The sequence below is a fragment of the Cyprinodon tularosa genome, unplaced genomic scaffold (assembly GCF_016077235.1).
Source record: "Cyprinodon tularosa strain WSP-4 unplaced genomic scaffold, ASM1607723v1 ctg142, whole genome shotgun sequence".
In the NCBI taxonomy this organism is placed as follows: Eukaryota; Metazoa; Chordata; class Actinopteri; order Cyprinodontiformes; family Cyprinodontidae; genus Cyprinodon; species Cyprinodon tularosa.
In genome coordinates this window covers 1073282-1649997 of record NW_024038243.1, presented here as the reverse complement: position 1 = coordinate 1649997, position 576716 = coordinate 1073282, and the positions used below count along the sequence as shown (strand labels likewise).

Sequence of the window (576716 nt, the reverse complement as noted above, 5' to 3'; positions counted from 1 at the left end):
CATCCCTGCCAATAAGTTTAAGACTAAGGTTTCAATTGAACTTAGGCTAGGGTTACATGTGAACCTGTCATGGTTAGGCTGTAGAAATTAACGGTAGTCAGTGGATAGAGAGACAATTTTGTGTGCGGTTATGTTTTACCTACAGGTATATATGGGCACATTCAACTGCCATGTGGTACAGTTTTCTTCTTCAAGTTAGAGGACAAGGGTAGGAATTCAGTTTGGGTTAAGCAGGGCTTACACTGTACGATTTTTTTTCCTTTTCGGGATGATTTTCCAGTTGTGCGAGAATTTTTTAATCGGGCCGACTTTCAGTCTGATCGTGCGTTGTGTAGTGTACAGGGGGTAACGAGGGGCGATCAGCAACTCACGACCACCTCTTGATCAGGAATCAAGAGGTCTGGAGAATATCGAACATGTTTGAAATTCAGTGGGCCGTCGTGGGCAAATCGCTCAGTGCGTAAACAAAGATTCTTATTCTTCCTCTCAGATGAAAACACAAAAGTATGGCGGGGGTGCGAGTGAAATTGAGTTCTTTCTGTAAAATTGACAGACCTTAGTAGCCATGTTTGCTCAGCCATATCTTTGTCCAAATACGTCGTTGCCTCTTCTTTTTAGGACTTTCTGCACAAAATTGCACAAATCGCCAAGGCAGGGCGTTCCACTCTAGTAAGCTTCATATTCCTATTCTTCTCGTTTGGCTTCAGGATAGATGAGTCCGAGCATCTTACTGTGGAGCTGAGTCCGACGTGGTTTTTAGACGTACAATGTGAGCAGGTAGATCGCATCAGAGTGTCAGGTCGCACAGTGTGAAACCTGGTCCTTATTAAGATATAAGAACCTAACATGTGATTGTGCGTAATTGCATAGGTAGGACATTTTCTAGTGTATTAAACCTTTTGGATGGTTTATGTTTATGTTAGTTATGGGGACCAAACCCTTGTCCTATAGTCGATGACTTCATATTTTTGGGATTATGCTTTAGAGTTATGGTGTGTATTTATCCTGTAAAGACAAAACCACAAAACAATTAACAAAATAATTTTTTTGAAACCATAGTTTAATTGAATTTTCTTTCAAAAATAAAAAACAATATTTTGGAATAATTTGCATTAGATATGTTATTTGTGATACATTGTCCGTTTCTGTACAAATCTTCATGTTTCTGATTGTATAAATCAGGGTTTTCAAGAAAAAAAAAATTTAACCGATGTAGAGGTCTGAAAAACTTCCAAACAATACTTTTGGTGCTAAAAGATTAAGAATCTGTTTAGTTTAGGATTAGGAATAAACTGGTAGTATTTGGGAATAAGCAATGTGAATACCAGATGAAACATAAAGTCCTACTATCAGTAGTAAACTTGTATGTGTGTGTGTGTGTGACTTAGTCAGGCCACTGTTGAGAAAGTGAAGGCATCTTGTTTGCATTAGCAGCTGCAGGGGCTTGGTGGGGATGCAAAGTCCTGACGGTTGACTTGCTCCAAACCCGGGCCAGTTTACATAACTGAAGCAGTTCCCTTCCTCAGGAGCCTGCCGTTAAATGGCTGCCAGCTCGCGTGAGACTCTGAAAAGAATGGATGTACGGAACAATAAACTCATTCAGCACAGGAAACATGTCGGAAAAGATCATCGACATTAACTAAGAAGCTGAATTAAAAAGATCAGAAAGCTCTCATTGGTTCTATCAGCGAACATACGTTAGCTGTAAAAACATGAATGCTTTAATGGATACCTTAAATTAGACTTTTAAACTGAAACAGATTGTTCTTATATTTACAGAATTATTACTATAGTCTTTAAAGTTGTTTGATATAAAATTACAACAGAAAAGCAATAATATTACCGGTAATAGTGTTGCACCAATGCAGCACTAAAATGGTGGTATCGGCATCAGCGAGTAGCAACAAATAGGGCACCAATACCATTTAGATGTTTGTATGTCACTTTAACGCAGCCTTTTCTATAAGTTCATTAAAGTTGCACTTTTTTGGTATTTGAGAGCTAAAACTGAGGATTTAAAAGAGATTGACAATGTAATTTTACTGTCTTACTGTTGCACTACGATTATACATGTTATAATTTCACGAATGTTGCACTATTTTGGCCTTTGAGAGCCAAAAGTTTATTCTATTGCCACCCATACCAGGTAGGCAATAAAAAGTTCTACTGGATTCACCTTGTGTTAGTCTTTTTCCTGCTTCACAAAGGTAGGCAGCAGCTCGACAAAGCCATGATGGCAATTATTTTACATCCAAGTAGTGTGCAGTTCTTCATATATACACACACATCAATTTCAAACAGAAAGTATCGGTATGGTATCGGTATCGACCCATACTGCACAGCCAGCTATCGGGTATTGGGGCCAAAAAATGGCATCGGCGCAACTCTAAAGATTAATAAAAAGAATTCTTCAAAAGTCCGGGGCAAAAAAAGAAAAAGAGTTAGAAAATCCCTTCCTATTAATTTAAATGCTAGGTAAGGGTTTATTGATGTTTTAAGAAGGCAAGGCAAGGAACATTTATTTGTATAGCACAATTCAGTACAAAGACAATGCAAAGTGCTTTACACGAATAAAATATAGGAAAATAAAACAGAATCAAAGCAAGTAGGAAAAATAAAATAAAATAAAAAATGCAGAATCAAAAAAGAATATTAAAAACAGCTGGACTAAAGAAAATAAAAAAGTTGAACTGATGATGTTTAGTTGAACTGTTTTAACTAGAACAGTCGAAGACAATCCTAAACAAATGTGTTTTTAGTCTTGATTTATAGGAACTCAGGCTTTCTGCACTTTTACAGTTTTCTGGAAGTTTGTTCCAGATAAGGGGAGCATAGGAACTAAATGCTGCTTCTCCATGTTTAGTTCTGGTTCTAGGTATGCAGAGCAGGCTGGAGCCAGAAGACCTGAGTGGTCTGGAGGGTTGATACACTAATAGCAAGTCTGTGATGTATTTAGGTGCTAAGCCATTCAGAGATTTATAGACTAACAGAAGTATTTTAAAGTCTATTCTCTGAGATACAGGGAGCCAGTGTAAGGACTTTACAACTGGGGTGAGGTGCTCTACTTTCTTAGTCTTAGTGAGGACACGGGCAACAGTCTCACTCATGGATTTTCAGGAACATTCATGACCAAGTCCAATAGTCTCAATATAACAACCTACCTGAACTTACCCACCAAAGCATTTGGCTTTATTAGTCAGTGATATCCCACTTTTGACTACAGGTATAAACCATAAACTATAACTCCTATTGGAAACATCAGGGCATTTAGAGACAAATCTGTTTAAACTATAAGACTTTCTGTTAATTTCCGAGTTTGCAGTATTACGTTAGCCTCGTGCACAGTGCTAGCTAGTTAGCCAAATAGATACGTTTTCTTACTTAAACAAAAAATGTAACTGTTTATATGATTGTTTTTATTCCAATCATCTAAGTGCTGGTAATAGGGTGAGGGTTTGAGTTAGGCCTTAGAAATAATTGCAATTTGAATGGAAGTCCATAAAGTATTGACAGATATAATTGTCAGTATGGGAATTTCCATGCAATGCATGAATGCATCTGCTTCACTGCAGCCTGCAAATGCAACAATCATTTATGGTGGATCATTCAGCAGGAAGTTAAGTCCTATTTGTCAGCATGGGAGGAACCCTTCACTGACCTCCCAAGATGCAATGCAAGCCTTTTCTTCAAGCATGACAATAAGGCTGAGTGAGTGAATGAAAAAGTACAATGCCTGTTATCCAATGAAAATGGCCATAGTTCATCAGACGCCTTTTGCAATGTTTCCCTGACATATTGGTGGGGGTGTTAAAGAAGTGATTTTTTTTTCTTTGAAGAGGTACTGAAGGACCGCTTTGTATGCAACAAATACCTTTAAATACTCCCTGATTTTACCTTATAAATTTTGACAGGACCCTCTTTGTGGTGTGGCTTAGTGGAGCGCTCCCTTTATCCCAGTTTCAGGCTTACAACCTGAACTTTAATGTTACGCCTACTTTTCTACTGCAGCGGTAATCAGATGTTTCTGTGTTCACAGTAGTTTTACTATTTCTTATTTTTTATCATCTTCGACACCTGCCACCTTTTAAGTTATTAACAGCAAATAGTTATGTTTTTGAGAAAGAGCTTAATTTCACAAATTCCCTGATCTTATGAGAATTTAAGAACAGATAAGAGACAAAACTATTTGTCTCTGTCAATCCCAAACTGTTTCAAACTCCAGGAACCATAGAGAGAACCATTATAAACATATGGAGAAAACTAGGAACAGTGGAGAACCTTTCAAGGAGTCACTGTACCAGGCCTACTGAAGATAAAATAAATGTGATGAAAAGACAAGCATGGCAACAGTTAAAGCACAAGGCCACAGAAAACCCCAGATAATGTCTAAAGCTCGGAGTGGTTTAGTTAAGGTTAGAATGTAGGGATGAACCACAGAGACACAAAAGAAAGATCACAATAGGCTGTCTTATATTTAAAAAAAAATAATCTCAAGATGTTTGGAAAATATTTTGTGTAGTCTTTCTCATTCAAAGCAAGCATTTATTTTCTGATTTGCCTTGGAAGGGAGAACCGATACAATGTCGCCGATGTTCCTGTCTGTTCTGGTCACACATGATTTTTTATTAACGGATTAAAGCCTGGAAAAAGCTGTGAAGGTTTTTCACATACAGTTAATCAAAAATAAGTTACAGACAGTGGATAAAAGCAACGTAATGGTGAAAGAACCTTGAGTCTAAGGGAGCCTGGTCTCTCTTCCAAAACAATCAACAACACCTCTCACCTAGACACACAGCAGGAAGGCAGAGTGAATATTTTTATAAGTAAGTAATTGATAATCAGCACTCATTAATCAATATTAGAGTCGATGTTCAAAGGGATGTGATAGGAAACTTTTTTTTTTTTTTTACTATAGTTATACTTCACTTGATTTTAATTTTAATTTTTTATGTTTAATCTGTTGATTTTATCCTAAGAAAGTCAAAGTGCTCTTAGCCTTATCGCTGTTTGAGTGTGTTTTAGATTTGGTTTACCTTTTATGACTCACGCAGCCTGACTCACCCATCGCCAGATAGCAACTGTATCTCTCCTCTGCACTGTAGCAGAGCTCACAATTGAAGTCATGCATCGTTGCAGATGTCAGAGCATCTGTTTCAGTTGGCGCTCTGTTAGGATCTATGTCAACACCTCATAGATGTCTCAGCCTGCAAAGAAACCAGGCAGCCACAATTGAGCTTTTTTACCCATGCCTGCACCTGAAAAGGAGCCGCACTTGCACAATAGGCTTGCACGTTGGGATGGCTGTAGAAGTCGAGCACCATCCTTATTTTGTTCTACTTCATTAACAGGGATTCATTTCTGTCTGCTGTCTGACTCTGAGGCAGAGAGAGGAGTTAAAGTAGGAGGCCAAGGAGCTCTGTTGTTTCTACCCTCAACACTTGTGGCTTTGGAAAAAATGTCTCTCATGAAGCTTTAGTTGTCTTTTTTTAATGGTGATGCAGCCCAGTCTGTCTGTAGGCGCACAATGGCACGCAACTTATTTTGCAACGCTGTATCCTACAAAAGCTGCTTTGTTTTCTTCTGCTCTTTGAATGTTTTCCTCTGATCAAAACTGCAAAAAGTCACAAAATTGCTATCCGGGTAGAAAATGTTACCCCAGGATTTCACATGCTTTATTTATTTATTTATTTATTTATATCTATACAAAATAACTGGGGAAAAAGCACTTTTTTTTAAATGAAAAGGGCATTGAATCGTTTTTTTATGTGATATTGAGGAAAGTAGATCGTCATCAAAATAGTTACAGATAGCTGAGTTTTCCTGGAGGTGTTTGGTAAGGTCAATTAATGTGCATACAAATAATTCATGCTTTTATTTGTTTTTTTATTTGCTTAAACTTGCTCTAGTAAAAGACACAAATACGAACAACAAAAAAATAGCTATATCTGAATTTTCTCATGTGCTTGTTGCCAAATGTTGAATGTAAAACAAAGTTTAAAAACTGCTGAAACAAACTTAGGATACCTCCCTGTCTGTGAGCCCAAATGGATCCGGCCCATTTAAGTCTCATTGTGTCAGAGCCCCTTTGCTGTGAAGTACTGTATATACCTCCTATCACTGTGTCTCTCTGTTTGCCAACTTAACAAAAGGAGGTAAAAAATGTGAATGTTATCCCTGTTACTGGTGCACTTTTTTCTGGTGTGCTTTTACTTAACCTCAGATGAATACACTACTCAATCTTTTCATATCTATCTGAGGCAGTGAATTTTGGATTTTCATTACACACACAAAAAAAGCACTTGAAATATTCCACTACATGTGTGTTGGACCTATGCATTCCTTGTTGGAATTAGAAACAGAACAAAATAAATCTTAAGTGAAAGTTCAATCTTATCAGCTTCACCTAAACACCTACGATGTCCCATGTCAAGCTTCAGCCAATCAGTGTACGAGCCGCACCTCCTCCAAAACCAATCGTCTTTCAAGATCCCTTTCATTTAGCTCCTGGCCCAGCTGCTCTCCTGCACGCAACTTAACTTTCACCCACCTCTGCCCCATCTCCTTCCTCATTCTCAGACTATTGTCAGTCCCACACACCCTCTGGCTTATTCCACCACCAGTGTCTGGGCCTAGAAAGGAAGATTCTAATTCTATTTCTAGGTTACTCATTGAAGCTAATGTTCTCAGCATCAAAGTCTTCTGCTAGGGCCCGAGTGACAAAGATCTTATTTAATTTATGTCAATATCTGCATATCTGCTTCTGTCTCCTTGAACCCCAGTCAGCCTCTGCAGGAGGCCGCTCGCACTGAGGAGCCTCATCAGGAGGTCTCTTCCTGTTTTCTTCTCCACTATCGCTACATGCATCTGTAGCAAGGCATGGTGACAGGACCCCACACTGTCACAGTGACTGGTGAAGCACATGCTCTTAGACCCTGCCAGTAACACCAAATGAGGCAAGGTACAAAACGGAGGGCCCAAGTGGGATTAGATCTCCTGACTTCCAGGTGAAAGTAATGTGCGCTGACGAGTCAGTCAAAGGGATATCCTCCTGGTCAGCATGCATGACTTACACTTGGGAGTCTTGGACGGGTTGAATTACGCCCGGCCCTTTGTTGCATACCTTGCCACACATGATCGGTGTGAGGCATTGTAGAGAGTCAATGAGTCTGTACAATCTTTCCAGCTCATAGATAAAAATAAATACCTTTTAAGAAAATTAAAATAGGAAACTGGGAAAGTGATGTTTTCATCCATTTTTAAATATTTATTAATATTTAAACAAAAATCAAGTGTGAAATCCTGGAATGCTCCTCTTCCATTTCCTGAAATAAATAATATTAATCAATCAATAGTGTTTATTAGTGCCATTCGGTCATTCAGTTTCCCTCTTTTTCTATTCCGAAAAATTAAAATAAAACTATATATATATATATATATATATATATATATATATATAAATTGTAGAACATACATTTCTACATAATGATAACTATAAAATTAAATGGCCTCCAGTGGTTTATACTGTATCTTGGACCGCTGTAGAACATTAGGTCGCCTCCAGGAGTCTGGATTAAAATCTTTGTCACTATTAAAAAAGTTACGTTAGATTTTTATAATCAGATTAAATTAAAACCATTAAAACACATCTATAAATCTGGATCATTCTCATGAGCAGCTTTAGCAGCCACACCAAAAATACATGTTTTGTCATCACAGGTATAGATGAATGAAAAATAAGCTCTCAGGGCATAAAAATAATCTGTCCTTTAGTAAAGTTATAGTGAAACCTAACATGAATAAATGTTCACAATCTTAAACCTATTTTCTATTCATGTGTAAAGAGATATAACTGTGCTTTTTGTTTTAAATAAGCTGTTATTATTTTGATAGGATGTAAATCTAAAGATTATGTGATCCTATTTATCCCTGTTACAAAAATCCACAACAAAAAGAAAATATTTGGGCAGAAACTGCACATATGCTGGATGCTGAAGGGGATTTTTTTAGTATGTCATATTTAATTAAGCAATCATTTCTGCATGTTTGGCTCCTGTTAATCTAATAATAATAATGCTACTAATTTGCATATTAACATGAAATGTTAAATGTTCTCTTTTTCTAAGTCAGACAAGTGGACTTGTGACTGACAAGTCCACTGTGCAGACATTTGTATCAACCAACACATCACAAGCTTCCCATCTAATTTGCTCCACAAAGGCGCTGTGTACATACATGTGGGTGTTAATGTACACAAGGATTCAATGGACTATTACTACGATGGTTAGAAAGTGCAGCCTCATCAATCTAACGCTACGACCTGTTACATAACACACCTGGATATTTTAAAAACATCTTAAATTGTGTCTTTGTATTTGTTTTATTTTTATTGTTTTGTTTTGACTGAAATAAATTTTAAAAATCTTAGATCTCGAAAATTAAAGTTTGAAATTCTAATGCACATTTTTCAAAAATTATTTTAGCATGAAAGGTACACTGGAAATTAAATCTGCATTTTTCATAAAGGTAAATTTAATCTGTTTAGATGTATTACTTGTTGCAGATTAATTGAAAAATAAGGTTCACCTCAGTGACTCAACCATCAGTATGTATCATAAATTATTTCTGTAGATCCAGTTGCGCACCATTTCACCCAATTAAGATAAATTCAATACAGAATTGTTTTCTTTCATACCTTCTCTGTAATACTAGAAGCCATTGTGGAGGCGTTACTTTGGATTACATCAGGTTTCTTGTGATGTTGAAGAGGTGGGATACAAACTGCATAACCTGAAAAACAGTGTAGTAGGTATGATACCTTTTAAAATAAAATGCAACCAAATAAAATGTCTTTGTGAGTAAAACAGAATTATTTGGATTTGTTTGAAATAATATAGGCACAGTGTTTTTTCTATCTTATTTTCTGTGAATACTAAAGTTCAATTCAATCATGACTGAAAATGTTAATTTTGTGATGGTCCTGAGAGGAATCTTTTAAGGTCAAATCAATTATCTTTTTTTGAGTTTAGGTTTCTTTTATATTATGCTACGATCCCAAAAGAAAAATGCTTGCATTTTTAATTATTCTGTTCTGTATATTTCTGTGTTATAATAATTATCAGACAATAGTCTCAGTATAACTAAGCATCTTTCATTCATAACGAAATTATTCAATTGATCATAAATTACCAAAAGAAAGATATATCTAATCAGATCACAGTGAGTCATTTAACCCTCATTTAATCTCTTTACATGTTCTCCTTTGGCTTTTATCGACAAACACCAGTGACATTTCTGACCTGTACCTGCAGGGTTAGCTGAGCAGACTCAGAATAGCACAGTAAGGTTTAACCTGATTTATCAGCTGTATTCTCGTGCCAATCATATCTAAAGGACGCACCCTGCCACCTACATTACCACACCAGTAATGGGCAGGTTATTCTTCTACTCTCATATCTTAACTTTGGCAGTTCAGCAGTGCACAACGACGCTATTGTGTGCCACTACTGACAACCTTTCACCGCCACCTAAATCCTCTGGTTCCTAAGCAGGAAGATACAGGTATTCATCAGCCTTCGAGTGCCGTGTTTTCTCAGCTGTCAAACTCCTGACAAGTCCTTTTAGACTCAGCAGATGAAGCACCAGTGGAAAAAGGCATTGGCTCTGCAAATTTATGGTTGGCATTGTATCGTGATTTCTATAGGAAGACATAAAATAAGTTTGATAAAGTAAAATGGAAACAGCGAGTAGAGTTGTTAAAAAAATCGCAAATGCAAAAGCAATTCCTGCTATGCCAGTTTGTACCGACCAAAGCAGATTTTAGATTTAATATAAGGTTACTAAACATGTTGTTTTTCCTCATTTAGTGTAAGTTGATCTGTTTCTGTATCTAACCCTTGTTGCTAATTATTGTTGTATTAAACTGCATTTTTGAAGAGTCAATACTTTTCACACCCACTCTCAAGCCCTAATCCTGATGTTAAGAATTACTGGTGTTATTTATGTGTATAAATCCTGGATTGAAGCAGGATTATCCCTGATAATCCTGAATCAGGGTTGAAGAAAATAGCCACCAGCTCCTGCGGAAAGTTGTACTCTACTGGGCCTTCCTGTAAGCGTTTATATACGAAGACCATCTCAGGTCTTTACAAAGGGTAGTTCCTAATAACTGGAGTTGATCAACAGTAGACGCTTAGAGCTGGGTAAGCTTCTTATTGGTAACTCTGGGTTAATGGTGAGCATAATTAAAGCAGAGTTGATTTCAACAAACGTGATCTTTGCACATTCGAGGTTGGTCGAGTGGTGGGGCAGAATGAGGTGTTGATGGTGTCTTTGTGGGGAACTCTGGTGATGGTTGACATTTCAAGCACAAAGGGAAACCATACACTGCTCTAGAGACTCAAAAAGGGAAACTGAAATATTTCATTTAAAAATGTAGGGATTTTATTAAAGCGACTTCTCATTCAAACTAGGTCTGGGCGATATGACCTCAAATCAATATAACGATAAATTGGGCACTTTTACCTTGATAACAATAAATTCAAGATAAATGCTCCAGCTCCTCAGAAATAAAGGTATGTGCAAGAAATGAAATTGATCTATTTATAATCTACCTGTTAGATGAATCACATTACATATTGCTTTCAATTAAATATCAAAATCGTACCCACTGAAGTTTTTTTTAAAGTTTTTACAGCACTAGTGGCTCATTTTTCTGACAGTAGGCTGATAGGAAAGGGGGTATGAGAGAGGGGAAGAAGCATGCGGTTAAGGACCAGAGGCCAGATTCGAACCCAGGTTCAGCGGTGTTGAGGACTAAGGCCTCTATACATGGGTTATGCCACTGCACCACCTGCACCCAGGTTTACCCAGGTTTAAACATTCAACAATGTCTCATTGAACACGAGGAAAATATTTTCTCTCTTGCAAACATTTTTGCGCTACAGTAATGGAGCCTTTTGTGCATCTTTGAACTAGACAGTGTGGCTGTGCTGTAGGTGGTGGAGGTTGGATGAGTTACTTTGGGTAGTTCTGACAAACTTTGCATTTTGTGATCTTTTGTTCAATATTTATGGCATATGTTGTTGCCTCCGATGTGAACATGCAATGAGAACAATGTGCAACATTTAAAAACGCACACCCTTGCTCCAAACCAGTCTGCCGCGCACTCAACTCTGACAACGAGCTCTTGACTTCTTCTATGCGTGCTCTGTTCAGAAGCCACCAGCCGCTAGTGCATACAGGCAAAATGGTAGAATTACATTTATTTCTTATACCAACATGGGATAATTGTTGCCGGTTATCGTAGCAAAAGTACGGTAATGGTAAAAATACGGTTTATCGCTAACCTACTTTAAATGCTAATTTTGTTACAGTTAGGACTGAAAGTGTATTCTATTATTGTAATAGATGTCATTTGACTGTTTTGGTGCACTTAAACCAAAAAGATGTCCAACATGTCATTTTGGATGACTTTGCACTCGATATCAAGGGTCGAATCGCTCTAGATGTTCATCTGTTTTCTTCTGTTATTGTCTTTTATACAATGGCAGAGTGGCTTTACTTTATTAACTGAATAAAGCAAGAGAATGTCTTTGTCAGGCACCTCCATACCATGTCTGGATTCATTAGACAATTAAGAAGCTTTCAGAATTTGGTGAATTACACCATTTGCTCTGGGTGGTGTATGCAGAAGCTTTTAGTACTATTTATTTATTTATCACAAAGCTTAGCTTCACTGACTGGTTGATGCATTGCATTTAGATTTCTCAACTTTTGCATCTGCCTCTTCTGATGCAAGACGTGTGAAATGCACCGCAGAACATCGTGCCATTCTGAGACGCGTCTCCACCATAGACTTTGCATGAACTTTAAAGGCACCTAAAGCTCAGATTACACTTGCCTCAAACAAACCATTACATAGAAAACTCTACCCAATGTCTGCATCACTATTTACTCATTACACACATTAAGTTAAATGCTGTCAGTTGACCTGCATCAGCCACTATGTTTTCTGTTTTAATCTGCAGGATATTCTCACCCATTCAAAGACTGATATAGACATAGTTAATGAATATTAGAATCTGTGGTTTGTTTGACTATAATTGTTGGAACTTATAAACACATGTAATAATGAAGTGATGCGATAATAGACCCTGAGGAACCTCATATGTGATCTTTGCTCTTATTGATTGAAAATGACCTGATCATTTATTTAGGGAAATACTCCCACTTTTAAAGACAGACTGTCAGATGACAGCGTAAAGGGAGTCTGATAATATAATTTTATATACTGACTTGAAATAGGTTAATTAAAGATGTTTTTTGTTATTAGCGGTGCAAATATCTCATTCCATTGCCAAATAATTCTACTTACCTGCACACTTATTTCAAGTATATTTTACTTACCTTTTGCAATAAACTTGTTGAACCTTGGTTTTAAGGTTTTGTATCACTGTTTACTTTATTTATTTGTAAAACTAAGCTGATTCTCCACTTTTTAAGGATTGGTCTGACTCTAGTTAAACTCTCACCAGGAATGCAACTCAGATTTTTCTCCAAATACTTCTTTTTCATTTTGTAACTCATAAATCTGTTCCTTGATATGGTGATCTCACCCAGTGTGTCATTTCAGGCCTGACAGAGTCAGTGCCTATTGACACCTCCAGATCAATGTATTTGTTGTTCTTTTTTTATTTTTAGCTTGGGTTGCACTGTGCGATTTGTCTGAATGTTTGTTTTACTTTGCCACACAGAAGCATGCTGGCACATCGTTGAGCATGACCTACTGCGAGGTATGCCCTCTTGAACTGGACCCAGTGCAGAACAGTCCACTTGCCATGGAGCGGGACATAGAGATAGGGCGTTTTAGATCCCAAGCATACCTAAAACTGGGCCGTGCAGAAAAAAGGCTGCTCTTCTTATTCAGCCTTGCATGGTAACTGGCCAAGTCAGACAGAAAGAGAAATCTTGCCTGGTATGCTGTTTCTTTCCAGTGCCACCTGTGTGTCTGTTACTGTGGGATTTGTATCTCCTCAATCACTGACACTCTTGGATTATCTGTGCTTAAGGTAAAAAGCCAATACAAGCCACATCTTGTGTGTCAGCAATCAGGTGCTCAAACAAAACACATGTTTCGCTTTGTGGAAAAAAAAAATTCTTTTAAAGATCTGCTACCGGTGTAATTGCTGCAATTATCTTACAAACATTGTTTTCTCTGTGTAGCCTCTAACATTTGTAAATTTATTACATTCATGTCATTACCTCCCTGAAGCAGATTTGTCTGGTAAACTGGATCTACTTGTGACATAACTGAGGATTAATGCTCCTGGCACTCTGGAGACAGGATGATGAGTGGCCTCTGTGGTTTTGTCAGGAGGTGTTCTAGAGTTTGCGTTTGGCACAGGTAGCCAAAAAAAGGTTAAAGGTGGTTCAGCTTCTAAATGAAACATAATGAGTGAGTGAATGAAACCAAGACATCAATATTAATCTCTCTCATAATTCCCTCATTATTTTCTCTCTATTTGTAATGGATGCAGGTGGATTTTTGGCCCACTGATACTTTCCTTTTCTTTGTAAAACTCCTCAGGTTAATGCCATTTGTTGTGCTACATTCAGTGCTTTGTTCATAAAAAAAATCATGTTTTTATTAGGGTTAGTTGCTGTACAAAAAAAAATCAATAAGATTTTTATTCAAAGTTTACATTAAGTTATTGTAAAAATACATTTTTTGTTCTTTTTTCTTGTTTAAATCCTTCCCAAAATGTGCATAAGCTAATGCACATTTTTGTAAGGATTTAAACAAGAAAAAAACTATTCAAACCTCAACTGCTTTTGATGAGCAGAAATTAGAAAAGTTTGAAAACTTGATTCAAACTAGAGTTATAACAAATCTAATGGGTTACAGTGGATAGCCACTAAACAGGTTTGTGATGGAGGGTTAAAAGACTAGAAAAAGACTAATGATATTAATAAAAGGCTATGCATATTTAGTATAAAGACTCCAATTCCTACATAGAGTCTCCCATGTACAGGTGCTGGTCATAAAATTAGAATATCATGAAAAAGTTGATTGATTTCAGTAATTCCATTTAAAAAGTGAAACTTGTATATTATATTCATACATTACATACAAACTCATATATTTCAGATGTTTATTTTGTTTAATTTTGATGATTACAAATGACAACAAATGAAAATCTCAAATTCATCATATCAGAAAATTAGAATATTGTGAAAAGGTTCAAAATTGATGGCCCCTGGTGCCACACTCTAATCAGCTAATTAACTCAAACCACCTGCAAAAGCCTTTAAATGGTCTTTCAGTCTAGTTCTATAGGCTACACAATCATGGGGAAGACTGCTGACTTGACAGTTGTCCAAAAGACGACCATCGACACCTTGCACAAGGAGGGCAAGACACAAAAGGTCATCGCTAAAGAGGCTGGCTGTTCACAGAGCTCAGTGTCCAAGCACATTAATAGAGAGGCGAAGGGAAGGAAAAGATGTGGTCGAAAAAAGTGTACAAGCAAGAGAGATAACCGCACCCTGGAGAGGATTGTGAAACAAAACCCCTTCAAAAATGTGGGGGAGATTCACAAAGAGTGGACTGCAGCTGGAGTGAGTGCTTCAAGAACCACCACACACAGACGTATGAAAGACATGGGTTTCTGCTGTCGCATTCCTTGTGTCAAGCCACTCTTGAACCACAGACAGCGTCAGAAGCGTCTTGCCTGGGCTAAAGAGAAACAGGACTGGACTGCTGGTGAGTGGTCCAAAGTCATGTTCTCTGATGAAAGTAAATTTTGCATTTCCTTTGGAAATCAAGGTCCCAGAGTCTGGAGGAAAAGAAGAGAGGCACTTCATCCACGTTGCTTGAAGTCCAGTGTAAAGTTTCCACAGTCAGTGATGGTTTGGGGTGCCATGTCATCTGCTGGTGTTGGTCCATTGTGTTTTCTGAGGTCCAGGGTCAACGCAGCCACATACCAGGAAGTTTTAGAGCACTTCATGCTTCCTGCAGCTGACCAACTTTTTGGAGATGCAGATTTCATTTTCCAACAGGACTTGGCACCTGCACACAGTGCCAAAGCTACCAGTACCTGGTTGAAGGACCATGGTATCCCTGTTCTTAATTGGCCAGCAAACTCTCCTGACCTTAACCCCATAGAAAATCTATGGGGTATTGTGAAGAAGAAGATGCAATACACCAGACCCAACAATTCAGAAGAGCTAAAAGCCACTACTAGAGCAACCTGGGCTATCATAACACCTGAGCAGTGCCACAGACTGATCGACTCCATGCCACGCCGCATTGCTGCAGTAATACAGGCCAAAGGAGGCCCAACTAAATACTGAGTGCTGTACATGCTCATACTTTTCATGTTCATACTTTTCAGTTGGCCAACATTTCTATAAATCCTTTGTTTTTATTGGTCTTCAGTAATATTCTAATTTTCTGATATGATGAATTTGAGATTTTCATTTGTTGTCATTTGTAATCATCAAAATTAAACAAAATAAACATCTGAAATATATGAGTTTGTATGTAATGTATGAATATAATATACAAGTTTCACTTTTTAAATGGAATTACTGAAATCAATCAACTTTTTCATGATATTCTAATTTTATGACCAGCACCTGTATTTAAAAATTTAGCAATATCAAAATTCTGTTCAATCCTTCATTTGAACATGGAGAGAGGATGGTTCAACTGCATACCTTGCATGCAGGGCAAGGCACGGCAGAGCAAAGTGCTGTACAAGAACACTCAGAAAAATACAGTGCACTGGTAGCATAGAGGATATGAATTAATTAAACGATTTGTTTAAAATGAAAGAATGATAAAAATATTATCAATAAAATTATTAATAATACAATATATGAAAAGTCAACGACAAACTGAAACTAATTATGTTTACACAACACAGTCAAAGGCCATTCTATACAAAAAAATTTTTATCTTGATGTGAAGAAACCGAGGGTTTCAGTGCTTTTACAGTTTCTTGGGAGTTTGTTTCATTTTGTGGAGCATAAAATCTAAAATGAGCTTCTTCCATGTGTGGTTCTGGTTCTGGTTCTGCAGGGTAGATTAGAGACAGATCTCAGAGGTTGAGTGGTTGATCCACAGGATGATGTGGACCAACCACATCAATTACAAGTGTAGAATTTATTTTGGAGCTCATCATTGATTGATTTACAGACCAACAGAACTATTCTAAAAAATATTCTCTGAGATATGGGGAGCCAGTGGAAATACTTTTGAATTGGGCTGATGTTCTCTACTCTCTTAGTTCTAATGAGGACGCAGGCAGCAACATTCTAGATCAGCTGCAGCTGTCTGACCCACTTTTTATCCTGGAGATGTGCTTTAGTAACCTGACAACAGCCAGATGCATGTCTCGCTCCGCCTAGCTCCACTCACATACATCTGGGACACCGCTCATTGAAAGTGATTTCCCCAACCAAATTTATGGTCTGGCCAATCAGGACGCAGGGCGGGTGTGTCCTGGATGTGACGTAGTGGAGAAGCGAGTTCTGTAAGTCGTCCGTCTATACTTTTTTGGTTGGCTTCTTTTTTTTTAAAAAGTTTGCTGTGCACAATGTTGCCTTTTATCCGCACATTTTCATGGCACAAACGACATTGATCATTTACCGACATTGCGCTGATTCCACTGTTGCTATATCCAAGATGTTGGCTCTTCTGTTTTGTTTTTTTCCTGCGTAGCTCTCACAGCGTCACGGGTTAGCTTCGGTGTGAGTGGTTGAAATAGCACGTCGATAAAGATGACAGACAAGTGGCTTATCCAATCATATGCAAGGAGTTTTGAGAAGGCCCAGCCTTCAGTAAAGGCAATTCCTATGGCGGTGTCCCAGATGTATGTGAGTGGAGCTAGGCGGAGCAAGACATGTATCTTGCTGTTGTCAGGTTAGTGCCTTAGTTGGTAGAAGGCCGACTTTGTTACTGTCTTCATAAACGTCTGAAGGTTCAGGTCTTAGAACACCACTACACCCAGATTTAAAGTGGTATCTGAAGTTCTTTGCTAACGTTTACACACTCTTCCTTTGGTCCAAAAAATTACTTGTTTTTGTTTTAATTCAGCTTTACATGGTGAAAAATCCATGCATTGATTACTTCTATTAGTTTTAATGGTGATTTGATTGGTTTATAGTCACCTGGTGACATTGTCATGTATAGCTGTGAGTCGTCTGCATAGTATTAGTAACCTATGCTGCTGTTTATTATCCGAGCTACCAAGATATGGACACACACCTTAACTAACAGGCAGAACCAGGAGGAATTTAATCAGAGAAACAGTCAAGAGGTCCATGGTGAGTTTCGGGGACCTGCAGAGATCCACGAAGAGATCTTTGCAGCCGTTGGTAGGGAAACTTTTAGCTTAACCTCAACTAGGGCTGGGATATTACCATAATATTTTTTATTAGTTAAGTAAAGAAAAAATTAATGAGTTCAATCACACTGGAGATTATCTTCTGAACTGCTGTTTTAATGAGCAAACATCAGATATCAGAATGCAAATAAGTGCAGAAAAAAGTGAGCAATGAGTTTCTAAACAGGTTCCCACCCTTTCTTGTGTGTTTGACTGGAGGCACTGAGCACTGTTTAATAATGGTGTTATATGATTAAACATTGATGAGGGTGAGTGAAACTGCATTCTTAAAAGTAAACTTAATAGAGAAATAATACTGGTGGGCGCTGCCATTTCAAAGCGAGAGTCAGAGGAGATCTGTGTTGACATGAGACATCCCAGCAAATAAGATAAACTGATGAAGATACGATTGCCAAAGTAAAGCCACACTTTCATTTTATTGTTTGATTCATGTGTAGGGCTTTGGATTGTCCTTGCGCTGAAGTGTGTAATACAAATAAGCTAGCATTGCCTAAGAAATTCATCAACGGTAAATTCACTTCAGTTCAATTTAATTGGAAACTTTCAGTTCACAACACATGTAAGCTAAAGGCACTAAATTATACACACGGAGTAGTTAAAAAGCTTTGTATGTAAGGAAACCAGGCAGATTGCATTGTCCCTGTTAAAGTTTGCCACAAGTCATTTTTGAGACAAAGCAAAGGCCAGACTAAGCCGAACTTTTTGACTTATATGCAAAACTTTAGTACTTGAGAAAGGAAAGTAATACAGCACAATGCATTGAATGAACTGACCTCATGCTGAAACATGTTGGTAGGCAGGCGTCTCAAACTGGTTCCAGAAAGGGCTGGTGGCTGCAGGTTTTCTTTCCAACCAAGCAGTACCACACCAGACTTCAGTCATCTCATCAAGTAATACCAGTCTTAACATGATGACTTCATGAGATGACTGGAGTCTGGTGTGCTATCGCTTGGTTAAAAAGAAAACCTGCAGGCCTTTCTGGAACCGGTTTGAGACCCCTGTTTTAGGGTCCTTAGGGTCTTTTGCTGTTTTTCTGGTGTGAGTGAGTTTCCTGTCACAGAGAGGATCTTTGCTGGTGGCTGGGCTGACCGGTGTTGCTACACACCTGAGAATAATTCTCAATTAAGATGAAGATTATCTCTCTTTGCTGGGTGATTACCCCTGATGGTATTCATACCAAAGTCCTAAAGACGGAATATTCTTCTTGTTAAAATATGTCTACTTTTGAGTCTCTTTAATGCAGACTCTGTTATTGTTACAAACAACCATTAAACCTCAGTTTGTCTCCGATCTTCATGGAGAAGGTCTTACCTTCAGTGCAGTTGTTCTCAGTCTTCATCACCTGCCTGCTTGTTCTCCAGCATGAAATATCTAGCAACTACCAACACACGCAGAACTCACTCACCTTCTCCTGGACCGCTGGGATGCCGTCTGCAAAGCCTGCTGAATCAAACTTTAACAGATCCCTTCAAGTAACCTAATCAATCAGCCATCAGTTGTCATCAACCAACTCCTTCCTGCTAAGCCATCTTTCTTCCCTCAGACCAACCAGAAAATTCAACTGACTTCCTTCAGTTCTCCGCTTCCACATTCTTGTTGCTTTTTGTAAGTTAAACATTAAAACTTACTGGTTTTCCATGTAATTCTGCATGTGGGTCAAAAAACTACAAACCAACATGACACATTGTGGCTGAAGGATTATGCCAAAGCCACGCTTCTCCAGCCAGGAACATGGAGTTACTCCGCATCACATCGATAACACCAAACCAAAAAGAACTCCCCTCAACTCAGTAAAAATAAGAAATAAAAATATTTTTCTACTGCATTTTTGCACCATATATATCTGTCTCTACACTGCTCTGAACTTCCATATCAATGCATTTTGCAAAGGTTAATTTCGCTGCTAAGCTGCTGCTCATTCATTGTCTGAAAGCTGTACAAAACGTAATTTCATTTTGTACACACTGTGTATGAAAGTTGTCTAAGTCTGAATTTTTCAGAGCTAAATTAAAGAATATTTCTGGAAGAAAAACAGCGAGAGAGTACAAAAATACTCTACAGAGAAGTGGAGTATCACCTTCCAATGACCCTAAGCATGCAGCCAGAGATAGTTTGAATAGATAAATGTTGTCCATCTTTCTGTGGTTGATAAAATGGACTAACTGTATGTGCACTCTATTGTTACGAATTTATGTCCTGTTTCTCTTCTAGACAAAACTATTAAAGAAGGTAATACTGCCTTTGACAATGTTTTTCTTCCTTTCCAATTTCTGTTCTACCTGCTCAAACCCCCAGTTGGTCGTAGAAGAAGGAAGTTCACACAGAGCCAAATTCTGCTTCTGCCAGAGGTTTCTTCCTTTTAAAGGGCAGTTTTTTTTCTCCACTGTTGCTACATGCAGGCTTGGTATGAGGGATTGCTGCAAAGTCAAAGACAACGTAATTAACGTAAGTCCTCTGTCGCTCCATGATTCTTCCTAAAGGAATAAATTGAGTCAATGACTCATTGCAATATGCTGGATTACCTTAGATGAAAAGCCTTTTAATAACTTGAATAACTAGTTTTTGATAACCAATTCAATTGTTTTTTCAAGGTTTTTCTTAGTATTTTTTTAAACTCCTTTACAGTTTTTTAAAATGTCACACAAAAATTGGAAAAACATCAGGTACCACAAAATATTTAAATGATTAGAAAATCATTTATTTTGAGGACAGAAAAAAAAATTGCAGCAAAACATACGCTGTCAGAGGCCTTGCTGCTCAAAAGTTAATTAAACTTTCAGAAAACCTGTAAAATGTAAGAGAGTTTGACTCTGACTTCATGACTCAAATCATCTGCAGATAACGATCTATATATGTTTTGTCATTATGTGTGTGGGAGACCTTCTGGCTGCACTCTGTCATGCCTGGAAAGCTTTCAGCTGCCGTTGTGCAGTTTGAAATGGGATGGGTGTGCCCGTTTCTGGGATTATAGTAGGAGAATGGACCCAGAAACAGACAGGTTCCACCGCCTCTGCTTTCTGAGACGCCTCCGCTCTGAGCCCGGGAATCCCTGACACTCTTTAATGTCACAGCATCTGCAGCGTTACGAAGAATATAAAACCTCTTGATTCTGAAACTCCCTCCAATCTGAGTCTGTCAGGTCTGAACATGTGGGTACTGGCAGGTGAAACACCCTCGTTTTACTTATTCTGATTTTTCCCTCCCGGCTTTATTGATTTGTTTGTATATCAGCTTTTTATTTGGGACACCATTTGAATGGACTGATGGATTTGCACACCAAATGTTGTCCCATTGCACTGTTTTGCATGCTGTGCGGCTTGGCCTCTGCCTGGCACCATTTGTCATCAAAGCCTCTCTCTCAGGTTCTCTGCTGGCTCACACTTGAAAAAGTCCTTTATTGGCCAAGCATCTATGATTTAAAAACAGGATAATCTATGCCTAAGATGTTTTCTGTTGTCCTGTCAGATAACTCTATATATAACTAAGAGACCTGAGAGTGATCTGGTGGACTTCAAATTTGGAGTTAGTAAGTTCACCCAGCTTCATAACATTATCCTACATTTTAGTGGTGAAATAAATCTACCAAACGAAAACATTATAAAGAAAGCTGAATTCTCGTGGTAAAGATTTATCCATTAAATTCAATTCAGTTGATTTATACAGCTGATATTGCTCTCCAGGATGGAGTCACAGCTAAACAAGAACAGACGAGGCAAAGCTACTATGAGAAAAAGCAGAGAGAGCAGAACTTTAGAGATTGAACTAACAGATTCTACAGTGTGGGAGAATAGAGAGAGAATTAAGCAGAATGATGAAATGGGGGTCCCTATGTCCTCCAGAAGTCTAAGCCTATAGCAGCATAACTATAGAGATAGCTCAGGATAACCTGAACCACTCTATAAGCTTTATTAAAAAAGGTAAGTTTTAAGTCTACCCATAAAAGTAGACAGGATGTTTGCCTGGTAGTTACTGGTAGTTGTTTTACTGGTAGTTACTGGTAGTTGGAACCAACTACCAGTAAAACTGGTAGTTGGTTCCACAGGAGAGGAGCCTGATAACTAAAAGATCTGCCTCCCATTCTACTTTTAGAAATTCTAGGAACCAATAGTAAACCTGCAGATTGAGAGCGAAGTGCTCTGTTAGGAACATAAGGAACAATCAGATCTCTGATTTAAGATGGAGCTTGGCCATTTAAGGCTTTATATGTGAGAAGGAGGATTTTAAATTCTATTCTGGATTTAACAGGAAGCCAATGAAGAGAAGCCAGGACAGGAGAGATGTGATCTCTCTTTTTAATTTTCATCAGAACTCTGGCTGCAGCATTTTGGATAATCTGAAGGCTTTTAACTACAGCTTGTGGACTTCCTGATAGTAAAGAATTACAATAGTCCACCATTGAAGTAACAAATGCATTAACTAGTTACTCAGTACACCCCTGGACAGGATATTTATAATTTCTGCAATATTGTGCAGATGAAAGAAGGAAATTATCTAAATCTCTTTGATATGTGATTTAAATGACAGGTCCTGATCAAAAATAACACAAAAATTTTTTACTTTATTTTCTGAAATCAGTTTAATGCTATCCAACTGAAGCGACTGACTAATCAGCTTCTTTTTCAAAGACTCCATAAACCTACAAAATTCCCTCTTGTCCCGCTTCTGCTTCAACCTTTCATGACAGGCCTAAAACAGGGTGGCCAATAACATTACAGTATCATAGGGTAATGTTGGACATATCGGTGTGACAAAAGCAAGATCTGCCCAAGCTGAACCCAGATAGCCATGCTAGCACATGACAACGGATGAGTCGCTGCTGCCATTGCTTTTTCATAATCCATAATTTCATCTGACAGAGGAACAGCAAGAGCATAAAAGCATAACTTCTTGTAGTTTTTCATGGCATCTGCTGCTATTCTATTTGTCGTCGTTATTGGCTAAAACCAAATTTTGCTAGGCGGGCTCTAGTTGTCGCTTTGCCCAATCAGCTCGGAAGACTCTGCCGAATGTCCCTCCTTTTTCTGAACAGATTAGATTAAAGTCGTCACAGATTAGGAGTGTGCCAAACTACATATGCTACTCATCATCAGTCCCACTGGCCATGTTAACAGAAAGGTAAACTGGAAGATAAATATTTACCTTGCATGCATGATGAATTGTCACCTGATTTGTAAAGTCTCAAAGTCCAGAAGTCAGATGTCATTAGCCTCGATACAGGAATGTTTCGGACCATCGATATGCAGTGACGTGTACGACGTCAACCAGAGGCAGAAGGCTGAAGTAAAACAAAGATGGCGCCGCTGTTTTTAGCGTTTGTTTTTTTCTTTTTCGAAAAACAAGCAAAAGTTGGAAACTTGTGCCTTTGTAGATGGGAAAGATGTTCCTCCCGACTCGATTTGGTAAGACTTTGATTTATCTGTTAACTCCGCTAGTTGTATAACAAATCAGGAATGTGATACATCTACAGCTGCTACTGCTGCAGTGATTGGCTAAAAGTGCAACATGGGAGGCGTGTGCCAAGTGGTGATTTACCTAATCACCTCAAAGAATTGTACAGAATGTGCTTTCCTTTTGCAAAAATTTTGCACATAAGCCTTTCCAGATGGATCAGGTGTAGAATTCAACTGCCGTACACTGGCGCCACCGGGCGCTCTGACCATCATCAGTAGACAATGCAGGTGAAGTGTCTTGCCCAAGGACACAACGACACTGAAAGTCAGAGTCGGGGCTTCAACCATCAACCCTTCGATTTCAGGGCAAACTCCTACATCCAACGCCACTGTCGCTTAGAGAAATAGGAAATTTCTCATCTCATCTGAGCAGAGCACTTTCATCAACTAGATTTCAGGAGGGTCCAATACATCCACTTACACCCTCTATGAGGCCCTTAAAGGAATAGTACACCCAAAACATGATTAGCCTTCATTTTCTACTCACCCCCATGCTGAACAACACTCTGGAGTACTTTTTTGATATCTCAAATGCATCTGGAGATCTGGGAGGCTTCTTGCTGTCTGCTGACATTCAAATAATGGAGGTCTATGGTGACCGAGACAGAAAGGTCCATAAAAGTCCACAAAAAACGTGTCAATATTCCTCCATACTGCTCTTCCAATGTATTCCAAGTGTCCTGAGTGGGTAGCATCCAGAATTTACTCGAAACGAAGTCATTTAGAATGTTTTTAGAGCATAAACAGTAGTGTATAGGATTTCCTGAAAGCGCGCACATGCGCGCTCCCGACGCTACGGAAGCCGGCAGACCAAACCAGCGCATTCAGCTCGGCAAAGAACTCATGCTCTTCCTCAACACTGAAGTCCTCAGACATTTTTCTTTCGTTGTTTCTTTCTTTGCACAGGTAAACAGCACATTTCTTCTTCTACGCTTGCATTATTGGCAGAGCAGACGCTGAATGCGCACTTTCATCTGGCTTAGTCTGCCGGCTTCCGTAGCGTCATGAACGCGCCGGCGCGCGCTTTCCGGAAATCCTATACACTACTGTTTATGCTCTAAAAACATTCTAAATGACTTTGTTTCGAGTAAATTCTGGATGCTACCCACTCAGGACACTTGGAATACATTGGAAGAGCAGTATGGAGGAATATTGACACGTTTTTTGTGGACTTTTATGGACCTTTCTGTCTCGGTCACCATAGACCTCCATTATTTGAATGTCAGCAGACAGCAAGAAGCCTCCCAGATCTCCAGATGCATTTGAGATATCAAAAAAGTACTCCAGGGTGTTGTTCAGCATGGGGGTGAGTAGAAAATGAAGGCTAATCATGTTTTGGGTGTACTATTCCTTTAACCAATATATTTTGCACAAACATATTGGAAAAAATGTACTTTACTTTTAAAGAATTTATTACATATATCTTGAAAAATACTTCACTTCCTGATCTTTAAAGAACAATCATCTCATATATTGAGCATTCCAATTAAGAGATAACATTTAAATCATTTGCTAAATAATGAAAGTCCGTTTAAAAAACAACTTATGAAATACAACCTTGGTTCTGCAGATTTTTCTTTTACTTAAGCTGATTCCAGTTGCAGCGAAATGTACAAGTGTTTTTACCTGAAGTCCTTCTAAGTAAATTTTCTTAAACTTATTGTGCTTGGAATCATGGTGGCTTTCAATGTTGCACTAGTTACTATCACCTCAGAGTCACAGCTCCGTCCTGTAGCGTGTTCTGATGCATAGTTGTCCACCCACTCGTCTGTGAATGCAACGTTTCTATAGTCCGCCTTCCTGAATTTTTAAACAAACAATCTGAAATGTTTTGAGATTTAACAGGGTTCTGGTTCTGTCTCAGCCACTTTTTATTTTAGAGGGCGAACAAACCGTAGGTCTAACGTGATTGGAATAGGTTGCGGAGAGTGTCTGAAGAGTCACAGCTGGGCTGTTAGAGCTGTGCCCAATGAAAATTCTTGTTTGAGCAGCGCTATCATATATCCATTTTACCATATAAAACGTCCAGTGGTCGGGTGAAAGCTTCCGGACCCGGATCTACAGGGTTCATGTGCCCTTTCTTGGCTTGTTGTAAACACTAAACAAGACCTGTATTGGATGTCATGATTTTCTTCAGCACTGTTGTCCTTCTTGCCACTTTTCGACAAAGAAAATTTGTGGAGTGCATTCATAAAAATTGATAAAAACATATGTTGTCAGCAGATTCCCCAACCGGAGTCGGTCTTTGCAGCTCCTCCAGAGTTAAAGGCCTCTTCTTGGCTGAAAACCGGCTCTCACCAGTTTCCTCTTTCCACAGCCTCTTAGTGTAGGTAAACCTCCTCATCGTTACAGCTTTGAGGTTGGCTCTTCCCCATTTATGCTCAGACTATGGACTGGACTCAGCTCTGTGAGGATTTCAGTTCTACAACTCTTTATCCCTGATGTGTCTGCGGTGTTAAAACCAATATTTAACTCTCTTTCCTCTTCATAGTTATCAACTGCTTTGTGATGGATGGATGGATGGATGGATGGATGGATGGATGGATGGATAGATAAAAGAGACCAATGTTTTGGAACACAAAAAACAATATGATGAAATACATAAAATTAAGGTCACAAGGCTGTTGTTAGAAAGGACAGTAGGTTTAGAGGTAGGGTGGGTATATTTTTATTTAATTAAATGTTTTTTTATTTGATATTTTTTTCAGGCTCTTTACTTTTTTGCACCTGTAGCAGTCTTGTCCTTTTATCTGTTCTCAATCTGTCCTGTCTAGTTGAAGAAATGTAAAGAATTAAAACAATAAGGTATTTTTTTGACATCCCGAATTTCTGGAAGAAAATATTGAAAAATCTTTTATTATGAATTCCTTATTATAGAGATTAATGTAACACATTTCAACTTTTATTTTACCTTTATGGGGACAATATCTCATAGACCCTTATATTTTTACTTCTAATAACCCACTATATTTGTGTGTGGTACGTCGTCACTATTAAAGGAATAGTACACCCAAAACATGATTAGCCTTCATTTCCTACTCACCCCCATGCTGAACAACACTCTGGAGTACTTTTTTGATATCTCAAATGCATCTGGAGATCTGGGAGGCTTCTTGCTGTCTGCTGACATTCAAATAATGGAGGTCTATGGCGCCCGAAGCAGAAAGGTCCATAAAAGTCCACAAAAAACGTGTCAATATTCCTCCATACTGCTCGTCCAATGTATTCCAAGTGTCCTGAGTGGGTAGCGTCCATAATTTACTCGAAACAAAGTCATTTAAAATGTTTTTAGAGCATAAACAGTAGTGTATAGGATTTCCTAAAAGCGCGTTCACGAGTCTACAGAAACCGCGGCAGACCAAACCAGACGAAAGTGAGCATTCAGTCTGCTCTGCCGATAATGCAAGCGTAGTAGAAGAAATGTGCTGTTAACCTGTGCAAAGAAAGAAAGAAACAACGAAAGAAAAATGTCTGAGGACTTCAGTGTTGAGGAAGAGCATGAGTTCTTTGCCGAGCTGAATGCGCACTTTCATCTGGTTTGGTCTGCCGCGGTTTCCGTAGACTCGTGAACGCGCTTTCAGGAAATCCTATACACTACTGTTTATGCTCTAAAAACATTCTAAATGACTTTGTTTCGAGTAAATTATGGATGCTACCCACTCAGGACACTTGGAATACATTGGACGAGCAGTATGGAGGAATATTGACATGTTTTTTGTGGACTTTTATGGACCTTTCTGCCTCGGGCGCTGGGCACCTCCATTATTTGAATGTCAGCAGACAGCAAGAAGCCTCCCAGATCTCCAGATGCATTTGAGATATCAAAAAAGTACTCCAGAGTGTTGTTCAGCATGGGGGTGAGTAGAAAATGAAGGCTAATCATGTTTTGGGTGTACTATTCCTTTAACACTGTGTTCTTTTTTTTCAGCACCGGCCTCGCCCCCTTTTTTTGGTCTCCACTCCCGCTGCAGCCTCAGAGCTGCCTGACCTGTCTTACCGCCTCGTTTGTCATCTCCAATCACTTGCTCTTTGAGCGCCTCTGACAGACAGGGGTATTAGCTGCCTCGCTCTGGTGTTGAGAGCTGGGCTTCCCTGCTGAATAGAGAAACTATGTATGAACACCACACGAAAACATGTAGTGGCACACAATGGCACGCTCCCACAAACAGCTGCTGCTCACACTCGCCGTCATTATGAAGGATCTCTACAGTTTTTGTTGGGATGTTTTATTACTGAGGTGGCTTTTGTTTCTCAGCATAAGACTTGTTTTTAAAGATTAGCTATTCAAACATTTGATTTAGTGAAACAGTTAATTACTCTGAACTAAAAGCTTTGGTTATTTTATTTAATTTATCATTACTGAAATGAACAAAAAATGACAAAATCTACTTAAAATCAAAAGTTTGTGATAATTAAATACGGTTTTAGTCTTTTCTTGCTATTTACTTTTTCAGATTTGTAAAAAAAAAATAGATGAAACCTAGAAAACTCAATATATTTTAAGCTCTCTCTCTCTCTCTCTCTAAACACACACATATATATATATATATATATATATATATATATATATATATATATATATATATATATATGTATATATATATATATATATATATATATATATATATATATATATATATATATATATATATATACATATATATATGTGTGTGTGTGTGTGTGTGTGTTTATAGCAATCTTTAAACTTTTAAGCTTACTATTGTTTGCAGAACTATTTTAATTCATCGACACTGAAGGATTTTAGAGACTATTTAAGATCATGCTGCAACATCTCATTTTGTACACTGCGAAAACAATCTAGAAATAGCTAAAAATTCCTTAAATTAGGTTTATTTACCCTTCAGTTAGAGCAGGTAAATGACATATATATTTTTAATCTTAAAATAAGATAATATGCACCTGAAATAAGACAATGTAATTACTGTTTTTTTATTTAAGATTAAAATTTTCTTGTTCCATTGGAAAAGTGTCTCACTTACCTCCTCAATTCAAGAAATAATGCACTTATTCTTAGAAAAAAATTACTTATTTAGATTTGCATTTTTTGAAGTGTATCGTGTCCAGGCTTTGACTAGGCCACTTCAATTTATGTATTTGCTAGAGTTTAGGTTCACTATCCTGGTGTTTTAATCAAGTACCCTTTATCTGATGGCCGCACAACTTTTGTTTTGCCTTGAAGAAGAATTAATGGCTCTATTTGATATAAAAGTTCAAATCCAGAGCAGCAAAAAGGCCCCAGACTATCACACAATCAACATGATGGAATGTTGTTGATGTGTTCCTCATTTGAGGCGGACTTGGTATGTTGTCAAACTTTTGAAAGTTAATGAGTTTCTATTAATTTATTAAATGTTTGTATCAGACATTCATTGGGCCTTGGTGTGGCTTGTTGTAGATTTTTTTTCTTTTGTTAATTAGTTTAATTATTAGTTGAAAACTCTTCCTTGTTTTATTCCAATGATCTAATATCATATTTTGATGATCTGAAACAGTTGTGCCGAAAAAAAAAAAGGAAAAACAGAAGAAATCTTTAGGAGGTCAAATGCTTTAAATGGCAACTGCTCGAGTGACCCTCTCAGTTTTAACACGGAAAACTTGTGGCCTCTTCAGGACACAGAAATTCCCCCATTGAGGGGCAATACAGGGATTTTCTATTCTATTCTATTCCATTCTGTTCTGTTCTGTTCGATGATATTCTAAATGCCCCAACCACTAGGCCATCATTCGCTCTATCAATTGAAATAATAACATTGTTACAAAAGTCAATTAGGAATTCAAAGTTAATGCTTAAAAATAATAAAAGGATAAAAACCTGCATACTGAATAAAGAAGGCTTGCATTTACTTTCTATATTCATGTTAAATCCTCAATGACTGGAGCCTGTAACAAAGGATACAGCATGAATTTAAAATCAATATGAGTTTTTTGGTATGATTACAGAGTTTTGAATTTGTGTCACTTGTGGGAAACAAGTGTTGATATTATATGTAAAGGATTGAGAGCTGAAGTTCAAATAATCAATGAGCCAGAGGGACTGAGGCAAAAGAAGGTAACGACCATCCTGCAATGAGCAGTTCCCTCAAAGGATTAAAGAAAAAGAAGCACAGCTTGTTCTTAATTAAATGAATGCTGTATGAATGCTGTATGAATCAATGGTCAGAATGTGCTGAATCTTGTGGGTGGAACCAGAGTTTGATGCCTTTTAGTGACATTGTGTAGCATGCCTGGGTGTTCTGCGGTTTGCTGCGGTCTGGGGTTTTACCAGAACAGAGATGCAGTGTGCCATTCATGCATTAAGGGCTGTTGCTGATCTAAGTGTCAGAAATGATGGAGTGGCTGCTTGCCCCACTAGTTAAAGCTTGCCACGGCTGGCAAGCTGAGCTGCAGACTGGGCTCACAGCGTTGCTTCCCTTGTACACGCAAACTGTATGTATCAGTGAAACCAACGTATGCAGACAGGCCAGTTCAACGGGATCTAAAAAAGAACATTGCATAAAAATGGCTGCTGGTTATGAAAGGCCGTCATATGGCATGCAGCTTTTCTGCACAGTGTGATCCTCAGTGTCTGTAGCTCAGCCGAGGGCAGTGAGACATGATGGCTGCAGAGGGTTTTTTAAAAGGGGCTCTGCAGCATCCAGCAGCCCACCCACCTGGAAGGAGCTCTTGAGGAATGCTCTTTACTGGATTGCTTTTCTCCTCTCCTTCTCAGTCTTTGTCGTCATCATCCACAGACCTGCAGAGTTTGTAGTTTAAAACATTAGATGCAAGGGTGTGTGCAGCCAGGTTAGTGTGGTTTGTTTGCTTGAAAGCAGATTTTCTTCATGAGCTTTGACCACCAGGGTTGTGGCTCTGAGTCAGAGGCTTTGACCTTCTTGATGACAGATAGTTCAGGAAAAAAATGCTTGCATTTTAGTTTCCTCTAATTTTCTACTGTTTCACCTAAACAGTCAAGAATACATAAAACATTTATATTCATTTATGAACATCATAATTCAAAATGATTTACAAGGAAAAAAGGATAATTAAAAATTAAATGCATTATAAAATACACTAACATTAAAATGCAAACATAAAGATAGATTAACTTATGATGTAATAGCTTATAATTATAGGAAAGCTACCTCTTAACTGAAACTCTGTCTTGATTTAAGGAAACCAACCATTTATCAGGATTGTTCCAGAGCAGAGAAGCATCAGAACCTAATGTCGCTTTTCCATATTTGGCTCTAAGCCTGGACACAATAAGAAAAAAAGAATCTCCATATCTAAATACATTTAAACCCAGTTCTCCAAAAAGGTTTTATAATCTCTACCTAATTATTGCATTTTACCTGGATATGCATGATTATCTAATATTTACTATTTAGTGGAAAATAAGATTTTTTTAATATTATCTACAGTAATCTAATGTGCGTCTATGTCATCTGTCTTTGGGTTTGTGCCACATTTATGCTCAAGTCTCCACATTGTGGGGAAACTGTGGCAAAGGATTCAGCAGCAACATTTTCAGACAAACTGCAGCTGCATGAATAATTCTTCATTGTCAAGAAGTTAGTCAGTTATTAGTCTGTTTCTTGTGTGCTACACACCCTAGAGTTGCCAAGCCCTCATGGGTTTATAAGACACACACATGCATGCAGACACCATCATCAGCGATGCTCTTCAAACATCAAAATGTCAGCTTTCAAAGAAACCAGGGTTTTAAAAGAAAGCTGAAAAAGATAACGCTTAACAAACACTGCAGCTTATCTTCATCACGTTATAAAACAAATATGGACAAATATCAAGGGCTTTGATGAACAATTCACTGTCTGAAAATATAACAAACAGTTTATTTCATTCTCAATTTCCTTTAAATCAAACAGAAAACATTTTCCTTCCCAGTCTGGGACTGAATAGGATCGTCTAACTTCTATTGCTCAAGGTAAAGTACTGGAAATAAAGCAGGTGAATACAACAATGCAGTAATCCAGTCTAATGAAAATGAAAGCATTCACCAGTTTCTCTTTGTGCTGTTTTGACAGGAAACCTTTGCTCTGTAAATGTCTTAAGGTGATACAAGGCAGATTCAAGACTATATGTTATTATACTACTGTATGGGTTTTGAAATCTAGAGCTGAGTTCATAATGACAAAAAAAAAATGCATTGGATAAGTTATAATTCCTTTAATAGTATATCATTATATTGGGTCAGACGACTTTTTCAGAGACAGATCCGAGGAGTTGTTGAGAAGTGCAGCCTGCAGAGGGCCTTAATATGCTCCAACATAAAAAAGAACATATTTAAGATAATGGTAATTCTTGGGTCAAAAATAACACAGTGTTGCTTTAAGACAAGAATATTGTAAAAGATAATTAAAAATACCCAAACATTTTCTATAGGCATTTGAAAAAATATGGTTGATGTCAAACAAGCCAAATTGAAGACATTTCTAAAGTTTTGAATTTGAATCCTTAAGTTTTTAACATTAAATTAAAGGGATCAAGAATCATGCCTTGAGGTATCCCAAATGAGATGAGACAGGGAACAGTATTTCTGATCATCTGGAGTAATGCTGATTTAAATGGGAATGTTTTTGGAGGAGAAAAAGGCAGGAAAAAATATTTAAGTTTTAAATACTTCAATCCATCGTTTTTGTATTGGTTACCACACCAGTTTGGAGTCCTCTCTTATTAACTATAATTGTCCGACCTGTTGGATTAGCTTGTAGACTTTGGAAATATCTCTCTCTGATTTTCTGTTTACATTATTTTATAGTCCACTTTGATCTATAAGTATTAAATAAATAAAGGTATTGTGAACCACTGCTGTGTTCGGACATAATAATCACTTATTTTTGGGGTATTTTTGGTCACATGCAGGCTCATCTCCTTTCTTGAAAATAATCCATCCATCCATCCATTTTCTTTACACGCTTGTCCCGAGTGGGGTCGCGAGGGGTGCTGGTGCCTATCTCCAGCAGTCAATGGGTGAGAGGCGGGGTACACCCTGGGCAGGTCGCCAGTCTATCGCAGGGCAACACAGAGACACACAGGACAAACAACCATTCATGCACACCTAAGGACAATTTAGAGAAGCCAATTAACCTAACAGTCATGTTTTTGGACTGTGGGAGGAAGCCGGAGTACCCGGAGAGCTTGAAAATAATATATTCCTGATATGAAACATTTTGTTTATTAACTGTACGTATATGTAAGCCGACACTGTAGGACTGAATATTAAATTAATAACTTAGCTTAAGGTTTTTATGAATAATTTCTGTGAATTTAAACATAAATTCATAATGAGAGAAATTGGAGGTTTTTCAAAGTTTCTGCAGAGGAGCACAAATTTTTACACATAAGAGGAGATGGCTTTTGATTGCATTTGAAGCTTTGCCAAACAACAAATAGCCGCTCAGGTAGGTTCATCCACTGGCAAGGTTAGACTAAGCAGTACACGCCCTTTATCTACAGCATCCACCTGTACACATAGTATCGTGTCGGTACTGTATATTCAGTTTGCATAAATGTTTGGAGACCTATCCTGCATGCAACCAGTCAAACAAACTGAAGGCAGAGAACTTGTTTGCTGTGATCAGGCTGTGTGACAGGGAGGTGGACATGCTCCAATGCTGATCTAAAGACTTGGTGGCATTAACCATTAAGCTGCACGAAGTTCCTCTTGGGGCATCGTATGGCATCCATTGCACCAAAGCGAGTGTGCATGTTGCTGTAGGGCTGAGCAGGGGTTAGACTAAGTGCATGAACAGAGGGTGTTGTCTGTTGGTGGTGAGTGATAATGGGTGGAGACCTGAAGGCTTTAGTGATGTGATCTGTCAAATCTGCTTGCTAATCAGATGTTTGGGAATCTTGAAGTCCTTTCAGCCATCTGCATTTAAAGCTGTGGAGTTTTGCCTCATTTGAAGTTACTGGACATAAAATAAACACTAGAAAATAAACACTAAAGTAGAAAAAACATTGTTAAAAGGAGTGAGGAAGAAATATAAATTAAATACTCTGTAACTCACGCTTTTTCCAGAGGTAATATTCCTAATAGTTTATCCTTTTGTTCTCATCAGCTTGGGCTGCTGAAGGACATAGGTACAACTTTTTAAATCATACCAAATTTTTGTTTATTCTACTTCTATTCCTCAATTCGGTATTATTTGTTTGTTCAACCCCTAAATGTATGTCATCTCTGCTTTTTCTGGTCATAGTAGCTACATCTGACTTGGTGCTCTGTTTAGCTGTGACACCATCCTGGTGGGTGATATAAGCTAGGTTTTGTCATCAACAACCTCCTTTATAGAAAACAGAGTCAGGCCTTTTTTTCAATAGTCCTGTTTCTCTTCTATACATTGTTATGGGCTTAGCTTTTACTGTAACTAACTGTATGTGGCTCAGAGCTCATGTGCTTTGCTGCTTCTTTCTCAGACAAATTAACCTGTAGAGCAAGTTACCTTTTCTATCATAAAAAGTATTCATGGATCAGTGCTTCTATTTCCTCTGTCTGCTTGATCCCCAGTCGGCCTCAGTAGAAGGCTGCTCAAACTGGGCCTGGTTCTGTTGGAGATATTTTCCTTTTATAAGGGAGTTTTACCTCTCCACTGTCGCTACATGCATGCTTGGTATCAGAGATTGCTGTCGAGATAGCAGCACAAATGTCTACTGTTGCCACATGCTCATCCAGGCGGAAGGAATCCTGAAAAGTTAACGACTGGATACAATATTCTGGTTTCCCTTAAATAGAAGCTTTTTACCAGTCTGTCTGTAGGATCTGAGCTTTTCTTGTGCTGTGAAAGTTTGAGAGGTCAATATTTATAAACCAGTGCATCATACTTACCTAAGACAAGCCCCATTCAGGTTTCCTGTTTTTAGCTGTTTTTGTTCTAAACTAGTTTTCTGTGTTTTTTTTTTGTGTTTACAGCACTAGTGACTCATTTTTTGGACAGTAAGCTGACTGGGAAGGGGGTATGAGAGAGGGGGAGAGACACGTAGCAAAGGACCACAGGTCGGATTTGAACCCGGGTCGCCGCAACAAGGATTAAGGCCTCCGTACTTCGATCATGTGCCTAACCACTGCACCACCAAAGCACACCCTATTGTTCTGTAATAATGTTAAGAATTACAACTTAATTTCTCAGGGATTTCAGGTTTAGAGATGTCCTCAGCTCTATATTCTTACCTTAAGAGATGTCTTATTTTTTTAGCGCAGTTCAGGAGAGAACTGAATATTGCAATTAAGCTGTCATTTTTGTTTTAGCTTACAGACAGTGCAATCAAGCTGTAAATCCTAGAAACTCAGTGGGAATTGGTGGGGATTTATTTTTTTTAACGAAACATCCCCAGAGTTCCAGTGCACTGGCTTTTAATCCAGGTCTATATATTGATTGTTCTATTATAAAAAAATTTTTTAACCAATTTTTAGTGGTTGCCATTTTAGCCTTTTCTTATTTTAAAAGAACCTGTTTATGCCAGTCCCAGGTGCACATAAGAATGCGGAGACGTTAGGGAATAACCATTTCTTGGTATTTATTTGAATAAATTACGTTGACTTATCACATTTCTTATCTTTACATCAAGCGTACAGTCATAGAATCCAGTGCAAGAACAGAACAAAACACAAAAAAGTTTAAAGACAATTAAATGCAGCACAGAGAACCTCATCCTCCTCACTTCCAACTTATCACATCTGCATTATATAATGTATATATATTTATATATTTATATATATGTATATACACATCTATACTGATAGTGAATACTTTTGACACAGTTACAAAAATAAGATACATTACTGAAGATGCGCGACTATACACACAAGGTGAAAACAAAACACAGAAAAAGCTGTACAGTCCTCATTGAGGGCAAAGATACACAGAATCTTTAAAAAAGGGAAAGAGAGAAAAAGAAGGAAGAATTTAGCTTACAAAATGAAAAGAAAATACACAACCTTTCCAAACTGTAGCACTATTATTCACCAGCCAACAAAAAATTGTGCTTCCCTTAGACGTAAAAGTAACACTTTATATTTATTGAGTTGATTTTGCATCATTTATTGTTGCTCCACTGCATGTAGTAAACTGATCCCTCGATTATTGTTTTTTGAAGCTAAACATCGTCAGGGGACGGTGTGTTTTAGCAGCAGAGGTTCTCATTACTTGTTTCTGTGCAGAACGTGAGCAATAGGCAAACCCAAATACACACACTTTCCCCTAAAATACATGCATCAACAATTATACGCTGAAAACATCTGCAGTAAGTTTAGTGCACCATCCACGTAGAAGAGTATAAAGCCTTGGAGATGATGAGTGCACCGCTGCATCGAGCTGATGAACACATAGAACTGGGAGTTTTAGATTTTCAGAGGACAATCTTGCACGATGCTGGGCATAAAAGATATGGAGAAATCAAACAAAAGTTCTTAGCTCTGTTGGTATATGGAAAAGGAAAATATGGGTTTTATCATTATTAGGTTAAAAAATAAAATTTATGAGTTCTCAATCCATTCCTCATTTTGAATGTTCTTTTTCTCTTGTTTTTGGAAAGCTTCACATCTAGCCTTCCTCAAAGTGTTATCTACAAATAAACTGGAGGTCAAATATGTCACCAACAGGCAAAACAACATATTCCACTGTAGAATAAACTCTTATTCTAATAAGCAGATGTTTGGTAGTAATGAGCAATCAGTAATTCACCTGCAGAATGAACCCATTGACTGTTTCAGATAGGAAACCTGCCAAATTAAAACAACCCGTTTCAGCAATTAACTCTTCATAAATCTTTAAACTGCGGTCACTTCTACTTTAAATGGTTAATTAAACTGCTGATTTCACACCCAGCATGTCCTTCCTAAAGCTCCACAACCAGAGATTATCTGCACAGCTGTGCTGGTGGAAACCAATGGGAATCTCATATCTACCCCATTGATTGTCAAAACCGGCACACCACAGGGTTGTGTTCTCAGCCCACCACCATATTACACGTCTCATATCACACAATGATGAGACTTAATACAGAGAAAAGGTCATTTCTCATTCTGAACACCAGTGAGACCAAGAAGTCAGAACAGATAACAGGGGGTCCAGGAGGACTGAGTACACTCCTCTCTGCATACAGGTGGAGCTGTTGGAGCATATGGAGTTGTTCAATAATGTTCTGTCTTGTGAAGTTAAAACAGTTTCGACTCTCTCCTTAGCAAAACTTATACAGATTCTCAGTGGAAAGTATCCTGTGTCTCAGGGTGGCATTAAATCCAGAAAAAAAACAGACTTCCAAACAGCCCCTTCCCCAGAGCTATAAAGGCACTCACCCCCTTTTAGATAGAGTCAATTCTATGCTCTATAACTAGCTGTACTTTATGTAAAAACAACAAAGTACATCCCCATGTACATGGCTTTTACTTCTCTTAAGGGATGTTCATCAGCTGCTATATTTATAATCTTTTTATGTTAAGATTTTTTAGGTCTTTCTAAAGATTTTTAGGCTACTCATTCCTCTCCAAGTGTTTTTAACTTGTTTTTGGTCTATAAATAGCTGCATTAGAAAGTTTACATACCCTTCCATTAAAAATTTTAAAACATTGAAACTGACACAAGTAATAATATTCATCCATCCATCCATCCATCCATCCATCCATCCATCCATCCATCCATCCGTCCATCCATCCATCCGTCCATCCATCCATCCATCCATCCATCCATCCATCCATCCATCCATCCATCCATCCATCATGCTTATCCAAAGCGGGGTTGCGATGGGAGCTGGCGCCTTTTAAACAAAACTAAAAAATATATTATTTTACTAAATTATGTTTTGCTGAATTTGTATTTATTATTTCTTTTGTCAGTTTTGTTTTATTAGAATTACTAGTGTTATTTTATAATTTTCTTTAATGACAGGGTATGTAGGCTATTAATACAGCTGTATGTGGATTCTGAGCCATGTATATAGGAAAGTCTCGATGTACAATTTCCTTATGTTCAGCATATCCAACCAAATCGACTTTCAATACTTTTCAATAGAAACGACTTGGTGTAAAAGAAGAGGAATCTTCATGAATGCAAACTCTAGTTGTTTGTTTTGTCATGGTTCCTAATTTTGCGATCTGTGGAAGGAATGTACCTACATTACCAGTCAGAGGAAAATTTATAGAGGTTTCAAACTGTTAATACATGTTGACCGCAGTTGGCAAATCCACCAAATCCTTGACCGGAGCCTAACACAACTGAACCGCAGGATCTTTCTGCTCTGATGCAATTTTCTCATATGTAATAATTAGCTATGCATACAGGGAATAACCTGTCTATAATTAGGAGAATTAAAACCAGAGCAGATCAGTATACATAATCACTACCAATAATATCTCGATTTTTTATTGTTCACATTCTTATACCTTATTGCTGTCTGACTGGACAAACATATCCCATGTTATAAAGGTTTGTAAACTACTGTGTGCAGATACTGCTATTAAATATTGTAGATTAGAGATGCTTTAAGATGGCAGCAATCTGGCTTAAGGTCCTGCTATCAGCAGATGGAAGCTAGAACCAGGAGGAAGTCTCTCTAAACTGAGTTCATTTAGAAAATTATCTTCTGCAAGAAAGACACTGACTGCTGAAAACAATCCAACATAACCCAATATTAAACTTAAATCCTCACATTCAGTGATGTATGTAATCTCTTGCAACAATTTAGATGCATCTGCCCTGCTCTAATTTGTAGATTGTTGCAACAACAAGAGATCATAAGACAGGTCCTTATACTGATCCGACTTTCTCTAAGAAGCAATAGCTTTGCATCAAACCTGCAGACATTTCTCCCTTGATCTTCCAGAATGCTTCGCTATGGGAAAATAAAGGAATGTCTGATAAATATGTCTGTAACTTTGGCTAAAACTTTTTTTTTTTATAAGACAGGAAATGTACATGTTAAGAAAGTGTCTGAAAGTCAGGAATGACCACCATTAAACGGAGGAATATTTAACACAAAAACTACCACGTGTTTTTTGATAGACTTATTTGAGCTACATGCCTAACAAACAAAAAGCTGGTAGGCTCGTATGTTTTGCCTGTTGAATGTCAGAGAAAAGCTGATATCTACTGTATCTCCACAAAATACGAAGACAGAGAGAAAGCGTGATTTAGTAAAGCTGTTCTAAGAAACTAATGGACTGACAGCTGACTACAACAGAGACAAAATGCAAAGATGACAATAGAAGCTTGAAGTACCTTAAGTGAGAAGGAGAGGAAGTTGATCAATTTCTTCACTTTTTTTAGTGCATCGATGCACTGAAGTGAATGTTCCTTCATTTTTATTTACTTTCTATCATTGCTTTTTGATGCATTAACAGAAAAGTGAAGGTTGTGTTAGTAGGAATGTTTGGGAAAAGGTTAGTGGAAATACAGGAACTGGATGCCAGGATTCATTGTAGACACGGTTGGGACTCTTCACGTCTTACTGAGGCAACGGCACCAGGATATCCACATAGTTGACGGGGAAAAATCCCGAGTTGCCGTGCAGCATCCCCTCGTACCAATTCTCATCGATCTTATTGGTCAGGGTGATGATGTCTCCCTCCTTGAAGCCTAGCTCACCTTCGTTCTCAGGGTCAAAGTCGTACAGAGCGCGACAGCAGGGCTGGTCCAATGGGGCTGGAAGGCCAGAGGGGAAAAGGCCGTCAGTAGAAACTCAAGGAGACCAGAAGCTGTATGTAAACATCCTATTAGAGACTTACCTGGAGACCGGGCTGTAAATGAGAAAAAAGAGGAGGAAACACAGCAAATATAATATTTCTGTCTGAGAAATCTTAAACAGATCAACAGATGATGACGATTTTAACTTTTTGGGAAATGCCCTTTAGGAATTTTATGGTCAAGATGAACAAACTAAAGTGAGTTGGAAAAGAAAATTGTGAGAGTGCATGTTTTAAACTCTCCTAAGAGGAAAATGAAAGAAGAGCTTCCATAGACCTTCAGGAAGCCAGATGATCTGTTTATCAGGATGTAATGAAGTAAACTGCGCTGGACTGAGGAAAACTATTCACAGTCTTTAAACCTTTCCACATTTTGTGATGTTAGAACCAAAAACCTACATTTTATTCAGATTTATTGTCACAGTTATTGAGCAAATAACATTATTTTCTGCTTTTCTTTGTAGCAAAATATTTAAAAAGTGTGGCATGCATTTGTGTTCCATTTACTATGATACTGCTATATAAAACATGGGTCTCTTTTGTGTATAATTCAAATCAATCAAGACAAACAGGTATGAAAATAGTGAAAGATGAAAAAGCACCATAATATAAACAGACAGGGAGGAGCAGCTTCAACCAAGAGATGGATGTCCACCATAAGTCACAGGCTGGACAAAAGCATTAATGCAGATGCTGCCAAGGCATCCATTATAACTCAGGCGTGTATATTTGAGTTCACATCAATTGGAATGACTGTTGAACATCAAAGACCAGATTTAATTTCGAAAAATTTTGTTTTTAAGAGTTTACATATGATAGAAAGAAGATGTATTTTCAGTATGAAAGAGTTGTTTTGTCAAAGGATGTCATCCAAAGCTGTAGGTCATGGAAAGGGGAATCAGTTTGTGAGTGTTGGAAAGGCTGATAATCAGTCATTTTGTTACAGGCATTCAGAACCTGGCTGAACCTCTTTCTCTTAATGGAACAACAACAAGGCATGTTGGATTTCCATATGCAGCCAGAATATTAGACAACTTCATAGAAACACACTCACACAATGTATGTAACGCCTCCGAGGGAATGTGCAGATTTATTACTTTCAAGTACAAACGCACATCATGTGCATGCTTTTTGTGCATGCAAATACACTTCCATGATAAGAAAAGGGTATAAGTAGTAGCATTCTCTGTGGAGAGTTGGGAATCTGTACGATGCGTTGTCTGTAATCTTTGATGCTGTTGTCAACGACTAAATAAATCTCCCTTAAGAGTGAATCTGTTGCTGAGAGAGTCATTTTTTTACTTTGAAAAGCTTTAAAACCACTTTAAAACCACCACAGTACCAATGCTGGTCAAACATTGTGGTGGCAGCATCGTGATGTGGGGATTTTTTTTTATTCATCAATGAAAGGGAGATAAATAAAGGAGAATCCTGGACCAAAAAGGGCCAGGGGCTGCAAATTCAAGCCACCCTTTTCAGCTTTTTATGAGAAATCTTTAAAACTTTCCATTTTTATCCTTCTGCATCACCTTTTATACATATTTTGTGTTTGTCTACAACTTTTTTTCCAGTTAAAAACTTGTGGTTATAACGTGACCAAATGTGGAAAGGCTGGAGGTATGCAAAGACTTTTTCCATTAATTAATTTACTGACTTCATGAAGGAAAAAAGTTCTGCCTGCATGCAAACATCATTTTGATCAACTCAGAGCAAATAAGCACATTTCCCAAAATCTCCAATTATAAATTAAGCAATTAAAAACAAATATCGGGGGGGGGAAAGGGGGTTAGAAACAACAGCACCGCACTGAAACAAAACAAAGCGAAACAAAAGAAAAGATTTATCCCAAAGACACAAATAGGAAAAAAAAATAAAGAGTGATCAAGAAACTTGACACTTCTTCCCAAGTCACTCTTTCTCACCTGGAGATCTTGCTGCAAAGAGTAGAAGGAGAAAATATTTTGAGTAATCATACTTTTAGATTGGAGAAATGATGAACTGATGGAAAAAGACGCAGTGATGTTAATATGACAAAAACATGGGAAGAAACTGAGGCCAGACAGCAAATTGACAAAGGAAAAGAAATAAGGAAAAAGGGATGAAAAGGCGATCAGATAACTAACGATGTGAGGAAACAGAAACACCAAATGCTCGTCTGCTGTTGATCTGGTCTTTGTCAATCTTGCTTTCTTTTCAGGAGGAGCAGACAGCACCTGATTTTCTGTTGTTTGTTCAGAACGGTTAGGAGCAACTTTCTTAGAGAAACTGTCTCACCTGGAGACCTTGCTGCAACAGGAGATAAAGGAGAAACAGCACCGTACAGTAAAGGGGGGCAGGGGATGAAAGAGGCAGATGATGAGTTTTTAGTGTGAAGGAAGGATGTATTGAAAGAAAATGAACTGATTAGAACACAGGATGTGGGAAGAAGTTTGACCTGGCTCACCTGGAGACCTGGCACCTACAGGGAAAAACACAAATCATATAGAGGAAGAAAGAAATGAGGAGCTGTTTTTATGTATTGGAGCGTTGAAAAAAATGCTGCAGAAATAAGAAATTAAACAATTAAAGTACTTTAACTCAAACACATCTGTTGTATGCAGGATGGAGACTTTATGTTTTAAATTCTCTGTTGTGCTGGCTTACGTTTACCTCCTAGATTTATCTTTTCAGCGTGTTAGTAGGACCTCAATATGCACTTATTATAATATATTAACTGTTTATCATAAAACAATAGTTTCTTTTAAATAAACGTTTTAGTTCCTATCATTTCAGTTTCTCATATTCTTTAATTATCTGATGTCTGGGTTTTCTATTTTTAATGATGTTCTGAAGTGTCACAGATTATTGAATGTTCTCTAATGTTAGAGTTAATAAGACTTAAAAGTCCGACATTTTATAGCCTTGAATTTAAAACATCAGCTGGAAAACTCCTTGAAATCAAAATCTCTTACTATAAAAGTTGGAGGCCTGTCAGACAATTCAATCTAATATTCCTGCTGCTCGCATAAAAGTGAATGAATTAAACATAAATCTGCACCTGTCTTAGTTTGTATCTTATTAGCTGCACAGATGGTATATTTAGAGGATTTTTTGGGGGGGAAACATATAGAGACTCTAAAGAGAGAAAGCAGATATGATCATGCACTGCATAAAAACACACACAACCTTTTTCTCACTGCCCTATTCAACTTTTTGCATTTCAAGTTTTCTATTGGCAGAAAACTAAGAGAAAGATTTTTTTTAACCTAAAAATACATCTAAAGGTTTGTCTGCCTTGAAGTCAAATATTATATATTTACCCATTAGACACTTATATAGGCATTACATCATCATAATGTTTGGATTTTGCAAATAAAAATAATTGGTTTCAGTCAGATTTAATGCTAGTGAGACAGAGAGATAAACAAATCGGTGTCATTTTATACTGTTCATGTACATATTTTTTTTTACTTTTTATTTAGCTTATTATTAATTAGTGTAAAACCATACAAGACAGACCTGGACAAGAAAAAGAAAAGAAATTATTCAAAAGGATAAAAATACTATTTAAATTGAGCTGTTTCCTGTTTGTTCTAACCATAATGTTACCATAGTGTTTTTAAAACAAGGCAATAAAATTAGGCAGTAATATTGCAGTTATACAAATGATGGGACCAGAAATATTATTAGATATTAATCTTGCTTACTTGTCTTTAATTAACTGTTAATATAAATAGGGAAATAAATAATTAAATGTTTATTAAATAAGGGTTTTAAAAGATGGAAAGGAAAGAGCTTTTCTGTCTAGATCATAGCTTTGAATGGAAAATTTTAACAAAATATAACATAAGGATTAAAAGGATGACATAAAAAAAGGTTTAGAAATGCTAAAAATGAAATGCAGAATCAGGATGATGTGTCGCCAAGTGGCTGAGGGGTTCCAGCTGTTTTATAACAGCCAACCCTCACCTGGAGAGCGAGCGCCGTGCATTCCTCCATTATGGTTCTCGCTGATGCTGAAGTCCAGAGACGTACGAGGTTTTGGTACGAACTCTTTCCTTGGTTTGACAGCCGTGTCCCTTATCCTGTCATTAAAGAAAGAAAAACGCACCAAATCTGTTCATAGAAGGAAACAGTTCAAAGGCGTTTCTGTTAACACCTTTGGGTAAAGCTTAAGGCGATGCTACTGACCGTTCATCTATCTTGCTGGAGAGCTGTGTGAGGATCTCAGCGGAGCGGCTGTGGTACTGCACCTGAGCATGGACCAACGCCGCCAGCTGGCTCACCTGTTCGATCTGACAAACACATCCTGTGAGATGCTAACAACTTTAAACACAGAAAATATTTATAAAGATTCATTTGATGGTTGTGTTTGCAGGACTACAATCTGATGCTACATGTTTAATATTTTCTTTCTGTTTGTTGTAACTAGTGTTGCACCGATGCCACTTTTTTGCCCCGAAACCCGATACCTGGCTGTGCAATATTGGCCGATACCGAACCTTCTGTTTGAAATTGATGTGTGTGTGTATATATGAAGAACTGCATACTACTCAGATGTAAAATAATTGCCATCATGGCTTTGTCAAGCTGCTGCCTACTTTTGTGAAGCACGAAAAAGACTAATACAAAGTGAATCCAGTAGAACTTTATTGCCTAGCTGGAATGGGTGACAATAGTTGAATTTGTTGGTACTCGCAGATACCGATACCACCATTCTAGTGCTGGATCGGGGCTCCGCCCTATACTGGTATTGGTATCGGACCTCGGTGCAACACTAGCTGTAATCCCCTCTGTTTTCACCAAATCTATTTTGTAGGTGAGTTCAGTCACTCCTAAAGAGAACAGGGTCTCTGAATGAACTCTGCTTAGGGCCCTGCTACAGTATGAGCCAGCCCTGGAGATTCGTATATGAAAATTGCTGGATGTGGGAGACTTACATCACTCTCCAATAAATTGAACATGCTCTGCTCTGCAATCTCCTTGGAGTCATCAAATTTCTCCAGCGCGTGTTTCAGCTCATCCTCCGTCACTTTAGCCTGACGTTTCTTCTTATAATCAAAGTCCAGACGGCGACCCTCCAGTTTCTTCAGATGATGCTGCAAAAGTCGAACTTAAAGTGAGCACAAAGCCTCCGCCTCACGCTGATTAAAGCTTTTTTAAGGACTGAACCTGAATCTCCTTGAGGTCTTTCTCGTGAAGGTTCTGCATTGGATCAATGAAGTTCTGCTTCACCTCCATGTCCAGGGCATCTTTGACCTCACCCAGCTCCCGCATGGCCTCTCCAACATCAATCAGAACCAGACCTACAAACACATAGATAATATTCAAAACGTGGAAATGACTGCTTTAAAATGTTCACTGTTTCATAGCGTGGAGGTCCAGAGACTGACCAAAGTTAGAGTCCTCTCCAAGCTCCCTGCCAAACCTCTGCATGGACTCTCCCAGGATGGTTTCCGTCTGCGTGTAGCCCGGCCCCTTCTCCTGTCCTCGCATACGGGACATGGAGTTCATCATGGTCATCTTGGCTCTGGTGGCTGAACAACAAAGACAGAAATATAAAGGAAATGGAAATGTTATTTGACCAACTGTTAGGTTTGTGATTTTTGACTTTTTTTTTTTTTTTTTTACAATTTTTTGTTGAATCTTGGTCAATACCATCCAGAATTGACTGTCAATAGTGAGTTAAAAACACAGGAGGATGGAAGCGAATAAGAACATTCAACATGTTCTTAAAAAGACATCCTAACATAGATTTTTACAGATGTTCGAGATCAGCCTGTTTTTCAGTATAGTCCTGTTTCTTTGACTGTGACTGGCTGGATGTGCTCTCTTCATCCTCTGACATGGGAGTTGGCTGGGAGGTCGTCTGCCTGGCTGTGTGTTTCCTGTACCGTCTTTTAGAGTTGCTTTTTGTGTCTCTTTGGACCCCAGTCGGCCTCAGCAGATGGCCGCTCACACTGAGCCTGGTTCTGCTGGAGGTTTCTTCCTGTTAAAGGGGAGGTTTTCCTCTCCACTGTCGCTACAAGCATGCTTAATGTGAGGGATTGCATTCAAGTCATTGAGTCGATGCAATCAACCAGTTCTCCTGATATAGAAAACTTTTAATCAATTTGACTGTATAATTGATCTAGTGAGCTGTACCTGTGCCTTGAGATGACATGTGAATTGAATTGGTGCACTAGAAATAAACTGAATTGAATTGAATTAACTAAATATCCTATTTTATTTAAATCTTTTAAATCACCATTTCTGTTTGTAACTGAGGAATCTTATCTGATAACAGATTCTAAATAACAGTTTCCTTATTGTCTTAAAGTCCCTTTATTGTCTTTGAAAAAATCTATTTCTAATTTTTAGTTTTTATTCTTTTATTTTATTAATTTGCTCCACAGTTCTAGAAATGACCCATAACTAAAAACTGGAAAAGAGATTTAGAAGATTTTCTCCTTGACTATTAAAAAAAAAAAGGACACAGCATACTAATTTCAATATTTTTACAAATTTGAGATAAAATTTTAAAATCAACTAAAGCTTACTTTCTCAACATAACATGAAATTATTACCAATAATTTAATTAATTGATAGAGGTTCTTAAATGAAAGAATCCCTTCAAATGCCATTCTGATAAGTTTAACATTCTAAACCATGAGCTGAGAAAAATACTTATTTTGACGACAATAAATGAAAGGTTCTGTCAATGTAAAAAAAATATATTTTATGCTTTGCGTACGAGTGTACTGCTTTTGTCCAATCAGTATAGAGCTTTAAAGCTTTTGATTAAAGTTGAAATGATACAAACTAGACTCCACAAGACAACAAGTGAAGCTTGATTAAGTCTCATAATTGGGTTTAAAGCCACATAACAGATTAAGGTTCTTTAAATATGGCCCCCTAGGCTTTACTGCCCTGAGCAAAGTGGATTGAAATTATATTATTATTTTATAATTATATAAAATTCTCTTTTCTTTGTTATCCCTCACGTAAGGGTTAAAAACTGGAAAACTTTACTAAGTATTAATTTCTGCTTTATGCAAAATAACCATGAATTTCAACAAATCTTTTTTTAATCTGAGCTCTGTTCTCTGTTATATAACTTTAAAGAGTTTCTTTGTAATAAGCAGAAAGGTAAAACCTTTTTGATATTATATATATATATATACACTATATTGCCAAAAGTATTTGCTCACCTGCCTTGACTCACATATGAGCTTAAGTGACATCCCGTTCCTAATCCATAGGGTTCAATATGACGTCGGTCCACCCTTTGCAGCTAGAACAGCTTCAACTCTTCTGGGAAGGCTGTCCACAAGGTTTAGGAGTGTGTTTATGGGAATTTTTGACCATTCTTCCAGAAGCGCATTTGTGAGGTCGCACACTGATGTTGGACGAGAAGGCCTGGCTCTCAGTCTCCGCTCTAATTCATCCCAAAGGTGTTCTATCGGGTTGAGGTCAGGACTCTGTGCAGGCCAGTCAAGTTCATCCACACCAGACTCTGTCATCCATGTCTTTATGGACCTTGCTTTGTGCACTGGTGCACAGTCATGTTGGAAGAGGAAGGGGCCAGCTCCAAACTGTTCCCACAAAGTTGGGAGCATGGAATTGTCCAAAATGTCTTGGTATGCTGAAGCATTCAGAGTTCCTTTCACTGGAACTAAGGGGCCAAGCCCAGCTCCTGAAAAACAACCCCACACCATAATCCCCCCTCCACCAAACTTTACACTTGGCACAATGCAGTCAGACAAGTACCGTTCTCCTGGCAACCGCCAAACCCAGACCCGTCCATCAGATTGCCAGATGGAGAAGCGCGATTCGTCACTCCAGAGAACGCGTCTCCACTGCTCTAGAGTCCAGTGGCGGCGTGCTTTACACCACCGCATCCGACGCTTTGCATTGCACTTGGTGATGTATGGCTTGGATGCAGCTGCTCGACCATGGAAACCCATTCCATGAAGCTCTCTGCGCACTGTTCTTGAGCTAATCTGAAGGCCACATGAAGTTTGGAGGTCTGTAGTGATTGACTCTGCAGAAAGTTGGCGACCTCTTCGCACTATGCGCGTCAGCATCCGCTGACCCCGCTCCGTCAGTTTACGTGGCCTACCACTTCGTGGCTGAGTTGCTGTCGTTCCCAAACACTTCCATTTTCTTATAATACAGCTGACAGTTGACTGTGGAATATTTAGGAGCGAGGAAATTTCACGACTGGATTTGTTGCACAGGTGGCATCCTATCACAGTTCCACGCTGGAATTCACTGAGCTCCTGAGAGCGACCCATTCTTTCACAAATGTTTGTAAAAACAGTCTGCATGCCTAGGTGCTTGAATTTATACACCTGTGGCCATGGAAGTGATTGGAACACCTGATTCCAATAATTTGGATGGGTGAGCAAATACTTTTGGCAATATAGTGTATATATTTTATTTTTTTTTTCCACCAAACTGTAAATTGTCATGGGTTAATTAAATAAACTCTATCTTTCACTAAATGATATAAATATCACTGATTTAAAAAAAGGAAAAAATGAAAGCTCTGTAGACCTGATACTGAACTTTGCAGGATTCCAGCATTTATTCTGTCCAAACTGTAGAAATTCTGCTTTCAGTTCGATAAGCATCGTGTTGCCGAACATAGCTTAAAAACAGTGATAACTGTGTGAGCAAATATTTTTTAACGCATCAGTATCCAAGGTTACCAGGGTTTGGCTGCAGATACTCAGTGGTTTTCGTCATGATGTCCAGCACGGCTCGAGCGGTGGTGTCCACCCTCTGTAACACACAGGGAAACATTATGAGAAAGAGATGCAGGTGATACAGAGAGTCAGAACATGTAGCTTTGTTATAGTGGTGTGCCTGAGCAGCTTCAGGATGAGCTTATGAAGTGTCAAAGGTGGAACATTTGTTAAAGAGTGCATCCCTTTAAATCTGGCGCAAAGCGAACACGACACTCATGTGTTGGGACGCATCAGTCCTTAACGTGATTCTAATGGGTTTGAGTCCTGGCTCATGGACCTTTGCCACATTTCTTCCATCTCTTTCAACCCTGCTTATTGTCAAATAAAGGCCACTAGAACCAAAAGAGTACCGGTGATGGTCTGGGATCAAATTGCTTCTTCACTTATCTGACCTGTAAGACTTGCTGCAATTGATCAAACCATGAAATCTGCTTTTTGAAAGAATATTCTTAAGAAGAATAAGCAGCTATCAGTTTGTGACCTTCAGCTGGAGCGCATCATGAAGCAGAATGAAGCAAACCAGCAAGTTCATCTCTAAAGAGTAAAAAAAACAAAAAAAAAAACAAAATACTCGATAGACGTTTTTTATTTCCAATTATCATAAATTCCTTATATCACTTGTTGCTGATGAGGGTTGGTCAACCTGATTTTAGGTTTAGCTGATTTACATGAGGCAAGGTTTCTTTACATAGCTTTCTTCATTAATACTTGTAGTATGTTTAATTATTTAAATCTGACAAGCCCCAAATAATTTTCATCCATCCAACCATCCATTTTCTGACACGTTTTATCCCAAGTGGGGTCGCAAGGGGGGCTGGTGCCTATCTCCAGCTGTCTGGAAGGGGGACGGGGTACACCCTGGACAGGTCACCAGTCCATCGCAGGGCAACACAGAGACAAACAACCATTCATGCACACCTAAGGAGAATTTAGAGAAGCCAATTAACCTAACAGTCATGTTTTTGGACTGCGGGAGGAAGCTGGAATACCTGGAGAGAACAACCGATGCCCAGGGAGAACAGCCTGTGCATGCTTTTTTTTTTTAAAAAGTTTTAATTTTGTATAAAGGAAAAATAATTATTTTGTAAGCTATTCAAAACTAATATTTAAAAAGCAATATGAATGTTAAAATAATCTGGAGGAGAGCAACAGCAAAAAGATCAACAACAATAATATCTTTAATGTTGATATTAAAAATCAGGACATGCCTTTTCCATTTCAGTGAAGTCCACATCGAGCTTGGTTCCTTCTGCTCCTCCAACCCTCTCGCTCACTCTCTGCAGAAAAAAAAACCACACATGAAAAGGCAGTTAGATCAGAAAAAACAAGAATTTTTGTTAAACACAAAAGAAAAGTCCAAACACTCAGCTCAGAGGAATGAGATCATCCATTTAGGCAAATTAATAATAGATAAATACAAGAAATGTTACATTTATTTTATATGAATCTATCGAATATATATATATATATATATATATATATATATATATATATATATATATATATATATATATATATATATATATATATATATATATATATATATATATATATATATTATTTTTTTTTTTTTTTTTTTTGATGCTCAGCTTGGCTAACAGATTTATATACCAACAGGTCAATAAGCTGCAAGTGATGTCCTTTAGTTTAGAAAATGCAAACATAGAAATATCTCCTGTCTCCTCAATGTCATCTGAAAATGTTCCTATAATCCTGCTCCTGGGTGTGGTGCAGCCTTGTGCCTTAAGGGGGCGGCAGTGAGACAAAACCAGGCCACACAGTGGCTCCCAGGGAAATGTCACACTGTATGACAGAGGAGATGGTGATGATGAGAGCTTGGACAGCAGAGGTTGTCTTTTCCTAAACGAAGGACATTTACAGTCCTAAATGTTTGCTTTACTGACTTATTTTCTGTAAAACAACTGTGACCATCTTTAATGAGGTAAATAAAAGGATTGATTGATCAGAGGGATGAGCTGTAGCAGAGAGCTCTGTTTTTTAAGACTAAGCTTATGGTAGGAATTTGTAGTTTTTGAGATTTTCTGTGAGTCATCAGAGACTCATCTGCCCCACATGAGAAACAGCCTAATAACACGGCTGCCATGCAGAGCACATACACACCCACAGGCATGGGAGGAAGCTACATATCCTGTCATTAATTCCAAACAGGTCCCTGAACTTGTTTCCCATGGAAACAGGTGAAGGTGCAGAGTGAATGTCTAAGCAGAGGCAACCTGAGCGTAGGTGTTCAGGTCAAACATGGGGCTACAGCAGAATTCATACATGACTCACACACAGCTGGAGTCCAGATATGGCTCCTAATTACTCCCTGAACTATTACACTCCTGGATAAAACATGAAGAGGGAAGCGGGTAATATTATCTGGATACAGGAGAACTAATGATTTGCATGGACAGATAAAATAGCTCATGATTTCTATGGAAATCAGGAGTCAGGCCGAGCCTCACACTCAGCCCTAACAGATATTAATAAGACATCTGAGCTGATAATAATACTGAGAACACAAGAGAGGAAGGAGAGCGTCAGGAAGAAAATGGAAAAGCTCTCAGTTCAACACTGACATGATTGAATATTTAACACATCTATAAGAACGCTGTTGTTTTCCATTTTTTCTGATAGATGGAGCTTCCTCTCTTTGGTCTGAGACCTCAGATGATTTGTTCTGAAGAGCAAAAAAAATCTCCCTGCCAGTATAACATTTATAAGCTGTGACTGACACCTTCCCCTTCACATTTATACATTTTCCACTGTTATATGGCAACATTGTTCGATTTTTAACCTGGAAAACTTTTTCCCTGTTTTAGTTTTTTAGGTTTTCTAAAGGTCTTCACAGTATTGCCTTGAATTTTGGCTAAACTTTCACTTCTGTCTACCTGACCAGGTCAGCCTGTTGTTACCTTAAAAAATAGTAATTCGAAAAGAGAAAAACAAAAACAAATGAGGCAAGATACGTGAAATTAATTTCTTAGAGATGACAACTACACTGGAAAAACGATCTAGAAATAAGTAAACATTTCTTAAATTAAGTGTATTTACCCTTGATTTGAGTAGGTAAATGAGATAGTTTGCCAATGGAATCAGTATTTTTACTCTTAAAATAAGATAATTAGATAGTATTCACTTGAAATAAGAGAATGCAATTGTGTTTTCTTATTTTAAATCTAAATTGTCTTGTTCCATTGGCAAGATGTCTCTTTTATCTCCTCAATTCAAGAACAAATGCACTTATTTTAAGAAAAAATGACTTACTGTACGTTTTTTGCAGTGTATCATTTAGCTATGTGTTACGACAAACAGGAGAAAATTTTGGAAAGATCCCAGTAAGTCTAAAAGATAAAAACCCCTTTAGTTGATGATCTACTTCGCTAAAGTCCTGTTTTCTTTCTTTTTTTGTACATTTCCTAATTGCAGCTAAATGAATGGTAACAAACTATTAACCTTTAAAGGTTCCCTGTATTGTTAAAACACCTTTTCAGTTGATTCCTTTAATTTAGGAGCTTTTTCTGGTCTTAATTGCTCATAAAAAGGTCCTAAATCAATGAACAAACTACTGAAGTTTAAAGAACAACATTAATGACTTCAAAAATGCTGTTAAACTATTGAATAAACAATATTTTTCTAATGCATGGAAGCATATCTGAACAAACAAGCAACAATTCCTGCACAGCACTGTAAATAAAGTTAAGCAAGGCATTTTACTTGTATTTAGTTTGAAAACCCGACACATCAGCTTGTATAAAGTAGTTATATGTATCCTAGAACCAGCTCAGGCTTGGAGCCAGCATTAACACCGGGCAGCCAGTCAGTTTGTTATTTCTTTGAATAAGTGAATGACTAACAAGTCCCTCTGACAGCTTCTTTGGGGAGCAGCTTATACTGCAGGTTTACAGAGGAAGACTCCCTGAATGAATATAAATAAGCTGTTGGTGACTGTTCTGATTAAATGCATTGCAGTGTTGCATAGTGTTGCCCACGGCTGCTGTCAGTGCACATTCAACCCCCAGACACCCCTGGAGATAGGAGCAATGCCAGCGATTTTAGGAGACAGTGATTTAAGACTAAGATAGGGAAGAGGCATGATGAATTCCATACTTAGCAAACGTCACAGTGTCAGAGTGTATAAACCGAGCAGATTAATGATGTGTTCTGCTCCTTAAAGGCACCATATCTCAATAATATATGCAAGAAAACCTCCTAAGCAAATGTGTCTTGTGCAAGTCTAAGCATTGAAGCCATGAATCAAAGTTGGTGCCCACATTCCTCTGGCTGAATCTGCTTTCAAGGGAAGGACACTGCAAGGTGAAGTGAGCAGCAGAGATTGCAGAGTGAAGTGAACCTTAAACAGATCAGCTGGCTGCAGGAAAATAAAAATGGAGGTGCAGAAGAGATGTCACATCTCCCTGCGCCGCAAAGACAAGCAGCACCGATAGAGCAGTTAACTGCTTGGGTTACAGATTTTCCCATGGCACTGTAAACACTGCTTTCAATGTTAGTTTGATTGTCTTTGGACTAGATCTATCTAAGAAAAAGGAAAATACAGCAAATTAACCAAAAGAAACAGTCACTAAACAGAGTTAAATCAGAGGCAAACTGACATTTATTCTTTTTTTCTGAGGTAAAGGAAGGAAGGAAGAGGAAGGAGGCCACCTTTGTCAAAAGGGAAAAGCCAACAGAGGGAGGATTGGGGTTTCAGTTTCCAGCCCTGTCTCTAAACTCAGTCTCATCAAGATGCAGATGGTTATCTAAACTAACTCACACCAAGCAACAAACTCCAATGATCCAGCAGGATGATGGTTTGTTCACAGATTTTTTATCTGACTTGGAATATGCCTAGAAGGATGGGCCTCCATGTGCTTAAGAAAACAGCAGCGCTCCAACCACAGGTAGCTCCAATGATAATAGTTGGATTGCCTGATAGTTTGTGTTAACACAGATTTCCTTTAGCAGAGCTGGTCTGCCTTTAAGCAATGACCCAAGAATAACGTTATTTAATGGAATTCCACAGCATTAGATAACAAGCACTTCACTCCCCTCGGCCTTCTGAATGCTTAAGCTAAAAACTGCTTCTGATAAAATAGGATCAAAATTATCTAAACACTTGGGAATGCAAATATGACATTAAAATCTCCTTGTCAGTTGATCATTTAATATGATGAAAAAATGTAAACAAGATACTAATATGACTGATGCAGCAGAATTCAAAACCAAGTTTCCAGTTAGATAGATAGATGCTGAATCTATCTATCTATCTATCTATCTATCTATCTATCTATCTATCTATCTATCTATCTATCTATCTATCTATCTATCTATCTATCTATCTATCTACATACATACACACTCGGAGCTTCATAAAGACGTGGCTGGAATAGTGTACAGGAATATCTGTGCAGAGTATTGGCTGGGAACCCAAAGGTCAAAGTGGGAAAGACCCCATAAGATGGTAGAGAAAGACCGAGCCATGATCCTGTATGACCTCCACATACAGACGGACTGAATGGTAATGGCAAACCAACCAACCAAAAGAAAATATTTATTTTGTTTTAGTTTTTTAGGTATGTGTTCTAGCTTGGCTTTTTACCTTGTAGTTAACTGAATATCTAAAACAGCTAACTTCTACAAGAACAAGCTAAATAGACCAAAATGAGTCGACAGAAATAAACAAAGTAGTAAACAATGGACAACGAATATTTTAAAGTTCCATTTATCTTCCTTACCTTGCAAGCAAGATGAATTGCTGCAAGATTTGTGAATCTAAAATATGGCAGAAGCCAACATGTGCATGAGCCTTGATACACAAATGTTTTAGACCAATGAAATGTAGTGACGTGCATAACGACAACTAGAGGCAAAAGGCTGAAGCAAAACAAACATTTAAGCTGGAATACCCTCTATTTCTTTTTGAAAAACAAGCAATGTATGAGGAATGTGATTTATTAATGGGAAAGATTTGCATGTTGTTTTTTTAGTTTTTGCAACACTAGTGGCTTGTTTTTTGGACAGTGGGCTGACAGGAACGGGCGTATGAGAGAGGGGGTGAGACATGCGGCCAAGAACCACAGGTTGGATTCGAAGCCAGGGCGGCTGCGTCGAGGACTAAGGTCTCCATACGTGGTTCATGCACGCTAAGTTCATGCTGTGCCACCTGCACGCCCATTTTGTAAGAGTTTGATTTATCAGTTAACTCCGTTAGATGGGAAACCAATCAAGAATGTGATATGTCTACCGCTGCTGTGATTGGCTAAAAACTCTACATGGGAGGCGTGTCCCACTTGATTTACCCAATCAGCTCAGGAGTTGAACTGAATGTCCCTTCGTTTTGCAAACACTTATTAAAGGAGAATTCAAATTGAACTACAGGTTTTAATCTGGCTTAAGCCGAGTTATTATGTTCCAGCCTGGAAAGGGATCATTCAGTAGCGCTGCATAAAGTCAATGAAATCAGTGCAATGTGGAAACCTCTGAAAAAAATAGTTAAAGCTCTTCATTCTGTTGCATTTAGCTGCAATTGTTTTGGTGTTTTTAACTTCTTATTATATACTTTTATTTGGTGCATGATCTTACATCCTCTGTATAGTTTAGTATCTGTCTGTATAGTACTTTTATCAACTCTTGTTCTCACAGATCAATCATACTTTTGTTTCTCCTCAACAATAAAAGAGCGTTGAGCAGTTGTTGGATCCAGGTCTGCTGTGTTTATTTAACAAAGCCGATTCACCTGAAGGCCGTCAGTATTTTCCTTTGTAAACGGAGATCTGCCCACGCAGATTAATGGCAACACTCTTGGCAAACACAGCAGGAGAGTTTAAACCGCAGCACTTTCACACCTGTGTAAGACACGCTCTCATAATGCTATTAAAAGGCTAAGGCACAGCGTGACACAAAGACTATCTGCAGTTGGTCTTAAGCTAGAGTCCAGGAATAGTTCACACAGCTCGCAGAACATGATGCAATCAATATCACAACGTTATCTGTGCTGCGCATGCCACATAAAACCCAAGGACTTATGTAATGCACTTCCACATCTGCTTAGGAAATTCTCAGAATTACCCGAAGTCTTCAGAGAAATGCCTAATATATATATTTATATAGATATAATACTCAAGCTAAGTTTACTAGCAGTTTGTTTAAGGCAAATAATAAAAAACAATGTAAATAGTGAATTTGAAAGGTTTGCAGGAAGAAAGTAAACTTCCTTTTAAAGACCTTCAAGCCCAAACATGCCTAATGACGTTTTATCATGTTGCTGTAAAGTGCCTAAAATCTAATGATCACAAAACAGCCAGCAGCAGATGCTGATGAAGATGAAGATATTTCACTACGGACAAGTCACCCTGACATCGGTGGTACTACAATCCTTTAAGGCAGCTTTTCATCCCAAACTGATGGCGAGATGAAGCAGGGACCCCCTAATATATATATTGTATTAAATTGTGTTCTATCAAACTGGTCCTATAGTCACTCTATTACAAGTGGAGTCATGTAACGAAAGTAATTTCTCCCTGGAATTATTAAAGTACTTCTGATTCTGATTCCTGGTTGATGGTGTTGTGAATGAAACGGTGCCCAGAGTCCAAGCTTCTGCAGAGGATATTCTCATGCCTGACATTTTCCTCCATCTGCAACTTGAAAAGGTCTAAGGTCAGGAGCAGGACGGCCAACATCTATGCAAAAACACACACCCCAGGGAGGAAAAGGAAGATAGATTTTTTAAAGTTCTTTTTTTGTTAATATCAGCCTAATCCATATTTTACTGACATTGTAGATTTGTTCCAGTGACACCAGAAGAAGTACGTTTACTTGTTTTCTTTAGAGAAGCAGTTCTTATCTTCATTCAAGTAGAAATGTTTTAATGTGGTTGACAGACCATATGCTGTTTTTTTAGAGAGACAAAAAGATAAGATAATATAAAGTGACTGAATGGAAGGTTAGAATAGATTATTTATACATATACAGTCATTGTATAATTTATCCAAATCTATGTGTATACATGTTCTTATACATTGCCAACAATGGTATAAGTGTCCCCTGGTCACCCGTCTAATCCTGGCCGGGCACATGGAGGTCCCTCCCTTACTACATTTTATTTCCCCTCCACTCTGATTTTTCTACTGGTTTATAAAAGGTGAAAATGTCAAACTTCTACAATTACTTATTACTATTTAAGACCCCGAGGGCTCAATGCTAAATAAAGTCAGAAAGGAGCAGGAAAGAGGGACAGAGGGAGCTTTCTTTTAATGTTATCTTCAGGAATTAGGATCTGAGATGTTCCGATTTATTTTGGCCCCAACCAACAATGCAATGGGATTTATGAAACTGGTCTAAAGCTGTTAAAACACTGAATGGCTGCAAAGTTTTGCAGCTTTTTATGACTTGTTTGACAATTTATCTTGGTTTTTAAATAATTTTAACCATTTTTCACACTAACTAAACTCAGCATGCTTCCGTTGCATGACTGAGTAATAAAATTTAATAACAATGAATTGATTTGATCTCTTAGCTCCTTTCTTGTGTTGTGTTACTTGGACTCAAATATCCATCTGCAGTCTTCTTGATCAGATTTCTGATGTAGGCACACATTTAGCTGCATGGCATCATGGTCATATTTCAACCAAAATTCAAAAGAAACTTTAATTCGGATGTTTTTGCAACTCTTTTTAAATAAAAACGTTTCTATGATTTCCAAACCTCTGTATCATTTTATATTTAGGAATTTCACCAACCATCTGTGTGCTTTTTAGCTGCAGACTATCCCTGCCTCTCACATTGCATCATGGAAGTCAAACCATTTCTCCAGCCTCTAGATAACTGCTAAAGCAATAATAAAATCCATATTTTATTCACTTTAGTCCATTAAAGCTGCCAAACCTGACCCAGACCGGAGGCCTTGCTCTTCATTATTTTTATGTAAGGCATTGAGGTACTGTAAAGTGTTAATTTTCCATTTGGGTTTTTGTTCTCCTTGATTGATTTTTAATTTCTGAAAATATTAAAACCTTCTCTTTTATATAAAAGATGCATTTCAATATTAAGGTGGAACTTTGAAAATATTCTTAATAAAGACAAAAAGGGGGAAAAAAAGGTTTTATAAGTTATTTCTCACATTTATGCTGAAATTGAATTTTTTTTACAGTTTTCTACTTTTTAAGATTCTGTTTTTAAGCCAAAATGTTCAAATTTTTTTAGATTTAATATTTGGTACTTAGGGGGGTTTTACATTTTCAAATAGTTTGTAGTATTGCACTAAATTGGACATGGGTCTCTCACTCACATCTCAATGGTTTGCTTGGGCAGATGAAGACCAACATTTACTTCATTACTTTGTGTCGGTTGCCTGCACAGAAACTAATCCTAAATCCACCAAGATGTAAAAAACCTAATTGAAACTGAAAAGTCAGCAGTGGTTGAAGAACTTTTGGAAGGTGACTCTTAACCCACTGAGCCAGAGTCGCCCAGTGAACTAGCTAATGCTAGCTAATGCTCTCTGATGAACATGATCTCTAAATATGATCTCATTCAAGGTTTTTGTCCTTAATCAAAAACACCACTTTTAGCATTAGCCGGTTGTCACATGGGGTGAAATGTGCTTGTGGCTGCTGCTGTCCCTACACCTCCCCCTCCTGGTTTCCTGGTCACCCGTCTAATCCTGGCCGGGCACATGGAGGTCCCTGCCTTAAATACGCACACAGTGGAGGAGGGAGATTAAAAATGACAGGAGCGATTAGAGAGGCTGTCAAGAGGAAAGCTCCAACTGTTGGACGATGAGCAGAAGGAACTGATGCTTCCTGGGAGTATTAACGCACCCTCCTCTTAAAAAAGCCAACCTGCCCCGCTTCCACATGTACGTTGATGGAACCGACTTTCCTTTTTCGCATTTTTGGACGTCATAATCACAGTCTGCAATGTTTGGGGAAAATGCTGGACTTTGATAGATCATCACAGCCGTGAAGAAAAATCGTAAATCGTACTTATGCTAAAACAACGCCAATGTCAAGGTGGTGTAGAGTTATATTTCCCTCACCTCTTTACTATACATAATAAGAGACATAATAATATAATAAGCTTTAGAAATCATCAAAGCGGTAAACAGTTTCCACTAATGCAGTTTTTAATCAGAAGGCCTCAGAGTTTCATTGCAGAGCATTAGAGAACATTGAGACGAAGCCACTCAGAATAGAGGTAGAGGTGAATATATAGAGGGGCAGGACTCAGGTTTCTCAGCTTTCAAAAACCTAAAGTGCAGCGATAGATTTGATTTCTTCCCACTATCGTCGCAACTCCAATCCCCAAACAGGGGGCAAAACATCTCGCCTGTTCAGCCAGGCCAAAGATTCCTCCTAACGTCCTATCTTTCAGAGGCAGAGACCAGTATCGGGTATTGCAGGCTAACAAAGAACCCAAACGACTCCCCATTCCTAAGAGGTGGAGCCATTCGTCCGGTTCAATCTGCATGTTTTCTAAGCTAAAGCAAGGCTTTGTTTTGGTCCACTCTGTAAAGCCTTGAACTCAATGCTATTTCTGACTTTTTTAAATGAAAAGCTTCCTGGATGGGAAGCGAAACGTCTTCAAACTTGGAAAAAAAGTCAAGTGGATTGATTGTTGGAATGGTAGAGATTAATGTTTTGGAGAAAGCTACAGCAAGGTTGGTTTTAAAAAATATATTCCAGGCTTTAAAGCTCCGTTCAATCTATCATCTGAATGTAGAGACCAACTGCAGACCTACCAAGACTACCTAGTATCTTCAGCAAGGAGGGATGTGTCAGACAAGTAGCCGAGACACTGATGGTATCTCTGAAGGAGCTGCTAAATCCACAGCTCAGGATTTGAGAATCAGCTGATTGACTGTTTGTGCTTCAAGAAGAAACACTAATGTTTAAAGATATCCATTGGAGTTTATCACAACCCCAAAAAATAAAAAGTTGGAGAAAGTACCCTGGTCAGATGAGACCAAAACTGAACTTTCTAGCCTACGAAATCTGGACATCACCATCAACATCATCATCGCCATCAACATGTTGGTGGCAGCATCATGCTGTGGGGATGCTTCTAATTAGCTGAGAGAGGGAAACTGGTCAGAGATGGAGTGATGATAGATGGAAGAGCCTGTAGGTGTAGAAGTGTTGCTTTCTACACCAGGTAGCACTCTTCCCTCTAAGTAGCTTATTGTTTGCTTCAGTGTTAACTTCCTGCAATATCCTGATTCTTAATTCTTATCAACTTAAACAATTTGGTACTAGTTTCTCTTCCAGCAGGAAAAATATGCTAACATAAATGCAGAACTACACTGAAATAGTTAATCCAAATCTTTTTAGAATGGCCTAGTCAAAACCCAGATCTAAACCTAAACGAGAACCTGTAAAAAAAAAAACTAAAAATTGACCTTTTCAAAATCCATCCAGACTGATTGTGATGGATAAGTAGAGCCGGCAGAAATACGAGTATCTAGAAGAGCAAAGCTGTTAGAGGTTCCCTCCAGATAAGTGCTTACTGCAGCAGAGGTTTCTGCAGGGTAATGATTCTTTGGTCCTTAAACAGCTGCACGCCATACTTTCAAGGTTTTTTTTTAATTCATTTTAATAATGTCTTTTTCTTTCTATGTTGATCACATACAGTCTAATAAAATCTGGATGAGCAGCACTCTAAAGGGCTGGTTATACTTCTGCAGCAGAGATGGGAAGTAACGAAGTACAAATACTTCGTTACTGTACTCAAGTAGATTTTTCTGATATTTTTACTTTACTTTACTACTTATTTTTATGGCGACTTTTTACTTCTACTCCCTACATTTTTACACACATATCTGTACTTTCTACTCCTTACATTTTAAAAAATTGGCTCGTTACTTTAGTTTTGAATAATTTCAATGGAGTTACCGTTATTATTTTTCACCTCATCAATACCAAATTCAATCTAATTGGATGGGAATCTATGTTGCATTTGACGCACCACTACAAGATGAATCGACAGATTCGGCGGTATTCATTCGCGGCAAATCATTGCAGCTTGGTGGCGGTGGCGTTAGCATAGTAGTATGGATGATGAGATGATTGAAAATGAACACAACGGAGATCTAGTCCTATTGGCAGACATCCATTTAAAATGTAGGCAACGGCATGAAAAAAGTGGTTTCTACTTTTACTTTTATACTTTAAGTAAATTTACAAGCCTGTACTTTGTTACTTTTACTTGAGTAAAGAAGTTTAATCAGTACTTCCACTTTTACCAGAGTATTTTTTAACACAAGTATCTGTACTTTTACTTAAGTACGGAAAGTGAGTACTTTTGCCATCTCTGTCCTGCAGCAGTGTGTCGAGGTGAACTTGTCGCAGGTATGATGCAGTCATTTTCATTTATGCCAAATAATGAAACGTGGTCTACACTATGTTATTCCACGACACAAAGCAAGAGGGACAATCAGGAACTAGCTGTGGGTCTAGATATGGCCGAGGAGGTGAGGAAGTGGGGGTGTTTGTGCGACAATGGAGGGACATGAGGGTGAAAAAGAGCGCGGATCCAGGTGGAAAAAGGGTACCAGCGTTCTCGCGTACCTCGTTCTTCTAGCTGGTCCAACTTCACGAGTGGTTTTCCACAATGGCGGTCATACAAACAAAACAAGCCGGTAAGGTACCAAACAGGAGATACGCATAGTGTAGACTGGAAGTACATTTGACCAATCAGAGGCCTCCTGTCTGTGGCACTGTCTGCGGTCACCTACAATTTGGGAGAGGTGCAGCAGAATGTCTGCGGAAGGGGCGGGGATGTCTCTGCGTTCACTGCAACACACACGCAGAAGACCTGGTTTCGAAGTATAAATCAGCCTTAAGGCTCAGTTAGAGTTATGGTTATCCAGATTTATTTTCTTGCTATTCTAGGGCCGTGCACCCATGTACTCCCTCCTTTGTCTTTTTAGGGATGTGTTCACTGATTTCATTCTATTGTTGATCTCATACAATTACCAAACACACTTTAAAGTAAAGTCAGACTGTCACTATGTTCCATTGCTGGTTTTCTGACATCACAACAGGTCTGACTGCATTTAGACTACCAGCGTTCAGTAGTGACCTCAAATAGCCAGGATATCTAGGGACATAACACCAGGAAGTCCAGCATATTAAGCTCTTAATTAGCAGCAGACCTGTAATCGTGCTGTCTGACCTAAGAATAGATCTGCTCATGGGGGGAATGATGGAAAATCTCCTTGTTATTCTTAAAGCATGCTGCCCAGAGCCAACATGGGGGTGGCTGCTTCTATCTACATCTGTTTCTGGGTGATCGTGATTTCACAGAACAACCAAGCCAAATGTAAGCAGCAGAGAAAAATCTAAATATAATATTATTAACAGTAACCACAATTTAGACACATTTTCTTTATCTTTAAGAAAGGAAGGCATGAGTTCAGACAGACTGGAAAAACCAAGCCAAATGTAAGCAGCAGCCTAAACAGCTTCACCGCTCGTTGGCTTCACTAACCTCCATCCTCTTTGAGTGTATGGCTTGTGGCAATTATAATCTGATTTGTAAGCCTCTGCATGCTTATCTTATGTAACAGCGGGGCTGAGACCGTAGTGGGAGGGATGCGCGCGCGCTAACTCGTATCCTTCGACGTAGAGCTCGGTAAACGGGGGAGGATGGGGGGAGTTGATGGGTGAGAACCAGCTGGCATTGTGTGCCTGAGGAAAACGTGCCGCAATCTGAGACCGCAGTGATGAGACAAAGATGGAGCAACTGCTCCCATAGTATGAATAAGGAAATAATGAAGAGGGAGATGAAACCCAGAACATCACATTTAGTCCCCTGTTATGAATGAAGTGACTAACTACTGAAAAATGGACACTGAACGTTTACTAACCCGGCACACCTACAGTTCCACTGAGGGGCTCATAGGTGTCAACGTCTTCCTCTGAATTCATTGGAGATTTTCATATGTGTTATGTGTAAAAGTATCTGCCTCATTGTAAAACCAGGATTGAAATAACAATCACTTCAAGTGAACCTGAAGTTGGCAATATGAATTTTAAATATCAAAAGAATCATATAAGAAAATCCCAAAAAGATGATAAAGAACCTGATATCTTTTTGTCTTGAAAAGGTTGCAAAACAGCTTCTACCAGTTTGGACTCGGGTAGATCTCACCAAAGAAAAAGCAGCAGTGAGAAACCTTTCCAGCGAAGAACTGAACCCAGAACAACATCTAAACCTTGGCAGGTCTCATTGCTTTAGGTAGAGTCAAGCTTCATGATTCAACATCTATGAAGAGAGACGGGTAAAAACAGCCTCCGTGGCACAAAGGCTTCACATATACTCAAAATTGTTATTATGTTTTAATATATAGACCTGGACAATGTTCCATAAAATCAGGAAACAGTGAAATCTGCTTTTTACCAGAAACTCTGGAGGATAATCAATGAACCCTAATCAGTAGGGTTGGGAATTTGCAAGTCTTTTGCAATGCGATACATATCACGATACACAGGGATATGCACAGATAGACACTAGGTGGTGCTAGAGCACCTGCCCTTTTCCCCTATGGACAAAAAATGCTTTCCTTAAAATTAATTTTAATTTTTTTTCTTTCTTTTGTCTTTGGTCCATAATACCAATTAAGAATTAAAAAACCTATCAAAATCAGAGTTTAGATTTTTGTAATTGTGCTCCGCGATACAATGAAGCACCACCTCAATTGAGCCCTGCCCTGGTGAAGGGCCAGCAAACTGTCCAGGTAACTAAAGAGTATTTACCTTCTTCACCAACCGGTTAATTCATAGCATAAAGTCTGTAATGGCCTCTACTAGGCGCCAAGGAATGGTTTAAAATGCAACTCTTTGATTAAATTATATATTTAAAAAAAAACTGTAATTTATAGCATCTCATAGATGTAATCATTGATTTGCTATAACGGTTCCCATCAGAGACTCCCTGATGACACCTGTTTGACTCATGTTTTTTTTTATGACAGCACACAAGCTACCTTTTGTCTGTTTAGCATTCCATTTAAGAGCAAACACCAAGCCACATGATCACAATCTGTATTCAGTTAAAGTGTGTGTGTGTGTGTGTGTGTGTGTGTGCGTGCGTGTGTGTGTGTGTGTGTGTGTGTGTGTGGGTGGGTGGGGGTGGGGGATAGATTAATCTTAATTTTCTGAAAATAACTAAATTTACTCCTAATCTGAACAGGGAAATAAGATGATCTGTTCATGGAATTAAAGTTTTTAACATTAAAATGAGATTGTTACATGTTATGCACTTCAAATAAGATAATAGAGTTTTTGTTTCTTTCATATTCTAAATGTAAATTTCAGGTTATCTGCAAATTTTATCTTTATATTCTTATATACCCATTCAAATAAAGTCAACAATGTAGCATTTCTACCTATGGACAGCAGAAGATCGTTAAACGTCAGCGTCAGGCAGTGTTTGGCTGTTAGTGGCTCCAGGTGACGTGTAAGGAGCCCTATCTTTGTCTTTGTATGCCAGCAGAGATGGCAAAAGCACTCACTTTCCGTACTTGAGTAAAAGTACAGATACTTGTGTTAAAAAATACTCTGGTAAAAGTGGAAGTACTGATTAAACTTCTTTACTCAAGTAAAAGTAACAAAGTACAGGCTTGTAAATTTACTTAAAGTATAAAAGTAAAAGTAGAAACCACTTTTTTCATGCCGTTGCCTACATTTTAAATGGATGTCTGCCAATAGGACTAGATCTCCGTTGTGTTCATTTTCAATCATCTCGTCGTCCATACTACTATGCTAATGCCACCGCCACCAAGCTGCAATGATTTGCCACGAATGAATACCGCCGAATCTGTCGATTCATCTTGTAGTGGTGCGTCAAATGCAACGTAGATTCCCATCCAATTAGATTGAATTTGGTATTGATGACGTGAAAAATAATAACGGTAACTCCATTGAAATGATTCAAAACTAAAGTAACGAGCCAATTTAAAAAAATGTAAGGAGTAGAAAGTACAGATATTTGTGTAAAAATGTAAGGAGTAGAAGTAAAAAGTCGGCATAAAAATAAGTAGTAAAGTAAAGTAAAAATATCAGAAAAATCTACTTGAGTACAGTAACGAAGTATTTGTACTTCGTTACTTCCCATCTCTGTATGCCAGTGATGATACATGTGTCGTAATGATTTTTCCCGAAATACCCCAATATATTAAAGATGATATATTGCGATTTTTACATTTAAAATTGCTCTGAAAATAACTCACAAATAGATGATAAATAAATATTAAACAAATAATAAAATATTATTTATTATAAATATTATTTATTATTTATTTATTAAATAAATAAATAATAAAATATTGTGATATTTGACGGAATCTGTTTTTTCTTACACTCACTATTAATCAGACCAATCGTTTTCAAGAGCTCTACAATGTGACTGAATTAAAAGAATTCTGCAAACAAGAGCGGTTGCAAAATTTTACCACTGAAATAAAAGCCTTATTGTTCTATTCTTCATCCACTTAACAGGTTTTAAGGTGGTTACCTTCGACTTGGTTTAGGACGGTTTAGAGAGCCTTTCCGTCTAATTAAAATTAGAAGTTCTGAGAGATTTAATGGTTCAATAAGGAACAAACCTTCCAGTTTGTCAAATACATTTTTCCCAGTGCTGTATAAATTTGTATTGTTTTTTTTTTTCATGTGAACACAAAAAGAAACAAGGAACCAGCAGGAAAAGGGACCCAACCACAAATAAATGTCTCTAATTTCTGCTTCAATTGTGAGTTTTCTTCTCAGAGAGGACAATGAGCCTTTACATCTTACTGAAACATAACTGAACAGGAAAATGCGTTATCTCAGTGTTTATCCAGCACTGCTGCAAGCGAAAGCTGCGTCGGTGTAATGATGGTGGTGTCAAGCTCTGGAAATCAGTATTGATGGTGGTTATTACAGCTCAGTTTCACACTGCTGCTTGTGCATGTGTGTGTGTGTGTGTGTGTGGGTGGGTGTGTGTGTGTGTGTGTGTGTGTGTTGGAGCTGCATGAACACATCATTTCTGCTTTCATCCATTCGATGAGAGAAACTGTCAGATTACTCTGAAGCCCTGCCACTGCCAATTCATTTGCAATAATAAGAAAGACAACATTAAAGATTCCCTGATTTAAATTGAGCCACTCATTAAAAGTGACTCACATTATGGTATTCGGTCTGAGAACTGCGGGATGTATGAACAGATTAGCTTTTTTAACTATAATATCTGCCACTTGGAGTTCCACTGGAAACAGTGAGGGACCTTAAGTCTTGCACACATATGAAACGTTGACAGTAAAGGTTTAAAGAAGTACTGCTAAAAGTTCCTCTCTGTCACATGGAAAATGCTATTTTAAAGCGGGGTTGTGTTGGGAACTTCTAGCAGTGAGCGTTTTCTGGTTTACATAAACAGCAAATCACCACCAATCTAAATATAAAACAGCTCAAACTTAAATTTTTTCTGGGACTTGATCAGCTGCTCTATTTGGTCGTTTTTCAGTGATTGGAAGGAGAGAACAAATGCTACAACTGAACACAACAGTTATCCAGCAGTTATTATGGTAATATGTTTTATGGCATATAGTTATCTTTCACCTTAAGGATCTAAGGGATTTTTTTTTTTTGCTTTTGCTAGTTTTCTCCCTATAACATGTGTGTAACATCACAACTACGGATACAGTAAAATGTGCAAAAAACACTTAAAAAGAGTCCTTTTTTTGGACAACATATTTCCTTCATTCTGCTCCTTTTACTTCAGGTGTTTTAAGACGATTGTGTCTGTTTTTTATTCCATCCATCCATCCATCCATCCATCCATCCATCCATCCATCCATCCATCCATCCATCTTCTCCCACTTATTCCAGAGTGTCTCAGGGCAACACGGAGACAAACAACCATTCACACAGCCAATTAAGCCAATTAACCTAACAGTCATGTTTTTGAACTGTGGGAGGAAATCGGGGTACCCAGAAAGAACCCACATATGCTCAGGGAGAACATGCAAACTCCATGCATTTTATAAACAATAAATAAATAAATAAGAAATTTTTTTTTTATCAATAATATTTTAGAATGTTATAACCAGACTAAAAGAGGAAAAAGGTGCTTAAATTATCATTTAAATGTTAGAGCATCTTGAAATATAAAGATTGCTATAATAATAATAATACTAATGGGCTGCATGGTGGTGCAGTTTGAGGCACTGTTGCCTTGCAGCAAAAAGTTTGTGGGTTCGACTCCCGGTCTTTATGCATGTTCTCGCTGGGTTCTCTCCGGGTACTCGGACTTCCTCCCACAAGCATGACTGTAGGGTTAATAAGCTTCTCTAAATTGTGCTTAGGTGTGAGTGTACATGGCTATACGTTTCTGTGTGTCTCTCTCTGTATCGCCCTGCAACAGACCGGCGACCGCCTTTCACCCATTGAGAGAGAAAGACACCTGTATCAACATCCTGATGGGGAGTGTTGGCCTAGGGGTTAGAGCAATGTGCTCTGGCTCTGAGAAGGTTGTAAGTACCTGGTTCGATCCCCACAGCCTCCACTCTGAGTCACTGAGCAAGACCCTTAACCCCACACTGCTCCCCGGGTGCTGCACAATGGCAGCCTACTGCTCCTCAAGGGAATGGGTTAAATGCAGAGGTAAATTTCTCAAATGTGAGATTAATAAAGCTAAATTATTTTTATTATAAGCTTGGAAAGATGGATGAATATAGAAATAATAATACTAATTAATTAATGGTAATTATAATAGTGAGATTTTTAATAAAATGAAATGTAGATCCATGTTATGCATGTTTAGATTGTTTATTCCTAAAAAGATGACAGAGATATAAATCCTCTGAGTTTTCACTTTCTTATATTAATATAAATATTTTTTATACATATATTTTATATTTCTGATTAAAATCAAAACCAAGACAAGTAAAGGTGCACCAAAAAACTAACAAGGTGTTAGGGTGCAATTTTTTAAAAATATTTTCCAGTAGCAGCATGGAGAGACGAGAAACTGTAAACATACAGAATTTTAAAGTCTGGGGTTTCGGTGCAGTATGATGCTTAATTAAAGAGCAGAGGACAAAGTTGTAAAATATCAGGTCATCTTTAAAAAGATTTCTGCAATAAAATAAAATAAAAAAAATACATTGAGAAAAATTATTAAAAATGTCCTTAGATTCAAACCAAAAAAATTTTTATCTTATGTTAACAGTTAGAAAAATGTACCCCTGATTTCAGTGATTTTATTTTGAAGTTTCAGTTTACAGAAGAATTCTGAAAAAAGAAAAGAATTAGATGAAAATAAAGAAATTAGAAAATGTAAAGAACACTTTGTCAGAACGCACAGCCATGTAGGAGACAAAGAAGACACTGCAGGTATTTATCACCACCATCGCTTCCCTGCAGTCTGTGGAAAGCAGATTTTCCTAAACCTGGCTGCCAGAAATCTAATTTATCTCTGTTACTGATGGAGATTAATGTCTGACTTCAAACTGGAGGGTAAAACTACTATTACAAAGAAAAAAAACAGGCAGTGGCTCAGTTCTACTAAAATCAATAGTGAATTTAAACAAACACAAATGTGAACACTCTCTAAACATCTCCTCTAACATTCAGTCCTACTGCACAACAAAAAACAAAAAGAACTCCACAAGCAGAGATGACCCAATAAAAAAGGAGAAAATTGAAAGGCGTCAGCAGATCGACATCTTCTGTATCTCATATTGACTGTATGAGATACAGAAGCATCTGGTTTGATTAGTTTTTCTGTCAAAAACAAGAGGTACGATTGACGAGATGGACGAACCACAGTGGTAACCACGGCAACAATACTGATCACAGCGGCTGGTCATTTATACACTTCAATATAACAGAATAATTCATTACATTTTCTATGATATATAAAACTGTCAGTATGTTTTTTTTAGTTATCCTGAGATATAACTAACCAAAGTGGAATAAATAAATAAATAAAAAATACTGTTTTAACCAAAGTCTGCTCTAATTGGTTGATCACCTCTGCAATGACTAACGGGATTAACGGGAAGAACACCAGCCGCTGAGAGATGTTTTAATTCAACCAGTCAACGAGTCAAGAAGCTTTGTCAAACTCAGGTGAGCAGAGAAGATGAAAGCTTGAGTTTTTGCTCTTACTTCAGATTCGTTGGCATCAAACACTTTGCAGAATGGAAATGGATAAAAGCAAAAAAAGAAGTAAAACCTCAGAAAGGCTCAGAAGCCAAGGTTCAGGAAAGGCCTAGACAAAGTCTGCACTAAAATAAAAGCTCGTTAATGATGAAAAAACCCTTTCAGTTCGGCTGAAATGGAGCTTAAGCGTAAATTCAATCTGGAAGACTCTTATCAGCGTCACCTGAACCACCTTTTGCACCTTCTCCAAAGCCAATCTTTCAAGATCCCCTTCATTTAGATGCAAGCTCCTCTCTCCTGCATGCAAATTAACCTTCACCCTCCTCCACTCCATGTCCTCCCTCACTCTGAGACTATTCAAAGTCCCAGGTTACTCATCCAAGTGTACATTGATTTACAGCATTGAAGTCTTCTGCCAGGGCCCAAGCGCCAAATATCTTATTTCTTTTATGTCAATATCTGCATATCTGCTTCTGTCTCCTTGAACCCCAGTTGGCCTAGGAAGATGACCGTTCACTGAGCCTGGTTCTGCTGGAGGTTTCTTCCTGTCTAAAGGAAGTTTTCCTCTCCACTGTCGCTACATGCATGCTCAGTTAGATGCATGCGTTCCTGCAATACGCTGTTTGAAAATGCATGATGGAAAGTGTTCATAGGTGGAGCAACCAGGTGTTAGGTTTAGGGACAATTGTTTTTGAAATGTTGACATGCAATTTCATTCTCAAAAAATGTAATTTTAAAAACCACTAAGTTAAGTTAAAAAAATGTTTTAAGTAAGTTTTATCCACTAGGGGTGCTAGTGGATAACTTTCATGTTTAATCCCCCTGAAGGCCACTGCAGAAATTGCACTAGCAAAGTGAACCAGTTGGCCTTCATGTTTTTAATGATAGCAGACAACTAATCATCTAAAGTATTTGTGATAAAATAGTGGAGTGAGAATAAAACATTTTCTCAGCTCCAAATCCTCCCAACTGCAGGCATGTCTTGGTGTAATGTCTAAATGTAAGCAGACCTGGTTGTCTCTGATGTACAGCTGCAGTAAATCCACCTTTCATTAAGGCTGGGAGGTTTTCGTTTCAGGAATCATCAGCAGGGTTGTGTGAAAGTAGGTCAAATCAATAATTTATGGTCTAGAAACACACACCAACTACGTGTTTTAACGTTTTGAGGTGTGCAGAAAGGGCTACATTTGACATTCACAGGATTTGATGTTTGGAAAAACAAATGCTGGTTACAGAACTGATTGAATCTCCCATTTTAAAGTGAAAACAGCCCTTTAGGATAGAAAGGAAAGGAAGTTTTTAATAGGTTTTAATAGGATGAACAACGATGCAATGGTTCTTCTAGCATATCTGATTATCAGAGGATTCCTACTTTTCTTTGAATATTCACAGCTCAATTGCAGACACTCATCATCAGCAATAATGTCAATAATTTTACATTTTTATCAATTTATAGTCCTACACATCTGGAACAAAATCCTTTCTAGAAAGTTTTTAGCTTAATTTGACAAATCTCTGCTAATTTCTCAGTGTTTACGATTGTATGAAAAAAAAAAAAGTCTGGTTTGATTGCATTTATTGGATAAAACCAGTACCTAGAACCATGAATTAATGATTAGGAACTATATAAAGAGATATGTAAAAGAACACATTGAGATGCATTGTTAAAATCCTTCGGAGTCATTTTTCAAAAGCTGCAGATTCTAAAATCATCAATTCATACCGCTGTATGTCCCAAGTCATCTGCACACACTTAATTTCTCCTAATCTGACAGCAAAACCAAAGTGTGGCTCTTAGGAATGACCAAGACTCAAGTCTTTCATAGGCTGGAAATGGTAAAGCATTGCTTCATTATGGATATAGGAGGTGTTGAACAATAAAGAACCCTTTGCTGCAAAACCACAACTTTAAACCAGAGCTGAAATTTGCCTGTAAACATAGAGAGGATCAAAGTGTCATTGGACGGAGCTGGTTAGCCTCCGTGACAAGAACCATGTATGTAGGAGCCAAACTCAAATGCTGGAACTTAAGAACAACATATTAACTTTCAAGCACGGCAGTGTAATAATTATGCTGTGTTACCAGTGCCACTGGGGCACAGAGGGACAGAGACAATTCAGTTTAATCCTACCAGCCACATTAACAACAAGACAACAATAAATCAAGTCTTCAAAAACTCTGTCAGAGAAATCATATTGCATTTACGTTCCAGAACAAGGAAGCAAAAGCAGGGAATAGTGATAAAAAAAAAAAAAAAAAAAAAAAAAAAACACAAAGTAAATATTAAATAAATACAGAGGTGTTCGATGCCTGGTACATGTTTAGTCAGTGCTGCCAGCAGTATTTAAAAGCCTGATGGTGAAGAAATAAAATCGTTTTCATATCTGTTAGTTTTCCTTTAGGGGGGCGAGGTAGCGCCGTACTAAGGGCATAGATAGATCCTGTCTAGGAACGAGGCCAGGACAAATCATGAGCTCCCTAGCCTTCTGAAGCACCCATTCTTTTTCCAGAGGGAGTTAAGGCAATGGTTCCCAACCCAGTTCCTGAAGGACACCTGTACTGCATCTTTTAGGTGTTTCCTTGTCCCACACCACAAAAAATGGCTGATTAACAGGTTTCTGTACTGTAGCTCTTGATTGCAGAGGAGGAGGCCTCATTTAAATCAGGTGTGTTGAAATAGAGACGTATCTAAAACATGCAGGTCAGCGGTTCCTGAGGAACTGGGTTGGAAACCATTCTCTACTTTTTAGTAACGTTACAGGTTGTTTGGACTCTGCTAATTTTCATGTTTAGAGAATATAGCAGCTGTTCAAAGGGCTTTGTAAGGTTGGCGAAGAGTGTGTTTATTAAAGGGCTCATAGAATGATTCTATAGGGTATTTGATGCTGGTCCTTAAGGTCTCTGAATAGGGTGTGTAACATTGGTTGGGCTGAAAATGGTATATTTGCTGTTCTATGAGCCCTGGTTAAAATCCCCAGAGTGAAACGACAGGTTTTCTTCCTTTTATGGTATGCTCATAAATATGTAGATGAGCTGTGCACGGATTGGTTAGTTTACAACGAGCTAAGATGCTGATTAAAGACGCATCATAGCAACAAGCACTCACTGACTGAAACGTCAAATTGTTGATATGGTAGGGTGACCAGACGTCCTCTTTTTCCATGACATGTGCTACTTTTCATGTTGGTCCGGGAACCCCGGAAGGGAGCACGGAGCCAGCAGGGGACGGAGCAACCGAACCCGACCCGGTGACGGTAGCCTGGACAAAAACGGCCCCGTGCTTCCTCCCCCCACGCCTTACCCACCCCCAGCCCCCCCTCCTTCCGGCTGGTCCGATCCAGTCAGCAGCAAGCAATCAAGACTTCATAACCCCCCTCCAAGCCAGAACCAAATAAGGCAACATCGTTTGCATTTGCGGCCAGATGGGGTAATGTAAGGCCATTGACAAGGCAATGCAGCTTTCGTAACAGAACTCAACAGAAAGACAAGAAGAAGACATATAAACCAAAGCTTTATATGTCAAACACTCAACCCCTTTATGCCCATTGTTCCAAATATGCAACAAAACTTTTGTATTATATACACAGCAAAGATAGCGAGTGGATGTGCCAGTTATAAAACATTCAGGGTGGATCTAGAAACCTTTGGCAGGCTGGCGTTTCCTTTGCAAATAGTCCCTAAAGTTGAACGTTATCATTGACAGTCAAAATTGTTGTTTCTTTTATTTCTATACATTTCTATTTATTTTTAGAATAAATTGAAAGTTTAGAAATTGCAATTTGGCAACTACTTAAAGGCAAAACCCAATTTTTTTCAATTTGAACTTACATGTATATAAATGTAGGCGTCAAGCAGTTAAATACTTTGCATGAGATTAATAAATGATAAAATATAGATATTCAATAGAAATCTTAATCAGAGGTCAACAATCCAGCCAGAATTTTTTCAAAAGTTTGCAGAAGTTTATGAAAAGTGCAATGCAAAACTATGCATTTTGTGCAAAGACATTTTACCAAACCCTGTTATTTAAAATTCTCATGAGTTCTATCATCACTCTGCTCTATCTCTATGTCTGGTACCAAATATAATGTATTTACTGTACAGGATTCAGAGTGAAGTCGGGCAAATCTAGGAAAGCACAAAATGCAGAGTCCATGGATTATTAACAGTTCTCATAAAAAATCTGGAATGAAGAAATAAAAGAGCTGACCAAAGGCACAAGTGAACCAAGCAGCTACTGAAGGCTACAAACCAGCAGTATCAACCTTATTGATGATGCTAAGAGCCTATCTGACAGGAATTGGTTTCCCTAATGGGATTCTGCTTTGGGCCTCATTCAGTTCGGTTACGGCTCTGGATATTTCAGCACAGCAACACTTCATGGAGGAACAAAAAGCTTCTAAATATGTGCTGAAAAAATACATGAAACGTCTCATAAACAAGGGAGGCTGTTTTCTTCCAGCCTTTATTTCACGGTTTCCAACTTGTTCTTCAGTCTGTGGGAGGTGTTTGTTATGCTAAGTCTGTTTAATAAAAATATCTGCTCATCATTAAGCCTGAGGCAACGATCACCCGTCCTGAATATGATGAACATGCTCCTGCCTGTCTGAAAACAAACTGTATTTTGCAAACAGCTGTGTTTTATCACTTGGTGGGGAAAATCACATACGATAGGAGCGCCAAAATTCCCAGATGACACAGACTAAAAATATAAAGGCAACAAAAGGCACGCTTCTCTGACTGCATCACATGCTGCATCTGTCCGCCTTGTCCTGCACATGAGGCACGTTTTACAGATTACAGCCGCATCACTCCGGTTCTGACTCACATCCAGCCCCTCTATGATGCAAAGTCACTGTGCTCGGATTAATGGGAGTATAATCCCTGACAAGCCATTCGGCTTCAGCTGGTAGGAGGACGATGTCTGAGCACGAGGGTTAGTGGGTTCACCGTGAGGCTTAGATCAGACGGCAGGAGTTTCCTGCAGAGGGGAAATCAGCCCAGAGATATACGCTCTGTCCCCTCACATGAATCTACTCCCTCCCATCTGGCCTCTACACAGTATCTACATGAGCCAAATTAGACATCAGAGCGAACACATGATGCCTCTTCTCTTTTTCCTGCCCTTTCTTCCACTTCCCCTCTCATTCCTCTGGCACTTTATCTCCTCCTTCCTTCATATCTATTTCCTCCTACACAGATATATTTTCTGCAAGACATTATGTAAGAATTAATATTCAGCTTTTAAATAAAAAAAGTTATTAAAAAGGTAATCCCTTTTTTAGATACCTTTGTGTCAGAATACATAGAAGAAGAGTAAAGAAAGAGCCTCCAAAATAATCTCTATTAAGCTTAGATAGACTGGACACAGTCAAGCATTTTTTCCCCACAGAAATCCAACCAAAATAACTTAGAAGTTAGCAGTTCCTTCTGCACTACTGTAACAGTAGTTTGCCTGTGCCTGTGAATTGCGGCTACAATAAAAAAGAGGCACAATGCATGAATGTAGAAAATCTGCTATTGTAAATATTTGCACCAGTAGAGGGGATGTTTATAAAGGAGAAAGGAATGAAGATAAATTGTGGGATTTCCTGTTTCAGAGAAAGGTGCCAGAAGGTGTTAAATGATTCTAATCCAGAAGTTAACAACCATGAACCCTCTTCAACACTGAAACCCTTCAGCTAATTTTCCACCAAGATAAAGCCGCAGGTTTCAATAATGAAAAAGTGAAATACATAAAAAATGTTATGACATAGGAATGCTAAATGTAATAATAATAACCAGTCAGTTAAAATCAGATTGAGATATAATTATCATACTGAAGATTAACTCAAGCTAATTTTATGTACAAGCAGAGATGGAGTTACTGTTCTGTCCCATAAGGCATAAGAGGGCCCCATAAAACTCCTCATACCTGTATGGCAATACAGTTATTACTCATTTGTGCACATTAATAATGTTTTTGACTAAAATTATTTTGTTAAAATTCTATCAAAGTGCTTATTGTTAAATGATCCACAACGACAACAGCAAAATAAATAAAAACAATGGAGTGAAGAGATGAAATAGGAGATAAGAGAAAAAGAAGACGAAGAGAAATGACCCCGGAGACAATAAAAAGGGAGAAAGAAGGAGGGAAGCAGAAAGATGCTCCCAAAGGTGCAGAAAGTGACCAGCTTCTTTACTGTAGCAGCAGCTAGCAGCTGCAGCAAGCCCAACAATGATGCTGACACCTGTTAGGAGGAGATGAACATCCAATTAGAATCAAAACTGTCGAAGGGGACATTTTTTAATCCCTATTTATCCCAATAATGAAGAGAAAGCTTAAAGGTCATTATGAAGCAAGAGTCAAAGTTTCATTTGTTTTTGCTATAAAGGATTAGAAAGTAATCATTAAAGGGTTGTTGTTTTTTTAAGGCTTTATGAGTTCATTGTTGGGGCTTCATAGGTCAGTAGATATGGACCTCCTGGTTGTAACATTTTCAAGGTTGACATGAAAATAATTTAGGAAATAAAAGGGTGACAATACAACGAGAAATCATGGAAACATCTGGAAGAGGACAACAAGAAAAAAGGGACAGGAAGATGTATATATAAGGCAGAAGAGCAGAAACAACAAGAGAGAAAAGTAAAGAAATAAAAACACTGAGAAAAAAACAGGAATAAGAAAAAAGAAAAAAGGAAGAAAAGATGGAACAGAAAGAAAGCAATGAATAGAACAATGCTAGTTTTTTCTGTTAAAACATCTTTACGTTTATAATTGACCTGCTGTTTGGTGCCTCGTCTGCTCATTCAAAGGAGCCCATGCCTGCCTTCACCTTTGGCCTCAAATGTCCTTTATCCACCACAGATGTTGCAACTTTTGGGGATGATTTTGGCAGTCATAATCACGGTTCATTATTCATGCCCGCTGCTTTTTGGACATGTTAGCGTACTTTAGTGCTGAAATCCCGTAAAGGTCACCTCCTAGAGGCACTCTAGCTTTCTTTCTGCTGTGCTTCTTCCGCTGACATTAAGTCATAAAGGACGCAGATGATGAAGCACACATAGCGCCTTATTGGTAGGTCTGAGTGTTTGGAGATAAAAACGCTTTGTGAGGAATCGACTGAAAGCATTTCAAAACTTCAAAATACCTCATTTACTCACACTGGAAGATGTAAACAACATACTTAGCTAATTTTAACAGCATTTAAAGAATCATGTGAGTAAATCTGAGATAATGAGATAAGACACCTAACTAAACAAAAAACATTTTCAGCACCTATTACCAACAGTGTGGCAGTTTATCATATTGTGTTGTGATTTTATCAAAGTTTTGAAGTACGGTAAAAAATCTAAAATTTTTAAATTGCGCTTTTATGAAACTATTTCACATTTAGCACAGACCTTAAGCTTAACATGCAAACATACTATGCAAACAGAAATTAAAACACCCAGAGAAAATAAACTAGAAACACTTGAAGATATAAACATCCTTACAAGAGGAATATGAGGTGTTGTTTCTAATTTGTAGGAGGTAGGAATGTCTGCCAGCAGGAATGACATTAACCATCTCTGCTCTCTTATTTATACCAAATCTGCAAATCACTCTGCACGGCTCTTCATTATTGGCAGCAAAGCAAAGGCTGACAGTAGGTGTGAACATGAAGGCAGGATTTACAGCAAGCTTCTGCTTTTCATATCTAGATAAAAGAATAAAATGTCCTGAACGTCCCTGAGGTTTAAATGCATGCCTGCTAGACAGATTACTGTAGAGTAATTTACTCTTATCGTTGTTTTCTAACATTGGAATAAGAGGGAAATGACCTTCAGAAAAAGGAAAATGGCTTCACATTAAAAGTAAATTATGAAGCAAAACTACCGCACTATGGCAGTTTTTAAATAATTGTCTATTTTTAGCAAACAAAAGACGGTGTTTCCCCTTTAATTACGTGTTTCGAGGCTGCCCTCCTGCTGCTGGTAGCTTGAGTCATCGCATATCTCTTCTGCAGTGGTTGATGCTCAGAATGTGAAATATACAAGTGCTGAATAAAACATAGAGCTCGGCCTAAATACTGATGCAACGGGAGAGGAAGGCAGAGGAGGAAGGAGGACAGGAAAATGCAGACTGGGAAGAACAGCAGCTCTTTTCTGTGGTTAAACCAGATAGAAAACTCCTCAGATAAGATGGATCTTTAAACACTTTCAATTCTGTTTCCATTGAGCAGAAACATGCAGAAAAAACCTGGTCTGGCTAAACTTATTCTCATGAAAGCTACCTCTTTATTCACTTCCACAACAGTTAAAAATATTTGGATCTGTATTTCAATGCTGTGCAGTTTTTGAGCAAAATCGCATCAAAGCAGATTTTTTTTGTGCCCACTTTACACTTTAGTAAAGATGACTCCAACCACATCCAAGATATCCAAAACCATTTAAAAAGGACTCTTGAAAACAAATTTGGATGAAAAAAGTCAAAAAACAATCCAGTGGACCAAAAACAAAGCCTTGTTTAAGCTTAGAAAACATGCAAATTGAACCAGACGAATGGGTCATTGGGTTCCCTGAAAAAAATGGAAAAAGCTTCTGGATGGGAAGCGGAACGTCTTCAAACTTGGAAAAAAAGTCCACTGGTTTGGTTTATTTAACTCTTTTTTTTCACAGAACTGTTTTTTTTTTTTACTTTGGAATGACTCTGACCTGGATGACTGAGAATCTTCACCAGCATTCATTCTTTGTTCCTGCAAAGCAGCTTTTTTCCCTGCTGCTCTGCTTGTACCATAAAGTTACTGTCATAGGTGTAATCCCGGCAGTGGAATACTTATATGATATTATAACAACATACAAAGATACTCTACATAAAGGTTTCTGCAAGGTTTCTGCACCTCCATCATCAGTTTCAGTCTTGCTGTGAAGGAGAAAACATCTTCAGTGTTTCCATCCTCTTAGCAGCAGCATGAACTGTTTTGTACCACTGAGCAGCCACTGTACTAATGTCACACTAATCCTAACCTAAAACAACTCTCTGAGGGCCTTTTGATCACTATTTAAGCTTGGTGAGCAAATGCCATTACACAGAATATGAGCCTGATCTCCAAACATCCAAATAAGAGACATTAAATTGCATGTGCAGTTTATTCTAGTACCGTAGTACTGCCATAAGTGGCCGTGTTACAAGAGATCTATTAAGATTTCTGTGCAAACGTTAAGGCGTGCAAGGCGGTTTGCTTCCTTTATTACGGCCATTAAAATGAGCAGTTTGAGACATAAAAAAACAAATGATAATAATTATTTATTAACAATAATAGTACTAAATTATATTTATAGTGCAATTCAGTTTATTTCAATTCAGTTAATTTATATAGTGCCTATTAATAACACTTTACAGTTCACCAGATCATCTAGTCAAATTGATTCAAAGTTTTCTATCTAAGAAAATCCAGTTGATCGCATCGACTCATTAACTTGAAGGCAATCCCTCACACTAAGCATGCTTGTAAGCGACAGTGGAGAGAAAAAACTCCCTTTTAACAGGAAGGAACCTCCAGTAGAACCAGACTCAGTGTGAGCGGCCATCTGCTGAGGCCGACTGGGTTTCAAGGAGACAGAAGCAGACAAACAGGAAGCAGCAGAGATACAGAACTCCACAGAGGTAGCCTAGTGTTATGAACAAAAGTAAAAAATTTAATTTTAAAAATGACCAAAGTCAAATATATATATATATATATATATATATATATATATATATATATATATATATATATATATATATATAAATAAAAGTAAAATTAAACATGAGGAAGTATTGTTTCAGTTGATGCAATATAGTGCAAAAAAAGGCAGGACCAGAATAATTTCATAGAACATGACTATGCTATGTCATCGTTAACAGATGTGCACTTTCAGCTGTAACCCCCATATTTCATCACATGTAATATAAAGCAAAAATCCCTCTTAATATGCATCCGATTGCATTGCAAAGAATATATATGAGACTATAAAGGTATAAGCAGGAGTGAAGTTTCACTAGCAAGCTATTTGTTCCCAGGATAATGAACTGGTTGTTTCTCTGATTACATTAAGGGGACTCCTGCGCCTCCTTCATCCAGTCTGGTTTTACTGCATTGCTGCACTTGGACACATCCTGACTGCTACCGTTTGCTGAATACAGAATTCAGTCCCTTAACGTGGTGGTTAAAAAGTCTGAAAACTGCAAAAAGGTCAGTCTTTATTTCAACATTTAGAGGCAGATATTCAGGAAACATTTCTGCCATATGTTGGAAGCTGTCATTAGCCAGAGCCTGGAAATGAATTAAAAGAGCTTTAATCTTCCAGCATAGAGAGATTTCTGAAACGTTCTGCAGGAGAGTAAATCCCTGGAGATCCTCTGATCCCTTCGCTTCTTAAATCCTCCCTGTCTCCCACTTCTACCTGCCCCTTTATGCTTCTCATCTCCTTCTTATCTTTTTTTTTTTTATTCTAGCTCCAGTCTTTTGGACCTTTCCATCCCATCTGTTATCTCCCCACTGGATCCGCTCTCCTATGCACTACCGTGGCCCCAGTAAGGATCCAGCCTGGATGAGTCACCCACTCACAATCTGCTGCCCCCCCTGAAGCCCAGTAGGCATCGGCCACATCCAAGGACCCCTCTGCTCTCCCTGAGGCTTTCATGGACACATATTCGCATACATTTATATCAACCCTGACAGCAGAAAATACCTAAAAAAAAAAAGATAAATGAGAAAACAGGCTCATTTAAAAACATTTTCATATTTAATTCATGTTTTTTTTTTATTATTTGGCTTTAAGGGTTAGGGAAAATTATCTCCTGGATCTGAGGAATTAAAAAGCTGCTTTCTAGCTCTGATATTAGTATTCAGTTCACATCATGGGAAAGCTCCTGTCAAACCCAGACTCAGTAGAAAATATAAGATTACTGCAGCAGGAGCTTCACCCACAAATAAAAATCTGCTTACTGCGCGTTGAAGCTTTAAGTCTGCAGACAGGTGTGTCCCAGCAGCCAATCACACTCCTACAGGTAGCAGCTGAGTCCTGATTATTATGTTCCTCCGTGTCAAAAAAAAAGATTAAAAAAAAAGCTAAAGACATTATTCTGAAAGGAGACATGGTGAAAAAAAGACTGAATAAAACAGCAGGGATTCCTCTCAAACTGTGGATCCTTTAATCACACAAAAAACTCAAAAAACTCTGTTATGATCAGTTCATCACAAACTAAAGAACATATGCAGCTGAGAAGCAGAGTTTAGACTTTAATCAAACAAATAGAGACCCATTCTCTTAGTTATCATATTAGTAAACTTTCCTTATCTGCATGCAGGGTTTTATTCATGTTTTTGGACACTTCTACTAAAGCATTTATTAAATGTTTACAACGAATCAGGAAAAAAAGGCTTTTGCAAGAAAAATGATCAGTAGAGATTTACTGTTCCACCAGACAGTGCAAATAAACTGAAAGGAAACAGAAAAACTCTAAAGATTCATCAGCATAATTTAGACAGGATGAGAAAATATTAATAAGGCTGACTAACGTCCAAAACCAGACTTCTACAACAGTCGTCCATCATATTTCTCATGCATACATGTGCTATTCTGAAACCTCTACAGCAGGAATCTATTTGGAAGATCTGAATGAAAGAAAGAAGCCATCTTGTGCTCTGTTTGCTCCAACTCCCTGTTGAACACCTTGACAACCTGAGTGGATCTATTTTTTTTATGTTGAAGAAGCAAAGCTGCAGTTAAATGTGGCCTTGGACTACCAGACTGAGACATGGCGCTGAAGAGAGCCTTCTGCTGCTGGGAGTGTCGGGAATGAGGCCTGGTGTGTGTGTATGTGTGGAAGAGGGCTGTAGTGTTGAGAAGCAGATTGGAGGAAAACAAAGAGAAGAATCCCTGTGCGCCTAAAACTAAAGGCAGAACAGAGTGATGCTCTCTGTTTGCACTCAGAGCCAAATAAACACACTTAAACTCACAGATAAAATCAAATGCACGGCCGCATTTCACCTTTAAACACTCACACCCAAAGCTGCAGGGAGGCATCTGCAGGGACAGACAGAGCTGTGCTGCTATCAGACGCCTCCTGTGTGTTGCTATTTCCACAATGAAAACTTTGTTCTAAGTGAGAAATGGGATGACAGTAATTTGCAATGGTTTGAATTATTTTTGCTTCTTGCTTCAAACAGCAGATCTGCTCAAATATAATTTTGCAGCTTCAGATTGGATGCCTGAACCCTTTCTCTCACATTCTGCTGCTAAACCCCCAAAAGGTAAAGAGGAAAAGAGGTGAAATCTTAAAGCAGAGAACTTTAATGCACGTATTGTTATCAGTGGGTGGAGCTTCAGTGTTTCTTTGCATCTTAGGTTCAGCCGCTCAGGCAGAATGGTGCAAACGGCCATTTGTAAATGTGCTGAAGCAAAAGACTGGTAGAGAAGAAGAAGCGTGCATGTGTGACTCAGCCTGGAGGTGCTTTGTTCGTGTCGGGCCTGAAGCCGACCGTCAGCCACGCTCTGACTCACCAGGACAGAATCAGAACCTCCCTGTGGCTCTTCAACAACCACGGAAACGGATCACAGCCTGGGAACTTGGGAGGGGCAGTGAGGGCAGATCTGTCACTGTGGCTAAGGAAGGAAGACCACCACTCTGATCAGCCGGGCAAAGGTTTGAAATCACTTTCATTTTGTTACTCTTCCCTCTGTGCCACACGTTTCCAAACATTTCAGGCTGCCCCTCTAAATGCGACTGTTGACCCATAAAAATAAATTAATTTCTTCTCCCTATATCTATTGATAAATATAATGCTGCATAGTTAAATTCCCTTTTAAATGAACTTTTTAGGACATTTCAGTATTTAATTCATCATTTTGAATACTGCTTTTTAAACTTGTATTAGATAAATGAATAAAAATAAATGTATAAAAAAAATGAATAAATAAATGTTACATCTACTTATTTCATGGGACATTGATATTTAAGTATTTCATAATATATTTTGACCCTTCAAGTACCTGACAACCCACCAAGCGACCCCCTGCTCTAAGCAGTCACAATATCCTGCCTCATTTTAAACTGGCTCTGATCCACAGCTCATCAGAGGAAATAATCCTTCTATTATAAAAAGGCTCACAGGATGAAACAAGGTCAGTTTATTGATAAAGTACGTTCCAGTAGCAGGACGATTACAGGTGCTGCACATGAGGAAGATAATTAAAGGTATACTTTAGCAGCATACAGTCACAACAAATTACTGAGAACAATTCAGTTGAATAACTGACAGGAAATAAGATTTTTTTTCATTCCAAAAGGTGAATCCATCTTCCATGTGTTTCAACCAATAACTGCATTTTCTGATCAGCAACTAGGGGTGTAAATAATAATCCTTTTGTATCTCTGCATTGATCCACAGCCGATGATCCGATGCATCGACACGTCTGCAAGAGCATCGATTCATATTTTTTTCTATTCATTCCTCGGTTCTATTATCTATTTGCTCCTGGACGTAATTCTGACTCCCGAGCTGTGGTGGCGTTAAACCTATTTTTCCCTCCTACCTCACTTCCTTTAGCCACTACCCTCTACCTACTTGCAGTATTTGTTGATGCAAGGCCTTTCAGAATCTATAACACAGAGGATTTTTTTTTTTCTTCAGTGAATGATGTTTTCATAGGCCTAGGTGGAGTACAACTTTGCTACTTCTGTTATTATCTGTGGTTTCGCAAATAAAATGCGCAACATTGTTACAACTTTGATTGATTTATTTCAAATTTGAAACATTGTCTAACCTGTAAGGTGAAAATGCAAATCAAATCAAATCGAGGTGGATTCTTGAGTATCGAAAATAATCGAATCATTGGGTCAGGAAATTGATACTGAATGGATTCGCCATGATGGGTGGGATTTACACCCCTATCAGCGACTGCATGTTTACTGAAAACTTAAATACGTTAATATTCCTAACACAAAGTCTTTGTCTTCATTATTATCATTAATTGTATCAGTGTTAGTATGTGTAAACTTTGAACCAATCTGACTGAATGATCCGTAAAAAGCCTTAAGATGGCATGTGTTATGAATTGGTGCAAATATAAATCACCTGGTTTTAATTTAATGGATTTATAAAATAATAATATGACCCTAAACAGTTAATAATAGCTGAACTCTGACCTTTGGGAAACCTTTAGAGTTGGAGCATCTGTTTTTCTAACACCTGGAGTGAAGGTCAGGATCCATTCTGGATGTTTTTTTAGTCCTTCTGTGCTAGCTTTAAACAGTGGGTCAATAGATGTTGTGCCAAAGATCTAAAATATGAACACAATGCAGCACCCATTATTTACCCATTCAGTTACTTTATCAAATCTAATTGGGAGGGAACTTAGATTTGTTTTCTCTGCAGGGATGATGCATTAATAGCCACAAATTATTTGGAAACTTTAGAAAAATCTTTCACATCTGTCACTTTTATCATCATCACTATATGTAAAATATCGGGACAATCTTTGAATCCATTTCACCCATCAAGATTGAGATAAATATTTACTGCTTACATACAGGGTGTTTGAAAATGTGAGCTTAAAACACCATGACAGACTGTAAGTAAATCGAAACAGAAATACATATATAGATGAGGAAATAGAAAACTATGGAGCAGCACCAAAAAACAAATCTACTAATCGATCTTATGATAAGCTGATGAAGATTCTCAATCATCCAGTCATTCCGTAAAAGTTTAAAAAACAATCCACTGGGTTTGGTTTCCAAGGTTTGAATAGTATTACAGGAGACAATCACCCCTTTAACGACTGACCTTCACAATCATAGACAGGTTTCAGATATTACAGGCTAACAATGGAATCCAATGACTCGCTCGTCAGTTTCAATTTGCATGTTTTCAAGCAATACAAGGCCTTGCTATATGAAGCCTCAAACTCACTCCAGATCCAGACATTTGAATTGAGAAAGCTTCCTGGAGGGGAAGCGAAACGTCTTCAAACCTTGGAAACCAAGTCCAGCGGATTGTTTTTTAAACTTTTACGGAAATCTTATGATAAGTTAGTCTACACGAGAGCCAATGTCCTTCTACGTTTAGAAACGTTCCTGACTTAACACAAAACACCTAGATCAAAAGGATAAATAACCTCCTGAGTCCTGCTAAAGGATCTAATAATGTGATTTAAAGACACATCTAAAGGTGCAGGACACTGGCCCCTATAGGGACCGTCCCCTGTGTTCTAGAAGTATTCATTCGCCAGAGAGCTGACTGACCCTCCCAGCATGGCGACTGGTTCTTTTTCATCCCACTCAGTTGTGCTAGACTTTGGAGATATGCAGGATATGATATACTACAGTTGCCCATGTCTGCTCTACTTGCAAAGAAAAACGTGTATTTAACTGTAGAGGTTGTTACAAATCCACCATTTTATAAATGCAATTTCATTGTTTAAAGAAAATAGGAGTGGAATAATTTCCATACGTTCTTAATGGTCAACTGAGGATGTCCTATGTGCCTCATTAAGTGATCTGTACTGAAAACAGCCTGGATCCAGAAAATAATAAAAGCAAAGAAAATGAGCCAATGTTTAAAGACAACTTTTAAAGATCCTGAGGAAGAATTAGCTTTATAAATCTATTATTCAAAGCTAGTTTAACTCTTTAGCACAGCAGGCCTTTATGTGAGGGTCGGTCTGTAATAACAGTGGGATGAATGAGGATGGTGTTTAGAGGGCGCAGGGGTCACGTCGCGCATCTGCAGCGGCGGGTTTCAGTGAAGGCGCACTTTCTGATTGCGTAACCTGAGCGGAGTTCCCGCTGTGGTTGGCTGGAGGGAACACCGACTTACATGGTTGGAGCAGAGCTGCTAGGAGCTGCAGCTCTGAAGGGTTTCTGGGGCGGAATGTCATCTGAAGGGTACCAGGAGGAACTGACGTCCCTGAAACCATGAGCTTCACGTTGCAGAGCCATCTGCTTCCTAGACTGACGCAAACAACCTGGATCGTGATCATTCTGATGTCCCTGAATAAGCAGGTAAAAGGCTTTCAGGGAGGTGTGATAGATGGTTGTTTTTGGCGCAATGCTGCAGCAGACCAGCTCCCCCCCTCAGCATCAGCATCAGATGGAGCTGCTGCACATCCAGCAGATTATAAAACCTTTGGTGAAATAAAACCTGATCATCGGGTCCGCAGAGGACACTCTGCCGCAGATCCAGATAAACCCACAGCCCGGGACGTCTTGTCCTCTTACCTGAGTGGCTTTGTGGAATTGCTTCTTCAGCCCCGCCACAGACATGATGCTTCACGGTGGTTCTGGTCGGAGATCTGCTCTGTCGCTGCGGTTCCGATGGGCTGAAAACCTGTCTCCAAACAGGATGTGTTTGCAGGCTGTGAGTGAGTCGGTGCTAATCCCGGTCTACGCTGGTCTGCTCCTCAGGGATCTCCTGTGTGTGAGAGGCTGAGTAAAGCCCCGATCAGCCCATTGGACGCTGAGCCCACATGTCTTTAAACGGAGCTGACGTCGAGAGACGCTCACTTTAAAGCGGCAGCAGCGGGTCTGATCCGAGCTGCACCAGAACAGGAGGCAGGGACTTTTCCATCTCTAAGGATCAACGGAGGAAGCAGGAAAACATGCCGTTATTCTGCCGAGAGGATTCAGCTGCAGCACCATGGACAGCGACACAGCACTCAGACATGAGCTGAAGAAATTAGTGCAGCTGTAAATCCCACTGCTCTACAGCTCTGAGCAAAAGTTAAAAATCAGCTTCCTTATTTACATTTTCATCTGAAAGATTCTCATTTTACATACAATCAATAAAAATGCTTTGTAACCAAGATATTCACAGCAGTCTTTGACTTGTTCTACAGTCGCCCTGCTGCACAAGGTGTTCTCAGAGTGCTGCATGGAAGAATATCAACAGAAAGATAGGTGGAAGGTGAATGGGATAAGCATTGGTTTGATTTGGAGGAGATTTTGAAAGTGGACTGCATGAAATCAAAGCTGCTTTAGAGTCCAGAGAGAAGTTTCTACGGTCTGTGATGAGCTGAGGTCCTGGAGTTCAGAGAGCCTTTGTTGTTTCATTCTGCTGACAAGCTTAATGGAGATACTGATTTAATTTCCCACCAGGACCTGGTGCCAGCCAACAAACATACTAACATACCTGCCTTAATTAGGACAGTAACACTTTGCTGGCCTGTGTGCTGGCTGGATCTAAACCCCATAAAGACATCACACTGTTGAAGTAAAATGAATGATGAAACACTGGAACCAGAGAACATTACAATCTCTATCAAAGCAATCTAGGGATCCTGAACACTTTAACAGAACCAGAGGTGTATGCTCCCCGTGCCGCACTAATTTATGCACTAAGCACTTAACACTAATTTATGCAAAGGAGTTTAAACTTAGATCCAAATGTCAGTTATTGCAGTGATATAATACAGATAATCTGAAGCCCTAGTGATTAAAAAAGAAAAAACACAGAAAAATAAAGAATAGAAGACGGCATTGACTGAACATTTTAAATACAATAATTTCACTTTTAGAACTGAGTTGAACTGAATAAATGCGTTATTTTTAATAATCACAGAGTTATACAATATGAAAACAGCTTCAACAATGAGAGACAGTACAAAAAGCAATGTCATTTTTATTTATACAGCACATTTAACAAAGCACTATGTCGAGCCAAGTGCTAAATATAAATATCCTCACATTTAATGTTTGGCATCTGTCTTTAAAATGATCTAGATCTTTTAGTAAAACAGCAAATCTAAGATCTTAATAAACATATTTAAAGGTACATTTCAGAAAAATGATAATACATTTGTTTTTACACATCAAATGTGCAATATTTGCTGAACCACATGTCAGTCTCTTTCTTGTTAGGAATCATCTGTTAGCTCTTGTTTATAATCAACTCTGGATTTATGAAGCTTGATGTGCGCTTTTTATTTAATTGTTTAACACATAAATGTTCTTTAATTTATGTTATGGACTTTTTTAAAAGACAGGGAACCAAAAAAGGGACACAAAAATAACAAGATCCCTCATTGAGAGGTTAAAAAAACAACAACAAACAACAAGTTTATTAAACTTAATCTGTCCTCCAAATTTGCAGAAATGTTTCTCAAATCAAGGACATGATGTCAGGATTGTAATCAAATGGGCTATGATCAGTTTGGAAATAAAAGATGGTTAAATCTTTCCATGTGAACAGGTCTGCTCAGACATAAGCTATTGTTTTAGGCCTCTGTCCAAGGTGTTAAAGTCCATCTTTAGTTTATTAGAAAAGCTCCGGATATTTAGCAGAAACCTTTTATATTTCAGGGCGTCTATATTTCAGAACCCAGTCCAGTGGAACCAGGTGCTGAATGTTTGATTCTGGGTCATGGTCAGGTCTAAACATCGTCTTTTGACATGCAAAGAGGACAAATCTTGTTTGTTTTTTTTACTGCATTTTATCGTTATAAACCATTTGGGTTCCTTTTGAATGTCGGAGTTAATTCCTACCAGTGAGACTGAAATATTTATATTTCCTGATCATGTTTTTATTCCCCTAAGGCCGACGGAGTTCCTTTTGTCGGGCGCAAGTGGGCGCTAAGCTTAGAGTCCATGAGAGCTCCAGAGGTCATTCAGAAAAAAAAAAGCCCTGCAGCCTCTGCGAGCTGTGGTGCTGGTTTAACTGTCTGTGTTGTAGTGAGTTTGAGATGCTCCAAAACATTAAGTGGAAAGAAGCGTCATATTGGTATAGATCTTTGGTTTACAAACTAGTTTGTTTTGACTAATAACAGATAGAGGGTTAAATCTAATGAGCTCACATAACGTTATTAATCAAAATAGATTTTAATAAATGAGATTCCTTTTGATTATTTTGTCTGTGTCAGTTTTTCTGTGGGTGCTTTTATTTAGTTTTTTTTTTTCTTTTTACAAATAAGGTTAGAAATTAAATCTCCTAACTAAAGTGAATTTTGTTCCAGGTTCAGGTCAAAATAAGTTTAACATGAACTCGGCCTTCAAGCATCAGCAGGTTGTTCAAATCAATGAAAATTAGATTCATAACAGCGTCCAATACTGAGGCATTTCAGAGTTTAAAATTTGCTTTATCAGATTTTATAGAGTCATAAACATAATAAACCCCCACAAGTTTTCATTTCAACAAAATGTTGTTTTGAAAAGTCAGTTTCTCTTTTAGGAACGCTTAAAATATCAAGAGAAGTTCATTGTGGGGAGATCATGCTTTTTACACACATCATGACATGAAACAACACACAAAATATATGATATATCTCACCTACTCCATATTACACGTACATTTTAATATTGTATTACCGTCTAAAGCTGCATAAAGTGTTTTCAGTGTTATAGCAGCAGGTTGTGTAAATGTTATTTTCTTCTGACATATTTTCTGCTCTTCCTCATCACAGGTTGATCTGAGTTTCCTTCATGTGACATTTTGTAGCTTATTTCCATTTCTGAGCTCTGAAGCTGAACACCTGCCCCATGATGGTGGCGCCATCTGATGGACATTTTATGAATTGATGACATCGATTATGAATCTAACACAAAGAAATGAAATGTAGTCAAAAAAGGGAAGAGCTTACAAGAAGCTTATAGAAATCATGTTTTTGGGGAAACGGATGGAAAACTTTGCTACGCACACACATCATAAACATACTGTTCATTTGATAGTATGTCTCTATCAGTTTTGCACATCGAGAGACGAATAATTTTGCCCATTCTTCATTGAAAAACAGCCAACAGTTCAATGAGGTTGGATGGAAAGTGTTGATGAACAGCAGTTTTTAGTTCTTTCCACAGATTCTGGATTTGATTTATGTCTGGACTTTGACTAGGCCATTTTAATTCATGGATGTGTTTATTTGTAAAACATTTCATTGTAGATTCTGCTTTATGTTGTGGATCATTGTTTCTTGTTGGAAGATAAATCTCCATCATTGTCTCAGGTCTTTTACAGACTCAGGTTTTCTTCCAGAATGGTCCTGTCTTTGGCTTCATCAATCTCCTGATCAGTTTTGACCATCTTTCCTGTCCCTGCTGAAGAAAATCAGGCCTAAACCATGATGCTGCCACCACCACGTTTGACAGTGGGGATGTTATGTTCAGGATGATGAGCTGTGTTGCTTTTACACCAAACATAACGTTTTGCATTGTTGCCAAAAGGTTAGATTTCACTTTCATCTTATCAAAGCATCTCCTTCCACATGCTTGCTGTGTCTCCAAGGTGGCTTGTGGCAAACTCTAAACAGGATTTTCTATGGGTATCTTTAAGAAAAGACCAGATCTGTGTGGTATATGACTGATTTTTATCCTATGAACAGAGTTGCTGTAGATCTCTGCAGTTTATCCAGAGTGATCATGGGCCTCTTGGCTGTATCTCTGATTAGTCTTCTGATTGTTTGAACTGAAGGTTTAGAGCAGGCATCCCCAAAGTCGGTCCTTGAGGGCCGCTGTCCTGCAGGTTTTAGAGGTTTCCCTGCTTTAGCACAGTTGATTATGATGATTGCAGTTGAGCAAAAGCCTGTTAATCAGCTATCAATTAAAATCAGCTGTGCTGGAGCAGAGAAACTTCTAAAACGTGCAGGACAGCGTGCAGCCCTCAAGGAACGAGTTTGGGGATGCCTAGTTTAGAGGGACAGCCGGGTCTTTGTAGATTCTCAATGGTCTGATACTCCACTAACTACTCCCCTAACTAACCCTTCCATTTCAATATTGGTGCTCCTTTGGGATGTTTAAAGCTTAGGAAATCCTTTTTTATCCAAACCTGGCTTTAAACTTCTCAAAAACAGTATCTAAGACCTGCCTGGTGTGTTCCTTGTTCTTCATTATGCTTTGCGTGTTTTAAACAGAACTCTGAGACAATCACAGAGTAGCTTCATTTATACTGAGACCTGATTACACACAGGTGGATTCTGTTTATCATTTAGGTCAACACTGGATCATTCAGAGATCCTCACTGAACTTCTTGAGAGGGTTTGCTGCATTGAAAGTAAAGCGATCCATTCATTTTGCACGTCCCACTCTTCAGTTTTTTATTCATTAAAGTTTAAAATACCCAACAAATTTTTTTTTACTTAATTGCGGTGTCCTATTTATGTTGATCCGGAATTTTATATCTTTATGTTTGAAGCGTTAAATGTGGCACAATGTGGAAAAGTTCAAGAAGGCTGAATACTTTCTTAAGGTGCTCTATATTACATATTTTTTAGTCTGTCTTCTGTGCTGCTCAAAACAATTGCCCCTGGTGGGATTTATAAAGTGTGCTGAGTGTGAATAGTAGATGGTTCTACACTATGGCCTATGTGTAAAATTTTACTTCTGGAACATCGACAAAAAAAATCAAATGCATTTATTTGGGTTGAAGATGAATAAAAAAAAAAAATTATTCAACCAACCTTTTTTTTTTTTTTTTACTTAACTTGTATAACTCTTTTCAATCTAAAATGTAAATCTTATCAGTATACACATAGACAGAAATGGACAAATCTCTCCTGAACTCAACATCAAAAGGAACAATACAGCTAAAGCTGAGTATTATGTCACCGAGTTAAAGCTTTATTTAATACTGTTTTAATCACAGTTATAGAAATCTAAACAAAGATCAAATCTAATTAATTTACAAATAGCTAATTAAATTAATTTGATAAAGTAATGTCTAAGCACTACTGATGTGACTGGTTGTTGCAGCTTCCTCCTGCCATGGGGCAAGGCACTAAAGCCCAAGCCGTGCCCCAAGCTGCGTGTTTGAGTGACAGAATGAACATGGCTTTGGGTGATCATTATAATTTAAAGCTAAATAAATTCAATCCATTCATCCATCAGATTGTGTGAATCCTCAGAGCCCAACAGATGTTGGCAAGTTAAGCCACCGTCCACTTCAAATCCACCTAAACTTAAATCAAATGTTGGATTATTCTATTGAAAGTGGTGGTAACAGAAACCTTAGCATGACTGAGAGCAAACTGCTCATATGTCATGCTTGACATGCTTCCTCTGTGATGGAAAAACCATCCAAGAATAAGAGAGTGGTGATCTTAGAGAGGGTTAAAACATCTGATTGATTCAAAATTAATTCCTATTTGAAATTTGATTTGCATGCTTTAGTGGGAGAGAAATTAGTATATTCTAGAATTACCTTTTTTATATAAAAAAAAAAAAACAGCAGAAGAATTAGATATGCTCGTAGCGCCACCTTGTGGACATTTATTAAATACAGAGAGCAGAAAACAAGAAACCTCAGGTGAAGGTTAAACCAATAAAAATAGACTTTAAAAACGGGAAGATCACAAACATTCACATCTAACTGGTTGAATATTTTCTCGATTATTTTGCTTGTTTAACATTTAAAAATATGTCAGTTTTATTGTAAAACTCAGATTGCATCATTGCAGTCAAACTGTAATGATTTGGCTCCAACTGGTGGTAAAATATGATGCTGCACCGATCAGCCGCCTTAAAAGCAACAAATACAACCTTCTTAACCGAACCAAAAACCTGACATGTAGAAAATTCAAATTCAAACAACAATGAAAAGCAATATTTTAGATGAAGTTTGTTCTCCTGAACCTGTTGCTGCAGAACAGCTTGGCTCCATGGGTCAGAGGTTCACGTTATCAGAGATATCAAACTCAGATCAGTCACATACTGTATCATCATTAAGTTAAATTTCTTTAATGACATTTTTTTTGTTTATTAACAAACTATTGATGATACCATCATGTATTTAACTGAAAGGCGTCAAGTTTAATCTTAAACTTTGAAATGCAAATAAAAAGATGCAAACAAAACAAGTATTTTAAATCAATAAACTCAAAACTGGTCTGGAAATCAGATCAGCTTGAAATAGTATGGATAGAAAGGTCACCAAAGTATTTCCTGTTGCAGCACATCAAAATTTTTATATGAGCACTTAAAACTTGTTTGCCCTCACTTTAAGTGTAATGCAGAATACAGAGATTGCAGATTAAACCTCCTTAAATGCTAATCTAAAGGCTAGATAAAAGTTTGTCTCTAGATGTAATCTTTCTGCAGCAACATGTAAAAGGCTAATTTAGGAGATTTGCACTCCATCTCCTGCTGATAAAAGTCAGAGCTCTGATTGTTTTTATTTGTTCCTGGACGTGCATTTCAGCATCAGCAGCATAACTGTTGCATCAGCCCAGCCTGCTGCTGACCTTCAGGCACTAACAGTCGTCCTCGGTGATGCTGGAGTCTCATTCAAATATTAATCCCAACAACGTTCCAGGGTATGGAGCAAGAAAGCATGACATTGCCTCATACTGTAAGTCAGAGCTGCATGTTTTCAGGTTGTGATGCCTTGTGTCACCGTTAGTGGTGCCGGTCCAGGCCTGCCCTGCTGCCACTCGGACTTTCTGGGTCGTGGTGAAGTGATGTGTTTGACTGAGCCTCTGGAAAAATATTCTTCCTGCTCTGTAGCTGAACAGAGGACCTGGTTCTGACAGAGGAGGGATGTTTCTGTATGTCCTCTCTTTCATCTGGTTAGTTCTGTCAGTGATGGCAGGATCAATAACTCGATGACGGCTGCAATGGCAGGAATATCTGAATCCAGTTTGCATGAAGAACTGGGGAAAAGACTGGGATGTCAGCCATTTTTTTAGATTTCTTTCTTCAGATATCTGACATAGGATAAACTTTAGAAATTTTAACTAAATCAGTTTCTTTTCTCTTTTTAAGACACTGTAAATAAAACCAGTATGATTTCTTAGTTTTGGGGGATTTTATTATTATTATTATTATTGTTATTATTATTATATTATATTATATATATAGTTTCCTTAGGGGTCAAATCTTCTGATAGTGTTCTCTAGAAAGTTTTCTGGGCTTCCTAAAGGTCTTACATTATTTTGTTTGGATTAAAGCCCCAGTGTGTAAGAGTTACTGCCATCTAGTGGTGCACCCATTGAATTACACTGTGCGATGAAGCTCCTTCTACTGATTAAAGAAATCAGATCAGAGCTTTAAAAAAGATTGTGACAGCAGAATTTTCTACGTCAACAAATGACATCTTTCTGCCTCTAAAGTCCAAGAAACATCAAATAACTAGATACACTATATTGCCAAAAGTATTTGCTCACCCATCCAAATTATTGGAATCAGGTGTTCCAATCACTTCCATGGCCACAGGTGTATAAATTCAAGCACCTAGGCATGCAGACTGTTTTTACAAACATTTGTGAAAGAATGGGTCGCTCTCAGGAGCTCAGTGAATTCCAGCGTGGAACTGTGATAGGATGCCACCTGTGCAACAAATCCAGTCGTGAAATTTCCTCGCTCCTAAATATTCCACAGTCAACTGTCAGCTGTATTATAAGAAAATGGAAGTGTTTGGGAACGACAGCAACTCAGCCACGAAGTGGTAGGCCACGTAAACTGACGGAGCGGGGTCAGCGGATGCTGAAGCGCATAGTGCGAAGAGGTCGCCAACTTTCTGCAGAGTCAATCACTACAGACCTCCAAACTTCATGTGGCCTTCAGATTAGCTCAAGAACAGTGCGCAGAGAGCTTCATGGAATGGGTTTCCATGGTCGAGCAGCTGCATCCAAGCCATACATCACCAAGTGCAATGCAAAGCGTCGGATGCGGTGGTGTAAAGCACGCCGCCACTGGACTCTAGAGCAGTGGAGACGCGTTCTCTGGAGTGACGAATCGCGCTTCTCCATCTGGCAATCTGATGGACGGGTCTGGGTTTGGCGGTTGCCAGGAGAACGGTACTTGTCTGACTGCATTGTGCCAAGTGTAAAGTTTGGTGGAGGGGGGATTATGGTGTGGGGTTGTTTTTCAGGAGCTGGGCTTGGCCCCTTAGTTCCAGTGAAAGGAACTCTGAATGCTTCAGCATACCAAGACATTTTGGACAATTCCATGCTCCCAACTTTGTGGGAACAGTTTGGAGCTGGCCCCTTCCTCTTCCAACATGACTGTGCACCAGTGCACAAAGCAAGGTCCATAAAGACATGGATGACAGAGTCTGGTGTGGATGAACTTGACTGGCCTGCACAGAGTCCTGACCTCAACCCGATAGAACACCTTTGGGATGAATTAGAGCGGAGACTGAGAGCCAGGCCTTCTCGTCCAACATCAGTGTGCGACCTCACAAATGCGCTTCTGGAAGAATGGTCAAAAATTCCCATAAACACACTCCTAAACCTTGTGGACAGCCTTCCCAGAAGAGTTGAAGCTGTTCTAGCTGCAAAGGGTGGACCGACGTCATATTGAACCCTATGGATTAGGAACGGGATGTCACTTAAGCTCATATGTGAGTCAAGGCAGGTGAGCAAATACTTTTGGCAATATAGTGTATGTGTCATCAGAGAAGGAATAACTAAAATGACAGCTAGTAAAACCATAAAGGCTCCAACTGGTTTAAAGTTTCTCAGATACTTTTCCTGTATGGTCAAAGTTCTTCTTTTTATGTGTCCTCTGTGACATGAAAGATAAAACTTAAATAAGACGGTGAATGAGTTCAAAAACAGAACAAAGAAACGCACAGAAATTCTGCTGAAAAATCCTATCTGAGTTAAACTTCACGTCAAGTAAAGAGGATGATTTTTAAATTGGAAATCGCCAAAAATGCTGTCTAGGAATGAAACTTTAAAAAACACTTAAATTAAGAAAAATGTTTTAAGAGTAACTTTGCTAATTACTCAGATTTTGCCTTAGATTTATTCAAAAGCAATTTAAAGGTTTTTTTTTTATTTATTTTTTTAATTCCAGTTTTTAGTATTGAGTATCATGTACAGCATTCTTTTCTAACTGTGTTTTCCAAATTTCATTGTATTGGTCAATATGCTTTTGATTCGCTGTACGTCGCTAACATCTGTACAGACCAAGAGAAATGTGTTTTTACTCCTTATTTCAGAGCAAAACCCGCACCCAGAGGTAAAAAGAATGTGATCCATTTGGCACAACTTCGAAATAATATAATCTCTAAAACTCAATCTGAAAATAGAAACCAAACAATGTAAATATCAAATCTGCAAAAACATTACATAAATTATATATAGATATAAATGAATAAATACAATTTAATAAACAAAAAGTTCTCCCAAAACCTTCTTTGGATTAAAACACTTTTTTAAAGTTATGATTTATTTATTTATTTTTTATGAGATTCTTAAATTTTCCGTTCTTAAAATATGTTGATTGCTTCTAATAATAATGGAACAAAACTCACTCCATAGACGGTATTACTCAAAATATTTCCTTTGCTCTAAAGAAATACCAGGTTCACACTGCAGTTCTCCTTAACTTCTTAGAAGGAGCCTGAGGAGGGACAAGAAGGAGTTTTCATCAGCTTTGTTTTTCCTTAAAGCCATAGGGAAATCTAGCCTGGGTGCCATTCCGAACTTAGTCCCACCCACAATGTTTGAGGTCGGGAAGTTCGGTCTGGCATTGCTCAGTAGTAGCGCGAGTATGCTAGCACAATATCTGGCGATCCAATCAAATTGTCAGGGCGGGCTTTATACGAGGATGGACAGATGATCAACAGTAACGTAATCAACCACGTCACCAAAGCGCCCTTGGGTGACAACAACAATGGCTGCCGCTGGAGAGTTTGGGTGAGTAGATTCTGCTGTTAGGTCTGTTCTATAAGATATCGACAGCAAATTAATTTTAAAAGAGGAAAAGAGAAACGCGATCAAGGCTCATCTTCTTATTCTAAGCGTGCAACTGCACGCTTTGATATTTGTTGACAACAACTATGCGTCGCTTAACATACGTCACGCACTCCATTGCTCTTACTGGTTGTAGGTCTATCCAAATGAGTGCAGAGGCATTTTTTTTCGTGGTTTGTTCAAAACACGCCCCATAATCACAGCTCTATGGAGCAGTATCAGACTCATATTCTGACTAGAATTGAGTAGGACTATGTCAGGCTAAGGGAAATCATATTTAAAAGTCAAATCATTCTGGCCTAAACATGTATATAAATGTACTCTTTACAGACGATATTGTCCCAAAATTTAGAAAATTTCTGTCTAAAAAAAAAAATCCTGTCTTAAAATCTTAGGGTTTTCTTTCCGTTATCTTATGCAGGCCAGTTAGTTATACGTCAGCCTGAACACCTAAATTCAGCCAATCATATATAAACAGTCATCTGTCAATCACATTTTTTTGGTCATAGCGTCTTGATTCAAATGTCACAGCTAATATACGCAACGGTTGAAATAAGAATAATTTCCTTTCACATTGAGTTCCGTCCCAGTGTTCACGGGGATGGACGTCTGTGTCTTTAGCAGGCGTAGAGCTAACAGAACTGGCAGTGTTGCGAGGCAAGGGCTCAAACATGTACGGCTGGAAGCCTTCTACACCAAACCAAGCTTCTGCCGCCCTGGCGTCCTCTTCCACAACATCTTCATCCCCGCTTTCCTCCTCTAAATAAAAAATGTATGAGGGAGGAGACTCATCCACGACCTCCGACACTAAACTCTCCTCCTCTTGCATGTTTCCTCTGTCCATAGCGTTCCTTGACAGTGTCGCTTCTAAGTCACCAATTTAGTGCTACTTGGTCCCAATTGAATTTCCCATTGGGAACCGACTAGCATTAAGTTGCTAACTGGTTAGCAAGATGCTTCCGACAAACCAGGCACAACCAAACTTGCTTGCGAACCTTCCGCCACAACAATCCCGCCCTCTTAGTAAACGACCAATTACATTTACTTTATTCACTCGTGTAAAGTTGTGCACCACTCCAGCCATTTCCCTACGCCTTTAAAGAGATGAAGCTGCATCTTATGGCAATTCAGACACACTTTAGGCATGTTTGCCAAAAAACAAAACAACTCACAACTTCAATGATTTTTTTATCTGCTTGATAAGAGTAATTCAGTGCTAAATATATATATTTTTTAATTTATTGACTGCACATATTTAAATCCAGACCCCTTAATATGTCCACTTACTTAGTGTGTTTCAGTAAGACTTGCAGGATCTGATAAGAAAGGAAAAAAACTTCAGCCTGACTTTAAACATGGGGTCATTTGTCACAAATATGTTTGTTGTGGCACCAGAGACACAGCTAACACACAAGAAGGATGTAATAATGTGTTTGTGTGTTTCATAGCGTCCATGGACCCCTGCCACTCCCCCCCACACGCCATCCCACTCCACTCAAACATGCTAATATACCTGTGCTCTGCTCTAATTGGTCCCAGTGATGCTTGGCCCGCTCAACCTGTGTTCATCGAAGCCTCTAGTCAGTCCTGCAGTCGGGGCCCCTGCCAATGTGTGCGAACATGCAGCTCTAATGTTATGCAAACAAACACTCTGGTTGTTTGGCACTTTGAGCTCCGGCCGCACCACAGTGGAAGAAAGGGAGAAGGTAAGTGAGGGGAAACGGAGGAAGAAAGAGGATGAATGGCGAGGGTGGTGTTCTTGAATTCATTAGCGTGATTACCTGAGGTGTGCTTCTTTACGGGGGGTAATCTGCCAGCCTGCTTCATAGCCTGCAAACTTCAGCCAGTCTGCTAATGAGCACTTGGAAAAGTTAGTCAAGGTGGAGAGGTGCTTTGAGGGGCTCCGTGTCCCAGAATATGGAGGAATTATACATACTTAAGCAGAAAACAATGGATGGCTGCCTGGGCCGTAACACAGGAAAAATGAAGATGGATTTAGGTTGAATAGTTTATCTATTAAATGGAGAATCCTCCAGGCGCTTACTTTGAATCTTTAGATAATACTAATTGCTTCGGATTGATCTTTGAATTCTTCAATGAATTTTAAGATTTTGTGCTTGACGTGACATTTAAAGTAACAACTTAGAGGGAGATTTTAACTTTCCTGTATACTGGACAAGCTTCCATCTGATACTCGGATCGGATATCGGCTCTGATATTGTCTAAGCTGGATCTGATTGTTGTTGCTGATCCACTCATTTCTATTGAGATCATATACAGCAATACAGTTAGAGCGATCGCTGATTTCAACTTAACTTAATTGCTACGCTGATTACGTCATCCTGCAGACACAGTAGCTATTGATGATTTATAACTTTTTTAACAATGTTTTTGTCAAGCATCGCATTGTGAGGTATACAGTTGATTAATTTAACAGAAGGATCGGATCGGTAACAGATAACGGTCAGTACGCTCTGCTATGTGTAGGTATCGGATTGGGCCTGAAAAAATGGATTGGTGCACGTCTGCTGTAAGCATGGAGAAAATGTTAATTTATTGCAGCTTTAACTGGAAATTTCTTTATGGGAAATGTTCACACTGTTATTTGCTTTTGTCTTGTGGTTATGCTGTCCTGAAAATGCAAATCCAGCTGAAATAAGGTGAAAGTTCAAATATAATTTTACCTTCCATTTCATTGGAAGGTTTGCTCATATTATACATTTAACAATGGTTAAACCGCAGATGGAAAAATAAAAGCTCTTAGACACTGATTTACTTGATCAAGTTTTTAATTAACCCAGATTAACTTCACTAATAAAATTGTGGATTTATTATAAGTGACTGTAATATCTTATCCTAGTGTTGATTTCACTCATGAAGAAAGAATGTGGAACTGCTGTTATTATTAAATCAACTCTGTGGGAGTTAAATTAACTCTGGTCTTTTTGCTGTGCAAATTAAACTGTGAACTTTAATAAAAGTTGTTTTATCAGAAAAAAATAGATTGCCTCTTTTAAAATTTTACTTTTAAACTAATGGATTGGACAAAATTTTATAATGATGTGAAGAAGGATTAAATTATATTTTAAAAATTACATGGTATTTTTTAGTATTCTTTACTATAGGTGTCATTTGAAAATGTTTTTGTATTTTGTTTTGCTACTTTAGTTTTGAAAACCATACAAGTTCCACTTTTCATTTCTTTTTGAAGAAATGAAATGTGTAAATAATTTCCATGTGGGACCCCACAGAACTCATAATGTATGCCATCATGAGGTGCGAAGATGGAGAAGGAGAGACAGAAGGGAAGAGGAGTGATGGGCAACAGGTTGCTCTGATACCAGGTGGAAGTTTAAGAACAGCTATTTGATATCAACTGATTCCTCAATACTTGGTATAGTGAAAACATTAGCAAAATGTGTAATCTATTCAAACCTAATAAATAATGCCTGTTTGACAATGTTAGTGGGAAAGAAAAATAATATAAAGGCAAACGTTGATCTTCCTCTCCAAAGGGAATTCTCACCAGCATCGCACAATAAAACCTGATCACCTAACTGTAGTTTTGTTGAAAGCTTTTAAAATTTCTTGTGCACATGTTTTGAAATATAACACATATTGGAGCTTTACTGGATTAGTCAGAGGCCTTGCAGTGGATTTCATAAAATGTACCTTGTTTTCTAATAAAAGACTTGACAGGTAAACGCTGAGTTGGATTTCAGCGGCTGCAGCCTCCAAAGGCCATATTTGTCGGTTGATTACATCACAGAGCGGCGCGAGGTCTGTTTGGATTCCAATACTCCTCGTTATGCGGTCGACAAATGCGTCCTTCTTTTTGCCTGTTTTGAAGGACAGGTCCGGTGTATCCAAAGTAGCCTGGGGTATCCCATGGTTCATTGCGAGACCAAGCAAGATGGCTGCTCCATGCTCAGAGGAAAAACGTAAATGGCGCAGAACAGTGGTGAATATTGGAAGTGCAGTTTAATATAATACAAGTATGTGAATAGTTCTGTCTTAGGGGGGTCATAAAAAGCAAAACCGAGTTTACATTGTCATATGATAAATGGCCTGTACTTATATAGCGCTTTGGTCTCCTGACTTGACCAAAGCGCTTACACTACGTTCAGTCATTCACCAATTCACGCACACACTCACACACTGATGGTGGCAAGCTACACTGTAGCTACAGCTGCCCTGGGTCTCACTGACAGAAGCGGGGCTGCCGTACACTGGCGCCACCAGGGCCTCTGACCACCATCAGTAGACAATGGAGGTGAAGTGTCTTGCCCGAGGACACAACGACACTGAAAGCCGGAACAGGGGCTTTAACTGTCAATCCTTTGATTTCAGGGCAAACTCCTACACCCGACGCCACTGTGGCCCCACATAGATGAATAACGATAGTTCAGTGGGTGAAATGGATGTACACAGAAGTTCAGTCCCCATCGACACCTCCTTTCTCTGCAGATCTCACAATTATAAACTTCCACCATAAAACGTGCAAAACCCATCGAAGCCCCGAGTTGACGCGAACTCTGGGATGTTGCCTTATTTGGTTCTGACCAGCCCACTGGTTCACTGGCCCAAGGGAGGGGGGGGGGGGGGGGGGGGGGGGGGGTTATGAAGTGTCGGCTGCTGGGCTGCTGACTGGAGCGGACCCTAGCAGATAGCCATGAGCTGCCCGCCCTCAGCTGGAGGAGGGGGTCTGGGGGCCGGTAAGGCAGACGGGGAAGCACGGGGCTGCCAGTGTCCAGGCTACCGTCATCGGGACGGGTTTGGTCACTCCGTCCCCCGCTGGCTCCCTGCCCTCATCCGCCTGGGTTCCCAGAACAGCCCCAGAGCTGACGGCTCGGTTCGAGTGCCCGGTGTGTTTCAACTACTGCTGCACTGGGTATGAAAGGTAGGACATGTCCGGAAAAAAGAGGACGCAAATATGCCATTTTCAGCCCCACCAATGTGAGAAATTAAATGGACCAGCACCAAATACCCTATAGAATCATTCTATGACCCCTTTAAATTAATGAAAATAGTTGTTTTAAATGGTTATTGAGTCAGATAGGTGGTGGGTAATGTTTGGTTTATTGAAAGGTTTTATCTGTACCTGTTCAAATGGGTTTGGCTGTCATTTAAGCACAGATTCTAATATCTCTGCAGTGTTGGGACTATAAATCTGATATTCGTGATGACAGTACTGTTGTTAAAGCTCCTCAAATATGTTATTAGCACCCAGAACAGTAGCGAGAAGTTTGGCATCCATCGTTTCCCTGCCTCGTGTATGAACTCTCACGGTTGCTAGGAGACAGAGCGTACAGGTGGTGAAAGCCGGAGAAGGCTGGACCTGTTTGAATTCACAGCCAAAACTTTTCCGTCCTCCTTATTTTCAAGGACTTTGAAGGATCCAGTCCAGGTAGACTGGAACCTTGGAAGACACAGCCTCTGAAATTGAACACACCAATAGGGGGTTTTCAGGTGACGTCACGCTCACGTGACTACTCAGCACATCCGCCATATTGGGTGGCAGCCTTAGGCAGTATTGACAGTGAAAAATGGTGAAAACGTGTGTAATTGTTGGTTGCACGGCCCGTGGAGGTGGAGATCAACGCTCTTTCTATCGCATACCAGCCGTAATCGTGAATCAATGTGAAAAAACAAAACAGCTATCTGAACAACGCCGTCACCTATGGCTGACACGGATATCCAGGTCCAATTTGGACGGTGTTAAGCTGGAATACGCCAGAGTCTGCAGTGCTCACTTTGTCACAGGTAATTAACTGTCAAGCATTTAAAACATGTAAGAATATATTAATAATAGGGCTTGGGCGTCATGACGTATTACTTTCCGTGGCCGCAATGTTGACTGCCTCCGCCGCCGCTACTCAGACTACTACCTATGACTACCGCGTACTGGACTCCCTCTCTCAGCCGTGTTTTAATTTGATTAATTTCACCTTAACTTGATTTCAACCAGCGGGAAAAGGCTCAAATATGTGAGAAACCCGGAGGGTTTAGGGAGGTTTGGCAGTTAACGTTACTAACCAAACCTTTGAAACACATAGCAGCTAGTTAAAAGTACATTACATGCCTGAGTGGTTGTTAGCACTAACGGTTAGCACTGTTTGCTGGCTTTATGAGCTGCAGCTCCTGAACCCATCCATTCGTAAACTGCACATGAGATAAATAATTAAAGCCGCGAGCGGTGTCGATCGGCCCTGCAGCCAAGCGCGTTCGCGCACCGCCGGCCGTTAGCCACCTAGCATAGCGAGCCCTGCGTCGGATTGTTTACATTTTTACCATCTTATTAAAACTCACCCGTCCACGTATGATGGCGATTTCCTTCATGTACATCACTTCGACATCTCGTACCCAACCAGATGTGAACTGGTTGTGAGCCTCTAGACCCTTGTACGCTCTCATTTCCTCAAGAGTGTGCAGAGGGTTTTCACTGAACACCGGGTAATGAACAATGTCGCCGTGCTCCACATTTGGCCAATCATCTGGATTAGTGCTAAACAAGGCACCGTGGAGGGCATAGGGGTCCATATGGTCGATCACGGAACATTTCCTCAGATATGTTCCATGATCTGGTGGCTCTGGCGTGCTGGCGTACTTATCCATTCGCGACATGATATATATGATATACGATAATATGCCACCCAAGATGGCGGACCGGAAGCTGGCCAGTGACGTCACTGAAAACCCCCTATTGTGAGGTGGACCAAAGAGAAGATAAGCAGAGAGTTGACTGAAGAAGCTGCGGCTAGGAAGTGCTAATCCAGATGTAGAGCTATGCTACAAAGAGCTAGCTAAAGTTTAATTTTGATTGCATGTTACCTTCTGCTAATAGTTTTAGCTCTAGCTAGTAAGGGGAAAAAAATATCTGTTTGCTCCAACAGCTATCTGACGTATAACGGCTCATGAAAACTTTGAAGCAGCGATGCTGTGCGGCATTGTCTAAAGTTAGACCAAACGGAAAAACGATAAAAAACAGCTCTGCTAACGTGTTTAGCCTGTAAGTTCCAGTCCAGTCAGAGTAAGGTGACCAGATTTCTGAAATCAAATCTGGGGACATTTCTTGCTCGTGGATAAAAATCAATACATCTTATCGAGATGAAATTAGGAAACGGGGACAGTAATGGTTTCATATATTTTTACATATTTATTAATATTTAAACAACAAAAATCAAGTGTAAAAGCCAGGAATGTGCCTTTCAAAACATTTAGTGTATCCTAAGATTAATAACATGAATAGTGTTATTAGTAGAAAACTAGAACTGTGTCTCTGGGTTGGGGCAAAGTGGTGGGGGTGGGAGTGGAGGGGTCAAGGGTCATTAGCAGGGCTTTCCAATTTTGTCGGGCCCAAAGAGCTCTGCCGCCTCCTAAGGGGAGAGTGACATGAGGAAAAGAAATTTAGAAAAGTAAATACAAACATTTATTCTATGTCTGTGGCTGTCTGTTGAGACAGAGTTCCCCCACCTCTTCAAAAAAGTGCAACAAATACTTATTCTGTTTACATCTACTGTACATACCTATAAGAAATATTTTTTTTCTTCATTAACATAAAAAAAACAAGTAGTAGTCAAGCCTGCAGGTAAAGGTTCATATATGTTTCTTACTGTCACCTAGCCACATCAGGGGCCTGTGTGTCTCAAAGTAGCAGGTTCATTTTTCCTACTAACCTGAGTATACAGCCACTCTGTGTTCCACAGCATACTTTGCACACTACATCACTCAATAAGTTAGTTTATCACTCAAATCATGTCAACGCTTTATCACTTGAACTTTATTAATACATATTATACATTTTAAATGTTTGAAACAGAAATATTAACTGAACAGGGTCTGAGGCAGTGGCCCTGGTAATTTGGGTAAAATAATATAAGAGAAGACATAGCAAGTAAAAAGCAAAATAACCTTTTTAAATATCTTAAACAAGTTTAACCATTGAACAGCAGAATAGGCTTAACATCAACACAATGTATATAATCCAAGAATAGTCCATATTTATAAACAGCAATAACATATACACAGTGTTGTGCCTGAACGCGTTCATTGAACGAAAGTTCATGAACGCGTTCATATTTTGGGCGAACGTGAACTGAACGTACTGCATTATTGCCTGATGAACGTTTTTGTGAACTCGTTCATTCTGGTGTCTGTGAACGGCACACTCTCTCAGTTCAACGCCATTCAATAGGTTGCCAGATTTCTATAGAGCCCTCCAGGCGAAACCCCGGCTAAATCACACCGTAAACAGGCCTTAATATGTAGCGGGAAAAACACCCAATCTGGCAACACCAGCTACCAGCGTCGTAGCCTACAGCCGCGTGCGTCATCAAAACAAAATGCAGCGTGGAAACCACAGCAGCATGGAGGCGACTTAAAACAGGTTTATGACCAGGTGGTCGGTGAGGATGATGGCAACAAGTTTGCCCGCCGGCTTTCAGTAAAAAAATCCGCACTTCAGTAACCTTAATTTCCTACCTCAGCCTGGTCCCTCAGTTTGTGTTAGTAAAGTCTTCTTGAGCGGAGGTCTTCAACAGGGGATCCGCGACCCCTAGGGGGTCTACGGAGGTACTGCATGAGGGTCTGCATGGTTAGTAGATATTTTTATATTTCCCCCCCGCATTTTTTTTCCCCACTAATTGAAATGTCTTTAAATACTCATTAACATGAAATCAACACACTGTAGTAAACAGATAAATGGAGACAAAAGATGTCTTTCAGTCATTAATGCTCACATTCAGCGACACACAGGAGCTCTTTAAAGCTGGGCACCGTTTCCTTCACAACAACCAGGAATCAGAATCAGAAAAACTTTAATAATCCCAGGGAGAAATTAATTTCTTTACATTACTCCATCTGTAATAGAGTGACTATAGGACACAATTTCATACAATATATATAGTTAGGGGGTCCCCGCTCCATCTCACCATCAGTTTGGGGGTCCTTGGTCTGGAAAACATAGAAGACCCCTGTTCTTGAGGGTTTTGCTATCCATGTAACTTGTTTGTTAAACCTGCCTGGTATAATTTTCCAGGATTCCAGTATTCCTTTTTAGTATGTATTGAAATGGAATTTCAAATGGAAAAAATTATTAAAATAAAAAAAAAACATTTGCACCTTAAAGACTACTTTCCTATTTTTCTTTTAATAATTACTCATAAGCAAGAACATTCAAGCAGCACATTTTTCCTGATGTTTTTGAGAATATACTGTAGGGGTGAAAGCTGCAGCTGCTACTAGTGTGAAGTGAATGGACAGCAACAAAGCGTTAAAGCAACAATAGGGAAATGCTGTCCCCTCAATGCTAATGTAAACCCTGGTTGGATAAGGATTCAAAGCTGGATATGAAGATGAAATCTGACGCACAGTTTCAGAGTTACAACTGATAAAATAATTGCTGTCTGTGGTTCTACAGTAGGCTATGGTGTAATTGAGCAATATATGAAAAAAAAAAAAGAACTATGAACTAGTTCATTTTTTGGAATTGTGAACTATGAACTGAACTAGTTCATTTTAAAATGTGTGAACTGAACTTTGAACTAGTTCACGTAGAAAGAGAACTTTCCCAACACTGCATATACATATATAATTTCCCAATGGAAATTCTGATTGTAATTTATCCGTAAAATGACACTTCCTCTTCTTTGAAAGAGCCATCTGGTCATTCAGTCTTGTCTGTTTTCTTCCCTCTCCACCTTCGCTTTTGTTTCTAGCCCTCTTTTGACTTCTGCCTGCTCTCTGCTTTACTCCTCAAAGTAAATTTTTCTCCCTTCTTGTCAACCGTTTTTTCTATCAGAGTTCCTAGTTTCCTCCTCTCTCATTCAATCTCCTTTCTGTCTTTCTATCTTCTTCCTCACTCCTCCAGCATCAATCTTACATTATTCTAAAACAGAGACATTATATAATCAAAATCACCTCCAAAAAAATTAGGATGTGCAACATGAAAACTTATTATTATTAATATCTCATCTAAATACTAAAAATGCTAATTACCACAATATTAGGAGCTACAAGCAAAAACCACATAATAAATGAACATTAAACAGGTGGTTATCTCTTCCTCCATCATTCTCAGATCATGTAGATCTTGTCTTATTCAGTTCTCCTGTTACTGACTCCTATTTTTTCACAAGGAACTTTCATATACCGTAAATTCTCTAATATAGGCCCGGGCCTTTATTTCACTCAAGTGCATCGCGGTCCAGGCCTTTATTGGATAGAGGCCAGTATTAGAGACAGGCCTCTATTGCTATTTGAGCAAAACAGACTACCAGTGGAATGAATAAAAATGAGATTTTGTGTCTATTTGAACCTATAAAACACTAGGTTCATTTATTGAAAAAGTACAGTTACCATGTCTCGCTTGGTTTGAAGTAAAAAAAAATATATAAAAATCCTCCAATTCTGTTTAATTCTCCTCCTCAGTTTCCTCCTCCTCTTCATCTCTCCCTTTAATCTCCTCATCACTCGCGCTCCTCCTCATGTTCTGCTGCGTGTCTGTTCTCTTCCTCGCGCAGACGGGCAGCAGCAGGGCTTGTCGTTCAGCTGCGCAGGGCTGTGGTACTTGTATGTTACTACCACAAGTATAATGTTGAGGTATGCCCAGAAAAAACGTTTATAGCCCCGGCCTGTATTAGAGACCGGCCATTATTTACCTCCTCTGACAGCGAGACCGGCCATTATTAGAGACTCGGCCGCTATTGGAATACAGGCCAATATTAGAGAATTTACGGTATATCCAAACTGAGCAGTAAAAAAACACACCAAAAACTGGAAGTCTATGCTCATAAATCACAACCGTAAATCATCAAAACAAATTGAAATAACTCTACTTATAATAACTATCTGAAATATAAACAAAAGGACACCTATCCATTCTAAATCATCTTTAAACAAACCCTTGTTGATCCCTGGAGAACCAGCGTACCAGATAAGCGCCTTACAAGGAGTTTTCAATCATTTTTCTACATTTTAACCCAGCGTCTTTTACTCATGCTCAACTCGTGGTCTTGTCTTACTTTTTATTATTGTTTTAACCTGGACACAAAACAAACATTCATCACAAGATCAGCCCGATCAGAATAAAATAAATTGATTAACACACTTACCATCACTCAGCGTAGCTCCCCATCAGTTGCCACAGGTTGTAAAAAACGAACTTCCACTTCTTCTTCTTCTTCTGTTTTAAAAGTGATGCGCTCTTCTTCTTTTTTGTGTTTTAATGGCAGCTGACATCCAAAAGGATCATTACCGCCCTTCTAGTGGTGCGCTCTGTTCCTTATCTTTATGTTATCAGCAGCGCAACCAGCTACCGTAATACCTATTTTTGCGCGCAACAGCTCTACCGTAAAAACAGTCTACACGCAACATTTTTCGCCTCGGTAAAATCGGGGACATTTCCGGGGACAGCTTTAGCCGGGGACAGGTGGTCCAAAACGGGGACAGTCCCCGGAAATCGGGGACGTCTGGTCACCCTAAGTCAGAGACATCTGCTTCTTCAACCCAGCATGCATTAAACAGGTCAAAAAATGGAGCCCTCCATGGTTGAAACACATGACAACGGATCTATGATTTTTGAAGTATGTATGAGTTTTTGCATATCTAGACATTTTGTTCAAGTTAATAGGAAAATCAAAACATATTTATCCCGACATAGACTAGTCGTGGATCCCTTTAGGATGAAGTGATGAAAGTGAATGGGTGCTATATAAATATACTGAGAATTGAAATAAGAATATTGTCCTGTAGGTTATACAGCTTTAAAACAAACAGTGCTGCGTTACTTCTGAGTCCCTTTTTCTACCTCATTTGAAAACACAGATCCAAAAAAAAAATCACGGAGACTCCAGAGGAAGTCACACTGAGGCAGGTTGCTTCTTGCTGAGGTAACATTGAGGACTGATTCCTTCCTCTGCTTCAGGAATGTAAGAATAAAAGACGAGTTTGACAGTTTATTTTTTTTCTCTTTGTTCCTTTTTTTCTTCTCCTCAGGTTTTCTCAAGGTGTGGCATTAGAGAAACAGCCAAAATTGGGACATTTAATGAGAATAGTGCAGCTAAGAGACAGAATAAGTTAAAGAAAAAAAGAGAAAAACACCTAAATATGATATATAGAGAATATATAGATACTGTTACTAAGCCCCCTGCCCTGTACCGCTACTTTATCACACAGCATCAAAACATAGCTTTATTCCCATGAGATGCTAGCCTTTTTATCTGCTCCCTAGCTTCCCACGGCGGGCCGCATCCACCTATAATCTACTGCTTTTTCATGTCTGGAGCAGCGCAGAGGAGGATGAGGGACTTGTTCAAGTGAAGATCAATGAGGTTGTGTACACTGCATATGTGCATCAGAAGAGTCAAATTCCTTTTTTTCTTTTGGAGGTTCCATCTGATCTAATATTAAAGAACATAATATATAGATACATCGGGAAGTCAACTGGTAGTTTTTAATAAATACTGCTGGAATGGAGAACAGCGCCTGTGGTGAGATTTCCTGTCAGCCACAGAGAAAACAGCTTCTTTTTGTTACTGAGCCACATCTCAGAGGACAGACAATAACAAAGGTAAACATGTTGCATTATAGATTTGTCAAAAAACACATTTGGCTGTTTGTCACAAAGCACCTTGTTGTTTAAGGCAGTGCCAAATGTCTGCGCCTGGAAAAATCAAAGCCGACCGATGTATTGGCAGCAATAGCTGGAGAGTAAAACTGTGTCAGGGAAGTTAACGGGAATCCCCAGCGGCTGTTTCCAGTCTGCTCCAAATCTGGCTGCTCACACCTGGAGTGACTAATTGTTCTACTGCATGAAACTGAAAAAGAAAACACTACCTGGTTCTCTTTGTACTGCTTTCTCACACACGTGCTGTTCATTCCTATAAGGCACAGATCAACAATAAACACAATCAAAGATCTCCACCTGCAGGAATGTGAAGGAAAAATACCCTGAATGGGTTTGCATCATACACTCAGAGCCAATTCTTTACTTTCTGGATACTTATAACTCTTGCTACAGTTCAGATTGGGATACAAACTGCTGAACCATACTATGCTGTCATTGTCTAAAACTTTTCTGAATTAATCAGTGTAATTTTCCTCTTACCACGTTTTCTGCTAGCAAATACTTAAGAATCTGTTGAATTTCAACAGATAGTCCCATCCAGAGAATAGCTGTTAAAGGCTTTGTTATACACTAGGTTCTTTTAATATATTTTTTAAGGTTAAAGTTTGGTGAGGTTGTCTTAGTGGATGATCTAAATTTGTCAGTCTTCGACCTTGGAAAACCTAAAATCTATCTTTAATTCATTAAATCTAAGTAAAGTGAAAAACAACTCAACCAAACCAAATATATTCTTTTAGGGTCGTTGCTCCCTATTCTGAAAATAACAAATGCCCCTACAAGTATAATAATGCTGGTGTTTCTTGGCTCTGATTAATTACTGCACCATGGGAGAGGTCGGGAACTATCCAAAGCCAATCCACAAGCTCCACAGAAAAACTTTTAAACATTTTAAAAACATTTATCTGATTCTGGGTGGAAACAAATCTCGCTCCTTGGTGTTTTTTTTTTTTTTTTTTCATAAACATGTTCTTTTATTAACATTTTGAACAAAAAACTGGAAGAAAGAGATTATGCTTGAAGCGGGGTACGAAAAGCAAAATATAGGCCTACAACAAATGTATCCCTTTAACTGAGAAGGATAAATCTGAATCTTATTTCAAACTACCAAAAACCTTAATGTTCTAAAAAAGGTTTATAATGTTTGGGAATCTAATTGTGGAACTTGTTTCTTCTTTTACTGTCGGCAAAAATTCAGGAAACTTGACTGATAAATGTTTTCCACTTTTAATCATTTTAATCAATGTTTATCACAGCAGGACGCTTCTTTTTATTTAAAGGCAGCTTTAAAAAGTGAACCTGCTGTTCTACGTTAGGCTCCCTGATGGATGTGTTATTTATAAAATACATATTACTCCAGCAAAATAAAATAAGATAAAAAATGATCAATAATTTAGCTGTTCTTATCTGGTTTGTATTTTTAAGTCTGAACTGAAACAAACTTTGCAAATATTAATTTTTCTCTCCACTGTTAAGAGGAGGAACCCTCTGCTGTGGAAGTAACAGGCCTTTCTGAAAACTATGCAGCCATAAGCATAACTTTAATAGTTGGTCTGTAAACACCTGAAGGGATATTTAAACAGACTGGTACAACACTGCTGCTGTAAAGGTTGTTAATGAGGCGTTTGAGGGTTTGGATTTAAGAAGGATGATTATGTATCACCTTGTTTATTGACCTGTCCAAGGTATTTGACACTGGATCAGTTTTCACTAAAAGAGTGACACCACTTAGCAAAGCATCTCCAGGTTTTCTCAGTAAGTAGATATGCTCTGATGGTTGGAGTTAGTTCCACCTTTCCTAAGGTTAAAAACCTTTAGGCTCAGCTTTAGGACCCATCCTGTTCACAATCTACGTTAAAAGAACTGCTTGTAAACTAGTGACAGTCCATTTTAAATTTCTGCAGTCCATCATTAAAATATTAAAGATTTCTTTTAAGAAAATAAAATGTTTTTGAATGTTCCCTCTGAAAAGATTCCTTTTATCAGAATTTCCTGAAACAAAACCACTGAGTTGGTCACCAGCTACGGGTTTGTGCTTCCTTTCAAAGTTCGTGTAAACACATTAACAAATTCAGTTAAGAGCTCTTAAAATAAAGACATTCTTAAAGTTGTAGGGAAATCATATTTAAATGTTCAATCATTCTGGCTTAAAATGTATATAAATGTACTCTTTATAAGACGATATTTGTCCCAAAATTTAGAAAATTTCTATTTAAAAAAAAATCCTGTCTTAAAATCTGTAGGTTTTTTTCCGTTATCTTATGCAGGCCGGTTAGCTATACATCAACCTGAACACCTAACTTCAGCCATTCATATATCAATGGTCATCTGTCAATCAAATTTTTTCGGTCATAGAATCTTAATTTATATGTCGCAGCTAATATACACTGAAATGAGAATAATTTCCTTTACCATTGAGCTCCGTCCCAGTGTTCACGGGGATGGACGTCTGTGTCTTCAGCAGGCGTAGAGCTAACAGAACTGGCAGCGTTGCGAGACAAGGGCTCAAACATGTACGGCTGTAAGACTCCTACACCAAACCAAGCTTCTGCCACCCTGGCGTCCTCTTCCACAACTTCTTCATCCCCGCTTTCCTCCTCTAAATAAAAAATGTATGACGGAGGAGACTCATCCACGACCTCCGACCCAAAACTCTCCTCCTCTTGCATGTTTCCTCTGTCCATAGCGTTCCTTGACTGTGTCGTTTCTAAGTCGCCAATTTAGTGCTACTTGGTCCCAATAGAATTTCCCATTAGGAACCTACCAGCACTAAGTTGCTAACTGGTTAGCAAGATGCTTCCGAGAAACCGGCCACAACCAAACTTGCTTACAAACCTTCCGCCACAACGATTAATAAACGACCAATCACATTCACTTTATTCACTCGTGAAAAGTCGTGCACGACTCGGGAGAATTCGGAAATGCAATGGTTGGAAAAGTGGCTTCCCTGCAACTTTTATCTTAAATGGATACTCTAACATCAACCCTTCAACTATATTGCTTCACACTTCATATTCTTCATGTTTGATATTGTTGCCATTTGCCTTTTATGTTTTGACCATTAAAAAATGACTTACTGTCTGAAACCAAGCATCCATATATGTACCACATTAATGAAATCATGTCAAATAGAGGTGCAACCACTAGTTGGCCTCTCAGACAAAGGATGTAGTGAGCTGATGCGTTTGTCCACAGCCATCAAAATTTCTGTATTGGAAACAAGCTTTACGCCCAGAATAATAATCTTGGAGCAAATGAAGGAACAGCCTAAAGCTAAAGAAGGAAGACCCAATGCATACCATCCGTTCAGGTGTCTGTCTGGGAGCATAAAGCTTTTGTTGTTTCTTCCACAATGTTTACATTTAATCACTGCTGCACTTTAAGAAATGGAAATGTCAAGAGAGCTGTACAAAATGAAATTTTGTTTTATATACACTCACTTTACACTTGTATACAAAATTACTATAAAGTTTGTCTAAGTCTAGTCTAAAGTTCATCAGGTAAGAAAATATTCCCTTGTTTTGTAAACGTTTCTTAATCAAAGTAATATGAAGGAGGGACTGTCAACTCGATGGGTGTTTTTAGGGTTAAATTACCTCCAGATATTTCTAAAAATTTTATTTCAACTTCAGTAATTGCACATTGTTTTCTGTATTTTGAATGAAAGGTAATAGTCGGTTAAACAAAATCAGTTCAGCCTCTTTTATCTTTATTTACCTCAAATCATCTCGAATCTGCATTAATGTCATACAGTATTGATTATTTCTGTATTACATTAATCATTACCTTGAAATGAAAACTTGATGGCAAAGAAAAAATGGCAAAGAACGATAAAACTCCTCCATTTACAGTAGGTCAAAGGGGATGACCGAGGGTGTCCAAGCCCAACCAGTCGAAAACAGATGCTCTAGATCAGGCTTCCTCAACGCCAGCCCTCGAGTTCCAGTGTTCTGCACCTTTTAGATGCCTCCCTGCTTCCACACAGAAGAATCATATGGCTGATTCACCTCCTCAGCATGTTCTCCAGGGTCCTGCTACTAACCTGGTAACTTGACTCAGAGGTGATGAAGCAGAGACACGTGTAGAAGATGCAGGAGAGCAGCCCTACAGGAAGAGGCCTTTCTAGAGAGTTCTGAGTCTCCGCCTGTTTCCTGGAGAACAATCCTGACCAGATGCAGGAAACCATCACAGCTGAATCCTTTCAATGTGGAAAAGCAGGGGCTCTACTCTGGGCTCCTCACTATAGAGTATAAGTCACATTTCATCCACATTTATCTGGGGTCTCCATCTTTTTTCAGTCCATATCAGCTGTTCTTTAGATCAAAAGCCCCACTACTGTCCATCTCCGGCTAACACTGTATAATCACTGATAAAGAAGATACAATGATCCTTTGTTTATGTATTCTAAAGATAATAAAGCTAAGAGGAAACCTGATGATAAAAATAAAACAAAAATAAGGGAAGGGATGAAGACGATGGAGGAAAGTGACGTGGAGCTGATTGTATGGGAATGAATTAAAGTGGGTGGGTGGGTGTTTGGGCTTTGCATTTGGAGCTGCTGATCAAAGTAGTTCCCACAGGAAATCTGCCTTAATGAGAGCTATACAAGAAAAGAAAGGAGGAAGACGAAGAGAAGAAAAACAGAGACGAAGATGACATGCCATTCTTACACTGAAAAAAGATGAATCATGTATGTGGCCTGCTGTGTGTGTGCTGTAGGTGGGTCTGAGGGTGTTTTCAAGATCGTTTTTAAAGTCCTCACTGTGGGAGCGTCAGAGGCGAGGCCAGGTTAATTAAACCCAGGGGAGACGCCGCCACGGGGCCACGCATCTAAACGTGTCACAGAAATAGCGGGAATGTCAGCCAAGGCCGGATGGCGCAGCTCGCAGAGCAAATCTGTTGACTTTGCATTATACACCAAAAGGAAGCGAGTGTCAGAGAGAGCGCGCAACGCAGCGGGAGGAGGGGATCATTTACGTGCCACTGATGTTCTGCTCGTCTTTTCCCACAGTGCCGCCGGATTCCTCCAACTTATTATTGTTTGTCATTAGACGCTTTACGCTGGAGGACAGCTAGTGGAAAAACAGGCTGCAGAATCTTTTTTATGGGACAAATATTGACAATAGCTGGCTCCTGGGTATTGGAGAAGAAGGAAAGATGCAAACTATGTTAATGAATGGTAATTAACCGCCAGGGTTTGTCTCTCCTGAATCCCGGCTAAATTGGTCCCCGAGTTGCAGCTGGAGACAGTCCTGGCCTAATCCTTTATTATAAAAAGATAAAGGAAAACGGCATCATTAGCATTTATTTGGGTAGAGAAGGGGGGGTGGGAATAAAAAAAAAAAAAAGAGGAATTATTTCTTTCTAATTCCTTAACACAGGATTTTAATCACAAAAAGAAAAAAAAGAAATTAGAAAGTGGAAGGGAAGAAAAACAGGACAGGAAGGTGTGAAGTAGGGAGTGTTTGGCCTCTTGTTGAGGATAGCAACAAGGACAACCAAGCAGGAGCGTGATTTAATATTCAAAAGGAATAATAAGAGAGGTAGGGAAAGTAGGAGCAGATAAAAGGGATTCAGAGCAGCTTCCCCTTAAACAAAGACCTGCTCTATATGTGTGAACTCATCCAGTCTGTTACTAATGACGTCAACAGCAGGGGTTACTTATTACAGACCGGACCCATGCCAACAGGCAGCTGTCAATCATGAGGCAGGCCCGCGGAGCACCCTGAGCCGCCACCGTGCACCGACTGACTGAAAACATGCTGCAGCTGGTGGCAAAACATGGACAGAAAGGGATTTTTATTCACATATTATTAGTATTTAATATAATAAAATGATCTAAAAGCTGTTTAAACAATGCGTTTGATAACTGGTGACAACCAGGAGGAGAAATAGTCTCTCAGTGTTTAGATGTGTAAAAAGACAAAAAAAAAAAAAAAAACGCTAAATAAGCTTATTTCAATGTAACCATCTTAAATAAGAAAAAAATATATATATTCTGAGTACATTTATTCAGTGACACCGACCTACAGTAAGGGAGATAGTTAGGAAGGCAAAATAATCTTTAAAGCTCCCGGTTAGAGAGCTACAGCAGAAAGAGAAATCTTAAGGTCAGAGTCTCCATAACAACCATCAGAAATGTGAGCACCACTCTGACTATCAGAAATATTCAGCTAGAGAACTAAAAGTGAAAGTTAACACATCTTAACTGGAGTTTAGACTGGATATATGATCCTTGGTCAGATGGGCTGTTGGGAATGAAACGAATGAGAAGTCCATTCTAAGGTATAGTGGAGGAGTTGTGGTGCTCTGAGCCTGTTTTCCTTCCAATTAATCTGGGAATGTGAAAATACATGCAGTCAAAAACTATCTGAAAATACCCAAACTATACAAAAATGGAGGCCTGAGCCAGGAAATGGGTCGTCACTTGTTACCTCAGAAGGAAGAAGATCAAAACCATGAGTGGAGCTCAGCACAGCAATTCCTTATTAGACACAAATCAACCTTCTTTCATGGTCTCCTCAGTCCCCACAGCTAAATACTGCAGAACATAAGGAGGTGAAATAAGGGGAGGAAGGACCAGTAAAGGACAGAGGATCCCCAATAGTCAAAGATCTTTCTCTGCCTGCTGCAGCTTCTAAAAGACAGGAAGCATCCTGCTCATAAAAACACTTGAATTACCCACAGAAGTTTGGATTCTTTATTTAATAATCAGGGTAGAATAATGATGTTGACATTAAAATAAACTATTTTAAAGCTTTTCACAGGTTTAAAATGCAATTCCATTTTTCTCCATCTGTGTTTATCTCTGTGTCCTTTTGGCTAAAAGCCTTCAGGAGTCAAATTAAAGGAATAGGAAGGAAACAGGAGGTTTATAAAGGTGTAACTTAAAGATCAGCCTGAGCGTCTGCTGCATTACCCTCCGTTTTCCCCTGACTTCAGGACTGCGCCATAAATTAGTTTAGCACCGAGGGGCCTTCATCCGACAGCCGAAGCCCAGTGAGCGCTAACACAGATGTTGAGGGCTCGCTTACTGAAGTCGGGTGCTGGTTGGAACCAGTGGCCCAAAGTTAGTCGACAGCATTTTTCCTCACAAATATTGGTTCTGCCGCCGCGGCTCCGTTTGGCTCTGGCCGACTCCCGCTGAGCAGGAACCAGGCGGTAAACGAAGAAGGAAGGGAGGGGGGAAGCAAAGAGGATGACAGTTTTCCCAGCCTCAGCCCGGGGAGTCAGCTTTTTTCGCTGACTGGTGCTGCGAGCATGGCCAGCTCTTCTGTCAGCACTTTCCTCTCCTTCATCTTCACACGCAGAGCCTCCATTAGCTGGCCGGCAGAGAGGATCTGTAGGGGAGGTGAAGGATAGAAAAAAGGGAATGGGTGTTTAGTGAGAGGAAAATGAGGAAAACACATCATTTCAGAAAACCTTAAAAAAAATAGGAATTTCTGAATCCTGGCAGGTTATCAGAATCCTTTGGTCTTTCTGGGATAAAAAAAAAAAAAAACAAAGGAACACAGACTGATCCAAAGGATGTGTCTGAATCCACAGCAGTTTTCATTTGTACAACTTCTGCTTTACAATCATGCCAAAGATGTCTGTGAAATCCTAAATGAGGGAACCTCTCTGTGGCACAAATAAAGTTTAATATGCAGCCATTTTAACTTCTAATGTCTGAATCTATCCCCAGATATACCGTTTTATAATCTGTGTGCTTGTGTTAGTAGTGTTAGATTAAACAGATGTTATCAATTAGAATATTGAACCTATTATCGGCCTAAATTTAGGTATGATGACAATTAGCGCTGATAGGCATGTAGAGAATCACCAAAATTTTAATCTCACTATTTAATTAATTCTTTTTTGCTCACACAAGACATATGCAGTAGGTGAAATTACATGTTTTTAAACAAGCATGACCTTTTTGTATCATCTTAGTGTTTCAAATTGACCCAATTTGTGAAAAGTCGACTCGCTACACAGTCCCTGGAGCTGCTAGGCCTTCCTCTGCCATAAGGAAATGTAGATATTGAACAGTGGTGCAGTAGAAATGGATTTACATGTGTTTTTGAACAATCATTGTGTTTTCTTTATGAGTGTTTAAAATTTCTGTAAAATTACCTTGTTTTAAAATTCCCTTACAAAAAAGTAAACAAAAAGTGTTTAAAAAACAAGCCAGATCAGATTTAAATCTGGTCTAACAGCGCCTCCTTGCTCTTACATAAATCATGTTTAGTCACAACAACAAAATGATATAAAAGCAATTTTTTTTGGTATCCTCGATACCAGAGGAAAATGTTTAAACCAATATTTGTATTATACATGAATCAAAACTGGTATGATGCTAATAAGCTTCACCTGTCCATAGGGGGTTAACCCCGCCTGTTAGATGATCCCCTACAAAGAGAGTGAGAAGAAAGGAAGCAAACTGGAAAGAGGCTGCTTAAATAAACATACAGTAGAATATCCAAGGCACCCCCCTAAGGCAGAAATGATCAAATCAATCCTTTAACTGTAGAAAAAAGGCGGCTGTTTCCATTTTCTCATTGCAATGAAGACACGTATGTTCCCTGGAAGTCTATCGCTTTTAAAGATAAGCGCCTGAAGGCAGAACTGGGATCACTGGGAACATTTACAGGATTGTTTGTTGTGTGAATCACTGGACGGTGTCAATATTGGGAAGAAGGGAGGACAACTGATGCCCACTGAATCATTCATGATTACAGGAGTTAAACATGAAGGTGTTGTGTGTCTGCAAGATAGGAATAAAAACATGTAACTGAGGGAGGAGCTGCTATTCTCTGAGGAGGTTTGATTTTTATTCTATTTTTCCAACCGGACACAAGGATTTTACGGTCATTAAATCACTTGATCAAAGCTGACTCACCCCTTTAAGGATAGTCTACCTTCTTAAACAAGGTGAATACATCACTTTCTAGGACGTTTTCCTGTCACAAGGCATCTGGGAAAATAAAATATCACAACCTCCCTTCAGTTCTAAGCTGCTTGCTTTAAAAAATCATGATTTTGGCAGCTTGTTCATATTTTTAGGCATGTCCTTAACAACAGGTTGTGGAAAGTTCTCTCTGAAAATAAAAAGGGATTGTTTTTTTAATCCAGGTTGTATCTGGCAGACACGTCCTCCGTCAACTACCTGCCCAAATGAATTTGATTCAGTAGGACTTAAAGAGGATCTAATAAATCTACAAACACCTGTTAAATCACCAGGTTCAACAATCCTCTGGTGGATCATCGACGTACATCAGGGAGCTCACAAACAATTCATGCAACATACTGACATCTGTGATATTTCTAAACTCCAAAAAACCAACCTATGTGCTAAAGGTTTCTATTCTGACCTGATAACTGCATACTTGTTCTGTAAAGAGTGAGAAATAATCAAAGGATTGCGCTAATAGTTTGATCTTATTTTGATTTCTTCTTTTTTTGGTAATCAACAATTGATTACTTTATCTGTTAAAAGTTGTCTTCTTGTCTTCTCCAGATGATAAAAAAAAAATCTGATAGATTTAGCTGTAGAGTTTAATATGCTGCTCTCATAGTCTGTTGATGTTTAGCGTATCCTGAAACACGCTCCATTTGATCTTTTATCTATTATTTTTGAAAACAAAAAAGGACCTTTTAAACTAGTCATAATATAATCCAACTTTAAAACCCCCCTCATGCCATTTCTCACCACGTTTCACTGTTTCCAGTTTCTTCAGTGAAGCTCACGTTCTTTGTGCTTAATTCAGTTTTGCAAACTGTGGCCTTGAAATCTAAATCTATTGTCATCAGACCATAAAATAATCTCAATTAAGGTTTAGGGGTTTGTTAGTAAGGCCTGAATGTGTTTTCTAAATGCAAACCCTAAACCCAAATTACAGCTTTTCATAAAAACTGGTACAGCTTCAGCGTTGCTGTCAACCTCTTGGTGACGTTACTGACCAGTTTTCAACCAGTATATATATATATATTATATATATATATTATATATATATATTATATATATATATTATATATATATATATATATATATATATATATATATATATATATATATATATATATATATATATATATATATATATATATATATTATATATATATATTATATATATATATTATATATATATATATATATATATATATATATATATATATATATATATATATATATATATATATATATATATATATATTATATATATATATATATATATATATATATATATATATATATATATATATATATATAATGTGTGTGTATATAAATAAATAAAACTAAATCCAGATGGATACCTTTGTACCATTCAATTATTTTTAATTATTTTTAACCTCTCTGAAAACTATGCAAACGTAAAGAATTAGATGAATGATGTTTAATTAGATGAATCAATTAATTGATTTATATAACTAGTGTCAGCTGTGCACCCATTAAGAGTCCAGGCTAAAACAGAAATAAATGGTGTTCCCACAAAACATTAGTTTTAGAGTTTGCAGACTTATGATGAATCCGTTTGTTTTTAGGCTGAATGGCAAATCAGTCGAATTCATGAAGTGAAACAGTTTACATAGCTCATTGGTATTGTAAAAAAATAAAAGTTTTGATTTGAATTTCATGGTACATTGCAGCTGTGCAAAAAAAAAGAAATTTTCAATTGTGAATCATTCCTGTATTAATTCTTTACCACATATGATTTCTTTTAAAATGGACTTTCCACTGTTCTCACAGCCACCAGTGATTAACATTACTTCATAAATTTACTGCTGAATGTTAATATAGTACTAGTATTAAAATGTTGCAACTACACAGTCATGGAATTCAGGTAACACCTGAGGTTATTAAGCTTTGAGATTAGATTGGACCAGATCGGCAGGAACGGATGATAAATCTTGAGAAGTTGAATAGATTCTTGAAATTTGAATTGATACCCAGCTCTATGCTGCATCTTATATCTATTAGTCGTGTTTTATTATCTATTTCTAATATTTATTAGTAGGGATGTCCCACTCTGGTGATGGTTTTGGAAACTGCTTTGATAAAGAAACAAAACACTGGAACATATCAAACTTTGACTAAAATCCTTCGATATAAGCAAGCTGATAGAGACAGTTCACTTCTATTCTGTTCTTTTTAGAGTTTCTGTAACCCACTGGTTAATAAATGGGTAAATTGTTCTTATATATATAGTTGTTTATTATTGTTCTGTTTGAGCAAAATCACTAAATTAAGCCTTTTCTACCGCTGAAAAAATGAGTAACAAAAGTATGTAAGATTCATATTGTTTCAATATGGGTGTCAGCAAATACTTAATGATGCAAAATAGGTGTCATATTTGGAAAAATTGTATTGGAACATTCCTATCTGTTACTACTGGCTCATTACTTTAATTTTGTAAACATTAGCACATGCTCAGAGCCTCATAGACCGACAGTCCTCCTGCGTCTTGACACCTTTGCTTTCAGGAAACAAGAGGCCTTCTGTGCCAGGAAGTATGTGTGAGAGAGTGTGTTAATGCGCCTACAGTATGTGCAGCAGGGAGTTAGGATGTAACAAAAACACAGCACTTCTCCTGAGAGAACCACTACACCCAAAGTAACTGCTGAGACATCTCCCTTCCCTGTCCTCCTCCAGGGAGGATCCACTGTCTGTCTGCTGCACACAAGAACACATTCCCTAATCAACTAATTGCACTTAGAGCCACTAACTATGCAAACAAACCCACTAAAATAGAGACAGAGCCACAGCACAAAGCTCGGTGGGACGGGGAAGAGGGAGATGGGATCATTAAAAGTCCCAGGAAGGGAATATTTGTAAACAACACAAACAGGTAAACATGATCTAGATAAACCTTACATGTGATTTTAAACCAAACAAACAGATGTAAAATAAATGTCCTCCTTATATAATACCTGGACTGATATTTTTTAGGCAGTTTTCCGTCCCTCATGGAGGTGTGGACAGCAGAGGTGAAAGTTAAAGTCTCTTTTGACTACTTAGGCGTGTTTTCTCCGCCAGGGTAAGGATGCCCTGTACATATTGTTTCTGCTGCTTGTTCTTGTTCATAAGAGCCTTCTGAATTTTGAACCTTACCAGAGTTAGTCTTCTCTTTTATTTTGGTTTCCAGGTATTCCATTTTCATTTGATTTCATCATTTATTCTCATCTTGTTTAAAACCACCTACATGAGCAGACTGTAGCAGAGCAGCTCAACCTCCTGACCCCAAAAGGGACAGGAATGACTACCGGCCGCTTTCATCTAACTGCCTCGTTGGCTGGGGACTGATCCCCTGCAGGGTGGTTGGAGGTAAGCTCTGATGCAGCTGCTCTACAGAGTCCCTTGGGCTGCTTAAGGCAGTGTTAAGAGCTGGCACTAATGTTATGCTACAGTTGATTTAGCTGGGCCCTTGTCCCCTTTGGCAGAACTAACACTAGAACCTACAGTATTCAGCACAACCACTGTTTTGCAAGAGACCCTGTCCCCTTTGGCAATGCTGCAACAGCTACTGTAGCACTAAGCCATGTTAACTCACATCCATTACTATTCAACAGGCCCTGCAGAGGTGACCTTCTTCTCTCTCTAGGTATGATTTCATGAGCATCTTTTCAGTGAACTGACACACAAAGCCACAAACACCTACTATACGTGTGTGTGTGCTACATATATTTATACATGAGGCAAGATTGCTGATGTTGACGACAGCTATGAATACCATGGGAAGCCTCAGGCGGATGGAAACCATAAAAAGTCCACAGAAGAGTGAGCTTTGACAAAGCACCTGAAAAGAGTAGGGGAGGTCCTGAAGGGCCAGCTGAAGAGTGGAAACAGAATCTAAGCTATCAACGTGTCTGTCTTGACAATCATCAGATACCTCGTTGCCGTGTTAGCCAGCCCAAAGTAGGAGGGAGAAGCTGCTCATGTCAAGGTAAGAATGAACAGAGGGTTTCACCTGAAGTTCTGGACCCTGAGAGGCAGAACGGAGGCAAAGGACTGGTGGGTGTCAAAGATCCTACAGAACCTTGGGAGGATGGCTCCTCATGAATTAATGCTGCAAAGTGAGAGTATTCAGAAAATAAACTTAGTTCAAGAGGTTCAAAAAGACCAGCAGAGATCCTTCCAGATAGCGCTTGCCTGAACGATGGGAGTAATAGAGACCACATCTACACCACGAGGATCTAGGTGGGGATGACCAGTAGCAGCAGGCTAACAAACATCGGCAGACAGTTTAAGGTCATCTTTCATCGATAAAGGGATGGAGGTCACAGAGTCAAAGTCAGATGCATCTCCACATGTGGTGAAGAAGGACAGCTGAGGGGCTGTTGGACATCCAGACTCAAACTGGGTGTTTGCTTTTCAGTCTGTGCTCTGGCAAAGCAAAGAGCAGCTTTTCAGCAGCTTAAGGTGGACTCAGGGAAACCAACAACTGCCTCAGAAAACTCTTTGGTTTCCGCTTAGACTGTGCCTGTTTCTGTAGCAGCCATTATGAATGCAGAAGTCAGGTATAGACCAGGTTTTCCAACCTTCCCACTCAGACATCTGACTTCCAGGGGTGTTCTAGTTAAAATATACTAATTGTAGGTTGGAGAATCCAACTCCTGACAATCAGTGGATCACGATCAGTGCTTCCAGTGGGTATCAAAGATCTCAGGGCAGAGTCCTAAGTTGTAGCTAAATAAATGTTTAGGGCCTGCAAACCTCAAACAGAAGACCCACGCTTGAAGAGAAATCTCCCAGAACAAGGCAGCACAGCAACTCTTTTACTTATGTACCGTTAAAGTTGTCTACTGTAAGTTATATTTAGATTTAACCTATAGAGTCCTTAATGAAATAAATCACAATTATCTCTGCAAGTGTGTGTGGGGGGTCTTGTTTTACCTACAATGTGGAGGAAGTATTTTGCGAAATATCCTACATGTGGGGACTTACAGGTAGATATGGGGACATTGAACAAGTCCCCATATAGTAAAGTTCTGTCCTTTGAGTTAGGGTTAGATTAGGGTTGGTGCATGTTTGCAATCGTTATATGTTCACAATTTGGCAGGAAAAAAGCCCCTGCTGCTCCAATTTTGATGATTGTACACATTGAGGTCGTGAAGCACGTCTGGTAAATGCATCTGATGCTTCCGCTGCTTCTGTGTTCAATGGCAGAGGGCAGGTTTGCTATATTTGCTGTTATAAGCAGGTAAAAAGTAGTTTTAAGATGTTTTAGGTAAGAAAATCCACCTCAAAACATCCTCTGTGCAGCCAGTTCATCAAGATTACGATCCTGCCTTTCAAATATTATTTCGCTGTTAGACCAGAAAGAAACCCCCGTACACCGGCTGCGTCACTGGAAATCCCCTAAAAAAGCAGCCTCTGGCCCGATCGGCTCTTGGGGGTTTTCCGCTACTGTTCGTGGCGGCTGGAAGGAGATGTTAAAGGTTTTGCACCACCCGAATAAAAAGTACGGAAGGGGTTTTGGGGCCACGGAAAAAAAAAAAAATTTAAAACTGATTTTTTTAAAATTTTTATTTCAGTATGTAGGGGAAAAAATCAAATTTCTGACTTTTTCCAAATTCTAAATTTAAAGTCAAAATTCTGACTTTTTTCTCAAATTCGATTTTAAAATTTCTCAGAATTTATTTTTTCTCGAATTTTGATTTTTTTCCCAAAATTCTGACTTTAACTCAAAATTCTGATTTTTTTTCCTCGAATTTTTAGATTAAAGTGGGAATTTTCTGATTTTTTTTTCTCACTTTCTGATTTTTTCTCCCAAATTCTGACTTTTTTCCCCAAACGAGATTAAAGTCGAATTCTGTTTTTTTTCTCAGAATTCGAGTTTAAAAAGCAGAATTCTGATTTTTTTTTTTCTCAAAAAATTTTTTTTTAAAATCTCAAAATTTCTGATTTTTTCTCAGAATTTTACTTTTTTCCAAATTTTGACTTTTTCTCAGAATTTGATTTTAATCTCAAAATTTTCTCTTTTTTCTCAGAATTCGAGTTTAAAAAGTCAGAATTCTGACTTTTTTCTCAAAAATTTCTGAGATTGAAGTCAGAATTCAAATTTTTTCTCACATTCGACTTTTTTTCTAGCACCCCGACTTTTTTTCTCAGAATTCTGATTTTAATCTCAAATTTCGATTTTTTTCTCAGAATTCTGACTTTAATCTCAGAATTTGACTAAATTCTGACAATAAAAAAAAATCAGAATTTGGAAAAAAGTCAGAATTTAAATTTAAATCAAATTCGACTTTTTTCTCAGATTCTGTTTTTAACTCAAATTCTGACTTTAATCTCAAAAATTTTGATTTTAATCTCGGATTCTACTTTTTTTCCCAAAATTTTGACTTTTTCTGGGTTTTAAATTTAATCTCAGATTCGATTTTTTCTAGAATTCTGACTTTTTTCTCAGAATTCGAGATTAAAGTAAAAATTTGATTTTTTTTCTCAATTCTGAGATTAAATCGAATTCTGACTTTTTCTAGAATTTGAGTTTAAAGTCAGAATTCTGAGATTAAAGTCAAATTCGACTTTTTTTCCAAATTTTGACTTTAATTCAGAATTCTGACTTTTTACTCAAATTTTGACTTTTTTCTCAGAATTTGACTTTTAATCTCAGAATTCTGACTTTTTTTTCCAAATCTGAATTAAAGTCAGAATTCTGACTTTTTTCCCCAGAATTCTGAGATTGAAGTCAGAATTCTACTTTTTTTCACATTCTACTTTTTTTCTCAGCATTCTACTTTTTTTTCTCAGAATTCGATTTAATTCGAATTTGACTTTTTTCTCAAATTCGACTTTAATCTCAAACCGCAAATTCTGACAATAAAAAAAAGTCAAATTCTGAGAAAAAAAGTCAAATTCTGAGATTAAATCAGAATTCTGGATTAAATCAAAATTCTGATTTTTTTCTCAGAATTTGACTTTTAATCTCAAAATTTCTGACTTTAATCTAGATTCTGACTTTTTTCTCAAAAATTCTGACTTTTTTTTCTCAAAAATTTGAGATTAAAGTCAAATTTGATTTTTTTTCTCAAATTCTGAGAAAAAAGTCAATTCGACTTTAAAATCTAAATTCTGACTTTTTCTCAGAATTTTTGATTTTTTCTCAGAATTCTGACTTTAATCTCAGGATTCTGACTTTTTTTCTCAGAATTCTGACTTTTTTTCTCAGAATTCTGAGATTAAAGTCAGGATTCTGACTTTTTTCTCAGAATTCTGAGATTAAAGTCAGAATTCTGACTTTTTTCTCAGAATTCTGACTTTAATCTCAGAATTCTGACTTTTTTCTCAGAATTTTGACTTTTTTCTCAGAATTCTGACTTTAATCTCAGAATTCTGACTTTTTTCTCAGAACTCTGAGATTAAAGTCAGAATTCTGACTTTTTTCTCAGAATTCTGAGATTGAAGTCAGAATTCTGACTTTTTTCTCAGCATTCTGACTTTTTTCTCAGCATTCTGACTTTTTTTTCTCAGAATTCTGACTTTAATCTCAGAATTCTGACTTTTTTCTCAGAATTCTGACTTTAATCTCAGAATTCTGACTAAATTCTGACAATAAAAAAAAGTCAGAATTCTGAGAAAAAAGTCAGAATTCTGAGATTGAAGTCAGAATTCTGACTTTTTTCTCAGCATTCTGACTTTTTTCTCAGCATTCTGACTTTTTTCTCAGAATTCTGACTTTAATCTCAGAATTCTGACTAAATTCTGACAATAAAAAAAAGTCAGAATTCTGAGAAAAAAGTCAGAATTCTGAGATTAAAGTCAGAATTCTGACTTTTTTCTCAGAATTCTGACTTTAATCTCAGAATTCTGACTTTAATCTCAGAATTCTGACTTTAATCTCAGGATTCTGACTTTTTTCCCAGAATTTTGACTTTTTTCTCAGGATTCTGACTTTAATCTCAGGATTCTGACTTTTTTCTCAGAATTCTGACTTTTTTCTCAGAATTCTGAGATTAAAGTCAGAATTCTGACTTTTTTCTCAGAATTCTGAGATTAAAGTCAGAATTCTGACTTTTTTCTCAGAATTCTGAGATTGAAGTCAGAATTCTGAGATTAAAGTCAGAATTCTGACTTTTTTCTCAGAATTCTGACTTTAATCTCAGAATTCTGACTTTTTACTAAGAATTTTGACTTTTTTCTCAGAATTCTGATTTTAAAAATCTCAGAATTCGACTTTTTTCTCAGAATTCGAATTAAAGTCAAAATTTCTGACTTTTTTTCTCAGAATTCGAATTAAAGTCAGAATTCGACTTTTTTCTCAGTTTTCTGACTTTTTTCTCAGCATTCGACTTTTTTTCCTCAGAATTCGATTTTAAAATCTGAATTTGCTTTTTTCTCAGAATTTTGTTTTAATCTCAAATTCTGACTAAATTGACAATAAAAAAAAGTCAGAATTCTGAAAAAAAGTCAAATTCTGAATTAAGTCAGAATTTCTGAGATTAAATCAAATTCTGACTTTTTCTCAGAATTCTGATTTTAATCTCAAAAATTTTCTGACTTTAATCTCGGGATTCTACTTTTTTTCCAAATTTCTGATTTTTTTTCTCAAATTCTGAATTAAAGTCAAAATTCTGACTTTTTTCTCAAAATTTCTGAGAAAAAAGTCAAATTCTGACTTTTTTTTTTCAAAATTTGAAAAAAAGTCAGAATTCGATTTTAAATTTCTCAGTTTTCTGATTTTTCTCAAAATTTTGACTTTTTTTTCAGAATTCGACTTTAATCTGGGGATTCTGATTTTTTTCTCAGAATTCTACTTTTTTTCTCAAAATTTGAGATTAAAGTCGGGATTTGACTTTTTTTCTCAGAATTCTGAGATTAAAGTAAAATTCTGACTTTTTTCTCAGAATTCTGACTTTAATTTCGAATTTTGACTTTTTTTCAAATTTTGACTTTTTTCTCGAATTTTGACTTTAATCTCGAATTCTACTTTTTTCTCAAACCCTGAGATTAAATCAAAATTCTTTTTTTTTTCAGAATTCTGATTTTTTCTCAGAATTCAGTTTAAAGTCAGAATTTGATTTTTTTTTCTCAGATTCTAGAAAAAGTCAAAAATTCTGACTTTTTTCTCAGAATTTGAGAAAAATTCAAATTCTGATTTAAAAACTCAAAATTCTGACTTTTTCCAGAATTTTGATTTTTTTTTCTCAGAATTCTGACTTTAATCTCAGGATTCTGACTTTTTTCTCAGAATTCTGACTTTTTTCTCAGAATTCTGAGATTAAAGTCAGGATTCTGACTTTTTTCTCAGAATTCTGAGATTAAAGTCAGAATTCTGACTTTTTTCTCAGAATTCTGACTTTAATCTCAGAATTCTGACTTTTTTCTCAGAATTTTGACTTTTTTCTCAGAATTCTGACTTTAATCTCAGAATTCTGACTTTTTTCTCAGAACTCTGAGATTAAAGTCAGAATTCTGACTTTTTTCTCAGAATTCTGAGATTGAAGTCAGAATTCTGACTTTTTTTCTCAGCATTCTGACTTTTTTCTCAGCATTCTGACTTTTTTTCTCAGAATTCTGACTTTAATCTCAGAATTCTGACTTTTTTCTCAGAATTCTGACTTTAATCTCAGAATTCTGACTAAATTCTGACAATAAAAAAAAGTCAGAATTCTGAGAAAAAAGTCAGAATTCTGAGATTAAAGTCAGAATTCTGACTTTTTTTCTCAGAATTCTGACTTTAATCTCAGAATTCTGACTTTTTTCTCAGAATTTTGACTTTTTTCTCAGAATTCTGACTTTAATCTCAGAATTCTGACTTTTTTCTCAGAATTCTGAGATTAAAGTCAGAATTCTGACTTTTTTCTCAGAATTCTGAGATTGAAGTCAGAATTCTGACTTTTTTCTCAGCATTCTGACTTTTTTCTCAGCATTCTGACTTTTTTTCTCAGAATTCTGACTTTAATCTCAGAATTCTGACTTTTTTCTCAGAATTCTGAGATTAAAGTCAGAATTCTACGACGGAGTATTAGGGCCACACATGAAGAGAAAAAATATTTTTGCCATGACGAGATTAAACTCGACATGTCAACTTTAAAGTCGACATGTCGACATTAAACTCAACATTTCGAGAATAAAGTTGAAATGTCATGTTGAGTTTAATCTCTACGTGTCGACTTTAAACTCGCCCTGTTGACTTTAAACTCGCCATTTCGAGAATAAAGTTGATATATCGTGGCGACTTCAATCTCGACATTCCAAAGTTTGGAGAAAAGAGCAACCGCGCTCCACAGCTGCAGTCTGCTTTTTATGAGTGAAGGTAGTCTTTGACGTGCTGCAACTGTATAATCATCACAGGAAGCGGTGGCCTACCAATAATAACGTAACGTCTTTCCCTATGCTTACCCAGGCTCGCAGTTCTGAATTTGAGAACATGTCAGTCATTTCAACTTTATTCTCGAAATGGCGAGTTTAAAGTCGACAGGGCGAGTTTAAAGTCGACATGTCGAGTTTAATCTCGTCATGGCAAAAATATTTTTTCTCTTCATGTGTGGCCCTAATACTCCGTCGTAGAATTCTGACTAAATTCTGACAATAAAAAAAGTCAGAATTCTGAGAAAAAAGTCAGAATTCTGAGATTAAAGTCAGAATTCTCAGATTAAAGTCAGAATTCTGAGAAAAAAGTCAGAATTCTGACTTTAATCTCAGAATTCTGAGAAAAAGTCAGAATTCTGAGATTAAAGTCAGAATTCTGAGAAAAAAGTCAGAATTCTGACTTTAATCTCAGAATTCTGAGAAAAAAGTCAGAATTCTGAGAAAAAAGTCAGAATTCTGACTTTAATCTCAGAATTCTGACTTTTTTCCCATGTTAAACTGAAATAAAATTTAAAAATCAGTTTACTTTTTTTTTTTTTTTCCAGTGGCCCTAATCCTCTTCCGTATAAGAGCGATCATATTTCGCAGCAAAAGTCCAATTTTTCTAACTCCAGCAGCAGCTGCTTGTGAAGCACGTCACATGCGTGAGATGCTCAGAAGCTCATGAGTCACTCCTTCGGATGCTCAGATGCGTCAAGATGCAGAAGCTTTTGATGCGTCTTGATGCGCATCGACCATTCACTTTGCATGTAAACCAGTTCAATCAATGCAATCTGAATGTAGCATTAGGGTTAGAGTAAGGGTCTGGGTTAGGCCATATAAAATGAATGCAAGTGAATGAAATGTCACCATATGTCATGAAAACAAGGCTGTGTGTGTGTGTGTCTGTGAGGAATAGAACAGGAGCTGCAAGCAAAGAGGTGTTTTTATGAGCCAATTAAATGACACCACCATCTTATAGCCTGGGGCACACCTGTAGGCAAGGAGCAGCTCAAAGTAGCAGCACTCTAGTGACCTTTGCGTGATGGTGGCGTTACATTCAAGAGCGTCTTTTCCCTCCTTTCTTTTACATAAAGGATCGATCATCCAAACTCTTTTGTGCTTTCCCTCTGAACAGATGAGCACAATTATTTCCAACTGCCCTGTTTGTAAGTGGTTGAAGCGATTGTGTCTGGCAGATGGATCTAACTGAGGCGGGGATAAAAATTAGGGGATGTAGAGGAGACATGAGAGGTTACAGCTGTATATAATCTGTAAATTCTGTCCTTAGTTACAACCCAGCGTTTGTGGGTTTTAAGCCTAGAAGGGACCTTTAACTCTGTCAGGTGAAGATTTTTAGTAATTATACATTTAAAAAAGTCTGTGTTTGAGGTGCTAAAGGATATAAGTGCAAAGAAAGATTGTCAACGTAGCGAGTGGTCTCCAATCTAGGCCACTAGTCAAGGAAAGGAAGTTTACAGTAGTTTTATCACAGAGGAGGAAAAAGCAGCTCTTTGATCTTTAGTCCTCTCACTTTTGTTTGAAAATCAAATTTATTAAACTTGGGAATAACAACAATAACAGCATGATAAGTAGATTAAAAAAAGCACAAAGGCATCACGCTAAAAAGCCTTGCATTTGATTATCTCCAATAATGAATATGTCACATTAGCAAAGGGGCTCAGGTAAGAAAATCACGAAAGCGCCGACAAGCCTGTTCTCCTGCTCTCCTTCATAATTACCTTCCCCAGCAGCACAGGAGATCCCTCTCTCCTTCTCCCCTTTAGGCCACCAGGGACTGATATGAAAGGGAATTGGACACCTGGGGCCACAAATACTGTAATTAAAAATCTCTAATTTTCTTGATACGTTGTTTGGAAACATCATTTCAATGTACAACAAGGTATTTGTTAGGGATCTGACCTATATAAAGCCAAGATTAAACAGAGAAAAGCACCAGGTCTTTGTTTCAGGTTCCTGCTCATTAGGTGAGAAAAGGAGGTGATTCAGCCACGACGGAGAGGAAATTATAGAGAGGTGATATCCATACAAAAGAGATGCAACCTTTAGGAAGGTTTCAGCAGCTAAGAGCTTTGCAATATCTCAGCATGGGTGGCCGATGCAAGACGGTGAGCTCTCACTTGTGTGCGGAAAAGATAAATAATGTTGATGCTTTTAGTAAGTAACCAAGAACAACCTAATCTGGCTTACACACAAAAAACAATTAAAACTATTTAATACTGTGATAGAACATGTGAAGAATTTTTGAGGCATTTTGAACAACTTAATGAGTCTGATTTTAAATCAGAGCATTTTATACTTTTTAACATGCTTTGAGCTCCGTCTTCCATGTTGCTGCTGCGTTCAAGTGATCACCAGGGTGTGTATTGTTACCTAAAAATACCAAAAACAATTAAAATTATAAGGGAAAAAACTTTTTCTTAATTGAACTTAAGATTAGATTAGATTCAACTTTATTGTCATTACACATGTACAGGTACAAGGCAACAAAATACAGTTTAGGTCTAACCAGAAGTGCAATAGCAGCAAGTGCAGGACAAATAATGGTTCCATAAATAATTAATTCTAACGGTCAAAAAATGTACCCTGCATTTATACAACTAAATAGCATTAAATAAATACCCTTTGGTTTTTATTAGTTCTATGGTAAGCCTTGAAGACTTTGTAAAATGTCAGGAGTAGCTGAACCGTTTTTTAAAATTAAAATGGTATCTTGTTTTGAGTTTTATTACATGTATGAATTATTTAATAAACAAAACACTCTGACCTGTATGAATAATGTTCCTAAAAACTGACCAAAGTATGAAAAAATGAAAAATAGCACAAGAACAAGTGAAAACTTTACTAAAACTCAATATTGTTAAAATAATATATAGTGTCAAAAAGTGGTGTCAAAAGTACACACATTTGTTACTTAGGTAGAAGTATAGATACTGCAGTTTGAAAACACTCCCGATACGCTCTCGCCTGTGTTCGACCTTTCAGACATTTCAACAACTTTTTCTGAATCCGACATTGTAGCATGGCATAGACAATTCACGTTTGCAGTTTGAAGAACACCTGCTTGCTTCTGATGATTTCCTTTAGCTAACCAATGAGTGTTTGCGTTATATGACTCATCCAATTACACTAGTTTTCACTAGATGTAGATGGAGCCAATGATCTGCATTGTATGGTGCACATGACGTGAAATAAATATTTATAAACATTAAACCGAAGCCAAGAGTAACAAGTTATATTTGTTTTAAAAATGTAAGGAATAGAAAGTACAGATACTTGTGTGAAAATGTAATGAGTAGAAGTAGGAAGCAAAATAAGTAATGGAGTAAAGTATAGATACCTAAAAAGTGTACTTAAGTACAGTAACAAAGTATTTGTATTTTGTTACTTGACACCTATGAATTTAATAATAAAAAATAATATAATAAGTAACTAATACATATTCCGTAAAAGTTTAAAAAACAATCCACTGGACTTGCTTTCCAAGATTTGAAGACGTTTCGCTTCCCCTACAGGAAGCTTTCTCAATTCAAATGTCTGGAATCGCAGTGAGTTTGAGTCTTATATAGACAAGGCCTTGTATTGTTTGGAAACATGCAAATTGAAACATGCAGACTCTAACTCACTGCGGATCTAGACATTTGAATTGAGAAAGCTTCCTGGAGGGGAAGCGAAATGTCTTCAAATCTTGGAAACCAAGTCCAGTGGATTGTTTTTTAAACTTTTATGGAATGACTATGACCTGGATGACTGAGAATCTTCATCAGCATAACTAATACATACTAGCAATCCATTCTGAAAACTAATCAAATCTAACCGAGTTGGATTTTTTAAACTACATTCAGTCATTCACTCATACACTAATGGTGGTAAACTACAATGTAGCCACAGCTGCCCTGGGGCTCACTGAAAGAAGCAAGGCTGCCGTACACTGGCGCCAATAGTCTCTCTGACCACCATCAGAGTTGTTTTGCCCAAGGACACAACGGCACTGAAAGTCTGAGCCGGGAATTGAGCCATCAGTCCTTTGATTTCAGGGCAAACTCCTTCATCTGACGTATGTTGATGTAGGTTCTCAGTCATCCAGGTCATAGTCATTCCGTAAAAATTCAAAAAATACCCACTGGACTTGGTTTCCAAGATTTGAAGACGTTTCGCCACCTCTCCAGGAAGCTTTCTCAATTCAAATGTCTGGATCCGCAGTGAGTTTGAGTCTTATATAGACAAAGCCTTGTATCGCTTCGAAACATTCAAATGGTAACCGATGAATGGGTCGTTTGGTTCCATCGTTAGACTGTAATATCTGAACCTGTCTATGATTCTGAGGGTCAGTCGTTAATGGGGGGGGGGGTTTGTCTCTGTAATACCTGAAACCTGTCATCTGACTCCACTGTCGCCCCTAGAATGACAATAGTAAAACTACGGTAATCTTGATCATCAGTTTCTTATTAAGTAGAAACTGGGATGGAAGGGCTGCCATAGATGTAGAGATGAACACAAATGCTGATCTTAAATCTGTCCTACAAATTTATCTTATTTACATGAACAGAAGAGCTGTAAAAATTTAAAAGTACTGTAACCCACCAAATATTGAATCCAACAGGTCCTTTTCACACGATGATATGTAAATGACCTGTAATTAGATGGACTGAGCAGCTATAAGACCTGCTTACAAAGGTAAAAGTAGCTTTGCCTGCACCCAGTTGGTTCATTTATGTTCATTCTGAAGCTGAAAAAAAGCCAGAAACCTCCCAGTAATACTGATAGCAAGTCAGACGCTATCTGCTCCTCTCTGGGGAAGCCCTGTACCACGTCGCCGCCTCTGATCCAGTGACATATTTACAGTACAAAGGCTCGACTCGAGTCCCCTTCACACACATACAAATGTACTCACAGAGATAAAAGGAGTGGCTGATTTAATTAGCTCAATCATTAAATGAGGCTTAATTAGTCACTTTCCTTCAGAGAGGAGTTGAGCACTCGGAGCTGTTCCCTGTCATTACGGCGACATAATGAGCCTCGCAGCACAATATGGGCCTCAAAGCACCAACAACAATAGGAGAAAAGTTTCCCAGCACGTAGGAAGTGTGCGGAGAAACAGGCGGCGATGTGCTGAGACGGTGAATGTAAAATCCCAACGCGGCGAGGAGCATTCCACCGTTTACGGTTTAACCACCAGGAAGAGAGCAACAGCAGAGTCCTGTTAGGGTCTGATAAAGGCTGGAAATTACTGCCATCATTTCAGCCTTTCAGACCATCGATAAATGCCTTTGATGTTTTATAACAAGAGCCTTCAGATTGGAGCGAGCTGTCTCCACCGCTCTCCTAATGTAAGGTTCACCTGCTTGTTATAGCTGGGAGGCTGATAAGAAGTGATGCCTGTAAGTCTCCCCAGGGTGTGATTGCGGGGTAAATATTAGCAGGCCCTCAGCGCCACCCTGCACCACTAAAACAAACCACTGTCCTCTCATAAAGGAATCAACAGACTCAATGACTTTTTAAATGTTGTTATGCTGTCATGAGGCTTGAGATAGGCGTGTGCGTGCAAAATGAGTGTGAAAAATTATCTGGAGGGAATGTGTGTGTGTGTGTGTGCAGACATGCTTGTCCTGTTCATTACTGGCCAGCAGCAGAAGCCAGTCATTTCCCTGTCTTCATAAAGACCCGGCCCATTAAATTCTACCTCCAGTCAATAATTAGGACTCCACAAATAAACCAAAGGCAATTAAATCAATGCTTCCTTGGGCTGATGCCTGAATCCCATGGCCCTCATGGACACTCCATCTTCACCGCTGGTCTTATTCATGGTGGGCTGCGGTGGAACCACACAGTGCACCCCCTGGCCTGCTCATGATTATTAGGCAGCGCTGTCCCGTGATCCTGGCTATGGTAGTGCTGCATATGGTGGCCCTCTCTTGGGAGGCATTCCGCTTGATTTCATTAACTCGTCGGCGGAGGTGAGGGAGGGCGAAATGAACGCAATGTTTCATCTCTTTTTGAGTGGACATGAGGGGAAGTAAGGGGGGTGTTTGCACAGAGAAATTAACAGGCGGTTGGAATCGGATAATTCAACGCTTAGCAGATCGGGAATGGTGATCTGTCGGACAGAAGCTAAAAATCTGGACTTCTCTTGAAAGCAGCACCGGCCTGTGCTGACAAAAGGTGAAATGGTTTATTGGTTTGACACTTTTAAACTTTTAAAAAGGAAAGGTTTAAATCTGGGCTGCACTTCAGCAGACAAGATTTGGAAATGGCAAAGCTACTAGCTAATGTTAATTCTGTGTTTATTGTTTGCTTTGAAGACTAAGAAAGAAAAAAATCAGTTATGGAGTAATTTTATTGACTAAAAAGACTAGTTCAAATGAAAGGTTTATACCAGAGGTCACGGATTAGTGAACCGGGGTCCGGATCCGGACCCACCTGCTGGCTAATCCAGACCCAACCAGATTTAAAAAATTTATAAATTACTAAATGTTGTCCGACGACAGTGTCAAACCTTTGGCAAGCCGGCCGATGAGAAAGAAGGAGAAGAAGATGAGAAAAAGAGCAGAGAAAGTGTGGACTGCTGGAAGAACTGCAGTGAACTGGTGAAAGAAATGTGAAAAAGGTGTGTTCAAAGATAATCCTGCACATTTAGAGGATGTTTGACTCAACCTGCTGCTGTGAAGCAGGATTCTCCACCATGACCATGATCAAAAATATCGATCCAGGCTTTAGAATGGCTTTGTCACCAATCAAAGCCAGGTTTAAAGCCTTGCAGGTCAACGTAAATCCCACTTCTCTCCTTAAGCCATAAGAAAAGAAAGAAAAAACAAAGCGGTCAGTTCAGGTGTTTTATAAAAAAAAAAGTGAGTCAGGAAATTGTCTATATATCAAACTGAACAATTGTTGTTCTGTACTTAAAAAACACTTTAAATTTTAAAATGGAAAAACGTTATTTTATATCTTTTTATTTAAAACTTAATTGTATTACATGGATGAAGAAAAAATTGTATTACATGGATAAATAAACACCTTAATTTTATTTCAGTGTTAAATGCTGTTTAAAGTAACGGATTATAATTAAAAATGTCTCTGAACCTTTACTACTAGTTGGTGATTTTCTTTATTCAGACCCTGCTGATTTTTAATTGTTACCCCGGCTTATACCATTATTTAAAGGGCAATAATGGAATATGTTATTTGGACAAGCGGCAATGCCTGACAGTGATTGTAAACAATAACCTGCACACACTGGAAGCCCCACACAGCGTGAGTGATGGCGTGGCTATTGACAGGGCCACTGAGATAATAAAGTGCTGTCCCCCTGGCAGCTCCATTAGCCACTGACAGTGACAAGGTGAGGCTGCTGCAAGTTTGCGGATATATGTAGACACACACAGCCCCTTCCTCTCACACACATATGGGCTCATCCTGTTTCAGTGACAGGCCAGTCAGTTAGGGACATGGATCCCTCATCTTTCCTTTCACTGACTCTATTTTTGTCTGTGTCTTTTCATCAGTGCACCCCTGGGTATGATCACTGTTAGGAAAGTGTGTTATTAGTGTCACAGGGAAAGTGACAGGCCACACCATTTCACTTCCTCCATGTTATGCTTGCTGAGCTTTTTATAAGTTGTGACAGAGAGCAGAGAGGCTAGAATGAAGGGTGGAGGGAAAGTCTTTGTAGGAGATCTTTGATTCTAAGGATGGGGAAAGGATCACTAGCACTGTTGCAGGGGCTTCCTGTTGATGTGCTTTTCTTTAAAACAAACTATTTCAGTGCTAAGCTAACCATAAGTAGCAGCTACCAATAGTCTGTGTTTCATCTCAGACAGTGGATTTTGTGCCATAAACTGGAACCATTTCAGCACCAACACTTTGATGGGCCCTACTCCCGTCTAGGCTCCTTAGATTATGGGGAGAAAAGAAACTGAAACGTTGTGATATTTATGTTGAAACCCCCCCTCCTTCCCTTCCTTTCTTGGGAGTGACCTCCAGTGGAGGATAGTGCATGGGTCAAAAGCTGCAAAAACGTAACAGCCACACCTTAACCCTGACACTAGTTCTTTCTGTCAAGATTGTTTTCAGGAGGAGATTTTGTATCAGGTAATTATTGAATGTTAAATGTCGATCCCTCTTTTTGTTCTTTTGGATCATCTGCTGGATTTGGTAGTTTTCTAAATGTGTTTTTATTTGTGATCCTCTTTGTGCAAAAAATAACTATTTTGAATTTCATCTGTGGGACTGCAAAACTAGTAACATGGATGTCATGGAAAAACAAGGTAAACGGACATCAGGAGAAATACGCCTGTCTTTTATTTCAGTGACTTGTAGTTGCTCGAGTTTTATTTTTTTTAAGTCGACAAAGAATATAGATGCATTTGTACGTGTGGTATTAATGATGTTTTGTGTAACGTGGATGAAGCATCTTTAGATAACATAGATTTTGCTCCTACAAATTTTTTTCCCAAATAAAGATGTTTGTATAACTTTCCATGATATTTGTAAAAAATATTTTTTATATAGTAGTATGTCTTGCATCAAGGGTTTAGTTGTCCTTCCAAGACGCCCATTATAGTTTGCTGGATTCTGCTTTATTATCCTGATGGAACTGCTGTACGCCTGTACCTGGGTCAGGTTTGAACATTGCATTGTTAGGAAAAAAATGTTCAGTTCTGTTATAAGGAATCGACACCAAGACATCAAAATTACCTCTTTGTTACTCATTTGTTCAATTCAATTTAATTCACTTTATTTCTATAGCACCAATTCACAACAAGTCATCTCAAGGCACTTAACAGTTCACCAGATCATCCAGTCAAACTGATTCAAAGTTTTCTATCTAAGGAAAACCAGTTGATTGCATCGACTCATTGACTCAAATACAATCCCTCACACTAAGAATGCTTGTAGCGACAGTGGAGAGGAAAAAACTACTTTTTAAGAGGAAGAAACCTCCAGTAGAACCAGGCTCAGTGTGAGCGGCCATCTGCCGAGGCCGACTGGGGTTCAAGGAGACAGAAGCAGAGATACAAAAAGCAACAGTATCTTTGTTGGAATGTCCTTTTTAAAGGCCCCACTTCTGGCTGTCATCCAACACTGCCTTCATCAATTTCGCATGTCAGGGAAAATAATGATGTATCCTTCTGATGTCATCTATTTTTTTCAAGTGCACCAGACCCTCCTACTGCTAGCGCAGCCCACAGCATGACACTGCCACCCATGTTCTTTATAGTTGGGATGGTGTTCTCAGGCTTACAATCCATCCCCCTTCAAACTCCAAATAACAAGATGTCTGTTATATCAATCTCCACATCTTCAATCGTAATCCACTTTTTTCTGTTGATTTTGGAGTAAATAATTTCAAACAGATAAACATGACACATTTAGCCATGTGGAAATCATGTCCAAGGTTAAACCAAACTTTTAGATTTTTAGGATCCCCTTCCTTTTTTCTGTGATGTTTTCCATTATATCAAAGAAGCGAAGCTTTTATGTGTGTGTGTTGTACGTATGTAATGATGTGATGTAATTTTGATGCCTATCTTGGCCAGGTCTCCCTTGCAAAAGAGATTTTTAATCTCAATGGGTATTACCTGGTTAAATAAAGGATAAATAAATAAAAAAAATAAATAAAAAGAACAGAGTGTGTTAGAGGTGCAGCCTTCAAGCACATCCACAGGTGGGCAATTGAACGGAAGGAATTCTTATTCACCATAAATAAAGGTCAGGCAATAAAGTAAAAATTTTCTAGAAGTTTATCTCATATCATTCAGAGGTTTAGCAAAAATAGCTTATTTTTCCAAACTGACTGAAATCAGGGAAATTGCTTTTCTTGGTCCAGGTAATGATATTGCTCTGAGTCAGTTCTAAAGAGGTAGTTTTGCAGAAATGCCTCTGATAAAGCACTAAAAAAGCTTGGTGGAAATAAAATCTTAGAGTCCTTTCAGATGGCAGCAGACAGAAGAAATGAGGCAACAAGGATCTACTAACTGAAAAAAACGTAACCCAATTAGAAGGAAAAGCATAAGGACAGAGTGAAGTCCAGAGGACATGAAATTATAATAACAGAGAGAAAAAAACAAAAATACAGACCGAATAAAGGTAAAAATAATAAATACACACAAAAAAACTCAACAAGATGGACTTGAAAGGGGATAGAAAAAGTCTGATTCAGTGAAGGGGGATGACTGCAGTGGTCCCAGCGGTCCCTGCAGGGACCTGGGGGCAAGTCTCAGCCTTGTCATACGCGCCTTTTCTCCTCCTCCACTCTGCTCACCAACTCCAGTCCCCCCCCTCCACCTGCTCCACCGCCCCTGTTCTGCCCACGGAAAACGTCGATAGCAGGCTGCCGGTGCCGAGGTCTCTGGTGGACACTAGCTCATTCTCCCGGCATCGACAGGCCCGCCAAATCAATATTTAGTTCCCCACTAACAAGCTGCCTCGGGGTCTGAGCCAGAGAGAGAGGGAGAGAAAGAGAGGTGTGCGGGACAGAGGAGGACGGCAGAGAGAGACAGAGCAGGGACTGAGAGCTGTCCAGCTAGAAGGGAAAAACATGGATTCAGTGGAGTGCTGTGTGTGTGTGTGTTGGTGTGGGAGGGGGAGAGGAAGGTGGAAAGGTCAGGAGAAGATCTGGGGAACAAGAGAACAGTGTCTGCTGTGTGTCGTGGTGCGGAGGCGACGCATGAGTGCCTGCAGCAGTTGCTGACATGAACACAGACAAGGCTCACACACACACACACTCCACGCTCTCAATCATACCCGTATCACAGCGAGCAGACGTTGACAGTGCTCAAGCAAAGCTCCAGCAGAGCACTCACAGATGAGTGGCTGTGAGCACACAAAGGCTCCAGCAGTGAGGATGTACTCGGCCGTCTTTGTTTCATCTTTTGAATCATTGTTTTCGAGCCTGAAGCAGGATCATCGGGGTGGGAACTCAAATTCTGCTTCTATTTACTGTATTTGCGTGAACCTGGTGCCCTAATTCTTTTCCCATTCAACACTGACAGCGCTGTATATTTACAAATCTAAGCTCACATTTATAGAAATGCCAACATCCTCAGACAGAAGCACAAACAATAGAATCTGGAAGTATTTATAAATCATTAGGTCTAAAGGCTAAAGTTGAGGTTTTAATGAACATAAAACATAAACTTTTTTAAATTTTTATCTTTTCATTAAATGGGTTTAGTAATTACATCCTATTTTATATGACTCCATATAATTGAACCCTTTTGACATAGAAAAACAATGAAACCACTGTTTTTGATGAGGAGGCTCCAAAATAGTCTGCAAACATTACAATCCAAACAGCAATTATCCCTTCATTCATGTTAAGTAAAAGTTATTTGAGCTGTTAAAAAAAGGCATAATATTATCTGCGAGATTATATAAATGCCAACATTGCTTAGATATACAAGTCAACTGTTCCATTCCTTAAAGAACTCATTATTTTATTTCTATTTTTAGAAATCTTATGTTCAAAGATTAAAAATGAAACATTTGCAAAAGAGGATTCTCTTTAATAGAAACCTCTTATTGCAAATGTTGATTTTGGATGTAAAAAAAACAAACAAACATGCACTGTTTCCAACTTTAAGACATTTATGGTAAGAAATGAAAGGCCACTCAGAGAGGAAGAAGCCATAACTCCAAGAGCAGATTACAGTTTTCTAATGCACTCAAAGACAAAGGTCCTAATATTTGAGGGCATTTCCTCAAATATATATATATATATATATATATATATATATATATATATATATATATATATATATATATATATATATATATATATATATATACACATTTTAACTTATTTTATTCTATTTTATTGCATTGTGTTTTTGTATTTTAGCTTTTACGTTTTTACCGTATTTCCTACAACTATGATATCTGTGCAGCACTTTGGTCAACCCTGGTTGTTTTAAATGTGCTTTCTTAATAAAGTTTGAGTTGAGTTAAGCTGAGTTTGTTGAAACATATCACTGCTTGGTCATAGTGATGGTTTCTACATTTGGAGAAAAAGCCTGAGTCATGATGTGGGGGATGTTTTCCCCACAACTGGTACCTGAAATCAAAGTTATAATGTAAAAGGATATTATGTGGAAAAAAGGGTCTTTAAAATGAAAACGTTCTGTAAATATAGCCAGAAGTGGCAGAAGGAGACCATGGAGTGGCCATCACAGAGCTCTGACTGCAGTGCCTTACAGAATGAGGGTGCATTAAGGTGTCCAGATCTCCCAGATAAATAAAGTGGAAAAACAAGGAGGCTAATGAGGGATCGTTTGGAACGCAAACATCTTTACAGCTGTTCATTTTTCATGCAACTCACTGTTAGCGGTGCTTTACATCAGGTTTCCTTTTGTATTGAAATAAAATATAATTTTGTCAAACTTCACAGAAAGCTCTCTGAGACTCCCTGTCACTGTCCTCACCAGTTATAAACTGTATTTGTATTTTAGCTGACTTTAGGAAGAGGGATTGCTGAATATTTTTTATACTTTTATATTTTAACCCAGTTAAATGCAGGACCTACAGTTCGAGACACATGGAGACATGTGGTCACCTTAGTGTGTAGCGGGGAACTTGGCCATGCAGGGTTCTACCAAGTAATAACTTATCAGATAAACTTTTGAACTAATGAAAAAAAAAAAAGTAAGAAAGTTTTTTTTTTTCTGAATCCCATCTGACTCAAAACAAAAAATATTCAGTCTGGTTTAAAGTCAGAGAAAAAACATGCTCACGATGCTTTTAAAAGTTTGAGTCAGTATCTGATTTAAATGTTGTTGTATGATCACTATTTATTTTACTATCACACAATATAAAAATATGTTTAATTGTGAAACAAACTAGTTAACTGAATCCTTTATGTGTGGGTGCCTGACCTTCTGCTGGAGGAGGAAGTTCAGCTGCTCCAGCCACTCCTGGTCCCTGACCGTCTCTGTGCAGGTGGCCGTCCTCTGCAAGGTACGATAGCAAACATACGTTATGGCAGGAGACTGGAAAAAATGCATATAATGGCAAAATCATTATGCTTCAGATTTATCTTCAGGCAGCGGTCGTTATACTGAAGGCCTTGCTGTGAAAGAAGGTATGAAGGTGTGATCTTCAGTGAGGCAAATTACCACTGTATCTTACATCAACCTTTGGGGGTCATATGCTCGAGGGCAGAAATGTAGCTTCACACCTCAGAGGACCTTGAAGCAGCTCTGAGGACTCTCCGGTGGTATGCATACCTTCGTACCCCTAAACAGAGTTCCCCTTGTTACTGCTAATGAACGGTGCAGAGACACACGGCACGTATGTCCAAATAGGCACCTATGTAGTGACTGTTAACCTTAAACCTCCTTTGTCACTGGTGAAGATGTTGGGATAAATACTTTACTGCATTTCAGGTTTAAAACGTCCTTAAGTTTTACAGCGACATGAATTCTATTAAAGAAACATAAATGGTAGAAAGCGTTATATAAACTGACTGATTGGCAACAAGCTTCAGATGCAAAGTTGACAGTTGTCAGATATTCTGCATTGCCTTATTACTGTCAGTATCACCTTGGTGGAGGAATGTTTCTGTGTCTTTCTGCAGGATTATGCCAGAGCCAGCAGTTCTGAGACCTGGTAGCAGGTTGGGAGATGGGAAAGGAAGAGCCCATAAAAATTTGATGGTAATATGGATTACTTTCTTTCAGAAATGCCTATTGGGCTGTTTGCCTTGGTTCATGACTGAGCTTCACCCGTTTCCTCCTAGTTTATTATACCATCCATGGCTACTATTTTTGCTCTAACAAACCTCTGCATAATTTGGGGTGATCCGGCTGACTTGTCAGGGTTTGGATGCAGGAGCTCTGAGGGTTTGACTTTTGAATCTGGCAGTGAGAGGTTTTTACCTGCATGTTTATTGCTTGAAACATCCGGTGCTAAATAGTATCTTTGGACCAGGGTTGTTTTCTTCTTGCCTTTTGGATTATCTAATCTGTATTTTATAATATCTCAGAATATATTAAAAAAACAACAACCTTAGAATAAACCTTAATCCACTACAATAGTTGTGTGATGATTAATTTGGATTATTATATGTTTTAGGTGTGTTTTAATACTGTTAATAGAAAAGTGGTGAATTGCTATTATTTAAAAAATAGACTAATAGGTTGGACAAAGAGTAAATTGTGAGAAAAAAAACAGCGAGAAAACAGATTGTGGCTGCATCTTTGAAAACGTTTAAAAGAACCGAGTAACACTGCTCATCCACCCTTGGTAGATATATAAGAAATAACTGACCCTTCATCTAACATTAGGGTGTAAAACGAACTGGCCTGGCAATTAGAGCCTTATTACATCTGGATCATTAGCTCCACAACAAGTTACCCAGGGAGTCTGGAGCTGCTCAGGCCTGCGCTGCCTTGCACACCATGGAACGGAGTGCAGCATGATGTAAGAGGGGAAATATGAGAGCAGAGGGTATTTTTCAACACACAAACACACATTCTCTGCATGCATGCAGCTACATCCCATTATAATCAGAGTTTTGTTTATACATCCATATACTTTTGTGCTGAAAATATCAGCATGGTGAGTTGCGGGCAGAAAGCTGTAGTGTTTAGAAGAGAACCTGAGCCAACAATCTGATGTATTACGACCAACTCAACACTGAGCAAAAAACACAGACACAACTGCAACAAAACTAAAAAAAGATTGGGCTGTTAGCAACTTTAGTGACAATTAATAGAGTTTGCCCTGTTTTGTAGTGTTTAGGCCTGTTTCTGTCCCAGACATATCTATGGGATCAGCTTTAATTATGACATCTGGAGTTTACTATTACCTTCTCTGACAAAAAAAGCATTTATGGATCAGTGCAAGGGATGCTAGTTATTGATTAATTTATTAATCTAAAGTTGATTGATCTGATCGATCGACTTACTATCACCTGATAAGGGACCATTTACCGAAAAATTTGTTTTATCTTGTATCACAAAGATCTTTGTGTAATATGAAGGGCTTTTTTTTAACTATATGTTAAATAATTTATTGTGGCAGCTGCATGAAATGTCTGAATAAATAAAAACAGTTGTCTTAAACATGATTAAACTAGACATATTTAGAAGATTTAACAAAAGAGGAACCTAGTATAGGCTGCACTGTGGTGCAGTTTTTAGCACTGCTGCTTTGAAGGAAGAAGATTCCGGGTTCGATTGCCGGCCCAGGGTCTTTCTGCATGGAGTTTTAATGTTCTCCCAGTGCATGCGTGGGTCCTCTCTGGGGACTCCAGCTTCCTCCCACAGTCCAAAAAGTTGAATTTTAAGTTAAACGGCATCTCTAAATTTACTTTATGTAAGTGTGCATGGTTATGTGTCTCCATGTTCCCCTGTGATGGACTGGCGACCTGTCCAGGATGTACCCTGCCTCTCGCCAATAGACTGCCGTAGACAGGGACAGGCCCCACCGCAACCATGACGGAATAAAAGGGAGAAGGATGGATGGAAGGAACCTATTAGCTTATCGAATAAAAAACAGACAATGGTAAAAACTTACTAATGTCCAATGTCCATAGATATAAATATATCACTGACAAGGTATGTCACTGACATACTGTCAGACTATTTGACACTTTGTTTCAATAAAGTTGATGCTAACTGTGATGTAGCTCTCTTAGTGAATTCCAACTTTGTGGTGGTAGCATTGATTTTAAACCAGTGGTTCTGGTTACTCTTAAGTTAAAACTTTACTCTACAGTATGAGCTGCACCAACACACAAAATCAGAGTCCCCACGCCATCAGACTGTACAACGCCTCACTGGGGGCGAGAAGGCGACACAGGACAGGGGGAAGGAGTAGCAACACTTGTATTTTTTATTTTTTCTGTTAAATGTGAACTCCATATTTATTTGTATTTGTATTTTGCTTAATTTTAATTTAATTTAACTTAATACTTTTTTGTTGCTTAATTTTAACTTCATTTAACTTAATACTTTTTTGCCCTGTAAGCTGCTGGTAAACTTAATTTCCGGAGGGAGTCTTCCCAAGGGATCAATAAAGTTCTGTCTAAGTCCAAGTCTAAAACCTTCCCTTGTCACTGTGTTTGTTTCCATCATGTTTTTTTCTATCATGTTCTATCATTTGCATAATGCCCTGCACTTTTCTATCATTATATCCTCAGCTTACAATTATAGCAGATAGGTTAATGCCACTATGTAATGCAGCATGGTTACACGGTGCTATTTAGAGATTAAATAGTGTAAATAATCCGGATTGGACTCTGGATTGATTCATCCTTCTGCTCTAGTATGCCTCCACTCTGGCATTATTTCTTTTGCAAATACCAGTGAGGCTCCTCTTCAGAATGAACAGTGATGCCCTCTAGTGGATTGAGGTAATATTACAACACTGGGTGGACCCAATTTTATATTTATAAACCATTAATTGTTAACTAAAAGTCCATTATAAGTTTATATCCCTCCTCAGAGCTTCTATGCTTCTTCCTGTTTTTCCTCTCTACTGTCGCTGCAAGCATGCTCTCCGTGAGAAATTGCTGCTTTGTTAAGATAAAAATGAGTGAAATTCCAGATGCCAGGATCAGAGAAGAAAGTTTCAGATTCTGAGGAAGAAATCTCTCATGTCCAATGGCAATATGAATGGGATGATGGGAGCAGAGAAGCTTTCGTTCAGTAGCTGAGAACAAAACCCTGATTCGGTAAACTCCTCTTGGAAAACCAAGGAAATAAATAAACAAGCATCTCCCATTTGAATATCACTATAACTGACGTTGCTAAGGTGATTTCATGTGAAAGCCTAATGATGAATATGATGTAACTGGTGAGATGATTGTTCCCGTATTTGAGTCTCTTCCAAGGTGATAACAGAGACCTATTCTCAAGTGAGATCTGCTCTCTGTCATACAGGGGTGGAGCTGTTTGGCAATGGCTTCAAATTGGTTTCAAGTGTGAGTAAGTGCCTGGTAGGCTCTTTCTAATCTTGTGATAGATGGGAGGAAGTCCCCAGAGATCCCAGGCTGATTGTTACACAGTTGTTAATTGATGAATTTGCTGCGGATGATCTATGGGGGAGAGAGGACTCTCAGAGTTGGAAAGTAGTTGGAAACACTTCTGCAAGCATGCAGCAGTCAAGAAGAAGAACTTCAATTCAGAGTATAAAGTTTCTGTGACAGGGGCTGCTCCCCCCAAAGATTGTTTATTGTCCTACAGCAGTAAGAAGAGGCTACTTTAATATGGAGAGAATTTTGGTCCATTTTTGTTTCAGAGAACAGATTTTGTCATTAAACATAAAAATAGAAAAATGTTAGATAAAAGGAAAGTAAAAAAAAACATATAAACTTTATTCAAAAAATATGCTGAATCAAAAAAAAGGCTTTGAGTTTTACTTTGCTGTTTCCTAGATTTTTTATTTAATATCTTATTTTTTAAGAACTGTTTTAATACAAAGAAGGTCTTGCGAGCCTGCTTGGGATAAACGTGACGGAAAATGGATGGATGGATGTTTTAATACAGATGTTACATTTCTGATTGTTATTAATTATTTGTTTTGTTTTTTTTTAGCTTTTCAAATGGTGTTTCCCAGATCACATTCTCTACACTCCAAGCTGAAAAACAAACGCTAAATAAAAATGCTTAGCCAATAGAAATGTTTCTAACATCTAGGCAGGCCAAAGGCTGCCCCCAGAAGTAAAGAGAACATGATCCTGAAAAAGCAGATGGAAAAGAATGCAATTTATACAACTCAATATGAAAAGGATTTTCAAAATCTGAAAAGTGATTTGAAAAATAAAAAATAAAATAAAGCTGGAAAAATGCAAACATGAAGATTTTAAAAATAAAATCTAAACTACATCAAAGTTACTCCAAAAAACGTTTTAGATCAAGAAGTTTTTTGCTTGTAATGTATTAACGGAAAAAAATGTCCTCAATAAAATAAAACAACAAAACAATATCCTACAGAAAAAAGAAAATATCCGTCATTTTTTTAACACAGTTGAAATGCTAACAAATACTAGTTTTTGTTAAGCTGGTATGTTTTAAGCACTTCTGCATGGACACTGAGGTCCTCCTTGGTCTACATGGATGTTTCCCTTCGGGGGAAACATACTAAGGTCAGGGCAGTCATTTATTTTCCATCGTCACACACAAAGCACCAAAACCTGTGAGCTGATTTTGATGCTACAATACTTGCAATAATGCCAATCACAAACTTTCAGGATGCTTCAAAATTTTAAAGAACAAAATCCCTCCGTGTGTTTAAAGCTCTGGAGGCTTTCTAAACATATAGATCCTACTGAAGTCAGTGTTAGCTCAGAAGAAAACTGCTGTCCTTTGGCCTTACCTGATCCGTTTCCATTATATCTGCCAGATCGTTTTCTGACATATTGAGGATGGAGGCAGCGATGGACTTGGCTTTGATCATGGATATGGCTGAGGGGCCGCTCCTCGCTGCCACAGAAGCGGCCTGCCTCTGCCTCCTCCTGCTCATCAACTGCTGTTTGACCTCTTGAACGTCTAAAAGTATTTCACTGGCCAGGGTCTAAGAAGGGAGGAGAAAAAGAGAAAAAAGAAGGAGGAGAAGAGGATGATGAAATGGATGTAGAAAAACAAGAGGGATAGCGCTGCCCGGCGGATGAATAAATGAAATTGATCAAGCATGCGCCAGAGAGGCCTAGTACATTATGGAGGAATATTGAGTTTGACTAACTCAGATTCTCTTCGGTTTTGCCTTACACTCCCCTGTAGGAGTGCGGACCTCGGGGTTTGTTGCCCCGTTGATTGAAAGCTGAGGGAACACAGCTTTGATATTAAACACACCCCGAGTTTCTCTGAATTCTCCACAGGCTCAGAATCACACTTCAGAGAGAGAAGACGGAGCACTATGAAAACACAGCCATTCATTTATTTATTTGCTTTCTGAAACGTCTTACAGTACAACAGGGCAGCATAACACTGTTAATAATTAAGCTAAAGAGGGGCCGTCTCAAATGGTGCCCGAGTGGGCGTCGAGCGCGGAGAGGAAAGCCTGGAGTGGCACAGTTGTCAGGCGCTAAATGGGAGAATGCTCTAAATACAGAGAGACAATTAAATGTTAAAACTGCCACTGTACACGAGAAAGTCAATAAAGTAAACTCCCCTTTGCTTCATTTTGAGCTTATTGATCGAGGCAATAATCTTCTGCATCATTCCCCTGCAAGCTGGCTGAAAAGCTGACCTTGGGTGGATTGTCAGGTGAGAGAAAGCTCGAGACGACAGAACTCACTGTACGCAGAAACAAAGAAGGAAAAGCACTTGCAAAAACAGGAAACAATAGAGAGACAGAGGCTTGGTACACATAGAAACACACAGTCCAGCCATTTGGTTAAAGTTGAGAGGTTAATCAGCGACACAGTAAATATATTTAGACTTTTGAATTTCCCACGGATAAACCACAAGTGGTTTATATATAGAAGCCTTGAGATGGACACAGAAGATATGTGCTGAAGAGTAAAAACCACTGCTTTGTTAGAAAATACCTATTTATATGTTTAATCTGAGGCCATTAACCAAGCATAAAATCCTATGTGAACAATTAAAAGGAAATGAAAAAGGTGTGACTGTTAGTCATCCCCATCTGGCCAAAGACCATTACATTTGACAAAATGCCAAATTTAATTTTAGATCCTTTTCTAGTGAATCAAAATGAGATTTTTTTTTTTTTTAAAGCTACTGGTGAGTAGAAACTTCTGGTTGAGCCCAAAGGGAAGCAGCTCATTAAAAGTTCTATATCATGTTTTTTTAAACCCTAAAAAGTCAACCATTGGCACTAAAGTGATGAAATATTGCCTTTGGCATTGAGGAGAATTTGTTTGTTGTGAAATATCAGTTGTTTCTGGTTCAATTTCTCAAACCAGGAACAGAGAGGCTTGCCCTCGCTGCCACTCTACCTCTGCCTGTGTGGGTGCCGCCCGTTTCATGGCGTCGCCCTAAAGGGGCTGCTGCTGCTTTAGAAGGGCTGAACAAAGTCTCTAAAACCTTGCTGTTTTAATTTTCAGCATTATGTATAGCTGGGGAAAAAAACAGTTGCTATCGCTGTGCAAATTAGGGTTTCAACTTGGTATCAAGTTTGAGCAAAAATGACTGGAATCTGCCTCACATGAAAGCTTGCTGCTTGGAGGAAGTGGGCATGATTTTTAATAGGCAGCTGTCAACTAACTAATGGATGGATGGATGAACCGATGGATGAACAATTTTTATGCATTATGACTTTCACCACTGTCAAACTAATACTTTGGGTTAACCTGGCCTCTCTAACCTGCTAGTTGCCGGTCAACCTAGTCGACTTTATAACCAGTTGGTTTCAGTAACCAGAGGATTGATGGATGGATGAACTAATGGATGGATGAACAACTACATGGATGGATGGATGAACTGATGGATGGATGGATGAACTGATGGATGGATGGATGAACTGATGGATGGATGGATGGATGAACTGATGGATGGATGGATGAACTGATGGGTGGATGGATGAGATGGAAGAACTGATGGATGAACCATTTTTATGCATTATGACTTTCATAGCATAAACACTACTGTCAAACTAATACTTTGGGTTAACCTGGCCTCTCTACCCGGCTCGTAGCCGGTCAAACTAGTCGACTTTATAACCAGTTGGTTTCAGTCACCAGAGGATTGATTGGTGTATCAGCATTTGCTTTCTCTTGAATGGCTGTAATATATAAAAAACAAAAACCTAAAGTATTTATAAACAAAATGAGCCCACCCCACCTCTGAATTATACATCCACCTATACAACATGAGCTGCCTAAGTATCCCTCAAAATTCAAAATGTTCGGTTCTATGAAAGCCTCTTCAAGATTACATTTAATTGGCTCCCACAGGTAAACGTATAGCTAATCATTTTGATATATAATAGATCAAAGTTCCAGCAGAGAAAAACAGTGGAGTGCAGCAGCTTAGCACAACAGTGTGTTTTTCACTAAAAGCATTGAAGGGAGAGAATAATCTCAGAGTGTGTATCTGTGTACTGTGGATTGGTCGCAATACTCCGGGCCACTGTTTAGCAGTTCAAGAGCGGTGCTTACAGCCCGGGGCGTGTGCAGGGGCCAAAAGGGTTTGCTGGCATACAATGAAAAAAAAAAAATCTTTCAACACACACACTCATATATAAATATATATACACACACACACACACACATACACAGAGAGAACAAAAAAATAAGCTCATATAGACACTGCAGCATCTGCACAACCAAACACACACGCAGCCCTCCGGTCCTAATCAATACATGACAAGAGTAAATCTCCTCCGGACGTCAGGCAGACCAATCAAAGGGCTTGGTGTTCTTATAGGGGATCACAAGAGCCAGGGGGAGACAAACAATGATGTGAATCCTCAACAACAATACAATGGCCTCAGCAGCTCAGGGTTATGGGAACGGAGGAGATGAGTAACACTAGTATGACATGTGCACCTATACAGCACAGTAGCGCTTGGTGCAGCTGTCATTTTAAGGCTGCAGCGAATGTAGATTACTGTGGATGTGAGACAAACCAAAACTGTTCATCCATCTGAAATGTTTGGATCAAAGATTGTTTTCGTTAAAGGCATTAATCTGCTTCCTGGGCGTCGCATAGTGGCAGCCCACTGCTCCCCGAGGGGATGGGTAAAGGAGAGTGTTGGCCTAATGGTTAGAGCTGTGTGCTTGTGCGCCGAGAAGGTTGCAAGTAACCGGTTCAATCCCCACAGCCTGAACTCTGGGTTCCTGAGCAAAACCCTTGACCCCACACTGCGCCCCGGGCGCCGCACAATGGCAGCCCACTGCTCCCCAAGGGGATGGGTTAAATGCAGAGGTTAGTTTCTTCAATGTGAGATCAATACATTTCAATTATTATTTTTTTAAAGGAGTCAGCAGCATAGGTCCAAGTGCTAGGACTTGAGCCGCGTCGAGGACTTAGGGTTGTACATTTTACTCCTGCCCCAACATAGGCGTTTGTTTCTGATAGTTAATGAGACTCTCAATGACTAGCAAAACCAAAAAAATACATTTTCATATTATTTCATGTGTTTTTATTTTTATTTCATTAGAAAAGTGGCCTTTTCTTTCATTTGGCCTGTTTCCAAAAGTTTATAACTTTGATTCTTGTCTTTAAGGTTTGTGGTCTCCTTACCGTCATCCTAATCATTTAGTTCATCCATTGATGCTCTACTAGAATCAGATTAAGACCACTTTTTCATGGCCAACTGTAAAAAATATCGCCTTCAATTAGAATAAAATGTAAAGATTTCTTTAAATCTAAATCTACTAGGGTACAAATAGCTGTGATTTTACTAATAGGTTTTGTATACATGCCAAGCTAACAGAAATAAAGCCAAAACACTATAATAATAATAATAATAATAACAATAAAATACGTATGATAACCTTTTGTTAGCGCTGTCAGCAGAAAAAAAAAAAAAAAACAGGGAGAAGGTAGCAGCACATTCTGTCCCCACATGTACCTGTGAGTTCAGAGCTTCTCCTGTTATCTATCTGTCAGATATTTTCTCTTTAGACAGGCAGGTAGGAGCTGAACTCCAGTGATGGACAGTCTTTATCACTTTCAGGCAGATTGACACAAACACAACAGTGGGTGATGAATTAGGCCCGAAGAAAGATAAGGGCGGATTTTCTTGATGGTGGTCTGTTTCAGTTTAAAGTTAAAAACAGCATGAAATGACACACATAAGCCAAACATTTCTATGGGAGAATTATCCTGCCATAATGCAAGAGCGCATAATTTCAATTTGAGAAAAGAATTTCATCTTCTTGCACTCAAAACTTATAATGCTCACACTCAAAACATGCGCTCTCTCTCAAATATTTTCTCTTCTCTCTCAAATCTTTGTTTATTCTCTCAGATTTAATGCTTCTTGCACAAATATTTTCTCCTCTCGCTTGCCTCCTTCTCTTCGCGCACAAACCGCGCTCTGCTCGAGTCTCAGTTACGCTCGCAAACCCGTAGCCTCTGCTTGCGGATTTTTTTTTGCTCTCTCTCAGATTGGATCGAATCGTCACCTAGTAACCTTTCAGGCCAATAGAACGACAGCCTCGGAAAGGGTGCGCTTGTTTAACTAGAAATAGAAATTTTCAAAATTTTGGGACAAATATCTGATAGAGTACATTGATATACATGTTTAAGCCAGAATGATTGGACATTTAAATATGACTTCCCTACGACTTTAAATTGATACTCCAAATTCTACAAATGTGTTTTTAAACAGTAGGATTTCTACTTCTACTTGAGTAATAGACATTAATACTTTTGACACCTCTGGTTGTTTTGCTCAACAGGACAGATCTAAACTGCAACAAACAATAAGGTCTGTAGAGGGGATCTTCTAGGTCTACCTCCCCTCCATCAGTGGCCTGAACACATCTAGGGCCAAACAAAGAGCGACTATCTCTGCTGACCCACACATTCTGGACAGAGGCTGTTGAGACGTTTACCTTTAGCTCGCGCTACAGAGCGATAAGAGTAGAAAGGACCTGACACAGAGACAGTTTCTTTCCCCAGACTGTCTCCCTGATGTACCAAACAAGAACCTTACGTCTAAGGTAAACAGACACTACATGCACTGGAACAATTAAGGTTTTTTTGCTCCATTACAACCTGCCTTCCCTCTTTTATTTAGATATAAAGTTAAGCTGCACACTTGTAAATACTGCTATGATCCCTTTTTTTTTATTTTGCTCTATTAATCCTTGTTGGGTGTTTATTACTACAAACAGAAATAAACTGCAAATTATGCTGGAAGTGATGGAAAAATAAAGTTATATTTTAAATCAACAATTAGATAAAAGCTAGAACTGATAAGACATTACATTTTAACAACTTTCCTGCATTTTTCTTTCCATTTTCTCTGGAATATTCCAAGGCGACCCCTAACACCAGCCACTTTGAAAAGCACTACTTTAATCTATAGTTTACCTAAGTTCCTGAGGCCTTGAAAAAAGTCCCAACACTGATTAGAGGGTTAAAGTTGACCCACCAACGTAACATCAGAAAAAAAGACCACAAACAGGGAACCACAAGCATAAGGTTGTGACAGAGCACTAAGCGAAGACAGCAGCAGCTGCACAGTCTGTGGTGTCAAACAGAGAGCAGAGCACCCTTATAATCCTTCAGGGTCTGTCTAATGTAAGATGAATTCAACAGCCCAAAAATAAGGAAGAGATAATATGTCTTAAATTAAAAAACACAGAAACATTAAAAAATGTTTTCAGGTAAAATATCTGAGCTTACTAATATACACTATATTGCCAAAAGTATTTGCTCACCTGCCTTGACTCACATATGAGCTTAAGTGACATCCCGTTCCTAATCCATAGGGTTCAATATGACGTCGGTCCACCCTTTGCAGCTAGAACAGCTTCAACTCTTCTGGGAAGGCTGTCCACAAGGTTTAGGAGTGTGTTTATGGGAATTTTTGACCATTCTTCCAGAAGCGCATTTGTGAGGTCGCACACTGATGTTGGACGAGAAGGCCTGGCTCTCAGTCTCCGCTCTAATTCATCCCAAAGGTGTTCTATCGGGTTGAGGTCAGGACTCTGTGCAGGCCAGTCAAGTTCATCCACACCAGACTCTGTCATCCATGTCTTTATGGACCTTGCTTTGTGCACTGGTGCACAGTCATGTTGGAAGAGAAAGGGGCCAGCTCCAAACTGTTCCCACAAAGTTGGGAGCATGGAATTGTCCAAAATGTCTTGGTATGCTGAAGCATTCAGAGTTCCTTTCACTGGAACTAAGGGGCCAAGCCCAGCTCCTGAAAAACAACCCCACACCATAATCCCCCCTCCACCAAACTTTACACTTGGCACAATGCAGTCAGACAAGTACCGTTCTCCTGGCAACCGCCAAACCCAGACCCGTCCATCAGATTGCCAGATGGAGAAGCGCGATTCGTCACTCCAGAGAACGCGTCTCCACTGCTCTAGAGTCCAGTGGCGGCGTGCTTTACACCACCGCATCCGACGCTTTGCATTGCACTTGGTGATGTATGGCTTGGATGCAGCTGCTCGACCATGGAAACCCATTCCATGAAGCTCTCTGCGCACTGTTCTTGAGCTAATCTGAAGGCCACATGAAGTTTGGAGGTCTGTAGTGATTGACTCTGCAGAAAGTTGGCGACCTCTTCGCACTATGCGCGTCAGCATCCGCTGACCCCGCTCCGTCAGTTTACGTGGCCTACCACTTCGTGGCTGAGTTGCTGTCGTTCCCAAACACTTCCATTTTCTTATAATACAGCTGACAGTTGACTGTGGAATATTTAGGAGCGAGGAAATTTCACGACTGGATTTGTTGCACAGGTGGCATCCTATCACAGTTCCACGCTGGAATTCACTGAGCTCCTGAGAGCGACCCATTCTTTCACAAATGTTTGTAAAAACAGTCTGCATGCCTAGGTGCTTGAATTTATACACCTGTGGCCATGGAAGTGATTGGAACACCTGATTCCAATAATTTGGATGGGTGAGCAAATACTTTTGGCAATATAGTGTATATTAGAGGTGAGTATTGGCATGAGTGTTGCGATTCGATACCTGTCGCCATACTTGGGTCGCGATACGATATTATCACGATATTGCAGTATCACTATATATTGCCATATTTTCCCCAGCTATCAAAATCAAATGATGAGATAAAACAGCAAGGGCTGTATATTTTCATCAGAAAATATTGATTAGGTATTATTATCCATGTTGTTTGGGGTTTTCTTCCACTGTGACTGCCTCAAATACAGATTTGGTGCTGCACGCACAGTTAAAGGGCTCCACAGCGCTTTCTGCCAGAGTGGGGGTGCAGAGGTAGGCCATTTTCCCATCAATGTTTTATGTAACCATTTTTTTTTTTTTTTATTGATACTAAGAAGTGAAAGATCGATATTATATTGGGCAGCCGAATATCACGATATATCACCAAAACGATTATTTCCCACATCCCTAATATATATTAGGGCTAAGATTAGGCCACACCCAATTGGCTCCAAAGAGAGCGCCAATCTGGGTTTAGGGAAGAGATTATAATAATTCATGGATGTTAAAACAAAAGAAGTTGTGGCAGGGTAATAGAAAACTAAAGCCGGGCATACACTGCAATTTTTTGAATCGTTGCGCACAGCTACAGCTGCAGTTTCATCGTACAGTGTGAGTCCACAGCTGACGATGTATGTTCTCACACTGTGCGAACCGACCCGACGCGCTGATGCAATCTACCTGCTTACACCTTACGTCTAAAAAACACGTGGGACTCAGATCCACAGTGAGATGGCGTTACTCGGACTCGTCTATCCGGAAGCCAAATGAGTAGAAGAGGAATATGAAGCTCACTAGAATGAAATGCGCTGCTGAAAGCCTTAAAAAGAAAAGGCAACGACGTATTTGGACAAAGACATGGCTGAGCAAACGTGGCTACTATGGTCTGTTGATTTTACAGAAAGAACTCCCTTTCAATCGCACCCCGCATTGCTTCTGTGTTTTCATCTGAGAGGAAGAAGAAGAATCCTTCTTTGCACACTGAGCGATTTGCCCACGACCACCTTACGATGGCCGACTGAAAATCAAACTTGTTTGATTTTCTCCCAACCTTACGATTCCTGATTGGGAGTTGATCGTGACAGACTGATCGCCCCTCGTTACCCCCGTATACTATACCACACAGGCTGAAATTCGGCCCGAATAGGGCAAAAAATTGCACAGTGTATGCTACAGTGTAGTGTACAGTGTACAGTGTAGTGTATGCTTAATGAACCCAACAGGGGGCTGTTGATTCGGTGCAACTGCATTATCAGGATGGAGCCTGATCAGAATAATGTAAAAGTTGAGTCTGTTCATTCTGTGAAATAACAGGCATCAAACAGGCCGTCTTTATTTAGGATAGGAGAAGGTTAATGTTTGTTAATTCCTCACTAAAACAAAAGCCAAACGTGTTGTTAAAGAGAGGACTACTTTGAAAAGCTGTCTGGGAGGGGAAAATATATAAAGAAGTCTGTAGTAAATGGCTTCTCATCCCAATTTTTCACAAATGCTTTGAAATGGAAACCGAACTCAGACAGATGAGCAGGTTTTCGAGAACTCCTGTATAAATGGATCAAAGAATATCAAACATGTCAAAGACTCAGTCAATGATCAGCTACATGAAGTAAAGCTATCAGCTGGAGACTGACTGAAATAAGGAGAGACTTGGATGATTAACCTTTTCCTATGACTGAAGAGAAAAGGAGCATCTTGGAGCACTAAAAGCAAGATTCTTCTCTCTGGATTCAGACAACACACGTTTGTCATACGAAGCTCATTCACTGAACAAGCTGCAGACTACCTGCCCATGGTGGGTCACACATCCGGCTACAGGGTGCTTCCCATTGGGATCATGCATCAGTTTCAATGCCTGCAGATACATGAAGAGGTCTGCTGCGCTGTGCTACAAAGAGTATAGGAAATGTTAAAATGAGACAGAAACCCAAAAACACAACTGGGGTGTTGAAAGCAGTTTAGTCAAAACCTGCAGATTAACATTAGTAGAGACAAAAGACAAGAATTGTCAGAAGTCAGCTTCTATGGATTATTTATAGCTGTTAAAGGAGAAGTACGGTCAGCAAAGGAATAATGAATGGATCATTATTTATAACTAAAACGAATACGTTCGCTGTGATTTAATTAATCTAGCGTTAATCAGTCAAAAAAATAAAAACAATCATTTTCGTCGCCATCACAGAGTCTGGGAGTGGCCATTTTTGAGTTATGAGTTATTTCATTACTCATATAAACTCATATAAATGAGTCATTTCACCTTTCCGATTCATGATCCTTCACGGACGGGTTGGTCGTTGGATTGCCATCAAACTTCTGGCCAGAGAAAAAACATGTAACATGTAGCCAACATTTGGAAGAAGAAAATTACACCAGATACAGCACTGGGACTTGATCAACAGCTGATACCGCACGTGACGTCACAAACCAGTAGGTGGCAGTAGTGCTCTTTGACAAACATGGACGCCTCCAGTAAAGCACATTCAAATGAGAATTACTCTTAATTAAAAACACTTATCATTTACTGAACAGTATGTAATAATTTCATTTTTAAAGTACTTTCAGAAGTTTGAATTCTAAATATTACCGGACTTTTCCTTTAAGCAGCAAAAGTAGCTGGGTGATACAGCAGACGATGTGGAAAAGGACACAGAGATGAAATAGAGCTAAACTATTAATTATGGCTTTCTGTGGGACAGTGGCAGCGACATAGTCGTATTAAACTATGACCCCTCAAGTTTATTTTCGATTGTTGTATTCAAACAAATACCTATTATTTCCAAAATGTTGTGTTTCCTCCTCCGTCTACACTGTCTTCCATGTTTGTTATAATTGTTTTTTCTGTACAGAATGACATCACTATCATACTACTTCCCCTATGGTTCACATGGATGTTCAGACCGCAGATTCCAAAAGATCCAATCCAACATGTATCGGATTTAAAACCACATGCAAATATTGCCTGGATCGGATTTGAAGAAGTCAGACTTTTCCTGTTCACCCAGTCAGAAATAATAGTCACTTCAGGGAGGAAAATAAATCAGATTTGGGCCACATTTGTCTGCAGAGTGAACCTAGCTAAAAAGGTTCTGATTTTAAATGGAAATCCTTACTTGATTTATTTACCAATTTTTATTCACATTGAAAAAAAAAAAAAAACTAAATCAGCTATCATTTAAACTGGGACACATCAAAGGTAAAAAAAAAAATAACACCCAACTCGGTCCGAGAGAAAACCAACACTTAGAAAGACTCAACAGAAGATGAGCACCATGATCAAATCTGTAGCTCACAAGTATTTGAATAAACTTAGATTTTATAGATGCAATGTCAATGACAACAGCAAACCCCAACAATCAGCTTGAGATGAAGAAGGAGCTGTCAACTTAATCTGAGAGCAAAGAGAAATCTGTAGCTGCTTATCATCTAAGAACTGCTGAAATGAGCGGTCATATTCTTGGTGACCACAGAGGTTTAAAAACACTTTCAACGTCCAGTAAACAAAATCAAAAACGGTCCCTTTGAAGAAAGATTAATCAATATTCATGCACCCTGCAGCCAAAATACACTCCGGATTGAAGACTTGATGAATAAATGTGTGAAGAAGATGATTTTTTAAGACAAATTATGGAAACTTACTAAATTAAAATGAAAGATCTAAATCTCATCCAACAGGACAGAAAAACAAAGAAGATGTATTAAATAAATCTGGTAAATATTTTGGTTCTGCAAAGCATCAAGAGTTCCAATAAACACTCATTTATAGCGCCTCAAACAGACCTGTCTTTATATTTCCATCCAACATCATATTTCAAGGGTGAAATCAGTAATACTACTGCTACTGAAGCACTCTGTGTTTATCAACCTTTGCTTGATTACCGTTAGAAACCCAGGGTGAAAAGCCTCACATCTCAGAGGAGATCCAACCTGTGTTGCTCTGCTGTACCTTGATGAAACTGCGAAGCTGCTCCAGCTGGTAGCAGGCCTGGCCCAGCTGTCTCTGGAGCTTGTCCAGGGCCAGGGAGCTCTGCTGGGTCAGCCCCTCCATTTGCTCAGTGGCAGTCTGTTCCAGGGCAGCTATGGCCTTCTCACCGGCTCCAACATGGACCTGGAGAGCATGGATCCGCTGCTCCTGGAAGGAGGAACACAGCAGCAGGAAAGAGATCGTCATTTATAGAACAAAGAAGCCAAAACAGCCCCATGACATTTTTGGCTTCAAAAAGGATTCCAAAACAACTTATAAATATGCTTGAAAGTTTACAAACCCTTACAAATAAAAATGAAAAATAAATTGACAAAAGTAATGATAATTAAAAATGTTAAAAATGGAAGCCCTGACACTGATTTTGATTATAAATTAATAAATAAAACTATTAAACAAACCTGATGGAGCTGCTGAACTCAAATTTTGTTGAGCAACACTTGGAAATTTAGGTGTTTTCTGTAATGTTCAGGAAATAAGTTAAGTTGGTACACTGATGCTGATTTTTGCATTTTCTTTATTGGTCATTTAATTAACATTCTGCTGTCATTTTTGCACATTTCTGGTGTTTGCTGCCATTTTTTTCCACATATCCATTATTTTAAAAATGTCCACAGCTGTATATTGATTATTTATTCTCCAGATGCACACTATTTATACTGTAAAAACAGTGTATGGTACAGTATTTCATTTGTTTTTGTAACTCTGTCACTGTTTTTTAAGGTCCACATTTGCATCTGCTGTAACACCACAATTTCCCCACTGTAGGACAATAAAGGGATTTCTATTCTATTCTATTCTATTCTATTCTATTCTATTCTATTCTATTCTATTCTATTCTATTCTATATTTTCAGTCAGACCTGAAACCTCTTGACAGGTATGTTGGTTAACTGTTCATCAAGTTGCTTTACTTTGTCTGGGATATTTTTTTTTTATTAGTTAAAATCAATATCTAATTTGCCTATACTATCATTTATTGGTACTCAATCTCGTATCTTCCACCGGGACCTGGTCGCAGGGGCAGCAGTCTCAGCAGAGTCTCCCAGGCTTCCCTCTCCTCAGACGACTCCTCCACCCCTGCTGGGGGAAGCCCAAGGCGCTGCAGGCCAGAAGAGAGACATAGTCCCTCAGTGTGTCCCCTGGGCTTCCTCCTGGTGGGACGTGCCGGGAACACCTCCTGAGGGAGGCGTCCAGGGGGGCATCAGAAAAAGATGTCTGAGCCTCCTCAGCTGATTATTATTTAGTACATTTTTTGTTTATCATTACCTTTTTCATTATTGTGTTATTTGAATTGTGAATTTATCATTCAGTGGGAGGGTATGTAGACCTTCAAGCACAACTGTATTATTAAAGGAATTAAACACTAAGCCATAAACAGGCAGACAGATTATTAGCAGAAAAAATATATTGAAAATGTGCTCAACATTACCAATAAAGAGCAAGTTTTTTTTTTTGGTTGGTAAGAACCAACCAATTGAGGCTGAGGTCTCTTTTTAAGGGTTTCCTGCTAAAGGTCAACAATCACGTCTCAGAAACACAAAGCACCTCAAAGAAATCCCACTTTCAATAAAACAATTGAATTAAAACTTAGAGTCAACAGAGGTGAGTTATTTTGATAGGGAAAACTGTAAAGTAGGAGTGCAAAAGGTACAGTAACAGAAAAACATCAAACATATATTTATCAGAACCCCCTCTCCCCCAAACAGTTGATTAGAGAAAATAAAATCAGAACTTTGCAGCATTAAAAGCCTCCAGACAGTCCCTCTGACTGATAACTAGCCGTACCTTTTTCTCGACGTCCTCTCTCAGTTTGGCACAGGATGCCTCGTACTGGCCTTTCTCTGTCGTAGCGACGCTTAACCTCCGCTTCAGGGACTCAATCAGTGCCTTCCTGTTTGAGGCCTCCTCTGAAAGCATCTTTACCTGAACAGAGAGAAAGCACAAAACAGGAATCAGCCAGAAGGGGTTAAAATACTTCATTCTTTTTACTCAGTAAACAGTTTTTTCTAATCCTACTTTAATCTAAAAGATTAAAAGTAGAATTTTTACTTTGAAATTAAGGGAAAAGATTGGCTGTTTTTCATTTTACTTTACAGAAACATATCTGAGAGTAGAGGGCAGGGGCGGATTTAGGAAATTTGGGGCCCAAAGTAAAGACAGACAGGGGAACCTCTCAATTGATAAGACAACCCATAAAACAAACGCATTATGCAGATAAAGAAATAGAATAGACATAAATTACTTTCTTTTTCTCCTTTTTCTTGTTGTTTTCCTCTCTGTCTTGTACTCAGCTGACTTTTCATGCTGTCTCAAAAGGAGTGAAAGATTTTTTCCAAGCACTAAGCTCACTTAGCTGATCGCCCCTTCTTGTGTTTCTTTAGATGCGGTCTACATCTAAACGAACCAGTGGCTTACATAAAAACACCTCCATATGTTTAAATAGTCCAGTCAAAGTCTACATCTAATCGCTGAGCTGAAGCCATGTATAGTAAGGCTCAATAATTTCTTCCCACCTTCTTCTCAAGCTCTTCCACCTGACCCCGGTAACTTTTCTCCATCTCCTGCAGGACCTTTAATCTGGTCCTCAGGTCCTCCACCAGCTGCCTTTTCATAGCAACGTCTCTCTCTGTGTGGCTCACCCTAGAAGAAGAGACAGAAAGACGTCATTCCCCTGCCACTGCGTTCTCAACTGCACCTTCCATCTACACGCAGCAGACTCAACAGACAGAATGTGGAGAACGACACACAAACACACACAGGCCGGGCTGGCAGGCGCAGTGCCCCAACGCGCTGCATCAGCCATGACAGCTCATTATGACAACTAAATACACTACTGGCATGCTGCTTGGGTGAGTGGAGGGGCGTAAAATAGGGATGCATGTGTAATACTAACTGGCATATATTAGAACAAATGCTGTGGCAGGGACTGCCGCTTTAAGTGTGACTGGGGAGTCCTATTTGACAAACTGCGTCTTGAATCAGCAGCGACACGGCGTGAGGGACTGTAATGCAGCGTTTAAACGTTTATTATTTTACAGCTCAGTCATATAAATACATCAACGGGGAGGCGTTCTGCAGAGGGGCCGGCTTATAAAGGAAACATGCGCTAAAAATAAAAATAAAAAAAGCTGTTTGTAAGAGAGCGGGTCCCTTAAGAGGAACAATGTCTGTGCCATGTAAACTGTTTATGTCTCAACACGCATGTCACTTCCTATATCAATTATCCTCTCTATTTACATGCTTAATATTCCTGATTTCTGCAGAGAGGCCTTCTTTTAAGTGGTCTGAGTATCTTAGCATGTTTTATTCTGTTTTCATAAAAAAGCAGACATAAGGCATTTTCATGGCTGTCCGTACCTCAGGGAGCTGGAACAAATAGAATAAAGATCATAAGGATGCAGTTAATTAAGTGGAATATTTCTTTTTAATTCAGAGATGTAATGGCTTCTCTTAGCTTACGCACACACCCAGCATGTTGTGCGCTTCTTAAATAAACAGATGACGCAACGCTAAAGCAAATGTCCCCGTCTCTCTAGGTGGATGAGCCATGGAGGGTGGGCTGGGTAAATAAGTGAGAGCGTGTCCTATTGGAGTGACATTAAATTAAATGAGAGGGGAGTCTAACCTGGGGACTTTTAGAGGGGGTGGGGGGGGAGAAGCGCTGGCTGGTGACCCAATGGATTTGGCCATTAATGAGAAAACCCATATTGAACCTTTCAGATGACTGTCTGCTGTTGACTTAAAGACGGAGAGCAGCAATAAGAGACCCGGCAGCTCCCTCTGCCCCACTGCTAATGGCAATTAGATGGACAACATTTATTTTAGATGTTCTTTTTCTCCCACACACCCCAAAAAGAATAGAGGATAAAAAAGAATGAGCGATATGCCCAACTTCTGCCGGATCATGTGATCTCTATTTATGAGCGTTAGTGGGAAGAACTGGAACTACATCCCCATCACTCGCACGTTTGTTCCCTTTGTTCTGGGCTTGTTGCCGATATTGTTCATCAAGCATGCGTGCATTGTAATAACAACAGTCAGTGGTCTGAAGAGCGTTAGCGAGGAGCGAGAGAGCACTTTTCCTCGTATGTTGTTAGGCATGAGGAGAAGGATGGATGTTTCATGTGGCTGATAGACAACAGGGCTAAAGATGAAAGCAGCAGCTTCATAAATAAGGCAGCGCCATAGTGCCGGATATTGACTGAGGACATGCCGGTGTACTTTGAAATTCATTCCTTTTTCTCCCCCCCTTCTCTTCTCTTCTTGCTCCCCGTGTGTGCGCTGAGATGTATATTTCAGAGACGTCTAGACATGTCTTTCATTCTGAGGAGAAGTCCCTCCGTGGAGCGGCAGGGCCAAGAAAGATCCTGGGTTACGTTTGCGTGCGAGAGCGACAAACATGTGAAGGATGTGGCAGAAAACGGAGCTGAGGGAAGCTCCATCTGTCGGGCTGTGATCCTCCACGTTTTGGTCACACACAAACACGCGTCTGCTCTGATTGTAAGCACATCCTTGGATGTATTATTGAGAAAGTCAGGCAGAGGACAGAGCGGAGCGGACAAACACAACCAGAGGAAAGCCAAGTAGTTCTTTGCAGCCTTTCTTTGAGTGCAAACGCAGGACGTTGTTTAGATCCCAGCAGTTTCCCGCAGTGAACCCTGCACAGCCCTGCATGCAGACTGCAGTAAAAGCCAAACTGAGGGAATCCTGCAACTCGAGCGAGGCTGTGGCCCCCAGGCCAGGATGCTGCTCAGTTAGATTTTTGAGTGTCGTGAACCAAAATGCTCCCACAGCAGCAGAGAAAAGATCAACGAGTTACATTTTTTTTTTTATCTTAGTAATTCTGTAAACGTTGGTGTGGATTTCTATTCAGTCCCCCCTCTCTAATAAAATAGATAAAACCCAGTGAGACTTATTGCAGAAGTCGCCTCATTAGCCCACCTGCGTGTGATTTATTCTCTGTATAATTACAGCTGCTCTGTTTCTGGCCTCGGAGGTCTGAGGACAGGGAGGGAGTTCTGGAAACTGTTAAAGCAGCATTCGGTTCTGAAATAAACACCCAAAGCTTTAAACATCCATCATCTCAACATGGAGAGAGGCTGTAAGAAAGACACTGCTAAAGTAAGACAGTCATGTTTTGGGGCAGTGGCAATCACACCTTACTTATTAGACAGCAGTTTGTAAATTATGCAACAGTGATGCATGTTTTGCCTTTGTCCTTTACCCCAAAGCCAAGTAGAACACAAAACCGCACACTTTAGTGTAACACTAAACATAGAGTTTAAAGGGTATGACTAATTTTTGCCCTGCACTGCTACCCTCAGCCGCCTGTATCATCATCACACACTTGTTCCTTTAGTTGTTCTCATTCGGTTGCTGAGGCAGCCGTGCGTGAGTAGATGCTGCAGCAGGGAGAGGGCCGCCACAGGGTGGAATCAAACACAGCGGATGAGAGCTGCACAGAAAGCACTGAGAGATGAGGAGACAAAGAGGTGGTAGAGAAAAAGGTGCAAACCAGAGAAACAACCAAAATGAAGGAACCACGAGGAGGACGAGCGGCACTAATTAAGACAGCGGTGGAACTGACTTGTCCTGCAGCTGGCAGAGCTTGTCCTCCTTCTCCTGGAGCTGTCCTCGCAGGGCTTTGTTAGCGGCCATCTGCTTTGTGACTTCGCCACTCGTGCTCTGGGGAGAGGGCACACAGTACCAATGTCTGTTAGCACGTTTTAGCGTTTGAGCCTGGAAGGGGGAGGCGTTTACAGCAGGTCAAGCACAGCATGCATTCTCATTATAGTTACAGTGGAAGACAAGAAGGTGCTAAACTAGGTTAGAAAGAATATTATTTTACAGCAGAAAGGATACGTTTTGAAATAGATAAAAGTGTCTTGATTTGAGAAAAACTCTCACATCCTGATTTGTTTTGGATTTTCATATCTAAAACTTGTTTCATTTAATCCCAATAGAGGACGGGGAGTCCTGATGACACGTCTGGTTTGCAGGGCCTGTTTCTGCTGAAGACACCATCAAAAGCTCCTGTCAAATATGTGCCTCCCTCTCTCTTGTTAAGGTGTCGCCTGCCATGACTTCCTCAGACGTGAGAACCGACAGCAGCAATCTGCCGGGTGACACTGATGAGCGGGCTGCTGAGAGGGCGATGATGCTGTGGCACGGCTCGCACCTCGTTCCCCCGCCACGCAGGGCGGATCGCTACATCTACCCTCACACACATCTCATCTCTCTGACAGCTGCACTGAAATAAGATCAAATGCTACGAAATGCTAATTCATGTTGAAATCACATGCAATTTCAGGTGATGCTCACATTAAATGAAAAGGCTGAAAATTTTGTTTTCTTTCTTTTTTCTTGCCTGATCTGAAAAAGTAAAACCTTGACAGAGTTTCTCGCAGAAGCTTCAAGGACTTTGAGACTTTGAGTGAAATGTTAAAGTGCTTTAGAAATTGATATTTGATGAAATCTGAGACTTTTTTTTTTCCTCAACTAAAGACGCATGTCTAATCCTGCACCTCTGGACTGTGGTACAGTGATGCATGTAACACATCTGCAACAAAAAAAATGACCAAAGGGGTCAAAACAAGCAAAAGGTAACAGTTTTTTCATCAAATATAAAGGTAAAAATGCTCAAACAAATCAAAATTGTTGGTATTTTTCTAATCCAAGCTCCACAGAGCAAATAATTAGAAATGGAAACATTATTTAAAACCTCAAAGGCGTGCACAGGAAACTAGTGTGTGGGGGGAGATAAATAACTCTATAAGTACTGACCTTAAGTTTGACTTGAAGTTGTTTGACCTCCGCCTCCAGGGACTGGAGGGCAGGTACGGTTCTGCCCTGACAGGAACATTCAGTGTTTACTGGTGCTGCTGCCGGAGCTGCACTTTTGGACGGGAATGTTACCCGCTTCCACTGCTCCAGCTCCATTTTCAAAACCTTTTTCTGCTGCTCCACACCAGCCAGGTCAGAGGTCAGCTTCTGCAGAGTTAGCCACAACAGGATTGGTGAGTCAGTCACGGCGGTGATGAAGCTGAGTCTACTAACAAACCGTGGAAATATTTATTCCGGTTATAGCGGGTGAGGACGAGCAACGAGCAGCAACACATTCTTACATGATCCGACCAAACAGTCAGTGCAAACCAAGGAAACTGTATCCTGTTACCAGAACCGTGTCCTTCACAGCAGCAGTAGGGCGAGGCTGAGTGTACACACCCACCACACTGTGTGCAAACAAAAGTAGAGGCTTTTCAATAAGTAATCATCTATAGTTAGGATGTATTGCCTGAAAATAACATAGATAAATCTAGTCAATGGAAATAATCTGGTTATCTTTTATTGTTCTCATAATTTCATCATTTATTAAACTTTCCGACTTTCTTGTCAATTTTCAGATTTTTCTTTTAAATGTAAACAGATTGTTGATGTTAAGATCTTATGTGGTGGGCAAGCTTTAAAAAATATCCTGCAGACATCAAGAGCAGACAAAGTGAAGTTAGAGACTATGGTAAGGAAGTTAGGGGAAGTTAGTCATTATTAAGTTAGTTTGTGAATTATTTATTAAGTTATTTAAAATTAGGTCAGAAAAAAAACAAGATACATTCTTAAGATAGTAATACACAACTTTGTTGATGTATATTAATAAAAAAGTGGTTCCTAAACCCTTTCTTTCTGGGGCTTGGCTTACAAGAAAGCTGTTCAGACCTGTGCTTCTTTAATTCTAATCTTTAATATTCTAGAATTTTAAATAACTTTGTTTCTGTCTCTTCGATGTGACTATATGAAAATAATAAAGCTGTCATCATGGGTTGTTTATTCAGTCCCCAAGTAGCCATTTTACCACAATAGTTTCCTTTTTTTTAAGCTTTTATGGCACTAGTGGCTTGTTTATTCGACATTAGACTGACTGGAAAGGGGGTATGAGAGAGGGGGACAGACATGCGGCAAAGGACCACGGGTCAGATTCAAACCTGGGTCAGCCGCATCGAGGACTAATGCCTCCATACATGGGTTGTGTGCACTAATCACTGCACCACCAAAGCACGCCCAGTTTGTCACTTTTGATTGATTTCTTCAGAGGCTACTTTTTACTCTGCTTGAGTAAAAATACGCTGAAGTTTTGTTGCTTTTTAGATCTTTGTGGGCGAAAAAAAGCATTTAATGTTGTTATTTTTCTATAGAAGAAAGAAATTGAGATTTGGGGGGAGCAGATGCATAGTCCATCAGCCTGTGACATTCATTTTGAAAACAGAGGCCTACTTAAATAGGTTGCATGTTTAACCCCTGCGCCGCCACTGGGCCTAACACTGATTCCCTCAACTGAGTACAGTTTCTATCTAGTCCACCCATCTCTGATGTCTTCATCACCAGACTTTTTTGTGCAGGACTATTGTCTCTCTTTCCTTTTTTCCATTTCTCAGAAGTTATTAAGAAGAGGTTATGCTCAGTAGTTATTAAACATGTATTTGATGTGAGGAAATGGTACACTTTAAACACAACAATGTGCTATAAAAGCTCTAGTTTTTGTTGTAACATCTTTGTCTGTGATGAGCTGAGGAACAACCGGTGAAACAGTTAATCCAGCTACCTGATGGTCACTGTTTTGTATATTGATGCCGTGCATCACATTCAGGCTGCAGTGCTGCACAGAGGGAAGAGTTCTGGTTTAGAATGATTCATGATCAAGGCATAACTCAGTCTATGAGAGGAACTAAAGAAATCAAGTCAAACATGTAGCTGTGGCTGACATTAAAGTCCTGTCTTCCCTATTAGGAAATATGAACAATAATCACAGCACTGCAGGTTTGGCTCAATAATGCAATGATTAACTGATATGGTATGGTGTCAAACATGAAAAACTGCTTAATGGCACAAATAGGAGACATGATACATGGAAATACTTCTAACCCTATAAAGCTAGAAAGCAGAGAGAATCAACACACACACACACACAAAGTGAAACCACAGACTCCCAGGAGTTTACTCTCTGCTCTGCATACATGGAGGTTATTGATATCTAGTTGCTGGCTGACACCTTTTAATAGAATCCCTCTTGTTTTACGTTTCCTCTCCTCGTGCCGCCAGCCCTGGGAGAGTGGGGATATGGCCCCAGTGGCAGCACTGCACGAATTAAGAGAGGCATTGATGACACTTCCTGTAAGACAAACTTTGATTTCACAGGCCATTTTCAGCACTGATGGACAGGACAGACACAGATGGATGTACTGGTTCGTCCTATTAGGGGGAGGAGACCACTCCTCTCTGTGATCCTCCTTTCTCTAATCTCATAATGTCATTTTTCAATTTAACAGCAGCAACATAACTGGGCAAATTATTTTCTAAACAAACTTGGAGCATTCACAGCTTTAACCGCTAAAATCTCAAACTGAGCTACAGTATATCTGAACTTCTGATAAATGACTGGATCCCTGTGTTGAACTGAGTTTGATACAGCTACAGTTATGGCATCCATCCTTTCATCCTTCCATCAATCCATCCTTTCATCAATCCTTTCATCCATCCACCCATCTTTTCATCAATACATCTATTGATCCTTCCATCCATATTTTTATTTATCCACCCAGTCACCCATCCATCTATCTTTTCATCCATCCTTCCATCTTTTCATCCATCCATCCATTCATCCATCCATCCATCCATCCATCCATCCATCCATCCATCCATCCATCCATCCATCCATCCATCCATCCATCCATCCGTCTATTAATGCCTCCATCTTTATTTTCATTTATCCACCCAGTCACCCACCCATCCATCTTTTCATCCATCCTTCCACCTTTTCATCCATCCATCCATCCATCCATCCATCCATCCATCCATCCATCCATCCATCCATCCATCCATCCATCCATCCATCCATCCATCCATCCATCCATCCATCTTTTCATCCATCCATCCGTCCGCCCATCTTTTCAACCCTTCATCCATCCATCCGTCCGTCTGTCTGTCCGTCCGTACATCGATCCATCTTTTTAACCCTTCATCCATCCATCCATCCATCCATCCATCCATCTGCCCATCTTTTCAACCCTTCATCCATCCATCCATCCATCCGTCTATTAATGCCTCCATCTTTATTTTCATTTATCCACCCAGTCACCCACCCATCCATCTTTTCATCCATCCTTCCACCTTTTCATCCATCCATCCATCCATCCATCCATCCATCCATCCACCTTTTCATCCATCCATCCGTCCGCCCATCTTTTCAACCCTTCATCCATCCATCCGTCCGTCTGTCTGTCCGTCCGTACATCGATCCATCTTTTTAACCCTTCATCCATCCATCCATCCATCCATCCATCCATCCATCTGCCCATCTTTTCAACCCTTCATCCATCCATCCATCCATCCATCTTTTTATCCATCCATCCATCCATCCATCCATCCATCCATCCATCCATCCATCCATCCATCCATCCATCCATCCATCCATCCATCTTTTTATCCATCCATCCATCCATCCATCCATCCATCCATCCATCCATCCATCCATCCATCCATCCATCCATCCATCCATCCATCCATCCATCCTACCAAACAGAACCTAAACACACAAGCTGAAAAAACAGAAAACCCATAGAAGCTCCTGGGCTAAACCAGGATACGAGTGCTGCTAAGAAACGTACAGTAGCTAAGACAATCGCCACAGTGCAGCCTGTCTGCTCACACGTTTGATAAAAACACATTATTACACAAAGGTGGTGGCAGGTTGTTATTCACAGTTTTGTTTACTGTTACCAGTGTAAGAACAGGTCAGAGGTCAGTCTCTGCCCCAACTGGAGGAGTTCAGCTTTCTAAGTTTTGTAGAGGATTGAGGCCGTTAGTATGCAGTAATGCAGGCACTACTTTTAAAACAAAAAAATGGATTTGTTTACATTCTGGCTCTCACTTACTATCTAAGATATGGATCATGATTATGGAAACAAGATCCTGGATATAAAAACAGATGGGATGTGTTTCCACTATAGGATGGCTGGATTCGACTTTAGAGAGTCTGGATGTATGGGTGGATGAATCTGGGCTAATTATGAGAGAGGCAGGTACATCCTGGACCAGACTTTAAAACATAACAAATAACAATATCAGCAAACCTGATTTTATCTGTCTGTTAATGATGTTAATGTGCAGCAACATCTATGTTTTATTTCAATGGAAAACATCTTCCATTGATCAAAAGATAATGGCTTTCTTTACATTGTTGTACCAAACGTTAAACACATGGTAAAAACCGATCTCAAGTTTTAAGATGAAAATTCTGGACTTTGGGGAATAAAAATAAAAAAAAATAACTCCATTACCTTATTTCAGGTGCTGTATATTTAATCATCTTATTTTAAGGGTAAAAATACTCATTGCAAACATATTTTATCCAAAAGCTGTACCTTCAGGCTCATTTGGACACATTTGAGTTGTCAGGAATAACAATATTAGAGAAACAGGTCTACTAGGAATAACATAGATTAATACAGGACAAACTCCATACCTAAACTAAAACATTGCAGCATGTTCAGGAAAGAATAAAACAGAATATTTAGATCCACCAGAGAATAAAACATCATCAAGGCCAGCCTGAAGTGCCCACCCTTAATTCCTGGAAAGAGGGATTGTTTTTCTCCCTCTTTTCTCTCTCCATCTCTCCATCATTTCTCACTCCATTTGAAGCAGTTATGTTTTATTGAACTACTACCTAAATCTCCTTGGTGAACTTCATCTTTCTTTTATGGTGACTCTCAAACAGCCAGAAAAACAGGTTGCTTAGTCATAAAGACAATTGGGAAAATTTGATTGTGCGTCTTATTCTTTGTGGATCATGGTGAGGTCGCTGTGAAACACGTCTGTCACAAGACGTGAAGCCAAAACACTAACAAGATGTTTGTCTCATCTTTGTTATGCTTTTATTTTGAAAACAATGAACCTCTCTCTCTTGAGATCAAATTCCTGGTGGCAAGATTCAGATAGGGGTTTACCAGGTTGATGGTCTACTCTTCACCTTATTGAGGCAGAACCATGGGCTAAAGATGAGGGGGGAAGTCAACAGGGACTCCAGCCTGAATTTGGCTTTAGTTAGTTCTTTAAAGTTAATGTGCATTAGTTGGTACTTAGCTGTATCATGGGGGTTTGGTTGTAAAATAACGTTTTTAGCAGCTTGAATAGCATTTCTTTGTAAATGCACTTCTCAAGTTAACTGTTGTAGATGATTGAGGAATTAATTTGATGTATTTTCTTTAAACAAGCTCCATTTCTGGTCTGTATTGTGAAGCTGGGACCCTCCCAGAAATAAAAACTAATGGCATCTGTTTACAATTTTTTAAAGAAAAAAAAAAAAATAAAAATATTCAGTGAAAGTGGAAATGAACCTTTTCTTAGAGTCCAGTACAACAAACCTCCACATTTACCCACATCATATCCAGTTATCATTGCTCATGCATTTGTTCAGAGCTCCTCATTCGGATTCTTTGAAGATCAGAATCTTGAAACGTGCTTTAAACTATCATTACTGTTAGATTATATCTGGAATCATAACTTCTTCCTCTGATTTGATTAAGCTATCTTTGCTAATCATAAAGCGGCTTATTATAGCATTTAACAAACTAAAGAAAATAACAAAGCTTTGTCAATCTAAGCATGTCAACTTAGGGAGTAAATGAACCCCAGTTGGCCTCAGCAGATGGCCGCTCACACTGAGCCTGGTTCTGCTGGAGGTTTCTTCCTGTTAAAAGGGAGTTTTTCCTCTCCACTGTCGCTACAAGCATGCTTAGTGTGAGGGATTGTATTTGAGTCAATGAGTCGATGCAATCAACTGGTTTTCCTTAGATTAGAAAACTTTGTATCAATTTGACTGTAGGATCTGGTTGAACTGTAAAGTGCCTTGAGATGACATGTGCTGTGAATTTGGCGCTATATAAATAAACTGAATTGAAATTGAAATGGAAAGGAGGAAACAATGGGAGACTTCAGTCAATAGTGTATGACTTTATAAAGCAGTGAGGAAGGAAAGAAGTGAATTGGACAGAATGGCTGAAGGATCAGGAGACAGAGCAACACAAACAAGTCTCTGGGAACCTGCCATGCTACCTATCACATGATGGCCCCTGCGGAGGCTGTCCTAAGCCAATAACAAGCAGAGTTTTAGTTAGCGAGTTGGCCAGGACCGACTGGAACAAGTCCAAAGTCCATCACCTTTGGCCTTTCCAGAGAGGGCAGCAAGACCCGCCTTTGACCAGGCAGTCGGCTCCAACGTTCTCTGGTGGAGTGGCATTAATACTGCAGGAGGAGAGAGGAAACAATCAGAGCGACAGCTATTCCCTCTCTGTCCACTCATTCACTCCACTCAGTGTGTGTGTGTCTAGATTCATGCCTCCTCTGCTGCATCCGAGTCTAAGGTCTCGTTGGGGTTCAGCAATCAGAAGCCTGGTGGGTGCACTAGGGCCATTTCCTGGGTGGCAACGTTATGAAAGATGCACCCAGACTTGTGTATTGGGAGTCCACAGAATTGTAACTTTACAAGATAACATAGCAGAGTTTCTAATAATTTGTCCGGTTGGTGTTTGCTGGTTGCTTCTGCTGTCAGGAAATACACATAAAAGAATATGCTGCCTCTCAGATTAATGAGTGTCTCTGTCAACATGTTAGTGTCTGGTGGTGTAAACATATTCTGATGTTTATAGGCAGGACTCGAGACAGCGAGAACATGGATGGAGGGAAAATATTCCTTGTGTTTCATTTAAACTCCATACCGAGTTTAATTCCATCAGAATGTAGAAACTAAATAAATGAGCAGGGGAGTAAAGTGGGACTCTACAGAGACAGTTACTGTGTCCCTGCATGTTGGATGGAAAACCCCAGTAGGAAACGATGACAGTGCTGGTAAAACATCACAGCACTGAGATGATTTCAAGTAAAGGTTTCAGACATTTCAAAAATCTCAACTTCTAAATATGAAGCATTCCCAGTGCTCCAGTTAAAACTTTCCCTCATAAGATACTGACTGATAGATTAGAATGGCGTTTCTGACGCTACGATAGATAGGCTCAGATTCGGAATGTAAATAAATGATAGACTTATAATTAATTATCATTTAACTGTTTGATTGATACAAATTTGTTCCATTTGACTTATTGATAATTTAAAAAAATTATTTCATTCAGTGTTGTAATGGAACCGCCATAGAGGGTGCCTTATTTAAGAGTTTATATCTTTCAGCTGATCCAAAATGCTGCTGCCAGAGTTCTGATGAAAATTAATAAGATCATATCTCGCCTATCCTGGCTTCTCTTCATTGGCTTCCTGTTAAATCCAGAATAGAATTTAAAATCCTCCTTCTCACATATAAAGCCTTAAATGGCCAAGCTCCATCTTACAACAGAGCTCTAATTGTTCCTTATGATCCTAACAGAGCACCTCGCTCTCAATCAGCAGGTTTACTAGTGGTTCCTAGAATTTCTAAAAGTAGAATGGGAGGCAGATCTTTTAGTTATCAGGCTCCTCTCCTGTGGAACCAGTTTTAGTCTGTGAGGCAAACACCCTGTCTACTTTTAAGGGTAGGCTTAAAACTTTCCTTTTTGATAAAGCTTATAGTTAGAGTGGCTCAGCTTATCATGAGCTATATCAATAGTTGTGCTGCTATAGGCTCAAACTGCTAGAGGACATAGGGACCCCTATGTAGTTCAGTTTGTAAATCTAAATGGTGGATAAACCTCTTCAGTTAGGACCTAAATAGCTCCTATTTAGCTATGCTGCATGGAGGAGCAGCCTAACTTCTCTACTGATCTCAGAAGATGTGGATGTGATGATAGGAAAGTGAATGTCATTATGCAAAACATTTGTAGCAAAACTGAAAGAAATACTAGCAATAAGCATAGCAGGCAGGGAAACCTATAACCAAGTTTCACAGAAATTTACGATTTACTTCAATCACTAAGCTATTTCTGCCACTTTTTCCCAAGTGAAAAAGGTCAGCTCTTATTTACATTGAAAAGTGATGACTCTAAGGCCCCGTCCACACGAAGACGAACCCTGGCCTAAACGCACAAATTTTTTACCAAACCAGCCTCTCATCCACACGAAGCCGGCGTTTCGGGGGTCTGTAAATGATCTGTTTTTTTTTAAGCCTTCAGAGTGGGAAGATTTTGAAACGCCGTTTTCGCGTTTCCATCTTTAAGGTCTAACCACATTTTTTTTCTTACACGCATGCGTCATAACGTCGCCGTTAAACACGCATGCGCGACACAGTATCACAACAACAATGGCGCCGTACTGTGTTGAATGGTTGCTGCTCATGCTACTCACCCTGCTGTCGGGCTTACAACAGAATCTTCTTTTTCTGGAATATCTACAGCAAAAACAGAGCAATATAGACGACATTGTTCATCACCCTAATTTGACTGAGCCACGAAAATGGACCCGCAGGGCCATTTTCCGGTTTTCCCTATTGGTTGTTGTATAAATATTACTGCGCATGCCCAACATTTCGTTGCCTGTTTTCGCCTATTTTTGCTTTGGCACCACAGCGACCCTTACAGGCCTGGCATACATTTTGCAGCGTTTTCATGCATTCGTGTGGTCGATCACATTTATTTTACGTCTCTGTCTTTACGACAAACGTTCTGGAAAATATTAGCGTTTCGTGTTCGTTTTGACTTCGTGTAGACGGGGCCTGAAATGGCTAAATTGTTATTCATTTCTCATAAAAGTAGGTGGTTCATCAATTCCTAACCCTGCCATTTATATAGATGTTAAAATTGGAGTTAAATATAACAAAATGGCCAAATGATAAAACTACAAGAATATTTTGGTACAGTGTTCCATAGCAGTAGATTCAAATTTCATCTCTCAAAAACCTTCAACGCAGCGATAGACTTCTCACTATCATCTCAATCCCCATTTCCATGCAGGCGACCAAAACATCTCGCCTGGTCAGCCAGGAAAACAAAGACCCTAACGACTCCCTTTTCAGAGGCATAGGCCAGTATTGGGCTTTGCAGGCTACCAAGGAAATCAATGACTCCCCATTACTAAGGGGTGAACCTGTTCTTTCGGATCAATTTGTATGTTTTCTAAGACACAACAAGACTTTGTTGGACAACTCTATAAAGCTTGGAACTCAACGCTAATCCAGACATTTTGAACTAAAAAGCTTCCTGGATGGGAAGCGAAATATCTTCAGACTTTGAAAACAAATTCCAGTGTTTTGTTTTGTAACTTTTTGGAATAGCAGTAAACAGCAATGCCAGAACAACCTTAAAGCTTAGAAGCTTACCAATACTTGAGTAACAACAAAGTCAGCTGCAAGACTATAGGGCTGGTTATACTCCCGCAGCAGTGTGTCGCAGTGAGCTTGTCGCAGATATGACGCATACACATTTGATATATGCTCAATTTTGTAAGAATGCTCTGCGCTATGTTATTCCACGCGATAACGCAAGAGGGAAATTCAGGAACTAGCTGTGGGTCTAGATACGGCCGAGGCGGAGAGGAAGTGGGGGCAAGTTTGTGCAACAGCAGAGGGACATGAGGGTGAAAAAGAGCGGGGATCCAGGTGGGAAACGGGTCCCTGCATTCTTGCACACAACGCTAGCTAGAAGCAAGAAGTGACAAATAGTCTGAAAGCATGATGGGTAGTATTTAGGTGTACAAGCTGACGTATAACTAACCAGCCTGCATAAGACAAAGAGAAAAAAAAAAAAAAAAGATTTTAAGACATAATAAAAAAAAATAAATAAATAAATAATCTAAATTTTGGGACAATATGGTAAAGACTACATTTATACACGTGTTTACGCCAGAATTAATTGACATTTAAATATGACTTCCCTTCGACTTTAAATACCTGGATTGGATCCATTTCCTCAAAGAGAGATTTTTAAAGCTAGTGGATGTTCTGTTTGGCACTATTTTCAACTCTGCTTACCTTTGCACCTGGCTTTTATGAATGGGTGGTTAAAAGGTTTGGGCAGCACCTAATGGCCTCCTGAGTAGTTCACATTACAATTTAAACCCAGGTGTGCTGAAGCAGAGACATCGCAATGCCGACCTCTGTGATTATGGAACCTGTTTACTCAGAGTTCCCAGATCCAGAACTAAACAAGTCAGTTTAGTTTCTATGTTCATCAGTTCTACAGCAAACTCCCTGAAAGCCTGAGGTATTAGAAACTGTTGGATCCTTTAAACCTTCTCAAAAACTGGCTTATGTAACTTAAGAGCATCCGATCCTTCACTGAATGAGTCATGTGACCCAGAGCACCGTTTTAGGGCAGTCTGAACCCCACTTAGAAACCACAGCTTACTAAGTTTAATGTTGTTAGGCCACAAAAAAGACTAGTTTCAGTTCAGAGACTAAACTTTCAAACATTATTTCAAACACTGGATCCAGTTCACTCCTCTGTTACCTGTGTGAGCTGCTTGCTGTTGTTCAGTTGATCAGTCAGAGTGCTGAGCTGCGCTTTGATCGCCTCATTGGTCCCTCTCAGCTCTCGGGCTACAAGGAGAGCATCTTTTCTGGCACCTTTCAGGATGTCTATGTGGCGCTGGAGAGACTCGATGCGCTGCTGCAGAGAAGAGGAGGAGCAGAGTTGTGTCTTCCTCAACATCCTCTTCTTTCTCCACCTCCGTTTCTCCCCTCCTGTCCCTTGCTCCCAGGGCTCATGCTGTTTATCAGCTATAACAAGAGAAAGAACATGCAGCGGCCTCAGAGGTGACGTTTGCAGGAAAACTCAAAATCTGTTTTTAGCTGTTCCAATGGGGAATTACGCATGTAGAAATGTATATGCTCATGTGAAAACAGAGATATATTTAACCACTAGGAGGATTTACAGTTTTGATTACGAGGTAGTTTAAGGGTTGAGAGAAAAACACTGATCTACAGAAGCATTAAAGAAAAGGGAAACATTTGTTTCCTATAAAAAAAAATTTTTCAGCCTCTTTGACTTCATAAAAGAAAAGAATGATCAGTGCAACCACAGCTACAAGTGTTTATCCTTGTAGCAGCTTTGCACATCTAGAGAACAATTTCTATTTCATTTTTTGAGAAACATTTAAGCCCTGTCAGACTGCATAGACACCTTTTCAACACCGTCTCATTATCTTAATCGAATTGAGGACTTTGACTAGGCCAATCTAACAAATGAAAATGCTTTGATTTTAGCTCCCCCTCAGTAGATGGGATCTTGTGCAGCAGTGGATCAGGAGGTAGGTTACTGGTCTGTTACTTCCTGTGGTAGAGCCTGAGCTCATAGGGACTAAGGCTACGTTCACACTTCAGGCCTTCATGCTCAATTCCGATTTTTTTGAGAAATCCGAATTTTTTGAGTTGCTGTTCACATTTCCATAATATATGCAACTTGTATGTGATCTTCTGCGTGAACTGCAGTCATACAACTTAAGTGTCCCGCATGCACAGTAGAGGTGATGATGTCACAAGCAAGCGTGCTCTGTGTTTATGGAAGTAAACATAGATGGTAGTGCTGGAGCCCATCTAGCGATCTTTCCCAACCTTAAAACCTCAATCTTTCCAAGATGGTTAAACATTAATACTGCTCTTGCATTATCGTCCACCATTGTTGTTTTTCTTGCCACTTCTGCGTAGCAAGAAGCAGAAGAGTGACCACTGTTGGGTATTAATGACATTCAGGTTGGTTGAATGTGACCTGGCTGTTCACACACAGGTTGAATTTGAAAAGACCAGATTTGTATTGGATTCAGGACCACATAGCCTTTTGGATCTGTGTTGTTCAGACTGTCATGAAAAGATTAGATCCAGGTCGCATATGGGCAAAAAAAATAATTGGATTTGGGTCACTTCAAGCTGCGGTGTGAACGTAGCCTAAGAGTGTCAGTGGAAACGGTTTAGAACCGATCAGATAACTATGGATTGAATGAAATGTTCATCATATAAACAGTTCTAGTGGGACATAATAAAGGGCATTAGTAAACGTCGCTCCATTGCAGCTGCTGACTTGACTGTTATGGTTACAGAAAAGCACTGTTGAATTAAGGGCACGCCTCCTGTGCTCTGATTGGTTCGTCCCGTTTTAGACCAGGTGTTGACCCTTACCAGTCTGGCTGACCAGTGTCCCTGAGCCCCACACAGCATGCCAGCTGTTGAGGACTTCATGGTAATCCTGGCAGTTTAGAAAATAGAAATGTATACTTAAAAAAAATTATTTAAAAAAAAATTATATATTATATAAAATAAAAATACTCATGGCATTGGCCTTAAAAATATATTTTTTTATTAGCTTTGGTCAGCTGTGGCTACACCTCAGTGTGTGAGAATGGCTGAATGACTAATCTGGATTAGTCTTACTTTATTAAGCATCTACTATTTAGCTCTTTCTTTCCTTTAGGTTTTTGTAAAGCTGGAAAGTGAACCTCCAGCTCATTCTCAATTCATCTGCAGCTTCTAATGGCTTTAGCTCTATCTACACAGCAACAAATCAAACCCTAAGACATTTCTCTTTGAATAGAGTACACTTTCCCTGTTATCGAGAAAGAAAGACAATTTGGCAACAAAATATTTACCTTTAAAACGAGAAAAAAAACCCAACCCCGTTATCTTATTTCAAGTGCATATCAAATTATCTTATTTAAAGGGTAAAATTTCTTATTACATTTGCCTTTCATTGCATTTACCTGCTCATATTAAGGGCAAATCCACAGATTTTAAGACCTTCTATTTTTTCTGATGTTTGTAGTCTACCTTCCCTTTCCCTGTTTTTTCACCCTGGCCTGTGGGAAAACATAAACTTCTTGTGGCTGTTGTCCCTGTGACCCTGAGTAAAGGCAACACGTGGCGTCCAATGCTGAAGGACTTTCCCACCTCAGCTGCGGATATCAATAATATTCTCAAACAAACGTCTGCGTTCTTGACAGCAGTTTTTGCTGTGATGAAATTAAACACAGGTGGAAATCCACTGGTTGGACTGGATTTTATTCAGAGGTATTAGAGTCAAGGGGGGTGAAAACAGATGCCTTTCCTTCCCAATTCAAAATAACTCAATAATTTATCACATAAAACTTTTTTTTTTGTTATGAAAAATAGGGCTGCAACAACGAATCGATAAAATCGATAAAAATCGACTTTTAAAAGTGTTGGCAACGAATTTAATCATCGATTAGTTGTGTCGCGCGATTAATGGGTCATCCGCCGCCGCCGTCATCCGGGGGAAGAAAAAAAAATATGGCGGAGCGAGTCAGCGCCGCAGTTGCAGTGTTGCCAACTCAGCGACTTTTCAGACCCCTCCAGCGACTATTTTTCAAAAAAGCGACTAGCGACAAATCTGGCGACCTTTTACGGTGTCACTGGCGGCTTTTGCCTGCCATGGGGCGCCTCCCCCATCCCAACCCCTTTCTCCCTCTCCCACAGGAATCCCTCTCAGCGCTGCAGTCAGAGCCGCAGGATTTTAGTGAGGAGTTTACCCTCAGCGTCCAGACTGCAAATGAAGCGCGCATGCGCCGGGATTGACGGCGCAAATTGATCACAATAATTAAAATAGCCTGCGCTTTGTAAAGTGAAAAAAGTCGTAACATGCAACTTTTGTAAAAACAAATGAACATGGCACGGAAGCACCACTGTTATGACGCAGCACCTGAAAAGAAAACACGTTGGAGCCTTTGATGGCAGTGAAGAGAGCTGATAAGCAGGGTGAGCGACCATGTTTGTTTCATTTTAAAGCAGGGAAACGTAACGTTAGTTTCTCAGGTAGCTCATCTGATGCTTTCCTTACCGTGTTAGTAGGTTACAGACAGTGATAAGGTTGGCTACTTATTTTACTTTTAATTTCATTTGAATTAGCTTAAGCGGCGTTTATATTTTCTTTATAAATAAATTAACTTGCAAATTATGAGGGCAAGGCTTTTAAAGATTAAATCTTCTGGCAAAGATAAAGTAAAGAAGATCCTGCAATTTATGGAAGTAAAGCAGAATAAAATCAGGCATGATCAGTAATATGTCAATTAATTATCTGCCACATTTCCATGTAAATATCTGTCTTTGGAGGATGTGTTTTTTAGCACCCCTAGTTCTCTCATTTTTATTCCAAATACAATTTATAATTTGAATCACAGGGCTATTTTTATCTCTATGGTTCAGTATTTTCTCAAGCAGCAACTTTAACTGCTATACTTTCCTGTCTTAAAAGGCAGAACTCTTCTAGTCTAAAAAAACCCTCATTTGTTGAAATGGGGGGGCCTGTTGTTTGAACCCCTTAGGGGCTTTTAAAAACAAAAATGTCTCTTTTTGCGCTTTATGAAACAAAGTAGCCTATATTTTGTGGATGTACAGCTACATTTCTCATGTAAGTTTGCGTAGTTTTAACACAAACATTTATTTTTCATATTGCACCAGTACAGTTAATGAGCAACCTGTACTTGTGTGCTTGTTTGTTCTGTCTAAAATGTTTATTTTGGAATAAAGAGGTTATTATAAAAAATATTTTTTGTCCGATTAATCGATTAATCGAAAAAATAATCGGCCGATTCATCGATTTTTAAAATAATCGTTAGTTGCAGCCCTAATGAAAAAGTATGTTGAAGTTCTGTGCTTCTCATGTGGGAAAGATATTTTAGGCACTGGAACCTTTAGTTTGCTTTGGGTGAGAAAACCTTCCATACCTCGCCTTCTGCTGGATTCAGCCGCTGGTGCTTCTGAGCCAAAGATCAGTGAGCGTCTGCGGGACTAAAAGAACATGAAAGTCAGTGCGTGTGGCGATAGAACGCCGCTTAATACGACACAACAGTTGACAAGCTGCTCTCATTGAAATGGGATCATGGTGACGCTGTGATCACAGGCTGTGCTCAGCTTAACACAACAAGACAAATCATGCTGCGCTTTAATAATTCACCTGAACATGTTCAACAAACTCCTACTGCAGCCGACGCTGGGCGTGGAAATGACTTCTGACAGCTGCTTGATGAAGCCGCCTTTGTTCAATCACTGTCTGAGAGCTCTGATTCATCCTACGGTATGAAGTCTATGAGTGCTTAGTCATTTGCAAGCAAAAATATGTATGCGAGTGTGTGTGACACCCCCAAATGCAAAACAGTTTGTAATGACATCAAAGAGTCCCCCCCCTCCTCCTTCGAACATCAGGTAAGATTTAATCAGATCCAGGTTTGATCACACGTGCAGAGAAGGAGTGGGGAAATGAACTCTTTGGTTAGTGACACGGGGTGTTGTGTGGGGACCTGGGCTGTCGAAGCAATCAGGGTGGAGGTGTTGATGGGCCTGTCGAAGGCATCAGGAAAGAGAAAACTGAAAAGGAGTCCTGACAGCTCCTAAGGTTATGAACTGCAGACGGCGCACCTTTCTTCTTCTCTACTTTTCAATTTGCTCCTCGTGTGTTTAATAAAAAACCCTCCAGATCACCGGATTGATCGGTTATCTGCTCTGAATGAGGTGCTGGTAGCTGACCAGCTGCAGCTGCAGGTTTGGCAGGTCATCACAGAGATGAGAGGTTTAGGTGGGATGGAAAAATGTCAGGGAATTACAGTTTTGCTCCTTTTGGAAAGGCGGTGTGGGATTTGGTCACCGGTTCTGTCCGTGTCAGTTGTGTCTTTTGGTAAGACGCCTTACCTGCTGCTGGCGGTCAGAGGGCCTGGCCTTTCATCTGGCAGCCTCGTTGAAGTCAGTCTGCCCCAGAGCAGCTGTGGCTACTATACAGCTAACTACTATCAGCCTGACATTGTGTTAACAACTGGGTGAACTAGAGACATCATAAAGAGCTCTAAAACTAAGCATCATCTTGGAAGGGCTGAATCCACCAAAGACTTTGAGTCTCCCTGTTTACTGTCGCCACATGCTTGTTTAGTGTCATGGAGTCCTGTGACGCAGTCGGTCGAGCTTCTGACAGTAAATTTGTGTTTGCGCTGCTATCCTTGGGCTTGTTGATCCCATCTGCAATAAATAATGAGGATCAGTAGGAGGACTGTTCATCTGCCCACTGAGAGGTTGTGGGTTTAAATCAGACATAACTGCCCTGTTAATAAATGTGCTTAGGTTAAATAATTGTTATGTTTTAACAATTATTTAACTGAATTCACAAACTTTGTTTTAGCAGAGAACAAAACAAATCAGTTTAAAGCCACAACATAACCAGTGCTAAGTCTTTTTTGCAGCTATTTTTCTTTGTATCATTTTTTTAGTATGTTTAGTTTGGTGATAAGTGGAGGCGTTGCAGAGACAAGGGTGGAACTAAACTGAGAAATACCGGCTGTTTCTCTGTAACTCGATTTTGACGCTTTGTGTTTCGTGCTTCGCATGTGACTCCACTGCCTAAATTCCCATCCTTCCGAGCTTGAATGAGTTCTTGCAAAAAATACACTGTGCCTCATGTATGTTCCCTGGATTTAACCATGGAGAAAACTCTTGGCTGGAGACAATTTTGGTTACATTTACACTTGCTCATATTTTCCAGACAAAAAGTTAATGGTGCATCTCCCAAATGACGCTTTTATTGGTTCTTCTATCGGGACGGAACCAATAATGGCGAGCCGTTATTTTTTTTAAATAATAAAAAAAAAAATTGTCAATTTTAACATTTTATTTAGATTACAAAAATAAATGGTAATAAAAATAATCCTATTTATGATGTTTTAAAAATTAAGACCTACGAAAGAATGATTTAAGACATTTTAATACCAATTAAGGCCTTAATTTTATTTTTAAAGAATTCAATGCCTTTTAAGACTTTTTAAGGACCCGCGGGAACCCTGTCTAAAGTCTCTCTAGCTACTTTTGTTCCTCTGGTTGACCTTTCATAGGAATTACATCACAGAGAGGAGGAATAACGCAGACATCCAGATCATATAAAATCAGATGGATTCTCATTCCAGTCGTTTCTTGTTTAACTTCAGCAAAGCAAACAGCGATATGTTCATGCGCAGATGTAGGGAGAGAGTGTTAAGTTCAGGTGCATCTAAAGCTAACAGGCAATAAAGGACAGAGACCAAGCTTTGCTTAATCTCTACCTGCTGATTTAGCTCTAGGCTGAATGTCCAGTTTCTTTTTTAATCTCATTTACTCATAGAGGGTCAGGGAGAACCCAAATAAATAATTTAAAGACTAGATAAACTGAACCAACATTTACAGATTACAGTAGCAGATTTAATTTTTGTCTGAAAATTTAAACTAAAAAAAAAAAATCTCAATAAACGAAAATACCTTGTGGCACTTTTTAACCTTTTTTTGATTGGACTTTAATTAGAAATGTCCTCAATGGGGATGTAAGCAAGACAGGAAATAAATCCAGTGATTCAATCTGGTTGGAAACCCTAGGCACCAAAACAAAAAAAAAGGCTAAAAGAAAAAAAAATTAATGAAAAAGGACCAACCTTTCTATTAGCTTTCCGTGTGTGAAGCTCTGTCCCAGAGGAACCCCCGTTCAGACTGTCAGAGTACTCCTCCCCGCTGTCACTGTGCAGAAAGGGAAAGTTTATTACACAACAGAAGTTGCCCTAACCACTCTGGTTCTGAAAGTACCAACCTTCAGTAAAATAAATAAAGAAATATATCCAATTTACCTTTTATGGTTGATTTAGTTGACATCAAGCAAAAATATGTGTGCCCCCCCAGCCACACACACACACACACCCACCCACTCCGTCCAACAGAAAATCAATGTCCCGTCCAATTTCTGAGCTGGAAGTGTAAATGTGGGCGTAAATTAAGTGAAAAGCAGCGATGTCTGATGCTGCTGGTGAATGCATCAACATGTATGAGAGTGGCTGTGGCCTTCATTAGCCCGACGAGTGTGACAGACATGTGTGAGCGGCATGGCTGAGCAGAGCGGAGCAAACTTGCATCTGATAGACGCACGGTAAGGGCTTCATCTCTCTCTCTCTCTCTCACACACACACACACGCACACACACAGGTCTATTGACGGTGACCTTTGACGTGAAGGTGGAAGCCAGTGACATTTACGCTGGCTGGTTTATTAAGGTGGGGCCTGGGAGAAGCAGCAGAGGTAAAGACTGCTGAGAAGGGGGCCTCTAACTGGAAGATGACATGGCTGGGGGGCAAGGCAGGATTAAATCCAGTCTGCTGGGGCTCAGGGACTTGTTAAGGATTACTAATCACTGTCAGGGAAACCAAAGTTGTGTTCATTTGAGAGAAAACCACCAATTTCAAGCAACAGGGCTGGGCTGACTCCACAGCGGATTCTGTATTCACCTCGATGTCTCATGACTTTCCACCAGCAGTAGTCTAAACATTCATATAAAACTAAATCTCAGTCAAATCAACTGTCTTTAGGAATAACCAAACTAGTAATCAAAGTATGCCAGTTTATCATTTTAACCATCCAACCACGAATTATTCACAACTTGGTTAGACTGAATCATTGTTCTGTTTACTTTCAAGTTACTTGATTAGCATATGCTAAATAAAATCTCTGAGTCTTTTACTTGGCTTTCTATCAGAGCCAACAAACTGGAAGCTTCTCTAAATCCAGGGAGGTGTTCCTGCAGTGCTGGATGTTAAAGTCTAAAGGCTGATTTATACTCAGAAACAAGGGTGTCTGCGTGTGTGTTGTAGTGAATGCAAATGTGCCTCCGCCCTGCCGCAGACACTCTGCCGCACCTCTCCGCAATTGTAGGTGACCGCAGACAGTGCTGCAGACAGTAGGCCTCTGATTGGTCAAATCTACATCCACTCTACACTATGCATATTTCCTTTTTGGTACCTTACCGGCTTGTTTTGTTTGTATGAACGCCATTGTCGAAAAAAACCCATGAAGATGGACCAGCTAGAAGAGCGAGGTGCACCAGAACCCTGGGACCCTTTTTCCACCTGGATCCCCGCTCTTTTTCACACTCATGTCCCTCCTTTGTTGCACAAACTTGCCCCCATTTCCTCACCTCCCTGGCCGTATCTAGACCCACAGCTAGTTCCTGATTGTCCCTGTTTTTTGTGGTGTGGAATAACATAGCACAGACCACGTTTCAATATTGAGCATAAATCAAAAATATCTATGACAAGCTCACTGCGACACACTGTGTAAAAATGGCCTCTTAAGGGCTGGTTATCCTCCCACAGCAGTCATTATAACTGATGGGGGAGGGAGGGGGTGTTAGGTTATAAGCATTTAGATATCCAATGAAAAAATTCATGCTTTTAATATGTGCTTAAGATTTCTGTGCTCTTAAATATCGGTTTTAAGACTGACTTTTGGGATTCAAACAAATATCTAAAGTTCTTTTTGCTGTGTTAACTTTGAGATTTTATTAGGAGTTTAAAAAAAAAAACATTGAAATGTCACAGTTTTACTTTGGGATCTCTGCTTATCTGCACCTTTCAGATTCCAAGGTAGAACTGGATTTAAGTTTTATAAACAATGGAAATTCTCAGAATAACGATTTATGACATGTTGCAACAGCTGACTTTTTTCTAAGAATATTGTAAAGATGTGTCCCATGTTACCATATTTAAATAGTACGGCCAATCAGCAGACATTTATAATTTGAAAGTAGAAATAAATAGTTGGTGTTTACAGACTAATCACTTGTGAATAAGACAACAAAATACTTGATCTTATCTGCTTCAGGTAGAGACTAACTCCTGACCCAGAAGGAGAAGTCCGATTGTTTCTGGACCAGAAATGGGTCTCATACTAAAGGAGCTGCCTCTCATCACGGTGGCCTAAAAATCAACTACTGGAACGTTGAACCTGTTCTGGTTCACACTGAAGTTTGAGGCCTGGAGAAGTTGAGATCCTGAAGGTTCCAGAGGTAGATAACTGATTTTAGAGCCAGTAGATCCTCAATCAGATTAGAAGGCAGGAGGCCCACTGCAAATCTGAAGGAGCTGCATGGATCCACAGCTGTTAGCAGTGAAAGATCGGAAATATCCGAGTGGCAAAAGGAAAGGAACAGTACCAATGAAGAAATTAGAAGTCCTGCATGCAGGATTCAAAGCATGAACATACGGTAGTAGCCATTCAAAATTTCCCCACTTTCCTTGATGGGTCCTTGGCTGGTCCCCTACAATTCCATTTTAAACATCAATCTTTGTACTAAAGTATTCTTTCTGTCATGATTTGTGGACATTAAGATCTAAAGAGAAGCTTTATCTCCTGGTCAGATCCTGTAATTCATTGAAAGGTCGGAGTGAGAGTAAAAAAATATGCAGGAAGGGATCACTCCAGTGGCTGGAATTTGGAAAGGATTCTGCTGGTAGTTGCAGGGAAGTGGGCTCCCATTCGGCTGGCGTTTGACTGGAAAGGGCCATTTTGAATGGCTGCTACTGTATGAAGGAAAGTGACCTGGTCAGCTAAGGAAAGAACAGATCTTTTTGTTCTACTGATAAATCCGACCAAATAGATCAAATCTTATATATACAGTTAAAGGAGAAGTTCGGTTTTTTACACTTTAAGCCCATTTTCTGTAGTGTCCAGGATGAAATCGAATGATCGACACCAAAAGTTTGACAATTGCTCCTGTCTCTGCTTTTTGGCTCATTTAGAATCCACCCCTGGCTGCTTTAGAATGGCTTGCATAGAGCATGTCCGATAATGTCCTTAAAACAACCTTAAACGTTCTTTTTTTAAAATATGCTACTCACCGGGTCGTCAGCGCTGTTCAATGACGTTCCAAAAAAAGTTTCGTGAAGAAAAAACGTTCCTGTCTTGTTTTATTTAGCATTTTGTAAATCCCATTGAGTTCTGTATGAATAGTCAATATTCCCCTGCCACCGGAAACGGAAATGGGGCCTGTTTACACAGTTGTAGTCTTTTCGCTTCACTCTGTGTACTCCGACGTCGAGAATCAAGAATCCACCTTTCATATTCCATTTTCAGAGTTTTTTAAAGTGTTTAACAGAGACGTTAGCACCTCGACGTCGGAGTACACAGAGTGAAGCGAAAAGACTACAACTGTGTAAACGGCCCCATTTCCGTTTCCGGTGGCAGGGGAATATTGACTATTCCTACAGAACTCAATGGGATTTACAAAATGCTAAATAAAACACTACAGGAACGTTTTTTCTTCACGAAACTTTTTTTGGAACGTCATTGAACAGCGCTGACGACCCGGTGAGTAGCATATTTTAAAAAAAGAACGTTTAAGGTTGTTTTAAGGACATTATCGGACATGCTCTATGCAAGCCATTCTAAAGCAGCCAGGGGTTGATTCTAAATGAGCCAAAAAGCAGAGACAGGAGCAATTGTCAAACTTTTGGTGTCGATCATTCGATTTCATCCTGGACACTACAGAAAATGGGCTTAAAGTGTAAAAAACTGAACTTCTCCTTTAAGAACTGAATAAAATCAAAACCTTGAAAAGTGAGATATTTGGCGAAGATAAAGGGAAGAAAGTTGATCTCTATATGCGACTGGCTGGTAGAGACAAACCTCTGGCTTTAAATCTGTATAAAGAAATGGTTCAAAAGGATTCATTTACGATATATTAACGCTCCACTTTATGTAGGTCTACCACATACAGCCTAAATGAAAAACAAGCTGTGCTTATGTGTGGAGACTCATTGAAGGAATATGGCAGCCACTATGGAAAAAGGGATTTCTTGAATATTAGAAACACAAAGTTGTACATGATCAAATCAGCTGACAGGTTCCTTAAATAAGACAACACCTCGGTTTTAAAACCCTTCTTCACAAATCCGCTTAGATCCTCCTTTCAGGTAAAGTGTTTATTAGACGGCTGCTTATTGGCCACATAGAGAGGTATTAGGAAAGCTGGGCATGGGCGCACCAGGTCCCTGTTAAATGGCCTCATGTGGATAGAGCTGGGGAGGATTACAGCGTGATGAATTAGTTGGTGAGGAGATGGTGAGTAAGCAGGGCTGAGAGAGGAAGGGGAGGAAGAGGATGGAGGAAAAAAAAAATCAACCATCCGACGTTCAGTAGATGGCTGTGGGTTTTTCCTACATAAAACATACATGAAATAATTACTGTCGATGGTTGTTAATTTAGAGGCTGTAAACCATCTTGTAGACATCTGGTACTGATCCGAGTTGGGTCAGTCAAAATTTATCTAACAGAATTAAGGAGAGCCGAGAGGGGAGGGGAAAGATGTTTAGGTGTGTGTTAGGAGGTGGTTAAGGGGCGGCTGGAGGAAGCCCACACACCAACACACACACCTGGGAACTGACAAGCCACGAGATAACCAACCTAACTAGACACAAGGTGAGGGATGAGTGTGTGTAACAGGAGGGGGTAGGGGGTGGGGGGTCCTTGTAGGGGGATCCTTAGTGCTGTCAGGGGGGGTTTGTAAATATGCAAAGAACCAGTAAATTAAATCAAACTGCCAAACTGTCAATTTCGGGCTAGCGTGACTAGTGCATGAAAATGGCATCACTGGAAGGTATCAAGGCTTCGGCGGCCCCCTTATCCCTGGGCTTTTCTGGCATCGGTTCAACTCTGTGCAGAGAGGTGGCTAATTTCGCATGCAAATTTCAGTCAATAAGCTCCAAGCAAGTCGTCCCAGGATATTTCAGAAGATCTGACAGTAGACTCTCCCTCCTCTCTCCTTCTCTCTATCATTCTTGTTCACATTCTTGTTTTGGCTTCTGAATACCAACTAGACAGACAATGAAATTCAATCAGCCATTTGCTTATGCTTTGCATATGCACGCTGTCCCCTTGATGCTGTATCCCCACAATCCAGCCGGCCTCGTCCTCTCGGCTCTAACAGCCTAAAAATAATGAGGGGCTTGGATGAGAGAATAAGTGTCTGAGCGTGTGCTCGTGCATCATTACCTATCTGCGCTCATGTCCTCCCACTCGTCCTTAGTGGGGCTGGGGCTGCGGCCTTGCCAGCTGATGGCTTGATTGGAGCTGACTGTTGGGTGGCTGCGCCGGCGTAGGAGACCACTGTGCCAGGTTGTCTTGAGTTTGACCTTGCCGCTAATGTTGTTCGCAGTCCCAGCTGCCCGAGCCGGTCCTGCTGCTCGGCTCCTGTAGAAGTCCCTGGCTGCCCTCACGATACCCAGCTCCTGCCTCAGTTTCAGCAGCTGATGATTAAGCCTGGTGATCTCTCTCTGACATGTGGCCAGCCGGGTTTCTAGAGCCCTGATCTCCCCACAGCGTTGCTCTTCCTGGGCCAGGGCCTGGGATCGGGCCTCTTCTTCTCTGTCGGCCTCCTGCTTTCTTAAATGATCGATCGAAACCTGGAGTCTTCTGCAGTTGTGGGCCAGCTCTTCATTGGCTTGAAGTAACTGCTCTTTCTCTCCTCTCAGCATGTTTGTCTGCTCCTCCAATGAGATCATCCTCTGCTCCAACTGTTTCACCTGAAAACACCACACACATTAACCCAGTTCCTACTGAATGTTTTTTACAATGTTCAGGGCATTATAGTATAAAACATTTATAAAATTGGATCAGGTTTGAATCAGGTTCTCAGAGACTCGAAAGCCTGATAATACATTTAAAAAAATATATCTTTTTAATCTAGTTGCATTCATTTGTGATTTGAAGTAGTCATTCAAACACAGATGGTTAAAATAACTGTATGAGTATGCAAACAGTAGATCCAGGACTCACATTTGTTTTGATTTTTATCCTTTAAAGCAATACTGTGTAACATTAAGCAACTAGTGGCGCTAGAGCTGTAACTTCCAGATTTCCTGAAAGCAGCTGGTAACAGACGAATCTGATAGCAGATCCCTTTAGATCAGCAGCTTAGCGTCATGAACATGGAGGTCAAGGCAACATTAAACTCAACATTAAAGAACCAAAAAATATGTACGATCAGGTAAAGATCACATCTGTTTGGTTGTCTAACAACAACCTAAAGCTTGTTTTGAGTAGAGCTGCCCACACAGCATCAAAATGCATCAAGTTTTGTATAATGACTTGAAAAATCATTGACTGTATCTCAAGTTAAGCCAAAATCTGGGTCAAAACTGACACAGAGCTGCTTTAAAAAAGTAATTAAGGTTTAAAAACTGTTTCCCAGTTTTCTTTTGTCCAAATTAATCTAAATATGAAAAGGACTGAGGGTGTAAAGATTACAGTCTCAATATTTACTATTACTGCTGTAATGTTAACTTGGATAATCTATCCATTATTTTTTCAATCAGTCGACTAATTGTCATTTCTTTTAATGATCTCTAACTCCACGTTCTGCCATCAGAAATTACTCTTCAGTTATTCATAAAGATGTTTTGGCTCCGTCTATTCTCCTCTGAATGTCACTTCATTGCCTGCAGTTGCGATTATCTTTCATTTATTCACTTTGTACCATAAATAGTAAATTTAGACAATTGCATTTATTTTGAATAATATTTTAATCAGAATACATATATTTTTTAGAATTAAAATATGAAAAATCCAAATGCATTCAAGACATAATGCATAATGGTTGGGGGGGCGGCATATTGTATTGTAATGTTTACAGAAAAGCTTGTTCTCTATATAAAAAAAAAAAAGGTTCTTTTTTTGGGAATAGATTGGACTTGATGTGACGCCAGCTGCAAGATGGCTCCGCCTACATGGAAGAGGAAGCAAACCTCAGATAAACTCAGCTGCCTTTTATATGTACAAAATATAGTGAATACAGAGGCTGACAAACTGCAGCAGGTTTTTATCTTGAATATAATCAACATTTACAGAAACACAATTATGATTAAATCTAACATTTGATGGGCATATAATGAAAATAATAAAAGCTATTAGGACTAATTTAAATTGTTTACACCTACTATCATTCTGTCTATTAATAAATTCTGCTAAACTACATTTATGTTAATATTTTCTCCCATTTTTCATACCGTATTATTGTCTGGGTCCAGGCTAATCAGTCAGCAATTAAAAGTGAAGTCTCTCGCCATAAACAAGCTTTAAAAGTGTTGGATCAAAATTCTATTCAATGGCAGTCCTGCAGAAGTTTAGAGAAGTTTTAAAATAATCTTAAAATTTGTGTTTAAATGCAATATTTAATTGAAATATCCTAAAAATATATGCTTCAAGATACATATAGAACTTGAGGTTTCACTATCAGAGAGCTGTAGAACCACAGAGCTCATTCACAGTTAATGGGCTGTAGAGACGGAAGATCAAACCCGCCAAAATAAAAACCCTCACAGACTCAAAAAAGCCAAAACAGAGTAAAACATTGGTTGAGATCTACTTATATCTGTAAACATCTGAGTAAACTTTGAAGCAATTTCTTTCGTCGCTATCATATATCCTGTATTTTTCTTTTTTTGTTTCTGTTTATTTTTGTTTGTTCTAATGGTCTGCCAATGAGCAATTAGCTAGATAATCAACTAACCTGGCATCGGTTGCAGTTCAACTGTAATTATATCTTTTTTTGTTTTTTCTTTCCCTATCAATTTAAGAAAGTTTTTACTAATTCCCTACCAATGTTATTTCTTATCAATAACATAAAGCCTACCGTTGAACCCCAGTCGGCCTTGGCAGATGGCGGCTCCCACTGAGCCTGGTTCTGCTGGAGGTTCCTTCCTGTTAAAAGGGAGTTTTTCCTCTCCACTGTCGCTAAAAGCATGCTTAGTATGAGGGGTTGCATTCAAGTCAATGAGTCGATGCAATCAACTGGTTTTTGTTAGATAGAAAACTTTGAATCAATTTGACTGGATGATCTGGTGAACTGTTAAGTGCCTTAAAGTGAATTTGTGCTATTTAATTAAACTGAATTGAACTGAATTAGACTTAGACTAAGTGTAAGTGTAAGTCTATAACTTTTTGGGTAGGTAGACCCATAATGTGAATAATTATTGTTTTTGTTGCAGAACTAATAAATCTTTGAGGACCAACAGTTAGAAATTAGACCTAATAAATCACCCGCTTCCCTCTTATCGTCTGACACTCGGTCACTGAAATCATTGAAGCTTTAGATCGGGTGGGGGGGTATCTGAAGGTGCGGACATTTGACTGCCACAACCTTTCCCTGATCTGCCTTAAATAGACAGCAAGCAGCCACTCTTAGTCCTTTTGTCAGATCTTCAATGGGAACTGTTTAAGAGAACAGGGGCTGCCTGCCGGGTTTGTGCCTCCAGGCATTTTCTTCCCTTTTATTTGGTTCTCACAGTCTTCCTGCTGGTAAAGCCCAATAGCTCTCAAACAAAATTAGACAGCTATCAGCAGCTGTGGTGATTCACTGTCATGAAAACAGAACTGAAGCATCGTATGAACTCTTTAAAACAAATGCAACCTACTAACACCTCTACTATGAAATTCAAAACAAAATACTATTTTCTGGGGAACGTGTCTTTCTTTCCGGCTATTTGTAGAGTTCTTTGTTAATCTGGAAAGAAAACTCAGCACTTACAAGCTGACACCTGACTTTGAAATAACTACAAAGTGATAAAAGACCTTTAAATCTTCCTTGAAAGAGCAGAGCCAAATTTTCCAGCAGACATCTTGCGGGAGATGGCTCTGTCGGGTTTCTTTCATTGGTAATGACACAGAGCACTTAGAGATGGCACAGTGCCGTACCTTTTTAAAAGACTGTTTCAGTCGGCTCGAAGAAAGCGAAGGTTTGTTCGGAGTGCTGCTTTTGACCTGCTGCTCCTCTGCCATTTTGTGAAGCAGTTCTGCAAAGAGGAACAAAGCTTGTTATTGTGACACATCGTGTCAAATCCTGGCGAGGAAATCAATAGAAATGTAATAAAAGGGACACATTAAATCAATTAACATTAGTAAAGTCTAATTTCCCTCCTGAGATCTGAGTTCTGCCTGCTTTAGTCAATCACAGCGCTAATGCTGTTTTCAGATGTCCTTAAAAGTGTTCCCAGCTTCAACCCACCTCCTGTTTTAAAAGTCTTATCAACTACAGCGCCTTTAACTTTAGATCAACACCCAGGTGTTATTTGGTAGCCCATAAGGATTCAGAAAAGCAGTCTTCAAAAGCACACAGCAGATCTGACTATGTGCGAGGTTTTTCTCTGGGGATCTTAAACAAACCAGGAGAAGTGCTTGAATCCCAAGTGAGCACCTTGCCCCAGGCTGGGTTCCTTTGTACTCCTCTGTGTTTCCTCAGAGCACCTCTATTCTCTGCAGACACACAGAGCGCCTTATTCAGGAAACATCAATGATAGCGATAGCAAACATCTGATTTCAGATGGTAAAAGCAGAATGCATGCAAAAGTCTCTGCACTCGAGGGTTTAATGCACAAAAACACAACGTTCAAGAGTCTGCGTCACTATTTGAAATGCAGCATCTACCTGCCGAGGTGGGAGTAGCTCTGCTCACCTACATGCAAAGGCCAACGCAAAACAATCTGAAACTTTCGAACTTGCTTTATCTGTGTTTAAGGATTCATGACAAGACGACCGAAATAATTTGTACAATGAGCTGGAAACATTAAATATTCAGGACCTTGACTTTTCAGGTCAGTTGAATATATATACTTTTTTAAGGATAGAGGGGAAAAAAGGGCAGCTGTAGAAGGAGGAAGCAGAGAGAAAGATGGAAAGGCTGCCGCTGCCGCGCTCTGCGTTGACGCCTTGCCAAGGGAAGTTTGTTACACTGAATTAGCCGGGCCTTTTGTCTTCCTTACGTGTCACATTAAATCACACAGAGCACCAAATAGGACAGGAGGGCTGCTGTGTTCGTTGGGTACATAACCAGGCTGGGAGACAATTATCCGGCTCCTGTGCTAGTGGCATGGGAGTTGGCACCTTCAGCCCTACCTTGATAAGAAGACGTGGTGGCTCCCTAGTCACCTGCAGTTGAAGGAGGTTCTGGCACCAGTGCATACATTAACGTCCCTCCCGTGACTCCTCATAGGAAGCAGCTCAAAGGCCCCGTTCCTTTCATCTGCCCCCTTTCGTTAGTGTGATCTCAGTGAGCGCTCCAACCCCACATCCACCTGATTCGGTCACACAGGCTCCACTCCACAAAAAAGCTGTGGCCTCTTACTTTTTTGGGGGGAATAATGTTCATTTTATTGGGTCTCCTAATCTTTAGTTAAAACAAACTAATTCATTTTATCAAACTGTTATATAACAAACGAACGAGACGCCCTTTAAATCCTACTTTGGCTCTAAAGTTGCACTTGTACTGGTGTAGTCTGCCCAAACATCTTATTTAACCTGACAGGAGTTCACATAAATGTCCTTTCTGGACTCATAGGTGACTTAAAGCAGCCGCTTCCCCTGGTCTGGTGGCACCCTGAACCCTTATTGGATGAATGTTTTTATGAGCCTAAAGTGTTAGACCCTTTAGCCTGGTCTGAATGTGTTTTTATGGTAAATATCACATCATAAATAATCTTACTCAGCAGGTTATGCAAATCAGCAAAAGTGTTAAACTCAGACTCTGATTAGACATGAAACACCAGCAGCTTTGAGATGCTTTGGGCCCCTTGATTCTCTCTGTATAGCCTCTTTCCCACTGAAAAGATTGTGTTAATCCGTGTTTTTTTAAACATGGATCCATTCGATCTCAATCAGCATTTGGCTCCCATCCATTACCAAAAAACACTGGGTCTAACCCCTCGCTGGCAGACTGCGTGGCCTATGTACCCCCACTGCTGCATATGTAGGGTTAGATTTGATGATGTCACCAGTGCAACAGAAATCAAGAAAGTAAACAACGTAGAGCAACATGTAAGGAAACCAGGGCATATTTAGTGTACTTTATTGTTTTGCTCTTTTAACAAATGTAAACAGAGTTGTTTCGGTTTGTTGGATAAAAACGACTGCAGCGGTGTGTTCACATCTGTATGTTGAGTTAAATGGTGTTTAATTTTGTTACCGACTTTGAATGGGTTTTTTGGCCAATGGGAAACGGGTATACATTAGGAATGATATTAAAAATTGTAAAAAATAACTTACGGCCAAATGTCTGCTTTGATGGCTGATTAGGTGAGCTGAACAGCTAGGCTCTGAAACCAAGCCTGACCAACCAGTATGATTCAGTGGTGATATTGTACATGATGTGAATTTTAAGGTTTAGTTTAGTTTTTCTGCAACAATATGCTCCATCCCACTGAGTGACTGAGTCTTTTTTTTTTCATTTAGAAACTAATTTGGCTCTGAAGCGATCCAAAGTGGGAAACTACCCTTAGGAAAACAGGCTCAGATCCAGAAGTCCTTCTCATTTCTGGGTGCTCCCACATTGTGAGACCTCAGAAATGAGAAGGACTCCTGGGCAGGTTTGAAAAAGGTTTTCGGAAAACCTGAGCTAATGTTCAGTGGCGTTCTGTTTAAGCCTTTTCTAAGATTGTCATGATACGGACAACTGAGGCTAATCCCAGGAGACCAGTAGACACCTCCTTTCCACTAAGCAACCTGGACTGAACAGCTGTGATGTAGGGCTGGGCGGTATGCAGTTACAATCTTACCATGATGTTAGGAGATATCATCGTGATAACGATGACGATAAGTAAAAAAAAAACATTACTTCTTTTCAGTCTTTCGAAGGTAATGTATAGCTGTGGTTGTGAAGCACAACCATCATTGCTCCATAATTACAAATAATTCTTTTGAAGAACAAACGCTTCTAAAATCTGCTTCTTCAAACACCAGATGATTTATATCTCTAAACATCCCATAGAGGCTGCATTTATTCACAATTTTTAAATTTGTCAATTCCCCAATGGAAAAAAGAAAGGATAAGAAAAAAAGAGAAAAATAGAGAAAAAAAAATCCAGTTCTGACAATTCAATGAGTTTCTGGAGTTTTTATTCATCACTGATTCTACTTTAACGTTTAGACGTTAAAATCTTTTTCTATCATAACTAGAAACTGATCATGATAAACGATACGTTAAATGCCCCCCGCCTGCTCTGATGTTAGTGGTTTTTCATCACGATCCCACCTGGAAAAAGGACATGAGAAGCAAACGTCCACTGATTCTGTCCGGTTCACTAAGAACAGAAAGATCCAGACCTCACCGAGTTTCTCCTGTTAGCTTGGTTTTCTGCTGCTGAGAAAATCTATGTTTTAAAGGAGGTTTCTGATCAGAAGTCCTCCTTTTTCTCTCTCTACCCTTCAATGACCTTCACTTTAGTTATTGATTCTCACAATTCAAAGCCAAAAACCTCTTTATTTAATCTCCAGAGAGATGAGCAGAACTGAGATTCAATTTAACTGGTGAACAATTTAAATGTTCAAGTTTTTGTTTAACATCGACACTCCCCTATTTTAAATCTCAACTTGAAGCACATCTGTTAAAGACTGACTTTTCAATCTGAGGTCTATTGATATTGCCTGTGCCACTGTCTATTTTATTTGATTTTATCGTTGCTTCTTTTATTTTCTGTATTTTTGTACGGTGTCCTTGAGTGCCGAGAAAGGCGTCTTCAAATAAAATGTATTATTATTATTAATTAAAAGTCCATTCTTAATTTATTTTTATTAATTGGAGCATCTTTGTGTTTTCTGGTTTATTTTGATGTTTCCTCCAAATGAAGTCATTTAACATTAATATGATGTATCATAAAACTGACTAGATTATAAGTTCCCAGCATTTTTTCCTTACATCATGTAGATTTGAGTGCAATTATTTCACCGACAATGAATAAATCTTCAATCCAACAACTGTGATGAATCTTAATGATCTTTGTTGAATTTTTGATAAAAATCGAATCTATTTGAGCAACTTTTTGTCAGAAGAAGATGAAAACTGCCTGACTTCCTAACAAGACCATCGATAAGAGGGAATTAGTTAATTAGTTCTCTCTTTTATATCACCGTCAGACATTGTCCCTCGCTGTGGAGAAAATAAAAGCGTGTGAAACAGATCTGTTATTGAACTCATTAATTAAGACCACAGGTTGAAGTGGTCAGCAGTGACAGTGTCACTGAGCAGATTAAAAGGGAAATGCTTTTTAACAGCCAGAATAATGTATGAAGACAAGACAGACTCGCTTTGATCTTCTAATCAATGTGTGAGGAGTTGATCAAGTCTTAATTGACTTGTTGTGTTGATTCCACAGGGGGTAGTGTTATTAATTCTCCTGATTAATACACATTTCCCAAAGGAGAACGAAGAGCGGAGAGAGGTGACACTTTGACACGTTAATCCTTCCTCTCTGCAGTTATTCTGTTAATGATTCAAAATACATTAACTGTGTAGTAGAGTAATTCAAAGCAGCATCAGGAAGCTGTTTCCTATGACGGAGTATCAGGGCCAGGCTAGAGAGGTTTTTTTTCTTCTATTTCGAGAATAAAGTCATAACATTAAGAGAATAAAGCCGTAAAATTCAGAGAATTAAGTTGCAACGAAAATAGTCACAAAATTACAAGAATAAAGTTGTAACATTCCGAGAACAAAGTCGTAACATTACGAGAATAAAGTCGTAACATTATGAGAATAAAGTCGTAAAATTATCAGAATATAGTCGTAACATTACAAGAATAAACTCGTAACATTACGAGAATAAAGTCGTAACATTACGAGAATAAAGTCGTAACATTACGAGAATAAAGTCGTAAAATTGGGAGAATAAAGTCGTAACATTACAGGAATAAAGTCGTTAAATTATGAGAAATAAAGTAATAAAATACAAGAATAAAGTAGTAACATTACGAAAATAAAGTCGTAAAATTACCTGAATAAAGTCGTAAAATTGCGAGAATAAAGTCGTAACATTACGAGAATAAAGTCGTAAAATTACGAGAATAAAGTCGTAAAATTGGGAGAATAAAGTCGTAACATTACAGGAATAAAGTCGTTAAATTATGAGAAATAAAGTAATAAAATACAAGAATAAAGTCGTAACCTTACGAAAATAAAGTTGTAAAATTACCTGAATAAAGTTGTAAAATTGCGAGAATAAAGTCGTAACATCACGAGAATAAAGTCGTTACATTACGAGAATAAAGTTGTTAAATTATGAGAAATAAAGTAATAAAATTACAAGAATAAAGTCGTAACATTACGAAAATAAAGTTGTAAAATTACCTGAATAAAGTCGTAAAATTATGAGAATAAAGTTGTAATATTACGAGAAAAAAAGTCACAACGAGAATAGTTGAAAAAAAAGTACGAGAAATAAGTTATATTTTATGAGAACTCTTACAAGAGGAACTTTCTTCCCTAAAATGAGGAATGTCGAGCATCATGTGAATTTATACGTTGGCTCTAGTTTTTAGCTCCAGCTTCAAATTGGGCAGGATGTCAAAGTCGACTCAGGTTAATGATTGGTGGATCTGGTTGGCCATCATATGCTGGTCGGAGCTTGAAGCTTTCTTGCTGAAACAGGTTGTTGTACGATGACTTCATTCTCGTAATGTTACGACTTTAATCTCGTAATATTATGACTTTATTCTCGTAATATTACGACTTTATTCTCGTCATGTTATGACTTTATTCTCGAAATAGAAGAAAAAAAAAATCTAGCCTGGCCCTAATACTCCATCGTAGCTTCCAGATTAGGATGAAATGAAAAAATAAGAAACAAGAGCCACTCAGAAAAACAACCAAAACAAACAGAGGTAAAGAGGTTTCACCTTGATGATCGTTAGCGAGACACATGTGGAGCTCCTTCACCGTAGTTCGATCCATAGCAGACTGAACCCGCAGCATGTCCAGTTCCTCCTCAAGGCTGACTCTGCAGAAGATGATCAAATGGGATATTTTCTTCATTTCAAAAACCATTTTACTTTGATTCTAGATGAAGGGCGTTTTTAATAACTGATGGGATGTTTAGATCATATGTGTCAGGCTCAGGTCCTCGATGGCCCATGTACTACTACTGTTAGATGTGTTTCTGGTTTAACACAACTTCATTAAATAATTAGGTCATTAGCACAACTCTGGAGAACTTGACTGCAAACTGTGGAGGTAATTAAGCTCTTTGATTCAGGTGTGTTTGACCAGAGTTTATTCTAAAAGTTGAATTCCACAGTCAGAGATGGAAAATATTTCAAGTGAAATGCTTCATTCTAAGAAAAGGTTAAGGATGACAAAACTGTTTTGTGTTAGAGCAAAAGGCAGTGATGTTTGTGGTTTTTAAAGAGACGTCAACCTTGGGTGTTCCCATATCTAGGGCTGAAACAAGTAATCAGATTAATTGTGATTAATCGATTATTAAAATAATCGTCAACTAATTTAGTAATCAATTAATGGTTAACTGCAGTATAGAGACTCTAATACATACCTTTAGCTTACAGAGTGACCCACTTAGAGCAGTAATGACAAAAAACTGTATAACTATTTATCAATATTTTGCATTTAAGATAAAAAAAAAAATAAATAAAAAAAAAAAAAAAGCTTTTTCGTCCTTAAATATGCTCTATCCAGAACTCCACAAGTGGAAAAGTTTTAGTTTGACCTGGTTTAATTCTGTCAAAAATCTTTAAGGAAACTTTCTATCCGATTATTAATCAAAAAAATAATCAAGAGATTAATCGATAAGCAAAATAATCATTAGTTGCAGCCCTACCCATATCCAAATGATTTTTATCCGATGTCGCAACATATTCAAAAAGTGTAGAACAGCAAAATTAATACATTAAACTGAAACTCCCATCTTTAAATATATAACTAAACAAAAACAACAAGCATTCAAAATACATTTTTAGTAAGACACAAAAAGTATATTGTTAACAAATATGAAAAGACCCAAAGCAACTCATCATCATTTAGACCCATATATAAGGATAAAAAAAAAAATGGAATGTTATTGATAAATACACTCAGTATTTATACGTTATCCACATATCACAGGCTGCCATGCTATGGACAGTCAAAGTTTGGTTCAGAAGGCAGAAGGAAATAATAAGAATATTATATCTATTGGGATGTTGCTACAAATAATTTATATATCAGTTCATTAGAGAACACTGGAGGAAAACCAGCAAAAACATGAATGAATATGAAGCATTAAAGATTCTATCCCAGTGAAACCAAAGCAACGACACAACCAAATTCATTTAAATATGTGGATAAAACAAAACATCCCATCCTAAGTGGAGACTAATGTGGACACAGATTCCACTATGGCATTCACATGTTAGCACTAAACTAAAATCACACTATTCAAATAGTAAAAGTGTAAACATGGAAGTACTATAGTAACTAGGGCTGCAATTAAAGAATATTTTGCAATTCGGTTAATCCATCAATAATTTCTGAAATTAATCAGTTAATAATCAGATAGCAAAAGGTTCCTTAAAGAAGACTTTGTGAAATTAAACCAGGTGAAACTGAAACTTTTTCTTACAATTACCTTCAAAACTTTCAAGTGGGTTGTTATGTCAGCTAAAGACATGTTTTACAGTATCTATACTCCAGTTAACGAATTATCGATTCCTTAATTAGTTGACTATTATTTCAAAAATTGTTTAATCACGATTATTTGTTTCAGCCCTACTGGTACAGATCATTGGGGTTCCTCTTTGCTCCATTAAAGACATTTCATCCCCGCGCTGCGTGTCCCGAGCCCGTAACATCATCAAACTTCTGCCCTCTGGAAAGAGGTTTAGCAGCATTTGATGAAGTTCCAGCAGATTCCAAAACACATTCTTTGCACTGTCATCAGACAGCTGAAGTTTGAATAAAACGTTGAAAAATAAATTAAAAAGCTCTGAATGTTGGAAAAACTATAAATCAGTCTCATTCCTATGTTTACGTTCGATCACCATGTTCACATTTTATCACTGCTACACTTTAAGAAATGAAAATGTCTTGAGATGTACTGAATTAAATTTTGTTTTGTATACACCCTGTGTATACAAAATGACAATAAAGGTTGTCCAAGTCTAAAGTCTAATAGGAACCACTCATAACTGAGAAACTCCATTGAGCTTGCATAATCCGTGTATCATTCGTTCTTTCTATTTTCAATTGTCAATCAAAAAACAAAAAATAAAAAATTGACTGGTTATTTTGTTTTTTGTTTTTTATGGTTAAACCAAAAACGAAAAAATGATTTGTTTTTCATATATCAATTCTAAGCTCAGATCAAGAATACGAAATGGAAAAACGGACAGCAACGCAGAATTTGATTTTAATATTTAATCGGTACAGTTTACGTGACCCGGAAATAGCTCTTTGCGCGGCAGTGGGGTGATGAAGTGGCTACCATGGCGACGCTAGAACGCTGTTTGTTGTTGCTAGTTAAAAGTACAGTGCACAGAAAAGTTTCAAGAAAAAAGTTATACCTGGAAAATCCTGCTGATTTTCTCCATTGTCATGTCCTCCTCAAGAGTCACACGCTTGGATCCTCGAGCGTAACTGTCCATGGCTGATAGGTCCGACTGCCTTATCTGGTGCAGCTTGATCGAACGTGGTGGGGGTAAGCCAATTGTTTTTTTTAGCTAAAGCTCCACCAAACTTCCGGGTCACGTAAACTGTACCGATTAAAGGAATAGTACACCCAAAACATGATTAGCCTTCATTTTCTACTCACCCCCATGCTGAACAACACTCTGGAGTACTTTTTTGATATCTCAAATGCATCTGGAGATCTGGGAGGCTTCTTGCTGTCTGCTGACATTCAAATAATGGAGGTCTATGGCGCCCGAGACAGAAAGGTCCATAAAAGTCCATAAAAACGTGTCAATATTCCTCCATACTGCTCGTCCAATGTATTCCAAGTGTCCTGAGTGGGTAGCGTCCATAATTTACTCGAAACGAAGTCATTTAGAATGTTTTTAGAGCATAAACAGTAGTGTATAGGATTTCCTAATAGCGCCCCCATGCGCGCTCACGGCGCTACGGAAGCCGGCAGACCAAACCAGCGCATTCAGCTCGGCAAAGAACTCATGCTCTTCCTCAACACTGAAGTCCTCAGACATTTTTCTTTCGTTGTTTCTTTCTTTGCACAGGTAAACAGCACATTTCTTCTTCTACGCTTGCATTATCGGCAGAGCAGACGCTGAATGCGCACTTCCTTCCGGTTTGGTCTGCCGGCTTCCGTAGAATCGTGAGCGCGCATGGGGGCGCTATTAGGAAATCCTATACACTACTGTTTAGGCTCTAAAACGTTCTAAATGACTTCGTTTCGAGTAAATTCTGGATGCTACCCACTCAGGACACTTGGATTACATTGGACGAGCAGTATGGAGGAATATTGACACGTTTTTGTGGACTTTTGTGGACCTTTCTGTCTCGGGCACAATAGACCTCCATTATTTGAATGTCAGCAGACAGCAAGAAGCCTCCCAGATCTCCAGATGCATTTGAGATATCAAAAAAGTACTCCAGAGTTTTGTTCAGCATGGGGGTGAGTAGAAAATGAAGGCTAATCATGTTTTGGGTGTACTATTCCTTTAAATATTAAAATCAAATTCTGCGTTGCTGTCCGTTTTTCCATTTCGTATTCTTGATCTGAGCTTAGAATTGATTATGAAAAACAATCCGTGTATCATTCGTTCTTTCTATTTTCAATTGTCAATCAAAAAACAAAAAATAAAAAATTGACTGGTTATTTTGTTTTTTGTTTTTTATGGTTAAACCAAAAACGAAAAAAGGATTTGTTTTTCATATATCAATTCTAAGCTCAGATCAAGAATACGAAATGGAAAAACGCAGAATTTGATTTTAATATTTAATCGGTACAGTTTACGTGACCCGGAAATAGCTCTTTGCGAGGCAGTGGGGTGATGAAGTGGCTACCATGGCGACGCTAGAACGCTGTTTGTTGTTGCTAGTTAAAAGTACAGTGCACAGAAAAGTTTCAAGAAAAAAGTTATACCTGGAAAATCCTGCTGATTTTCTCCGTTGTCATGTCCTCCTCCTTAAGAGTCACACGCTTGGATCCTCGACCGTAACTGTCCATGGCTGATAGGTCCGACTGCCTTATCTGGTGCAGCTTGATCGAACGTGGTGGGGGTAAGCATAGATATCCATAATAAAGCCTTTATTATGGATATCTATGGGGGTAAGCCAATTGTTTTTTTTAGCTAAAGCTCCACCAAACTTCCGGGTCACGTAAACTGTACCGATTAAATATTAAAATCAAACTCTGCGTTGCTGTCCGTTTTTCCATTTCGTATTCTAGATCTGAGCTTAGAATTGATATATGAAAAACAATCCGTGTATCATTCGTTCTTTCTATTTTCAATTGCCAATCAAAAAACAAAAAATAAAAAATTGACTGGTTATTTTGTTTTTTGTTTTTTATCGTTAAACCAAAAACGAAAAAAGGATTGGTTTTTCATATTTCAATTCTAAGCTCAGATCAAGAATACGAAATGGAAAAACGGACAGCAACGCAGAATTTGATTTTAATATTTAATCGGTACAGTTTACATGACCCGGAAGTTTGGTGGAGCGTTAGCTAAAAAAACAATTGGCTTACTCCCACCACGTTCGATCAAACTGCACCAGATAAGGCAGTCGGACCTATCAGCCATGGACAGTTACGTTTTATTTCGAGGATCCAAGCGTGTGACTCTTGAGGAGGACATGACAACGGAGAAAATTTGCAGGATTTTCCAGGTATAACTTTTTTCTTGAAACTTTTCTGTGCACTGTACTTTTAACTAGCAACAACAAACAGCTTCTCGATCAACATAGTGTATGGTTCTAGCGTCGCCATGGTAGCCACTTCATTACCCCAACTGCTGCGCAAAGAGCTATTTCCGGGTCACGTAAACTGTACCGATTAAATATTAAAAACAAATTCTGCGTTGCTGTCCGTTTTTCCATTTCGTATTCTTGATCTGAGCTTAGAATTGATATATGAAAAACCAATCCTTTTTTCGTTTTTGGTTTAACGATAAAAAACAAAAAACAAAATAACCAGTCAATTTTTTATTTTTTGTTTTTTGATTGGCAATTGAAAATAGAACGAATGATACACGGATTGTTTTTCATATTTCAATTCTAAGCTCAGATCAAGAATACGAAATGGAAAAACGGACAGCAACGCAGAATTTGATTTTAATATTTAATCGGTACAGTTTACATGACCCGGAAGTTTGGTGGAGCGTTAGCTAAAAAAACAATTGGCTTACTCCCACCACGTTCGATCAAACTGCACCAGATAAGGCAGTCGGACCTATCAGCCATGGACAGTTACGTTTTATTTCGAGGATCCAAGCGTGTGACTCTTGAGGAGGACATGACAACGGAGAAAATTTGCAGGATTTTCCAGGTATAACTTTTTTCTTGAAACTTTTCTGTGCACTGTACTTTTAACTAGCAACAACAAACAGCTTCTCGATCAACATAGTGTGTGGTTCTAGCGTCGCCATGGTAGCCACTTCATTACCCCAACTGCTGCGCAAAGAGCTATTTCCGGGTCACGTAAACTGTACTGATTAAATATTAAAAACAAATTCTGCGTTGCTGTCCGTTTTTCCATTTCGTATTCTTGATCTGAGCTTAGAGTTGATATATGAAAAACAAATCCTTTTTTCGTTTTTGGTTTAACCATAAAAAACAAATAACAAAATAACCAGTCAATTTTTTATTTTTTGTTTTTTGATTGGCAATTGAAAATAGAAAGAACGAATGATACACGGATTAAAAACAAATCCTTTTTTCGTTTTTGGTTTAACCATAAAAAACAAAAAACAAAATAACCAGTCAATTTTTTATTTTTTGTTTTTTGATTGACAATTGAAAATAGAAAGAACGAATGATACACGGATTAAAAACAAATCCTTTTTTCGTTTTTGGTTTAACCATAAAAAACAAAAAACAAAATAACCAGTCAATTTTTTATTTTTTGTTTTTTGATTGACAATTGAAAATAGAAAGAACGAATGATACACGGATTTTGCATTTATAAAGTGTTTCAATCTTTTCATTAGATCCCAGGAAAACATAATACCCAAGTCTTTACATTATTAGTTGGTGTTTTTAAAACCAGAATGTTGAGAAAGATCCCTGCTTTTGTCATAAAAGTGCACTGAGAATTATTGGAGATAAGATAGATATAAGAATAACACTATTAACTCTGGAAACATGGTTCATAATACTAAAAAACAAAAGGTAAAGAAAGAAATGAAACTGACCAGATGGGTAGTTGAGGATACCCAGTAATATACAACATGGGATTTAATCAATGGGTTGATAAGGGGGTCAGAGCATGGTGTATCCTTCAAAAAAGCTGGAGAACTGGAGAGCTTCCAAAAATAAAAGACAAATATACTTTGGAAAAACAGGAATTTTATAGATACTTATAGATGAGGGATTATTATGGTGCAGAAATCAAGGGGAACCCGTCCTTTAAAGTGAATGGAGTGATTCAAACTGATCAATTCATTTAGTGGAATAAAAACAAAAATTATATCTATTATAAATTAATGATAGGTAGAAACTTAACTGATTTTGTAAAAGGAAAATGGGAATCAGAGCTTCATGTGACAATAACGAATCAATACTGGAAGGTAATGTGGAGGACGTGGATATGGAAAGAGTTTGCCGGGAAACACCTGATCAGATCTTTTTTTTTATTGCGCCTTAAGTCAGGAATAGATAGAAAACGCGGAACCGTGGATGCAGAAGACTAATATATATTGGAATTGTTCAATACTTAAAGACTTTTGGAAAAATGTTCTTGGAGCAGTAATGATGATACTGGGATATTATTTCCCCATGAGCAGCATGTTAATACACCTTTATGACTTTAACAGAATAAAGGTAAAGGTAAGAGTAAAGGACAGGTACTTGATCAAGATAATATTAATAGCTGGCAAGAAAGCTATTAAGAGGAAACTAGAAAAATGGATCCCCCTGTCATGAACAATGGAGAGAGCTAATAAAAGAAATCTACACAGTGGAAAAACTGACATCGATTTAGACGACAACAAACACAAATGGAAGAAAAGTGGGTGAAATGGAAATTATTTAAAATCAAAGACAGCGATCAAAAATAGGAGAAGACAAATAACAGGACTGGACCAAAGGCTTGTTAGAAGAATAGCTTGCAAGAAATAGGGGCTTTATTATTTTGTATTCTTTTTAGGGTTGTCAGGATACTAAACTTTTCAACTCGATACCGATACTAAGGCAAATATTCGATACTCGATACCATTTTCGATACCACAAGGATAAAAACAAAGACTCCAAAATTCTACAGAAATATTTTCATTAATAAATAAAATACAATAAATAAACACAATAAAGGTTGTATGCTTTGCACAATATTAAGCAAGCTTGATAAAAAAAAACTTATAAAATTAAAATTAAGTTTTCCTTCCTTGGCTATGCTTTGCACACATAACAATGACACTAGCCAAACCAGTTAAGAAACAAAAATAATTCTCAGCAGCTGCACCTGTTACAAAAGAAAAGTCTGAAATTGAAAAGTGCACAGAATTATTCAATCACACAGTGTTCAGAAAGTACATTGTCCTCTATTCTGCACTTTAGATGAATGACTGCTTAGGTGCCACTGGTGGTAGCACTGTATCGATACTTTTAAAAACAAGTATTGTATCCGGATACAACGTTTCAGTATCGATACTTTTTTGAGTTTCGATACTTTTGACAACCCTAATTCTTTTTGAACTGTTTATATCTGCTTTGTATGTAAACAGACACTGAAAATGGTAATAAATAGTTAAATAATAATAAAAAAAAAGTACAGAGTTTTCACACCTTGATGAAAACACATACTGATCAACAACATTTATTTTTAAACTTGAACAACAGATATAGATGCACTTTGGTTGTGTCCTATAATGTCTTTAAACTCTAAGAAAAAAAAAGAGTGTGTGTTAATATTTAAATGTTGCTCAGTTGGTCACATTTTCATCTTTTTTTCTTCGTCGGTAGCAGAGCGTACAGAGCGATGCTGTGCCTGCTACAGGGCGTGCATATCTCAGCATAACAACGAGCAGAGAGAGCGTGAATGAGGCAGATGCTGCGGTTGACCATGCTCTGCTCTGGGGTTCACCCCCAGATTCCACATCCACTGTCACCGGCCCGCTGCGCTCATGTACGCCATAAGGAGCAATTGCCCAGTCATGTTTATTAGCAAGAACTGTTCCACATCAAACGCTACTACTCAGGATGTCACCATCCACTTACGTCTTCTCCATCCTTCACCGTCAAACGTAGCCAAGCTATCTTTTGCTCTAATCCGTTTGAAGTCGACCAGGTCAAGATCCACAACTGCTATCACACCATGCAGGAAAAAGAACCTCGAGAAGATCTGGTTTGTCAAATTAAAATATGATAACGACAAATCAGTAACTATTAATTTGAGCATAATTCTTATATTCTCAAAAAAGGAAAGCAGTTTCTTTGGATGCACAATATTGATACAAGGATGCAGATTTTTAATTTCAATGAAAATATTTAATTTATGCTGAATGGCTCAAAGTTTCAATCATCATTGTAAAGGGCCTTAAAGTTGTAGGGAAATCATATTTAAATGTCAAATCATTCTGGCTTAAACATTTATATTAATGTACTCTTTATTTGACGATATTGTCTTAAAATTTAGAACATTTCTATTTAAAAAAATATCTGTGTTGGTTTTTTTTTCTGTCATTGTCATATGCAGGCCAGTTAGTTATATTTTGGCTTCTACACCTAAATTCGGTCAATCATATATCAACGGTCATCTGTCAATCACATTTTTCAGTGATAGCATCTTGATTCATGTATTGCAGCTAATATAAGCAACGGTTCAAATGAGAATCATGTCCTTTCCCATTGAGTTCCGTCCCAGTGTTCACGGGGATGGATGTCTGTGTCTTCATCAGGCGTAGAGCTAAGAGAACTTGCAGCGTTGCGAGGAAAGGGCTCAAACATGTACGGCAGTAAGCCTTCTATACCAAACCAAGCTTCTGCCGCCCTGGCGTCCTCTTCCACAACAACTTCGTCCCCGCTTTCCTCCTCTAAATAAAAAATATATGACGGAGGAGACTCATCCACGACCTCCTCTTGCATGTTTCCGCTGTCCATAGCGTTCCTTGACAGTGTCGTTTCTAAGTCACTCTCAAACTTGCATGCGAACCTTCCGCAACAATAATCCCGCCCCCTTGATAAACGACCAATCATATTCAATTATTCACTCATGTAAAGTCGTGCACCACTCAGGAGAATTCTGAAATGAAACAGTTGGAACAGCCGTTTCCCTACGACTTTAAGATAATCTGCTGAGAAGCGCTTTATTAATAAAAATGAACTGAATTGACTGAAAAGGAGGGAGAGGATGATGGGAAAAGGAGGACAGCAATGGCTGCAGATTACAGATTATAAAACAGTATTATTTCTTATGGTTGTAGTTAGGAGTACTCAAGTGGTCAGACAATCAAACTTTCCAAACCTGCAATCATGTTTATTTTAATAAAAAGTAACACGCTGCTGACCAGAAAACACTTCATGGTCTTCACCAAAATCTCAATAAATTGTCCTTTTGATTTCACAGCTGTTGTGTCTACCACTAGGTGGTGTACGAGTAGAGAATAAAAAAAGAGGAGTAGAAGAAGTGATATAGAAGAAGAGAAGATCTGATGTTACTGTTTGCTGAACGAGTTCTTAAATAAAGCTGTTAAGAGTTCTTTGCCTACCTCGTCCTGGATACTACACATAACAATTGGCGACGATGACGTCTGTACCCATGCCTGCGCCGTTCCTACCCTGCAGTGGAGAACCTACGGTCCCGTTTTCCATGTGGCGGAAAATGTTTGAGAACTACTTAACGGCTATTCATGCTACTGGCAATTCCTGGTCCGATGCTAGACGTCGTGCTCTACTAATTCATGCACTTGGCTTTGAAGGACAACGTTTATTTTACACCTTGCCTAATGCCGGCACTTCATATAATGACGCTATGACGGCGTTGGAACTACAGTTTACACCGAAGGTGAACGTTGTCGTGGCGAGACACCAATTCCGACAGAGAATGCAGAGGGCGGATGAGACTGTGCCTCAATACGTGGCTGCTTTACGTGAGTTGGCTATCCCATGTGCTTATGGAACCATGGAGGACGAGATGCTGCGGGATCAGCTGATTGAGAAGGCGTATGCACCGGAGGTGAGAAAGAGGCTTTTACTGGAAGGCTCTTTAACGCTGGACAGCGCTGTCACGCTGGCATGTCAAGTGGAACACACTCTTCAGTCGTCCAAACTCCTCAGTGGAGCTACAGCTGTTCACACCGTTGCCCAGCGCGGACCTACTCAACGCAAGGAAAAAAACCGCCAAGCTGCTTCTAAAAATAACCACACGCGCCCCGCGCGGCAAACAGCGTGCACCTGTTATCGCTGTGGATCTACAAATCACCTGGCGAATGCAAGAAACTGTCCTGCAGCCGCGGCAAAATGCAACAGCTGTGGTAAGACTGGACACTTTTCTAAAGTTTGCCGCTCAGCTAAACAAGTTGGGGACGTAATTCCTGAAGTGGTTGTGCTCATGTTAACTGCAAATGAAGTTAACACTACTGATAGACTGTTTTGCAATGTGAACATTAAAGCTGCGTCGGGCGAGTCAGCTGATTGTGAATTACTGATTGATACGGGATCCTCAGTTTCTATCATACCAGAGACTCTGTACAACAGACATTTTTTTGAGTGTACTCTCACTGCACCTCAGGTGAAATTAGTTACTTACTTGAAAGAGGATATTCCTGTAATAGGATGTTTGGAAGCAACAGTTACCCTTCATGACAACGCTGCTCCTGCTTCTTTGTATGTAGTTAAAGGCGGATCTGCATTACTCGGAATGGATCTGATAAAAGCACTAAAATGGACATTTAGCTCCGATTCAATCCATGCTCCAACCCCTGAACATGCTTCTTCTGCTGCACCTGTGTTACTGACAAAAACGAACTCTGCTTCTATTGGCTGTGTTGCCGGGTTTGTGCACAAAGTTAAAGTACGTGAGGATGCAGTTCCAGTTCGGCAAAAACTTCGCCGCCTTCCATTTGCAGTACGAGACGCAGTGTCGGAGGAACTAGATTTGCTGTTAAAGGAGGGAATTATCGAACGCATTGATGCTTCCCCCTGGATTTCACCTATTGTGGTCACAACGAGGAAAGAGGGCAGACCAAGATTGTGCGTTGACTTAAGGGAACCTAATAAAGCTATAGTTGCTGACAGTCACCCTTTGCCCCACATGGATGAGCTTTTAAGTGAGCTCAGGGGTGCCAGTTTTTTCTCCACCATAGACCTGGCATCTGCATACCATCAGCTCCTGCTACATGAGAACAGTAGGGATCTCACAGCTTTTATTACGCACAAGGGGCTTTTCCGTTACTGTCGTGTTCCCTACGGTTTGGCCTCTGCTCCATCTGCATTCCAAAAAATGATGGAAACTGTGCTTAAAGGACTGCCTGGTGTGCACAATTACTTGGATGATGTAATTGTTTCAGGATCTTCCTTACAAGAACATGACAAACGACTGCATGCTGTGCTCCAGCGTCTTTTGGAGGCAGGCCTAACACTTAACATGCAAAAATGTGCATTTAGACAGTCCAGCCTCAAGTTTCTTGGTCACATCATTTCCAAAGATGGCATCCTTCCTGATCCAGCTCATAGTGCAGCTGTACGTGATGCACCACCACCACATGACCTACAGTCTCTGCGCTCCTTCCTTGGTTTGATCTCCTGGTACAGCAAGTTTCTCCCTAATTTTGCCACATTAGTGGAACCAATGCGGGCTGTGCTAAGAGAAACTGCTGACTCTGGTTTCGTATGGACTGAAAGGGCTGATCATGGCTTTAGGGACTTAAAGGATCTTTTACTGAACAGTCCGGTTCTGGCTCTTTTTGACCCATCCCTCCCAACCATTGTCACCACAGACGCTTCAGATTATGGCCTGGGTGGTGTGTTGACCCAAATACACCCAGATGATGTTGAACGAACTGTAGCATTTGCATCTCGTACGCTGACCTCTGCAGAACGGAAATACTCCACAGTTGAAAAGGAGGCTCTTGCTTGTGTGTGGGCCGTGGAAAAGTGGAGGTCTTATCTCTGGGGCCGACGTTTCACGCTAAGGACTGATCATCAAGCACTGACGACACTACTTGCTACTAAAGGCATTGGGCGTGCTGGGATGAGGGTCGCACGCTGGTCTGCGCGTTTGCTGTGCTTCACCTATGATATGGAGTACAGGCCTGGATCACAAAATCAGGCTGCAGACTGTTTGTCACGGCTACCACTTCCTATGGACTCCACCCTTATTGATGAACCTGACATGGTTGCAGCCGTGGTGTCAGCTCTGTCTGTTGCTGAGTTCACTTCTGCTTCCTCTCAATGCCCTGAACTCACACTTCTCCGTGGACAGATAGAGAAAGGCTGGCCAAAATGTAAGAAGGATGTGGACCCTGTCTTAATGCCATACTTCCACATCAGGAATGAGCTTTCTGCATCTCAGGATCTGGTCATGAGAGGTGAACATCGATACATTGTTCCTGTTTCTTTACGTGCTACTGTCATTCACCTGGCACATGAAACACATCAAGGCGTTGTACGCACAAAACAAAGACTTCGTGATCTCTACTGGTGGCCCCAGATGGACAAGATGGTTCAGTCAGTTATTTCTACATGTACGACGTGCCAAATGAACGACAAATCTGCTCAGACTGCTCCTGCTCCTCTACAACCTATTGAACTGCCGAACAGACCATGGGAGAAAGTTGCTCTGGACATTGTGGGTCCCTTCGAAACTGCTGCTTCTTCATGTAGATTCGCTATAACATTAGTGGACTATTACAGTAAATGGCCAGAAGTAGCATTTGCTCATGCTGTAACGACTGATGTTGTTATCACATTCCTGCGCTCTATTTTCAGCAGAGAGGGGAACCCTGATTACATAGTCACTGATAATGGGCCACAGTTTCTTTCCAGCTCTTTTGCAGATTTTCTCAAAGAGAGGGGAATATCTCATCTTCGTACAAGTGTGTACCATCCACAGTGCAATGGTGCTGTTGAAAGATGGAACAGAGTTCTTAAGGAGACAATACTAACCGCGGAACACATGCAGAAAGACTGGAAAACCACAGTGACTGATTTCTTACAGAACTACAGAGCAACACCACATAACACAACTGGAGTATCTCCATCAGAACTACTGCACAACAGGAGGATGAAAACAAAAGTGACTGTCTTTCCAGATTCAGAAAAAAGCAGGATTGGCACTACAGTACGAGAAACAGTTAAACAGAAACAAGAAAAGTCTAAACAATACACTGACAAGCGCCGTGGAGCCAAGACACCAACATTCAAACCTGGAGATATGGTGAGGGTAAAAAGACCCCATCATGTTCGCAAAGGCTCATCTAGATTTACTCCACCGCTGTGTGTTGAAAAGCAGATTGGAGAAAGTACGTATGTACTCAGTGACAATAAAAGGTGGAATGCTGCCAGACTTTCACGATACTCTGCAGGTATTCCATGTAAAACAACAGAACCAGAGGAAAGTGACCTATTGGTTCAAAGGAAAAGTGTTAATACTGCTGCTCAACCAGTGTGGCTCAAGGACTTTCAAACAGGCTAAAAAAAAGTAAATGGATACATAAATGAGTGTGTTACATGTTTTGGGTACAGGTGGACTAATTCTCATGGTACAAAATGTTCAAATACTTGGATTTTATTTTTTAATGGTTACATTGGTAATTCTGTTTCTTAGTAACTCCAAATGTTAAAGTACAGGGTTGCTGAATATATTTGATTGGTTTTGTTGCTTAGTTAAGTAACCACCTACTTTGATTTCAGCTAAAGTTATACCAATTACATAAAAACTGTTAAATGAGGTTAATGTTTAGTGTTATACTACACGGGTACATGCAAGCTTTTCAAGTAAGGGGGGAATGTTGTGTCTACCACTAGGTGGTGTACGAGTAGAGAATAAAAAAAAAGGAGTAGAAGAAGTGATATAGAAGAAGAGAAGATCTGATGTTACTGTTTGCTGAACGAGTTCTTAAATAAAGCTGTTAAGAGTTCTTTGCCTACCTCGTCCTGGATACTACACATAACAACAGCCTGTACCTCTGGAAACTTCTTGACACATTTTTTACACCGGCTTTCCAATGCAAATTAAATAAAAAGGCACGCTGAGAAAATCATCTAATTAAAATGCTTTTTAACTCATCTGGAAATCACAATGACAAGCTACATGAAACAGTGAGGAAGCAAAGCAAGCTGTGCATTAGGAATGTGTGTGTATGTGTGAGTTTTACCAGGGAGAGAAAAAAAAAACTGCAAGGTGTAGCCAATTACCTCTGTGCAATTAGCTTGATTCCTGCTAAAGGCTAATTATGTGGAGCCATGCTCTCGTCTTTGCACTTTCAAGTTATTATTAGGACCCCAACTGTAGTCTTTGGAGGATAGACACATGCCCACTGAGAAAACCACACCTGAAACACACACCTAATTTCCCTCCCCTTCGCTCCAGAGAGTCGGAGAAAAACACAAGAATCAGACTCCAACCATTCTAGTGGCATTCTTCCTGAAGTTAGCATCATTACTACGCTAGGTCCTCACTCTGATTGACGTCTAATGATCCATCTGAACAGAAAAAGCAAAGTCAAGTTCATTTTTGTAGAAAAAGTACAACATTCCTTAGATACTTCTGTCCAGAAAACGATCCCTGAACAGTTTCTGTCGTTGCAAAGGGAAGAGAAGTAATAAGTAGATTTGAGCTCAGATAGTCCAGGGTTCTGATGCTCTGCTTGTAGCCTAAATAAGTACACAAATGAGTCTCCCCAGAGAAAGGAGGAAGCAGATAGATATGTGTCGCTTCTTTATAGATTTTCCTCCATAAATGAACTCAAGTCGATGAGACGCCGGCACTGCCTTATGTGTCCAGGCTGTTAATGGGACCAGTGAGCTGAAATATGCAGTAAGTAGAAAGAGCCTGTTCCATCTCATGTTTCTCTTTTATGGCTTTTCAGATGCTGATAGTATTGATGCTGAACACAAGTTCATGTGTGAAACACTTGGCTTTGCTGAAGGATAAGCATAGTTTCTCTAACAGAAAAAAGATTGGATTTCAGATGGAGGGTCCTCACGTTTCCCCAACATCACATTTTGGAGATGGAACACAGCTGAAACCTGATTTACCAACAGCTGGCTGAAGCACCGATTGCTTTCGTCTGTGAAAGATGGGGAATTAAATAAGCCAGAGATCTTTAAAGAATAAAACACATTCCAGAAGATGCACCAAGGATATTTAGAAATTAAAATGAACATATTAAAATGCCTTTGGTTTAGTGGTTCATCATCTGCCAGCTTTGATAGTTGTCGGGGTCACTGGGACTATTACTTATGGTGTTTTACAGACTGACAGAAAAAGGGAATAAAACAAGTATTCAAATGGTGGTGAAGATTCTCAGTCATCCAGGTCATAGTCATTTAAAAAAAAGTTAAAAAACAATCCACTGTACTTTGTTTAAGTTTGAAGACGTTTCGCTTCCTATCCAGGAAGCTCGAGTTAAAGTTCAAGGCTTTAGAGTAGCCCATTAAGCCTTTGTTGAGTATTCAAATTGTTTGTAAGGATTTGACATGCTCAGATCGACCACCAGAGGAAACAGGTGGTGGTCTCAGGGGCGATGGTGGTTATCTCGGGTCACTTCCTTTATTTTACACACTTTGGAGGAGTTTCATAATGGTTGCAGTTTATGATCTATGCAACTGAATCGTTGCATGGAAACACCCTTAACTGCATCTATGGGAACCAGCGGTTTCCTAAGAGAACCCAACACGATGAAAGTTCCCATTTTTCAAATACAGATCAAACCAAGCATGGATTAGTTTTCATCCATAAAGCACTAACAACAACAAAAAAAATTTCGTAGCATCTGCTGTGGCCGTCCAGTCTTTAGAGTTGGACTCTTTTCAACATTGCACTGTATTATATAGTGTCCTGATGCAAACTTTTAGCCAGAATACAAGTTAGCTGTCTGATGGCCACCTTAGGCTGAGAGGTCTAACCCTATTAGTGCAAAGGCAGACATGATGGCGTGAGTTTATGTTCCTGTCCTTGTTGATAGAACTGAAGAACCCAAGCACCCCACCCCATTAGGTTTAGGGCATTTCTTTTTCTAGTCATTAAAAGATGAGGTCTTCTGATGGTTTCCATTTGAATCTGTGTGGGATCTGTTCAAACATCAACTCTGACCAGGCACTGATGTACAGGATCTGGAAGGTCAGTGTAACCACCATAATCTGCTAAGAAAGATCTGCTGTATGGCCTCCTGTGTCCAGGCCTAAAGCGGTACACAAACCAAGTCCCATCAACTGTCTTTCATCTACAGCATCCATCTGATCTGTAAGGGTAATCATCATTTCTATTTCCAAAACTCAATGCTTATCTCTTTGTAAGGACTGCAGTTGCTGCCGACAACTGCATGGCACATTTTGGATTTCAGTTCTCTTTAAGCCGTGTGCGATTTTTCAGACATTGCACGCAGCTACTGCTCACAGCTCACGATTTATGTTTGGCCCGGCGCTCTCATGCAATCTACCTGCTCACACTGTACGACTAAAAACCACATCAGACTCAGCTCCGCAGTGAGATGGAGCTGCTCTGACTCGTCTATCAGGAAGCCAACCAAAGAGAAGGGGAATATTAAGCTCACTATAGTGAAATGCTCCGCCTAGGCAATTTGTGCAATTTTGTGCTGAAACCCCTAAAAAGAAAAGGCGATGACGCATTTCCATTTAAAAATGGCGCACCCTGGCCCGAATCGAGAAGAATGACCAAACAGGAATGGCATACCAATCACAGCTGCTTTTTGTCTGCGCACTTCCGCTTGAGGTCTGCGCGGGTTTGCAACCGTCCGACGTATAGAAAGGAATTTTTTGAGATGCGGTTGTAGAACCTCTGCGTGGGTGGCGTGGTCGTGCACAGAGACAGATTTGACAGTTGCAGAGGCTATGCGTCAGAAGCATAAATTGGCCATTAGCATATCTAATGACCGATTAAGTTTTACCTGATTGATAACAAAACTGAAAAATATCTGTTTAGGTTGAACAAACTAACTGTTAGACCATGATATAAAGGGGGAGAGCTGGGTAGCACTGTGGCTATCTATGTTCAGTAGCTAACAGGTTAGCCTCTTTTACAGTAGCTCAGTCAGTTAGCCATATTAAGCTACACTACTTTTAAATTTGTGTCAACAAAAAACGTTCGTTTTCTACAGGTAGAATAACAAAATTATTTGTGTATAATCTCTACAAAAGTCATTCTATTAAGATGTGCCCTTTGTCCTCCCCTGCCCTAAGATCTTCATAAAAAGAATAAAAATAAGCTGAGACTTGTTTTGTCACCTTGTTAAATAGCAGAGCTCAGTCTTAGAACTCAGTAATTTCCTTCAAGACTGACAATGATTGTTTTCTACTTTTGGCTACTTTAGATCGCCAATGAAATGTAAAATAATAGCAAATATAGGTAATAATATGTTGAGACTCCAAAAGAGATTAGATCCTTAAACGGTGAAACCAGTGCAATACAGTTTGTTCAAGTGGAGTTGCCAAATGTTGATGTTATAAGAAGGGGCAGGGTCCCGAGCAGATGTGACCACCTGAGAAGCTCTGGTACCTACAACGGCAACTACTGAGTGTATATGGTGGACATTATATGGACATACCGCCATACAAATTGTTTTATCGGTCTTTCTGGGTAACTTTGGCATTTTCTCTCACCAAATCATCAAATAAACAGAGAAAAATAAATCCTGAAAAAGCATCACGTGTGGCGATATTTTTTTTTATAACAATCTTATCGAGATTTGTGACTCTTTCCAAGTGAGCAAAGTTCAAATTAAGATGCACCTGTAGTTGTTTTATATTTCCGACATATTGAATGAGATTAGATCAGTAGATTTCTACCAATTTGTCCCACCATGCTACTTTTAAGGCAGAGCAGCCTTTTGTGACCCTGCCAGCAAACTATGCTGCTCTTTGAAAACCAGAGGCCATGGTCAGGTCATGTGTTTTTTATCTACTGTGTCTACAGAGTGCATCTTTGTCTCCTGCTTCTGTGTCGACGTTTTAATAAACATCTTCATTGTTCTGCAGAGTCAGCCTCAGCCCTGAGCCTTTTACTCTTCATCACGGGATCCCGCCTCCACCTGTGCTGCACCAAACAGAACCGGAAGCACACCCTGCTCGCTGTCGTCCACAAGGGGCACAACCCCTCCACAGCAAACCCCGGTTCTCTAATCAAGTCTGCTTTGCTACTTATGAAAACAGAGAGGCAGGAGAGAAAACACTGCTGATATTGATATGAGATCTTCAAAGGACTGGGGAGGGAATCCCTCAAGGTTAAACTAGGGATGCAAGGCCTGTCTTCCATGGACATTTAGGGTGCCTAAATCACAAATGTCAGCAGATATAAGACCTGCTAGTTCACATTCTCTTTCATGTATTTAGAACAAATTTAAACCCCAAAAACAATAATAAACAAGAGAGATCTATGAATTCAAACTGTTTCTCCAAAGCAGCACTGTTTTGTGGTTTGGCATAAAAATGAAACTATAATAATAATTATGCATTAATTTACTAGAACATATTTAAGAGAGGTATTTCTGCATGTAATCAACCAGAGGATCTTTAAATCTGAGGATAAAATGTATGTTTTGATTTGAGCTACGCCTTTGAATATCCTTTTCAGGCATAACGAACTGTAGATCATAATTACTTCCTATGAATAAAGATTTTTTTTTCTTTGACATGCCAACTGCTTTAAAAGTAATTAATGAGGAAAAAAAAATCTTACTTTACTAATTAAGAAACATGCATAAATCATTCTGTTTGTTTTTTAGGATGTGTACAAATGTGTCCCTCCTCCAGCTAATCTCTGGTCCAAAGGGGCAAAAGACTCTCATTACCTCTAATACCTTTTAGCAAATCAAGATGAAAAGAAATAAATAGTGGAGTATGGCAAACATTAGGGCAAACTTTATTAAACTTAATTAGAGTCAACGTCACTTATTGGGGGGAGGGGGGTTCGCATCTATAATGGTCACTCTCTGCAGAGGAGCAGTGCAAATGATCTCAAAGGCTTCTTCCCCAGTAACCACCATCTAACCCTGCTTTGATGTCGTCTGAGTGTAGCATCTCAGTGTGAGGGAGCGCTGTGTGTGTTTATTCTGTTTATGGAGGCTAAGTAATCCCAGCCTCTTTTCACAAACAGACCTTTAACAACAATTAACAAGCGTGGACACCGAATGCCAGAGAAAGAAACATAATGAGGCGAATAAAATGATCCCTCTGTAACTTCTCTCACCCACCCTGACCATAGTTAGACCAAACGCTGTTATACAAGAAAAACACTTACAGGAGGTGTTATTTTGTTTTTGGTCCTGGGTGTTTTTCTCAAAAATTACAGACAAAGCAAGAAATATTCAACTAAAACTTACTTGAAATATGTAAAGTTATACACTAGGACTAGGGTAATTTATAACCTTACAAGAATAATAATCATAAGAAGATAAATAATCATAAGTTGCTGTTTGAACTTCATAAATTAAATGGCAGAACCTTCAATGTTATTGTCCTTGTTGGTTGAGGGAATGACAACTGAACAGTAACTCATAAAATAAAGGTTTTCATTGTCTAAAAGCATCCTTGCCACCTAGCAACTATCATTCCAACAATGGACTTTAAAATGCATCTGATTCTTTTAGTTATATTGAAATTTGTGGTAAAAACAGATCTCTCAGCTTTCGCTAGGTTAACAATTCCTGCAATTTCTACACAGAAATAAGTCTCTCCCCAGTTACTCTGACTTGGTATGCTGAAATGTTGAAGTCAGTTTTAAGGTGAGGACTGGTTTTAGCTGAACATTAGCGGTGAGTATTAGCAGTGTGAACATAGCCTAAACTGCCTCCAGGAAGCTTTTTCAGTTCAAAAATGTCAGAAATAGCTTTGAGTTTAAGGCTTTGTACAGTAGCCCAACAAAGCCTTGTTTTTGTTTAGAAAACATGCAAATTGTAACGGATGTTTCAATTTATAAAACAAGGCTTTTTTTGGCTACTGTATAATAATAATAATAATAATAATACATTTTATTTAACAGCGCCTTTCTTGACACTCAAGGTCACTTTACAAATAATACAAAAAAAATAAATAAAAAGAGATGAAAATACAAAATACAGATACAGGAACATAAAAAACAAAAAAACAATCATGGATAGGGAAAAGAGCAGTATATCACAAATAAAGTAGCCCTTAAACTCAACGCTATTTCTGACATTTTGAATTGGAAAAAGCTTCCTGGATGGGAATCAAAATGTCTTCAAACTTGGAACCAAAGTCCAGTGGATTGTTTTTTTTTACTTTTTTGGACTGGTCTATGTAGTGTTTTAAAGGTGCATAGTCAATTTGATTTGCCAATACCAAAAAGACCAACAAATCATTTGATCATACAAAAATAAGGAAACTTACAGCATCCGTCCTGATAGTACCTCTGGTCAAGGGCTGTTATTTTAAATAAACGTAAAGGGCTTTATTTACTAGCAAACTGAGTAAAAAGAAAGGGTAAAGCACATAGATAAGAAAAATATTCACCAGCAGGATGTAGCAATCAGTCAGAAAAGGTTTGTATGCAACCAGAATGATCTACAGGCCTAGGCATTTAAAAAAAGCCAGATAATGTGAATATGCTGCCTTAAAATCCAAATTCTGTAGCACATATTCTCATTTTTCATTTATTGGTGCTGTTAATTGATAATATGCAAAATTAAAAAATTATGAAGATCAATGTAAAGTCAATTTGGACCAAAGAACATTTTAAATGCAGCACCAATATGAGTTAGAAGCATGTTACTTTCTCTAAAGGAGCTTTATGTTATTAAAACAAGCTGCAGGGGGCTGGGCTGTATATCAACCATAACAGCAAAAAACTGATCTTTTTCACCTTCCTCCATCTTTAACTCCCGTTAAGAGGTACGATGGTTGGTGGGAGCTCAGTTACACTACTTGTTCTTAACAGTGGGAGACCCATTGGGCAGGAATTATCAGAGCTATACTGTTAGTGGGTCATCTGTGCATCCAAACATTGTCTGTCTAATGCAGTTTATGCAGAAGGTTAAAGGACACATCTGTGGATCATAGCATGGTGATGAGGAACAAAATGGGAGTTTAAAGAGAGACACCTCTAGGAAAGCCACTACCAATTAGAAGCAATACGTTTTCCATTAACTGTCAGGTAATTGGTGTATTACTGCTAACACTTGTCCAGCATGACCTTCATGTGAAAATATTACAGGACAGTGAGCAGAAAGCAAGCTTTAAATGCCTGAAATTTTCATTTTCTGTAAGCCAGTATCTTTTATTCTCTAAAGTATCTGTATTCACTATTTGGATTCATGGGACCAACTTTTGAAAAAAAAATAAAAGGGTCAAATGTTTGGAGCAGGCATAGTGTTAGTTTGGTTTAGTTTAACAATGATTTTAGATATTCCACATCTATTCTTCTAATTCTCCCAACAGATAAAAGCATCAGTGTAGAAAAGAGATGGAAAGACTTTGGGAACACTCGATGCTCTGTGTGCGTGTGTAAAAACACATGCCCAGGGATGAAGGGTTTTCAAAAGCACAAGTTTAAAGATTTCAGCTAAGTTTACTTTACACAAGCCACCCGGGTAAGGAGAGGTCCCCGGGCCAGGAATAGAGGAAATGAGGTGGAGCTAGGCAGAGGCAAGGGAATGAGGACTAATCCCAACGGACTTCCCTGTTCCACGCCTAGGAAAGAGGCCAGACACTCTCCAGCCCCTTGTGGATTTCACTTCAGGTCAGATCCAAGGACCCTGCAGGTCTATTCACCCCTACGTACCCCTCCCTCAGACCGTCTGAAGCTCGGCTCTGCTCACTTCTAGCCGTGGCCAGGCAGCAGGGCGAATGGATATCCCTTAACAGGCAGCATTGGCGGCACAAGGGCTGCTAGCCTTGTAATTAGCTCGGACAGCTCAGGCTTGGAGAGAGGCAGCCGGGCTAGATCATAATGAGCTCAGCTGGGATTAGGAGGACAGGGCAGTGGGGTGAGCAGAAGGGAGGGGAGTGAAGAGGGGGGCAAGTACCAGCATTCTGGCCTCAACCGACTGCAGCATCACAGAGGGCCAGAGGGAGGCAAGTGGGAAGACGAGAAGAAAGAGGGTAGAGAGGAGAGAGCTGGGAAGAAGGTGAAGGTGAAAAGAAGAAGAGAGAAGAAGATGGTAGCTTTAGGCGAAGCCTTCTGAGGCACCACAGAGGCTCATGTTTAAGGTACAGTTACGGATTCTTCTCTGGATCAAGAACACAAGCATTTATCGGCGGAGTGAAGCTAAAAACAAAAGTAAAGGCAGGAAAAGCATTTGTTTAAATGTAAAGACTGGGACAGATTCAGCTGGGTCTGGTTGGAAAAACCTTTTTGATGCCAGATTGGCCACAATCCTCTGTGCAGATGATACTTCCTTTTACAACATAAAGATACCAACATGTCTACAGATTATGTCCTCATGCAGAAGCTTATATACTCTTCATATCAATGTTACCTAAACTGTGGGTTTGCGGAACCGGAGATTCTTGAAAATGGGATTATAACATTTCTTTGGAGTCATATTAATGACGAAACCCTAAACTTCTATCTATGCAGTGAGACTTTCTGTTTCGGTTTAACCCGCATGCTTGTCTATAAACTGATGTTGGATGGCAACATCTTACAGTAGAGGTGATTTATTTAGCTGGAATTAAAAAGCTGGGTAGTACATTTTAGAAATTTCCCCCCAAATCCTGGAAAATAGATGCCAACAATGTATAACGCAGGTATAGTTTTCTCTTGCTGGATTCTGCAGCTCTGAGAATTCCCAATGAGTCCTGCTGTCTGAGCAGCAGCCCCTCCCTGTCTTGTAAAAACAATAGGTTAGGGAAGATCTAGGTAACCCCCTCCAGGAAGCACCTACCTTAACCATGCTGTGCCTGCACTTTAAACAAACGTCCACCTTCTCCGATCAGAGAGGGGTGATGTGAGGCAGAGCACCATGATTCCAGATCCAAATTGAGATTAAGCAGCTCTTTTATCAGCTAATCTGCACACGGCAATAATCTCTAATTTTATAGCTCATGTCTAAGCCATGAAAATCAGTTTTTTGGCCTCAGGAGATCTAGACTTTGCTTCGAGAAGGGAAGCGCTTTTCTTCAGGGTTAAAATAAAACAAAGTCAATTACAAATTTATACCAACATAGTCTTTTTTTTAACTATATATATATATATATATATATAAATCAGTTGCCTGATATCAGGCAAATCAAAGGACTTTTAAACTATTAAGCCTTGTTCCCTTTCCCCTTCACATTTCTGCAAAATGTTTTATGCAGCAGAGTAAGTCTAAGGTGGGAATCAAGCTTTAAAGTAACTATTAATTTCTAAGGATCAGGGTTTGTTCCTGCCGCTTTATGCAAACGTTTAAGACCAGACATCCAAGATTAGAAGCTAAGCAGGTAAGGAAACAACGCTGGAAGCAAGTATTTGTGTGTCTGCACATGTTAAAAATGTTCTAAACTCATCCGGGAACTCACACTACTGTCCAATGCTGCCATTTCCCAGTTACGTCTCTTACTTTTCAGTGGCCAGCTTTCTGTTGAGGTTTTTCAAATAGGCCAGCTCGTTCCACACAGCGTCACTGTCCTCTTGTCGAAGCTGCCGCGGGTCTGGGCGCTGCATCTTTCCTCCTGACCTGCACACACAGCATGGAACGGGAGGCATGTAAAACTGTAGAGGCAAGCAAATGCTGAGATTAAAAACTGAACAAACAGCCCCACTAACACACACACGTAGAAAGTGAACCTATAACAAGGGAAAATGGTTGGTACTGTATATCACCTTGATGCCTTTGGCTACTCACATGGGGGTAATGAGGCTCCCTCTGTTTTTGTTATTCAGCCATATTTAGCGGTATTCAAATGAGCAGCCTTGACTTTGACACTTCATGTACACATTTCTGCGTGTTGGTTTAAAGCTCAGGGCACTGCCCGTGTGGCAGGGCGGCGGAGGATTCCCTCTGCACCATGCAAATGTAAAAAGTGGCAAACACACACTCACAAACGAGGTCATTCGAATGTCTACACCTCACTTATGAATACTTAATGACACTTTGTGTTCAGTAGCTGCTCTCTCTGTTGAATCGCCCCCCCCCCCCCCCCACCCCCCCCCACCCCACCCCTGTACACCACCCACACGGCCCCCGCTAGGCCCCAGCCGCATACAACTCATCAATCAGCCCCAGCGCAACATATTCAATTCCAATTAGGCTTTCATTTACAAAACCGAAACAGGATTTAGTGAGAAATCCACAAATTGCAGCAGAAGCTGATGAGAAGACGTTCCTCTCCAACACACGACAACAGTCTCCCATTTCCCATCAATCTCCCATCAATGCGAAAGAGGAGTGGAAATGGATCGCAAGGGTCACAAAGCTCTTTTCCTGCGGTCATTATTGGCGATGAGGACGCTTTCATGCTACGCTAATACTAGTTAAACCCTGGTACCTGGGAGTTAGAGGCTGCAGTGGAATGGCAAATGTTTTCATTTAATACTTCATCTGCCCCTGTGAGCAATTTGAGGCTATTGGACGACTCTGCAGTTTATAAGAGTGATTATTCTGCGTGTGCCATCTGTGGGTTTCAGTGCTATATCTCAGCTAGAAATTAAAGAATTTTTTTCCTGACCAAATAAGTGTGACTACTGACATGATATGTTAACTAGATTCACAAATACCCAAACAAATAAGTCCATAACTGCAGAGATTGATTAAAATAAGCTAGAGATGAAGGCATTATTAAAAACTTAAAATGCAGAAAATAATCAGGCTTCCTAACACTGCCGTTTTAAATGGTTGCTTTGGTTTATACTAATCCTGTATTAAATATAGCTTGTCATTATCAAAGTTCCCTAAGAAAAAAAGTTTCCTTGCTCAAGACTTGCTGTAAAACATGTTGAAAGTTACAGGGACAATAATGGACCTTTAAATACTCCACTGGTCCTGTTAAGGCCATAAGCTGGGAGCAGGAAGATATGATTCCACCGTAAACTGGACAGAACCTGGTGTTTCTCACCGTGTGTCTGGATGGGGAGTCGCAAACTGATCAGAGAAGAAGCCTAAGAGCCAATAAGAGACTCCGAGAAACCTGGAATCAGCAGAAACTGTTTTTCCATTTAATAATAGAAAAGACAGCATGAAATCTGCTTGCTCACACAGGACTCCACTGCTGAAGAAAAGGTGCAGCAACGCTGGTTTAATGCAGAACATTTGGAGAAGTGAATGAAATACTAGAAGGCATGGGGTGCTCAGATGAGACCGCTTGTTTTAAGCTTGAGGCGTCTGTGAGGTCCTCACGGCTGATTGACGGCCCTTTTTGGAGTCTACGTACCCCCACTTCTGACTGAATTCCCACACCATGGAAAATGTGCAGCTCAACAGATAGATCAGCGCGTAAGAACATGGTAAGAGAGAAACAGCTCCTAAAGGCTGATTTATACTGGGACTCTTTTTCCACCTGGGTCCCCGCTCTTTTTCGCCCTCATGTCCCTAGATCCTCCTGCACTATGGAGTGAAATAACATAGCACAGCTTCAATATTGGGAATGATTCAAAAATATCTGCTAGAAGCTGACTGTGGCACACTGCTGCGGGGAGAATTACCAGCCCTTACTGGAGAGGGTTCGCAAATGTAAATCTAGAGAAACCAAGTGATTTAGCCCTTCTATATCACTACTATTCACAGATTGTGGAAAAACTCCTAGAAAGAGATGACAGTTGCTCTTGGACAGTATGAAGTTGCTTTTAATGAAGTTGTGAAAGGTTGAGTTTTCTACTTCCCCTTGTAGAGTGGTGTTCTGAGTTTCTGTATATGCCCCCCCTGGAAGCGACCAGAATGGGGGATTGTACATAAAACATAATCCCACCTTTAAATGGTTCTGGTTACATAATTGACTGTAATTCAAAAATACCATACCAAGGAGGATGCTCAAAGGAAAGAAAATGGAGGTGTTAAGATATTTTTCCACACGTTACTGTCAAACTTCTCATGACTGATGGATGAACTCTCAGTTCTTTTCAGAGGGAGAAAAAAGATCTGATTTGTACTGCAGTGGAAAATCCATGGAAGCAACTGAAGAGCAGATTTCCCAGAAAAGACCCCAGAATCTTCAAGGTCCAAACAGCTAACCTGACTCTGCCAGATGGATTTCCTCCGCATATCCATCTGGAAACCTTCCGTTGAAGTAATTTTGGGAACAGGCGAAAATACTGGTTAGCTGATTGGCCTATGTTAGTGATAGAAGGGCCAGATAAACCAATCAGATCAACGGAGCATATGACGTACTAACAGAGGGACGACGAAAACACAACCACAAGCCAGGCTACTCTTGCCGAAACCAGTCGGGAGAAGAGCAAAAACATCTTTTCCTCTGAGAAAAGCCTCCAGAGCAGTGTTTTGCTCTTCTTTCAGTGAAGAAACACTCTGTAATTCCGATAAAACTTGCTCGATAGCCACGCTAACGCTAGTTTCATCGGCTGAAGCCGCCATTTTCTTTAGACTGAACTGTCGCGCTTCTCGTTGCATCACACCTCAACCTGCCACAAAGCCAACGCTGATTGGACGTTCGTTTGGTGAACGGCTCCAAATTTTCTTTAACGGAGAGTCTCCAGACTGATCTGCGAGTGAAACCTGGAAAGCTCGCGAGATCAGGATGGTCTCACGAGGCTACCAAACAGCAGCCTTTAAATCGCAACCCAGCAATGCATGTGACTAGTCTGCCCATAGAAGAGGATACATTTTTTGCCTTTTGAACATATTATTAAACATGTTTGCTTTTTAATCTTTTTCATTATGTAAACTGTATGTGAATACTCCAATTAGAAGTACATTTACAGAACCTCATTGAAGCGGGATGGGGATTTTCAATGTGCCTTATTGCTGAGAATGAAAGTGGCTCTTTCATAGCGGTAAACACGGTAAACAGAACTTTAATGGTGTACAGACCACCTGCTGCTCCAAAAGCAAGTGATAATTTTTCCCACTCGTGTTTAAATTCTTTCTGTGTGACTTTTCTGTACCATCCATCAACTGCAGTTATTAGGAAATATTCATGGAGCCTTCCTAACTGATGGTAAATCTGTATAAACTGTAATTTGTGCACAGTGGGTCTAAACGCTGTTGAACATGGAGCCGGGAGAGAGCTATGCTTCTCTGGCCTCGGAGCACGTTCCCCCATGGCCTCCCGGTTTCCATTATTAAGCAGGAGGAGATAGAAAGAACTTTTCCACGCCGCTGTGGCTAATTGCTCTGAAACAGGGGGAATCTGTTTATGGCCGCAACTTTGATCAGTGTACGGATGCTTTAATAACCTTTAATTTTATTTGCTCACCCCCATCATCCCCAGTCTGATTAAAGAAAATAAAAACTCCCTTCTCCAATATGAATAAGAATTAGATTTATTTTTTTTCGCTCTTCTTCATGTTATTTGGTGGAAATATGGATGTAAAGTAATAGTAAATGGCAGGAATGTTTCAGTGGAGCTGGACAGATGCACACTTCTTGCATGTTTATATAAAAATGGACCTTTGGTATTATTACTGTTTGCTAAGTAAATGTTTCCAGGCTGGAACCAGTGATTTACCACCCAGCTGCAATCTGCTAGATTTATAAATTCAAAAGACAACAGAAAATCCTCCTTGAAGAAGATCTATGTAGACCATGGGTCATAGAATTTGGACAAAAATCAACAACAATAGGCCGTTTGAAAAAGTAAACCATCCAGGCAGAACATGGAAGACATTAGGTGTGTTTTCATTAAACCTATTGCGAAAATTATTACAAAAATAAATTAACTGAATGGAAAGACTGCATTGAAGTTCTTATATTTTGCAAAACTGCAATGGAAACACTTTGGCATTGAATGAGTCACATGATCTGTAACCGAACCTTACTGCCTTGTAAAAAGACCAAGACCAGATGTCGTTGGATGATGATGGCGCCCAGTAGAGCAATGGCTAAAATACAGATATAACTCGTTGTTTTCAGAGTTATCATGTAATCATTTTAATTGTATTTGTCATTTAATAAAAACACCACAATTGCGAAACTTAGCTTTTTTTGCTACCAACTGCAGGTAAGAACTTATGGGGTTAAAAGTCCAGCAGAGGAGGCTCCTCCAGGTGTAAAACAGTAACGTGAAATTAACAGAAAACTAAAGCAGTAAATGCGCTGCACGCTTAAGCATTGCAAAGCGACATAAGACTGAGCTACGTGTCACAGCTTTCCCTTTTAAACAGTATAATTTATTTACACTGGACACATAATATACTCGCTTAATGCCCGTATTACAAGTGTAGATATGTAACGCTGTTCCTGATTCATGATAGGTTTCTAATTTCAGACGCAAATATTCTCCAGTTTGGGCTAGGAAGAAAAAGAAACACATCTGTTTTTTTCTGTTAGCATATTGGTCAAGATGCTGATTTAAGGTGATCATATATTACTATTAAGTTCATAACTTTCATACATAGTAATGTTTAATTTACCTACCAGGTCACAGAAGCTCCTCTTTGCTCAGAGGATGCTGGAGCGTTCTTTTCAGCATCTGGTGTAAATTTCAGTTTTCAAACAGATGTACTTATGCAGCTCAGCTGGGCTTACGTGCTCTTACACGGTGTTACACGTCCGGTGTATTTATTGCTTAAGAACCTAAACAGGGTCCAAATTGATGCAGCTGAACACAACAGTTTGGACCAGACCCATGTCCATACTTAAAAAGAAAAGAAATCTAATTCCTTTTAACTTCATAACTGAATCAGGCACATCAGAGTTGTATCTTGTAAACTGTTTTGTTTTGCATATTGCCTAACTTGCTTTTTCCAAAATTAAAGTCGTAGGGAAACGACTCTTACAACAAGTGCATTTCTGAATTCTCCAGAGTGGTGCACGACTTTACACGAGTGAATAAAGTGAATGTGATTGGTTGTTAATCAAGAGGGCGGGATCGTTGTGACGGAAGGTTCGCAAGCAAGTTTGGTTCTTGTTAACCAGTTAGCAACTTAGCGCTAGTAGGTTCCCAATGGGAAATTCCATTGGGACCAAGTAGCACAAAATTGGTGAATTAGAAACGACACTGTCAAGGAACGCTATGGACAGAGGAAACATGCAAGAGGAGGAGAGTTTAGTGTCGGAGGTCGTGGATGAGTCTCCTCCGTCAAACATTTTTTATTTAGAGGAGGAAAGCGGGGATGAAGATGTTGTGGAAGAGGACGCCAGGGCGGCAGAACCTTGGTTTGGTGTAGAAGGCTTACAGCCGTACATGTTTGAGCCCTTGCCTCGCAACGCTGCCAGTTCTGTTAGCTCTACGCCTGCTGAAGACACAGACGTCCATCCCCGTGAACACTGGGACGGAACTCAATGGGAAAGCGGAGGATTCTTATTCTTTACTTCAACCGTTGCGTACTTTAGCTTGGACATATTAATTTAGATGCTATGACTAAAAAAATTTGATTGACAGATGACCGTTGATATATGATTGGCCGAATTTAGGAGTAGAAGCTGATATATAACTAACTGGACTGCATAAGATAATGGGAAAAAAAACAGACTTTAAGACTGGATATTTTTTTAAATATAGAACTTTTCTAAATTTTAGGAGAATTTCGTCTGATAAAGAGTACATTTATATACATGTTAAAGCCTGAATGATTTGACATTTAAATATGATTTCCTTACGACTTTAAGACAATGAAACAAGCATACCAGAATGCATTCCATTCTCTGATCTTTATTAAAGAGCTATTCTGTGGTTTTGAAAAATCTTTTAAAGTATTGAATATTTTGCTTAGTATCAGCTATTTATAGAAGGTTGGTTCTCGTTAAGTGTCGTTATACGGGGTGGTGGAGAGCAACGAGCAAATCTGTTTGTCAAACTAAGCATCTTGAAAGAAGCAAACTGTTTGCTGAAACCTTCCAACGAGCTGCTGCTAGGGTCGACATTCGAGGACCGACAGAGAAAAGGGGAACAAAATCGACTCTTGTGCGTCTTTCCAAAAAGGCAACAACACAGCAGGAGAGCTCCAAGAAGATCCCTAACAAGCTGGAAATGCAATGAGAAAGTGTGCCGATCCCCACTGACTTGTTAGGGCCCTGATTTCCTCGCACTAATAGGAGTTTTTAAATCATTTTCTATTGTCTCTGGTTTGGGCTAGCATTACCCCAGTGGGTTTAACGGCTGTTTAAGAATGTGGCTTAATGCCAAATGAACGGCGAGATCATAACGCTGAGTGAGTGGCTGCTGCCAAGGCCGGTTCAGTGTGAAAAGGGCAAAGCTGCCTAATATATCAATATCATTTCAAAGCATATCTGACAGCAGAGCCTTCCAAACAGGCGAAGAAAAATTACTTTACATTACAACATTAAGGTTTTATTTTCAAATATTGTAAGGAAATATGCAGAAAGTAAAACTCTGGGACATTTCTCTGATAACCTGCTGAAGTGTGCAGCGGCGGTGTTGACGTTCCCTCTACGTCTGCGCCTCAGATGCATGCTATGAGCTACAGTGAGCCGACGTGAGCCGAGTCAAGCCCCTGGCTGAACGTGCTCGCTGCACTTTCACACGGGCTCGCGTTGTACGGATCTTTTCTTTAATTAACCCGGAGAGAAAACAGCTGACAAAGTTAACGCTTCGCTCCCCAGTGGCCAGCGAGCGTACACATCTTTACCTACACCATAAAGGGTCTCAGTGACGACGGGATGCAGGGGGAAAAAAAACAAAACGACAAGGTGATAAGAGACAGGGAGACAAAGGAGAAAAGGAAAGCATATGTTAATGACATTTAGCAGAAGGTTTTTCACTGTAGTGTAAAAATCCTGCGGTTTGTGCTGAAGATAACAGGTTGAAGCAGGAAATGGCCCACTCTCCACCCACCCCCCAACCTCCACAGGGCTTCTCAAACACCTTGCACCCCCAGGACCAGACACCTCAAGCCTCTGGCTCTCACATCTTAATGAACGCTGAGGGAGAAGAGACACAGAAGCACACAATCGCTCACTGCAAAACGCACCAAATTGACTGGATTTAAAACCTCTGAGCTTTTCAAAGGCAAAGGAAGAATTCCTCCTACTTTCCTAAATCCTGCACTCAGGTCTTATCAGACAACATGTGGAGAGAAATGGGCCCTAAGACAATTTGTGAAGGGTTTCAGGGGGCTTTTAACACGAGGTGAGGTGAGTTATGTATTTTGAAAGGTCTCCTACTCAGAGCTGAACTAGAAGTCCTTGTGTTTTGAGGAGCTTTGCTTTGATTGGCTGTGGGAAAGTTTCCGTCACCTCTGGCTGACAGGGCGTTACAGATGGCGGGGTAAGGTGTGTACTCACAAGCCATGAGACTTCTCCATCTCTTTCATCTGATCACGGATGCTCCTGTAGTGGGTTTGGATCAGACACAGACGTTCCCGCCGCTGGTCGTGAGCTTTTCTCAGCTCCTCGTTCTCTTCAGTCTGCCAAGAACAACAATTTATTAGTCTTTTTTAGTCGCTTAAAGAAGTAAACCAGAGCAAAGGTAACTTTTCCTCCAGTTAGAATAATTAATCAGTCACATAGTAAATCTAAAAAGTGTTCACACCAATCTGATGTTTTGTTACAACCACAGACTGAATATATATCACAGAACAGCGACAAGTAATGTAACACATAACATACATGGCTATCAACATTTTTTACAGATAAAATGAATCTAAAAAGTATGTTTTTCTTATTTTCCCTGAATTTAGCTCAATCCATTCCCCTTTGACTCTCACCAGGTTCCTACATGTTAAATGATCATTTTACATGAACTATAAAGAAGCTGTCGTGACATGAGTATTGCACAGAGATACATCCCATAATTTGCAGGCCTACTTGATAGGTCTGCGCCAGAGCCAAACTTTTTCCAGTTCAGGTAGGGATGTCCCAATAATGATAGCCTAATATCAACCAAAATGAGAAAGAAAGAAGCAATCTGTTCCATCATTTAGTCTTCAACCCGATAAAGCCCACATGATCATAAAATTTAGATTTAGACAGATCTATTTCTTTGTTAGAAGAGTTCTGCGGGCCAGAATTCTTTCAGGTGTGTTGGTTTGAAGAGGACTGAATAAAACGCTACTTCACATGTGTAATACTTCACATTAGTATACGTCATAAAATCCCAGAGAAATCCGTTAAAATTTGAGGTTGGAGTTTGAAAAAAATTGAGGAAATTTGCAGCACAGTCTTGTAAAGGAACCAGAATCATCAGTGAAACACATGAAACCACTAACAGGAGCATTGCTTGTGAAAGACCTCATTTTTAAACTCAAACTCTTAGCCGCTAGTAGCCATGACTGGGGATGACGGCATCAAGGAACGGATCTCTGCTGTCAGGACTTTGCCCTAAAACAAAGACAACATTGATCACTTAGGCTACATTCACACTGCAGGCCTTAATGTTCAATTTCGATTTGTTTATGAAATCCAAATTTTTTTTTGCGTTGCCGTTCACATTTCCAAACATATGCGATTTGTATGTGATCTCCTGAGTGAGCTGCATTCAAACAATGCAAGTGTCCCTCATGCCCAGAAGAGGATGTAATGACGTCACAAGCAAGCGTGCTCAGTGTTTACGGAAGTAAACATGGATGGTAGTGCTAGAGCTCATCTAGCGATCTTTCCCAACCTAAAAACACAATCCTTTCAAAACGCTTAAACATTAATACTGCTCTCCCCATCATCCTTCCTGGTTGTTGTTTTTCTTGCCAATTCTGCGTAGCAGGATGCAGAATAGTGACTTCAATCGGGTCTCAATGGCGTTAAGGCCGGATGAATGCGACCTGGCTGTTCAGACACAGGTTGCATCTGAAAAGATCAGATTCACATCGATTCAAGACCACATAGCCAAGATGCCTGGATCACATTGGAAAAAATTGGATCAGTGTTGTTCAGACTGTCATGAAAAGATCAGATACGGCTCGTGGATTTGGGTCACTTCAGGCTGCTGTGTGAAAGTCTAAGTTTCAAGAGGGAACATTTATGTTTACATTCAAACTGTTAAAAAGCTGACTGACATGTTCTTTTTAAGTGGGCCTTAAATAACTGGTAAGAGTTGGGGGGCCAGTGAAACCAAGCTAGTTTACATGGTTTTAAACAATCAGAACTGTAGCTTAGTTTGTGGACAGCGATCAGAGGATCCTGTTTATGATGTTGATGCTGACATTGTTGTTGACAGCTATTAAAACGCACCAAGTTTGGGCTCCAGAGCTGAAGGAGTGAGAGAAGACAACATATGGATTTTACTTGTCAGCGTTCCCTCTCCTCCCCATCACACTGACCTTAACTACGAGGGCAACCGGGGAAAAAACTTTCAACCTACATGACAGAGCTGAGGAGAAGAGTAAGAGAGGAGAGAAAGTCGGCTCATAAAAGTGGAAGAGTAAGACAAAAGGCAGAGAAATTAGAAACAGAGCGGAGAGAAAGAAAAGGAAAAGTAAACGGAGGAGTGCAGGACAGGTTTCTGCTTGAGTGGCCAGGGCTAGCGAGAGTTGTCGAGAGCTTTCTGAAGGGAAGGAGCTTGTTTACTGCTGATATGACACGGCTACCCTGCAGAGAGGGAAATGCAAGCCCTCAGCCCTGTTATTATTAACAAGGACAAAGAGAACAGAGAGAGCGCACAAACACGCGCCGGACACACAACAAGTGCCTGCGCACACATGCTACGTGCATCCACACTGCCAATGTGACAAGTATGGATTTTTCCCCAGTGTGGATTATTCACAGAGGACATCTGAGAGACATCCTTGGCCCCTTCAAGCCACCCCCGACCTCTCAAAAACAAGGCTCTAATGAAAGGGGGCTAGAGCGGAGCAGCGTTGACTGGAGAAACCGGCAGCTGGGGGAAGAAGCTGAAGGGTTGTGGCTGACTGATGGAGGAGTGGAGAGCTGGGAGAAAGCAAGTGGCAGGGCATTAGCCACATCATGGCTTCCCAGGCTCCTAACTGAACTCCCCCTGGGCAGCTGAGCTCTGGTCATCAGACCCTTGCCCATCGATCGATACAACCCCGTATTCAGCCAGCGTACACATCCGTGGAGCATCAAGCCGAAAAATAATTACGCTGAAACAAGTAGTTTTTACTTTAAGCTGAGCTGAAGAAAGAAAGAAGAAAAGCAGTGTTAAGAGAACTGTTTGTTTGTCTCCGGTTAATAGTTAGGGTCAACGTGTCAACACCCATATCCAATGTGGAAGGCGTTGTATAGGAGAGAGAGGAATACATGAGAAATGTGAGAAGAATTGACAAGATGGTGCAGCAGATGGAAGGTGTATTCACTAAAGGACAAAACCCCTTAATCCCACCACGAACTCATGCCCTCTGTAATGTTGTGCATACCTTTGCTAAATGCTCTTCAAGTGCTAGACAACTAAATGGAACCATTAACCAAGACAGTCATGCATGGTGTCTGGATTTATGTCGAGCATTAACTGTCTGCTAGTGATGTAATTCATTCGTCTGACAGGGAAATGATGTCTGATGTGTTTCAGAGGATTGTGCTCAAAGGAGACGACCTTTGTGGAATCACTGAGTCAATGGTCAGCGGCAAAGATTGGCAGGATGAAGACGTAAAGAACCGCAATGTCTGATTTAAGAAGAAGAAATATGATCAGCTGCAATAAAAGGAAAGGAAATCAAATTGTTGGCTTGCAAAAACAAGTTAAAGGTGAGAACTGAGTTGGTATCTGTCGAGACGATGAGAACAAGAAAGACTGAAGAAGGAATCACTGACCATGTCAAGGTTAAAAGACCAATAATTTGGTAGAGAAATACAGCTGTTCTACTTCCACTAAAGAAGCTCCTCTCTTTTTATCTGCCTGTCTAAACCAACGGCTGCTCTGTGAGTCTGAAAAACTAGAACAAAGCTGGAGGTTTATGGTTTGGATGTTACAGAAAACTGCATAATTTACTATTTCAATGCAGAAAAGCATTAGTGTAAATATCACTGCAAAAAAAATTATGTATGTAAAAACCTAAAACACATAAAAAGCATTGAGCTAAAAAAAAATGAACACAAACATTTAAACCATTATTGATCTCTGGTATTGAAATGATCAACATTGTCTTTGAACCTTCTATGATACTCTTAATCAGCTCCTTAAGGCTGGTTTATACGCAGAAACCACAGCATCTGCGTGTGTGTCGCAGTGAATGCGACACACACTGGGACCCTTTTTTCACCTGGATCCCCGCTCTTTTTCGCCCTCATGTCCCTCCGTTGTCGCACAAACGCCCTCACTTCCTCACCTCCTCGGCCATACGGTATCTGGACCCACAGCTAGTTCGTGATTGTCCCTCTTGGTTTGTGTCGTGGAATAACACAGTGCAGATAACGCTTCAATATCGGGCATAAATTGAAAATAACTGCGACACACTAATGCGAGGGGATAACCAGCCCTTTACTGTGCCGAGGTTACTCATTGTCCTGTAAATCAACATTACCAGGTTTGGGAAATTCACTGTATTTTCAACATAAATGTAATTTTTCAAAGAAGTTTCCAATCTGCAGGGACGCTAAATTTAGCTCTCCATCCATTTAATGGACTTTCCTAGTCCAGTCTTTTAGGTGGCGGTAGCACGCTTGAAGCATTTTTGCCGCCACACAGAAATTAAAAAGAAGGTTGCAGGTAGTGCACAGATCCATGCATTGGAGTAGAAGTAAGAATATAGCAGTCAACGGGATTTAAGGTTCTGGATAAATTCATTCAGCCCTAATCTCTACACCTCCTATTTACTCTGACTTTTCATTCCGTAAAAATTCAAAAAATATCCACTGGACTTGGTTTTCAAGATTTGAAGACGTTTCGCCACCTCTCCAGGAAGCTTTCTCAATTCAAATGTCTGGATCCGCAGTGAGTTTGAGTCTTATATAGACAAAGCCTTGTATCGCTTGGAAACCGATGAATGGGTCATTAGTTCCATCGTTAATATGACCTGGATGACTGAGAACCTTCATCAGCACTCAGACTTTTCCTTTTCCCTGCTGATAAAAGAGCACCACAAAGCATTATGATTATATATATCCATAATGTGTGGTGTATTTACACTGACCAGTGAGCTTAAGCAGATGTGGTTTACTCTGACATTTTTATATTTAGACATCAGGGTTGGAAGTTTCTTCCGGATGGTGGTTGCAATGTTTATTTTCCCGCCCGGACAAAATTTGGAGGGTCAAATTAACTGCAAAGTTTTGTTTCTTTTGGGGAATATTTTGCCTTCAGCAGGCCCAAATCAGGTAATAACCCAGAGGTGGGGTTGAATAGCTATTAACCAGGATGGTTGGGGGCATAAATAGCAGAAGAAATTAAAGAAACAAAGCCAACTGGTGGAATCTGAGTATAAAAAAAAGTGTTTTCCTACCATTTAAAGGCTATCAGTAAGAGATTACTTCTGTATTAAATATGTTATTACGTGGGTTTTTGTGCCACTGTGTGTATTTTCATAAAGATTTTTCCTTATGTAGCCTGGTAGATGGAGTGAGTTGACTTTTCAATGGAAAAATTAACAGGACTTTCTTCCAGTTTCTTCCGGGAAACACAGAATAAAAAAAAATCTTTCTTCCAGTTTCTTCCACTTGTCTGGAATAAACAGGTTTCTTCCAGAAGGAACTCAACCCTGTTAGATATATAACAGGGATATAACAAAACAAGAACCTACTAGGTAACCAAATAAAAATAACATGAATAGAATCAAATGTATGAAAGAGTGTAATCCCCCATGAACCCAGATGTAAACTGTCACTTAAAGACAGGCTCTGACATCCTGTCAGACGTTAGTGCCACTTGGTGTCACTGAAGTGGATGACTGTGGTTTAGATGTGTTTCTAAATGGTGCTTATGTTTGCTGTCAGGAGAAAGCTAAAACTTAACTCCATAATGTGAACCATCTGAGGTAAGCCCTGTCAGTCAGCCGTGCTTCTTGGCATCATGTCTGTTTTTACTATATTATGGACATGTGGACTTCTCTGTCATCACGTCCTCTCCTTCCTCAATGATCCGCCATACAGCAAAGATATATTGGCTGCATTTAGGAGATAGCTTAGGGAGCTTATCTCCAGCATTGTTAGGATTATTCTTATTGATGATGTGCAAGTCTGTTAAACCCTAATAATATCTGCCTGTTGCGTGTCAGAACTAATGTTTTTCTAACTAACTAAAGCAGTTAATCTAATTAGGACAGTTCTTCTGTCAGGATAAAAAGTCATTTTCATTACGTACAAGGCAAAGATTTGGGAATTAAATGAGAGCAGTGTCCTTGATCTAATAACAGAGTGTAAGAGTTTGATAAGGCCGGAGCTATGGATGTCTCCTCATCTGCAAATGTGTATGATGTAATGATGTGATGATTACGGCTTACTGGAGTTGTATAAAATGCTTCTTTAAGCAGCCTGCACTCTGGGTCCCTAAGCAAGACCCTTAACCCCACACTGCTCACCGGACGCCAAACAATTGCAGCCCATTGCTCCCCAAGGGGATGGGTCACATGCAGAGGTAAAATTCTCCAATGTGAGAGAAAATAAAGTTCAATTATCATTATTATTATTAACTGTGAATCGTGGCCACTGTAAGTGCTGCCTTCTGTAACTCTAAACAACTTCTCTGGTCTGACTAAGCTTACAAGTTCCTGTCAAAAACGGTTGTCATGTCTCATGGTTATTAAATGCATACATTATCAAGTGTTATTTGAAGAGTTTGTCTGGAGTGATCTGGTCTCAAAAAAAGAACTGGAGAGAGAAAGCTTAAAGATGTAAACACAGAGCTTTCGTTTAACAGCAACTTGCCTCAATAAAACTGTAATATAATTTCTGAACGCACTCCACTTGGATCCATCCAAGTTTCTGCTCAAGCAAACCTCTAGTATTACTCTGTATAAACCTACAGTTAATCAGAATGAACTTACTTTAATCTAATAAACTACTTCATTTGTAAGTCAGTTATTCTTGTGCATTTTTGTCTTTTTTGTTTTTACATTTGCTGTTTCTACGACAAGGCTTTCTGCAAACAGTAAATGGACTTTTTGTAGGATATAATGTTGTCTACAAGAATTACTAATGTTTACTTCACAAAATTAAAGAAGGGTGTTTAACGTATAAGATTTTTTATGTATTATTCTGAGGAATTGTTTATATTTTAAGAACTTCCTCTAAGGATGCATATTTTCTTTTTTTCTTTACACCTGTATATTATGAGTGCTTTCTGATCATGTTTCTCTGTAGAACATTGTAATATAATTGATACATAATGATAATAAAGGCTCTTGATTGTTAAAATGTTTTATTCCACCTCAGGGTTCTGTTCCACTTTGTTTTGATCAATCATGTTTTATCACCTGAGTAAAGGGAAAAAGTTCAGACAAAGACCTGGCTGGATGGCGGCCAGGGCCTTTACCTCAGGTGTCTCAGTTGATCTATTTATGAATATAACCAACCCAACAGAGTGATTGTATTGAATGTAACCTAAAGCCTCGTATGTCCGACCATGTCCAGAACGGGAAAGGCTTAAACATCTTTAGGAACCAAGAAAAGAAGTCAGTTGGCCTCTGAGAAGCCAAATTAACCAACATTGACCTACCCTGCTGATGCTGATCGTTTTTTTTAATCAGTCAGTAAGTCTGTGTGTGTTTGCTTTAGATTTTTTACACTGTTCTATGAAATACAGGGACCACTTGTATCACTGTGACATTCTTCCATCAACAAAGGTCCTAAACGTCAAATCTGTATTTTTTTATTTTTACTAAATTCCCCCGCTATGTTTCAACACAGTCCTGGTTCATCCTCTGCATTTGTCAGAGTATTGATGCCTCCAGACTTTAGCACAGCGCCCTATATGCTAAAATATTTAGTTAGTAGTTACCTTGAGTTGCAGCAGCTCCTCCAGGTCCTGGATTCTTTGTTCTGCTTCGATCCGCCTCCCACTTCCCAACCCCACACTGCTGGCTGGGGACAGAGACCTGGACCGCTGCACAGGTGTACCCTGGGAGAGACGAGCAAAGAAGCACTGACCTGAAAACTTGAGCACATTTCACTTACAAAGACATTCACAAACTCATGCAGCAATTAACATCTGCAGCATCGCTGAGTGAATGCCAACGATGGAATCATCTGTGTTCATCCCGTTCCCTTCTCACCTGGAGTGAAGCATGAACATTGCCCTGCCTGGTTCGCACATATGCACGCACACAAACAAAACACGCTGCCAGAGGAATAAAGAGAGTCGGAGCAGCAGTCAGCAGCAGCTGAAGGGAGGAGGTGCACATCTGTGTGTCTGTGTGTTTGGAAGCAGCAGTTGCAAGCTGAGAGCAGCAAAGGTTTCTCCCTGCAACTGGCTAATGAGTATGTTCATTTCCATTTACATTGTTTCTTTGACAATAATGATGTCCCATTAGGGGAGACTAAAGGGGCTATAGATTCCAGAATGTGCTGGGCTTCATTACAAGAGGTGGGCAGGGAGGCCGCTCTAATTGCTCTACGAGGGGCCTCCAGGTTACACTTGATAGGACAACTGGAAGAGCTGCCGATTAGGAGGGGGTGCAGTTCACTAGCCAGTCTCTACTGTAGAAATAAATAAAGAAACAGAGGAGCGCTGGGGCCATGCTGTACAAAAGCAGTGGGAACAATATGCTAGTGGAATATGAATATGAGAGGATAGGAGGCGCCATGCGGTGCCAAGGAGGGCTGACCAGATGGCAGGCTAAAATATGCAATGCGACTAAATGCCCAACAGTCCTTGGGCAGAAGTGGATGAGGAGCGAAGGAGAGGAGGATAAAGTGAGGAGGTTAATGATGAGTTGTGTAAAAGTTTAACTCCTCTCAAGAATTGTGTCTAAAACTAAGCTGCCGGTTGGTTGTATCTAAAAGTTACTGAACAGAAAAAGGTCGCCAGAGTTCCTTTCAGGCTGGGCTGCAGATTCCTTCTCGCCACTGTGATAGAATTACAGTGGCTTATAAAAGTATCCAGGTTTTACCAGTCTGCTAAAATGATCAACCAATTTCATTTTGGTTTTATAAGTGGTTTATAAATGCCGAACATAATCTAAACATGAGGTTCCTGAAATTTTTAGCTGGTGGCCAACAAAAACTGAACCAGAACAGGATCATGACCCAAATGGATTAATCCTACGCACATTATAAAAATTATATTCTAAGTAAAGGATTTATCCCTTTAGGCACCATTAAATACATAGTCAGATGAAAAAGTTTGTTAACCCCTAACAATGTGCTGTATGCATTAAAACAAAACTTGACAGGTGCGAAATTTGGGTACCCTAATCATTTTATTGATTTGGGTACCCTTAACTACCTTTCACTGACTTACTGAAACACAAAATAGATTTGGTAACTTCATTAAGATTTGAACTTCATAGCCAGGTGTATCCAATCATGGGAAAAACAAAGATTGTTCAACATAGTCGTTCAGGGGAAGGATACAGAAAGTTGTCTCAGAGATTTACTGTCAGTTTCCACTCTGAGGATCATAGTAAGGAAATGGAAGATCACAGGCACAGTTCTTGTTAGACCCAGGAGTGGCAGGCCAAGAAAAATATCAGAGAGGCAGAGAAGAAGAATGGTCAGAATGGTCAAGGACAACCCACAGACCACCTCCAAAGACCTGCAGCATCATTTTGCTGCAGATGGTGTCACCGTGCATCGTCCCACAATTCAGCACACTTTGCACCAGGAGAAGCTGTATGGGAGAGTAATGCGACAGAAGCCTTTTCCGTAAGCATGCCGCAAACAGAATCGCTTGAGGTTTGCAAAAGCACATTGGGACAAACCAGCTTCATTTTAGAATAAGGTCCTGTGGACTGATGAAACAAAGATTGAGTGGTTTGGTCTTTAGAAAAGGTGTTATGCATGGTGGCACAGCATTCCAAGAAAAACACTTGTTCAACCCACTAAAATTAGGTGGAGGTTCCATCATGCTTTGGGGCTGTGTTGCCAATGCTGGCACTGGCAAACTTGTTAAACTTGAGGGTCACATGGATTCCACTCAATATCAGCAGATTCTAGAGAATAATGTTCAAGAATCAGTTACGAAGTTGAAGTTGCACTGGGGATGGATATTTCAGCAAGACAATGATCCAAAACCCCTCTCCAAATCTACTCAGGCATTCATGCAGAGGAACAATTCCAATGTTGTGGAATGGCCATCCCAATCTCCAGACCTGAATATCATTGAACATCTGTGGGATGAGTTGAAGCAGGCTGTCCATGCTCCGCAACCATCAAACTTAACTTAACTGGAATTGTTTTGCAAAGAAGAATGGTCAAAAATCCCTTCATCCAGGATCTCATTAAAAGCTGCAGGAAGCAACTAGAGGCTGTTGTTTTTGCAAAAGGCAAATCTACTAAACAATAATGTCTCTTTTTTGCTGAGGTGCCCATATTTTTGCACCTGTCAAGTTTTGTTTAACATGTACTGCACATTTTCTGTTAGTCCAATGAACCTCAATTCAATACTGAAATATTACTGTGCTAACCAGTTATTAGATATATCAAACTGAAATAGCTGTGGCAAACACCCAAATATTTAGAAATAAAAATAATTAAAAATAATAGCAGTGCCCAAACTTTTTCATATAACTGTATGGTGCCGTTATCTTTTAGTTTTATATCCAGAACTGATCTTAAGACCCCCTGACTACAAGTAGGGTCCCAAACCACGACATTGCAAAAAAGGATTTAAACCAGCTCAGTGTACATCTGGCTGAATGTTACGTCATTGTACCGCTGGAAGGTGAGTCTCAACTCCTCTGAAGCCTGTAACCAGGTTTTTCTTTTCTTTTAATCAAAGCTTTTTTTCTGAAATTTTTCTTAAAGTACAGATTTGCTCATAGCAAACAGTTATTCTTCAAACCTGAGCTGTGGATATCTGATGCTCCTCCATTCTAACCATGGCTCCTATCTGCCTCTAATGCTTTCCTTGTCTGGCCTTTTAGTTGATGCGCTTTAAATACCGTTTCATAACTCAACCCTATAGATTTCCCTTTCATCTGGATTCCTGCTTTAACGCGTTGCTTTTTCTTCATCTTGTTAAAGATAGACTCTGTGGTTACACCTTGAAGCTTTATCTCTGCAGTTCGTTTTCCTGAAAAGAAATCAGTCGGGACAAACTCTTTAAATAACTCTTCATAACTTATATGTATTTTGATAAAAACTGTAATCTTACTCAGATCAGAGAAGTTGCTTAGGGTTATCTATCATATCTTGATATGTAAAATCTTTGCCACGTACAAAACTGTATATAGCCAGACCGAGGAAAACGCCTAATTAGATAAAGTACTGGGGAAAACATCAGTTCTGACACGCAACAGGCAGCTAATATTAAGCTGTAATAAACTCACCCATCATCAACTATAATTATCCTAACAATCTATATTCCAATTTATGACTTTGAGATGACAAAAAGGGAAAAATGCCCAAGGGATTTAAATAGTTTGCAAAGGTCTAGTATATAAGAACCCAGGTGGTATGGCAGTTTGAGTAGGTGTGAAGTGGGGGCTGTCATAAGCCACAGAACATAACTAGCACTGCTGTGATGCGCAAGGCCCAGCAATACCAGCTCAATAAATCTGAGAGGATTCTTAGATATGGCCAAATCAAGGTTAGGAGTGAGAGGCTGGGGCAGCTAAGAGGTTCTAGTGGTGGACAATATTTCAATAACAATATATATCAAAATATAATGTCATTCAATAATGGTTATATGACTTTTCTGACATTTCAATATGTTATACAGACTATGATTACAGCATAATTGTCATGAAAATGTTCAGCGGGTAATATTTACAGTCTTTTATTTTGTTAATATAAATATTGAAACTACATAGTAATTGACTGAAATTGAGAAATTTATCGTGATTTTTGTAATATCGTCCAGACATTTTTTCCCATTCATGTTACAGTTCTGGAACATGGCACACTTTAATATAAGTGACACCCCAGCATGACGTGCTGCATCATCGACATGTGATTTTTCATATGGGAATGACAAAGGCATCTCCCGAAACAAGAGAATGTAAAAGAAGGAAGCGTTTATGAAAAATGTATTTATCCTTTTTTTCTTAATTGACTTGTTAAAAATTGTTGAAATGCTTCTGATGTTGGATGAGATTTTTTACAAGTTGCACTCATAAAGAGCTCCATGTCTTCAAAGTTAGAGGGACTCCTTGTATCATGCAAAAATGAAAATCCAAGGTCAGAATTTAATTAAGCACAGACCATTGAGCCATTGAGAGGTCTGTATAAACAAGACTGAACTTGTTAAAATCTGACTTTACTGTTTGGAGTTTTTATTTCAGAAATCTCTTCCATAACACTGATTTACATGTCTGTAAGCATGTTTGGACACCTGCCTTGGGGCTACAGTTGACTCTAGCGACCTGGAGTGCCAGGTTCTGCAAACATGCCTGCATGGATACCAACCATGTGTTCTAGCTCAGCCTTAATGACTTTATGCAACCAATTAGCAGATTGATCTGCATATCCCTGACAAGTGGCAGGCCAGTTGGCTTGGCCGGTCAGTTCAACAGGGAAAACCCAGACGGCAAAAAGGGAAATTCAAAGCTTATCCTTAAAGAGGAGATGACCAATTATAAACTGTAGTTTACACTGAATTAAGTGTAGAATAGTATTTCTAAAACATGTTGTTGTGGTTTAGAAAAGTCTGGCCTCGTATTGATGGCCTATTTTACTTTTTCTGTTATGACTATTAGATGATTAAACTGATTTTCTTTTGCAGACAAAGACAATCTAAGAAACTGGAAAAATATATTTTCCTCTAAGCTTTATAACTGGTTTAAATAAACCTACTTCTTCCCAGTTTCTGAGAAAAATATTAGTCTTTTACTATGCAATGCTGATCTTTGCAGAACTGTTTTTATTTCTGCAATGTTTGTGGGCTTTAGTTAACATATATACGGATAAGTAAGTCATGCTGATAGTGTATTGCATCAGCATTGATGTATATGTGTCTACATTCGTATATTGCTCAAAACACAAGAAGGGAATACATAAAACAACACCATATAACTTCAATTAAATCAAACTTCTGTGAAATCAAACTGTCCAATGTTGGTGGTGCTTCACACTCAAGGTAAGATGAGACGGACTCTACAACCCACTCAAGTGGTTCAGATATATATTATATATATATATATATATATATATATATATATATATATATATATATATATATATATATATATATATATATATATATATATATATATACAGTGATGGGCAGTAGCGCCGCTACATGTAGCGAAGCTATTAGTTTAACTACATGTTCCAGTAGCTTGACCGTAGCGTCGCTGCTTTATTTATCAAGTAACTTTCCAGTAGTGACGTTATTGCTTTGATCAAGTAGCGACGTAGCGTCCACAAACGCTACAAAATCCAGGGCATAACTAAGAAATGAAACCAGGTTTTCTATTTTGAAACAACAATCAGCCACAAAACTACTGTAAATAGCAGTTTCAGCTGACGCTCTTATAAGTGGCGTAGTAGCACAGGCACACTCAGTAGGATTAAACAAGCGCACCCTTTCCGATGCTGTCGTTCTGTTGGTTGGAAAGGTTGGTAGGCAACGATCCAACTGCAATCCGAGAGAGAGCAAAAAAAATCCACAAGCAGAGCCTACGGGTTTGCGAGCGTATCTGAGACTCGCAAAACCGTTTGTGCACGAAGAGAAGGAGGCAAGTGAGAGGAGAAAATATCTGTGCAAGAAGCATTAAATCTGAGAGAAGAAACAAAGATTTGAGAGAGAAGAGAAAATATTTGAGAGGGAGCGCATGTTTTGAGTGTGAGCATTATAAGTTTTGAGTGCAAGAAGAGGAAATTCTTTTCTCAAATTGAAATGATGTGCTCTTGCATTATGGCAGGATAATTCTCCCATATGTGCCACTAATATAACTTGACAAAATGTGGTAAAAAACTCTTTAGGGTAATTGGATTTGATAAGAACAGCCTATTTATGAGTTCCACTGCGGTTAGATCAGCTACCTAATATCTGAAAGTGACAAAATTGGTTGAGTTTTTTTTTTTTCTTTTTGCTAAAATATATTCAAATGAGAAAAAATTGACATATGTACAATTTTAATTTGAGGTTATTTAAACTCTAAATGAATGAAGGGTTTAGGGATTTAATCTCCTTAACTTGTTTCAGCCTCTTTTTAGGGGGACCAGAAATGACTGGACAACAGACTTGAAAAGGCTACTTGATTGGCAGGTGTGAGCATTTCCTTCATTTTGCTATTACTAATTAAGCAGATTAAAAGGCTTGGAGTCGATTTTAGGTGTGCAGCTTTCATTTGGGGATTTTGCAGTGAACAGACAGCATAGGATCATAGACCTCTTCATGCAGGTCAAACAAGCTGAAAAAAGTAAACCAATCCATTAATGAAATGCTTCAGTATCAGGAAACCTGATGTGTCATAAGTTAAATGAAACATGATAGGAAGCTCAGGTGGAGTGAAATGGGTTGGATGGCATCGTTATCTTTGAAAAACATTTAAAAAGAAGCATAGAGTGGCTTCGTTGAAGACATAATGAGGACATGTGAATAAATCAGGCAAAGTTTCTTAAGGCCATCCCTTAGTGAGTGAGGCCATCTAGAAACTTGTCCTGCCAAACTTATGAAAGGGATACTGAGAAGATCAAAAGCGTCTTTTTTTGCTCATAATGTACTGCTGAAGCGGTAAATTAGCTGGTGTCTGAGCCCAAGGCATGCGTAAAACCAGCAGCACACGCCGGCCCGGTCACAGTAGGAGGGGCCTCAGAGCGTGTGTGTGTGTGTGTGGGGAAGTCTGGGACAAAGGTTCGCAGAGGCTGGATCTGATGAATCACATGGCTCTAAACAGACCGTTTTCTTTGTATCCCTCCTTCACGGCTTTGATCTAAGCTGAGCAAATCGAGTGGGCATGCTCACCCACGTGCTGTCTCTGCTGTAATTGCCAGTAGTGTTCATTGGCCTACCTGCAGTCTTCTGACACTGCTGGTGGATCGCCGATGGAGTATTATGTCCTCTGGTCCTGGATCTGAACCCTGACTGGAGGCCCAGTCTGACTGAGTGGCAGCATTTAGCTGTGTAGCTCCGGCCTGGAAGAAAACAGAAGATGAACTTTGTATTAGCTAAACAACTATTCAGACAGGCTTTTTGATTTTTATTTATTTTTTCATCAAAAGAGACTTCACATCACATTTAATTGGGTGTGGAAACCGAAAAGAAAACAGCTGAGAGAGAAATTTGACCAAACAGGGAAGTTTTAGGGTATTATATAAAGATTGTTAAAGTAGAACATTTGGAAAGTGCCAAACACTTTCATAAATAGTGATTATAACTCTGGAAATGTGCAGTAAGAACTGTTTTTTTTTTTCTGAAAAAGTAAACATATCTGAGTCCTAAAACCACCTCTGTGCTTATTCTAGCATCGTTTCTTGTGTTTCCACCAGCAAAGCATTGGAACTAACACCAGACAGCTGGTGCTATTCAAGCACCGATTCCTCACTGGGCCAGAGGAACGACAGGAAACCAGTTATACTGCTGGGAGTGATATCACCGAAATGACTTTGACCCCGATGGTGGTCTAAAATCCAGATTTTTTCTTCTTCTTTTTCTTCCCCACTGGGATCAGTAATCAGCAAATATTTCTTCCTAAAACACCAGTTTACATGTGTTACTGTACACTGCGATTGGCTGAATTCAGGAAAACAATACTAGAACAAAAGGTTTAAAAGCAATAAAATATAATAAAAAATAAAACTGACTTCAATTTTCACAAATATTTTAGCCAAATTCCTCTTGATCCAAGGCCTAATTTTGAAGAGAGATCTTTATTACCATCATATCAACAAAAAATCAGTTTAAAAATCCTGTTTGGAAAAAATATCCACTTTGTAGCATTTTTTAAAAGATACCAGCAGAGGACATCAATTCTAACACGAACTATCAACAATGCACTGCTAAAAACTAATAAAGCAGAAGTTAGTTGGAACATTTGCGATACGTGATAAAATGACATAGTTCCAAGACGGTTCCAAGAGCAAGATGGTGGTGTAAACAGAGAATCAGCAATGTAGTAGAGAGCACACCTCAGATTCTCAGATTTTTATAGACAAAAGTGGCAGAAATCGTTTACGGGATTTTTCACGGACTACAACATTTATGAAACAGAGCATGTCACGTTTCAGTCACATCAGTAGTTATCTGATTGGTTAAAAGCTGATGATGCAAATCCTGTTAATCTTGGCATTAAAATCGAGCTCTACCAGCTCTTTACCAGACTGATATGCTGTGTATAGATGTGTCCAGGGGCAGATCTACTGTACATATGCTGAAAGGAAGCATTACTTTCTGCGTTAAAGAATGCTGTCCATCAAGGATGGATGGATCTTCATCAGTGCATACAGAGCATCAGCATGGCTTAGCATGAGATTTAGTCTGGGTAATAATGGATCAATGCTGTGAGATCGGATTGGACCTGCAAAGTGACAGAATCAAGTCAACTCTTTGGAAATGAAGGATCTTAGATAAGGATCTAAAGTGGATCCATTTTTAAAGTTTACCCATCTAGTTAATGATATGATGCCTGCTGACTGGATGACAAGCAGCAAGCAAAATAACTTTGAATGTTTAACAACTAGAACTACATAAGGTCTGGCAAGGAAGCTTTACTTTGTATATTTATTGTCCGTTACTCTTCTTTTACAAAAACTATTCAACCTAACAATCAAGTTTCTGGACTGTGTGATGAAGTTAGAGACCCAGGAGAGAACTTAGACTTAGACAAACTTTATTGCCATTTTGTATACACCGAGTGTATACAAAACTAAATTACGTTACTTACAGCTTACAACTGTGAAATGAGCAGCTTACAACAGTGGAATGAACGTTACCATTTAAAGTGCAGCAGAGATCATCATGTAAAAAAATAATGGTGCAAAAGTGCATTAATATAGAAATGTTCAGTGCAGTGCAACATAAATATTGTGCAAAATGCAGTATAAGATTGAGTTGTATCCTATTTAAAAGGATTATAAAAGCCTCAGCCACGTTGGTAGTGCAAAATGATGATGCAAGTGCAGAGATGGCAAAAGTACTCACTTTCCGTACTTGAGTAAAAGTACAGATACTTGTGTTAAAAAATACTCTGAGTGGAAGTACTGATTAAACTTCTTTACTCAAGTAAAAGTAACAAAGTTCAGGCTTGTAAATTTACTTAAAGTATAAAAGTAAAAGTAGAAACCACTTTTTTCATGCCGTTGCCTACATTTTAAATGGATGTCTGCCAATAGGACTAGATCTCTGTTGTGTTCATTTTCAATCATCTCGTCGTTCATACTACTATGCTAACGCCACCGCCACCAAGCTGCAATGATTTACCGTGAATGAATACCACCGAATCTGTCGATTCATCTTGTAGTGGTGCGTCAAATGCAACGTAGATTCTCATCCAATTAGATTGAATTTGGTATTGATGTCGTGAAAAATAATAAGGGTAACTCCATTGAAATGATTCAAAACTAAAGTAACGAGCCAATTTTTTAAAATGTAAGGAGTAGAAAGTACAGATATTTGTGTAAAAATGTAAGAAGTAGAAGTAAAAAGTTGCCACAAAAATAAGTAGTAAAGTAAAGTAAAAATATCAGAAAAATCTACTTGAGTACAGTAACGAAGTATTTGTACTTCGTTACTTCCCATCTCTGTGCAAGTGTGATGCAGAGTCCAGTTTAGAGTTCAACACTTTAACAGTCTAATGGCAGTGGGGAAGAAGCTGTTGCAGAATCTGCTGGCAATGCATTAAATGCTGCAAAGCCTCTTCCCAGAGGGCAGCAGGGAGAACAGTCCATGGTGGGGGTGTGAGGGGTCATTGATGATGTTACGGGCTCGGGACACGTAGCGCTGGGATGAAATGTCTTTTATGAAGAAAAGAGGAGCCCCCATGATCCTCTCTGCTGTTCTCACCACTCTTCTCACTTCCAGTCTGAGGCGCTGCAGCCTCCACACCACACAGTGAGACAGCTGGTCAGAACGCTCTCTTGTCAAATATCTATGTTAAATATCAGATTTAGTGTTTTAGTCTTGTTTTTATGCAACTTTACTACTTTCCAACCCCCACTTTAGTTAAGCTGCACGGAATAAATTACTTTCATAAAGTTCACTCTGTAAAGTGTTTGACAGTTAAAGAGTTTTAGATATTTGTATTTTGTTAGTGAATTAATGACTTTGACATTAATGTTTACTCCTGTACATTTTTACTTCATCACCTGGATTTTTTTTGCATCTGTTTCTTCTTAAGTGTTTGATTAAGTGTGAAAAACATAAAAAAGGGAGCTGCTGTCAGTAACACATCAAAAGTTTCTAGATAAACAAAGGCATTCATAAGGCGGTACAGGAGGTCGCGAAGAAGACTACGCAGGATGTCATCACCTTTTTTTCTCCAGCAAGTCCTGATTGCATTATCAGAAAGCTGGCATCTGGGCGTGACCTTGTTAACTGCCAGGGTAATCAACTTTAACCAAATGGGAGGAGAGGGGATGATAAATTATTAGTGAGGAAGATTTTGTTCATGTTTTATTAAATTGGCCTGTCAAAGGGGGCTGGTCAAATTATCTGGGGCCTCGTTTATTGGAGGCCGGCCATATTGGCGCATCTGTTACAATTATTTATAATTTCCAGGCAGGCAGCAGGACCAAGTATCAGCCACATAAAGCAATTTAAAAATTAACCGATGTGGGAGTGTGCGACTTTTCCTCATTCAATCTTTCTCTATCTGCTAATTTTGATTATCTCAAAACATAAAAACCTGAAGTGAGGAAGAAAGACAAAGAAAGAGGAAATATAAAAACAATCCAACTCTCAGGCAGGGGAGAGGATGTGATTGAAAGAGAAGAAGAAGACAGGCAGGAGCGTGAAGAAAAGGACGGAGGAAAGGATGAGTCTGAGGGCGGGAGCAAAAGAGAAAAAGCCGCTCTCGGTAATTACTGAACACGATTAGGTTCTTAGGGGATCTTGTCTGGCACTCGTGGCCCTTGCTGGTGAGGATGCGGCAAGCGAGACCATATGGAGCGAGGCTGGTGGTTGAGCTCCCTGAAGCTCGTGACCCGTCTGCTGCCGAGCCCTTGAGCTGAATCCGAAATGAGACTTGCCAGGGCTAATGTTCTACACATGCACCATTTATGCCACAAAACAAATCTGATCACTGTTAATTATGGAGCTGCTATAATCAGGAGGTACCCCCCTTACCCACGACATGACACAAAGAGAAAAACACACAGAGGCACTCGCTCAATCACCTCCACAGAAACCAACGGCGTGACAGTAGAGATCAGCCCGACTCGAGGAGGGAGGGCGATGGGGTGAGTGCTCCCGACCGGGTCAGGTGGACTTTACATTCATGATGGTGTTTCTTCAAAGAATGTGCATGTGAATATATGCATGAGCATTGGTGCTAACCGGTTGTGTGGAGGGAAGGGACAGCACACGGGGTGCTGGATGTTTTCTGTGTCTACGCTGCCCTGAGTCCTCCCACACAGTTTGTTTGACCCGCTCGGCTTTGCTCTAACGAGTGAGCGCGGCTCTCCGCAGCAGCGGCAGCAGCAGAAGCACATGGTTGTGCTTCGTTAATGAGGCTGGCTGTGCTACATGGAGGCTCTCATCTAATGAGAGCTGTTGAGCTTGTAAAACACACCGCTGGTGTCCGCGCCGTCGGTGCGTCTCCCACTCTGGAGGAAGGCCCGGTTTCAAGCAGACAGACCCACACCTGAACTTTTATTGATGACGGTAGGAACTACACGGCTCAAAAAAATAAAGTAAACAACACTGTTTAACTTCAGTCAAATCAAACTTCTCTGAAATCAAACCGTCCACTTAGGAAGAAACGCTGAAAATAAATTTCACCTGCTGTTATACAGATGCAAATGTACAACAGGTGGAAATTATTGGCAATTAGCGAGACACACTCGATAAAGGAGTGGTGGTGCAGGTGGGGACCACAGACCTCTTGCTACAATGTTGGTGGTGCTTTCACACTCAAGGTGGCATGAGACAGACACTACAACACACACAAGTGGCTCAGGTTTTGTGATCAATGCGAGCTTGATCACAGTACCTGATCACAGTACCTGACCAAGCTGTGGCAAGAAGGCTTGCTGTGTCTATCAGCCTAGTGCAGAGATGCTGGAGGCGCTAATAGGAAACAGGCTAGTACACCAGGAGGGCAACTACCCAATGGTAGGATCGCCAAGTTTGTCTTAGACAAACTTCATTAGTTTAGTAAGAATTAGATAAAAGCTCAAACACATGATACATAAACAAATTTTCTGATGGTTAACTGTGCTCAAAAATGTCAGGTTTCTACTTGAGAAACTAAACATCTTATTATTAATGGACATTTTTTTTTTATATCGGCTGTTAAAATAAGACACTGTTTATAGAAATAAAACTGTTTGTGTTTCAGAATTTAAAGGAAATTTAGATCCGACATAGACTTTAGCAGAGGTTGGTGGAAGCCAGCATGATGCATCCCTAATCCTTACCTTACTACATTACAGATTCATTAAGTAATTTAAGCAATAATAAATAGTTTATGTTTCTGTGGTGTTTTTCTTAGTTTATTTCACTGTAGTAAGATTTCTCTCAGTGAACATGCTGGCATTACTTTTCTGTTCCAGAGACGATAGGAGCATCTAACAGATTTGAACGACTGCCCACACTATTACCAACAAAGCTTGTGTTACGTCCAAAAAGCCCAGGGTCTGTAATGGATTCTAATGTCAGTCTTTAATCACTGCTCAGGTCTGTTAGCTGCCAAAAAAAAATAAAAAATCTGACAACTGTAAATACTTTTCTTCAGTTTGAGAAATTTGTGATTAAAAAATGTTCACTTGTGCCATCTATTATTTTTATTTTTGCCCAATAGAGGCGTCTCTAACTAGTTAACATGACCCTTAATCTGTTTACACACCAGTCTTTGTTTGGACACACATTTAACTGAAGGCTCAAGCGTAATTAAGTCCATGTAAAGAGGGTAAATCAGAAACAAATACAAAACTTTTATATGTGCATAGCATGTTAGTATAATTCGCATTGGGTTTTATTTGAGTCTCCCCTTCTCCCCCTCTTTCTCCCCCGACTCGTCCAGGTTTACTGTGGGAAGAGTGTTCAAAGCAGTCGCTCCGGTGCGTATTTAAATGAGGCCTGCGTCTCCCGTCTGCTCTCCTGTTGTGATCACCACTTTGATCAGCCCCGATGTAACTCTCACCAAAAACATTTAAAATTAAAATGGAATCTGCCCTAACAATCTGAGCATTGGAAATTTAACAGGTGTTCGCAGGGAAGTTGTTAAAGAATCTACGATTATGTGCTCCGGCATGCGCTCCTTTAGTGAAAGGAGCGCCCGGTAGACCCCCACCACCATGCATACAATCTGTCAGTGAAATTACGGAGAGGGAAACACAAAGCCTTCCAGACTGAACACTGCACCTCGGGATACCTGATGGATTTACTTTTCATTTAAGTAAAAAAAAAGTTTAAAAATACATCAGGCCAACAGCAGCTACATCTCTAAACTAATCTACTGCTCATTTCTAGTTTACTGTTATTTCAATCTGAAAAACTCACACGAAGAGAAAAGACAATTAGGAGAAAATTATTGATACAATTTCTTGGTCTTTGGCACTCAGACCTCGGCAGGAAACATGGCGCTTAATTTTGATAGATATGCATGAACAGGAGTAAAGAACTGGGCTGTTTCCCCCCCAGGCCTGAAACTGGTGGTGGAGTGGAGATAGATGAAGTTGGTCAGTCTGTAGACTGCTGGTTAGCGAGATGGTCTGCTGAGCTTAATGGGGAGATCTAGTGGATCGGGTGAGCTTATACTAGAGCTTCAATCAGGGACCTGGAAGACGGAAGTCCAGTTGAATAACACAGGTTGAGAGAACCTGTCCATGATGACCAAGCATGAAGCAACAGTAGAGAGGAAAAACTCCCCGTTTGGAAGAAATCTCTGGCAGAACCAGGCTCAACATGGCGGTCTTCTACTGGACTGGCTGAGATGAGACAGGGAACGCGGTAAGAGTCTGGGAGGAATGACACTCTAAATTAAGCTTAAGCTACGAAGGTAGAGGAGGGGCTGGAGGTGGGGTGACACAGGATAGGCTGAATGAAGTCACAAAGCGCAACCACCGCCTGTGCACAGGAGCTGACACTGCAGATCGGAGGCCTTTTAAGATAAACTTTGGATGTTGATTGGCTTTCGTGGAGGTGTGGTTCAAAGCTGATTGGCTGTGTCTCGGGTGGATATAGGAGAGCAATCAGTTTCTTCAGTTGAACTTCCACCTAGGCTCCATAAATTAGTTATTCTTCCTAATAAATTACAAATGTTTGCTATGCTTTATATATACAGTAGTGTCCATTCAAAATGGCCCTTCCCACTCAAACACCAGCCGAATGAGGGCCCACTTCCCTGCGACCCCCAGCAGAATCCAAAAAGCCAAAAAGGATATTCAGTGTATTAACAACATATATGCAGAAGCTTAGCCCCGATTCAAACACACATCCACACACTATCTGCATCTCCTCTAAATGTACTGTAGTATTAATTACTGAGGGAACACTGCAGAACTGTATTTAATTACCGACTAAATGAACCATTTAGACTTTACTGCTAGTTTAATTAACCGGGTTAAGTGAGATACGCTGATTGTAACTCACTTAACATTTGAGCTGATATCTTTTGACTTCCACAGTCTGGGGGGCAGCAATTTCTGAAAATATCAACCGATGATCAAATTAAATAATTACTGTCTGTGGAGGGAGAGATATTGCACGACTCCTGGAAAATGTTATCTTAAGCTGAGATAGGATGCCGTTCCAACCGAATCGAGTTAGAGCAGATTAGGAGACTTCTAATGCAAACTGCTGCGTCCTGCAGTGTCCAATAAACTATTTGTGTGGCCTTCACCCTGAGCCTGCTTATAATTCTGTAAACGATGGTAAGTATCAGACGCTGCAGTCCTCTTCACACTGCTGTCCAACGTACCAACACTTGAACGTTTTGTTTGATTTTAAAGAATCCTTCTTTCAAATTATGTTTTTGTTCTCATTTCTAACTGGATCTTATATGCATGAAGTATGTGTGATGTAACATGTATACATCAAGGAGGAGACAGAATATAGAGAGTATGTTTTCTTTCAGGGTCATCAGACAGTGTGCACAAGTCTGATGTTGAAAATGACATGTAAAATCTGTCAATCCATCAAACAATCTTCTATTTCTTAAATACGCCACTTCTTTGTTCAAAGACAACATGGGCTAAGTTTCCTGTGAGGGAGAGGTGACTCGGCCTCCCGCCTGTAGACAGCTAGAGGGAGGCACCGGCTCCACAATCCAGTATAGACAAATAGATGAATACTTGAAAAAACACTGTTCGGTTTTACATCTTACACGTTTTGAAGTACATCAAGTTATTTCCTGACCTAAAGAAATTCGAGAGTAGATAGAAAAAAACTGACTGAAATATTTAGTTACGCTTACACATCTTACAATTGTTAATCTTACAAACTACAATATTCATTGAGTTTTTCAGAGGCGTCTCATCAATCTGCACAACCCTCTGTTGTGCAAAGTCAACATTTCAGATTAAAGTTAAAGGTTGTATTTCATTTAGAAAGTGGAATCCCAGAGTCTGGATGAAGAGGTTTAGTATTATACATCCAAACAATCATTTTTAACTTCCGTGTGGTGCATTCACTGACACAGCAAAGATGACTATGTCTTGAAACATCGTTCAGCCCTAAAACTATTGAAACTGTCTTTTGGAGCCTAATGTGATATTTATACATTGATATCACTTCTGATACGGACGTCTTTAAAATGCCCCCCAGGTCAATAGTGTGGCTTCACTTTATTAAGACTGATGCTAATAGTGCGGAATGCAATACATTGTGCACGGAAACAATTTAAGAGCAGAAAGTTGCTCGGTGTTTGACTGCAAGAAGAGCGGACCGCAGCCGCCGCGACCATACTCCTGTCAGCAGCCCGTGGGCAGTGTAAAGTCAGAGTGGAGTGAATCATGCTGCGTTCACACCGGACGCGGCAAAAGCAGCAAAATCACGTTGGGCGGAGCTACTCTATCCTTTCTTCGCCTTGCAGCTATATTTGCTGTGATCAGTGGGAATACAGTAGTTTATTTTGTTTTTAAGTGAGAATATCCACCTGAAAACTTAATCAGTGCAGTCAGTTCATCCAGAGTACCATCCTGCCTTCCAATATTATTTCTGTCGGAGCCGCTCAGACCCCCACATACCAGCGGTGTGCTGTCAGTAGGAATCCAATTCAAGGGGCTTGTTTGTCTCCTGAGAAAGCAGACATGTTAATTTTTCTAAAGAAAAACTGCTCAGTAAAAAGGTCCTCACAATGTAACAGTGAATATTAGACACTGACTTGTTTGCAACTGTTCTCCTTCTTTTTTATGTAAGATGAAAAATGTAAATGGAAAAATCAGAGCTTAAAAAAAAACTCAAGATTTGTACTTTATTATGTTGTATAATTTTCTTTTTCTTCAAATTGCTATTATAAAACTGGTATCCAAAAAAGTATCGTTCAGGAACGGGTATTGAAGTGAAGGTATCGGTATTGGTACCGGCACCGAAATGTTTTTAACAATACTCAGCCCTATCCACTGATCATATCTACCATTGTAAAGGGCCGGAAAAATCACCCACTGTAAGTCCACTAGACTTTTGTTTATATTTGAGAGTAGTTGTCCAAAAAGTTTTTGTTGTTTTACAGGTGTTGTAAGATGAGATTAAAATATTGATTGTGTCTTGTGATTTCATAACAACTGACAGTGTCAGTTTAAAGAAAAAACATGGTATTGGTCAAAATCTCAATTTGCCTTTTGGATATACATAAATGCATTAATGTATGAAAAACTAACCTTTAAAAAGACATTTAAAACGTAAAAAAGCTACAATTTCCTGTGGCTTATGACAAGAAAACTGATCAAAAGCCCCAATTTGAAAACCAGTTATGTGGAGAGAGGTGAGTTTAGGAATCTTTTCACAGGGTTACACTTTCACATGGAGCTTAATTACTGAAAACATTAAAACACAAATTCACTAATCAGGTGTCTGATGCTGCAGGTACTTATGCCCTATCAGAAGTTTTTATTTACCTGATTCTGACTGCAGCACCGCTGGAAGGTATCGCTACAGAGTTTATATCCTCAGAGTCGTTCACTGCACCTCAGTTCCACTCAACTGGACGTGGAAGTAGTGTTATTTTACGGTTGTGAACAATGGAACAATTAGATTTCATACTCCCTTGTTCAGACTTAGACAACTTTCATTATTGTTTTGTACACACAAAGTGTAGAGAAAACAGAATTTTGTTTTGTACAGCTATCATGATATTTCCATTTCTTGAAGTGCAGCACTGATCAAATGTAAACAGTGTGGGAGGAAAAACAGGTCAAAAAAATAAACGCATTAAAAAACTATTTTCTAAAAAAAATTCTGCATCCATTACTCCTTATCTGTCCTTAACTTCACTTCATTCAGTCCCTTTAAAAAAAACACCATTTAGGGACAGTTGTCTCTGATTGTTAAACAAAATATACATTTAATAAATTAATAAAATAATCTATAGCTGCAGCCATAATATCATTCCTGACTCCTTCTGCTGTGCTGATCACCATGACATGCAAGTGAATCTTTGTTTCCATCAGTTACTTCAAATGTGTAAATATTCTGCCTGAATTTAAGTATTTAAGTTAGAAACAGTCAAAGTATGACACCACTCCTGCTCTTCTAAGCCAGCTGGGTGGTCTAAGCCCCCCCATCACCATATCATTAAATGCTATTAAAGGTGTGTATCGCCTTGGGGTGACGCTTCAAAGGAGCAGAAGTGAAGTCAAACCCCCGCCGATTGACAGATGTAGAACTGTAACTCTAACATCATCTTGAAGAGCGTAACTGGCCTCAATTCAAATCACCTCTTTTCTGTCTTTCTTTTCTGACCAGAGTGTTAAAAGGACTTAAAGTTACTTGGGAGGTGGAAGATAAAGAAGACTGGTAAAGTAGGTAAATCAGAGAGTCTGTGTGTCCCTAGGTCTGAGAGAGGATCAGATAACTGACATAAAAGGCTGCAGAGCAAAGACAGACGGATAGATCAAGGGTGAGCCGGCACGATATCAAAGGAAGATTCTTGGTTATAGACCACCACTACAGGCCAGGCTGGGATGGGTCAGGTAATACAGGTTTCTGGGAGGGATGACGTTCAGACACCAGCCAGAGGAAAACCAGCTCACCTGCCAATCACAATAAACCACTGAAAAACATCCAGTGCTGCTTAGAGAGAGGAATAATCATGTGCTACTTAAAGCATCACGCTACAGGTGCTAGTTGAGTGGCAGAGGTTATCCTTCAGCGAGGAGTCTACCTTGAGGTTGGTTTGTCTGTTTGTTGACAGAGCCGCGTGCCGAGCGGGATGCTGCAGGAGTTGCACTTGTTCCTGTTGTTTCTGCAGCTGAGCTTGGAGTTCAGAGATCTGCTCGTCTTTCTGGACCACCTGGGTGCGGAGCTCCTGGTGACTCTGACGGAGTTTAGCATCGCTAGACACCAGAGCCTGGTAGCATTGACTCAGCTCCTTGTAGAGCTGTGAACAAACAGGAAATGGGAGACAGGGGCCAGTCAGAGATCAGATGGAACTAAAGAGACAACATATTTTCCATAGGAACTAAAGATTAAACCATTGGGATAAATTTCTGGTAATAATAGATGCATAAAATATATGCTTAAAAGAATTCGACAGGAGAGGAGAGCTTTAAATGGAAAAAACAGATTTAAATGTCCCAGCTGAGCAGGAAGCATATAGGATTAGCCTATATGGACGACTGGAGGATTTATAACATGGTGTTTATTCACAAGGATCCGGGATATGAGAAATAAACCCAACTGGACTTCTGCTTTTGTCTTTTAGTGATATTTTTTCTTCTAATCTAGAAGGCTGGTTTAATTTTGATCATCATGAGCTTTAGTCCTGCAGGTTGTGGTCAGAATTATAAATGTTATATATTTTGATTGAATGGTTGTGTGGAGAATGTAAAGCTCTCTTTTTCGGAGTTTCCTAAAGCGTTCTGCTTTTTGGTAAAATTATGTAAATGGGCTATCAAAACTGGAAAAAGATACGTTTTGCTAAGTGATCCAGTACACTCCAAACCTTCAATTCAATTCAAAAATACTTTATTAATCCCAAAGGGAAATGAAATGTTACAGTAACCAGGTGTTGTAGGTGTTGATAGCTGTAGGCAGGAAGAATCTTCTGTAGCGGTCTGTCTTCCACCAGATCTGGAGAAGCCTCTGATTGAAGACAATTTGTGGTTGTTTAAAGGAAAAGTCCGGTCAGCAAGGAACGATCAATGGATCATTAATTATACCAAAACTAATATGTTCGCGGTGGTTTCATGAATCTAGTGTTAATCATTAAAAAAATAAAACAAAAATTTGTTATTTCACCTTTCCGATTCATGATCCTCCGGGGACGGGTTCGATTTACCATCAAACGTCTGGCCAGAGAAAAACACGTAATATGTAGCCAACATTTGGAAGAAGAATGTTTTCAAGATGACTTGGATAATAGCGCGTTGTGTCAAACACCAGATACAGCACTGGGACTTGATCAACAGCCGATACCGCACCGTGACGTCACAAACCAGTATGTGGCAGTAGTGTTATTTGACAAACATGGACGCCTCCAGTAAAGCACATACAAATGAAAATAACTCTCAATCAAAAAAACTCATCATTTTTTTTACCTTATGTAATATTTTTTTATTTAAAGTACTTCCAGAAGTTTGAATTCTGACCCAGACTGACAGCAGCTCATTGGCTAATCTGTATGACATGTAGCCTGGTGCCGGACGCTCTGGTGGCTTTACCATGTTAACAGGCGAAGGGGTGCAAGTGAAGTCAGACACTGCTGTCGGACAAAATGCAGTAATTTATAAATGTTTTAAATCAGGTTTGGTCCAGATTAGCCAGCAGGTGGGTCCGGATCCAGACCCTGGTCTGCTAATCCGTGACCTCTGCCCTACAGCATATAGCCGAAGCTTCAGGTTAGATCAATGGAGACCCTCTCCCCCCCCCCTGTTGGACATCAACATCCTCCTCTCACCCTGAAGACCTACATATTGTAGGTTCTTCCTCCTGCCCATCATATAGTTCCTTAATCCTGCTGCCAGCAATAGCAGGATTCATCCATCTCAATGTTCAGAGGCTCAACTTTCTCCCAGCCCTCGAGCTAATCTTATGATCTTGCTTTAAGTGTGCAAACATGTGAAAGATTAAAGCAGTTGTAACTGTTCTAAAATGCACAGAATGAGTTGTTTTAGTCTGACTCCTGCCTTTTACTGCCTGATCTTCATGTGCTGCTTTGATTGCTGTATTTTTCAGAAAGACGGAGCAGTCCACAGACTGCTGCAGACGTCAAGACCTCCTGCATTTATCTCCACCAAGATGTGATCGGCTCTCCCAGGATGGAAGTTTGTAGAAGATCCGAACCGATGGCTAAGGACTGTTCAACAACGCCGCTCTATTGGGGGAAAGCTTCATGAAAATACCTTTTGATAGGAGGTGGTGTCAGCAGAGTGAGCCTCCTCCTGGTTCCTCAGGACTCTCTGGGTATCCAGGTTGAGTCCCTCCAGCTGCTTGATCAGGCGGCTCTGATCTGCTGCGTGCTCCATGCTTTGTCTGTACAGAGCTTGAACTTCAGCAAAATCACGCCTGCAAACACAAATGCAGAAAAAACTAACTTTAGTCTTGAGTCAGGCTGTAGAACCTGCTGCAGAAATGTTCAACCAAAGAAGCTTCTTTTTACAAGATTCCTACAAATTAAAGTTTCCATTTTATTCTACAAAAACCTTCTAGTCAGTGTGGGTTTCTTCTCTCTGATATAAATCATAATTCAGATAAAAAAAAGCAGACAATTAATACACTTACCTGAAAACATTTTATGGGATTGTGAATATACTTTATAAATTAAAAAACTCAGTGAAGATCAGTGAAAATATTTACTTTGTCTTATCACTCGACTCTCGGGGTTTTAAAAGCAGCAACACCAATAAGGATAAAGTGATCCTAGATACTGATGAGGTCACTGAAAGTGCCACAAACGTCAAACTCTGTAGTTCTAGGGTGACTGACATGTCAGGGTGTCTCTGGCATTAAAACCATGAAGCAGTAAAAGAAAAAAAAGACAGAGATTACCATTAAAGCTTCTACAGTTCTGTCAGTTTCTATAATATCGACTAAAGCTTAGTGAAAGCCTGCCCTGTTTCCCTTCTCCCCTCCTTTAAAGCACATCTACTATGCAGGGCTTATCAAATGGCTTTAGGTGAGCCAGACACGAAGAAATGTGTGTCACCCCCCCCCATACGCTCACAGCAATGAGAGGAATACATCCTCTGTTTACACCACACTTCCTTTAACCTGCTTCACAACATCACAGACGCTTTTGCAGCTGATTGAACTCACCGTACTCCATCAAGTTGCTCTTGTTTGGTGGCTAACTCCCTCTCTGTGGAAAAAAGCTGTGCAGCCAAAGCGGCACAGCGAGCCTGCAGTTCAGGCAGCTCCTGCCGAGCCGTTTCAAGCACTTTCTCCAGATCCTGATGGAAGAGATCAAGTCTATTTTTAAAGTCTCTTTTGCAACTTAGAAACCTGATAATTATACCATAGGCCGTCCATATTCAGCATTCAGTTAAACTTGACAAATCTTAAGTCTACGATGAATTTAAGACCAAGGAACAAACTAAAGTGCTGTTGAATAAAAATATGGCTGAATTTGGGTCAATGCTCCGAAAACAACTCCATCATTCAGGGCCTGAATGTGCCTCAGATGTTCTGAGCCGATGAGTATTTAAAGTAAGATGATAAGTTAATAGATTTTTACTCAGGAAGGAAAATTCAATCATTACGTAAACTAGCAATGCATCCAACGACTATTTTGCAAATCAATTAATCTGTCTATTATTTTTTTCAATTAATAAATAATCAGGTAGTCAAAGATTCCTTAAAGGATTTTTTTTTTTTTTTTTTTGAACAAAGACTTAATTTTATCAGATCAATATTCAAAATGAATGATTCATACAATAAGCCAGAAACAACAATTTCACTACAACCATACAAAAAATTGGGTAACAACAACGAAACAGGTCGGCGAGCTGAAGATCCATGTTTTGTTTTTCTTTTTCTTTTTTATCATTATTATATATTTTTTTTTATTTTATATATATTTTTTTTTTTACTTGGAGGATGAGACAAAGGAAAGATCTTTCTCGAGTGACTTTTATTTTTATCATAACAGAGATGTGTGTTTACGCTTATCTTACTACCATATTAACTGGAAATATGTCTTCAAAGGGTTCCATCTTTTCTCAAATAGACCAGTGGACAAGTTTAATTTTGCTGTTATTTTCTCCATCGTATAAATATTCATTAGTTTCTCTTTCCATTGATTTACAGTAGGGGGTGAAGGTTTATACTAACATATTGTTATCATTTTTTTGGCTACGAGAACAAGGATACCAAATACGTATTGCCCTTCTTTACTTAAATTATTTGGTGGAATTCCTAGAACAAAGATCCGTGGATTCCAATCAATATCAGCATGCAAGATATTTGTAATTTCCTCTCTAATTCCCTCCCAGAATTTCTTCATCTTTGGGCAATCCAAAAAGACAGGAGTCTGATCTTCAACTATTCCGCATTGTCTCCAGCACAAATTTGATTTAGTTTGATCAAATTTGGAAATAATGTACGGAGTTTTGAAATATCTAGCGATTATTTTCCAATAAAATTCTTTCCATGTTGGGCTGTTAGTCAGTTTATGTCCAGTTATACATACTTGCTCCCACTCTTCATCTTTCTTAAATGATTTTTTTAATGAAATTAAACCAGGTGAACCTAAAACGTTTCCAATTGAGGAGTTCCTGATAGCGCTTACTGACAGATGAAAAGGTTTTTTTAAATCTTGTATGCAAAATGTTTATATATTTTTTCCAATGTTGATATATTTACTGCTCTGAGTGGGTCGCTCTGTGAGCTAAAAGCATGTTTTAAAAGTCTTGGGTTAACGATTAATAGATTACTTAATTAGTTGATGATTATTTCAATAATCAATTGATCACGATTAATCTGATTAACTGTTTCAGCCCTAAAGGAAACCCTAAAACACTAGTAAAGAGTCAAAAACCAACAATTTATTAAATGTACTTAGTCTGAGTCCAATCATTTTTTCTCCAAAGGCAGGAGGAACTATAATATCTTCTCTCTGTACTTTGAGGATCTAGTTATGTTCACAGGTTGAGGGGCAGAGAGTCGGAGGGACCGGAAAGTTCAAGGTTTGCGTGTTTCTGAAAGGACTTGTCCCCGTGTTTCCAACCTTTAATCTGGCCTGGGCGGCGTCCCTCTCGTCTCGCTGACTGTCGGCCTGCCTCTGTTTCTCCTGCAGGTCAGCGCTCAGGGCAGCGCAGCGGGACCTTAATCCCTCTTTCTCCTCCTCCAGAGCTTGCACCACCCGCTGCTCCTCCTCTTCCTTTTTTCTCTGCTCCGTCTTCATTTCCTTTATAAAAACATGAATGTACATTATCTGTGTATGTGTGCGCGCGCAGTGGGTCAATGGGGCCAAAAAAACAATAGTGACAAAAGCAGAAATACAGAAAAGCAGGAGCTCAAACAGAGAGGAAACCCAGCAGAGGTAGAAAAGGAGCAGCAGCCCATGGGGCTGGGGCTGAAATGAATACATAAACAGCAGAGCGGCTTTTCTGCAGGAGGCCCCTGCATGGGCTGCTGATTAGCCAAGGTCATCTCTGCTGTATGACTGGACCCTCGTGACCGGCTGTTGGTTGGTATGGGCCGAGACGTGCTGCAGGAGCTCAGCTCATGCGGGTACAAGGGCCAGTCTGTCAGCTTTAATGACAGCTTATAATGAGAAAGGTGTTTGCAACAAGACCCATTAGACTCAACCCAGGTACCCTTTGATGATGTCCCCCACTATATCCCGTCAGGAGGCCCCACCATGACCATGTAAGGACCAGTTCTCCATCAATTAATCATAACCGTGTCCCATCGAAGCATAATTAGGGAAAAGCCACATCATAGCATGCATGTGTTTCAGTTTCCCCAACTGAAGGAGGCATCAAATATTCATACGCGAGTTTAAATCCTGGATTTTTTCTTCTTACTTTATTTGATCGTATCCAGACTTTCTGCTGGGAGTTTCTGCTGTGTTACCACCAGACAGAGGGGAGGCTTTGGGTGAGAAAGGGTGAGACAGAGAGAGAGTAGAACAGAGGCCACAGGGGACACGTTGTATTCAGTGACACTCTGAGCAGAGACATCGGCCCCCGGGGGCCCAGACTGCCTCAGAAGATTCCTTCCACCAACCTCCAGTAGCTGGTTCTTGTTTTTTAGCTGTTTGTGCAGAGTTGTCAACTCCTTCATGAGAGCACCGTCGTCCTCCAGCGCTGTCTTCTTCTGCAGCAGCCTGTTAATCTCCCGCCGCTGCCCTGTCACTTCCTGCAGCAGACGGAGAGACGCAGAAAAACAGAGCAGAAACCTTTACCACCTAGAGGGAGCAATCGATAGTCTATCAGAGACAAACAGTTGAAGTAAATAAAAACAAAATCATTTTACTTTTAAATGACTTTATTAAATACTGCACCTTTTTTAAAGTAACAGACCAATATTTTTGGCTGATTTGAGGGGTATCTCCCACATTTGGACGAGTTAAATCATGAAACAGCCGCAGATTTACTGCGCTCAGGTGCCATGCTTTAAGGTCACGTTCAGGCGCATGCATTCCTGCTTTATCTGTTTGCGATCCATTGTTAACGTTTTTTTTTTATTTGCAAAAGTTTGTTTTTCTTTACATTGGAAAAAGATCTAGAAAATTTCTTATTTTTCTTTAATTCTCTTATTTACCCTTAATTTGAGTAGGTAAATGAGATAAACTGGAAAAAAATCTTAATCTAGATAAGCCATTTTTTCCCAAAACAAGTGCGATTTATGTTGAATTGAGGAGGCAAGTGAAACCATTTGCCATTGGAACAAGACAATTTACATTTAAAATAAGAAAAACCCTGTTTCATTGTCTTATTTCAAGTGTATATCATCTAATTTCCTTATTCTGAGAGTAAAAATCCTCATTCCATTGGCAAATCCTTACTTTTCTGCTCAAATTAAGGGTAAATGCCTTTTATTTAAGACATTTTGACTTATTTCTAGATCGTTTTTGCAGTGTAGTTTGCCAATGGAGTTAGTATTTTTACTTAAAATAAGATAATTAGAGAAAATGCACTTAAAATAAGACAATGCAATTGTTTTTTTCTTATTTTAAATCTAAATTGTCTTGTTTCATTGGCAAAATGTCTGTTTTACCTCCTCAATCCAAGAACGAATGCACTTATTTTAAGAAAAAAATTACTTATCCATATATCGATTTTTTTCCAGTGTAAGTGGTAACATTTGTTAGCCTTATATCTTTATGACTCTTCAAAGGCAGCCTTTTGCAGTTTTCATAGTTAGGAAATATTAAAAATCAAATTATCCTTTTCATTGTGACCAGACGTCTAAAACGCAAGGGAATGTTTCCACAGTTTAAATTCCTTCTAATATGTGGCTGTGTGGTGCTGCACCTCCCCCACCTGTTGATGCACTCTGTTACTTAGCATGTTATTTATATTTGCTTCCAGCAAAGATAAATATACCTGATAGATTTAATTAAAAATAGTTTACTGATGCATGTGTGTGAAACAGACGGCTGCAGCCTCTGTTCAAGCAGATCGCCACATGGCAAAAAGTTATGTTCTGCAAAATAACACCATAAAACTGCTAAAACACTTTATTCTTTATCTGCACTTGCATTACCTAAGTAACATTAAGTATATTTGATTTTATTTTATAAAAAATTGTGCTGTGAAATCCTGCCATATAAATGTATGGTTTGTCCAACTGTGAAAATCTTAATTCAGCCAATAATGAACTTAAATCTTAGTTTAAATAAAGCAAAACTAATATATTTTCATTAACTGGACCTCAGATGAGCAAATGTCTCAATCTTACCTTGATGCCTTTGCTCACATCTATTCCTCATTTATGCAGATTTCCTGCCGATGCACCAACCGTCAGACAGTGATTAAAGGAATAGTACACCCAAAACATGATTAGCCTTCATTTTCTACTCATCCCCATGCTGAACAACACTCTGGAGTACTTTTTTGATATCTCAAATGCATCTGGAGATCTGGGAAGCTTCTTGCTGTCTGCTGACATTCAAATAATGGAGGTCTATGATGCCCGAGACAGAAAGGTCCATAAAAGTCCACAAAAACCAGTTTTCATCAACCAAAAACCAAGTTTCATCAACCAGATGAAAGTGTGCATTCAGCTCGGCAAAGAACTCATGCTCTTCCTCAACACTAAAGTCCTCAGACATTTTTCTTTCGTTGTTTCTTTCTTTGCACAGGTAAACAGCAAATTTCTTCTTCTACGCTTGCATTATCGGCAGACCAGACGCTGAATGCGCACTTTCATCTGGTTTGGTCTGCCACAGTTTCCGTAGGCTCGTGAACTTGCAGGCGCGCGCTTTTAGGAAATCCTATACACTACTGTTTATGCTCTAAAAACATTCTAAATGACTTCGTTTCGCGTAAATTCTGGACGCTACCCACTCAGGACACTTGGAATACATTGGACGAGCAGTATGGAGGAATATTGACACGTTTTTTGTGGACTTTAATGGACCTTTCTGTCTCGGGCACCATAGACCTCCATTATTTGAATGTCAGCAGACAGCAAGAAGCCTCCCAGATCTCCAGATGCATTTGAGATATCAAAAAAGTACTCCAGAGTGTTGTTCAGCATGGGGGTGAGTAGAAAATGAAGGCTAATCATGTTTTGGGTGTACTATTCCTTTAAAGTACAAGTCCGGTCATATTCAGAATTCAAACTTCTGAAAGTACTTTAAATATGAAATTACTACTTACTGTTTAATAAATGATAAGCGTTTTTAATTAAGAGTAATTAAGAGTTAAATCTTGAAAACATTCTTCTCCGAAATCTTGGCTACATATCATGTATTTTTCTCTGGCCTCACTGATAGTGACAAAAATTATTATTTGTATTTTTTTAACGCTAAATTCATTAAATCACCGCAATCATGTTAGTTTTAGGTATAAATAATGATCTATTGATTATTCCTTGCTGACTGGACTTCTCCTTTAAATGTTCTGTCCATACCGACCGACCAGTGACTGCAAAGTTAAATACTGACACCATTCAATGAATCAAAGAAGAGCCTCCATCCTCTCTGTTCTGCAGTCAGATTATGTATTTAATCCTTTGATGCAAAGACAGAAATAATCTTGGACTTTCTTATTGTATGCTGTATTTAGATGCTCTACCTCTACAAAGAACCCTGAAGAAGATCTTTTTTTTCCTTTTATTGTGAACTTTTCTACATAGAACTGCTGGAAAAGAAAACAAAGTACATTAAATGATTGTGTGTTTGTCACAGATTTTTATTTTCCTAAAACCTTAGTGCCAGAATGGTAGTATCGTCCCCTAAAAGGTGGATCAGTGCAAGTCTTCAGTTAATTATCACTCAAGTGTGCCAAAGGGACAAAGGGAAGAGCTAAAGAGAGCAGTAGGTTTAATTAGTAGAGCTGAGAAGGACGTTCTTAAGCAACAGTAAAAAGAACAGTGCTCCTTTAATGATGATGCCTGTTTCCTTTTTACCATTTTTGGGCTGCCTCTGTGGCCTTGGTATGAGCAGGATCGCGTCCTAACTGCATCATCTGAAGTTAGGCAACGGTAGGTAATCCGTGGCTTTCTGCGGGTACATCTCCTCAAATAACTCAGGGCTCTGGGATGCAATTAATTGCCATCTTGAGGGAAACTGCTTCCATATATTGGGAAAGTAGATTTAGAGTTTCTTGCTACTTCCAGCTCACTGTGTTATAAAAAGGGAGGGCTTTAATAGAGATTTATACTGTAGAGAAGGTTATACATTGAAATACTGATAATGAGATTGGCAAGAACAATTTAAACCTTTGCAGAGCTTAGTTGGAAGCAATGGATACCACAAAGTCGAGGAGTCTCAGAGACAAAGATAAGCATTGAAAATTTCACCATGAAGAATGAAAATCTAAACGAATTATGTTAAAAAACCTCACAAAAAGAAAGTGGAGGAACAGGGAGATCGGAAAGCAGAGAAACATCAAAGTGGGAGAGCTGAAACTGTGAGGAGACTCAGCGGACCAACGTCTCTCAGAGGAGGGGGGGAAGAAATCAATTAATCAGTATGATGGGATGATGAATCGCAGAGAACCAAATGACCGCATTCCACCGAGCTTTTCAAACATTCACTGAATAGACAGAAGAAAGAAGACTGAAGGAAGGAGCGTCTAAAAGCACAAAACTGGCATTAAAATAAAGTTCTCCAAAATAAAGTTGTGACGTCTTCTCCCCAGAGCCACCATTACGGTTTCTAAGAGGGGAAAGTCAAAAAGCGAGCTGGTCACTCCAATACAGCCAGTCTCATTAAGAATGGATGCTATTTTTCCAAAAGAAGGAAGGGAATGAAGCTGCCTCAGTGAGGGCCTGATGGTACAGCAGGTTACACCGCTGCTGTTACCGTTGGAAACAACGCCATCAGGTAACATCAGAAAACAGGAATTATACAGGAAGCACAGCTACACTACCGTTCAAAAATTTGGGGTCACATTGAAATGTCCTTATTTTTGAAGGAAAAGCACTGAACTTTTCAATGAAGATAACTTTAAACTAGTCTTAACTTTGAAGAAATACACTCTATACATTGCTAATGTGGTGAACGACTATTCTAGCAGCAAATGTCTGGTTTTTGGTGCAGTATCTACATAGGTGTATAGAGGCCCATTTCCAGCAACTATCACTCCAGTGTTCTAATGGTACAATGTGTTTGCTCATGGCTCAGAAGGCTAATTGATGATTAGAAAACACTTGTACAATCATGTTCACACATCTGAAAACAGTTTAGCTCGTTACAGAAGCTACAAAACTGACCGTCCTTTGAGCAGATTCTGGAGCATCACATTTGTGGGGTCAATTAAACGCTCAAAATGACCAGAAAAAGAGAACTTTCATCTGAAACTCGACAGTCTATTCTTGTTCTTATAAATGAAGGCTATTTCATGCGTGAAATTGCTAAGAAATGAAAGATTTCCTACAACGGTGTGTACTACTCCCTTCAGAGGACAGCATAACAGGCTACTGCGGGTACTATTTAATGAAGATGCCAGTTGAGGACCTGTGAAACGTCTGTTTCTCAAACTAGAGACTCTGATGTACTTATCCTCTTGCTCAGTTGTGCAACACGGCCTCCCACTTCTTTTTTTACTCTGGTTAGAGCCTGTTTTGAATGGTAGTGTACACTGGAAAAACAATCTAGAAATAAGTACAAATTTCTTAAAGCTACAGTGTGTAATTTTCAGCGACATCTAACGTCCAGACTGCAGACCGCAGCAACATGAACATCTCCCTCCCCACCGCTTCTCCCCCCCAACAGTACGGCGAGCGTTACGGGACAAAATGTCTTCCACGACGTCCGCATCACCTACCTTCTCAAGTGATAAGGTTTGTTTACATAGATAATTTTACAGATAGTATTTCATTAGTCTGTGTAGGGTATAGATTTCATGTAGACTTAAGATAATAAATATACCCGTTATTTTTTCTACATCGTTGTGACGTTTTGGTGACGTTTTGGCAATCTCGCAATCGCTAGTTTGTTGGCTCTGCGCTGCCGTAGCCCAAAGATGTCTGCCTCCATGGCTGCGAGACCCGCTCCTATGTATGTAATTATAAATAACGAATTCTAAGGCAACGCAAATATTAAGGTTAAGAGGCTGAGCTTGTAGATGATGATAAATAACATAGTTATGTATAATATATTACATTTCTGACTGTATATCCCTGTAATTATTACACACTGTAGCTTTAAATTAAGTGTATTTACCTTTAATTTGGGGAGGTAAACGAGATAGTTTGCCAATGGAATGAGTACTTCTATTCTTAAAATAAGATAAATAGATAATAAGCACTTGAAATAAGCAATTGTGTTTTCTTATTTTAAGTGTAAATTGTCTTATTCCATTTGCAAAATGTCTGTTTTATCTCCTCAATCCAAGAACAAATGCACTTATTTTAAGAAAAAAAAGATGACTTATCTAGATTTTGATTTTTTTCCAGTGTGGATGGATTTGGTCCAACCTGGTATTAAATGTTGATTTATTTTCCTTATTTAGATTTCAAAAATATTTGACTGAAATGTTTCAATATTACTATCTAAATATTTCTTTAATATTTCTACCTGTTGAAGAAAAAAAAAAAAACAGCCTATTCTAAGAAAGCAATTGATGTCCGTGTGTGATCAGGACTGAGTCAAAAACACTTTTATGAAACAGTTCTGAAGGAAAACAAGGGAACGACCAGCGTAGCTTAGATGTCTGTAATTAGGAGACCTGTGTGTAGAGTCATTACCTTTTTGCTCACCCCTAAAGGTCTCTTCAGACTGATCTTTACCTGTTCTAGCTCCTGGATTCTGTGATCTTTGGTCTGGAGGATTTCCAACACTTTTCTGTCCTTCATCTCAGTTTTGTGCTTCTCCCTGTGAACCAAAGTCAAGAAAAAAAAAGGACGTTATGTGATTTCAAAACACATTGCATATGCCGTCAACGGGCCATAGTTTGGAGACACTGCATCAGCTTCAACTTTGGTGAATTTCCCTGATCCAAACAGCACCTGTGAGTTTTAAGCTAACAAAAACAAAACAAAAAAATCCTTTAATTCAGGATCAGTTTGTTTTAGCAGCTTTAGACCAATGGGAACAAACTATTTCATCAGTCGTTCCTCCTGCACCTCTGTCTCTGAGGCCTTTTTCTTTCGCGTTTTAGCCTCTTGTGATCAGCCTTCTCTGCTGGTCGGCGATGAAAACAGCTTTTGGTCCCGGGAGGAGCCAGAACACAGGCAGGACGAGCTGCGTTTCCTCATACATTAGGCTGTGTTCGCCATGTCCTGAGCAACCAACCAATCACTCTACAAGATCTGCACACCAAGAGGAAGGAGGGATGAATGGCAGCTCCCACTGGGCAAAGGCGCTTGACTGGAGTCGACACAATTACAATGTCAATATCCTCCTGCGCATTAGGTGATACAATACACAGACAATCTCTAGGTGCATGTTCCCACCGCAGCCTCAGTGGACCAGCGCGCTTTGATGGGGTTCCTATGGGGGGTGGGGAAACTGAAGAGGGTGTGGAGTATGAAATGAGACGCAGAGGTTCTGGGAAAACTCTGCATGCTGCTGCACTTTCAACAACAGAGGTGTTCAGTAGTCCTCCAGAGCTACTATATGAGCTTTCAGATGCTTTACTTCTCCAACGATGTCCCTTCCTTTTAGTTTATAATAAGGCATTATTTCATGTTAGTCAGTTAAAAAATGTATAACAATAGATCAAAGTTTGTTGTCTTAACGTGGCAGGACGTGAGAAAGCTCAGAGGCTATGAATCCGTTTGCACGGTAGCCTCATGTTCGCTTTCTCTATCTAAATATGCCGAGTCAGGCAGCACCTCTGGGTTTTCTGACAGTTCCCATGCCACAGTTCTTCATCTGGCTTAACCATTCAGCAGCAGAGGCCTTATTCCATCTTACCATTTATCCTGTAAAGACAAGCATTTGGCAGGAATGTTTCAACTGTCCGGCAGGAGAGCGGCGGAGGAGAAGGGTTTTCATTAAAGAGGTTTCCGTTGTTTGAACTGGGAGACTGGGGATCAGGGGGCTTAAACCAGCGTCTGCACCTGATTCCATCATAACCCATGCAGGTGTTTAAAAAAGAAAAAAAACAACAACCTGAGAACAACTTTCACACACATTTTTCTCGGCTTTTGAGATAAAGTAAGGTTCAGCTTTTGAGCTTCTCGGGTGGCGAAGTGAAAGATGAATCCACTCACCGCTCCACCACCAAACTGACGGCCTGGGTCAAGTCTGGATTGGCCACTTGGAGCTGCTTCCACAGAGACCACACAAACTCCTTGTCTGCCTGTAAAATAATGAAGGATTCTAGAGTTATTTTCTTACGGGGGATAAATAATCATCATATACATGACATCACGGCTTTAATCAGCCTGTCAAAGAAAAAGCAGCAACACATCACAGCTCTTCTGGCTATAAAAAAGAAAATAAAAGATTAATCAGCACGCTCATTGGCATTAGCATATGACAGTAGGGAAGTCGATCAATTATTTAAACAACTTGTACAAAACAGTTTTTCATCTGGCCTGCCCTCTCTAATCATGCGCCTCTCCATCGCTGAGATGTGACCTTCGACTCGAGGGGAGCCAGCGCTGACACTTGTCATTATGAAGTATTTATGACTGGGGAGAGCAGGGATCCAAATCAAAACACAGCGGTCGGGCTCGTGTTTTCCTTATTAATCTATCAATCGGTCTCCGGACGTGTTTTCCACCACCGCTCCAAAGAAACTCAGAACTGATGACAGAGGTGGGGTTTCTGAAGAGCCGGGCGAGCCGCTGACACATTTCCAATTCAAATCGTCGCCCCAGATTCTCAAACATTTTTAGGCAACATTACATTTAATGAGGGACATCTAAAAACTACATTTGACATTAAAAGACAGAATTATACCAAATCGACTTAATATAAAATCATCTGATAAATTATGTTCACATCATCAGAAGATAAAAGTCGTCCCTCCCACTGGAATCTCCTGGTTTCCAATTAGTACATGAATTTTAAGCCCCTTCTCAAAAAGTGTCTAATCAATTATTTAGTCAAAATGGCAGCATCAGACCTTGATAAGGCCATGAGCTGAACATATAAAGTGAAAGGACTGTGATGTAGATCTCTGCCTCTGTGTGTATCCTCCATAGTGGTGAAGGGGGGTGGAGTTCTCGCAGAAAGAAAAAAAACTAACACTGGTAAGCTGCTAATGATTAAATTAGGCGGTGTGTTTTACTCCGTCTGCCTGGCCTTTGGCTGCCATTAACCGTTTCAACGAGGACCCTCATCAAGAGCTCTCCTCTGCCGTATGTGTGCTTAAAGATGCATTCAATGAGCGTTTGATGATCGCTGAATTATTCATCCTGAATCTGGATCCTGGGCTAAACATACCAGAGAGCCACTGGAATTCAGCACGTATTAATAACATTAGTATGTTCTAGCTGGAACGTTTGCTGGCTGACAGATGAGACTCTTTGTAGTTAATGGCTATCCTGAACCCAATCCTGTCAGAGACTTAAGACATCAGTGGTATTCAAATGTCACTATTTAAAATGTACAATTAAGGCCTTTATTAGATAAACAGAATCACTGGTGGTCTGCTCTGTCGTGCAAGACCACCGAGGAGCGTTTCCGACCCCGTTCAATGCAAGGCTGCAGCTCAGAAGTAAACAAAGTACGGGGCTTAAGCTTCGCTCGGTGCAGATCGTGTTTGGATCACAGATCTGTGGAAGGAACAAAAACAAGGAGGATGTTCTCACTCAGTCTCACTCTGCTATCATGATGAGGAACCTGTCAGCAGCCGCCTCAGATCTTTGATTCCTTCATCAGACCAGGCTTCAGAGGAAACGCATTTAGCAATCTTTTCTTACGACATTTATCATAACATCTTCATCCAAACAATAACGTCTATCTCATAGCAGGTGAGAAAAATAGGGTAACCAAAGACTCTCCTCAAACTCTTGTAATTTTAAGTTCATTGACTTATAAGGCGGCAATTAACAGTGAATTTCATCCCAAAACACCTGAATACAAAGAGAACCATAGAAAGCAGGAAATATAGAGTCACATCTATCAGATCTGAGTGAAAATAAACCCAATGCAGTCAAGGTTGTTTTTTTTCCCCAAACAGTTCAGAGAATAAAATCTGTCAAAGGAAAATTCTTGTCCAGACTTCAACCGGGCTTATATTGTGGAATTTTTTCCCCCTTTCGGGCCGACTTTCCAGTCGTGCGAGAATTTTTCGATTGGGCCAACTTTCAGCCTTATCGTGCCTCGCGTAGTGTACAGGGGGTAACGAATGCCGATCAACCTCCCACGACCACCTCCTGATCAGGGAATCCTGAGGTCGGGAGAAAATCAATAGGTTTGCGCTAAGTGCACAAACAAGGATTCTTCTTCTTCTTCCTCTGAAATGAAAACACAGAAGCATGGTGGGGGTGCGGGTGAAACGGAATTCTTTCTGTAAAATTGACAGACCATAGTAGCCACATTTGCTAAGCCATGTCTTTGTCCAAATACGTCATCGCATTTTCTTCTTAGGGCTTTCAGCACTAAATTGCACAAGTTGTCAAGGCAGCGTGTTTCACTCTTCAGCTTCATATTCCTCTTCTACTCGTTTGGCTTCTATATAGACGAGTCCGAGTAGCGGCATCTTACTGTGGAGCTGAGTTCACTGCAAAAAATCTAAATCTAGATAAGTCATTTTTTCTTAAAATAAGTGCATTTGTTCTTGAATTGAGGAGATAAAAGAGACATTTTGCCAATGGAACGAGACAATTTACATTTAAAATAAGAAAACACAATTGCATTGTCTTATTTCAAGTGCATATTATCTAATTATCTTATTTTAAGAGTAAAATTACTCATTCCATTGGCAAACTATCTAATTTACCTACTCAAATTAAGGGTGATTACACTTAATTTAAGAACTTTTTACTTATTTCTAGATAGTTTTTGCAGTGTTCGACATGGTTTTTAGACGCAAAGTGTGAGCAGGTGGACCGCATCAGAGCGTCAGGTTGCACAGTGTGAGAACATACATCGTGAGCTGTGAACTCACACCGTACGAAGAAACTGCAGGGTTTCGTCTTACAGTGTGAGCTGTAGCTGCGTGCAACGATTAAAAAAATAAAAATCGCACTGTGTAAGCCCGGCTTTCATTGTCCCAGGAGGTGGGAGTGAGGTGGACGATTTGTTACTAAATATAACAAGACCTAATACCTGAGCATGTATGTGGTTCGACAATTGTGTTTTTGTTCAACTCCAATTACAGACCAAATAGAATTGTCAGTCCTCCCTGCAACTAACTGCAAATTGATTCATCTGTCAATTCTTTTTTCAATTATTCTGTTAATCGAGTAGACTAAGGTTCCTTAAAAATAATTTACAAAATTAAATCAGGTGATACTAAAACTTTTACACTTGGAGAGCTCTGGATAGAGCATATTGACAGACAAAAAAACATTTTTTTTTTCTTCTTAAAGTCGTAGGGAAGCGGCTGTTCCAACTGTTGCATTTCTGAAATCTCCTGAGTGGTGCCTGACTTTACACGAGTGAATAAAGTGAATGTGATTGGTCGCTTATCAAGAGGGTGTAGCGGAAGGTTCGCAAGCAAGTTTGATTGTGGCCGATGTCTCGAAGGCATCTGCAACATAGTGCTAGTAGGTTCCCAATGGGAAATTCCATTGGGACCAAGTAGCACTAAATTGGTGACTTAGAAACGACACTGTCAAGGAACACTATGGAGAGCGGAAACACGCAAGAGGAGGAGAGTTTAGTGTCGGAGGTCGTGGATGAGTCTCCCCCGGCGTCAACCATTTTTTATTTAGAGGAGGAAAGCGGGGATGAAGATGTTGTGGAAGAGGACGCCAGGGCAGCAGAAGCTTGGTTTGGTGTAGAAGGCTTACAGCCGTACATGTTTTAGCCCTTGCCTCGCATCGCTGCCAGTTCTGTTAGCTCTACACCTGCCGAAGACACAGACGTCCATCCCCTAAATTAGCTGCTCTGTCAACTTAATGCATTTTTTACAGTGTCTATGCTCCAGTTAAAGATTAATCAATTACTAAATTAGTTAAGGATTATTTCAACAATCAATTAATTAATCCGATTAATTGTTTCAACCCTGCTCTTATCGGTCTCCAACCTTGGTCCTCAATATCTACTGTCTTGCAGGTTTTAGATGCTCAATCAAATGAATGGTTGTTACCAGGCCTTTGCCAAACTTTGTGGTATGCTGACGAGGTCATTCAGTCATTTGAAACAGCTGTGTTGGAGCAGGGATGCATCTTAAATCTGCAGGACAGCAGATCTTGAAGACCAGGGTTGAAGACCCTGATCTAAACAATCAGGTCATGACAGCTGGTTACATGAAGCCATAGGACAAATTTTAGAAAGAAAATTGGCTCAGCACAAGCAACAGTCTGCTGCAACTAAGATTGGAGAATACACCAAAAACAACAACACAAACCCAGAAGTACTGTTTTTCTTTTAGTTTTTAATTTATTTTGAATTAACATGTTAATAACGTCAGCAGCTTTTTTGGTCACTGCATCTAGGAAATAAACGCAGCTACAAAGATCATCTCTAAGTCAGCAGTGTGACGTACAGCATGCAGAAAAGAATAGCTTTAGTTTAGGGCTGCAATGGATCCTTCTACTGCCTGGTCCAGGAGGGAGAATGTTAAAGACAGTGATAATGTCTTTACAGTGAAACTGACAGTGATAGCTCAGCTCATCATTTCCTCTTTCAATGTAGGAACCTGACCCACATTTTCTTTTAAGGTTAAAATGTTCACTTAATTTAACTATTAAATTAAAACCAAGTTTATAAGAAATTATCTTGTGTTAGAGTACCAAGAGGATTTAAAATGCCACCAAACTGCAAACTAAAACTAGAAAACTGTGGTGAAACATGTTTTTTTTCACTTATGAAGGCCTGCATTTCAGAGAAGTAATTCGTTTTCTAATCGTAATCTAATTTGTACATTTTGTCATTATTCTACTTTCTAAACGGTAAAATCATCAGCAGTCCGACCAAAGACTGACACTTAGATATGTTAATGCTGAGAAGCTTTTTTCCACTCAGATTAATTGCCATAAAACCCAAATCTACAATTTTTCGTTTTAAAACATCCCACTATTCTCCTACAAATAAGAAAAAGTCATTTTTAATTGTGGAAAACCCACTAATGGGACATATCTATAAAAATGTAAATAGAATACTACTGTTGGATTCAGCTTTGACCCCTGAAGTTCAGAGACATGAGTTAATCCAGCAGATTACAGAATAGTTCTGTAAGATTCTTCAAATTAAAGGCAAAAAAAAAAACTGCCTAACAGCAATGCAGAGCTGCTATAAAGCGAGGTAAATGCCTGACATCCAGGTCTGTCTACCTGCAGAGGTATGCTGGGCACCACCTGGTGGTGGGGATGCAAAGAATCCTAAAGCACTGATTAAAAGTCAAAACATAAGCATTTACATTGATTTTTAGATTTTATGAAAACATGAAATCCAGCTGTGTAAATGCTTTAATTACAATCATCATTTTGGCATAAACCAAGACTACATCAATTTTAAATCAATCACTTTTTTCCTGAGAGTGTAAAATAATTTGATTTAAAGGAATAGTACACCCAAAACATGATTAGCCTTCATTTTCTACTCACCCCCATGCTGAACAACACTCTGGAGTACTTTTTTGATATCTCAAATGCATCTGGAGATCTGGGAGGCTTCTTGCTGTCTGCTGACATTCAAATAATGGAGGTCTATGGTGACCGAGACAGAAAGGTCCATAAAAGTCCACAAAAAACGTGTCAATATTCCTCCATACTGCTCTTCCAATGTATTCCAAGTGTCCTGAGTGGGTAGCGTCCATAATTTACTCGAAACAAAGTCATTTAGAATGTTTTTAGAGCATAAACAGTAGTGTATAGGAGTTCCTGAAAGCGCGCACATGCACGCTCACGACGCTACGGAAGCCGGCAGACCAAACCAGCGCATTCAGCTCGGCAAAGAACTCATGCTCTTCCTCAACACTGAAGTCCTCAGACATTTTTCTTTCGTTGTTTCTTTCTTTGCACAGGTAAACAGCACATTTCTTCTTCTACGCTTGCATTATCGGCAGAGCAGACGCTGAATGCGCACTTTCATCTGGTTTGGTCTGCCGGCTTCCGTAGCGTCGTGAGCGCGCATGTGCGCGCTTTCAGGAAATCCTATACACTACTGTTTATGCTCTAAAAACATTCTAAATGACTACGTTTCGAGTAAATTCTGGATGCTACCCACTCAGGACACTTGGAATACATTGGACGAGCAGTATGGAGGAATATTGACACGTTTTTTGTGGACTTTTATGGACCTTTCTGTCTCGGTCACCATAGACCTCCATTATTTGAATGTCAGCAGACAGCAAGAAGCCTCCCAGATCTCCAGATGCATTTGAGATATCAAAAAAGTACTCCAGAGTGTTGTTCAGCATGAGGGTGAGTAGAAAATGAAGGCTAATCATGTTTTGGGTGTACTATTCCTTTAACTCATAGAAGCATGATAAAAACGTGTCTAGTAAGACTCACTGAGAGAAAACTAAAGTAAACATGCGCCTGGTTGCCATGATGTGCAAATGGTCCAACATGTGCGACACAAAGATGTCAGAGGAGTTTGATGTTAGAACCACCAGCCATAGCCGTCATAAAGACACACATGTGTATGACGTCATCCACGCACCAGACTGGAGTTGTGACAGGCAGCCCGGGCCACAAGCGGCTACGCTCTACCCCTTCTATTCATTCGGCTAGCTAATCTGAATCGTTCAATTCCATTTGGAGAGCGAGATCCTCTTTGGTAGTAGCACTAGACATCATCCAGGCATGTGAGTAAAACTAGCAGCAGTTCAGCGGACAGGATGAATGAAAGGTAGCCGGCGCGCGCAGATGACGTCATTCACACTCCACTTTGTATTAAAAAAATATAAATATAAAAAATCTAACCACGGATGTCTGGGGGACAGTGATTCGCCTAAATGTTATGAATGCTGGCGTACCATAAAGAATAAATTATGAACAGTTCAGTTTGTGCCTTCAAGTCGTTGCCCATATGAAGACGTTACCTGGATATAACCTAACCGAATATCTTCAGAATGGCTCCAACTGACACAAAACTCATATGGGTGAGTAGAACATGATGTACCGTAATAACATAAAATCAAGGGCCCAATGTAAAAAAAAACATGTTCCCCTTTTAGTACTGGCCAAGCATTTTCATTTAATTTCAGTCCATCCCTATTTTTGAAGTAATTGAGTTTTTTCATACCACAAACAGCATATTTTTAGTAAATATGAAAACTACAACTTATTTAGACCAATATGTTCAATGTGTTCATGAATGAGGGGAAGATGGAGGCGGATTGATGCGACGTCTGCTGTGAAACGTGCCCTGTACCTGTCTGTTGTGGTGAAGAGACAGCTGAGTCAAAAAGCAAAGCTCTCGATTTACCGGTCGATCTATCTTCCTACCCTCATTAATGATCATGAGCTTTGGGTCATGACTGAAAGAATGATATTCCAGGTACAAGCGGCTGAAATGAGTTTTCTCCGTAGTGTGCCTGGGCTCTCCCTTAGAGATAGGGTGAGGAGCTCAGTCTTTCGGGGAGGACTCAGTAGAGCCACTGCTCGTCCACCCAGTTGAGGTGGCTCTGGCATCTGATTAGGATGCCTCCTGGACGTCTCCCTGGTAAGGTGTTCCAGGCTGGTGGGACTATGTTTCTCGGCTGGCCTGGGAGCGCCTTGGGATTCCCCCCAAAAGAGCTGGCTGGATAGAGGGATGTCTGGGCCTCCCTACTGGAGCTGCTACCTCCGCGACCCAACCCCGGATATGCGGGAGAAGATGAATGGATGTTCAACTAGACATAGATCTCTTTCAAATGTGACAGAGAAGTCATTGGAGGGAGAAAGAAAGCACCTATTTTAAGAAAAGTTTTTTACAAATCAGGACGTAAACATAACCTGGCCTAAACATTTTCAAAATCTAACATCAAGAAGATAAAAAAAAGAGCACATTCAACCCTGTTCTTTTTCTTCCTCAGATGGTCCCATCGTTTACTTTGCTTCTTTTACATCAGCTATGAACCAGATTACAAGAGGACTTGGCAGAACAGACTGCATATAAGCCAACAACAGCATCACATCCCAACACTGGTTACCCACTCGTCTGATCGTATGTCCAAATACAGCAAACTGCTTTCAGAGAATCGGCATATTTAAGAACCATCTCTAGTAAAATGTATTGACATTAATTAACCAAAAATTTAATGAATAAGTTGGGTTATTAATGTTTATTTGGTATTTAAATTTTGTATTTATTGTTTATACTGTATAAGCTGTATTTATCAAACATCTTATTTCTAAATCAATTAGGAGTGACATAGAATTAAAGCATAAACAAAGCTATGTTGAACCAGTTGTTCAGCATGGTGGTGGAGCCCTGGTGATGTGGGGATCTGCAAGCATTGAGTTGACCAGGGATTATTTTCTCTAATCGTGTCAGATTTGGGAATCCCCTCAAGTGCAAAGCGAGAATTTTACATCCTTGTTTTTATAGAGACTCTGTTAGATTTTTTACCAGGCAAAAAATATAACATTCAGTATGTTTTTATTAGATTAAACTGCTGATCAAATAGTACGCCAACATTTCTGAGCCAAAATACTAATATATGCATTCATACTGTTGGTGTAGAATACAACCTTTTAATAATAACATACTAATGGAGGGTATTGTCGCACAGCCATACATACCTGGCACTGTATCAACTCCTCCGATAAGTTCTTCACCTCCTCCTCCAGAACCAGGACGCGGCTGTTATCATGTGAGCACATTTTGAACCGACAGCGAAGGGAAACCAAAGCAGAAGCAGAACTAGCGCCGATAAACGATGCTATTATGGCTAACACCGCTAACCAGAGCCTTACTCCTAACGGTTAATGGTCATATTTACGCTTTAATACCGTGACGTCACTCCTGTAGACAGTTTTAAAACATGACCAAAATGACCGCCTGATTATCGTCTGACAGCTCTTCCTCTCGTCCCTCATAAAAACGCGGATGAAACTTTTTCTCGACGCAGTTACCAGGGCGACGGATTCTTCCTTTCAAACGAGCCCGCTGTTTTCCGCTTCCGTTTCACTTCACAACAGCGCCGCCTGACTCCGCTCCATTTACACGCCGGCGCGGCTGGCGGCGCACAAGCAGGCGGAGTTAGGACAGTTTAACCCTTTATAGGAAAAAAAATCAAGCCAATAGTGTTATTGAAATCCAGAAAAAGACCTTATTACAAGGGTGTAACTTTGTGATGAAAGTTGGTGGGGACACTTTAAGGGTGGGGGCTGATGGACCTACAGTTAATCAACACAAGCGCTTTCAATAGGGTTTGTATTTTCCAAAAATGAGCTCAAACATATGATTATTGAGTGCTTTCAAGTGAGTGCACAAAAGAACCAAAATACACAGATATTTATATTTATGAGTAGTTAGACATTAATGTATTTAAAAAAAAGGATGAATAACAGCAATATGTCACGCCTCCCTAGTATGCACACAATTTCAGTTATATTCATCCATCCAGCAAAATGTGGATTGATTGATGGATGTTTTCCCTTTTACCTTTACATTGGTGAATGTCCTCCTTCAAAAGCAGCAAAATCAAATTTAGAAATTCGTCCCACATATTGTCAAAGTCTATGTATTGAAATTATTGGTGGGGACATGTCCACAACAGTCCCTCAGAAAGTTAGGTCTGTGCCTTATTACCTTTGTAACATTAACAAAATATGGATATTTGATGGCAAATAACATAAGCGCATCTATAAGAAATCCAGGAAAAACACTGAGTAGAAGAAACACTTTTTTTGGTCCAACATAACCTTAGAGGCATTAATGCTGATACTGACACTTACTTTTTTTTTGTTTATAAGCCTAAATATAATTGTTAACTAGGCTTATTAACTTTTTAACTTTACTTTTTAACTTTTCAATTAGCTTTTTACCCTTTTTTTTCATTCTTTTTTTTTTCAACTTAATTTCTAGTAGGTAATATATCATTCAAGGACTCATCTAATCTGTCAAATGCCAAAATTAGATGAACAGCCATGTAGCAGTGTCTTTGCTGAATGGCTGGGTATAGATCTACTGCTTCTAGACCTCACTGAGGTCTAGAAACACTAGGGGGGGGGACTCCGTTTGTAAGGGCAGTGTTATGAGCAAGTGATCCAAAACTGTAACTTGCCTTATAAAGGGTTGAGATGCATCAAGTTGATACAGAGACATACCATGGCATTTTCGAAAACAATATTGAATTTCACTCAAAAATCAGCCAAAGATAGCGAATGTCCCTAGTTCTTAAAATTATGAAATAATTACCAAGTATTTTATTTCTTCTATATATCTTTTATTTATCTTTTGCAAATATATATTGAAAAAGTTAAAAAAAAAAGGAGATCAACAACAAAAAAAATAAAATAATTGCCTCTTTTCAGCTTACCCTCTTTCCTAAAGGTACTATTTGATTCACGTCGTACTGCGGAAAACAGTTAAATCTGACATCTATTTCTAATCCATTATATGAGAGTAAATTTGAGCTAAAACAGAAGAACAAGGTGCATTCATTGAATTTGGCTATTATTTTTATGTTGTTTTTATCTTCTTCAAATCTATGGATTGAGGAAAAGATCTTTGCTGAAGTAGATAATAATACAGTGTCTATCACAACAGGCCAATAAGCCTTCAGTGCCTTAGGTTACATATCCTCCATCATTAACCCTTTAAAGTCAATTGTATCATATTTGATACATGAGTTTGTGATATTTCTGCATCATCATTTTGATATTTTTGTTGTTGAAACACTAACTTAAATATTCAGACACGTGCAGTAAACAGAAAGTGTATTAAAGATTATACGGAATTGCCTAATGTATCACATTTGAGGTAAATAAATGATCTAATTTAACCTATACAACATTTTTCAAAAAGTTTAATGACAATCAAATTTTTAAAAATTTCAATATTCTTTCAATTATTTCATGGTTCAGGCTTTAAAGGGTTAAATGGAGAGTTTTTTTTTTTTCGTATTTCTTTGAAACATTTAAAACATGCTTGGATCATTTTAAAGTAAATAATCACTGCTTCCTATTTAATGTTTTTTTCACTTTAGTGGGCGTTGAGGACTTAAGGAATCAGAGGCGTCAAGTAGCAAAGTCCAAATACTTCGGTACCTTAATTACAGGTAGGTAGAAATGTTGGCTGCCCATACTTGGCTGTAGTAATTATTTTTTAGACAACTACTCCTTACATTTCTTTTTTTTTTTTCTTTTTTAAATTAGATCTACTTTCTACTCCTTACAATTTACAAAAGACTTGTTAGTTTTGCTTCATTACAGCTCATTTTCATTATGGCCTGCTGCTATGAAAAAAATTAACACCATCAAAAAAATAGTTTTATCCAGATAATTAATTAATTTGTGGTTGGACTCGGTGTTGCACCAACTTGTTGTTATCTACATACCAAAATAAATAGTTTTTCAAGATGATGCAAAGTTAAATTTCACTCTTTTGCCATTAGTTATGAAACCAAGAAAATTAAGTCTAAGGAAATTATCATCCAGAATTGTAGAAAAATGTTCCTTCAATACAGTTGTGCAGTAACCACTATAAGGTTTAAAACATCTTTCCTTAAAATTTTTTCTTGCAGTACTTATCTTCTATACTTTAAGTAGTTTAAAAAATGTACATTTACACTTTTATTTTAATAAAAAGCCTGAAGTTGATACTGTAACTCCTAGAAACGTGTTTTAAACAGTAGGATTTCTAGTTCTACTTGAGTAATAAACAATAATACTTTTGAAACCTCTGGAAGAAATCAGATTCAAACAGTAACATGAAAAAAACTAAGTGTAAATGGAGCAACAACAGATTATGAGAACCCTGAACCCGATATGATGATATATGATATTATTACAGGCAGAACAAATATTCTTCCCTAAAGGTTTTACGTTATCATTTAATATTCATAGACAATGCACACAAAAATTAGCAGGAATTACAAAATAAAACTGTAATATGAACTCACTAATTAGAGGCCTTAAAAGGAATACCAATTTACAATAATGTAATTCTATTCTACAAAATCACAATATAAGTAAGGAAATTTTCCTTAAAATAGTTGAAGTTTCCCAAGTTTGAGCTGGGAAGTAATGGAATAAGATTATTTAAGTAAAAAAAAAAAAAAAAAAAAAAAAAAAAAAAAAAAAAATATATATATATATATATATATATATATATATATATATATATATATATATATATATATATATATAACTCAATTATTTCAGGTGTATAGTATTTAATTATCATGTTTTAAGGGCAAAAATTGGCAGATGTTCTTTTTTTTGTACCTGCTCAAATTAAGGACCACAACACTTCTTTGAATAGACATTTTTTATAGCAAATATATATGCATAAATTGTTTTAAAACATAAATACTTAGATTTTGATATTAACTACAGTTTTAATAAATGTTTTATATTACCCTTTACAGCTTTATGGTGTTTAAAATCAAGATGTCCTCTTGAAAACACATCTGCATCACACACAGCGCTTTATTTTCGGGTGTTTCTTCAAATTTTCATACAATGCTATTAACTGTTAATTTTTCAAATATCTTATATCAAACAGCTCTAAATATTAAGAATACGCTTAACATAACACATTTGAATAAAATCAAAAGCAGCTCACAACAGGAATGACTTTTATTGTCCAATATTTTAACAATTGAATACTGAACAGCACAGAAAATACAGTCAAACATAATTTAACCACTTTGAATAAACTTAATTTCTGTAATAAAAGTAATAATTTAAAGTCTTAGGAAATGTGTTGTGTGATATCATCTCCATAAATATTTAAAAGTAAAACTCAGGATAAAAGCTACTGCTCCACATTCAAAGATTATAAATATTAGTCTTCATCATTTAGAGCATAGTGGTAAAAAAAAAAAAAGAATAAGAAAAAGAAAAAGTTCTGATGCTAGATTTAATTCAAGCTGCTGGTTTATTTAACACACTTGTTTATCTTTTTTTAATCCCAGCCCCACATAAAACCTAGATGGGAAGAACCTGGCCCCTGCATCAGCTCCTTTAATGACCCAGTGGGCTTTTGAAGAGCAACAATGAGGTCGTTTGACATCTGCTTCGCTGGTGAGACGAGACAACGCTACACTGTGTGGCTAATGTATTTAACTGTCCATCCAGATTTGGAGAATGGGGTTAGAGAGTAAAATGAAGAAATATGATGATTGCCGCTGATTCTGAGTCTGACAAATGTTAGTTCGGCCTCACTGCTACACAAACACACACTCGCACACGGATAATAAGAGACAAAATCCAATTGACTTAGCATGATTACGCTGCCTTTCATTAGGATCCTCATTTGCAGGGCAATTTCAGAGGCAGTGGACCGGGACATAATGCACAACATCTGCCTTCCCCTTGTTCCTTGTTCAGATACATAAACCCACGGAATCTAAGAAAAGCCTTTATCACTCGTATGAAAAAAGGCTCTGAAGCACCTGCATGATCTGGTCCTTGATATGCCTGTTTTATGGCCCAAATATATAAACTCTATTTCTGCAAAATTACTGGTATTGTTTTCTGAAATGGATCAAAAACTAAGCCTTTCTTCAAAGACTGTTAACGCATCTCCACTTTTTTGAGAAAATATTTATCAGAAATTATCAGTGCCATGAGAGCAAATTCCTATGATGTTCAATCTTTTAAGATCTGTGGTGTTATTACTGTCTTTAAAGATTTCAACAAGCAGAACCTAAAGGATGTGGGATGCATTCCAGTGGTTTTGGACAATCCACAGGCTGCACAGCTATGAGCAGGTGCAGAAATCCTCATTCACCTGAGCCAATTCCCTGCCATCAAGACTAAATGGCAAAGCAAGTAAAGACAAATCTGAACATTTGACGCAGGAGGTCTGTCAAGGAATGTTTGGGAAATACTGCTCTAGAAGAACAGAATGATCCTAAAATAGCTCTAGTTTTACTTTTCCACTTATTCAGATCCTCATTTTTAGTCATCATGAGATATGGAACATGAAGGAATGATTCATAAAGTCTGTCCTCTGAACTCAACAGGATTCCTCGGAATGGGCTGGAGGATGTTAACTGGAAGAGCTGTTTCTAGGGTTTCCTCCTGAACCTTATACTTAGACAAACTTATTGTCATTTTGTCTACACAAAGTGTACACAAAACAAATTTCATTTAAACAGCTTCAGACAGTGAATGAGCAGCAGCTTCGCAGTGAAAAAGAACATTTCCATTCAGATAGTGCAGCACTGATCGAATGTAAACAGTGTAGGATAGACATGGTGCAAGAAGGCATTGATGTGGAAGTTCAGAGTAGAGCAAAAATAAATAAATATATGGTATTGGTATGATATTATCTGTGACTTGATTTAGAGTTTTTATTAACAGTTCAGCTGTCTGTTGGCAGTTGGGAAAAGCTGTTGCAGAATCAGCTGAACCTGCAATGAATGCTGCAAAGCCTCTTCTCAGAGGGCAGCAGGGAGAACAGTCCATGGTGGGGGTGTGAGGGGTCATTTATGATATTACGGGCTCCGGACACGCAGCGCTGGGATGAAATGTCTTTAATGGATGGAAGAGGAGCCCAGATGATTCTCTCTGCTGTTCTCATCACTCTCCTCACTTTCTTCCAGTCTGAGGCGCTGCAGCCTCCACACCACACAGTGAGAAAGCTGGTCAGAACGCTCTCTATGGTGCTTCTTTAGAAGGTGGTGAGGATGGGTGGGCTCTCCTCATCCTCCGCAGGAAGTGCATGCGCTTTTATGCCCTTTTGACTAGTGAGGTGGCATTTACAGTCCAGGTGATGGTGTCTGTGATATTCTCCCACAGGAATTTGGGGCTGTCGACCACCTCTACAGCTAAAGTGGAGCGTGGTTAGGCCGGTTCTTCCTGAAGTCCAAGATTATCTCCTTTATCTTCAGGCTGTTATCTTTGCACCAGTCCACCAGCTGCTCCACCTCCTCTCTGTAGTCCTGGTCGTTGTCGTCTCTGATGAGGCCCACCACCGTGGTGTTGTCTGCAAACTTCACAATGTGATTGTTGATGAATCTGGGGACGCAGTCATGTGCCATCAGGGTGAACAGCAGGGGGCTCAGGACGTAGCCCTGAGGTGCTTAGACTGATGACATCAGAGGTGTTCTGTCCGACCAGGACTGACTGAGGTCTGTTTCTGAGGAAGTCTAGCAGCCCATTGCAGAGGGGTGTATTGAATCCCAGCTGTTTCAGTTTTCCTATCAGATGCTGTGGGATGATGGTGCTGAAAGCTGAACTAAAGTCCAGGAACAGCATCTGCACGTGGGTAACCTGTTCATAATTAATCATGGTAAAGAAAACACAAGCTTATCTCATATTTATAGACCTCAAACCTGTACAGTATATTTTTGTATATCACAAACATCATAACCAAACGTTTTAAGTCTATAATCATGAGAAGAATAAAGCGAAAATACAGCAGGACCAAAGAGAAAGACTCCAAATAGTGACTTTGTTTTGTATTACAACAGAACGACGTGTGCTTGAACAATGAAGTACATCTGGAACTAAAATCACTTAAATTCCTGACTTGGGAAAGCTGGATGCATGAAGCGATCCCGCCCAGACTATCCCTGCTTTCAACATCAAATCTGCGTAATCTGACCACTTACACACTTAGAGCTAATGAAGCAGACATGCTCCGCCATGTTTTGACAGCACATTTTGCTCTCTTCTCTGTCTGAAGCAGCATTACCTCCTTATGTCAGGTGTTTGTTGTCTGTCCCACTAATGACAGATTAATCCAGATATAAGCTCATTGGAAACGTGTAAAGATGTCAGGTCTCAACTGAGGAGTCTTTCACGCCACCAACTGTATGTGCCATTAAAAGTCTATTTTTACACAGGAATTTCAGACAAATCATTACTTTGTTTGGTGTTTTTATTAACCAGTAGGCACCATTTTTATTTTTATTTATTTATTTATTTTCTTATTTTTTCCTACTTGCTTTGATTCTGTTTTATTTTCCTGTATTTTAATCATGTAAAGCACTTTGCATTGTCTTTGTACTGAATTGTGCTATACAAATAAATTTGCCTTGCCTTGCCTTGCCTTAAAAACATGTTTTGTTGTTTTAAATAGCAAAAAAAATAACCGATATAACCGATATAGATTTTGGGCAACCATGAGCATCATCAGACTGTTCAAAAACAGAATGTCTTTATTCAAAGGCCTCTCCTGATCCACTGCAGAGGATCCTACGACTCATTAACCACAAGCAATGTTATTTACAGCAACTTTTACATTCCTTTAAAATAAAAAATCAATTTTTTATTAAATTGAAACTAGGTTTATATATATATATATATATATATATATATATATATATATATATATATATATATATATATATATATATATATATATATATATATATATATATATATATATATATATATATTGTTGTTGTTGTTGTTGTTTTTTTTCAATCATTGTTCACTCTTATGGACATACATTCACTATAACAGCAGTTCCCAATGTGGACTTCTGGAAGATTTTTTTTATTATAATCCCTATTATTTGAACTCTGAGATATATGGATTGTGATATATCATAAAATACATAAATGTGAATGTCCTATTAAATAAGTGGATATAACATTTATGTACTTATTTATTTATGTATCTATTTAAACATCTAATACATGATACCATTACTAAATATACAATTCAATTGCAAAATAAATCATTGAATAATAATAATAAAAAAAAAATTAAAATAATGAAAATATTGAAAGGTAATGTTATAAAAATGAGCAAAAATAATCACTGTTCTTTATATCAGCAGATATAGAGTGAACTAATAATATTTATCTTTAGGGGGTCCCAGGTGTGTGGCATCTGTAGTTTCGGGGTCACAGGATGAAAGGTTGGTGAAGCCCTGATCTACACATTCTACATAAAAAAATAAATGACTGAAGGTAGAAATGCAATAACCTGGATGCATAAGAAATGAATATTTTGTTGAACATGCTACAAATCTTTTACCTTGTGAGGAGATCATTTGACCTTTGCCCTCCTCAGGTGATGCTTTAGGCTTTCTTTCAGATTCAGTTATGTTCAATTCAGTTTATTTATAGAAAGCTCAGAGGATCCAGAGCCTTTTTTTAATCGCTGCTCCTCGTTTATGGAATATCTTCTCGCTGTACATTAGAAAGCCTCCAACCCTACCACATTCTAAAGCATGGCTCAAGACTGACTTTTATTCACTGGCTTTTAACTCTGGCAGGACATGGCTGTTTGTGACTTTGATTATTTTGCTTAAACAAATTATTATTAATGCCTTACTTTATATTTTAATGGTTTATTTTATTGTGTTTTATTATTTTCAGCTATGTTCAACACTTTGCTTTCAGCTGTAGCTGTTTTAACGCGCTCTATAAATAAAGTTGATGTCGATGATGATGATAGAGCGCTGATATAAGACACGTCATCTTGACAACACCCAGCTGACTTGATTGACTCATTGAGTTTGCAGGATTTGGTCCTCCTGGATGAACATGTAGCAAAAGCAGACGATCACTTGCATTACAGGTTAGTATACATTTGTTCTAGGTTATTACAACATAACTTAGAACAAATGTACTCTGCCATGAACATTCTGTATGAACCTTTATTGTTGTCTGATGTTTGGGCTGATTTGAAGCTGTTCATGATGATAACTTGACACAAAGCCCTGCTCTACCAGAAGGAATGTAAGCCCAGAGCATGATGCTGCCACTACTATTTTGCAATGGATGTTGCTTTGCTAAGGCTCACATTTTGTGTCAAACGTACTCTTTGGGTTTGTGGCTGATTCATCTGACACATTATGCCAGAAGGATACAAGAGACAGTTTTCTATAGAAAAAAAGGAGTTGTTTGTTGCAGCCCTGATCCTTAGCTTTGACACACAGATAATATTTAGAGATGTCGGCATTCCTGTTGTTTGTTTAGTAGACTTAACAATCAAGTTCATAAGTAACTAAATTAAATAAGTGACTTTAAAAATGAAGATATGGTCACTTAATTTCTTTGTCAGGATGAACTACTTGGTGCTATCGTTTGGTGTTGCTTATATTCTGTCCCTTTTTTCAATTAAATAAGCCATACAGCCACAGGACTGAGTGTTTGGACTTGTTACAAGTCTTCCTTTCAGACCTCTTGCATCTGCAAAGAGCCTTGAAACAAGATGGCTCTTGCACAGACAGTCCCACTAAACATGCTTGTCTCACTCCTGTTCTGCCTCAGCGGAGTCGTGCTGAAGTTCAAGCACTGTGCAGCATCTAATCTAGCAGGGGAAGAAGTGACACAGGAATGTGACCATGCAAATTCACCTTCATGAAAAATTCAAGAACCAAATGACAAGTCTTGGTGTGTCTACACTGACAAGAGGAAGGAAGAGAGAGGCACATCCCGAGGAAGAAAAACCTGATGCTCCACGGAGAATTGGGAAAGCTCTGCCTCCGCCTGCTGCCTCAGGTAAGCGGGATATTATCTGCATTAATGTGGCCTGCAGCTTTGATGCTGAGGGAGGAAGGTATCTGAAAAACGTAGCAGATGACAATAGCTTCTGAAGAGTCACAAGTCCCCAGTTTTAAAGGAACACTGGTTGTACAAATGCCAGCTGGGATGTCGAACCTGCACGGCGTTTAGCAGAACATCCATCCTCCTACATGGAAATGAGACAAGCTCCAACATGTGAGAGCTTGAGCAGAGTCACTTTGTAACGTGGCTGACAGCTTTATTTATCGAGCCGTGGAGGAGGATTAGACAATAATGAACTGTTGTCACACCAGGTGTCTTTTGAAACTGAAATTGCCTCCCACAAGCTGTGGAAATTGAAATCTGAATTTGTCTTCAAGGACTGACGTTATAGGCCACGTCTGCACAGATTTCTGCCGCCCTCAGGAGGAATATGATTTCTCTCAGTGGAATCTGTGGGAGAATTGTCAGCGGCTGTTGACCTCAGAAATGAACCATCCTCATGCTGAATCCTGTGAGACCTCAGACTGGCTTCTAAATCCCCAGGGACAGAGAGACCATTGATTACCTTCCCTTCCATGGTTCCAACTCACAATATCTGTGCACCATCTGAGCTTAAAACCTTACATCGTTAAAAAGCTTGAACTCTCCAATTGCCATTTCAGTTTTCACATGATGGTGATAACCCGAGTGCACGTGCCCCCGCTGTCCGTGTCAAACCCCAACGAGACGGACCTCTCTCTGACTCCCATCTGATGACCTTCTGGTCCCTTCGTCTAAAGACGAGAGCCCTCATAAAGGAGGGATTGATCCACGCTTCTCCAAGAGGTCACATGGATGCCTATGTGACTGTGTTTTTGTTGTCCATGAACTGCAGGGCCACATTGACAAACAGTTTGCTCACCTAGTGTACCGTCCAAACCCCAGTTGGCCGCCTCCATAGATGTGTGGGAACAAGGAGTCAGACTATTTCCCTCGGGCTCCAGCTGAAGCGCTTGTCCTTTGCTTGGTGAAAGGGTAAATTAAGGTGGTGAGGTTGTATTTAAGTTCATATTTCCCCAGAGTCGGAGAGAGGAGACCAAGGACATGGGACATTGATCGCCTTGAGTAAATGTTGTCCACTTGGAAAACAGCTTTTAGATGAGAAAAGTATTTGTCTTACTTACTGCCCCAGTGCTTCCCTCAGTGAGAGCTGGAATGGATCAAAGTGAGAAAATGACAAAGAGAACCTCGTTTGTACCATAACAAAGCTTTCATCTCAAACTGTTGGATCAGAAATCATGTTAAAGTCTTATTATTGTTTGAATGCCTCGATCATCCCTTCAGTGCTTTATAACCTGCTTCCATAATGGTGGAACTTTCACAGAGCATGATCTTTACACAGTTCTCTCCTGCTTGCTTCTCTTTAGCACACTCCCTGGTTTTCTTCAAGAATTAAGTGTGAAGAAGACTGGATTGATCATGGAGGAAGTCTGAATGACTCGTATCTTGATTCTGTCCTGCATCAATACTCTACTGAAAGACCTTAGGAGGAGTCAACCAGATTGGAAATGTTCTGGTATTTCAGAATCTCTGGTCTCATCCATGCTGTTCCCATGGTCTCTGGTGAAGACAAAAGCCCACAGCTTCACAGGACCTCCACTCTACTTAAGAGTGAAAAGCTTTATTTCAGACAAACCAGTAGAAAAAAAAAAAAAGAATTAAATACAAATGTTGTAATTAATTAAAGGGGTCATAGAATGATTATATAGGGTATTTGGTGCTGGTCCTTAAGGTCTAAATGGCATATTTGCTGTTCTATGAGCCCTAATGCAAGCCTGCTTATAAGCCCTAGAATGAAACAACATGAACGCTCATGTATATTTAGATGAGCTGTGCACTGATTGGTTGGTTTACAACAAGCGAAGCTGCTGAGCAAAGACGCATCTTAGCAACAAGCACTCACTCACTGAAAAATCAAAGGGTGACCAGATTTCCTCTTTTAGTCCAGACATTTTCTACTTTTCATACCTAAAAAAATGTCCGGGAGGGGATTTCAAAATCGTCCAGGATTTTGGTCGACTACAGTGCAGCAACCCGGAGGTGATGGCTCGGTTCGAATGCCCGGTCTGGTCAAGTCAGCAGCCCAACAGCACAAAGTACAGGCCAGAATCAAATAAGGCAACATACCCAGGTCAACTCTGTGTTTTGTTTGGATTCGCCCATTTTATGGTGGAAGTTTAGAATTTTGAAATTTGCAGAGAAAGGAGGTGTCGATGGGGTTTGAACTTCTCTGTATGTCCATTTCACCCACTGAACTTTCGTTATTCATTTATGACAATCTAAACTCTTTTTTGCATTCTATGACCCCTTTACATATACAATTATTTTATGTATAATTTAGCGCATACTTATAAAAGGGGGTGTGAGGAAGTGAAAATTATATAATCATATCCCTTCACCTTCCTCCAGCACATCACACTCACAATATTCCTGATTCCTGTTTAACTTACTATCCCATATACACATTCACACATTTATACAATCATGACTTATAACCACAACCATTGCAAAAATATGTACACACACATCTACAGTGACTGATAAGGAGATCAAAGTATAGTGGAGGATGTTCTTTTTTCGAGGGGATCATCTAAATAAGTGGTCCTCCTAATTGTCAATCATTCTGGTGATATGTTTACGTAAGGCCGTCCTACGTGCATGTCTTCATTTTCACTTACCGGTGGTGAGTCTGAGATAGTGGAACAATTACAATTCTTCTTTTGGAAGGTAAGCTTGTATGAGCGATGCAAACAGCTACTTTTAAACAGAGCGTGCACAGGGATAAATGGGTTAGTGCACGCTATCGCACGTGTTTAATAGGCGTTGTTTAAGTGGAGAGGGCGGGTCTTTTCAAACATTTGTGAAAATCCTCCACTGTACCTTTAATGTTCACCACCTTCCTTCCATATCGTATCTTTTTCAAAAAAACACTTTGAGCCTTTTCCTATTCAGTCTCATGCTTGGAACTTGCTTTAAGCCAAAAATATTTTTTTCCTCCCATATTTTCAAATTTTTTTATTGAAATGCATATTATTTCCTTGTTTGTTGGAGCACAAAGGATTTTGAACTTTAGAAGTCGGTCCTACTACTGACCCCTGAGTGACACTACAGGCAATGTTCAGGCATGACAGCTGATAATTAGCCAATTTTCACTCACATTTCTGGTAGGCAAAGGTCTACTTTCTAGTCTTTCCCCATTTTGAAGTATGGCTTTGTATATATGGGTCTCTGTACCACATCGTAGTTATACCACGGAAAAACAACAAGTTGTGGATTTCAGATGAAAATTTTGGACGTTGAAAACCTTAAGCATTGTTCAATTTGTGATTTTCGTTATTGTCATTGCAAGAATTTTTCTATTTCTCAATGAGTGTAATGTTTTTATATGCCAATCTAATCTTACTTCATTGTTTATGAGAAATGGCAAACATGGGACAGCAGATGATCCATCCCACAGCTCCTGTTTCAGTACTCTAATGATTTATTTTTTCAATTTTCTTTATTTTAAAGGGTATGGTTCCTAACTTTCTTCTTTTGTCCTCCATTTCACATTTTCTAGCAATATCCACAATAACCTGACCCCCAAATTATTTGGCAGTTACATAAAAAAGCTTTTGAAAACTATTGGTCACGACTGCTTTAAAGATTACAGGAGGGTCTGGATTCTTGGAAAAATGGAGTGGTATAAAAACTGAAATAAACAGATTTGTTAACAAAAAACAGCTTCATGCAGTGGTCATATTATTTAATAATATTGATTTCTATAACAATTGGGAAAGTCTTAAGGATATATACATTTTTATTTCAAGAGAAAGCACAGACACATGTTGAGAATATGAGAATTTCCCCAGAATATATTATATAGGAGAGGCTCTTTGAGCTCTATCCACCTTCAGACTCATGAGGAGAAGCTTTCGACTCTTCATGGTTCAGAACAGATGACCTCTCTGAACTCTTCTATGCTTCAGTAGTGGCTGGAACCTAATGAATAGGAACACCTCTGAAAATCTGATAGGTCCTCAGCTCAGCAGCTGATGGTCGTCTCAGGAGGAGCAGTTTAAACAGCAGGTTCATTATCAGCGGTGCTGCTGGGTAATTAGTGAACAGTGGGATCCTGTCACCGTGACAAACAAACACGAACTCTCAACCTGAACCGGCTGCAGTTACACCGTAGCTCACACTGTATGTCTGTGTTTAACGTAACATTATAGCATGAGGATACAACTTTCAGAGAGTCTAATGACCTTAACACCCATACGTCTATATATGTTTATAATTACTGTTTTAATGTCAGGAGGGGGAGTCAGCTATGTGACTTTTGCTTGTTTATGTGATAGTAATTGTAATGCAGTCCAAAATTGTGTTTGTATAAAGCAGAGAAGCAATATCAGTTGTTAATGATATATGATATCACTAATTATATATATATATATATATATATATATATATATATATATATATATATATATATATATCTATCTATCTATCTATCTATATATATATATATATATATATATATATATATATATATATATATATATATATATATATATATATATATATCATAACAGTATTATTATTACTTTTTTGCATCAATAACACCAGATTTTTTTTATTATTGGTGCATCAATGATATATATAGATTGCGAGCTAATAAAAAAAAAAAAAATTTCTTTTACCCATCCATCCATTTTCCCTCACGTTTATCCCTGCTGGGGTCATGAGGGGAGCTGGTGCCTATGTCAGCCTGTAAATGAGGTGGGGTACATCCTGCAAAGGTGGCCAGTCTATTGCAGGGGAACACAGAGACAAACAGGACAAACAGCCATTCACGCACACACTCACACCTAAGGAGAATTTAGGGAAGCGAATTAACCTAACAGTCATGTTTTGGACTGTGGGAGGAAGCTGGAGTACCAGGAGAGAACCCATGCATGCTCAGGGAGAACATAAGAACTCCAAGCAGAAAGATCCCGGACTGGGAATCGAACCCAGAACCTTATTGCTGCAAGGTAGCAGTGATACCCACGGCACCACTGAGCAGCCCAGAGTCTTTTATCTTATTTTTAATATTTTCATTTGAAAATATTTGTTTTATAATTCATAGGAATTGAGTTTATGTTTTCTATCAGATCCAGAAGTGTGATATAAAAAAAGAAGTTTTTTTTTTTTTTTGTTACCAATATTAATCACATCTTTTAATCCAGTTTTTAGGATGTCTTAAATAGCCAATGGAGGATTAAAACTGCCCTTATCTTGCAGTCCCTGGAAGTTGGACTTCTTAGATCAGCTATAAGGTCTATCAGGTGCAAGATATGAGGAACTATTAGCAGTTATATAATTAGCTTGTTTTGGAAGCTTGAGGAATCTTATAACAAAAGGAGATAATTGACCTCAAATGTAAAAATAAACCTTGGTTCATGGTTTTAGTGTGTAAAGAAGAGTGAAATCTGAACCATTTCATGGTGCGATTGCTGTATTGATTAACCCAGAAGCCCATCTGCTCTGCTAAAAGACAGATGACTCCACACAGGAGCACAAACACACAGTCGTTGACCTTAAACACAGCATCTCTGACAGGTCTTCTGAAATTTCTGTGCACTTAATAAGTCAACATGTGTGCAATAAGCCAATACAGTGTAATTACAGGCCCAGCTGCTTTATTAAACTTGCAACAGCCTGCTAGTGAGCCGTAATTCTTATAGTTAAAAAGGTGAAAAAAGTGTTATTAGAAAGTTAGTTATTCATTTCTATTATCAACCACTTTTCACACCACTATGTGAGGAAACAAAACAGTCATTAATGTCGCCAGCAGGAGCCTAAAACTCACAGTTAGAATAATTAAAGGATTCGCACACTTATTATAATCCAATGTAATATTTGATAAATCAAAGAAGTTCCAGCTAAAATGCTAATTCACTTTGCAAAGTGTTTTATTTTTTCCAGAGAGTTTACCTCACCAGTTGTCTTTATTTACAGAAACCTGACAGTAACCAAGGGAAGACATGCTGCTCATATTCCAGGACCAGAAGTCAGACCCCTGGAAATCTACATCCTAGAACACCATTATGGAGCACCTGCTGTTCCCAGAGCCCATATACTAAGGAGCATGATGAAGAGTTACCTGAACCTCCTCACACAGCACAGATCTCACTGCTCATGCTCTGTGATCAAAACAAGCAGAAAAAAACACTATTTACCCCAACCGTTCCAGAACAGGAAGAAACTCTGATGAAAGCACAAGGCTGGACGGGAATGCCAATTCTTTTCTCATATCTTGTTTTTCAGAAATTGAAAGTCACTTAAAGAAACTCGAAGCCACTTTGATATTCTATGCACAGTGTATGTTTCTATTTTGTGCCAACATAGAATCATTATCATATCAACCCATTGGCCCGCTACCGCTCACACAAAAAAGGGATCTTCCTCCTAATTCTGCCATGAATAAGGAGCAGGGCCTAGATGTCCAAGTGCAACATCTTTCTATTGTGCTGGAAAAAGGCTGATTTTATCTCAGATGGATGATATATTAGTCAAATCTTTTTGTTTATTATCTAGTTTGTGGGCTAAAAAGATGTAAATGTAAATCCCTTTATTGGGAGATTCACTCTCTGCATTTTAACCCATCCCCTTGGAGAACAACATGGGGTTAAGGGTTTTGCTTAGGAACCCAGAGTGCAAGCTGTGGGGATTGAACCAGATACTTGCAAGCTTCTCAGAACACAAGCACACTTCTCTAACCACTAGGCCAACACTCCCCATTATAGTCCCTCAGCATCACAGATCCTCCACCGTGCTTTAAACTAGATTTAAAACAAACCATCTGAGAATCTGTTATCCAAAGCTCAGTCTTAATCTTATCCGCCTAAAGCTAACGGTTAGCAGACTTCATGTTTACATTATTGGAGGCAGACAGCATGTAAGTGGTCTCTAACTGTAGCCATGTTTGCATTCAACTGAAATGCAAATTTTATTCAAACTTTTAAAAGTTTGAAAAAAAAAAAAGAAATGTGAATTTGGGGTGTTTCTATTTGGTTTGAAGTAAATTAACAATGCACTGCAAAGCGTAAGGTTGTCATACAACACCATCCATATCACAGCCTCACCTATGGCTGTTATAAACAGGAAGTAGTTGCTGCAATCTACCACTGACTACAGATCAGTAAATCAAGGAAGGTTTAAATGAATATGAATATTTGTGCGTTGATCATTTTTGAAAAACCCAAAACCCGCTCAAGTGTAAAATCTGGCACAATATGGAAAATTGGAGGAACAAGGAAAGTCAACCCTCCTGCCGGGGTTCGCTATAAAGCCTTGACACCCCCACCTCTTTTCCTCTTTTCCCATGGATACAGTGCAGAGCCGCATTGGGCAGGATCTCACCTTAATGTTTGTCCCTTGAAACTGAGGGATTCTCAGTTCACCAAAATATGTTCAATGTAAAGTCTGACCTGCAGCCTACTTCCAAGACCAGATAGTTGCAAAAAAAGAAAAAAAAAGAAAAACACTCTCTGCACCTTTTCTCTCTCTGAGTTTGCAAGAGCATCAGGCCTTACAGAGGACACAGCTAGGCTCCTGGCTAACCATGGGCCCTAAGTCGCAACAAACTACTCATTATTCCTCAAAACAGAGATCAACAGCTATATAATTTGGGTTTTTTATGATTTCTGATTAACTCATGTTTTACTGGGGAGGCTAATAGCAACCACATGCTAACAAGACCACAAGCTAGCATGTTTTGAACAGTTGTATATAATTATAAAAAACTATTTAAAGGAAAAGTTCGTCATATTCAGCATTCAAACTTCTGAAAGTACTTTAAATATGAATTTATAACAAACTGTTCAAAAAATTCTAAGTTTTTTTAATTAAGAGTAATTCATTTGAACTGAGCCTGTTCTGCTGGAGGTTTCTTCCTGTTAAAGGGGAGTTTTTCCTCTCCACTGTCACTACAAGCATGCTTAGTGTGAGGGATTGTATTTGAGTCAATGAGTCGATGCAATCAACTGGTTTTCTATAGATAGAAAACTTTAAATAAATTTGACTGCCTGATCTGGTGAACTGTAAAGTGCCTTGAGATGACTTGTTGTGAATTGGTGCTATAGAAATAAAATGACTTACAGCACAGTGACGTCACTGCTGGAAGATGTCAGGAGTGAGGTGTTACTATATTTGGGCAAAAATGGCTGCTCCCAGACTCAGTGATCACGCCTAAAATTATTATTTTTATTTCTTTACTGATTTACGCTAAATTCATCAAATCACAATGAATGTATTAGTTATAGGAATGAATAATGATCCATTGATCATTTCTTGCTGACTTTTCCTTTAAACTCTAATATGAATTAGCTAAAGCTAGCTAAACAAAGCTAAATCATCTACAATAAAAGTTGCTACATGTTTTCATTCCCTTCGGAAGAATCACATCAGGTTTATAATCAATTATTTAATGTTTTCTTGTCTTTCCTAATTAGTTTAAAGGAAAGAATCCTAGTGTCACATTGTATTTGCTGCCCCAGTGTAACAGAAAGTCATTAATTACTAGCTACACGTTTTCAGATGCTTTGGTTCATTTCAAAACAGTAAAAATTAAATAAATGCTACAATATGGTTTATTAGGGGTGGATAAGTGCAGCGGCTGTGATCTTGTATAGAAAGGTTGCTTTTTAATATGGGGTGTCTTTTCCTTTGTCAATAGAAAACAATCAAAACAAACATTTAGCTTTCATAAAATGTTTTGGTGAGATCATGATACTTTTATAAAATAAACATTATTTAAAAGTCTTTTGATACCTAATAAATATGATTGCTGTCTAAGGTCAAAGCTGCTGCTTTTTGTTTTAGTGTCACTGCCAAGCTGAAACATTTAATGATTTAAATTATAACTGTATCACAGGCCTGGAAGTCATAACAAAATACTGTTTTATAATCCTTTAAAGGGGTTTTGTTTGTTGCTCACATAAGTATGTAATATCTCATTTAATTAGCAACCTAAGCCCTCTGACAAACAGGCATATGGTCCTCGCTCTCCCACGGCCTTGGCCAACAAATGAATATGCATATCCTGGGACCTCCAGTAGCTTGTTACTCTGGAATGAATTCTACACAAGCCTAATCCCTGATCTATTATTTACCCCTTGACCAAACATGCAAGTGGGGCTTCCAGACGTTTGACTTGATAGAAATGACTGCCGTGGGACTCGACTGCCTGTCTCACCCAAGTGGAAGAGCCAGAAAGAGGCGGAGGAGCACAGAGTGTACCCTGCATCCCTTCAACTCATCACTCTGGAGATGTCTCAGTCAAATGTTGAGCAAATCCTCGTAAAAACAAGCAGTCTATGAAAGTTTAATGAAGGCCTCAGTTCTGTGGGATCTGGGAAATCAGTGTCACATCCCTGCCGATGCTGGAAACTGTTTCCAGCAGCTTTAAAGCTGCATATTTTGTGCAATCAGTGACATGCATGCACAACAAGGCAAAAAAGGCAAATACATATATAATATATTTACAGCAACAACTTAATTGAAGTATGTTGGGTTGTCAGTTATTCTGGGGTAGCATAGGTGTCTTACCTCCTCCTAAAAATCACTATCTTTGGTAAAGGGATCCAATACCCCAAAGACAGAGGGCCCTTAAACCAGGGGCCTCTCATAAAAACTTGACATTTAGCACACTTCATTGATCTAAATGTTAAAATTTATTTTTTCTGGAATAGCAATGTTGATTCGTTTGATTCAAAACTTTTAGCACAGATAGACTTAAAGATTTGAACTTTTTCAAAAAAAGTTTTTTTTTAAGAATTAAAGAAATTGGCCAGCTCATTTTGAGAAGCACACAGAATAATCTTCATAGGTTGATAATGTGTTCACTTCGTTACAGTCTGATGATACTAATTTAATCTTTTCATCCATGATTGCTTTTAAACTAAGCCAATTAAACTTGGCTCCCTCTCCCAGATTCCACCGCATCTTTTAGGGATGTTTATGTTCTTAAAAGGAAGATGGACCTCGGATCAAATTCTGCTGAGGCTCCATACAACCTTGGATCAGGCTTCCTATGAGATTTTTGGTTCATTTTGATATGACAGCATCTGCAAAAGGGGAATAAAATGCAACTAAAGAGCAAGATAGCTGCACAATATAATAATCACATCACTTATAGATTATACCAATATAAAATACTGTATGTCACAGCCGGTGAAGTTCCTTGGATGTTTACATGTTCAGGAAACACACATCATCAGGTTTCAGAGGTGTTGAGTAGCATGTACCAGCTTCCTACACCAGACCAGAACAGACCTTTACAATCAGATAAATTATATCTTTGTCTAAAAACTCCTGTGAAGAATTCCCATCTTAGAGGGATTCTTCACTTTATCGAGGTGAGGTGGTGTGGTTGACCCTGTTTCTGGGTGTGATGCTGTGATAGTAAAATACAATGGATAGAAAATGACAAACACAAATGTGTTTCCGCAATCAATAGAGAGAAATGATTTAGAATTAGGAAAAGTGTTCAATGATTTATTTTTTTATTTTTTGCAAAACTAAATGATTTACACCATCAAAAAGCTTTTTTTTCATCAAAAAGCTTTTATTTACCTTATTTACATTTTATTTGCTTATTTCTTACTTGTTCAACTGGTTATTTTAGCACCTAATTTATTTGTTTAATATCGTATTCGGCAAAAATATCAACATATGTGTGATGTGTTTGTTTCTCTGCCTTTATGCACAGTGTTGGGGAGTAACGGATTACATGTAACGACGTTACGTGATTTAATTACAAAAAAAGAGTAACTGTAATTCGTTACAGTTACAATGAGAAAATATGTAATTCAGTTACAGTTACTTGCGAAAATATTAAGAATTACAAATTTTGCTACATTTTTTTAAAAAATATAAAGAAAAACCTTTGCGAAATGTGTACAGTAATGATAGTTTTATTGCTTCGCGCCCTGTATCGCCGTTTCCCGCTACGGCTCTTTGTCTCTATCATATTTGCCACTCTGATGATCCATCCTGTGCTGGTGGAGCCTCCTTGAGGAACAGCAAGCGAGCGGACGGTTCTATTTCAGCTCAAGCAGCGCATCAAAAATGACAGCCGTCCAGCACTGGAAATTAAAGGAGCATTTCATTTCATCATTTCATCTATGAAAATAGCTCTAATTTGACCGTGCAGGGCAAGAAGTGTTTGCCGGCTATCAACCTGAACTTGCTTGTGTTAGTCTGCAAACTGCGTAAATGGTAGAGCCTGGGGGAGGAACAGAAAAGAGTATGGCCCGATGAGAGGAGTCTGAGAAAATCTTACATGCCTGGTGCTGGCATCTCTTCTTGTGGACATCCTGTGATTGCCTGTCAGCAGTTCCCTCTCAGCTTAGTGCTTTTTTAAGGTTCACATTCAGTTCTCAAAAAATAAATGTTGAACATGGGTCAATACTCATTAAAACCTTAAAGTAATCAAAAAGTAATCAAAAGTAATTAGTTACATTACTTTTTAAAACTAATCAAAAAAGTTACACTACAATTACACTGTAAAACAAGGTAACTTGTAACTGTAACGGATTACATTTTAAAAGTAACTTACACAACACTGTTTATGCACAAGCCTGAAGAATGAGATACGCTTCCTAGCAAAGACAAAAGCCAGAGAGTAGATGGCATCACACCGTATTATGATGTACACGGAAGTATCAAGTAACAAAGTACAAATACTTTGTTACCTTATTTAAGTAGAAACTTTTGCCTTCTATACTTTACTGGAGTTTTATTATTTTTTTTGACAAATCATTTCTTCTAATCCTTACATTTTTTTTTTTTCAATTATTGCTACTTTCTACTCCTTAAATGTTTAAAAATAGACTCATTGGTTTTGTTTCATTATACTAATTTTCTTTAAAAAAAAATAAAAATAAACCAGCAGAGTGATCGTTTTTTGATGTGATACAGAGTTAAATTTGACACTGCTGCCATAAGTTATAAAACTAAAAAACTTAAGTATAAGGAAATTTTCATTTAATAATTTTATTTTTATTTTTTCCTTCATTAATTTTACTTTTATAATTTAAGTAGTTTTAAAAATTGTACTTTTTCACTTTTACTTAAGTATAAGTTGATACTGTAACTTCTACAAAAGTGTTTTTAAATAGTAGGATTTCAACTTGATTAATAAACATTTATACTTTCCACACCTCTGGATGTCCAACATTAAAATCTGACCTATCATATATTTTCCTTCTATGTAAGCTGAAGTGAATGTTTTTATGTCTTACCTTGTGTGCAGATATTTGTAGATATTTATCTCTGACTGCTCCTGCAGTGAATAAGATTAATGAAAATTCTCTCTATTGCCTTGTTTTTCTATCCATAATTATTCAATATTTTTATTAGAGGTGTGCTTATAATCTCGTTGAACAAAAATTATTCTCCCTTTATGTAGATAATAAATGTTGTCTTATTTTATTATTAATAATTGTTAAAGAAGTTCTAATTTCTTCCAGCATTTAGGTGGTGGATCAGTCAATCAGCTCTTTCTGTTGCGGCAATACTCTCTGTTTAAATCCCTTTTAGCACTGCTAAATGTCCTCTCATGCCAAACAATTTCCCCACTTGAGGAGATTTTCTTAAGCTTTGACTAAGGTGCTTTATTAATAAAGTTGATCTGACGGAGAAAAAAAAGAAATAAATGATAGAATTTGAGAAATGATCCCAGCAGCTCTAATTTGAAGGCACCAAAAGTAGGAGAGCTTCAGGGACCCAGACACTGAGCTCCAAGCATCCTTTCTTCTGTCATTTTCTGAATGTAGCAAAAACAGTTAAAAATATTCTATATCTAAACACCCTGGTTTAACTATCACATCAGAGCCATGCTGGCCATACTTCAAAATGATACCTTTCATTTAATGTTTGACTATGAATTCATATGTAAATGTATATCCATCAAAAGACAAGCAAATTAATAGTATAAAAAAAAAAAAAACAATTTAAATAAGGTCTCAACTTAAACCTGGAGCTTTTTCCCTTGCTTGACCATGTTTAGATAAAAAAAAAAAAAAATAGAGTTTGATCTTGACTGTATAGAGGTGCAACATATTCTCATTATCAGTTCGTAGAAATCGTACGAAAAGTTATGCATAGTATTTTGTACGTTTTTGACGTTTTTCCTCGAAAAAACAGATCAGTGCGCATGCGCAGCCAGACAGACGAAAAAAGCAGATCTGCGGACGGATGTAAAACTGGGAAAAACAGTGCAATAATTACTTCTTCAGATCTCTAACTAGGTTGCTTCCTGTTTTGTATCTTAGGGTTAATTGTATGTTAAATTCTATGTTATTTAATGGTGCGTAAGATGTGCATGCGCAAGGATATCTTGTCTCGAGGCAAGACGTAAAAATACGACGAAAAAAACCCATCAAAAACGTGCGAAATTACTGTGCATAACTTTTCGTACGATTTCATACAAACTGATAATGAGAATACACTGAGTGGTGCAGTTTGTAGCACTGCTGCCTTGCAGCAAGAAGGTTCTTGGTTTAATTCCCGGTTCAGTGGAGTTTGCATGTTCTCCCCGAGCATGCGTGGGTTCTCTCTGGGTACTCTTGCTTCCTCCCACAGTCCAAAAACATGACTGTTAGGTTAATTGGCTTCTCTAGTTTCTAGTGTGTCTATGGTTGTGTGTCTCTGTGTGGCTCTAAGACAGACTGTCGATCTGGTCTGGGTGTACCCTGCCTCACACCTGCATAGAATGCTGGAAATAGCCCCACTGTGAACATGACAGAATAAGAGGGCGAAGATGGATGGACAGATGTTAACTTGTTTGTCTTAATCAGCAAACATACAGTAATTGTCTGAATCCGACTAGACTACTTTTCAGTGAGAAATGATTGTTTTAATACAGCCTGAGGCTGATTTGCACAAGGTCAGGCTGATATACTGACTGTCAAATTTTGCTCCTTTAAATTGATTTAAAGGGTTTGTAGCATTTTATTGAGTTTATTGAATGACTTGTATATATTGAAAATGAAAATAAATGAAAACATTATACAGTTGAGATTACAGTATAGTTGAGTTTGCCAAAACAAAAGTACGTCTTTTGTTGATAAAATAAATTTGGTAGTAAAATTGACTGGATTTTTTTTTTGTTAAATCGACTCTTTTCCTACTAAGTAAAATCCACTATGATTTTATGGAGTAAATCAAGAATTTCTATTTGGAAAAAGTTACCTAGCTTTTCCTGAGTAAATGGTAATCCAAATGTTTCTCAGTGTGAGGGCAGATCTGTGGCACCTCACGCCTGCCGATGAACATTCTCTCGGAGAAATCTCCTTTAAGCACAGTTATTTGGATTCTGTGCTGTATTTAGAGCAGAAAGATGCCACTTAACACATCAATAAGCAAAGTGTATTATGGTTTCATTGATGTTGTTGTTCTATAAGATTTTTTCTAGTTTTTTCTTTTTTTTATTATATTACTTTCTGCATATAAACAAAGGTCTATGGTTTATTGTATTGTCCGTCTTCCTTTACTATATTTATTTATTCCTTGTAACTTTTCGCTCTTATTGTGCAGTGTTATTTATTCCCTCCTTCTGTGCCACATCAGTTACTGGTTCCTCTTTAATAATCTTACCAACCACTCCTCAGCATTTGGGTTCATCTATGGTCCTAAATATGACACAATGTTCCGTGGTCCAAATTCCTATTGTCAGGTGACAGCAGACTTAATATTATGTTTGAAAATCAAGTTCCAAGTCTCTGGAGTCCTCACCCTGGACCTTACTGATAGCAGTCCAGGGCAAAGTTTATACATTATTTGATGATGGTGGGCAGGTCTTTCATCTGAGGCTACTGGTCCTCTGTGTTTTATGAACTCCAAAGTCAGAGAAGCCATCTAGGTGATGATTTGCATCTCCAGCAGGACTGCTCACACTGCACAAAATACAAGTTCCTGGTTAAATTGAATGATTTTAATGAAGATGGAACCCCTGTATACAACTGACCAGCTAACTTCCTGGCCTAAACCTTACAGAGAAACCCTGGGCTTCAGAGAGTTAGATGAGAAACACTGGAACTAATAAAACTGAAAGAAGTGAAGGTCACTTCTAAAGCAACATCACCTCAGAGGAGCCACAGGCTGAGCTCCCTGCTGTGCTGCATTCATGCAGTAACTCTTGCGAAAAGGGGCCCTGACCAAGCACTGAGTGTATTCTGTACAGTACGTTTTTGTTGTTGTTTTTTTGAGCAGTGATGAAATATTCTCCCAGAAACTGGTCATTTGAATTTAATGAGATTTATGCCTGAATCATCAAAAATAAGCAAAAAACCCTTGGAATAGATAATGCATGAGTTTCACTTTGTGAGCTGAATTACTGAAATCTTTCTATGCTCTGATTTTCTAACAGGCACCTGTGAGTGTTCGTACTGGGAATCCAGAAGGAACCAGAATATCTAACTTAACTGTAAATTATACTTTTGTTTTTGCCAAATTACAATTCTTATACTCAAAAAGACTTGAATCGTTTAAAATGAAAAATTAAAGTTGACTTCCTTCTTTTGCTGTTCTCTTTTATTTTCATTTGCTCATAAGGCTTTTTTTGTGTGTGTTGTAAACACTACAAAGGAAGTTATTCAGACTGTTGGAGTAAAAGTTTATGTTTAACATTTAGAATTATTTAATTATAAATAGAAAATGAATTAAAAAACTAATTCTGGACTGCAGATCTAAATCTTGTACCCCGGCAGCACACCTTTTACACTAGGTATACAAATAGAAAAAGAATCACCAAAATTACAGACTAGCTAATTAAATTTACATTTACTTTTATAATACCACATATATATTGGATCATTATTCTATCAAATGAAGTTCAATAGCACGTTAGGTTTAGATTTTCTAAGTCAAATTGATGACAAATTTAAACTCAGATCCAATTGAATCTTCTTACATTATCCAACTTTTTTATTTCATTTTTATGCATTTTGAACAGAATAAAAAGTATTTTCTTTCAGGCGACATTTTCCTGACATTTAACCTGCCTGCTCTGAGGGATTGCTGCAAAAACTGCCCTGAAAACTTTTCTAATGTTACTCAACCTCTTCTTATCTCGGGGCTACAGCTTTCTGACACATGTCTGTTCCTACATGATGGGAATCTGGTGCTGACACCATGTTGTAAATCAGCTCATCTGGATCGCAGCTACCGGGGTCCAGAGACACAGTGGTGTGAATTCACCCAGGTTTCCCCCCCTGCAGCCCCGGACCGTCCGCAGCTCCACGGCGCGCGCTCTGCTGACTCCGCACAAGGAAATCACCAGGGAAGTGTAAAGAAGGCGTTTTTTTTCTCTCTCTCTTCCCTCTTTCCCGTTTTTCATCAAGGTAGGACAAGCAGCAACAGCCCAGCTCCTGCTTGTCTGTGAGATTCTTGCTTAATTTCCTCACTTTGCGGCTTTCAGGCGACAGAAGCGCAGCGCTCCTCTCCGGGACACCGACGCGTAACCAGCCGACGCGCCAAGCGCAGCGACTCTGCGATCCTCCAGGATAAAAAAACAAAACAAAACCCCTCAGAAAAAAATCAAAACAAAACACTTGACATCATTCTTAACGGTTAATCAAAGCTGCCAGAGAGTCAGAGTTTGAGAATCCTGATATCAGAGGGAGCAGGAGCGGAAAAGTTCCCCCACTTGAGGGCGAAATCTGACTTTTTCCAGGACGACCAAGTCCCGAAAAGTTCCAGGAGCCCCGAGATCTGTCCGGTACAACATGCAGCAATGGTAAATATGTTTTTGATTTCTAAATCTAATTAAGAAACTCTACAGCACATAATTTTAGTAATTGTTAACTTTATTTTGGAAAATAAAACACAGATCAATGAAGAACTTACCAAACATGTCCAGCTCTCCCTAAAATAGTTAAATTTGTGGTAAATATGGCTCATCTGATGACTGAACCTCAGTTAACCCCCCAACTCCAATTTCTGACCTTTTACAGGCGTGTTTGTTCTTCATTCATCTTTAAAACAACCAGAACTATTAATAGCCTTGTTGAAAAGTGAAGCACATTTTGGTGAACTAAACAAAATGTAAATATTTGTAAAGACATTAAAACCTCAGAAGCACATTTTAAAAAGAAGTTTTTTTTTTGAAACACCTCACTGATTGTGTAACCTTTTACTAATTAGAAAGAGGCTTTTATCAGCCGGTATACAGAAGCTTGATGAACATCAGCCATGTTTGTTGTGTGTTATTTCATTTCCAAACAAAGTTTTCTGCTAGGCCTGAATCCTGCAGACTTCCTTCATTGGCTGCTGATTTCCCTAAATATTCTGCCCTGGATGTTTGCTCTCTGAACCTGTTGAATGAGATGTCAGCGAGAAACTAACTTTTTTATTGTCCATCCAGGTTCATTTGTTGATACAGAATTCTCCACGCATTTTCAATACAGACTTGGTTGTGGAGTTAATCTCCAAAGGGAAAGTTATTGCCTTTGCTCTGACAGGCAGGGGAGAACTGAGGTATTATAGATGACTTTTAAACACCTTTGTACTTTAAGCAACAAGGAGATGAAGAAAGAGGTTAGAATTTAAGAAGCTGTTAAAAAAGGAAGTTTAGTTTAACATTGTGGCCTCAAAGCTCCACAACATGTCTGTCCGTCTGTCATATTTCTAAAATGTTTCCAGCTAAATCCTGTTTTTTATTATGAAATTCCTCTTTACACTTCTTGCATTTATCTCTTACGTGTAACTATTTGTGAATTCAGAGATTAATTGTCCCCTAAAGAGTAAAATATGTGTATGATCTGAATGTTATTCATGTAAAATGATAAAGTATGGGTTGATTAATGCACTCATTGCAGCAAACCAGCGATCAGAGGTCTGTGATGGTGCTGCTTCAGTAGGTTAAAGAAAAAGTTAAAGTTGTGAGCGAGGCTGCGGCTGGGTCGTGATTCCTCTGGGTCTAGGAGTATCAGATATGTGTGTGTGTGTGTGTATGGGGGGGGTTGGAGCCACTGGTTAGTTGGTTCAATAATCTGGTAGACAGGTAGAGAGGCACTTAGAGAGGCTCCTAATGAAGAGAAAGGCTGCTTAGTGGTGCTCGACTCTGACCCCGCCAACCCTCACTGTCCCCCCTGCTGTCTTCTACTGATTACTGCTCACATAGTGGACACCCCCCCAATCCACCCACTCACTCACCAACACACTCTATCCTCCAACTCTTTCCATTTCCTCCTAAACTCTCACTTTCTGTCTATTTATTCCAAAGGACTGACATTATAATCCCTTAATGCCTTTATATAAACTATTATCGCTGATATTCTTAGATTTGTTGCATATTAGATTCTGCCTGTAATTTCCTTAAAAAAAAAAAAACTGAATTTCCTTTTTTAATGTGCAATGGTGGAAGAAAACTAAATTGCAAAGTAAAAGCAAAGCACAACAAAAAATAGTAAACCGTATTTCTGTTTATTTGTCCTGTCCCAGCAGCTTGGGAGAATAATCAGGAGGGACTGGCTGGCTCACAGTTTCAATGGCAGCTTTGCTTTGCAAATTAAGCAGAAACAAGAGTTTTTTTTATTATGATGAAATTAGTGGTACAACAGACCAATAAGGCAAAATAAAGAGAGAAATTTAAAAAGGGGCAAAGGAAAATCAGTGGTGTGTTTGTGATCACATTGAAACGAATGAAACAAAATTATTAGACTTTTTTATTGTTTTTTACTATCAGCCCATTTTAGAAACAAAACATATAATTTTCTGTAGATGTATGGAAGGTGAGGGATAGGTTTGATATCATTTATGAATTTATTTATAGGTGTATGTGTATAGCTATGTTCATACTTGTGTCTATCTACATTAGATATTAAAAATGAATGAAGTAGGAGATATGAAAACAGAATACCTGCACTAAACTGATCCGACGATTTATTTTGGCTGACACCTTAAGTTTCCTTTATTATAGATATGTGAATATATAAGTTCATTCATATTTTTCCCTCCTTTTCCCTTTAAATCAAGCTTTTTTTTGTTTGAAATAAAACATACATGATAAATGTTACTGGAACACAAAATACATAAATAAATGCATTAAACAAAACTCTTAGAACATATTATTAATTTTATTCCTTAGTTTTTATAACCTTTAGAACATGACACAGAAGAAAAAAAAGATGGTCTAATACTATTTTTAACAACTGTAGACAATTATACCTGTAGCCAATATAATATATAATCTTTTAGCTTCTTTAAAAGGGGGAAAGGTTGCCGGTCGTTAAATTGTGGACAGAGCAGCAGAGGTGGCAGTGGGTCATGCCCCCGAAACCTGAAATCAGAGGCCCTGCAGGGCTGAAAAGAAAGCGATTTCAGTTTAAACTAAACCTTGCTTTTCCTGGTTCTTATCTGTACGGTTTAACTGAACACATGTTCCTCTAACCTGATGATATCAAAGCAAAATTAGTGCCCTTTTTAAATCAACCTGATGTGGATCGTTGCTGTGGTGATATATCCCAGCTATGCTCCATCTCTAACCTCCTGTGGGACTGATAGTGTGTCTTGGCAGTGGCAGAAATAGTAATGTTTTTAAAATGGGAGTGGAGAGGGGGGGCTTATATATGTAAAAACCCTTAAACACAGCAGCGTAACCTAAACTGTGAACTTAAGGACCAAACAGAGACAGATTGATGTGTTAAAACGAGCTGGATCCCTGAATTTCTAATTCAATAAAGAGAACTTTACCTACAATAATATACATGTGAGAGAGATAATTACTTGTCTTCGTTGACTCAGTACAGAAAGCAAGACACCGAATCTGCACACACTTATTCTCATGAAAACATGAGGAAATCTGGTCCGTGTTCATGCGATTCTTAGTGATACATCAGAAAATTTCACAAATTCAACCCTTGAGGAAGATGGACCTATTTCTCTTTTAGCAAGAAAAGAAAAAGACAATTTTTTAAACAGTTGAACTTCCTGGCTTTCTGATAGTATGGAGTCACACGGTAATTAGCATTTCTAAATTCACATCTGCACAATTGTAATTATTCAAATGAGTCTGCAGCTCATGCAAGAGTTTCCAGGCCTTCATGAGTTCTCACAGCTGGCTGATTAAAACAGATCTCCAACAGCAGTGCTGTCGTCAGAAACAAGGAAAAAGGATTCCAAAAGTCCTCCAGGAGGGTAGATCAACCTTGCTCAGAGGCTAATCTGGGTCCCTGAGCAAGGCCCTTAACCCCACACTGCACCCTAGGTGCCGCACAATGGCAGCCCACTGCTCCCCAAGGGAAGGGTTTAAATGCAGAGGTAATTTCTCCAATGTGAGATCAATAGAATTCAATTCAACCTTAATGACGTTTAAAGATGGTTTTCACTAGCAGGCGGGGCGTAAATGTTGGATAAACTCCCGGCAAAGTGGAAAACATATGAAATTAAACATCTGTGCTCATGTTCCAATATTAATGCTTCTGTTTTGGCTGAAGAAAGAAGTTAATCGATGTTAAAAAATCATTCCGTACAGTTTTTGCAACTTAAAAAATCATCACCAAAACCTGCGTCACTTCCCTTCTTTCATTACACAACCCTGCCTCTTATCTTCATTTCATAGCCAATCAAATACCACATAGAAATCAATCCCCTCCTATCCTAATAAACACAATATCAACAAGATGGAAATAAACATCGTAAGTTCACATTAACGCGGTTATACTCAACCGTAAAAATTACAAAGATGGGCAAAAAGTTTAGTTAAATCTGATATGTTTGCATTTTTTAAATCACTATTAATCACTATGAAGTGCATGGGTTTGAAACAAGTATAAACTCAAAGTAGGGAACAAAGAATTAGTAGCATATAAACAGTTAGAAGTCCTTCCATCTATGTGCCTGACCTGCTTAACCAGTGCAGGAGACGAGGGAGAGATGTCTATCTGTAATATTCAAGAGACGGGTACCGCCAGGCGTCCAGTCCGTCAATTCAATTCAGTTCAGTATTTTTCTATAGCGCCAATTCACAACATCTGATCTCAAGGCACTTTACAGCTAAACCAGATCATACAGTCAAATTGATTCAAAGTTTTCTATTTAAGGAAAACCAGTTGATGGCATCGACTCATTGACTTGAAGGCAATCCCTCACACTAAGCATGCTTGTAGCGACAGTGGAGAGGAAAAACTCCCTTTTAACAGGAAGAAACCTCCAGCAGAACCAGGCTCAGTGTGAGCGGCCATCTGCTGAGGACGACTGGGGTTTAAGGAGACAGAAGCAGAGATACAAAAAGCAGCTGTAAAAGGTGTCTTCGTCCAGGAAACACACAGCCAGGCAGACGAGCTCCAAGCCAACTCTCACGTCAGAGGATGAAGAGAGCACATCCAGCCAGTCACAGTCAGAGAAGTATTAAAAGTCATAGGATAACACAGAGACACACAGATCACAAGGGCAGACTACCATAAGCACGCTTAAGGACCACTTACTCTGGTCAAAATCGACTCAATTACCAATTCCCCCCAAATTTGAGACATGGTTCTTGTAGCCTGAGGCGGGGCAGTCATGGACTATAGATGGCTGGACTGATTTGGGATTCAGTAGGTGCACAACCCCCTTTTGAAAATCCTGGATCCGCCCCTGTGAATCCTGAATCTGTCTTGTCCAAAGAGATGATGCTAAAGAAAGCAGAATTTCTCCATTATCACCGAAGCTGCATGTGAGAGCCAGTTTCACTCCTTGTCAAATCATGATGCTCAAGGTGAATGAGAGACTGTTGGTTGAAAATAGTGAAAACCTTCCATGAACTGCTGGCTAACTAACACTAACCCATCCCTAGACCTTACCCCTAAAACTAAACAAGCTCTAGTATTGGTTCCCATACGCCCCTAAAACTAACAGAAAAAAAAAAAAAAACTTTGTTACTTTTTATTGCAGGTCACATCCTTTTCACATTATGCAATCTCCGCAACTTGTCATTCATCCTAAGCGTCAGTAAATGACGTGTCAGTATCTTACATGAAGGGGCTTTGCCCAAGGGTCAATATTTGACGAGTATGGAGTCAGAATACAGGTGCTGGTCATAAAATTAGAATATCATGAAAAAGTAGATTGATTTCAGTAATTCCATTTAAAAAGTGAAACTTGTATATTATATTCATACATTACATACAAACTCATATATTTCAGATGTTTATTTTGTTTAATTTTGATGATTACAAATGACAACAAATGAAAATCTCAAATTCATCATATCAGAAAATTAGAATATTGTGAAAAGGTTCAAAATTGATGGCCCCTGGTGCCACACTCTAATCAGCTAATTAACTCAAACCACCTGCAAAAGCCTTTAAATGGTCTTTCAGTCTAGTTCTATAGGCTACACAATCATGGGGAAGACTGCTGACTTGACAGTTGTCCAAAAGACGACCATCGACACCTTGCACAAGGAGGGCAAGACACAAAAGGTCATCGCTAAAGAGGCTGGCTGTTCACAGAGCTCAGTGTCCAAGCACATTAATAGAGAGGCGAAGGGAAGGAAAAGATGTGGTCGAAAAAAGTGTACAAGCAAGAGAGATAACCGCACCCTGGAGAGGATTGTGAAACAAAACCCCTTCAAAAACTGCAGCTGGAGTGAGTGCTTCAAGAACCACCACACACAGACGTATGAAAGACATGGGTTTCTGCTGTCGCATTCCTTGTGTCAAGCCACTCTTGAACCACAGACAGCGTCAGAAGCGTCTTGCCTGGGCTAAAGAGAAACAGGACTGGACTGCTGGTGAGTGGTCCAAAGTCATGTTCTCTGATGAAAGTAAATTTTGCATTTCCTTTGGAAATCAAGGTCCCAGAGTCTGGAGGAAAAGAAGAGAGGCACTTCATCCACGTTGCTTGAAGTCCAGTGTAAAGTTTCCACAGTCAGTGATGGTTTGGGGTGCCATGTCATCTGCTGGTGTTGGTCCATTGTGTTTTCTGAGGTCCAGGGTCAACGCAGCCACATACCAGGAAGTTTTAGAGCACTTCATGCTTCCTGCAGCTGACCAACTTTTTGGAGATGCAGATTTCATTTTCCAACAGGACTTGGCACCTGCACACAGTGCCAAAGCTACCAGTACCTGGTTGAAGGACCATGGTATCCCTGTTCTTAATTGGCCAGCAAACTCTCCTGACCTTAACCCCATAGAAAATCTATGGGGTATTGTGAAGAAGAAGATGCAATACACCAGACCCAACAATTCAGAAGAGCTAAAAGCCACTATTAGAGCAACCTGGGCTATCATAACACCTGAGCAGTGCCACAGACTGATCGACTCCATGCCACGCCGCATTGCTGCAGTAATACAGGCCAAAGGAGGCCCAACTAAATACTGAGTGCTGTACATGCTCATACTTTTCATGTTCATACTTTTCAGTTGGCCAACATTTCTATAAATCCTTTGTTTTTATTGGTCTTCAGTAATATTCTAATTTTCTGATATGATGAATTTGAGATTTTCATTTGTTGTCATTTGTAATCATCAAAATTAAACAAAATAAACATCTGAAATATATGAGTTTGTATGTAATGTATGAATATAATATACAAGTTTCACTTTTTAAATGGAATTACTGAAATCAATCTACTTTTTCATGATATTCTAATTTTATGACCAGCACCTGTATGTTGGAGTGTGAGGAAGAGGAGGAGGGCAGCTGTAGTCATTACTTTTCCACTCAGCAGATTTAATGACGATACATTTTCTCATCCCTTCCCAAAGTTGTTTTATTTATTTATCTTTTTTGATGAGACTTTATGTGACGATGGTGTCTCAGTCAACCAAGCAAAGAGTTAAAGAGAGAAGTAAGCTATTAAAGCTATGGTTGGTAATGTTGGAGAGCTGGGAAGATTTGTAAATGCATTTTAAGGAGGAGGGACAGAGATGAAGGCATCTGATTTTTTATTTTTTTTTATTTGGACCGAATGGCAGGGATTGGTCAGAATTTTAAGAGAATCAAAGACGTCTGATTATTATTATTTTTTTTCATTCCTTTTTCTGAACTAATAAAGTATTGACTGCTCTCAGGATGGAAGGTCTATTTCATTCAACAAAACAATAATTGTTTCTGAATAGGATTAGCAACTATAGCTTTAAAGAATGGAGATAAAATAATAGGCGTGATTAAAAAGACCCGTCTTTAATGATGTTCTTCCTTTGTTGTATATTTTCTTTCTTCCTTGTTCTCTGTCCTTGTCAAGTCCTGCCTTTTGCTCCTTCTCCTCCTCCCTCTTATTTCCTGCCGCTCACTTAAAAAATAACACTTTTGGCACTTACTTAATCATATTTATTTACTTTAACACAATAGTTTTTATGTCCTACCCTGCTAACATGAAACAATTGTTTTTAAGTAACTAAATATAATTGAGTAAATGCCAAAAATGGTTGCATAATTTTTTCATTATATCCTTTCTTTCTTGTTTCCTTAATTTCTTCCAATCCAGACGATTCTCTCTTGTAAAACGATTTCATATTTAGCAGAGCTTAAATCTGATCTTTTTTTTTACCTTATATTTTGTTAAACACAGAGGATTAAAAACAGTCTTGAGATTTGAACCTTAAAATTGTGGAGAAACCCTGAATCCTTCGTTATCTATTGGACTTAAAGCTGTTCCCTCTGTCAAATGTCCTGATGAACATTTCTGTCTTCTATTGGTTCTAAACAAGAATCTATGCATACAAATAATAAAAACAATAAAAAAAAATTATATTACCTACCCACACAAAAATAAACTAGAAAGAAGAGAGGCTGCTGTTTTAAGAGCTCAGTATGTTGGATTTGATTGTTCCAAGACTGAGGCTGATATTATACAAATGTTTTAATCTGCTAAATGATAGCATTGTCTGCGGTGAGAAGAAAGATAACATTTGCAAATGGCAAATTAATCAGATTAGAATCAGTCTCTGTGGTAAAAGGTGTGTTTAAGCTGTAAAGCTGATACTTGTCCCTACATGCAGTTTTTCTTTCTCTTCAACCAACATTATGCGTGTTCATCAAAATGTTCTCTAAAGGACTCAGGAAGCCTGGAAAAAAAAAGTAAAACATGTGCAAGCATCTGCAGGAGCTTCATTGTCTTAAGGTTACTTCTTGCTCAAATATGTCATCTAAAAAAAAAAAAAAACTCATTAAATGTCTCTTAAATAAATGAACATAACTCTGTTTTCAGGGTGGCCTTAATTGATTTTGTCCAAAACTAATTACCAGAAAGTGCGTAAAATAAACGCTTGAGCGTCATGGCCTGGCTGGGGTCCCAAGCTGTGAGGAGGCTACATTTCACTCCTAATCCATAGGTTGTTCAGCAGTGGTGGGATATAACTCATGTCGATGGTATAGAAATACCAGAGAAGCTGAAGCTGTAGCGAACAGGAGTAGAGTTGTAACCAAATGGCTCAGCTGGGAGGTATAAGGTTATGTGATATATTTTATATTTTATGGCCACTGCCTGCATGAACTCCACTGCGGAATAAAGTTGTTCGGTACATTTCCATGAACAGGCAGGGAGGAAATCAGGGATTTCTATTTGTAATTGGAACTCCAGCTTGAAGTTGTATTTTTTGGGGGGGATCTAAAGTATTTATTTGTGCTTCCAAAATAAAATGAGTCACATAGAAAGAGAATGTGAGGATATTTGTTTGACTGGGCTAATTTTTTTCTCTCTTTTTTTTCTTTCTTTTTGGGTGTGTGCATAAATGGCCGTGCCCCGGTGACTCAAAAGGTATGGAGAGATATCCTCAGGCCATACAGAGTGATTTGATTAAAAGAGAATAATTTGCCCTAAAGGTGTCTTTTCCCTTTTCCTTAAAAAGGCTGGTGGAAAAAATCTGATATGACAAGATAAGTGGTGGCTCATGAAAAATTCCTGAGGACTGAGATGTAGCGTGTTGACTTTGGAGTTATTGCCCCGTGTGTCTCGGTCTTTGCTCATAACCGTCCCTGACAGTGTTATTCTACCTGAAGACTCTTTGAATTGATTCCTTCTTTTCCACTGCAGAAGTTTCTTATACAAAATAAAAGAAAGGCCAGAAAGAAGGAATTTTCTAAAAGCTTTTAAGATTTTCTTAATTTTTTTTGTTTTACCATAAAGCACAACAGCTATGTCGCTTTGGTTTCTTTGCAATGAAGATTTAAGTTTATTTCTTTCACTGAATGATTCCTGTCATAGTCTGTATGCTCATAATTCAAACATTATAGTTTTTTAATCTGCTGGAGAAAATGTATAAATTGACCTGCTTGGTGGACATTAAGCTTTAGTAGCTAAGTGTTAACTGTATTTAGTGATTAGCTGTTGATCTTTAAAGTCGTATGGAAATCATATTTAAATGTCCAATCATTCTGGCTTAAACATGTATATAAATGTATATATGTACTCTTTATCAGACCATATTGTCGGAAAATTTAGAAAAGTTCTATAAAAAAAAAATCCGGTTTTAAAATCTGTTTTTTTTTTTTTTGTTATCTTATGCAGGCCAGTTAGTTATTCATCAGCTTGTACACCAAAATTCGGCCAATCATATATCAACGGTCATCTATCAATCTAATTTTTTCAGTCATAGCATCTTGATTCATATGTCGCAGCTAATATACGCAACGGTTGAAATAAGAAATAAAAATCATTTCCTTTCCCATTAAGTTCTGTCCCAGTGTTAACAGGGATGGACGTCTGTGTCTTCAGCAGGCGTAGAGCTAACAGAACTGGCAGCGTTGCGAGGCAAGGGCTCAAACATGTACGGCTGTAAGCCTTCTACACTAAACCAAGCTTCTGCCGCCCTGGCGTCCTCTTCCACAACATCTTCATCCCCGCTTTCCTCCTCTAAATAAAAAATGTATCATCCACGACCTCCGACACTAAACTCTCCTCTTCTTGCATGTTTCCTCTGTCCATAGCGTTCCTTGACAGTGTCGTTTCTAAGTCACCAATTTAGTGCTACTTGGTCCCAATGGAATTTCTTATTGGGAACCTAATAGCACTAAGTTGCTAACAGGTTAGCCAGATGCTTCAGAGACACCGGCTAAAATAAAACTTTCTTGCGAACCTTCCCCCACAACAATCCCGCCCTCTCGATAAACGACCAATCACATTCACTTTATTTACTCATGTAAAGTCGGGCACCGCTTGGGAACTCCGGAAATGCAACAGTTGGAACAGCCGTTTTCCTACGACTTTAAAAAAATGCTGAGTTCCAATTTATTGGTTTGTGCATACAGAGTGAAGCATTCAGAAATTGTCACCCTTTTTAAAAGATTTTTAACCAGTGTAGAAAATTGCAGCCCAACTTCCTCTAACCTATTTGTACAAGTTGACCCTAACTACAAAACATGAATGGAAAACATTTGTTTTATGTATCATTGTTTCATCGTAATCCTACAAATTAGTATAAATTCACAAAACCTACCTGACAAAAATTGTAAGTTATGAAAATACCTGCCGCACAGTCAAATCAGTTAAGTGGTTAATTTGCTTAAATATATTGCGATTCTAGATCTAGGAAACACAAACAAAAAGAGAATTTATGTGCTCTTGAAGGAATAATTGCATGTTGATGAAAAATGAAGAGAAAGAGGAACATATTTTGTGAGTCAATGAAAAGGAAATGATCCATCTAACACCAATGATGGTTCTATTGGGGATCCTTTATGCAGATGTAGAAACAAGCCTTTAAAAAAACAAACAAAAAATCAACACCCTTATATTTACAAACCCTGCTCAGTTCTGTTATCCCCTTAGAAAAAACTCTTAAAAATCAAAGTGAAAAAGGTTTCAGCGCGATAGATAAAGTTTTCCTTACAGCCAACCTGCCTTCACTCAGAGCAGAGAAGAGACCGACTTCACAATATTTCTCCATTGCAAATGAGTCATGCAAGCTGCAAGCTGCTGCTGATCCAGCCCTGGATTACAAAGCAGGATGGAAATATTATGTAAACATAATTTTTAATGCAATGTTTTTCTTTTCTGTGAAACTATTGCACTAAAATAAGTACCTATGTTTCATTCTAACACTGACTCAGTCACCTACCTTACTCAATGCATGTGCCTGTGATTAATGCCTTCTGGTTAAACTTTATATAACATAATTGGTTTATGTAGTTTTGGTCCAGGTAAAGTATTAACGTGTTCTTACAGTTATTTAGTGGGTTCGTAATTATTTTCTGTCTCACCAGTTTTGATATGTAATTCTCCTACAACGTGATTTATTAATAAATACACTAATTAGGTTATTGGTGACAGGCTTTTGGTGAGTTTAGAGCTGCAATATTGATCTGCAGGTGATTGGAATTACGATTGTTAGGATTACATGTCACTGTTAACTTGATGATCCACCAATTAAAACTGAAGCGCATGATATCGCCACATCGAAACCTCATTTTAGCTTTAGCTAATTATTGTCTTTAAGAAGTGCTTTAGAGTGGAGGTCTTCAACAGGGGTACGCGACCCCTATGGGGTCCACGTAGGTACTGAATGGGGGGTTGCAAAAGTTTTGGTTGATTAGACTTTTTTTTTTATGTATTCCCCCCTGGAATTTGGGATTTTTTTCCGCTAATTGAAATGTCTTTCAATACACATTAACAGTAATCTTAAGGAAGAAGTGCTAAACTGTGTGCAGAAAAAGTTAAATGTGCAATAAGTGGGTGTGTTGCAGGTGATCTATAAATATTTTAGGTAAGAGGCTAAGGATATAGTTCGTTCTACTGCTTTTAAATGAACATGTTCCGTGTGCTACTGGCAGTTTGGGAGAGGTGATGAATGAAAGATGAAGTTCTATGACACAGAGTTGGAGTTAATAATAATAAGGATTTAAAAACAATAATGATTAAAAAAAAAGCTTGTTTACAAAGGTAAAAACAGGATGAAAATAAAAATTGAAAGATTAAATATCAATTGCAAAACGTTAAGTAGCAGCTGCACTCACCCAGCTCTGATAGAAAGACCACAGTTAGATTTATAGCAAGATCTAAACAGCTGGATTTCCCTCCACCACCTCCTCACCACATATGCTTGATCCAAGATATGATAAAACAATTTAAGCAAATAAGGATTTGATAAAACACAACTGCTATGGTCTTGTCTAAAAGTAAACGCAAAAACTAATTTTGCAGAGTTTCATGTTTGATAAATTGCTTTGGTGGTAAATACCTACATTTGCATTTGATCTATCCATACGTTTGCATTGTTTTGTGAGTTCATAAAAAAAAAATCACCATATCTATAAAGTTAAACATGCTTATTTACACACGCAATATGATTTGCTCCTAGTTTGTAGATCAGCTTTGCACATGGCAACAGGTTTCCATACAGGCAAACCTTTATCAGATCCAGCCATGATTTCTGTGATTTGTTCCTTTTAAATTAGATTTGTAGATTAACACAAAGCCTGAATGTCTGAATAACACTTGTAGGGCCCTATAAAATCCGTTTTACTTTTTCCCAAATTCCGTTTTTTCAGTTAAAATTTTTGAAAATTACGTTTTTTCCGTTTTATGTACCGGTATGTATTTTTGCGCTTCCAATCAATGGAATGTTGACAAAATTTGCAACTCAATAGTTCACCTGACACGTAAAAGTCACGAGGGAACTGCTCGGCTCTGTACTCAGGGCTTAGCGTTGTTTTTCTCAACTTTTTCGCCGAAAGCGGGGCTGTGGAGAGCCGCTTCGCAATTTTTTCAATGTTTTGATGGGGGAGGGTGAGTGGAAATGACGGAGTGGGAGGGGTTGTGTCGCCCAGATTTGCGCCCCCTGGTGTGCATTTCCCCCTGACGTACGTTCTTCTCCCACACAAAAACAGAGTTTCATTTCAATTGTAGAAATTCCGCGTTTACACTAGATTCCGCGTTAATTTGCCAATTCCGCGATTCCGTCCGCGATTTCGTGATCGTGAAAATTTTAGGGCCTTACACTTGAATTTCTAAACAACTGCAAATTTAAAAAATTTGAACTAATTTGCTAATGCCTTTGAAAAAACTCCCAAACTGTTTGACCTCAGCTGAGGTTATGAGATTAAAGGGTGATATTATCTAAATAAATTACTTTACATACCTACATTTTTCCACCTGAGTTGGGGATTTCTGCATCTCTTCCAGAGTTACCATGGTCCTTTTTATTGTCTACTCTGATTTACACTGTGCCACATCTTGGTAGGTCTAAACCTAAACTATCCATCCTTCCTCCATGGTTGGATGATGATCTGAACAAAGCTCAGGGAGATGTTCAGAGCTGGGGGCATTGTTTTAGAACTCAATGCTGCTTTCTTTTTGCCCTGTCTGCTGTATTCCTCTTCTTTGCGACGGTGTTTGCTTTCCAGGGATTTCCGGAAGATGTTAGAATATAAACATTCTGCTCCAGTTGGAGTAAAAAGGAGATATTCTATAAATTACTTAAGTCAAAAACTGTTTGTAAAAACTGCTACTCAACTATTGAGTACCTCATGACATCTGATGTACTATTTGAAATGATGTAATACAACAAATCAAAAAGTTATGTTCAAGTTTTAGTATTTTAAAGAACCTCTAGTGATAATAGTTCCTCCTTGCTTTATATAAGCTTAACCTTCAAATAATAATGAATAAATAATAAAATAAGATTGTGTACAAAATAGAACACTAGTTTCTGAATAAACATTAACGGTGTTAATGTTGTTGATTAAGTTTTACACTTTAGATGGAATAGCCAGATATTTTATTCTAGTAATTATTGCGATATTTTTTAAAGTTATTACTCAAGTAAAAGTCAGAAATATGGTGAAGTAAACCTGCTGCCAAAAATATATGTTTGTCAAAAAGTTTCTCAATGAGATGTGACTAAATTTAACTAGTTAACCCATGAGGCATTTAAAGAAGCCTAACCCTTTAACTTCCTGTAAACCACACAAAGGTAGAGTCGTTTCAGTGATCAGATTACTAAAGCTGTGCAAACACTGTACGATATTTTCAATCGTACTCGCTCAAAACTGTACAACGAAATGTGATCTACCTGCTCAAACTGTACGTCCAAAATCCACATGTCAGACTCGGTGCTGAGAGATGGCACTGATCGGACTCGGCAATCTGAAAGAAGGAAAAGAATTCCTTTGTTTGCACATGCGCAGTGCTCGATGTTCTGGGAAATCGGCCCGTAGACTCTAGTAGCTCTGCTTCAACAGCAGAATTTGTTCACAAACACCTCACAAGGGCCGGCTGGAATTAAAACATGTTTGATTTTCTCCCGGCCTTACGATTCCTGAAAACAGCGAAGGCAGCTAGTTTACATGCAAAGCCAATGGTTGACGCACATCTTGGCACAGTTTAAGGTCCCGCAGTGCGTTTGGAGCAGCAGGAGCAGCGCATCTGAGCAGCTAAAGCAGCGCGTCATGACCTTCTGAGTATCTGACACGCGCAATGCGCTTCAGAAGCAGCCGATGCTGGAGTTGGAAAATGTGAACTTTTGCTGCTCGACGCTTCACATCAACCATCAGAGCAGCTGATCTGGAGCTGGCAGGGTGACAGATAAAGTGCTGATCATGCAGATAGCTGTGATCACTCCTCTGAAACAGTTTATTAATGCCTAGCATTGGATGTTTATTAAAGTACCTGCTGGTAAAATATGTTTGATTTTATTAGTCTTGTGCCTGCAGTTTAGATTACGTACACGAAAAACGCCTTCCAGCCGCTGTGAACACTAGCGGAAAACCGCGAAGAGGCGACCGGGCCAGAAGCTGCTGTTGAACTGGGTTCCCAGTGACAGAGCTCCACAGGTGTACAGGGGTCTGAACGGCTCAGACAGAGAAATAATATTTGAAGGCATAGCTGCCATTGTTACAGGCAAAGAAAGGATAGGGTAGCTCCGCCAAACGCGCATGGCGCATCAGACCCAAGCTTGAACAGCAAAGATGTTTCAGTCGCACATCAGAAGTAAACTTGTACAAGGATGAAAAATGAAGCAGCACGTGCGTTTTTGCTGCTCCTGCTGCTTTAGGTGTGAATGTAGCATAAGGTAGAAACAGCAAGGCTTTCAATAATTTGATAAAAAGGCATAGCTAAAGACCCAAATCTTTAGGCACTGGGTTTTTCTTAATGTTCCATAGGAGGATGTGCTATTTAGATTTTACACAAGATGCACATTGACATGTAAGCCTTACCTTAGATCTCAATCCTTTTTTCTCTTAAACTATCCTCAGCTTTAATTCCCCTGCTCTGACTAGAAATGTAGATGATACGTTTGAAAGTCAAGCATGTGATTGTTGGTTAAAAAGGTGCCAGTTGTGGCGATAATCATAGTGATTAAGCAGCCTTATGATGACAGGATTTTGTGTGTTTGCATCTGTCTCACTTAACTTTCCCCATTTTAGGGAGACTCAACGCTCACAGGTTGTTTTTGAAGGAAAAACTCTGAACGAAATCCTTGGAGATGCCTACATGCATCCATGAATATGATCGCCAGTATTTTTTTTTGTGGGGCTGTTTTTGGAGTTGTGGATAAATCTGCCCGACAGGTAATGTGTCAGGAGGGGGACAGTGGTGCTTTTGAGACAGACACAAGAGACGAGTCTCAGAGAAAAAAGAGGGCCTCTTTCATGTGACTTTGCATTCCACTAAGGCACAGGCAGAGAGACGCACAAGACGAGACATGCGGTCCCCCCCCCCTCGTCGCTCACCCTGCTTTTTGCACCCGTTCTCCCGCCCTCTCCTACACCGCTGACCTTAACATTTATCAAGGAACCCCACACTGGAATTCCTCCTCATCATCTGTGTCCTAGAGGGACAGTTAGACACAGAGAGGCTGTAAGAAATGCACACACTGTCGCAGAATATTCTGTTTTAAATATTGCAGCCCTCCTCACTAAGGCTCTCACACATGGACACATGCTTGCAGAGATATTTTCTCCTCCCTCTTCTTTTTATTGTACCTCCTGTCACTTTGTCCTATTCATTTAACCTTTCATTAGAGCCAGCAGACTACCCTGTGTGCGTCTGCACAGCTTCAGGAACAAAGCCAAAAAAGCCCCACTGTCACAGTTATTAGATTCCTCAGCCCCCTTTTACCCCAGCAACTCAATATTAAGAGGAGAGTGAAAGTGTGGAGGAAAAGGAAGGAGAAAACGAGGGGAGGAGGGGGGCATGGTTGACACTGCTGCCCAACTCCCGTGGTGAGGGGTCCTCTTTACTTGTCAAGGACATGTGCCACATGTTGATAGCAGACAGACTCCCAACAGAACAGGGAGTGGAACGATAGCGACAGCAGAGAAAGACGGAGACAAGCACAGAAGGGAGCACAGGGTTATCTTGTGCTGTGGCGAACAGCACCCTGGAGGAGTTGAACTAAAAACAAACTGTTTTTAGAGGAATTATGGCTTTAATGGGCAGGCAGGAGTGGCAGAATGTCCAGTTCCTTTCTCTTCATTGTTCCGTACTTCATCCCGTCTTCTTTGCCTTGAAAATCCCAACTTCAATCAAACTTATATTGTCTGATAAAAAAACATTTGATTTTATACAAGCAGAGGCTTTGAGGAAGCAACAAAAAGCTTTTCATACTTACTACCTCATACCCTCAATTTCTATTAAAAAAAATTATTTCTCTATATTTCCCTCCCAAGCAGCCATTTCTTTACCTTTAAGGTGGTTTTGATCAAGTGTTTCCTTGTCTTTTTGAAGGTCCAAGGTTTTTTAAAGTATGAATCAGTAAAAATGAAAATGTTAGAACTGTAAATTTACAGTCATATGTTTATATTACTGTTTATATATATATATATTTTTTTTTTTACTATTTTTCAAGGCTGCACTTTTAAAAAAGAGGAAATTGTCCAGAGAGCTGTTCAAACGAAATTTCTTTTTGTTTTACGCTTGTGTAAACAAAATGACAAAAAAATCTGTCTAAGTCTAAGTCGTGTCTTAACAAAAAGCATTAATGATTTTCAATAGTTCACCTCTTTGTGAATACAGGAATATAATAATTATGGTAAGTATAGAAAGGAAAGCAAACTCTTTATAGTTTGACGCGTTTTTTTTAAGGGAAGAGATCTTGGAATGATGGATGGCTCGTGAAAACTTTGGACTAAACGTGAGGTCTGCTTTTAGTCACTTTTGAACAATGACTGTGGGGGTATGTGTTAGTGAGGCTTGCTGTGGGATCATTCAGAGTACTGTCAAAGTTTATTTACTAAACATTGCCCTGCAGAAAAGAAAGCAGAGGGAGTCTCAGCCAGTTCTTACAATCTTATTTACCAGTTTTTATTATTGATTACAGTTTGTAATTTCCCTCTATGGGAAGGACCAGAACAGTAAAGGTGTTCAAGGCCAGTCCAGCCCAGTCAGCAATGAACAGTGATCTTCTTCCAGTAATTAATCAGCTAAAATGGATCAGAGCCTGAGCTCGTTCCAGTGGGGATGGATGGGAATCACTCACCTGTCATTGAAAACTGAGCCAAAATGGAAACACACACGCTCACATATATACACAGATACCCCAAAAAGAGAGGTCCACAGTGAAAGATGTCTGAGTCATCACTACTTAGCAGCAGGTCAAATGAAACAGGTCATAATTCTTCCAAACGTGCACATGCGTAATAAATACTGATACGAGCAGTTGTTTTTTTAATCACACATGCATAGTGATCACTACAGTGCACAGCTTTTTGCTGTTTCTTTAAAATTTCTTCATTAATTAATTGCGCTTTATTAATCTCACACTGGAAAAATGTACCTCTGCATTTAACCCATCCTCTTGGGGAGCAGTGGGCTGCATTGTGTTGCGCCCGGGGAAAAAAATGTGGGGTTTATTATGAGATGAACTCAAAGATCTAAAACTTTTTCCACATTGTTTGAAAAGTCATTCTAAATCTGTGATGCAATCACCTTTGCTGGGATAATCCATCCCACCTCACGGGTGTGACATGTCAAGATTTTGATTAGACACCATGATTAGTGCACAGGTGTGCCTTAGACTGCCCACAATAAAAGGCCACTGTGAAAGATGCAATGCCAGTCTGGCCCATGAAAAGCTGTGGCTCTTATATACCGTAAGTAATTGTCATCATGATCCAAAGGATCTTCTCACAATTTGCAGAATTTTTCTTAAATTTTGCTTCAAATATCAATTATACAAGAAACAAGTAAATGCAAGTGGTGTATGAGGACATTATACAGGAGAAAATAAACAACGAATAGAAAAAGGTTTCAAATCTTTTACTATTCTTAAATCAAAAAGGTTTTAACAGCTTATTGGTTTTCATGTTTTTCTATTGTGATGTTGTTTTGTTTACGTTTTTTGTGCTTTGAATTAAATCGGGTCTTCAATGAAAGGGCACATCATTGTTTCCTAACAGCTGATTGGCCGCTGGGTGGTGTGTTTTCTATGATTCAGATAAACCCGGATAGTTACTCTGCCCCGGATTAGGTTTGCTGTTTAGAGCATGTTACCATGGTGAATAGCCTCGCTTAGAATGAATTCCAAGCGAGCTTCTTGGTTCCCGGAAGTAAACCTGAGGGTGTCTAGCTAAAGCGGGTTATACACTGTACGATTTTTTGCTCTTTTCGGGCCGATTCTTGAATTGTGCGAGACTTTTTCAAGTGGGCAGAGTTTCAGTCTCCTCTTGTGTCCTGCGTCACATACAGGTGCTGGTCATAAAATTAGAATATCATGAAAAAGTAGATTGATTTCAGTAATTCCATTTAAAAAGTGAAACTTGTATATTATATTCATACATTACATACAAACTCATATATTTCAGATGTTTATTTTGTTTAATTTTGATGATTACAAATGACAACAAATGAAAATCTCAAATTCATCATATCAGAAAATTAGAATATTGTGAAAAGGTTCAAAATTGATGGCCCCTGGTGCCACACTCTAATCAGCTAATTAACTCAAACCACCTGCAAAAGCCTTTAAATGGTCTTTCAGTCTAGTTCTATAGGCTACACAATCATGGGGAAGACTGCTGACTTGACAGTTGTCCAAAAGACGACCATCGACACCTTGCACAAGGAGGGCAAGACACAAAAGGTCATCGCTAAAGAGGCTGGCTGTTCACAGAGCTCAGTGTCCAAGCACATTAATAGAGAGGCGAAGGGAAGGAAAAGATGTGGTCGAAAAAAGTGTACAAGCAAGAGAGATAACCGCACCCTGGAGAGGATTGTGAAACAAAACCCCTTCAAAAATGTGGGGGAGATTCATAAAGAGTGGACTGCAGCTGGAGTGAGTGCTTCAAGAACCACCACACACAGACGTATGAAAGACATGGGTTTCTGCTGTCGCATTCCTTGTGTCAAGCCACTATTGAACCACAGACAGCGTCAGAAGCGTCTTGCCTGGGCTAAAGAGAAACAGGACTGGACTGCTGGTGAGTGGTCCAAAGTCATGTTCTCTGATGAAAGTAAATTTTGCATTTCCTTTGGAAATCAAGGTCCCAGAGTCTGGAGGAAAAGAAGAGAGGCACTTCATCCACGTTGCTTGAAGTCCAGTGTAAAGTTTCCACAGTCAGTGATGGTTTGGGGTGCCATGTCATCTGCTGGTGTTGGTCCATTGTGTTTTCTGAGGTCCAGGGTCAACGCAGCCACATACCAGGAAGTTTTAGAGCACTTCATGCTTCCTGCAGCTGACCAACTTTTTGGAGATGCAGATTTCATTTTCCAACAGGACTTGGCACCTGCACACAGTGCCAAAGCTACCAGTACCTGGTTGAAGGACCATGGTATCCCTGTTCTTAATTGGCCAGCAAACTCTCCTGACCTTAACCCCATAGAAAATCTATGGGGTATTGTGAAGAAGAAGATGCAATACACCAGACCCAACAATTCAGAAGAGCTAAAAGCCACTACTAGAGCAACCTGGGCTATCATAACACCTGAGCAGTGCCACAGACTGATCGACTCCATGCCACGCCGCATTGCTGCAGTAATACAGGCCAAAGGAGGCCCAACTAAATACTGAGTGCTGTACATGCTCATACTTTTCATGTTCATACTTTTCAGTTGGCCAACATTTCTATAAATCCTTTGTTTTTATTGGTCTTCAGTAATATTCTAATTTTCTGATATGATGAATTTGAGATTTTCATTTGTTGTCATTTGTAATCATCAAAATTAAACAAAATAAACATCTGAAATATATGAGTTTGTATGTAATGTATGAATATAATATACAAGTTTCACTTTTTAAATGGAATTACTGAAATCAATCTACTTTTTCATGATATTCTAATTTTATGACCAGCACCTGTAGTGCACAGAGGGTAACGAGGGCTGATTAGCCTCTTACAACCACCTTCTAATCAGGAATCGTAAGTTTGGGAGAAAATCAAACATGCTTGAAATTCAGTCGGCCCTCGTAAGGTGTTTGTATGCAAATCCTGCTGTTGAACTGGAGCTACAAGCGTCTACGAGCCGATTTACCAGAACCTCGAGCACAGCGCAAATAAGGAAGTTCTTCATCCAGATTGATGAGTCCGACAAGCATCATCTGTCGGCCCTGAGTCTGACATGTGGGATTTGGACGTACAGTGTGAGCAGGTAGATTGCATCAGTGTGTGAGAACATGCATTGTGAGTTGTTAACTTTTAAACCCTTTTGTCCTACAGTTTGAGCTGTAGCTTCGTGCAACGATTGAAAATATCTTACAGTGTATGCCCAGCTAAACTGAGGAATCCTGCTTCATGGTCCAGGCCTCTGTACATACTGCTATCCAGTTTCCCCCTGGAAAAAAAGGAAAAGGGACGACCATTCCGCTCCTTAATGTTAAAAAAAACACAACTGTACTGATATGACATGATATAATATGACATACACTATATTGCCAAAAGTATTTGCTCACCCATCCAAATTATTGGAATCAGGTGTTCCAATCACTTCCATGGCCACAGGTGTATAAATTCAAGCACCTAGGCATGCAGACTGTTTTTACAAACATTTGTGAAAGAATGGGTCGCTCTCAGGAGCTCAGTGAATTCCAGCGTGGAACTGTGATAGGATGCCACCTGTGCAACAAATCCAGTCGTGAAATTTCCTCGCTCCTAAATATTCCACAGTCAACTGTCAGCTGTATTATAAGAAAATGGAAGTGTTTGGGAACGACAGCAACTCAGCCACGAAGTGGTAGGCCACGTAAACTGACGGAGCGGGGTCAGCGGATGCTGACGCGCATAGTGCGAAGAGGTCGCCAACTTTCTGCAGAGTCAATCACTACAGACCTCCAAACTTCATGTGGCCTTCAGATTAGCTCAAGAACAGTGCGCAGAGAGCTTCATGGAATGGGTTTCCATGGTCGAGCAGCTGCATCCAAGCCATACATCACCAAGTGCAATGCAAAGCGTCGGATGCGGTGGTGTAAAGCACGCCGCCACTGGACTCTAGAGCAGTGGAGACGCGTTCTCTGGAGTGACGAATCGCGCTTCTCCATCTGGCAATCTGATGGACGGGTCTGGGTTTGGCGGTTGCCAGGAGAACGGTACTTGTCTGACTGCATTGTGCCAAGTGTAAAGTTTGGTGGAGGGGGGATTATGGTGTGGGGTTGTTTTTCAGGAGCTGGGCTTGGCCCCTTAGTTCCAGTGAAAGGAACTCTGAATGCTTCAGCATACCAAGACATTTTGGACAATTCCATGCTCCCAACTTTGTGGGAACAGTTTGGAGCTGGCCCCTTCCTCTTCCAACATGACTGTGCACCAGTGCACAAAGCAAGGTCCATAAAGACATGGATGACAGAGTCTGGTGTGGATGAACTTGACTGGCCTGCACAGAGTCCTGACCTCAACCCGATAGAACACCTTTGGGATGAATTAGAGCGGAGACTGAGAGCCAGGCCTTCTCGTCCAACATCAGTGTGCGACCTCACAAATGCGCTTCTGGAAGAATGGTCAAAAATTCCCATAAACACACTCCTAAACCTTGTGGACAGCCTTCCCAGAAGAGTTGAAGCTGTTCTAGCTGCAAAGGGTGGACCGACGTCATATTGAACCCTATGGATTAGGAACGGGATGTCACTTAAGCTCATATGTGAGTCAAGGCAGGTGAGCAAATACTTTTGGCAATATAGTGTATATATGACTGATGACAATATTTTTTATCATTTTGGAAATGTATGCAATAGATTTGTCTGTGTCTCCTCTAAGACACGCCTCAAACTTATGGCCATTGTTAAGGGAGTAGCCATGGATGCTGCAGTTCCTACGCCTCTGACTGGTGCTGAAATCAAATCTCAGTGTCATCCAGTTTTGGATTTCTCCCTCCAGGGTGTCCATCCTCATGTCTGCTCTCCAACCTCTGCTCTCTAACAGCCTGATTGGACTGTCTCTCTGAAGGTTGTAATTAATGCTGGTGTTATTGTCCTGACCTGCAACCCTGAAGCTCTTTCTTTGGGTTAGGTCCACAGGTCCGTGGAATCCCAGTGTAAAGCATTTTTATAGACCTTTGGTGTGCATGTTTGCAAAGGTGGAAATTTGGTAGAGCAATTATTTTTATTTTATTTTTATTTATTTTGTTTGGAATAATGTACCTGGTTGGATTGTATTTGTTCCATGAGATAGAAAAGTATTTGTCATTTTTAAAAGTCACTACACTTTACACAAAGTTTACTTTTCAATGCAATTCGTTTTGCCCTTGGTGGCTTTGATTGTATAAATCATGTTCTTTTGGTTCTTTTCTTGGCAAGAATTACCTGCATTTTTAAACAGCTTGAAGCAAAGTACAAAAAAGTTTTACTAAATTACCTGAGAGCAAAAACATTTCTTTGTCAAAAAAAAGAAAAGAAAACCTTCTTTATCCTTTCTAAATAATTTTATTTGTCCCTTGTGTTACAATCAAGGTCTTCATGCCTAAAGTCATTTTTAAAGAACATTTCCATCCTTTCTCTTTTCACAGCTGAGGCAATTTTAATGTTTTGGCCACTAAAAGATTTGCAAGGTTAAGCAGTTACCTGCAGCAGCTTCACAGCTTTTGTGATGTGTTAATTTATGTCAACCTACTGAGGTCTTCCTCTCGCTCTCTTTTCATCTGTCTTCTTTGTGTTCCTCTGTTTCTTTCTCTCACTCCAGGCTCTGGTCCTTCCCCAGCACGGACCTTGTATTTATTACCCTCTAAGTAATCACTTTGCTTTCTCTTTTGATAGACTGTTATTGCACTAACTAGCTGAGGTCCCTATAGGTATTTGGAGGCTTTCCAGTTTTATTAGACAAAGGCCTCATTATTCAAGGCCAGCATTAAGACTACCATTACGTCCATTTGCCCCCAGTCAGATGTATCCAGTTGCAGCCAATTCATATTATAGCCCTTGCTTACTTACTATTTACAACACAAACATACTTATTCCCTGTTGTCAACATTAAATACAGTCAATAGTCAGAAAGCAACATTTTCTCTTTTAGAAGCAGCTTTAGTTTGTCCCTTTATGTCTCATCTATCAACAGTTATTAAAAAAAAGGTCTAAGAGCTTATTAAAGCTCAGACACAATGCTGGTGAATGTTGCTAATAATAAGGTATAAGTTAATGGACCTGTGTCTCTAAGCAGTGCTGCGGTTGAGACAATTGATCACCGTGTTGTTTTGCAGAGGACTGAAGATGTTAAGGGGATTAAAGGGAGCAGTAGGATAGTTGAGAATCTGAGAGATTTTAGTTTGTTAAAGTAAATGATATCAGTCTTTTTAGTTTGGCCCCATTGGTGAAGACCTGCCTTTCTGTTATAAATATCAGATGGAATATAGTGGGGTCTCCTGGGTCGCACTTGTATGGGATTAGTTATATATTGATAACGTTTTGAGACATGCACAAATAATCTGTTGGAGGATTTCAATCGTTTATTATTGTGGTAGCAGCATGTTAAGATTTTGGTAGGTAGTTCATTATACCATCTTTTCATAAAGGAAAGTTATCCATGCACTAGCGACTATGCAAACCAGCGTTGTTTCTTTGCCCCAAGTAAAACTCGTCTCATTGGATCCCACTATGGCTGTAATGTAGTGCATGGGGTCTTCAACCCTGCTCCTCAGGACACACTGTCCTGCGTTCGGATGTGTCTCTGCATAAGTATGTACCTTAAGGGTAACAGAGGCCTGTCAATTAACTATTTATTGAAGTCAGGTGTTTGGAGGCAGGAAAAAAAAACAATCAGAAGAGTGAGTTCTGAGGACCAAGGATGGAAATCCTTGTTAAAGTATGTTCCTACATCATAATGATTTGTTAGGCTCAGTCCGAATACTTTAAATTGGTAATGTCACTTAAGACAGGACAGAAGTGATTACAGGGCTCCATGATCAGTGCTTTAAGAACAATGTTGTCTCTGAAGAAGGAACTAGGATAAGTGAGCAAGATGCTTGTCATTTAGCATAGGGACCTCATGATCTCCTATCCGCCGCGAGAAGCTCTATGGTCACCCCCAGTCCTTTGTTTCACAGAACGTATAGGCACAGCCCACCTCACAGAGATTATCAAAAACACACCACTTCTTAGGATGTACTCTGTGTGATACAGGTTACTGCAGAAACCTTAGTATGTTTCGAATTATAAGAGAAAGTTTAAGCTGTTTGCTGTATTTCTGCAACTTGACGTTTTCTCTAAGGCTGTAGTCCCAATAGACCCTTTCACAATTGGTAAACACTCTGACATGAAAACCAAATAAAGCCATAGAAAATCTGATTTTTATTTGAATATGTAGCCTAAGCTTATTAATTTCCTGGGGCCAGGATAGATTTTTTAAAGAAGTTTGGTTGACCTGTAAAAAACAACTCAATGAATGGATGATCTGACAGGGTTACCTCTGGCTGAGTGGTGTGACCTCTACACCTAACTCAATAAGAAAACAGAGAGGGATCCAAGATTCTACCTAGCTGCTCCAAGGCCAGAAAACCTCCATGAAAGTGGCTGTAAGGCTGAAGACTGTCTGGATACAAAACAGCGGTCCGCATCTCCTTTCCTATCCAGGACAATGTTCAAAATGTTCTACCCTGAAAAAGGTGAAGTAGTATAAACTAAGAACAGGAGGTAGGAGCTACAATTTAAAGTATTCGAATCAAGCCTTGGTTTTCGATTAAATTGGAGTAGTATGACGTAAAGTGTAAAAAACTGATCTTAGAAGCCTGTTTAAAAATTATTTAGGGCATATCGATGTCCTATCTGCCTTCACACTGATCAGGAGTTTCCAAATATATTTTTATAGGTTATAGTCATTGAAAGCATAGAGGAATGGTTCTAAATGAAGGAGCTCAACATGGTCTCCTGCTTGGAACAGTTCTAATAGCTTAATATATGTTTACAGTAATTTAGACTGGTTTAAATAGATTAGATTCTATTTTCAATGAAACTGAAAGTAATTGTCAGGGCTGTCCGATATCAATATCGGATATCATTGCAATATTAGCCAAAAAAACTATTATTAGATTATATATTATGTTGTTGGCCTGCATCTAAAATCTCCAATATTGTCTTTCTGATAGAAACACTCTGCTTCTGTGTATAGTAATATCACTTTTTATATTCTATTTGAATAAATATTGAAATATTGAATCTAAAGTTGTCCTAAGGCAGGTACAAACATTTACTGATACATTTAACAACACAGACATATCTACAGGACAGAGACACAAAACTTGATCAAACCTTTTAGAACAGTCTAGAGCAGAGGTCACAGATTAGCGGACTGTGGTCCGAATCCGGGCCCATCTTCTGGCTAATCTGGACCCAACCGGATTTATAACATTTATAAATTACTGCATGTTGTCTAACTGTACTTGCACCGCTTCTCCTGTTAGTACGGTAAAGCCAAACAGGGAGCCAGACACCAGGCTGCACGTGATAGAAATGATCCAATGAGCTGCTGTCAGTCTGGGTTGCTGCTGCTGCTACTTTAAGACACAGCAGGCAAACCTGTGGCAAGCCGGGCGATGGAAAAGAAGGAGAAGATGATGAGAAAAAGAGAGCAGAGAAAGTGTGGACTGCTGGAAGAACTGCAGTGAACTGGTGAAAGAAAAGTGAAATGATGCTCAAAAATGACCCTGCACATTTAGAGGATGTTTGGCTCAACATGCTGCTGTGAAGCAGGATTCTCCACCATGAACAGAATCAAAAATAAATATGGATCCAGGCTCAAAATGATACCTTGATATTTGCTTCAGAATGGCTTTGTCTCCATTCAAACCCAGGTTTAAAGCCTTGCAGGGCAGCATAAAGCCCACTGCTCTCATTAAGACATAAAAAAGAACAAAACAAAATGCTCAGTTCAGGTGTTTTATTAAAAACAAGTGAGTCAGGAAATTGTCTAAATACCAAACTCACTGATTATTGATATCTACTTTCAAAGACAATTTAGATTTTAAAATGGAAAAACTTTCTATTTTATTTAAAAAGTCAATGTATAACATAGATGCATAAAAAAAATCTAACATTATTAAGTGTTAAATCCTGTTTAAAGTAACGGATTATAATTAAAAATTTATTCTGACCTTTACTGGTTGTTGATTTTCTTTATTCGGACCCCGCTGATTTTTAATGGGTTACCCCTGATCTACAGTATAGGATATGGAATACAAGCATAATTTAGCTTTTAATGCTAATGTTATAATGGGTGAATATCAGTATCAGTCAATTCTAAAAGCTTATACATTGGAAAAAGTTGGATAGGGACAACTCTGAGAGCCTATTTATAATTGTCAGCTGTGCAACTTTGATAAGCTGATCAGACTACAACAAGGATGGATGAGATTTTTTTTTAGATTATTAGCTTTTAACTAATATTATAACATGATGTGTCTCAATTAGGGTACATGAAAATAGTTAAAATGGTTCCGGGATGCCCAAACATTTCGTTTAAATTCTTGAGACATCATTGACAAAATAGGGATTAAGCTCTATTTAAGCAAGGCAAAAAACGAAAACTTTCAAAATATCTTTGAATGAACAAGTTCTTATGCTCTTTTTTGTTAGAGACCTGCTTTTATATTCTAACCTCTTCATCATTCGGGATGAACATCACCCTGAACGAAAGATCACGCTATTTGTGAATGGGTAGCTGTTTATTGATTGTATCCAACTATAGAAAAGCTAAGCTGCTTTGCTCTCAGTTAGCGTAGACCCCGCCCTAAACTGATTACAAAACTCAGCATTAGTTCTGTAATTCATTGAAAAGCTAAATCTTTAAGCTTTTTTTGTTTATACAGTAGATATCTGAGTTTATGAGGTAAATGCAAACTATTGTTGATTATTTCTTTTCCCCAATTTGCTTAAAAGTTGATAGAAAAGATGAAAATTCTTCATATCCCGCTTTGCGTGTCATTTTTACTAAACTCAGTGTATTTACATATATGATAACCAAATCCTTTTGGAGGAATTCAGGTTGTAGTTTACCCACTGTTAAAACATACTGTAAACTGCTATGACATCAGCTATACAGCAAGGCAGAATGAAAATATTATTTATATAAAAGTATGATTTGATCTGCTTTTCTTAATTGCCAGAAGGTGTCGATTGATGGCTCTTACAGCCACCCACATGAAATGTATTAACCCGGCCAGTGCAGCTGAGTTTGTGAAACCCTAGAGACTTCCTGCAGAATGTGTGGACAATTCTGTCCAGACTTCGCCCAATGTTGCTGTTCACATAAGAATGTTCAACAAATAGGATGCATGGCATGATGCTGAAGGTATGGAGGGAGATAAGAACCATTAATTATTAGATCTTTGTTCACTGAAGTTCAATTTTAAATGATTTCTTTAAGTTGCTGTGTGAAGACCAGCCAGTCAGAAAAATGTACAAACATGTGGTGCTGCTACAGTCGATAATGGCGAAAATCTCTGGTCATGCTCATGAGTATTTCCTGTTGTATTCCAATATTGGCACGCTCAGCTAAAGTCCCAGCTATGTGGTACTGTTTGCCTGTGAAAATAAAATGGTGCAGACATTTAAGTCTTGAAACATCTGCAGGAAATGTCAGGGTTAATGCATATGAGGTGTTACATGTAGCAACAGCTTTGCAAGAAAGAAACTTAAAACTCTTTCTGGCTTTTTTTTTAAGAGCTGGCACTGGATATTCTAATATTCTAATGCATTCATGTAGTTTAAGGTACCTTCTTTTGTACAGTTTTTCATTTTTTTTTTTATTTTCAAGAATTTTTGATTTTGTTCATGAATTATGAGTGTAAACCCTGCTTTGGTGGAAGGGGGAATTTAAATCACTGCATTGTGATACCGATTATGGTCTTTATTTAATAAAAACAGTTACATAAGAATTTTTTTTTTTATTCTTGTTACATTTCAACTGTTGTTTTTCTGTTGATAAAAGATTTGAAATTAATTAAATTAATTAATTAAAACATAGAAAATCAAATAATCTGACTCATGTCACTCATGTTTTACCAGAAATATAAAATGACTCCACTGTTACAGTAGACTGAACCAAAGTCCTCTATGATGTCATCAAGAAATTGATCATTTTACCTCTAAACCGCCTTAGTTTTTTCATTGTTCGCACCAGTTTATTATCATGACTTCTTCACTCAGAGAGATTTATTCCGGTTATGTTTCCTTCCAGTTCTTTGTTGCAGCTTTTTAATTTCTTTTTGCCACCTGTGTGTCCAATATGGTGCTCATCTCCTCCTAATCGATGGCCCCCTTATTGGCTCTCTGTGTTTGGTCAAATATATCATTGCTCCACCCCCCCGAGGCAACAAGTTCTAAACTAATGAAAAATCTGTCTCTTGGGTTGGACGGAAAGATGAAAAAAATTATTAGTGTAAAGATATTTTACAGTTTATATTTGTGACCAATATCAGAATTACTAAAACTTAGTTCAGGTGAGATCAAAGCCTCTAAAGAGGTGAGATATCTATCTATCTATCTATCTATCTATCTATCTATCTATCTATCTATCTATCTATCTATCTATCTATCTATCTATCTATCTATCTATCTATCTATCTATCTGTCTATCTGTCTATCTGTCTATCTATCTATCTATCTATCTATCTATCTGTCTGTCTGTCTGTCTGTCTGTCTGTCTGTCTGTCTGTCTGTCTGTCTGTCTGTCTGTCTGTCTGTCTGTCTGTCTGTCTGTCTGTCTATCTATCTATCTATCTATCTATCTGTCTGTCTGTCTGTCTATCTATCTGTCTATCTGTCTGTCTGTCTGTCTGTCTGTCTGTCTGTCTGTCTGTCTGTCTGTCTGTCTGTCTGTCTGTCTGTCTGTCTGTCTATCTATCTGTCTGTCTGTCTGTCTGTCTGTCTGTCTGTCTGTCTGTCTGTCTGTCTGTCTGTCTGTCTGTCTGTCTGTCTGTCTGTCTATCTATCTATCTGTCTGTCTGTCTGTCTGTCTGTCTGTCTGTCTGTCTGTCTGTCTGTCTGTCTGTCTGTCTGTCTATCTATCTATCTATCTATCTATCTATCTATCTATCTATCTATCTATCTATCTATCTATCTATCTATCTTTAAAAGTTTATAGCATTCCTATCGTATGTCAGAATAGATAAAGATTATGTTAAAGATAATTTAAGATAATGACAAAAGAAAGGTCTTTCTCCTGTCTGGAGATGGAAAACCACATCCTGTGTGGTTTATGCATTAAAGCCAGCAGACTTTAACATAGACACAAGAGATAAGAATAGATTTGCTTATGCTGACATATATATATATATATATATATATATATATATATATATATATATATATATATATAATTGAGAGAGAGAGAAGGAGAACTTTTCCCGTAAACCAAGCCTCTAATGGATGTTCCTTAAGAAGCTCTGTGAGAACTGTATGCCATGTCTTCCCATCTTCCATTAGCATTAAATAGCATCTTTGATTGTTTTAATAGTCTCTCCATACTTCCTCTCTTGGCTTTCACAGTAGTCTGACAAACACTGCTGTCCCTAGTGATCTAAGAGGAATACATTGAAGACTTATTGTGGTTTTCAATGCCCTGGCTCTGTATTGTTTACTGGGTCTGCTTGATTGCCCTCAGTCCAAATCAGAGGGTACAGGCAGCCATGGCAGGGGTCTACAGGGATGCACTGGGTTTCGTGCTGTCCCAGTGCGCCAAGAATCTTCACAACCCATGGCTCGGAGGTGAACCTCTTTCCATAGCTCAGTAAACACACACACACACACACGCCAATACACAAACACACACAGTGTGTCTGTGCTGCAGGGACAGAATGGCCATGTGCAAAAGTTGGGTTGTATAGAGAAATATCAGTGTGGTAGGAAATCATGTCTGTCCCTCCTAACGTCACGAATAATGACCCCCCGTGTGGCTTCCCTTTTCAGAGCAATAAAACACAGGAGAGGCTCATCATTGTTAGTGGCACATACAGCAAACTAACCCAACACAAATTAAACATGAGCTCCATGTGGGCTACATTTGGATTACTGACTTTTTCTCTGGTCTTCTCAGATCCTTACTGGGGTAGCTCATTGCTACTGGCAACCATTTTAATGAAAACTTTTCCTCTTGTGTCTTGTAATCTTTCCTAAACTTTGATTTTTAATCCCCAGCATAAAAGTTATTAAAACACTAATTAGACACACTTTCATAATACACGACTGAGCCTCTTTAAGGCTGAGAATCACCAAGGAGCAAGGTTACGTTTTCCAGTTACAGTTTTCTTCCATGCTAAAGGCTAACACAACCATTCAAACTTTAAATATCCCTTACCCTCCTTTAATCTTGCAGTCTCAAATCTGTTGTTTTCTAAGAAGTGTATTTTATTTGAAGGTTTTCTGAAATTCACATTTAACATTTGTGGCTTCGGAAAATGTCCTCAAGGTCGTCTCAGCTAACCTTGCATAGCAGCAAGGTCGCATTAGCATTTATTATGAAAGCAAAGCATGGTTTGTGGATATGTTTTTCATTATTTATTAAAATTTGTAATGAGAAACGCATTGCAGCTATGTAGAGTTAAAACAAGAAGAAAAGAGAAGGACAGTGTGATGCTAGGGCAGCTATCTTTGCACCGGTCCTCCTTTTATTGGGGCATCTGTTAGTGCATTGGAAAAAAATCGTAATCTAGATAAATAATTTTTTCTTAAAATAAATGCATTTGTTCTTGAATTAGGGAGGTAAAAGAGACATTTTGCCAATGGAACAAGACAATTTACATTTGAAAATAAGCAAACACAATTGCATTGTCTTATTTCAAGTGCATTTTATCTAATTATCTTATTTTAAGAGTAAAAATACTCATTCCAGTATATCATTTACCTGCTTAAATTAAGAGTAAATACAATTATTTCAAGATAATTTTTCCAGTGTGGATATGCTACACAGCAATTGAATGTTCTGGGTTCAAAGCTGATATAAAAAAAATAGTTCAACCTTTGGATTTTTTTGACTTCCACAGATTAAGATGAGTTTTCCACATATGAAGCTCTTGTTTTCTAGATTCCAGGTGTGAAGAGTCTAGAAAATGATTGAATGAGGACAGATGCTTGCTAGCAGCTAAAGCAGCAGTGGCAGCATGAGGCTTTGGGAAAATGTCCTTCTGAGAAACCTTGATCCGTTTGAACTTACTGTTACATGATCAACAGTACAGGGTAAAACAATCTAAGTAGTATTTCATGCCGGAAGTAGATTTCCGCCTTTGTTTTCTCCTCTACAGTCATGAATTATAAATCTTGACTGAAAGAAGTAGATTGGCTGAGAGGCTCCTTTGCTGGAGTCGCTCGTCTGCTTCCAAAGGTCAGTTTAGGTGGTTCAAGGTAAGCCAGTCTGCCTATGGAGGTTGTAGATTTGTCCAAATTGGGAAAACCTTTGGAAAGAGCTGGAGGGACTGTATTTGCCACCTGGTCAGGGGATACCTTGGCATTTCCAGTGAGGAGCAGAAAATATCCCTGTCTGTGTTCCTGTCCTGGACCTCATCCTCCCATGTTGCAGAAGACGATGGATGGATGGATCTGTCAAATTGTAAAAGCACTGCTGCAGTTAAAGTTACATGTACAGTTATAATTTTTAATCTTACACTAACACTGAGGAAAATGCAAATTTCAGAAAACAGACACCTCCACTAAAACATCCGCAGTGACCCTGAATTTGTTGAAGCCGAATGAAGAAAAATGCGATTATTGCTGGAGGATGTGGAGAGAATTCAATCTGTATATTTGTTTTGGGCTTGTAAAAGTTCTGTGCGTGTCTCTGAGGGTTGTGGCGACTTGATGTTGTTTAGACTCATCTCCCTTCCTTCTCCCCTAGGAGGGCTGTCTTTGTAGCAATCCAGCATCCTGCTCCCTGCTTCGCTGCATCCATATCGCACTAATGATCATGGGAGTGGACAGCTGCTTAATGCAGCAGTGTCATCAGCGCTGCTTTCTGATAGCAGCTCCATTGCACTTGACGCGGCTCAAATGCATCTGCTCCTCCACACAGATCGACTAATGTGCTTTTGGAACACCTCGGTGAAGGTGTATTAGATGTGTGCCAGATCACATTTGCTGTATATGATTACAGACAAGGTCCTTATCATTTTTCACGGCTCAGGACGCTGTCAAGTTTGGAGATGCAGCTTTCAGGGATGTTAATATACCCTTAATTAGGGAGTAAGATGCTTTTTTCCCTGAATTAAAGGATAAATAAATCAAGAGATTGGGAGCATAGAAACAAAATTGAAAGATTTATATTAACCGTTTACTGAAAAAAAGGTAATTTACAATTAATGCCAAACAGCTTCCCTGTCTGTGCTCAAAAATATCATCTGCATGTTATGACGGGGCCACCGCCATGCTTCACAGAGAGCTGGAGTTATGGTTCTATAATGTTAAGGGTTTGACTTGGTCTCACCTACCAACTGCCCCAATTCGATATTAATATCTGATATCAGTCCGATATCAGCCATAACATAAAAATCGGATTTGAATGTCCATCATCTAAAATCTACGATTCACTTTCAATTAATGTGTCCCAATTTCCCATTGTGACACACTAGCGCTAAGCTGCTAACTGGTTAGCAAGATGCTTCCGTCAAACCGGCAACAACCAAACTTGCTTGCGAACCTTCCGCCACAACAATCCCGCCCCCTTGATGAATGACCAATCACATTCACTTTTTTCACTCGTGTAAAGTCGTGTACCACTCGGGAGAATTTGGTGATGCAACGGTTGAAGCGTCCGTTTCTCTACGACTTAAAAAGATTCCATATCTCATTGGTTAGTTTTATATAGGTCAGTTGTTTTCATACATTTTATTGCTGACTTTTGTTCCCTGTTTTAGTAGTATTACTTGATCAAGCATTTTTTTCAACCCTCTACAGTATAAAATGGTGAAGCTGGTGTGATTCATACTAATATCGTATTGAATCATTATCAGTATTGGGCAATTCTCAAAGCTGCAATATCTGTATCATATCGGAAATGAAAAAGCCATCTGGGGACACCCCATACAGAACCGTCTTCCACAGGTTTGCCTCTTTGTGTCAACCTTTCACAGAATAGAATAGAATAGAATTTAATTGATTTCACAATAGTGAAATTCACGTGTGACATCTTATAAGGAGAAAAAGGTGCATAGATTATATACAGTGAAAAGTATAAAGGAGAGATTTAATGTGACATATATAAATATACAGTATCCTATGCACTATAAAGCAGTAGCAGGTAAAGTGCGTTTCTTTTTTGTTAAATAGATACATAGTATAAGTTATTGCAGTGTTATTACACCAGGTTATTGTGCAGTGGCATTATAAAAACCCTTGTAAAAATCTATGAAATTCAGTGTTCTTGTTGATGCATGCTTTCACCTGAGCTGTGGATCTCTGCAGCGCCTCCAGAGTCATCATGGGTCTCTTGCTGCTTCTGTGATTATTATTCTCCTCTCTCAGTCTGCTCATTTAGGACGTCCATGTCTGTCCATGGATTAAACATAATTTCTGTGAGATCTTCAAAACTTGTTGCTGGTTTAGAACCTAACCCTTCTTAAGACTCCTCCACAGCTTCCTCCCTGACCTGCTGGGTTCCTTGCTCTCCATGATGCTTTTTGTTCTCCAATGTTGTCTAACCTCAGAGGTCTTCATAGAACTGGCGGACTTCATCCTCATTTAAATTACACAGGTGGAGTTTATTCGCTGATAGGAAGACTTCTCAAGGCTATTTATTTGCCCTAGATTTTATTTAGTGATATCAGAGTTGAAGGGGAGCTACATCCCTGATGTAATGCTCCTTCCATATCTAAGGGATGCATTACTTGATAGGGCTTAACTATAATAAAAAAAAAAAATATATATATATATATATATAGATTTTTTTCTAAAGACAGTCTTTTATATTGAGATGGTCTGTGTCACGATACCTCTGTTAATGCAAATCTTTAATATTTCTGCCATTTTAGACATAATCTCATGTCTTTCTACAGCTGTTTGTTAGAAAATGTGTCATTGTGACATTTAGGGAAAAGCTTTGACCTATAGGAGTCTTTTCATAATATTTATGGAAATAAAAACACATAGAGATAAATATCGTATATTGCCACTCAGTTTAAAAATATTTTTATTTGGTCCATACCACACAGTGTAGTAATCAGCATTGCTGCAAGGTTTTTTATAATGGGGAAAACTCTAAGGAATGAGAATAATTTTTGCAAGACGCTTTAATTTGATGAGATAATCAAGAAATCTTTTAAAATTAAGCTAAGGCTGAAATTCAACTGAAGAAACTCTGATTACTTCCATTCAATCTGAGGCTGATCCGCCTCCGATGCAGCCTATCCGCTTCAAGTTACATCTCCTCGATGCCCAATCATCTTTCAGCACTCACCTTAAAAGCCACTCCAAATCATCTCTCGGCCTGCTCTTCAACAAGCGCAAGATCCGTCGCTCCCATGTCGGACTTTGATTCAGACAACCCACCTCCATCCCCTTCTCCACCATCGTAGTAAGCTCATCCGACTCCTCCTCGATGCTCCTTCAACCTCACCTCCAGTGTGTAGTCCCTCCAGACATTCATGGTGTTCCCTGTCACTTTAAACGGTCTGGCAGAAGACCGCCATGTTGAGCCTGGTTCTGCCAGAGATTTTTTTTCTCTCCACAGTCGCTTCATGCTTGCTCTTCATGGACAGTTCATGGACAGTTTATGCAAACTTTGTTGATTCAGTGACATCTAACTCAAGCATCACCTTGTATACCAGCCTCTATCTTCATCTATCTAAACTCCACCACCAGTTTCAGGCCCGGGGGAAATATCCATACTCTCATACATCAGTTTATCTGCATTAAAGTATAAATCAGCGTTTACGTTTCCTGCCGAGGCCTGAGCGCCAAAGTTAAAACTATTGTATCAATAAAACTCTTCTAATTGCATCTTTCTCTCTCTGTGAGTTTTTCAGATTGAAATACTAACCAGCCCTGTGAGTAACGGGAAATTTTCTTTGAGCCCTTCAACTGATTTTTAGATCAATTCAAAGCTGTTTATATCTTTTATTGCAAACCAATTCCCCACTTAGACAACATTAGTTATCCTATAAATAAAAAGATGATGACAGAAAAATAGGACATACTTTTTTTTTCTTGTTTTAAACAGCAACAACAACAAAAAAAATACTGCCGGACTAAAGTATTTGTTGTTGGAGTCTTTTGTCCATTTGAAGAGCTTTCTCAGTTCTAGAATGGTGAAGGAGAAGTTCAAACCCTCTAAACTATTTGGGAAGTCCTGTCTTGCAGATCTAAAGCCATATAATAATTTTAAGCTCTTTAAGGTACGTAAAAATAATTGTTGCCTTTAGTGAGATAAATAATGCTAGTAGTAATACCAATAATACTACATTTATTTCCATGGCCTCTCACACTGGGTACACTAAAGTGCTTTATAAATAATTATTTGGTATAAAAGATCGACCAATGAAAGAATTTTTAAAGGCCTATGCTGACACCAACTATTTGGAGTCCAACTGATGCCCGATTTGTGCTGCTGAACTTTTGTGCTGATTCTTTAGAATAAGATTATAAAAATGACAAAAATAAAAATAACAGATATTTCTCATAAGAATAAAACATTCATTAAAAAATCAAATTAAACTAAAAGTGATTAGCAAATGAAAGGAATGGCAATGCAGTGCCTTAGGTAAACAAAAGGCTGCTGAATGCGCACATATGTACAGATATATGCATACTGATACAGATATATGAAAAAAGCAAATATTAGCCAAACATATTGGCTGGCCAATGTGTTTGTCTGCCTCTATTTACTTTTAATGGTCTTTTATTTAAACACATTTTCATCATTATTCCTTGGGCATAGGTCAACTTTTCTTAACCAGTCTTAATTATGGTAATGCAGGGTACTAAAAAGAATTAATAATTTCCTTTTTATTAATTAAATTAAAATGAAACACAATGAAAAACTATAGAGTTTGTATAAAACACAAACAAACGATAAAAGATATTTAAAAAATGCATTTAAATTCTAATTAGTAAGAAAACGTTTTTTTGTTTTTAAGGTCCCAACACAGTATAAAGGTCGTTATTCATAAAATATAATTTCATTTTTTTTTTTTTTTATTAGTTTTATAAGACAAAAACCCCAGAAATGCTTGAGCTTTTCTTTTGAAACTACGTCTGCTGCCTGGAATTGAATAATCAGATCACAGTGATTATCGCTGACGACAACATCAGTGATAAAGTGCTGCTGAAGTTATTAAAGGATAAATCAAAATCTGACTCATGTAGTTGAATGGAGTCAGCTGAGTTTACTAAAACTGAAAGAGGTTTGTATCTTCCTCACATCGTTCACATCCCCGTATTTGTTAAATAAAATATGGCACCTATTATTGAGCCGCAGTCTGCTCGCTTCTGTTGAGTCGCTGCCAGAAGGCTGTTTCAGTTTAGATTTTCCAAACTGAAGAAACCGAAACAAAGTCGTGACAAGTAGGATGTGCCTGAAAGAATTTATCTTAAAAAGCATGTGTTGCACATTAGTAATCCAGGATAGCAGGCTTATCATCATTTGGGTTTTCACTCAGAAACTTCAGCAAAACATTCAGTATTAGAAAAAATGGGAGATTTAGTAGCAGTCTGCAAATATTTAGCAATTGTCCTTTTAATCTACTTATGGAGCCAAAGAAGTGTGAAGAGCTGATATCAAATGATAAATTAGTAGAGCTATCGGTTCCTGTGAAGCCTCAGATTAACTGTTTAACAGACATGTTACCTTTTACCTGCTGTTTTAATCCAGCTATACCTTAACAAACTCGGCTATTTTAGTTTCCATGGCATTATAAACATATTTCCCATTTGTTTCCACTGTGGAGGCTTTCTTTTAGCCAGCTACCATGCAGTGTGCAGCAACTGGTGAGTAGTATTTCGTAAAGAGGAAGTTAAACCGAAGGCAAATGTTTCTGAAAGCAGAGGTTTCAGGCCTTGGTTTAGTTTGATACCAGTAAATGTCTCCAGGCCTTTCTAGGATCCTGATCCTCCTCATCGTTCTCTTAAACCGTCTCTTTGAACTGTACCGATCGATCCATTAAATCAGACCAACTGTCTGAGTTTAGTCTGCCCCACCTTTCTCTTCCCTGCTCTCTCTTCTTCTTCGGCTGTCCCTTCCCCTGTCTTTCAGTTCATATTTCAGTTTGTTCCCAGGAGCTCGCAGCTCCGTGCCAGACGGAAATTTGCTGAGGCTGCAGGAGCCCCCTTGGAGGCCACATAGAGGTGGGACAGTGGGGAAACAATCAAGCCCAGTCCTCTCTCGCGATCCCTCCGTCTTATTTGCACCCCCCCTACCGTTGTTTCCGTTCCTCTGTCTCTTTCACATCCAGCCTGCCAGGCTACACGGGTCCTCAGGGTGACTTGCTTTTGGCTGGGCTCCCTCAGCACAGAGCCCTCTCCTTCACCCACCACTTCTCTCAACTCTTCCCTTCCAGCCCCTGCCCCCCTCCCCTCCCTAACCTTCTCCAAACTCCCCTCTTTCCCTTTCCAGCGGTCTCCCAGGGGGGAAGACGGTGAGGCCATCCAGTCCCGAGCTGTCCATCAGCCGCGGTGTTTACTTGCAGCGTGACAGGCCGACACATCTGGAGCACATATTCGCTGGTGTTCACACTCCTTTTCCACCTCACTCGTTGCTGGCCCTATACATCCTGAAGCTGCCACCAGAGGCATTCTCTGCAGCTCGTTTCAGAGTTCTCTGTCGCCACGCTAACTTCTCCACACGTACAGATCTGTTTTTGTCCATTTTCCCCCTTTTTCATTCACCCCTCCAGTGGTTTTTCAGTTGCATGACAGAAGTTGGAGTTAGCGAACGGCAGGGGTGGGCTGGTGGGACTTGTGGTGGGGCGGGTTAGTGATGCGGACGGGGCAAAAGTCAAACTTCTCTCATCCAATCCTCTCTCACTCTGCCTCAGTCTGGATCCCTGCAAACTAATTACAGCTGCTCCCCTCCTCGGCTGCTTTTTGGAAACCCATGACTACTGGTCTAATGAAGTGTCACCTTTTCTTCATTCTGCGTCTTTGAAAAGCCATCCTCCCCACCCTGCATCGCACCTTCCCTCCCACCCGCTCTGTTTTCCCAACATTCCTCTGCTGGTGTGTGACTGTGACGGCTTGTCATCTCGCAGGAATGTCCCGCTCTCCCACCTCGTCCCCCCGATTTGCCGTGAAGCATTTGCTCCTGGTTTCCGACTCCACACATGCACGCATGCACGCATTCAACCACCCACGCACAAACAGGCAGGCACACATTTGAAATGCTAGCTTTTTAAAAAAGGAAGAAAAAAAAAGTGTTCATGCAGATGTTGTCCATTGGGCTGCATACCTACCTTTGGCTTGTGGCCACAACAAGCACAGCCACTCTCAGATAGTCCCTGTGCTGCGTATTTTTTGGTAGAAATAGAGCAGAAAGTTGTTTTATCTCATTTTGCATTCAGTGTAAAAAGCCATTTAGCTTCTCAGATGAACTCCAGGAATTCTCCAGATTAGAAACTGTGTTGAAAATGTGCCGACTTTTAACGTCACGGCTCAAAGAAAAACAAGGTAGCATTGTTCACAAAGAACAAGGAGCAGGATTTCAAGTGAAGTGCAACATATGTTGAAGGTTTTTTTGTTTCTTTTCTCCCCCAAAAAATTGAACAAGGATCCAGTTCCAAATGGAACAGATTGTATAATATGAAACACATGTGACATTAGCTTAGAGAGGGACATATAATGACTCCCCCCCCCACCAGTCCAGCATTGTTTTATATCCTACTGTCTACATATGGTGCAGACTTATCAGAGGCTTAACTACACGCAGGAACATGCCACAGTCAGTGACCCAAGGGAGCGCGCTCAGTGGAAGACGGGCTGTGCGTACGTTTTCACTTAGGTGTACGGGACACGGCCTCCTTATTGTCATCATCCGCTGGAACAGGTCCCGCTTCTTCCAGATCCGGTTGATGTGTTTGCATGTGTGTGATTATTTCTCTGAACATGTGTGTGTGTGTAGAAGATATCAGCAGACCCTCATGTTTATTCAGCTCAACGCCTGGATGACCAGGACTTATCCGCTGCTCTGATTACCCTGCCTGGCCTGCCACCATTAATCCTTCAGAGACCTCAGATGCCTTAAACAGCCCCGTCTCATACTGCACACATGGAAGTCACACAGAACTTTTTCTCCTCTTTCATTTTATACTCTAAATTCAGGTTATCTATTATCTGTGTGTACAGTACAGGAAAGAAGTTTTAAGTCATTCCTTATGTCTCTGAGGTTTGCTGCAGTGAAACCAAACATTCCTCGAATCTTTTAATGACATCCGTTCAGTGGTTCTCCACCATTTATAAATGGTTTTTAAAACTTTCTCTGTAACTCTTCAGGCATAAAAAGGCTCATAAACTCCAGGAATGAACCGGTGTTGTGTCTACACTTGTAGTGGAGAACCAAATTTAAAGGGGTTTAATACATTTCAAATGTAAGACCAGGAGGATGATGTCACTGCCAGACATGTAACGATGCCTCAGATAACACGGTAATATCAAACAAGACCGCATTTTAGTAATTAAGTCTAAAAATCGGTTTTATTTGGTTTTATACTTAAGGTCAAGAATTATAAAAAATAAGAAAATTAAAAAAAAAGTTTTTTGAAGACTATTTAGTGAGTGTGGAAGCAGACTAATGCATTTTTTTTCTTTTCCTATCACAAATAGAATAGTTGACCGAGATAGTTAATAAAGAAATCTCAAACTGTCTTTGAAACAGAATTGCACTTAACTATGGAGAAATCCATTTAAGGTTTGATCAGGGTTTGTCTTTAGAGATGGTTAAATCCATTCAGAAAGCATAAAGAAATATGAAACAGTTTGGCACCAATAGAAAATTTAACGTTTAACAGTGAGGCAATCAAGTAATACCAGCAGCTTTTTTAATCATTCTGTCATTTTTTACATTGTGCCTGACAGTATTTTACATAATTTATTCTTGGAAATTTTGTGCAATAACTTTTAAAATCACATAAGCATGTAGCAGATTCCTATTTCCCTGGGCAAATCAGTCAGGTTTTCGGAAGGGGGAAATGGTGTACTTCAATTTTAATTAACGGTTCATAGTCATGTTGTTTAATCACGCATTCAGCAGCCGTATTATTTATTCTTGTGTTTTATGCTTTGTTTTTGCTCACTTTGTTAGATATTAAACCCCTTTATGTATATTTATAATAAGAAAGTAGGTATGATAGAAACTAGGGGGTAAACTAGGGAGTAGCTTTCTGCAGCTAAGGCAGTTAGCACCTCACAGGAAAGTTTGGTTATAATGAAGAAAAGTTTAGATTAAAAAATGGATAAAACTGGAACAATGTTGGGAAAATGGTATGAATGTCCACTAAAGCTAAAGCTAAATGAGCCATGGTGTTCAGAAAGGGCTGCTGAGAGGTATTAGTGAGTAAACTCCCTTATTTACAATGATATTAGGGATAAAAATTATATTCTTAGACTCTACAGTCTAAGCACTAACAATATTATCAATAGATACATTGGTTCTTACCTTGATTCTGTGTCCCGGTTTGTGTTTTTGTGGAATGTGAATTTTCTTTTTCCTTGATGTTCTAATAGGAGGCTATGCAGAGGATTAACTATGACTCACTGCATATCAGTTTATTTAATTAGGGATGCACGATACAATCGGTCCCCTATCGGTATCGGCCTGTATCGGCCTTAAAACTGAATATCGGACATCGGCCACCCCACCGATATTTAACCCGATATTTGATCAGCTTCTGAGTTTCTAAAGTTTAAAAAAAAAAAAAAATACTACTACTTCTTCTTCCTCACAAACTTCTTTTTTACAGACTTAAAAACTTCTAAAGACGAGGGAAAAAATATTGATACATTAAAATATCACAATATCTTCATATGCTGATATATTGCCATTTAAAAACACCATATCAATCTCTTTTACTAATGAAATATTGCAATATGTCATGGTTATGCTACGAAATCCCCCGAAAATTCACGAAATTTTGCCATATTTTTATATGTTGATATATTGACGTGGTATCGATCTATTTTACTAACAAAATCTCACAAGAATTTGCAAAATATCACAAGAGTTAGTTACAGAACAATGAAATTTCACAAGATTTTGAAAGTAAAATAGATCGATACCGCGTTTTTAAAAATCTATTTGATATCAGCATATGAAATTATATTTGAGTATATTATTTTTAATTTATTCTATTTTTTTTAATCTATTTTTTTTTAAGTGTCAGAAATGGATAACAAAACTGCTATTTCAATGCCTACTTATTTTTGTCCAGCTTTAACATCGGTATCGATATCGGTTATCGGCTACATGAGTTTTAAAATATCGGCATATCGGATATCGGCCAAAATCCCAATATCGTGGATCCCTATATTTAATTCATATTTGTTGGTCTGAGCTGTCCCTTTAACAACAGGTCAGACGAGCTCTATTTAAACACCATCTGGCTTTCTGATAGTTCTGTAGTTATGCCTGAAGATGGCGCCCAATTTTTGCTCATCACACCAGGTGCTGGAATTCTATTTAGGCTCATAAAGGACTATTTAAATGCTATCAAGACGAATGCTTGCTGTATACAGTAAAACTTTATTTTATCATTTTTGCCTCAGTTTTGGTTTCGATTTTGGTCTTATTTTGTATAGGCAATAACATGATTATGTAGCTTTACGTCATAAAAAACAAGAATTAATTTACTGTGACTCAAAAAATCGGACGGAGGTCCAAAGACTTATTGTTTTGATTTTAAAACCTATTTAAAAACATTGTGATTAGGATCCTTATAATGTCCGGTGTGAATGATTGAATTGTAATAAGGAAATATTACCTGTAGCTGATTCCAGAGTTCATAAGTTATGGCACAGAGATGATTGCATTACTACCAGTGCCACAATTAACCTGAATGGGTCCCACCTTGAGTGGGAGTCGTCACACACCTGTAAACTGTTGCATCTGTAAGCCTGTTAAATTGCAGGTTTTGGACTGCTATCCTGTGACCTCTAAATCTCACAGCAACAGAGTGATGCCTATGGCTGTATTGTCTCAGGCCAATACCTTCAGCTCAGCCCTTCATGCCCAACACAAACACTAAGTATTCTAACATCCATGCCGACCAATAAAAAAATAACTCTTTGCTCCTCACTCCAGAGGAAAGCCCGCCCCCAGAAGTGAAAGAACGTGATAGAAAAACTTGATTTAAAAAAAGAAATTTGAAAACATTTTAAGAAGAAAAAACAAAATCTGGGAAAATAGAGTTTTATTTTTGGATCACATTTTTTTTATTTCATCTTAAAAAAAATTGTTTTTGCAAATTTCCATTTTCAAAATGCTTTCTTTACTCGCAACAGTAATGGAATAAAACTTACTTCATACTTGAGCTGTTCCATCTTATTCACTTGTTTTTATTCATAGAATTTCGTCTTATTCGTGCCACATATTCCCATCAGCTTTCCATATTTCTATTATTTGTTGAGTGAAAAATGCTACAATCCATTTCTTTCACATAAGAGAGACAATAATTAGGTAGACAGAGCTCAAAATGCAAACATTTGTCTGGCATTGTGCACATATGTGAGCATGCATACATGCGTGTTCAGCAACAGTCACGGCGCCAAGACATAATATTGACCATGGCTGTGTTCCCCGTTGAGGTTTCGCTCATGGCAAATGATGCAGATTAGAAAAGTAGAAACACATTGAGCTGATAAGTTTGCTCTTTGGAACTTTGTGTAGATATTCGGTCTCGCTTTCCCTCCATTCTTTGGTTTGCTAGTCAGTCAGGGGCAAAGTGTCTGAGGGTGTCCGTGTGCGGGCATGTGCATCTGAAGGTTTAACTGTGGTTTCTCTGTTCAGAAAGAGCTGCTAGTGAGGGTGTTTGGACTCTAAAGATTCGACCATGAAGTGTGTTGCCAAGTCCCATCTGAATATATGTCTCCACAGTTAGGAGCCCGCTCATTATAAACAGAAGCTTGTACTCCTGAGTGTGCATGTGTCCAGCTTTAAAGCTGCCCACACAGAACAAAAGTAGCAGAGCTCCGGGATAAAATACTGGAACGAGTACAGCTGGAGTCAGAACACGACTTGAGTAGATCTAGTATCTAAGGAAAACAAAGCTAGAGTTGAAATGCGTGGGTTGGGAGGATTATTTTACTGTGACTCCTCTTAAAATTTCAAATATTCTGTCTGAGATAAATCAGCCATCGATACCCACTGTTCCCTTTGTCTTTTAAAACTGTTTTCAGTCTCCCTCATGCTCTTTGATTTATTTTGGGAGGGCCCATGTGAGCACCTGAGCAGACCCTCCAAGTCCTTCCTCTCCTCTGACATTGCTGTTCTCTCCCCTACTGTCCCTGTCTTCTCCTTTTTTCCCATAACAAATAACAGTGGAGAATTCCCCTTGTCTCTCTCCTGGAGAATTTTCATTACCGCCCAGTCCCCTGCCCAGAAGGACTCTCCGCCTTGAACTGTGCAACAGCTGTGGTGTGGACACACTCTTCCAAAACAGCCCACTGTTCACAAACACCCACTGGGCTCAGGGTGGGACTCTGTGTCAACCTTCATGTCTCCAAAGACGGAGCTTCCCTAACATGTGACCCAGAGCTGGGTCTCTCCCCTGCAGAGACAAGCTGACCTGAATCATTACCTTTCCCAAAAACCAATAACAGATTTTATTTGGTTTTGCTTTTTTTTTTTCTTCTTCAGCAAATGAAAAGAAACTGCAACCTCCAACTTTTGCTAAAGTTTTAACCATTAGTTTTTGGCCAACCCCACTGTGGTTTTCTAACGAGTCTTAGAGTTCAGCTTAGTGTGAAGTAGCATGTGTTATGACCTGATGTGAGTTGTGTGAGCATAAATGTTTGCAGCTTGTGTGATCGACCATCTGTAATGGATTAGGAAGCATCTCCTCAGGAAGGATGTAAAGACACAGACTGCCTAAAACCAAAGCTTTGGCTGAATGGAAAACCTTTTGTATTTTTGACCTTTGCCCCAGTTATATCACTTAGCACTCAGAGGTTGTCCTGATTTTACCTAAAGGTGAGAGCCCTGAAATTTTATACTTCAACTTTAGAGCTATGGTTTGTAAGAAGACTAATAATAATAGAAATGTGCCGAATGGATGAAAAAGCAGCAAGTTTATCTGCAGAAAAATGGTACTAATTTTCCTCTGCAGCTGAGGTCTGGATGAATGGTTGGATGGATAGATGGATGGATGGATGGATGGATGGATGGATGAACTGATGAATGGATGGATGATGGATGAATAAGAGATGAATGACTTATGAATCGAATGATGGATGGATGGATGGATGGATGGATGGATGAACAGATGGATGGATGGATGAACTGATGAATGGTTGGATGAACTTATGGATGGATAAACTTAAGGATGGATGGGTGGGTGGATGGACTGATGAATAGATGGATGATGGATGGATAAGAGATGAATGACTTATGAATGGATGGATGGATGAATGGATGAGGAATGAATGGATGGATGGACTTATGGATGAATAAATGCATCAACTTCTAGATGGATGGATGAATGGATAAACTGATGGATGGATGGATGGATGATGGATAAATGGATGATGGATGGATGGATGTAAAAGATGGATGGATGGGTGGATGGATGGATGGTGGATAAAGGAGAGATGGAAGTATGGACCTTTGGATGGATAGGTCCCTGTATGGGTTGATGAAAGTAAGGAAGGATGAAAGCCTAACAGAAATGAGGTAGAGGGCTTCTGCATCCCTCGGCATGACCAAGGGGACATGCTTTTATCAAAGGCAGCTGCAGATACCTGCTGTGACGCCCCACAGTCAAATGCAAAGCAGCTTAAATTAAAACTCTCTTCATTTAAATAGATGAAAAACTACAGGGGAGATCAGTCGCCTCGTACCCTGCCAGGCGACATTTATTTCCATGAGATCAGCAGATTGTAATTTGATGGCTGGAGGGCTTTTCGTCGAGGTGGCAGTGCACTGTGTTTCTTGGCTTCTCTTATAAACTCTCCAGAAATGTGTATGTATCCACGGGAGATGCTTCTATCTCAAGTCCTCCTCGGATGGAGCGAGTAAAACTTGGCAGCAATGACACTGGAAGTCCCCAGCACTTGGCCACAGCTTTGAGGACTGGGGCCAAGTGTGTGCATGTGTGTGTTTACGAGTGTGTCCGTTCACATAGAAAACGGGCCATTTAAATGGACTGGAGGGGATGGGATCAGTGTGTGGGAGGTATTTCTGTTCATATACCAAGAAATAGATGATTAGGGAGCAGACAAAGTTTGACCAGACTCACTCAGTCTGTTCCAGTCTTACATCGGTGTCACAGACCATTTGGATACTTTAAGAAATTGCTCACATTAGAATTATAAGTCAGTCATTGTTCCAATCAGTACTCCCTCATTTACTGAAATGCTTTTGAAAGTCAATGATGCTTACAAGCTAACACCCTGGTTCACCTTAGCTGACATGTCTGTTTATAGAGAGTACAGCATGTTTTCACAATTTGAGATATTAGACAAAGAACTTTCAACTTTTCATTTGTCAAACTAGAACAACAAACCTTTGTGAAATGTATTTGTTTTTTTTTGTTTTTTTGCACAATGCCAACACAAAGGAGCACACAATCCTCAAGAGGAAAGAAAAGGTATTTTGTTGGTATTAAATAAAAGATCAAAAGTTTAGCATCTTTACAAAACATTGGTTTTACTAGCTTGCATCAGAATCCCCATGGTTATCGTATAAAGTTACCGTGAACAAAAATGTTTTATGTTCTCAAAGCTTTTCATTGTTAAAACAGGAATATAACAGACAGACTGGGGAGAATGATGTGGAGAAGTTAAAAGCCTATTTAGGTACTTAAATAATTAGCCTTGAACGTCTCTCAGAGCTATGTTGGATCCTGTGTCTGAACACGGAGATGGGATAGACCATCTAAAAACTTACCAATACCATGTTTGAGAGCTTGGCACTAAACCAAGATGCAGAATGGACAAAGTTTGCAGCCCAGTGATTTGAAATGGTTTGATTAATAACATCAAAATACAAAACCTTTCAAGCAAGCAAGATAAGCTCAAAGAGAGATAGAGAACTGAACTAAACTGTACAGGAAAGAAGAAATCTGCACAGGAACAAAAGAATCCAATGGACAACAAAAAGAACCACTGAGCATCTATACGCTAAGGCAGGGATAGGGAAATGACAGGAAACCAGAAGAGCTCTTTAAAGGGAATTAGAGGCAGCTGAGGCAGAGAGGACTAATGAACGAGAAGAGGTAAAAAAATAAGGAAATATCAAACATAAAATACATTCTTGTTAAAAAGCATAAAAATAATCAAAATGCATTGACAGAATAAAATCACAATCCAAAAACTTCAGGATCCTTATAACTGATCCTAAAGTGTTTGGGTTTTAATTTTCAGATAACACTGGGAGAATTATTTATTTAGATGGAAAATCCTGCTTGTAGTAGAGAACCCATAATGACAGTAATGATTAGGAATGAAAAAATATGATGGATTGTCGATTAATGTGCTATTAGATTATAATTTGTTGCATCCAGTGAATTGATAACGTCTGCTTAGGAATAATTAGTAATACGTACATCCACTAGAGGGCGCTACTCTTCATTCTTAAGCAGAGCCTCGCTGGAATTTGCAACAAAAGTAATGCCAGAGCGAAAGCAAGAGAGCACAAAGCTGAATCGATCCAGAGTCCGTTCTGGGATTATTTACTCTGTTTAATGGCAACAAAATGAAAGAATAAAATTTATGTGGTTTATTTTCTAAATATAAACATAAGATAAACTTGTGAAGTTATCATCTAAATTACGAAGACCAGACATCCCCGATTTCCAGGAACAGTCTCCTTTTCATATCCCATGTCCCCGGCTAAAGCTGTCCCCGGAAATGTCCCCGAGAAATGTTGCGTGTAGACTGTTATTCCGGTACAAAGAGCGCGTGAACATCTTGCATGCAGAAACAGCTGTTAGCCAGCTTGTTGAGCTGCTGTTAACATAAAGATGAGGAGCATAGCACAACAGTGTGTTAATCGGTTACTGATTTATGGTTCTGATTTATGAGCATAGACTTCCAGATTTAGGTCTACTTATCTACCACTAAGTTTGGATATATGAAAGTTCCTCATTATAAAAAACATGGCGCAGTAACAAGAAAACTGAATGAGACAAGATCTGCATGATCTGAGAATGATAGAAGGAAGAGATATCCACCGTTGCAAATTATTATGGTGTTTTTGTTTGTAGCTACAAATACTAAAATTTCTAAGTACTAAAAATGGTAATGACAATTTTTAGTACTTGATCAGGTTAGACGATAATGATAATAATATTTATGATAAGATTATACCGAAATAACCCGAGTATCTCATCTAAAAATAACCGACTTCCAATAGGTGTGTGAAACAAAAATCTTATTTCAACTGTTAAATTGTAAGTTTTCATGTTTTACATTTTAATGTTTTTAGAAGGGATTATATATGTATCTGTATCATGTTTTATGTTTTAGAATAGTGTAAGATGGAAGAGGAGAGAGGAAGAAGATAGGAACACTGATGGTAAGAAGAGACAGTTGAAGAGAAGGGAGGAGAATCTACTTAAAAGAAAAAAGCAGAGAGCAGGCAGAAGTCGGAAGAGGGCTAGAGAGAAAAGGACCTTAGTAACCAGCCGGACACACCTGGATTAAATAGCCTGTCCAGAAATGAAATAAGTAAACAAAGGACCTAAGTGAAGTTCAGAAAGTAGTGGAGCTGTGCATAGAGCCCTTTTGTGGGAGAAATGTATCTGCTTCTTTAAGATGTGCAGGGCCCTGCTGCGGAAAGTTTTCTTTTCTTAATATCACTCCATCCTTAGGGGGCAGCAGAGCTCTCTAGGCTCCACCAAATTGGAGAGAACTGGTAACCACCCTTGACTCCTCCAGTCCCACCCTAAAACCTTTCCCCATACCCATATGCACAGTTCTAATTAAAAAAATTAACAAATGCTAACATTGTGGAGAGGCATTCCTGGCTTTTACAATTGACGTTGTCATCTAAATAATAAACGAAACCATCACTGTCTCAGTTTCCTAAATGTATTACTTTTTATCAATTAGCCAGAAATGTCCCTAGATTAGATTTTGAAAAATCTGGTCACCTTAACCTAAAGGTCCATTTAAACTACCTGCTTAAAGCTGTGCTGCTGCCATCAACATCTTTGTTTTAAGATGTTGGAGATCTGCCTTTTTTCCAGTGTAGTCCTGTTTCTCTGACTGTGACTGTCTAGATGTGCTCTCTTCCTCCTCTGACATGGGAGCTGGCTCGGAGCTCGTCTGCCTGGCGGTGTGTTTCCTGGACGGGGCCACGTTTTTACAGCTGCTTTTTGTATCAGCTGTACAAAAACAGCTGCTTCTGTCTCCTTGAACCCCAGTCGGCCTCAGCAGAAGGTCGCTCACACTGAGCCTGGTTCTGCTGGAGGTTTATTCCTGTTAAAAGGGAGTTTTTCCTCTCAACTGTCGCTACAAGCATGCTTAATGTGAGGGATTGCATTCGAGTCAATAAGTCGATGCACTCACTGGTTTTCCTTAGATAGAAAACTTTGAATCAATTTGACTGTATGATCTAGTAAACTCTAAAGTGCCTTGAGATGACTTGTGTTGTGAATTAGTGCTATAGAATTAAACTGTATTGAATTGAATTGAATTAAAGGCGTTGCTAGCAGCACAAAGTCTCTCCTAGGACTGAATGCTGGAATATGCTAAAAACAGAGAGCTATATCCCAATTACTGAAACAAAGAGGCAGATAGTCTGAGGGTATGTCAGAGCAACATGACCTGTCTGTTAATGATAGTTTAACATCTCTGTCTATACATTTATTATGTATTTAATTAATCTATTTTGCCCGTAACCTAATAAGTCTAGCTTAATAATTTGACATTTTTAAATTTTTATTCAGGCAGTATTTAATACAGCTGACACAATAAGAAGATAATATATGGTGATGTACTATTTTTCTTTTTTTTTTAAATCAGTATATTATATACAAACATTTAGTCCTTCGTATTATGGAAAGATCCTCTTTATACAAGAGTATAAAAAATGGCAGCTTATCATATGCATCGCTTATAAATAGTAAGAGCAATTACATTTGGATTAATTAATTTCTGCATAACTTGTATCTCCAGAGGGGATGCCTTTCTTTAACAGAAATAAAAAGAAAAAAAGTCAATGATGTATTCATCCATTCTGATTGAGCTATAGCTATATTGTTAAAGAAGACTCGGCCAAAGAAACTGTCACTTTCAAGAAATAAGGTTCTGTTTTGTATCGGTTTGAAGGGGAAATTTAAATGCATAAAAGGCCTAAAAAAACAAAAGAAATGTCTTTAACATTGCAACTGAATTTGAGTTTTACAATTTTCTGTGAATCTTCAGAATTATTGCTGCTTTTTTTGTTGCAACGCCGCACCTGAGCAGCTTTAACTCCCAGTGATCATATAGACATGACTACATACACTGCTCTCTCTGTTCCTATACTTTGAATATTTGCTCAGTTCTTTTCTGTTCCTTCTACATTTAGTCCAGTAAGTAGGCCTTTATCAGTGGCTAGATTTACTCTTTTTAAATCTGCACTTTAAGACTGCACAAAAGCAGCAGCCGGTCATTTTTTTAGAAAGTGAACCATATTGTTTAAATTCAGCTCTCTCCTTGAGGACTGCTATGATAGAGTGACTGAGGTGTGATATGGGCATATTCCTCTGCTTGTGCAGCACACTTTCAGAAGCCAGTGGGAGGTACAGCCCTGCACTGAAATGGTTTATTTGCCTCAGAGACACCTGGCCAGAGTGGAGAAGCTTGAAATACTATAGGCCTGCTGCTCCTGACCTCCCTGCCCCTCCTCCTGCGTCTCTCCCTCTGCAGCCCCTCTCTTTACTGGACTGTTTTGCTCCTTGTGCCCCCCCCCACCCGTCCTGTCTGTCCACATTCCATACTCCAGGATACCTCTCCATCCTGTCCCAGCGGAGTGTGTCCGCCCCTGTTTGTGTGTGTCTGTGTTGAAGGAGGTGGCCCACAGGCCTCGCCCCTGGTCACTTTATTAAAGTGTGTTTTAATTTACTCATAAGCTCCTGTGAGTCCCAGCATCCTGATACGTACACACTCATGGCAGCTCCTCCTGAGACATGGCTTATTAACTCTGCTGCTGTCTGTCACAGTGTTTGGTCGGGTGGGGGGCATTCTAGCAGCAATACTTGGAAGGAATATTCTTTAAAAAGTGTTTATACTTTATGATCCCTTGTTATGCAGTTTAGTGTTGATTATGGACATGTCTTTAAAGATCGATGCATGCATTCATTGTTATTCATAAGCTAAAGACATGCAGACCTGGACCCCGAATGAACAACAGCAGCAGGACTCCATTTGTTTTTCTTATGGAAGACAAGGTGAAAGCTGGCTGAAAACTACTACTGCTACATAATAAGCGCAAAAGTTGTAAATCACTCCTTATCTCATTAATATTATGATTCATATGCTTGTTTTTAACATCTTCCCCAGATGATACAGCTGAGCTAATACTTTTTATCATCTATATCCACATCACTGTAGTGTAATTCACATGTTAGATGTTCTTGTTTTTACAGGTCTGGTGGTGAGAAGCAAAACTCTGGAACCATACAAGAACGATACAAAACTATTACAGCATCCATGCTTTCCCGAATCAAATTGTTAAAATGCCTCAATAGCAACACATAGCATGCAGCCAAGCTCTGCTATTCAGCTAATGTTTGTGTCAAGTTTTCTATCTAAGGAAAACCACCTGATTGCAGCTACTTATTGACTTGAAGGCAATCCCACACTAAGCATGCTTGTAGCGACAGTGGAGAGGAAACACTCTCTTTTAACAGGTAGAAACCTCCAGCAGTACCAGGCTCAGTGTGAGCAGCCATCTGCCGAGACCGACTTGTTAAATATAATGCACAAAATCGAGTGCCTCTGCGATTTTAAAACCCCATATTGGTGAAGTGCGATTATATTTCAAATCCAATTCATTTCTCAGCCACAATGTTCTGTGCTAGAAATATAAACTAATGCATGCTTTGGGTTGCACAAAGACACAATTTCTTGTTTTGTTTTTTCTTGTTTTCTATTTCTGTTTTAATGTTTTGATTACGGTTTTATAATCTGTTTCCATCCATTTTCAGATGAGTTTGGCCTGTGGAAACATGGCTGGCTGTGTGCCTCACTTGGCCATAAACTCTTCCCTTTAAAGCTGCTTTAATGAAATGAAGGTTCTGATTCATTACAAAACCACAAGGCACTATAGAAGCTCATGTTATTTCTACCTATTTGAAATCTCTCTCTCTCTCTCTCTATATATATATATATATATATATATTTAAATTCAAATGTACACAAATTTTTTATTGCCACAATTAACACAGTTGACATTTCCAAGCGCCCCAAGTTAACCACAGAAACCATGAGCCCCTTAAAATCCTTCAAATCAACATTTTTAAAGAAGATCAGTTTCCTTACTTTTTATTTCAATTAATCTTTGAAAGATTAGGTTCCTTTTGACCCCTGTTAAACTCCTTAAGGTTTTTATATTTATTTCCTTAAATCAGCAAAGCCTCTCAGTGACCTGCCTACATCCAGGCATCTGTGTATCTTTATTTTCTGTGTCCTACATTATATATGAGTCCCTCTACCTGCACATTATTCTCTGGGCTTTCCTTATATCGCAGTATTAAATATGAAGAGGAATCTGTCTCTCTCGAAGAGAGAGGAGTCGTGTTGGGTTGTCCTAAGGTCGTTGTGTGTGATGCTTGAGCCTCGGGCCCTCACCCCGGTCTCACAGAAGAGGCTTCGGGGCAGAGCCAGAGGGGATTTTCTGTATACATTTACAGCTGTGTGCATGTGAGTGTGCGACACCACATTTCTTTCTCCTGCGGCGTATAATTTGGTGCATACAGTGAACGGTTTTATGTGTTTCTGAATCTATGTGAGCTTGTCACCATGCTGATGGTGAATTTAGAGGAACTCAGCTGGTCTGCTCTGCATGTGTCACTGGTGAAAAATGTATTAAGACTCTGGAAGTACCAGCTGGGACACGAGTGGAGCAGAGGACTGGAGTGGGAGAAAAGGGGGTGAGGCAGGTGGGAGGGATTCAGGGGTAAGGGGCACAGCTGTAGGGGATTAATGCCCAGAGTGGAGAAGCTGGAGCCCAGGAATGTTCCCCATCGCCCCCTCAGGAGGGAGGGAGGCGAGGAGGGGGGAGGGAGTGGAAAGAAAGACAGGCCACAGGGATCAGATGTGTCTCTGCTGCACAATCTGGATGTATGTTTGTTAGAGAAAAGGTCCAGATGGCATTTCGTCCGCATCCAGCTTCACACTCACTTTTCTACAAGAACTTTTTGTTTTTAGTTTCGGTGGAAATGAAAGTTGCTACACGCTGCTTCTCCCCTTCTTTCATAATTGATCTATTTCACTTTTAAAACTTTTTCTGCACAATCTATCAAACCTCTGTCAGCCCCTGTTTATTTTAGACATGTTCAATGACACCTTTAGGCTGTAATGATGGCTTCAAATTCCTCAAACATCTATTGTGTTTAAATGATTAAATACGGTAAGTAAAATGCTAAGTAAGGTAACCAGTAAATGGGACAGAATTATAAATTCTTCTTCAAATATATGCAAACACATCCCCACTCCTAATTGTAGACGTTATGGACTGATCCTCTGTCCACATGTTTGACCAGCGCCTCTCATCAGAAATCGGAATGTTTTGGATTTCCTATTAAAGGCCAAGGTTTTCTTTCTTTTCTAACTTTTTTTAATGTCATTTGGGTCAATGGGAGGAAATCTGAAAACTATTGGGTACTTAAGGAAAAGCAGTGAAACACATAAAGTCACCTTTTTTTTTAATTTTTATTTAGATTATTCTTTGAGCCACTAGTAGCCTTTATTTAATTATTTTTAGAAGTAGGCAGATAGGAGCTGTGATTAGAGAGAGGAGGAAAGCATGTAGCGAAGGTCACCAGTAGGGCGGAAACAATTAATCAGATTAATCGATTATTGACATAATTGTCAACTAATTTAGTAATCAATTAATTAATTACTAAATTACTAAAAACTGACAGAGAAACCTAGCCTGGGTGCCATTCCGAACTTAGTCCCGCCCACAACGTTTGAGGTCGGGAAGTTTGGTCTGGCATTGCTCAATAGTAGCGCGAGTATGCTCGCACAATATCTGGCGGGCCAATCAAATTGTCAGGGCGGGCTTTATAAGATGATGGACAGATGATCAACAGTAACGTAATAAACCACGTCACCAAAGCGCGCTTGGGTGACAACAACAATGGCTGCCGCTGGAGAGTTGAGGTGTGTAGATTCTGCTATTAGGTCTGTTCTAGAAGATATCGACAGCAAATTAATTTTAAAAGAGGAACAGAGAAACGCGATCAAGGCTCATCTTCTTATTCTAGGCGTGAAACTGCACGCTTTGATTTTTGTTGACAACAACTATGCGTCGCTTAACATACTCCGTTTCTCTTATTGGTTGTAGGTCTATCCAATTGAGTGCAGAGGCATTTTTTTCCCTGGTTCGTTCGAAACACGCCCCATAATCACAGCTCTATGGAGCAGTACCAGACTCATATTCTGACTAGAATTGAGTAGAACTACGTCACGCTAAGAGAAACCCACTTAGAGCAGTAAATATACCAAAATTGCAAAAAAAAAAAAAAAAAAAATACATATTTTGTATTTAAGATTTAAAAAAAAGGAGCCAGAACTACTGAAAAGGAAAAGTTTTAGTTTTGCTTGGTTTAATTCTGTAAAAAAATCTCCTTTTGCTATCCAATTATTAACCGATAAAATAATCAAAAGATTAATTGATTAGCTGAATAATCGTTTGTTGCAGCTCTAGTCACCAGGATGGGGCTGGAACCTTTGAAAGCAATATCAAGGAGCAAAGCCTTTTTGCATGGGTCGCTCACTTAACCTCTGCACCACCGCCGCGCCTCGCCCTGTTCATTTAACCAGGTGGTTAGTCCCTAGTCTGCATTGTGGAGCTGGAAATAAGAATGGTTTGAATCAATCATTTCAGAAGAATTTTACCTTTTGGACCTGGATTATCCATCACTGGTAGCCTGTAGATGGATACCACAAAAAGATGCCATGAAATGGCTTTTTGCTAAAGATCATTTATCCAAAGATAAGGGTTTGTATTTATGAGAGCCTGTATGCAAATGTTCAACCCTATGTGGATAAGAGATAAACTTAATTGAATATATGCCTGTTTTTAAAATAGGTACTTTTACATATTGTATCATCATTTTACCATAGAAACATTTTCCGGCAAATAACTGAGAACTATTTTGACATCCGTATTTAGAACCACATGTGAACTTCTGTATGAAGACACTGTCATGAATTCAGAGAAGCATTTAACTAAGTGTGCCTTTATGGCTTCTTCTCCACTCCCGTCTGCAGGAGTTTTTAGCTGTTATTGTGTTGCAGCTCAAGTGGTTTCCTCCTCCATAAATTGGCCCAGAAACATCTCCGCTCACAGCAGTCGCTTCTTTGTTTCATTGCCGTTTATGCGTCCTGTCACTCCATCCAGCTCCCTGGTGTTGACAGTCGTCAGAGGCAACCCGCTCATTTGCCCCAGACGTGTTCAATGGTGCTGCACTGATCCCCTCTGACGACTCTGAAGAAGTGACCGCAGCTATGGGAAGGGATGAAGTGCCTGTCGTCGTGACAATAACCCTGTCTGTCCATCTGTCTGCTTGCTCACCCGTGTCTCTCTGCCTCCCATTTGGAAACCACTCCACCTGGTTCGGACGATTACCTCACGCCCGCTCGTCTCCTTTTCGCTGCCTTAACTCTTCATCCACCCACTTGAGTTTTGATGGGCTAAAAGGGATGCTTCAGCCACCGCCTGGACTTAGCACTGTTATTAGATGCTCAGAGATTTGTTGACAGGCCATAAAAACGTGGTTGCCTCTCATTGTGTCTCCCTCTCCACCTTGATGGAATTTAACAGAACCGCTGGGCGTCTGACCATTAATGTCTCTGCATGCGCCGGGGCCCATTTGGATCTGTCCTGTCTGATCGCTGCCTCTTGTTCAAATCGTTTTACTCAGCAGAAAGAGAAAGGGAAGCCTCTGTTCCCCACCCTGTGGACGTTGCTCTGCCTGCCTCAGAGTTCCTGCTCAGACAGTCTTCTCCAGCTGCTGCAGGGTGGGGTGCGAGCCGGGTCTTCCAAGGATGCAGGTCTCAGCACGTCACCTTTCAGCGACTGACTCTAATGTTAACAATCACTTCTCTTCAGCTGCAGAAAACACTTTTACCTCAACACAAGGGTGACATTTTATTCGCTCTTTTTTAGATCTCAGAGATAAAAATCTGAAAAATATGGTGCACATTTGTATTCAGCACCTTTGAAGGACTCCAAAATAGAGCACTAGTGAACAAACACCTGGAACATAGCATACAGGCCAGAGAGAAGGTTGTGGAAAGGTTTAAAACAGGGTTAGGATATAAAACATTATCCTAAAATCCTTTAAACATCTCCCAAAGCTCGAATCCATCATTTGAAAAAGGATAGACCACCGGCAGACATACCAAGACACGGATGTCTACCTAAATTAAGAGGCTGGACAAGGACAGCATTAATAAGAGAAGCAGCTTAGAGGTCCTTGGTAACTCTGGAGGAGTTTTTAGGCTTCACAGCTCAGGTGGGGGAACCTGTTGATCAGACAACTGTCTGATTTCACCCCTAAGCGTGACCAACATAATACAACTCCCTGATTGTGCCATACTTAATTTATTATAAGGAAATATGTGGATCAACACATAAAACTTATATAAAATGATTATTTATTTAGCGAAGAAGTATTGCAGTATCAATAATTGTTATTTTAGAGCAACTTCCAATCTATTTTTCATCGACATTTATGATTTAGTTAATTTAAAATGATTACAAATAATTAAACAAAAATATTTTACCCATAAACAAATATGCTCGAAAAAATAGTAAGTATTTATAGTTAGAAAGGAATAGAGGTAAAAAAAAAACAAACAAGATTCAGTATCTTGATAAATGGTGCACAACTATGGAACAATCTCAACAAAGAAATGAAATAATTAAGGTCACTTAAAGTATTTTTTTAAATATCTTACATTATGTGTTTTACGTAAGTATGAAAATATAGAATAACCTAGTTGTTTTTGACAGTGTTTAAAATGAAATCAAACCATATTTAAGTCAGATGGAGTTTTTGCCCTTAAATAAAATTAATTATGTTATTTATTATTGTTTTGTGAATGGGCAAATAAGAACTGTTTTTCTCTGGCCCTTTTCATTCAAACTGGGCTGTAATGTATCATTGTTAGTTTTTTTTTGTTATTTTAGATAAAATGAAATGAAAACAAAGAGAAAAAGAACATACAAAACTATTTTTAAAGGAAAAGTCTGGTCAGCAAGGAAAGATCAATGGACCATTATTTTTACCTAAAACTAATATGTTTGCCGTGATTTAATTAATTTAGCGTTAATCAGTAAAAGAAAAGCATTTTTTGTCGTGATCACTGAGTTTGGGAGCGGCCTTTTTTGCCCAAATATAGCAACACCTCATTCCTGACATCTTCCGGCAGTGACGTCACGGTAAGCCTAGCGTGCATGGCAGCTGGATGATTTAATACATTGGGTAAAAGTGGGAAAAAAAGAGTAATTTCTCCTTTCCTAATCATGATCGTCTATGGGTTCGTTGTTGGATTGCTAACTTGAAGAGGGAGGATTTGCCATTCAACTTCTGGCCAGAGAAAAAAAACCCATAATATGTAGCCAAGATTTGGAAGAAGAATGTTTTCAAGATGACTTGGATAATAGTGCGTTGTGACAAACACCAGATACAGCACTGGGACTTGATCAACAGCCAATACCGCACCGTAACGTCACAAACCAGTAGGTGGCAGTAGTGTTATTTGACGAACATGGATGTTTCCAGTAAAGCACATTCAAATGAAAATTACTCTTAATTAAAAGCATTTCATTGAACAATATGTAATCATTTCATATTTAAAGTACTTTCAGAAGTTGTGTAGTTGTGTGAGTGCATGGTTCTCACCCATATTGCCTTGCTTTTTTGCCTCATTCCAAACTACTGTAAGCTGACTCCTTTTTCTTCGGATCCTTTCTCCATGTTAGTGGTGATGTTCATATCTCTCCTTAATTACAAAAATATTACTGAATATACATTTTTCTCTTATATGTGCAGATAAGGAAGTAAATGTTTTTAAAAACATATTTTCCAATTCGGTTTCACTTATTAAAAGTCAGCGTATTGTTCTACTTTCAATGTGATTTTAAGTGGTGGTTGTGCTGAAATGTGGTGGACAGAACTAGTGTTGCACCGATACCGATACCAGTATCGGACGGGGCCCCGATACTGCCCTAAAATGGTGGTATCGGTATCGGCGAGTACCAACAAATAGGGCACCGATACCATTTTGAGAGCCGTAAGTTTATTCAACTATTGTCACGCACTCCTGGTAGGCAATAAAAAGTTCTACTGGATTCACTTTGTAATAGATTTTTTCCTGCTTCACAAAGGTAGGCAGCAGCTCGATAAAGCCATGAAGGCAATTATTTTACATTATTATGGTATCGTATTGGACGATACTGCACAGCCAGGTATCGGGTATCGGTATTGGGGCCAAAAAATGGCATCGGCGCCACACTAGACAGAAAAGGAGGGAGGGCAAATGTCAGTAAAAGAGATGATAAGCTCATAAAAAATGAGCAATGACCCTGAACATTCACTGATGGTCATATGGAATGGCTTAGATCAAACTTAAATTTGTCAAAATGGCCTTGTTAAAGTCCAGACCTAAAAATTGACCTTATTTGGTGAGGCTTGAAAATGCTTTTTACCCACACTCTCAATTTGACCTGAGTTTGTGATATTTTCCAAAATGTTCCTTTCCATTATTGCATTTTACATCTTTCTACAACAAATAGTCCATTGAAATTTAAGCTTTCTCAATGACAAAACTGGGGAAAAAAATAATGTGACCTGATTTCCAATAATTTTGTATTTCTTAGAAATAAAGGAAAAGTTAATCTTATATATTTTAGATAACTTTTAACACCAGGTTTAAAGATATCAGCCAGGTAACACACAACAGAGTTGTCTTTAAATTAGCAAGACTTCTCAAAAATTGATCTTAATTACAGAGGAAATTTAAACATCTGCTTTTATTTATCAATCTTTATTGGCATGAGTCACCCTTCACGCAGCTGCTTTCGGCTTTTAGCTTTCAGATTGAAAATAGAAGAGGAAAACAACAGGGGAATAATGCAAAGGCAGAGAAAAACCAAAAGAAATGCTGAAAGTGGAAATGGAAACTTTGTGCACGGAGAAGAGTCATTTCATAAATTCAAAGCCATGAAACATCAAAGAATTATTCATCTGTTTTTGAATTCCTGGTCTGATTTATTTGTTAGGATAACCATTGATGGTGGAAGAGAGGAGGTGGAGCTCAGAGGTTTTCCTGTACCTTCTGCATGCGCCGCGTTTTTTCTGCTGTTGTTCTTCACATGCTAAAGTCTAAAATGACTTCATATAATCCAGCAGAGCTATAACTTCTCAGTCTCCCATTGTGCAGATGGCAGCGGCCTGTGTGGCCTGATAAACTGTTAATGGCTTAAAGAGGAATCAGTTATTACTTTCCCCCCATGAAGGTGGTTAATTTTCTTTTCTTTTGTCGGGGTTGTGCATGTCTGAGCACATTTATATGCTGCTCTTCCAGATCATTTCATCATAACTTACTAAAGCACCACTGGTAGTCCTTGGCGTTGTCACTGGGACCTGAACATGGCTGAATGAAGCTTTAGAGGTTTTTTTAATTAAAGGGGTCTGGAGACAAAACAACGTCTGAGAAAAACACAATATAGATATAGCGAATGGCTGAACTTTTACTTCAACTAACTGTAAATGCCCTCTTTTATCCTCTAAGAGATGATTAACTACAGCTTAACCGTTAAAGAGGTTGTTTCCTAGATAGAACGACCAATGCACCTAGTGTACCGTTACCTTTTTAAACATAGAAAGCATTCCTGGATCAGAGCTTGTACGTTCTTCTTTTCTCTTTCCTTCTCTCTCCTTGAACCCTCAGTCGGCCTCATTAGACGGCTGCTCACACAGGCTGGTTCGGCTGGAGGTTTCTTCCTGTTAAAAGAAGTTTTTCCTCTCCACTGTTGCTGTGTGCATGCTATGTATAAGGGATTGCTGCAAAGTTAATGGCTCAATGTAATCAGCTGGTTTCCTTCCAGTTTTAACCAATCCATCTGGATGATTTTATTGAATTGTCCCTGTGGAGGGACTTCATCCTGATATCGATGATGATCTCCTTCGTTTTCTCCACATTACTACATCATCATTACTTCGCTTTTAACTGATTCAGTTTAAGGATGACCAGTGGCGCCTTCCTTTGGAACATGGCAACACTAAAACACTAAAAGAAAGTCCTTTCAAGCCAGGGGTCTGCAAACAACTACCTCTAAAAACTATTTTCAATAGCTCTTCATAACTCACATATAATAAATACAGATAGAGCAACAAATTTACAGTAAGTTTGATTAGGTTTTTTTTTTTTTTTCCATGGGAGTATCAACATCCCATAGAAGAGAATTTATCAGTTTCTTTTTTTTTTTTTTAAGATTTTTGTAAAGTTCCACAACATTGTGGTGTTTTTTGTTCTTTTTTTTCTTTTCTTTTAGGCCTTTTATAAAAAAAAATGACAACATATTTATTAGATAATCGATATTTATATGAAATTGGGATCTCTTTTCAGAAGGTCTATATTGTGGACGATAATTAGGACCACTGGAAAAAAAAACAAGATTCACCTAAAAAAAAGTCTTATTTCTGACATTTTCTTTTTTTCCGTGGCTTTCAATACTTTAGTATGGTACAGCTCTTAAAGCTTTTTATTAAGCCTGACTGTGGGCAGAAATGGTCCTTTGGATGTTCAGGTCGCAGAGCCCGGTATATTCTACACATACACAAAAAATAGAAAAAAACAAGAAGAAAATTGTCCCTTTAAAAGTATTTTACTCAAATTCCCTTTAAAACTTCATTAAGAACTACAAATGTATATAAACAGCTGACCCAAAGTAAAAAAAAAATGAAGATATTTTATTAAATGTTATTCATGTGATGCTAAATAATACTATTTTGAGAGAGTAAAGTTAATAGTGGTGAGCCTTCCCTTCTGCCTGATAGCAGCTAACAAGATGCTGCATCTGAGGAAAAATCTTCTTTCTCTTCTCTGCTTTGAATAACTTAGATGTTTGGAGGATTGAATGGCTGCATTGTTTGCAGAAGCTGTTTGTTCATCATTTAGCTTTGCCACATTCAGTCGGTCCTGTTACATACAGCTTCACTACATCTAAACAAATAACAGAGAACATCAAGAGACCAAAGTCCAGTTACTTATTAAAACATGTTTGGGTGAACGGCTTTACCTGAGTGCTAACCCGATGCTTCACTTCCAGTATTACAAAACTAATGCTGACTAACAGGGATGTACTGAACGGTTGGCTTTATTTACTTTATCACTTAGATAATAAAATACTAGTGTTGCCAACTCCCTGATAAATAAAGTTACACCTCATGTGCCTGCCAGCTGACCCGGTTGCCTTTACCCCTCCTGGTGTGGTGATTTTTTTTAGCCCCCCTTTGTGTGTGAGATGATATTTTTAACTATTTGACTCCAATCTGCATTGAATTAGATGCATATTTGTGAGTGATATGAACTCATGGAAAATAAATTATTATCCAGTAATTCACTTTAACACAAAATAACAAACATTGCTGAATAAAATATTTTTCCTAATTATAAGCCTTACTTCTAACTATAAAAATTAATATAAACAATAAATAAATAGTGCATATTTTTGGTGCAACGGCAAACCTGTGCAAAATTATAAACATATTTGTCGAAGGTGCACCGCCCCCAAAAGCATTTAAATTACTCTGTTCGTCCCCCATACTGCTCTGTTGTCTCCCACTATCTTCTCCGTGAGCAACACTTGGCACGACCAATTGGATGAGGTGATTCTAGATCGTTAGATATATGCTGTCAGCTCATTGGTCACAATGCAGGACAGGGACCGGGAACACATTTACCATAAGTTTTATATCTAACTTGCCTTGTTCTTCATTTTCCATTAGCTTTTTACTGACTATTTTTTACTCTCACAGTAATACGGGACAAAGTGCGTTCCTTTTCCACTAAAGACGGGACAGGTACTTCTATTTCTAAATAAGTAACCATTCCGTTTTTCAAGGGACGGTTGGCAACCCTATAAAATACACAACTACTGTTTTACTTGAAGAGTTATAAAAAGCAGAAAGGATCTTGGTTCAATATTTTACACCCGGTTTCTCATTTTGAGGTCTTAGAAAAAGAGGTTAAACAGTAAAGCAAACCTTTGTGATATTGTTTTAGTAAATTTGTAGCTTTAAGGTCACATATCATACTTTTTTATCATGCTTTTTCAGACATAAATGGTAAAATATTGCCTTTGACCCTATAGAGGATTCTTTTGTGGGGAAATATTAGTTGTTTTTCTGATGGCGTATTTCAACCAAACTGAGAGACTCTTGGGTAGAGGTGAGTATTGGCATGAGTGTCGCGTATCGATAGATGTCGCGATACTTGGGTCACGATACGATATTATCACGATATTGCAGTATCACTATATATTGCCATATTTTCCCCAATATTTTCATCAGAAAATATTGATTAGGTATTATTATCCATGTTGTTTGGGGTTTTCTTCCACTGTGACTGCTCAAATATAGATTTGGTGCTGCACGCACAGTTAAAGGGCTCCACAGCGCTTTCTGCCAGAGTGGTGGTGCAGAGGTAGTCCATTTTCCCATCAATGTTTTATGTAACCATTTTTTTTTTAAATCGATACTAAGAAGTGAAATATCGATATTATATTGGGCAGCCGAATATCACGATATATCGCCAAAACGATTATTTCCCACACCCTTACTCTTGGGCACCCCCCATTACATGACATCTAGTCGTAGAGTCGCCTTACCATAACATGACATTACTTCCATTGATTTGGGCCTTTTTTTTTTTAGAAAGGTTGAACAATTCTGACACCTTACCCGGGCAACAAAGGGTATTTAGACAACAGCTTAATAAAGAACTTTTACTGTCCCTGTAAAGGTGATCAACTAAAAGAGCCACTTTATCTTCAATTTGAGCAGAATTGTTAGCGCTCTGTCTCACATTACCTCTGAGTGGGTACGTTGTTTAGTGGGCAGGTGTGGCGCGGTCACTATAGATGTTTCCTGGAGAGGAATTCATGAGGATTACTCAGACTCAGTCAAATACCACTTTGGGGATTGAATAAAATTATAATGTCATTAAAAGCTAAAATAATTGATTGAATTGATTTTGCACAAAATAGGCCCTTTAAGGAAGCTCCTCATTACAAAATGGCTGTATCGCCAAACCTTCTCTTTATTCCATTGATTATTTCATTTCTGTTTTTAAAGAAGCTTTGATGAGTTTCGAATAATCCAATCCAGAATAGATTAAAATATACAGCCATGTTTGTCCTACTTCCTATGGCTCTGATCTTGACCCACAGATTAAAAAAATGCAGTACAGATTGCTTTACATTTTAAAACAGTTCTTTTTTTATTTTCGCAACATATTAGAAGCTTTATTATTACTTTTTCGCAACCCTTATAAATCTTTTTGTCCTTACCTTAAAATGCTGCAAATCAAACATGAGCGGAGTTTCTTTTAAGATTATTTCGACAGAAATCCTGCTGACAGACTGTATCGGTTTCATTATATTATTGCAAAATCTCGTTACAGACTTAAGTTTGTATTAAAAAACGATGCACTATTCACAAAAGGGTTTTTTATTTATTTATCTATTATTTTCAGAAATGAATCCATAAGCAATGTAACCCATTAGCTCTGTCCTAGAACCTCTTATCTGAAGCATCTCGCTAGTTTCTTACTTGAATATGATCCAGCACATTTTTGTAAAGAAGTGAAAACAAATGGGGGAAAGACTGATAAAAGGGAAACGATTCTTAGAAGAAAATAGGTGAATTATTTAATGGTCAGTGCCAGGAATTAAAGTGAAGGTGGAGGTGTTTAACAGGGGGGGGGGCATGCACAGAAAGACAAGTAAAAACATTAAAGAAAGTAAAGAAGACAGGAGAGAGGAGGAGGAGGAGGAGGAGGAGGAGGAGAGCAGCTGGAGGCAGGGTGGGGTGTTTTTAGGTGTCTGGCTGTAACAGCCCGAGTCTCTCCCCCGACACTTCCAACAACTTATCATTCCTCCGCATTCCTGCACAGGGACACTCCCCTGCCCACTGACACTGCACTCTGCGTGTGTGTGCGTGTATGTGCTGTTTTAAGTGAAAGGGCACGTTGGCCTCCCTCTCCCAGGACATCTGCCTGCAGAAACCGTGTTTGTGTTCAACATGTTTATGTATGTTTGTGTGTCGGAGATAGGAGGAGAAGACAGAGAGGGAAGAAAGTCTCAGCATGATTTTGTCACACATCCAGTTGCTTCCCTGCACACCACCTTAACGGGCCCTTTACTTGTGGCGAGGAGAACAGAAAACATCTCAGGGATTTCCTGCCATTCAACGCTGCCCCTGAGTCCCCACTCCTCTCCACCTACTCAGAAGCTCTTGAAGTCAGAGGTGTGGCTGCAAAACTTCTGTAGTTTGTAAAGGCATCCGATCTGTGTGTGTGTTGGGCAGGTCAGAGGAAGCTGTGTGTGAACCCCCCCACTGATAACAGCAGAAAGGATGCCTGTTATTACAGCAGAGGGGACAATGTTGCACGGTGACAAGGATGGAACAAGAGGAAACTTTTCCGATTTAAGGAGCAAAAAATGGAGACCTGGAGCTCTATGTTGAAGTGTTTTTGCACTCTTTAAAAGAAATAAGTCTGTGGGGAACTTTTATATATGTTTATTTATTTAGGGCTAAGTTAGTTAACAGGATACTAATAGTAAATAAAAAAGATAAATTACTGATTAGAAGCTTTAATAAAAGTAATTTTGTTCGTATAGAATCAGCTTCACACTTTAACCCTCACATTAATTTCTGCTTTTTCTGGGTCTGGGTCGCAGGGGCAGCAGTCTCAGCAGAGACCACAGGAATCATGCCAGCCCATATCAGTAAAATGGCGAGTTACAACGTTAAGCTGTTAAACTACAGCTAGCAGAATGCAGAAAAGCAGTCAAGATGTCCCCCAGCAGGCTGAGATTATAGCAATAAAACCAAAAAGGAAGATGGTTGTTTGTCTTTCTGTTGCCCTGCGATGGACCGGCGACCTACAGGTGACAGGCGGGGCCCCAGCGGGGACCCCAGCAGGGACCCCAGCAGGAATAAGCGTGACTGAAAGTGTTAGATTAATATGGTATGATATTATATTATATAAATACTATATATAGTTTATTATATTCTGTATTTTTAAAGATTCTTCTGTGATAATGACTATGATCTATACAGGAAACTTTGCTGTGATTTACAAAAGACAGTAAAGTTATTATTTAAAAATGTCATTAATTTTTATGTTAATTTTTTGTTTTTTGTTATGATCAAAATTTCTTTTCAAAGCGTAGTGAGCAGAATTGATGTTGTCTGACTGAAGGATTTTTTTCAGGTTAAGTTTTCCTAATCTTCTTCCAAAACTCTGTTTAAAACTATAAGTTTTTTAATTATTATTTATGTCAAAAGTCAGTATTTGTTTTTAAATTTAAACAGATTTATTTTCAAATGGATTGTAATGACTATACAATACACACAAATACAGTTAAATATAAAAATGTTTATAGTTATAGCTATAGATTTATTGTTAAATATAGTCAATGGGCAAACATTTTTGCACGCTAGGGTAAATGTATCACCAATCTAAAGAAAAATCGAAACAGCTATACTTGTCATTAAAGATTTTATATTTATCTTGCAAATATATACAAATATATATCCATATATTTCGAAATATATTTTAAAATTTTATTATATATTTTTTTCAATGTCTTAATCATGGTCATTGGGTGGGTATATTTTTATATATTTATAATAATAAAAAAATACTGTGTATATATATATATATATATATATATATATATATATATATATATATATATATATATATATATATATATATGTATATATATATATATATATATATATGTATATATATATATATATATATATGTATATAAAATATATATATAAATCATGCCATCTTAAGCACTTTTCTCTGCTTCCATCCCTCCTATGCATTTCCACCTCTTGTTTAACTGTCAATGCAACATTAAAATTCTGTGCTATCTTACAAAATCAGATCAATCAGTTGGTCCCATGTAGCCGTTGACACGTTCTCGTTTTCAGTCAGCCAATTTATCTGGAAATCGCTTGAAATTTCACCAGATTCAGAGGTCTGAAAACATAAAGCACCATTGCCACCATGTATTCTCTCTGATTATGGTCTGACCTAAGATGGCTGCACTGTCGGTCCGCCTATCGATGTCTATGGCTGTGATATTTTAGCGGCCTCATGGAATTGAATCTGCATCAAAATGTGCATGAAGAATAACTTCTGTGTGTGCATTTTCAGTCTGGGAGACAAAAGTTAGAGCTGTTGTTATTAGCTAGGGTTGGCTGATGTCGATCAGCCTCTATGGTTATGTCTTATTTTATCTCTCAGTTTAGAGTCACAAAATGAATCAAAACAATAACTTTTTAAATGAATTGTTACCCAGATGTTTTGGACTCAGCGGTGGGTGAGAGTTTTCAATAAGCTGGCACACAGCCTGTGGCGCCATTCCTTCCCGCCCTGCTGAGCAGACGTTACCTTAAATATGGACTGCTGTGTTTCACTGGTTGTCAACATGTGGTTCCTCCAGTCACCGGAGCTGCAGGGCAGTAAAGCTCTAATGGGACTTCAGCTGGGACGACACAGGAGCGAGGAAGTGGGGTGGCTCTGCACAGCTATCTCTTTGAAAAGAAAAGTGTGTGTGTGTGCATGCATTTCCAGCATCGGGGAGTGTGTGTTGTTTTACGAGCATCTATTCCCATCATGGGCCTGCTGGTAGCTTTTGCTTTTAGACTTTGATTAATAGAAGCTTGAAGACGCCATCAGAGAAATGCAACTTTGCACACCTATTAAACGTTTGCTGCGCTCAGCATGCAAAACATCCCTAATGTGATCAGTTTGTGTGAAACAGCACAGTAGTAAGGTAGCATGGCTTAAATGAATCATATTTTAAACTGGTTTCCATGGACCGCAGGGGCATGGACAGATGTGGGGTAGTTTTACTGTAAAAATTAAACTCGTACTTGTACCCAAGCTGATTTGGCTAATTTCTGGACATTGTCTTTTTGCACTAACCTGCTTGTCCCAAACTCTTTTCCGCGTGTCTCTGCAAATGAAGTTAAACGTAAAACGTCTATATACTGTTTGTTCATGTGTGAATAAATGTGTGTCTGTTGGAGTGTGTGTATGTATGTGTTACAGCAAGTCTGTGTGCCCTCCCTTCTCTCCACGCCTGGATGCTAACCGCTAGTGAAGGCTAGCCAATTATCCCCAATCAAGCTACCCTCTCTGGAACTGGCGCGAGAGGAAGCTCCCACTAGAGCTTATACTAGTCATTAAGGGGCACATCCTGACATTAACTTTCTCCTTTTCTCCTTCATGTTTTCCCTCTTTTTCTCTCTTTCTTTCTTTGGCATTGTTGAGTCAAACCAACAATCAAAGGCACAAACTAAAAGCACATGGGTCCCCTTCTAATAACCATTAAGGAAATCTGGGGTTGGCGATCAAGGAGAGATTTGAAGGCTATGCGCTTGTCCTTTAGGAAGGAAGGAGGTGTGTTTCTCTGGGTGATTGTATCTCTCTCGGTTTTGCTTGAAGGATTGTCGGTACCAACCGGGAATAGGCCAGGGAGGCTGTGAATACTGGTAAATGTCACCCCCACGCACACACTGCCCCTCCCCTCCTGAGACTTTGAGACAGATTGGACTGAAATCAACTCAGGTAATTTACACGCAGACAGTGATTACCGCTCCCTCCGTCTGGGCGTCTACCAGGTCTTACTACTTCTTGTCTCTTGAACCCTCTGAGAATCCATGCTGCATGAAAGCAGAGGAACTCCTGCGCCGTGTTCTTCAGCCAGAGAGCTGCTGCATGACTTTGATTCGAGTTGAAGCGGTGTCATTGTCTTGTCTGTGCTCAGTCAGATCAGGGAAAGAGAGACCAGGCGAGGTGTGGTGCCTGTAGGTGATCCACTTCATTCTCCTCCTGTCTTGTTGTGACAGGACCGGCATTAAATGTTAGGAGTCACCGACGGTGCAGTGACAGGCCCAAATCTCCACCCACCATCTGTGAGTGAGTGTGTGTGTGTGTGTGTGTTTGCCCCTGTTCTTTTTTTTATTTCACCATCAAAGTTAGGTTTGTAGCGGGAGCATTTTCTGTTTTCCAAAACAATTAGATTTTGAAATAAGATCTCAGTTGAGTTTAGGTTAAAGGAGCAATAAATAAAGTTCCATTATGTTAGAAAAATAACTTAATAAAATGGTTTAATGAATTAAAGGTATCCTTTCAGATGAACTATGGTGAGACGTCAAAACACACATCTGTCAGTATTGTTCTCCTGTCTCTTGTTTATATAGCCGGGCCGGCGGCGTTTGCATGTCAGCCCTTAAGGGCTTACCAGTGTAGACCAAGACATTTACCTGAAGACAATCAGGACTAATTTTTGTGAATGAAAAAAACAATGATCTTTGTGGGTTAGTTGTTGGATTTTGACCAACAACAGACTCAGGGTTATGGTGATGTGAGGTAACAAGGCCGGTAGCCCAGCTAACACCGTTATTGATGTTTAGTGATCCTCATTGATTCTCTTAAAATGGCTAACTAGTGCTTAGGTTTTTAGATATTCTATATGCTGCTCTATGTAATCTGTGTAGTTATTCTGAGTTTTTAGACCTTGAGTTAGTTATCTCTTCTATTTAAATAGATAGATCTATTGTATATCAAAATAAATTGAAAAATATACATTAATGTAATGATGGAAGTAGTAGTTTATTTAACAAGCAAAATAATGTGTCCGAAGGTACGCCCTAACCCCTAAATCCCTCAATCACTATATAGAGTGGGGAATATATAGTGTACTTTACAGCGACTCGTTCGGACAGGTGACCACTAGGGATGGGACGATTCATTAAAACCGTCCGAACCGTTCGGTTCGACTGTCTCGGTTCGATTCGCGTGTGTTGCGTTCGGTTCATGCGCTGCTCCTTTTTCTCATAGGTGAAGCGTTTACACTCCAGAGCAGAAGGTGGCGGTACTGCGACCAAAGCCAACCACCAGTAGTAAACAAGAAGAAGAAGAAGCAAAGCAGCGTAGCCGGGTGTAGCAGGGAAAAAAATCAATTGTTGTGGAGAATTGTGTCGGAATGGCGAGTGGGAAAGAACAGGAGTTGGAAGACGCGCCAGCAGCACTTCATAGGTCTGCTGTATGGGACCGCTTTGCATTTAGAGTGACCTACGATGACGGCGGAAAGAAAGTTGTGGATAAAAGTGCAACAGTGTGCAAGCATTGTGCAACACGTTTTGTTTATGCTAACAGCAAAATGTCATGCTAACCCCGAAATCCCTCATACTCCGTCAGCAACCCCCGCTGCGCTCCAGACCGGCTGCTCAAAGCAAAGCCTACAGCCTCCACTGTTGCTCCCGTCCGCTTCCCTCTGAGTCCCTTGGAGATGGTAGAGATCATGCGCGAGATGATTAAATTCAAAGCAGCAAAACATAGGGTTTCCGCGGATCATTAAAAATAATTACAATCCATTATTTTTGGGGGGATTTTTTTAATTAATTTCATAAATTTTTATGGGATTTCGGTGTAACAATCAACATATACCGAATCGAATCGAACCGAAAACCGTGACCACGAAACCGTGAATCGAACCGAACCGTGGATTTTGTGAACCGTTCCACCCCTAGTGACCACCAATTTTCCCTCCCCTCACGTGACTCCGCCTCCCCGCACTGTGCCTGCACCATCTTTATTATTTGTCACCACCACTACAAATCCCATGATGCTTTGGGAGGAGAGCTCTTGCAAAGCAATCTGCAATATATCTGTTAGTCTAGTGGCCATGAATGATCACTGCTTTTTAAGGTGCATTGTGGTCCACAATTTTTTCATCCACTAGACTCATTTAAAATAGTAAAAAATTGTAAAATGGTTCAAAATTAGGGAAGTTCAGACATAGCCACAGTGACTGAATTTCACTGGTGGAATCAGTCTTCTTATTATTGATTTTATGAAGTAGTATATTTAAATGACCTCTTGTGTAATGTAATTAAGTTTGATCGAAAGCTGTACTAAAATATGGCATTGTTTTGCTCTACAAACAATGCTCAACAGTGCACCTAGTGGTTAAGATTCACTTATTGCTCCTTTAGGTATGCACTGGTAATGGTTAGGTTTGAGGTTATTGTTATTGGTTATTTTTAGGGTTATGCAAAGAAAGGCTTGAAAGTGGCTGTAAATCAATGGAGGTCAATGGAAGTCAACACACAGTCCTTACAACATATAGCAAGATGAGAACATGTGTGAGATCGAGCCTCTTTGCAAGCCTTCGTCTGCATTTTTAGTTTCGTTCTGGGACATGACAACTGAATGGCACTTGAACGCCGCCTTTTCCCACTGTTCATCAAGCCTTGTTATGTTAACTGTAGATGTAGCTGTATGCATTTAAACTCACCTCAGTTTAATTTCCATATATAGTGCTTGGTTGTCATCGAGTAGAGGAGGTGTCTAAAAAGCTCCACACTTGAGATCAGTACAGTCGCTACTCAGTTTTGGAAATTTCTCCTTGTGTAAAACTGTGCAAAGGTCTTAAACTGCCTACAGCCAAAATTTCAAATAAACAGAATTTTTGTACATATTTTGTGTATAAACAATTTATATTTACATTTTTATTTAAAATGTCACTTATTTTATTTTCATTCTATTTAGTTGCATTGTTTTTTATGTATTTTAGCTTTTAAGTTTTTACCTTATTTCCTGCAACTGTGATATATGTGCAGCACTTTGGTCAACCCTGGTTGTTTTAAATTTGTTTTATAAATAAAGTTTGAGTTGAGTATATGTAGTTTTTCATGCTTTCTGAAACATGCACTGTTTGTATTTAGACTCAGTTATTTACACATTGCAGATTTTTTTTTTATTGTGCAGAAGCTCAGTCTTTTAAGGGGCATGGTCACGTTATATGTCCATGCAAAAAAGACCAAAAACGATTTGATCATGATTAAAAAAACACACCAAGCACCCATCCTAATAGTGTTTAGGTACAGCTGTTTGAACCTAAATAGAATTCCAGCTGTGTTGCAATGAGAAGACATAAATGGATGTGTGCAACATCTGCTGTAAGCACAGGCAGCATCAGAAAGCTGGAAACAATTGCTGCAATATTTAGCAGTGAAATGAAAGCAGATGGTCAAAGAGCAACCAATATTAAATAAATAAATGAATCTATAGTGATTCTAAGTTCTAGTCAATCCTCCCCAGAGCTTCCTATCAGAACATCAATGAAAAATAAAATTCTCATTACTAACAAATGCAAATAGCACCACATAAAAATATTTTAATATTATAAATATTTGTAATTAAAAGAACAAAAAATTATAAGCTAAAACCTTTTCATTTGAATGAACACAAGTTAAACAGATCAAAAGTGTGCAATTTTCTCTGCATAACTGCTAAGAAGAATTGCTTTGTTTTCTTTCACAAGGCATAAAGAGAATCAAATAAAACAGCAATATTGATTCCATCCATCCATCAATCCATCCATTTTCTATCAGGCTTATCTCTTCTGGTGTCCCGAGGGGTGCTGGTGCTAATCTTCAGCCACAAAAAATGTCCACAAACAGGACAAACAACAATTTATGCACACATTCACATCTAAGGAGAAGTTAGAGCAGGCAATTAACCAAACAGTTATGTTTTTGGACAGTGGGAGAAAGCCAGAGTACCCAAAGAGAACCCATGCTGCACAGGGAGAACATGCAAAATACATGCAGAGAGACCCCAAACCAGCAATTTTCTTGCTGCAAGCAAGATGTAAAAAGGTTTACCAAGTTCTGGGTTGAAAAATTTATATATATATATATATATATATATATATATATATATATATATATATATATATATATATATATATATATATATATACAGTATATATATATATATATATATATATATATATATATATATATATATATATATATATATACTGTATATATATATATATATATATATATATATATATATATATATATATATATATATATATATATATATATATATATATACATACAGTATATATATATATATATATATATTTTTTTTTTAATGACAAAAGAAAAATGTACATTTTTTTGATTTTTTAATATCTAATATTTTCGTTTGATTTCACTGGCATTATAAGAAAAAAACAAAATTGGAAACAAAAGAAATCTTTTGGACAGTGGTCTAAAAGTCAACAATGGCTGGGCTTCACTTCAGAAGGCCTATGTGACATCCAAAAAGGTACTTACATTGAAAAGCTGAAATATGATCAAAGTGTTTTGTTTCGAGAAGAAGTCAGGCAATAGCTCTCACCTTCAGACTGTCTCTGTGTTTTTGGGACAAATGTTAAAGACAGGCTCGACTCTCCTGCTCTGTTTTCATTTCAGGCCAATTAGACACTTGCTTTAGAAGCAGTTTAGGAGTTATGTTGAACATCAGCAGCTTTCATTGTATAAAGGCACATCTCAAATTAGAAAGGCAAACTCCTCTAAACCCCCCAACCCAAAACCCATGCACACTTATAACCAACGCGTTCCCTTACAGAGATCCTGTGAAGACGCAGAGACCCCTCGGGCCTCGAAATGTCTCCACAGGCTGGAAATTGAATCAAACAGCATCAGTCAGGACCCCCACCTTCTTTTTTCCCTGGTGTTTGAGGTATCTAATCAGCCTGCTAGATATTCAGCACAATTGGAAATGAAGTGAAACTAGAGAACTATAAAGAGGTTTTAGTGATCTTAGTGCAGTTAATCAGTGCTCATTCAAAGTCAGATCGTTGTGGACACTTCTTCACTTTTACCAAGAATTCACACAGTATCTTATAAACTCCATTCTGCTTACATGCCACACACACACACTCTCTCTCTCTCACACACACATAGCTATATTATTATCCTCCTCTTCTGTGGCTCTCTGCTGTAAAATGAGTTTGCCCCAACTCCATTAAAACCCGCGCCAGCCTCTCCCCTGACGCTGCTGCCCTATTTGCATGTGCTAGTGAGCCACTCTGCGGAATGAAGGATCTCCTCTCTTCCTCCTCTCCTCCTTCTCGCTGTCCCACCGGAGCGTGCAGTAAGTGGGCAGATGACATTCACATGGAAAGACTGCAATAAAGTGACTCTCCTCCTGGCTTCTGCTACCCCCTCCATCATTTCCCCCCTCTGTGTGCCACTGCATCAGAGGCAGGGAGAGGATATTGCAAATGACACGACCAAATCAGCTGTAAATAGGCACTAATTTGATTGACATCTGGGCTGCTGTCACAGAGGCGGGCGAGGACAGGTCCCCGGCAGCATACGGCGAGCAGCTTTCCCCCAGCACACAAAAAGCAGCTTTTCAAGTAAATCACTTCTTGTCCATTGGGTCCTCCCTCCTTGTCCCTGTCTCCCTTTTCTTCTCTCTTTCTGCATTTACTCCCCCCGCCACCCACCACCAAACGACTCGCCAGATTCTAATTGCGTGTGTCCTTCCTCTCAGCGCAATTTTCCCATTACCGCCACAAGAGCAGCCGCACGGCTCATCTGAACTGAGGTTGTCTCCTGAATATGTACCTCCAGGTTTAACCCTTGTCTCGCTTCTCTGTGAACACAGAGTGGTGAAGGAAGCTGAGACCCACCAGCATTTTGTTGATTTTATACCAATTAATGAAAATGTTGAGTTTCATCAATGTGAATACTAAAGTCTTCTATCATTTCTTCTCTTTTACATGTGTGCTTCTTCTGCTCCGACATCCCTAAAGGTAAGCTTCTGTTTTTCAGTTTGAAAACAATTTCTTAAAGTTGGTATTTATGATAAAGCAATACGTAACTTGGTCAGGACCAGGATGTCCTGCATTGGTTATGTCTTTTATTAAAGGTGATCTATGGGAATTTGACACTTCCCCTAAAGGCTGAAGATAGATCAATGAGGAGATGGATGGATGGATGGATGGATGGATGGACGGACGGACGGACGGACGGATGGACGGATGGATGATAGATAGATGATGGATGGTGGCTGGACAGATGATGATGGATGTATGGATGGATTGACAGATGGATGGTTGGATGATGGCTGGTAGGATAGATGAATGGATGATTTATTGATGGATGGATGGATGGATGGATGGATGATCAATGGATGATTGCTGATAGGATAGAGGGATGGATTGATAATGGATGGATTGATGATGAATGGGTGGATGGATGGACGGATGGATGGATGGATTGATGGGTGGATGATTGGATGGATGGATGGATGGATGGATGGATGGATGGATGGACGGATGGATGGATGGATGGGTGGATGGATGGATGGATGGATGGACGGATGGATGGATGGATGGATGGACGGATGGATGGATGATGGATAGATGATGCATGGTGGCTGAACAGATGATGATGGATGTATGGATGGATTGACAGATGGATAGATGGATGATGATGGATGGTTGGATGATGGCTGGTAGGATAGATGAATGGATGATTTATTGATGGATGGATGGATGGATGGATGGATGGATGGATGGATGATGAATGGATGATTGCTGATAGGATAGAGGGATGGATTGATTTCTATGTAGGGTAAGAACTTCAACTATGGGAGAGCATTTTAATGAAAAATATTTAATTAGCTGTAAATTATACAGTGCTTCAAATGTAACAACAATGACCTAATACTGATTATTTTGCTTGATCTGATGCTAAGCGGTGTGGATGCACCGTTCTTCACTGATTCGCTAACCTCAGGATGCTAAATGCTTAAGTGGCTGCCCAGCCCCCTTTTTTTCCAATAATTTAACTAAGTTAACTGAAATCGATATGGATAACTGAACATACAACCTTAGCTAGCGAGGTGATTAAAAAAGGTAAGTAAAGCAGTCTAAAACGAATTTCATCTTGACTTAAGGATCATATACCCACTTATATCTCATTATAACCATTACGAACATCTCTTTTTGGTCTCCTGTGCTTTTCCACAACAATAACAGCATTAAGGTTAAACTGCGAACGTTATGAAGCACTAGTGATTATCGTTCTAACACCATTGTGTTGGGTCCTGCATTAAAACGTGTAAACGGTGTAATATATTGCCCCATAAAGATTTCCTCTGTTTTTGTCGTTTGTCACTCTCAAATATTTAAGCCGATAAAATAAAACCAACTGAGAACGATTTCCTAAAGTTCAAACCAGAATGTTTTGCATTAACAGTCAGTCCTCAGTTAAAACAAATCTGCATGGAAAACTAGTATTATTGGGTTTAGAAGGCAACCGTTTTTCACTTAAGACCAGCATGTTTTAATACTTTTTTACCATTTTTTTTTTAACTAATATTATCCTTGTTTCATAAAAAAAAAAAGATAACCTCTGGCAGCTTGTTACCAAAGGTTACATTACCTTGGTTTTGATTGGAAACTTTTTTATTTAATAAAACCCGAAACCTTCTTAAATGTCTGTAAACCTTAAAATCCAGAGACTCTGCATATTTAGTCAAAGTTCCCTGAGAACTTTCTTCAAGTTTTTTTGGACTTTGCTGTCTTCTCCTTAAATTCCTGATGATTCCTTTTATCAGACTATGACAGCATCATGTATAAAGTATCATGAAATTAAATAAACTAAATTTGAATCATCGGGCATAAAAAGCAGATAATCCATATATATATATATATATATATATAGATAATCCAAATCCATAAGCCAGCCTTTTCTTTAATTCTGCTTTGGACTCTTATTTTGCATGGTTCATATAATGGATTTGATGAAAATCTCACTGATGCTGAGTTAAATAATTCTTAAAACTAAACTGTCTTCTCAGTTCTGCATCATTAAACAGCTTCTTCCACCCAGCCTTGTGTCCACATCTTCATTTCAAAAACTGAGAGGAGGAGAGGTTGCATGCTTCACTGCATTCTTTCCAACATGTCAGGTCAATAGAGTACCATCTTGAACCTGACTCATAATTGCTACAGAGGAAGACCTGAGGCTCAAATAACTGAGATATTGTTATGGATTATTATCAGAACCAGGCCATAGAACCTTAATACCCTCTCTGATGCGAGGGTAAACTTAGCTGCCTTTTACTTTTTTTAAACAGCGTAGGTCAGGATGTTTATTTCAATGAAAAATTTATTTATTTTCTATTTGAATAATCTGCTCATGTTTAAAATAAATTAAGAGAGGAGCAACAGAGAAATCAAATGTACTCAATATTATTAATTTCCCCCTTTGCAGGACGGCCTTTCTTGTTTCTTTTCCATCTTAATTATTATCATCAGGTATAGATCTTTACTAAAGGAATATGATTCTAGATGCTAACAGCTTATTGTGTGGATGTTGGGACTGCATGAAAACAAAACAATGTGGCTCTAAATAATCTGGAACAAAATGGTTTGAAATACTGCTGAAACTAACCCCAGGATATTCAGAAGTTTGGATTTTCTTCCCTTTTTCCATTTTAAGAGAGAAAACTGAAAGAGATAAATCTAGGAAGTGAACGAGCGAGTAAACATGGCTGTCCATTAGTCAGCTGCTGTGATCATCTAAAAAAGCCACCCCTGGCCCCTAATGGCTGCAATAATTGCTTCACTACCTCCTGTTTCCATTCAGTGCTGCATTACATGCTCCTACTCCGGTCATTTCTGCACATGTCCGCGTCCTCGTTTTAGTCAAAGCGGCTGAGAGAGCCATTGTGTCGCAACACATGTTGCTCTGATAAACAAGCATCAGAAAAAGATTTAAAAAAGATCTTCCCCCCATCTCTTCTCAGCTCTTTGCCATATTTCTTCACTCCTCTCCTCTGGTCTCTTGGTTAGAAGCTCTTTTCATGTAGAAACTTAGAGCCTCTCTAGTGCGATGGGCCACGTTTCTGATGCGCACTCCTCAGGTAACATAGGAGGACATGTAATATTTTTTCTGAGCCAAATGTTTTGAAGACCATTCAGGTTCCTTGAGGAAGCTCTGACCCTTCTGCTCATCACGGCGCAGTGAAAAGGCCTCACTTCTCCGGCAGCTCGTGTCGCTCTAAGGGTTCTTGTGCTTCAGTGATGTGTAAGAGCGACAGAGTGAGAGACGGGAGGGGAGAGATGAATAGAGAGTCTCACAGGTCCTTCAACTCAGCCCAGGTTAATGGAAACCATTATCAAACACAGCCACTCAGTCTGTACAATCAGAGTCTCTCTCTCAGAGGGAGGCACTTTGTCACTCACACACACATTCACTCGCACTGCCTTATTGTCCATCCTTGCCTCCTTGTTTAGCTTCCCTCTGATGCTGTGCCTCACTGTGCTCAGGGGACGATAATTGTTTTATCGTAAGACAAAAACTGTTGGCTAACATGTTGGAGTCAAATTGCCCTCTTTCTCTGCTGTTGCATTTCCAGAACAACAAATTCTTTTCACATCGAGCAGCTAATCTGACTTACCTAATACACACTTTAAAGTCATATGGAAGTCAAATCATTCTGGCTTAAACATATATATTAATGTACTGTTTATCAGACCATATTCTCCCGAAATATAGAAAAATTTATGTTTAAAAAAAATCCTGTCTTAAAATCTGTTGTTTTTTTTTTTCTTTATCTTATTCAGGCCAGTTAGTTATATGTCAGCTTGAACACCTAAATTCGGCCAATCATATATCAAAGGTCATCTGTCAATCAAATTTTTTTTTGGTCATACCATCTTGATTCATATGTTGCAGCTAATATACGCAACGGTTTAAATAAGAAATAAGAATAATTTCCTTTCCCATTGAGTTCCGTCCCAGTGTTCACGGGGATGGACGTCTGTGTCTTCGGCAGGCGTAGAGCTAACAGAACTGGCAGCGTTGTGAGGCAAGGGCTCAAACATGTACGGCTGTAAGCCTTCTACACCAAACCAAGCTTCTGCCGCCCTGGTGTCCTCTTCCACAACATCTTCATCCCCGCTTTCCTCCTCTAAATAGAAAAAATATATGACGGAGGAGACTCATCCACGACCTCCGACACTAAACTCTCCTCATCTTGCATGTTTCCGCTGTCCATAGCGTTCCTTGACAGTGTCGTTTCTAAGTCACCAATTTAGTGATACTTGGTCCCAATGGAATTTCCCATTGGGAACCTGCTAGCACTAAGTTGCTAACTGGTTAGCAAGATGCTTCAGACAAACCGACCACAACCAAACTTGCTTGCAAACTTTCCGCCACGACAATCCCGCCCTCTTGATAGCGACCAGTCACATTCACTGTATTTACTTGTTTCATATTAGGGAATCCAACGGTTGGAACAGCTGTTTCCCTACGACTTTAAACGAAAAGAAAGAAAAAAACACTTTTAGTGGTTTTCAACTTTTTTCCTCAGCTTTAACTCACCTTCAGCTTTAAGGAGCAAGTCAAGCTAAACGGTTCAGTGGAAGATCAGACAGGCTGAAACACCTCAGCCAGATGATTGCTTTTTGGCTTTTATACAACAGCGATGCAATAAAATATTACATCCAAAACAGTAACTGCCTTGTTAAGGTAATATTGAAAGAGATATAGCATATAGCTAATTTTTTTATGATTTGGAAATGTGTTACTACTTGTTTGGTTTTTATTAAATCCTTTCTTTTGATTTACTTATGAATACTCCATCCATCCATCTTCTCCCAAATATGTCAGCCTATGGTGAAAAGCAGGGTACACCTTGGAGAGGTCCAGACATCCATACACACACACCCAAATTCAATGTAGAAGAAAAAAAACTGTTAATGTAACAGTGTTGCTTTAGGCCTGTGGGAGGAAGCCAATGAGATGCCACTGTGCAGCTCCATGCAAAACTAAACTAAATATCTGAATTGACCTCCTGGCTATATGACTACATCCCCCCCCCCAATCCTGCAAGGAGCGGCAGGTGTATAAAACTGATGAAAACTAAACAGATAATTAAAAAGTTGTAATTATGTGCCTGAAAGCCACCATCATCCAGATGCAGCCTCTGGAGAGGGTGGTGGTACTCTCTGAACTGGTCCCCTACCTAGAGAATCGGGTGAGACCAGGGACATCGATGTGGGCGTCTTTGTTTCGTAAGACCTGCTATAGAAATGTTTTGCCATGTTGAGGTGGAACTGGCAAACATTGATTTGAAGCAGTGGAGCTTGTTCTGTGCTGTAACCCACACTGCAGGTCTTGAAGCTTAGTTTCCATTTTTGGATGATATATAAATTTTTCCTCATGGCCGCCCAGATTGCAGACCTTTTAAGGATTATTGAAAACTCCTCTGATTAAGTTGATAGTTGGTAGGATGTTATTATTATTTCAGAAAACACAGATTCTTCAGAATATTATTTTTTTCCATTTGATTTAATTAACTGCATTTTTGCAAGCTAACTGCTTGCTCTTAGTAAACAGTTGATATCTGTTCTTGTACCTAAACATCAATCTATCCATCCTCACATCATCTGTCTGTCCATCCATCCATCCATCCATCCATCCATCCATCCATCCATCCATCCATCCATCCATCCATCCATCCATCCATCCATCCATCCATCCATCCATCCATCCATCCATCCATCCATCCATCCATCCATCCATCCATCCATCCATCCTTATCCCCCACATTTTCTAGAGTACTGTGTGCGTGCATTAAGCTGCAGATGTTGGGAGTTCATATTCAAGCATTTTTAGTCATGGCGTTAACCTCCCCCGCTTGTCGCTCTTCAAATTTGTCCACTAGATGGCGCCACATGTCAACCTATTGGTGTCACATATAAAATGGTTGGATGTGACCACAGTTTCTTGCCAGGCATATTTCACCCCGCGGAAGTGATGCTAATATTCGAAGCAGGCTCCAAGCGGACATCGGCCGGACAGGTCTGCGTGAAGATCCGATTTATACAACCACATACACTTGTGCGATACAGTTTACTACCCGGGTAGAAACTGGCCACATCGAAAAAGCAGGTGTGATTATTGGAGCCATCTTGTGGACAAAATGGAGTCAACATTAAAAACTAAAGAGGGAATATATTAGAATTATTGTATATTGTCCACGGTTTGGTTTAATGGCCTTAAGTACCACCTTCTCTACTTTAGTTGTTTTTCAAAGCTAAAAGACAAACCTCCTTCTCCTTGTCCATTGACACAGACACACACAGCTCCCAGGATGCACACTGTACCTGCGATGATGAAATAACCTCAGTTTTAAACTCCACCATCTTGTCCTTGCTGTGTTCTTTGGTCTTCATGATGTCGTTTCTTCTTTTATCCTCTTAAACAAACTTCTGAGCCCAGAAACAGAACATCTACATTTATACAGAGATTGATTTATAGATAGACTATTTACCAGTTGGGTAAATGTATTTCAATCTGGACATATTTTTAACACCAAACAATAACGTATCACCAGTCATTTAGATGTTTTTTTTTTAGCATTTGTTCCTTTTCAGGAGTCATTTTTCATCATAACCCTTTGGAAAAGCTCAACAGTTTAGTTTTTTTTTTGACAGCAACACAGTTTTAGTGAAAGCAAAAACAAAAACTGGAGGACAATGAAATGATTCCAGTTGGTCCAAAGTGTTGTTATTCAAATCACGCTGAAAAACTATTGGAACTTTGGTGAAACTGTCTGAAACTGATGAAAGGAAACCTCAGTGTAGGAATGAAACGATGTCTGGACTACATTCGTTTGTTTAACATGTTTGTGGAATTCGGTCTCCTCATCCAGTTCCCCGACTGTAACCAGCACCTTCTGCTGCGTGTGTGTGTGTGCGTACAGACACATCACATTGTGCCTTTGTTGATACTGTCTCAATCAGAGAGGAGTGGACCCATCACAAAACCACAATATTTCTGTGTAAACACACAGATGGAGCAGTAACCCCGTGTTCCCCTGTAAACTGTTTACAGTGCCTTCTCTCCCCTTTATGCAGACACAGGCCAACGCGTCAGTGTTGTGTTCAGCTAATCCCACTGTTTGGCCTGTCTTGGCAGCCTCTTGCATGGACCATGTAGTTGCATGTGTCACACACATTCAGGACCTCTGCTGCATCCCACCATCCTGCTCGATGGTGGGATGCAGCGTTTGTTCCTCTCCCTCCCTCGGTTACCCTCCAGGCTCGTTTGTTTAGGTGCGCTTGTTTTCTTGCCTCCCTCGTCTTAATTGAAATTGACCCCGCAATCTTTGTAGGGAGCGTGCTCACACAGACGTCCTGACTGCAAACCCACTCTGTGTGGTTTTGGCTTTGTGCTGTAATGGCCCAAGGTAGGAAATGCTATTTGGAATAAAAATGTTCCGATGTCCTTTTGGTTTTTTTTTTCCAACTGGATCAAAATCCCATCGCACTACAAGCTTCCCAAACACTCCTAGCTGAAACGGCAGTGGTTTAGATCTGAAATCTGTTTTTCTACCTATGTTTTGTTATATAGCTTTTTTTTGTTTTGTCTTCACTCTGCACTATTAACATCTAATAGCTTGCTTTTCCAATCTGTGGGTTTTGAGAGGAATTTTTCTCTTAGATTTCCTCAGAGATGTTCACAGCTGCCAAAAAGACCCCAAAGTCCTGCCAACTGGAGCACCTAAATAACAGTTATCGGAGGAAGGAGGCTGACATTCAATGCTTGCTCTTTGTTTTTACGATGGAGGAAAAGAACAGTTTCTGTTAATAAACTCTGTGTGGTCGACTTCTTTATTTTTCCTCCATGGTGTCTTCCTAAGCTGTGAAATTGTTTGAGGCGATTGAAAGCCATCCACCTCAGTACGTGAAGACTTGAAGGGATCCAGGTTAAACATATCATCACCTCAACTATTCATTGAATTTATGTTATTTTTATTTTCTTTAAATACATTGGCTTGATTAAGTTATCCTAAAAGGATCATTGCATTTTATTTCTTTTTTTTGGGAGGAGATTCATCTTTCCGTCCCCAGTCTATAAATTTCTCTTTACTTTTCTGGACATAAGAAAGAGAGTTTTCGTAAAATCTATATTGGCTTCTTAATCTATAATTTATTTCCTGTTTGCAAATAAATTATGTTTTTATTTCTTCAACCTAGTATTAACATATTTTTCTAATGAAAAAAGATGACAATTTAAAAGGCTCTTCTGGTTACTGGTTATGCAATTTAGTAATTCCTAGAAGTATTTCTGGAAAAGGAAATCAGGAAATATACATGAGATTTGGTCATTTGGATTCTGAAAATTTGAATCAATGTGTTGGACAGAGCTCTCACTCTTTAAAAACTATATCTGACTGCACCTCTTTTTTGCAGCAGCAACAATCTTCTGACATAATTCTGCTGGAATATTTCCCCAGATTCTCAGAGTTTCTGGACTGAAGTGAGATATTTTTACATAGACAAAGGTTCTGAGCATGCTCTGGGATTCCTTCATAAGGATTTAATCCGTCTCTTTTGGAAAAGGTCCTACTGGATGTGCATTTGTTACAGTACTTGGTTTATGGCCCTTTAATTACCACAAAGCCACTACGTGGAACGTGGAATACATCCTCCAGTGATGCTGCCACCACCATGCTTTAATTGAGGCATTTTTCTTTGTTTTTCCTGAATCTTTTTAAACATAATTTTTGTGATTAAAGTCATGAAACGTATTTGCCTATGAATGAATGACTTAGCTGAGACAATCTAGTAAAATTAGAAATGTAACACATATAAATAATGATATATATATTTACATACATCCATTTTCCGGCACGCTTATCCCTGCTGGGGTCACGAGGGGTGCTGGTGCCTATCTCCAGCTGTCAATGGGCGAGAGGTTGGGTAAACCCTGGACAGGTCACCAGTCTATCGCTGGGCATATATAATTACATTTTATACATAATTTAGTGCTTACTTCTAAAAATAGATATAAGGAAGTGACCTTGAACAACATTCATTCCAATTCCTACTTTACTCATGAGTCCATACAGCTCCAAAAGACTAATAATAAATAATAAATATTTTTTATATATAAGCAGTAATGGAAGAACTGGATTAAACATTTCAATTAAATTAATCACAGTGTGTGTAATGAATTAATCACAAATAATTGCATTTAATCAAAAACCTATGTTGACAATTTTAACATTTTATTTCAAAACCTCTTTTTTGCTCCTAACTGATGGAATAAATAAACATACAAGCACAGAAACACAAATAGGTATTGTTTTTAATCCGTTATTCAGGTTCTTCCACTATGAGTTTGCTCGAAGGTTATAGTCATTTATCTTTTTTTTAGAATCCCTCAAATTTTTTGCATCGATAGAAGGGATAACATTAATTATAGCCCAAATCCCTCCATTGAACACGGTAAAAACTATTAAGTGACAAGTTATACAATTTTGCCCTAGAATTTAACATTTAATAAAGCTGTGCATAAAGCGTTGCCTTTTAGAGTTCAACATTTGATTTTAACATGTAGCATTTAGTGCTTAAGCTATTTACTAAGGCAAACAGTTCATGCTCATTTGACCTTTAATTGGGAGTTTCTTTTTCAGACCTGGGTTTACTATGTTGACTCTGAGGGCTGGCTGGAGAATGTGTGTCCTAACTGGATGCTGACGTTTGGGTTGCAAACATCTATGCTGAAGCAACATGAGTTGCATTTAGATGGTTTTTGAGCTTGGTGAAATTTTGAGCTCCCCTGTCCGCTTTTATGAGAAGCAATGAGAACATTTGGGTGTTGTCATGCAAAAAAATACACGCGAACATTCAGGACAATCTTCTAAAAAAAAAAAAAATCACATTTACTGCTGTTCTTATGTGAATTGAATAAAAAAGAATCATGTTTTATAACCAGACTATTCCAGAAATATATTTAAAGCAATAGTTAAAACCAGAGATGGGAAGTAACGAAGTACAAATACTTTATTACTGTACTCAAGTAGATTTTTCTGATATTTTTACTTTACTTTACTACTTATTTTTATGGCGACTTTTTACTTATACTGCTTACATTTTTACACAAATATCTGTACTTTCTACTCCTTACATTTAAAAAATTGGCTCGTTACTTTAGTTTTGAATAATTTCAATGGAGTTACCGTTATTATTTTTCACGTTTCAATACCAAATTCAATCTAATTGGATGGGAATCTACGTTGCTTTTGACGCACCACTACAAGATGAATCGACAGATTCGGCGGTATTCATTCGTGGCAAATCATTGCAGCTTGGTGGCGGTGGCATTAGCATAGTAGTATGGACGACGAGATGATTGAAAATGAACACAACGGAGATCTAGTCCTATTAGCAGACATCCATTTAAAATGTAGGCAATGGCATGAAAAAAGTGGTTTCTACTTTTACTTTTATACTTTAAGTAAATTTACAAGCCTGTACTTTGTTACTTTTACTTGAGTAAAGAAATTTAATCAGTACTTCCACTTTTACTAGAGTATTTTTTAACACAAGTATCTGTACTTTTACTCAAGTACGGAAAGTGAGTACTTTTGCCATCTCTGGTTAAAACTATAATTTTTTACAACCTTTGTGCCCATGGTGATGGTTTCTAAGCTCTGAATGCTGTAGCTAAGGTTCACCAGATGATAATCGGCCAATTTCAGTAAGAAGTGAAGCAATCAGTGCATCCTGGTTGGTTAAGGTGAGATTAAACTAATGTTTTACATTATTTAAGAAAAAGAAACAAAAATCTGCTTCAGAACTTTTTTTTATAGCTGCTAATAATTTTTAAAAAGATTTTCTTTAGTGATTAGGACAATAAGAAGCTGAAGTATAGCAAAGGGATGTTTGTTTATTGTTGGTGTGTACATTCTGTGTGTGTGTTGGGAAGTTGCAGTGAAAAGTGTGTGATGTGATCAAACAAAAGCAGCCGATCTGACTCCCTGACACTCCAGTGGCCCCAGCATCATTACCTACACGGCTGTTGCAAACGTACCTTATCTGATACGGTGACAGCCACTCCTATAGCTACAAATCCTGTGCATCCGTACGCCGTGCACCAATCTGCAGCAGCTTTCCCCTGGAGCCCTGTTGGCCGAGGCTCCAGAATCTGTGTGGCAGCCGGGGGGGATATTAGGAGTGATAGTTGTTTTCAATCAAATGTCCAACGTTCTGCAATGTTTAATGTTCACTTTCTGTAACGGAATACCGGGCTCCCAAAAAAACAAATGAAGTCAGGAGAGGGCAGTCAAGTCCTTCTCTGTCTGCTGGTTTTCCAACTTGCAGACACACACCTGCTTAGCTTACATACTGTACGTGTGCACGCTTGTTCGCTGGAAACTTTCAGCCCCACATGCCTCTGATTTGTGAGCTGAGGCGATTCAGCCTTACAGCCCCACAATCGTTAAAGTTACGGCTCAGGTGGGAGCCGTGGCTCCATGTTTGAGTCTTTCTGTGTCAGTGTGTGTGTGTGTGTGTGTGTGCGGTAAACGCTGTAGCCTCGTTCGTTTTAGTGGCTGTCGCACCTTTTCAACTCGCCATGTTAACGTTCTCGAGTGGTCTCCCTCACATTATCGCTTTGAACCTCCAGCGTTCACACACGGTCCATCTGCTGCTTAAACTCCAATAGAACCCAGTAAAAATTGTTTTTATGCAGTCAGCTGCTTTATTTCCAGCTCCAGAGCTACGTAAGACTACATGTACAATGCACCTGGTGAAATGACTGTGGCTGCTCTAAAGAGCAAAAGGAATTAGCTTTTTTAAATCATTAAATTCAGAGAACCTTCCTTTTACTCCCTCTTTAAATACCAGTCAGTTTATCATATGCCTTAACTAAAGTGAAGAGATTTATTTTTATATTTATTTTCTCTTTTCCTGACATGAGGGTTAGTATATGAGGGTTCAGTGTAGCTCAGGCTTGTGTGTCTCCATATGTTGAATACTGAATGTTTTCTTTTGGCAGCGGAGCAGAGGATGACTGTTGCAGCCTTTTTAAATCCCACTTCTATTAATCACGGCTGTCCGTGGGTGCACATGTATCTCCAGGAAAAGAAAATAATAGTCAGTCAACGATGAGAGCAATGGTCATGATGCAGATATACAGAACACAAATTTAATGATAGTTTGTATTTATAAGGAGACCATCAGTATAGATACCATCATCGGTTCAAACAGTAGGGAACAAATTGGTATGATTCCTGCAGCATTTAGCCTATGGTGTGTTCAATTTGAACTTTTTTCTTAGAAAAAACATCTAGAGGGGTGACAGTAATATTTTTGAGTTTTGTACGTATCCATTAATAACTATACTCAGATTAAAACTGTTTAGGTGAAAATATAGATTCTCAAGTAAATATTGGTGCAGATCTCAACACATTTTGAGGCGGAAATGTGTGGTTTGCTACACAAAGGCAGATGTTAGGAAAAAAATGTACACTTCCCTGTAATATGTAAAATATAGTGAAATTATTTGTTTTATTTATTATTTTATTTGATTTTATTTGATTATTTTAGAAACACGATTAAAATGTTTCCTATATCATATTTTTCTCCACCAAGCCTGCTGCCAAATATTAATTTATCCCCATCAAACCCCAAAACAAGACACAGATCTTTTTTTGTTGTTTTTTTATATCAAACCATTAAACTTGACTTTTACAGTATTTTGATTTAAAACTAATTAAACAAGGAGAACTGCTTCTGTTTAATGTTTTTCTCTTAGACTCTCACTTAACCACACTCTGGAGGTGGGAAGAATACCCAAAATGGTATTTAAGCAAGAATAGCACTACTTAGAATAGCAAAAGTGAAAAGTAGTCGTCCTAGAAATTACTCAAGTAAAAGTAAAAAAGTATTCGGTTGAAGGGCTACTTGAGTACTGAGTTATTGTGGGATAATAACATCAGATTTAATGTTTAGAAACGATGCTGGTAAACACTTTATGGCAAGTTCTGGCATTTTAAAGAATAACAATAAATGTCAGAAATATAAAAGAACAAATTTGTGCTTAAAAAATAATTATACCAGTTTTGTTTATGTTCAACATAAAACAACATAAATCCAATCCTTATTACAATATATGTTAGTACAGGGTAACATATATCCTCTGTAAACATCTACTGTTTACTGTATGTTTACCTCATCTTAGAATATTTCAAGTTACTCACAGAGGACAGATCAGTCAGAGATTTTACCCAAGTAGAGTAGCGATACTTTATAGGAATATTATTAAAGTAAAAGTAAAAATGTACAGTAAACCTTAAAAGTACATTTTCTTTTCAAGTTTTTGCTAAAGTAAATGTAACTGAGCAAATGTAACTAATTACTACACACCTCTGCCACACATGTACATTTATCCCTTTTAAAGTTCAGATATTAAGAGTGACATTAATTGTTCTGGTTGTTTTATTTCTTCAAAATGTTGTTGTAAATTGTATTCTACAATATAACCTCTATTCTCTGCTGTTTTTGTCTTAACTGATGAAACTAACGCCAGTAGTTTGGTAGCTTGTAACAAAGGAGAACTGTCTTTGATAATAGTTTGTGACAGAAAGCACTAACAGGGGTGTAATTGATTACATTTTGTAGAGAACAAATGTGGATATATTGAACTGTATCTCTAAAAATCAGGGAATGGGATCAAATGAAGAAAAAGGTAATCCTCAGGCTTCCCTATCTAATCTTAGTAAAGTAGTGTTGTAAAACACAACGGGTTAATTCATGAAATATTAGAACTGTAAAAACATGAAACTTTGGCAGAAGTTCAGATATTGCTGAATGAAATGGCCTTAAACTCATGTGTTAAACTCATGTGTAAATGTGATTACACACACACACATATATATATATATATATATATATATATATATATATATATATATATATATATATGAAGGATCTAAATGAAGGATGTGTTATAATTAATAATATGAATCTAACCTCCTCACCTCCTCACTTAAAAGGCAGAGGGGAAACACACAGAGGTCACTTTCTCTTAGCCATTCTTCAAAATATTCAAAAATTAATTGAAGTAAGGATATCTAAAGGCCTGCAGGACAGAAAACAGTAAAGCTTATCAGTACTTATGGAAGATAGTAAAGAAATTATTCAAAGGATTTATGAAAAATGAGCTTTAACCAACAATTTTTTTTGACAATTTTTTTTCCCTATTTAAAGATAATCTAAAATAAAACAAAAAAAAACACAAAAACAATAAAATTAAAATAAAAAGATATAAATAAACAACTTCATTCTATTTCACTTTGCAAGAACAGTCCTTTTCTGCTCCTCAGGCCTTATGACTATAACGCTTTTCCAGTTTTGTGAGTAATCTTTAACCGTATTCCAGCGTTAGAATAAAACCATGACATTTTCATTACTGACTAAAGAAAACACAAATATTGAGCAGACCCTAAAAAGTTGTTATTTCAACTGATTACACAAACTCATGGGCAAAAGCATGGGAAGTCATGCCTGCAGAATAAATAACGACATCAAAAAGCACAACCAACATCCGTATGTGAGAAACATCCACAACATTTTGAAAAAACTTGTTCATGGTGAAAGAAACTAAACAGCTGCTTTTTTATCCAGTGCATTGAGAGGTTTTCTGCAAAACATTGGAAAAAATAATTCTCTTTTTTTCTCATCAGGGAGAAAAGGGACATGTTTGAAAACAGAAACAAGAATCCCCAGTTAATAACAAAATACAGGATTATATCTATTACTGTAATTAATCAGACAAAATCTTTGGCAAGGGGAACTGGAGCAAGGGAACAAGGTTTTGGTTCGTCAAAATGTCATAGAGCCAGATAAAGTTTAAAGGTTATTCAAAAATCCATCATTTTACAGCACTTCACATGTTAAAAGGAGTAAAAAAGCTGCAAACGATTGGCTTTCCAAAAAAAGTTAAAAAAAACAATCCGCTGAACTTTGTTTTCCAGATTTGAAGATGTTTCGCTTTCCATCCAGGAAGCTTTTTCAATTCAAACTGTCAGAATTAGCGTTGAGTTCGAGGCTTTATAGAGTGGACCAAAAACAAAGCCTTGTTTTGGTTTAGAAAACCAGCAGATTGAACCAGACGAACTGGTCAGCCCCTTAGAAATGGGCAGTCGTTTTTAACTTTTTTGGAACGACTATGACCTGGATGACTATGAATCTTCGCCAGCAATCTAGTGGTGACAAACAGGTAGAAAAGTCTCAAGAAATAAGAGCTGAGCTATTGGTCATTAGAGTCTCTTTTTGCTTTTTTTAAAAAGCTTGATGGAAAAAGCAAAATTTAAATCAACTTTTGCAAAAGTTTTTCATGCTCGCTTGAGGTGTTTGTTTGACTCTTTCATCCAATTTTTTTTCTGACACGCTTTATCCCAAGCGGGGTTGCAAGGGGTTCTGTTGTCTTTTTCCAGCTGTCTACAGCAGGGACACCCTGGACAGGTCACCAGTCCATTGCAGGGAAACACAGAAACACACCTAAGGAGAATTTAGAGAAGGTAATTAACCTAACAGTCACATTTTTGGACTGTGGGAGGAAACAGGAGTACCCAGAGAGAACCCACGCATGCTCAAGGAGAACATGCAAACTCCATGCAGAAAGACCTGGGCCAGGAATTCGAACCTGCAACCTTCTTGTATTGCCACTGAGCTTGACTCAAAAAAGAGTAAATATGCCAGAGGAGATGAAAGACATTGTTACACAGCTAATATTTACCTCATATGACTGATCAGCTGTTTCCGCTGCAGCTGGCGTTGTGAATGCAGCGTCGGAATCACACGCTTCTCTCTCTCGATGTCTGCAAATTTATGAATAATCACTAATACAAGCTGACATGACAGATTTATTACAACCTGCCCGATTCCAACACCTTCATAAAACCACGACCTATTCCTGAGCCATGGTCCCTGCAACTTGCTAATTCTACTTCCTGTTTTGTACAACCAAACGTACGTCAACATATGACGGTATTAGGCTGTACATGGCCTTATTTATTGGTTCCAGTGGATGGAAACGTGTCTAATGAAATGTTGTTTTTTAGCTCTTTTAAGTTTGCACATTTGCATGGACACACAACGGTTGTGAGATTGAAAGGTTTGGTTCTTCCCACGCTTTTAGAAAGGCAGGTTCTTCCACCTGAGCAGTGCTTCCAGAGTTTCCATGAACCCCTTGGCTCCTTCTCCCTATAAGTTCATTGTGTTTTCTATAAGTCCTTCTGTGTTTGTTTCCTCCACTTTCTCCTGCATCTCTGCTCTCTCTCTCTCTCCTCTGATAAAAAATATATGGATGCTTGACATGAACATGATACCAATTCAAAAATTTGTGTAAATTACTACGTCTGATATTACAACCGCTCTAGATTACGTGACCCAAGAGAAGAAGAAATGCCAAACTTACAGTAGCAGATTCAATCACCATCTGTTTCCAGACCCATGTTCTTCTCCAAGACCGTAACTCCTGGACCATTTAAGATATCTCGAAAATCCAAAAAATACCAGAGAGCAGAGAAAAAGACCTGCGACCCAACAGTTCTAATTACGGTAGCGCATAAGACTCCAGCAGCGCTGTGACCATTCAATCACAGACCTGATTCAGTAGCACATCAGATGTTTTTAAAGTGAGCTTCTCAGGATGGACAGCGGTGACAGCCAATCACACAGGAAAAGATGGACGGCCAATCAGGAGCTTGTGGGCGGTTTAAATTAAGGGAAGCAGGCTTGAGTTTGAGCTGTGATTTTCCACTCTGTCCTAGTGCTCGACGATTGTCGGTGTACTGTAGAGGGCTGGTTATCCTCCCCCAGCAGTATGTGGCAGTGAGCTTGTCACAGATACTTTTGATTTATCCCCAATATTGCAGCGTGGTATGCAATGTATTATTCCACGCCACAACGCAAAAGAGACAAGCATGAACTAGCTGTGGGTCTAGATACGGCCGATGCGGTGAGGAAGTGGGGGCAAGTTTGTGCAACAACGAAGGGATATAAGGCCGAAAAGAGCTGGGATCAAGGTGGAAAAAGGGTCCCAGCGTTCTTGTGCACCTCGCTCTTCTACCTTGTCCATCTTCACGAGTTGTTTTCCACAATGGCGGTCATACAAACAAAACAAGCCAGTAAACAATTCCTCAAACAGGAGATACGCATGAGTAGAGTGGATGTAGATTTGACCAATTAGATGCCTCCTGTCTGCAGCACTGTCTGAGTTCACCTACAATTTTGGAGAGGTGCAGCGCAGTTTCTGCGGAAGGGGGGGCTTAACCCTTTTAAGCCCGATCCAATAAAAAAACAAAATAGAAAATATTTATTTTTTTATTTTTTCCTTATTTGCCCTTTTAACAAAATATGTAAAAAGAAAAAACTGAAATACATTTTTGATATTAATAATTTATTACTATGCGATAAGTCAAGATTATTTTTCTTGTAGTGTTCTACTGGCTGTTAGCAGGTATATCTGATTGTGTACAATAGGATTTTGAGCAAAGTCTTCACCATTAAATTATGCAAAAGGTGTCAGATGCAAAACATTTCAGAAACCGTATGTATCATATGCGATACATTTGGCATTATAGGGTTAAAGGAGAAGTTCGGTTTTTTACACTTTAAGCCCATTTTCTGTAGTGTCCAGGATGAAATCGAATGATCGACACCAAAAGTATAATTATAATTCAGTTTATTTATATAGCGCCAAATTCACAACACATGTCATCTCAAGGCACTTTACAGTTCAACCAGATCATACAGTCAAATTGATACAAAGTTTTCTATCTAAGGAAAACCAGTTGATTGCATTGATTCATTGACTCAAATACAATCCCCCACACTAAGCATGCTTGTAGCGACAGTGGAGAGGAAAAACTCCCTTTTAACAGGAAGAAACCTCCAGCAGAACCAGGCTCAGTGTGAGCGGCCATCTGCCGAGGCCGACTGGGGTTCAAGGAGACAGAAGCAGAGATACAAAAAGCAGCTGTAAAAGGCGGCCCCGTCCAGGAAACACACAGCCAGGCAGACGAGCTCCAAGGCAGCTCCCATGCCAGAGGACGAAGAGAGCACATCCACTCAGTCACGGTCAGAGAAACAGGACCACACTGGAAAACAGGCCGATCTCCAACATCTATAAACAAGGGTGTTTATAGAAGCAGCACAGCTGATGTTTCTTTCCAGGATGAAGTCACAGCCAAACAGGAACAGACGAGGCAAAGCTACTCTGAGGAAAAGCAGAGAGAGCAGAAGGTTAGAGATTGAACTAACAGATTCTGCAGAATAGGAGAACAGAGAGAGAATGAAGCAGAATGATGAAATGGGGGTCCCTATGTCCTCCAAAAGTCTAAGCCTATAGCAGCATAACTATAGAGATAGCTCAGGATAACCTGAGCCACCCTAACTATAAGCTTTATCAAAAAGGAAAGTTTTAAGCCTAGCCTTAAAAGTAGACAGAGTGTCTGCCTCACGGACTAAAACTGGTAGTTGGTTCCACAGGAGAGGAGCCTGATAACTAAAAGATCTGCCTCCCATTCTACTTTTAGAAATTCTAGGAACCACTAATAAACCTGCAGATTGAGAGCGAAGTGCTCTGTTAGGAACATAAGGAACAATCAGATCTCTGATATAAGATGGAGCTTGGCCATTTAAGGCTTTATATGTGAGAAGGAGGATTTTAAATTCTATTCTTGATTTAACAGGAAGCCAATGAAGAGAAGCCAGGATAGGCGAGATATGATCTCTCTTTTTAATTTTCATTAGAACTCTGGCTGCAGCATTTTGGATCAGCTGAAGGCTTTTAACTACAGTTTGTGGACTTCCTGATAGTAAAGAATTACAATAGTCCAGCCTTGAAGTAACAAATGCATGGACTATATTCTCAGCATCACCCCTGGACAGGATATTTCTAATTTTTGCAATGTTCCTCAGATGAAAGAAGGAAATTCTAGAAACCTCTTTGATATGGGATTTAAATGACAGGTCCTAATCAAAAATAACACCAAGATTTTTTACTTTATTATCTGAAATCAGTTTAATCCCATCCAAATGAAGTGACTGGCTAATCAGTTTCTTTTTCAGAGACTCTGGTCCAAAGACTATAACTTCTGTTTTGTCTGCATTCAGAAGCAGAAAGTTAAGAGTCATCCAGGTTTTTATGTCTTCAAGACATGCCTGTAATCTATGTAATGGGTTAGCTTCATCTGGATTTATAGACAGATATAGCTGGGTATCATCAGCATAACAGTGGAAATTAATCCCATGCTGTCTAATAACTCTACCAATTGGGAGCATGTATAAAGTAAAGAGAATTGGTCCTAGCACTGATCCCTGTGGTACTCCACAGGTAACCTTTGAGCGTGTTGAAGATCTATCATTAACATGAACAAACTGAATTCGATCAGATAGATAAGATTTAAACCAGTCTAGTGCTGTTCCTTTAATTCCAACAAAATATTCAAGTCTTTCTAAAAGAATATTATGGTCAACTGTATCAAATGCAGCACTAAGATCCAACAGGACGAGCACAGATACAAGTCCATTATCTGAGGCCATGAGAATATCATTAGTGACTTTCACCAGAGCTGTTTCAGTGCTATGATGAGCTCTAAAGCCAGACTGAAACTCTTCAAAAAGTTCATTATGGTGGAAGTGATCGCAAACTTGTTTGGCAACTACTTTCTCAAGAATTTTGGATAAGAAAGGAAGATTGGATATAGGTCTATAATTGACCAAGTCATCTGGGTCAAGAGACGGTTTCTTAAGCAGAGGTTTAATTACAGCAACCTTAAAAGCTTTAGGTACATATCCCTGTAACAGAGATAGATTAATCACATCTAAAATGGAGGAGGAGATCAAAGGGAATACCTCCTTAAATAACCTGGTTGGAACTGGATCTAACATACAAGTTGAAGGCTTAGATGAAGACAATAATTTTGCTAATTCAGAGAGTTCAACTGGATCAAAGCAGTCTAAACCCGGTTCAGATTCCATGACTACCTCAGGTACAATCGCGGATAGAGGAGTGCTTATGATCTTATTTTTAATAAGATCAATGTTATTTATAAAGAATCCCATAAAATCATTGCTGCTAAGAGCAGGTGGAATGGACGGTTCAACAGAGCTATGGCTCTGGGTGAGTTTGGCAACTGTATTAAAAAGAAATCTAGGATTATTCTTATTCTCCTCTATTATTGAGGAGAAGTATGCTGCTCTTGCTTTACAAAGGGTCCTCTTATACAGCAGTAAACCATTTTTCCAGACTAGGAAGGACTCCCGCAGGCCTTTGGAGCGATATTTTCTCTCCAGTTTCCTAGCATTTTGCTTCAAAGTATGCAGCTCTGCATTAAACCAAGGAGCAAGCTTTCTATTTTTAACGGTTTTCATTTTCAAAGGAGCTGCGTTGTCTAAGGCAGTCGTTCCCAAAGATTTTCTTCTGGGCCCCCCTTTGGATTACAATAAAATTTCAGCGCCCCCCCATCCCGACCCCAGTCACCCCCCCCCCCCCCCCCCCCCCAAAAAAAATAAATAAATAAATAATCAACTGGGCACACACATCGTTCAACCAGATATAATAAATCTATACACATATTTTGTTTTCAAACTCCACTGAAGTTTATTTCACACTTCAGGTTGCAACAAGACAAACTAGACACCATCTTTACAGTGGAACACTTTTGTGTAACTGTATTTTTTTAATAGTTCTATACTGTAGATTAGAAGACGATTCTTTGTTGTCTGTGTTATTTTAAACATATTTCTTTTTTTTTATTTGTAACAATATTTAACTTTGCTATAATCTATACATTAAAAAAACCTCTGTGCAAAATGGAGTGAAAACATTGAACAGCTCCCTGAGAGTTTTTTCTTTGTACTTTAATCCTCCCATCTTTTCAGTGGCTGTAGTGAGCCTGCTTTTTGGTGTAGATCTTCTCAAATCTGGGTTGCAGTGTCACAACTGTCCATTATGCTCAGTGAAGCAAGCGCTGTTTTTTTTTTTTTTTTTTTTTTTTTTCTTCATTCATCCATACCGCTTCCCGCGCCCCCCCTGCAATGGCATTGCGCCCCCCTAAGGGGGCGCGCCCCACACTTTGGGAACCACTGGTCTAAGGCAATACGCAGAGAACTAGCAACCCCATCAACAAAATCATCAACCTGTGAAGGGGAATAAGCTAAGCTTTTGCACTCTGCAGCACTGCTCAGTGACACAGAGGAGAGAGAAAGTGAAGCAGATTCTTTAAAATTTATAACTGCACTATCTGATAAAGATCTACTAAAATTGAACCTTCTTTTGGGGGAGGAGAACTCTGTTAAAGTAATCCTGAAGGTTATTAGAAAGTGGTCAGAGAGGACAGGGTTGTGAGGAAATACTGTTATTTCTTCACATTCTATGCCGTATGTCAGCACAAGATCCAAAGTATGAAGACGAGAATGCGTGGGACTATTCACATTTTGAACAAAGCCAATAGTGTCTAAGATAGCATTAAAGGCTGCTCTTAAGCTATCGCCTTCAATGTCAGCATGGATGTTAAAATCTCCCACTATGATGACCCTGTCAGTATTTAATACCAAATCAGAAAGGAACTCTGAAAACTCATCTAAAAATTCAGAGTAAGGACCTGGTGGACGATACAAAGTTACAAAAAGAAGAGGTTTTCTTGCCTTGAAATTTGGATCAGGGAAATTAAGGGTTAAATGTTCAAAAGAGTTGTAGGTATTAATTGTTTTGGGAGTGATCAGTAAGTCAGACTGGAAGATTGTTGCTACTCCTCCACCTCGCCCAGAACTTCTGGGGATGTGAAAATTTAAATAGCTTGAAGGAGTTGCCTCATTTATGCTCACATAATCCTCTTGCTGCAGCCAGGTTTCTGTAAGGCAAAACAAGTCAATGTGATTATCACAAATCAAGTCATTAACTAGTAGACTTTTAGAGGAAAGCGATCTTATGTTAAACAGACCGCATTTAATTGTTTTAACTTTTTCCCCAATTGGAGTTATTTTGATTTTAATTAGATTATCATGATTTACTCCTTTGGGAATCTTTGCTAATTTATTGGATTTTGGTCGTGGGCAAGACACTGTCTGGATGGAGTAAAGAGTGGGTAACAGTAGAGAAGCTGCAGAGATGTGTGTTAAACTACAACTCTGCTTCCTGGTCTGCACCCTGGGTGGTCAGGGTTTTGGAGGACTAATAAATGTGGCCAGATTCCTAGAAAGAAGAGCTGCACCATCCAAAGTGGGATGGATGCCGTCTCTCCGAATCAGACCAGGCTTTCCCCAAAAGGATTGCCAATTATTAATGTAGCCCACGTTGTTTTCAGGACACCACCTAGACAACCAGCGGTTGAATGACGACATGCGGCTAAACATGTCATCACTGGTCAGATCAGGGAGGGGACCAGAGAAAATTACGGAGTCCGACATTTTTTTTGGCAAACTTACACACCGAAGCAACACTAATTTTATTCTTACCAGCGTTACCACCAGCGTGAATAACAATCTTACTGTATTTAACCTTATCCTTAGCCAGTAGTTTCAGGTAGGATTTGATGTCGCCCGTTCTGGCCCCCGGCAAACATTTGATTATGGTCCCTGGTGTCTCTAATGCCACGTTTCTGACTATGGAGCTGCCAATCACCAGAGTGGGTTGCTCAGTGGGTGTGTCACTGAGTGGGGAAAACCGGTTAGAAACGTGAACGGGTTGGTGGTGACCAGTGGGCAGAGATCCACGACTACGCTTTCTGCGTACAGTTACCCAATCGCCTGGCTGCTCAGGCACTTTTGGAGGACAGCTACGTGGGGGGCCTACTTTAACTCCTGGATGTTCAACAGCCTGAAGCCTGGATTCTAACTCTGACACCCTCGCCTCCAAAGCTACAAAAATACTACACTTATTACACATCCCATTATCACTAAAGGAGGCAGAGGAATAACTGAACATCTGACACAGAGAGCAGGAGAGAGGAGAGGAAGAAGGAAGAGTTGGAAAAGATTCAAGGAAGGGAGAGAGAGAAGCCATAGCAATGCTAAGCTAGCGCTAGCCTAGGCTAGCTACTTCTTGCTATCAGAAATAAAACCGTGTGAAACTGACAAGTGCTCAGTAGAAAAGTGCAGCAGAAGGTGCTATGTTTTAAAGTAGTCAGTTAGAGTTACTTAGATACAGAGATATCACAGAGAAAATAACTTAACTTCAGATGGAGATCCTCTGAACAGCTGCACACTCAGTTAATCCAAACAGGAAGTGCCCTTTTAAAGTTTGACAATTGGTCCTGTCTCTGCTTTTTGGCTCATTTAGAATCCACCCCTGGCTGCTTTAGAATGGCTAGCATAGAGCATGTCCGATAATGTCCTTAAAACAACCTTAAACGTTCTTTTTTTTAAAATATGCTACTCACCGGGTCGTCAGCGCTGTTCAATGACGTTCCAAAAAAAGTTTCGTAAAGAAAAAACGTTCCTGTAGTGTTTTATTTAGCATTTTGTAAATCCCATTGAGTTCTGTAGGAATAGTCAATATTCCCCTGCCACCGGAAACGGAAATGGGGCCTGTTTACACAGTTGTAGTCTTTGCGCTTCACTCTGTGTACTCCGACGTCGAGAATCAAGAATCCACCTTTCGTATTCCATTTTCAGAGTTTTTTAAAGTGTTTCACAGAGACGTTAGCACCTCGACTTTTGGTGTCGATCATTCGATTTCATCCTGGACACTACAGAAAATGGGCTTAAAGTGTAAAAAACCGAACTTCTCCTTTAACATTGTTTTTGGACCGTATAAAGTGCAGGGGAATCAAAAAAGGTGAATCATATTGCAACTTCTCGTTGCAATATGATAAAAGGGTATGAATACTTTTGCAAAGGTCCCCATCCTTGTGGGTGGTTGTGAGTGTGACCATGGCCCAATGCTATATGGAAGCAATTACTGGCAGTGAGGACCCTCAGACACCCACAGAGCCTCTGAGTTTGGGCCAAGTGGAATGCATCTCCCTCCCCCTCCTCTTCCTCATTCTGTCTCTGTTTCCTTCTGTCTGTTTTACTACGTTTCTTTTCTTTTTCCTTTTCCTTTCTTCTTCTTCTTCTTCTTCCCCCTGTTTTTTTTTTTCTTGTAGCTCTAAATTGTTTTCGTATGAGCGCTGACAGAGGGGTAAGGTGAAACCCCTCTCAATGTTGTTTCTTTGCCCTATTTTAATTCTAATCACACATTTCCAATTTGTGCAAACAAGTCCTGGAAATACCAGAACTAATTAGACTCAACCTGATGTGAGTTTTTTTATGGGGTCAGATTGGATGTCAGCCGTCCTTCTTTACATTAAGAACCATTTATGTACATGTGGCTTTTTTTCATAGTTTAAGCTTTGAATAGAAATAGACTGAGGAAATAGCCTCACAAGCTGGCAGTAAGTGGTGACAGGACTCCAATATTCAGGTTTTGGCAGAACTTGGTCTCCTCTCTCTTTTCACAGTCAAGGAAAGCTCAATGAGGGACCTTGGTCCACTTTGCCAGTCGTCTCTTTTCTCTGGTTGTGGGAACTGAGAAGCTGCCATGTGTGTATCCCTCCAAACGGACTCTAAATGAGATAAATAAGTTCAGACTAAGTTGGCAGCTGCTGTCCATAGCCATTATTCTTTTCCTAATGTCTCTCCATTGGAGTGGAGGAAGACTTGGCGTGCACGGCAGTAGTGCTGGGTGTGGCGCGGCGGCGTGTTGCAACACAAAGAAGTGACTGACGAATGATGGCAGCCAGAGTTTACTCGTCAGCCTCCTTCAGCGCACACGCTCACGCCGTCTCCTTGCACGCTGACCCGGTCCTCCTCAAACAGTTTGTCTCTCTCTCTCCCTGCTCCTCCAAACTTGGACCGCGGTTCAGTCTCACATTCCCTTCACATGAGTCCTAGTGTGGCGAGTCAGCAGAAGGACCCCAGATTGCTCTGGCCGCATCGTTTGGGAGCGTGCCTGGGCCCTTCATCTCTGTAACCTTGGTTTGCCCCCCTTTGTTTGTGAATTCCTGTCACTCTGATAGGACTAGACCATCCCCAGTAAAGGGCTTTAGACATGGCTGGACAGAATGGTGGAGAAAGTGAAAGCTCAGATTGTCATCTTAAAGGCACTCAGAGCCTGATTAGCTTCTGCTTGAAAGGGAAAAGCACGCCCTAATATAGGTGATCTGATGACTTTCTGTCATGCTCTGATCGACCTGGGCCGCCATTGGCTCTTACGGCGGAACAAACACTTGTGATTGGTTGTGAGGTCTCCCCCATGTCATTTAGTGGCGGTGTTTTGTGTCTGCCAACACTCAGACTCTGGAGTGTTTAACCTTCACTGTTAGTTCTGCTGTCTGAGGAATTTCACAGGCTCAGTAATTCTCAGTTATGTCTTTGTTTCTCTCTTTATCCATTTTTGTTTAAAATCGGTTATTTGCGGTGGGACACTGGATAGTTTATGCTGCTGGAAGAACTTTATTATTCCAGGGTTGAGTCTCCCATCATACGGGTAAAAGAGACATCCCTGGATTAAAATGCTTGATTACTGATAATGGCATGAAGACATGTTTTTACTTCACCATGTTGGGAAATATAACAGTCCTAAAACCAGTTTCCTTCAAGAGCCTTAAAAAGAACTGTCACAGTCACTTGAAATTGAGGAAACTAAAAATTAGAAAGAGTTGCTTATAATGTTTGCTCACTAGTTTTTACAACTAGTTGATTAAAACCAACGATAAGAAATGATTAGAAATGAATCTTAGCCCCACATTGTTTCTGATAATTTTCAGGATAATCTAGCAAAAAACATATATATATATATATATATATATATGCAAAGATACTGTGCAGAACCCCCAAGCTCCCAGGCCTCTGGTAGAGGACCCAACCTTGGAGGAAAAAACGGGGAGACCACCCGCAGTGGGCGAGGAAAAGTATTGTGTTTTTTTATATGTGTGTATGTATACTAGGGCAATTTAAAGGTATAGTGGAGGACATTCTTTTTCCAGGTGGATCAACAAAATAAGTCATCCTACTAATTGTCAATCAATCTGGTGATGTGTTTACGTAAGGCCGCCCTACATGCTCGTCCCCATATTGGAAAAATTGCAAATCCTCTTTTAAGTAAGTTAAGTAATTTACTTGAAGTAAGCTTCAAGTAAATGGTAAATGGCCGGTACTTATATAGCGCTTTTTCAAGTCAGGAGTAGGGCTGGGTAAAAAAATAGATTTAATCGATTTTGAATCGATTCCTTTAAATTTTTGCAAAATTGATGTCTAGGGAATGAGATCGACTACTTTTATTGTGACGCACATGACGTTCAAATTCAAATGAGCAGTAAAGATGCACTCAAGATTACTTCAAGCCAGACAGCTGCAAATATAGCCAATAGGTTGACTGAAGACATTAACAAATTGGGGCTGACCGGCAAACACCCTGTAGTTGTTACAGACAACACTGCAAATATGGTTTGTGCAGCGAAGATAATGCAGCTCATGCATGACTGCTGTGTCCCCGCTGTGTCACGTCTGCTCGCTCGAGTGAGGCTTCACTTTTTCACTTTTCACAAACAAGTTTGCACTTTTGAGACAGTTTTGTTCACATCCCAAGTTTAAACTGTCCGAAGTTTGCACTTTGTGTTTAATACGACAGGAAAAAATAAAATACATGAGTATTTTGAAACACAGTTGAACCACTTTCATTGTAAAAACAGATCAAATTGTATTTAATCGATTTAGAACTGTATTAATCAAAATCGAATTGATTCAGGACTTTGGCGAAAAATACCCATCCCTAGTCAGGAGACTTGACCAAAGCGCTTTACACTACATCCAGTCATTCACACATACACTCAATCGCTGATGGTGGCAAGCTACATTGTAGCCACAGCTGGTCTGGGGCTGACTGACAGATCAAAGGCTGCTGTACATTGGTGTAAACGGCTGACGGGCCCTGAACACCATCAGTAGACAATGCAGGTCTTGCCTAAGGACACAATGACACAGAAAGCCGGAGCCTGGGCTTGAACCACCATAGAAGTAAGCTTATATGAGTGATGCAAACAGCAACTTTTAAACAGAGCGTGCACGAGGAGAAATGGCTCCTGCATGCTCTTGCATGTGATTGATAGGCGTTCCCTCTCTGGAGCAGGTACAGTGATTGCTTTTTTTTAAGGTGGAGAGGGCGGGTCTTTTATTTGCTAAAATCTTCCACTGTATGTTTAACAGTCAAAGTTGAATTTGGGTCGATACGTCGCTTTCTGACGACATAACATTAACTCACGGCTAAGGGGGAGGAATTACTTACAGTATGTGTGGCTCCAGTGATGGTTTTGACATTAGGTAGGTATAACTCAGCTGTCCAGTTTGCATGGCTGACTGTAGCCTCTACTAAGCCCATAGAATAAGAGACCAGTTTGTTAATATTTGAGTGGACTCACTAATTCAGTAGACTAGTCGACAAGTTGAATCGTATTGATCATATCCCTGATTAGCGAGGCTCCCCACTGTGTTCTTTGAGTGTGGAAGGAAGTCAGAGTAACCCAAGAGAACCCACAGGTGCACAAGGAGAACATGTAAAGTCTAAACAAAAAGGTTCTGTGGCAGAATTTAAACCCATCTTCTTTCCACAAAGCAACAGTTCTACTACCAGTGGCGGATGTTGGAGTTTTCTCCAGGGGGGGCTATAAATTCAAAATAGACGTATATCAAAAACCAATCAAACTTAAACTAATTTATCACACCAGTATATTTATGTGAATGCCAACAACAAAAAACATTATAAAAACACTTTATAAAAACAAAACATAATTTCATCTACAGGTTTACTTTTTATGCATAAATCTTTCCCTTCTGAGGCATTGTGAAGGCATGGTCCAATTTCACAAACAAAGATCAAAATAATCTACATGTTTAATAATGGAGAAGTTATTAGTCAGCTTTATATTCTTTTAATATATAAAAACTATTTAATTTCTGAGAATGTGTTTATTTAAGGGCATCTATGCAAATTAACAAACACCTAGAAAAGTACACTATATTATATTATTTTCCATGTGAATCCCAGATTGTTCTTTCTTGTTTGACTTTTCTTAAAACCTGTCTTCATCCATGCTGGGTTAGACTCACTTCTTGTTTTTTTCTTTTCAAGCTAGAGATTTTAGTTTTCTTTTATATAAAAAATAAACATAAAAACGAACCTGTCTCAGTTTACATTTGGAGCACCAACCAAACATGAACACGTGTAGTTAAACCTTAAATTTTCCTTATTATTAGTGGTTATTTCCTTAATGAGTTGATGTCCGTTTGGTTCCAAATCCAGGCTGTCTTTTAGACAGATCATCATGAACTGTGTCATAAACTAGTTTTAGCAAGTCCAGCAGGTATCACATATGATTTTCCTTTTAAGGTTATCCCAATGTTTCTGAGGTTTTTGGACATGAAAATATGGTAGATTCACACTCTGTGGACTTTGATGTATTTGAAAACATGACTGATAATTATAGACTTAACTGACATGTTAATTAAAAATGAAGCTGAGTGGAGCTCCAGCTGAATTTCATCACCGCGCTCCTGCCACTAAACTCGCATCCCTGCCCTCTTTCCTCCTGCTGTCTGTTTGCTTGACGGTCCACTGTGTCACAGTGCTACTAATGGCCACTGCTGAGCCAGCCACTTTCTAAATGACACCCTCCTCCGCTCAATACAGCTGCCCTGCAGTTACACACTGCTCAGTTTTTCTCTTCCCCTCCTTTCCAATACTGTGGCTTCCCTCTGCAGCGGCGAAGAAAAGCAGTGCCTTGTCGATTTCCTCTCGATATTTCCCGCTCACCGTGCCTCTTGATGAAACATTCCCAGTCTGCCTGAGGCACACCCCCTCTCATACATCACATAGGGCCGGCTGAATGACTGACTGACAGCGTGTGACTGTCCGCTGGTAGCTGCACCCTCACCGACACCATGATTCGCTCATTCATCATTTCTTCCTCTCCCACTCCCTTCTCTCTCCTCACACTACATCCCTGCCTATCACTTTAATCATCTTTATCTTGCGTTTCTTATGTGAGCATTTTTGCTGCAGAGCGAGGTAAAGAACAGCTCCTTCACTGCAGCATGGTGCGACTCTGAAGATGTCCAAGCCAAATCAGGCTTGGCCTTGCTTAGATTCCTTTGTCCTGAATGAAAAAAAACCTAAACCTTATAAATATGCATCATTCCTCAAACACTACGGGTTACAGAATTAATGTAGTTTGAATTACTTTATGAGTTCTCCAAGGGAAAACAATAATACTTACGAGGTCCGAAACATTTATCATGAATTCCTCCTTACAGAGACCTCGTAAACACTCGCAAACTTCTCCCCTTTAAAGTTCACCGGTTAATCAGCCAAGGGTTCCAACATCCGAAGAGATGGTGGGTGATGGCAATGTTCTGGCACCGGCAGCTCGTAACAGGATTGTGGTAATTATTCATTGGGAGAGTGAGCCCTTCCGGGGGATGAAGATTGATTAGGTTTGATACGCGACTCGGTGTAATCTGTCTTTGACCAGGGCTTCTGTCCAAATTGGCAAGAATAATAAAAAGAGAGAAAGTTATTCCAAAGAATTAGAAAAAAAGAGACTGAAAGGCGAGTGAGCAAATGAAGATGGGAGTGGATGGACAAAGGAGAGAGACTGAGCGTCATACCTTCATCGGTGCCTCTTCTTATCCCACAAAACATCAAAAATAAAAGTCTAGTAGCGACTTAAATATTGCATGTTTTGGTTTCTGATTTATAGCAAAAGATAATTCTCTAAAACTTGCTTGAAGGATTTTTTTTTGTGTTTTCTCTTTCTTTTTGTTGTGTAAACCAGACCAACATGATTCTTGGTTGTCTCATTTTCTACGACTAAAGTGTGTCTTCTGTTAATCCTCTGGTGTGAGCATGGCAGGACTTAAAAGGCTCTGATTAGGCTGTTATGTCCCACAGCTCTGCTAGATGAAAACTCGTGACACACTCACGGAGCCCATACGTCCACCAGAGACCTCTCTTTGTGTTAATTAAAGGAGTCTCAACTGCAATTAGCAGGCTTTACAATGAGCAGACACAGATAAACACGAACAAGTGCACACTGTAAAACAGACATATCTAAACACTGCTTACATTTACAAAACTCACAAACATTCCTCTAGTGTCCATTCCCTTTAATATTAGAATGGGTGTATATGGTAGGGATATGAAAATATCCCCATATATCATGCGTTTCTCCATGTTTTCCATCTTTGATGTATGGAAGAGTTACACCCTGTCATAAAACAGATCCTACCAAATGCTGTCCACATTATTTAGATATATATTTTAGCTGTGACTCTTTGTTTGTTTACTAGAATTAAGTTATATCCTCTGACATGGGAGCTGGCTCAGTGCTTGTCTGTCTGACTGTGTGTTTCCTGGACGGGGCCGCCTTTTACAGTTACTTTCTGTATCTCTGCTTGTTGAACCCCAGCTGGCCTCAGCAGATAGCCGCTCACTCTGAGCCTGGTTCTGCTGGAGCTTTATTCCTGTTAAAAATGAGTTTTTCCTCTCCACTGTCGCTACAAGCATGCTTAGAGTGAAGGATTGCCTTCCAGTCAATGAGTCGATACAATCGACTGGTTTTCCTTAGATAGAAAACTTTGATTCAGTTGGACTGGATGATCTGGTGAACTGTAAAGTGCCTTGAGATGACATGTGTTGTGAATTGGTGCTATAGAATTAAACTGAATTGAACTGAATTAAGACGAAACGTTTAGATTATTTGTTCAACATGTTCATGGCCCTTTTCATTGTCCCAGTGGTTTTCTTTGAACGTAGAAGTACTTAGATCTTCTTTAAATTGGATGCTTAACAAAGGTGTTGGATTTGAAAAACTCTCATGATGTTTTCCATTCGTTTGTTTTGACTTTAGCTGTAATTAGTAGACTGGTGGCACATAGTAACAGCATGGATGCACGGAGAACCTCAGCTCTTCAGGAGAACCCCCATAATGACGGTAAATGAAGTAACGTTTCAATTCCTGGCATCTCTTTTCTCAGTCCTTAACAAGCTATGGTCCATGGTGGCGAAGTCACAAGACACTCAGTCTCCTATGCGCCGTATTAGACGGCAGCTCACCCGGTGTGCTCTAACCTTGTTCACAGAAAATCAAGCCTTGAAGCAACTTAAGTGGATGAAGACCCACTTTGGCACATTCAAGCTCACAAAACGATGGCCAGACCACAAACCCCCCCCCCCCCCCCCCCCCCCCCCCCCCCATACGGAGCCTGTCAGAGTCTGAGGAAGGACCCTCAGGCACACGCATTCTCAGGTGCTGGTACCTGTTTGTTGAGACTTTTGAAAGCTCACAGTGGATGCGTGTTGTCAGCTGTGTGGCACAGGGCTCAGCCACTCCTCTCCCATATTTACTTATTTATCAGAAGCGATGACAGGCGCTTCAAGGTTCCACAACGTCCCCCAAGCAGTGGCGTAAAAATTTTAACAGCCCCAGGCCCGGTTTGACGACTTTGACGCCGGTTAGCATGTACTCAAGTTGTCGGGTGCATTCAGGAGGCTAACTGTTCTAATGCGTTTACTCCCTGTTTTATGAGTGTGTTTGTGTGTCTCAAAGCAAAGTGTCACTTAATAATTTAGCCGTTGGTTTCGTCCCCCCATAAACCCCCCATCCACCATCCATTCATCCATTCACGGCTCTTTATGTCTCGCCTGTGGGAATATGGAGGCCATTTCTCTGCTTCTCTGGGAGTGATTGAATGCGCAGAGACAGGTGACAGAATCTGGTTTGTTGGTGTGTAAAAAAAAAAACGGAGAAAGTCGAAGAGAAGGCAGGCATCAAATGTGACTACAGCTGAGATCTACAACTCCTTGCAAAAGTATTCATAGCACTTAAACTTTTACATTATGTGTCATTAAAACCACCATCCTTAATATGTATTATTGTGTTATAGACCAGGAATCTGCAACATTCAGCACCAGAAGCTGTTCCCCTTTAGACCTTCTGCAATGGTCCTTAATAACATTGGCATAACATCACCAAAACAAATTTTAGCGTTTTTTTTTTTTATATTTTACATTAATATCTGTTATATTTAGCTATTTTATTTTAGAATCTATAAAAAAAAAGGTCTAAAATAGACATGCCCATAGTTGGCCCTGGAGGGCCACTGTCCTACGGGTTTTAGGTCAGAGTTTGGAAATGTTCGCTCTAAAAGATTTGTTTGTTTTTGGGATTTTTTCAAAGCTAATGAAAGCTTTTAGGCTCTAAACAACTTTTATCCAGCTAAAAATTACTCTTTGGACGGTAAAGTTAGCAGATCCCTTTTATAGACCAACACCAAGTAGTAGGGTTAGGAGATAAATCTAATTAAATCTTTATTAATTCATTTTTAAAAGTCAAAGATTAAGGAGGAAGCCTTTCTTCTTCTGCATTTTTTATTTGGGCGTTTGCTTCCGTTGTCTCTTTCTTTGTTCCGGCTGATAGCATGTTGCACACCATGACCGCTGGTCAATCTGAAGAGGTGCTACTGAGAAAAGCCACTTGTGTTTTGTTGATTATTTGGAAGTGTTTCAGCTTTGACGTTGACAAGGCTGATCTGGAGCAGACTACAGTCATGTTCAAGGTTTGTCGAAATGCTCTCAAACCAAGACTAGCAACACAACTTACTTGATTCAGCATCCTTTACCACAACAAGATAACACAGCAAACCCTGGCCACCTGGTTTTATAAAGCAGTGCCGTACGACAAGTGTGCAATGGAAGCAGATGACAGACGCTGTAGCTGTTCATATAGGGATAGACGTGGTGCCCATTTACAAAGTAGAGAAGCCTGGCTTCCTTCACATGCTAAAAGTGGGTGATCCAAAATATGACCCGTTTGAGTCGCAAATACTTTGCGAAGGTTGCACTACTAAAACTGTACAAGGCAACGCGACAAGCACTCTGTGAAAAATTGGACTCTGCTTTGTTATTTGCAACTACTACAGACCTTTGGTCCAGTCGATCTCTTTAGCCGTACATGAGTTTAACTGCATTGTATTGATGTGAACTAGGCTCTCAATGGCTGATGTTTACAAACCAACTACTTCCCAGAAGTTCACATGGGGGAGATTTTCAGGGACCAAGAGTGGCAGTCTGTCGGAGTGGGTTTCCAACTTACAACCTCAGGATTCCAAGCTCTGTGGAATCACTAGGCCACCACTCCCCCTCATTGCACAGGGTCTCAAAGATTCATTGGCACGATGGAAGTTGGATGAGTAGAAAATGCTGTGCATGACAGTGGAACAAATATGTTAAAGGCCCTGAAGCTAAACCAATGGACCCACGTCAATCGCTTTGGGTACAGGCTACACAAAGCAACATAAGTTATTGACTGTTTGATAAATTTGCACAAAATATATTTTTTTAATAAAGTAATTTCCCTCTGGGATTATTAAAGTATTTCTGATTTTGATTCTGATTAAACCTTTGTTAAAATGCATGCATGTGGTTTTTAATACTTCAATTAAAATCGATTAAAATTGTAATCGTCTGAGGTGAGTAAAAAAAATCGAGATTTTATTTTTTAGCCATATCACCCATCCCTACAAAGTAGTGCAACAAACAAAACAAAACATAAACAAGTAGAAGTATTTGCATGCAGTTATATTCTTTTTCAGGGGGATTTTTCCCAAAATATCAACATTAAGTTTTGTTTCCGCCAAATCTACAATTGCATACTGTAGTTATTTCAATGTTTTTCTTGATTAAATACATTTAAGCAGTGCTACTCTTGAGTAAATCTTTGGGTACTCTACCCACCTCTGCTTACTCCTAGCTTGTGTGCATGGGTTAATGTGTTAGTTGGATCTCTATCTCCCTTTTGTTTGCGGCAAATCCACTTGTAATTTGTAGATCCTCTGTGATTTGGAACTTATTTTCCTTTTCCAGATGCTCATTCTGATACCCCTAAAAAATGTATTTGAAGTAAGAAGTCATGTAATTCAATAATAGACCAAATTAGAGTATAATTTCATCTCAGTATTCCTGAGAAACTGTTTCTGATTCAATTTTGAACAAAAAATGAAATATTTGTGCTGATGAAATCGGAATTTGAAGACTGATTTTGGTACTTTGAACAATAAATTACAAGAAACAGTAGAAATAAATAAAACACATTCCCAGGTGCCACAACATTAAACATTTGAAGCTAATAACTGACACAGGTAATGTATAGTCCCCTTTAATTAAAATTACATTAATATTAAAAAGTTTGTGTAGCTTTATGTAGCTTAATTACTCTTATAATTAAATTAAATTAAATTTTTTTATCTAAAAATCTGTATTAAATAAAAATTTTGTTTTACAGCTGCTGTAAGCTTTATTTTTTTTTAATGAACTTAATCCTTTATGGGGCACTCAGTAAAATACTTTGAAAATCCAAATTTCAAGCCAATAGTGTTATTGGAATCCAGGACAAGACCTTATTACCTTTTTAACAGTCAAATAAATGTCAATGTAATAACAAGAAACGCCAACTTGCTCGAATATATTAAGAAAAATAAGGAAAGAAATTCATAAAAAACACTCTGAGAGTGAAAGAAACACATTTCTTTAGGTAAAACATAAACTTAGAGGCATTCATGCTGATGCTGGTACTTACATGTTTTAGTTTATAAACCTATATATATATACACAGTAATTGTTAAGTAGCCTTAACTTTCTAACTTTACTTTTTAACTTTTCAATTAGCTTTTTATATAAAAAAAAAGCCTGTGCTTCTAGACCTCACTGAGGGACGGGGGGGGCTTCATTTGTAAGGGGTATGCAAGGGATCAAAAAAGCTAACTTGCCCTATAAAGGGTTAATGATTGGATTAAACACTCTTCTGTCCTCAATTACTGTCAATTCTTGATACATTCAGATACTGATGAAAAATAAAGCAATTTTTTCAAAGCAAAAAACACTCTTTCGCCAGAAGTGTGATGCCACTCCTGAAGATTGGTGGATGGTGGATATACATACTGAATGTCAATTGAACGTATTTCAATGGATGCTGAACAGAATCCACAACCTTCTTGAGAGCAAATCATTGCTACACAGCTCTGTGTCACTGCAGATAACAGCAAAACCCTTTGACCAAAACACGATCTTTTTAGCTCCTCTCATACGAGCCTGTCACTCAGTGTGATGTCACTGGTTTTGTGGCTGCACACGAAGCCTTCTGTTGCTAAGGTGGTTGCTATTTCACGTTCTTAGATTTCGCTTCACAATCTCATACAATTTTTGGTAATTCGTTAATAATAACCATCCAATCCTAGCTGTGAAAAATAACTTAAAGGTATAGAACAGGATGTCCTTTTTTGGGTGGATCATCAAAACAATTGGTCCTCCTAATTGTTGATCGTTCTGGTGATATGTCTACATAAGCCCATCCTACCTGCTCGTCCCCATTTTCACTAACTGCTGGTGAGTCTGACATAGTGGAAAGCTTGCAAATCTTGTTTTGTAAAGTGAGCTTGTATGAGCAAACAGCAACTTTTAAACAGAGCGTGGATGAGGATAAATGGTTTTGTGCACGCTCTCGCATGCGTTTAATGGCTGTTCCCTCTCAGGAGCAGGTACAGGGTTGTGCATGTGCATTTTTGTCTTTTCAAAAATTCTCGAAAATCCTCCACTGTACCTTTAAGCTCTTTTGCTTTTATGAAGTAACTTCTCATCCCATCTTTAAAATCCAAAGAATGACCCTCATTGGACGCATATTCTGATGTCATAATAATGACTATATACATGTTAGAAAGAACTGCGCAAAGTACTACCAGTGACAATATCTGCTATTAAGTCCATGAAAATAACACCACAAGAATGAAAATTAGTTTCACAAACCAAAGTCTTGTGTCTGTTTGTCTCTCTGAGATGTTTAAACCCTGGAAAATAGTTTTAAGGCTTGACTTAACTTTCTGATCTGCCTGCTGTGTTCCTTAGTCTTTATGATACTGTTGGATCTGTATGGTTCTTAACAAACCTCTGAAATCAGAAACAGCACCGCTAGATGTATACCAAGGTTAAGCTACAGACTGTGTGGTAATTAGATGACTTCTGAAGGAAATTAGACATTTTTTCGGTGATACTTCTGGTCCATTTTTGGTTAAAAATGTTTTTTTTTTTTATCATTTGGTCAAGTAGGATAAAAGCTCTGAATAATATTAAAAAAGTAGAAATATAAATATAAAAATAGAGTGCAGTTTTTTTTTTCAGGGTAAGTATTACTAGTTACCTCCAAAATCTGGATTGCTTGAACCAAACAAAGAGATATCCTTGAAAAAAAAGCTGTCAGAAACCATTGCAGAGGTTCTGCCTTCCTGCAGAGCAATGACCCCAAACATCCAGCCAATGGAAGGCTTCACAATAAAGTATAATGCATATGTTTAAACGGCCCAGTCAAAGTCCAGACTTGATCTCCAGCTGAGATGCTCTGGTTCCCAGACCTCACTGCTCATTCAGTCCGAATAACAGCAAGCTCTTTTGCAAAGAAGGGAAACATGTTCCGCCCGTAGAAAACTGGTGGAGAAATCCTCAGAAATCTTTTTACTTTGTTATGTAAAACCCAGATTTATTCCTTCTGTTTCGGTTTATTAAAATAAGAAATAATTTCAAAATGAAAACTACTGCAAAGCTTTGTATGAAATTTCTACATTAATGTTCACTACATCCTGGTACAAAGCAATAAAATAAAACAACACACTCCTGCAAGACCGACTAATCCGTAACAGTACGCGCACACACGGCCGGATTGTATGGAATCTGTTAATTCCAGATGTAGACATGACATTTTTTTAACTCTCTCATCCATATTTTCTGACTAATAGGTTCTTGTCCGCGGTGGAAGTGGTTGAGCTGGAGCGGGAAGTCAAAGCTTTGGCCACGCTTGTAATAATCAAATAATGTAAGTTGGCCACATGTGAGTGTGTGTTAATTCATGAGAGCTTTCATCAAAGTCCCCCATTGCCAATGGCCTCCTGTTATAGTTTAATATGATTTGATGTTCACTTAACCCGCTCCGCCTTTTCCCTGTAATTGAAACCTGATGGTAGATTTCTAATCGTTCCTTTTTAGTTTGTTTCTCGCTGGGCTGCTTTTTTTTTTTTTTTTTATCAGTGTGGGCTGTGTGTAAACCTCAGTGACCAGGAGTTTGAAGGAGTGCAAGATTAGGCAGAAACTTTCTACGGTTTTCTTTTAATCACTGAAATTATGCTTTTTTTTTGGTGCAAGCTCATGCACACAGCTATGCAAGATAAAGTAGATAGATAAAACAGAGAGGGATGATGTGAATGAGAATACAACCCAATTTTCCTAAACTTTTTTTCTTGTTTGCTGAACAGTTTTCCCTACCACAGGATGATTTGTGTGACATTTATCTGGGAGTGTTTGTGTGTTTGTCGTGGTGTTAGCGGTTATGTTCCCTGTCATGTGTGTGCCATAAATAAAGAATCTCTTGCTAATGTAACCCACATGTCCCTCTTAGCTCAGCATTTGTTTTTTTTTTTTTTTTTTTTTTTTTTTGGCTTGAGGGGTTCAGATGCTTCCCAGCCCTTCTGGCCTGCATCCGAGCTTTTGTGAGGTCATTGAAGATTTTCTTTATTTTTTTTATATTTATGACAAAAACAGCCATGGACTTCCCTGTTACTCACAAAGGTTAATGAGGAGAAAGCGTGATTCCCATTACTTTGCTACATCACTGCCGAGCAGATGCCCACGCAGATGACTTTTTTGGAGAAAAATGTGCTCACGCAGTCAAACAAAGAACGACGCCTGCTTATTGTCTGAAACCAGCTTTGCTTTTGCTCTTATGATTTATTTGACAAAAATAATTACTGGTAGATTAGATGTCTGGATACTTGTTTCCCACTTGCCTTACTTTGACAACTACTGGCTTCTTTAGAGGTTTCACACTTTATTCTAGCATATATCTATGTGTTGATTTTGGGTTTATCTCTACCATGCAGTAAATGTTGAACTGTAAAAGTCGTAGTAGTTGCCTATAGGTGACCTTAAATACACTAAAACTATTAGTTAAGCTTACAGTTAGAGACGTTAGCCCTTTCTCTATATGTTTACTTGTGCGTTGTCGTGTGCTCGTGTACTCTTGAAACGTTATCAGCCTCAGCCCTAGTACTGTTGCAATTCACAAGAACACAAAAAACAGAAAACGGACAAAGTCCCCGGATGTTGTTCTGGCCTCTCCCTCTTTACCCAGCATGCATCAGAGCAGACTTGTCCATTCTCCAGATTGACAGCTCTCCCAGCATGCACTGCGGCAGCAGCAGCTTTCAATGGAGCGCTCACAGAGCTCATAGGATTAAGTTAAAAGTTATCTTTTCTGGTACTGCTGTTCTATAAAAGTGCGTTTTTAGATAATTTGAGGTGAGAATATTATACTTTTAAGTGTCACTGTATGGTCCATTTACCAATTTAGTGCAGAATTTTAAAAAAAGGTTGAGAGGCCGTGGCAACCAGCGGACCTCTTAGGGTAACGGCAGCCAGGGATAAGGACCGCTGGCTCTAATGGCGGTTTATTTGTGTTATTTGGCAAAATGTTCATTTCATTTGTGTTTGACTGACTGTGTTCATTATTATTCCCCCACTAAATGTTTTAGCGCAATCTTTCCAGTAAACAGGCGGGTGGCTCTTGGTTCAGAAGCATCCAAGTTAGACTTACCTTAGCGCTGTCAAATGTTTTTTTAAAATAACCATGCAATCCAGTGTATTCTCATTATAAGTTCGTATGAAATCGTACGAAAAGTTTATGCACAGTATTTCGTACGTTTTTGACGTCGTATTTTTACGTTTTGCCTCGAGAAAAGATATCCGTGCGCATGCGCTTCTTACGCACCATTCAATAACATAGAATTTAACATACAATTAATCCTAACCCTTACCCTAAGATACAAAACAGCAAGCAACCTAGTGAGAGACATCATGAAGTAATTATTGCACTGTCCGTCCCAGTTTTACGTCCGCCCGCGGATCTGCTTTTTTCCACTGTCTTGCTGTGCATGCGCACTGATATGTTTTTTCGAGGAAAAACGTCAAAAACGTACGAAATACTGTGCATAACTTTTCGTACGATTTCATACGAACTGATAATGAGAATATGTTGTGCAATCCAACAAACTTTCTTTCCTCTTGATCAAAACGCTTTATTTTCCAAAAAACAAACAGAATTTCTTACCGCAGTATGACGTGACAGGCAGATCATATCGGCTCATTTCGTTCCTTTTTTATGCCACTAAAAAAAACCCAACAATAATCAAAAGCGGTCAAAAACTGTATAACTGCGCTCCTGAATCCAAGAGCTCACTCGGCCCCAATAGCCAACTCCAATATATTCCAGGCGCTGCAGTCACCTGTCTATAATGAATGGGCAGAGGCGAGAAACAGCGTAAATTAAGCACAGCAGCATAAATACAACTAAACAAATTTATTATTTCATAATTAAGTCAACTCATACTTCACACCAAAATACTTCATGTTCATATATATCATACCAAATCAGACAAAAATAGTAGAATAGAAATAATAAATATTCAATCATAAATTAAGCATATGGCTCCAACAATATGAAAAAAGTCTGAATTTATTATTATCTAGAGACTATCAAGAACAGGAGGTGAAATGCAGCTCCAGACCAGCCGAGCGTGTGGTGATGTCATCAGTACGCCACTGTTCCCATTGACCCATTTTTATGCTGTGTGCTGCCCTTCTCCCCAATACCAGACTTTCCTGTCAAAAACATACCTGGCGAGGACATGAGTCCGCACTCGTGTTCTTATTGATTGAGAAGCGGCCAAAGACAAATGCCTTATGTAGACATACACTATATTGCCAAAAGTATTTGCTCACCTGCCTTGACTCACATATGAGCTTAAGTGACATCCCGTTCCTAATCCATAGGGTTCAATATGACGTCGGTCCACCCTTTGCAGCTAGAACAGCTTCAACTCTTCTGGGAAGGCTGTCCACAAGGTTTAGGAGTGTGTTTATGGGAATTTTTGACCATTCTTCCAGAAGCGCATTTGTGAGGTCGCACACTGATGTTGGACGAGAAGGCCTGGCTCTCAGTCTCCGCTCTAATTCATCCCAAAGGTGTTCTATCGGGTTGAGGTCAGGACTCTGTGCAGGCCAGTCAAGTTCATCCACACCAGACTCTGTCATCCATGTCTTTATGGACCTTGCTTTGTGCACTGGTGCACAGTCATGTTGGAAGAGGAAGGGGCCAGCTCCAAACTGTTCCCACAAAGTTGGGAGCATGGAATTGTCCAAAATGCATTCAGAGTTCCTTTCACTGGAACTAAGGGGCCAAGCCCAGCTCCTGAAAAACAACCCCACACCATAATCCCCCCTCCACCAAACTTTACACTTGGCACAATGCAGTCAGACAAGTACCGTTCTCCTGGCAACCGCCAAACCCAGACCCGTCCATCAGATTGCCAGATGGAGAAGCGCGATTCGTCACTCCAGAGAACGCGTCTCCACTGCTCTAGAGTCCAGTGGCGGCGTGCTTTACACCACCGCATCCGACGCTTTGCATTGCACTTGGTGATGTATGGCTTGGATGCAGCTGCTCGACCATGGAAACCCATTCCATGAAGCTCTCTGCGCACTGTTCTTGAGCTAATCTGAAGGCCATATGAAGTTTGGAGGTCTGTAGTGATTGACTCTGCAGAAAGTTGGCGACCTCTTCGCACTATGCGCGTCAGCATCCGCTGACCCTGCTCCGTCAGTTTACGTGGCCTACCACTTCGTGGCTGAGTTGCTGTCGTTCCCAAACACTTCCATTTTCTTATAATACAGCTGACAGTTGACTGTGGAATATTTAGGAGCGAGGAAATTTCACGACTGGATTTGTTGCACAGGTGGCATCCTATCACAGTTCCACGCTGGAATTCACTGAGCTCCTGAGAGCGACCCATTCTTTCACAAATGTTTGTAAAAACAGTCTGCATGCCTAGGTGCTTGAATTTATACACCTGTGGCCATGGAAGTGATTGGAACACCTGATTCCAATAATTTGGATGGGTGAGCAAATACTTTTGGCAATATAGTGTATGTCTTTGGCCATCATTATGTAATAACCGCTTATGCCTCATAGTTAAAATTCATTTTTTTAAATTAAGATAGTTTTTTTATTCTGCAACTTCTTCCTTTCTCATTTAGAAATACAAGTCTTTAACACTGGCACATGATGTCAACTCTAAAGCTCTGGGCTTCATTCCAGAGTTCATATTTTGGGTTCAGATGAAGTCACATGATGACAGCAACTGGTTGAACCATGGCCAGAAGAAAAACTTTTTTTTGGAAGTGTAGCGCTACAGTTTTGAAAGTTCTTTGACCAGGAGATCTCATTATTACTCAAGGCATTTACTGTAGTTACTAGAACACAGTCAGGTCAGGCCAGGTATGCTGGCACATATATAGTGCTGCAATAATGACAGGTGGAGAAGTACCGGTAATGCATCTCTTCTCACTATCTTCAAGTACATCTCAATAAATTAGAATATTATGAAACAAAGATGTTATATTAGATTAGGCTATCCCCATTAAAAAGTGAAAATCAAATATTCAGCACAAAAAGAGGGTTGAAGATAAAATTCTGTTGAAGAAAGACCGCCATTTTCAGCCTAGTTCTGCCAGAGGTTTCTTCCCAATGGGGAGTTTTTCCTCTCCACTGTCGCTTCATGCTTGCTCATCATGGAAAGGTTCTCCAACCTGTGTTATCCAACTGGACTTCCATCTTCCAGGTCCCTGAGTGAAGCTCTAGTATCAGCTCATGCAGTCCACCGGATCTCCCCATAAAGCTCAGCATACCGTCTCAGCAGTCTACAGACTGACCAACTTCATCTATCTCCACTCCACCACCAGTTTCAGGCCTTGGGGGGAAACAGCCCTGTTCTTCACTCCTGTTCATGCATATCAATCAAAATTCACCGCTAATATTTTCTGCTGAGGTCTGAGCGCCAAAGACAAAGTAATTGTGTCAATACATTTTTTCTAATTGTCTTTTCTCTTTGTGTGAGTTTTTCAGATTGATATGATTTTGGCTTATAGATTACGTTAACTTACAATTAAGTTTAGAATATTTACTTATAAATTAGAGCAATAAAAAGGTATTTCTAATGCAGAACTTTGAAGTTATTTTCCTACAAAATATGTGTTTTTTCCTACAGTGCATGAGAATGCCTACATCTAAAAAAAAGTCATTGCTAAAGAAACACAGACTGACGTGTTCAGAGCTTGGACTCCAGATGTCCTGTTTCTTCCCTGTTAACCCGCTCCTGAGGCTGAGACATCAGATGCATCAGATCTAGAGAGGAAAAATGACTGAAGTGCTGCTCATTGCTTTAAGGTCCTCTTCACAGGTGAAAAGCATTTTCTGTTTTCTTTTGAAGTCACACAGTCTGGAAATGGCCAGGAGAGGCACAGAAACTAACTTCCTTGAGGTCCAGTGTGAAGTTTCCACAACGAGTGGTGATATGTGGAGCCTTGTCTTCTGCTTTATCAAAACATTTTTAAGCTCTCACAGCCTAAACTAAAAAGCTTTTTAATGTTATTTTTTATTCAATATAATGCACACATATGTATGGTCCGGTCTTTTTTTCTTTGACATTTATATGATAATTGGAACCATTACTAAACATTTTTTCAGGTTCCAGAGACCTTCACCATGGTGAAAGTCATAAATGATCCTGTAGATCTACGCTGACCTGCATGCAAAAAACACAGGCAACTTATCTGACCTCTAATTGATTTCTCAAATGCCTCCTAATGTTTTTAATAATTGTTTGTTTTCATACACAACAACAAACCTAAATGTACATGTTTTTAAAACATCAGTTTATTCAGCTTGCACTAAAGTTTCTGTCTGCTTAATTCGGAGAGGAAGAAAATGTATCAGCGAGTGGTAAAGAGAGAAGAAAAGTTAAAGCAGTAGATGTGTTAGGCAGGTCAGAGGAAAAAGAAAAATGGATATGAGAATAAGGAAGAGTAAAATTATGATAATTAGAGAAAAGAGATGAGAGAAGGAAGCAAAGGACTTTGTCTTATCCTCTCGGTTTTGGTCGACTCTGGGCCGGTGCAGTGGGTGGGGGAGCACGACGGGGGTGCTGGCAGGGTTGCCACGGCAGCGTTCCGGATGGGCAGGCGGTCTCCTCTCTGGGGGTGAGGGCTGGGGGAACGTGGGGCTGTCAGGGAGGCTGGCAGGTAGAGACACAACGCCCTGTGACTGGGGGGGAGCACGGGTCAGTGAGAGAGGACAGGGCTAAGGGGATGGAGGTGGTGAAGCCCTGTCTGATGAGGTGAAGAGAGGGTAGAAAGAGCTGAATATGAGGGGAGTAAATGAGGGCGGCGAGGAAGAGGAGCCAGAGATGATTAGAGAAGAATTATCCAACTGTAAGGGTGAAAGGTGGCTGAAGAAAAAAACCGGAAGAGATGGGAGGAAGATGATGGACTCAGGATGCCCTGACTTCTAACCACTGTGAAACAGCCAACTATCTCAGATTTTAAACAGACTCTCCTCAATAAATATTTACTTTTATCCCAGACAGACCCACTAGGCATAAAACAAGAGACAAAATATTATTGTCATCATTCTAAAAGCCACTGATAACTTAGACTTCTTCCTAATGCCAACATTTTTTAAGTAATAACACAATAATCTATGGATAAAAAAGACAAATATCCATGATTAGCCCCTCAGATTAACGTCAAATCAAACAATTAACGACATGGAAACTCATGCACTCATATCTGGCTACTAGTTGAGATATATATATATATATATATATATATATATATATATATATATATATATATATATATATATATATATATATATATATATATAAGACACTGGGAAGCAATGGTACATTTACCATGGCAGACAGTTAATGTTGCTAACGCTGCATTCACCTAAACGTGTATAGATGGAGGTCAAATTCTCTTGCATACATTGCCAAAAAATAAATGGTGTGGGCTTAAAAAGGGGTCAAAATTAGCTCCACTTACTTTTTATTTACCCTTCTGAATCATTAGACATTATTTTAAAGACACTTTCATGGGGATTACATACGCAAAATACCAGGTTACGACTTCTTCAACAGAATTTTATCTTCAACCCTCTTTTTGTGCTGAATATTTGATTTTCACTTTTTAATGGGGATAGCCTAATCTAATATAACATCTTTGTTTCATAATATTCTAATTTATTGAGATGTACTTGAAGATAGTTAGAAGAGATGCATTACCGGTACTTCAAAAAAAAGTCTTTTCCACCTGTCATTATTGCAGGACTATATATCTGCCAGCATACCTGGCCTGACCTGACTGTGTTCTAGTAACTACAGTAAATGCCTTGAGTAATAATGAGACGCCACCGTCGCCTCCTTTCAGTTAAATGTTGTGTATATACTGTAGCCCTGTGGTAGATTAATAGTTTCCATTTCCACTACCCCTCTGACACCAATCTGTACAGAGTTCGGACTGAGCTCGGATCAGTTAACCATGGTTCCCTACGACCAATTAAACATCACGCTACCACGATTCCTGGCCTCCCATCGACGATCCACAATACTACAGCTCATGGCAGGAATTACACAAACAAAAATGGTGGCGCCCATAATTTTGAGGAACGTATGTGCAAAGATACCGTCCTATGTCCAAATTTCAATGACAGATTCACTCTTGGCATCATTCCAGGTCGCAACACACTATTTTGATGCCTTTTATTATTAATAGGCTGAGAAGAAGTTTGTGTTGTTAACAGATAAAGAGATCTGTGAATTGCAAAGCCGGGCACGGCAGAAAACCTGCAAAATGAGTCAGCTGACTGTAAATAGAGGTTGACGCTGTCTGCTCATGTGCTCTTTGTTAACAGAGAAACGAGCCACAACTGAACCCCGCTGTTGAACTAGTACCAGATTAAGCACGCTTCGGTTGTGTCTGACATAGTCCAGTTCAGTTGCGTTCCATTTACACTCAACAGTTAGCTTGGTTACCGCACCCAGACCTTTCTCAGCATGGTTTCAAAAGGGTAGTGTAAATGGGGCTAGTTTAGAACAACAATATACAACCAATGGCTATGATTTAACTTAACTTACATTTTTTTTTATTCCTTGAATGGGGGCTTACTGATATTTAGAAGTAATGCAGAGCAGAGGCCCGCTATAGCAGAAAGATGAATAGTTCCAGAGTCCAATCTGGGATTATTTACATTATTGTTTGATGGATCCAGAATTAATTTTTATCATGTTCTGTTTGTAAGTATAAACACTTGATTAACCCATTTAGTTTTACTGCCTATGTAATTGCCAGGTAAAAAGCTCTGCTGGCTACACAAACTCTCTCCCAGCACTGATTGAAGGATTACACTAAAAACAGAAAGGTAACACAATTACCATCCACTTCATTGTAACGAAGGGGCAAATAGTCCGACAGTATGTTAGAGCGACATACCCTGTCTGTTAACGATAGTTTTACATCTTTGTCCAATACAAATCATAAGCCTTTCACATATTTTATTTATCTTATTTCAGCAACTTCACAGCATCCTGTTTTTTCTAAATATAGGTCAATAATGTGTAAGACACTATTTTTTTCTTTATTCGGTCAGTATTTGATACAGCTGCCACAATAGAATTTTAAAATGTAATGAAATACAACTTTTTTTGTAAAAAAAAAAAAATCTAGCCCTTTATGAAATGTATATATTCTCTCGGTACAAGCGCAGACTGAGATTTTATTAAAAAAAGAGGAATTATGAATTAATCATTAGTCAATCCGTAATATAAATGAATTTATGATTTATTAACTTGCATCCTTACTAGTAACTAATTTGATACTTATATTGCATCACAGTCTTCGATTCCATCTGAAGCCAAATAACAATCAGGTATTTAGGGTCATTCAGATGAACACGGGGTTCGAACCAGCAACCCTCCAGTTGGAGGGCAAACTGCACTTATCCCACTGTTGTTTATGTTCCCAGAATTTACCGTTAGCTATTGTGTATAACCACAAGCACGACTGTATTGTAGAACTCATAAGACTTGACCGAGGTGCTCAGCGGCCGTCCTTTCCTCCTTCTATTTCTACAAAAGTGATCTTTATTAGCCGAGCCCAGTGAGTTTGCAGTGATCAGTGACACAGGCAATCATGTGGCTCCCACTCGTCTTTCAGACCTTCCCATGCCCCCGTCTAGCTTCTGCTGTGTCTTTCTCTCAGTCTCCCTCTTATCCCACCATCACAAGTAAAGAGCTGTTCCTGTTGCTGTCATATGATGTCTTGTGGCCCTGTAGTGGTAGCAGAACAGGGACAGTTCTATCCCTATGCCATCTGATCGACACGCTGCTCCTTGTCACATGTGCGTACATTGAGACCATAAATCAGGTCACCGGCAGTACCAGCCCTGGGGCATGTGCTCCTGCTAATGTCTCCGACGGGCTCTACAAAGGTTGCACTCGCTTGTTTAGGAAATGCCACTTCCCAGACATCTCAGGCTTTTATTTCTGTAGGTTTTTTATTTAGTATTGTTTTTTGTAGTTAAATTTGATAACAACTTGAGGAAAAATGTTGAAGCTTTATTTTGGAAAGTGCTTTGAATGATGAAGAAGCATCACCTTCAGCAAAAGTAGAGTCTTCCATCCTTCCCTGTTCGCCTTGATAATGTTTTCTCCATCGCTGGAAAGATAATGAAGCTCCACTTACCTCAGCTCTCATCCTTCCTTTTGACCTCTCCTTATGACGTGTATAATCACCCACAAACAAAACTAAAAAACAAGACAGCGCCTAAGCATTGTAATTTGGCACCATTGATGACAGCGGCATCCGTTGTTTGCTCAAACAAGCCGCTCTTTTCCTCTCAAGACTCAAAAGCTGCTGTGCCCAATTTCTGGGCTATTTGACCCATTAGACGTCGGTATTGAGGAAACAAACCAGCAGCGGCTGAGAGACTTGACGGGCTGTGATTGAGGGTGGCTCATTGCTTGCAGGCGAAGGACAAAAAGTTCAAGAAGCCGATGAAATCCTGGTTTTACCCTTCCTCCTGCACTGCTTTCACTTCCTTTCACAAGAAAATAAGCCTGGCCAAATATACCTAGGACATTGGAGAGGTTTTATCTATTATTTTTTAAAGTCGTAGGGAAGTCATATTTAAATGTCAAATCATTCTGCCTTAAACATGTATATAAATGTACTTTTTATCAGATCATATTGTCCCAAAATTTAGAAAATTTCTGTTTAAAAAAAAAAAATCCTGTCTTAAAATCTGTTTTGGATGACGGAGGAGACTCATCCACGACCTCCGACACTAAACTCTCCTCCTCTTGCATGTTTCCTCTGTCCATAGCGTTCCTTGACAGTGTCGTTTCTAAGTCACCAATTTAGTGCTACTTGGTCCCAATGGAATTTCCCATTGGGAACCTACTAGCACTAAGTTGCTAACTGGTTAGCAAGAGGCTTCCGAGAAACCAGTCACAACCAAACTTGCTTGCGAACCTTCCGTCACAACAATCCCGCCCTCTTAATAAGCGACCGATCAGATTCACTTTATTCACTCGTGTAAAGTTGTGCACCACTCAGGAGAATTGGGAAATGCAACGGTTGCAACAGCCATTTCCCTATGACTTAAAAAAAATGTGAACCAAGATGAAATAAAAAAATATATCATTGCCCATTTTGAACCCTTTCCTCTTTTGTATCGCCTTAATCTATAGATAGAAGGTAAGCAGCATCCTGGATACCACTATTTAAAAAGGATGTTTTGGACGATGGGAGGAGGGAACCCCTCCAGGAGCAGGGGAACCCCCTGCATTTAAAACAGCTTTAAAAGCAGCGTTTTTTCAACTTTTGTGTAAGTGTAGCTGGAAACTTCTCTTGTTAACATGGTAAAGCCACCCGGAGCGTCTGGCACCAGACTGCACGTCATATAAATGATCAAATGAGCTGCTGTCAGTCTAGGTTGCTGCTGCTGTTACTTTTAGACACAGCAGGCACACCTGTGGCAAGCCGGGCGATGGAAAAGAAGGAGAAGATGATGAGAAAAAGAGAGCAGAGAAAGTGTGGACTGCTGGAAGAACTGCAGTGAACTGGTGACTGAAAAGTGAAATGGTGCTCGAAGATGACCCTGCACATTTTGAGTATGTTTGGCTGAACCTGCAGCTGTGAAGCAGGATTCTCCACCATGAACAGAATCAAAAATAAATATGGATCCAGGCTCAAACGTAGCACCTTGATATGTACTTTAGAATGACTTTGTCTCCATTCAAACCCAGATTTAAAGCATTGCAGCCCATTTCTCTTATTAAGCCTTAAAAAAGAAAGAAAAGAAATAACAAATGGTCTGTTCAGGTGTTTAAAAAAATATATGAATCAGGAATTTGTCTGTATACCAAACTGAACGATTGCTGTTCTCTACTGAAAAAAACACTTTAAATTTTAAAATGGAAAAATACCCTTTTTTTTAATCTTTTTTTTGTTTATTTAAAAAGTCAACGAATAACATGGATGCAAAAACACCTCATTTATTTCAGTGTTAAATTATGTTTAAAGTAACAGATTATAATTAAAAATGTCTCCGGACCTTTACTGGTTGATGGTTTTCTTTAATCGGACCCCGCTTTGAATTGGTTACCCCTGGAATATAGGCTGACCCAGACCACAAGCTTAATGGTGACACATTATTAGAATGGTTACCTTAATGCTCTCCACATGCATACATGCAATCTCTGGGTACTCCAGCTTCCTCGCACAACCTAAAAGCATGACTGATAGGTCAGTTGGTTTCTCTAAACTTCCCTCAGGTGTGAGTGTTTGCATGCCTACGTAGTTGTTTGTCCTGTGTCTAGTCGATAAAAACAAGAGATGGAACAATCCAAGACCAAGCATTTAAAAGTCCTTTGCCATGAAAATCAGTTAAATTATCTGAAATAGAGCTGAAAACATTATATGAATCCAGACTTTTATCATGAAGATGTTTTTTTTACCGGGGTAATGGTTACTCTGTCCATCTCAGTTATCATGTCTTTGACCACATTGTAGCATGCCACCATGGGCGTATGGGTAAGGTGAAGAGCTTCAGGGTCCTCAGACTTGATGAAAGGGAGGTAAATCTTAAGATGAAGGCCACAACAGTATTGCATTTAAAGGTTGGGAAGATGGTGATAACAGGTGGAAGAGCAAAAAGGCCAGGAAGCCAAAGATCGTGCAGACATTTGGATCAATGAGGTGACAGGACCTCATTTGATTCAGCTAAAGAGATATTTTCTGATGGGATCATTAGAATCCTCTTTAGTGGCCAAGATTTTAATAACAAACAAGGAATGACTTTAGTTTCCATCCATCATATCAGCATCAGTTCAATATGAAAAACTTTAGAGCTGGAGAGTAAAACTCTCAGGGAATGTTGCAGATGTTTAAAATAAAACCTTTGCTTTCATGATTGCCGATCATTTAGGAAGAAGCACTGCTCTGATGTTATAACTTTACTTTACTTTTAAAACAATATGTCCCCCCATTTTATGACATCATGTTCCTTTTTTTATCATTTACATTTCCTTTTAGGCACTGAATATAGGATAAAAAAATATAAAGATAAATATTTACATCAAAATAAAGAATTAATACAGTCTTATTCGAAAAGTTTGAATGAAAAATTTTTAGTTTCAAACAAAACCCAATTTACTGCTGATTATTTTAGATTTTTTTTTGTAGGATTTATTATCACCTTTTGTTAAAGACACCCCCCCTTTTGTAATGTCAGGTTTGGTGTGTAACTTTCTATACTTGACATTCACTCACTCAGATTGTGAACCCCCCTGACCCCCCCATCCCCAGTCACGGGAGAGTCAGGATGCTACGGCCCAGCTTTAACCTCATGCACACATTTGTATTGATCCGTACAAGCCTCAGTGACTGTTGCTACAGAGCGGCCTGCCCTTATCGCCCCCCCTGTCACCAGTCAGTGGCGGCTAACGAGGAGTCCACCACAAATACACAACACACATCAGCCCTGCCCAAACCTCCTGCCTCACCCATCTCCTCCCTCCCTCTATCTTCACCCTCCCTCCCTCTCCTTTTTTTTTTTGCTCTCCCTCTTTCTCTACCTCACTTTTCCTCTAATGAGTTGCAACACTGATAACGAGCCTGATGATCTTCCATTGATTCAGCTATCACTTGCTTGTCTGGTAATTGATCCGTAGCTGAGCCTCTAGTTAATTATATGGGCTTCGACATGGACCCCTGCCCCACGGGGAATTCTCTAGTCCTGCACAATAATAGTTTTAATAAAGGAGCCTGAGATTCTCCGGGATCCGCTTCTTTCCTCTTTTTTTTCTTCCCCCCTGCTGCTAATAGAGATTTTTCATTTTTCTATTTCATCTCCACTCCAAATTTCTTTCAGCCTTGTATTTTTTCGTTTCTCCTCTTTAGCTGTTTCCATCAGCAAGAAGCAGCAAGAGAAGGAGAAAAAGAGTGTTAGAGAAATGAGGAGTAAGAGTGAGCTCTATTGGCAGAGTCCACTCCTCCCTCAAACAAATAACAGCCATTAAGCAGCCGGGTTAGAAGCTGAGCCACCAGCTTGACTTGAAACACTGAGTGCCACTTGAAAAACCCACAGACTAGCACATTTACAGCCGAGAGAAGGGAGAGGGGGGGAAACTCTGGAGAGGGGAAAAAGGAACCATGGCAGCTAAATTGTCACTTAATAGAATTAGCCAACGACCTCATGCATTATTTTTTCAATAAGTTGCTAAGAGTGAAGCTGCACAACGAAGGCGCGATGCATTATGTGTTTTATTATAGCGGCTGCTGACGGGTCATAGGCCATAATGCAAAAATAAAAGACAGCTTGTTAAAAGTATAGATGGGCTTTTCCTGTCCATTACAGATGTTTGTGCAAAAAGTGTCCATCAAATCAATGCTTGCAATCTCAGATCTTAGTGAAAAAAAGATGTATTCTGTTTTGATATTGATATACTAAAAAAGACCAGATTCTTGATCTTATTTTGAGAAAAACTGAAAATAAGTGCAATAATCTTCAAGACTTGCTTCTTTTTTTTGGAGAATATATCATTAGGTCTTACCAAGTGCAATTGTCTTTCTACTCTGGAAGATTATTACACTTATTTTGATTAGTATTTTATTTTTTTATATTAATTGTATAGAATCTGGGATTGCTTAGTATATCAATCTCAGAAATACTTGGTTAGACGGACAATGTTTGCAGCTTACATACTGTGATGTTCTTTTAAGGATTGTAGGCTGACGAGACCAGGTGCTAAAAATAAATAAATATTTTTTTAAATTAGCATATTCCCTCTTAAATTTAGAAAGCAAATAAGATGATCTACGTAGGATCAGTTTGTTTCGCACTTAAAATAAGTTAATTAGAAGATATGGACTTATGGTAAGAGAACTGAGTTGTTTTTTCTCTTTTTTTTTTTCTTGCACTGGCAGATTGCCTTACTTTGCTGCTCAAATTAAGGGAAAATACACGTATTGTTATGAAAATTGACTTACTTGTATATCAATCTAAGTTGTTTAGAGTTCAAGTCACTAAAAGGAGAGTTGGTGCATCTCCCCTAAAGCCTGCAGAGGACACTGCACTGATTATAAGGTATCCAAGCAGGGACATCTTCTTTAACCCCTATCAACGTGCAGCAGGATAGAGGTAACCCTTATTTCTGTTTGCTTTTCGGTGACACCTTTAGCCTAGAACTGAATGAACATTTTATTTTTTATATATTTGTATTTTATATATGGAAGGAAAAAAATAAACTTTGCATTATTTATTGTGTGGATCATTAATCAGGGCTAATGCAAAGAAAATTGTCTTATTCTGATCTCTGATTGATTAATCTACAGACAAGAAGGGAGGAAAAATGGAGGGAAGACATTGGGTAAAAAAAGGGTTAAGATGTAAATTGAACCCACTGACAGAAGACAAAAAGAACACACATTTAATACACATGCTGCACTTTTCTTGGCTGTGATAATCTCAGCAAAGGTTAACACCGCGCTGCCATTAACAGCTGCTACAAAAGGCTTTTAACAGACAGCCAGGCAGCCGTCTGCAGCAATTTAGCACCAAATTTGAAGTGACTCTATAGATCAGGAGCTGTTTAATGCCATCGAGGAGACAAGTTCTTCGCCTGTCCCCTTCTCTTTTGTTGCGCTGCCGTGGAAAGATCACTGTGACATCTCCGTCTGTGGCCGTGGACCGCCGTACCTGCTCTGCCATTTCTCTAATGACAGACCGAGATGGGGAAAATGGGAAGCCGATGAGAGTAAAGAGGAAAAATGAAAGGGGCAGGAGGTTGTGGAGGAAGAGGAGGGGGGGTCTTCATTGTTTGAGATGCTGTGTCAAAGGAAGTTTTTTTTTTTCTGTTCATCCCTCCTTACATCCTCCTGTGTGTCTTTTTTCTCTGTGTCTGTCTCCTTCTACTCCTCCATCCCTCATGTTATTCCCACACCTTCTCTGCTGCGGGGACCAATTTGGCTAAAATGGAACCTCTTCCTCATTTTTTTCTTAATTAAAATCTGAGAGCCTCCATGGAGCAGGAGAAGAAGGAGGAGGAGGAGGTGCCTGTGAGCTGAGCGCGTTGATGCTGCTGGTGATGGTGGCAGATGATGTGCTGCTGTTCCATTAGTCCTTCATTAGAGCTGCTGAAAATCCTACAAAGGCAGAAGATTTTGAGTTTTATTTTTAACAACATGACAATTAATGAAATTGTTGTGCATCAGGAGACGTGCAAAAAGTAGAAGACAGACGCAGAGTAGCTGTGTGTGTGTTGGTGTGTGTGGGGTCTGTCCCATAGGAGAACTTTGTTTTAAGACACGCCGGCCACTAACAGCAGTGAACATGGTAATAAGGCAGGGGGACAAGCAGCTAACTCCCCCCTCATCCTCATCTCCTCCTCCTCCTCTTACTGCTCAGCGATGCCCCCACCTCCCTGCCCCGAGCAGAGGAGGGGTGTCCATGCAGGAGAAGTGTGCAGCGCAGTGTCACCGAGCATCTCAGAGCAGAGAGGCACAGTTGAGCCTTCACCGGCCCGGCACACACACATTTCCTCTCTCCCTCGCTTTGCTCTCTTTCTCACACACACACACCAACTCTGAGGTGCTCCTGCTCAGTCCCTCCGTGGCTGCGGTGGAGTACAGAGGAGTCAGACAGAGAGAGAGAGAGAAAGAGAGAGAGGAGTAAAGGGAGAGGATAGGAGGGAGGACAGGCAGCGGCACGGACGTCAGGAGAGGGACGGAGTCACACAGAGAGAGAAAGAAAAGGAGGCAGGGAGAGGAGCGGGATAGCTGGTGGCTCAGCTCACACTTCATCCTCACTTTCCCGGGACAGCCAGTGGTTTGATGGTAAGACACGACTCAACTCTTGGGCTTTAATGGGACCTTTTAGAGCCAAACTTCAGGCTCAGATTTATAGGAACCTATCTTAGCTCTCCAGGATCACTTCAGCTTTGCAGAATTCCTGTGCATGTGTTGTCTTTGCTGATTTCTTATTCCAAACTTTGTTGCTCTTTGACACTCATTTTTGAACATTATGCAGGCAGATGAAGCATGTTCTCGTGTGTCCATGTTGCTGCTTTCCTTCCTGGGTCCCCTCCACCTTTTTATTTTGTTTTACTCCATTCTTGCTCAGCTTTTCATCAGCCCCTCCATCCTTCTCTCCAACCCACCTCACCTCCAATGGTGCCCACCCCTCACCCACCCCACAAGATCAGGAGGCCCCTGAGGAGATTCACCGCAAGCACCCCCCTTTTTTCTCTCCCTCCAGCTTCATAACAATTACATCCAAACACACACTGCTGTGCCGCCAAGTTATCCTGTTCACAAAAGAAAACCCCAAAGACATCACGACCCCAAAAGAACCCACCTTTGCTGACTTATTTTCTTCTCTCCTCCTTCACACTCCTACTTCTCCCCTCTTACCCTCCCTCCCTCTCATCTCTCCCTCTTTCCCAGTCCAAGGAGGCAGAGTTGGATGTGAGAAGCAGCGAGCCTGACACGGTCCCCGCAGAGCCCAGCAGAGCCCCGGAGTCACCCCCTCCGGCTCAGGTTAACGAAGCCACCGTCGGTGTGAGGATCCCCTCCAGAAGTCAGAGTCACCTCAGCAGCATCGGAGGCAGTGGTGGTGGTCTGGGTGGTGTTAGCATTGTTAGCAGCAGCAGGAACGCTGAGGGAGCAGGCGAGAGCTCCATGCAGTTCAGCACCAGACCGCCTAGTGCTGAGCAGCCGGGCTTCATGGGGACATGGCAGCAGCAGAGCACTGACAGCAACCTCCTCTACAGAATGTCCCAGCAGGTACGTCTGCATCCTGTCCACCTCAGATCTCTGTCTGGGTGTCCGTTCTGTGGAGGGAAACAAACTTCATCCCTCATGTCTGCTTGTTAACATCTTCCACCTCTTGGTCCAGGAAAGTATCTGTGTCTTGGATCTTTGTCTCTGTGTGTGTGTCTCTGTGTGTGTGTGTGTGTTAACAGGTTAGGGCTGATTGTTGCTGTTTTGTTAGAGAGAGGATCAGAATTTGAATTTGCAAAATTATTTTTTTTTTCTTAACTTTCCTTGATAAGATTAGATTAATTTTTTTGCATGGGTCTTTATTTCCAGGTGCTTTAAAAAAATCTTTTCATTTATTTGCATCATGCATGGATTCCTTAAATATATATACAATGTTAAATAGCATCATTCATGATATAGTGCAATTTGTCAATTTTTAAAACCACAGGTTTATATTCTTATTATTATTTCCCCATATATCAGATTATTCATTAATTGGCTCCCCTGTATGGTCTCCTTATACACACCTTGTTTTAAAGCCTCCATAAATGAGGCTGAGTTAAAGCAAAAACCAGCCGTGTTTTGGAAACCTGAGCGCTTCATCCAGAAGCTCCATCCGAGACCGACTCATTTCTCTTCCTGTGGCCGACCCAGGGAGTACCCTGCTAGGCTGCACAGCCACAGAGCAGCCGCGGAAGAACCGAGCCTCGCCTGGAAACATTTTTTTTTTATATATTTTTATTTTTTATTCCTGTTTTAAATTCGATCTGCAGCCTTTTTAAAATATATTTCAACCCAGGTGTAAGCCTGGATCCGGAGCAGCGCAGTTATTTTTAACAGATTTTTGGAGAAATGTCGGAGGCAGAAAGGGAGGAGGAATGTTCAAAGTGGGAAGTTCGTGCGCGCGTGCGTGTTTGTGCGCCTCCGTTCGCGCGCGCGCGTGTGAGGGGGAGACGGTGAGGATCGCGCACGGCTGCCAGGTCGCAGTTAATCACCGCGGGATCTGTGGTGCCATGCACGCGCTGTTACGCACCCAGCCCGCAGCCGCTCCGTGTTGTAACTTTTCATGCAGTCTTATCGCTTTTCTCTGACTCATTTTTATTACTGCATGTTTGTTATTTTTCCTACTTTCATATCTGGAATAAAATTATCCCTTGACAGTTTTATCAGCATGACAATTTCCTGTTTTAACTAAAAGTTGGAAGCTCATTTTCCATTTTATGATGTTTTTCCCTAAAATAAATAATGTGAAGCCACTGATGTCTGAATAAAAATAATTTAGAAGGAGGTGTGGGTTGTAGAGACCCCCCTCCCAGTGCCGGTAAGAGCAGGTGGATGGGCCCCTGCGCTCCGCATGTGCTGGAACCCCCCTCTCCTCTGCACTAACGCGCTTCGTTGTTTCAGTGTAATCAGCTGTGGGACTCGCTGTTATTTATCCTTCTGCGCATCACTTAGAAGATATCCTCTGACATAAATTCTCCGAAGGAAGCTCGTTCCTTGACAGACTTGCCTTATTGGAATCTAAGCGATAATGACTTTGTGTTTGCCGAGCCTGGCGCACCCCTGGGGGGTTCGGCCAGAGAGCTGCGTTATGGGTTCGTGCGCGCTGCTAAAAAAAAATCTCCTGTAAAAAGAGGAGCCGGGGAGGGGGGGGGCTGCGGGGTTTTATAGTTTGTTAGGCCGGATTAGATCTGATCGATACGCGCGGAGGAAGGAGACTACGGAGCGCAATGAGTCCTGGAGAGACGCGGCTCCTCCGCTGATGCGCGTCAACAAGCCCCAAACATCTGGAAGCACTGCTCCAAATATGTGACAGGACCTGAGAATCTGATTGTAACTTCGATATGATTTAATTGAACCAAATAATAATAATAATAAAAAAGCTGATCCTCACAAATCAGATTTCTTGCAGGTGCAAGGATAATCTCAGTTTCTAAAAACCAATCGATCAGGATAAACGGTTAAATCTCTTTAACCTTTATTTTGTTTCTCCTCGAGGTTTTTTTTAAGACAACTTTTATAAGAAAAAAAAATGTAAGTCATCAGCAAGTATGTTAGCATTAGATTAAATATTAACTCCAATATTTTTTGTGTGCAAAAAATAAAAACAATATTGTTACAAAACAGGGAAAATAAATGACTAAATTATTTTTATTAGAATTACTATAGAGTGAAACTCCAACATTTCGTATTAATATTTTATTTTTGTCATATATATATATATTTATACATACATATATATTTTGTTTATTTTTTATTTTTTTTTAATCTTTAATCAAAACCGGGAAAAGTTTGTAGACATTTCTGAAATGTGAATAATAAGCATCCAGGAGTTAAGGCCTCTGTGGGGTTTAAATAGTTTTCTGTTTTTTTTAAGACTCAAAACTGGAAATTATACATATTCCGCAAAAAAATACAGGAATGCAGAATAGTTATATAAAACAAAAACAATCAGATTTTATTAATATGTTACAGCCTTTTTTTTTTTTTTTTTTGCCATTTTTCTGTCATCTGTGCGCATTTTACCCAACAAAATAAAACTTTTTAAACTTTCTGAAAGAAAACAAAATATTAAAATGAGCTGAAAGTGTTTTTTTTTTTCAGGCATTTTGTAGAAATATTATTTGAAGCCCAGATTGAGCCGCAACATGCGCTGCTTTGAATATCGACCGATGCAAGTTAAAAACTCCGCATTTCGGCGCTACCACGGGCCTAATTGGCTCATCAGGGATGTTTCCTCAGCAACACAGCAGCCGGAGGCCGCGTCCCTTTTTTTTCTTCATTTTTTATGTTTTCCTCTCCGCTTAGTGTCAGAGAAAACGTGGGAACCTGCATCAGAGTTTAAGAGGCTCGTTAAAAAAATGCGCCTTCAACTGAAACCTGGAGATGCCACCCAGGCGCGCAGCTTATTTGCGTGACAGAAAAAAAGAGAGTCAATAAAATACAACTAGATTAGAGTTTGCTCTTTTACTCTAAAGCTATTTCTAAAATAGAATCTTCCTTTTCTTTTTGCAAGGGTGCAGTAACGCGGCTTCCTTTGAAGGGCGACAGGTCGACAATGGGCCGAGACCTGGAAGAGGTACAGTGGCATCAGAATTTCCCTGACTCCTCTCTGCTTCCTCTCACACGGAGACCCTGAAAATTTACATGTGAACTCAGAGGGACATTTTAAAATAAAGTAAAATAATAAATAAAAAAATAGATACAACCTTTTAGTCAAATCATTTTATTGTGATTTAGTACCTTCCTAACTAAATTTCCCTCTTTAATTGTTTCTCCAAATTTAAAGTAAAATAACTTACTAGATTTTACCATTTTTATTTTTGCCATTTGCTATTATTTTTTAAATATTTAGTTATTTTAATCCAAAGATACATGCCTAATAAAAGCAGGAATTCTTTTTTTTTATTTTTTTTATAAAATTCCCTTTCCACCTATTTTTCTCCCACCGCATGCATTGATCAGCAGAATTGGTGCCTGCATTAGGTTTTAAAATTATATAAATTTATAAGCTTGATTTTCTCTCATCTGTCTGTGCTGTTTTGACCATCTTGTGTCACATGGAGCTATTTTTTCCTAATTAGATTGAGATTTGAGTGGCTTTTTGTGGTGTCTCTATGTGAGAACATTAATCAGTGTCGAGGCGTGATGACAGACGTGTTTGTAGAAAAGCTCTGCTTTGTTTTGTCTGAGGAGAAAATGAAAAAAAAAAGTCGGGAGGATAATATCCTCTTCAACTTGGATCACAGTGCAAACTAATCTGCCTATTAACACCCTAATATACTTATAGCTGCAAGTCTATGCGTGTGTTTGTGTGTTTGAGAGAGAGAGCAGCTTGTTTTACAGTGTTTGGTACAGGAGTGTGGCATGTTGCTCATGCACTGCTGTTTTTTCCCGTGGAGCGGGCCTCAGAAGGCAGTGATTCGATGCATATGTGCAGAATTATCCGCAGTGAGTGAATGTGTGCGTGTGTACGTATGGTTACATTCGACTGTTATTATTTCCATGTCTGTCTTTGATGGGTCGTTGCACACGAAGCATATGGATGTCTATACGTGCACGCATCTGGTGTCGAGGCGTTCGTGTCTGAGCTCCTGCCATTTATTTTTCTGAGTGGGTGGCTCAACAGTCATATGCCAGTGATGTGTGTGTGTGTGTGCGCATGCTGGAGGATGAGTGTGTGCACTCTTTATGTGTGTGTTGGCTCAGGCTCCATGTGTGTGCGGGTGCGAGGTGAAGTGTCTCTTGGCTGGCCTGATGGAGAGCTGGAGGAGAGCAGAGGTGAAAGAGGAGATTTGCAGAAAAGACATGCACCACTTCCCCCATTACTACTCTTTCTTTTTTCTTGTGTCCCTGTCTTTCACCACTTCTTCTTCTTCTCTTCGATAGTGTTTCTTTTTCTCAGCATCTCAAGTAAAGACGTACTTAAATGCAGCACAAAAATCTACTCTCTGCAAAAACAGAAAAACGATTCCTCTGCTACCAGTTTTAAAAGCACATAATGACCAGGAGAGTGGCGAGTGACTTAGAAAAGGCGTAAAGCTTGACTTTAAAGTGACATTAGGAGCATCCCTCTCAGTTTGTGGGCAGCATCATTACGACAGAAATCTGAGTGGAGGATATAGCGCAGCTTGTTGTGTACAGTATGTGTGCTCTGTTAAGAAGTCATCTAGCTGTAGCCTGATGCATGAGTCCCATTCATGCTGCGGTCCCCAGTATGTTTACCCAGCTACCAGCCGCAGAGATATGACGTACGCAGCCTTTTTTTTACTGCCTAACCCTAAAGGTTAGGTTTGTCCGGTGGTTGCATTATCGCATCCATTTCTGTCCTTTTCTGAAGCTGCTACGAGAAGAAAAACATTTCTTCATTAAATACTGTCTTGATCATGTGCATTTTTGGGGGGGTCATCCTGCAAACTCTGCAGTTGTGCAGCGATGCCCTGCAGGATGGGTGAGCGCTGACCCCGACTCTGCGTGCGAGACCCTGGAGGGGGGGCAAACGGTGATCAATACGCATCATGTGAGCTTCTTTCAGGGCACTGTGTCAGCTGTTTCCTGTTTGTCCCAAGGAGACGGGAGGCGAATGCCAGAATGATGTGAAGGAGATGCAGAGATGAATTCAGGAGAGTCAGAGACGACGTCTCTGTTTCGTGCAGCACCATGTCTCTAAGAGTGGCATGTTTTTATTTTAATGCAAGATGTTTTTTATCTAAGCATGCGACAGTCAGCTGATCAAGCAAATAACCAAAAATCATTCTAATCATTAACATTGAAAATAAAACTCACAACTTTTTTAGTTAATAAATGCATCACCAAGCTTACAGCTTCCCTAAGGTTAGTTATAATCAGCTAAAATTCAGGGTCAGATTCTTTGATGCATAAATAAAATTAATCTGGTAATTCTGCTATTTATTTTAGATCCAAAAACAACTGCCTGCAACCCAGAACCTGCAGCACATTCTTCAGGTTTGCTTATTTTTTGCAAACTAACAAAAAACTAGAATTGGTCAAAATCGGAATCAGCAGCAGAGACAGGAAATCGGTATCACCCAGGACAGCCTGATTGGTGTTTCTCTACTTTTCCAAAACAATCAATAAAGTGGGATTCAGAAATGCATGCAGGTTTGATAAAGCAGTGGAGCAGCTGGACATGTGAGCACGTAAATAAACGGGGAGCAGCATCTGAAACAGCTTTTATTGCAGGTTTTGTCAGAACTTTTCTAGGATCATATTCATGAATTTCTGTTCACATTATTCGACATTTTTTTCTGCATCTCCTGCCACTTCAGCTGTAACTCTTTCTGCTCCTTCTAAAAAAAAACTTCATTCAGTCATTTGTCTCTGGGCAGTTTCCTGCATTCAGGAGAAGTTGCCGGATTGAGGAGGAAGTGTGTATTTGAAGAGGCAGTCGCTCAGGATGTCAACACCCCACCGCCTGCTAATGAGGGGGGGACATGAGCGCAGGGCCCAGCCAACAACACACACACACTGATATGGCAAGAATGCAGCAGCTGTCACAGGTCTGGGCAGCAGTGAGAAGCTCCAGTTGTGTGTGACTCGGTGTGGTGGCAGCAGAGGGGCTCATCATTACTTTTGGGTAACCAGGCCACCAGCAAATTTTCATTTAAATAAATCTCGAGCTACGAAATCAGAGCATATGGCAAAGACATTGTTTCGTCCCGGCGGTGCAGCCAGAGGAAGGTGACATTAGGTGTGACCTGCGCTAAGTGACAGGAACTCGGGCATACTTTCACCGTGGCTTCTCCCTTTTCCTGTTATTCCTCAACTCCTGTTATGTTGTTTGCCTTGGATCCTCGCCAGCGCAGCGGGCAAATCGACAGCCCACTATTTTTACATCCGTCTTTAAGGACCCGCATCTGCCGGCTCTGCCTGCCAATTTGCCCCATCAGCAGCGGCAACAAAGGCGAGCTCTCAAGGCAGCGAGCCTTTCATTTCTCTGCTGCCGGTGTGACTAATGTTGTCACTGTTATGTGAAAAAGCACTCAGGCTGGATTGCTATTATTATTTTTAAAACCATCATCATCATCAGGCTTGTTTATGGTTATGGATAATGATGGTAATTTTGTTCAGGCCTTGCAGTTGACTCTTTCTCCCGACATGCACCTCTGTGTGAGTGTACGATTTAGACATGCGGGCAAATTACTAAAAGTAGTTGTTGAAGGAAAATGTTTTTTTTCCTTCGCAGGTAGCTCAGTTAGTGTGTGAGATGCTCTGAAGCAAATGTAGGAGCAGTAGTCACCCATATATAATTCACAAAGGCTTACAGCCAGAATATTTTTACGGCATGAATGTAGAGAAAAGGACAAATGAGTTGCAACATTGATTTTTTTTTTTTGTCTCTCTTTTTTTGAGATCAGACCTGCTTAGATTATTTTCCTCTTCAACAAGTTTGGAGGGTCAAGTTGGCATAACCTATAGGGGCAGATTTGCTCCACAAAAAGAGGACACATTCTCCCCGTTTATATATAAGGTAGCTTAAGTTTCCTCTACTGCTGCTGCTGCTTGCTGCTCTGTGTGTATGTATGATTCCAGTGTGTTGATTCTTGTGTATAAATCTGTGTTTTAAAGAGATAAAAATGTTATTTTAAAGTTAGAGTGCACCATAAAATGTTAAATGCTGATGGTTTATGCACTTAAAACTGAATATAGAGGTTTGTACTAGCGATTGATAGATGCAGGTTTATAGGCCGATTTCGATTCTGATTATTTTAGGCAACAGCTACTGGATTTGTGCTGCCAATTGTTTTGTATCCTTTAGGCTGATGTTGCTTTAACTTTATTTACATTTTAAAACTGATACAAAAATAATTGTAACAGAAATGTAAATTACATAAGTTTAAATAGAAATGTTTATTAGCCAATCAAACATAAGCAATGGATTGGTAATAGAAGGAAGGATAATGCATGGCTGACGAATGAACCAACACATACCTATAGAGAGAGAGATGCAAATATTGGCCAAAACAAATGTATCTGTGTATCTTTAGTTTGTAGTTAAATTAAGATTCCTAAGATCCCTTTCTTTAAAAAAAAGACAAGAAAATATTATGAAATTGTGATAGTGTGTATTTTACATCTCCAAAAACTATGTTCCAATATCAGGTGTAATTTTGAGTATATGTACATAAAAGCATAAACTTACAGACTTTAAAATCTGTTCCTCTAAACACATCCCCCTGAAGGTCTGTTCTGACTCTTGGTTTGCTTTCCAATTACCAGAATATTTTGTGGGCTCCACAGGGTTGTCCTTTTTGCAGAGTTTTTAGGAGCGCCCCTGATCTTTTCGTGCATGTGCAGTAGGAGGAAAGTAGCTAGTTTTTCTGCTTTATTCTGCGCCTATCTCCCTCCTCTCTGCTCTGTTCTGTTTCCAGTCTCCCGTAGGGATTCTATCGCTGGAGGCCCAGGGAGGATTTTAGGGTGGTTCTGGGGAAAGGGAGGGTAGTGGTACAGGCTGTGGTTGGATTTTAGCCAAACTACACACACACACACACATATCAACACACATGCTCACTTAAACACATCCCGAGTCCCTTCAGGTACAGATCCACTTTTTCCTGTTTCTTTCCTTGGACCGAGGATCGAGTTCCTTTTAAATCTGCAAACTTCAGTCTTTGCTCATTAGCTTGCTACTTTCTGATGCAAGCAAAGTGTTAAAGCCACATGTGTTAGCGTTTGTTTGTGTGCTCTGCTGACTTTGTAAAGATGTTGGATTAATAACATTTAATGGCCACTGTTAAATGCAGCTGCCCTGGCATCCCACTGCTTGTGCTTTTTTTTTTCTGGCAAGCTTTTGTCTTTGTCTTTTTTTTTTTGTTATTTTGTTTTTGCAGTCAGTGGCATAAAAATATCACTGCTTATATGTCTCAGCCGATGAGAAGCGTTACCACTCAACCTCCGGGGCCTCAACTTTGTGTATCGAGCTACAAAATTGTAAAAAGCTAGTATTTAAAATCACAAAATGTCCCCCTGATGTGATTGCTACAGCCTAAAATCATGCTAATGAGATGAAAGAAAAAGTGTTTCTCTCCAGCTTGATGCAGCATTACCCCTCCCCCACCTGTTACTTTGCACTGCTGCTTAGCCAACTGAAAGAAGACGGCTGCCGGTTTCCCTGGCGGACTAGCAGGGGTGCCTCCAAAGAGGGTGGTCAGATGTGTGTTGGTGGGGAATAACTTAAACTAGGACCGAATTTCCGGGGTTTCATCATGGTGTCGTCATTCATAGATGGTACAAATGATGAATAGTTCAAATGGCAACTCAGAAGTAAAGCATAATATATAAGTACATGACTATAAACATACCAATTAAAAACTTTAATAGAAGATTAACAAATTTGAACTAAAGGCCATATAGAGATTCAACATGAGGAATTTACCCTCAATAGCGTAGAAAAACAAGAAAATAGCAAAAAGAGACATGTTTAGCTCAATGGTTTTATTGTCCTTATACGCCTTTAATGCTCTCGTGTCCAGATTCCAATCTTAGGGGACTTTAGTGTTGCATGGAAAAGTGGTTTCTTCTAGCTTGTATGCATAGATCTGTTAGCTAGCTGCAACTTTTTCTTCCCCTCTCAAACCCTTTAAGCATAGTGCTGCCTAGGGATGCACGATATAATCGGCCCCCTATCGGTATCGGCCTTAAAACTGAATATCGGACATCGGCCACCCCACCGATATTTAACCCGATATTTGATCAGATTCTGAGTTTCTAAAGTCTAAAAAAAAAAAAAAAAATACTACTTCTTCTTCTTCCTCAAAAACTTCTTTTTTACAGACTTAAAAACTTCTAAAGACGAGGGAAAAAATATTGATACATTAAAATATCAATATTTAAAAACACCATATCAATCTCTTTTACTAATGAAATATTGCTATATGTCATCGTTATGCTAAGAAATCCCCCGAAAATTCACGAAATTTTGCCATATTTTATATGTTGATATATTGACGCGGTATCGATCTATTTTACTAACAAAATCTCACAAGAATTTGCAAAATATCACGAGAGTTTGTAACAGAACGATGAAATTTCACGAGATTTTGAAAGTAAAATAGATGGATACCGCGTTTTTAAAAATCTATTTAATATCAGCATATGAAAATATATTTCAGTATATTATTTTTCAAAGTGTCAGAAATGGATAACAAAACTGCTATTTTCAATGACTACTTATTTTTGTCCAGCTTTACCATCGGTATCGATATCGGTTATCGGCTACATGAGTTTTAAAATATCGGCATATCGGATATCGACCAAAATCCCAATATTGTGCATCCCTAATAAAAATCCTTTTATTTCACAAAGATTGGACTAAGCTTAAACTTTGTTTATGCAAGTTGTTTATTTACATGATCTACGAAAAGAATATCGGATATCGGCCAAAATCCCAATATCGCACATCCCTAGTACTGCCCCCTAAAGGGGAGACAGTTACACAAGCAAAAATGGAGTACCTCTACGATTTTTTTAAATGGCTTTTTTTTTTTATTGCAACTGCAATCAACTGTCCAGTACTAGTTTTAAAATCCAAATATATTAAATAATTATCAATGTATAAAGCTGTAGTAATATTTTTTTTATCTGAGTTAAGTATTTGTTGCTTTTTAGTAAAGAATGAAAACTATTAGAATGTGTTATTTTTTGTGAGTGTGTTAACGCCCCAATAAAAACAAAATATAACTGACTTATTTAAAGAAATCATAATTCAGGATGTTAATATTGGCTAGTTTGTGTTTGAGGGAGGTTTGTCCTTGCACTGTAAAAACTGGCATTTACAGTAAGTAAGTCAGATTTTCTTGATTTATTTTTTTTTTTCTTGATTTGAGCAGATAAGTAAGACATTTAACTTATAGAGTAAATTGATTTACATGTAACATTAGAATAAAATAACTGCATTATTTTATTTCCGGTGCTTAATATCAAATTTTAAGAGCAAAAAGCCTGCTCAAATGAAGGTCAAATATATTTATTTTAAGGCATTTGTATTAATATAGAGATCCGTTTTTGTAGTGTGCATGGGGTTCTCCTGCAGAGCATTCCACGTATTGCTGTTTTTATTTCCTTGTTGCTGGTAGACACATCATTTAAGAGGATTCATTAAGTTTCTCTAAAACCAAATATGGTCTGAAAATATTTCAAGCAGGTTGTTTAAAGCATCTAAAACCAGGGCACTTGTGTTGCCAACTTGTACTGTTATCACAATTAACCTAATTAACCCCCTGAGTAATGCATACATCCCCTGTAGGTGACCTTTCAAACACAATTTCTAATCTCGGACACAGTTTATTCAAAGTGACAATTTCAGTCCAAAACAACAGAACAAAAGTGAGAACTCTTGTATGTAATAAGCAGACGCTTTGTGAGTTAAAAGCAGGAGATGCGTTCTTGTTGTTCCACCTCACAAGCTGGCAGTCACGCGTCCGCACTCGGTTTCTTTGTGCTGATGTTTTCTCCCGTTAATGGCCAGAGCTGCATCCTCCTCTGTCGGGAAACACACTCCGACATAAGTGCTTTGTCTGCTGTGACTCTGACTGGCATTTAATATTTCATGCCATTTAATCCATTTGATATGTTTTTTTTTCTCCAAACACACAAAACATACAAAGCTTTTGTTTGTTTCTTCCGGGGCCATTATTTCATGCTTTTGGTTTGTAAAAGGCGTCATAGAAGCAGTTTCTGCAGCATCATTGGAGGAATAACGTCAGGGCTGGGTTGTTGCTAAACTATGTACCCCCCCACCCCCCGCCTCAGTCCTAATCATTTCTGCTGACTTGGGTAAAGGTAAAAGGAAAAAGCTTTCTAGTTACTAAAATGGACATCTACTATTACAGTGTCTTTATACTTTGTACCACTGACAATCATTGTTAATTAGTAAGGAAAAATAGCAAGTATTAAATGTTTCCTAATTTTATATATGTTACTACGGTAACCATTGGGGAGTTTTGTTTAATGGATAACAATATTTTATTTAAGTTCTGTATGTTCTAAACAAGCAAGAAAATAAATAAAACCCAGACAATAATTTCAATTTTTATCTATTATCATTTATTACCCAGCTATAATTGAATGTACTTAAAAGAAACAACTTTGACGTACTCAATTGCATCTGCACTGAATTAAACTATTAGTATATTACAGACACTTTGAATACCTACTCTGCTTGTTTGAGATAAAAGTTTATATTTGTCAGTTTGGGCATCAATGAGGTGCAGAAAACTCAAAATATGAACTTTAAAAAAAAAAAAAAATGAATTTATTCTTCTGCTATGTATACCAAGCAGTATAACAAGCATAAAACATGTCGGCCCAGTAGCGGTTTTCCATCAACAAACAATGAAACAGTTGTTTATGTGGGATGATTTTTTTTCATGCCTCATTAACAACTGGATTTGTTTGGTAACAACTGGATTTATTAAAAACAAAATGCTATGAAACCTGTTTAATCTAGCGGAAGATTAACTGTTGTAAAGCATCTGTAAATACTGTTAAATAATCTCGATTAAATAGGTTTGACAAGTTGTTAGTATGTTAGATCCATGTTTAAATTCTCATTTTAATATTTTAACAGATGGCATAAATATTAAATTGCATTTTGTACAATTACTCCATAATGATCCTTATGGAGTTAAAAGTACTTTTTTTAATGACAGTTGATCAAATGCAGTTAAGACTCCCTAAAAAGTAGTGAAATACGATTAGTTATCTTTTAAGTACATTAAACTCTCAGTTCTAGCATCATTATGAACACTGAAGTAAATAAGGAACTGAAGCCTCTTTTAGCGTAGCGGCTTAACGTTTTTTTTTTTTTGTTTAGCATAACCAACGTTAACTCTGGCATCATTGTGGGTAGATGTTGTTTCCGCTCTGCTTCTGACCAGCATTGCTTCTCTGCTGTAAAGAGACACGCTTCAGTGGTTTTCCCCTTAAGGGCAGATTATACTTCTGCATCCGCACACATCAAATGTCGCTTGGATCTGGTCGCAAACCAGTTTTGCTGGCATGCTTCTGCACCGTGGGTCTGGAATTTCAGCAGTTTCCTGCCAAAGCGCAATGGGGAACCTATTCGAGAACTCACAAGAACTTTGACAGATCGCACTAAATCGATAAGGACGAAAACACAGACAGCCGGAAAGGCATACGAAGGACCAATCACAGCGGCTCTCTGTCTGCGCACTTCCGCTTGAGGTCTGCGCGGGTTTGCGACCGTCCAAAGCGTAGAAAGAGACAGATTTGACAGTTGCAGAGGCTATGTGTCAGAAGCATTAATTGGCCTTTACAGCTGTGTCACCAGAACAGCAGGCTTTATATTGACCATGCAGTGGTTGCACAAGTCTCCCTTTTTTTTCTTTAAATAATCAGTTCAGGTTTTTTCTGTATTTATTTTTTACATAGCCGCTCATTTAGCTCAGACACAGAGAAAAATGAGTCGCAGCAGAAGCTTATTGTTATGGATAACACAAGAACGACCTGTTATTGATATAGTGCAATGTAAGCTCATCAGAATATGTGTTTTAGACAGTGGCAACAAGTTAAAAACAATGTGGTAAAAAGAAAATATTTTCTTACTGATAAACTGCATGTTAAAACACAGCAGTGGTTCTGCTGTAGCTCTAGTTCTGTGCTTGTTCTTTCACTGACATATATATATATATATATATATATATATATATATATATATATATATATATATATATATATATATATATATATATATATATATATATATATATATATATATATATATATATACTGCAAAAATAAATATGTCTTCTTTGTTCTTTTTACTTTAAGAAGTTCCCCCCATTTTACCTGGACCAATAATCTTTCTTCCAAAGTTCTGACTCAGTCTTTGAACTTTGCCAATAAGCAGTCATACATTCACCCAAGATTTTCCGGTTATTAATATTTCAACTATTAAGAAAGCCCTCCCTTCTGTGGTATGTGTGAGACATTTCCAGATTGACAAATTATACATATAGTAGGCCATCCTTTTTGGTTTAAATTACTGCTTAAAAAAAAAAAATCAACCTCTGCTTCAAAAATTAATGGAAAAATAAACAATGTTTCATTTTTAGGTTCCCCCACCCCATAACCAACTATGTACAAGTACTTTTACCTGGTACCTCAACTAAAAATAGACTTAAACTCAAATTTATTTCTCCCTTGGGATTACTCCTTCAGGGAAATTCTGGTTCCAGTAGCTTATATAGAGTACAAAGAGTTAAAGCAAGATGCCATTAAGGATTAAAATACAACAGACAATATAGAAAGAGTGTATATAGAACAAAAAAGCATTAAAAAGTTGTAATGTTCTGGTATATGTTTCCTTTGGATATAAAAATATCTAAAATAAGGAAAGACTACGAGGTAGTTGACTTGGAAAAATGGAGAGAAAGAGGTGTGAAAAGTAAGGAAACTAATTAAAGCTCAAACAACTTCCCTTCCTGTCTGTGACTGGTAACATCACACTCAGTAACGTGAATATTTTGGATGCAAGATGCAGCGCATTATGACAAAGACGAGGAAAAGGAACCGACAGCTCACGCATCAGTCAGAAGGTGAGGGGGGAGGCTGTCTTTGGAGATCAATTGGTAATAGGCTGAAGTCACAGAGGCGATTACAGGCGTCGACTTGCCTGTGTTGTAAATGCTGTCAGATCTGTTAAAGGAAGCCTAATACCTCTCAGGTTGAAAGCTGTAATAACATCAACTGTAACTGAATCCACGGGGAAGTGCAAGTCTGTCTGCGTTTGTGTGAGTGAGTGAGTGAGTGAGTGGAAAAGCAACGGGAGGAAGGCGAAAGTGTTTCATTTTGTGTGCATTACACAGGTGTGTGTTCATGTGTGAAAAAGCAGCGGCGCCGCGCATGAAGGCGAGAGCCATGGGCATGCTCCTGGCACTCTTTCCCCGGCCACCAGATGCCTGTCACCGCTTTAAGAGGGGAGGGGAGAAAAAAAAGAAGGACCAGTGGATGAGGAGGAGAGAAAGGACAAAGACAATGGGGGGAAAAGATGGGGGAAAGGAGGCAGGCAGGGAGGGATGGAGGGAGGGGGCGCCGAATCATGTCACGTAGCGCTAATTCATCCAGCCTCATTAGAGAGAGGGAAGAGACCTGCGGGCCTCTCGCAGGACAGGGACCTGGACTCACTCAGATGCATGCATATGCTGGGTTTGTCTCCAGCACATGCTTCCACACAGATCCCGTATTCACCCCCCCCCACGAACACACACACACCAAACACGTACACAGAGACGACACCGGTGCATGGCACTGGGGCAGTTTGGGGAATAGAAAATTGCCTTCTCAGGAAGGCCCCGGCCAATTAAGGACCTGACCGTATTGAATGTCAAGTGTTAATTTAGCCCCCCCACCACCGCCACCGCCGCCACCCTCACCCCTCAATTTCCCAGCAGGGTGGGAGGTGGAGGGGGAAGTAGATGTGTGTGTCAGAGATGAGCAAATGCATGTCAAGCCAAAGTTGATTGCTTTGCTCCGTATTATGTGTCGCAGGCAAGTGGCAAATGTGCTCCCGCCTTTTAGCCTTTCACGCACCCCCAGAGGGACCCGTTGATGGGAGGAGGAGAGAGGAGGATTAACTGTACCGCAGCGATAAGAATGGAGGGGTGAGGGTGAGGGAGGGGGGGTTAGTTACACTGGGGAGGAAGGGGGACAGACAGAGACATAGAAAGAGGACGGAGGCTTGGTTTGATCTCAAAGGACTGGGTGGTGACTTTGATAGTCTTTTAATTGCCTTCATTTCACAGAGGTGACGTCCCCCAGAGACGCACGTTTTTAACCTTCTGAACACAGCCTGACTCTAAAGTTTTTTTGGAAATGCTGGAACGCTTGATTCTCAAAGGTTGTGTCTGAGTTGGGCTGATGGTAAATGCCCACCTCCTTTACCTCCATGATCTAATATACATCCACTTAGTCTTAATGGGCAGATTCTCTTTCTCCTCTTGTGATGACTGTTGCACTCTTTAAAAGTGAAACTGCCAGCTTGTCTTTCCTCTCTGACCCCTTTTGTCTCCTTTGGTCTCTGCGTTCTATCTCTATGACCTCTGTCTGTGTTACAGTAGTTTAGGGTTTATGCTAAAAATGAGAAGCTTCGACGCTATGCTCCACTTTGTCCCCCCCTCCTGTCTTAGTTTTGTATGTTTTTGCATTTTTGCATTAAAAGGTCAAAGGTTGTAGATCTGTCATAACAATTATAATGCAGTGATATTGAATAAAGAGGGTGATGGTTAATCATTTACATCTGAACGCCATGTGCCCAAACATGCACAGATTAAAACGGACTGTAAATTTTGCCAAATATCCTCGGTAAATTACAGTTTGGTTCATGTAAAGATGACCGCAGCATATTATGAAAATAAAAAGAAACACTCAGAGTATTTAAGATGTCACAAAATACTGCCCTAAATAGAAGGTCGATGCAGGAGGTTTTCTACCTGTTAAAAGAGAGTTCTTCCTCTCCACTGTCGCTGCATGCATGCTCGGAGAAAGCAAATATGTGCTCCTGCTCATCCCGGAGGAAACAATGACTGGATGCAATCAGCTGGGTTTACTTAGATAGAAAACGTTGAACCAATCCTTCTGGTTAATTTGAATGATTTGCCTTGAGGTGCTTTATTTTGTAGTTTGGCGCTTTATAAATAGCTGAATTGAATTAAAATTCATTCATGGTTTGAAAAAAAAAACTGAGACGTATCACATTTATTGCAAACCCTTTATTTACAAACCTCTCAATAAAATCAAGTTCAGCCAACAGCTTTTATTCCTTACTATAAATAGTCCAGGGTTTATCCCTGAATAAGATATTTATTAACTAAAGAAAGGTGTGGCCTGTGATTTAAGGAAAGCAAAATGACGTTTGGCTTAAATATACACAATATTAATGGAAAACTAAACATGAGAACACCATCCTTACCATGAAACATGGTGGTGGCAGTATCATGTGTGGTGATTGCTTTATTTTACAGGGACAGGAAGCTGATTATGACGATTCCAGTTGAACAAAAGCCTGTAAATTAGCCATCAATGGAAATAAGGTGAAGCTGGTAAACTATCTAAAACATACAGGATTCCAGGAGCAAAACCTGGTTTAGATTTAAGGATTATCATATTATAGAATGGTCCAGTCAAAGACCTGATCTATACACTAATAACAATCTGTTGGCTGCCCTAACATTTGATTTTTACTGATTTTCAGTTGTTTTACAGAAATAAAAAATCTTGGCTGTGGCAGTTTTTAAAAAGCTTGTTTCTGTAACAAATGGTGTTTCTCTCAGGAGAGTCTGAATACGAAACACCTTAAAACGTATTGATGATTAATCATCTACTCCATAACTATAAACTGTTTTTTCTTTTAATATAATAAACAAAAAAAAAAAACAATTTCAGAAACCTGGAAAGGTGATTTTTGTAGAGATGTTATTCAGTCTCTGATCACTGATAACTAACCAGGAGCACTAAAGCAGAGCAAAACACCAGCGCTCTAGTGGATGGCAGGACTGGGAGGTCTGTCAGGTTCAAATTGATCACCCAGACCTGGGGAACTGGGGGGCATAGAGGAAGGGACATGGACTGATGCCACAGGTCAGGCTGAAAGAGACAAAGAAAGGAGAGAATTTGTGCGATCAGTGGCTTAATCTCTCCAGAATGGCCATTTTCTCCTCTCTGGATGATAGATGTCGTCGGCCTAATGGGTGACACAGATGGATAATACAGGCGTCCGGGGTGATAGGGTTATAAATTAACACATTACTGGACCCTAATGTGGACTACAGTGGCCCACCTCACACCGACATGATCAACCCTCCAGGCGAACACACACAAACACACAGTCTCTCTGATGCGTCTCGCTGAGCTCAGGGTGCGGATCGTGCTCCTCAAGTGGCATTGATTTGGCAAAGTGCTGAATGAGCAGCGACGCTCCAGCTGCTTTGCCTTCTCCACTTTCCTTTCTGTTTTTCGTGCATTTTACAGCCTGGTCCTTGGATCTTCCCCCTTTGGTTACTTTAGTCTAGCTCAGTTAGATTATTTCTCTTTTTTGCTTTTCCTGTCCTTCTACTCTGGAGTTTGGCTTCTCAGATTCTCCCTTTGCTCTGCCAAAAGTTCTTGAGTTTTTCTTTCTCCTCAGTTGTCCTGAAAAGTGCCTGATTCTGCTCTTTTCTCCAGCTGGAACATTTCTTCTTCTGGCCCACACACTTTTAACCAGCCAAAGCTGTTATGTCCCCCAAAGTTGAGCCCAAAAGGGAAGTGGTGTGAGTATTTGTAGCTGGGGATCGGTGTTTAATAGCCCGACATACAGAAGAGCTAATATCCAAAGCAGCAGTAGCCTGCTCGCTGCAAGGCCACACACAGTGGCGAGGTTCTGAGCGGCTCACAGTTTGGAGAACTCAGCTCACCTCCCGGGAGGCAAGTTATGGGCTTAGGCATCTCCAGGCTGGCCGTTCTAAATTGTCCGGGGGTGAAAGTCATTTAACGACAGCTGAGTGGCTCTGAGAGTGAGCAGCAATGGTCGCTGGACCGACCTGTTTTGGTTGGGCCGGACAGGCTGTCTGCTCTCTGAGCCCAGGCTCAAAGCCAAGATTTGCAGAGCTGTTAGTCTCTGCTCCACCATCACCCTTCACTCTGCAATCCTCGTCTTCCTCGCTCTCTGTGGCTCAGCCCAAACAGTTAACATCTGCTGACCAGTACCTGACCTTCTCCTGGCCTCTCTCTCTCTCACACACATACACACATTTACCAGCATTAAGGCACAAGCAGAACTGGGCAGCGTCCAAGCGATGAGTGAGTGACCGCATGCCCCAGCTTCCCCCCCGCCATCTCCATGTCAGTTTCTGACAGACATCATGGGTCCCTCCCTTTGCTGCAGATGATTGGATGGTGAAAGGTTGACGGAAAGCTGATGTGTCCGGAAAAGAAAAAAAACAACGTTCCAAAATCCAGCAGGGCGATAGAAAACATCATCAGTCGTAAACAGAATAACTTGAGGGGCCAGAATATTTCAGTGAAGAAATCAATCATTTAAAGTGTCAGACTAACGTTCACTTTAAGTTGGATTAATTTAGGGAAACTCAATTCCAGTAAACCCAAACCCACATCTGTAAGAGTTTGAATCAGAGATTCACTGGTCGGATTTTTATTGGCTACCGATTTCTTTGATGTCTGCGATTTTAATCCTAGTCCAACTTTTCCTGTCAATCCACAGTAAATCATAGGACTGATCTATGAAAAGCTTTTTCTTCTCTGCAACAAAGGTTGATGAGAAAGTGGAAATTGTTTGCCAGAGTTCTGGAAGTTTTGAATCAAAAACCTTCATAAAAAGACGCCATATTTTAGTCACGAGGGATTAAAGGAACAGGAAAAACATATTTTTTAGTGTTAGACCTGCTGATTCAGGATAAAATGACCAATTGGGCTACTGTGTAAAACCTCAAACTCAACGCTATTCCTGACATTTTGAAGTGAAAAAGCCTCCTGGATCGAAAGGGAAATGTCTTCAAACTTGGAAACAAAGTCCAGTGGATTGTTTTTAACTTTCTTTTTTGGAATCACTCATTTCAAACAATTTTAAGGTGATTGGTGGCTCACTATGTGAGATATAAACGTCTATGGTTGAAATAAAGGACTGATCGCTACTTATATTTGCAGGAAGAACTGTTAAAAAAGGCTTACAGAGTCCTGAGAAACAAGGTCAGAGTCAGAAAAGGAGTGGCACATGCATCACAGGCCCGTGACATGCCAGGGTCACGACCCTCAGCACCCTCAGCTCCAGTCTGTGTTTTTGTGTGTGAAAGTGTGTCAAGGAGTGACCGTTCCGTCGGAGGAAAAAGGAAAACTCTGCTGCTCCCGGCAGATGATGTCCTGGTGAACAAGGACTGTGCGGAGAGCAGGTCAGAGGGTGGGCCCATGTTGTTGATGTGACTGAGGCTCTCCCTTCAGGTTCCACCCAGAACCGGGGTGGGTGCACGGAGGGCAGAAGTGACAGGGAGCGGCGACGTGAAAGCACGAGTGGAGCATCTCAGAAAGAAAAACACTTAAAGAGGGGCATAGTGAGCAGCCAGGGACAAGGGAAAGGGGGGAGGGTGGGGGAGGAAGTGGGAGCGTGTCCCTCGCCTGAGGCTGATGCATTGTGACAGTCACTTAGAAGGATTTCACTTCCCCTAAACTGTGGCTTGCAGGAAGAAACACCATAAGTTGGGACAATTACTGGGTGAAGGAGATATGACAGGACACATGCAGAGCCACAGGGGGGAGGGAGGGAGGCAGGAGGGAAGTGTGTGTGTGCGTGTGCGTGCGTTTCTACAGACAGTTATATCATCTGCTGCATATATGAGCAGTGCACATCCAGTTTGTGCTTGCCTGGGGGGGCCAGGGAGGATCATGGTGGAGGGCATGTCAGGGAGGGCCGCCTGTGTCCTGCTCCTCATGGTACGGAGTATTACTGCGCTGCCTCCCTCATTCCTTTACCTCAGCGCTGTAACTGGACCTGGTGACGAAGGCCAGGCTAGGGAGGGAGAGAGGGAAGAAAAAGGCATAAATCCATCAAATCAAGTGAAATGAGGCCAAAAAGAAGAAAAATTGTCTTAATTTACTTTTTGACTTTAGTCTGTTTTTTCTATTGTTGAATTTTAATACTTTGGTCTTTGGTGTCGTAGCCTTGATGAATGTCCAGAATGTTCTTGGTGCTGCAGCACATTCTGTTACCCGTGTGCTGCGAGCTCTGCCAAGAATGTCTCTGTAATTTGGGTGTAAGTGGATTCCAAGAAATACAGTTTTCCTTTTTCATTGAGTCGTTTTGCTTTCAGCGCCATTATGTCCTTACGGTGCATGAGGGAGGTGCTGGGGGAAATTATCTCTTGGCTTTCCTCTGGCTCTGCATGGCACCTAAGGTTACACTCCAATAGCAGTTCTACCATTCATGTCACAGGCCAACAATGATGAAAGCAGTTTTAGCTGCGCTTAATAAGCGGGGTAACATTTTAGGCCATATTTTCTTTAAACATTGTTGAAAGAAACAAAACCAGAATATTTCAGAAACTTTCCAGCCAGGCTGATAGGACAGATATTTAAACACATACCCCAAAACTTATAAAGAACTATGATTTTTAAGTGTTTTTTTATTGCGCTTTGCATTATTAGATGCACCATATTTGTCAAAAGCATCTTTTAGGAGCTTGAGAGTATTAAAAAATACAAAGAAAAAGGCTAAAATCCTTTGTATTTTAAAAAAGTACTGACTTAAGGCAGGTCTGAGTTTGCTTTATAGGGATCCACAACTAGTTGAACACATTGGCCTAAATATGTTGGAATTTATTAATTTATTTCTAAACAAATCATTTCTATTATCCTAGAAATTGCTTTTAGTTACTGCTTTTACTCAGAATTACAGAGGCCTTAGTCCTTAACGCGGCTGACCAGGGTTCGAATCCGACCTGTGGTCCTTTGTCGCATGTCTCTCCTCCTCTTCTATACCTCCCTAACGTCAGCCTACTGTGAAAAAACAAGCTTATGATAGTCTGCTCTGATGCATGCTGGGTAAATAGGGGGGCGAGAACAACATCCGGGGACTTTGTCTGTTCTCGGTCTGTTGTTCTTGTGAATTGGAACAGTACTAGGGCTGAGGCTGATGACGTTTCATGAGAACGCACAAGCACACGTCTCCATCAGGTTAGCATCTGCTAGCCTCTTCCTATGTCTGGTCCTCCTCATCTTCATCACCTTCTGTGATTCCTCTTTGTTTCAGGCCCTCTTGTTTTCAGGATCATTAACCCAGAATGCACTGCAGTGTAAACAACATGCAGATGTTTTTGTAACACTATTTGATTTTAATCCACTAAAACTAAACATCTTACAGTATTTTTGCTTTATTTTTAATATTGAAAATAAATATTTTCCCAATCCAGTCAATTATTACAATTAAACATGGATAATTTTGAAAAATAAGTCTGTCTTTGAATTTCAAGGAAGAAAATAATCTCACATTGCTGTCACTTAAACACCTTTAATTTAGCCAGGAGTTTTCCTAAACGATCCAGCTAAGTAATCTAGGAGCTACTTTAGATTTTTACTTGTTCTAATAAAGGCAGACACAGCCCTACATTGTGTCATCATTATTTACTTGCTCCATAGACTGTAACCCACTGCAGAGGAAAAGATACACGTTTGAAATGCTGCCCTGAGATGCTTCCCATTCATGTCACTTTCACTCCCTCTGCTGCTCTTTGCTCATCAGTATGTCGGTTGGGTTTGCTGAGCTGGGAGACTCTTGTTCTTTCTACACATTTGAGATTAGCTCTCTGTTCTCTCTGTTTTCCTTTCTCCTCTGGGGTTTGTTCTGATGCTCCTGAAGGCTTTGTTCAACATGGATGGATGGATGGATGGATGGATGGATGGATGGATGGATGGATGGATGGATGGATGGATGGATGGATGGATGGTTGGATGGATGGATGGACTGTTTTTGAGCCACATTAGTTATCGTCATACTCACCATCATTAATAAGCATTAAATGGATCACTGCCTTTAGATTTATAGTTTTATATTAATTTATCAGAGCTGTTTCTAGCAGCTATTTTAGGTATGGCAGTTGCCTTTAAACATTCAAATTCAAAGCAATACACTTACAGATTGCAGCAGTTTGTTGCTTTCTTTACTTAGCTGAACTTGTATACCGGCACTTATTTACCTGCAGGCAGCGAAAGAGGCAGCTTCCTCCTCCTTAATGCATATTAGCCATACTTTCTTGAAGCAGTCATTACGGATGACAGGGGTCAGCAGGGGTTGTCGCCTGAGCACTTCATCGACCACTGAATCAATAATGGACTCGTGTCTGTCCACGGTGACCCTTACAGTGATCTATATGTGTGGGAAAGCAATATCCAATTGTACGTCGGTGGTGTTTGTGAGGAGATTAAAAGTCAGCAGATCATGATCCATGTGGTGACCTGCTGGAGCTTAACAAAAGTGGCTTAAAGTGCATCATATCTTGAACAAGTCAATTTTATAGAAGCTAAAATGATGGACTGAGGAGCAAACCTTTTCATGCCTCTTTTTTTTACCTTCAGTAGCAGTGGCTTCCCATCTAGTCCACACAGGACTAAATAATTTATCTGTTCTTGCTCTACCTCAGTCCTTCACCGTCTCTCTGCCTGATACCCCCTCCCCTCCCCTTCCACTCCTCTTAGCACTTGCTTCATTTGTTTGCTTTAAGGAGCTAAATCTTGTTTGCACGTATTAATAAGTCAAGGCGGATTATGCCCCCACTGCCGCGGCCCCTCTAGCAGCCCAGCCTTCTCTGCTTACACTGTTTGCGTCTGGGTGGCTCTGTTTGCACTGTTCCCTGCGCCCCATCGCTTCCAGACCACCACCACCCCCCCCAAACCCCTCCTGTATCCTACAGACCTGGTGCTAGCCTAATTAGATTAATTCCGATGCCCATAATGATTGCCCGCCATCTATTTTTAATGACTGGAGCATATCAAAGAATACTAAAGCATGCTACCAGCAAAGGCTGCCCCCCCACCCCCGTTCAGGTCCCCAGTGTGTCATAGCACAGTTGGGGGGGCACTGGCTTAGTGTTGGGTGTTAGCATATTACCCATTGTTGGTGTCTTTGTGTGCACGCTTACATACATGTCACTGCAGGCTAAAAAGGAACATGTGTTCAGCTTGGCCTGTGACAGACCCTCTGAAACATGCAAACACGCAAACGCATACACAGCCGGTGAACAAATGAACAGATATTTGTGCGCCATAATCTTCTCCCCATTTTATGAAACTGAAATATAAACAAATGTCCGCGGATTCTGTGACTCCGTTTTTATTCAATAAACTAAGACAAGTCTTCATTTGATTGTGCAATAAAAGAAAAATTTTATTGTTTTGAAATACATTTTCTAGAGGTATTTTATTTTGTGCATCATATGAACACAATAAGAGAATTGAGTTAATGAAGGCCCACCAGAACATGGAGAACATCTTAAACTGTGTTAACCAAAGAAGTTGCCAAGAGATGCATGGCTGGGAGCTGCAGAGATTCACAGCTAAACTGCTGTTGAACTACTAATAACTAGTGTTGCACTGATACCAATACCAGTATCAACACTAAAATGGTGGTATCTGTATCGGTAAGTACCAACAAATAGGACACCGATACCATTTTGAGAGCCAAAACTTTATTCAACTATTGTCACCCATTCCGGTTAGACAATAAAAAGTTCTACTGGATTCATTTTGTATTAGTCTTTTTCCTGCTTCACATAGGTAGGCAGCAGCTTGACAAAGCCATGATGGCAATTATTGGACATTCAAGTAGTATGCAGTTCTTCATATATACACACACACACATCAATTTCAAACCAATGGTATTGGTATTGGTATCGGTATCGGCCAATGCAGGTATCGGGTATCGGTATCGGGACCAAAAAAATGGCATTGGAAATCTACTGTAGAAAACCTACATAAACCTGTTTCTGTCAACATGTCAACTTACAAACACAGTAGTAACACACAGTAGTATAGGAACCCATTTCCGGTACAGATCGGTGACACACGAATGATAAAAAAGAAAGGATTTTAAGGCATTTATTTTCTCAGGAAATACATTATGAACCTTTAACATAAGACTAAAAAAAGCAAGAGAGTCCATCCCAAGTCAAAGTCCAGATCTCTTCATGTAATGTTACTAAGCTTCAGGAATTTTTCTAAGTTTTAGTCTCTATAAAACAAAATGCCTACTAAATATTGTTTGTAGAAATATTTCAAACCGTTTCATTTACCTCCCACTGTTTAAGTATACTTCACATTTTGGTGTTCAACCTCATGAAACCCTGTTTAAATACACCAAACTGTATATTCATAAAGTGAAAATATAGGTTTTAAGCACCTTTATTGTCGTTATATATCTAAACATCCATATTCTTCCCCTGCATGTCCGATTTTCCTCAAAATACATAATCAAGCATTAAATCGTAGTTTACACCTTGCTTTCCCTGCTCAAGCGCATTCACCTTCCCCTCTTTATGCATTTCAGATGTTGCTCATCTTTAATAGATAGATCTGCGTCTCTCCACCCCCCCTCTCTTTCTTCACCCCTCTGTCTCTCAACCCTGTAAAAAGGCTGCATAAATATTTGAGAGAGAAGCAGTTCAAAAGTGGGGAAAAAAGGGGCGTTTAAGAGTAGCCATTTGGAAACACAAATGTGAAACGAGAGCCTGTGAAGCCTAACGGAGGGATGAAAGAGAAGGCGCGAGATCTCGAGGTACTGTAAAAGTCGGAAGTCATTCAGAGAAGACCCTCCTAATTTCTCTTCCTGCGTTCCTCTCTCAGGCTGAATAAATAGGCTCAACGTACGGCTCACACATAAACTCACACACGGAGTAGATTTCCATAAAATATTAAAGGGAGGTGTTTCCTGTAATTATAGCACTGTTTGCCTCTGTCTCAAAGCCTGATCTGTAATTAAACAGGATCACACACACACACACATGCCAAAGTAAAGCACACACAGACACACCTGCATGCACACACACTCCCCCTGAGATTGCTGTAATTCATACTCTCCTTTAAAACATGCTCAAATTTGTACTTGCAGACACACACTCAATGAGCTCATTCATAGACAAGTGGCCCTACACGTTAAGACCTGAGCAAACGATGAAGAAAAACTGTTTTAAAACCCCTCCTATTTCATCATACATGCACTTTTATCTCGACCCCACAAAAGGGAAAGTCAGGAATCTGTAAAATGCCCTCCCAGACACCCTGTTGTGGTGTTTTCTCCATAACTATCCATTTATTGATCCTTCTCCATCTTCCCTCCTCCTTTAATTCTACCCCCAGCCTTCACCCACCTTTATCTAATCTAACTATGCCACTAATGGGGGCCATTCCCAGCCACGAACAAGTGCCATATTGGGCTTTGGTAAGACGTTATGATGTGAAATGACCCCGTTGATTGGCTTGCATCCCTACTGACAAAAAAAAAAGAGGTGGCAGCAGTCACTTATTGCTGTTAATGAGCTGTGGGATGGGCCCCTGAAGTGGCACGTTCGCACAAACGCATGCCTATGATTTCATGCACGCTTTGCATAATGGTCCGGGCATTAGTCCTACCTGTCTGCGTCCCGCCACATCGCGGCTCGTTAGTGGCGGGAGGTCCCGCCGAGCCACGAGCTTTTAATGGCCGCCGTTCGGCGTTGTCACGTCGCGTTCTCGATGGCTGTTGCATCTGTTTGTGTTCTTGCATCTGTTGTGTGCACCTGGTGTGTCTGCAGTGAGCAAAGCTAAATCGGGCCACTTGCAGCCTGACAAATGACTCCAGGTTTTGGAGTTGAGTGTTCGGGAAGAGCAGGAGGTAAATTGGGAGGTTTTGATGAGACTCAAGTGCTGCAAGGCGACAAGCATTCATCTGAATTCTGATTTGTTTTTCTCCTCCATATATAAATGAGAAGAATCCGCTTTTTCTTGTCTGTGTTTGGGTATGTACACAGCCGCTGCTTGTTTTCCGAGCTGGCACCGTCTCCTGGGGATTACCGTGGGACTCATCCAACCTGCATGTGCGACACATGTTTTTTTATTCAATCTTCTTGTCTTTTTATCTTCCAGCACCACCATAACGCTTCCTGCTATTTTCTTCCCAGCTCGGTACAAACGAATAACAGATGTGAGAAGCTGGAATATGTCCCCCCTCCCCTCCTCTCCCTTCTCTTTCCCCTCCTTGTCCTGTGCTGTGACTAGCCTGCGACAACCTCTGCACTCTCCCTCCTCTCCTGCTTCCCACTCTTTTCTCTCCCTGAAGCCTGCCCATCCCTTGTCTGCTATGTGGGGACAAGAAGCTGCACCCACTCCCAAACCCAGCCCTTCAGTATGTCTGACTCTTAGATAACTTCTTTTATTTGTTCTACAAAAGATGACAGGCATATATTTCTTGACACCGTGAGATCCTTTTGTGTTTAATTATCTTGTTTCTTTATAGTTAACATAATAAAAGAGCTAAATCACCAAAATGGCAAACAAAATAACTGAAAAGTGTGGCAGGTGTTTTACCTTATCAAACAATGCAATGTGATTGAAATATCTCGCTAAGAATTATACATCTATGGACTGAAAATAGGGAGAAAAATAAAGAAAATAAATGAAGTGTAGATGTGCTGATCAATGGCCCTCCACCTGAACAGCCAGGCTGAATATTAATCGGAGAAGCAGCAGTAAGGCCCCGGGGTACACTGAAGGGAGTTGCTCTGATCCTCCTGGTTCAGTTTGACAGGGACACATGTGTCCACCTGCCTGCAAGCACTTGGGGTGAGTTGGGGATATAGTCTGAAGGGTGCTGGGCTCACATTTTCATAGCCCTTTTCTCATGCATATAAGCAAAAAAGGGAGAAAAATATGTTTTACCCTTTTTCCACAGCCAAATTCGCTACAGTGCAGACAGATTTCCAGTGTAGCTGTCCGATACGCTGAAATATGCTGGTGACAACCCTGACTTTTTTTTTTCTGACCCTAAACATACGGCCTAAGAATGGCCTAGTCAAAGTCTAGATCTAATTACTGTTCTGGCACTGAGGCGAGACCTTTAATCATTTTAATTTAAGTATATTGGAAGCTTTTCAGTAGTCTTGATTTACAGAAGATGAACAAGAATTAGCAAAAAGCTTGCATTATATTACAGTAACATTACAGTTATAATTAACTTTTTGTGGGTTTATTACAAAACATTCCAGCTAAATGCATCAAAGCACTAAAGGGTACCGATACTTTTAAAGCATCGTGAGTGGATATAAAGTTTTGGCTGCTTTCTGACTGTGGAAGGTTTCTATTGTTTTGCCTCCCATGACAGATCAGTCAGTCAGATTAGTAATTAAAGCCTTACTCCATAGATCTGCTTATTAATTAGATCCTCCTAAGAATACATCCATGTCATATTGATGTGGCACTGTTAAAAAAAGATGTATTTATGTAAGAGGATAAAACGAGGTGTCTGGGAAGAGTCGATAATTTCATGTGTAAGCCTGCGAAATAAATGACCTAATATCTGCAATGAGAAGGTTCATTTTAAAGGCATAATCCCAGCTCTGATTCTTGGGAAGACAGGAGCGTCAGGATCAATGAGGGGTTTAGGCCCTGGGAAATTAGAACTGCATGTCCGCACACAAACACCCGCACACACACACACACACCGCTCCACATTTCCAGGAACAACGCGGTTATATGTGATAACATTTTAACAAACAACCTACCTTCTGTGACAAATGAAAAGCATTTTGTGACATTTGGGACTTATTACAGAATTAGTAATCAGTTTTTGAATCAGATCCAAATATCCCCCCTGTCCCAAAAAAAAAAAAAAAAAAATTGCCAGCCTTTACCTCAGACTTGGATAGTGGAAACACATGTTGAGGAAGTGATTCCTAATATTCTCCACACTTTGTGGATTCTCAATTTTGAGGGCCCCCCCATTTATTTCCAGGTTGTGTAAGTTTGATGTAACCAGGACCAAAAGTTAATTCCTACAATAGCAGGAAAGACAAAGGCTCTTGTGCGTTGGCCAAAGAGCAGGAGCTTCCTGCCCACGCACAGGCATGCAGCGCCGTTGTCACACTCACACATGAACAATTAAAATGTCATTACTTAGCTGGAACCGAGCATTTCAACTAGACAGAGGAGACAAGGGGAAGGGAGAAAAGACCAAAATGGCACTTAACGCTTTCATTATCCAAATGAATGAAAATCACATCAATGAGTCGAGACAAAGCAGCCCTGTACATCTGTCTGAGAAGCAGCTAACAATTACTCCAGACTGCTAATGAAGGCAGAAAAAAAGAGATCAGAGCCATCTAGAGTAGGAGCGGCATCGAGGGGCAGCCTGGTCCGATGCCAACTGACCCGCTTTATTTGAACTCTGCCCTCAGTGGTAACTGGGGAACCAGGCTGATCGCTGATTTGTTAGCAGGCCTCCAGTGCCCAGAGAAAGAGAACATAGGTTCCAGGAAATGCTCAGAAATTACACAGAGCTGGTAGGGGGCATGTAGAGGACAACCATTAGACTGCACAGAGGGGGGGGGGGGGGGGGGGGGGGGGGGGGAGCTGCTGGGTGTTAGAAGAAGTGAGCAGGATGCTCAGCGGTCCCCGAGCATCTGGCAACGCGTCACAGGCAGCCACGGTCCCTGTCATTAATAGTGATGAAATCATTTAAGCCATCAAGACTAAACGAGCCAGTTAAGAGACACTCAGCGCCACGCTTCTGTCTCCAGACAGAGACTGGTTGCCTCTGTGTGCTGCTGGCATCCACGCTGCAAAGACAGCACAGAGGTCTTTCTGGTAAAGCTTTATAAACTTGTATAAATGGATTTATTAATGCAACTTCAAAATATCACACTAAAGAAAACCAGAAAATCCGACCTCTAGGTAGAGTACTACTATTTATTGATGAGAGGGACTTGTTTTGTAAATAGTGCAATAGTCAGTTTTCTCCTGTATCAATGGAGATCTAAGTAGAAAGGCATAAAATTGGGTTAAATCTGCTTCAGATTCACAATCTTTCCATCCATCCGTCCATCCATCCGCCAGTTTAAAGCTCATAACCCTATCCTCTCTTTATAGCATGTACCCCAGGGTCTTCAGGATTCAGTATTACCCCCCTGTTATTGTACCTACCAGTGCATAATGACATATCCAGGATATCCCTCTTTTATTTAATCTTAAACCTACCCTGTTTGCTTCAGAAATGCTCCATCTTTCACTCATCTCACCAAAGGACACAGTTTGATTTAAAGTCCCTCCGTCACTTAAACAGATTTAGAGATCTTCATCTGTGATTGTTTATAAAACCAAATCTTTTTCTTTACCTGAAATCCTGACACTTTATAAAATCATTTTTGTGGATGTTAAAAAGAATCAATGAAAATCATTTAAAAACTACCTTTCTATAATTAGTGGCAAATGAGCTTAATCCTAATCGGTAACTGCTACCTTTTTATTAACTGCAAATGCAACAAAAAATATCTAAAAAAGATTTACCCAAATATTTTTTCCAGCTCAAAGTGCATGTATACCAGGAAGTAACTGCTCTTTAAACCAGTCAGAACTAGAAAACAGTGTGTTGCTCAGAATAAGTTCCTTAAATCCAACAATTTATGATTATGAGGGGTGTAAATTGGCTAGAATTTAGAGGTACGGTATGATAATATGATTTATTCCGATACATTAACAAAGATGATTTACTGCGATATTTTTAGATATAGCTATGAAAAAACCTCACAAGGTCTTGTTGCTCTTCTGCTATTGGTGCAGAGCAGCTGAATAATAGGCGTTTGGGCGGTGCGCTGCCAACTAGTGGCTGGAGGTTTAAGAGCCACGTAACTATAAGAAAAAAGCCTCGTTTCCATTAACCATCAAATTATGCAAATTCTAAGTAGAAAAAAAAAAAACAGATTTTTTACGCATCTATGGGCTTCTTTTTTGGTCATATTGAAATTGTTATACTTTGCAAAATTCTGTTATAAGTAAAGACACAAAATAGAGACAATATAGACAGAGCAGATACAGAGTAAGTTCAGAGTTAAGTTCACATATTCAAAATAATAAGACAACAATAATTTATCAAGCATGGTTTAGTCTTAATGTTTTTATTGTTAGAAGGGTTTTAGTAAGCAGGAGGTGAAGCGTTCTGCCCCAAACGTTGAGCAAATCAAGTGTTCTAGTAAGAACAGCGCAGGTTCTTTATCCCCCAGCTCTTCTGCGTGCATTAAGCTCCCCACTCTGCGTGCGTTACAGCAGTGAAAAACATTGCACATTTAGGCGGCCCCAGTGAAAGGAGCAAAAACGTTGGAGGAATTAAGCAACAAACTGTTGTTTATCATTGGTGTGCCGCAATTTACAAGTGATGCACCATCATTAGAGCTGCAGCGAGCAGAGAGGCTAACCACTGGCTAAATCTGCCATGAAATACTAGACTGCTGCAATAAAAGCTGAGCATCTGCACTAAACTGGAACCAGATGAACCCTGTCAAGGATACACTGTGCTCTTTTCCCCTCCTTGTTTCCTACATGGCTGTGGGTTGGGATGAATGGTGAGAATAGTCATGGTTTTTTCCTTTTTTTCTCCCTCCTAAATTGCTTGGGTTGATGTGCATGCGTTGTGCAGAGTATTTTCCAATCACATGTGTGTTCCAGTGCATGCTTGTTGGTCTTCGCGGGTATCATGTTATGTGCTGCACAAGTACACGGCCACAAAGGAAATCCGCTGCCAACAACAGCACAGCCTCTGGCATGGAGCCACACCACCCCATCGCCTTGCAGGATAGAGTTTATATGCAGTAACAGAGGCTGGACTCTGGGTTACCCTGCTATTCTTTAGAAGTCTGTCAAATGCTTCCCTAAAATTCCATGTTCCTCACATTTCTCCATAATAAGTTTTGTAAAAGCAGCCCAGAGGCCACGCCGCGCTCACTCTATGAGTCGGACTGTTAATACCAAGCATTACGCTGAAGGAGAGCAGAGTAGCACAGATTTATAGGCTACATTAGGAGTCAGATGAGAACATTACGGCGCTTATTGTAAATTAGGGCATGGGCACTGTGCCCCGTTTGCTCCTGGGGAGAGGTAGTGATATCCCCTTACTTCCTCCAGGCTCTCACTCAGAAGGGGACAAGTGTGCTTTTTCCATCTCAGTCCCAGACAACTTCTTTCCACAATGTTGGCTTTTGGTTATATAACGACATTTGATCAGCGCAAGGCCAAGCTGGATGGCTCGTTATACTATACAGATGTAGGACGGTGATTGGTTTATTAGCCTTATAAACATAACGATGTGCTGTGTTTGCTTTTTTGGCAAAGTGGAATGAAGTGGCTGTAAGACGGTTGGGATTTTCCTGTGCTGGCGGTGCAGTCAGATGATGTGTTGTGTTTGCAGTAATCCATCTGAGCCAGTGTTAACGGTCAGAGAGTATTCTTCGGTGGCACGGCTCCTCGCTCGCTAGCGTTGCCCTCTGCCCGCCTCCTTTGTCTTGTCATCCTTTTCTCCGAGCTTCCGTCAGTGGCGCTGCCGTTTATTGACAGGGCAGTACATTCTCTGCATATCTGGGGGATTAAGTTGGAAATTTAAGCAATGGGAAAATCAATGGGTTCCTCTTTTAATTCATGAGAAAGGCTGTCACTGGGAAGAGAAAAAAAACACTGGGACGATGTGGCTGTTTAGATCACATTCATCTAGGGAGAAGCTGAGGGGGAGGAAAAGGGCAGCCTTTAAATCTCTCCATCAAATGGAGGCCAGGCTGATGGTGGCTTACAGGAAATAAAACATTTTCTTAATTCCTGCCTCATCAGCAGAGATGGGAAGTTAAAAAGTACAAATACTTCGTTACTGTACTCAAGTAGATTTTTCTGATATTTTTACTTTACTTTACTACTTATTTTTATGGTGACTTTTTACTTCTACTCCTTACATTTTTACACAAATATCTGTACTTTCTACTCCTTACATTTAAAAAAATTGGCTCGTTACTTTAGATTTGAATCATTCATCTGGTTCAATGGAGTTACTGTTATTATTTTTCACGTCATCAATACCAAATTCAATCTAATTGGATGGGAATCTACGTTGCTTTTGACGCACCACTACAAGATGAATCCACAGATTCGGCGGTATTCATTCGCGGCAAATCATTGCAGCTTGGTGGCGGTGGCGTTAGCATAGTAGCATGGACGACGAGATGATTGAAAATGAACACAACGGAGATCTAGTCCTATTGGCAGACATCCATTTAAAATGTAGGTAACGGCATGAAAAAAGTGGTTTCTACTTTTACTTTTATACTTTAAGTAAATTTACAAGCCTGTACTTTGTTACTTTTACTTGAGTAAAGAAGTTTAATCAGTACTTCCACTTTTACCAGAGTATTTTTTAACACAAGTATCTGTACTTTTACTCAAGTACGGAAAGTGAGTACTTTTGCCATCTCTGCTCATCAGACATATTGAACAGAACTCTTTTTTTAATTGTTTTTGCGACGTAGTGTGATTCTAAGAGTGATTTTAGGGTTAAATTGAGGAAATAACACGTTTTCAAGGTTTTCCACAGATGATTAAACTTTCAAAAATTCAAAACTTTGACTAGGCCAGTGTCAGACATGATGCTTTGATCTGAACCCCTCTGTTTATTTTGTTGTCCTGACGTACCTCCACTCCGGGCTCTCATATCTACGATTCTCCTTCTCTGCAGCCACCACCATGTTTTACTGTACAGAGGGGGATTTCCAGGCAGTGCGATGTTTTTATTATAGCTACCATATGTAGAGTTTTGATTGTGGGAAATAAAGTTCCCCTTTGGTCTCATTTTGGAGACAAGAGAACCTTCTTAGAAATGTCTGCTGAGTCCCTTATTGCACTTTGTTTTATAACTTCAATGCCTTTTTTCCAATCCGAACTTTGTAGAGTGTTAATGACCTCTAGCAGCAGTGGCTCCCTCCTTAGCTGTGGTTATTTGCATGTTGTGTTGATAGATTGAGCTGAGGTGGGAGGATGTTGTTCTCCCTGATATGTTCCTCGGTCTTCATGCTGCAGGTTGTTCTCTAAAGGTTTCCAAAGAACTGTTAAAGACTTAACAGAACATTGTGATTTAAGATGGGATTAAATTACAGAAATCAGCTGACTTAAAAGTTATTTTCTAAAGGAACTCACTAGATCTTATATGGGGGTATCAGAGTAAAAGAGGTAGAATCCAAATGTTTGTGCTTTTATCTGTCTATAATTTCAATCACAGCATGAATCCTTTTTTGTTCGTCTCCCCAGTGATGCTCCACTGGGTGCCGGCGGTTGATTTGTGAAGTAAAGAGTTTTTAAGGAACTGCTGCTGCTCCAAGTGTTTTATGACTCCTCCACAGCAGTGGCGTTCATCCCCAGGTTGCACTGAGTTACTGTGGATTCCCTGCTGACTTCAGGGAGTTAGATTTTTTTTTTTTTAATGAACAGCTCAATATCTAATTCATTAAAGTGGCTGTTTTATTTGAAGCGCCTTCTTTGCTCCAGCTGAACCCGGGTGAGAGCCCTGGAGGATGATAGATGTCCAGCTGCACACGCGCTGAGAGCCAGCAGTGTGTGTGCTGGCTTGTGGCCCCTCAGAGAGACCCCCGGGAGTCTTGGGCTGATTGTGACTCCTCTCCACAGGGGCTGAGATCAGGAGTTTTACTCTGTTTGACTGGTGAAAGACAGAAGCTGTAATTGGCCCCGTGCACACTCCCCTCTTCATCATTAGAGGCCGGCCAAAAGGCGAGCTTAACAATCGGTTTGGGGCTCAGTGGCAGCGTTCGACGCAACATCTCTGAGCATCCATCCGACAGTGAGAAACGGCACCTTTAGTGTCCTTTAGAAAAATGTTGCCCATGGCTCCACTTTAATAGCACAAGTTTCCTCTGCTCCTCTACATTACCAGGTTAGTCATACGCAGGAATAGACTCATATTTTAAGCGGATATCAGCGTTTTTTATTTCTTTATCTCCCCTTACATGCATCAGTCAATTAGTCAGTGCAATCAGCCATGGTATGAGAGCCTTCATTGTATTTATGTTTTATCTGATTTGCTAATAGATATATATTTTTGGTTTAAACTTAGACACGTGTAACATTAGTTATCATATAATTTTTACATCATAAACGGAGGAAGAAAAAGCAATCGATCTAGATAATCGGTCCAAAAAACATATGTGGGGTTGGTTAGAGTCGCATCGGTCCATCTTTAGTTTTGTAAATCCCACTACTAATTTACCACCTGCTCATATAACAGATTAATTCCACACAGAGTTAAATACAAAGTTTAGTATTAAATTTAATGATTATAGAGAAATTTAATGCAATAGTAATAGTTAAGTTTGATGAAGGCTGCTAACCTGACAGCTATCTAGCAGAAGGTCAGATTAAATCCTATGAATGGAAAGTTGAGCGGAAGGTAAAAGTTTTGGCAATCCAAGCTATGTGTGGATTGCAAAGTAGAGAGCAATTAAGAGTTTGTATGACATTTAAAAAGTGTGATTCTCTAAATAAAGGTTTTTTAGGACACAGCCTAAAACGGTCTTATTCTCCACGTTAAGCCACTCATATATGTGACACTTAGAGCTCTAGATGCCTACAGCTGCTATCAGGTTAATGCGATGCTGATTTAATTGTCCATCATGATGTAGCACCAATACCAGAATTAACAATTCCTGTTTTAGTGAGCTTGGAAATGAAACCAGGGGCTAAGAATCTATGAACTTTTAGCAAAAACTGCAGAAATAAGAAAGTAGATGAGGAGAAGGTGAAACAAACCCCAAACAAAAATGTTTATTAGACCAACATCATAAAAATGGCTTTTATATAAAGAAATACAAACAATTTGGAGTTATATTTTAATTGTGATTAACTGGAATGCATTTTTTTATGTCATCCACATCGATATCAAAAGAAAACTGAATCTATATCTGAGTTTGTCTTTTTCTGTCAGATTTCTGCAAAAACTTTGGATGATTTTCAAATTCATTCATGTGTGTCTGGATGCACAAATCAGAGATACTGCAGGTACATTTTCCCCTCAGCAAAGCATTTGTAGCAACAAACACCTGAGACTCAGCAGACTCTGAGACGAGCTGGAAACACACGTTGCATAATGTACAAAACCGGTGGATCTAATATAGAGCAGGTTGGAGGCGCTGAGGAAAGAGACCTATGGAGGGGAAGGATGTAGCAAAGTGAAAACAGGGAGGATTTTTGAAATTTGAAAGGGTCAGAGATGGAGTGGAAGGAGCTCCCTAGCAGGGGTCTGGGGATGTGTCAGGTGCCTGAGCTGTGCTCCGTGCCGGCTAAGGGTTGTTGTTACACCGAGGGCAGCGCCACAAGTCCGAAAGTATTGATTTCCCGCCTTGTCAAGATGCAGAGAACTGTCATGTGGAGAGCACTGACCTTGGTACGCGCGCTAAGACAACTATTCCCCCCGGCCCCCCACGGCACAGAGAGGAGAGGAGCAAGACGTAGCAGCATCAAGCACCAAACAACAACAAGCTGCTAAGACTCCTGCAGGGGGAAGAGTGGGGAGGGTGGGGGAGAGAAGGTGAGTTTGGGAGGAAGGAGAAGAAGGGGAAAAAAAGAGGAGAGAATAAAGGATCAGGAAGCAAGACGGAGAGGGGGAGAGGAGCTAACAGTCAAAGCCAGGGCTGGTTCCCCTGAGTTGTCAGTGGGCAGCACAGTGTCTGGTTATCACGCTGTTTGAAATGACAATGGCTTGACTTGTATTTGCCTCCTGAGACTCAACTCAGATCTATAAACCAGAAGGAAGGGAGGGAGGAGGGAAGAAGGGGAGGCATGGAGTACTCCAGACAAGAAAAGGCTGGTCAGATAAAGAAAAGGGAGAAGAGGAGGCTGACACAAAGAAAGAGACAGGCAGAAGGAGTCAAAGATTGGCTCCTTCTTTTGCTGCGCTTGTAGCCTTTGAGTTCGGCAGAAAGAGACCAAGAGGAAGGAAGGGAAATAAGACAGGCGCTGGAGTTGAAATGTTTTTCATGTGGGAGCTCCGTCAGGACTTGACAACAAGAAAGAGGCTCCCTGTCACCTGCAGCTACAAGACGAGGCTCATCCCCAGTCACTGCGGAGCGCGCAGACACATAAAAACACAGCCTACAAAGAGCTCTCCCTGGGTTAGATCACGGTGACAGACACTTAAGAGACCCGGCTTTAGTCACACATCTCTCTCCTCAGATCAGGGCGTTTTGCTAACAAGCTCAGCGGCAAGTTTCCTCTCTTATACACAGAGGCTTCCGGATAAAGGCCACTTCGTCATGATGAAGGCTTCTGTGTAGAGATGCAAGGGAATCTGCTCACAAAGTCAGAAGCTTAAAGAAGTCTGCTTCTAATTGAATTAGCTGACTTATTAGCGTTTGACGCTGTGAGCTCAGATATAAGCGAGGACATGGGGACTTTGGAAGTGGATTTAAGGAGCAGTGTTGCTTTTTGGTCTAATTTTACCCTCTCTTGGCTCACATTATTCCCCTTGTAGCTGCAGTTAGTCCTGGATATGGTAATGTGAATAATATGTGTGCAAGCGCGTTCAAGTGGCTGCCAAGCCTGGGAGGTCCAGTCGGTCCAGTAACGACTATGACTCATAAATACTCCGTTAACAAATAACAAACTGCATCGTTAGGTAAAAATAAAAATGAAAAACTCACTTATTGTTTCATTTCTTCACAACACATCCAGTTTCTTTCAATCCTCTTATCTAAAAAAACAGATTAAGATAACCTTTGGACATAATACAGCATGGTAGCATGGCGGCCTCTGTTAGTCTGCCTTAATTTGGTCTAAATCTCGTTGCTAATTACCCTTGCTTTTATTATCCTGGGATATTAAATCCAAAGGCTTTAGGTGAATTAACTTTAGTCACTGAAATATGAAAGAATCCTTGATAAAACTTAGAAACCTGCTCGTTCTCATGCAGTAAATCTAGTTTCCTTTATGTTTTTTGCCCTGCATCTGCGCTTTTGTAGACATTTTAAATTTGTGCTTTTGTGGTTTAGATAATTTGGCTCTATAGCAATCTAAACTGATGATGTTTATTAAACTGTTTCAGCTGCAGAGTTTTTAAAATCACTGTGGATGTTGTTGACATCTAAGGGTTGAATCCTTGTCTTTTTTTTCTAAAGCTACCTGGTTTTTAATAATAAAAAAAAAAAAAAAAAACTTGCTTTAAATGCAGCACCCATTTATGAGACTGTCCATTATCAGTCATTCCTCTTATCTTACATTTGAAGCCTCGATTTCCATTATTTTTTATGGTTTTAATGAAATTAAGAGCATTTTACACCCCACCACCAAACAGACTGGAAGACTGATGTTTAAAGATACCCTCTTAAATCTTGCTAAGTTTGCAAAAATGAATGTGCAGAATGTTTGGAGGTGCAGACATTGAAGAGACAAGATTTTAATCTGTAATTGCATTGAAACTTTATATTAATTAAAACTTTGTATTAATCAAAAAATGAATAAACACGTTATTAATTAACAAAGTATTAATCTTACATTTCACAGTTATCCCATCCTGAAATAGCTTGATGTTTAAGGTTTTAAAAAGGGATGTGAACAAATAATCGACTTATGATTACTTGTCGGTTAATGGTTTACCAGGAAAAAAAATTTGTTCAGTCGGGAGACAAGGATAGCACCTATTTAACTACCGGTACCTGCTTAAAGTCACTGCTGACAGCAAGTCTCTCTCAGCATTTTTTGCTGGATTATGCTAAAAACATAGAGCTACATCACACTTGCCATCTACTTCCTTGAAACAAAGATGCAAATAGTCACATGACAGTATATTGGAGCGACATACTCTGTCTAATAATCATAGTTTTAAATCTCTGCATGTTGGAAATAGTAAGAGGTTCACATATTTTATATTTTTTATTCAGCATCCTAGGTTCCTTTTTTCCTAACCTATAAATACATTTGGTTTAATGTTTAAAAAAACACATTTATTTCATTTATTTAGTCAGTATTTGATATACTGTAGCTAGTACAGTAAAATGTTAAATATTATCACATGTTGCTGTTTTTTTATTCAGCACGCTGTACAACAAACATTTCACCCTGCTTGCTATGGAAAGATCCTCTTGATGCAGAGAAAAATAATCTATTAATCATTAGCGGATCAAGAAGATCGATCAGCTTAAGATCATTGCAAATCACTAATTTACATCCCTAGTTTAAAAGTGAAACATTTCAGGGCGTATGAATGCTTTTGCATGCTACCTTTGACTGCAGCATGCTTTAGGATTAGAACAAGACGCTCTGCAAACAACACAAAACTTTTCACCTCGTTACGAACATTACAGCTGGGAGCCAGCATGTTACTTAGCCTCCGCAATTAGCTGTCGCAATGAAAGGTTGTGCTAAAAGGAGTTGATTTACCCTCTCTGTTACCTCTCTTTGGGGGTTCTTTTTGGGTCTCCGGTAGGGAGGGACATGCCAGGGGGGCCTTAGGGCCCCCTCACAGCCTCGCTTGCAGCCAAAGGGCAGCGAGCCAAGCAAATTCCATGACTGACACTTGATAAACTTGGGGACAGGTGACCAAAATGAAGCTTACCATTCTTTGCATTCCACACAGGCTTCCAGGTAATGACATGCCAACAGAGTTTCACCTCTTGTTAATCCTGCTGGAAAATAGGCCAACAGTTTTACTGGTGTCAACAGGTACGATTAAATAAAAGTTCTAAAAAAGCAACTATTTTTCTCTCTGTTCCTAAATCACTGAAGCTAAATCGAAAGACTTTTTTAGTTGCTTTGAATATTTTTTTGGGAAGGAAAACCTTCATATTTTTACAGCCTGCAGGTGGTAGGAATCAGAAATTTTGCAACTTGGACTTTAGAAATGTTAGATACAGGATCACTAATATAAATTAGGCCACTTTTGGGAAAACTGCACCAAGTTTGACCTCTTACAGCTGAAAAACATATTTTAACGACTTAAGACAAAAGCTAGAAAAAGAACAGCTGCTGTCACTGTGCAGATTAGATGCTAAAAGTTGTTCCTCCTGCAAGGAGACAGCAAGGTGTTCATATGTCATTTGTTTGGGCATTTCTGAGTGATATGCAATAAAGTCAGTTATTATCCATAGCAACAGTACTAATATTAGATGTTGATTAAGTCATCAGCTACAATCTTGGAGCCATTTGTTTTTTGATGAGGACCGGGACACGTCTGCTTCACATAAATGTTTTCTTGTCTATCCTATTTTATATTAAAATTTTTTTATATCTGCATCATTTCATAAGAAATGTCAAAAAACACAGAGGTAGGATACAGTGGTATTTATTTCCAGGGGTGTCAATCCTACGCTGGGACCTGTCATTTATTTTTAAACAATTATGTTTTATTAAGGGATTTTTGTGCTTTTTTTGTGTCTAATTTTTATTTTTTTATTTTCACTTTTTCTAATGTGTCAGAGATTGGGCTACTAAAATCAAAGGTGAATTTGTTTACGAATGGTGCCATTAAGTTTAGAGAGATTTTCTTATCTTACAATATAATTGTATTCTGTTTCCTCACTGTTTGTATTCCTCCTTGTTAGTCCTACTTTTTTTTTCTTGTATTTACTTCACATATTCCCCACTGTCCATGGAAATGCCTGGTTAAGTGCTGTTCTGACATTAGCAGACTGTAGTCACAGCATTTGGCCTGCGGACAAATGCCAGAAGAGCCCTATAAATATGGATGCCACCCTCCTCCCTGGGCTCCCTGATGAGCCTGCATGTCTCTGTGTCTGACTGGTATGCCGTTTGCTCTGTCACACCATGTCCCCACTGTTTGTTTACTCACACTGACAGAGATACACTCGCTCGCTGATGGTCCTCACCATCTACCCATACCAGTGCCAAACAGCTCGCTAATGCCCCGGCTAGTCCTTTAAATAATGCATCCGCTGCTGCCGTGCAGACAGCGAGCGCCACTAACCCAGCTGCTTGTACTATTTTGTGGGCAGATAAATATATTATCTGTGTCACGTCGCCCTCAGTGTGCCTCCATGCTTTGCGTGCTGTCACAGCCAAAGAGTTGTGCGAAAGTGACGCTCCTGCCGCCAGACGTCTTCCTGTGTGTCTGCTGCAGCGGGCCCCGTGGCTGCACTGATGCCAGCGCGTGCAGAGCAGCGGAGAGGGCGTCTGTTGGAAGGAAGTGGGCCATTAGTACAGTCCCTGCCCCGCCACTTTATTCCACTTCAGTACATATCACACAAGGCCGCCCTCTGCTAACTATGTAACACATGCTAATTAGCCAAGCGACAGAGCCAGTTTGTCTTTGCTCTGGGAGGGTATGTGTAACTACAGAGCAGAGCTGGGTGAGAGGAGGAGACCACAGACTGATGCTTCATTAAGTCTTTATTTCCGGCTCTTTAAATCAATGTGAAATGAAATAAAGCAGTGAGACTAGCATGCAAAGAATGACTGAGACAATTATATTTACTGAAAAGGTGAAGGGGGTATCCTCACTACATTATAAACCAGGAAACAGTTTTATAAAAGGCTTAATTCAAATCTGTGTCTTTTACACTCAAGCATTCAGACCTTTGAAAATATTCTAAAATATCAAAAGTTCTGAATTTGTTATATTATTTTAGCTCTCAAATGGTCGTTTAGCTAAAGTCTGACATACAACTAAAATTAGCAATAGTTTAATCAACTATAAATTATATTTTATGGACTTGAAAAATTTTTTCTTTGTTGTAATCTTATATTTTCATGGCAACAAAAGTAAAAACAACAAACCCCAAAAACAACAACATTAATCACAACAAAACGGGTCATTGATAGTAAGCACTTAGTTCAAGATGCATTTGTTGTAAAGTTTATTTTGTTTCATACATGTTAATTGGCAAAGTAAATATATGATGAGCTGAATAATTAAAACGGAGAGGAATCGAGCTAAAGTTAGCTTAGCATCTCAGCAAACGTCTCCCGGCACAAAGATCCTTAGCGGAGCAGGATGTGTGTTTACTGAGGAAAATAACAATCCTGAACATCATTACACATTAAATATAGAAGATAGTTTACTACTAGCAAATAGATTAAAACATTGCAGTTAAATCTGAGATATAATCTTTAGAATTGCAGAAACCGTTTTTGGCATTTACTTAATCATTTTTAGTGACTTTAACACAATTGTTTCATGTTAGCAGGGTAGGACATAAATCCATTGCGTTAAAGTAACTATGTAAGTAATAACTAAATATGATTAAGTAAATGCCAAAAGCGGTTGCATTATTTCTTTGAGTGAAGATTAACCACATTCCAAAAATTTAAAAAACACAATCCACTGGACTTTGTTTCCAGGTTTGAAGACATTTTCGCTTTCCATCCAGGAAGCTTTTTCAATTAAAAATGTCAGAAATAGCATTCAGGTCTAAAATGTATAGAGTGTAACATGCAAACTGAACTGGAAGAACAGGTTCTGCCTTTTAGGAATTGGGGTCGTTGATATTTTTTGTTAGCCTGCAATACCCGGTACTGGTCTATGCCTCTGAAAGGGGGTCGTTAGGGGGAATTGCAGGCGACATGTTTTGGTCCCCTGCATGGGGACTCGCTACTCATTAAACACATGATTAGACAATCTTTTTGGTTTAATATTTGTATTTACTTTAAAGATTGGGTGCCAGGTTCTTAAAGGTGATTAAAAACTTTCCTTATGGTTTTGGTGTCAATGTTGTTCAGTTAACTTATGTTGTGTCGAGAAATATATATAGATTTGATATTTAAGTTGATCTTTCTTGTGAAATTAGACAGTTCATTCTGTTTTACATTCAGAGTGCTTTAGGATCTCAAACAAACCTTTTTTAAAATCTTATTTAACAAAAGGGATTTGCTCATTGCTTGTTGTTCTTTAAATCAAATTTGGACCTTTGAACTCAAAGGTTTAGAACCTCTTCTCTACAAATTTAAACCGTTCCAAGTCTGAATGACTAGAGTTAAAGTAGAAAGAAATATCTGAGACGATTCAGATCTTTTACACAATATTATACCTGCAAAGTGATGCCATTTTCCGTGACTCACCCCGTGTTCTACATTACAGTAGCATGCTGTCTGCTCTCCTAACATCTTGCCTTTCCTGTAATGTCTTCATTTTCTGGAAACAAGAACAACCGCAGCCTTAATGAAACTTAATGATGATAGTCATAACACAACAATAATCCAGTGGTCTGGAAAACTAATCAATGCATCTTCTCTCCTTCCCCTAATGACCTGTGAAAACAAAGCAATAAAAAGGCGGCGCGTGTTTATTTTGGCCTGAGCAACAGGCTGATAACGTCGGCTGGTTGATTAGCGATGAGCAGAGCTGAGATGGTCGCACAGATTAAGAGGTTCACAAAGCCAATGTCACCATCGGAGGTGAAGGTTCAAGCCTGCACATTTCTTTTTGATGTTTTTGTTTTGTTTTCAAAGCTGCTTATCTTTGAGTGCAAAAGACAAGGTTACGGATTCAGCCTTTATCAAACTCCTGCTGTTTTTTATTGTCTTTGTGAGTGAATTCCATCATTGTTGGAAGAAAAGAACATGTTTTGTGAAGGAGGGTTTGAAAAAAAAATGTTTTTAAGTTGAAATGTTAAGTCTTAAGTTTTAATAGTAACTCTGCCCTTTTGTAACATTCATTTTTTTTTTAAGTGTATTTTTCATATTTTATTTTCTCATGTTATTTAAATTTTTTTTTGTATTTTCTAAACATGTTCTTATGGTTTCAATTAAAAGTTTTTTTGTACAATTTTACTTTTTTTTTTCCAAATGCGTTTCACAGATCGCGCATTCACCAATACATTGTTGTTGCTAACATTCCTGCAGAACAATAGAAAAGCCTCTTTGCTCCCTCACTGCAGATTAAATCCTGCCCAGAGGTGAAAAGAATCTGAAATCCAGTCTGAAAAATACAAATTTGAAAAATAAATTGAAAAAAGCAACAAGTGAAAATATAAATTCTGTTAAAGGAATTCAATTTGAAGAATAAAAAAAAAACAGTTTCAAGTTACTCTTTTTTTTAATAAGAAAAAGTTTCTTGTCTTGCAACATTAATAAAACAGCACTCACTTTATATGATAGAAGGCTAATATTTAATGTTTTAAACTGAAATATGTTGCAAAATCGACTGTAACATGTGTAAAGCTTCAGGACACCATGATATGTACCTAATAATGCCGGGGTGCATTAGGGAGACTAAAGGACAAAAGGCTTAAGATAAAGCAATTTGAAATGAAAGTGAGAGAATAATATGTTTTACAAATAGAAATAAGATAAATCAGTATATTCTTCAAATTATAAAATATAGTTTTCCCAAACATGTTAGATCTTAGATGCATTCAGCATACTTCATATGTAGACATGGGAGATCACTGTCAGGTGCATTACATGGGATGATGGGGTGATGTGTCTTTTTTTTTTTTTCCTAACCCACTACTTGCCGGAGAGGCTGGTGTCCTGATTAAAAATTTCAGCTCCACTGCCTTTCTAATTAATTAGCAAGGCCACTCACCAATTAGTCTCTAGCAAGCCGATGATGCCTATCGCTGCAGCATCACCCTACAGCTTTCGCTCACTGCTTCTAGGTCAGCTGGGGACGGGCCCTCAGGTGTTCGGGCAGGTTCAAACTGCTGTGTGCATGCATGCATGTGTACCACACCAGATGCACGCTGCTTATAGTAATATATCTGAATATGTGAATTGTCCTCAAACGTCCAGCCTTTAATGGACTGAATTAGGTCTAATGTAAAGGTTCAAAAGGTTTCTTGATAAACCGATCTTTGAGATTTTGAGGATACATCCAGAATTTATCTTTATGTTTTATTTTATGTTTTTTTTTTTTATCCAATGATTTCTGAACAAACGCTGTTGAGCTTATTTCCACAGTGAATTGTGGAAATAAGCTTCTGTTGACCAACTGAATGGTATTGTTTTAATATTTGTATATTTAAAAAGGTATTTAAGAGTACGGTGGAATACGTGGATGTAAACAAGTAAAAGCTAAAACATTGTTATTTTGGGGTGTTTGGTGAAAATTCTGGATCAGGAATCTGGAATGTGATGTTTATGGACAGATACAAAGGTGCATGGTGAATCAAAATATCAAAGAAACTGTCTTTACTACCGTCTTTGCTAGTATGTACGTAGTTCTGCCTTCTGCTGAGCCAAACAGGTGCAAATGAGTCATAATGCAGAACAATATAAAGCCATGATGAACAGTGAAGTGTAGCTTTTCACAAGGAATCCTAAAATGATGTGAAATCTGTTGCTGATTAGAGCCCCTATGCATCTTATATCCTGGGATAATTTTAAGGACTTCTCTACCATCCTGAATAGAAAGAAGACTTCAAGCTTTGGTGTGTGGCGGTTCTATTTGGAAACAGAGTGCTCTTTTCTTCATCTTTCTTAGAGTAATACAAATTCAAATCCTTTCCTAATGATTTCCCATATGCATCTTGTTTTTGGCGGAGGCATATTTTTGGCAGGAGAACATCTAAGCTACAAACTTCATAAATCCTGATTCTGAGCTTCTGTGAGAAAAAGGCATCAAGGCTTAGTGAAAGTGGTTGCAGACCAGTGTGTAGCGCACTCTTCTCTCATTGGTCAGTCAATGAAAAACCAATAAGAGACAAAAGTTGGACTTTTTTCCCCCTTTTTTATGTGTCAGAAGCTTGTGTGTGCGGGTCTACATGGGTAAGCTCAAAATTTCACCGGTCACTTGCCTGGAAGCAATGGTGGCCTCATTGGACCAGTTTTATAGTACATGAAAAAGGAGGGAGGAACATTGGCTCCGATGTTTTAAACCTTTTATAAAGACGAAATTATGTAGGTTGAATATGATCTAAATGCTCTTTCATTTAGCTCAAAACGAGGGTCTTGAAAAATGCTGAACTAGAAAAAAGTAATCCGAATGGCAGCCCACTTCCCTGCAACTCCCAGCAGAATCCTCTCCAACTTCCAGCCACTATAGTGACCCCATCTTGCTTTTTTTTTTTTTTAACTCTGACTCCATCCTTTAACTGAATTACAGAGTCTGACCAGGATCTCTTTAGATCTTAATGTCCACAAATCACGACAGAAAGAATATTTTAGTAAGAAGATTGATATTTAAAAATGAATTGTAGGGGACCAGCCAAAGATCAGCCAAGGACCCATCAAGGAAAGTGGGGAAATTTTTAATGGCTACTACTGTATGTACATAGGAACCCCTGGGAACAGAAAGCATAGATATTACTCAGAAATATGCTGGTGAAGATTCTCAGTCGTCCAGGTCATGGTCACTGTATACTGTGAAAAACCTCTAACTCAACGCTATTGCTGACATTTTGAATTGAAAAAGCTACCTGGATGGGAAGCAAAACCTCTTCAAACATGGTAATAAACTCCAGTTGATTGTTTTAATTTTTGTTTGTTTTTGTTTTTGGAATAATACCGGATATTTTTAATCAAAGCTGGACTAAAGCATTAGCAAGTTAAGGGACAGCACGTATAATGATCTACTTACAGATATAGCACAAAACACACTGTCGTTGAAGTCTTAGTGTAAGTTTTCTAAAAGAAGACTTGAACCAACTTCTTATATAATAGTTTTTCAGTTTAGTTTGATCAGAAAGGCATCTAGAAAGTAGAAGATTTTGGGGGAGATTTCTTGAAAAGCACTTGAAGTCTGCATTAGCTGGTGAATTCATACTGCATGCTGACCACAGGGCTAGGTGGGGGAATGTCATCAGATCTTTGAGGTGGGGGTGTGTTAGTGTGTGTGTGTGTGTGTGTGTGTGTGTGTGGGGGGGGGGGTGTTGTTGTCAGAGTTTGCTGACTTTGTGAGAGCGGGCTAGTTATGAGACTGAGAGAGCTCATTTCCACTTCAAGGGGTCGTCTGAAACCCGGCATCAGCAGTGCAACCTCCGTGGCTCTTGCAGTGCTGTGCACTAAAACATGTCCGTGCACAGAGACAAACACACAATCAGATCACCCCGCTTTCACCGGTGCACTCAACGTCGCCCGCATCACCCTCTTCTCCTAAACTCTAATGTTTACTCGTAGATGAGGAAAATGCGCTGATACCGATTTTCTTCAAGTATGAAAAAACAGCCATAAGCTAAAAAAAAAAGATGTTTAACTTCAAAGCCCCCCATGGTGGTGGTGGTGGTGCGTTGGTGGGGAAGGGGGGGAGGGTTACACGCTAATGATCAAATCACACAGCTCGCATACGCAAACACGCATGAGTTTGGCCGCTGCTCGGACTTTAGATTGGCAGAAAGAGGGTTGGTTCACTTCAGCGGCGAGTCACTCTGCAAGCATAACAGTCCGCAGCGTCGCGGCTGATTAGTATGAGAAGAGGGGATCAATGTTGGAGAGGGGCCCTCGAGAGCCACAGATGAAACATGGAGAGGATGTCAAAGCACTTTGTTCCCATCTCGTTCATTAGCCCTAACTCGAACTGCCGGACCCTCGCCGAGCCGGCCCGCCTGCACAAACACAAACACACACCCCCAAAACAAACCCTGCTGGAAACAGTTGTAGTTATTACATCGGCGTGTCTGACATTTTGTCGACATAAGTAATTAATTTAGTCTTTCTATTAGGAAAGTCCAAAGAGCCCAATTAACATGGCTAATATTGCTGCGTGGTGTAAAAACATCAGTTTTTTTTTTCTTTTTAATACAGAGGGAATATTCAAATGACTCGACTTCATTATTCAAATGTAGAGGCAAAGTCATCAGTCGGGAAAGACACGAACTGGGATTCACACTCAGAGGGATATGAAAATGATAATCAATCTTTTAGTTCTGCAAAGCAATCAAATAAAAAAAAAATAAAAAAGCAGATGAGCAGTGGCATCAGGGTTTTCTGTTTGGGTCATCTAAAAACTGGATCATTGCTGACATTCGATTTCGAAATAGTTTTTTTTTATGCACTTTTTTTTACCAGAATCATGAGCAAAGAAGGCCAGAGGGGGCAGACGCTCCAGACTGCTGCATACTTTACTGTAATTAGCGTTAACAACTGAAATATCAGAGAGGAAAAAACGCATCAACGTTTAGATATTTATCTGTTTATTGATTTATTAACAGATAAGATTAGCCTTAAGATGGTTTACTAACATTATTAGCAAGGGGTTCATGAAAAGAGGCCAATCAGAGGCAGCTTAGTTTCATAAAAAGTGCATAAAAAGAGCCTGGATTCATGGTTGTGACATATTAGGCTCCTCATACAGATTAGTTAACGTGTGTGTTTTAAATTAGACTAATCGTATCAGTATTTATTACACTTATGCTTAGACTCCGAATGCAGAAATGCTTAATGATTTACAGTGTAAAAATGTAGAGGCGGTGAAGCTTATTTGAACCTGTGTGGATAACCTGCTTTTTTTTTTTTTCCGGGTGCTGTGTTTTCTGTTTTTTCGCTTGTTCGGGGTGTTTGTTTTGTAGCGAACTCCGAGGGCCCCACTCCTGCGCGGCCTTAGCTCTCGGCTCCACTCTCCCACTCGTATAGCTGTAACAAAGTCAATATCACAAAGAGGTAACATATGTTGAGGTACGGTTCAGCCGTGCCCTGCTGCTGTGATCCTGGATCAGAGCGCGCTCACACACACACCTCCATGTGTCGAAGAATCCACGCCATCTACGGCAGGCCTCTTACCTCCAGCTTACCTTTTTTTTTTTCAATCTTGTTACAAATTTGTTTCCTCGATGAAGCTGGTATTTCAGCTCCTCTCACATGTGAAATCGTTCATGGATGTGGATCCAGTTGCATGGTATTATGTGTGAGAGTGACAGACTTGCTTGTGTGTGTGTGTGTGTGAGGGCCAGTTTGTTTTGATTTTCCCTTACTTCAGCACATCTGAGAGAGCTTTTCTGGAACTCCTGAGCCCTGTCCAAACAAAGATGGCCGAATGTGAAGGGATGGAAGGGGAGGGGAGGTGGATCAGGGCGTGCGTGCATGTGTGAGAGGGTGAGTGAGTGTGTGTGTTTGGGAATTTTTTAAGTAAGCCGGGACCAGAAGGGCCTTACGAAAAAAAAAAAAATTTGAGAAGGAGGGAGAGGAAACCGATCCCCTGAGAAAGGCAGCTGGAAACATGGAGGCTTGTGGTCTTCCTCCTCCTCCACCTCATCTCCCTCCCTGCCTCAATCCTAACTCCCTGGTCCAGCTGCACTCAGATGTGTCTGCGTGACTCCCCTCTCCTCCATCGCCCGTGCACTCCCGCGCTCCGTGCCACTGCCAAAGAGGGGAGAGCGAGGGAGAGTGTCGCAGCTGGTAATACTTACTGGCCATTTCAGCGCGGTGAAGGCATGAGATTCATTAGGCCGCGTGTTTTGTGCTGAGTGCTGGCCGTGTTATTGTTAGGATGTGGTAAAATTATAAATATGGAGGGGCGATGGGGGGATTTTGAGGAATCTCGGTGGAAAGGGGGGGGGGGGGGGGGTTGGAGGGGAAACATGCCACTCATTAACTCCTCTGCCACAGTCTTGTTTCTCATGATTGGGTGGCAATAAAAAGAGTCTGTCACAATTTGTCAAAGTTAATGACTCAATGGCACACCAGCGCTGAACGGCTGGGAGACACGCAAGCATATGTCGAATTAGTCAATAGCTTTTTAATTGCAGAAATAAGGAATCCAGCTTTAGCCAAATGAGGAGGACTTAGGAGGGAGTTCTGCAATTTGGCCGGGTCGATTATAGAGCCTCTGTTCTCCTTCATCCAATTATCAGTTTCTTCCTTTTACTCTTTATTCTTTCTTCCTTTTTCACCTGTTTGAGCTGCGACTCCTGAGACGACAAATCCACTTCGGCCACTATCTGTGAACTTTGTAAGGCTGATAAAGATTGAAGCTCCCAGATGGACTCTCTCTTTGGTCCCGCCGTCTCAGACGCTCTGCTTTTCTCCCTGACTGTGTGGCTTTGGGAGTGACACGGCTGTCCCTGCAGTGATTCAGCTATTGGTTAAATGATCTCTCCCTCCCTCCTTCTGTCTGGCTGTTTTCTTTCTGTCACATGAAACTGTAAACACCGATGGCGCTTTCAGCTTCCTCCTGGATCTACTCGTCTAAACCAGGAGCGACTTCTCATTATGGTGGTTGAGGTAAAAGCAAATATACAAACTGGATGAATTATGATTTGAGATCATTTATACAGGTTAATCCAGGTCCGTTTATATAAAAAAACGTATTTCTTGCACTGTTGGACAATAAATCAGGAGAAACCGTGACTGGTATTATAACTGTATTACTTTGGGTTTCCATCCACAAGCTAGTCACCATAGTTTGCTGGAATTTCAGCCTATTCCACTAAAGAACTGGTAAAACTGGGCCATGTTTTTAGTCACTTTTTTTTTTACTATTGCTGACTCTATGGGACTGAGATCTACGTGATGGGCACTCCAAATCATTCAGGGCTAAAAATAATTGCAATTAATCAGTTGATAATATTTCAAATAATCGAAGAGCATAAAGAAAAAAGAAAAAAAAGACACTCGGAAAGTTGGATAGAACATGTTCATGAATGAAAAGTTGTTTTTTTTTAAGATTTTTTTTTTTTTACAATTTTTGCCTAATTATTGCTCTGAATGGGTTTCTCCCTCAGCTAATGACGTGTTAATTTCTGTATAGTCCACTTATAGATTAACTGATTGTTAAATTAGTTGACTGTTTCAATAATTAATTCTTCACACTCGCTCCGAATAATTGCTTCAACCCCAACTGACTCTACTCTGCCGAAACCCCTTTCTAACTGATTTAACAGTATTTAGGATAATTTTGCCGCTCAAATTTCCACATTATGCTCCTTCCTCGTGATGCCACCCATGCGCGGAATTTCACCCTCTATTCATCATGATGCTGCAACCAGACTTCAAAACTGTTCCTATAAAGTCAGAAGTCTGCCAAAAATACACATGTGTAATTAACATTAATATGAAAATTGTTATTTAAAACAAAAGCATATAAAGTGCTCTCTGCAAACATTTTGAACTTTTCATGCATGCATGAACCATGAGCCCCGTATGTCACAACCATGAGTTGATGCTCCTTCTCTTGCTTTTTATGCATCTATTTAAACTCTTAAGTTGCGTGCGCACCTGTTTCTATGCTCTCATGTAAACATTTGTCAATTTCAACGAACTTGACGAAAGAAACTGGCTTTAATTTGCTACTTTTTATGATTTCCTACCTCTATTGGTTTCTTCCTAGTTGCAGCTGGTAACATTAGCAAAACATCTCCGAGCTAATAGCCGTTCTCTCTTTAGGAGTTGGATTCTGACCTCATATTTAACAGCCACCTCTGTCTTAAACTGACAGTTTTGTAAAGACAATTCTAGAGATAAAAGAAAAAATGTGTTCACTTCCCTTAATATAAGCAGAGAAGCTAACGTTAGCTTAGCTAATACAAAGTTCCAAATTTCACTTTAATAGCATATTGCTGCTGCTTTCAGAATCCATTCTGTGTTAGACTAATTAATCAATGACGACTTTACCTAATCAATTTTTAACTCCTTAAAGCCGGGTGTTTACTGTGCGATATTTTCAAACGTTGCTGTGAACTTTTAAACCCTGCGGTTTGCGATGCATTTTCTCACACTGTGAGGCCCGACGCTCTGATGCGATCGTACGACGGCCAACTGAATTTCAAATATGTTTTATTTTCTCTCAACCTTATGATTCCTGATCAGGAGGTGGTTGTTAGAGGCTAATTGCCCCTCGTTGCCCCCTGTATGCCACACGACGCACAATGAGGCTGAAAGTTGGCCCGATGGAAAAATGATTTGGGAAAAATATTTTTTATACACGCTCTTCTGGTAGAATTCAGATTTAATTTGTTCCTCAGACTTTTGAGTTTTCTTCCTCTCCATTCATTTGAATTTCAACTTTAGTTTTAGCAGACCTCCCTGTATAATACGGAGTCTTTATGCTGTCCTTTAAGCAGTGGCTTCTTCCCTGCTGAGTGGCCTTGTTAAAGCCTTGAAGTTTTCCCAAATCTTTTAAAGGCAAAGTATTATAATGTATGTAAAGTTTTGAATTAGAAATACAATGCTTTTAGTTTACAGATTAAACAGAGGTAAATAATGTTAAAAATCGACAAAAAACAGTAATAGTTTCACCTGTTTTAATGTCAAATAGTGAGGAAAACCAATTAATTAGCTTTTTTTAATAGTGTATGTAAATATCTGGCTCCAACTGCAAGTATGCGGTTTCAAAAGAAAAAAGTTTTTTATTTCATCGCAAGTTTTTGCATTTTCTCAGCTGCTGCTGCTGTTCAGGCAGGGCCAGGTGTTTATGAGTAAACCACTGTCGCTGACATGTTGTTTGAACAAAGAAACAAATATTATTGCCGGGTCGTGTGTCTTGAAACCAAGCCAGCCGAGCTGAAGTGCCGCTCGATTGGGTTGGAGAAACATAATTTGGAGATTGCTCACTCACAATTAGCGCTATTTTTTTATTTCTGCTTTTAAAAATGGTCCGAGAAAATAAAGAGCTATTGGAGAGATTACATCTAGGAGCTGTTCCAACTTTCTCTGGCTACGAGTTGGTTGGAGAAGGGGATTTCATACGCTCGTGTGTGTGTGTGTGTGTGTACATGTTTGCATGACAGGTTTACGTGGGAGAATGTGTGGGTAGTTTGAGAAGTGGTGACTGGATGTTCAGGGGAGTCTCTGCAGGGCTGGCCTCTTGTCATTTCAAGGCTATATAGTGTGTGTGTGTGTTGGGGCTTTTATCATTCCTAATGATGGAGAAGTCCCCGCACAGAGAGGGGTCAGAAACATGTCTGGGCTCTGACTAATATCTTTTGTTTGTGTAAGAGAAGAAGGTGTGGTGAAGATGACCACTGTCATCCACTCTGTCCTTTTTTTCCTCCCTCTTTGTCAAACAAACATCAGTCTGGTCTCACCGTATGGTTGCAAACCTTCCACAGAACGTAAACCGTCCCGTCTGCGGTTCCTCGCAGAGGCTAGCATGCAGGTGTGAGGTCGGACACGGCGCTGTCCTTATCTGCAGCTGTTGGCTCCCTCCGATAGGCCGAAGGTCAGAGCAAATCTACCACATGCTCACGACAATGGCCTACTTGTTTTCCTTCCTCCTCTGCCCCCACAATGGTCGCCGATAAGGAAGTGTTTGTCTAAACCACAGAGGGCCTTTTGTGAAAATAAGGGCCATAAATGAACCAATTTATGCAGTAAAATAACAAATGCTTAATGCTGTCATTAGACGTTCAAAATATCTTTTAAAAATGTACCTAAAATATTAAAACTATCTAATTATTAAATATAGTTTGTTTCCAAACATCCTCTAGAACAGAACCTGATAGGAGTCCATTACGTTAATTTATGAGCTAATTTATGGTGCTTCGTCACCTCAGAACTATAAACGATAATAAAAATCTGTAAAGTGTGTCATGTTTTTGTGTTTATTACCCTTTAATAAAGTCCAAAGCTTATTTTGATCAGGGCAAGACGAAACGTTACAGAAGATCCTTCCTGCCTACGGCCAACAACGTGATCTTTGTCAACATCTCGTCATTATAAATAAAAGCAGATAACTACAACATTTATTTTCCCTTTTCGATTAATCATGTACTTTTGAATTTGAATTGAATTTTAATGACTGAATTACCTCTTTAGTTCACAGAGGTGACAGCGTGGTACACAGACAGTCATCATCATGTCCAAAGATCAGACCAGACATATTGATCATATGACACCAAAGGTGAACAAAGAGTGAAGTAGGAGTTCACCAGCGCTGGGTTAGAATGGCTTAGTTAAAGTACAAGTCTGTTCCTAGACTGACTAGAGGGCTGAACATTAAAGCAGCATCCTTTGCCTTAAGCCTCAGACTTATATAGAAAACACTGAAAAGAATTGAGGGCTGAAATTTTGCGTTGATGCATCAATGTGAGCATAAAATGCAAAAAGAATCACAGTGTAGATTTTTAACCAAGCTTCCACTAACTTTATCTTCTGGCTTCATCAGCTTTCAGATGTTGCCATGGTGATGCCACAGTGAACCAGTTCATCTTGTGAATAGTCTTAAATCTTACACCAGAGGTATTTAAGGATATGTTTTTTTTTGTTTTTACTATTTGCTCATTTATTCGTCTGCTTTATCCTACTCTCCACCTTTGCTACACCTAAAACATTTCTTTCCCTCACACCTCCTCCAAACCTTCTCTTCTTTCTCCTTGCATCCTTCCCTCGCACCCATCTTTGAACACGGCCTTGTGTCTGCAGACCCAGAGGTCTGTCGCTGGGCGCACGGTTGGATCTCTGCCTGGGGAAATGCTTTGAGGTGAGCCGAGCAGAGGAGGGGCTCTGCATGCACTCGCTGTCCAGCCCATGTAGCTGTTTGAAGTTGGAGCATAGCCAGAGCTAACGCTGTGGTACATCTGTCCACCTGTGCTGGTAACAATCCGAGAGCATGGCATGTGACGGTGAGATCACAGGCTTGTGCTTTTCTGATCCAGCATTGTTATATCACGCTCTCTCTTCCTCTCGGTTTCACAATATCAAAGCCAGCTGGGTCCTTTATCCGTCCACTTCATAAACAAGCATGACTGTCCAGAAGTGCACGCAGAGAAATTTATCATGGGGTGAGTCAGGCCGATCTGGTTGGAAAAAGCGAGCGGGGTGGTGCTCCCTGTGACTTTGTCATTTCATAAAATTGGAAAGGTTGAAAAGGTTTCATTCTGCCAGCTGTGATCTCGGTTCTGAAGCACTCACACATGCTGGTGAGTGTGAGTGTTCATGTGAAAGAATCCAGAGCTGTGATCAGAGCCGAAACCGGACCTCAGGTGGAACGGCAGCGTAGGACAGATTTCATCACTCACAGATTGGCTGTTTAGACTGCTCAGCTTTAAATGTTTAAAGTTCAGATAAGTGATGTGAATCGTTTTCTTACCAGGATTCAACAGATGGCTTTAGAAAAAAGGTGGAGTACAGTCGGCACTAATCTCCGATATTAACATGGAGTCAAACTTTATCCTCATCTGCTGAACATAAAATGTTTAATTTTTACCATTTAAGATACAGTAGAGGTTTTTGTTTTCAATAAAGCAGGTGAAAGCAAAGTGCAGCGAGGCCGAGAGGCGCAGCCAAACATCTGAAACTCGTGTTTCAGATTTTACAGACATAATTTTGTTCTCAGAACAATGAGATTCAGATGCACCTCATTGTTTGCCAGTCTTTTTGAATTGTTTCTCCACTCTGCTTTTGTTCCTTTTGAGCTTTCAGTCAAAAACCCAGGTTTTCCCTTCCAATATGGGAAGCATCTGCAGAGTGACTGGAAATCAGAAGAGTTTTCAGGTTAGAAAGTGTTTATTAAGAATGCCTGCAAACAGCAGATTCTGCTGCACTCGTTTTTTTTTTTTTTGTGACACAAGAAGGGGAGAGAAAGAAAAACAAAAATGAGCGGGGGTCCCAGTTCTTTGCATGAATCCACCAAAAACACATGCTTTTCTTCTTCTTCTGTAATCCGCCGGGGGCTCATGCCCCATTTGGTTCCCATTAGCATAACTCTGGTCGCTTTGCCCCGTGTCAAAGCCCAGATGCACAGCTGCACGAAGGACAGGGACCTCTGGCTCTGCGACTGCCAGCCTGGGGTTTAAAAAAAAAAAAGGGCTGACAAGGAGGACGGACTGAACACTGCAGGGATTTAAAAGTCAAACTGACTGTTTGCTTTGTTGCTGTTGACATTTTTGGTTACAATGAACATAATTACACAAGTGATTACTGTTTATTTTCTACTTTAGAAGTGAAGTCAAACCCTGTGTATAAAATCAAACAATCATGATTTGCTCCTTTCACTTTTGCGGAAAACTGCATCACTCTTCAGAGATCAGTTTAATTTGTCACCTGGTTCCTATACGGACGCTACAAAGCTCTGATCTGCTGCACATTTCCTGCAGGATTGATGGCATTTAAGCAGCAAGATGAGATAATATCTTGTAGGGGGAAGAGAGGACAATATGCTCCCAGTGTATTACTGTGACTCTAAGCAGAGACCAGTTATAACCAGGAGACGTTGCTGCAGAGAACAGCTCTGACACAGGGTTTTTATTTCAATCTCGGCTTTGCTTAACTCACCAAAACAAGAGATGTGGTCTGTGGCTGGGTGTTGAACACGGTAAAGGTTTCAATTAAAGCAGCCAGCATCCGGCAGCTGAAACCAACAGAGCTGTTCCAGCAGCTTCTTGTTGCATTTAGTTACGATGTCAACTTTAAGAAAATGATGTCAGGGCATCAATCCATTCTACATGATATTAGTTTAGAATCATAATGCCGTCAACTGTTTCCTGAAACTTTACTAGAAAAATATATTGATTAAACAAAATAAAAATATGATGGCTTCTCATAGAAATTATATGCAACATCTAATTAATCAAGTGCATTTATTCAGTGCTGAAGCAGTCCCACATAAAGCACATTAATTTGAGATTTAAAGACTAAGAAACATTGGATCAGGAAAAAAATAATATTATTTACACCAAGCATCCATCCTGAAAGTGTTTAAATTGTCCTTTTTTGAGTTTTAATAGAATTCCAGCACCGGGCACAATGAGCAGACACAAATCATCTCCTGTTGGTGCAGCAGAACTACCAGAGAGTCAGATGGTGACTACATAATAGAGCCCACCTGTCCCACAATGCCTCATAGAAAAAGAACAGCTCAGCGTGGTTAAAGAACAACATATATTAATTAGATTAATCTATCTTCAGCAGCTCTAAGTTTGTGTAACTCCTCTTGAGAGCCTCCTATCAGAACAGCAAGGGAGAAGAACATTTATGTATGTATTTATACTAAATGTTTAAAATATTATTTGTACTCAGAAAGAACTTTTCTTACTTGATTTCACACATAGCTGGTATTGAACCATAGTAAGCTAGCGCCGTATAAATAAAAAACAGTCGAATAACATGATTATGCACCTTGAATAAATACTATAACTTTTAGTGGCACAATGGTTTATTTCCTTATTAGTTCCCATGAAATAAATATAACTGACCATTTGTTTAACTTGTGCCAGAAGCTTCTAATTTGAAAGCCATATTTCATGTTTTCAAACTCTTCTCCGCTTGCATGTTTCCGCTGTCCATAGTGTTCCTTGACAGTGTCGTTTCTAAGTCACCAATTTAGTGCTACTTGGTCCCAATGGAATTTCCCATTGGGAACCTACTAGCACTAAGTTGCTAACTGCTAACCTTCCGCCACAACAATCCTGCCCCCTCGATAATCGACCAATCACATTCACTTTATTCACTCGTGTAAAGTCGTGCACCACTCGGGAGAATTTGGAAATGCAACACTAGGAACAGCCGCTTACCTACGACTTTAGTTCTTCTTTAGGTCTCTGAAAAAATGGAATTTCCCATTGGGAACCTACTAGCACTAAGATGCTAACTGGTTAGCAACATGCTTCAAAGAAGCCGGCCACAATCAAACTTGCTTGCGAACCTTCCACCACAATAATCCCGCCCTCCTAATAAACGACCAATCACATTAACTTTATTCACTCGTGTAAAGTCGTGCACCACTCGTGAGAATTCAGAAATGCAGCGGTTGGAACAGCCGCTTCCCTACGACTTAAAGCTTCTGAGCAGCAGATATTACAGATGGTTCTGATGTCAGAACAATGGCTGTGGGGATTCATGTTTCCTTTTATAAAGCATGGTGGAGGAGCTTTGATGGTGTGGGCCTGCTTCTCCAACAGACTATATTAAAGGGTTAGGATACTTTGGATAAACAGTCTGCTGCTCTCTTTCAGAACACTAAACTATGACTGTGTCATCATTGGGTCCCGAGGCAGAATAAAGACCCCCCAAAAAGTGCTTAAAACTAAGAAACCAGACACAAAGCATACTGCTATAAAACATGAAGCTCTTTCCCTGGGTTTCCACATTTTGTTTAATTTCCTACGTGTGACATTGAGCGATACAAACTATTAAAAATGACCTTTGACCCGCTGCTCCGTCTTCAACTTCTTCAAACCAACTGTCGTTGTTGAAGTGTTTTAATCGAGAGTCTGATGCTGTCAGTGTTTACAGCACTGGTCTGGGACAGCGGCGTTGAGCCAAGCAAAACATCCATGAAACATCAAGCCTCTGGCTAAACAAAACCCTGCAGCGACACACACACACACACACACACACACACACACACACACACACACACACACACTGAACGTTGAGTAAGATAAGCGCAGAAAACCGATGCTTCGTTACATTGTTGACTACAGCGGCACCACAGCAGCTGTGCGTGAGTGTTGACTGTTGTCTGGGTCTAATTGCTACAGCGTTGTGGGAATTTCTTCACTCTGCTTGAGCTCATGCTCCCTCCTTTCTCTGAACATCATCCCCTTTAGGTCCCAGCCAAAAAGGAAACGCTGGCCAGACGATTCCTCGGTGACTAATGTGTATTATCTGGCCGAATTTCCTCCTTCCCCCCCTGTTTTGCCTTTGCTGTGACAAATATGTACAAGTGCAGTGGTGGGATCAGATGTGGGTTCCTGCACCAGTGTGAGAATCCCAGCGAGCGCTGATTATCTTCTGTTCCTCTATTTTAGCGTTGGTTACACTTTCTCTGGTCTTTGATCCAAAAAAGTAATGATGAGCTTTGATGCCATCAAATAAACATTTCTTCCTCTGCCCTGACAAGTTCCTAATGTAACACAGAACAAACTGATAATAAGCAGTCTGCTGCCTTTCCTCTAACCTCAGTTAAAGGGGGGATGCTGCTTCTTTACTGCTGTTCTTATTGCTGTTGTCTGCCTAATGGGCCAGATATGAGAGGTGCTGCAAGCCTGCGTAATAAGTCAGTGATTAGAGGGCGCCTTGTCACAGCAGCAGCAGCCCCGCAGACAGTGGCATGCTCTAATTGCCGTATTAGACGCCCCTTAACTATCTCGTCAGCTGTCAGGGTTCAGCTTGTAAACAGCAGAGGTGCTTTTGATATTTCCATTTGTTTTATTTCCACCCATCTCGCTTTGCGCAGACGCTCTAATCCAAAAAGCCTGCGCTGTGTGACAACGTGATGTTTAAAGACGGGTCCTTGGAGATGGAAGGAGAGTTTAACGCGGAGTGAGACGTAAAAGAGAGGAACAGAAAGCATCTGGTGCCCAACATCAATTCAGCTGCTAAACCTTATTGCTTCGGTTAAATAATCCAGCTGTTTATGGCTTGTTAATATTGTCCACCCCCTTCTTATACTGTAAAGTGAGTCTGTTCCATTATTGTCACAAGCAAACAGCAGGTTTATTAAATGGGAATTCAAGAAAAAAACGTAATAAATATGTAATAATTCAAAACAAATTATGAGTTATTTACTCTTTGTTTAGATTTTATGGGTTAAAATTATTTTATATTTATTTTTTCAAATTTCTCTTTTTCAGATTGAGTTTTAAAAATTGAATTTATTTAGAATAAAACGCAAATATAAATGTTATTGCTGCCTTTGATGCAGGCTATTAGAAATGCATCTTTGCTCTTCAAGCCAGACCAAGAGAATGTTATCTGTAGAAGACAATCTAAAAAATAGAAATTTGAAAAATTTAAGTTAGAAAATCTAAGATCTGCAGAAAACAAATTTGTTTACACAAAATGAAATGTGAAATTCTAAAATATATGGAAGAACATAAGGACAACATAAGGAATGAGCTTGGATTTGAACCGGCATCTGTTCAGTTGCAGAACAATCTGCATCCTAATTCTCAACTTTACAGTATACACGTCGTCATTAGCGCATGTGTTTTAATAGATAAGAGTTTAAAAGGGTTGGAAATCTGGCAGAAAAGTTACTAATAATTCATTTAAAAATCAACTTTAATCTGAACCTGTGGATTGACACCAACTTTATGGAGCTACTAACTCATCCCTAATTGTATCAGACTAAACGAGTGTTGAATTACCACTGTAGCTTCAGTGTAAAATACAAACAGATTTGATTATGCTTTGCAATTTATACCTATATCAGGAATTTTTAGCGACTGCCATTTATTTTAGTCACTGTATCTATGCCTAACCTGAAGCTTCATTTCATTCATACCATATTTTTTAACCTAACCCCTTCATTAAACACATTAGGGTTGAAATCTGGGTCTTCATAAGGCTTGTCGGTCCTCAGAAGGTTAGTTAATATAGCAGAAACAGTTCTAAATAGGTAACATTTATGACATAAGTATACATACTGAGAGCTAAAGGAGAGTCTAAAATGTATGCTAAATATTGGAGAAAAATAAATATTATTAGTCACTGTCCTGTTGAAAATTGGGCTAAAAGAATACAGGTGCTGGTCATAAAATTAGAATATCATGAAAAAGTAGATTGATTTCAGTAATTCCATTTAAAAAGTGAAACTTGTATATTATATTCATACATTACATACAAACTCATATATTTCAGATGTTTATTTTGTTTAATTTTGATGATTACAAATGACAACAAATGAAAATCTCAAATTCATCATATCAGAAAATTAGAATATTGTGAAAAGGTTCAAAATTGATGGCCCCTGGTGCCACACTCTAATCAGCTAATTAACTCAAACCACCTGCAAAAGCCTTTAAATGGTCTTTCAGTCTAGTTCTATAGGCTACACAATCATGGGGAAGACTGCTGACTTGACAGTTGTCCAAAAGACGACCATCGACACCTTGCACAAGGAGGGCAAGACACAAAAGGTCATCGCTAAAGAGGCTGGCTGTTCACAGAGCTCAGTGTCCAAGCACATTAATAGAGAGGCGAAGGGAAGGAAAAGATGTGGTCGAAAAAAGTGTACATGCAAGAGAGATAACCGCACCCTGGAGAGGATTGTGAAACAAAACCCATTCAAAAATGTGGGGGAGATTCACAAAGAGTGGACTGCAGCTGGAGTGAGTGCTTCAAGAACCACCACACACAGACGTATGAAAGACATGAAAATCTCAAATTCATCATATCAGAAAATTAGAATATTACTGAAGACCAATAAAAACAAAGGATTTATAGAAATGTTGGCCACTTGAAAAGTATGAACATGAAAAGTATGAGCATGTACAGCACTCAGTATTTAGTTGGGCCTCCTTTGGCCTGTATTACTGCAGCAATGCGGCGTGGCATGGAGTCGATCAGTCTGTGGCACTGCTCAGGTGTTATGATAGCCCAGGTTGCTCTAATAGTGGCTTTTAGCTCTTCTGAATTGTTGGGTCTGGTGTATTGCATCTTCTTCTTCACAATACCCCATAGATTTTCTATGGGGTTAAGGTCAGGAGAGTTTGCTGGCCAATTAAGAACAGGGATACCATGGTCCTTCAACCAGGTACTGGTAGTCCTGTTGGAAAATGAAATCTGCATCTCCAAAAAGTTGGTCAGCTGCAGGAAGCATGAAGTGCTCTAAAACTTCCTGGTATGTGGCTGCGTTGACCCTGGACCTCAGAAAACACAATGGACCAACACCAGCAGATGACATGGTACCCCAAACCATCACTGACTGTGGAAACTTTACACTGGACTTCAAGCAACGTGGATGAAGTGCCTCTCTTCTTTTCCTCCAGACTCTGGGACCTTGATTTCCAAAGGAAATGCAAAATTTACTTTCATCAGAGAACATGACTTTGGACCACTCACCAGCAGTCCAGTCCTGTTTCTCTTTAGCCCAGGCAAGACGCTTCTGACGCTGTCTGTGGTTCAAGAGTGGCTTGACCCCAGTCGGCCTCGGCAGATGGCCGCTCACACTGAGCCTGGTTCTGCTGGAGGTTTCTTCCTGTTAAAAGGGAGTTTTTCCTCTCCACTGTCGCTACAAGCATGCTTAGTGTGGGGGATTGTATTTGAGTCAATGAGTCAATGCAATCAACTGGTTTTCCTTAGATAGAAAACTTTGTATCAATTTGATCTGGTTGAACTGTAAAGTGCCTTGAGATGACATGTGTTGTGAATTTGGCGCTATATAAATAAACTGAATTGAATTGAATTGACACAAGGAATGCGACAGCAGAAACCCATGTCTTTCATACGTCTGTGTGTGGTGGTTCTTGAAGCACTCACTCCAGCTGCAGTCCACTCTTTGTGAATCTCCCCCACATTTTTGAATGGGTTTTGTTTCACAATCCTCTCCAGGGTGCGGTTATCTCTCTTGCTTGTACACTTTTTTCGACCACATCTTTTCCTTCCCTTCGCCTCTCTATTAATGTGCTTGGACACTGAGCTCTGTGAACAGCCAGCCTCTTTAGCGATTACCTTTTGTGTCTTGCCCTCCTTGTGCAAGGTGTCGATGGTCGTCTTTTGGACAACTGTCAAGTCAGCAGTCTTCCCCATGATTGTGTAGCCTATAGAACTAGACTGAAAGACCATTTAAAGGCTTTTGCAGGTGGTTTGAGTTAATTAGCTGATTAGAGTGTGGCACCAGGGGCCATCAATTTTGAACCTTTTCACAATATTCTAATTTTCTGATATGATGAATTTGAGATTTTCATTTGTTGTCATTTGTAATCATCAAAATTAAACAAAATAAACATCTGAAATATATGAGTTTGTATGTAATGTATGAATATAATATACAAGTTTTACTTTTTAAATGGAATTACTGAAATCAATCTACTTTTTCATGATATTCTAATTTTATGACCAGCACCTGTAGATTAAAGTCAAGCTTGATCACTGTGGTCTGTTACCCGGTCACTTTTGACTCAGTCTGTTGATACCAGTAAAATGGTTAAAGGGATAATCCTACATTTTTAACAGCCAGTAGACAATATTCATTGTAGAAGGAGGTTATTTAATGAATTTGGGTTTTTCTGACCTGATCACCTCCAAGAATTGGTCGAAATTATTTGAGTTAAAGGCAAAAAACACAGATTTCTGATATCACTGCAGAAATAAGCCTGAAATCTGGATAGTTTAAAGTATCTCCTAATATTCCCTCAGAGCGGAAAACTGTCTTTCCTTCTAAAGATACTCACATTTCCTGCACATCACCTGCAAACAGCCCAGCCCGCTCTGTCTGTTGAGGGCAACAACCCTCCGCCAATTAAGACCGTACATGTCTGGATTAAGCTCCGTAGCGTTCTCTGTGTGCTCTCTAACCTGACACATGACGCCTAATCCTCACAGGCACCTGGAGGGCTTAAGAAACGATGCAAATTCAAATCGCCGTCGCCTCGTGTGTCATCCCGGTTGTCGAACTGTGAGGCGACGTGGTTAGAAGTGGTGTTATTTTGTGTTTAATCTCAGATTAGCTCATGTTCATTTGACACCTGCAGGAGCTAATCTGGTATGTAACACCTCAAGGCGAGCGGGAGGGGATTCTTAGTAGATTACAGGGTTTAGATGTTGTACTACAAGAAGAGGTGCTAATCCAAAGATTTTTTTTTTCCTGTCCTGCTCTAAAACACCTGAATGGGCCCTAGAGTTTAAAAGCAAGCAGCAGCAAAGGCGCTTTTCACTGATCGATCGGGGCCCTCCGATCTGATTGGCTCTGATATTGTGTAATAAAAGTGACGTGGCCACAAACCTACATCTCCATCGCTAAAATGTCAGGGAGAAATCATTTGATTGCAAAGACAGTTCAGGCTGTAAATTCGTAAAATATCAGCTGAGAGTATGAGGAGCTGTGGGTCTCTCAGCACTGCTTCCTTTTCTCCGACTGGTTTTCCTACATTTGGATGGTTTAGATTAACCTTTCAAAATAAAGATGACATGTTCTGATTTTGTGTGACATTAAAATAAAAAAACTAACATCTAAAAAAAAAACACTCTGAAAGCACCAGGTCTGGCCACCGCTCTGTATTTTAAGTGAGACCATAACTGTTCTGAGAGTTCATGTTTTTTTTTTCTTCTTTCTGAAGAAAAAAAAACATTTGATAAGTTTCTGCACATGTTCTCCTGCAGCTGCAGATCTCTGTAAACAGACTTACACATTTTATCTCTTCTTCCATTCATATTGATAAGATGCAAAAATACATTTACATGATATATAGAGAGCTGATATCAAGATGAATGGTTTTAATTTTTTAAAGCCCTTTATTCTATATTTTTTCTGTTTCTCCATGTCAGCAGTATATTTTCAGCTCCCAGCAGCTGCTCTTATTTGGGCTGATGTTTGGTTTTGCACACTTTTCTGCAAACCGATTTGTATTGTAGCCGGTTTGTTTTTTAATTAATAGAATGTTAAGGATGACTTTAATTTGGGAGATTTCTGTGAAATAAGTAAGAGCAAAGGAGCAGCCGACCACTGACATGGTGTATGTGATGTACTGGGATGCCCTCTTCATGTCTGGACAGTTAACCTTTCAGCACTAAAAGCTTTCCGAGGTCAGATGAAGTGCAGCTCCAGTGTTGAGTAATGGAGCCTGAGTCCAAACAAGTTGCAGGTCTGTGTTTTCAGGAGGGGAAGTGTGTTTTTGAAGATTTCCACTGAATTTTCTTTGTGATTGTGGTGCGTCTGTTTTTTCATGGTGATTTATTTCATCTTTATTCATCCGCGCTTTGGGAAAAACTGTTATCATGAGAAATTTTGTTGTTTCTAAAGCTCTGATCATCCGATTGGGAGCTTATGATTGAAAAATTCCAGTGTTTCTCTAAAAAAAAGTCAATTTCTCCAGGTTATGAGGCATTGGGAAATAGATGCCACATAAAAAGAATTGTAGCTTATCTGTATTTCTCCTCTATATTAGAATGGCTCCATATTTTCTTTTTTTTTTTTTCTTTTAAGTGGGGCTTTTGCTCTTTTGGACACTTTAAAATCACAAGTCACCATATCCAAAATGATTTAAAGTCGTAGGAAAGTCATATTTAAATGTCAAATAATTCTGGCTTAAACATGTATATAAATGTGCTCTTTATCAGAAAATTTCATTTTTTTAAAAAGTCCTGTCTTAAAATATGTTTTTTTTTTCATTATCTTATGCAGGCCAGTTAGTTATACGTCAGAACACCTAAATTCGGCCAATCATATATCAACGGTGCGAGGCAAGGGCTCAAACATGTACGGCTGTAAGCCTTCTACACCAAACCAAGCTTCTGCCGCCCTGGTGTCCTCTTCCACAACAACTTCATCCCCGCTTTCCTCCTCAAAATAAAAAATGTATGACAGAGGAGACTCATCCACGACCTCCGACACTAAACTCTCCTCCTCTTGCATGTTTCCGTTGTCCATAGCGTTCCTTGACAGTGTTGTTTCTAAGCCACCAATTTAGTGCTACTTGGTCCCAATGGAATTTCCCATTGGGACCAAGTAGCACTAAGTTGCTAACTGCTAACCTTCCACCAGAACAATCCCGCCTTCTTTATAATCAACCAATCACATTCACTTTATTCACTTGTGTAAAGTCGTGCACCACTCGGGAGAATTCGTAAATGCAACACTTGGAACAGCCGCTTTCCTACGACTTTAATTCTTCTTTAGGTCTCTGAAAACAATAAATATCTCTTGCATCTAACTTGTGGATCTGGAAAGCAGAAGCTTTACTTTGCTCCAACAGAACCTAGAGTCCAGTAGCAGCTGATATCTGCTTTGAGTTTACTAGTGTTTAACTAAGTTTGTAGGTTGATGACATGTCAAAGCTTTGCTGATGCTTAATAATTCAAACCAGCACTATGCAGATGCTTTGTCTGCCTGGATGAAGATTAACTCGTGTTGAGACAAAATATGCTTTAAACTGAAACAAATTTTTGATTAATTAATAAAATATATCTTTTTAACCACCTGGGATAATTTTGATAAATGAAAACAATCCATTCAGAGCAAAAGTTTCCCGTTCGGGGGATAGCTCTGAACTCCACACCCCTGATCCTATTAAAGCACTATTAAAAACAAATAAAAATAAAAATGGATGTTACCCAGATCTACTTCATTTCTTAAGGTTTACACCTGCATTACAAATTTTTAATCCAACATAACACCCCATAAAGATGTTTCTTGTTGTTTTCTTCATAATAGACCATATTTGGTTTATATTTGCACAAAATGTTTACAGAGTGGAGGGCCTAAATTCCTGTATTTTTTCTATCAGATAAATTTGTACATAAATATTGTCATTGTTTCCTGAAGAGTTTTTAAACCTGTTTTTTATCACTGATACTTTTAAAAGGTGTCCATCATTTCCAGATCCAGGATGTTTCATCATGTTAGAGGCTAATACCTCAATCGCCTAAACGGACCAATTTGTTTTCACATTTTCAGTTCCACAATTTTTATTAAAGCTCTCATTTTTTGTCAGTCATAAGTTAACAGCATGAATGAAAAGCAGACGTGTGGTTCTTTTTTGTTCTTACAACTGCTATCATTCCTTAGGCCTAATTTTAATACTTCATCCCTAGGAAAACAACTTCTATCCTGTTGTTGTCAACACGACCTGATTTTTCTGTGGTGCATTCACTGATCAGGAAAAAAAAAGATTTTTTTTTTCACATCTGCTTCATGGTTTGTTTTTTGTGTGTGTTTCTGCAGGCCATTCGGTGCACACTGGTGAACTGCACATGCGAGTGTTTCCAGCCTGGAAAGATTCACCTACGGACATGTGACCAGTGCAAGCATGGCTGGGTAGCTCATGGTAAGAGAATCTCCATGCTGTTCAGTATTTATAAATATTCGTCCACCATGACGTTCCTGACCTGCACAGATGTATTTATTCTCTACATGGAAAATTATCATAGATGCCAGAAGCATGAATTCTGCCCTGAAACATCTTGAGTATTTTCAGCTGCTCATATATAAAAATATTATTTCGCTTATATAGTTTGAGCTTCTAAGGAACTTTTTCTTCAGTTCTCTGTTCGTTTCCTCTAATTCTTGTTTTTTGCATCACCTGAAAAAAAAAGGGGTAAAAGTGAGGTGAGCAGCCACACCTTATTCGTTTTATTATGCAGGTAAAAGAAAAAGGGGAAAGAAGAAAGTACAAAGCGAAGAAAGGAGGGAGGAGATAAAAGAAAACACCTGTTTGGCTTTCTTCCGCACAAGAACAGGCTGCGGGGCCTTCAGCCGTCCGCACAGGACCCCATTGACTATTTTTTAATCTCTCCCTCTGAACTGAGCTGTCAGGCACACATCTCTCCTCTCTCCCCCGCTTTTCATTTCATGTCGGTATTGGCAGGGACTCTGACAAGTAGTTCTTCATATTTTATTATGTTCGTGTCTGGCTGCGCTGCCGTTGTCAGGCGAAGCCTTCGTCCCAGGATCAGAGAGGGGGGGGGGAGACACGGCCAGGTGTCACCCAGACAGGCACAGGAGGGAGGGCGGGGGGGAGGGCTGAAGTAAAGAAAGAAAGGAAGGAGACAAAGAGGACGAGTCAAACAGGTGTCGCCCAGACACCCAACGAGTGGAAAGAGGTGACTGAGGTTCAACAGTAGAGCTAATAACAATCTGCTGAACCTAAAGCAACATGTGAGCCCACCTGTCCTCCAGCTGGACTTTTACATCACAGCCGCACCATAAATCAGCCTTCTTTACATGTTTTTATGTCTAAAATAGTTTATTACATTTTTCCTAGTCTGTCAGAGTGCCAGTGTGTTAGCAAAGATTAGGAAAGTACACAAAATAATGCGCTTACCGCTTTTTCATACCAGCACAATCAATTCTTAGTCATTTATTTAAGGAAATGATTTAGTTTTGGATTAATCCAGTAACAGCCATTCAAAATGGCCCTTCTTATTCAAAAGCCATCTGAATGGCAGCTCACTTCCCTGCAGCTCCCAGAAGTCCCTCCAACTTCCAGCCACTGGCCTTCTCCTTGGCCTGCATATTTTTATTACTCCTACTCCACCCTTTCACTGAATTACAGGGTCAGACCAGGAGATAGAGCTTTTCTTTAGATCTTAATGTCCACAAATCATGACAGGAAGAATATTTTAGTAGAAAGATGGATGTTTAAAACGGAATTGTAGGGGACCAGCCAAAGATCAGCCAAGGGTCCTACAGGATTTTAATTTCCGAAATTTCATTTCAGTATAAGTACAAAGCTGGGTTTGGTTGAGCAACAATCAAACAAGTCCGTCCAAGAAATCCATGGTATCTCTGGAGGAGCTGCAGAGATCCACAGCTCAGATGGAGCACTCCGTTAAAAGGACAACGATTTGTCAAATAAAAAGTATAAAAATAAACACAGTTCTGTCTTTTATGGAGGAGCAGCAAGAAGGAAGCTGCTTACTTGTTTCCATTTTGCCACAAACCACACAGGACACAGCAAACACATGAAAGACGGAGCTCTGGTCAGACTGAAATGTTATATTTAATATTATTTGCACCTTTTCTATTACCTACTGGTGACCAACAGGACAAACCCTGAAGGCTTGTCTCCCAGTATAAGGCTAATATAAGGAGACTGTGTTTTATTCTCCTCCTCATGTCGTCATCTGTTCTTCTTTGCAGCTCTAGACAAGCTCAGCACCCAGCACCTCTACCACCCGACCCAGGTGGAGATCGTCCAGTCCAACGTGGTGTTTGACATCAGCAGCTTGATGCTGTACGGCACCCAGGCGGTCCCCGTCAGGCTCAAGATCCTGCTGGACCGCCTCTTCTCCGTGCTCAAGCAGGAAGAGGTGCTGCACATCCTGCACGGTCTGGGCTGGACCCTCAGAGACTACGTCAGGGGCTACATACTGCAGGTCAGTGACGGCCACCTGGATAACACTCTCCCTGGACACAAAATGGATCCTTTGCTGACAATTTTCAGTCATTTCTTTAAGTGGGGGGGATAAGCCCTTACCCGTGATCACTACCATCAGTTGTTCACCAAAATAGTTCACTAATTTCTCCGACCGTGCGGCTCAGAGCTGCTACTCTTAGAGGCATCGATTGAAAGCGGAGCAGTGACAATCTAGGCCACTCCAGCCCAATTCTGCGGCCATTTTCCCAACGTTTTCCAACCTCATTCTGCCCCCGTTCTCCAGCCCTGCAAACACTACACCGTGCCCCTCCGCTGAAAAAAAGAGGAGAGAAAAACAGAGGAGAAAAATGTGATGCCAGCAAACTGTAAAACCACCGTAGAGTGTTTCCTCTCCTTGTCCATCCAACCATCCCTCCCTCCACTCGTCCCTCCCAGATAATTGCAGACAGGCACGTCTCTCAATCAGCAGTGCCGAGGTTTTGGTGTTGAAACCCAAACCAAAGTGTTCCTGGATGAATTAGTTAACAGGGACTGAACATGTGCATGTGGTTAGCTCTATAAATCTGTGTGTGAGTAAAGCGTGCAGCTTATCTGAACGCATGGAAGCTTCAGTTAAACAGAAAGATGTTTGCATTTCCTCAAAAAGAATCGGTCCTTTCTCTTTAACACTTCAATACTACCTGATCAGTTAAAGTTAAAGGGGGAGGTTTTATATTCTGCATTCTGTGGATCATAAAGGTTTCTGTCAGCTAATTGGTGCAGTAAAATCATCGTCATGTTGTTGGGAATGTATTTCTCCTGAAATATTCTGATCCCCTCGCTTCTTTAGGTTGATGTTGAGTTCAGTGGACAGTAGAGCTGTGAGGAAAATGTTCTTGTTTGGAAAGCATTCAAACCTAACCCATGTGAACCCACCAGAGGAAGAGATTATTTCTGGACAATTAATTTCTTTGATTTGAGCATGAGGTGACACCTGACTCTCCTTACACATGATAACTCAAACATGGCATGTTTTTCTTAATTTAACTGAAAATCAGTTTTTATTTTAGGATACCTCCTGTCAAAATCAAATGGGCTCCTTCAGTTTTTATCAGGTTGAGCTGAACATGTTTATATACACTTTTTTTAAATGTTATGTTTTATCAACACGTACGTTCGCTGAGGAAACCATAGTGTGAAAGTAAAAAAGATGCTCAAATAGATATTTTATAATTTGATTAAAAAAATATAAATATATTTTAACAATATACTGTCTTGTAGCATTTTTCAGTAAGTTGCTTACATTTTGAATCTGGCTTAAACAATTAATCATGATTAATCCATTATTGATATAATTATCAACTAATTTAGTGATCGATTAATCGTTAACTGGACTTTAGAGACTCCGTTACATGCTTTTAACTGTCAGAGTAAGCCACTTAAAGCAGTAATTCTAACAAAATTGTAAAAAAAAAAAATAATATTTTGCATTTAGGAGAAAAAAAACTTTTTTGTCTGGCAATATGCTCCATCCATCACTTCTCAAGTGGAAAAAAATCGATTAGAAAAATAATCATTAGTTGCAGTTTCTTTACCGCCTAATTTTGCGGTAAAGAAAGCGTGTGCATTCCTTCATGTATGCAGGGGCCAACAGGGGTCCCTGTCTATTATGGCCATGGTGCTCAAAACATACACTGCAGAAATCTATTTTGTTTTCTAGAATTAGAAAAAAAAAAAAGTGTTTTTCCCTTGATTTGAACAAGTAAGACAATTTGCTAATGAAGTGAGATGATCATTTTAAAATTATAATGAAAAAATATTAATGATTTTTTCAAGTCCGTATTATCTATTATTCTTATAATGGGGCAAAAATCTTCCTTTGGCAGATCATCTTGTTTAACTGCTCAAATTAAGGACAAATACACCTAATTTAATTGTTTTTTTCATTTTTAGAAGTGTATTAATTGATCTGTTTCTTATGAAAATATTTGCTGAAATAAGAGGGACCTAGGACCTAGGAACCTTTGGCAGGTACTTGTTTCCAATACGACTTTTCCATGACGGTGCACATCATCAATGACTGATATAAGTAATGGTACAGATTTGCAAAATATCTACATTTCTATTTAATTTTTGTGAAATAGAAATTTTGCAGCTACTTAAAAAAAAACAAGCAATTTATACACAAGCAAATTAAAAGTTAATTACAGCTGTTTATTATTTCATGTGTTAGTACATAATAAAAAAGTTATTAACTATGATCTAAACATTTAAGGAGTATTAATCAACATTATTAAGATTTTCACCGCATGACAGAAATCATGTTTTTGTTTTATTAAACGCATCATAATCAGGTTTCAATTTTTTTCCTGTTAAATTAATACACTGTAATGATATAAATGAGCAATTATAAAAACACTTTTCTACTAGCTGCTTCATTTAGCCTTAGTTTGTTTTTTACCTTTTTTTTTCCAAGCAGAGAAAAAATCATATAAAAACTGTTAAATCCAGTTAATGATGAAGTAATTATTAGAAACAGTCGGACCAAAGCTGACAGATGCAAACAGATCACAGCAGGAAAGGCCCACTGTTTCTTTTTATATAATCTCCTCTAACTATCTTTAATAGTTCAAGAGTTTATAGTTTGAATAATGACCTATGTATAACTCCTTTCTAACTGCAGTCATAGTGCAGCTTTCAGCGCTCTCCCCTGACTAAAGGCTGTATTTTCCAGCGGGTATTAAGCTACTGGGAGGACTGAGTTTTTATCAGCTGGATCTAATAGTCAGCTGGTGGGAGCACTGTTGCTTAACTGCTCAGCCTCATGTCACGCTACTGCCTAAATCCTCCAGATCTCCTCGGAAGGGCTTCAAAGGGGCCGTGGCCACAAAGAAGCAGCCAGTCACTTAAGGACAGTAAGCGCTCGTTGCTCGGCCCTATTAGCCCGTGAGTAGCTATGAAATTTAATCATCTTCCCGAAGCCTCCAGGCAACGCTTTATGTCAGGGGTGTGTTCCTCACCACTACGCTACGCTAAATGAGAGATAAAATGAGGAGAATGGCATTGGAGATGATGGATAATAAGTTGTCTTTTTAATAATGATGTCGGGGGGATGTTATTTAATGATACGTTGTGTTATTGTGTTAAATGGCTGCATGCAGGGCTTTTTATGGTGATTCAGGATTTGAACAGAAACTGTTTGTTCCACCTGCGTGAGACGATGAGATCAGCTACCGTTATATATTTGACGTAGCATTTTCTGATTCACTATAGAGTTTCCCTCTGGTCTCCTTGTTCTCATTTCTGATCCTCAGGAGAAAATCGTTCTGCTGAAACTGAAATAAATGCGTTTCTCAGACCTGTGAGGAGACGCGTTTAAGTGAGCTGCATGCTGTGATGTGGAAAAATAAAAAAAACTAAAAAAGCACCTGAGGTCAAGATTACATTGCTCCATCTGGATTGATCTGTACGCGCCGCATGAGTCACACGCCTACGCTCCTGACGTACAGTACAACACGGATGTATAAGCGTAGCCGTGAATTGTCACTCGTGTGCTGCTTACTCATATCCGTCCTGCATCAGCGTCTTTCAGCTCAGTGGTGCTGCTTTTACCTCACCGCAGCGTTCCGAGGAAGCCAAGGTCAGATTACCCTGCAGAACATTCAGGTATACTCTCCAGTAAAGCAGCTCCTATCATTCACAAAATGATCCGTCTTTCCTATAACTACACACATCTGTTCAAATAAACAGAAATATGTTTGGGCTGAAATAGGCTGATTTCTGCAACTTTAAAACAGCCCATGCAAGTATCATTAGATAGCCGTTACACTGCTGTTAGTTTTGCAATGAAGGATATAAACTTTTGGGTGTAGAATTAAAATAAGTAAAGGAAAAAAATGCAATTATACTGAATCTGGCTGGTATGCAGACTTTCTTTCTCAGGATTATAAGGAAAGAGAAAAAAAGGGCATTTTGCAAGAGTAAAATTAAGACTTAAAGGGTTTGTCATTGATTAAAACATAAAAAAAGCAAAAATAAAACTGTATTTATACTTGATCAGTGGTCAGAATCCATCCCTGTAAATAAAAATCCAGTTTCATTTAAAGAAACGTTGAACTGTGGCCTTTAGTTTGGGGTGTTTGCTGTTTCTTCCATTGTCGTTTTTATACTTTATTCCTAATTCATCTACTGTAGTTCAGATGCTGCCTGTTAAAAGCAGCTTTACTTAGCCTGGATCAGTGAAACTCTAACCACTTTAATCGTTAATAAGCAGAGAAAAGTTTCAGTTTGTTTTTGGCAAACGCAGCTTTACAATCATGCCTTGAAAATTCAGGCTACCAGACGTTTTGCTTCATTTTTACCTCTGGTCTCTTTAATTCCTACTTTTTCTGCTGGTTTGTTGTTAAATTTGAGAAAACACTTGACCAACATCAATGCCTCTATTAATCAGCGCTGTGGATCGCCCTCCATGTTTTTCCTCCTCCTCCCTCAGCCAACGTGCACCAGATGCCCCCCTTTGGACCGCCTGATTCCTGAGCCTGTCACCGCTCACTCCTCTGCTCCACGCCGACAGATGGAATAGCAATCAGTGCGAGTCTGTCTGTCTCAGCTACTGTCTCCCACACTCCTCACCAGCTATTTTGTCTTCCTCTCTCTTATCCCTCACAGAACAGAATAATAAGAGCGAGAGTGGAGAGCCAACATGTGGGCCGGGGCCCAGGCTTTCCTGAGCGACATTCTCAGTAATGTTCTGTCCTTGTAGAACATTGAGCTGCCTCTCTTTTATGAGATGCGGTTTTTCTGACTCCACGCGGCTTCCAGGAGGCCCAGATGGAACCGCTAACAACCCCCACCACCGCCGTGCAACCACACACATACATATACAGTACGATGCACACAAACAGACCCAGACCCTAATTGCACACACACTCGCAGGAATGCTTATTCAAGCTATCAAGGCACACACAGGCGGCCGCAAAATCACACTCATCTACCCAACGGTTTGCAGACGAGGGGCTTTGTTTGAGCTGTGCATGAGATCTGTTTTAGGTTAATGACACAGTAAAAGAGTCTCAGGTTTTCCTATTTATCTGCTTTCTTGGTGTTTCTTGGTTTCTGCAGCCAGATAGTTTGCTGCAGGGCTGCAGGAGGCCTGCAACCCTTTCCTATTTTCCCTTTTTTAACTGTGATGTTGTACATGTGTACTTACACATGTGGAGTATTGGGTGTAATTATGTGGATTAGGGTGCAGCAGTGTTTGTGTAGGACAGGAAACCATTTCTACTTGCAGGTGGGCCTCAGTAAAGGTACAACTTGGCATCTGCGCTGTGGTTTCCATGCTATTTATTGACCTACTGCCACATCCCTGCATTTCTGTCATCTTTGCTCTTCCTTTTGCCAGATGCCTTTCTCGTCTCACGCTTTGTCAGCTCCGAAGGTCGCCACATCTCCCCATCCTCGTCTGAGAAACTTCCATTTTAGGTAGTCCGTTTCTGTGCAACTGCATTTTTTTGGACCAAATCCCTCCGTCTCCAATCTCCTCCGTACGGCACACTTGTAACCCCGACTTTCCCGCTGTCCTCCCGTCCTCCCTCGCCGCCCTTCATCACCTTCCCGCTCTCAGAACCTGTTTTCTGTTATCACGACTTAATGCCTCACCCTGGGAGATGGACTGAGGGGTGGAGGGGAGGGGGAGCATTCTGCTACGGTGGAAATTCTTACGTTCATATGGTTATGATTTGGTGGGGAGGTCAGCCTCCACTTTTGCTGGAAGGCTTACGGTTGGCTCTGCTCTTGGCCGTGCTGGTCTCCAAACACTTCAAAGACAGCCGGTGTACTTAATCAAGGTGAATATCATCCCCCCCTTTGTGTGCTCACACAAACACACACATGATTGTCCTCCCTTCTGCTTTTAACAGTGTCTTTGTTTTCCCTCTTATTCTCAGCCCCTCTCTTCTTCCTATGAAACAGATAATCCAAAGTAATAGATAACAGCCGATCAGTCAGAGAAAGGAAGATTATTGATCCCTATCCCTTCAGATAAATACTAAAGGCTTATATATCCAACGCAATGTTGTTGTTTTTCTTAAGGTGTGACCTGCTAATTGTTTTTCTAAGGATTATATCTGAAGCAGAATTCTTTAGATTCTTCATTAGTGGATCTTCAACTTTGAATCCAACATCAAATAAAAAAAAAAACTATCAAGATTTTTTAATAAAATTGACACATTTATTTTTTTTTTTGCAAGGATCATCATTTGTATTAAATCAGATGTTTTCATTTTTTCAAGCTGGACCATGTGGAATCTGGTGCATATCAGACGCATATAAAGTTACAAGCAGTGATCTTGTCCTGGAAACATGACTTTAAATCTGGATTAAAGTGTTAATGACCCACTTTAATCATAAAGACTGATGCATTTATTGAGGGGGTCTTTTGTTGTTGTTGGCTATGCTCATAAAAAGGAATAAAAAAAAAGATATCAATAAGTTTTGAAGCAAGCTTTGCTTCAAAATAAAATAAAAAAAGCCAAACAGGTGAACACTCCAGCTTCAAAGATCAAACATTTAGGACGCCATCATTTATATAATTTAGAAAGGAACAACCAGTCTGGCCTTTTCTCCCTTAAAGGCAAATTAACATCCAGGTATGAATATCACAATGGTGACGTCTACTATGAGGCATTTTGCGGCTGAAAAGTCTCACAGGTCGAATCCAAAGAAAATGTTGCCAGTTCCAACCTTTGATTATTGAATCTCTAATAAAAACCTCCTTTAATACGGGATTTATTCAAACTAACCTGCAAGCTCCAGTGGTGTGTGCAGAAACAGTAACCTTCTGTCCTGTCACTTCTCTCACGTCCTACAAAGCTCATATCAAGCTCCTTACACAGGTCCTGGCCATGCCAAATCCTCGGTCGCTCACCCCTGAATCCAGAACTCAAGCCTCAAATGAATTCAAGCTGGAGAAGCGAGGTTATGAGCAGGTTAGATTGTATGCAGGAATTTGGGGAATAATTCCCTTTATATTGGATTTGGAAGGCAGTCTGGATTTGACCAACAAGGCCTCACAAGTTCAACACTGAGACTAAAATAATAGTGTTAGAATAATGATATGAAACCCTCTTTTTTCCCAGTTTAGAAAGTGCTTCTCTGTGTTAACATATGAGGGTTGTGACCACAGTAAACCTGAGAGATTTATCAGTTTGACTCCTTCTGATTGAGGCTGCTGTTTATTAGTCTGGGGTTATGGCTTATTTTGTGCAAATAGCAGATATATGCGGCACAAAAGCTTTTTTTTTTTTACTCTTACTGGGCAGCACTAAGCTCTCTGCTATGACATCGCACAGGGTCAGGACGCGGAGAGAACGGGTTCTTTGACCAATCTTTTTCCTTGAATTCTCTCTTTCCATGGTCCTGTCATCTCTAAATCCCCTCTCTTCTTCAGCTCACCCACAGGTTTTCCATACAGTTTACTTCTGAGGGCTGAAAATTGATTTTGTGGTTGGTGGACCTTTTCCCCGACGATGCGGCCATATGCTTTCCATCGTCATCCTGCTGAAAGACCCAGCAATTACCTATTTTCAGTTTTGGCAAAAGGCTGTTTACCTTTGGAAGGGAAAGAGGCCCACAGCATCACGGTTCCTCCACCATACATGGCAGGCTATGAAAGTCTGCAAAGATTCTTAGTCATCCAGGTCAAAGTCAAGCTTGAAAAGTGCAGTTTAGGCAATTAGAGGTGAAGTTTTTAAGATGTTTCTCCTCTCATCCAAGAGGTTTCTTCAGCTCTAACTGGTGATGAGGAGAACTGAGATTAATGTACTGCTGCTGGAGCAAAGAAGTAGGGAGAACAAAAGGCGGCTGTGATCCCTCCTATTGAATTAGCCACGGATGTCATCCTGTTTTTAATCTTAGACCCAGTAAAAAAAAAAAAAGTCTGATTTTCAAGTTGATTAAATTAAAATAGTGAAATAACCATGCTAATTTTTTTCTGTTTTTGATACCTAAATGCAAAAATGCAATTTTGAAATATTAAATAATCCACTGCACTTTTTTTTCCTTTCAGCTAATCAAAGTAAAAACAAAATATAAAGTTGTTTTTTTTCTTAACAGTGAAAGGGATGGTGGTGCAGGTTGAAATTCATCAAAATGTATGAGTTTCATGGAGGTTTGTGTCTTTAAGCTTTAAAAAAATAAGCAGATATAGTGTCAGGAAACAAAAGCAAATTTTTAGGGTTATGATCACTAAAAAAGGTCTGTAGTTAAAATAATGTTAAAAATGTAGGATAAAAATAACACAGACATAGTTTAAAGGAGGAGCAAAATTGCCCATTTTGGAAAACAGAGATGGCAGTGATTTCACAGCAGTGAATTTATTCAGTTTAATATTAAGATTGACTAGATATATATAATGACATGTTAGTCAAAACATCCTCTAAATAAGGAAAACACGTCAGTGAGGAAATGTTTGCCATGTTTGCACTGATTGAAAACGTTCAGACTGTAATTCTGGTTCTGTGTGGAAGTCTGAAATTGTACACTAAGTTTGCGTGCTGTGCTGAGGCGGGCGAACATTGGAAGTGAAATGATCAGTTTAACATACATGGTGGGGTCCACCAGCTCCCATGGAATCTCAGGAGGGGTTTTATCAGCTAAGTTACACACTGAGTATATGAGCGTCACCTTCTTACCCATTTCGCTCTCAAAGCCCTGAGATAAGGCCAACTTCAAAGGTTTGTAGCAGATCTGGAAGCTTAAGCAGAGATGCTGGTTTGATTCCCTGAGCCTCGTCTCTTCCCATGGCCCCCTCTACGCTTTGACACACAAAACTTCTTTTCAGATGTAAAGTCTCCCCCCTCGTCTATTTCATCGTATCCTAAGCTGTTGAAGAAACCTATTCAGCGGCTTTAATTTGTATAGACAGGACAGCAGAAGGTTGTATTGGTCCCAAAGTGTGACTCCTCTCAGGGGCCAAAACCAGCACAGCTCTGCTAAGCTGCTGTTGAGGTTCTGCTTCTTGTTACATCACATCAATTTATTTTAAAAAGTCACTTTTACACACATCACATGTGCACAAAGACTCTTCCTTAATTACCTTTTCTTATGTGTGCATAAAAATTAAGGATGCACGATATAATCGGCCCCCTATCGGTATCGGCCTGTATCGACCTTAAAACTGAATATCGGACATCGGCCACCCCACCGATATTTAACCTGATATTTGATCAGCTTCTGAGTTTCTAAAGTCTAAAAAAAAAATACTACTTCTTCTTCCTCAAAAACTTCTCTTTTACAGACTTAAAAACTTCTAAAGACGAGGGAAAAAATATTGATACATTAAAATATCAATATCTTCATATGCTGATATATTGCCATTTAAAAACACCATATCAATCTCTTTTACTAATGAAATATTGCTATATGTCATCGTTATGCTTCGAAATCCCCCGAAAATTCACAAAATTTTGCCATATTTTTATATGTTGATATATTGACGCGGTATCGATCTATTTTACTAACAGAATCTCACAAGAATTTGCAAAATATCACGAGAGTTTGTAACAGAACGATGAAATTTCACGAGATTTTGAAAGTAAAATAGATTGATACCGCGTTTTTAAAAATCAATTTGATATCAGCATATGAAAATATATTTGAGTATATTATTTTTCAAAGTGTCAGAAATGGATAACAAAACTGCTATTTTCAATGACTACTTATTTTTGTCCAGCTTTAACATCGGTATCGGTATCGGTATCGGTTATCGGCTACATGAGTTTTAAAATATCTGATATCGGCCAAAATCCCAATATCGTGCATCCCTAATAAAAATCCTTTTATTTCACAAAGATTGGGCTAAGCTTAAACTTTGTTTATGCAAGTTGTTTATTTACATGAAAAGAAACAGGCCTAAAAATGTTATAATTCCCTCATAATTTGAGGAACTTTTACATTATTATCAGAAAACATTGAATATTTGTTTTAGGTTTTGATCTCAGTTTAGGTCATTTTACTGCATTAAATTATAGTGAAAACAATCAACCTAAATTAACTCTAAAGTATCCTGTGCAAAAATCCTAAAATGTCCCTGGAAGCTGTTTGTAAGGCGTCCGCTCTGCTGTCCTTCTGCAGCAGGAGCTGCAGATGAGGCTCTCATCCTTCAAACTGAAACCATGTTGTTTGGATTTTACAAGCCTCAGCCGGACTCTGTCCTCTTGTTATAATGACCTCCTCAAACTGAATCCCTCTATCTCTCTCTCTCTGTCAGCGTCCCCTGCTCCATGTATCCTTCTCATAAGTTATAATATCCTGTCCTTCCTGCACTGGGAGGAGGAAATAGCTTCTGAATTCTGAAGTAGCTGGTGAGGCGGGGGGGTGCAGGAGGCGGCTTGTTGTTGTTGCGGGAAATTGAATTTTACTTCAAGGTCAGTGACACTAATGACGGTGTGGGAAGGTGTTGATCTGGTGCTGCTCTGGTTTGTCCAGCAGCTTCCTTCGGTATCGATCCGGACCAGAGACTCTAGCCCCGTATCGATTGTCATACTGAATTGTTCAGGAGACTTGTGTAAATTACTGGTGTAGTCACCGAGGACTGTGGGCACGCTGGGAACAGCTCTTGTACACCAACACATAATTAAAGCTTTAAGATTCAGAGCTCAACAAAAGAAGACAGAAGATTTATCTGCTCTCTTCACCATCCCTAAAAATTAAAACAAACAAGGAATCCCTTCATTTTGCAGAACACACTGGGTAATGTTTTGCTGCCCTACAGTGTGAGCGAGTGTGTGTCACTTCCCACACAAATGGAAACATTTAGACGGCGAAGTGTGTCCTGAGGTGAGAGCTGCAGAAGCTCTCACTCATAAAGTAGCAGGGAGGCAGCCTGTGGAGGAAATGAGCTCTGCGAGCTGAAGGAGGCAGAAGAGCGCGACACACAACGATAGACCTCACACACAGGCAGGCCGAGAAAAAAACACACACACACGCACTGGCAACCTCACCCAGCGTCTAACGCTGCCTCGCTTCTCACTCCAGTTGCGTGTCGCCGGTGAAAAGAGAAGGAAAAGGACACGGCCGGCTCTGTGCTGAGCTGCAGCGGTTAGAGGGTGAGCTGACCCCATGGTGAACCACCGGCAGCACTGAGGCACCTGTAGAGCTCAGGGCTGAACGTGGGGTAGCTGCAGGAACACAATGGAGCCTTTTCACGTGGAAGATCTTAGAAAAACTTATCCCTCACCTAAACGCTTTATTTTCCCTGTTTTGTCACTTCTATGGATCTTTATAGGACTTTATAGGACTTTATAGGACTTTATAGGACTTTTTCTTAACAGTGTCCTGTCTGGCGATTTGGCAATAAGAATAATTGTCTTGATGCCAAAAAGAGCCCAACTAATTTTGCTTTCACAAGTGAAGGAGTACGGGTATCACCATAGTGTTCAGCTTGATTTATGCATATAAATTGCTTTATTATAATTATGGAGGGAGTTTTACAGATTATATGGACATGGCAATGTAGGTAGAACAGGAAAGGAGAAACAGGAAAAAACGAGAAAAGAGGAAAGAAAAAGGAGATAAAAGGGGAGATAACGGTAAAACGTCTTCAGTCTGCTTCATCACCTGCAAAGAGATGTAAAAAGAACAGCACAACCAACGGATATAGTGTAAGAGATACAATAAAATAGCACTGTGATACTGTTGCTGAAGTATAAGTATTATCTAATCTTTACAGGATTTAATGTGACAAGCCAAGAGAAAAGGAACAAAAATGGGTGGAAAATCATACATGCTTTGCTTTATATAAAGAGTTTTTTTTGGGCTGAATGGATACAAATAAAACGTTTTTTTTTCACCGCTTCAGACGTTATTATTCCCCCTTTCAAGGGAGAAAGTTAAGTATGCTGTTCTTCCCCCACAAACACACCAGATTAGTCAACTAATGCAATATTCTGAAACACAGTGGTGGCAGCATCATGCTGAGAATAAGATCTGTTTCTTCAGCATAGGAAAAGATTTTAGAAGAATTAGAAAACATGTAAAATGTTGCTTCTACTTCCACTTCACTACTCTGAACTCCTTTCTGTTTGTTTATTTCACAAACGTTTGTGGCTCATTTAAAAAAAAAAAAAATGTTTTTTTATAGCTTAGGGATTTCCAACATTCACAAACATGTGAACCTCACCTGCTCACCTCCATCGCCAAAAGATCTGTGGCTCACCTCTTGCTGTGTCGCTTTTTATTTTTGTGGACAGACTTCTGTTCCATTGTTGTTGCAAACAAAGGAAAGGTTTTGCAAATGGAAACTTCTCAAACAAAAAAAATGGTTTGAGGGTAAAGTTGCTGTTTTTTCAAACAGATTATTCTCTCAAATTAAAATTATATTTTTTATATTTTGAGATGTAATAGATATGTATTTTTCAGAGTGAGTTTAACAAATGGAATTTTTTTCAAAGTGCGTTTTACAGATCATATTCTCTCTTTCTTTGAGAAAAAGAGCGAAGATGCATTTCTACTGGGGGAGTGGCGACCTAGTGGTTAGGGCATAGAGCCTGGAATCCTGAGGTTCCGGGTTCGAGCCCCACTCTCCCCACTCTCTGAGCAAGACACTTAACCCCACACTGCTCTCTGGGCGCCCCACGATGGCAGCCCACTGCTCCCCAAGGGGATGGGTTAAATGCAGACATAAATTTCTCTAATGTTAGATCAAAAAAGTTCAGTTATTATTATTAATAAAAGTTTATATGGATATAAAGGGTCAATGTGTGTGTAAGAGAATATATGTAAAATGCTATTTGAAAGGACTGCAGTTCAGAAAAGTAAGAAGGAGGAATTCTATTAAAACAAGGTTTAATCTAAGAAAACAGCAACTTTACTCTCTAAACCTTTTTCTTTCTTCCCATTTGCTAAATATGTAAATTGCTTCCAGCAATATTGGAACCAAATTCACTCCATAGCCTTTAAAGTTCTCTTCCTCTGAGTATCTTCATTAACTGTGACAAGTCATAGAGGTGCAGCTTCACCCGACCGCCCGGTCTGGCTTCAGTTCGCCTCAGACAGCGGAGGCGAGGTGGACAGATGGGATGCTGCGGGGAAATAGGAGCAGAGATGGAAAGGCTGCTCACTTCACTGTGAAGGACCCAGTAAACCTCAGCTTTCCAGCTGAGGTCAGTCAGTTTAAAACAGTAATTAGTATTAGCATCCAACGCAGGCTTAAAGAATCTTTTTTTTTTTTGTTTATCTGTTTTTTTTTAATCCTCAGCTGTGCCAATATACAATCAGTGCATTAAGTGGGGAGCAAATAGAATCAATTCATCCAGTTTTACGCAGATGAGCGCAGAAAACGAGGCGTGAAGCAGCCGCTCTCAGTGTTTGGAGTGGCTAATTAGGAGCTCATTACAAAGCTCCTCAGCATGGCGCTATCCTGATTGTTTATTTGAATTTCACTAAGGTGAAGGGGGCTGAGAGCAATACAGGCCAAGCAGAAGAGAAGGGGACTAATAGTGGTAATAAATGGATACCTAACAGGGAGAGACACACATGTGCAGCGTTGGTGAGTGCCAGCCCCTGGGCTGCCTACAAAACCACTCTTGTAAAAAGTAAGGGGTGAGGGGGGGGGACTCAGTGCAGGGCACATGCTTGGCTCTCTGTCCTCTTCAAGAGCGTCTTATTAAATGCGTAAGTGGCTGAGTGTTGGACCACCAAGTGAGCTGTGCTGTCACTGGCACACAGACAGGATATGATACACTGTCCCCAGAAATGATGCCTTAAAGCCTGACGCTGCATCAGTTCCCAGCAACGACTGCTCAGTCTGCCAGCGGCTCATTTTAAGACCTCTCTAATCCTGGATTTTGTTGTAGAACCTTAATATTCAGGTCTTAGCCCCTCTCCGTGACATGTTATGTTTGTGTGTCATCAACAAGGATTCTTAGTTTAGTCGTGATGAAGCTTATTCCAAGGCAGAAGTGCAGACTAGAGCTTGGGAGGAGCATGGTGAGTAGAAGGGTTTAATGATGATGACAAAAGCTACAGTGAGGCAAGAGAAAGAAAAGGTAAAACTATAGATATGGTAACAAGAACTCAGCATAGAAAGCTGAAAAAGCTTAAATACAGATTGAACTGGAGATGAGAGAATCAGAGGAGAATATGGAGCAGCTGAAGCAGCTGAAGCAGGCAGAGGGAAGCAGGGGAACGGATGGAGGTGGGATATTGAACAAAAAAAAGACATGATCAAACCAAAATCCTACAGAAAATTATTCCAAAGAAACAAAATATATTAATAAATCAAGCAAGTAATACGAAAATTAACCAATAAGAAGAAAATAAACAGAAAAATTAGAAATAAAGAGATTTTACATTTTTGTCCTGTTTTCTATCTTTTTCTTTAAATTTATTGCCTTCAATTCTTTTTTTCTCTTCTTTGTTTTTTTCAATGAAATGCTGTCACACTTTCAAACTGTAATAAATATTTGGTGATCATACTGATACTCCTGGATGCTGACCCAGAGGTTCTAATGGCGAATCTTTGGCTCCCATACAGGTATAAGAACCACAGTTGGGAGTAAACATTTATTAAAATAATAATAATAATAATACAGCTCAATTAAATTGTACATGATATTTTAACATTTTTATTATATTTAGAATAAAAAATCAAAAATATTTGATTAGCAAAACAAAGAGCAACAGGACAGGCCACACTGTCAATCAGGAATACATGTTTTTAGTGCCCCTTATCCTATTAGTCTACCAACATGTAAAATAAAAGCTTCTTTTTAAAATTGTTCACATTATTTCAACATGTTTTTTTCCCTTTTAAGCTGCTTCATAGCTAATAATCACCAGCATTTAGACATATGTACTGCTGTAGTTTCCTCCAGTGTGCATATGCGAATCACAAACAAACTCCCTCATCTTCAGGATCTGAGGCCCATTGCCAGCTGTTACTCTGGTGCCAGGCAATGCTTATCGCCTCCCATGCACACGGACTGCAAGCTAGCATTCCTACTTACGTGTGCACATTAAACAACCTCAGTGTGAGAGCTGGTGCATGGCCTCTCCCACGCTTTAACGTGGTGATCTGCCCTCCACATAAACAAAGATAAGGGCAGGAACGCTGCCGCGCAAGGCCCCAAGAGATACAGAGCTTTTAGAGGGAGACCACAGTCGCGTGGCGCGCTGTGTGTCTTTGTGTGCACATTTGGTCAGCCTTGGGTTCATAGTGTGGCCGAACTGCAGAGATCCTTCGAACAGCAGCTCAGACTTGTGTGTTTGACTGCTGATTTCAAACACTAAGCACAGCTGGCTTCACAGAAGAAGACAATGGCAGAGCGAGGTGTTAACCTCCTTCCTGAGTTCCTGTCAAGGTATTTGCCGCTGACGTTCCGACCCTGTGATCTGACACGAAATTCACAGCAAGGCTCCGAACAATGTGCCAAAGGGCCCTGACAATCCGACAAAGACTTTGTCAGAGCCGCTGTCTCACGTTAGGAATTCAATCACACCTTTGTGGAGCGCCGAGGCCTACTTGAGTATGAGGCGTGTGTCTGCTTCTTGATCCCTGACAAAAATCCAGCCTGTTCAGGTGACACAGTACAAAGCGTTTTCTTACTTTGCCAAGCTGACAAACCTAATTAGGGAGGTAAAATTCCAGGGATCAGTCCTAGATCAAGTCTCCTTAGCACTGGGAGCTGAATAACCCGCGTCCCTCTGGAAACATCCGCTGATTTCCCAGATTCTCAGGCTTCAACACTGAACGTGGCGCTGAAACTCCCATAGTTGGAAAAAAAGGCGGAAGGCTGTTGAGTACAGTATCTCGCCCAAGTTGTAATGTTTGTTGCAGTTTTTATGTTAACAATGTAAACTTTAATGTGTACAATGATGCATGAGTGAGAAACGGACAGAAAATTATAGATGCTTTTAAATATAAATCACTACTTTGTAAAAAAAGAAAAAAACACCTTTTGTTGCACGTACAGCTAAATTTTTATGGTAAGTTCTACTAGTTTCGCTTATGAAACAGATTTTTGATTGTATTAGGATCAGGCCTTTGACCAGACCGTTCAGCTTTTGCACATGTTTTCTCTGGCTGGATGTTTGCCGAGGGTCCGTCACCTCAGTTTTAAATCTAACATGTTTTCCTTCATGATATTTAGCTGCATACATCTCACTCTTAGCAGCTTATCACTCTCTGCTGTGGTTTGAGCACGCCCCACAGCATGACGCTGCCACCACTTTGTTTATAGAGTTTTTTGTCCATTCTAAAAGGTTAAATTTGCTGACTTCGAGTTGAAGTGGACTTTAATTAGAGGTATTTGGATAAAGTGATCCAAAACTGCGCTCCAAAAAAACTTCTAATAAAAGTTCTACTGATGAGAAATCATTATTCTTATTGATTTTTTTTATTAAAAATATGTTTTTCTTCAATTTCTAAAATATCCGATTCTTTGAGCTGACATGTAAAATAAAAATAAAAAATTTTTAAAGTTTGAGGTTGTAATTTTGTAAAGGGCACATAGGGATTCTGTTTATTTTGCTCCAATATCTGGTTCACATCTGTGTTTAAATGTCTTTGTTAGGTTAGATTATCCCTTTACGCTGGAGAATCTCACAGGGGATCTGCGAACCTATTCCATTTTTCTTTCTTTTTAATCCATGTAAGATTCTTAAAACGCCTCATTCAGCTTAAAGTCTCCTTGTTTTTAACAGGGCACGATTTAATGGCTAAAAATAGGCCGTTTTAGGAGCTTTTCTCCAGCCGCTCTCCTGTGTGCAGCGCTGGAATGAATTCCTCAGCATTATGACCACATCGCTTGTTTCAGCTCTTTGAAATAAATACACTCTCGTTTTTTTCCTTGCCGTTATCAGAATGTCAGCCCAGCCACCTTCTCCCTTTATGGTCATGTTTTTTGCTAATCTTGCTACTGGCTTGTTACGTTTTAAGTCAAAACAGGTGTTGCACGTAGGACGTAATCTTGTATTAGCTCGAGTACTTTCAGCTTGCCGTCCTTCGGGGCAGTGTTTTCTTTACGGATGCCTTTCTCCGCCACGGGACCTAAACTTTGTTTCATCTGAGGGTGAGACTCGGAGAAGAAAAAACAATGAAGCTGTTTTCATGAGGGTGACATTTCACTAGATGACTTGCCGGAGGGTGAAGGGTATTCTTGTTACACGTCCTGCTGTAGTAGATTCAAACTGAAGCAGTCCAGAGTCAAAGCGATCTCAGTGTGAGTCAGCTCATACGCCATGAGCATGTGAGCTGGTGGGTGACTATTATGGTCTGCAGTGAAATAAAAGGAATATAAGACAAATATAAATCTCGCCCAGGAGCCAAAAAGGGGAATTCTTATTAGCAGCAGTTATAATAAATGTTACACATCAATTTAAACAACAACAAAAAAAAAAAACATGTATTAAGAAATCAGACAAAAAATTAACAAATGATTTCAAATGGAAAAAGTGCCGTATGAGATTTCAAGGCACGGCTGCCGTATTAATTTATGAACTGTGGAACACATGGGCGTATCAGCCTGTAAAAAAATGCTAATATTGTTACAAAATATCTGCCACTGCATTAGTCTATCTTTACTAATTACCTAGAGATATAAACCTTCTGAATCATTACTTCTCCATGTTGTATAGAAATGTTTTATTGTTTTTCTTTGGAATTCGGCTTTTAGTTTAAAAAAAATTCACGGTCTCACCTAACCTTGCGCTGAAAGCTGGAAATTTCGTTTTTATTCTCACAAAAAAAATCATCTTGAAATGCTCACTTCAATACGTCCCTCTATTAACAACTAGCGGGTCTGACCAATGACATGCCAGCAGTGTTTTTTGGGGGCGGGACGTAGGAATGACGACAGTTACAAACATGGCTACGCTGGAGCACTAACCTGACGATACCGCAATTGGCTCGGTTTCAGCTAAAAAAGCGACAATTTTCCATTTAAAAAATGATTAAAGAGAAGTACTTTGTGCATTTTTAGATGGGAAAGATGTCTGTGCTTTTCTTCCGAAAGGATTTGGAAAACGTTTGATTTATTAGCTTACTCCGCTAGTAGTGAAAACACTCAAGAAACGGCCGACAATTTGCTGCTACGATTGGCTGAAAGCGTATTATGGAAGGCGGGTACTAGCTGGCTTGTCACCCAATCAGCTCAAAGTCATGTACTAAACTTCCCTACTTTTCACGGACAGACTGAACGGCAGCCGACCCGGATTGATAACGTAGAACTCAACTCAGTTCTACACATATCAATCTGACTACTGCCAGGTCAGGTCTCACCATGATAAGAAACTTTACCTGAAAATTGGTAGAATCAAACATTTTCAGGTATAAAACACATTTTAGGACAAGGAGATTAAAGGCAGGACTTTGCAGAAACGAGTGGTGTCAAGCACTCTGTTTTGTCCCGTTCCCCGCCTTTCAATCTGTTGCATCGTCGGGTTGAGCAAACCTTTGGGCAGAGACAACATGTGCATCATCAAACACGCTAAAGGAGCGCTCCTCCGAGACATTAGCTCAGCCATTCATATCGCCCCATGCTGATTCCGACGCAGAAGAAAACCATATTTCAAACCCTGAAAAATGAATAAATAAAAGTAAAGTCCGACTACTTTTGGCAAAATATCTGCACTTGAGCTTTCCAAGTATGCATGCGGGGAGGGGATCTGGAGGGACGGAGTCAGAGTCGGCTTGGAAGCGGTAGAAACGGATGTCACGACTGAAATTTATTTGCTGTGGTTCAGGGAGCAGCGGCTGTAAATTGACAAGTAATGGTTGTGAGCAGCGCTGCCCGTCTGTTTCTCTTTCCTTCATCTTTTATCTTTTTCCACTCATCTTTTCTGCCTTTGCTGCTACTTATCACCCCCCCAGCCCCCCACCTTTGTCGGCCAATAGGTGGGAACGGATTCCTCGGCTCACACAGGAGGGAACCTGACTTGTATTCCCAGTGGAGAAAGACTGATAACGTAAAGTACATCTGAAGCTAGTATCTTCGTTCTCTTAACAAAAGCAGTGTTTTATTTGCATATATCTGACCCTGGAGAGAGCCAGCATAGCTGACTGTGACATGGAGGTGAACCCTAACACAATTCAAGGGAAATAAAAAGTAGAAATGACCCCAAAAAATAAAAGTACAAAGGAGAAAAGTCTTTGATTTCTGTTTTCTGTTTGCAGACCTTAAGGCATGATGCTGAGTCTGCATAAATGTTTGCATATCTCTTGTCTTTGTTCGATTGAGTCATTTATTTGTATGAATCTCTCTAATGGCAGCAGTCGTTTTTAATAATGCAGGACCTTCCTTTATCTCCTTCGCTTGCTTGTCGCATCGTGTTTGGACTCAGTTACACGAGCCACCTTCAGTTCACATGAACACAAAGAGAAGGAGCAGCCTTTTAAAATAAAGATTAAAAGAAAAGGCTGAAGAACTTCCAGCAAACATCTTGAGCCTTTCCCGATTTTCTGATGTTGTGATGAAAAAGTTGTGAAAGTAGAGAAGTTCTTTAGGCTTTATAAATGCCTTTGAATGAGTTATATGTTTGCTGCCTTTTAGTAATTGGGCGGTAGATGTTAGGCAATTACCTTGTTGCTTAGGTTCCCGTTTATAGCAGAATGATTTGTAGCTCTGCATTCATAGGACAATACGATATTACTAAACACTGGACAGAAAATAGGTGATTAAAACAGCCAAAGTCCAGGAAAATAATCCGTAAATGGATTAAAAGGAAAAGTATAGCTTTAGAAATCCAAAGAAAAACTTCAAACACACCTGATGCATTAACAAGGAAAGTAAAATGTGATTTTCATTCTAACACAAAGGAGTTTGTATAGACTTTACACTCTAACGGATTTCTGTAATGTTAAAACAACCCTATAGTCTGAAAACTACCATTATTGCTGGCTGGGTTAATCTATTACTCTTTATATTTGTTGACAGTTTTGGAATAAGAAGGAAACAATCTAATGCAAAGCTAAGCTGGTGTTAAAGCTAAACAACACTATTTATAATTGTTTTAATAGGTGATGCACTGATCGTCCTTTAGCCGATACTGGTTATCTATTTTCTCTGTAGTCTGATCTGCAGATTCCAAATTTAAAAAGCAGAATTCAAATTACCTTAAAAAACGTTTTCAGCCCCGACTTCTTAATGAAAACATATAGTTTGAAATCTTTATTCCTCGTCATTTCCAGGTTTATTTGCTGAATTAAAAATTCATTGAAAAAGACAGCTGTTCTGGATAGTTTTTCAGTGTAAAGATCAAAACTATCACCTTCTAAGCAGCGTCTTACACGACACAATGAATCGTGCTGCAGAGACATGATCAGGGCACTTCTCAGGGATGACATCCGCTCGACCGTGCTTTCCTCCCACCAGCGCCGCTCACCAAATTGAGATCAGACAGATGCCAGGGCTTCTGTGGCAGCTCTGTTTTGCTATGGGAAACATGCTGTCACATCTGGGCCCTTCACAGCCAAGAGGAGATGTGAGGGAAGAAAAAATGCCAGACAAAAGCTCATGGAAAGATCAGCGGGGTACGAAGAGTTGAAACGCTTTCACGGATGCTGGGGTGCACATGTCACAGGACCTGAACATCAGCGTTTGGTGTCATGGAGGTGATGCCCCTTCAGGGTGACGATGTGTTAATGCCGCTGCAGCGATGCAACCTGCCTCGCGTTAGTTGCCACCCCTACCTCATCTCTTCCACTCTCTGTACTCCCCCCCCCCCCTCATTAACCTCCAGCCTGATTGCCCCCAGGACTCCCTCGTGCTAATTAGTGGGGGAAATATGTCGACGATGCATGTCCTCGTGCTCAGACGCGTGCACAGATTCACAGGGCTGACAGAAACGTTGCTGTATCTGCAGGTGTGAGAGCGAAAGACTTGTCTGTTATTGTGTTTCATCCGCGTCTGGAGCGTGAGGCTAGCCCCAGCAGGTGACGATTCCTTTTGATTCCTTTTACGCAGACAGCCTTCATCTCAGCAGCGCTCACTTTTTGAAATCAAGAGGTGAGCCTTTTGTCTCAGCATGACGCAATTAGGAAGGAGATCTTTCTTCCCCTTGTCATTCCCATCGTTTGATTGTAGCATAAGTCGGGGGGGGGCTACCAAATGAGGATATTCAATGCATGTTGCGACAATTTTGTCAATGCAAACCTCTAATTTGAGCGAACCTCACACAGTGACTGTTCTCAGTAGATGAAAGCCTGCTGGAGGGAAGCAGAGCAGACGTTTAATGGCACTCTGACATCTTCTGGGGCAATTTGTAGGCATGCCGAGGGCGCGTTTTCTTCTTTTGTTTTACATGATGTCAGGGACAGACACAAACATGTCGAGGGAGTGTTACAGCGAAGAGGCATTTGTAGCTGGGCTGGAACCGGGGGCGTCTGGGAAAAGGGGAGAGGAGAAAGGATGGAGGGAGGTAAAGGTGGGAGAGTATTTAAGAGCACTTGAGTGCCGGGCCTAGATGTAGTCACCTCTCCCAGTAGACAGAACCGGGCCCCTCGGCACCATGGCATGATTTTTCACTTTAGCAGGCAGCACTCAGTGCTCCCTCTTCTGTCCACCCACTTTTTTTTTTTTCCTACTCCTCTTAGTCGCCGTGTGCTTCAATGAATCCATCATTTGCTTTCATTCACTCTGGACTACAAGGGTCCTCACTTACACCCCCGCACACACACACACCCCCACGGTTTGACCCATTTGCCCCCTCACCATGAGTGGTAAATAATTCCATTGTGAGATCCATTAGCAGGTAACCACTGGGTTAAGAGGGAAACTGCACAAGCAGTCAGATGGGCGATTAGACAATAAGAAGATAAAACAGCCAACTATTATTTTTTTGCTTATTGCTTCTCCAGCCTTTTACTAAAGCAAGTTATTTTTATTTCTAAGCTATTCATTCTGACTCTTAAGCTGCTTTCTCTCATGCAGCACATTTAAAGTTATAGGAAAATCATATTTAAATATCAAATAATTTTGGCTTGAACGTGTATATAAATACACTTTTATCAGACCACATTCTCCCAAAATGTAGAAAATTTCTATATAAAAAAAAAAATCCTGTCTTAAAATCTGTTTTCAAACGTGTACGGCTGTAAGCCTTCTACACCAAACCAAGCTTCTTGCATCCTCTTCAAAAACATGTTCTTTCCCGCTTTCCTCCTCTAAATGAAAAATATATGACGGAGGAGACTCATCCACGACCTCCGACACTAAACTAATCTAAGGCACCAATTTAGTGCTACTTGGTCCCAATGGAAGTTTTCATTGGGTACCTACTAGCACTAAGTTGCTAACTGGTTAGCAAGATGCTTCAGAGAAACCGGTCACAACCAAATGGCTTGCAAACCTTCCGGCACACAATCCCAGTATGTTTTTTAAAGTAATAAAAAGGGCATAAAATTGTAAAAATTATAAACAGTTTTTGTAATATTTTGTACATAAGCTGTAGGTTATCTGACCGAACTCCAATGACTAACTGACCGGCTTCCCATCAATATTTAGTGAACCCAGGAGGCAATTTTTATGCAAAGGATATTGCAGCCAAAACGTCTTGACTGTCTCCTCCTGCATTCCATCAGATAAACCAAACGGCTTTGGGTTGATGCACTGCCCCAGTGTTTGTGCATATGTTGCTCTGCGTGCTTTCTTCAAACATGTAGCTTGATTTGGGTCTGAAACCTTACAGGGTTAAACCGCCGTCCTGCATGTGACACAGCCTGATAAGAAACAGTGTCACCAAGCCAGAAACCTCATACGGAATGCCTGAATCAGAGCACTAATGCATCATAATTGTGCGGAAGATGTGTGATGTGTGTTCCTGAGCAGAATATGCAGTGGCTCCTCTGCAGACAAACTGGTCCTCTGAGCCTTTGCTGAGCCGCTCTAAGAGGAATCCTTGTATTTTTCCACAGGCATGTCAGAGGATTACACAGTCCCTCTGCTGTTTCAGTGACACACTCACACAGACACACACACACACAGTTAAAAACACATCAAAGCTGCACGGGATAGTGGCCTGCACTGAGCTGAGGGCACACTTGCCTCCTTACTCAGCAGGCTGCTGGCACTAACTCTGAACTGGTCCACTGGGTTTTGCAGCGACAAGTACAGCCTGTATGAGTGTGCAGTTGTGTAGGTGTGTGTTTATCATTCAGAGGTCATGTTTACTTGGTTTGGGTGACTTGAAAAAGTTTTAGCAGAATGCATTTTGTAGCTCCATAAAAATGCAACAGTTTCAGCTTAAACATGACAGATGTATCTATTTCTGTCCCTAAACAGGACACAGCTTTTATGCTTTTATGGGATATATATATATATGATATGATATATGATCTTATTTTTAATAATATTTAATAATAAAAGCTTTACTTTCGTGAATGTAATTCATTTTCTTTGATGTATCCAAACAACTTCTAATAGGTTTCAGCTTTGGCTAAACCCTATTGGCTCCTTAATCCTTGGGCCCACAACCAGGCAATGGATGGTAAACGGCTTAATATTCATTGCAAACATTTAAATGAGAGGAGTTCTAATGCAGAGCAAAGAACAACCACAAGCTTAACATGTTTCAGTCTGTTTTTAAATACTCCACCAGGGGTCTGCTACCTTTGTGAAACAGCATTTGCCCTCAACCGTAACCCTTTATAGTTAGCATGTTTGATCACTTGCATAAAAGTTATCCTCCTTACAAATGGAGTCCCTATTATATCCAGCCATTCAGCAAAGATTGCTGTACATCTTATTTTGGCATTTGACCAATTAGATGAGCCCTTGAATGAATTACTATCTACTTCAAATTAAGTTGAAAAAGAAGAAAAGGTAAAAAGCTATTTGAAAAGTTAAAAAGTAAAGTTAAAAAGTTAATAAGCCCAGTTAACAATTATATTTAGGTTTATAAACTAAAAAAAGTAAGTGCCAGTATCAGCATTAATGCCTTTAAGGTTATGTTGCACAAAAACAATATGTTTCTTTCACCCTCAGAGTGTTTTTCATGATTTTTTTTATAGAAGCACTTTTGTTATTTTTCTTAATATATTCGGGCAAGTTAGCGTTTTTTGTTATTACACGGGCATTTATTTTTGCCATTAAAATACTTTTGAATGTTACAAAGGTAATGAGTTCTTGTCCTGGATTCCAATAACACTATTGGCTTGAAATTTGGATTTTTAAAGTATTTCACTGAGTGCCCTATAAAGGGTTACAGCTGCTAAGGTTCCATATCTCTCTTTTTTAAATGACCCATCTCATTTATGATGAATATCTACTATGCATATTGTTGAAATTTTTAAAGAAACTTTCATTTCTATTTCGACTAAGAAATCTTTTGCAGTTATTCAATGAAAACATTCAGATTCTGATAAAATTTTCTTCTGTTTATTGATGATTAATTCTTGCCCAAAGGGCCAGTAGCTGCTCTGGAGCAGTAAGGGCTGTTGACCCTTGGTCTAGTTAAAGTCCAGATTTAAATGCATTTGATACCAGGGTTAAAAACAGGAATGAAAACGTCTTTAGTTTGACCAATTCTCACCGAAAAGGAAACTTAGATCACCCTGATATGTTGGTACTGATATAGTGTTGGTGATCTGTGGAGCATTAATAATTTAAGCACTTGGCTGAAGGGAAGATATAGGGTGCATAAATTATCCCGTATCAATATATAGAGTTTAGTGCTAACATGGTTTCTAATTATGCCCTGATCTGACCACTGACCGACCTCTTAGATTTTACTCCTCTTTCTAAGCTCTGCTCCCAACCTGCTCCCCCTCCCCCTGTCAGGTAGAATAGCCCCGCTTAAAGACCAACCACACAGCAGCAATACAGATGAACGGCTTTACACATGAACACACAGATAAAACCGGGCTCCAGGACCGCTAAACCAAACACCTCCAGGTTGATCGATACTCTGAAGAAAAGCATTAACAGCCCATCACATTCTCTCCATCCTCCTCCTTATACGCTAATCATTTTTTCAATGTTGCCCCGATCACCTTCCCCCCCTTTCATTCTGCGGTGGAGAGGAAACTTTATTTCCCAGCGCTCCTTAGAATTCCCAGCAGCCTGTGTGCTCCTGTCTTCCCTCGGAGCCACAGCCAGACACCCCGGTTAGAGGCTATTACACTCGTTAGCTGTCTCCTTCCATCCCAACAAGACGCAGACAGAACCTGGACATTAGCTAATCCATACTTATTTTATCTAGGTTCCTCTTACAGCCTTGTAATTCTTATGGAGAGACATATTAGCGCGACACATTAGGCTGGCACAGGTCTACGAGGTGAGATGCTGCGCTGACACTAAATTGACTTAGCCGAGGCCTCGCGGGACGTTGTAGGGCACTGCTGCTCGCTGACAACCAGACCCCCGGTCTGCCTGTATTGAGTTTCAGCGACGGCTGTTACGGCTTGTAGTCCTACACAGGGCAGGGGAGGGGGGGGTGGAAGACGCTTCAAGCTCATTGCATTTGCTGACAGGAACCTTGCAGACCACAAGGCCAAGGGAATCAATAGCATTGCTCTGCACCACAGTGCCAGACCGGGGCAGACCCAAACACTGGAAGATTGCATTACACAGAGCTTTAAATCAGGATATGACTGCATTGTTATCATCACAACACAAACATGCTCTGTTTGCTCTCATATTACAGCAAATATTAAACTATCGGAGGCCTCGCCAAGACCTTTCTATACATGGATGGATGGATGGATGGATGGATGGATGGATGGATGGATGGACAGACGGACAGATGGATGGATGGAAGGATGATGGATGGAAGGATGATGGATGGATGGATGGATGGATGGATGATGGATGGATGGATGGATAAATGGATGGATGATGGATGGATGGAAGGATGATGGATAGATGGATGGATGGATGGATGATGGATGGATGGAAGGATGATGGATAGATGGATGGATGGATGGATGGATGGATGGAAGGATGATGGATGGATGGATGGATGGATGGATTGATTGATGGATGGATGGATTGAAGGATGATGGATGGATGGATGGATGGATTGATGGATGGACGGAAGGATGATGGATAGATGGATGGATGGATGGATGGATGGATGGAAGGATGATGATAGATGGATGGATGGAAGGATGATGATAGATGGATGGATGGATGGATGGATGGATGGAAGGATGATGGATGGATGGATGGATGGATTGATTGATGGATGGATGGATTGAAGGATGATGGATGGATGGATGGATGGATGCATGGAAGGATGATGGATGGATGGATGGATGGATGGATGAATGATGGATTGATGGATGGACGGAAGGATGATGGATAGATGGATGGATGGATGGATGGATGATGGATGGATGGAAGGATGATGGATAGATGGATGGATGGATGGATGGAAGGATGATGGATGGATGGATGGAAGGATGATGGATAGATGGATGGATGGAAGGATGATGGATAGATGGATGGATGGAAGGATGATGGATGGATGGATGGATGGATGGATGGATGGATGGATGGATGGATGGATGGATGGAAGGATGATGGATAGATGGATGGATGGATGGAAGGATGGACGGAGAGATGGATTGATGGATGGATGGATTGATTGATGGATGGATTGAAGGATGATGGATGGATGGATGGATGGATGGATGGACGGAGAGATGGATTGATGGATGGATGGATGAATGATGGATGGATGGACGGAGAGATGGATTGATGGATGGATGGATGAATGATGGATGGATGGATGGATGGATGGATGGATGGATGGATAGATGGATCCTTTGTACTATATTTGATACCCTATTTCTGAGTTTCTACATCATCATTGATATTTTTACTTTTTAAAACCTGACCTATTCAATCAGATGCATTTAGTGAAGAGAAAATCTGTAAGAAGTTGCACAGAAATGTCTAAAGTATCATAAATGATACAAATAACTTTTCTAACTTTTTTTAACTTATTCAAATTGATGGGGTCTTTTTTGTTCTAATTTGGTAAAAACAGTTTCAAAAATGTAAATCTTTTGACAATTATTTCATGGTTTATGCTTGAAAGAGTTAGGTAAAAATAAGCTCCTACAGTATAGTTAAGTGGTCATTGTACCTCCCGTATTAGATGGAAAAATACATTTAAAATGCTTTTATTTTCCCAAAAATGTAAAGAATGAGAGTTATTATCAATTCAACAATGATGAAGAAACAATTCTCCACCAATCATTTGAGTGTTTCTTTTTTTAATCTGGCTTTTCCCCACAGTTTGCCTTTGAACCTTTTTATGGCTACCACCTTTTGTTTTCCACACTGGATCAGAATCAGAATGACTTCTGTCTGGTTTTCCTGGACCCGAGCCTCCCCTTGCATTCCCTCTCTGAACAAACAAGCAAGGCAGTTGACTCCACTTCCCAACCGGTGTCACCTGTGCCCGGCCCAGTCATTGTGTGTCCCGCTGTCCTGCAGGCTAACGGTCCACTGGCCCTTCCAGGGATCTGCCGCCGGGGTTGGGAGGTCGGCGCTTTAAAAAGGAAGCTGCTCAGAGAGACGTAGGGAGTAGACGGTGCTCCCGTCACGTTGCAGTCCAGTCGAGGCGTACACGCCCGGCTCTGTTCCCAACAATAAAAGAAACAATGAAGCAGTGAGGCATCGCAGCATGGGTTTCCACATTCGGCTTTTCCACTGGCACTAATTTGATGATTTGCTTTTCTTTTGCAAAAACTGTAAATATTTGATGTATGAATGAGGAGTAGGACGGGCAACAATAATGATGGAAGGATTTTTTTTTTTTTTTCTGAGAGAAAAGGCGCTGAGTTTAGTAGACCATGAGGAACAATGAAAATCTAAAGAGAAGTTGAGTGAAATAGATTCAGTGTGTTGCGGAGCAGATGTTTCTGGTATGGATCAAACATCTGCTGGCCCTGCAGGACCTGCATGATCCTGAATGACCCCCTCCAACTACCTACTTTTCTAGCCAGACGCTGCTGCTCAGAGTTTTCCTCTTTCTGCAGGGTTTTTTTGATCTTTTGTAAAACATGAATATATTGGTAAGCTACAGTATACAGGGACACTTTTCATGTTTTTTCTCTTGTCTCGATGCACTAATGAATGAAGAGGCAGTGGCAGCAGATGGAGATGGTGTTTATTTTTGCTGTGAGTTATAACCACTCTGGTACCCGTGACAGCAGACAGACCCGGCGACCTGGAACGGTGCCCTGAGAGACCTGAGCACGGTATCCTGATGTGCAGTCACAGATAAACACAGACACATGCGAGTGGAGCATGCTCAGGAGCGGCCGAGCCGCAGTGATAGATGGGAACCTTCCTCCCTGTCAAAGCCTTTGGCCGTGTCTGGGGCATTTATCACTGATTTTATTGCTGTGTTCTGGTGAACATCCAACTGACCCAACACACCTCACAGATTCTTGTTTAGCTGTTTGAAAAGTTGTGATAAAAGACAAAAGTGTTTCTCTCTAACTATTAATGATTGGCACAGTGGTTCTGTCACCATTTAAAGCTCTCTTGTTTTTTTTTTTTTCATTCATTTTATTTTATTTTTTCATTACCAAACCCTTAAAAAGTATTGGCAACTATTAGAAATAAAAGGTCGCTTTGAAACCGGAATACATTTCCCTTTACAAAAAATGAAAAAGTTCTAATGGAGACCTAATTGATGTTTCATCAGCACACGAACTGAACCTGATTTTGTTTTTTCTTGCACAAATGTGGGTCCTTTGACGACCCTCGGCTGTGTGGAAGGCTTTCAGTGATGAAATAAAGTTTTCTGTTTTTTAGCTTCAATTCTTTTAAATCTCATGTAAAAATTTTGAACTTTTATGAACTCTTTTTTTTTTTTTTTACTAAAAGTAAAATGGCCTGTACTTATATAGCGCTTTTTCAAGTCAGGAGACTTGACCAAAGCGCTTTACACTACATTCAGTCATTCACCCATTCAAACACACACTTACACCCTGAAAAGTGAGTTCACACAATTAATTTAGAGCAGATTCCCCCAATGTGGCAGGACTGATGCTATAAAAAATGCTTGAAAAACAGAGTGGAAGGAGAAGGTTTGATGGATGGATCAACTAAGAGTTAAATTCAAGCTCAAGAACTAAGCAAAACATGCAATTTCTTTCTGCATAATATTGTATCATAGGCTCATTATTGAGGGTACTAATGGAGAGGTGTCTTCCTCGGAACCGGTGACATATTGTCAGGGAAAGTAGTGGGCTGGAGGAAAGGTACCAGATAGTAAAACACACACATACACACACCCAGACTTGAGTTAATGGTCTTGCATCTTCCTGGCAGCATGTCAATAATGGCTCTGATCACATTAAATAAAGAGTCCATTAGCTTATTCTTTCTCTTCCTGCACCCTGCACAGCAGAAGCATGGGAGGAAACTGAAAAGCTCTCCTAATGCAGCATGTCTGTGAATTACAGACACCTCTGTTCCCTGCTACACTAAAGCAGCATGGTTTAGCATCTTCAGCTTCTAATATTTCTTCTCACTTCCAGTAGCTGAAGCAAGGTGCAAGTTAAATTCGGCCAATCATATATCAACGGTTGCTGTCGATCAAATTTTTTCGGTCATAGCATCTTGATTCATTTGTCGCAGCTAATATACGCAAATAAGAAATAAGAATAATTTCCTTTCCCATTGAGTTCCGTCCCAGTGCTCACGGGGATGGACGTCTGTGTCTTCGGCAGACGTAGAGCCAACAGAACTGGCAGCGTTGCGAGGCAAGGGCTCAAACATGTACGGCTGTAAGCCTTCTACACCAAACCAAGCTTCTGCCGCCCTGGCGTCCTCTTCCACAACAACTTCGTCCCCGCTTTCCTTTCTCTAAATAAAAAATGTATGACGGAGGAGACTCATCCATGACCTCCGACACTAAACTCTCCTCCTCTTGCATGTTTCCTCTGTCCATAGCGTTCCTTGACAGTGTCGTTTCTAAGTCACCAATTTAGTGCTACTTGGTACCAATGGAATTTCCCATTTGGAACCTACTGGCACTAAGTCACTAACTGGCTACGAAGATGCTTACAAGAAAACGGCAACAATAAAACTCACTTGCGAAGCTTCCGCCATCAAAAACCCCGCCCCCTTGATAAACAACCAATCACATTAATTTTATTCAATCGTGTACAGTCGGCCACAACGCGGTAGATTTCAGAAATGGGACGGTTGGAACGGCTGCTTCCCTACGACTATAAGATGCTTTGCTAATGCTACTAGCCACAAACAGGAAGAAAACGGCAACATTTCCTGAAAAGTTGCCAATCATACGCAGTTGATTTTCTCAGGTTGGTTCACCCCTTAAAGTGACAAAAGTTGACATCAGGGCACAGAAACAGGTCCACACACTAGTAGGAGATAATCTGCAGGAAGATAAAATGCAATAGGAGCATAAATTCATAGCTCTGCCATAGGCTTATTGGGCAGGGATTTTTCTGAAATTTAATTCCATATTTTTTAAATAAATATTTTGAGGGAGTACTACCTACAACTTGAGCATTTTGAATTATTCACATGAGACTCAGTGCTGCTGCCCAGTACAGGCCTAGAGGCAGAAAAGAGAAGCAAAAATGACTGATACATCAGGACACGCAGCAAGCGTACAATAATGTGGCCAAAGAGCCAATTGTGAGCATATGTTAATGCACCTACTCCGTTACGGCCTTCTGCCAAAATGGTAATCAAGACAAAGAAGATGTGATAGAAGTGGGAGAGAAAAAGATTTCTATCAAAACACACACACACAATTTCTCCGCCCGCTTCACTGCTCTCTGTGGGCCCTGGAGGGAGTGCAGAGGCCCCTACATCTGTCTCCCAGGCCCCCCGACAAACCAGGCTGCTGCATCCAGACCCCGACAGATCACACAGATCATCCTCAATTACTGTGAAGCATAAGACAGTCCCTCGCCGCTTCCATCGGTCCACCTCTCTTCTCTGAGGCATTCCCTCTGGCTCTGTCCTGGGTCTGCAGAGTTTTACACATTCACCACGGTTACGGTTCTTTAACAGCCTCTGCGACGTGGGCCAGAATTACTGTCTCGCTTTGTGCAGAGAGACAGTGAATCAATACATACGCTCTGAACCAAATGCTGCTCACATGTTATTGCTGCGAGGCCGGTCTTCAAAAGGTTCTGAACTCAGAGAACGACCCGCTTTTCTCTGCTCTTCACTGGGGCCTGAAATGGCTTCCATGTGCTGCCCCATCTGCACCTCTGCTGGGCTGGGGCCAAATGACTGTCCTGTCCACTTTTTGAAGATGCCAGAGGGGAAGGTTTCCAACATTAAATACTGATGACTGCGGCGGTTTGAAGTTTGACGGATCAGATGTAAAATGACAGCTACGTTTTCTAGAACAGATAGCAAAAGACAAGACAGTGGAAAAAGAAATGGAAACCTTGTATGAAAAGCCACCTGGAACCTGGCGTGTGCCAGGATGTGACTCAGCTGTCTGTGTTAAAGTCTTCTGCAGCATAATGACCCCCTGACCCCTCCCATTCCATCTTCACAGTCTGCAACTGCACTATAAATCTCACTCCAGTCGATTAGTGTGCCCTTAGCAACAACTAACACAGGGTCATGAATTTTTAACCAAAGCCATGAGTTAAATCAGGTTGAGAGGTGAAGGCAGGGTATCTTGTGGCCTGTTAGCTGATCGCTGTGTCTGCTGCAGCTGAGCGAGCCCTGTGGCCTGTTCACATTCTCAGGATCCAATTGGCTCAACTGATGCCCTTCTTTTATGATTCCTGATTAGATAAGGCAGGAAGCACCTCTGAGCGGGTCTGGTCCAGGTTCTCATCAGGGCTCTTATTGAATCATATGCTTCCACGCCGGTTCTGTTTTCATTTGGAAACCAGAATTTAAACTAAAGTTTACATGACAAATTATGTAACATTTAGTTCCTTAGGATTTGGTTTCCCACCAAATTGTTAAAAAATTAAAAGACCTTAAAGCTTATTTATGGAGGGGCATCAAGGCTGGCTGCTGAAAACGCACGCCACCATGTTCTACTGGATTCTTCACATCCTCAAATAAAACAGGAGGGTCGGGCTGATTGAACTTTGCAAACGTTTTAAACAACCGCTTTTCTCATTATGTTTTTCCAAAGAAACAGACTCTTTGGTTTTATGTTTTACTGAAGGTCTCTCAAAGATTTGAACTGCACTGGCTTGGCTCATTTTATGGCCAGCCTTTCCTACATGAATTATAATAAGTTAAATAATTTGGTTTGAAACAGGAAATGAATTTACACAGAATCATTTTTCACAGAGTTATATTTTCCAAGTGTTTATTTCTGTTGCTTTTCTGATGATTACTATGGCTTAGAGCTGAGCAAAACCCTAAATTAGGTTTTACAAAAAACGGGAATAATACAACCGAGCAATAAGAAATAAATTTTTCAAACACACGTTATGGTCTATGCTCTCGGTATTTTAAGGTTTTACGCTTGTTTTTTATTTCATAGTTTATGGGATATGTACAACAGGTTGTGCTCCTTGGTTTATTTTATAGATACATGTTAAATGGTTCATGTTAAGGTATTTGGAAGAAGGCTTATTTAAGGGACGTCCAGGCGACTGACTTTCCTCTAGAAGGACCTGGCTGCCTAAATAATATTTTATCCTGGCATATTCTTGGAAAGTTAAGTGGAAGGAAAAAGTTTGCTTGAAAAAGTACACAGACGCTACAGGATTTCGGGTTGAGAATCTTCATTGTTTAAGCCAGATATAAGCAACTTCAGAGTGGACATTGTTTTAAATTTTCTTCAGTCTTTCTGAAGAGTTTTTATTATCTGTCCAGTTTTTGTATCTGTGTTACATGTGGTTCATCTGCAATATATTAATTTAATTCAAGAATAGTATCTGTTGGGATTAAAATAATCTTTATACATTTCAAGGGGCTTTACATACATAAAACCAAAGACTGCAATGAGTAAAACAAAAACTTTGACATTTGTAAAAGCGAGATAACTATATAAAAAGTTTCGGCGCCACTAGAAAAAATATCAAGAACTGAAAAAATCAACATAAGATTTTCAGACCTTTATTTTTAAGATTATTTTATAAATACCAAACGTTTACTTAGCCACAAAAATAATATGTTATAACTGTGACTCTTGCTTTTAGTCTGCATGGATCATAGTCTTAGATATGTCATGATTCAAAGTGTCTGTTGTGTTACGTTTAGGATTAAGATCAGATTAATGTGTAAAGCAATTGAGATTATTTTTTCAAACTGTCAAAAGGATTAGCCTAATTGGTATAAAGTAGCTAAAACAAACGTTTATTTTAAGGTCAGGTGTAGAATGATATTTTTTTTTACTTAAAGAGAAAATAACAAAGTGCAAATTTCAGCCTTTCTGATTCCCAGTAATGTCGTCCACCCACGTCTTCATGTAGCTGTAGATGTTCCTGAGCACCATCACAGGGGAAGAAGTAGAGATGGTTGTTCACAGATGACCTCTGACCAGCCACTGGGGAGCCAATAGGAAGCAGCTTGTGTCTTTGGGGCTCTTGGCCTCTGATGTGATGGCTCCAGGCAGTAGGCTTTGGATGAACCTATCCCCCGTGGTGCCCCCTCGTCACTAGATCCTCTGCATTATTCATAACGGCCCAAACCGGAGCGGGGAGGGTCGGCAAAAAAAATGTAAAAAAAGGAAGCGTCAAGGTTCAAGACCTTCTCAGATCACAAGGAGCTTCTGCTTAACCTCCCTTGAAGTGGTAAACACAGGAATAGAGTATGTTTTCTTTTTTTTAAACAACTGGATCTAAGAGCAGGACAGGAGATCGATGAGGATTCCCTGGAGGCTTAGAGGAGATCACATTCACTGCGAGCTGGTTGGTGGATCAATGTGGTTCCCATGGTTCACTTTGCCATTGTGAGAACTGAACCATCTTATGATCAGTGAAGCTCTGTTTTCTTAGAAACCAGTTCAGACTGAACTCCCAGTTCAGTTCTGTTACTCTGCTGTGGCAGAATAGAGAGCAGTTAGTGAAAAGCACAAACATATTGCGTTGCTTCTCTATAATGCACACCATGCAACTGATTTTACACGTGCTGCCGTTTAATGCAACAAATTCCATAACCTGCTAATTGCATAATTGGCTGACACGTTGTACCCGTCGGCGTCGACCCGACCCCTGACAAGACTCATGTGCTCAACCTCAATGATGGTTAATACTACGAATAGACTTTTTAATCAACATCCAGGATGCCAGAAACGGAGAATAAATCGCAGCAGAGAAAAGATGAATAAATATGCTGAATGATTGGATTAATTCTGCGAGACGGCGAGGCAGGAGGATGAAATAAACCAACATCATAAGCTGTCGAGCAGATAAAGTGGGGTACCCTGCCGTCTCTCAGCTGTAATTATTGGCTAATAGTCATTAACCTGGCAAACAAAGGTTTAGCTGCATTGTTTAAAGGACTCTGGGATGCATAATGACAGACTACTATGTCATAGCACTAGGGGAGATGGGGGAGGGGTGGATTAATGAGATTTTACTGAAGGGAGTGTACAAGAAGAGGTGGGGCACGGCTGGAAAATAGAGAGGAAAGAGGGCCACATTAAGCTAATTGGAAGATGAGTGCCTACTTGTAAAAGTGCTTCTAATGGCATATTTGTTTCTCTCACAGCAGCGCAGAGCTAATGCAGGGGAGTGCAGTTGTAAGACTTATAGTAGTAAAGATTATGGGGGCAAGTGTTTGAGAATGTGTGTCAACATACTTTGGATGCTCAGCCTGGACATTTAGTGCTCTTTATCATTGTGATTCTGATATTAATTTCACAGTTTGTCACTTCTTTTAAATTTTTCTTTGATATTTGAACTTTAGCTGACTCTTTGCTGTGAGAGCGCTGTAATGATTTATACCCAGACTTAGTCTATAGCTCTAGATTTTCCTTTAAAACTCAACTGATTGCTGAACAGTCGTGTTTTGTTAGCCTTCCTTCAGATTGGGTAGAAAAAAGCTTTCCATCCTTATTCTTACTACCATCTTATGACACTTTGAGGACAAAAAAACAGAAATATTTGGTTCAGCATGTAGAAATGGTTGGAAATGTGCATCTTGATGTCACATTTAGTCTAAATATGTTAGCAATCTTTATCATGTTTGCATTTGGTTTTTGTTACCTCGAAAAGTATTTAATCCCCTTTAACTCCCACCTTTCAAAGCAATTATTACAGTAAATCTCATGTTTCTATCGCCTCAGCACAACTCAACAAAAAGGAACAAAAGCTTATAGCAGCCTCAGTCTGGATGGAGAGTATCTGACATAGATTCTAAGCTGGATTTAGCTCTGGGCTTTGACTAGGCCAGGGGTCGGAAACCTTTACAATCCAAAGTGTCGTATTTCCTTAAGTCCATTTAAATAAAAGCAGTCGAACCCCCTGCCTTTTAATAAAACCCCTTTTTTTGTGTGAAATAGATGCTATAGAAAATCTGTCGCCATTTTAAACGAGCAACATTTTATTTCACTTTTAGAATAAAGAAAAACAGAAACGGGGAAGCATGGAGTTGTTTTATAGAATAAAACTTGTGAAAAATGGTGTTAAAAACAAGGACACTCAAATCAAAGGACAAATTTAAAGTTTTTCTGTTGTGAAAATTTGGTATAGATTTTTTTTAAAACTGGTAAAACTGGCCACCATTAAAGCAATTGTAGAGAGTCAAAATAGCCACTTGAAAGAAGTAATGCTTCTTCCAAATGTGCACAAATATAATAAATACTCATACATGCAGTTTTACTTAGAACGCACACAAGGTAACGACTCTCAAATTGCATTTTGAACATGTTATGCATGCAGATTCAATGCAATCTAGTCTTTAATGTGCCACGGCCAAGAGCTCATAGTCCTTCTCTTGTGTTTTATGGTCCTGTAGATTCTCTCCTGCTAGTGTGTCGACCTGTTTCTGTGCAGTAATGTCAACTGTCTTTCACTTAAAGCCAGAAACCAATAAAAAAAAACAAAAGAAAAACTGTTGACTACTTTTCATGAAATCCCTCCTCTACTGTTTTCTTTCTGGTTGCAGCTATTACTGTTAACAAAGCCTCTTCAAGAAAATCCTGACTTCGCATTTAAACAGCATCTCTGTCATCAACTGGGAATTTTATAAACACAATGCTGGACAGAAAAGTAAAAACAGTAGCTTAAAAATGACGCTAAAAGTAAATGTAGCCAATCTCAGACAGTTTATTTTATCTGATTGTTTCCTTCGCAAAAATACAAAATTGCTAAGAGACAGGTCCACACCAAGTAGGAGAGAATCTACGGGAGCATAAAAGGCAAGAGAAGGAGCATTAACTCCTGTTGGTGACATATTCAAGGCTCACAGTGTTGCATATGTACTAACTGAACCTTCAAGTTGCATTTTTAGCAGAATTCTGACTTCATAGACGTGAATCAGAAGTCAGAGCTGGTGCTGCAGGTTGCAGGACTAATACTTACTGGACTAAGCTACCCTCACAGAACACAAAAGCTCCAAGTCCATCTTAAATGAAGGCATTCCCACAGCATGATTCCGCCACCATCCTATCAGTCACACGGTGTTTTATATCTAGTTTCAGGTTAAAGGCAGCTCTAATACATTTTTAATGAAAGTTTGAGCTTATTTAAAAATCATGGAGCTTTTTTTTCTTCTACTTATCGAAAGTAAACATTTTATTTTATTTTCATGTGTTATGAAATGGTTCTTTTCTTTTTGGTGTAATGTGATAAAATGTGAAGAAGTTTGAGGGATATATTTCCAAGACCTTGTCCCTGTTATTGAGAATTATTCTGTACCATCTTTTACCAGAAACTGAAATGTTTTCAATTCAGAGTCCTTACTAAAGAACCAAGTCTGTTTTTGAGTAAGACTGGTGACTTTATTGTGTTTGAAAAATATAAAAAGGTCATTTTTAATCTCCCTTATGTAAAAAGAAAGACTGCTGCTCTTAGAATCAAAAAAAAAAAAAAAAAAAACAGTTTTCAGATGTAGTGAAACTTTTCAAAGATTCACTTTTTAATTAACTTTCATTATTTTGTTTCAATTAAAACAAATGGAAGTGCTAATGCCTGCATGGCCATGCAGTATGAAATAATGGGGTCCAGGCTTGAATTTAAAGTCATACCTCCAGGCTAAAACTCCAGAGCGCTCACAGAATGAAAGTGTAAAATGTTTTTTAATGTATATTTAACAACAAATACCCCAGTGACTATTGATGTTTCGTCTCAGAAGAATCTATTTCTCTGGTATATCTAAAAGGCATGATATGAAACCACTCACTTTTATTTCTTTTTCTGTTTTCTTCCTCTGAGTGTCTCCAATAGTATCTCTCCCTCTCTTTCTCTCCCCCCTTTCCCCCCGCTGTCTCTCTTTAAACATTTATCTTCTGTTTTCTCCTTACAGGCCCTTTGTGCTTTTGTGATGTTGGTTTTTACAGCTTTCTGCGCACCACAGTTGCCATTTATCTTTTATAGATGCCAGCAGCAAGGAGCACATAAGAAATGCTACCATTTCAGCATGACTAATTGTCATCGCTCTGCGTTGCTCCCTTGATGTCACTCGCTCCCGCTCCCCTGAGGGCGTGCAGTGTGTGAACCGCAGTATTTACACTGTACATTTCCATTTTGTTCACATAAATACTCCAGCTCTGAATATTATCCTCAGTTACAGCGTGTTGGTGGGGTTTGTGAACTCATCTGCCAGCAGCAATCTGAAACTGGTGAAGATATAGGGCCCCTGAAGAGGATAAAAGTATATCAATATATAATCTTCACCTAAACTAAGGTCCTTTCCCGTAGAATCCCTTTATCATCTCTTTATGCTTGATGATGAACACATATTTGCAAGGACTCTATTTTTCTTTCTTTAAAGCTATTTATTGCATATCTCTATAGATGCCAGCTAACATTCCTGTTTTAGAATTGTTGCCAAAGTCTCATTCATTAAACAGATCAATGTAGAAGCTCCTGATATCGGGGCTTAGTTTATCTTGTTGCACCAGCTTTTACTAGGGTATTATTTATTGTAGTGAAATATTTAACAATTCATGGAACTGAACTGTCCTAAAAATTTTGAAATTTAACTTAAGAAAATGTTTTTATCTTAAAGCTTTGTACTACATTCTGGCTCTATCTTTTTAGGTCTGGATCCGAGTTTCTGCCAGCTTTCTTTTATGAAAAACATTTTTGAGAGCACTGATCAAACCAAATAACTAATGTTTTAACCATTAGAAACTATTTAAATGGTAAGCGAAATATGCTTTTATAGCGCTTTTTTAAGTCAGGGAACTTTAAAGTACCCTACTCTACATTCAGGGAGGTCTTCCTCTCCACGATCGCTACGAGCATGCCTAGTTTGAGGGATTGCATTCGAGTCAGTGAATTTATGCATTCAATATTTTTCCTTAGTAAGGAAACTTTGAATCAATTTGACTTTGTGAATTGGCGCTATATAGATAAACCGAACTGAATTGAATTGAAATTCAGTCATTCACACCCAATGAATGTAGCCACGGCTCCCATGAGGACAGAAGCAAGGCTGTCATACACCATTGCAGGCTATGCAATTTAATAATTTGCAGAAGTTTATAAGCAGATCACAAAAAGTAACTCTTAAGGGTCAGCTGTTAAAGATGGCGTAAAGTGTGCAAATTTGAATGTGGTGCAAAATATCACACAGACAACTATATTTTGTAAGAAAAAAATAAGATTGGCTTCAAAATTTCCCAAATCGTAAAAATACAAAACTCTGAAGGGCAGAAAAAGTCTCTCCTTTAGCAGGTGCAACAACAATAGCTTCCATGCAGTTATTATTAAACAACAATTTAGCCAAAATGGGAGCGTTTATGATGGACATGGTTGTATAAATGCGCTAAACCCTAAAATGCATAAAGGGTGTTATCTTTCACCAAGTCTTGATAAGCACCTATCTTAAAAACATAAAAGCAGCTAAACTTGGTCATCATAAAATATAATCTTTACAATGACAATAAATTAAATTCTTTCAAATCCCGTAGTTATTTGACAAGTCATTACTTAAGAAAATTCCTTGTTCTATAATTATTTTATTCTAGTTATTAACTCACGTAATTTTGTCATCTATACAGTTTTACATAGAGAGCACTTTAGATGAATTCCTGACATTTCAAAAGAGGGGTAAACACAGTATAGTTTTGATTTAATTTGCCATCTGCAGGCTAATCAACACTAGAATGATAGCAATTGTTGAGCAGCAGGTTTTTGAAAAAGGTTATCAAGGGTTGCTCCAGGGGACATCTGAGTATTGTGAAAGGGGAAAAAAACAAACACTTTACCACTGCTCTTTCTTTTCTTTCTACCAGACTGATTATTCACAATCAATAACAGTCTGTATCTTCTCTTTTGTCTCTCGTCTCTTCTGGGACATTTAGGATGCTGCAGGCAAGGTTTTGGACCGCTGGACCATCATGTCCCGTGAAGAAGAGATCATCACCCTGCAGCAGTTTCTGCGCTTTGGTGAGACCAAGTCCATCGTAGAGCTGATGGCTATTCAGGAGAAAGAAGGTCAGGCAGTTACAGTTCCCTCGTCAAAGACAGACTCTGGGATAAGGACATTCATCGAAAGTAATAACAGAACCCGCAGCCCAGGGCTCTTAACACATCTGGAAAACAGCAGCCCCTCCAGCATTCATCATTTTGAGAATATCCCCAACAGCTTAGCCTTCCTTCTACCATTCCAGTATATCAACCCAGTTTCTGCTCCCATGCTTGGCTTGCCCCCTAATGGCCTCCCAATGGAGCAGTCTGCCCTTCGGCTTCGGGAGCCCAACCTTCCAAACCAGGGAGATCATGTGGAGACTAGTGAATCAGAGGTGTCACTGTCACCTTTCCGCACCGGTCAGAGTCCTAGTCGTGGAGTACTGGGAGCCATTAACAACACTGAACCCAAGACAGAACCCAACAGCTGTGCATCACCCATCTCCCCGACACCATCCACCCAGCAAGCTCAGCAGCAAACATCGCTCCAGCAGCCACAGCAACCGCAGCAAGGCCAACAACAGTCCCAAAATCAGTCCCAACAACCCAACAGTTTGAGCGAACATCAGGTGCATCACCACTTTGTTAAGGATGAGCCCTCTAAAACCATCAGCCACCCTTCTTTCTCCTCGAAGATGCATCGTATACGCCGCATGGGAGCTACCTCACGCAAAGGCCGTGTGTGTTGCAATGCATGTGGAAAGACCTTTTATGATAAAGGCACGCTTAAGATACACTATAATGCTGTACACTTGAAGATTAAGCACCGTTGCACCATAGAGGGATGCAATATGGTCTTTAGCTCACTGCGCAGTCGGAACCGCCACAGTGCCAATCCCAATCCAAGGTTGCACATGCCTATGCTGCGCAATAACCGTGACAAGGACCTTATTCGTGCCAATTCTACCACAGGTACACCTGTCATATCAAGCAGCAAGAATGGTGGCTTTACACTCACCAGCCCTGGAAGGCCACCACTTGGCTTCACTACTCCCCCAGTAGACCCTATGCTTCAGTCTCCGCTGCAGAGTCCCCTAGTGTTTCCGTCACTGAAGTCAGTGCAGCCAGTCCAACCAGTGCCACCATTCTACCGAACACTTGTGTCTCCGGCAGACCTCGTCAGCCCTCCAGTGTCACTGCCAACGAGCCCCATAATGCCCACCACTACTAACAGCACTACCCTAATGGACCAGCAACAGCAGATCTTGGCCGCTGTTGTCTCACATAATAATGTTCATATGTCAGAAGCAAGTTCGATGTCCCATCGGCTTCACTCTGGTACCAGTCAGGACCTCACTACAAACAGTGACCCCACACCTAAAAAGAAACCCCGTAAATCTAGCATGCCAGTTAAGATTGAGAAGGAAGTGATTGATGTTGCAGATGATTTTGAGGACAAAGATGAAGATGATGATGACAGCATCCACCACAATCACCAGTCGAGTCTTCTTCACAACAACATCAAGATCAACGGCAACTGCAACAACAATGGTGCAAGTGGCCCTGGACACCACAGCGGTGGCAGTGGCCAGCAATCCCCCTCCCAGGATGAGATGAGCCCTGGCTTAGCCCTTAGAGGTATGATGAGGCAAAGTGAGGATGAATGTAGGGAGGGAACTGGTAGTGACAGCAGAGGGGGTGCTTCAGAGCTGCGTTGTATGGACAGCTTTACCTCGGAAGACCAGGATCATGAAAGAGACTTTGAGAATGAGTCTGAAACATCAGATTCCAAGATGTTCTACCGAGATGATCTGATGGACGGGGAAGAACATCAGAAGCACACTAGGGGAGGAAGGGGTCTGGACAAGGAGCATGAAAACGAGGCACACGAGGAAGAACACTTGAGGAAAGACATAGAGGGAAACGGTCATTCTTCACCATCACCTCACCAGCCTCCAATCAAGATTAAAGAAGAACTCAATGATCCGACATATGACATGTTTTGCATGAGCCAGTATGGCCTCTATAACGGGGGCATGGCAGCAGCAGCTGCTGCCGCCGCAAGCATGGCTGCTCTACACGAGAGCTTCATTTCTTCAATGGGATACGGTGCCAGCCCACCCAAATTCCCTACATCTCAGTCGCCTGAAGGAGACCCATGTTCCAGCCCAGACCCCAAGATCTGCTATGTATGTAAGAAGAGCTTCAAGAGCTCCTATAGCATGAAACTGCACTACAAGAATGTGCACCTGAAAGAGATGCATGTGTGTACTGTGGCAGGCTGCAACGCTGCTTTCCCATCCCGACGGAGCAGAGACAGGTGAGTGCTACAGGTTTGCAAGTAACCATCTAATTTTAATGTATCTGATTTGTTTGATTTACGATTTAATCAGTTTCTATTACCATGCATTTATATGCGGTATGCATGAGGTTCTATATATTTCATTATGAGCCTTATTTGAGTTAAAAAAACTAAAAAGATTTAAGTAATGACATCTTTTAAAATGTTTTACGGTTGTCTGGGGAAACAGTTTTCCAGGCTTTCTAGAGGCAATCGGAGGTGTTTTATTTGCATTCCGAACTCAAAAATTTTCCATAAAGTCCTGGTATTATATTATACTTAAGGTTAGATTTGCTCTTCATTAAGGCCAAACTCTAACTGATGAATAATTCAAATTAAGGTTCCTAAACTCAAAGGCTAGTGTTGCTCCGTCACATAATAAACAAATTAAAGAGCAAAGAGAAGTTATGTTTTCATGTGTTCAGCTCCATAACGTGCCAAAGTTAACAGGTTTGAGGCATTAAATAATATTTCTACTTCTACAACACTATTTCTAGTCAACCATTTGCCAAACATTTTGGGATTATGGGGCTGCACATGTACACCGTGTTCTCATTAAATTGTAAAAAAAAAAAAAAAAAAAAAAAAAACTAAATGGTTAGGGGGTAAAAGAGTGCAGACACAAAATCTCCTTTTGTACCTTGAATTATTTTCCTTTATATTTAATCTTTAATAATATATGAAGTGCCCTAAACAAATATTGAAAGCCCTGGTATTAGGTAGTACTCTTATCTCCCTACTTCGTCCTTAGATAAACTTGGATCATCTGTGTCAGAATTAGTTGTACATTTTTTACATTTTTAAAGAATTGGACTAGTAACCATTTTCTGAGTGTCTCTTTTTGCCTGATTTATGTAGATCAACGCATTTGCACATTCTGCTGTCTTTCCCATTCAGATGGCACGTAGGAAATAGTCTTTATCATATCATTATCCCAGGATATATAATAAATTAATAAAGCAATAATAACCAATCCCTCCCTAGTCACAGTTGAGAACCCAAGTAAGTAATATTTGAGCAAAGCTTGGTGTATAAATGATAAGGAGTGCATGTTTTCTAATACTTTATAGATAATAGAGGTAATGAAAGTTGTTACACCAATAATTTTCTCCAAATTAAATATTTTTTAACCATGTGATCTCCATCAGGTTTAAATAATGAACTGCTTTTAAGGAGTTGTCCTCATCTTTAACAGAGTGCTTATGATTGTGAAGGGCACTGTAGGCTATTGATAAACAGAAAAAAAGTAACTTTGACTCTAAAAAGACTTCAGATTAAGAAATAAATATGAACAAAAGAACAGTTTAAAAATCCATCCTAGTCAAATTAAAACTTTGATTGCCTTCTATTGAACTACTAATTAGGAATTATAAAATATTAGATCAAAGTGGGGCTCCTTAGATGAAACGTATAGAAAAAAATATAAGAGTGACTCTGGACTTTTGCACGGTGGCTCTTTATCTTAAGGAACAGAATTTAACTTTCAGTTTCCTGTTAACTTTTTCTAGATAAGTTAACAGTTACCATCTGTTAGCTAATAAGAAATTAAAAAGGTACTCAGGGACATCTGCTCTGTGTCAAGTAGATGTTCAGAAGACCAGAGTGCGATGTAGAGAAACACACACACACACTCATTTAAAAATACACTTCAAGCCTGCAGCTGCAGCGTGTTGTTTACCTGCCCTCACTGCCTCACCTTTGAACGGTGAAATCAAGGCGCATACATTAACATTGACAGCGGTTTGTCAAACCGCTGCATTTATTAGCGCATTAAGAGGTGATGTGAGCCGTACTCACCTGGGCTTGTTAGCACGTACCCCAATCTGCACAGCATATATGTTTGCCGGAGCAACACCAATGTCACAACACATGCTAGGGCCCATGCTTAGAGCATGACATGTTAAAAACCAGCGTCTTTAACTTATCTGATCTGCTATATATTTTTTACTTTTTTTTTTTTTTTGACAGGTGAAAAATTATTTTTCTCTCAGTGGCAATTACACCCTTCCTCCACTTCTTCCTCACCTGTTCACCTCCTCAAACTTTTCGACTTTGTTTGTTTTTGTGGCATCTGTTTCTAAAACTGGCTGCTTTTAATCGCAGCATCAGAGCTGTTGGTTGTGGATGAGATGAGAGCAGACGGAGAAGTGAGCACAGCTCTCCATGGCATGCACTGCCTCACTGTGGTGCATTGCCACCAGTAACACCATTAGCTCCCCTCTTTCCAGCAGGCTTTACAAACAGACAGCTTGTACAAACATGTTCACTATTAATCAATATAAATATATATTCTATTTGCCTCTGAATTTTTTTATTTGCAATATAATTAGAGAATAACCTTTTCTTTTATAACTGTTAGTTATTTTCTTTTTATTCTTTCACGTTTCAACTTCATATCTTTAAAAAAAACGACAATTTAAGGTGTTGAAACAATAATAAGAATAATGGGTAAAAAGTAATGTCTGCAAGGTGCAGAAACTGCCGTTTTTGATCAGGGAGCCACTAAATGATTACAGCACTGAGTCAGTGTGAATGTGCATGGACAGTTTATCTCAGTTTATTAAAACACATCTGCTAGAAAGAGAGAATATTATGCTGATAATGATCCGTGGTCTTGAGTTTTGCAGTGCAGGTTCAAACAGGAAACAAAACAAAAAAAAGCAGAAGAGCCAAGCTGGAGAAATCCCGAGGCTTTGAGACGAGTCAATACACGAGCTGCGCTCTCATCAGATCTGTCCCCGGATAATCCTTTAATGCCATAATGTGTATCTGAGTGTAATGGAAGCAATAAAATGGGAATATAATTTAGCTGTTTTCATCAGACCATCTTCTCTGATAAGACTAAGTAGCGTTGTTCATATTTATTTGTAGAAACTACTGTTAAAGTGTTGACTCTTTGTAGATTTACAAATTCAACCCATTTTTTTCCTTCTAATCAGATGTTTTTTGGATGACGTTTTATCTAGTAATTGCATATTTAGCATAACCAAAAATCCTTGAATAAGGAAATTATCTTTTGCAGCATTATTTAGCTTGAAACATGAGATTTCATGCTTGCATATATTACTATCAAAGTTGTTTGCAAATCTGAGTCGTTCCAAAGACCGAGGGAAAACAGGAAGGCACAAAAACACAGGATCAAAATGACATAGTAGGTTAGCAGACAATGAATAAATTACTCCATCTTGGAACCACGTATCGCTCCGTTTGGATGTCTGCTCTGTTGATAAATAAACAGCAGATTTCACACTGTAAAACATCTGTGCACACTGTAATACACTCGCCCAGAAAAGGATCGTGTAATGTGCCCTTGAGCAAGCTTGTAATGTGAGGGTTTTAAATGTGAAACAGAGCAAATGAAATTAAAGTTTTTACTTTACAATGCTGTCTTTACCATACCTCCTGGTGTGAAAATACATGGCTGCGTATTTATTTAGGGGTCAAAAGTAGTAAGGAAGAGGCTGTGCTGTAAACTTTGGCTTGATTTCCTTCTTTAGAGACATTAATATCTCAGATCTCTTTTTACCCTTCACCTAGAAGAAGTTAAACCTGTCTGTGGCTCTGCAGTGAGCAGGTGTCCTCCCTCTGCCACATTCCCACGACGCAGCCGTGCGCAGCCCGCGGTCCCTGCATGGGCCACTGCAAATGGAGAGAGTGAAGGTTAATTATGTTGGAAAGTCTCTTTCCCTCCCCTTCTCCTTCCTCTTTCCATCGTTTCCCTCGGTCCCCTCATGGCATGTGGGCCTGGCTCTTCTGCTGCACAGTCAGCTCTGAGTTTGTGCCTTCTAAACAAAGAGCACGCTCCAAATAGAGAGAATATGTTAGCAAAAGCCACTCAAAACATCTTGTTAACTAAAAGACAAGAACTCAAACTCTCACATCTCTTCATCTTTACTTGCTTAACTGATTAATCTGAAAGAGAATAAGGAATACATCCTTATTCTTAGATGAATAAACATATGGAAACCCATTCTTTTTTGCATTTTTAATGCTCCATTTAATATGAAGTTTATGCTGTTTTGCAAAGTTTAAACAATGGCGAGCAGATGTAGCAGCAGCAGCAGAGTGATAAATGTGGGTAAAATCCATGTCCTCCCACTCACCTAAAAGCTCATAACCCACTCCGAACGACAGGGAAGACAAAGGACCGCCGGTGTCAGTTCGATACCTCACAGTGCTCCATCTCATTTACACATTACGAGCCATTTAGACAATATAAGCACATTTAGGTATGTATCCGTGCACATTCACACTGACACAGAAACAAGGGCAAGGGCCATCAGATGAACCTAAAGATGATTAACGGCGACTGGGACAGGCTCGCTCTGGCTCTGCCTCCTCTGCACAGTCGAAACGGGCTCTCCGGAGGCCTCCCCCGTCTTTTGGGCGAAGATGAGACTGTCAAATTGGTTTGCCAGCCACATTACTGGCCAGCAGGGAGGTACTGGAGAGAGGCGGGGGAGTCGAAGATGAAGCATAGTGAAGAGGAGTGATGGAGGTGGAGGAACGGAGGGGAGTGGGAAATGGGGCAGAGAATCTAAATCTGATAAATGAAGAGAAGAGGCCATAATGTCCTCAGCGTGTGGACTCTGTTTAGTTATTCTGATTGGTGAAGACACACACGTTCAATAATGTTCATTAAAATGACAACAAGCTGGGCTTTTTTTTTTTTTTTTTGGTCTCTTTCTTAATTTTGTGAAGCTATTTCATTATTAATCATCTTCAAATTTAACGATACAGTAAATCTTGTTTGATTTTTATCTATGTGAAGAAAATTAAACCAGGCTTTTCCCCCCTTTTTATCTGAATAATGTGTTTTCCTAACAATAAGGTTTGCATTTTGATTCTTTGAAAGGGATTTTAGCTAATCTACAGACTTTTTATTCCTTAAAATTTAGCTTTTTTGAATTAAGCAGATAGTCATGATTAATTTAGAGCTTATTAGCAGTGAAAGGTGTTGTTTCGTTTTAGACATGGAGATGTGTTGCAAAGGACCTGCCTACCTGAGCATCATTACCAGCAATTTCGACAAAACACACACTATTCAATCCCCTTATGTGCTTTAGCAGAAACTGATCATTCTTACATTCAGGTTGTTATTTTTTCAGTGCTTTAACCCACCTAGAAACCCTCAGAGCAGCACATATTTGACCTGAATTCAGCCAGAAAATAATGACTCCATCGCTGCATGCATAAGTTTTCACCACACTTTTCTTAGCTCATATTGACAGATGAAGAACAACACACCAAAAAGTAAAATATTGTCAGTTTTCTACTGAAACAATTAGACACACGGTGCAAACGCAAACATGCAGCGACAGCCACGGCCGATCGATTCGCCACGTTACCCCCTCCCCTTCCCACAATGCTGACGATGCTCGAGTGGACGGGCTCCTGGTTGCTTGCCTCACAGAAAAGGGTCCCTGAAATGAATGTATTTTTACCTCTTGCAGGACAATGTCGGATAGGGAAGTAAATAATTAAAGGAAAGGGACCCTTTTTGACTGCATCAACCCTGCCACTGCTGGTAAGCTCTACAATCCATTGTGACTCCATTTTTGCCCATCCTGCCGAGGATGATCTTATTCTTTTCCTTTTTTTTTTGTTGTGTTTTACACATATGTGCCCTCCCTGCATGGAAACCCTTCACATTAAAAGGCGCCGAGTGTTTTTGCACATTCTGCTGAGAGGAACAGGCCCTCTGCACATTGACTGCTTAAGTTTCCTTTCTGTGTTATGCAGTTTTTATTGTGACATGTGTAACGTAGCCCCCCCGCCCCACCTTTTTTTTGAAGTGCTCTTTGGCAGCTGTGAAATTTGAGTTAGAAAAATAAAAAAAGCTTATACCCTTCTCTGTTTAGCATGGCTTTGTCTGCTATAGCTCAGACGTCACTAATTGTGTCCTGCCTTCAGCATGGTTTGTTGCTGTGTTTCTTTTTCAGCTGGAGAACATTATGTGATACAGTTGGAGCTTGTGTTTAGGAACAAAAATGGCCATTTTAATTAATTCCAGTCTAGCAATGAAGACGCGTTCGTCGAGGTGCTCAATTAGGCCACCTCTAAATAGCGAGCCGATGTGATAATGCTGTCAGGGCCTTGTGCTAATATGCTATCCAGTTCCCCTCGATTATCACATTACCACTGCTTAAATCAATTGATAAACTCCCATTCAATACAGTGGACTATTTAATTGAGTCAGAGTCTATTGGATTTGAGGGCTGTGCAGAGCAGACATGCTGACGGTGGTAAACATTAGCAGAATGCTCTGCCTTCTTCATACTGAGCTCTCTGATCCTGAACCTGAAATAATTGAAACAATAATTATAGTATTACTGGAATAAATTACTTAACATAATATGAATCCATGTGCAATACTGTTAAAAAATGTTGAGTCATCAATCAATTTGTTTTATGAATTTCTATTCCAACAGTCAAACTTTTTTAACTTGTTGTCTATGTGAAACGGTTTCCTTAAAAATGTAGCGCCGACAGAAATTATTCACAACTTCACGCTTTTCCGCACGCAGTTACATTACAGACTTATTCTGAAGCAAGATGAGAGTTTTATTTTAAGAAAAGTAAGAATCCACACATAAATATTCCAACACAGTAAAGTAAAAAGCTGTTTTTTGTACATTTTCTTGTAGAAATGTATTGATTTACATATTTTACATTAGAATTCATACCCATGACTCAGTATTTTGTCAAAGCACCTTCAGCAGCAACAATGCCTCGGGTCGTCTGTGTGAGCCTGGTACGCTTGTTTATGGGTTTTATTTGCCACCTTCTGATCCTCTCAACCAGTCATCCATTGGGAGACAGATGGGTGACAGGTTTTTTAGATCTTTCTAGAGCTTTAAACAGGGCTGGGGAGTTTAGGGACCACTCCAAGATCCCTCCTTTGATAAGACTGGCTGTTTACCTGCAATCTATTCAGACCAGTAGCCATTCATGGAGAGGAAATACTTCCAGTTATTCAAGCAGCAAGTAAATCTTTAAAAGACTGCAAAAATGCGTGGAAGTAACATAGAGAATAGGGGTGAATCAACATGTTTGCATAGAACCAGGTTTAAAAATGTTACATTTTTAATGATATTGTTGATAATTTGATGCACACAGACTCCTGATGTACAACTGTGACTGTCTCTTCCCATCAGGCACAGCTCGAACATCAACCTGCACCGCAAACTGCTGACCAAAGAGCTGGACGACATTGTCCTCGACCCTCAACTCACGCCACTGCCCAAGGACCTGCGAGCAGAGTTTCTGGCCAAGCTCTACAGCGGACATCACATGGGTTTGGACCCGATGGCCAGGATGGGTTTCCGGGGCGCCGGCCTCGGGCTCCCAGGTCTGAACCATAATTCCCTCTCCCACATGAGCAACGAATATCCCCGTCATCCTTTTCACCACGACCTTAGAAACCATCACTCCAACGGCCTGTTCCGGGGCCAGCCGGACGACTACATGGTGCTGGACCTGAGCACCACCTCTAGTGTTCAGTCCAGCAGCAGCATCCACTCCTCACGTGAGTCAGAAGACGGCAGCGACGAAGGCATCCTGTTGGATGACCTCGAAGAGGAGGGAGAAGAGGATGAGGAGGATGGCAACAGTGAGGGAGAGGACCTCTCCCGGCGTGGAGAGAGGCGAGCTGAAGGGGGACATCGGGATGAGACTGGAGAATTCAAAGAAGGACCAGATGAGGGCTTGGACTCTACCTCATCGACATTCCTTCTATCATCCACTGGGGGCAGTAATGGCAGCAGCGGTGGGATCCTCTGTAACATCTGCCACAAAGTATACAGCAACAAAGGGACCCTGCGCGTGCACTATAAGACTGTGCACCTACGCGAGATGCACAAGTGCAAAATCCCCGGCTGCAACATGGTGTTCAGCTCCGTGCGAAGCCGGAACCGACACTCTCAGAACCCAAACCTCCATAAAAACATGCCCTTCTCTACGATATTAGACTAAACCAAGACTTCTCAGACCTCCCGTCTCCTCCGTTTCCTCATCCTTGTCTCCTGCCCCGTCCTTTGTAAGTCACTCCATGTAAAAAAAAAACAAAAAAAACAATTGACTCTAGATGAAGTTTATCATTGTGTCTTTTGACTTTTCCTTCTTTGGAAGAAAAGGCTGATGCCAACAGGCACGAAGTTTGCTTCAAAATGAAAACTCTAGGTAATTTTACTCATTAGGCCCTCCACCTTTTTTTTTTCTATCTTCAACTCTCTTTGTGTTTACGTCCATGTCCAAAGAATCTGTTAAAACTCTTTATTTGTGACTTGCCTGCGGAAACAATAGTACTAAAAAAAAAGAGAGAAAAACTTCTTGTTGTATTTGTGTAACAATAACTTTTAAATGGACCCCTTACAAAAGCATGACAGCTCCATTTGTAAATAATGTCCCCAGAGGCTTTTTTTTGTTTTGTTTTTTGTTGTGTTGATGGTTGTTTGCCTACTTTTCCTCTCTTTATTGGATTTATGTTACAGTACAGTACAATACTTCCATCTATAGGCAAGAAAGAGGTAGCATCCTTCAAGTGTGACTCATTTATGTTCAATTTTAACTGATTCACGGGGAAAAAAGAAAAAAACAAGATCATGTGAATTGTATCAACTGCTTGTTAGATGTTCGGAGGTTACCGGCATGCTTTTTATTTTAAGCTCTTACACTGATTTCATTCTCCGTATTTTATGTTTTTTCTTTTTTTTTCTTTTTTTGCTTTACTAATCCATTTCAGTTTTTGCACTTTGCATCTATAAAAGGGGGATGTGTAATATTGTTATAAGGATATCTGCAATGTTGGATTTGGGTGATCGGGGAGGGTGAGCGGTGGCTTCATTGCTGAGAGAAGCAAACTTTTTCTTTTTGCATGTGCTCAGTTTCAAAGCCTCTAATTGAAAACCAAAAATATTTCTTTATTCCTCCATCACGTATTCTAAGAAAATCCAGATCTTAACTAAATTGTTTGTCCTTTTAACTAAAACGGAGTTAACTGGAAGGGGTTGGTATCTTGTTTGAGAACTAATTGATGTTTGTCTTAGTGAAGGCATCTTTAAAAATATGAGCACTTCACGGGTTTAATACAGAGATGAATCCCTCCTCAACTGTGACCAAAATGCATGAGTTTCCTTAAAAAAAAACCCATCAGCATTGTCTCTGAATCTTGAACCAATATAACCAATATGATGCACTTGAGTCTTAAAACATCAACTGTGATTTTCTGCTGCAGGTTTTCACTGCTGAACTCCACCCTCACATATATTTTGCCAAATTTCTTGCAATTTTCCCTCTTTTGGTTGCAAAGAATCACTCACGGTACACATGTTTTTATTGATTAGAGAAGTAGCCGAGGGAAAGGGTATTTATTAGTGGGTGATGTATCTTCACAAAAATGTTCTCGTCCAGTAAAAGGATTTTTTTTTTTAAATAAAAAGACAAAAAAGACTCATATGTCTTTTTACTCTACAAGATCCATTCTTAGTGGACTGGTGCTACACACAGCAGTGGGAAATACGCAGCCTTATGCAGTAGAGTATTAACACCTTACATCCATAACAGTGTTGAATTCCACTTTTCTACACTTTAGCCATCCTGCTGCACAGACATAACCGCTTCCAGTGAAATATCTCCTGTTTTTTTGAAGACTCCACCTACAGGACACATGTGGTCTTTCTGAGCCCTCTTTTCTCTGAGATAAAGAGGAGCTGAGGATGATGGAAAGGCTGCGGAGGTGGAAGGCTGACTAGGGAGGAAAGGATGACAGCAGCGATCATTAAAAATGTGCTGCTTCCCTGTTACCTGGAGGCATCCCGCCATTCCAGCTTCCTCTGTCTAATAACTCACTTGTCACTTTGTTACACTGCCAGACGTCAAGGTTGCTGACAAGACTGTGACACTGACAGAAGGAGAAAAGCCAGGGAAGAGAGTGCCCGCCAAACAATTTAATTCCGCGCCGTCAATTAAGTGGAATTCAGTTCATCTCTTCATTTTCTGTACGCTTACTCTCCTTTAGGGTCTGTATTAATTTATTTCAGTTCTTTTCCCTTTTTTTTTTCCTTCCCCTTTGTCCGTCAGAGCAGTCATTTAACTACCTTTGTACCCATTTCTTCATCCTGCTACTCACTTACCACCTCCACATGCTGCAATGCAAATCCTACAGGGACACACGCTAATAGTGTATGCTTAAGTTCACCGGACGGCCATGGCATAGCAAAAAGGGATGGGTAATTGCCTGTTTATCCCAAGTGAAGGGAAAATTAAGTACAGGAACCTCTGCCTTCTCCCAGGAGTGAGCTTCAGTGAGGCTAGCTGCCTCGTTCACTCATCGGATCCCTTCGGCCTTCACTCCAGCTGAAATAGAGAAAGTGCCTCTGCAGGAACCCTGCTGACAGCTGTCTCTTCAGCACAGAAACACTCGGATAGGCAGACGTGCAGAAGAACGACCGTCCCTAGACAATATGCTAAACTGTAGTTGGAGGAAAGACAAATGTTCTCGTCATTGTTTTCAGTAATAATGTCACTTTGAAAAGCTGAGTTTCCATCACAGAAAAGCAGCAAAGCCAGAAATAAATCAGTCATAAAAACAGGATAGGAAATGTTTTACCTTCAAACCTTTATAAAGTGTTTCACGCTCACATTTTTCCTCTAAAGAGAAAAATCAATATTTTCCGAGGATTTTTGAAGTGAGGTTTTACAGTCCCCTGCTAAGCCAACTTTAAAACGCCAAAAAAGAGTTTAAAGGGGTACAGTTCATGTTAAACCAAATGTAGTAGTTTAGATTTCTAACTCTAAATCATCGGATCAGCTCCAAGCATTTGCAGAAATACTCCTTTGATTAGTAAAACACTAATGCTAATGTTAGCATCATTAGCAGCTAACGGTTAGAGAGTCGCAGTATTTCCCAGCCTTCAAATTCTTCGACCGAAGTCTCTGCTCACTTTATTTGATTCAGATATCCAAAAAGCAGCTTTACAGTTTAGAGGTAACCATGTGCTGATCCGGAGGGAGCTGCCGCCATTAATAGCTACATCAGGATAAAGCCGTTAGTGCACTGTACGATTTTTTGCCCTTTTTGGGCCGACTATCCAGTCGTGTGAGAATTTTTCAATCGGGCCGACTTTCAGCCTGATCTTGCCACATGTACAGTACAGGGGGGTAACGAGAGGCGATCAGCCTCTCAATGACCTCCAGATCAAGAATCGTAAGGTGTTTGAAATTCAGTTGGCCGTCGTAAGGTGGTCGTGGACAAATCACTCAGTGCGCAAACGAGGATTCTTCCTCTTACTGGTAGATGAAAACACAGAAGCATGGCGGGATGCAAGTCAAATTGAGTTCTTTCTGTAAAATTGACCGACCGTAGTAGTTACATTTGCTCAGCCATGTACTTTTTCCAAATGCGTCGCCGCCTTTTTTTTTTAGGGCTTTCAGCACAAAATCGCACAAATTGCCAAAAGCAGCACGTTTTAATCTAGTGAGCTTCATATTACTCTTCTACGCGATTGGCTTCTGCATAGATGAGTCCAAGTAGCGCCATCTCACTCGTCATGGTTGAGTACGACGTAGTTTTTAGATGTCCAGTGTGAGCAGGTAGATCGCATCAGAGCATCGCACAGTGTGAGATCAAACATCCTGAGCTGTGAACTTTTAAACCCTGCAGTTTTGTCGTACAGTTTGAGCTGTAGCTGTTCGCAATTTTTTCAATCGTACAGTGTATGCCTGGCTTTAGATTCTTATACTTGCAGAAATCACATCGGCCTAAATAGACACTTTAAAATGTAAGGCTAGTAATAGAATCACCTGTTTAGTCACAAATGTTCAGTTTCGATTATTATTTCGTATTGTGACATCTAGTTATCTCTCTTAACCTCGTATTGTTTAAATCTAAATTGGCTTGGATCAACTAAAAGCTAACACAACACACTTTTTCAAAGTGTCGATAAACATTCTCCAACCTACTTAAACACCGTTTAATGGAGGGCTGATGCGTTGTTGTGTGCAGCATGTTATTTCTGGACGTGATGCTTTTGATGCAACCGTGCAAAAAAACAAGTCTGGTTTCTTGCCTTTTCTCATTGCACATTAGCATCACTCATTACTCTTTAAGGGTTTCCCAATACTGTACCAATATTTCAAACTCAATATTAATAACCAGGAAATTATTTGATACCCTTTACTATTTTTTGATTCCATGGGGATAAAAAAATAAATTATTTAAGGTATTGAAAAATACATTTTAATAACATGGAAAAAAAAAAAAACTTTTTAAATCTCCATATATAGAACGCTTTCTTAAGAAATTCATAGATGTTGGTTAAATAAGTGTACAAATAAATGCAAAGTTAATTCCCCAAAATATGACTAAACCCAAAGGTTTGTTGAGGCATTATTCTTTTAATATGCAAATAAACCCTGAATCTGAAATTGATGATAGCAAAAATCACTTGTCTTTAATATCGATACTTTTCCGAATTAGGATTGGATTGAGATATGGCATGTGGTTATAAAACTTGATATTTTTGAAAATAGTGATGCTCATTTATTAAAAATAAAAAGCTGCTTTACTGAAGACTGTTCCAAAGCAGACTTTTTCTCATTTAGTGTCTGACAACTCATATAATCAAATCCAGCAACAGGAGGGACCTTAAATAATTTTAAAAGGATTCTGAACTTCTTTTTTTGTAAAATATACTGTCCAGAAGTAGCTCTTTTTTGCCACTTTGAGTATCAAAACCATATTCTCTCTTCATTTTGAACTAAAACGCTTCACAGGTTTCATTCTTTGGAAGCATTTATCCCTAAAGGATTGCATTTTTTTTCTCTTGATACATGTGAAGACAGTTAAAAAGCCTAAAAAAATGACATCCTCACAATATGCTGTGACATTTTTTTGGAGCAGGCCTCACTCTGATTAGCTGCTACCATCAGCCTCCAGGACAAACTAATCAGGGCTTTTACAAAATGCGGCCGCTAAGAGATTTTTTCATTTTTTTTTCTGATTTAAAATGCTTTAAGATTTTGACAGACCCTCGGCTCTAATGATCCTCCGAGATTAAACTGTGATCAACCAATGATCTCATCTGCAGTGTCACATGTGCTCATGTTTGACATTGTCTTTTTCTGATGGAAACTCACCTTTATGAGCATTAAGCTAAAAAACAGGATGTTGCAGGCGAAGTTCTTCACAATATACAATGCAACTTTTGGTGTTTGAGATCAAAACCAGCAATTTAAACATATCTAAAAGCAAAAGAACAGTTATGAGGCATTTGATAGGCGGAGAGAAAAACCTGTAGAAAGAGTCTTGGAGCTGTCATCTCATTCAGGGGAAACAGAGCGGTACACAGGCTGTGGTGGGAGCAGCGCCACCTTTCCCCCAACACTCTCAGCTTCCCATTCCCTAAAACATTTTCTTTCTTAGCTTGGAAAATCCATCTAGCTGGTGACAGTCCGTTTTACTTGGTCAGCCTGAACCACTTGAATAAAACGTAAATATTCTATCAGTGCAGCATCACCCATCAATTATTTCATTATTCCTCATCAGGCAGGGAGATGGGGAATAGATAAGAAGGCTGACTTGATGATTGCTGCCCATTTCCTTCATGTTGCAGTTAATATCAGAGAAGAGGATGTTGGATGGCCGTTAATGTAGCTCCAGGATCAAAGTGAGGTGATGTTTAACAGGACATCATTAGGCTAGTGGAGTTAAAGGAAAAACACAATTTCTGTTTGTACAGATTGGAATTCCCTTAATTACTTTCAACTGGAAAATACTGTAAATTAAAAAAAAAAAAGTTTCCGTTGAATTTTCAGACATTTTTTTAACAGTCTTAAAGTATAAATAGTTGAAAGAGCTGGTGAAATTAGATTTTTTTCCCCCTTTTTTTTTTTATTAACTTGTGTTTTTGAGTACCCGATGCATTAGTGTCTGTGTTTAAAAAAAGGCTGTGTTACAGCACACGACAGCATTGCATGGCTTCATCGTCGCACTACAAAAAAAACTGACGAAATCAGAGAGCAAAGGATCCTGCATCACTTTGCCGTTAAAATGGTGACTTTGGAAGCTTCATTGATACTGTATGTTACCTAAAGAGGTGTTCCCCATGTGCAGACAGAAGGAAAAAAAATATTCTTTTCAAAGAGACTTTTTTTTTTTCTTTACTTTTAGCCTTTTCTTGTATTTGTTTCTGTACCATAACTGTCAATGTTTTTCTTTTTTTTGTGCATAAAATGCATAAGGGTTTTGGGGTGTAAATGGAATTTTATTCATATTTTGTCCAAATACCTCTTGTAATTTGTATCAGAATTCTTGTACAATTTTTATATTAAAGATTTATCAGTCACTGGCATTTTGTCATGTTTGCCTATGTAATGCAACTAAAATGTGTCGCCCAGGATTTTATTTAATCAAACCCTGTGATTTCAAAGCATTTTAATTGCTCCAAGATAAAGATAAAAAAAAGATCCATGGGGAAAAGGCTATCTTGACCAATTAGTTGACGATTAGATTAATAGAGTTATTAAAAGATGTTGGGGCATGAGAAGATGGTGCTGCGGTTAGTAAATTACTACCTGAAGGAGGTGAAATCCCTTTGTCCGATCATAGGGTGGAATTTAATTAAAAGGAGCTGATGTCAGAGTACAAGTTTAAAAGGAAAATGAAAATATTTACAGGATTTGACTTAAAAATCCTAATACTAGACAAAGATAATATATTTTATTTGGGGAAAATCAAACAAAAATACAATCTTTTAAAATCAAATTCAATTTAAAAAATTGATAAATCATAAAGGATCTTTGGAAAAGAGCAGGAATGTCATATTTTTAGAGAACCTCAAGACTGTTACTGCTGTAAATGAAGGAGTGACCTTAAGATTAGATTAGATTAGATTAGATTTAACTTTATTGTCATTACACAGGTACAGGTACAAGGCAACAAAATGCAGTTTAGGACTAACCAGAAGTGCATTAGCAGCAAGTGCAGGATAAATAATGGTTCCATAAATACAGGACATGGGTTTCTACTGAATGAGTATAGAAATGAATACCATTATAAATAATGAATATAATATATAGATCACTAGTGTTATGAACTAAATTTACAGCTGGATATGTACCGAATATAATATACAGGTGGATATTATTATAAAAAAGGGTTTTTATAGTTATGTACAATAGCAATAGCACTTAAGCTTATTGTTGTTAAATTAGACTCCAAATAAAGTCCAGTCATTTCCTGTTTATCATCAATTGTTCAACTCTTTTCTAGTCCAGCACAATACTATTATTCTAATTGCTTAAATCCCTATGTATTCTATGTTAGATGCATGCTTTATTAAAATAAACTGCAGTTATTGAATGTTGTCAGTGGAGCCTAGCTTTGAAATGCCTGTCGTTCATTCCTACCCCACCCAGTGCAAATATATGTTTGGAATTAGGTCAGATATTATGAATCAAACCATAACATCATCTTCTAGGCTTTCCCAAATTAAATATCTAGTTTCAGCTGATCATCTTCATTTAACATCAGTGCTGGAAAAAAAAGCGGCAGTCAGTTTTCTTCCAAGACCCATTGACTGAAAAAGCGAAAGGTGAAATGGAAAAACATTAGATTTTAAATGTCGTGGAAAGGATGCACTTTATTTTTCTTAGGAACATTAAACTTTTATATTTTTCTGGGATATGATAACGGTCAGAATTTTTTTTAATTGACTAATAGAGCAATAAAAAGAATAAATAAGAGGGTGACGCCTGGTTTCTTATAAAAACTCATCTTTGGTAACACGAGGATTGGCTGAAATGGGCTACGCACACCTCTAAGACTTTTTATTGGGCCCTATTGATTTGGTTCTACACCAGTGGGGCCTGCAATGCTGGCTAATGCTATTGACGAGCCATCAGTCTTGTCCAGAAGTGTGGAGGCATGCAGCTCCTTTTCCAAGACCAACCAAGGAAGGAGAGAGGATGAGGAGCAAGGAAAGAGAGGGAAAACATCAATGGACAGTGATGGAGAGCAGGGAGGAGGGCAAAGATGCAAGCGCAGCAAACACACTCAGACTCCTGAGTGTGGTTTGGGAACACTAAATTAGAAAGAAGACAAAAGGGGTGAAAGAGGGAGAAACTGTAAACAGCAGCATCGATCCAACTAGAGTTGGGCAAATCAAACCATTACGGCCAGGTTCTTATGCCCCTCGGTTAAGAGAGACGGTGTGAATATCTAAACACTTCCGTGGAAAAGACAAAACTATGCAGAAGCCTGGATCCATTTACGAGCTTCTGGACACATTATTGCATTGCTCTGCTTCACCTGAGAGAGAGAAAGAACAGTCTGGTTAGAAAGGGTTAACTGAAGAGAAAAGGATGAAAAAGCCTTCTGGCAACCTGGGGACAGAGGGAACGCTGAACTCATCACAAACCCCTCTCCCGGCGTCCGCCAGCACATAATGACCCCAACAAGATGGGAATCCCTTTTAATTAAAGTGAAGGGAGATCAGTTAAGCTGATGGTTGCCAACAAATATTAGGGGAAATAGAATGTTTAATGGTCTGTGCACTTATCGTAGGCTATTTTCCACACCCAGGCCTGGACTGATAAACAGGACAGGACCTTGTTAATCAACCTTACAACCTTTAAAGCCCCAGATAAGAGAATAATTCGGGATCTTTGTAAATTAGCTTGAGATGTGGCTAAGACGGTGGCCCCTCTGTGTGCTCTGGGCCAGACTGTTGAGGAGGGAGGAGAATTTCTATCAGAGTAACAGCATTGAAGAAGTTTATGGGGGAAAAGTATTTTTTTTTTTTACAGGGAATAGTCGATTTTTTTTTTTTTACAGATTTTATTCTCCTTGGGTTTGACCCTCCTGCTGCAGTCTTATCTGTGACACAGAAGAGTCACCTGCTTTCCTTGGAATAATCTAAACAGAAACACGGCTGGCAGGATGCACCAGCGGCGTGATTGAACAGGTTAACAGATTCCTCAACCAGCTAAATCACGCACAGGTAAAGCAGAAATCTGGTTATTAGGCAGATAAAAGAAGATACAAGGTCTAAACCATAACATGGATTTTCAGAAATATTAAACTTAGTGAATTTTTGGCAACAACTTAATTTACCAGCATGTTGTGAAGAAAACATTTATAACATGTTTATTGATATGATAGCTAACTATTATGAGCAAAAGATGTACACTGTAGGACTTGGTTGAAATAATGAGCAGTTCAGCACAAAAGTTTTAAATAATCCCTTCCTCTTACTTTATTCCAAACGCTGACATTTTGGTCATCGGAATGAAGCAAAGTCTCCTTGGTTGCATTCCCTGCCTCTCAGAATTTAAGTTCTTTCCGCAGATCATCTCTCCGAGTGTAAATTTTATCATAGAGAGAGAACAACACTCTGACTTTAAGGTAAGATTCAAACTCATTGTATAAACAGCTATCCGAGCCATCTGCTGTATGAACCTTGGGAATGCTAGGTGCACAATGAAGTGACTTTTAGAAATGCAATGCTGCAGCTTTTCAAAGCCATACAGTAGTAGCCATTCAAAATGTCCCCACTTTCCTTCCTGGTGCCCCTACAACATCTAAAATATTGTTTCTGTCATGATTTGTGGACATTAAGATCTAAGGAGAAGCGTTATCTCCTGGTGAGACCCTGTAATTCAGTAAAAAGGATGGAGTCAGAGTAAAAAAATATGCACGCCCAGGAGAAGCCCAGTGGCTGGAAGTTGAAGGGGATTTTGCAGCCATTCGGCTGGCTTTTGACTGGGAAGGGCCATTTTAAATGGCTGCTACTGTACTTCGAATAACAATTAACAGCTCACACTAGGCCAGGAAATTAGATTGCTAGACCTAGACTGGATAGCTGCTTTTAGTCTGTGTTTATATCTGCAGAGATGAAAAAAACAACAGATACTCTATAACATATGACGATCTTTCTCATTTAATAGAAGGAAGGTTTTAATACCAAGGTATCATACCCCTCCCTTGCTTGCTTTTTTATTTAATCTCTATCACATATAATATACTATAAGCAGATGACTGGAGACACATTTTGTCAGAAATCTCACTACCAGTGATTTTATGAAAGCTTTGACAAACACCTTGATGATGGTGAGGTAGTCTTAAATAAATGAATAAAAAGCATGACTTAGAGATGTTTTACTGTCATAATTTAGACTGGGTTTTTGAGAAATACTTTGGTCAGCTTTAATTAGCATAACTTTAAAGGGACAATAAGTTGAAACTTCAACATTTGGGAATAATAAAGTAGCAACAACAAACTGCAATTTAGGAGAAATTAGAACATTTTCTGAGGGAATGTTTAAACAAATGATAATGTCTTTCAATATAAGCAATATTGATGACGACTTAATGACTTAAATGTGCTTATGGCACGTCAGTATCAGGCCCAGGATCTAGTAGTTCAACATATTTAACTGCAAGCTGATTTAAGATTAGCATTACAGAAGATATATATATATTTAATTTTTTAATGATGGAGATGGGTAACCATACATTTTATGCATGAAGCGATGAGAACACCTGAATTTGCTTCACCTGCAGCAGCAATCAGTTCATTAGATGAAACTTCACACTCTCTCTGGGATCTGATCATCTTTTAATGGAACTATGGAAATGGGAACAAATCGTAAACTTAAGACAAACAGTTAGCAACATTGTGGCTAAAGGCCAAAAGGGAAGTAAGCCTGTTTTTTTTTATGGCGTTACACTGTTAGTTTTATTTCACTTATTCAGAGATGTATTTTAACCATCCTTAATATTATCCACAGTTAGTTGTAAAAAATATAGAGAATTTCCTATATGTTTTTAATAAAAAAAATTTTTATTGTTTTTTTTGTGTGGATAAAATACAGTAAAAATACTGTACTACTACTAGCTAGCTATTTAGTCTTGATAAAATAAATATAGTCTCAGTTATACCTGTGCTTGTTACATTTCATATTTGAATACTATGAACACTATTGGTGGTTTATTTTATAAAGTGGTGATATTAACTCCTTGACAGTTATTGTTGCAAATATGCAACAAACCTATATATATATATATATATATATATATATATATATATATATATATATATATATATATATATATATATATATATATATATATATATATATATATATATATATATATATATATATCACATATAATGACTCATGAAAGCTTTGAGTGTGGCACAGAAAATCTAAAAATAATGCCACAATGGGACATTATTTAAATTAACACAAACACAACTCAGGCAATTTTAGCATTCTTTATTTACTCTGTAGGTTCCTCTCAGAGTGGGCACTCAGCAGGAAAAGCCATTATTGGCTGTCCTAGAAGGCGCTAAATAATGCCATCACCTAATTTGCATATTTCATGTCATCCAGCTGCAGGAGATTCTGAATCTCTACGACTGCTTTTTCATTTTTCTTTTGGCTGTCTACCAAAGCAGAGCAGAGAGATGATTGGATATCTGGAAGGAAAAAGATTAGAGTAATATAGACAATTAAGTAAACATAAAATTCAGCCATATAGATCGACAATTCATACCATTTGGTAGCGTTAATGCATCATTAGTTGTTTGCCAACCGCCAAAAAAACCTTAATGGAGAGGAAGAAGAAGAAAGCAGTGCAGAGACCCGCAAACAAAGGAGGAGCAGAAAAGTAGGGGAATTAAAAAAATTATAGCCAGTGATGGAGCAAGTGCTGTAAATTAGTAGAGCAGGTCAGGTTCTCTCTCTGCTGCAGTGTGCAGACTGCATGACGACAGCGGACAGAGAGGAATCCACTCGCTCCTTGCTCAGATGACAGAGTTCAGTGTTTATATGTGTTGTCGCCAAAGCCTCCTTTATCACAGTAAAAAGTCTTAGGATTTGGTGCTAGGGTTCTTTTTTGAAAAGGGGCTATAGAGGTGTGAAAATTTGCTAAATATAGCGACATACGCGCTAAGTTGGCAACACTGGTTCCACTCCAGTAAGACCTAAGACCCAATCATGAACCCAGCATGCATTGTGCAGGTGAAAAAATGGTAAACTCAATGGGTAAAAAAATATAACAAAAAATATGTCTACCACATCTGCAGTAAGGGGCTCTGAGTGGTGATTCTTACTGTCAATGAAGCATTGCAAACATTCTTTATAAATATTCTTCTTCTAATACTTAAAACAACACTGCTTCACTTAAACCAGGGTAAATCTTTGGTATCCCTTCTCACTGTCTATGTTGCTTTATATAAACACCTTTTAAAGCCTTTTTTTCCATTTCTACTTCATAGCTCTTATAGGCTCTGTTGTTTTCTTCTGGCTTCTTGGAAAAGGGACCCTGGATAAAAGGTAATTACACAGAGAAATGCAGACATTTATCAGTGCTTGCGGTTTGGGACCTTTAAATGTTCCTGCTGACAATTTCCCTTACAGCAGGCCACTGTGGAGCTGGCAAGTTCTGTTCGGAGTCCCAGCACCCCGCTTGAACACTTAGAGTGCTGCCATATGTTGGACCTCAGTGGTGCCAGCAGCAAATGTGCTGAACAATGTGACTCAATCCATGAACTTGATGCCTTGGCGGAGGGTGTGTGCATGCAACACTCTCAATAAAGCAGAGGTGAAAAACAACACTGGAGGTTTATTTAGTGTGCCCCTATTTTGTCTATCGTTTTCTTAACCGAGCTGGTCCAGGAACACGTTCGCTGACTTCGTCAACACTCATAAGTCTGAAAATCCATCCCAGACAGCCGAGGGTCACACCTGGTTATGCTTCTTCCCAGTCCTCCCTCTCCCCGGTTCCCACACCGGAGGCATCTGGAACCTATTGGCAGCAGAGTCACACCGAGCCATAAAGCCCTCAAAAGCTCACAAACAGACGAGGGGTAGAGCATTAAACAATGTTGGCCCTACAAGCTGCCAACAGACACATCGCATCTTGAACCTGAACAAACCCCGCTGCTCCTTTTTTATCCTCGTTCACTTTCTGTGTGTCTCTCTAAACTTTTGCTCTCTTTCTCTCTCCTGCAGTCGCCACCTGGGAATTTAGTTTTTACCCCTAAATGGAAATAGTGCTGAGTCCTAAGGAGCTAAATAAGGTTCAAGTGACCAAGACCATGTAGAAGTAGATACTGATGGAGCAAGAAAAGCTCAAACAGGATTGTTACACTTAGACGTATTCGCCTCTCATCAACAGGATTAATCTCCCATCCATGGATCTTCATTGTTAGATTAGCTTGGCTTTGTAGTTTACAACTTAAAGTAGTTAAAATAATGGCAAAATTACGAAATACTGAAAAGGCACAAAAGAACAAAGTGAACCTGGCAGCTGATAACAGGCGAATGTTGCATAAGAGAACTAACGATACAAACAAAACATTGAACCCTGGTATTGATACCTAACGCGGCAAAAAGGACAGACAGAAGTAACAAAAGGTTCATTTCCAGGGAGGTTTATTTCCCCTTTTCTCCACTGAAAAAAGGTACAAAATTATGAGAGATGTAGTCAGAAAGCAGTGTCTTTGAGACCTAACAGATCAGCACCACACCCAGGGATTTAAAAGTTATCTCCAGAAAGTCCAGTCTGTTTTATCTCACCACATTGTCTAATGATTGAAAGATAAAAATATTTAAAATCAATGTTGCATTGCTTCAGTGAGACACACAGATACACCTTCTTCACCTCAATGGTCTGGCTGCTAACTCTACTGGTCCATTGAGAGTTTTAATGTTGCCAACCATTGAATGCATACAAATTAGAACAGTATATTTTGTTAAGATTCCTTTATTTATAGCGCTTCTGCCTTTTGACTAGGCAACGCATAAGAATCACGTTCGAAGTGTCTTATTGTTTTTGTTAAAGGGGCTGTGCCTGATTCTGCACAGTTTTGAACCATGAGGGAGGAAAACAGATTAGTTTGAACTATAAGCCCCACCCCTAATCTTCTCTCATTGAGAAACGATCAAGATCAAAATAGGATCAGTTAGAGTGCCTTTAACTTGTCTACCCAGATATACACTGGAAAGGTTGATTATCATCACCTCCCTTGGGGGGTGATGTGTTCACTACCATTGCTTTGTCCATTTGTTAAATAACTACAAAAGTTATGGGAAAATTTTGCTGAACTTTTCAGAGAAGGTGAGCGTTGTGACGGGCAACAAATGGTGAAATTTTGGTGTGTCAGGATTTTACTAAGGTTCAGACCCAAATGCAGAAGACCAAACAGGGAGACCAGGGTAAAGGTTTAACAGGTTTTATTGAAGAGATAATTCAGAGAGAAGAGTTGCTCTGAACACTGCTCAACCGGAAGTTTCCAGAGAAGTTGTTGAATCCTTGACTCCAGTCTGTATGCAGTAGTTCCAGTGTTTGTCTGATTCGGTGGAGGGCGGAACAGGGTTTACCCAGAATGCGGTTGTTAATAGGTGAACGGAGAAACTGACTGCCACTCAGATTTCCTGCAGTACTTGAACGGGCCGTAGTGGAGATTAATCCCTTTCTCAGTGCGAAGCTCAAACGATCTCTTGGGGAAAGTGGATCCAAACCTCCTGTTTTAACCCCAACTCAGTTTGTAGCTCAGTTGATCCTTCCAGGGAGAGAAGGTCCGAAAAATCCAGTTAGCAGGATGACTTCCCAAAACTGGTAAACACTCTAGCGTCGAGGTAGTGGCAGTCAACAGCTTAAGAACACCCCATTAAAGAAGTAACCATCAGCACGTATAAAAACGTCCCTTTTATTCATTCGGCTAGCTAATCTGAATCGTCCAATTCCATTTCGAGAGCGAGATCATCTGTGGTAGCAGCACTAGACATCCTCCATTTATGTAAGTAAAACTAGCAGCAGTTCAGCGGACAGGATGAATGAACGGTAGCCGGCGCCCGCGGATGACGTCATACACACTCCGCTTTGTTTTTAAAAAATAGAAATATAAAAAATTTAACCATGGATGTCTGGGGGACAGTGATTCGCCTACATGTTATGAATGCTTGCGTTCCATAAAGAATAAATTATGAACAGTTTAGTTTGTGCCTTAAACTCGTTGCCCATAGGAAGACGTTACTTGGATATAACCTAAGGGAATATCTTCAGAACAGCTCCAAATGACACAAAACTCATATGGGTGAGTAGAACATGATGTAATAACATAAAATCAAGGGCCCAATGTAAAAAAAAAAACGGCTTTCCCCTTTAAGGTGGATGTCAGAATATGCTGGGGAAAATTAGCTACTGCGCTCTCCGAGTGCCTTTGTAGTTTAATTGTGGTTTATACTTCCAAGATGTTCTATACTGTATTCAAATATCTGTCCTTTAAGTTTACATCGAATGTCTCGAAGGTCGCCATGTTGCATCCACATAGCCACCAAAAGGTTTAAGATCACGTCAGCTCCGGACAGATAATGTGATCAGTCCTGGAGTGGATCCCATGAGTTTGAGTGAGATCCATTGTCACCCTTTTAGACATGAGACACGGTGGGTTGGACGGAGGGGGCCATTCTGTCACAGCCTTGTAATGCACTTATCGATTCTCCATATCTGTTACTGAGCCTTTTGGAAGCATGTCCCAAATTTGATATGCTGTTTTACAGAGGCCAAGTTCTTGAAAGCACACAGCACAGATCAAAAGGTTGCAGTCAAACAATTAAATCAAATCTAAACTCAGTTGGGTGTAGTTTCCCTCACAGCCCCATTCCCTGAGCAGTTTCTCGCCGGCTTGATATCAGTGACATAAAAAAAAGGTTGGACTGTGTCTAAGCACAAAAATGTGCTCTGGAGCCATTTCAAACCAGCTTTTTATTGTTAACAAATGCTGCCTTTGATATGAGTCGAAACAGGCGATACTTTTTCTGTTTGTTTGTGCTGGAGGTGAAAATGAGTTGCTAACATTTGAAAGGTGAGGCTTATGAAACACACTTGTGCACACACGCGTGTTATTAACCCACCCCCCTTCCTTCCTAAGACACGCACACACACACACACACACACACACACACACACACACACACACACACACAAAATGGCAGAATTTAATGTCGTGCAGGGGAAATGTTTTTCCACTCATTAAAGGGACTTTGAAGTTTGTGCCTGAAACCTCGACTCTAGAAATCTTACAGAGAAAAGATTTGGTATCTACTTTCCTCTCCAAGAACACCGCGATTCAAGGTAACGTATCCACATCCTATTAGTGCGTGGTGAACGTACCAAATGGATGCAGACAGCCGGGATGGAGGATTTAATTATGGGGGGCTTTATTTTTTTATATAACAGTCGTAGAATGTAGAGTTTTTTAGCATAATTCCAGCTAATATAAATATATTTTTTGAAGGGACCATTTATTCAGATGTAAATTTTTAATCTTTCGTATTTAACTGTCAGGCTAAGTTCTAGTATTAGAAAGGATAGGTAAACTTTTATAGAAAATAAAGAAACGCAAAAAGAAAGAGTTTTAAAACAATCTGTTAATTTTCAAGCCTGATTAAAGAATGAAAAATGTAAGATAATGTACACCTTTATTATTAATTAATTGGAAGAAACTCCGCCTCCCTGCACGGTGCCTGCACCATCTTTATTATTTGTCATCGCTCATACCACCCGTCACTGTCACAACAAATCCCACTATGCTTTGCGAGGAGAGCTCTTGCAAAGCATTCTGGGATATATCTGCTCATCTAGTGACCATGGATGACCACTACTTATCAAGGTGCATTGTTGGAAATTTCAAGTCCACTACTTTTTCATCCACTTGACAAGGGATAACAGATTAACAATCAGTGGGGTCCGAATGAAGAAAATCAACAACCAGTAAAGGTCCGGAGACATTTTCTATTATAATCTGTTACTTTAAACGGAATTTAACACTGGAATAAAATGCAGGTGTTTATGCATCCATATTATACATAGAATTTTTTAATAAAAAAGGAACATTTTTCCTTTTTAAAATGTAAAAGGGTTTTTTGAAGTAGACATCAAAAATCGTTCAGTTTGTTATACAGTTTGGTCCTGAGTCACATATTTTATAAAACACCTGAACTGACCGTTTGTTTTCTTTTCTTTCTTTTTTTCTGTCTTAATGAGAGCAGTGGGCTTTATGCTGCCCTGCAAGGCTTTAAACCTGGGTTTGAATGGAGACAAAGCCATTCTAAAGCACATATCAAGGTGCTCATTTTGGGCCTGGATCCATATTTATTTTTTATTATGTTCATAGTGGAGAATCCTGCTTCACAGCAGCAGGTTGAGCCAAATATACTGTTCAGGATTGCTGTGTCTGAAAGTAGCAGCAGCAGCAACCCAGACTGACAGCAGCTCATTGGCTAATCTGTATCACTTATAGCCTGGTACCGGATGCTCCAGATGGCTTTACTGTATTAAAGTAAATAGGAGAAGCGGTGCAAGTGAAGCTAGACACTGTCACTGACAACATGCAGTAATTTGTAAATGTATTTGTAAATGTATCCGGACCCAGCAGATGGGTCCGGATACAGACCGCGGTCCGCTAATCTGTGACATTATATATAGTGCCCTATATAGTGATTAGGGCGGAAATTCAGTTTATATATATATATATATATATATATATATATATATATATATATATATATATATATATATATATATATATATTTTTTTTTTTTTATATATATATATATATATATATTAGTGCCAACACACCACACGTGTCACCTCACCAACAACCATCATCTAAATGTTAAATCTAATTTACAGCTGTGTTAATTCTATATTAATTTAATTAATCAATTTTATCAATTCTAAGCCACTGTAAGTCCTATTAGTCCCAATTCATTTCTGCTGATCATACCATTAACATTTTTTTTTTCTTGGGTGTGAAACACGAAATATTGTTTGCAGATGATGGGTATTGCCGTTTAAAATTATATTTCATTGCCTGTATTTCCAAAATTATGCAAACACAAATTTTAAAATGACAACATGGCATCAATATAATGTTTTATTTAACAAAACAGTCATAGATCAAGACATTGTCCAATAGCTTTGGTGATATTGGCTCAACAGAGATTAAAATAACCAGTTAACACTTGGTTCAATTTCCAAAGTCTGAAAGGCTTTAAGAGATCTTTGCAATCTTAAAGGAATAGTACACCCAAAACATGATTAGCCTTCATTTTCTACTCACCCCCATGCTGAACAAAACTCTGGAGTACTTTTTTGATATCTCAAATGCATCTGGAGATCTGGGAGGCTTCTTGCTGTCTGCTGACATTCAAATAATGGAGGTCTATGGTGCCCGAGACAGAAAGGTCCATAAAAGTCCACAAAAACGTGTCAATATTCCTCCATACTGCTCGTCCAATGTAATCCAAGTGTCCTGAGTGGGTAGCATCCAGAATTTACTCGAAACGAAGTCATTTAGAACGTTTTAGAGCATAAACAGTAGTGTATAGGATTTCCTAATAGCGCCCCCATGCGCGCTCACGATCCTACGGAAGCCGGCAGACCAAACCGGAAGAAAGTGCGCATTCAGCGTCTGCTCTGCCGATAATGCAAGCGTAGAAGAAGAAATGTGCTGTTTACCTGTGCAAAGAAAGAAACAACGAAAGAAAAATGTCTGAGGACTTCAGTGTTGAGGAAGAGCATGAGTTCTTTGCCGAGCTGAATGCGCTGGTTTGGTATGCCGGCTTCCGTAGAATCGTGAGCGCACATGGGGGCGCTATTAGGAAATCCTATACACTACTGTTTAGGCTCTAAAACGTTCTAAATGACTTCGTTTCGAGTAAATTCTGGATGCTACCCACTCAGGACACTTGGATTACATTGGACGAGCAGTATGGAGGAATATTGACACGTTTTTGTGGACTTTTATGGACTTTTCTGTCTCGGGCGCCATAGACCTCCATTATTTGAATGTCAGCAGGCAGCAAGAAGCCTCCCAGATCTCCAGATGCATTTGAGATATCAAAAAAGTACTCCAGAGTTTTGTTCAGCATGGGGGTGAGTAGAAAATGAAGGCTAATCATGTTTTGGGTGTACTATTCCTTTAAGAGTTCTTTCTTTCACTAAGGTGGATGTCTTACTGGCACTGTTATCAGTGACCAATTAACCAGTCATCAATTATTAAGAGTGGTTGAAAGCCCCCAATTGTGACTTTGCATGTGTTCCACTATCTTTTGGTGTTTAAAAGGTTGGAGTGATGTAATCTCCAAGCTAAATACGTTCCAGTTTTCCAGTTCTGGAAACATTGTATTCTCAATCATCACTAAAGCCACTTTTTTAAATATAACAATTTCAAAAACCCTGTCCTATACTGCATGCTGTGCTTGTCAAAAGCATTAAAAGATATCATCTTCTAAACAATTTCAAATAAGCCCTGAACGACTGACTTGATGCAAAAAATTAAAGAACCACGGCAAACCATCTATGCAGCAAATTATAACTACTGTTAAGATCAATAACATCCACTTTCCATGCAGGAGTCAGGCACAATCTCGTTTACTAACTTTCTGGGGCGTTCCAGCTGGAATTTGCAGAGAGGAAGTTGGAAATGGAAAATACAATATCACTATGACCTAGAATAAACGTATTTGTCAAATTATAAATCACCTTTATTTCTATCACATAAACCATAGGTGTGCAAATATTTTACTGTTTAAATATAATTATGAAACAAAAATTTATTTAAAAGCATCACCATACATTTAAAGACAGTTTGAGATAAAACAAAAAGAATCCATAAAAAAAGATATTTAATCTGGATAATCGAGATGAGGGGTCAGTTCGTTATTATAAGTAAAGAGGCATTTTCCACTGAAAATATGTTGTATGGATGTGTACTATACATCATCAGTTTAGATTTGATCAGAACCAGAACGTAAATGATGACATATTTAAGCAGAATGTGATAATTTTTGTCACCATTACTCGGTTTGGGGTATAAAATAAAGAATAGAAATATTTTGAGCTGCAAGAAAAAAAAATGATGATATATGTCCTTTTAAAAGAAGAATATGCTGCATAAGTGATTTGCTGTGCTTGAGTCTGATTGACTCCTGTGAGAGTTTCTGCAGAGTCTTCCCTGTCAGACCCCAGGGTGCTGTCTAAATTAGCTGGGACGAGTGGATTGTTACAAGGATGACCCTTTCCCTTTTTACCCTGTTCTTCCTCCACATACATACACAATCACTTTATCACACAAAGACACTGTGAACGTCAGCCGCTAAGCCTCAATAAATCTGATAAGCCACCCTGGTGGCTTCTGCACCCAGTCAGCGTGGCCAGTATCAGGCAGCCTGCAAAGCCCTCGTCAAGCGGGACTTCAAAGCGCCGTGAAGGGCCGCGCTCGCACCCCTGAAAACTGCCCGCTCTATCAGCCCTCCCTTAGCCTACCCCCTACCCCCACCCCTTGCTGATGTCGTTATTGAAGTTTTTGGCGCACCATCCGAGGAGTAAGTTACCATTGACTGGTTCAGAGCTTGGTTGGCTCACCCATGAGGATTCATGACTTTGAAGCTACTGGCCTTAAGCTGCATATTATTCTTTTCAGGCTTTCTACGCCCCATCAATACACAAGAGCTCCACCAGACAGCACCCTACTACACTGCACCCACACAGTCCATATCGTACCAGAAAAAAAATAAAATACACAGACACACTGAAGTAGAAAGAGAGGCATATGCAAGCACACGCTTACTGAGTTATATATCTGCAAACACATACTTTATTGAATAGCCTCACTACATCCCTGCACGACAGGAAAAGTTAAAAGCAACAGCAGAGCAGTACCAGGCTCCAGCAGCCCAGGCAAACATCCCTCCAGCCACAGCCCATCCGCCGCGCCTCTCACTCTCTTCATCAGCACTTAGTGGACATCTGTGCAGTGCCAGCCCTCTCCATATGCCCCGGCAGTCGGAAGACAAACGACCATGTCAGCGCGGTGGCTCGCCTGTATGTCTGATGACACACAGGGCTTCCAGGATGGGAACATTGTGAGAATCAGAACCAGTTAGAATGAGCAAGGTGTGCAGAGCTGCTGGTGAGGGGCGAGATCCTCTCTAGACACAGGTTTATCAAAACATCTGCAAGGCTAATGAGGCTCTCATGAAAAAGGGAAAAGGAAAGTTTAGCAGGGAAGGTAGATCAGCTCTCACAGTGGACAGAAATGTACTTAAGATTCTGAGAAAAATAAATGTTATTTACATTATTCAGTATGGAGATGCTGCTTGTTAATCATCCCTCTGGTTTTAAGTTCCTCTTGACCACAATTCATTTGGCGACACAAGACACAACAGCAAAGATGAAAATGACAGCAGTTTAAATTAAGAAAGATCTTACAGCTTAACAAAAGCATGAAAACAATTATTGGTTTCTCTGGATGTCAGCTACAAACAGGCAGAAATCAGCCCAGGCAGCTATAAAAAAAAAAGGTGCTAACAAAATGTTATGTGTTAGTGGAGCAGAACCGAAAAGTTGCAGCTTAAATTAAATATAACATTAATGCTGCAGCTCTGCTAAGCTCCCCAGGAAGTTATAATAGCAGGAGATTAAAACTTCCAACAATCACTGCTTCCTGAAATTACACACAGTCTGTTTATAATCTGTGTTTTTGTGAACAATTTACTCTATAGGTTCACTATAGGTTAAAGTTTCTCAGTCATAATACTCATGAACAAAGTAATAACTAGTGACAGGAAGATGGGCTGAAAGGATTCGACTCGTTTGACTTATTATGTAGGATCTTTTATTGACCTGTTTCACCTTAACTTCACAAAACTAAATGGTTAAAATGTAAAAGATTTATTATAATTTTATTATTTAACAAAACTATTCATACTTATGTTTTTTATTTGGATCAAACATGTTTACTCCTCTAATTAGCAGAAATCTGCAAACATTTCTACAGAACCAGAACCAAACTTAAGCAAATAGTATTTCAACTCATCTCGAAAGCATTTTGATCCATCAATTAACATTTGAGGTGTGAAGTTATTACGTATAACCACTGTACTGTAGAGTATTTATTTATATCGTACTTTTTAATAGTACTTTTTATATTTAAACATAAAAATCTGTATTTTGTAGTCCATCATTTCTTAAAACTGACTCGTCCCCGTGGCTCCTCATAGCTTCGGCATTGTGGCGAATGGAGGATTTCCTCTCCTCTTCGCTTGGTGGTGGGGGAATTCCTGGGTTGGCCCCTACATGGTGCCTTTGCTCTGGGTGTCCCTTTGAGTGTCTTGGTTTAGGGTACTCCAGCGCTTGAATCGGTGCTCTGGTAGGGCAGGTCTATGGCTCTTCACAACCACAATTGAGCATTTTTCCTTTGGATAAACTTTACATGCACAAGTGCACTCTCAAAAACAACTACAGGTGCTTGGCTCCAGGTACTTAGAGATTCACTATCATACAGCAAGCCTATATTCTAATCTTCAGGTAACACAGTATACATGTCAGATTAAATAATACTAATTATACTTGCTGTTCGTTTTACATCTCTCTTTGCAGGTGATGAAGCAGACTGAAGATGTTTTATCATCGTCTCCCTTTTATCTCCTCTTTCTTTCATCTTTTCTCCTTTTTGCTGTTTTTCCTTTCCTGTTCTACTTACATTGCAGTGTCCATATAATCTGTAATACTCCCTGAGTATTACAGATTATTACAGCATGAATTGTAATAAAGCAATTTATATGCATAAATCAAGTGGAACATTAAGGCGATAGCCCTACTGCTCCACTTGTGAAAGCAAAATCTGTTGGACTGTTTTGGCATCAAGACAATTGTTATTATTGCCACATTGCCAGACAGGAAACTGTTAAGAAAAAAAAAATAAATAAAACTGACTCCCTACTTCTTTACATAATGATTACGACACAGATTCTGAAAGGAAAACATTCCCCCATAAATTCCCTCTTTATTAGATTTTTACCTCTGGGTTCTAGGTTTGATTCCCACCTGGGGTCTCTCTGCATAGAGTTTGCATGTTCACCTCGTGCATGCGTTGATTATCTCCGGGTATTCTGGTTTCCTCCCACAGTAAAAAAAAAAAAAAAAAAGATGACTGTTAGGTTAATTGGCATCTCTAAATGAAGTCTCTGTGTTAATGGTTATGTGTCTCTGTGTTGCCCTGTCCAGGGTGTACCCTACTGTTGACCCCAGACTGCTGGAGTAAGCTCCAGCCCCACTGTAACCCTGATGGTTGAAGTGGAAGAAGATGGATGCATGGATGATATCTTTCAGGTTCTATTTGAATAAAATCCTATTTGCAGTTTTAATGCTTTGAACACCCAAGCTTGAAATGCAGGATTTCTCCAGACCGAGTCAATAATGTTTTATGTCCTCTCTACCTCCGGATAGGCTAAATGCACTCAGTACAGGAGGTGGGAACCAAAAGGATTCTAACTAAATGAACATCTCTGTTGGATAATGTCTCCCTCCACATGCATGAGGCTGGTGCAGAACTAGAGAGCTCCTTCAGTGACAGACTGCTGCACCCTAAATGCACCAGGGAACGTTATCACAGATCCTTCCTCCCAGCAGCTTGAAGACTCTAGAACCACCACTGTTCCCAACAACCTCAATAAGTTTTTATATTCATGCAGATTTTTGCACAGTTTAAATAACATGCTGCTGTCATTTTTTCCACATCTCTGATGTTGCTATTTTTTTTCTCCACATATCCATTGCTGTAAAACTGTATATTGACTATTTATTCTCCTACTGCACAGTACTTATATTTTAAAAACACTGTACAGTTTCAAACCGCCTCTTATTTTGGTATTTTTATACACTTTTAAGGGCCACATTTGTATCACCACCTTTGCTGTAATGCTGCTGTAACACCACAATTTCCCCATTCTCTGACAATAAAGGGATTTTCTCTTCTTTTCTTTTTTTTTTCTATTCTACCAACAAAATGTACAAAAGAGGAAATAAATGTTGCTTCTGTGCTTAGAAATTATTTCATTAGTACCATCATTTGTAAAAGTTATTTTGTATCATTTCAGATATAAACTCAATTTTAGTTTGTACTTTACTTTTGCTTAAAGATAGGAGTCCATTCAATACTTTTACCAAAGTCTTTTTCCACTGTTATCTGTACTTTATTTTAAATAAATAATTTGAAAGCACTTTCTGAACATATAGTTTTTCTTACTAGTCATGATGTAAATGCATATTTGTAAAATTACATTCTGGAAAGGCTAATTATAATTTGACCAAATCAAATTTGATATATAGAACTTCATTTCAGGTTGTCAGATGACGGTTTATTGTGTTAACATGGCCTGCCATAGAACCAAGCAATATGTCCTCTCGCTTCCTGCTTCTGTAAGAAGCAGAGTCACAGCTTTTGCAAGACATGCCACATCATACTACAGTAATCCCCTGGAGGCGCATGTTGTTAATTGGGAATTTTTGATGTAGGTGCAGCTGTATGAGGAGGACATAAATGACTGACCCTGAATGTGTTTTTTTTTTTTACTTTTTCATTTAAAGAACAACTACAGGACTCTACATTGATCCCTGTGTGCTGCGATTAGCACTGCTGCAGCACAGCAATAAGGTTCTGAATCTCTGTGCATACCTGGGTTTTCTCTGGTTTCCTGCAAACTCTTTTAACTCCTTGTTCTTAGCTTTGGGTGAATGTGTGCATGACTTTCTGTGTTAAACCTGGGATTAAGTGGTGTCCTGTCTCAGGTGTAATCATCTCTTACTAAAGACAGCACAAAGGGGCTCCAACATCTCTGGTTGAATTAGGAGAGAAATAAAAACTTTCTGCCCTTCCCTTCCACTTTACCATTAACAGAAAACTGTCATCCTCACTCAAGCAGACGGGCTCAGTTCTGAGTTGACAAAAGCTTCGACAAATCCAAAAAAATCTTCTCTTTCATGTCGGCAGAGAACCAACGCTGACAGAACCCCAGAGCAACTGGATCTACTTCAGGCTCGCTCAAGCCAGGCGAATTATTGTCATTCCACGTCGCTCCACAAGTGTTCACCAGCCGTCGGTTGACAGCCAAGCCCAGTCCGACCACATATGACTACAATAAATACGTTTGGCTTCTCCTTCTGGGAAACAGATTTCTACCGACAGCATCACCAACATCTGGACGTCACGCCCGATACTGGACCAACCGATTTATTCATACAAATAAAAAGTGCCATGCTTTTTCTAAAAATTCTGCATGTGTATTTGGCAACATGGAAATCACTAAACACCGTGTTCTCTTAGAACAAGCAGCCCATCTGGAAAGCATTCACTTTTCTTTCTTTCTTTTGCATTTTATGGTGTGGCAAAGAGTCCAGTAACACTTGAAATACTTAAAAACAACTTTATCAGCAGAGCAGGGTTTTAGCTAAGGCCCTCCCTTCATTAAGGGCATTAATCCACCCCCCCAAAAAAAATTTGTAATTCAATAAAAAATGACAGATTCAAATGAAGCATTCACATATAATAGCCTCAACTAATTATTTCACGGTCTTGGTTTTGTTATGTTTCCTTTTGAGTATTCAGTTTCACTTTGATCCACGTTTTACTTTGTTTTCTAGTTTCATTGGATTAAATCCTATTTTGTTGTGTTTTCAGGTTATATTTGAGTTCATAGGTTTTTTTTTTTTTGGTTCCCCTCTTTTCTGTTGGTCCCCTTTTCTCTAGCTCCCTTCTAGAATCCTCTTTTCACTACTGCTCCCAATCAGCTCATAAGTCCTGTCTTTGTTCTGTCTCCTATATATATATATATATATATATATATATATATATATATATATATATATATATATATATATATATATATATATATATATATATATATATATATATATATATATATATATATACCCTCCCTGTGTAGTTCCTGAGTGCTGGTTGCTCGTCTTTTCCTGGCTCCCCACAAGAGTTTTTTCCCCCATGAAGTTATCTGGTTTTTGGTTCCATGTATTTTGTGCCTTGGTTTTTGGATTTTCTGCCTCAGTTTTTCAATTAAATCTTCAAGAACACCTCTGGCTCTGCGCCTCTGCATTTGGGTCCTGAAAACCTCAACCAAACGCTGACAAATCTATCCACCTCGGAAGTCGCAGGTCCTGCAGTGTTCTGGTTGGATTGGTTCCACCCTTGGTATAACACCAGTTTCAGTGTTTTGGCCAGTTGATTTTGATCAATCTCATAAACCTGGAATAAAGGATCATTGTTCAGTCGTCATAAGTTCATTGTCAGCAATGGCCGATAATATTACGAAAATAAAGTCATAATATTAAGAGAATAATGACCTAAAAGTACGAGAAACAAGTTGTATTTTATGACTTAACTCCCGAAAGAAGCATTTTATTCACTAAAATGAGGAGTTAAACTTCGGCTCTGGTTTGACAAATAAGGAAATCTTTTAGCACCAGCAACAAATGGCCGTATGTCAAAGGTTGGTGTAGGCCGTCAGCCATAAATAAGCTGGTTGGAGCTCGAAGCTCGAAACAAGTTTTGGTATGATGACTTAATTCTCGTAATGCTACGACTTTATTCTCGTAATGTTACAACTTAATTCTCGTAATGTTACAACTTTATTCTTGTAATGTTACGACTTTATTCTTGTAATGTTACGACTTTATTCTCGTAATGTTACAACTTTATTCTCATAATGTTATGACTTCATTCTCGTAATGTTACAACTTTATTCTCATAATGTTACGACTTCATCCTCGTAATGTTACGACTTTATTCTCGTAATGTTATAACTTTATTCTCTTAATGTTACAACTTTATTCTTGTAATGTTATGACTTCATTCTTGTAATGTTACGACTTTATTCTCGTAATGTTACAACTTTATTCTCATAATGTTATGACTTCATTCTCGTAATGTTACAACTTTATTCTCATAATGTTACGACTTCATCCTCGTAATGTTACGACTTTATTCTCGTAATGTTATAACTTTATTCTCTTAATGTTACAACTTTATTCTCGTAATGTTATGACTTTATTCTCGTAATGTTACAACTTTATTCTCATAATGTTATGACTTCATTCTCGTAATGTTACGTTATTCTCATAATGTTACGACTGATAATGTTATGACTTCATTCTCCTAATGTTACGACTTTATTCTCGTAATGTTACAACTTTATTCTCATAATGTTATGACTTCATTCTCGTAATGTTACAACTTTATTCTCATAATGTTACGACTTCATTCTCGTAATGTTACGACTTTATTCTCGTAATGTTATGACTTTATTCTCGTAATGTTACAACTTTATTCTTGTTATGTTACGACTTTATTCTCGTAATGTTACAACTTTATTCTCGTAATGTTACGACTTCATTCTCGTAATGTTACGTCATTCTCATAATGTTACGACTGATAATGTTATGACTTCATTCTCCTAATGTTACGACTTTATTCTCGTAATGTTACAACTTTATTCTCATAATGTTATGACTTCATTCTCGTAATGTTACAACTTTATTCTCATAATGTTACGACTTCATTCTCGTAATGTTACGACTTTATTCTCGTAATGTTATAACTTTATTCTCGTAATGTTACAACTTTATTCTTGTTATGTTACGACTTTATTCTCGTAATGTTACAACTTTATTCTCGTAATGTTACGACTTCATTCTCGTAATGTTACAACTTAATTCTCATAATGTTACGACTTCATTATCCTAATGTTACGACTTTATTCTCGTAATGTTACAACTTTGTTCTCGTAATGTAACGACTTTAGTCTCATAATGTTACGATTTTATTTCGAATTACAAGAAAAAAATCTCTACCCTGGCCCTACTACTCCATCATACTTTCAATCTACAAAATGTGTTTTTTTTTATTTTTTATTTCAATTGAAAAAACTTGTTCATTGCTTCCAACAACAATGGAACAAAGTTCCCTACCTAACAACATCACATAAGGAGCAGTATTTTTGTCATAATTCCTCTGGACTGTCGCGTACGTCTAGGCTAAATATGTTTGTATACATTTCCTTTTTCCAAGAAAAACATCTAGTTTTATCTTAGATCTCGTGGATTAACGTGTTATGGTCAAACTAAGAGTAAGGGACCGAATCGGGAGGCATGAGTCAGGTATCATTAGAAAAAATAGGTAGTTATTTAATTTACTAAAAAAAAAAAAAAAGTTGAGCTCATATTTAACTCATGCAAAACATAGAACAAACCCACCTGGTAAGACCCTTACAACCAATAGGGGCAACCTAACAGTAGAACAATCTGCAAGAAACAACGCATTACAGTGAAGTTTGTCAGAATTAACTTATGAAGGAAATAAAAACAAATTCAATTTTAAAAACAATAATCTTAAGTTAAAAAACACCCCAAACAAAAAAACAAACAAACAGAAGAAACTAAAGAAAAGGCTCCTGTGCTGGGAGTTCAGTCCAGTCAGTGTTTTTCAGGTGCTCGGGGCCCTGCCTGCCTACTTGGTGAGGTAAAAAACTCCCACAGATCACTGAAAGTAAGACTGAAAGAAGGAAGAATCAAAAATGATCGAATACAAATGGAATTGAGTGGATTAAAAATAACGAACTAAATATTTTTGCCTACAAATAGAATAAATGTATTTAAACCAAAAAATAAAGGTTTATTGTAAGTGCATGAGTTACCCTCATTCAGGTATGGCCATTGTTTTGGACATCACACTGTATAATAATTACTGACAGAAATATATTATACATACGTATGTTATTTATTATCATCTATTAAATGAAAGTTTCGTTATTGTATTGCCTTAGAAATTGTCATTTATTATGACTTAGGAAGGGGTCTTGCATATACTGTACAGGGGCAGACATCTTTGCATTACGACACAGCAGAGCTGACCAACTAGTGACTGTAGAGATCGTCATTACACTCGTATGTGACTGTGACAAGTTAGGCCTATATACAGTATAGTCCTACACAGACTAATACAATACAATTTATAAATGTATCTATGTAAACAAACCTAGTCATCACTTGACATATATAGAAAGCCCATTTGTACCATGGTGGCCTCTATCATTGATGGGGGTAGAAGTGGTGGAGGGAACGGTTCATATCACTGCAGTCTGACCATTAAATGCTGATGAAAATCACACTCTGTAGCTTTAAACCTCTGATACAATTTCTCTGTAGCTGAAAGGGTTGGATGTCTGACACAAAAACCTAAAGTAGAAATACACAAACATCTCTGGATTAGAGAAATTTAGTTAATTCTGCTGGAGATTATTTAAATTACATTTTTCAATTCAGTGTACAAATATAGTTAATTTACAGAAGATACAGATTTGGTCTTAAGTTTCTTACGGGACGGTGGTTCCTTAGAGAGATCTGAATCAATTGAATCAGTTTATTGTATTTATTCAAAAGATGTATTAATGTAAATCCCTTTATTGTCCAACAGTGGGGAACTTCATTCCATTGTGCAGCGTTAAGGGTCTTGCTCAGGAACTCAAAATGCCGGCTGTGGGGATTGAAACTTGCAACCTTTTCAGAGCACCGCGCACTGCTCTAACCACTAGGCCAACACTCCCGTGAACCAACACATTCAGTCCATGTAAGTACATTTATTGGTTGTACCGTTAAAATAGTTAATAAGCTTGATTGTAAGAGTGCAAATCATAGATCTGTAACATTTAAACACATAAAAAGATCAGATAAGTTTTTCTGGCTCTCACCTGACCTTTTTTTTGCAGTTCTGCCAAC

At 39.4% G+C, this 576716-nt stretch overlaps 3 protein-coding genes and 1 long non-coding RNA gene across 13 annotated transcripts; 2 read left to right on the top strand and 2 right to left on the bottom strand.

Annotated features, from left to right (window-relative positions):
* Positions 1-36875: 36875 nt before the first annotated feature.
* sh3gl2a (SH3 domain containing GRB2 like 2a, endophilin A1) lies at positions 36876-83912 on the bottom strand. Of its 6 annotated transcripts, XM_038278587.1 has the most exons (13): positions 83643-83912; positions 48475-48543; positions 47228-47300; positions 43928-44071; positions 43707-43840; positions 43475-43633; positions 42726-42829; positions 42504-42619; positions 40999-41013; positions 40830-40841; positions 40478-40489; positions 38598-38609; positions 36876-38514 (listed from the first exon to the last, which is right to left on the bottom strand). In XM_038278587.1, the coding sequence occupies exons 1-13, from the start codon at positions 83685-83687 to the stop codon at positions 38318-38320; spliced, it is 1092 nt and encodes a 363-aa protein (XP_038134515.1). In that variant the 5' UTR covers positions 83688-83912; the 3' UTR covers positions 36876-38317. The 6 variants fall into 6 exon arrangements, with proteins under 6 accessions (XP_038134515.1, XP_038134516.1, XP_038134517.1 ...); XM_038278588.1 differs by lacking the exon at positions 40830-40841 and having other exon boundaries at positions 83643-83906; XM_038278589.1 differs by lacking the exons at positions 40478-40489; positions 40830-40841 and having other exon boundaries at positions 83643-83911.
* A 29440-nt stretch (positions 83913-113352) lies between these two features.
* Positions 113353-275327, bottom strand: cntln (centlein, centrosomal protein). Its single transcript, XM_038278586.1, has 26 exons — positions 274945-275327; positions 266365-266453; positions 264937-265021; positions 258760-258891; positions 257756-257935; positions 255847-255980; positions 254934-255096; positions 252755-252970; positions 241287-241409; positions 234169-234288; positions 226632-226753; positions 218835-218951; positions 194895-194995; positions 188931-189028; positions 185232-185761; positions 179852-179933; positions 177134-177197; positions 172912-173180; positions 162275-162481; positions 161079-161176; positions 158005-158131; positions 157277-157414; positions 155454-155639; positions 144277-144474; positions 138831-138905; positions 113353-114007 (listed from the first exon to the last, which is right to left on the bottom strand). Exons 1-26 carry the CDS (start codon positions 275023-275025, stop codon positions 113897-113899), a joined length of 3846 nt encoding a protein of 1281 aa, XP_038134514.1. The 5' UTR covers positions 275026-275327; the 3' UTR covers positions 113353-113896.
* LOC119779075 lies at positions 133979-161821 on the top strand. Its single transcript, XR_005280179.1, has 3 exons — positions 133979-134049; positions 139532-139610; positions 161559-161821. It is a non-coding gene; the product is annotated as an uncharacterized LOC119779075 (long non-coding RNA).
* A 25702-nt stretch (positions 275328-301029) lies between the features above and the next one.
* Positions 301030-553422, top strand: bnc2 (basonuclin 2). 5 transcript variants are annotated; one of them, XM_038278583.1, is made up of 8 exons: positions 301030-301192; positions 301270-301587; positions 429394-429732; positions 432725-432787; positions 495158-495260; positions 497075-497310; positions 536685-539050; positions 546229-553422. In XM_038278583.1, the coding sequence occupies exons 2-8, from the start codon at positions 301585-301587 to the stop codon at positions 547043-547045; spliced, it is 3927 nt and encodes a 1308-aa protein (XP_038134511.1). In that variant the 5' UTR covers positions 301030-301192; positions 301270-301584; the 3' UTR covers positions 547046-553422. The 5 variants fall into 5 exon arrangements, with proteins under 5 accessions (XP_038134511.1, XP_038134510.1, XP_038134509.1 ...); XM_038278582.1 differs by having other exon boundaries at positions 301030-301587; XM_038278581.1 differs by lacking the exons at positions 301030-301192; positions 301270-301587 and adding an exon at positions 428418-428784.
* The last annotated feature ends 23294 nt before the right edge of the window (positions 553423-576716 follow it).

Excerpts from the sequence above, each read along its gene's own strand:
- sh3gl2a (XM_038278587.1), bottom strand. The coding sequence starts at position 83,687 with ATGTCTGTGGCGGGGCTGAAGAAGCAATTCCACAAAGCCACTCAG. Across the intron at positions 47,301-48,474 it reads ACTTCACTGAAATGGAAAAG|AGGGTGGACACCACCGCTCG; the intron begins GCATGTCCTGAT and ends TGTGTGTTACAG. Across the intron at positions 42,830-43,474 it reads TCAATTTATTGGAGAGTGAT|ATCGAACAGGTGAGCCAGCT; the intron begins GTAAGTCTCCCA and ends TGTGTTTGTCAG.
- cntln (XM_038278586.1), bottom strand. The coding sequence starts at position 275,025 with ATGTGCTCACATGATAACAGCCGCGTCCTGGTTCTGGAGGAGGAGGTG. Across the intron at positions 189,029-194,894 it reads TCTCGCTAACGATCATCAAG|AACTGCTTCACAAAATGGCA; the intron begins GTGAAACCTCTT and ends TCCTCTTTGCAG. Across the intron at positions 114,008-138,830 it reads ACTTCCTCCTCCAGCAGAAG|ATCCTCTCTGCCGGCCAGCT; the intron begins GTCAGGCACCCA and ends CCTCCCCTACAG.
- bnc2 (XM_038278583.1), top strand. Across the intron at positions 429,733-432,724 it reads TCTACAGAATGTCCCAGCAG|GGTGCAGTAACGCGGCTTCC; the intron begins GTACGTCTGCAT and ends TCTTTTTGCAAG. Across the intron at positions 495,261-497,074 it reads GCATGGCTGGGTAGCTCATG|CTCTAGACAAGCTCAGCACC; the intron begins GTAAGAGAATCT and ends TCTTCTTTGCAG.